General features: G+C 41.3%; 46 protein-coding genes, 4 long non-coding RNA genes and 3 other non-coding genes across 103 annotated transcripts; 26 read left to right on the top strand and 27 right to left on the bottom strand.

Annotated features, from left to right (window-relative positions):
* Positions 1-3,927: 3,927 nt before the first annotated feature.
* Positions 3,928-48,699, bottom strand: pitpnm3 (PITPNM family member 3). Of its 2 annotated transcripts, none has more exons than XM_037268080.1 (20): positions 48,133-48,699; positions 42,116-42,211; positions 32,632-32,739; positions 27,059-27,129; positions 26,697-26,920; positions 21,083-21,272; positions 19,915-20,049; positions 19,534-19,721; positions 16,456-16,619; positions 16,088-16,258; positions 11,977-12,144; positions 11,748-11,896; positions 8,799-8,915; positions 6,842-6,958; positions 6,629-6,777; positions 5,727-5,876; positions 5,469-5,652; positions 5,235-5,363; positions 4,779-5,150; positions 3,928-4,416 (listed from the first exon to the last, which is right to left on the bottom strand). In XM_037268080.1, exons 1-19 carry the CDS (start codon positions 48,155-48,157, stop codon positions 4,836-4,838), a joined length of 2,850 nt encoding a protein of 949 aa, XP_037123975.1. In that variant the 5' UTR covers positions 48,158-48,699; the 3' UTR covers positions 3,928-4,416; positions 4,779-4,835. The 2 variants fall into 2 exon arrangements, with proteins under 2 accessions (XP_037123975.1, XP_037123976.1); XM_037268081.1 differs by having other exon boundaries at positions 32,632-32,736.
* A 2,923-nt stretch (positions 48,700-51,622) lies between these two features.
* Positions 51,623-68,285, bottom strand: kiaa0753 (KIAA0753 ortholog). The gene is given in 23 exon segments (XM_037268209.1): positions 51,623-51,893; positions 53,995-54,004; positions 54,129-54,221; positions 54,224-54,346; positions 58,285-58,405; positions 59,384-59,459; positions 59,537-59,641; positions 59,741-59,812; positions 60,666-60,786; positions 60,789-60,817; positions 61,148-61,235; positions 61,352-61,441; positions 62,415-62,567; positions 63,339-63,472; positions 63,549-63,679; positions 64,369-64,531; positions 64,616-64,837; positions 65,227-65,289; positions 65,370-65,714; positions 66,249-66,428; positions 66,506-66,649; positions 67,286-67,588; positions 67,902-68,285. Coding segments are annotated over 23 exon segments (2,973 nt in total). The 5' UTR covers positions 67,980-68,285; the 3' UTR covers positions 51,623-51,764.
* A 1,006-nt stretch (positions 68,286-69,291) lies between these two features.
* txndc17 (thioredoxin domain containing 17) lies at positions 69,292-70,931 on the top strand. Its single transcript, XM_037268505.1, has 4 exons — positions 69,292-69,555; positions 69,679-69,760; positions 70,323-70,398; positions 70,454-70,931. Exons 1-4 carry the CDS (start codon positions 69,411-69,413, stop codon positions 70,520-70,522), a joined length of 372 nt encoding a protein of 123 aa, XP_037124400.1. The 5' UTR covers positions 69,292-69,410; the 3' UTR covers positions 70,523-70,931.
* Positions 70,932-71,091: 160 nt separating this feature from the next.
* Positions 71,092-94,887, top strand: nxn (nucleoredoxin). The gene is made up of 8 exons (XM_037268502.1): positions 71,092-71,864; positions 87,929-88,046; positions 90,568-90,701; positions 91,132-91,232; positions 91,306-91,412; positions 92,671-92,850; positions 93,339-93,463; positions 94,375-94,887. Exons 1-8 carry the CDS (start codon positions 71,556-71,558, stop codon positions 94,555-94,557), a joined length of 1,257 nt encoding a protein of 418 aa, XP_037124397.1. The 5' UTR covers positions 71,092-71,555; the 3' UTR covers positions 94,558-94,887.
* Positions 94,888-95,338: 451 nt separating this feature from the next.
* On the bottom strand, positions 95,339-97,017 carry mrm3a (mitochondrial rRNA methyltransferase 3a). Its single transcript, XM_037268501.1, has 4 exons — positions 96,642-97,017; positions 96,282-96,526; positions 95,998-96,159; positions 95,339-95,932 (listed from the first exon to the last, which is right to left on the bottom strand). Exons 1-4 carry the CDS (start codon positions 96,983-96,985, stop codon positions 95,391-95,393), a joined length of 1,293 nt encoding a protein of 430 aa, XP_037124396.1. The 5' UTR covers positions 96,986-97,017; the 3' UTR covers positions 95,339-95,390.
* A 672-nt stretch (positions 97,018-97,689) lies between these two features.
* Positions 97,690-100,017, top strand: glod4 (glyoxalase domain containing 4). Its single transcript, XM_037268205.1, has 8 exons — positions 97,690-97,695; positions 97,775-97,824; positions 97,885-98,005; positions 98,090-98,234; positions 98,306-98,442; positions 99,110-99,223; positions 99,700-99,786; positions 99,952-100,017. The coding sequence occupies exons 1-8, from the start codon at positions 97,690-97,692 to the stop codon at positions 100,015-100,017; spliced, it is 726 nt and encodes a 241-aa protein (XP_037124100.1).
* Positions 100,018-100,567: 550 nt separating this feature from the next.
* On the top strand, positions 100,568-116,865 carry LOC119132950 (protein KIAA0100-like). 4 transcript variants are annotated; one of them, XM_037268497.1, is made up of 41 exons: positions 100,568-100,789; positions 101,170-101,282; positions 101,364-101,490; positions 101,568-101,617; positions 102,296-102,440; positions 102,743-102,861; positions 102,934-102,994; positions 103,058-103,247; positions 103,397-103,520; positions 103,593-103,717; positions 103,789-103,856; positions 103,930-104,066; positions 104,175-104,329; positions 104,488-104,681; positions 104,758-105,037; positions 105,119-105,324; positions 105,405-106,443; positions 106,678-106,869; positions 107,053-107,255; positions 107,364-107,482; positions 107,944-108,167; positions 108,247-108,437; positions 108,557-108,656; positions 108,753-108,952; positions 109,026-109,323; positions 109,628-109,785; positions 110,041-110,247; positions 110,465-110,564; positions 110,795-110,977; positions 111,047-111,168; positions 111,256-111,411; positions 111,787-111,908; positions 112,017-112,197; positions 112,493-112,579; positions 113,044-113,052; positions 113,873-113,983; positions 114,061-114,196; positions 114,591-114,715; positions 114,795-114,896; positions 115,288-115,422; positions 115,774-116,865. In XM_037268497.1, exons 2-41 carry the CDS (start codon positions 101,212-101,214, stop codon positions 115,960-115,962), a joined length of 6,741 nt encoding a protein of 2,246 aa, XP_037124392.1. In that variant the 5' UTR covers positions 100,568-100,789; positions 101,170-101,211; the 3' UTR covers positions 115,963-116,865. The 4 variants fall into 4 exon arrangements, with proteins under 4 accessions (XP_037124392.1, XP_037124393.1, XP_037124394.1 ...); XM_037268499.1 differs by having other exon boundaries at positions 100,570-100,789; positions 104,211-104,329; XM_037268498.1 differs by lacking the exon at positions 113,044-113,052 and having other exon boundaries at positions 100,569-100,789; positions 115,774-115,962.
* A 191-nt stretch (positions 116,866-117,056) lies between these two features.
* sae1 (SUMO1 activating enzyme subunit 1) lies at positions 117,057-119,884 on the bottom strand. The gene is made up of 9 exons (XM_037268504.1): positions 119,657-119,884; positions 119,425-119,536; positions 119,007-119,180; positions 118,531-118,676; positions 118,352-118,454; positions 117,862-117,967; positions 117,626-117,770; positions 117,480-117,549; positions 117,057-117,278 (listed from the first exon to the last, which is right to left on the bottom strand). Exons 1-9 carry the CDS (start codon positions 119,755-119,757, stop codon positions 117,186-117,188), a joined length of 1,050 nt encoding a protein of 349 aa, XP_037124399.1. The 5' UTR covers positions 119,758-119,884; the 3' UTR covers positions 117,057-117,185.
* Positions 119,885-120,613: 729 nt separating this feature from the next.
* Positions 120,614-132,848, top strand: zc3h4 (zinc finger CCCH-type containing 4). Of its 3 annotated transcripts, none has more exons than XM_037267639.1 (14): positions 120,614-120,944; positions 124,221-124,518; positions 125,192-125,299; positions 125,375-125,573; positions 126,591-126,733; positions 126,798-126,882; positions 126,962-127,092; positions 127,225-127,338; positions 127,429-127,540; positions 127,619-127,728; positions 128,089-128,549; positions 129,021-129,232; positions 129,555-129,758; positions 130,355-132,848. In XM_037267639.1, exons 1-14 carry the CDS (start codon positions 120,865-120,867, stop codon positions 131,971-131,973), a joined length of 3,876 nt encoding a protein of 1,291 aa, XP_037123534.1. In that variant the 5' UTR covers positions 120,614-120,864; the 3' UTR covers positions 131,974-132,848. The 3 variants fall into 3 exon arrangements, with proteins under 3 accessions (XP_037123534.1, XP_037123533.1, XP_037123535.1); XM_037267638.1 differs by having other exon boundaries at positions 129,018-129,232; XM_037267640.1 differs by lacking the exon at positions 120,614-120,944 and adding an exon at positions 120,963-122,082 and having other exon boundaries at positions 129,018-129,232.
* Positions 132,849-139,060: 6,212 nt separating this feature from the next.
* zgc:154093 (uncharacterized protein LOC777623 homolog) lies at positions 139,061-144,290 on the top strand. Of its 2 annotated transcripts, XM_037267535.1 has the most exons (3): positions 139,061-139,231; positions 139,290-139,339; positions 142,023-144,290. In XM_037267535.1, the coding sequence occupies exons 2-3, from the start codon at positions 139,299-139,301 to the stop codon at positions 142,966-142,968; spliced, it is 987 nt and encodes a 328-aa protein (XP_037123430.1). In that variant the 5' UTR covers positions 139,061-139,231; positions 139,290-139,298; the 3' UTR covers positions 142,969-144,290. The 2 variants fall into 2 exon arrangements, with proteins under 2 accessions (XP_037123430.1, XP_037123431.1); XM_037267536.1 differs by lacking the exon at positions 139,290-139,339.
* A 468-nt stretch (positions 144,291-144,758) lies between these two features.
* Positions 144,759-152,605, top strand: ercc2 (excision repair cross-complementation group 2). 3 transcript variants are annotated; one of them, XM_037267528.1, is made up of 23 exons: positions 144,759-144,900; positions 145,045-145,144; positions 145,413-145,490; positions 145,561-145,623; positions 145,710-145,823; positions 146,025-146,141; positions 146,226-146,342; positions 146,538-146,661; positions 146,739-146,835; positions 146,966-147,099; positions 147,170-147,338; positions 147,418-147,536; positions 147,633-147,702; positions 148,280-148,349; positions 148,423-148,524; positions 148,976-149,039; positions 149,216-149,337; positions 149,408-149,500; positions 149,581-149,653; positions 150,051-150,121; positions 150,203-150,346; positions 151,373-151,516; positions 151,993-152,605. In XM_037267528.1, exons 1-23 carry the CDS (start codon positions 144,896-144,898, stop codon positions 152,083-152,085), a joined length of 2,283 nt encoding a protein of 760 aa, XP_037123423.1. In that variant the 5' UTR covers positions 144,759-144,895; the 3' UTR covers positions 152,086-152,605. The 3 variants fall into 3 exon arrangements, with proteins under 3 accessions (XP_037123423.1, XP_037123425.1, XP_037123426.1); XM_037267530.1 differs by lacking the exon at positions 145,045-145,144; XM_037267531.1 differs by lacking the exons at positions 149,408-149,500; positions 149,581-149,653; positions 150,051-150,121; ... (1 more) ...; positions 151,373-151,516; positions 151,993-152,605 and having other exon boundaries at positions 148,419-148,524.
* A 2,799-nt stretch (positions 152,606-155,404) lies between these two features.
* klc3 (kinesin light chain 3) lies at positions 155,405-161,609 on the bottom strand. Its single transcript, XM_037267532.1, has 14 exons — positions 161,375-161,609; positions 159,999-160,233; positions 159,793-159,858; positions 159,547-159,714; positions 159,298-159,370; positions 159,070-159,221; positions 158,899-158,981; positions 158,651-158,738; positions 158,473-158,574; positions 157,770-157,943; positions 157,608-157,707; positions 157,002-157,176; positions 156,696-156,762; positions 155,405-156,632 (listed from the first exon to the last, which is right to left on the bottom strand). The coding sequence occupies exons 2-14, from the start codon at positions 160,212-160,214 to the stop codon at positions 156,552-156,554; spliced, it is 1,545 nt and encodes a 514-aa protein (XP_037123427.1). The 5' UTR covers positions 160,215-160,233; positions 161,375-161,609; the 3' UTR covers positions 155,405-156,551.
* Positions 161,610-166,084: 4,475 nt separating this feature from the next.
* ckmb (creatine kinase, muscle b) lies at positions 166,085-170,666 on the top strand. Its single transcript, XM_037267533.1, has 9 exons — positions 166,085-166,242; positions 167,201-167,313; positions 167,424-167,520; positions 167,590-167,744; positions 168,456-168,588; positions 169,144-169,315; positions 169,465-169,588; positions 169,788-169,977; positions 170,258-170,666. Exons 2-9 carry the CDS (start codon positions 167,221-167,223, stop codon positions 170,434-170,436), a joined length of 1,143 nt encoding a protein of 380 aa, XP_037123428.1. The 5' UTR covers positions 166,085-166,242; positions 167,201-167,220; the 3' UTR covers positions 170,437-170,666.
* Positions 167,224-167,904, bottom strand: LOC119132356. The gene is made up of 2 exons (XR_005099851.1): positions 167,859-167,904; positions 167,224-167,774 (listed from the first exon to the last, which is right to left on the bottom strand). It is a non-coding gene; the product is annotated as an uncharacterized LOC119132356 (long non-coding RNA).
* A 568-nt stretch (positions 170,667-171,234) lies between the features above and the next one.
* Positions 171,235-195,157, bottom strand: mark4 (microtubule affinity regulating kinase 4). Of its 5 annotated transcripts, none has more exons than XM_037267524.1 (18): positions 194,288-195,157; positions 190,693-190,890; positions 190,344-190,397; positions 183,467-183,515; positions 183,322-183,387; positions 181,808-181,878; positions 181,485-181,541; positions 180,467-180,703; positions 180,266-180,385; positions 179,964-180,063; positions 179,754-179,863; positions 179,056-179,239; positions 178,761-178,981; positions 177,975-178,066; positions 176,632-176,919; positions 175,472-175,554; positions 174,177-174,213; positions 171,235-173,270 (listed from the first exon to the last, which is right to left on the bottom strand). In XM_037267524.1, exons 1-18 carry the CDS (start codon positions 194,336-194,338, stop codon positions 172,937-172,939), a joined length of 2,352 nt encoding a protein of 783 aa, XP_037123419.1. In that variant the 5' UTR covers positions 194,339-195,157; the 3' UTR covers positions 171,235-172,936. The 5 variants fall into 5 exon arrangements, 4 of the variants coding, with proteins under 4 accessions (XP_037123419.1, XP_037123420.1, XP_037123421.1 ...); XM_037267526.1 differs by having other exon boundaries at positions 173,083-173,270; positions 174,177-174,221; positions 194,288-195,156; XR_005099850.1 differs by lacking the exon at positions 175,472-175,554 and adding an exon at positions 176,358-176,426 and having other exon boundaries at positions 173,253-173,270; positions 174,177-174,221; positions 194,288-195,156.
* A 1,564-nt stretch (positions 195,158-196,721) lies between these two features.
* Positions 196,722-213,324, bottom strand: LOC119132732. Its single transcript, XM_037268204.1, has 25 exons — positions 213,164-213,324; positions 212,000-212,324; positions 211,863-211,922; positions 211,759-211,763; positions 211,230-211,590; positions 210,811-211,153; positions 210,061-210,602; positions 209,963-209,984; positions 209,237-209,399; positions 207,332-207,433; positions 207,000-207,171; positions 206,864-206,913; positions 206,460-206,573; positions 205,491-205,683; positions 204,338-205,071; positions 204,025-204,129; positions 203,565-203,817; positions 201,759-201,997; positions 201,133-201,234; positions 200,861-201,032; positions 200,641-200,690; positions 200,108-200,209; positions 199,049-199,238; positions 197,852-198,591; positions 196,722-197,772 (listed from the first exon to the last, which is right to left on the bottom strand). The coding sequence occupies exons 1-25, from the start codon at positions 213,269-213,271 to the stop codon at positions 197,509-197,511; spliced, it is 5,511 nt and encodes a 1,836-aa protein (XP_037124099.1). The 5' UTR covers positions 213,272-213,324; the 3' UTR covers positions 196,722-197,508.
* LOC119132349 (oocyte zinc finger protein XlCOF6-like) lies at positions 213,269-217,668 on the bottom strand. Its single transcript, XM_037267523.1, has 5 exons — positions 217,142-217,668; positions 216,654-216,976; positions 216,300-216,369; positions 215,583-216,016; positions 213,269-215,086 (listed from the first exon to the last, which is right to left on the bottom strand). The coding sequence occupies exons 1-5, from the start codon at positions 217,506-217,508 to the stop codon at positions 213,914-213,916; spliced, it is 2,367 nt and encodes a 788-aa protein (XP_037123418.1). The 5' UTR covers positions 217,509-217,668; the 3' UTR covers positions 213,269-213,913.
* Positions 217,669-220,135: 2,467 nt separating this feature from the next.
* LOC119132440 (spectrin beta chain, non-erythrocytic 4-like) lies at positions 220,136-249,909 on the bottom strand. Of its 6 annotated transcripts, none has more exons than XM_037267702.1 (44): positions 249,679-249,909; positions 247,678-247,837; positions 246,862-247,013; positions 246,395-246,568; positions 244,721-244,812; positions 244,444-244,524; positions 243,367-243,482; positions 243,186-243,298; positions 242,930-243,117; positions 242,637-242,754; positions 242,411-242,569; positions 241,425-241,727; positions 240,838-240,988; positions 240,622-240,758; positions 240,407-240,556; positions 239,930-240,298; positions 239,550-239,764; positions 239,228-239,365; positions 238,817-239,057; positions 238,534-238,692; positions 238,277-238,407; positions 237,983-238,208; positions 237,655-237,857; positions 236,511-236,601; positions 233,368-233,514; positions 230,226-230,489; positions 229,855-230,079; positions 229,287-229,376; positions 228,785-229,063; positions 228,491-228,621; positions 228,021-228,225; positions 227,618-227,863; positions 227,200-227,334; positions 226,888-227,132; positions 226,403-226,541; positions 225,651-225,735; positions 225,270-225,466; positions 224,476-224,811; positions 223,572-224,041; positions 223,260-223,320; positions 222,790-223,046; positions 221,705-221,875; positions 221,186-221,228; positions 220,136-221,112 (listed from the first exon to the last, which is right to left on the bottom strand). In XM_037267702.1, exons 2-44 carry the CDS (start codon positions 247,820-247,822, stop codon positions 220,828-220,830), a joined length of 7,863 nt encoding a protein of 2,620 aa, XP_037123597.1. In that variant the 5' UTR covers positions 247,823-247,837; positions 249,679-249,909; the 3' UTR covers positions 220,136-220,827. The 6 variants fall into 6 exon arrangements, with proteins under 6 accessions (XP_037123597.1, XP_037123598.1, XP_037123602.1 ...); XM_037267703.1 differs by having other exon boundaries at positions 221,705-221,872; XM_037267707.1 differs by lacking the exons at positions 236,511-236,601; positions 237,655-237,857; positions 237,983-238,208; ... (19 more) ...; positions 247,678-247,837; positions 249,679-249,909 and adding an exon at positions 234,792-235,311.
* A 961-nt stretch (positions 249,910-250,870) lies between these two features.
* Positions 250,871-253,263, top strand: blvrb (biliverdin reductase B). Its single transcript, XM_037268275.1, has 5 exons — positions 250,871-251,078; positions 251,808-251,969; positions 252,509-252,598; positions 252,683-252,814; positions 252,910-253,263. Exons 1-5 carry the CDS (start codon positions 250,994-250,996, stop codon positions 253,062-253,064), a joined length of 624 nt encoding a protein of 207 aa, XP_037124170.1. The 5' UTR covers positions 250,871-250,993; the 3' UTR covers positions 253,065-253,263.
* Positions 253,264-253,722: 459 nt separating this feature from the next.
* Positions 253,723-259,863, top strand: zgc:152863 (uncharacterized protein LOC562658 homolog). Of its 2 annotated transcripts, none has more exons than XM_037268496.1 (5): positions 253,723-253,967; positions 255,177-255,266; positions 255,851-256,072; positions 257,839-257,980; positions 258,256-259,863. In XM_037268496.1, the coding sequence occupies exons 2-5, from the start codon at positions 255,185-255,187 to the stop codon at positions 258,524-258,526; spliced, it is 717 nt and encodes a 238-aa protein (XP_037124391.1). In that variant the 5' UTR covers positions 253,723-253,967; positions 255,177-255,184; the 3' UTR covers positions 258,527-259,863. The 2 variants fall into 2 exon arrangements, with proteins under 2 accessions (XP_037124391.1, XP_037124390.1); XM_037268495.1 differs by having other exon boundaries at positions 253,737-253,967; positions 258,232-259,863.
* Positions 259,864-260,446: 583 nt separating this feature from the next.
* On the bottom strand, positions 260,447-264,442 carry si:dkey-225f5.4. The gene is made up of 9 exons (XM_037268493.1): positions 264,340-264,442; positions 263,859-263,949; positions 263,660-263,783; positions 263,310-263,458; positions 262,406-262,548; positions 262,148-262,334; positions 261,845-261,978; positions 261,611-261,773; positions 260,447-260,566 (listed from the first exon to the last, which is right to left on the bottom strand). Exons 1-9 carry the CDS (start codon positions 264,426-264,428, stop codon positions 260,501-260,503), a joined length of 1,146 nt encoding a protein of 381 aa, XP_037124388.1. The 5' UTR covers positions 264,429-264,442; the 3' UTR covers positions 260,447-260,500.
* A 519-nt stretch (positions 264,443-264,961) lies between these two features.
* hif1al (hypoxia inducible factor 1 subunit alpha, like) lies at positions 264,962-273,784 on the bottom strand. Of its 5 annotated transcripts, XM_037268488.1 has the most exons (16): positions 273,726-273,744; positions 273,564-273,654; positions 270,993-271,183; positions 270,750-270,910; positions 269,192-269,273; positions 268,958-269,076; positions 268,623-268,807; positions 268,308-268,414; positions 268,071-268,218; positions 267,510-267,670; positions 266,890-267,056; positions 266,734-266,829; positions 266,207-266,355; positions 265,976-266,120; positions 265,781-265,895; positions 264,962-265,544 (listed from the first exon to the last, which is right to left on the bottom strand). In XM_037268488.1, the coding sequence occupies exons 2-16, from the start codon at positions 273,599-273,601 to the stop codon at positions 265,516-265,518; spliced, it is 1,893 nt and encodes a 630-aa protein (XP_037124383.1). In that variant the 5' UTR covers positions 273,602-273,654; positions 273,726-273,744; the 3' UTR covers positions 264,962-265,515. The 5 variants fall into 5 exon arrangements, with proteins under 5 accessions (XP_037124383.1, XP_037124378.1, XP_037124380.1 ...); XM_037268483.1 differs by having other exon boundaries at positions 273,564-273,779; XM_037268485.1 differs by having other exon boundaries at positions 265,976-266,096; positions 273,564-273,773.
* A 1,205-nt stretch (positions 273,785-274,989) lies between these two features.
* On the bottom strand, positions 274,990-280,003 carry zmp:0000000529 (WD repeat-containing protein 20). The gene is made up of 4 exons (XM_037268489.1): positions 279,038-280,003; positions 278,312-278,494; positions 276,375-277,760; positions 274,990-276,226 (listed from the first exon to the last, which is right to left on the bottom strand). Exons 1-4 carry the CDS (start codon positions 279,437-279,439, stop codon positions 276,179-276,181), a joined length of 2,019 nt encoding a protein of 672 aa, XP_037124384.1. The 5' UTR covers positions 279,440-280,003; the 3' UTR covers positions 274,990-276,178.
* A 256-nt stretch (positions 280,004-280,259) lies between these two features.
* Positions 280,260-289,139, bottom strand: LOC119132947 (von Willebrand factor A domain-containing protein 5A-like). Of its 3 annotated transcripts, XM_037268491.1 has the most exons (19): positions 289,028-289,139; positions 288,260-288,343; positions 287,739-287,941; positions 287,450-287,672; positions 287,166-287,332; positions 286,965-287,079; positions 286,734-286,882; positions 286,244-286,332; positions 286,000-286,144; positions 285,149-285,228; positions 284,952-285,066; positions 284,705-284,863; positions 284,219-284,322; positions 283,430-283,632; positions 281,893-282,711; positions 281,584-281,706; positions 281,190-281,326; positions 280,995-281,118; positions 280,302-280,537 (listed from the first exon to the last, which is right to left on the bottom strand). In XM_037268491.1, exons 2-15 carry the CDS (start codon positions 288,300-288,302, stop codon positions 282,671-282,673), a joined length of 1,836 nt encoding a protein of 611 aa, XP_037124386.1. In that variant the 5' UTR covers positions 288,303-288,343; positions 289,028-289,139; the 3' UTR covers positions 280,302-280,537; positions 280,995-281,118; positions 281,190-281,326; positions 281,584-281,706; positions 281,893-282,670. The 3 variants fall into 3 exon arrangements, with proteins under 3 accessions (XP_037124385.1, XP_037124387.1, XP_037124386.1); XM_037268490.1 differs by having other exon boundaries at positions 280,260-280,537; positions 281,584-282,711; XM_037268492.1 differs by having other exon boundaries at positions 280,260-280,537; positions 281,584-282,711; positions 287,166-287,323.
* Positions 289,140-289,949: 810 nt separating this feature from the next.
* Positions 289,950-299,896, top strand: vwa7 (von Willebrand factor A domain containing 7). The gene is made up of 17 exons (XM_037266958.1): positions 289,950-290,168; positions 290,959-291,232; positions 291,313-291,546; positions 291,621-291,717; positions 291,964-292,098; positions 293,528-293,723; positions 293,920-294,089; positions 295,425-295,537; positions 295,599-295,715; positions 296,112-296,321; positions 296,389-296,521; positions 297,343-297,495; positions 297,573-297,665; positions 297,780-298,075; positions 298,714-298,850; positions 299,093-299,252; positions 299,333-299,896. Exons 2-17 carry the CDS (start codon positions 290,993-290,995, stop codon positions 299,837-299,839), a joined length of 2,991 nt encoding a protein of 996 aa, XP_037122853.1. The 5' UTR covers positions 289,950-290,168; positions 290,959-290,992; the 3' UTR covers positions 299,840-299,896.
* trnas-gcu lies at positions 293,070-293,151 on the bottom strand. The gene has a single exon. It is a non-coding gene; the product is annotated as a tRNA-Ser (tRNA).
* A 652-nt stretch (positions 299,897-300,548) lies between the features above and the next one.
* LOC119132070 (sodium- and chloride-dependent GABA transporter 3-like) lies at positions 300,549-325,259 on the top strand. 6 transcript variants are annotated; one of them, XM_037266960.1, is made up of 14 exons: positions 300,549-300,785; positions 300,860-300,994; positions 301,460-301,644; positions 303,130-303,209; positions 303,286-303,418; positions 303,483-303,617; positions 303,691-303,794; positions 304,145-304,269; positions 305,375-305,487; positions 305,579-305,716; positions 305,982-306,084; positions 306,190-306,290; positions 306,790-306,960; positions 325,088-325,259. In XM_037266960.1, exons 1-14 carry the CDS (start codon positions 300,626-300,628, stop codon positions 325,184-325,186), a joined length of 1,782 nt encoding a protein of 593 aa, XP_037122855.1. In that variant the 5' UTR covers positions 300,549-300,625; the 3' UTR covers positions 325,187-325,259. The 6 variants fall into 6 exon arrangements, with proteins under 6 accessions (XP_037122855.1, XP_037122859.1, XP_037122856.1 ...); XM_037266964.1 differs by lacking the exon at positions 325,088-325,259 and adding an exon at positions 307,120-307,395 and having other exon boundaries at positions 306,790-307,036; XM_037266961.1 differs by lacking the exon at positions 325,088-325,259 and adding an exon at positions 307,120-307,310 and having other exon boundaries at positions 300,553-300,785; positions 303,133-303,209.
* Positions 308,434-308,865, top strand: LOC119132077. Its single transcript, XR_005099788.1, has 2 exons — positions 308,434-308,604; positions 308,718-308,865. It is a non-coding gene; the product is annotated as an uncharacterized LOC119132077 (long non-coding RNA).
* Positions 309,591-315,181, top strand: LOC119132072 (sodium- and chloride-dependent GABA transporter 2-like). The gene is made up of 14 exons (XM_037266966.1): positions 309,591-309,932; positions 310,007-310,141; positions 311,285-311,425; positions 311,796-311,871; positions 311,965-312,097; positions 312,165-312,299; positions 312,373-312,476; positions 313,223-313,347; positions 313,483-313,595; positions 313,774-313,911; positions 314,054-314,156; positions 314,373-314,473; positions 314,619-314,789; positions 314,932-315,181. The coding sequence occupies exons 1-14, from the start codon at positions 309,773-309,775 to the stop codon at positions 315,028-315,030; spliced, it is 1,734 nt and encodes a 577-aa protein (XP_037122861.1). The 5' UTR covers positions 309,591-309,772; the 3' UTR covers positions 315,031-315,181.
* Positions 316,322-321,940, top strand: LOC119132075 (sodium- and chloride-dependent GABA transporter 2-like). The gene is made up of 15 exons (XM_037266974.1): positions 316,322-316,372; positions 316,480-316,642; positions 316,717-316,851; positions 317,501-317,641; positions 317,875-317,962; positions 318,056-318,188; positions 318,259-318,393; positions 318,467-318,570; positions 318,932-319,056; positions 319,192-319,304; positions 319,421-319,558; positions 319,700-319,802; positions 320,519-320,619; positions 321,385-321,555; positions 321,693-321,940. Exons 1-15 carry the CDS (start codon positions 316,337-316,339, stop codon positions 321,789-321,791), a joined length of 1,785 nt encoding a protein of 594 aa, XP_037122869.1. The 5' UTR covers positions 316,322-316,336; the 3' UTR covers positions 321,792-321,940.
* On the top strand, positions 322,019-323,082 carry LOC119132707 (sodium- and chloride-dependent GABA transporter 2-like). Its single transcript, XM_037268176.1, has 3 exons — positions 322,019-322,275; positions 322,350-322,484; positions 322,988-323,082. The coding sequence occupies exons 1-3, from the start codon at positions 322,116-322,118 to the stop codon at positions 323,080-323,082; spliced, it is 390 nt and encodes a 129-aa protein (XP_037124071.1). The 5' UTR covers positions 322,019-322,115.
* Positions 325,260-325,907: 648 nt separating the features above from the next.
* On the top strand, positions 325,908-331,414 carry LOC119132073 (sodium- and chloride-dependent GABA transporter 2-like). Its single transcript, XM_037266967.1, has 14 exons — positions 325,908-326,155; positions 326,230-326,364; positions 327,627-327,767; positions 328,007-328,082; positions 328,186-328,318; positions 328,384-328,518; positions 328,593-328,696; positions 328,962-329,086; positions 329,280-329,392; positions 329,459-329,596; positions 329,913-330,015; positions 330,303-330,403; positions 330,781-330,951; positions 331,091-331,414. Exons 1-14 carry the CDS (start codon positions 326,002-326,004, stop codon positions 331,187-331,189), a joined length of 1,728 nt encoding a protein of 575 aa, XP_037122862.1. The 5' UTR covers positions 325,908-326,001; the 3' UTR covers positions 331,190-331,414.
* si:ch211-132b12.7 (uncharacterized protein LOC564531 homolog) lies at positions 331,324-335,805 on the bottom strand. Of its 6 annotated transcripts, none has more exons than XM_037266970.1 (4): positions 335,561-335,805; positions 334,314-334,501; positions 333,982-334,175; positions 331,324-333,607 (listed from the first exon to the last, which is right to left on the bottom strand). In XM_037266970.1, exons 2-4 carry the CDS (start codon positions 334,477-334,479, stop codon positions 332,690-332,692), a joined length of 1,278 nt encoding a protein of 425 aa, XP_037122865.1. In that variant the 5' UTR covers positions 334,480-334,501; positions 335,561-335,805; the 3' UTR covers positions 331,324-332,689. The 6 variants fall into 6 exon arrangements, with proteins under 6 accessions (XP_037122865.1, XP_037122864.1, XP_037122867.1 ...); XM_037266969.1 differs by having other exon boundaries at positions 334,314-334,487; XM_037266972.1 differs by having other exon boundaries at positions 334,314-334,484.
* Positions 335,806-336,725: 920 nt separating this feature from the next.
* LOC119132322 (cyclin P) lies at positions 336,726-340,595 on the bottom strand. 2 transcript variants are annotated; one of them, XM_037267486.1, is made up of 9 exons: positions 340,077-340,595; positions 339,753-339,896; positions 339,199-339,295; positions 338,958-339,127; positions 338,624-338,722; positions 337,656-337,811; positions 337,429-337,587; positions 337,160-337,338; positions 336,726-337,098 (listed from the first exon to the last, which is right to left on the bottom strand). In XM_037267486.1, the coding sequence occupies exons 1-9, from the start codon at positions 340,125-340,127 to the stop codon at positions 336,930-336,932; spliced, it is 1,224 nt and encodes a 407-aa protein (XP_037123381.1). In that variant the 5' UTR covers positions 340,128-340,595; the 3' UTR covers positions 336,726-336,929. The 2 variants fall into 2 exon arrangements, with proteins under 2 accessions (XP_037123381.1, XP_037123382.1); XM_037267487.1 differs by having other exon boundaries at positions 339,780-339,896.
* A 3,517-nt stretch (positions 340,596-344,112) lies between these two features.
* Positions 344,113-355,178, bottom strand: akt2 (v-akt murine thymoma viral oncogene homolog 2). 2 transcript variants are annotated; one of them, XM_037267238.1, is made up of 14 exons: positions 354,749-355,178; positions 351,977-352,141; positions 351,642-351,773; positions 351,417-351,528; positions 349,990-350,143; positions 349,728-349,859; positions 348,870-348,935; positions 348,707-348,775; positions 348,455-348,577; positions 347,651-347,779; positions 347,323-347,537; positions 345,886-345,973; positions 345,690-345,792; positions 344,113-345,437 (listed from the first exon to the last, which is right to left on the bottom strand). In XM_037267238.1, the coding sequence occupies exons 2-14, from the start codon at positions 352,020-352,022 to the stop codon at positions 345,358-345,360; spliced, it is 1,449 nt and encodes a 482-aa protein (XP_037123133.1). In that variant the 5' UTR covers positions 352,023-352,141; positions 354,749-355,178; the 3' UTR covers positions 344,113-345,357. The 2 variants fall into 2 exon arrangements, with proteins under 2 accessions (XP_037123133.1, XP_037123132.1); XM_037267237.1 differs by having other exon boundaries at positions 349,728-349,862; positions 354,749-355,177.
* Positions 355,179-355,614: 436 nt separating this feature from the next.
* dhx40 (DEAH (Asp-Glu-Ala-His) box polypeptide 40) lies at positions 355,615-360,653 on the bottom strand. Of its 2 annotated transcripts, none has more exons than XR_005099805.1 (17): positions 360,318-360,653; positions 360,060-360,205; positions 359,859-359,978; positions 359,480-359,716; positions 359,172-359,238; positions 358,968-359,099; positions 358,470-358,569; positions 358,302-358,388; positions 358,039-358,221; positions 357,645-357,725; positions 357,406-357,563; positions 357,145-357,259; positions 356,951-357,064; positions 356,749-356,843; positions 356,346-356,415; positions 356,027-356,255; positions 355,615-355,942 (listed from the first exon to the last, which is right to left on the bottom strand). XR_005099805.1 is itself a non-coding variant. In XM_037267236.1 (17 exons), exons 1-17 carry the CDS (start codon positions 360,487-360,489, stop codon positions 355,821-355,823), a joined length of 2,223 nt encoding a protein of 740 aa, XP_037123131.1. In that variant the 5' UTR covers positions 360,490-360,652; the 3' UTR covers positions 355,615-355,820. The 2 variants fall into 2 exon arrangements, 1 of the variants encoding a protein (XP_037123131.1); XM_037267236.1 differs by having other exon boundaries at positions 356,956-357,064; positions 360,318-360,652.
* Positions 360,654-360,975: 322 nt separating this feature from the next.
* On the top strand, positions 360,976-366,227 carry LOC119133090 (P2X purinoceptor 5-like). 3 transcript variants are annotated; one of them, XM_037268762.1, is made up of 12 exons: positions 360,986-361,282; positions 361,417-361,567; positions 361,730-361,801; positions 363,183-363,258; positions 364,309-364,405; positions 364,655-364,732; positions 364,809-364,947; positions 365,017-365,150; positions 365,221-365,314; positions 365,691-365,756; positions 365,843-365,925; positions 366,000-366,227. In XM_037268762.1, exons 1-12 carry the CDS (start codon positions 361,146-361,148, stop codon positions 366,037-366,039), a joined length of 1,167 nt encoding a protein of 388 aa, XP_037124657.1. In that variant the 5' UTR covers positions 360,986-361,145; the 3' UTR covers positions 366,040-366,227. The 3 variants fall into 3 exon arrangements, with proteins under 3 accessions (XP_037124656.1, XP_037124655.1, XP_037124657.1); XM_037268761.1 differs by having other exon boundaries at positions 360,976-361,282; positions 361,769-361,801; positions 364,809-365,150; XM_037268760.1 differs by having other exon boundaries at positions 360,980-361,282; positions 364,809-365,150.
* Positions 366,228-387,569, top strand: hspa13 (heat shock protein 70 family, member 13). Of its 2 annotated transcripts, XM_037268759.1 has the most exons (6): positions 366,228-366,240; positions 385,125-385,229; positions 385,380-385,720; positions 386,118-386,331; positions 386,399-386,566; positions 386,642-387,569. In XM_037268759.1, exons 2-6 carry the CDS (start codon positions 385,205-385,207, stop codon positions 387,202-387,204), a joined length of 1,311 nt encoding a protein of 436 aa, XP_037124654.1. In that variant the 5' UTR covers positions 366,228-366,240; positions 385,125-385,204; the 3' UTR covers positions 387,205-387,569. The 2 variants fall into 2 exon arrangements, with proteins under 2 accessions (XP_037124654.1, XP_037124653.1); XM_037268758.1 differs by lacking the exon at positions 366,228-366,240 and having other exon boundaries at positions 385,072-385,229.
* On the top strand, positions 366,988-368,307 carry ly6d (lymphocyte antigen 6 family member D). The gene is made up of 3 exons (XM_037268763.1): positions 366,988-367,094; positions 367,749-367,853; positions 367,933-368,307. Exons 1-3 carry the CDS (start codon positions 367,043-367,045, stop codon positions 368,010-368,012), a joined length of 237 nt encoding a protein of 78 aa, XP_037124658.1. The 5' UTR covers positions 366,988-367,042; the 3' UTR covers positions 368,013-368,307.
* Positions 370,526-384,239, top strand: samsn1a (SAM domain, SH3 domain and nuclear localisation signals 1a). 2 transcript variants are annotated; one of them, XM_037268755.1, is made up of 15 exons: positions 370,526-370,625; positions 371,954-372,109; positions 373,058-373,104; positions 373,859-373,899; positions 374,526-374,609; positions 374,897-374,991; positions 375,744-375,855; positions 376,001-376,404; positions 380,372-380,452; positions 380,739-380,867; positions 380,962-381,061; positions 381,735-381,886; positions 381,983-382,219; positions 382,416-382,563; positions 383,548-384,239. In XM_037268755.1, exons 1-15 carry the CDS (start codon positions 370,602-370,604, stop codon positions 383,700-383,702), a joined length of 1,965 nt encoding a protein of 654 aa, XP_037124650.1. In that variant the 5' UTR covers positions 370,526-370,601; the 3' UTR covers positions 383,703-384,239. The 2 variants fall into 2 exon arrangements, with proteins under 2 accessions (XP_037124650.1, XP_037124649.1); XM_037268754.1 differs by having other exon boundaries at positions 374,523-374,609.
* A 1,417-nt stretch (positions 387,570-388,986) lies between the features above and the next one.
* Positions 388,987-413,852, bottom strand: gdpd5b (glycerophosphodiester phosphodiesterase domain containing 5b). 5 transcript variants are annotated; one of them, XR_005100046.1, is made up of 19 exons: positions 413,451-413,852; positions 403,922-404,094; positions 400,376-400,479; positions 398,889-398,982; positions 398,733-398,792; positions 398,362-398,460; positions 397,343-397,436; positions 396,006-396,151; positions 395,197-395,279; positions 394,499-394,649; positions 394,161-394,382; positions 393,727-393,884; positions 393,506-393,653; positions 392,233-392,315; positions 391,421-391,435; positions 390,850-390,962; positions 390,722-390,744; positions 390,511-390,691; positions 389,751-389,861 (listed from the first exon to the last, which is right to left on the bottom strand). XR_005100046.1 is itself a non-coding variant. In XM_037268756.1 (17 exons), the coding sequence occupies exons 2-17, from the start codon at positions 404,036-404,038 to the stop codon at positions 389,779-389,781; spliced, it is 1,770 nt and encodes a 589-aa protein (XP_037124651.1). In that variant the 5' UTR covers positions 404,039-404,094; positions 413,451-413,851; the 3' UTR covers positions 388,987-389,778. The 5 variants fall into 5 exon arrangements, 2 of the variants coding, with proteins under 2 accessions (XP_037124651.1, XP_037124652.1); XR_005100045.1 differs by having other exon boundaries at positions 390,511-390,744; positions 413,451-413,851; XM_037268756.1 differs by lacking the exons at positions 390,511-390,691; positions 390,722-390,744 and having other exon boundaries at positions 388,987-389,861; positions 413,451-413,851.
* Positions 413,853-416,827: 2,975 nt separating this feature from the next.
* Positions 416,828-420,579, top strand: serpinh1b (serpin peptidase inhibitor, clade H (heat shock protein 47), member 1b). 3 transcript variants are annotated; one of them, XM_037268092.1, is made up of 8 exons: positions 416,839-416,959; positions 417,440-417,471; positions 417,946-418,092; positions 418,165-418,357; positions 418,626-418,896; positions 419,044-419,142; positions 419,224-419,456; positions 419,752-420,579. In XM_037268092.1, the coding sequence occupies exons 3-8, from the start codon at positions 417,977-417,979 to the stop codon at positions 420,052-420,054; spliced, it is 1,215 nt and encodes a 404-aa protein (XP_037123987.1). In that variant the 5' UTR covers positions 416,839-416,959; positions 417,440-417,471; positions 417,946-417,976; the 3' UTR covers positions 420,055-420,579. The 3 variants fall into 3 exon arrangements, with proteins under 3 accessions (XP_037123988.1, XP_037123987.1, XP_037123989.1); XM_037268093.1 differs by lacking the exon at positions 417,440-417,471 and having other exon boundaries at positions 416,828-416,959; XM_037268094.1 differs by lacking the exons at positions 416,839-416,959; positions 417,440-417,471 and adding an exon at positions 417,499-417,841 and having other exon boundaries at positions 417,880-418,092.
* A 1,407-nt stretch (positions 420,580-421,986) lies between these two features.
* Positions 421,987-429,988, bottom strand: gucy2f (guanylate cyclase 2F, retinal). 2 transcript variants are annotated; one of them, XM_037267519.1, is made up of 19 exons: positions 429,532-429,988; positions 428,674-429,456; positions 427,959-428,257; positions 427,415-427,769; positions 427,265-427,349; positions 427,079-427,175; positions 426,655-426,780; positions 426,431-426,511; positions 425,563-425,739; positions 424,978-425,134; positions 424,740-424,889; positions 424,488-424,636; positions 424,254-424,417; positions 423,989-424,181; positions 423,704-423,878; positions 423,401-423,499; positions 423,239-423,333; positions 423,082-423,167; positions 421,987-422,605 (listed from the first exon to the last, which is right to left on the bottom strand). In XM_037267519.1, the coding sequence occupies exons 2-19, from the start codon at positions 429,398-429,400 to the stop codon at positions 422,500-422,502; spliced, it is 3,321 nt and encodes a 1,106-aa protein (XP_037123414.1). In that variant the 5' UTR covers positions 429,401-429,456; positions 429,532-429,988; the 3' UTR covers positions 421,987-422,499. The 2 variants fall into 2 exon arrangements, with proteins under 2 accessions (XP_037123414.1, XP_037123415.1); XM_037267520.1 differs by lacking the exon at positions 421,987-422,605 and adding an exon at positions 422,622-422,990.
* Positions 429,989-430,563: 575 nt separating this feature from the next.
* Positions 430,564-430,635, bottom strand: trnaa-cgc. The gene has a single exon. It is a non-coding gene; the product is annotated as a tRNA-Ala (tRNA).
* Positions 430,636-432,496: 1,861 nt separating this feature from the next.
* On the top strand, positions 432,497-438,034 carry tsku (tsukushi small leucine rich proteoglycan homolog (Xenopus laevis)). Of its 2 annotated transcripts, XM_037267521.1 has the most exons (4): positions 432,497-432,671; positions 432,848-432,973; positions 436,108-436,422; positions 436,602-438,034. In XM_037267521.1, the coding sequence occupies exons 2-4, from the start codon at positions 432,887-432,889 to the stop codon at positions 437,343-437,345; spliced, it is 1,146 nt and encodes a 381-aa protein (XP_037123416.1). In that variant the 5' UTR covers positions 432,497-432,671; positions 432,848-432,886; the 3' UTR covers positions 437,346-438,034. The 2 variants fall into 2 exon arrangements, with proteins under 2 accessions (XP_037123416.1, XP_037123417.1); XM_037267522.1 differs by lacking the exon at positions 432,848-432,973.
* LOC119132348 lies at positions 432,980-433,973 on the top strand. Its single transcript, XR_005099849.1, has 2 exons — positions 432,980-433,270; positions 433,345-433,973. It is a non-coding gene; the product is annotated as an uncharacterized LOC119132348 (long non-coding RNA).
* Positions 438,035-444,763: 6,729 nt separating the features above from the next.
* mmp13b (matrix metallopeptidase 13b) lies at positions 444,764-447,929 on the bottom strand. The gene is made up of 11 exons (XM_037268253.1): positions 447,733-447,929; positions 447,560-447,667; positions 447,154-447,281; positions 446,931-447,079; positions 446,623-446,748; positions 446,389-446,544; positions 446,183-446,303; positions 445,940-446,073; positions 445,704-445,863; positions 445,358-445,461; positions 444,764-445,285 (listed from the first exon to the last, which is right to left on the bottom strand). The coding sequence occupies exons 1-11, from the start codon at positions 447,922-447,924 to the stop codon at positions 445,185-445,187; spliced, it is 1,479 nt and encodes a 492-aa protein (XP_037124148.1). The 5' UTR covers positions 447,925-447,929; the 3' UTR covers positions 444,764-445,184.
* A 4,209-nt stretch (positions 447,930-452,138) lies between these two features.
* Positions 452,139-461,419, top strand: LOC119132731. The gene is made up of 21 exons (XM_037268203.1): positions 452,139-452,298; positions 453,874-454,115; positions 454,670-454,818; positions 455,021-455,149; positions 455,240-455,401; positions 455,480-455,609; positions 455,679-455,812; positions 455,892-456,048; positions 456,210-456,325; positions 456,675-456,767; positions 457,742-457,887; positions 458,392-458,508; positions 458,628-458,755; positions 459,239-459,387; positions 459,466-459,591; positions 459,696-459,857; positions 460,082-460,265; positions 460,335-460,465; positions 460,538-460,703; positions 461,043-461,146; positions 461,246-461,419. Exons 1-21 carry the CDS (start codon positions 452,164-452,166, stop codon positions 461,347-461,349), a joined length of 2,964 nt encoding a protein of 987 aa, XP_037124098.1. The 5' UTR covers positions 452,139-452,163; the 3' UTR covers positions 461,350-461,419.
* A 698-nt stretch (positions 461,420-462,117) lies between these two features.
* LOC119133025 (transforming growth factor beta regulator 1-like) lies at positions 462,118-466,912 on the top strand. The gene is given in 16 exon segments (XM_037268651.1): positions 462,118-462,405; positions 462,475-462,593; positions 462,909-462,966; positions 463,065-463,147; positions 463,260-463,296; positions 463,545-463,607; positions 463,932-464,174; positions 464,424-464,494; positions 464,639-464,871; positions 464,945-465,081; positions 465,153-465,299; positions 465,656-465,753; positions 465,949-465,986; positions 465,989-466,058; positions 466,158-466,297; positions 466,642-466,912. Coding segments are annotated over 15 exon segments (1,617 nt in total). The 5' UTR covers positions 462,118-462,405; the 3' UTR covers positions 466,722-466,912.
* On the bottom strand, positions 466,786-471,347 carry LOC119133028 (sialate O-acetylesterase-like). Its single transcript, XM_037268654.1, is given in 12 exon segments — positions 466,786-467,299; positions 467,469-467,548; positions 467,551-467,654; positions 467,897-467,930; positions 467,933-468,050; positions 468,511-468,644; positions 468,712-468,797; positions 468,884-469,049; positions 469,120-469,258; positions 469,606-469,763; positions 470,392-470,556; positions 471,123-471,347. Coding segments are annotated over 12 exon segments (1,617 nt in total). The 5' UTR covers positions 471,274-471,347; the 3' UTR covers positions 466,786-467,017.
* A 1,073-nt stretch (positions 471,348-472,420) lies between these two features.
* On the bottom strand, positions 472,421-477,306 carry LOC119132730 (sialate O-acetylesterase-like). The gene is made up of 10 exons (XM_037268202.1): positions 477,258-477,306; positions 476,523-476,687; positions 475,036-475,190; positions 474,544-474,682; positions 474,299-474,470; positions 474,127-474,215; positions 473,929-474,062; positions 473,344-473,493; positions 472,911-473,098; positions 472,421-472,741 (listed from the first exon to the last, which is right to left on the bottom strand). The coding sequence occupies exons 1-10, from the start codon at positions 477,304-477,306 to the stop codon at positions 472,648-472,650; spliced, it is 1,335 nt and encodes a 444-aa protein (XP_037124097.1). The 3' UTR covers positions 472,421-472,647.
* Positions 477,307-478,243: 937 nt separating this feature from the next.
* Positions 478,244-489,274, bottom strand: LOC119133030. Its single transcript, XR_005100035.1, has 3 exons — positions 489,264-489,274; positions 478,775-478,933; positions 478,244-478,394 (listed from the first exon to the last, which is right to left on the bottom strand). It is a non-coding gene; the product is annotated as an uncharacterized LOC119133030 (long non-coding RNA).
* On the bottom strand, positions 488,532-488,613 carry trnas-gcu. The gene has a single exon. It is a non-coding gene; the product is annotated as a tRNA-Ser (tRNA).
* Positions 489,275-499,803: the final 10,529 nt, after the last annotated feature.

Here is a 499,803-nt window from a genome sequence, read left to right as displayed (position 1 = left end):
TGGGGAAAATTATGCTTCTCCAGCAATCTGGTTGTTTACTTTTCAGTTGTTGAATATTACTCAAAGTCTTCCATTCAACTTGGATGCACTCCCATTGATATCTTCGAGGAAGGTATTTTTTACGGGCTCTTGTATAATAATTTACAAAACTAAATGGTACGTTATCAAGCTACTGAGGTGGTCAGCCTCGTTTGACAGATTGTACTTTGAATGTAAAGGCACAGCAGTTCATTTGTGCAAATCACGCATAGTTAAATATTAATGCTCTGTTCACATGATGGATTATTATAACTCATTAGCGCAAACATTTAAGCATTTCTGCACTTTACACTGCCATTACTCTTTATACAGTAGATATGAAAAGTCTACGTAACTCTTTTTAATTGCCAAGTTATTGTAATATAATAAAACGAGACCACCATAAATGTGACCTGCACGCACCCACCCATCCATGGGTGTGTCTAGCCCATTTTAGGTGTTTCCGAGCACTCTCAAAGCGAATCGAAGCACCCCCCCAAAGACATTTTAACATTTGTTTTGGTATTGTTGTACGTCCATATGGAAGAAAGAAGGTCAAATAGACATTTGAGAATTGTACGTTACCTTACTTTTATACACAAAACTTTTTGACCTTTTTATGCAATCAAAAAATACTCGCTATATTTAAAAAAAAAAAACTAAAATGAACACTAAACTAATATGAACTACACAAAACAAAATATTTTCTAAAAAATAGAAACTAATAAAAACTTGCTCTAAAAACTAATTAAAATGAACAAAATTTAAAAACATAAACAAACAAACTAAAGTCAAAACCCAATAAAAACTAGCGGTAATGAGAAATCTCAAACACTTCTAACCTTGGTGTGTTGTGGAGTCACCGAATAATAATCATAAATGGTCGAACAACCTTCAATCCTTCCTTAAAAAAAATCTTCAGCTATCATGAAACAAGTCCAGCAAAACCCACAATGACATTCACCATCACACCAATTTATTGTACGAAACAATCAATCAATTTTTGCACAAAGAAAGTATCAATTGGTGGTGGAAGAGTGACTGCATCTTTAATGTATTCATATTTGTAAATACAACACAGTGTACACTTTGTGACCACAACATGAGGTACACTTGCACAATGTAAGGAATGAATAAAACAATAATGAACATTTTGCTCAATTTGTAGCCTTGCTAAACACAGCAATAGTTATCTTTACAAAACTTTAGAATTATTTGAAATGTTTTTGACTTACCATTAGACGTGTACCTCAGAAAGTGTCCAGCAAGCACAATGTCTTCAGCCTGACACTGTCAAAAATTACAATTTTTTCAAAGCATAAATTAAAGCACATGTACAGTTTTCACCACAAAAGTATTTACACTTAACAGCCGACGGGCAGTAAACTGGACACCAACAAATTAAACGCATCATTTCATGTTATGACTATTGTTATATTTTGCCATCTTTTTATTTTTTAATTGCTTATAGCAACATTTTGTACACTCAATTACAATCATTTACACATTATGGTACACGCAACACTGGTGCAATTAGACTCCAGGGAGTCACACACACACACGCACAGAATAATTAATTCGCTAATTACTAACACTAACAGCATGTACAAGAGCGGAAAGGAGCTACAGATTGTTGCCTCTTATTCTTCTGACCCCTTTCTTCAAATTCATGCGAAACACATCACAAGCAGCTCACTCAAAACCTCCTTCACCGCTATAAAAATACCAACAACACACACACACACACACACACACACACACACACACACACACACACACACACACACACACACACACATTCCGTCTCACTTGCTTGCGCTCCATCTCGCGCACACACAGACAAATGACATCAACTAGAAAACACACTTTGCACAGCAGTGTAAATACTTTACATAAGACTTAAGGCAAAAAAACCGAAACAAGTTGAAACCTGTTCCAAGGCCCCAAAAGATGATGAAATTTTGTTTTCTATTTACAGTATTTGCTTCTAGAAAAATAGTTTGCAAAGTGGTCACACGCACACGTTCACAGGCAGATTCAATTGGATTGACTAACTCCTCTCGTGTGTGAATAGGAACTACAACAATAAGTGGGACAATATTGGGAAATTTCAATACAATGGTATTTAAATTTCTTAGAAATACCTATATGTTCTTACATCGCAGATTTTCAATTCTCACGGGTGGTTCTGGAACACATCTCCTGCGATAAACGAGGGATCACTGTCTTTCTCCCAAAATTGTAGTCAAATTTGTGAGACAACAGAAAGCCATTTTTTTTCCAAGTCAGCTTGTCTCTGCATACATGCAACAATCCAACTCAATTATACTTCAAATTGGATAGATTTTTGCATATATTTTTTTGCATTTTTTCTCTTGTTAAAATGAGCAGTAAATGGTGTTCCACTTAAGTCCTGTAGATAAAGACGGGGACATTGCTGCCGTCTTTGGACAAGGAATGCTAATGCTAAAAACTCTTTCTGACGCAAGCCAGCCTTAATTGTGTCAGATTGTGCCAACTGATGCTAACATTAGTTCTCATAACTGTGCTTGCTGCAACACTTTTTGCCTTATTACGCTTTTCATCGTGTTAAGATGAACAATCGCTCATAAGCAGTCTTCGCTATTCCTGTAACTGATGATTTGAAATGAAAACGGAGCTTATCCTCATTATGGTCGTGAGTGAGCTGGAGCATATCCCAGCCGACATTAGATGAAAGACAAGGCACTCCCTGAACCGGATGCCATTGACAAGCAAATAGACAACCAAGCATTCACTTTCACACCTAATGATAATTTAGAGCAGGGGTGTCCAGACTTTTTTATTTGAGGGCCATGTAGAAATGATGTAAAGGCCACACATACTGAAATCAATTACGCAAGCAATTATATTATTTATATTTCCTAGTTACACTATTTGAGAAACAATGCTACATAACAGCTTTCAGTTCAAGGTGATAAGGCAAATGGTTTAGGATTTCCAAGATTTTGGGGTGGCCACAGCCCCGTATCCCGCTAGAATAGAGCCACCCCTGCAATGAACAGCAACCAAATCCCATCTCCTTATTTAGAACAAAAACAAGTGTAAACTGTAGTAAGTTCATTATTTTTAAAACAGTTACTTGAAGATCATTCGTGTTTATGAATTGGACGTTGACAAAGAGCAGTGAGCGGAAGACATGAATGTGTTTCTAAAATTGAATTATCTTCATTCACCTCATTATTAATGTTATTATTTTAGTCTGAAATATTTTTTTTGTAAATGTGCATATCGAGAAAATATCTACAATATATGAACTATTTATTAGTAATAGTGGCACCTATTTATTCAATACCCTCCCTTTTTACTCTGCCCACTTTTACCCTTTAAAAAAAAAAAAAAAAAACGCCTTGCGGGCCGTGTCATGTGATGTTTTTTTAATATACTGTATGCTGAGAGCCACTGAAAAATGGATGATTGACCGCAAATAGACCCCATGACGTAGTTTGGACACCCCTGATTTTGAGTCTTCAGTCAGCCTAATATGCATGTTTTTAAAATCAGGAACGACCGAATAAAAAAGAAATCTGCGCTTTAAAAACAAATTCAGAAAAATAGCAAAAACACAAGAAAAATGAAAACAGAAAAATACTACTGCATTAAAAAAAAAAATATATATATATATAGTTCCTTCATTGTCCAGGATAGATAATGTCAATAAAATAAATACCTTAATCCGAAAAATATAAACAAAAATCAGCTCCCTCTAAAATAATAAAAAATAAAACCAAACCATCCTTCCATGTTCTGTTGTGCTTGTCCAATTCAGAGCCTTCAATGATGCTCTCACATGCTTGTTTTAGGAATCTGGGAGGAAGCCGGAGTACCCGGAGAAAAGATACACAAGTACAGGGAAAACACCTCCACACAAGAAGGGGCAAGCCAAGAGAAACCTTGAACATGGGCACTGTGCTGCCTTGAAATGAACAAACTGAAACACAACCTGGGGTACTGTATAACGGATTCAGAATGACTGCATCAGACTTTGGTAGTGCAACCTTTAGAGGCAGAGCCAAGTACAATGTTCAGCAGACGTGTGGGACAAAAAAGTGCTTTGGTGTCCATTGGTCCAAACAGGGATGTTTTCCAAGTTTGCAATTTGCGCTTCACCGATGCCAAATGCTTGGCGAGTTGAGGCAATAAGACAAAAGTGAGGCCTCATCCGCCAAAAAAGGGAGGGGGAGGAGGCGGCACCAAGCTGCAAATATGAGCGAGAGTTAATGAAGTCTGTCACATCGGCGGCAAAGTTGTGATTAATGTGCGTGGCCGCGTCAGCACTATTTGCTCCCGCAGGCTCTCGCCACCACGCCGCCATCGCCCGTGATTGCGTCGCCGTCGTCACAGTCAGCGTCCCCTGATCTGGAAACAAGTGGATCGCATTTACATTCCGCCGGCTTCTTATGCCAACTGCCGCTGCTAATAATAGCATTTCTTGCTCAGGTTTCTATAAGACTTTTTTTCCCTTTTACTTAGTCAGCTGCATAACACAAACTGATGGGTAAATTCCGAAACTCCCTTGCAGAGGCAAAACCCTCTTGGAGATTTGTTATTGAAACAAAAGGTGCAACATTTAATTAAGAATTGAGAGGAAAATGACCCCTTTGAAACCAAAACACTCGCGAGAGACAAGAATTGGCCAATTGCTATTTTTCTTTTCCTGGCGAGTACTGACATTTTACTACCATGCACAATCCACACACAATGTCAGTTTAAGATCTAACCTGAGCCTCGACTCTCCCGCCATCCTTCATCCAATCCATCCGTCTCCTGGCCCAGCGTCAAGGAGTGGTGTCCCCGCGATGCATGACGCCCCGCCCCCACACGCCTTGCCCACCTCCCCCTCCGTGGTCCTTGTCTGACTCCGGCTGGCTCTGGGCTCGCTCGGGCTTGGGGTTGGGCGCGCAGGGGGGGTCGGGCTGCTGGACAGACATGGTCCTGCGTAGGTGGGTGCGCTTACACAGGAAGTCTGGTTTGGCGGTGAGGCCAAACGAGCCTTTCCTGAGGACCATGCGAACCGAGGGCGACTTCTTGGGTCGAGCTCGGTGGCCAAATTGCAGGGTGGAAAGGTGCGCCGCGTAGCCGTCACTCAAGAACTGCACCGAGCCCACAAAGAAGAAATAGAAAACAAAAATTAGTAATCAGCACCATTGTATTTAACAATGGATCAACAGTACAACCTGGCACTGGTTTTGGTATTTCTTTGAAGGTCTTCCTACTATGTGGATCTGAGGGGGCCCGAGACCAAGCATGTTGTAAACGCTGATGTCTTTCATGGATCCGTAGGCAGAGTTGATCTTGATGTGACACTAACGACAGAGGAAAAGAAGTAATGAGACGTGCGGCTTTGCCATGCAGAACAAGGAGTTGAAGCGTCAGTTCAGTCTTGGGTCTCGTCTCAGTATCTAGTGTACCTCATGTATGAGGTTCCTGAGGAAGATGGTCTTCTGTCGCAATGGGTCGTGAACGAGGCCCTCGGAGAAGAAGATCATGCCGTGAGGAAAGTTATGCTGCGATAGCCAGGACACCACGCGCTGCTTTTGCATGTCGGGACGACCCGTGATGTAAATGATCAAGTAGCCCAAGTCCTGCCAGTGCCTGTACACATACAAGTCTCAGAAAGATCCTGGTGTCACTAATCAAGTGTCCGGTGAGCGGAAGAAGAAACGGACCTGACGACGTCCACTGCTCCGGGGCGGACCTTGGGGTCGCTGCCCATGATGGACACGCTGGCCGCAAAGGAGCCGTCGATGCTGAACACTACACACTCCATGCCGCGGGGCAACACTGTCAAGTAGGCTTCGGCAGATGTTTGATCGCCCCTTGAGGGAAGAAAAACGATGACAGTAGACTTTTCTCACATACGCAACTATTGTACTGGAAAATTGTCTTTTGAACTGATAGTAAATTGGGATGATGATCTGGAATGTTACACCATTAATAATAAAAAGAGCTAATTAAATTTAAAAGGGGAAAAATTGCAGTGGTGGTCACGCACATAAATTAATAATAAAAATAGGTAATTATATTTAAAAAGAAAAAATGCAATGGTGGGCAAACACATAATTACACACATCTAATTAACTGCCAATGAAACGCATTTTTTAAAAAACCCAATAGATAGTATTTTCAAAACACTCAGATGAATATTCAAAACGCATTTGACAAAAAACAAAAAGGTAATAGGGGAAAAATATAAATGAAAAAATTCAAATACATTCAAAAATAAATCAAATACCAAAAAAGAAAATGCTCAGGAAATGCCAATACCACCTTAAAAAAGCAAACCTAACAACAAAAAAACTAAACTAAATAGCTCCCCATCACCTAAGAAAATGTCCAAAAATAAATTTATAAAATCAGGATAAATGCGCTGATAATGAGATTTTTACAATGCATGACAACAGAAATGAATCAGTCTACACCCAAAAATATGTTTAAACTCTTATTTGGACATCAAAACTTTATGTGTAGTGGTAGTTAATAGGCTAAATTGGATTGTTAAAATATTAAAAAAGTATATTCTCCAACAACAGTTGAAGTGCGATAGCTTCATTAAACTAGCCACACTTACTTGACCACCATCTTAATAGGATAGACTCCGAGGCTGAGTTTCTTGTTGTTGGGTATGGTGTATGTCACTCGGCCGTTGCTGTTGGTAACCTCCGTGTCAAAGTGCACCCAGCGCCCCGACTGGGGCTGCGTCATCAGCAGAATGTCCACCTATGGGACAAAAGTGCGCATACTCTTGTGAGCGAGTAGCGTGTTGGGGGCGCCGCGTCATTACCTTTTCTCCGGTTAGCGTCACCATGTCCAGGGGGCCGTACATAAAGCGGCCCACCAGCGTCTGAGGTCCGTCCTCGGTGGCGATGACATCATTCACCCGGTGGTTGGCGGTCACATTCTAACGACAACATAACATTTGGAGGTAAATTAATCACGTTAAAGTATGATGGCAAGTTTGCTTCCAAAAAGTCAAACTTGCATCAATTGCCCATCTTTCCACTAAAAGTGGGTCAAATTTAGTGACAATTGGACGCAATCTCTAGGAGCAGTTTTCCTTTGAAGGGCTGTTGGAGGTGACCTAGAAATTGCCTCTTTGTACCAAAATAGAAGACTTTCTGAGTTTTTTTCAACATCCATTCATGATAGACATGCAAACCAAATTTCATCTTGCTAGGGGAAACTGGCATTCGAAGCCAAAGAAATCATGACCGCGTTACTAATAATTTCATCATGTTTTATGGCGAGCCATTTTACTTTGTGCTTCCTGAGAAGCAGTGACGAACATTCAAATTGCAAAGAATTTTGTGTTGCCTGTCTGTCTAGAGTGCGGCTCGGTGGCGCACTGGGTAGCACGTCCGCCTCACAGTTAGGAGGGTGCGGGTTCGATTCCACCTCCGGCCCTCCCTGTGTGGAGTTTGCATGTTCTCCCCGGGCCCGCGTGGGTTTTCTCCGGGCACTCCGGTTTCCTCCCACATCCCAAAAACATGCTTGGTAGGCCAATTGAAGACTCCAAATTGTCCCTAGGTGTGAGTGTGAGTGCAAATGGTTGTTTGTCTCTGTGTGCCCTGCGATTGGCTGGCAACCGGTTCAGGGTGTCCCCCGCCTGCTGCCCGATGACGGCTGGGATAGGCTCCAGCACTCCCGCGACCCCCGTGGGGACTAAGCGGTTCAGAAAATGGATGGATGGGTGTCTGTCTAGAATTTGGTAGCAATCTGACAAAATCTTTGGGAGGAATTTGCCCTGGAAAAATGTCCAAACTGACCCTAAACTAGATGCCTCAAACCAAAATGGGCAAACTGCTGTCTTTTTGAACTCTGGAGATTTGTTTTATTGAGTAACAGATAGACCATTATCCCAGATTTCACATTCCTAAACACTAATGGCCCATAAAATTGCGAGTTACTGGCTCGCAATTCATCGCCAACATTAATAATAATTGATTTAAAGGATGTGACACGGAACCAGAAAGTCCAACATTCCCAACTGTTCTCTTTCATTAGGTCCGCTCGACTCGAATAGTGTCGACAAGTACGTATGACATGGCAGCCGGCGTCCGCCGCTCCTGTGGGAGGGAAAAGAGGGCGGGTTTGACCCTGACCCGTGAGCCAACAAGCAAACGGGTATTTTCTGAGAGGTGTGGGAAAATGACTCCTCATGACACAGGCATCTGTGTTAGACAAAGATTTTATTCCTGCTCATGCTGATGTCTCCTCGTTACCTTACGTTTGCGCGCCTCTGTCCGTGCCAGTGTCCTTCCTCATGTCTCTCTCTCTCTATGAAAATATACCTCATTAACAAGAGGCCAAAGTGGTTCAACCCTCATGTTCAAACAAGTCTAAAAGGTTTTTACTATCTATTTGTAGGATTTCCTATGAAAAATGGGATGCACCGCAGCACTGTTACTATGGTTTTCTGCTGACACAATTCTATTTATAGAAGAGTGAAGAGAACAATGCGAGGCTAAATGAAATCCCATCTTTTGAAAGCGGCAGCTAGAACAGAGGTTCAGGGGGTGAAGGGCATCACTATCTTGATGATGCTCGGCGCGAAGATTCGGAGGTGGCGTGAACGTCTCCAACCTTGAACACGTCAAGGCCGAATTATTTTAAGACTTGCAGTCAGCGGAGCTACGACAAAGCCATCAATGCTTCGGTCTGTATAAAGTCTATTCAGCATGTAGACACACAAAAGTAGGACAGCGTTTATGCAACATAAACACAATGGCAGTGTTGCGTACCCTCAGCTTGACGTGCGTCCTCCGTCGCAGCCACTTTTCTCGAGGGCTGGAGGGCGAGAAGGGAGCCGAGTCCAGATTGTCCGCTTCCTGCGTCTTCACAAAGTCACACCGCATGAGCTGTGAACCAATAATCAGAGATGACACAATGCAAACAGTGACAAATCCGTCAGGTCAGTGTTTTGCAACAGGGGTTCCTACACTTGGGGTGCGTATCGTTACCTTGTGTTTGTAGTGGTTTTTTTTGTATTAGTATAACTCTTTTTTCGCCCCTTCGGCACCCTGGGTGTTCAATCATTTTCAAATTAGCTCCCTTGTTACACTTTCTGTTCACATATCTTTTCGCTTGTTCCCCTTTTTCATCCCCTTGTTCCTTTTTGTCGCCCCAGTTGTTACGACGCTTGTGAGCTTGTGTTACGCTATTTATCCACTTGTTCTGCTATCTGTTCCCTTGTGTTACCCTATTTATTCTTTAAATTAACTTTTTCTTCAGTTGTGGTATCCTCTATTTGTTCCATTTTATCCCTTTTCTAACACATGTTCATGGGTGGTGCGTCATGGCACGTGGCTTAAAACGCGAAAGGCCTTTTCTTGTACGTGTTTTAAACAAGTCATTCCCATACTAGGGATGTGCAAGATTAAACACAATAGCATTCTAGTACAGTTTAACCCCCCCCCCCCAACTTTTCTTGGTGGGGTAGCCTACAGTGGTTATGTTAGGTGCACTCCTGGGTTCAAAATTAGACCAACCCAAAACAACCAATCTTTTTGGAAAACAGCCCAAAAATGGTGTTGTGTTTTGCAAAATAACCCAAAGTTGTATCAAATCGACCCAACTTCCTGGGTTGGAGCTCAATGGAGCTCCCCCATCTTTTCGGCAAATATCCGCCCCATATTGAATCACTCAATACAAATGTAACGAGGTAAGGTGGTTGGAAAGTTGAATGTTTTTTAGTTGGAGAAACCTTGAAGCTTGATGTTTCATTTGAGAGTGAAAGCGACAATTTCAATATACTTGATGAAAATTGCGGCTCCCCACTTGAAGCTGTGCGTTTTAAGACTGGCTTGAAACTTGATGCTTTCTTTGAGGCAAGAGAGATAGCGGGGAAAAAATAAAAAAAGACATGATTCTGCTTGATTTCCTCAAATTAGCTTGTCTGCCGAACGGTCCTCGAGTCGTGCGTCAAGCCTTTTGATGCGAGTCGCATTAGAATTCAGCTGAATTAGTGCACTAATAGTGTAGATAGAATCTTCGTGTCGCGGTCTGACTCCTTATTCTGGTCTCGGTTTGCACAAAAACATAGGTAGTATGGACTCTATCACTGTCAATAACGTTTTTTTTTGCCTTCTTATCAGAGAATGGTCTTTAAAGACAGGAATGTATTGCTCTTGTGCGTCTTCTTTTTAAGTGCATTTTTTATTCACATCTGTACCTGTTTTTTCTGTGTCCCTTTTGCTCACCAAGAATTGATCCTTGCATCACTATTCGTTCCCTTTGTCAACGCCTCTCTGTCCCTGGGAGTTCCTCTATGGCCTCGGTGCCAAACTCAAGGCTCAGAACCGACCTTATCCTACTGAGGGTCGAATAATTGCAGGTGTTTTCGAAGGCAGTGAATGTTGAATTCTCGTTTGTCGTGGGTTCGTTCAAGGTTGCAAATGTCCGCCAAGCGGTTGGCGATGACGTTCGGCAGACGTACGGCAGATGTTCGGCAGACGTTAAGATGTTCGTGGCTCAGTGGCATGTCTTGTTTGTTCCCTTGTTTTGCACTTCCCTTGTTTTTTTCAATGTGCCTTCCTTAGTCTGTTTCCGTGTTTGCTCCCTTGCGTCCCCTTTTTGATCCAGTGTGTGTTCCCCATTGTGTCGTGCTCTTTGTTCCCTTGTATTCCAGACGTCCTATTTTGTAATGCCCATGTGTATTTGTGCCTCAACTCTCTATTTGTTTACTTGTGATTGTTCCTTTGTTGCACTTATTTTTCATCAGCACGGACCATCCATCCATTTTCCATGCCGCTTGTCTCCACGGGGGTCGGAGGCATGCTGGAGCCTATCCCAGCAGTCATCGGGCAGTAGCCGGGACACCCTGAACTGGTTGCCAGCCAATCACAGGGCACACAGAAACAAACAAACATCCGCACTCGCACTCACACCTAGGGGCAATTTGGAGTGCTCGATTGGCCTACCAAGCATGTTTTTGGGATGTGGGAGGAAACCGGAGTGGCCAGAGAAAACCCACTCGGGCACGGGGAGAACATGCAAACTCCACACAGGTAGGGCTGGAGGAGGAATCGAACCCACAACCTCCTAACTGTGAGGCAGACGTGCTAACCAGTGTTCCACCGTGCCACCATCAGCGCGGACCTTCTCTCGTATATTATCCAAACCTGTTCGTCTTTGTTAAAACCTGTAAACACAGCAAGCTTTTTGCACATTACGTTCGTTACTTGCCCCAAGGAAAGCAAATAAAAGCACATAATTGATTCCAGGCACGTCGGCTGTGATCGATTGGCGGCATTTAACTTGTAAGCTTTTGGCGGCTTTTATGCTGTTAATGTTGTCGATTAGCCTTCACACTTGATAGATGTGAAAAGTCCTCACAGATGAATGATTGCATTTCAGGAGGAAAGTTTTATAAATTCATGAAAATGGCTGGCACACAAGGCAGCACGGCGGAGAACTGGTTAGCACGTCTGCCTCACAGGTTTTGATTCCGGCTTCGGCCTTCCTGTGTGGAGTTTGCATGTTCTCCCCGTGCCCGAGTGGGTTTTCTCTGGGCACTCGGGTTTCCACCCACATTCCAAAAACATGCATGGTAGGTCAATTGACCACTCCAAATTGCCCTTTAGGTGTGATTGTGAGGGTGAATGGTTGTTTGCTCTACAGTTCAGGGTGTACCCTGCTTAGTTTACAAGTTTGAATCCTTAGCTAATCCGATTAGATGGTTAATGGCCTACCTGTCGAAGGACAAAGGCGGCGACGTCAGTGGACTCCCAGTAGGAAGCGTGGAACAGGTGCGGCAGCGCCACGGTGGGGAAGGCGGTCAACACGTCAGGGCAGTAGAGGGAATAGTCCAGCCTCTTGGAGCCCCACCAGCTACTAGAAACTTCAAAAACCAAAGTGAACGTGAATGAGCGGACAAGAAAACAAGCTGATTGATTGAACACCATCCACCACCCTACTCACTGTCGGCGATAGCATCGCCCAGTTGACGGCCAACGGAGCCGATGGACATTTGGCTCTCCATGCTGGTCACACTGGCCCGCCGACCTCCTTCCTCGGAGGACAACTGAGGGACTGTGGGGGTCTGCTCGCCCTCCAGAAACACGTCGGGATGGCCCTGGATACTCTCGCCTTCACACAAAACAAAAGAAAGGAATTTGTCACACACTGACCTTTACTTCAAACACCACTTTGGAACCTCAACCTTTGTTTCATATAACATTATCTGAAACTCTAACCCTGTCTTCAAAGCCCAATTCAAAGCAATAATCTGAAAAAAACAACAACTCCAAAATCAAACCTAACCTAACCCTTGTTAGAAACATAAAGCCATCATTTGAAACTCTCTTGTTTTGAAGCTGTGATTGAATCCCCAACCCTCACTTGTAAGCCTAAATTAAAACCCTAACCCAAATTCATAAAACACCTTGAAACAGCACACCCTGGCCTCTAAGAACATCGTTGGACCCTAACACCAACCCTTGTGTGAAACCCTAAATCAGGCTTGAAGCCATAATTTGAAACCCTAACCTTATGGCCTCAACTCCGAATTCAAAACCCTAACCCTACCGCTCTCCTTGGTCTTGTTTGGAATAAACTAGGAAGACACCTGTGGCTTACACACAAATACTGACTTAACGACCATGCTGGAGCACAATAACAAGCTGGAAACAACACAAGTTGGCAGCTGGAGCTTCTCTAAATAAAGTAGCAGATGCTCCTTGTTGCGACCTCGTGAATACATGTGATCTCGGGTCTCAGGTGTGATTAATAAATTCTCTCAGTCCAGGCCCCATTCAAAGTGGATTTGTTCCAGTAATGAAGATGGAAAGAGTGTAAAGCGGATTACCACCTCACTCGGATTCTTTGAGTTGTGTTTTTTTTTTTTTTTTTCTTTACTCTCGTATGTGACTGCGAATGCATCATGCCGCTGTTAGCTAATGAGGACACCCGTCAAGAGAAGAGCGTTACTCTTCTTTCTGAGCGACGTTTCGTATAAGGCGCCTCACTTCCCAAGCACACACAAACAAAAAGGCGAGAGATGGGGGGGAAAAAACCCAGAAGCAGAGATAACGAGGTCGCCGATTCATTTTTTATTGACGGTTGACGCAGAGGCTGGCGCACCGGTTGTGAAAAAAGGAAGAACGAAGCCGAGTTTTCGCTTGCTGAGTTGAATGCGCCGCAGCCTCCAAAGAGTCTTTAAAAATAATAGCCTACATATATGTATAAATTAATTGTATATCAAGAGTCATTTACATCATTACTTTGGTCTTTGGACAAAAGTAAATGAATAATTATATTATATATATATATATATTATATATAATATATATTATATTATATGTCATTCAATTATTTGATTTGCTTATTAAATAGAAAAATGCATAAGTGTTTTGTCTATTTGTGTTAAAATAACCATCTTGGTCTTAAAACATGAGTAAATAAAGAAAAAAACAAAGTATGAACATGAAAATGAACATACAATACAGTATCTGATAAACAAACAAATAAATAAAATAAATGTTAAACTTTAAGAAAAATCCAAGCAGGAGTCATTTAAACTATAACAATGGTATTTAAACAAAAAATAAATAAAATATGAATACAAACACAGCATACATAGTTAAAATAAGAATAAAACGAATCTCAGCTCTCTGTCGCATCCATTAGAAAGTGATTTCATGGTATGTACTATATATTATAATCTTTACAATAAAGCCTCATTACATATGTGATCAATATTAATCATATGATGCAATCCCCATGCTCTTCTTTCCTTTTTTTAATCCTTATTGGCGCACCACTGGAATCAAGAAGAGAAGCTCCTCACTCTTTTTCTTTATTACATTCATCCATCTTCATCAAAGCTCAAGTGAGAATGGATGAGAATGTCAAAGCAGGTTGGAGCCCTCGCGTGATTGGCTCCTCCGAGCCGTTGCGACAGCTCATTTGCATATTGCACATTCATCTGCTTTGACAGCTGGTCCAAAAGGGTCAAACCGCCTTCAGCGTAAAACCTTTAAAACCAGGCAACATTCAATCGGTTAAGCGTTGCCTGCCTACCTTAGCTCGAATCACAGCAATGTTGTGGAAGTTCCAGTTGCCTTCTTTCATTATTGGTGGGCATGTGCGGTTGCTACATCATGATATTGGCTTCATTCCTGCTTGTACATCATTGTCACACATTTTCTCCTTGCCATCAATAAAACTCGAATAAAAACGAATCTGGGGCCCTTCTTGATATTGCATGGGGATCAGATGGGCTACAAGCATGACCATTGCTTGCTGCAAAATACTAGATGAGGGGAAGTAATTGCATTGAAACTATCATACTACAGTGGAACCTCAGTTTTCATGATTAATCCGTTCCAAAAAACTCAGACTAAAACCAAATCACACGAAATAGATCCAAAGCAATTTTCATGTAGGAAATAATGTAAATTAATTAAAGATTCTTCTATTTGAAAATACAAATGTATTTTTTGCCAGGTTTTATTGAACATAAAATTAACTCATGGTCAATGCGCCATAACATTTCTGAATAAATCATTTTCTCTGCATGTTTCTAAATTCAGCTGCAGGCGTGTGTGCGAGTGTGCTGAAGAAGACAACGAATAGGACACACTGAAGTTTGTGGGCGTGGAAGACCTTCAAACTACTTTGAGCTGTGCTGTAAAATTAATCCTCTAATTCATTTTCCACTTGAATGTGCTCATCACTTATTAAACTGTAATTAAACTTTAGTGACGAGCTGCTGATGCTTTGCGGGGTTTTCATCCTTATGACCATCTATCTAGGTGGGGAGGAGAACCCACCCTCATTTAGGGTCTTGAGTTCTGTCTGTCAGAATTTTCAAGTTAAAGCTAGGTGCAAATAAGCAACAGTAGTCAGACTTGGCCATTAAAACCATGCTTGGGTCCCCTTGAGACTTACTCTTTCCCCAAACCTGGCGCACTTTAAAAAGGTTGACAGTGGCCTGGCTAAATGACCCATAGACAAGAAATCCACAGAGTAAAAAAAAAAGTCCTTAGCAAACTTGGTCACTCACAGGCACACATGCACGCACAAGTATTGTGGACATGAAACTTCCTCAATGTAATCTGATTACTCCACGCAGGCTATTCATAAACACCAGCCACCTTGCGCAAATGGAAATGAACTGAACTATTAGTACACTAACTCCATAGCACTTGGTCATGCAAACATAATTAATGTTGAATGCTCTTTCACCAGTTATTGATGATGAATGCCACCTTTCACGATTGGAAAAAGTCAATTGCAATAATCCACATTGTCAAAAAAGGTCCATGGCCCATAAAATCATGCACACACGATGTTCCTATGATTAATGTGACTGCATAAACACCATTGTGCGTAGTAGAAATAAACGAATAAATAAATTACCGCACTTAAATCACAATGCACCAGAATAGATAAAAAAAACAACAATACTTAGAAATAATCAACAATTTTTTTTTTTAAAAAGCGCCACGGTATCCTTGGTCAAGCAAAGTGTGCTATAACCCTTGCGCAATGTACATGTCATCACTCTCGGCTTTTATCCTTGATACCAGAGGCGTAGCCAAGCCGGGGCGAGCCGGGGCGGCGCCCCGGTTAGGATTCCCTGCGCCCCGGTTGAAAAAAATCGAGCTTTTTCGATTCTTCATTTTCATGCCGTTTTTTTCTTTCGGTCTTGCGCGAATGTGCTTGCGCTATTCTATGTGCGCGATGTTATCCATTCACCGTTTGCCTCCCGGACCCGGATGTTGTTTTAGCGATCAGCGAACGGCGTGGGTGATGTTCGATTTTTTTTCCTGTGGGCGTGCGCCCCTACTGGAAAAATTCCTGGCTACGCCTCTGCTTGATACCCACCAAAGTTCACCAAATATATGAGTCATGAAATGCCAGTTATTCATTATTAATACCATTGTGCACAATAGTAGCAAACACAACAACAATCAATCCATCCATCCCTTTTCCTTACCGCTTGCCCCCACAGGGGTCGCGGAACAATCAATAATCCACAGTTTAAAAAAAAAAAAAAAAGCAACATATGGATTGTCCTGTCTCTCACCTATGACCAAGGAGCGTCCGTCGCCTAGAGGGTGGCGCTGGTAGCGTGGCACGGCGAAGGGTGGCAGCTTGTGAAAAAGAGGCTGCAGAAGAGGCTCCAGCCTGGAGGCTGAAGGGTCCGATGGGAAGAACAGGTTGAAGATCTGAGAGCAGGCCGGATGGAGCTGATGCACTGACAGACAGTGACACGCTTGTTAAAACAGCCGTGAGCAAGAGACTTGACCCCATCTCATGCTTTGTTTGTTTTTTCAAACCACTTCAATAATTGAACATGACCCAGTTCCTAAACGCAATAAACACAATTTTCTCCTTTTTGAAAGTAAAGGTTAGCCGACTGATGCATGTACATAGCATGTTGCACGGCCTCACCCCGAACGGTGGGCAGCACGGTGCGACGCATGGCCAGCACCAGACCCAGCGGACAACCCAGCAGGAAGCAGTCTGACACGTCAAAGTCAAAGCGTCCGGGGTTGATCAGCAGACTGGGGCTGCTGCTACTGCTGGCGCGAACCTCTGCGTTCTCCTTTATCAGACTGCACACAAAGAAACAACACGCAAGGAAGATCATGACATCCGACACGTGGCCAAGATGGAGCCTAAACCTGCTGATTTTGACACCGTGGGAACCATAGTCCTTGTTTGTAAACCTAACCAAGTTGCTAACTCTACTTTGAAACCCTAACCCATACGTCATATTGATACCCTCAACATGTCCTAAAAACACAATTTGATATCGTAACACGGGTTTGAAATTGATAGTCTAAAGTAATTCTATACCAGGGATTGTCAACTGGTGGTCCGCGGCCATTTAGTGTTCCGTGGCGGTATTGCAGGTGGTCCGCAAAATTGGAAATGGAAAATAATTGTAATATTTTTTTAAATAAAATTGATCTATTATTTAGATTTGATTTATTTTCCAGCTAATTTTGTAATTCATGTACCGATCCAAACTAAAATTTGGTTGAGATTGGTTGAGAATAGACATACAGATGCAAATAAACAGCCTGTATAGGTCTATCCTCCTTTAGTGCAAAATAAAAAAGTATTCCGCCAATACAGTGGTCCCTGAGTTGCTTCTTGGATATAATAGAGGTCCCTTGGACAAAACCAGTTGACAACCCCTGATCTATATCATAAACCTTGTGTGAAACCTTAACTCAGGCTTAAATCTTCATTTCATTCATCTTCACACGGTCGTAAAACCACAATTTGGCTCAGAACCCAAATTTGTGAGTCCGAATCTGGTTTGAAACTCTAATTCCATACCATCATCCTAATTTGGTCTCTAAAGAATGAATGTAAACGAGTTTGCTTGTATTGTAAATTGGATCATTATGTCCAAATGTGACGAATGATCACAGTGGAGTCACATTAAGATGCACATCTGTGGCTCACTTTTCAAGCCAGTGTCTTGGTTTAGCATTCTGTGGCAGTCGTCAGCGTCTCGCCTTTATGACTCAGCCACACACACACGCGCGCGCACACACACACACCCATACACACTATGCCTAACGCACGACACAACCAGCCTGAGGGCCTGTGAGTTGATTCTCTGTGACGACCCTGTGCTGACAGACAGAATTTCTAGCAAGACAATGTTTCCATATTGACTCTTGTACAAGAAAAAGGGATTAGCCAACTTTCTGCGAACATCTTCAAATCAATACAGCACCAGGATTTGGTTCACTTTCATTTTCTTGATGCGGGTACAAAAGCACCTGGCACCACAGTGTGAATGTCTCATGCAGTGTTTCCCAACCTTTATTAAGGCAAGGCACACCACTAAGCCAATATACTGAAATCAATTTCATCTGAACAAAATGACTTCAAATGACATCTGGGCTCCTTTATACAGTAGGTTGATATACTCACAGACCGCTGTGAGTTCTTCAGCTGTATGGATGAAAACAAGTCGATACGCAGCTTTATGTCATCTAACAGAAGAGCATTTAATATTTAATAAAATAATATGGTTAAGAGAAATAGATCGAAAAACAAGGGGAAAAATACGATTGAAAATGTCCTTGTTTGTTCGGGCAGGTCAATTTCTGGTTCACGAAGGAAGACGTAAGACATGCTGACTCCCATTTTTTTTATCCTTCAGCACTGTGTCTGTAGCTAACAAATGGCGACAGTATGCTGGATTAAAGTTGACTCAATTTCCAAATACGCTCTTTTGCATTCAAGTCATAATGGAATAAATTGTAAAAACACAATGACAGTGTGCAAGTTAAATGAAGCTAAAAGTCTTGGACGTCTAAAATGGGCTTTATGGCTAGTGAGCAATGTGCATACAATCTATGCGAGCTAATTAGATGTGAAGTCGCCCATGTAAAGTACTTTCTTGTTGGATGTCGGGAGGCTTCCGAGTGGCCCAATTTGGTGCTTGATATGCCCATCAGACAAGCTTTTATTACAGTTATTGTGGCATTGCCTAATTCAAAACTCTGTGTTATAAACACACACTGTTCGCCCTGTTTTGTAGCGTTTCATGGGGGGTGTCACTCTGAGAGGTGCATTTTTTTTAATGCAGTCGTTGGAAAAAAAAAGTTAGTTCCTTTGTTATAATGCTAAGCAATATTTTGTTGGGCATTAACAGTATGTGACTGTTATAAGAAACTAGGTAACGCGAATCTACGTATCCAACAACACTGCAGCTCTACTTTTCGGTTTCCCCTTGACATGAGAGTGCTTCGTGTAAGTCACTTTTCCAGAATGCATTGCCTTTAAAATATGATTGAAGAAGGCTGTTGGAAAACATCTAATATGAGCGGGTAATGGGTGACCGGTCGTGTCCACCGAGGAAACGAGGGCAGAGGTTAACCTCTTCTCTACGGAATCACAAGCCAAAGGTGAGCGCTCGCTGTGACATTCCGTGTGAATTAATGGGGTGCCATCTGCATATATATTACATGACCGAGGGTGTACGACACAAAGTGACTATTTATAGCGCAAGCAGACGGGTGAGTGACGTCGAGGTGGAATACGGCCAGTCAGAATGCAAACATTGAGGAGAAGCTGGATCCAGACGGTCCAGATAGACTGGGATGAGGTTGGAATGTGAATACCAAACACACATATCGCACACAGACAGATTGAGAGTGAGAGCAAATGCTGGCAATACTGGACGGCAGGTACCGGGTGTGTCAGATAATATTACAAATAAAATCCACAGGTTTTCCCTGATTCCCCTGGAGTCTAACATACTTTCCTAGCCTTCACTGCCATCTTGAAATTAACTAATCCCTTGAGGCTAAAAAAAAGGGAAAATAATGAATAGGGGAGGCTGCTCGAAAATGGCAATGCGTTTTTTGTTTTTTTTTGTATCAGGAGACGTCAGGGTAAAGTTAGGCTTAGTCACCTTCGTCAAGGGATGGGTGCAGGGTTATGATAAGTAAATGACACTAACTTTAACCACATGGATGCCAGTAAGAATCCAATAGTCACCTGGAAAAGAAGACGTGCTGGCCGGTGGATGACGTGTCACCGTCGTACGAGTCGCTCTGCTTGCGGCAGAGGGACGGCGGACCCTGGCAACGACCTTCATTGGGTGCCGAGATGTCGATGTTGCTCTTACTAAGCCTTTTGCTGGAGCTTAAACTAGGACTAGACTCTCCAAGTAGGCCTGGGTTCTCCTGAAAGGAGAACATAAACAGATGGCATTCTAGCATCTTACCATTTTATTAATTCTAGTTTGTAAAAGTACTAGGGCAAGATCTTAACTCCTTGGCAATCTGCTTCACCGCTTTTTTTATTTGATTTGCTTTCTTGCCATGTTAGCATTCCAATTGTTAGCGTTTTGCCTATCTGAGTAGGCTTAACAATCACCTTGAGGCTTTCAGTGCTGTTGTTCCTGCTGCCACTGGTGGTGTTGTTGTTTGGGCTGCCAGGTCTTTGTTGGTTGCTGAAGCACAGGGCATCAAAACACAACACGCCACCCACGCAGTCGCCCATTAGGCACACCTGCATACAACACGCATACACATGCTTTAAGGAGGGCTCCGTCACCTTTTTAAAGGACACATTTTAACAGTCTCCAGGGGTGTAAATATTTCTAGGAAGCAGTAAAGTCTCAAGCGATTTCTTTCATTGCTTCATAAAAATGCCGACCATCTATAATTGATGATAAAGATCTTACAGTTCAAATTTTAAAGGTTAAAAAAGTCTCTTGACATATCGAAATGTATTTGTTGCATGTGCCAAAGCTTCCTGTGATGAAGACATCCTCCACAAAATGTGGTCAATACAGCACGATTTAGTTTTGCACTATGATGCAGTTGCCTCGTTGCTGTCAGCCATTTTTTCTGAGATGAGTGGGCAGATACTTGAATGAGTCACCAAAGTACCCAATGGAATTCAATTCCACTTGTTTTGCAGGCCTTTGCCTTTCAAAGGCTATTGCATGCAAATGCCAAACTGCTTATCTGTCAAAGTTAATGTCACTGATTTATTTTAACCTACATTATGCATAAAAATGAAAACATTTTGATTTTAATAATATGGGACCTTTAAATAAATTAAGTTCCCTTTGTGGTGAACTGCGGCGGACAATTATAACAATCAACAAAGGCAAATGTAATTATCGATCCTCTTCATTAAAACTCTCTGCCGTAGTGTGTAAAAAAAAAAAAAAAGATCGAATCTAATATGTACCACTGAGTCACTGAGACCACTGTGTCGCCACAAGAGTCGAACTAATCAAGAGTAATAGCCACTGGTGAGATTGTAATTATACCTTTCTTGTAATCACCTTAGCCACTTTTAACCTGCAGCTCTTGATTCTGTCCTTTGGTTGATTGGCTAATCGAGATTTTATCGACCCCCTGCGAGATTTTTTTTTTTTTTTTAAATATCTACTGTGAAACAAACTTTGGATGATCCTTCAAAAAAAATTCAAGCTCCCTTTTCAAAACTTTGATAACAACATGACATGAGATGGTGACCTGTGATATTTGGCTGACTAAGGAAAGCATAAACCCGAGGCAAATCCACGCACCTGTCCCGTGAAGCCCTGGCCATCATCAGACTCCAAGAAACTGCGGTAGACCTGGTTGGCGCGGGCGATGACGGTGGCGACGGCGTCCTGGTAGCGTGGTGAGACGATGGCAAGCAGCGGCAGGGCGGCCAGCGGCAGGTGGTCCACGCTGCTCGACACGCAGCTCTCATCGTAGCTGTACGGGTTGAGACTGGAAGAGCAAGAAGGGATGCACAAATCATCAACAGGACCGTAAATCTTTACAGAGCATAAAGAAAAAAAAATGTATATTTTGATTTATTACCCTTGTTTTAAATTTATTTTTTATTTGTTTTAAACTTCTTGACTTTGTCAGAATAGAGCTGCCACTCCTCGGCATTAGGAGGCGATAGATGAGGTGGCTTAGGCATCTAGTTAAGTTGCCCCCTGGACACCTCCATGATGAGGTTTTGAGGGTATGACCCAGCAAGAGGAGGCCCAGAACACACTGGAGGGCTCAGTTGGCCTCCTAACATATCAGGATCCCAAGGCAACATGTGGATGAAGTGCCTGGGGAAAGGCTAAAGCTGCTGCCCTCGTGACTTGACCTTGAATGAGCGAATGCAAATGGACAGATGAGTGAATATTTTGGTGCGACATGGATTTTTTTTCAGGGCACAGATAAGAAGAAAAATCTTCGTTGTGTCACAAGGAATAAAATCTCTTTGCGCGAGTGAGCGCCTGCATGTGTGTGTCAGCCAAGTTGACTTTAATGGATGTGTGTGCACGGGTGTGATAGCGCGGGGGGAAAGATGGCATCGCCCGACACGCTCTCCGAGCACCGACTGACTGTCAACGCCATCCATCAGTTGCCAGGATTACAGGAAGTGGCAGCAAAGCTCGGCCAAGGCTGCAACGCGGTGGGGTGGCGGAGGGGTGCCTGCTCTGTGAGTGCATGTCCAAGCATTGATAGTGATGCTTGTCAAACTTGGGCTCTGCAGAATAGGTCATTTGCAATAAATTGTTTGCCTTTCTACTTGCGGCGACACACGCATCAATAAAAGAAACATAACGACATAAATTCACTCGGTTAACAACTCAATAAACATTAACCACACAGTCTCTCACTCTTGCAGTCATAATGATTCTGATTGGCAGATCTTGTTAAACTTCATACACCGCAGATCATGTGCGAAAATAATCTGTTAACACAAAAGATGAAAAAAAAGTTTGGAGAACGAGGAAGTGGCTATAATTTGAATCCTTCGGGGGCATCAAGCAAGAAAGGGGCACATCTTCACATCATCCTAACATTTTGCTTTATGTAACATTATACCAGAAAATTAATGGAGATGTGCAATATCCTTCAGCAATTTCCACAAAAAGGAAACAATTGCCACTCTGTGTATATAGCTAAACCAAACCATAACATCTCAACCCTACACGCTCATGAAATGCCATAACACTACACATTAAAAAATGCCGCATTGTAACCCACTCGACTTTGAGCATTATGGGTTACCTTTACCTAAGGTTGGGTTAATTACTATTGTGACCCCGTAGTTCGGGATGAAGATTAGATTTGGGCACATTGAAGAGCGAAAGCCGGTCATCATTTTGGAAAGACACAGCACTTGGTTAGCTATGAAACTAGTCCAACCCCCATGGGCAATAGGGCTTTAAAAAAAGAACGAGAATTCCCCCCACCCTCCTCTAAAAAGTGACAGCCTCCACCCCTCCGATAAATTGAAGAATCAAATGACATTATTCAAAACATACAGTAGCTACATTTCAATTCAATTAATAATTGAAATAATAAAAGAATTTCTAACAGCACACCTGTGTTTGCAAAACGCAGTTCTACATTATCTTTTCAAATCAAAATGAAAGTCATTTCAATCTACTTGATGATATCACTAGAAGTTCTGTGTTCTTTTTGATGTATTGCATGAATTCATTTAGCTACAAAAGCACTGACAAGCACATTTTTCATAACACGCAGACACTTGCAAAAATAATTAAAGGCACGCGGACTAATGAAAGCGGATGAAAAGATCAGTTGTCAGTTGCTCTCCGTCTCCTGTCACTTACACTTGTTAACACTCGCTGAGCAAATGTATTAGATTTTTTTTTTTTTATAACCCTGGCTGGGGTCCCAGTGGAGAAGTTATCAAGAAGGACACACAGCCGTGAAGCATCCCGGGATTCGTCACGATGCATGGACTGTGTGATGTGTGACTGTCTGGCATGCAGGATGCATTCCAAGCCTCTAGAGATGCCGCTTGACTGGCGCTCTCAGAGGCTTCCTTTTAGAGAGATTGTGTTTTTTTTTTCCTTTTTTGCTTTTAGAGCCCAACACACTTGTTAGATAATAGTGGACATGAGAATTGGAAAATATCGTGAATGTGAACAAGTGCAACACTGGAATACTTAGGAGGAAGTGCTGTAAAAGCTTTTTGTGTTAGTAGGAGGCAAAACTATTTATTTTCATTAAGAATCTAGGTCATGTTTTTTTTTGTAAATTTGTCCCAATACGACGGTCCATTGATTTACAAATTTTTCAAGATTTTTTTAGTAGCCTGCAAATTTGAGTTATGGGTTTACTTCAAGCTGTTTTTCTTCACTCCCCACATTGATGTTACGATATATATACAATGTTATAATATATAGTAATTTATAACCCTTCAAGCAATAAATATTTGAATTATCTGAAGCAGTTGGACGATATAATACGCACAAGCAGATATTCTTTATCCTCTGCAAAAATCGACTTAAGAACTGCATCTTACATCCGCATATGCGTCTTTGTCATGTTTTATACTGCCCTCTAGTGGCTAAGGCAGTCACACAAGAAGTATTTAAGTGACTTCTTTGTTCCCCTCATTTTCGATTAATTTCTCTTAATTCTCATTATTGACATGAGGGCCTTTGGAGATGCGCTTGGAGGCCTGATGAAGGGGTTCTGACGATGGGGCTCCATTAACAGCACAAGATAACACTACCAATCAACCTGGACTCCCTCAATGCTGGTAAAAGATAAAAACCTCTCACATAAGGAAAAGAAAATGTGTCAGCGTCTGTCTTAATTGCACTCTGGATGTAGAAATACAAGCTAATGTGCTCCTCAGCGTCTCTTCATTAACAGCGTGAGACCGTAAATAGGCGCAGTAGTTACTCGCCACCTGCCAGAATAATGAGAGTCCAAGGTAGACCTTCATCTCTTCTCTCTTAATCCATCCTCCAGGGCTTCTCTCCATCCTTCCGCTCATGTCATCTTTTTAATAGTCCAACTGTTTCTTTTCCGTCAAGGTGGTACAGAGGCGTCGGGCAGGCACCAAAGGCTGGTGGGCGTGAAAGGAAATCAATTCGGAAACCTTTTGCCGTTAATTGGCCAAGCAGCATTCTCGACTGTGCAGCCGTTTTCCCGATGCTGCTCTGGCTCAGACAGCAGCGTCAGGCATGTTGTCTTGACAATTTGAAATCCTAACCATGTCTTTTAAACCCCAATTTGAAACCTCACCGTCATTGAAGTCCCTCATTTGAAACCCCAGATCTGCCTTAAAACCCTAAACCTGTTTTAACCTTGTTTCCAAATCCAAATACTCACTTGAAACACAAACCTTGATTTGAAACCTCACTGATGGCTTGACACCCTAATTTAAAACCCCAATGTAAGTTTTAAATCCAGATTTGAAGACCTGATATAAAAACCCAATTCCGTGTTGAAATCCTAATTTAGAAACCCTAAACCTGGATTAAAACCCTAACACTAATTTGACAACCCAACTTTTGTTTAAAACCCTCACTTGAAACCAAAAACTGCCTTTAAAATTTTTTAATCCTAATCCTGGATTGAAACACTAACCCTAATTTGAAAACCTAATTTTTGTTAGCCCCATTTAAACCATAATTTAAAAATCTAAACATACCTTGAAACCCTAGTTTGAAACTCAAACTGGAAACCCCAATCATGACATTAAAACTTAAAAAATGTCTAAATAATCCAGTCTTAAACTCAAATGTACAATCCTAAACTTGTTTTGAAAACCTAATCTGAAGAGAAATAATATTGGAAGTAGCCACCCCTCGTACGAATGTTTGTTTATAGATCGCAGTTTGTGTTGTTTTGACAGGTTACATTCAGCAACTCCTGTGGCTAAGATAATAACGGCGGACCTTTCGGGGGTGCGACAGGCTGTCTACACAACAGAACAAGCTAAAGAGAGTCTCCACGGGGATGCCCGACAGTGCACCATTTCCAACCATGTTGTGTGAAACTTTTTCCTTGTGCCATCTCCGCGTCATTTTTTTTTATTTTTGTCAGCCAAGCTGTTGGCTGCAAATGGAAATTAGCCAGTGAAGGCTTTCCACCTGTTCCTCCTATGTTTTTGTTTGTGTCGTGTGAGTCAAATGAGGCTCTGCACGCCCACCTGAGCAACACAAGACAATGCCAAAACTATAATCACATCTGTAATGGAAGTTATAACTGTTGAGAATGATGTCATGATGGCCGAAAACACTGGTTCTCTTTTAAACTGAGGTCCCCAGATTTGCAGGGCTCCATCAGACGTAAGTTAGGCTCCACAAAATGTCACAATTTAAAACTGTATCTTATTCGTTTTCTGTATTGAAAAGCAAACCATAGCTTGAAACACTAATTTCAAACGTGAACCCCATCCTCGGTAAAAGCCTTAATTTAAGACCCTAATCCAACCTTCAAAATCTCGGTTGAGTTGCTAGGTTAAAGCATTAAACATGAAGCATTTCTTGGAACCCTATTACAGACCTAAAACACTACTTTGTAACCTTAACCTTGGTTTAAAACATAAATTTGAACCCAAACTTGAAACCCTAACCCATGCTTGAAACAAACAGATGGCAATGATAATAAATGGCTGCATGCAACGCATTCTTGCGAGTCATGAGAAAATAATTAATTCCCTCTTGATTCCGGCAGGAACGCTTTTTAAATATTTGATGCGCAAATAACTGAAGGCTGTAACGTGTATGTCAAGCCTATGCAGCGGTACGGTGCCCAAAGGACTGCTGTGTTCCTTCTGCACCGCCAAACACATTTTGTCTGTGAACATTCAACCAAAACACACTGAGCTTTAAAACCAAACAATGTGGTCCAAATGTGAAACGACACCTTTAGCTCTTTAAAAAAAGATAACACCGAGTCATAATGGGCTTTATTCCTCCTGATATAGTTTCTCTATCATATTTCTCCTCAACAAAGGCACTCTGCACTGCAAAAGAATTGTTTTATTGGACACGAGGCTGTATAATTCAAAATGAGGGCTGAGGTGACACCAGCCGTCCAGATCCATTAAAAAAAGAATGCCACAAATGAAAGATGAATGCAAATCAAACATCAATTACTACTGAACCTACAAAGATACCTCTGCCAGGAAACATTAATTCACAACATCCGCTTAAAAACGCCCAAAGGTGAAATGAATCATTAAAAAGATGGCACCAGTAAGCAATGTTAAATATTGGAGCAAGACCAAAACTATTGCAAACGTAAGCAGAAATAACTGCAAAAGTGCTTTCATAGACAGTAAGTGAAGCGGATTAGAGACACAATGAAAAGAAGACAAAAATGTGCATTTATGCAGAGTGACAAATTCCAACCACGAGATTAAACACTTACTTGGACACCAGCGAGAAGGCTTCAGCACACACCGCAGGGCACGGCACCAATTTGATCATCACATGCTCAGCGGCGGCCTGGAAGTGCGCCCGCGTCACCTTGTTGAGCACGGACGCCAGGGTAGCCACGTCGCCTGCCTTAGCGCTGGGGTCACCGCCCACCGTGTCCAGGATGTTGCCACCGTGCACCACCAGAAGCAGCACGTGCGTCCGACATTTGGAATTCTGCAAAAGACCACACCGCATGTCTCTGTGAATCAACACGTTGCAATGTTACTTTTTGTACTCTCTCTTGCTAGTGAAACAATTGGGTGTTAGTGATCACAAGTTCAATATTTTGGACAAACGCTTTAAGCGCCGTACCTCTATGTCCTCAAGTCCTTCAATGCTGCTTTGTGGCGCACAGCGTGGATCACCCAACCGATAAAGACCCTCTGCAAGCACGTGATAAAAAAAACAACAACAATACAAGATAAGACAAGGGTCAACCACATGTGGCACAAATAGAAAGGTCAGCGACTCAAGTCACACTTATGTTGCCAATTTTAGGACTTGTTTGGCTAAAACTTACCAAAGACTCGATTTAAACTTACCCGACTTGACGAATCAGGCATGTTACATTTGAAAAGAAAAGTAAATTTTTTATGTCACGTGTGCAAACCTGAAGTGTTGAGGCAAATATCATGAAGGGAGCTCCAAAAATTGTTACATTTGGGTTCAGTAATTGTCTTTTGAGAAAAAGAGCCTCTCAGTTGTTGAGATGAATCATTTATGTACACGTGGCTGGTGAAACTCAATGAGCAACACTAAAGTGAAAGTGGCAGGCTTAACCTGAAATTCAAGAGGACAATTACAGCTGAACTGAATTTCTTCACCCTTTCTAAGATTTTGTCCAACTCTTCAGTGTTTCCGTACATTTTGTACAACTTGATACTGTTGCTCAACTGCAGCCCGTCTTATGTCGCCTTGGTTTTATGATGTCACAATATGATCAATCCCAATATTAGGTTCGCCTTGGAAATTTACCCAAACAATCAAATGTCCCAATGTATTGTGATTAATGTATATTGTTTCTTATCAGAATTGTATGACTTGACTTTGAACTTAATTTTCCCGCCTTTACCACAGTAACCTGAGATTTGCATGACACCTGAATGCTAAGACTTGCCATTTACTTACAGCATGACGTGCACATGAGTTACTCCCACCTCTGCAAATGGAAGTCGATTTTTGAAAGTGGTCGATATTAGACTAACGCCTCTTGATTTGTCTACATTGCACCTGCAGACTGGATGTTGCTTCTCCTATTTGGTCAGTTGATATGCATTTCCCCCCTCTGTAGAAAACCAGCCAAGCATTGAAAGCCTGCTATTCAATGTGTCATTTCAATCTGTTTCCTCTCCAATTGGATGCTTATTTGGCTTTATTTTGTCCTTCATTCTTAGCCTGGTGCACTCAAGGGAGCTCGCTGCACGGCGACACTATTTTTGGTCACAACGAACAGAAAATCAATGAGAGGAGCTTTTCCTTTCTTGTAAAAAAAGTAGAGGAAGGAAGAAAGGCTGGAGGGAACGAGTGGGAAGGAGGAAAGCGAAAAGTTCCGGCATTCCCGGGAGGCAAAACATTCTCGGGTCTCACACAAGGACTATTTCAAGATGAGAGGCCTTCATTTGCTTGGAGTGTAATGTCTGCAACTAATAATGCAGCCATCTGTCAATATTAGCATGACGAATGGATTTCAGTGTGCTATACGGCAAGAGTTGCTATTGATATCCAATACCGAGTATATACAAGGCCAATACAGTTACGGATACGTTTGAAGAAAGACGGTGGGAGCATGATCAATTTGTGCAGAAACTGTAAGATTTGGTATCAAGCTCATCTGAATCTGATTATCTGATTAGTTAACATTAGTCAATGAAGAGTTTTTTTTTTTTTGTGTGTGCCTTGGCACATTGGACAACGTCAGATTGCAACTGAGCACTACCTGACACAAGCTCAAGAGTATTGGAGAGGTCTCCTTTCAAATTATTCTCCTTTTTTAGCCAGTCAACAAATAAGGACTTCGGGGATCTGAGATGAAAGGAGTTTAGAAATGGGAAAATATTGATCCCGCCCTTCCAACTTGGAGCCCTCTTGGCACAAACGGCATGAATAACACATTCACAACAGCCTCCTGGAACGTGATGTTTCTAGCGTGCACTTTTGCCGTTCACTTAGTTGTTCCCCCTCTGGTCTCTCGTGCCACCGCGGTGTCACATTTATCTTGTGTAGGCGAGCAGATGTTTAGCCGAGCGCCGCAGGAGGACGGGAGACGTGAGGAAAGCCAGCGAGCCAGTGAGGGAGCACTTATCTTTATCTCAAAGTTTTCCTGCTGCAACTTCCTCCGCAGTTGCAAAATGGAATTATGCATGTAGACTTTCTTTTCAGTGCCAGCACTAAAATAAAACCAAAATGTGTTGCAGAATTTAACCCTTGCTCCTAACCCTAACCTAAGACTTTGAGGTGGGCATGAAATTCTAATTCCCCAAATTTCCAACATTAAATTTGGCTTGACACCGTAATGAGAAGTCCTACTTTTAATTCAAAATAATTCAAACTTTTGAAACCCTCAGAATTGGCTTGAATCCCTAATATGTAACCCTAAATTGAAGCCCTAACCTTGAAAGCAGTTTTGAAGGTTAACTTGAAATTTTAAACCTTAATATATCGAACCTCATTTGAAACCCTAATTTAAAACCATAACCCGGATTTATCATCATCATGTGAAGCCCAAATTTGGAATCCATTTTGAACCACCAATGACGGCTTCAAACCTTAATTTATGCCAAACACAACCCTACCTCCTGTAATAGCCTAATTCGAAACCCTAACCTAAAAACCACCACCTCTACTTTGATCAGATTATCATGTTTTACCGAGGTATTCCACCAAGTGTTTCAATGAACAGAGTGTCAAATATGTGCAAAGGGACGTCAGAGAGGGACATAATGGCGATAGTGGCAATGTACGAAAAGAGCAGAGTGGCGGAATAAATGGGAGCACACAGGCTGGGGACAATTGGGAAACATGGAGCTGAAGGAATAATTGGAGAGGTAAGGAAGCCATAAAGGCTTCAGAGGAAGCGACAAATAGACAGAGATTTAATAGGCGGCGCTGACTGAGACGAGCCCGCTGCACTTTTCAGGCGTTAATTGCGGGTAGATTTCCCCTTAAAGCCACGAGGCCGACCTGCACCGCACTCCGATGTGACCCGGGCTAATGTCAGCGCTTATTACGCGCGCACAAATGATGATGGGACTAAAATATGGACAGCTGGGAGCTATTAATGTGATCACTCCTCTTGACAGTTATTCATGATATCCGGCACCTTACAGAGAAGAAATAAGGCACAGAGAGTAAAAAAAATAAATAAAATAAAATAAAATGTTCCTTGCAAGTCATTTGTGATACAAAACAAATTCTACAGTCATGCAGGGAATGGACATGTTATGCAATGACTTTGATGCGATTGGTCCACAGTGCACAAGAGAACTAAACAACGACTTAAAATAGTCTCCAAAAAAAAAAAGTTCATTGCACATTCGGTCACGCTCAATGCTCAAAAGAGTCCAGTACTTGTGTGACAAGCGGGCACTTCACAGGTCCTTGATGCTTTGGTGAGTGGCCCCCTGTTGCTATGTGTGAGAGTGTGTGTGCGTGTGTGTGTGTGTGTGTGTGTGAGTGTGTGTGTGTGTGTGTGTGTGTGTGTGTGTGAGAGAGAGCGAGAGCGAGAGAGCGAGGCACTTTGTGGAGGATCTCCACAGGAGACATTTGTTTGATCTCTGCGGTGCGTTTGCCACTGATGTTCACTCATTGAAAGTTTTCGCTTAGCTTTTATTTGGAGATTTCGCAGAACCATTACAGCAGAATTTGTTTTGAAGATGTTTTCACAATGGAAATAATGAAAAGACTCCAGGGTCAAGCTGTTACCGTCATATAAAATAAGACATAGTTAATGTTACTAGCTGTTGGCAAAATTTCAAGACAATTGATTGCGATTAAATCGAGCGATTAAAATCAGGTCAGTAATTACATTTTCTTTCTAGATGAGTCTAAAGCCTGCGTTGAAACTCTAATTTGAAACCTTAACCTTGGCTTCAAAGGCAACTTTGAAACACTAAACTCTAACCCTGGTTTCAAAATCCCTATTTAAGATCTCAGCCTCTGCATTAAACCTTAATTTAAGACTCTAACCCTATCTTGAAACAATAATTTAAAATCTTACACCGGCTCGAAACAATAATTTGAAGCCCTTGACCTTGAAACCAAACTTAAATTGAAACACTAACCCGAGTTAGGAAGCTTAATTAAAAACACACACACAGGATGGTGTGATTTCCTTCGATGCTCACTGAGCTGAATTTCATTGAGAAGAATTGACTAATTGAAGCTGCACTGTGTATTAACATTTACCACGCCGTGTTACTGGAAGCGACACTTGAAGGCTTAAATAGGAATATGATTATTATTATTAATAGCAAAGCATTTCCTCACAGCAATTGATCAAATCCCTCTGTGGCTGCAGAGCAAGTTCAAGTATTCTATTGAAAAACACTGTGCATAAATCTCCATAAAAACCTGCGCTGATGTATGAGGACAAATGAAAGTTTCCCATTGTGTCAGCAGCACATTGCGTGCATCACTCAGGATGGCTAACATTTGCCTGAATGGATTTTATTAGGATTCTTCAATAGAACGCTTTGTTAGGGATTAATACCTTACATCAAATTGCATAGAGAGGTGCATTCATCTGTCTTGCAAGGAATCTACACAAAAGATAATTCAGGAAACAATCAGTGCCCAGTAAACAATTGTATGTATGTGATCATGAGGCCATTCCATGTTTGGTTTCAATGTGGCAAGAGCTGGCGTGTTCGTCAAAAGACCTTGTACAGTATACCGCTGCAGTTTTGATCATTTTCAGATAGCTCCAAGCTATTATTCCACTAGCAGCAGCGATTGAAGCCAACAGACGGCGAGAGCAAGAGAGAAAGCGCTCTAAGGTTCAAACAGATTGCATATTTTGCATGTCATCATTTGTGCCCCCCCCCAACCAACCTCCCGCACCCTTCTTATATTCATCTTGGGCTTATGCTCAAGCTCCTTTTATTTCAAAGCACCAAAGAATCAAGTCGCAGCATCATCTCCCTGTTCTCATTTTGTGTTTTATTTTTATTTTTTTTCCTCCACCACTGGGCTGCATGTTAATATGAGGCCAGTGACATTTGGAATATTGCTTGTGGTATTCAAATGAAACGGTGAGGTCAGGCCATTTTGGCATTTTCAGCAGCAAACAATGAATTGCAGGGGGGGGGGCTGCTAAATCAATTCAAACACATTAAGGGTGGAAAACATTATTGGCAATATAGCTGAGATTAAGTTTGCCTAACACCAATATTTTGTTGTCTTTCTAGTTTTCTTTTCCAAAACCGATGCACAGAATGCCATGCACTGTATAATATCTTCGGATTTTTCTGTTTACAGTTTACATCGAGCCATTACATCGAGCCACAAATAACACCATTCTTTACGAGTAAACACCAAGAGTTGTTTTTCAGTTCATTCCATGCCAGGAAGAGAAGGGATTGTACCAAACAGATGCAGGGAATGAAGAAAGACCAAGCAGCAATGTAATCGGGTATAGTCTGACGTGGTGAAGCAGCATGCGGTTCGCTGCCCACAGTTGTCTCATACACTCTGTTTCAAGTAGTAGCAAAAATTAAGGCCCCACAATGTTTAGTTTAAATGACTATCGGTCAGAAGACTTTCTAGACTGCATTCTGGGTTCGCCCTGTACAATGTCTTCACTTCCTAAAAAGGACTTAGCGAGATAGAGGTGGTTGGTGTTCAGGTTTTGCAAGACATAGTCCACCGTGTATCTTGTGTGTGATTACCATGAGATGGGTCCATGTGTCCCAATGTCTCAATCTGCTCCACCAGGTCGTTGGAGTTCCACTGACTCATGCCCAGCAGCATGGCACTTTTGCCCTCCATCACATCTGCTGGGGCGCACACGCACAACCACACACATACATGGACAACCACACACACACACACACAAACACATCCATTAAACAAACATAAAATCAATAAATATGCCGGCAAGCATAAAAAACTTTATCGGATAACTGGACCTTGTGGTATATATCATTTGATGTTGGTTGTCTCTGTAGCATAGTAATTGGATGCATTATCATGTCGATATTTTGTCTTTTGTCATATTTACTCTCTCTGCGGCTTTGTCGAGAATAACAGCAGTGTGTTCAAAAAAAGTAGCAATGACATTAGCTGGTGGATTCCATGAAACAGAAATTTCCAGCATTTCCCAGAAATAATGTTTCTAAAACTCAGTACTAGTTCAGTGATTCACAGGAAAGCAAAAATCTTTTCCCGTCCATAAAATAAAATGGTTGTTGTGATTCATATTTGAAATCTATGTGTTATCAACGCCTCTGCCCACATCCTACATTGCGAAATGAAATTGTTTGCAGTCTATAATGGCCTAATATCCCTGATTCCAGTTTTAGCTAGTCCCATTGTATTGGCGTAGGAGCCGAAATGGAAGCGCCCCCTGTGGTGGCGGCTAAATAAAAAACAGCTGCAACGCAAGGTGTTAGGCTGTCACGGCCAATGACTGCCTAAAGTCTATTGGACACTTGTGAGGCTTACGGCACAAGGACAAGCGAAGCCAGTTCGAGTGGTCAGTGTTTTCATCGGCTCGCTCCGGATGAGTCATAAAATGGGGGGCAGAAAATGACAGATTCTTTCATTTCTCACTCTTCCGCCCACGGACGCCGAGGTGCTATCTGTTCGGATCACGCAACAGAGGCTCAAATGGTCACCGTTTGTCACTAGATATCGGATCAGCGTTTGCTCGGTGAGGGAATGCAAAGTAAATGCACTTCATTCAATCTTCTGACAGGGGCAAAGTTGGAGTACATCCACAATATGGACTCCTCCTGTGCCTCAATCTGGCTGCCAACAGAGTTTGGGATCTACATGATGGATTAAATGATGGATTTTTGTCCATTGTGCGGACTTTAATCGATATAAACTTGTTTGTGTAGTCTCTGGAGGCCTGATAGATGGACGATTTGGCAGTGCCTGGAATTAATTTGAACCCAATGATTTTTGTGCCAAGATTGCGCAAATGTAGAGACAGAAAGAAAATAGAAAGCGAGCCAAGTTCTCAACTCTGAATAATAACACTTAACTGAAAGCACAATCCCGCGACCCCGGTGGGGACAAGCGGTATAGGAAATGGATGGATGGATGAAAGTAAAATACTACCTTGATCTACCTGTGGTTTTATACAAATGAAGGCACTTTGCCCTTGCATGTGGACAAGGACAGCCAAGGTCATTGATGCACTTCAAGCCAAATAATAAACAGGACAAAAGTAGAAAAGGAAAACGCTGGCAAGGTATTGATACAGGATGCCGAGACTAACGGACTCCATTCCATGTGTATCATATATGTATACATACACAAAAATTTCCAATTTTGGGCATGGGTCCTTGAGACGTTCCTGCTTTTTCCTTCATTTGTCCTCCCAAAGTGTCTTCCTTTTCAGTTTGGCAAACAGATCCTTGAGACTTTTTGTGATAGATAATCCCATTGGAGTAGGGGGGGGGTGGGTAAAGTACCACCTCTTGGAATTGGTCAAAAATTGCCTCTTTCACCATAATAGCACACTGTCTGTTCATTTCTGGAGACAGGCCCTTGACACTTTTTCGTGCGTTCCGTCATGAATGACCCCACCAAATGATCGCATGATCGATGAAACTGCTGTTGGAGGTTATTTTATTTCTTTACATTCCAAGGAGGTTGACAGTAGCCTTGGAATGAAAGGCAATACAGCAAAGTGCTTTGAAGTGGCTGTGAGGAGCAAGGAGGAAAGTCAGGGACTTGCCCTGCATGTTAGTCGCACACTGCCTCCAAGGATTGGCCAAAAAAATAAAAAATATTCAAGACATCCTTCAAGTTGACAGTGCACAGTGAATGGGCACGGGGGAGAGAGCTGGATTGTTAAATGAATTTCCAGAAATACTTGAATCTCATCTTACGGCTACGAGTTGCAATTATGTGACAGCTTTTGTTTTGGGCTCAATCGACATCAGATGACGCACAGTCAGATGAGATAGGAGGACTTTCCCCTAATGTGTGAAGGTTACAGAGAAATGACAAGACAGCAGAACACTCTCATTTCCTCAATGCATTACACATCACCTTGACTGTTCCCAGGTAGTAAGTATTTCAGCAAATAACCAAATATCGGTTTGCCCCTCAAAATTGTTAATAGACAAATTTATACAGTTCTTAACTAAGACTGACAAATAAAAACGCATTGTCATTACAGGATCTAAAACCGGCCTGTACACAACAGCGTCTCTTCATTCTGGAATTATTTTTGAGTGATTTCACAGTACACTAGCATCGAGATCCTCTTTAGTGGGCCCCCTGGGTAGAGTCATTTCAATGACGTAACGACCTCATTGATGGAGCCGTGATATCCATGATGTAGTCGAACTGTCATTACGCAAATAAAGGGGTGCTTTGACGACTCCGCTACACTTATGGCGGCCATAAAAACAGTATTCCAATGGCTTTGCTAGACTCCCAACATGACAGCAGTTAACGTCTCCTCAAAAATAAAGGCCTTGCCTCAGCGATTTTTGTTGGCCACTAGGGAGCTGGAATTATCTTTATTTATAACCATATTTCCACATCATTTTTGCATTATTTAGTATGTTTTTCACAAGCAGACCTACAAAAAAAAGCTTCAGAAGCCATGCATGAAATGGCTGGGTGGGTCTCCATTTTGATTGAACGTGGAAATTTTATTAGCATTTCCGCCATTTCCAGAGATTCATCAAATTGGGATTTTTATTATAGATTTTGTTCTTTTGGAACCAATTTAAACCACAGATGGATGATGCTAAATTGAATATATGCAACAATGACAATTCTCTGTGTATTTGAAAATTCAGCCCTCAAAGCCAGTACGTGTGTCATGAGCAGACGCATAAAAATGTCTCAAGAAGCGCTGTTTGAAAAGTCAACACAGAGCATAGCAGCAAGGCTAGATGACCTGCCATAAATCTCAAAATTCTAATAGGCCAGCTCCACAAGGTCAGATCTTGACTCAAAGAAGAAGCCCCCAATACCAGTTTCACAGACTGACACTAAATTGGGTGGACAGGCCTATCACAACAGGAGGCACAGAAACGTCTCAAAACCCCTTTCCAGAAAGGCAGAAGAAGTCGGGCACTTTGGTCTAAAGTGGCTGTCGTGGGTGAATTGCAGGGCTCGTACTTTGAGGAATTTCTAAGTAATTTACCCAAGTGGATTGGAACCAAGTCTACACAGATTCCCAACCTGAAACTGCAAAGTCTTTTTGCCGGCATGACAAAAAGTAAACTAACACACCTCTACAAAGTCATATCCTGAACTTGGTGTGCATAATGGACTTGCCACTCTGAAATGATTTACCGGTAGGTGTCAACAACCAACTTCCTCAATTAAATCCAATAAAGAAACAACATCCCGCCATTCAACCTCACTCTCAGAAAAAACAAGCAAAGACACCTTGAGCTGCAAATAAATCCCAAAGGTGTTGAAGTTTGCAGGAGCTCAGAAACACATTTACGAATGATCCTCTTTTTCTATTCACAGATTTACAATGCTGTCACAAAGTAGATCTGACAAATGCGAGAAATTTTTTATTTCGATGTGACCGTCGTCCTGAGAGGAGTGTCGTAAAAGAAGTGACAATAGCAGAGATGAAAGTCTCTTGACAAACACTATTCCTACAAGGACTGTCAGACATTTTTGATGACTCTCTTTCAGTGTTCAAATTGGAGAAAGTACATGGCGTACAAATGTGTTGTCTGCAAACACCTGCAGAAAAAGGCTCTTGGCTAACCTTCCAATATTATGAGCAAGAAAACAAATACATTACATCTCCATTGACTGAGTGTTTCCCTCGAATGATCTAATCGGACATAAGAGCAAGATGGAAGACAGAAGAGAACGACGGGAAAACACAAACTTTAGCTATCCTCCAATCTTTTCTGCTTTTTTTACTCGTTGTATGTCATTAACATGTTAGGTTATATTCTAGCTACTGTATTTGACATTCAGACCATTTGTTTTGTTTTGTCAGTTGAGCAAACTTAAAGTTGAGAGGTAGGCCTATACCTGACACAGAACATAATGCGAGTATGTGAATTTGAAAGAAATTGCCACATCAGACATATGCTGCCATTGAGGAGCACCAATAAATCTCTTCACAGCAAAACCTTGTGAGGCTAAGGTGATTGGAGTTTCATGTTTTATAGTAACAAATCAAACTTACCTGCCATACTCAGCAAGCAAAAAAAAATCCCTTGCAATTTGTGCCCGCATCTGTCCAGGACACCTGGTTCACATTTAATAGCAATCAGATTAAATGAGCCATTTGTTTTTCAGGGAGCCATGGAAATGGCCCACATGGTATTGAAATGGCCACTTCAACGCAAAATGGCTTGCGTGTTTTCAGGCACAGCTCCTTGAGGTGTTTTGCCGACCAGATTTCGTGTTTCCAAATAAAACTGGCTTTGGTGGTTCGCATAAAAATCACGAGCTGAATTATTGTGTGGAGTCGTCATGTTTCACTGCCATGGTTAGCCCACGCACAAAAACAAAAACTGCAATTAGTCATTCTTTACTGTCATCTATCTGTCTAGTATATGTGGTTCAATCAAAATCCCCAACAATGACTGACTTCCCTCCTGTGTCTTTTCCAGCATGATTTCAATACTTTTTTTTAACAAGTCTACCTATTATAGATATGGATAAAAAAAAATCACATTAAGTTAAATTGACTTTGAGAGATGACTTTTCCACAAATTTGTGAACTGAATTATTATTTGTCTTGTGTTTTCTTGAGTTAGAAAGCATCGCTGTTATACTTTACCCACATACAATAACATGTTTTGTCTCTGTCAGAATATGTGGCTCAAATTCGATTGATAATAATCTGACAAAAACAAAAAGGTCATGGATGCTTAATCTCTGAAGGACCGTTCAGAAGTCATCCGAAAATGGCCATTTCTAACCAAAATCTTTTCGGCCATGGCTTTACTAGATGTTTTTGTACACCTACTCATAACAGACATACCTACCAAATTTCATGTTATTAGTGAAACTGGTGAAAAATATATAAAAATAGTAAACTATGACTACTTTTGTGGTTCAAATTTGACGTCAATCAAACAAAATCTGTAAGTTTCCCTTCCAAGGGCTGCTTAAAACAGCAAAAAGGATTCTAAAATGGCCACTTTGAATCAAAATGGCAGACTTGCTGTGCATTTTTCGTTTTACTTTCAAGAGACTATTTGGTTGGTACAAGACATGTCTGCCAAATTTCAAAAACTGGCTTTCGGTGCTGAATTTCCCTCAAAAAACTGTAGTGCGGATTGTGATTCATTTGGCCTCAGAATAAATCGACCAAGACACGATACAATTTCAGATCGGTCGCACGCATTGAGTTGTCTGACTCTGGTGTGTATTGTCCTCTTCTTTCACAGCTTCACGCCGCCGCCAGCAGCATCTTATCTTCATCAACGGCTCAGTGAGACGCAATTTTCAATATTTGTCCTAACACGGTGAGGCGTCAGCTCATTCCTGTAGTGTGCTCTAATGGATTTTGCACTCAAATCTTAGGCGTCTGTTCCTGTGCAGTATAGAATCGCTTAAGAGGTGTTTCATTTACGCGTAACTGTACAACCCATTCCTCATTCTGATATTTTGTATGTTGACGGGCTGCCACCGCAGGGCCCCCGGGGCTGCCGATTCAATCGCCACCAAGGCTGCCAATTCAATCGCCGCCGAGGCTGCCAATTCAATCGCCACATTGTCTATCAGTGCGAGTCCTTGACATTGCGTTGTTAATCCGAATTAGATGGCGTTCATTTACATAATGACACAAATTGACAGACTGAGCGTGAAAGGAAATCTGTCGCATGGAAATGATGTTTCGATGTGAGCATGTGTTTGCTGTATGTGTTTACCGTAAATGGTCGTACAATGCAGTGTTAACATTGTTTAGTGTTACATGCACCATGCTCATGTCTGTAAAGATAACAAGGCAGCTACTTTGGATTGAAGCATCCATTTGAAGTCATGTTGGCAATTTTCTGGTGTCCTTTTAAAAATAAAGGCAGCTCTTGAGGCCAGTTGCCTGCGCAACAGGAAATTTCAGAGGGTTCATCATGAGCAAACAAACAAAAAGGTTTCAAGAAGCAAATACAAAAATGACAGCAGCCAATTTGGTTTAAAGCTGCCATTGTAGAGTCAATTATGTCAATTTCCGCAAGTCCTTTGAAAACAAGTCAATTCAGCCAATAGGGGCTGTTTTGCTGAGCAACAAAGACAAACTTGTCCTAAAAATGTTGTCCCATTGTTTCCAAATTTGATGCATATACTGAAGGATACCATGAAATTGTTAAGAATTTTAATTCGCATCATTGCGCTTGGAGTACAGCACCATAGTTTGGTTATGAAGAGATACTGAGCTTCCCTTGCAGTCTCTGAGGAATCACTACTCATTTGCTATTATCCGGCTTCATATTTGCTAGATTATTGTTTGGTGTTTTTCATTGGAGTTCTCACAATGAAGCTCCTTTTTTCAATATTGCTGATAGTGAGATGGAAGGGAGAATGTTGGTATGAGTGTTTCTGTGTGTGTGTGCATGTGCAGGGGCCACAGGGGGATGTCAGTGTAAGAACTTTTCTTTCATACTGAATAAATAGAACTTCTCATAGGATTAAAAAAAAATTCGTCTTATGACTATTCTCCTACAAGATTTTTTTCCAAAAAATGTCTTAATTGCTGTAATATTACAAACTAGAAAAACTAGGAACTAGAAAAAAATAGAAAATAGAATAAGGCTAACCTCATACCATCATGACTTCACCTCCATATGGTTTTTCTCTAAACAAAAAAATTGGGGGAAAAAATGACTTTTTTAATTGTCACGAGATTTTAACGCCCACCCAAGAAAATCAACTCTTAAAAATATATATTTTTAAAATCCTCTATATTAATAGATTTATCTTTGAAAGATTACTGAAAGAGCACTGAATAAACATATCTTTGGTCCAGATTTAAAGAGCACTAAATTGTTTTGAATATATTCATATGAGAAAGCTATGCATCTGTAAACACTTGTTGGAGAAGCCAGGAATATTAATAAGACTCAAAACATTGTCTGTATAGTTAAGATTTTATGATGACAATCTTCACTTGAGGAAACGACGCATGAGTGCATTTATTATCCCGGGAGCACAAAGCTTTTCACACTATGTTGAGCTTGGCTTTGATCAGTTTTGGAGCTACGGGCTAAATGCATTAAAGTGTCTCAAAACATGAAAAGCATCGGAGCGTTTAAACGTCCTTGTTGACATGCGGCCTCTTTGCCCTGACATGATGGTTTCACAGTTCACAATTGAAAAACTCTTCTCCATCTTCGTGTATATTCAGGACATTTACAATCGGCTTTATCATTTTTCAGTCCAAAAGGCCACCCTTTACAATATACATCTATTTTTTAAAGAACATGTATCTATTTAAAAAAAAAAAAAAAAAAAAATCTTTTTACAAGAATCCAGTCTCATAATATAACCTATGAACTATGAGACTTAATTCTAATTGTACTACTTTGTTATCAAGAAAAATGACAAGTTATAAAATCATGACTTGTATAACGTTGACTTTAATCTCAAAAGAACACAGCAGATCTGAGACTCTTGTGAGGATAAAGAGGTTCAGATAATAAATGAATATTTTATATATTTATTAAAAAAATATTTCAATGTTCCAAAAATTATTTTTGTGTTGGGAAAAAAATATATATGGCGATCCCTATCCACATCTTTTATATATTTATTTAAAACAATTCTAAATGCCAATAATGTTCCAAAAATCATTTTTGTGTTGGGATAAAAATATATATGGCGATCCCTATCCACAGCTTTTAATAATAACACTTTACGTTCTACTATGGATTCAAGTCAAGGGAATACACAAGCCATTTTATTGAATATAATCACTCAAGTTTTCAAATTTATCTGAACTGATCCATTCCAATCTACTCCTTTAATTAATGTCTTACTTTAACAGCGTCAATTACCCTCCAGGTGCACTCATGTCCCATCGGAAGGCTAAATATCCCATGTGGATGGCATCTCCCTGCTTCCAGCTGGCGTAAGCGCCGCTTCATTATTGGCCGAGTAAATCCTCCTTCTCTGTGGTGCGCTGCACTTAATTACCAACCATGCCACTGATGTCGTTAGCTTTGTTTTTGTTTATTAGCAAAGCTGTCGATAAACGTGCACACTGGGGCACTTTTTTGTTTTAATTACTGGCCAGAAAAAGTTCAAGTCAGAGGAGTATACTACAAAGGAAGTTCGACAAAGCCAGGTTTTTATTGCGTAATCTCGATCAAGAAGGCCTAAAACCGCAATCTGAGAAAATTGGTACAACGATGGTAGCTTTGTTAAGACAGGCTTTCATCCCCAGGCTTTGTGCACATTCACATAAAAGGGGGCGTTTGGAGCATCATTAAACAAAACAAATGGACCGTTCAAGGGCCGCATATTTCACTCAGGAGGAGCAAATTGTGATCATGGAGGGTTACGAAGAATAGAAAAAAAAATTCTAACTGCAAAACGTTGCACTGTTTCTGCAAATAAGGCAAGAGAAGAATGCTGGCAGGAAATTGCTGACTGTGTCAATGCATTTTTTCCACATGCTGAACATGGGAGAAGTCAAAATTATAAAAAAATCTTCAAGATGTTTGTTTAGTCTGTGAGTTAAGGTTTTCCAATAACGAGCGATTCATTCAAATCAATTGAATTTGTGGCCAATTTAAAGTGAAGTCATTTTATGATTGATTATCAGCAAATCAAAGTCAAGCATAAGAACATCAAAGTGGTTTGTAACTTCTTTTTTTTTTTCTTATATTGTGTGGAAAATAATTGCTGCATCACATTTTAAAGTTGCAGAAACAACCTTGTGTGTCCTTGCTCAGATTTTCAGCATCGCTGACTGAATGCATGTCTAACTGCGAGTGCACAGCTTCTCGTTGTGGCATTGATATTTGAATCAATCATGTTTGTTTCCAACTTCCAACCTCTTCAGTACTTGATGCCTTGTAATCGACTGGATTTGGATGCCCCCGACTCAAGTGGATGCCGGAGGTCACCTGCCCCCTGCTATATTTTGCACACTGCTATGTATTGTTTTGGGCTTTAATTACTACTATATCGTTCTAGGCACACATTTGACAAGGACGTAAGCTAAAGGCAACATCAGGAAATAAATGTAACACCAACCTCGGGCGTCGAAAAATTCTTCATCTGAGCTGTCCACAGATTCTTGCGCGATATTCTGCAGACACCAGTGGGTGGCGCTGTGCTTCCGCGACGAACCTTTGTGTTCACACAAACACAAACACACGCATTTTGAGCAATGGATATTTGAGCAAAAATGGTGCAGCAACACAGGTGTTTTATTGCAGGTGGTTCGGAAACGCATCTCCCACGATAAACGAGGGATCACTGTATTCTTAGTCCTTTGTGAAAAATGACAAATTGTCCTGCAGCTTACTGAGTCACTTAGAGGTAAAACTCTTCTTCATGCATTTTGTATGTCCATATTTCTACAACCCCCAGGTGGCCAAGCCACACGCATAACAAGTGGTACAATGTCAATGGGCATTGACATTTAAAATCATGATGCAAAAACTATTTAATTCTTAATATTCTCTAATGGTATTGCATTTTTAATAAAATACCATGTTATATCATGCTTTTTTTGTATATTTAAAAACACAGAGCAGATTAATGGCTTTCCCATTCATTTCAATAGTAAAAGTGGGTTGACATGCTAGTGTTTTGAGTGCCATAAATAGTTTTATTATAAATTATATCATCGGAACGGGATGCCTGAGAAGATGGCTAACATTGAGTGCGGATTACAAATGGGATCAATAAAATGTATTTGGGTTGGAAATGAATGAAATCAAATCAATATTCAGCACCAGCTGTCGTGCCGTTTCTTTTTTTTCACCATTTGTGTGCGAAAAGCTTGGGGAAAAAAACAAATGCCAAACTACACGTAACATCATTTGTTATGAAGGGGTCACAACTGTCCAAAGATAACACACAGTGGGTGTATTTTATTGATTGCCTGCGGCATTTGTGTGCACTGGATGCATGCAAACATTTCAATTGACGCCTGGAACTCATTCAGCTTTCAAATGAAAAGATAGACGCACCAACCATTCAATACTCAACTGGTTTCACAAAATGTGGGACATGTAAAGTAGTGCATGGAGCAATCTGAATTAAACGCTGAATAATGTGGCAGTTCTGGTATAATTCCAATATATTCCTCAAAATATAATAGTCTTATTTAATTGAAACGTTTCCCCTTTAACTACTTTTTTTTAATAATGATATTGCAAATAAAATTCAGGTTTGACCTTATTTTAACAAAACCCATTTTCCTTTAACACACTTGAATTTCTGAATAATCATGTCTGGGCTGTAGAATGACTCAGCACGATTACACATGGGACTGTTCCCTTCTTCCTCTTAAAAGAGTACATCGGGAGGAGTCAAATAAAGCCAAAAGGACTGGAGTGAGGCCTCTGAAGAAAACACAGGAGACTTAAAGTCTACTAGGCAATTTTTTAAATTCAACCGTAGACGATGGACAGAGTTGACTGGTGAGCCGCCCAAATTTGCTATTAATAGCTCAGGCTCCAATTTAATCAAAACGCATCGCGGCACAATCAATTGCCGCAGTCGATGAGAAGTGGACACTGCATTAATTTGCCCTCCAAAAACGTCATACGAGTGGCGGACATTATCACACACAGACACACACGATAACACAAGCACACGCTGGCACGCACTAGAACGCAATTACACTGGATGCCAACCGTCCTCACTACTGCAGCAACGGACAACGTCACTCTTTGTGCTCATCCGCTGAATTCACCTTGCTGCAAATAGCCTACAGTTGGGTTGTGTTAGCGCCTTTGCGTTTTGTTTGTGTCTTTATCCACCGCGGCTGTCACTTTCAATAGCTTGTTCACTCAGACACTAGAACACTGTGAAGGTCACAAACTTGTAGCTTTGGTTCTCTTTTCTTCTTCTTCCTCGTTTATGTAAGGCTCTTCAAAGCAACATGTCTTGGTTCTCATGTTATGCTTTTGGTTCTCTTTTCATGAGGTTTATTCACAGATTCCTCAACTAGAACCAACAGGTTGTTGACTTTGTAGGTGCTGCTTGTGTTACATTTTTCTTTGGCCGTCCCTGACTTGTTTCCAACAGGTGTTGCTGTAGATTTTGGTTCTTCACTCCTTGTTTGCCATCTGGTTCTTTTTCTGTCCTCTTTCTCTTTGTTTCTCCCCCAAGTCCTCTCTCTCCGTCTGTCCCCTCTTAAACCGTGTATTCCTACTAAGTAATAAGAAGCACAACTTCATATGCTGCTGAGCAAAATGGGTAAAATACAGTAACAATAATACTCTTGCCATTTGAGGTTGTTCATGCACAATTTTCCCAAGAGCTGGGAACAAAGAAATGTGGGCTCTCTGATCCAATCAATTGGGAATACAAAACAATGCGTCCGCTAATTTATTTTTCACATAAGACTCACAGATTGGTTTCGCATCAGTCGGCTGGAAGGCGGTGAAAAGCCTCACGCCACTCAGCACCTTTTTCCCTTCATCCATCCATCCATCCATCCATCCATCCATCCATCCATCCATCCATCCATCAACCCGCTCACCCATCAATCTATCTTAGCATCCAGCCATCATCCAGCCACCTACCTATCCATCAACGTACCTTTCCACCTACTCAATATCCATCCATTCAATCATCAAACCTCCCAAAGCCAATCTATCCGTCCCAGCGTCTACCTGCCTAACCAAACATCTGTCCATCCATTCACCCAACACATCGATGGATCCAACCATAAATCCACCCCTCCATCCAACCAATCATGTAGCCACTAACCTGCATCTATAACCCAGTTCACCCATCTAAAGCATCCATTTACCTGCCACATCATCAATGCATACCACCATGAGTTGCATTCATCCAACTAAGCCACATACAATCGTCCAAAAAATCATCCATCCATTCCACAGTCATCTATCCATCCAACATCTGAATCCCCCATTAACCCGATATAACTCCATCCATCCCACCATCCACGATCAAGAAAACAGCCATCGCCCAGGGCGCCGCTTCCCTGCCGTCGCCTTGACCTGAAACAGACAGTGCGGCCTCGCCATGACAATCATCCATTATGTTTCAATTAAGGTCGTTACGTGTGCTCAAACACAATGCAGCAAAGCTCACAGGTGGAATGCATGAGCTGAATGCCGGCTGCCTGTTAAACAGGCCAATATCATACGACGCAACATACCTGTACATATATATATATATGAGTAGCTAATAATAAGCAATGTCTTGCGGAAGTGGCGCGTTAGCATTCAGAACACAGACGGGGATTTATAGGCGCTGCTATTTTTAGCCAGCCGCATAACAGAACAACAAGTCCATGCCCATTTATTCAACTGGGAGATGAATAAAAAGGCAAACTTCCAGAGTGCTGGCCTTTCATTTAATACGAAAAATTATAAATGCTCTGGGGGCTATAACTCACACTATTAAGTGGATGTGAGAGGGAGGACGAGCTGCACCGATGACAAAGATGACTGTGAGCAAATTGGAAAGAAAACCTAATATTGTTTGCTGCTGGCAGACATATTGGTTGAAGAAAGGAAATATGGCCTGAGAAGAGGATATGTAGTGCTGATCGGTCACTAAAAATGGATAAGAATGTATTTTGTCTTCAGAGACTCGCCAAAAGCACGTTTTAATTACATGCGCCGCCGGTGGGTGAAATAATGTCGTGCTCACCATTATTGGCACTCATTAAGTTAAAGTACATAATGGAGGATTTTCAGAAAAAAAATAATCAAGAGAAAACATATATTTTTTTTATGAAAGAGCAAATGAAAACCATTCAAAACGATAAATATTGGGAGGAAAAAAATTGAAAACTCAAAGTGTGCTGTGTCACTGGTATGGCACCCTTTCCTACAAATCAGTATGGCAACACATTGTGACTCTCCTTTGGTCAATAACGAATGAGAATTGGTTATTCTAAATTGTCTGTGCCCATGTGACAGGAATTAAGCAACAACTGATGTCTTTCAAGTTTTAAAATGCCACCTGTTATCCCCTTTCCTTTGACACAATAGTGAAAACAAAGGAGCTGTCTGAGGACATCACACGTGCTATGATTCCCAAATAGAAGACCTCCAAAGTGTATCAAGACATCTCCAAAGACTTTGGTATCTCTTCTTCAACAGTGCATGATGAGATTAAGAATTTTGACATGCAGAGAATTGTCAAAAACTCCCCTTATGTGGGGGTGGGGGGAGAAAAATTGATGACTGAAGTCTTTGGACTTTGGTGGAAATGGTTGGAAAAAACACCACGACAAACATTCAAAGACCTGCAAAAGTCTGGGATCATGGTTTCAACATGTGCCATGTACGTTGCAACCAAACAGGCTGTCATGGGTAAAGGCCAAGAAAGACTGAGGTAAGCACATAAAAAAAAAAAAAAGACTAAACTTTACCAAAAAGTACCTAGACAAAACACAATCTTTCGAAGAAAATGTTTTCTGGAACGACAAAATAAAAATAGAGCGTTCTGGCAATGTATGCAAAAACTGAATGTATGCAAAAGATGCCAATACCGATGAGCGGGGGGGGGGAGCGAGAGTAATAATTGATAATAATTCATAATTAATAAGATGTCGTGTAATACCCACAGCACACATATAAGGACAACATTTTCCAAGCCTCTTTCAATCATGAATAAATATGCTGTTTGATAATATTTTGTTTCTTAGTCCTCCCTTATATCACCTATTGTCATGCAAATATGGGGTAAATAATATCAATGTTCCTTAAATCCTTATGTAATAGGTTTTGGCACATACGAATAATTTGTTTATTCAATCAGACCTACTCAAGAGTCATGACCTTGTGAAATTCTATACCTATTTACAGCCTTTAACAAAACACTACCAAATAATATACAGATTTGGTTTTTTTCGGACTTCTTAGCGTGAAAGGCTTTGGAAATTTTGCAATACCAAAATTTGGTACTACAAAGAAGAGGTTTTGTGCATCTCTATGTGAGCTAAAACTGGAGCAGACTGGACCAACACTACAAGCAACCCCATAGCATTGATAGCTTTAAAGTATCTTATAAACATATGGTCTGGGCTCCTTACAAGGAGGGCGAGGCTTAGTATTATTTGCTCAGTCACTGGCTCTTTCTTAGCATTCTTGGTATGTGCTTGCTATATAATTTTTTCTATTACTACTGTTGGCATGTAATTACTGCTGGAATATACTATTTTAAATCATTTTGATAGTAACTATATGTAAAACACATCAATTTTCTTAATGTTATTTATACCAGTAGGATTTGCATTGGCGTAACCTAATCATGAGGAAAGCATATAATATAAATGGGGGGGGGGGGGGGGGGGGATTTAATATGATTTTCTTCTTCCCACTCCTGTTTTGAGGAGCTGTAGCAAACAGTGATATGTCTTTTTCTTTTACCTTTGCCATGGTCATTCTTCTTCATTTTTTTCCCACGTTTGTTTGCCATGAATGCATTGCACAATTGTCAGGAAAAAACGATGTGCTGACCTGCTCAAAAACAAATAAAATAAATCAAACGTTTGACAAAAAAGAAAAGAACTGGTAAAGCCCCAACTTTGTCTTGGAAGCCTAATTTAGAAGCCTAAATCTTAAAGCCCTAACCTTGCCATCAAACCCATAAGGTTGATACCCTAATCAAGTCTTAAAAGCATAATCTGAAACCCTACTTTGGAATCTCAATGCTCTCTTGAAACCTTTTGGAAAGCCTAGAAGCAGGGTTTGACACTATAACCGTGGCTTTCAATCTTAATTTGAATCCCTAAACTTGCCCTCAAACCCCGATTTAAAACTCTATCGCCACCTCCAAACCCTAAACCTGACTTAAGTCTCCAACCTTACCCTGAAAGCTTAATTTGAAATCTTAACCCAAGCGAGAAGCCTAAATTGTGCTTCACCTCTGTCAATGTTACTTCTCTAACACTACAACTACAGCAAAAATAATAATCAAAAAATGCGCGTGCAATAGAAGCACCCAAAGAGGTTCACATTCCAGCAGATTGAGGCACACGGAGGAGGTATGCTACCTGTTAACGGCACACAGGGCGGGCGGGCAGGCGGGCACGCATGCAGATGTTCGCTTACCTCTTCCTCTCGCCTCCTTAGACATGCTGTCGCACGGAGAGCTCCTCTTGCTCAATCGTCCACTCGCTCACAAAAATGAAGAGGGCTGAGCTGAGCTGCGCTCCCAAAACGTTCTGGGAGCACACCGACGCGAGCTTGACGCCGCAGCCGCCTGGTGCGCCTCCCCTCGCGGCGATGAGCTGCCGCGCTGCTCGCTACGCATCCACCTGTGTCAAGCGGACGTCCACCCACCCCCGCCCGCACCAGCTCCACCGCAGCCGTCGCGCATACTTTGGGGAGGGTTTGTTGTCTCTGTGCAGACTTGGCTCACATTGCCACCCAGCAGCTCTTCTTCCTCTCTCCTCCTCTCCAAGCCCCCCCGCGCTTGTTAATCCAGAAGAGAGTAGCCAAGAACCGGTCTGCAGCGCCACTGCCTCCAGCGGTGCGCACATCCGACGCGGCTGAAGGGCGTCCGTCCCCGCGGTGGTCACCACCAACACTGCAGCAAAGAAACAAAAACAAAACTCCCAACAGCGGTTTGACTTCACAAGTTCCCGAACATGGCAAGATCGTTTCTTATTTACGTTAATCAAGTTTAGCCTATCATTTATCAAGACCAAAAAAAAACAACCTTGAGATTACAGTATGAGCGCGTCTCTCTCGATAACATAGGTGCGCATCATTGAATACCAGATTTAGGAAATGAATGAGCATATTCAAATCTCATCTTGGACATACTAATGTTTCCACGTACCCCATGCAATTTGCTCCCGTACTGGGTCACTGTACTGGGCTAAAATTTCAGGTATCACAAGTACTGGTAGTATTGGTGCTTGGTATCAGTGAGTACTCAAGAGCGAATACTTGTATCGGTCTAAAAAAAAGTTATCAATTACCCTTAGTATTGATTGATGCATATAGAGAAAAACTGTTTTTAATTAGCTATTCCATGCAGTGGCTACGGCATATAGGAAAAAAAAAACTTTGAATATCTGTCCATTGTAGTGAATAGTGACTAATGTGCAACTTTGACATCAAGATCCATTGCTGTCCACTGCAGTGACTGATGAAAATTTAACAAAAAAGCTTTTGACTAGCTTTCCATTGTCGTTATCACAAAGTATGAAAGGCTTAAAATAACACCAGCATAATGTCCGCTGTATGTCTCTTATACTTTCTAGGGATGAAATAGTAATGGAGCAGGTGGCTGGCCTGAAATCCAGCAGCGATCTGCACTAATCTGACATGAAGTTTTACAGCCACTGTTGCATCTGATCCACTCAGGCTGTAAAATAAAAGAGTCCACCACCTCAATACCAGCACCGGTTATGTCACCTTTTTATGACACGTCTCACCTCATCAGCACGCCAGGATGGATAAACCATAGAAGAAAATGGGGGGAGGAACACTCTATTACAAGCAACCATATTCACAACCTAGAGCTGGGCAAACAAAATATACTGACTATTTTCAGGTAATTTGGGCTGATTTGAGATCTCTTTCAAAGATCAACTCCATTTTAGATGATTCGTCTAAATTTGACAAACATATACAAGAGGATATAATAAATTACTAAGATTTGGAATTTTCATCATTACGTATGGGCAGGGGGCGGCTCGGTGGTGCACTGGGTAGCACGTCCGCCTCACAGTTAGGAGGGTGCGGGTTCGATTCCCACCTCCGGCCCTCCCTGTGCGGAGTTTGCATGTTCTCCCGGGCCCGCATGGGTTTTCTCCGGGCACTCCGGGTTTCCTCCCCACATCCCAAAAACATGCTTGGTAGGCCGATTGAAGACTCCAAATTGTCCCTAGGTGTGAGTGCGAGTGCGAATGGTGTTTGTCTCTGTGTGCCCTGCGATTGGCTGGCAACCGGTTCAGGGTGTCCCGGCTACTGCCCGATGACTGCTGGGATAGGCTCCAGCGCGCCCGCGACCCCCGTGGGGACTAAGCGGTTCGGAAAATGGATGGATGGATGGATGGACGTATGGGCAGGGCGTGGCGGGAAAATTGAAAAGTAAACATGACTTTTTTTTTTAATTCTGTCCCCTAATCCAGTTTAACTTTGCTGTCAGCCCTGGGGGAGGGAGAAGTTTTGCAATTTTGATGTGGAGAAATGACTAATGAGTACAATTGATACAACACGAACTGTACATATACATATCTCTTAAAACACATAGTCAGCGGGCAAGTAAGTCGAGTCAGCTCGTTCATGGAGCTCAGTGCAAGGGGGTTAATTCAATTAAATCTCTCTAAGATGTATTGTCTCCACATACTCGGCGTTCTAATAGATTGCGCCGCTTTCCTTTAATGTAGAGACACAAAGTATTCATTAGTAAATCATTTATTCAAACATTAAAGGCACACAAAGAACTTTTTAAAAGGGTTTACAGACATCCTCGCTCGACTTTTCATTATATTTAAGGCTGGTCGGCTTTACAACACACAAGACTGAGCCACGATTATGACAATATATAAAAGAAACATTTTTGAATAACAATGTTTTGAGTTTATATAATGCCAACCCCAAATTGTGTGACGTGGGAGTTCTTTATTATTTTATAATTATTAAACTTGACTGACTTTATGCCCAACGACTCACCAGATGGTCCACTCAGCTGAACAGTAGAAGCACTCCCTGTGAAGATTCTTAGGTACCTTCTGATCCGCATGAAGTGCACTAACAAACCTGCAATGACACTTACACAGTCACTCCAAGAATGAACTGAGGATTTGCTATTCATCTCACCTCTCAAATCATTCTTCCACGAAAGACCGATGAGACACTGCCCCACAAGATCCAGCAGATGGCACATGGATGCAAAAAAGGCTTGACAATGTAGCAATTCAATTCAGTCAATTGATTGTCTAAATATTATCATTGTCATGCCACTTTTTTTGCAATTTCTTTGATTTACCTGTTTTGTCTGTCGACCTTTCTCAGTTTTTTAATTGGGATTCTGATTAATATTGTGTTTGTAAAATATGGGTGAAGCAGCACAATTCACTGAAAATTACATCACAGTTGCCAGGACAACACAATCACAGCTCACCAGCTGGGCTGTGATTGGTTGTGACCAGAGTTCTGGTAACTGTGATGTCATTTAAAGTCGACAGCACGTGGCCAAATGGCCGCCCCGAGATGAATAAAAACAGGTGGATTTTGCATGTTTCATTCAAAACGAAACAATCTGAACACTGTGTTACAACTAGTTGGTCTTCACAGAACAGATTTTCCCAAATAATTTTTCGGGTTGACTTCCTCTTTAAGTTGCATAGGTAGATGAAGAAATGTCAATTAACATGGGGACGTCACGACGTAATCACACATTTCCTTTATTCCCAGGCGGAAAATAGAAAGTGTGCGTAATCCGTGTGATAGATCCTATAATTCTTTTTAATCCCTTAGCCATAATGTCGTAATGTTCTCTCCAAGCTTCTCTAACTAATATTCTCCGTGGAATACAATCTCACGTAACCGATGGTGCAGGAAGAGAAAGAGCTCTCACATCAAATGCAGTGCAGCAATCTTCCCTGTTGGAGCTTTATTTTATATTAAAAAGACACACTCACACACAGACACACATACACTCCCAATTAATTGGAGTCCCTCTGTACAAAATAAATTAAAAGGACAATTGCATGAGCTGCAAAGACCTATTGGTTGACCGAAGAGGAAGAAGAGGAGGTGAGGCGAGGTGAGTGGATCAATTGCAGGAACTCAGCTGTGAAGACGGCCTCGGCACACTCCTCCATAACGTCCTGGAACTCGGCCGCCAACGTCCTCTACCGCGTCCCCCAACAGTTTCGTCTGCTAGACTGCAGCGTGACAAAGGAAACAACAACAAATGCGCATGGAGTTTAAATGCTTGTCATAAATAAATGATAAGATACCGAGAAGTGCGTTTGTGTACATTTCATTCTCTTTATGACTATCCACATCCGTATATATGATTTATTCAAGTATATTTCTCAAATCATTGCCAATAGATAAAATTTGGGTGTTTTCATTCTCAAGTGTTGACATACTATGGAGGTTCAAATGCCAAGCTTTTGTAAAATCAATAACATGAGACCAAGATAGATCGCAAATCTTTTTTTGCTATTAACCTCTACAATTCGATGAGAGGGAAAATGAAAATAGAGATAATGTGGTTGCACAAGTGTGCACACCCTCATACTAACTGGGTTAGGAACATTTCAACTTGTGTCTGCACACATCTGTCACGATTTAAAGAGCTTTGGATTAACCCAAAATAAATCTTAGCTTTTTCCGTAGACTTTTTCTGTGTGTTCTGCTTTCCTGAAGGTTTTGTGGTAACACTAGCTGGTATCTGTTTATAATTCCCTCCACCTTTCCCAGCTGAAGAAAACTCACCCCAAGGCATTATCCTTCCATGGCCATGCTTCACTGTAGCTATGCTGTTCTTTTGGTGATGAGTTTGTGCCAAATATTTTGGAATTGAAATTGACACATTTTTCCACATTCGTCTGGTAGATTTAAAGTCTGTTTTTGCAAAACGGGCTTGGAAAATGCGAGGCTTTTGCCTTGCCAAACCACCTCCTAGCTAAACTATAAATATGACAAAGACAGGAGATTGCTGTCATCTGTATTAAACAACCAGTACTTGCCAGAAATTACTGCGGCTCCTTCAATATTCAATATTGCTGCCTTTGGGCAACCGTCTCAACCAGCGTTTGCCTTTTCGCTAGTTTTGGAGGGACATCCACTTCTTGATAATGACACGTGTAGAATGGCAATACCTTGGAAATTCTTTTGTCCCTTTGTCCTGACTGATAACCTTTGAGCTATGAGATTCCTCTGATACTGTGGAATCTCTCTGCAGTGTTGTAAGTCTTCTACCACATCAGAATATTTTGGGTGTTAATCAGCACCACTTTAAATGTTGGCAGGTGTTAGCTGACTACCATTTATCATGAATTTAAATGACTGATTATTCTGAACACAGTCACATCCTCAGTTATAAGAAGATGTGCACACTTGGGCAATCACATTATCTCAGTTGTTAATTTAACATTACCTCTGCAAAAGATTTCATATATTTTTCAATTGAGTTTCGCACCTCAGCAAGAATGGCTGCAAAAGTTTAAAAAAAATTGTTTTGTTTTATAACAGTTATTTAAGACAACCTGACAATAAACAGCTTTGTCTGAAAGCTCCATGTGTATAAAATAGCACATCTAAAATGAGCTCCCAGTTTGTTTACGCAACACACTTGTTTGCCCGAGCCCCACGCCTAGGTGGGTGTTTGTGAATATTCATCGAGTCAAAGAAATAAGCAAGGAAACGAGTGTTTTGTGTACTCGAGCGGCAGGCAGATGTGACGTGCTGACATTGTTGAAGTGCTTCTGCATATTAAGCGTGACACGCAGCGCAGATGTGTCTCTCCAAACATTCGCGAGGGACTTGTAATAAGGGACTCATTGGTCTGTTTGTGCCCCGACGCAGAAAACAAGATGAGGAATCTCTGAGGACATTTGAATATCAGAAAAGATGGGAGTAGGGGAGAGAATTATCTTCTGCACTGCAGCAACTCAACAATTCTGTTGAGCATGTAAATGGGAGACTTGGTGGGGCGGGAGGAAGGGAGGGGGATGTGGGAGACAGAGAGAAAGAGAACTATAAAAATCCTTTTCATCCTCTCTGGGAATGAGAATGCCATGTCATTGACAAACCCACCCGGCAGTGCAGTTTATACATTTCTAAGTAGGAAAACCACGCACAGGGTTTTTGCTAAAGCTCCTATCCTACTGAGCTGTGCAACTGCAAGTGGTTTTGAAAGAAACAAATGTTGCAATCTCGTCTGGGTTTGTCACAGTTCATTCAAGGTCACAAATGTTTGCCAAACTGTGGCCAGACATTCACCTCTAGTTTTCTTGTCGCAAGGGAATTTTGGAGGTGTTTAGTGATTGGTCATTAGCTGAGCTCTAAGCAACAGTGATGGCATTTTCAGACGAAGCTTGCTACAAAGGCATCAAAAGCATTAGGAATCTTGTTACCTGTCCGCAATGGACCAGAAGTGGACATCACCGCTGCTGCCCTCGTGAGTCGCATGGCGCATGTGCGAATCGTAGTCTTCCGGTATGTCGGTGCTTCTCAGCATGCTGCCTGGCACGCTGATACAGTCCTGGCCGGGCCACCCGCCTTCGGACCAGGGAATATCGGAAGGCCATCTTTCTGGGATGCCCTGTCCACCAGGCTGCTGTCAGAAAGGACTCTGTAGTAAGAGAAAACAGGCAGATGCTCGTGTCACAATGTCACTTTGAATGTTCACACTAGAGGTCGGCAAACATTCCTGATCAGGGCCACGTTTGATGTTGAAACGGAGAGATGCATCAAGTTATTGTAGCTGAGGTAAAAAAATGTGAATGTAAAGTTTGTAATACCCTTAAAAGAAGCTGGGTTAGAAACAACCCAATTGGGTTGAAAATTGGACTAACTGCTAAGTTGGGTCATTTAACCCAAATTCCTGGGTTGTAGTACAAAACAACCACTCAATTGACCCAATTTAGCAGGTCGGTCAAATTTTTAACCCTGCATTTTTAAGGGTTTATACTAAAATAAGGTACAGTATAATCATAATACATCAAACTTGAGTGTCCAGAGAGCTTTTCTGTACACTCAAAGACGCTTCACAATTGTACTCAAAGCACTCTGGTGGCGGTAAGCTACATGTGTAGCTACAGCTGCCCTGAGGTAGGCTGACAGAGAAGTGGCAGTCAGTGTGAGCCAACTGCCCCTCCAACCATCACCAAACATTCGCACCCAGTGTGAGTGGCACTGGAGGCTAGGTATGTGAAATGCCTTGCCCAAGGACACAACAACACGTGACTCGGACAGAGCTAGGTTCGAACCACCAACCCTCCAGTTCCTGAACGACTCTACTGCCTGAGGCACGGCCACCACCCAGTATACTTAAAATCGATGGGTTACAAATTTAACCAACCCAGGAAGTTGGATCCATTTGATCTATTTGGAACAACCCAATTGGTTTTTTTTTCTCTAAAAAAAAAAAGAAGAATGTTGGGGTCAGATTCCCAGATCAGTCCAATTTTAACCAAAGTTGGGTTGTTGGGTTAAATGCAATAAAACATTTTGAATGTGTATAGCTGTGTATAGCTGTGTATAGATGCTTAGCTATAATCAGTCAGTTCGCAAATTAATTCATGGCTACAAGTACAACAAATATTACAGGACACATGATAATTGAAATGCTGGGTGGGTCGGATTAGACAACGGAGTGGGCCATACTTTCACCCCCCTTTCAAACACGCATATGGCATTATGGACAGTATGAGCTGAATCTGACACCAATTTATTTAGAGGTGGCGTTGTCTGAGGTCATGATGATGAATTTGTAAAGCGACGGTTTGCAGAGGGCTCAGCTGGGCACAGCTGAGCGCTTTCTAATCCTCCCTACTTGGACGGATCGGCCTGCTTCTTGTGCTCTCTGAGCTATATTTAGTGTTGCGGCAGTTCCCACACACACGCCTTTCTCGAGAGCCACTCGTGCTACTAAAAACTGACTTGTGGCCCAAAACATTCTAGATCTTGATTCATCACATCAACCCCCCCCGGCCCTCGTTTATTCCTTGCAAGAAAAAGGAGAGGTTGTACAGAGCAGACAGACAGAATACAGTCTACCAAGTCCGACTAATGTAACGTCTTGGTTCAAGGTTGTTTACTTTAGTCAATAATTGTGCTGACACGCTTAGCGACATTAACGGCTTTGTGGCCACGTGAGGATACACCGTGAACTGAATTCTGTAAGTTCTTTTGGATTTCTTCCTTTCTTCCAAACGATACACTAGAAGGACGTCCGTTTGTGCTGGTCGGGAATAAAAAAAAAAAAGATTCCGCAGGTTTTCAAGCATATTATCCTTGATAGTTTATTTTAGAGAATTTGTATTTCCACCAGAGGAGTCTCGATTGACTCAAGGATTTGTCAAGAAGGCCGTGAAGACAACTTCAAAATAGGATAGCTCACTGAAAGTCTGCTGATCTTTGAAGAGTGAAAAAAAAAATCAATACGGAGGTAAAAAAAAAAAAAAAAAGTGTCATTGTTTTAGCTTGGCACTAGCTCGCAGTCTTTGACACTGACAAACACTTAAATGCTGGGCAATCAATGATGTGCTAAAATGATTGTGTGGAAGTGGTGAGCACCTTTTTTGGAACTGCAGCCCCTCAAACAATAGAGGCAAAGGGATTAAAAAAAGAAAAAGAAAAAAGACAAAGAATGCATGAAAGCTTTGGAATATTACTGAGTGGGTCCTCCATCTATCGATTTTGACGGAAGACGCCAAGGGGTCAGCCAGGGTGGCGGCCTGCCCGGGCGTCTGTGTCTGGACTCACGATGGAGACATAAATCTTATCTTGAAACATGAAATCTCTCACTATTGTATCAGCGTCTACATGGAGTCATCATTCTAGTTTATTCCTTGGAAGAAAGAGGACAGACGGTACAGACAGGACAGACAGAATGCAAGAATCTGACTAATACGGCACCCGCTGTTACGCTTAACACGGAGCCGTTTTGTTGGTATAAAACATCGGTTGGTTAATCTGATTGGGTTGGTTTGAGTGTTTTGTTGGTTGGATGTTCAAACTTGGTGTTTTTTTTTTTTTGGGTTGGTACAAACTATGTTTCACTATTTTGGTTAGTTGGTATGAATTTTCATTGGTAAGTTGTTGAGGGGAAAAAAAAGGTTGGTTAGTTGTGTTGGTCAGCTGTTTGAGTCTTTTCAATTCATGAATACCGATTTGACAAAAAGTGCCTGGTGGGAATGGACAACAGTTATATTTCTGTTATTGCTGCTCTAACATGGTAAACTGTTCTCAACTGCTGACAACAAAGCATACATTAGCTATACGCTGTCATTAGCTCTTCAAAGTGTTATTTTAGCATAGACGTTAACTGCACACATAACGGCAGCTCATTCCTTCAGGCTGCTAAACTCAAGTCCGATTAGTCCCTCTTGAGGTTCGTGTCCCGAAGGATGATGACATTTTTTTCAGCGTTCTATGATGAACGTCTAATCAAGCTCATATTTGATCACTTCAGTGCACACGCTAATCTTAAGAAGCAGCAACTTGCAATCTCCAAATGCCTCATCTACTTCACACTTCCTCCAGCCAGTCTTCACCCCCACTGACTCCCCGTGTTCAACTTATTTGCCTTCGAGTGAGCCTGGCACGCCTGTAAGAACCATGTTGCTTCATGCACATTGCATGACTTGAGACTGCTGCTGTTCTCTAGTCAAAACAAGTCAGTCCTTCTGCTAAAAGCTCTGAATGGATTGATGTCAACGACGATGCTGATGTAGTAGTAGCACTTAGGAGTACTTAGAGTGGTGGCAGTGATCATTAAATATCATGAATATTATGCAGATATGTGTTAGAAATCCCCTGTAATATAAAGAGCCAAATATGTATCTTTTGTGTTTTGCTTTATATGGTTTATGCACTGCAAAATAAAGTACTTTCTTGTTCTTTTGGTATGTTTTTAACATTTGAAATCTGAACAAAACATAACGTCCTTTATCCTATTTTGACAAATTATGAAAAAAATAACTCCGTGATTATCCATGAACAGACATTTCCTAATGTTTTGTTTTTTCTTGAATTTCTTTGGTTTTGATCAATATTGTCTTCTTCCTCTTCCGCAGAGCTTCTTAAATATTTGCTATGAGTGCAATACACCGTCTTTATTACTTCCAGCAGTTGAGCAGCTGCAAGCAAAGCCTGAGGAAGTTATGGCTTTTTCCTTAGCGTACAGGTGAGGTCACTGCAAAGTAACCTTTTTTCCCACCAATCAAAGAAAGAAACTAGGCCTCCTCATGAGAAAGCACTTATAGTGACATTTCACCAGGAACAAAATAGAGTGCTGTTGAAAAAAAACATTTCATTCAGTCAGGAGGCCTGATTATGGAAACTAGCCAGTGGCATCCTGTGGCTATTTGCACACTCAGGGGCCCACATCTGCCCCCCGAGGTACAATCTACCTTACAGTAATGTACCCTGGAAAATTTATTTTTGTACTTAAATGTAACCATTTGTACTTTCTGTACTCATCATACAGGTAAATCTGGTTGGTTTCTAAAAGGGTTGTATAATAGAAAAGAATGAAAAGACAGGAATGACAGCGAGAAAACCTACCCTGTCTCCACTGGTTCTTCCAGAACAATATCAGCGAGTGGCGGCTGCCTCAGCACTGGTTTGGTCAGTCTAATGGGCTGTGGAGAGCTCGGCCGCGAGCTGGCAACCTGGACCTGAGAGCCTAGCAAGTGCATAGAGAGGAAGGAGATGGTGACTGTGAGGAAATAATTGGATTGGGTGACCATTCTCCACCAAGAGGGGAAGTGAAGAAAACAAAATCCGGGCATATGTGGTCTTAATATAATTAAATATAATTCTTATAATACATTTCTCAATGCGTGTAAAAAGGTCTGAAGCAAACAACAAAATAACAACATACTGTATTTTTCTTCCAGTGCAAATGGCTCTCTTGCATAAAAGTAGCCGCCGCTGAAAGATGGCACAAAACTGCTACACAGCAAGCGAAGTCATTTTACCCATCTTTTTTTTCATCACAAAAATCAACTGCCTCAAAACTGTAATATTGAGGCACCTTTTTGGCCTGCATATCATTCCAAATGCACAAAAAATGATGATGGTTACTCAAGCTGTTGTGATCTGAACTACCCCACCAGCAAATAAGGCTACTTTTCACACGAGATTACATAAATATCAGTCAGTATAAGAGCCAGTAAAAGTGCAAACAAGCAGGCCTGCCATCTAGTGGTGAAAGTTGATTTTACAATATAAAACTACAATGCCCCTTACATATTTGCACTTGTGAATTCACATAGACACAGACTTATTTTTACTAGTGTTTGTCTTTTTGGGGGGTGGGGTAATTATCCAGTTTTTCCAGGAATATTCCTGAAGATTTTGAGACGTTCTATTTATTGCTATTATTCAAGTGGTGATTATCAGTAATAACTGAAGAAAAGAGGAATCAGATTACATATGTTGTGCATATACTTGTGCGGGACTGATGAGGATTTTTTCTGGCTCATCTCCATGCATGCCAGAGGAGGGGAAGTGTACCAATCTTGAGCAGGTATAAGAACACTCAAACTATTCAAGTAGAGTTTAGGTGTCAAGTAGGCCCAAATGATGTCCAGGTTGAGCTTGTCCTAATTGCCTGAGCGCAGTTAATGGAGTGTTTAGTATGCCTGCATGTGAAGAGTACCTGCTGGTTGTTCCCACTGTAGAGTATCCGAGTAGGCGATCGAAGCGACTCGTCTCCTCACTTGCTCCTGGTCCCTCTGCTCGGAAACACATTTGGTAAACGCGCTGAGCCTCCCCGCTACGAGCGGTTGGGTGTTTCCACGGCGACCTTTACCTGTATTTCCTCCATGCGCTGCAGCATTACCTCCAGGGTGGGGGCTTGCACAAACCGCAGTGCTGCCTCATCCAAGAGATCTGCCTCCTCGCCCTTCTCAGCCACCTGAGGAACGTGAACCATTAAGGGACATTAAGGGAATTGAATTTGAGTGTATCCGAGCCTTGCTTGATTGCCCGGCTAAGAATAGCCTTTGTGGTTTACACTCGTTGCAGCCTGCTCTGACAGCTTATTCCTCAGCGACGAGTTGCTCCTGCTCCTGGACTCTCCGAGATGCTGAGGTAAACACACAGATGAAGATAAACGGCACTTGAAACACTGTTACAAAAGCCCAAAGCAGCCACAGAGAGGCGCCGTACAGTTAAATAATGAATCACAACACGTCATACATAGCAAACCGCAGAAACGACCAAATATGCCCCCTGAGGAGCTGTAAGCGGAAATGGGCGATGACATCACGCCGATAGCCCTGGGGTCTTGGCTGCTCTTGAAAATCCTCTGCCCAGACATGGCACTGTTATTTATCCACCGGATCTTGTCTTTGATGTTCAAGTGGGAAAAGCCTATGTATATTCGAGCAGCTCTTTGAGCAAGCTTGGTTCAGTTACATATGGTATGCATGTTTTTGCATCTGAATCATAGTTTACTATACAGTATAGTCACATTTGGGAGACCAAACAGTAGCAAAAGATGCACAACAGGCACATTTGTTTGACCTCTGTTGGGAAATATTGAGTAACTATAATGTGGAATTTGGGACGAAATAATGCAAGACCACATCAGCAGTGAACCGATTTCACATTGTTGTCTCTTAATTGCATTTGAATTGGTTGAGAAATGCTGATGCTCTTACCCCCAATTCAAACCTGTTGTGTTTAGCATTGTGTTGTTGATGTTGTTGTAGGAGAACATGAGTGACACTCTCACTTTGCAATTCCTCCTAATTTATTCATGCAAAAGTCGACAAATGCAGCTAGCAAATCAAGATTGATTTTGCTGCCAAGGCCATGAATGCTTTGAATTTTATTTGAGTAAAAAGGGAAATTTTATTTTTACAAAACAGTTGTCTCGCTTGAGTGCCTGTCCACTCATCAAGTTTTAAATTAGACAACCAACTGCACAGCGTGACCTTGAGACCATCATCAACTTTCATTGTCCTGCTTGCTCGCATCGTCTGATCCAGCCCATTGGTGGTCAATTCAATGAAAGCTGAACTTTCCATTGGCCCAGCAGTATGTTGGGGTGTGATCAGGGCTGGCTCATAGCATGAGACAGAGCTGCCTGTAAAACGACCCAATTTCACATGCGCAAAAAAAAAAAAAAGCAAAAAAGCTCTAATCCTTGGGGTATTGTGCTGAACACATGGAAGACACAAGAACTACATACACTAACAACAAATTATTTCGCTAAGAGGTCAGACATTAGCTTTGAATACAGAATACATTTTTACAGAGAAGTTGTGAGTTAAGTTTCAATTTTCTATTTCTATTTTTGAGTCGGGTTAGGAGGTTGTGTAATGTTTAGAAAGCCCCACACAATCAGAAGGTGGCAGCAATGCATTTAAAGTTGTTTTCCAATTTAAGATATATATAAAGTGAGATATCACCCAACCTTGGCCTCATCCAGAAGCGGCTTAATTCGCTCTCGCATCTGCTGCTCAGCCCTCTCAGCCCATTGTGTCGGTGAGACAACCTCATCCCTGTGCAACAAAAAAGTTTATTACTTTCATTGTTATCTGGTATTGAACGTGTTCTCTCTTGCTACAAGGTAGCAATTAGAGGGGGGGGGGGATCTGCCTGCTGCCTTTAACCACACCTCAAACGTTGAATGCGCTCGGCCTCCTCTCGTGTCAGCTCGTTAAGGTCCTTTAGTCGTTGCGTGGTTATCTTGTCCAACCAGGCGCCTCTACGGTGAACAAAATGTTGTGCGTTCTTTTTTTTTTCTTTACAGTAATAATACTGTCAAATCCATTCACACAGTCACTGAGTGGGAAGTGAACCATTATTATCTGCAGCCAAGTCGTACGAATGTACCAGTATGCCATCAGTGACCAATGCTATTAATTACTGCATTAGTTACACACATATTAATTTGAGTCAAATGCAAATCGTCTAGTGTAGAAATTTGTTTTTTACTGCCCCCCTCCATTTTCAAAGAGCGCAGTAAGTTTAGTGGGTAGTTTTACTTTATTTTAGTTCTACTTATTACTTTTCTTCTCCAATTTTTTGGAGACATAACCACAGAAAGTGGCATGATAATCACAGCACAGGAAATGGACAAAGGCAATAACTTGCATATTGCATGTAACACGTTCCACTTCTGTCTTTCAGGAGTGAATAGTTGTACTGTATTTTAGTTTTATGTTTACATACATTTGTTAGCTTCTCTTTATATTGCTTCTTAATAAATGTACTGTAATTTATTTTTTTGTTTACATACGTTTGTTAGCTTCTCTTTATAATTGTTTCTTAATAAAATGCAATTTGAAACATTTTCACAGGCTCCTGATTCTTTGGGTGGCCTAATCGTGGTAAAGCTGTTTTGAATAAATAAACATATGTGGAACAGAAAACCAAGCTGTGAATTAATCTCCCACAAAGACGAATGACCTCGATTTAGAATTGAGCAAGCGGTTTGATTAATTCATTGTGCAGGGAAAATAGACGAGTAACTGATTGGTGAGGAATGCCAGCGGCTGCGAATAAGTAAAAATTGACAGTTGGAAATAAATACAAACAAGGGACTCATTAAACTGCCCTCTCTTCCAGATTTGTTATTTTTTTGTGCCAACTAGGACAGCTGTAAAACCAACCCTAATTCAAACCTGTTTAAATATGTAATACAAATAAAGGGTTGATAAATAAAGAACGAATGTTACCTTAGTGCTTCATTCTGGGCTTGTCGTTTGTTGTCCGAGCTCGGCTGGCCCTCTTCACTGAACCTCACGGGCACTTTCTGGGGGCTTGAGGACGACGTCAGCTTGGCGGGAGACGAGAGGCATCTTGGCTCATGTGTTGTCTTGTGACCAGAGCTGTCGAAGCGACAGAGATTTTGATTAATGGCATCTTGAAGCAACAGAGGCAAAATGGCATACTGTCAAACGAAGGCTGCGACATCCCCTTCAGTGGGAATGGCTAAATTCACCGTAAAATGGACAAAACAAACCAAAATGGCTAACTTCATGTGTCTTTTCAAGTATGGATTGTTGATAGTTTTTGAGGGGCTAATCTACCAGATTTCATGTTGCTCAGTGAAACTGGTTTCAGGGCAGAATTGAAAAAGAAAAGGAAACTAAACTTGATGTTTTTAGGCATGTTGTCAAAATTTGCTGCCATGCTCCAACAAGCCACGACAAAAAGTCAAAAATCATTCAAATTTTGCATCGTCCATAAATATGTGGGGTTCAATTTTGGTCGGCAGAAGATGAATTCTCTGGAAGCAGTTCTTTTCTAAAGGACCCCTGCTAGTGAGCAACAAAAGCATTCTTAAGACTTTCTGTGTTTTCAGGCATGGCTTCTTGAGACAATATTGGAAAAATACAGCTTAATTTATCACAAGTTTGACTTGACATTTTTCAAGATGAATACTCTTCTACATAATTACAAACATACAATAATATGCATACAGTCATAAGTTTTTTTTTCATTGACATAGCCCCTGTTTGCAACCATTCGGTATGTCAAAGTGTACCTAATGGAGTGTATACCACCAGAATTCCCATGAGAGTGGAGAGTTAAGTATAAATTCAACTGCGGCCTGCATAATCACAACATATGAAAGGAATAGGCAACAGGAGGCTCACCGCGACGGCGAGAGAGAATGTGAGGACGCCGGTATCCATGGCACTGACGTCTCCCTGGAAGGGGGCTGATTGACTCGGAGGCGAGAGGCCACTGTGGGTTCCTTGAAATGGGCGTCCTCCTTCCCAAGATTGACCTAACAGCATATAAACTATTTCATACGCTGCGTGTCAGCATGGGATAATTGTGGCACTTACAATTCCCACAAATACCTTCACTTTTGTAGCCTGCTGCTTTTTTTCCCCAGGGGAGTTTCTCTTGAGCTGCTGTGGTGCCCTCTGCAGGCTGACTGGCCGGAATGGCCGGTCTGGCCTGCGCAGCTTCTGTGCCGCCATTCTCGAAGCTGGCAACATGACAAATGGTTGACAGTTAGCAGGGTGCCCACACTAATTTAGGGAGGTAAATTAACTAACAGCAGGAGGGCCATTGAACCTCAAAAGTAAAACCACATATCATGTCAGCAAATCATGTGAAACTTCGGCTCCCTGAGCATTTAAATCAGCGTTTGCCAAACTTTATTGAGCCAAAGCAGATATTAGAAAAATATCATGGCACAGTAACAAACATAAATGTCACAATGACATTGTTTTTAAAAAAATGTAATTACCTGCAATCTTTAAAATGTGATTACATTTTACAAATGTTTCTCCTTTATGTAAGTGTGAATTAAATAATTAAAAATTACATTAAATTACAAAGAAAAATTAAATGCATTAAATAAAAAGAAATTGCAATGAAATCAGGGAAAAGCCTCATTATGCTATTGAAGAAATAAAACACTATTGAACAAATACAAATTTTATTAAATATTTTTAAAAGTATTAAATCAATGAAATAATTAATACCTATTAAATAATTAGAAGGTTGATATTGACATAATCATTACCTAGTCCTCAAATGATAATTAATAGTTAATAGTCATTGATTATTTTACAATTTAATTATTTCATTTTATTTCTTGAATTGAATTGCCTTTATATTAGTTTAATTTTGACATACAGCTGCATGTGTACACGTTCACTGTGTTCTCACCATGGCTACTTCGCAGTGGCTTAGTGGCTTTAGGGAGCCCGCGAGGCACACCGCTTCTGGAGGCAGGCGACATGCTGGGATAAGTGGACTTCTTCTGTGAAGGACAAGCTCGGTCTTGCATGGCCTGCCGTGTCTCGTGTTGGCTGATTATGTGGTCCAAAATCTAATGGGAGACATAATCATCAGTTACACTTGTGCACTTGGGTGTGATGAGAAACAGTCATCTCTATGATCATGTTTCCATCACCTCGAGCTTGCGCAGGATATCGACAGCCGTCTCCGGCATGGGCGAGCCCGGGTCAACTTGTATCTTGGCCGAGCAAAGAGAGAGCTGGCAAAGGAGCCGGCTCAATTCTCCACAATAAGACGGGAGTTTGTTGTGAAACTGATTGGCAAGTTGGCGGGTGACCACCTGCAAGGCTTTCAGGGTGCTGCGATGAGCTCCTGCAAGACGTTGGATGGCTGTGCACTATGATTTAAAAACAGAAAATCAATTTGTAACTCTTGGGAATAATACTTTTATCAATACCTTTTTCCAAAAATGATAGACAAAGCAAATAAGGGAACATGTACACCACCGGTAAACCTACAACCCTCAACAAACAAGCTGTTGCAATGTATTTATTTATTTAGATTCTTAGGAATGTGGGGGTTGCACCGCCTGAATGGAAAAAATTGCTTACTAAAAATAATTGAAGTATACAATATAAAATGTTTCCTTATATCCATTTTCCGAACCACTAATCCTCACAAGGGTTGTGGGTGTGTTGGAGCCTATGCCAGCTGACCTTGTGCAGTAGGACACCTTGAACAGGTCACCGTTCACAGGTTGATGCTGATAGTACTCTTGACACTCACCTTTTTATCATCCCACACGCCCTGGTTGTGCAGATTCTCAATGTATTGTTGTATTGATTTCATCTGAAGAAAAAAAAATACAAATGTTATTGAAGACGCCGAGAATGAGCTTTTTGAATCCATGGATAGCCAAACTGAAGTACCTGCTGTTGTAGCGCGTAGATGGTCCGCGCCAAACTGGCAGACTGCTTCTGCCAGCGCACCTCCGCTTTCTCCTGCTCGTCGGGTTCCAACTCTTCCTCCTCTTGCTCATTATTGCAGGCCATGTCTCTGTCAGACAGTTTCTCCACTTGCCGCATGTAGTTTTCCAGCTCAGCGTCAAGCTTTTGCATCTCTCGATCTAAGAGATCCTGCTGACCCATGGGCCCTGGTGGCTTTGAGACAGGAACTTGCATCCATGACGACTTGGAAGCAACCAGACGTTTTTTGGAAGGGTTATCTGTGTTTTTCTTGGGAGAGGAAGCCTCGCTGCAATTGGTTGTTCCATCCTGTGAGCAAAGAAATCACTCAGTCATTGATGTGACTCAGTTATAAGATCTATGGAGTAGGGCTGCAACCAACGATTATTTTAATAATCAATTAATCTGGAGATTATTTCATAAATTAATCGATGAATTTTTTTTCAATATTCATTCCTTTATTCAAAATCATTTTGTGCATTATGGCAAAACCATTTATCATTGTTTTCTAAAATTAAAAGCAAATGCTTTATTTTGATTCAACACAGAAATAATTGGTCTAGTTTCATGGAGGATTATAGAAATTGGATCATATTTACTGAAGAGGACCTGAAATTCCAAGTGTATAGACAATTTTAAATTGAAAATGATATCTAAATGATTCATCAATTATCAATAATTGTGATAATCGATTCATCATCAATTAATCGATTACTTAATTGATCCACATTTTTGTAGTTGCTGAGATGACTTATTGCATTACTGAAACAACAAGTACTTCACACAACAATGTGCCTGTGCTTTTTTTTATGCCATAGAGTCAATAAAATAACAATGTAGTACCTGCACAAATGCACTGTCAGAGTTATTTTGGAGCTTGAATATTTCCTGTCTCGGGAGATCTTGCTGGTCCAGGACATCCAAAGGCGGCTGATGAATGTGCAGTATGGATGGCGTGGTGGCCTTCTTGGCCATGTACTGTGGTTGTCTGGCTCCAAGTAGGTTTATGTCTGGAGTCAGGCCCTGCCAAGAAATAAGTCATATAGGACATATTAGCAGATCGAACGGATAAACCAAATATAAATGCTGGTATCGGGTACCTTTTTTAGACTTTTGAGTTCATTCTGAAGATTGCGCACCTCCTTTCTGAACAGATCGTACTGATCCGTACCTGCCACAGGCCTTGCTGAGGTGGGCAGTCGGCCTTTTTGCTTGGAAGGCACAGGACGCTTCTTGGAAGGTGTCTGTTTGGATACAGGTCTCGTCAATTTCTTATTCAGACCCAGTTTGGTTGTCATCTTTGATGGGAAGGAAGTAATTACTAAATCAAGGCAAGTCTTGCTACCTCCCCAATTTTGCTCACAAAACAAGACGTACAAATTAAAAATCTACCAAGCGATTGCTCGTAACTCACACATAAGTCAAGGTTCAATTGCTTTAGTAGACAATTTATATACCAAAAAATATGAGCCGCAAATAGTTTAATATCATTTCAACCTCATTTTACACATTCCCCTTTAAAATAAACGGTGCTTTTGATTTAGAAAAAAGAAAACAGAAGAAATGCAGTGAAGATGTTCCATAAATTCCATGAACAACGCAGGCGAAACATAGCACCTCCCCAGCATAAAAAGCTTGTCTTTCAATCAAGATGAACTACTTCACCATACTTCTGTGACACAATTACTACTTTCCTGTTTTGCCAGAAGTTTGGCACCATTTTAAGGCATTACAGAAATAGCACAGAAACAATAACACGGTTTTTTTCAAACTATCTGAGGATAAATTCCTTGGTAAAAAGTGGAATTAAGTGAATTTGTGAAAGGCAAACCATGAGTAGGAGGGAATTCACTATGCACTCTTTTATTCACAATTATTACCTGAGGCAGGGTCGTATTGCAAATGTCCGACACAGACGCATCTCCCAAAGGCTCCGCAGACAACCTGCACATGGCCTGGAAACGGCTCCGTCTTAGATCCCTCTTGGCTAGGTCTACCGCAGCTTGCAGCTTCTTTTCAGACAGATTGCTGAAGCTGAGTGAGCTTTTCACGCTGCCGTCAGTGTCCTTCAGCTGCTCTTCCGGAGGCAGGTGGAGTAGCTTCTCAATGACAATGGCAGCCGGAGGACCCACGGCTGTGGCACGGTTCCTGGAGTTGGCAGGCACGGCTTCATTGAACAATAGCTGCGTTCAAGGGGACACAGCATAACATTTTTACATGTGATCATATGTAAACTACAAGTAACAGTGTGCATGCTTACCCATCAAGTATAAAATTAAATAACAAGGGTATCTTCAGTTATCTGCGCATTTCTGAAAATTTATGAGTCAAGGCTCTCATATAGTGAGAGTGAGTAAGTAAATGTTGGAGTAAATTGAGATGAGATCGTCACTATTGCGGTATGTGGTAGTCTTTCTTTTCTAATGTGATGAAATGCATTGACTGAATGAAAGACTGAACCTGCTAGACAACACACGATATGAATTCATTGTTTACCTTGGCTTGGGACGTCTGATTTGTAAAATAGCCTCTGTTGCTGGTGTTTTGTTTGGAAGCCAAAACAACCCATTGCATACCATTAGTTTGTTGACCAATGGAAATCATCGCGGCGCTAGTATTTTAAACAATCCCTCATAGCGAAAAGGACCGCCATGTTGTGTCAAATTAACGCCACAATAGCTAACATCGCATGTGTGAAAGTTTCTGTCCATCAAATTAATCCAAACGAAATGTTTACGAAACCTGTATGATGATTAACTGTGTACTTACGCAACGGTATACAGTATTTTAAAGTCAATATTTAAACTTTTACAAACTACTCGGTGAATTTAAACTGTGGCCGCCATGACAACAACAAATTGTTGCTGACAGGAAGCAAGAAGTACGGAAAGCGAAAGAGGTAAAATGATACGAAAATGATTTTGTTTGCAGAAGCCCTTTAGTACTCTACAAAAAGTGTATTGACCTTGTTTTAACGTTTATTTTCAATAAATTGTGTTCATAACACGAATACTTTATAACATTAATACTATTTTGTGTTCATATATTATATAATCTATTATAATCACCCAAATTGTTACAAAAGGGCTGTTGTTGACACCTGTCACCTGTTTTTACAGGATGAAACGTTATTTCAGACAGTGCTAAGTACAAAAAGGGTCGTGTTTCAAAATTAAGGAAAATAAGCAAAAATCTCTGTATTATTGCAGTGTTTGTTGCGTGCTTATGCCTTCTGTATTTATCAACTGGCAAAAAGCATTTAAGCACCCCAATCATGTTCAATCCGTTCAATGCTCGTTACGAAACACTGCCAATTTTTCAGAGCAGCAGTCCTTGCAACTTGAGTTGACATGCGTTGCATCGACTAATTATAAAGGGTTTCAAGTAGGCTACACTTTACAGTGTGCTCAAGTACGAGTTTAGTGCATTAAATAAGCTTTATCTACGTAATATTCATTGGTCCTACTTTGTGAGCGGTCATTGGACGCACCTCAAGTCAGAGGGGGGCTTTTAATAAGGCGTGTTACTTTCGAGTGGAAAAATAGCCAAATTAGAATACTCATTTCATAAGAAATTAGTTTATCATATATACCTAGGTGTAACCGTGAAAATGTTACTTAAAATAGCGTGATACAGCTCTTTTAAGTCAAATAAGCTTTCAGCTGTAGTACAGCAAGTCACAGTGGTCAAACGTTACGAGAATTGCCTTTACAAAATAATACATAAGACGTTTATTTAGTCTCTGAAATGATTCACTAAACTCACATTTTAAATAAAAATCAATCAAAATTCAGTTTGGAAACAATCATTCCATTAATCCACACAAAAACAAAACGATGAGGAACACGTACTCCGGAAGTTCTCGTGACGTTTCAGGTTGTCTTTTTCCTAACTTGACAAATGTAACATCATATGACACTCTCACACACTTCACTGGCGCCACTTCTTCCTTAATTTTCACTTTATTGACTCGTCTTCACGCTACTATCTTTGCCGATCCAACCCATGGCGCAGTACGAACAAGTGAACGTTCGCGGCTATAGCGAATTCTGCAAAGCTGTGGCAGACAGACCGGGCAAAGCTATTTTTGCTTACTTTTGTGGTGACAAAGACGAACATGGCAAGAGCTGGTGCCCAGATTGTGTCAGAGGTAACCTTTTATTATAATGCAACCTGGGGGAAAACAAATGATTTGATTCGTGCAAAGGTCAAATCACCATTTGAATGCTCTGTGCTTCCTTTTCCATAACGGTTCTCCCTTTTTTGCCTGCAGCTGAGCCAATCTTAAAGGGAGCAATGAGTGTCCTCCCCCAGGGCTCAGTCTTCATCTACTGTCAAGTTGGTGAAAGGAACTAGTTAGTATATGTTTCCTAATTATCTTAAAATATAATTAAAGAATGAGTCACTCGGTTGTTCAAACGTGCAACTACTGATACTTTTATTTACCAAAATCTAAAGTTTCAGCCTCAAATTATGGGTAATTCTGTTGTGGAATATATTAGAATAAATACATGTGCGCATTTAAAAGTATTTTGATTATGTGTTTCTCCCTTGAAGATATTTTTTTTGTAATGCAATATGTTCCTCTTTTATTCTGTAATTGTGGACTTTGTGTTCTCATTGGGAGCGACATTGTTTTTCCTAATAGTGAAGATGATTGTTTGCAGATGGGATTATGAAATAGTCACAAGTCATCTTGTTTTTTTTAATCATTACAAACACGTTCTGATCAAGTACAAACGAAATGACAATAATAGAGTTGTGCGATACCTGAGCTTTTGGTATTGACGAATACCAAGTAAATACTGGCACCAGTGTCGGCGATACCAATAAGAATACTTTTAGGTTGAAAAAACGTTATTTTAAAATGCTTGTCTTATTGGTGTGTGAATTTTATGCTGCTTATCTTTCATGCAGTTGGAAGGACCCAAGCAACGAATTCAAGACTACGCTGAAGCTGACTGGGGTGCCGACACTGCTGCGATACGGCACTGTAAGACACACACACTCACACACTGTAGTCACATCTTTCATGTGTGATGTTTCAGCCTCAGAAGCTGGTGGAGGAGGAATGCTTCAAAGAAGATCTAGTGAAGATGATGTTTACTGAAGACTAAGAGAGACAACCATCTGTGCCTTCAGATGCTCTCAAATGAATCAAGAAAGACAACAATGGCCCTTCTTAATGATACTCAATTTAGTGACAATGTTGTGCTTTTTTAAAATTGTCTTTGTTCATGTGTTGTAACATTTAATAGTCATGCCTGATGCAGAAATGTGTCACTTTCTTTCAATTAAAATCACAATTTCAGAACGTATAACTGGACATAAATAAACCTAACACCTGTAGGTTGCTTCTGTAAACACTAGATGGCGAACTATCATCATGTTTTACAAGTACATCACACGTTGAACAATATTGTGTACCGTGTATAATTTTGTAAAATGGGGGGCTAAAAAGACGACACAGATGACACAAAAACAAAGTGCGTAAGTTATTAAAACCTTTAATATTCACGACCTGCATTGCGTGTGATGTGGTTTTATTATGAAGCATCACGTGACAGGATGTCTTGTGAGTGTAGAACCGCGCAGCCGCAGCTCTGCATTCAAGTGGTCTGCGATACTACATGACGATACTGATACCAATACCTTTTATGGACAAGTAACAGACGCTGTTGCTGCTCATTCCGCTAAATCAAAATAAAGATACGTGTAAATACACTAAGTTAAGTTAACTAAATTAATTTCAATAAGGATTTGATATCTAAGTACAGGATTGATATAATTTTGAAATGCAGTAAGATCAATACCACCAGTGTTATTATGAAAGTTTTTGATATTTGTACTTGGTCGCAGACGTCAGTGTTACAAGTGCTACTTTAAATATTGACATATGAGAAGGGTTATGTATATCGACACTCGGTATCGATCCTTAACTCACTATAAGCGAGACATTTAAGTGCGGCGCATTCCTGTGCACGGTGCCGGCGAAGGAAGACCCACGGGCGGGGAGACACCACGCGACGCCTCGCAGGGGGAGCCGGAGGAGCTCACCCCAAAAGCAAAACTCACGTCAGACCGCGAGGAGCTCGGTGGGGGGGGATTCATCAGCGACCTGCACGCGGTTTGAGGGCCGAGGGAGCAGAGATGTCGGAGCTTCTGTTGAGCGTGTTCGGGGAGCGGCTTGTCAACCGCGAGAAAGCCGAGGTGGACGTGCAGGCGCTGGGCGAACGGGTGTCGCTGCTCGGCCTGTTCTTCGGCTGCAGCCTGAACGCGCCGTGCCGGCAGTTTAACGGCAGCCTGTGTGACTTCTACGGCCGCTTCAAGCAGACTTCGGAGCACCGAGACCAGCTGGAGGTGGTGTTCGTCTCGTCGGACCAGGAGCAGAAGCAGTGGCAGGACTTTTTGCAGGAGATGCCCTGGCCCGCCTTGCCATTCAAAGATAGACACAAAAAGGTAAGAAGTGGACAATTTCCAAGCATGGGCGTTTTTATATGCATGGTTCCCCTCAACCTAATCAAATAGAAAACTTGTACGGTTCTATTAGAAACTTAGATTTATTTGCTTATTCTTCATGCCCGCAACATCTTTTCTTTATATACAACAGTCAGCATTGACAATAATGCAACGTAATGAACAACACACGATTGTTTTATTATGATGATGCCTTCACGCTTGCAATACTGAGATGGTTCACGCGCTAAAATCATCATTTAAAACGTCCAAAGGCTAAATATTATTTGAAACAAAGTATTTGATGTAATTTATTGTACATTTTTTAAATCAACACTTTTTTTTTCTCCCTATGGGTGAAATGATATTATTGGTTGGCTACTCTAGTTACTGTCACCCAGTACTTATTGGACTTGCATATTTTATATTTTTTAGAGGAATATAATTGTTAGAACAACGATTACTACTTTCTTCACTGACTACAAGCACAATACAATTAAATTACCACACATTTTATTGTAATTAAAAAATGTATAAATGACAAACTAAAATGGCTTGGTAACAATAGAGGGGGGAAAGCATAGCATCGTGCGCAAATGATAAGGCCTGTACAAATAGTTACTATTTAGCTTCAAGCAATTTCCAATTAAATAATACAATAATTACTTTGATTCTTTACTTAATGATAATACTATTGTGAATTTTTTAGCAAATAACTACTTCAACTGTCCCTTTTCATATGTCAGGTGTAAGTAGGAACTGTGTGATTTTGTGCTGCTCTTCATTTTTTGTACAGTTCAATACGCAGTGATGGTTTTTAATTGAGTCCAGCATTAAGGGGGGGTCACACTGCAAAGCTGTTAAGTCATTGTTGTTGTCCAGCTTGAAAGCAGCAGTACCTCCACCACTATTGTGCAGACTTGTTATTGAATTTGTGGCAGAAATCTGTGTTATCAACAGAAGAGCCATTGTGGAAGGATGTAGCCGGTTTCCTGCTGGACATAAGCAATGTCCGCTCCATACACAGGCCTGCATCGCTGGTTGTAGGGTTTTTTTTCTTCTTTTTTTGCCTTTTGTTGTATTCAGATGCAACAATCAGTAATATTTCAAACACGTGATATTTCCACAGCATAACAATTGTTTTAAAATGACATTACTAAACAATAACATTATTTATCAATAATTTACTCTTCTGATATGTTTTATATTTTCTTATTTTTAATTGTGGACAGTATAATAAAATATTTAATCTAAGATAACACAATTTTATATATATATATTTTTATTTTTATCTCCATATTGGCGGCCCTGTTAGTGTAATAAAATAAAGTGTGTGATATTAACAGAGCCAGTCAGCGGTTGCTGATGTTGACCCAATGGTCATGTGACCACCTCAGGCCTCCTGCCAGACTCTGTTTTCTTCAGCTCAGCTCCAGCACAGCAATTTATCTTCTATTGTTTACACCACCGCCCAGCACCCCCCTTCTGGAATCTCACACTGTACCTCCTCTCCCTGCTGTGGGCTCTGCCTTCACTATCCCCCCACACACACACACACGCACACACATCACGGAAGGTTATCTGGGGTTATCCATTCAAGCCTTCCCACTGCGGGAAACATTAGTCATTCGGTATGTTTATATCCAGTAAAGAAAGCCGTACTAGTGCACTCAATCAATTCAAACCAGGTTTAAAAATGTGGTTTAAAAAAAAAAATCAGCTGGAACTTGTAATCATGAAATTTGTTAAGCATGTCTGTCACGAGTACATCCACAAAAAAAGTCTCAAGAAGCCGTGTGTGAAAATACACAGGAAGTCCACCATTTTAGTCTAAAGAAGGTGTCATTTTGGCCATTTTCAAAGGTCCTTCACAGACTGACTCATTTTAGAGATTTTGTCAAATTACTGAAAAGAGGGATTTTGCCACGTCGCTTGGCGTCGTTATCGGGTTCCGCTGACGCGACGACACACACGGGCCGGTTGACTGGTTCTCCCCTGAAGCTGTTTTGAACTTTGGTAGGCATATCTATCATAAGTAAACACAAAAACAAACCAAAAACAGTTAGCCATTTTGGTTTGAAGCAACCATTTTGGGGTAATTTCTGTCCATTTCACGGGTCTTTTAAAGATGAACTTTTTCTATAGTTGTGGAAAGGGACATGAGGTGGAATAAATTATGTAATCATTTTTATTACTGTTATATTTGTATTTGTATAATTGCTAATGGTTTATGACTTTATGTGATATTTTCAGTTGTATTGTTTGTAAAGCGTTTTGTTACAGCAAAAGCAGTGGTGAAAGCGCTAAAAAAAAAGACGTAATATGTATATTGCGTGACCCCAGTGAGGAATAGTCGTCCAGAGAATGAATCAACGAATGAATATTTGATCTTATGTCCAGCATCTGCAGATGATTTTCAAAATACTCTACAAATGAAACAATGAAGTCGGCTGTTTTGGTTATTACTTTAAGTGGCCATTTTCTAGGCTCTTTCCCCTACAAAAACATCTGGATATTTTTGTCTGATTTGCTACCAAATTTGACACACAAAGGCAAGCTGTCTGCCTGTTGGCATGGCCTTACCATGATGGATTCATTCTACTGGGGTGTTGTGTATGTGAATCAATTAGAAGCCGCAGCCAACGGAGTGACTGCTGCAGTGGGCACTTTCATCTGGGCATTCAGCAAGAGAAAGGGGTTCTTGTTCGAGTCCGGACCGCCGGACGTCCATTGTGGGGGCACAAGCAGAAGCCCACATGGTACCACCATGGTGCCGCCATGGAGGCTCAAGGAGTGCCAACTGCACTGCAGCATGGCCGCAGTGCCCCAGTTGAAGCAGCTGAAGCAGTTAATGTTTATGTTATTAAAAGCAACCAATAATCCATCTTAAGATCATCATGGCCTTTAGCTCAGTTATTATGTTTCTTATAACTGCACGCACATCTTGGGGAGAGTAAAACTATTTGCATACGGATTATTGAATCATTTCCTTTATTTTATAAGGAGTGTAATACAGCAGCATCTGCAGCCGTATTCCCCGAAATAAACTGATACTTTTGTCGCATTAAAATGGATTCATTCAAATTTCCCCATTGTACATCTTTCACATTAAAGCGCGTGTGTATGAGTCACACCATTCTCTGAGTTGGCTGCACATGAGCTAAACAAATGGAGATGCTCTTACAAGAAGTGCACTTGTTTATGCGTCTTTCAATGAATGCGATGGCTCCTCTCGCCTGTTTTTTGTCATAACCGCTACTGGGCAGTGGGCACATTAGAAAAAAAAAACAGAATGGCTTGAACTAGTCCACATATAACTGGTAGAAATAAACAGTTATTCACTAAATCAAAAATAATGTTAAGTTCACCCATCACACATGTATGTATATTCAAAATTCTGTTAAAATGTTTTATTGCAAAGTGGAGTAAATGGCTGGCAAGTCTAAGGAGCCAACCCCCTGCTGAGGCTCTCTCAGCAGCCTTGTCGGGGGGCTAATCGCCGCTTCGATTGGTCTTTTCTCGCCCAATCTGTTCACGCGGCGTGCTGATGTGGCGGCCATGTTGCATGAAAGGCTTTCATCAGCTTAAGCCTGTTGTAAGGAGCAGCAAAGGTCTCATCCTCTGAGGACTCACACACAAGCGTATGGCCAATTAAAGACAGTGGTTCTAACAAAGAAACACACACACACAGTTTATTACTGAATTACAGTAGTATTTGGAATGATCAATGGATGAATGAACTTTTGATGACTGCAGTTACTTATTATAATCGACATCTTGCACAATAGAAATGAACACAATAAATCCACAAAGGCCGAGTCCATGGGATCCTTTTTCATTTTAGTAGCTCACCTGGATATCACTCGCCACCTGCTTATGTTAATAGCATAGCTGTTGTGTTGATAGCAGCGGGTATGCTTTTCAGCTCTGATGAGTATGACTTCTGTGGTGACCGCAGTGCGGCATCATCCAGAGTGCGTGTATTTAATCACAGTCAAATGCTCTTGTGCACATGACCTGCTGCAAGAATAAAGCGGATTAACAAGGAGAAAGCATGAAAAATGTTTCTTGTGAGGAATGTTGGCCTAATTCCAACTGATATGTGAAGTCAGTCTTTTACACACTGGCCATCCAAGCCTGTTCCTGATTTTTTGCTAGTTCGCTGTCCTATCCGTAAGACACCGATGCAGAGTCAGAGCTAGGAATGTCCTGATCTGATATTGATATCTGATATCGGTCCAATTTCACCTAAAAAAAAAGTTTCTGTTGATGTTAGAATTCATATACAAGCAGTGCATTCAAGACTCCGCTCATACACTAAGCATATAATCATTCCTGTTGATATTGTTTCAGATCGGTATCGGACAGTACTCTAGGGTGCAATATCGATATTGTATCGGAAGTGAAAAAGTTGTATCGGGGCATTAGTAGACATCTGTTCATTACCAGTACAAGTGATGCGCTAGCTATTAACTTGTACAATTGTATATCACGAGTAGTAGCACGCAGTTTGTTTTGTAATTTTGTTGGGTTTTGTGATTTTACAAAAAAAAAATCATTGCAAGTTTTCCATCATTAGTGTGACTTAGAACCATTGAAACCATATTTTTTTATGTACCCAAAATGTGGAATTTAAAAAGGAGTGTGTAGAATTTTTATATGCACTCTAGTTGTTCTACAAGCTGACTTTGGTCTTCCACTAATGTGATTTGTATTAGTAGAGAGAACATGGCCGTTGTTGATACTCATTTACTGACAGCCCAGTTAAAATGGATCTTCTTGGACTTCTATAGCCGTCAGTGGTAGTGAATGAGTTTTAAATGCTTAAATGGATTTCCTTTTGCCATCTCAGACTGTTACAGCTCAATACTGTTCAACTAGACAATTGCAAAATCCCGCTTCAGCAAGTTCTGTCCAAAAGACACAGGGACTTAAAGGTGTTTTCATCGCATCCCCTTGTTGCTTCAGGTGTGCAGAAGAGGAAAGACGTCATCATTATCATCATCAAGATGTTTTCACAGGTTCTTCCTGTGGTGCAAAGTGATGGCGTATGTTTATGAAGTTGTCATTTCCCAAAGATAAGAGATTGGACCATGTAGCACACTGTGTTTTTCAACAAAAGTTCTATACGCTTGACTTTCGAGCCAAGGTAAACACGGTCGTTTGGCAGTGGCCTTGAAAGTGCAGGATGTTATCCCAGCAAAATATAGTGTGTGTTCACTGATGTGTGTGCCGAGGTAGCAGATCAGACAGCGGCAGACCCTGCTTTTTCATGAAATATTAGCCCATGCCAACTTTCTGGCATCTGCGAAACACATTTGGTCAGTTGATCTTCAAGCTCCGCTATTCCATTTTTTTTCCCTTCCATTATGGGAATTTTGAGTTGCTTTTGACTATGAAACCAAGCCCAATATTTTTAATCAGGCGGAGCTGAAAGCCAGAAGAGTCGCATGGTTTACTCTTTTACCTTTTGTATTTGTTCTCTGAAGTGCATGGATGAAAAAGATCTTTTACCCTGTAATCTGATTTTTGATGTTCAGGATGTTTATTTAGATTTACTTAGTCCACACTATCTAAATACATACGTAAACAACTCTATTTCATTTTTACATTTCTATGTTTGTACGGAACCAGCATCAAGGCAAAAAGACATTGGGTCCGAACGAATGGATTGATTAACTTTTGATTTGTGGAAATTGTGAATGGATTTAACACAGATTAAGATTATTGTTTTAATATTCTGGACATAGCTCAGAGGTAATTTAAGGACTTGAATAAAATTTGCTCAACATTAGTCGTACAGATTTTGAGTCAAAATTTGACATACATAAAGATTAATCGATTTTGTTGCTTTGTAGCTTCCATATGACTGCGCTATATTGTCAAATAATTACCAGCAAAAGGATCTGATTAAATAATGAAACCCTCAGAGATCTTTTATACTGCTTTTGTGTAACCATTCCACATTTATAACAACAAAGGACCGGTAACAATGAACATTTGATATCTAAGATGCTATCTTTACACATCCCGCAGGGAAACACGCTAGCATTTGTTGTTTGTGAAGTGTTTCGGATGATGGCCGGCACAGTATAACGCCAGTGGCACACAGTCGAGCTGACAACTGAGAAGCGACATCCTGGTCTTTTGTGTGTGTGGCGGGCAGCTGTAAGCGGATGCTGGATATAATTGCTGCCGCATGCCCGTTTAGTCGACTGCGTTGAGATGCAGCTGTCTCTTTTGTCTGTGCAAAGAATTTCAAAGTCGTGACTTGGAGAGCTTTTTTTTTTTGGAGCATAATTAAAGCTACTTTGCAGGATTTTCCCTAGAATTTTTAAACATTTGCAATTCCCATGTCATATGAAATCAGACCATCGGAATATTTGTCAAACCCCCAGAGTCGTTTCTTCGGCTTCCTCTTAGTGACACAAAGAGGACAGGACTATCAAAGTGGGTCAGGTTTCTGTGTCATACACTGACATATTCACATCTCATTTGTGTGTGATTGGCAGAGGTGGCGAAAGAGCAAAAAGCAAGAAAGAACAAGTCCTAAAAGTAAGCTCTGAGTTCTCTGCAAATTTGTATTTCTTGGAATCTCCTTTTGTTTTTGTGAGCGACCATCTTGGAAATTGGAGTTTGCCCAGTTGTTTGCACTGATGATGAACCAGAAAAAGTGTTGAGTGCAAAGATGGACTGCCCCTGTATGTCAAACTTAAAACTATATCTTGATTTAGACCAATATTCATCTCATCTGAAAGTTATTACTTTTTTTTATTCATTTTAACATTTAACTTTAACCAAAAACAAAAATGTCACATTTAAGGCAGGGACACCATCGGCAACGTCGGTTGTTCTAGTACGAGCAAGGCAAATGTTTGTCGTAGTAAATGGCTAAAGTAGAGGAACTACCGTAATTTTCGGACTATAAGTCGCACCGGAGTATAAGTCGCACCAGCCATAAAATGCCCAAAAAAGTGAAAAAAAAAAACATATATATGTATATAAATCGCTCCTGAGTATAAGTCGCCCCCCCACCCAAACTATGAAAAAAAAACGCGACTTATAGTCCGAAAATTACGGTATACTCAAAAAGAAACACATTGCTGTGTTGTTAGCATTGTTTTTAGCATTCCTAGTCCACGGACGGCAGAAAAAGCCATCTTCTTCGTTTTGACTCTTGCCAACAGTTTAGAAGTGAGCTTATATTGCCGTTTTACCTTTTGTAGTGTTTTAGTTCGTGGGCATGTTTCCATTTAGACTGAATAGCACTCCTGAACTTTTTCTCAGTGTCCCACAAAAGAGCCTCATAATCCTCATTATACCACTCTTTTACTTAGCGCTCTTTACCCCCGTTGCTCCACTGTGTTGTCATCAGTGACCCATGAGAACCGAAGCAAATTCATTCAGTAACCTCAACATTTGGTCAAGCCTTGTGGAGTTGACTTGTTAGAATTGTGTTTTATCGCAGAGTCGTCAAACTCCTTCGCCATGATTCACCCATGCGCAATGACAAAATCGCAAATTTCTCTCAATTTGACATTGTCCAATTGCCTGCCATTCACAGTTTTTAGCAAATCAAATATCTAGGCCACCAGAAAACGGCCAAACTTACCCTGAAATGGACACAGTTGATTGACTTCCAGCTTTGTGGGTCTGCTCATGAATCATAATAGACATGCATGTCAAACTTCATGTAGCTAAGTGAAACTCGCCTTTCGGGACTGAATTTTCAATTGTCAAATTTTTAAAAATTTCTACTAAGCTCAGAACCAGTGCTATGATGAAAACGCAAATATTCGTACTGTGCCACTCAAGTTTTTACTCTACGAGGATCAAATGTTGTTCAATCAGGTTCTTTACATCAACTCAGTGTTTGAAGGACTTTTGTAAATGACAGAATTTGAGTTTTTTGTGAGTGTTCTCACAATAGACACAACTATACTAAGTTTCATGTCGTGTAAAACAACAAAATCAAATTCCTGGATGGTCTACCAAGATGATGACCAAATGTGATGAAACTGCCTTTAGGGCAAAATGGTAATTGTAGCTCACGTGAGGAGGGGGTATAAATGGTTGAATGTGGTGACCCTGCTTTTTGTTCTTGCTCTGCTTTCAGGACATCTGCTCTGCTTCATTCTGAGCAGAACATGGTGTAGTGATCCACTTGAAACAAGTCAGTGCTTAGGGGGAGTTTAATCATTAGTCGAAAGGAGGAAGTGGCAGCAAGATGAGCATTTGTGCTTTTTCCAGGTGACGTCTGGCAGGAAGTGTGTGTGCGTGTGTTTGTGGCTGTGAGCGCATTGTTGCGGAATGCTGCTCTCCCGGAGCGCCTCATCAAGATCCCACCATGCTGAAAGAAAGACCCCCCAGGGGAGAGGTGGGGGCTCTTTATTGAGCATCAATGCAGAGATTGACTTCAGTGTGGAAATTTACCAGAGCAGGCTGCAATCTGAGCTCGTATCATAATGTGTGCGAGAAGCAGCTCAAGGCTCATTACCCTGTTATCTCTGTCGGCCCTGTATGACATTAAGCACTTTTCTCTTTTCAATTTTCCGACTTGACGTTTAATAGAAGTGTGACAGAAGCTACCTTGAAGACCGTTCTGTATTCTGTTCTGTATCTTTCTTAATAGGAATATTGAACAAGAATGTGTGGCAACAAATTTAATATTTAATATAACAACAATATTTCGACTTGCATATTTTAACAACGTTGACGTATCAGGTGAAGAATGTTAATGTGGGCCGCCTTCGCTTTCTTTAAATTATAGCCCTTGGCTAATTCTGGTGCATCTACAGAAATGTTCATTGATGTACACTGTCCCTGTCAAATAAACTAAAAAAAATCCCATATATGGCCCTTGCAAGAAAAAGTTTGAAGATCCCTGGATTAAGAAGTAAAGATAAAAATGCAATTATTAGCTTGACGATCCCTTCTGGCGGCCTTTATGTCCGACCGACCCCAACACACGGTTGTCTTGTTTGGCTCTGTTCTTTCTACCCGGCGAGACGTGTATTCCGGCAAAAAAAGCCCTTGTTCCTGCTTGTACGCATTACACCGAGTGCCACTCAGCAGTCTGCTGGCAGCGGTCAATCCTGTTAGTGTGGAACAGCGACCAATTAGATCCGCTATGCATCTGGCCGCTACGTTTGTATAATGTCACTGGAACACCATGACTGCGAGCGGGCTACAGCAAGAGCACAATGGACTGTAGAGGAACAACTTTGTTTACGGTCTCATGTTGCTACGGCAACGGAATGTCTCATTGGAGAAGTCGTAATCGACAATTCAGTTGATGTTTGACATGCTAGCATGTACAGAATTCAGTACTGGTATCATCTTTCTACCTTTTTTTTTTTTTAGCAGGAAACATCATTTTTCTATTTTATTTTTTCACAAGAAATGGAAGGTATGAAGTACACAAGGCCGTCAGTCTGACAGTGCTATCTCATGATCACAAACATGCAATTGTTTAAACTTAATTCGAACAGGGAGTACAAAAAATAACCTTGGTTAATAAACCGCATGCTGGCTAAGGAGAAGTTGCGTAGAGCGCACACGGTGATCAGTCTACAGGCTTGTCTAACCTCAAACTAATACCCAACATCAAGCTATCTCGTTGTGATTACAAAAATTGTAGTCCATGATTCAGAACACAGTCCTTTGACTAACACTGCAGCAAACCCGGCTGCTTCATGATCAATGTTGCTTCAATTCTTTACTGAAAAAAATTAAATAGCCTATGTGAGCCGCAGGCTACTTGAGGAGAGTTTATACAGAGCAGAAACATGGAATGCACTACACTAGGTCTTTGGACCAACACACTTGTATTGTACTAAACATGGAGCCGCCTGGCAATCACAAACATACTTACAATTGTTTACTGGGAAACAGTAACATCCACAGTTGTCCATTCTTCCAAGTCTTTTTACTCACTGTAATTATTGTATGGTACTGTGTTAATTGATCGGACTATGGTACCCTCTGTGTCGATATACACATAATCGTGAATAATGACATGCATGCTTCTGAGGTTAATTGGCGAGCAGGTCATGCCGTGTTGAAGAATCTTTGGTCAAATGAGCCAACCACATGGATGTACTTCCTTCTTTGTATGGAGCAAGAAAAAGTGGGTCACATTTTGCGAGCACAATCCAATTTTCCACATTGGGACAAATAGGACTTCACGCCCCTCGCCTTCACTTTCCATTCGTACGACAGGAATTATTCAGAGGCAGTGTGACTGGCTATTGTTCAGCACCACGCATTCCTCGCTGGTTGGGCCCCGATGGATAAAAAGCAGGCTGATGTCTATCTCGGCCCTGAGGGATGAAGGCTTACTATGTGGCAGATTGATTACCCGCATAATGTCTTTAGGGCCAGCACCGCATCCTTGCCGCCGAGTTGTCACTATTTCCAAAAAATAAATCACTCTTCATTTCGAATTGACATGGAAATATGGAGCAGCGCCATTAATGTGTCCATAAAGTCGATATATGAATGTTATAAAACACATGGAGAGTAGCCACTCGCTTGTTATTCTTAGCAGCCTGCTTTTAGCGATGACTGATGGACTAAAGTAAAATAAAAAAAGCTAAAAATCATGTTGTAAAAAAACAAAATAGTGTTGAAGGACAAATTATAAATACTGTGACCTAAAGTCTAACTGTGTCTATTTTGAAATAATACATAATACATGGCTAGTGACGTATAAAAAGTTGTTGTAATCATCATACATGATGCAAATCGGGGGCCATAGCTCCAGCTCTTATGCTGATAGCTACCTTGGTGGCACAAGTCCTTTGTGAACTCATGCAGCGAGCCCAAATGCTTTTTTTGTGTGCGTGTCTGGCTTGTGCCTCGTTATTTATAGTGAGTAAAGCCTCAGAACATTCCGGGCTGCCACAGACCGTGCACGTCCTCTTTGTGGGCACCCTCAAGAAAAACAAAAAGGGAAATATGCTTCCGATGGTCATTGTTTATTCTTATTTCTTCTTTGTTGGTTATCTTTTTTTACCAATGCCTTTCATTTCATTTTCTGTTGTTTTACAACTCATTTGTGACCTACCACGAGTCACGTTGGGTCAGTCGGCCTCCTTAACTTCCTCTTAAGCAGAGCATTCCTCACTTTAATGCTATTGCCTACTTTGGAAAGTTAGTTTTTTTTCCCTGACCACTTCGCCTGGAAAATATGAATTATTTTTCACCGATTAGACACTAGGGTCATTTTTATTTTGTTGCATTTAATTATGACTACATGCTTAAAAAGTAATGTGCTTTCCAAACGTGCTTTTTCCGAAGAGAGCAAAACATTTTCAACACTTAAGATTGGTCATTTATAAAAAAAAAATAATAGTAAAATAACACCCACCCATGTCACTTAACCAGGAGTAAAGGTTTATGAAACAATTGTGACCCAACATTGTAGACTCAAGCAGAATTCCAAAACCATCACAAAAAACTGCTTGTTTGTTTAGTTATTAATATTGTATTGTCAAAGAGAGCAGGCCGTTTTTGACGCTTCATATTAGTAAAAAATTTGCAAAAATAACACACACACACACACACACACACCTATGGACTGAAAAAGAATCTTTTGGCCGTAATCTTAGAAAAAAGGGTTTTGAATGAAGGACATGCAAGCCCTCTTAGAGGGATTAAAAGCATGGATTGTATTTTCGCTCATGGAGCCCAATTATACTCCTGTACATAGTAAGTGAAGGAAATCCTTTCATGTGCATGCAGCACAGTATCCCTCATCACCACCACATTGACAACTTCAACCAACATTCTAGCGTGTGCCGCCTGTCAGAAGCAAACCCCTAATTTGGAACCCTAACCCAAGATTAAAATTCTAACTTGAACCCTTAACCCTTGTTTGAAACGCTATTGAAGCCGCACTTCATTGAGTCTTTGGAAGGCGATGCATGAGGTGGGCTGAACGTGGAAACAGGCATGCAGGAGGCAAACAGATGTGAGGGTTTAACAAGGGGAGGAAAGGGCTGAACGAGCGGGCATAACATGTCACTTGATGCCGTGATGTTACCGGGCCCTGGTAATGCACACACAGCTAACATCCTGGCCCTAACAAAAGGATAGCCCGCCTGCATTGTGAGTGGAAAAGCAAAGCAATGTGACATGCCTATAAATAAAGTAGGTTTGAATGCAGGTTGACATACTAAGCCTTGGAGCTCTCTGTGTGCTCTTTTTTTATGACAAGCAGAGAACTGTGTCACTGTGATTTATGAGGCGAGGTCCACTATGGGAAGAGGACAAAAAGTGGGTTACCAATATGACATCTATTTCATAATGTATCAGCTGTTTGTGGAAAATATGCTTTGTTTAATACTGGCTTGAAACCCTGATTTGAAAATTTAATGATTGCTTGAAAGGTCTAACCCTGCTTTTGAATCCCAGTCCTTGTTAGAAACCATAACACAGCCTGAACTCCCTAGCTTAATTTGAAATTCAAACCTCAGTCCTGTCTTGAAACCCTATTTTAAACCCCCCAATTTTGTCTTGAAATCTCAATTTGACAAGATCACAGTGACTTGAAAGCCTAACTTGAACCCTTAATCCTCGTTTGATACTTTGTTTTATAATCCAAATTCAAAATCATAACACTGCATCAATTGAAACCCTAATTAAAAACCCTATCTTGTCTTGATACCCAATTCCTGTCTTCAAACCCTAATTTTAATATCTAAATCTGGCTTGAAACCATATCTTTAAAAAACTAGTCCTTGTTTAAAACCCTAATGCAGAGTTGAACCCCTAATTTGAAACCCTAAATCAGTTGTACCCATATCTTGAAGCCTTAATGAACCCGTAACCCTGACTTTAAACCCTAAAGTGTGTCCTCTGCATTCATTGCAGCCTGGTCATCCTGGAAGAGGGACCGGACCCTCCCATCTGTGGTCTCTTCTCAAGGTTTCTCATTTCCCCTAGCTGGAGTTTTGAGTTTTTCCTTGCCCTCTTGGGAGTTTAAGATCAGGGCATGTTTGAGAATATTTGCCATTTTTCACATGTCCTGAGTGTTGTTAGTCACCTAAATGTTGAACAGAGGCTGTGATTTACCGAAGTCAAATTCCTTGTTTGGCACGCTCAAACATGGCGAATAAAAACTCTTGAATCTTGAATCTTAAATTGAAACCCTAATTTGAAAGCCTAAATTAAGCTGAAATTCTCTGAAACGGTGCAATATGAAACCCTAAGACAAGTTTAAAACCCTAATTTAAAACCATAACCTTTATTCAAACCTTAATTTGAAATTCTGAGTTCAAAACCAAGCCTTTCAAAGTCTTGAAACCCTCTAGTCTAGCCTCATAATTAAATGTGTCCGTCAATCGTTGCAACTGTAAATTAATTTTCATTTTTCAAATGATCGCTCGCTGCCGCAATTCAGCTCAAAAGGCTGCTAAAAGCGTGTGAAATGTTCGCCTTTTAAAGTGACATCAATATTCATGTGTTGTGATGTCGAGAGCATGCGAGGAGGAGGAGGAACTGGGGGGCTTAAGATTCAGGGTCAAATGGAGGTCATGGCATGGAAGCTTTCCAACCCACCCCCACCCTCTTCTTGTGGAGTCTCCCGTGTGTGTGTGCGTGCGTGTGTGTGTGTGTGTAAAGATGCGTGTGCCTGAAATGAATGCTGACTGCGCCTAATTGAGCGGCAAACCGTGCAAATGAAGCTCATTAATGTGTTTTGTGCGATTATTAAATTGTCATGAAGGCATAAACGAGGCCACGTTAGGTTTTTACACCAACTGCTTTTCTTTTCAGCCTTTTACGTGTTATCTGCTCGTGTTACTGCCGGCAGACAAAGAATGCATCTGGCTTTCCAAGCCACGGGTTGGCCCACCACACTCGGGCCTGAAGTAATACATGGAGAGCCTCCAGCTGGTCCAGACAAAACTCAAACCGTGGGTCAGTTTCAGCAGGCCTTATTTCTATCATCTAAGGACAATTTTAATCACTTGATGTAATTAACCAAATATAGCTTTTGATTTTTTTTTCTTTTCAACTGTTACAATTTTGCAGACAAGGGAGTGGAGATAGGTAATGTGGACAAACACGAAATCTGCTCACCGACACATCTGCGACTATGCGGGGGTCGCCTATAATCAGTATTGACCTTGAGAAAACATATCTTTAGTTTGAAACCCCAAAACCGACTCAAACACTATCTACCAATCTTACTTCTCACAGAGCCCTCGGTCCCGCGCACCTCCACCCTCCCCACTGGTCCGTTTCAAATAGTTTCCACATTACTGTGCATGTAACCCTTTTCATGCTCTTTGTGATCAAACTGAGGAACAAAGAGCAGATAAGCGCAAAGAATATTAAACCCGCTGCCGTTGTGACTGCAGGTTGCCTCACAATGCAGCACATGGCCGCTGAGAGCTTTTGTACTCTTTTATTCCTCCCCCCTTGCCCTTTTTTTTAAACTCCATTAAAAGTGGTCTCTATACAAAAGCAAAGTTTAGCGCCTCTATTCAATCAGGTTGCTTTTGTGCCTGCACACAAGGCTGCACGGAGGTGGTGCACCTCCATTTTTCCCCCCCAAGCACCCTGACATTCTAGCACCTGTTTCCCGTTACAAAACCATTAATTTATCACTGAATTATTAAGCGGGGGGAGCGCACACAATACACGCTCTTTTGGCACTGAGGGGTGTTGGAGGGGGTTGCCGTGGCAACAGGAGCAATGGTAAAGGTGGCGAGACAGGGGATGGGGGGAAGAGGGGAGTCATCATCATTGAAAAATGCAATCGCCGCTTTCCCGCCCAGTCAAATGAGCGGGATTAATCAAAGACGCAGAGAGAGTGGGGAAATCCCCTGCATGATAGCGCTCGGATCGACGGCATGCTTCAAGAAGATGACAAGTGAAGAACGTGATGAGATGGAGTTCCAAAAGGTTAAACATTGTATCTGTCCCTGGGGAGGCCAGCGGCTAGGATCTGAAGTGGTAGCACGCGCTAGCAGAAGAGGTGTCGGGCCGATCCTCCCTTTTGTAACCGTGACGAGCCATTTTTGTGTCCGGCCTATTTAAGGGGTGAGCAGGAGTGGGGAGCGGAGCTATACATTGGAGCTGAACAATAAATCAAATTCCAATCGACATCAAAGTGTAGTAGAATGCAATTTTCAAATGAAAAAGATTACAATGGGCTTGATTGGCGGAATTTGGGGGAATTGTTAGAGGTAACACTTAAAAATTGAACGTTACAGTCTTGACTAGCACTAAGTTAACATCTATAATTGAAGTACAGATAAATTGACTTTCATATTAATTCTCATTTTAGAGTAAGCCTAGCCTGCAAAACCAAAACATTTATGTTCAATAAGTCTGATTATTTGTTATAATACAGAATAGATTCATTTATTACCTGTTTAACAAAACTTAGTAAGTATAAAATGATCATAAACTTGATGTATACTCTTATGTTTGCAAATTTTGCAATTGCATTAACAGTCTGTGTGGGGGAGAAAGTTAGTCCGGCAAAGCTTTAGCTTTTAGCTGCCTTTTTATCAGCTCCCTGTCCTTGTGCAGTCTCTTTGCTTCTGACTTAAAACTGTTCCCTTTTGTGGTGAAAGAAATTGTCATCGCTAGGAATTTAATCGTCTCAACATGCGGCGCCACAACAACTATAAATGTGGATTTCATCGAGGTCTGCCTGAAAGCTTAAGCTTAACAATCAAATGTTCATCGTATTGCTATGGCCTTGACGGAAGCAGTCATTTGTATAAGTGAAGTGACATTTTGTAGATGACAAAAGTATATTTCATCTAGCTGTCATTGTTTTCTTTAGAATTGATTTTCCTTTGGAGACATGATGCTGTATTTATCGCTTTGGTCGTAATAGCATCCAATGAAATGATGCTTGTGGAGGTGGCAGTGGATCAATACGGCATGGGATTGTTCTCGCTTATCATCTCCTGGAGGGACTCTCACTCTGAGAGCTATTGTCTCTGCTCTCTGTCTTGTGTCCGAGTGGTTTGAGGGCAGAAAACGCTGAGCTGTGTGTTTAAAAATGGAAGACAGTATTTTTTCCCCCTTTGGTGTGTTTGCAGATGAAACTGTGGAACAAGTACAAGGTGACCAGCATCCCGTCACTGGTGTTCGTGGACGTAGCCACGGGGAAGGTGGTCTGTCGGAACGGTCTGCTGGTGGTCAGGGACGATCCCAAAGGTGAGCCTACGTGATAGCCCATTTGTGGTGCACTGTCAGTCTGCTGCTTTTCCTGATGTTTTATGTTGTAAGCTGCTCCCATGTTGCTCCCAAGCGTGCTTGTTTTTCCAGATTGTTTTGGGGACACTTCAAATTTGTTCATCTTTTTTTAAGATCCCGTAACTTGCATGGTCTCATTCCGCGCTTTCCTTTTTGGCTTTTGTGTAGCACATTCTAGTCTTTTTTTTTTTTTACTTTTCTGTCTCCGTGGTACTTTTTTCAGGCTTATGTGTCACACTCTGCTGTCACTCCTCTCACTCTGCTCACACTGCTGCTTTTTCTGCCTTTCGTCACACTATGAAACTATGCTTCGTTTTCAGGATTGTGTAATGTACAAGCCCGTCGTGCTTTTCCTCTTTCTGCGATCATTTCTCAAGGTTTTGCGAGTACTCTGCCGTTTAATTTTGTCCCTTCCCTCATCATGTACCTCTTTTTCAGGCTTTTGTGTAGCACACTGCCGTCAAGTATTAAGATTACCATAACATTTACATTAATTTCCATGCCTTCGTGGCTGTAATGGTGCACTAAAAAGCGATTAGTCATGTGAGAGAATTGCATGCTAAAGGCGACACAGTGGACATCCAGAGTGGATTTCTTTTCTTTTTGACAGCTTTTACTGTCTCTGCTAATGAAAGCCAGAACAAGCCTGCGGTGCTATTTGCATGATTCATTAACTGCGCTTGTAAACGAGTTGGCGGTGGGGAGGACATAAATCTCCAGCTATAGTACAGACACATATAATTCATTAGTACAGTTTTTTACATATGTATTTTTTAGTTTCTGGGGATGGTTTTCCTTGTTTTGTTTTTTAATGTGGTCAGCAGGATTTTTTCACATTTATTTCAAATGAATTTATTAATTCATCATTTTATTCTCCCCCAAAAGAATATACTTAACTGATACAATTGCCAAATAAACATGTCAACAAATTATATACAATAGCTACAAATTCATAATTTATTTACTCCACATAAATAGCAACAGATTAAGAAAGATAATCTAATAACAAATAATGAAAAACAGAATTATAACAAAAAAATGTAAAAATGACTCCATTAAATGTGTGTGCATGCGTTTTACTCCATTTATGGCAAGTGAAAAATTAGACAACCAGGCATGATTGGATAATAATAGTACATCAGTGAAGAGTAAAAGTAGCTGGTGAGTTCGTCCAAAATATTCTCTGTACAATCTCCCCTTTTTCTGGCAAGGAATAAAATACAAAGACAACTTTTTGGTGTTTCCCAGTAAATAATCGTATGTCGATCACCGCAAAAAAGCGAATGTGTCGTAAAAGTGTGACAGTCGTTGGTGTGCAAGTCAGAAGATCTTATACGTCTGCACTGTTTCTCCTTTTCATTGGAAGGATTAAACTAGAGAGACAATTCTTGGTGTTTCACTGTACAAAATGTGACATTTATCATCATGAGCCGGCTCCACGTTTATTCGAAGTGTGACAGCAGCTGCCATGTTATGGGTGTAGGAATGATGGTGGCGAACATTCTCCGTATGGATGAAAAGGCTGACTGGAGTGCCTGCTGCCAGTGTGAAAGTGGCCTTTTAGCTTCAGGACCACAATGAGCGGCTGTTGCGCTGCAGACGTGTCATTCCTGCCTAATGAAGGCTCGCTCATAAAGACGCCATTATGAAGCGGCCATACAGGCCTTTATTTAGGATTACGTCCACCGCCCCCGCCCTCCCTGTAGAACTCCACTTTCTGGTGCCTGAGGCTAACAATGACGATGCCATGAAAAGGAAGTGAAAGAATGACCCAGAGCTGGAAAGGAGGAGATGAACTGCCTCACATCTCACATGATTTGACCTATCTAGATCCAATTTGATGGGGTTGTTTAGACTAATTTGAGCTAGAGATTTGTTTGATTGCTACCATAATTCGACTAGACAGATAGAAAACACGAATTAAATTTGGATTTTTAGGATCTGTTCTTCTCAATATTTAAGCAACATTCACGTCAAACTCATCAAAACATCCAAACAGATATTATCACAATGTGCGGTAGCCTCTGCAAAGTCAGAAAATTGTTTTTGATGGTTAAGGAAACATGTTTGTTATTAATCTTCAAAGACTCTCAATAGACGTTAATGTTTTGTCTTCATCCAGTGAGTAATCTTAAATGTTTAGTGTTTTCCAGACCTTGGTGAAGTGCTGACACATTCAAATAACTTGAATGGCTCCAAAAGACTTTTCCCACAGTGTGGAAATTTGCAATTCTCATCCTTAGATTTCCACAGAGTTCCTTCCCCTTCGTTTATTGGTCAATCCATTGACGTCCAACTGTTTGAACTGATCATGGAATCTGCTCTTGTTTCGAAATGCCTCCCACTTTCCAAACGTTTGTAAATCTAAATCGCTCATTCTTAAGTTCCTTGGACTTTTAAGTATTGGTCAATCTCTTTTATGTGCAATTGTTTTCATTGATGCTGCCTTATAATGAATGTCATCCCCTGTCTCTCTTCATAGGTTTGGAGTTCCCCTGGGGGCCCAAGCCATTTGCAGAGGTGGTGGCGGGTCCTCTGCTCAGGAGCAACAGGCAGTCGATCGACAGTGCTTGCCTGGAGGGCCACTACGTTGGGGTCTACTTCTCTGCACACTGGGTAACCTTTTTATTTGTTTATTTTAAACTACAAAGCATTTCTACTTGAATCCCAACACTGGCGGGGAGGCACTCGGCCCAATTGGCCCTGAATATGCCAGAACCAGAAAGCCTCTAGTGAAGGATTGACTCACCCAAACCACAATCCCACATGACACGAAGATAAGGCAGTTCTGTCTTATACTGCAAAGCACCTCCAAGTGGTGAAAAAGTGTAATTGCAAGATTTGGCAACGGTTGTAGATTGGATAAGTCCATAACTGTGAAGAAGAAGAAAAACAAGCCGAGGAGTAAAATAATCAAATTCACAACCTTGTGAATTTTCTTTACTCCTCTTTGCACAACACTGTTAAAAAATCTTTTTTGGAAGAAGAAAATATTGATTACTCCATGACTATGAAATACAAAGTCTATTTGTTTGATATCTTTTAGTGTCCACCATGCCGCAGTTTGACACGAGTGTTGGTGGAGTCGTATCGCACAGTCAAAGAGTCGGGTCAAAAGTTTGAGATTGTGTTTGTCAGCGCTGACAGGTGAGATACCTTATACAGTCTACTATATGGTGTCCATTTATTGAGACACACTCATAATTTATCCTTCCCGTAGGTCTGAGGAGTCTTTCCAGCAGTACTTCAGCGAAATGCCCTGGTTGGCAGTGCCGTATTCAGACGAGGGTCGACGCTCGCGGCTCAACAGGCTATTTGGGATTCAAGGTAAGCATCTCTCACAGAGCACACACACAAGTGATTTTATTTTATTTTCTCTTTGGGATGCATGCCAAAGTTTGAACTACAAATTAGCTTCTTCTTTTTTTTCCCCGCACCATGGTGTCTATTCTGCCCTCCTTAAGCTTGCTGTATGCAGTTTAGAAGCAAAGCATTTCTCTAAAAAACCCAATCTACGATAGCACAGGTGTCAAAGCCGAGGCCCGGGGGCCAGATACGGCCCGTCACATCATTTTATGTGGCTCGCGAAAACAAAATGCGCATCGACTACATGTGTCAATACTAAATAAACAAATCGTCTTCCCTTTTAAAAAAATAAAGATATCGCTAGCAATTTTTGCCACCATTAATCTTTTTAAAATATTATACAGTTTATACATATTATGTAATAGACAGCCTCTGATTTCAAAACTAGTTAGTCATCAGTTTGCTGTGTAGCCTGTATATACTAATATGAGGCGTTCATACATTTATTTGCGTTGACAGTAGGAATGGCCCTCCGCAGGAAACTATGACTACGATGTGGCCCACAATAAAAATGAGTTTGACATCCCTGCTATAGCATCCACTCTTACATTTTCAAGGTAGACTTCTTCTTGTCAGAATTGCATTGCAGCTCGGAATTTTTATGAGCTCCTGGATTTGATCTGTCATCATGTTTGCGCTTCTACACTCCTCACTCATTCCCTGCCTGGAATAAGTGAGGGGAGGGGGGGTTTGGTACTTTTTCTTGCAAAGCATGTGAGGAATGCACAGAGATGTCAACACTGCACCCCCCCCCCACCCTCTACCCACCCTGGCCTGCCTTCAGTCCACATGAGCAGACAGGATGAACTGTGACGCTCGCTCCGGCTGTGCTCCTGCATCCCGGCTGTTTCTGATAAAGCTGACAGATTGTGATCACAGAAATCACAAGCAGCGCTACGGGGAACATTCCGTGCAGGGAGTCCACTTTCTTTAACTCTGTGACTTTTTTTGTTTGGATCAGTCCAGGCTCTACTACAAATCAACCACTCACCTGCGAGCCTATTGCGGAAGAGGAATCTAATAAAATGGATGGATCCAAAATACACTTGATGTTTGTCGTCTTGCATGACATAAAGGGGTGGTCTAATTTTAGACTGCACAATATAGAAAACACAAATTGTGTTCTTTGCACTTAAACAGATGTTTACGTAACATTAGTGCAACAAGAAAATGAGCCATTATCTGCCGTTGTCTTGTAATGCACTTTATCTCTCCCCAGGTATCCCCACCCTGATCCTGTTAGACACCGAGGGTCACGTGATCACGCGACAGGGCCGCGTGGAGGTGCTGAATGACCCCGAGTGCCGACTGTTCCCGTGGCACCCTCGCCCCGTGCTGGAGCTCAGCGAGGCGAACGCCGCTCAGCTTCATGAGGGACCCTGCCTCGTCCTCTTTGTGGGTGAGTCGGCAGCCCTTGTAAATATTTGTCAAATCTTTCATGCAGCCCACCTGTCTAGTACGCACATTTCCTATTTGGTAGCAGTCAAACAAAATTTCTAGGACAATTACTAACTGTTTGAAGGAATACGGATTTATTTATTTTCGAAGTCACATAGGGTCAAAGCAAAAGGATGAAAGTGCTACATGTGGCTTTCATGTCTTGTGGTTGCAGGCCTCTTGTCAAGTATGAGTGGTTCATATTTGGTAGCAATCACATAAAATCTAGGTCAAGTTCATCATTGAAGTATGCCAAAATGGTCGGCTTCCTGTGTGTTTTCAAGTAAGGCTTCCTGAAACTTGTGTGCACATATAGTCAACATGTCTTCCAAATTTTTGAAGAAGCCAGAGTATTTTGCAGGTACTGGCTAAATTCAACGTCCCCCTGATGTGTGTCGAGGTCAAACCGTATAGCAAAACAAGACGTGGACCATCTGTTGTTCTCTTCAGACGCAGAGGAGGAGGGCGAGCTGGAGCCGGCCAAGGAGCTAATCCGCCCCATCGCTGAGAAGCTGATGACTAAGTATAAAGCCAAGGAGGAGGAGACGCCGCTGCTCTTCTTTGTGGCCGGAGAGGTGAGGAAAAGAAAACGTCCCTTCAATAATGGGGTGAATGGTATTTAGCGCACAATTGCAAAAGATCAAGATTGGCTGAAGTAAATATGAGAGCAGTGGTAGGTCATTTGTAGTTTACACAAAAAAACTTCCTCAGATCGTTTGCTTTGAAGCGACTCCCCACCTCTACCTTCGAGTTTCAGCCTTTAGAACTCAGAATTGAATGTCTGATAACCGCTGCTGTGCACTGAAGAAATAAAGTGATTAGTAAGAATTCCATCAAAAAAAGTAGGCTTGAATAATTAAATTCAAATTATCATTGCAGTGTGGCAGAATGTCATTTTCACAATCCCACCCACAGCGTAGAAGTGTCATAAAGTTACTGTAATAAGATCTTCCCTTCCATCGTAATGATCTCCATCTTGCGATAGAAATAATCCAGGAAGGGAGGGTGGATCTGTCTGCAGTCCGTCGAGATTTAAATGTCCTGGTTTTATGAGCCAAAACCATATGCCAAATCAGATATTTTACATCCACAAAGCCTTCAGTTCATTTCCTGTCTTTACCCCCGCTGCCTGTTTTCTGAAGTCTTCTGAAGCTGAGCCGTGATCGGTTACGATACCATGCCCCAACTGTGATGTCATTTTCAGTCGATAGCAAGTGGCAAAATGTCCGAACCTGAGATTAATAAAAACGGGTGGATTTTGCTGCTTAACTCGTATTCTACATTCTCAATATTAATCAGAATGCCGTGTTTAGACTAATGGGGGCACATACGACATATTATTGTAAAGAAAGGTTTGGGGTTAACTTTCTCTTTGAAGGGTCATAACACCCTGACACTGTACTTTTCTTTGAGGGAGACGAATGGCAGATCATTGCTGCCGCTTACAGGACACGACAGGCCTTAAATATCTTCATTGTCTCTGCAGGATGACATGAGCGACTCCTTGCGTGATTACACCAATCTGCCAGAGGCTGCACCGCTGCTCACCATCCTGGACATGTCAGCGCGAGCCAAATACGTGCGCGATGTGGAGGAAATTACGCCGGACGTGGTGGAGCAGTTTGTCGACGACTTCCTGGCAGACAAGCTCAAACCCGATCCCATCTGAGACAGGAAGTCCAAATATGGACGAGAATGGGACTCTTCACAATCATCATTAATGCACTCCTGCGTCATCATTCAATTTTTACTAAGTTTAACTTTTTTTTTTTTTTTACTCTCTCTGTCTCCCGTGGTGCCTTGCATTGACTCTATAGCCCCTACAGTTAATATATACAAATATTCTCTTGTTTTTCCACATTATGACATTAATAAATACCATTTCTGGATTCTAGCGAAGCCCAGCGGACCTACTTATCACTGACATCTTTCTCACATCTGCACCATGGAGCATTGAAAACAAAAAACAAAAAAAAAGAATAAAGTGATTGCATTTTTTTGTTTCTGTTGTGCAAGCTGGCAATTATTGCAACTACTAACAAAAGGAGCCGGGGATTTCTTTTTTTTGCACTGGGTTGTTGTATTAGTGGCTGTCATGAATAAGGGGAGGAGTAGTGTACTTCAATTTTCTGCATGGACTCCAGTCTATTTAGGCTTTTGCAATGTGAAAGACATTGTGCACACCGCTCCTGTGCTGAATTTAAAGACAATGAGTGGAGCGGTTTCAATTGGCGAGGAAACAAGCTGGCAGTGTTCACTCCCATTATGGCGCGATTCCCCCTTTCTTCCTTCACCTACGTATCTACAAAACTACAAATCAAAAGAGAACTTCTTAAAACACAGCACTTTGCGCTGGGAACGCAATCAGGACCCTATGAAGGCTCAAGCAAGGTTCAAATGATTGATTTGGGTAGTATTTTAAAGCAAAAATAATTACTAGAGAAAAGTGCTTGAATTATAACATTTAATTTTGAAGTTCAGTTCATATGACAATACCAAACATTATGAAACGCGTTGTCCGGCGTTGGTTCTCCGCTTCTTTCCGGAGTTTTGCGTGGAGTTCAACAATTGCTTTCTACCCTCAAACAACAGGATGCTGGCCGCCATGGCAGAGTTCAGGCTGTCCACGTGGGGAACCATGGGAACAAAAAGTCTACATCCTGCCTTCTTTTCTGCCAGTTGAAGCGCCTCTACGCTAATCCCGTACGTCTCTCCGCCAACTACTAAGGCAACTGGACTCCGTGCCCAGTCCTTGTGGTACGCTGCAGCATCAACTTTGGGCAGGGAGAGTTCCTCCTCGTCACTGTCGGACTCTTCAAAGTGGGAATCCCGGTGAGCGTGTGTCGTGCTGATCCAGCCAAAATCACTGGGTTTGTGGGAGGAGTTAACTTCCAGGTTTTTCTGAGTGTCAGCTACATAGACACCCACGTGCTCAGGGAGGTGATCTTCCACTTCTTCCCAGGTCAAACTGGGATGAATGGGAAGGTGGAAGTGGGCGCCCATCGCCGCTCGCAGAACTTTGGGCTCCCAGATGTCAACGCAGCCTGGAGGTGGAGAGAAACATGTATTATTTTATAGAAAAATACAATTTTAATACTTTGAGTGACACCTTTAGTGAGCAGCACTTGGTGGCAGCCAGCAGCAGCGGCACATCTCAGCATGGTGCCCAAGTTTCCAGGGTCTCTGATGTTGTTGCATATGAGTGAGAGAGGCACAGAGTGTTTGCTGGCCTCAAATCTTAGTCGAGACGCGTCAGGACGAGAAAATATACCTACAAACAAAGCCAAATCAACAACAATGCACAGATGCAAAGTAGTATTAGGGCCATACTGCAAAAATAGAACTCTCCATAATATTGTTTGTAGTTTTCTTTTTTTTTTTTAAGACACTCACCTATGACTCCTTGCGGGGCCACAAGGTCAGACCAGAGCTTGATGTCTTCAAACTTGACTTTGACAAGCGCTGCCCTCCTCAGCTTGTCCAAAGGAAGCTCACGTAAGCGCTCGAGGGTGCTGAAGAAGATGGTCTGAGGGACAGCGCCTGCGTTCAAAGCGTCACAGATCAGGCGACGACCCTCCAGGAGGACTTTGCCTTGCTGCTCCCGGAATGTTCTGGAACGGGCCACACTCACCAATTTCCTGCAAGGCAAATGACACAACGGTACCTCAATCAGTTGTACTTTAATTTTACTTTCAATTGGTGGCCCCAATTACAGATTTCAGAAAATGGTCATCGTGTGCTAATTATACTCACGCCAGTCTCTTATCTCCAGGCAAAGCCCTCTCAAAGGGGACTTCATCAGTTTCATTACTTTTAACTTTTGCTGATATTTGGCTATTTCTGGTCTTCAAATCACCTCTGTCTCCGGGATGCTGCTCTGCCCTCAATGGGACTTTTGCCTCTTTCTTCTCCGCCGAAATTGCCTGTTTTACGTCTCCTTTATGTTTTTCATTTTCTGGAAATATCACCCTAACCGGCTTCCTTCTTAATCCACGCACGTATCGTTTTGTTTCCACGCTGAAGATGTTCCCCCGTGACAAGAAAACAGCTCGTTCCAAGGAGAAGAGGCACCTCATACGGCCGATGTAAGTCGCCATGCTGCTTTGTCTTCTTCTTCTTCCCTACCTGAATGTTATCGCCTAGTTAACTAACAGCGCCACCCGAAGTCTAGCGAAGGTTTACTGGTACTGCTCGAAACAACGACGTGTACGATTTAATATTTAATCACCGCGTTAAGTTATGACATCGTCTGTAAAATAATCACCCGTCTTAGTGTAATGTACTTTTAGTGAGATTATTTTTTAATTAACTATTTTAATTAATTTCACTGAGTAAATGAGCTTTACATACTATTTCATTGATTTAATATTAAAATAATATCACAATTCAAACGTATGTAATATTTTTAATAACACTCGCTGTCTTCTCCAGATGAATGAACGCCCCTTAGGAATCCTCGAGATAATTTTTCAATTTTTATAAAATCGTGAAATATTCAATCAATCAAATATAAGTTATATAAATATTAAATAATAGCACCCGGGCTTTTTATTTAATGACATATCAACATTTGACGAAATTGATGTACATTTGCCGTCTTGTTGGGGCTTTGCTCGTAGTTAATCGATGGCAGAGAAATCGATCAACGCGGAAATTCGGTCGCATTCACGTGACCCAGATAATCATAACAATAGAGCGACAACGACATCGTCTTTCTGAAAACATGAGACGAGCGCTACATTTTGTTTTTAAAGTTGGCGACCGATCCAAAACGGCCACATTTTACCGAGATGTTTTGGGCATGAAGGTGGGTTCCCTCTTTTTTATCCCACATTCTTGCACAATTTGGTCAATGGGCGTGTTAAGTAATCTCATGTGAATTGCAGGTTTTGCGTCACGAGGAATTTGTCGAAGGCTGCAAAGCAACATGCAACGGGTGAGTTGCACCCTTAACTTTGTACACATTGTAAAGTGTTGAATTCTGCTCTCCATACAGCCCCTATGATGGCAAATGGAGCAAGACTATGGTTGGTTTTGGTCCAGAGGATGACCATTTTGTTGCTGAGCTGACCTACAATTATGGGATGGCTGAGTATCAACTTGGAAATGATTTTTTGGTAGGTTTGATGACATGTGGGATGTAAACATATGCTAAAGTGACTATACAGTCGTGATGTATTGTTATTATTGTATTTTTGCAGGGGCTCACCCTTCAGTCAAATCAGGCTGTTAGTAATGCCAAACGCTTGGGCTGGCCCCTCACTCAGGTGGGGGACAGCCTCTACCAGACGCAGGCTCCAGGAGGGTATTGCTTCTACCTGGTGGACAAAGAACAGCCTTCCACAGGTGAGTGTCATGGGCTACTTTTGTGTGAGTATTTTTTTTGCATTGCTGCAATGCTGATTACTTCACTCCAGATCCAGTGCAGAAGGTTTGCCTTGGAGTATCAGACCTCGCCAAGTCCATTCATTACTGGTCAAAATTGTTGGGAATGACTGTGATGGAAAAGAACGACGACAAGAAAACAGCCCTACTGGGATTCGGAGACACACAGGTAACTATAAATGGATTTGATTAGATGACAGGTTTACTTTTATTTCTTTTATTTTCTCAATAAAAAAGACAGTCTTGAGAGAACGACCTAATTTTTTCAAGGAATTAAAGTAAACATAATACATATTACGATTAAATATTATTTTCTGAAGAAATACGGAGTTATAGTTAAGCATATAGTCAAGGCATAATTTAGTGAGAATTTTCTTTGGCAAATTGTGTAATATTAAAGAAATAAAGTCAAGTAAAATAAGCATATTGGAGTAAAGTAATTATTTTTCCAAAACTTGGACTATAAAAGACTCTGACTTAATTTTGGTACATATTTGTGTTTAAAGTGTAAGCTGGAGCTCCGCGACATCAATGGGACTGTAAACCATGGCACAGCATTTGGGAGGATTGCCTTTTCATGCCCCCGGGATCAAGTAACATACATTTGATTATTGGTATTATTTAATGAATGAGTTGTGATACTTATTAATTAAAACTTAGTGGTCTTAGCATAGTGACCACTACAAGAGATATTTAAAACCTTTTTTCTTTTATATGCATGAGTCTTGCTGTCAGAAATCAGCTTTTAAATCACTGTTTACTGCAGTGAGGCTTAACATTCATGCTATTATCACAAATATTACTCCTCAATATTAATATGCTGTCAATTTCCACAGCTTCCTGACCTGGAAGCCTTGATGAAAAAGGAGAAACTGAATATTCTCACCCCATTAGTGAGCTTGGACACCCCAGGAAAAGCCACTGTGGAGGTGGTGATTCTAGCCGACCCAGTAAGTGAATATTGAATATATTGAATAATCTGTGAAAAACATATACAATTGGTAACTTGACTTATTCATACCGTAACTTACAAGTTTGTTGGGTACATGATAATGTGTTGTTTTGTGCTGATGTTTTTCTGGGGGGTTTTGTGCGGGTATTTTGCCAAATGTCTTTTTTCCAAACATGGGTCCTAAGAAACTGAGCGATTGATATCCATTGAATTTAAAATTTTAAATCATAGGCAAAGCCATATGAATGTAGTTCTCATTATTATGACTTATTTTAAAGGCAACATATTTGACATATAACTCGAGTTAAAAATAATATGATGCCCAAGAATTAAATGTTCAAATTAAGGAAACAAAATAAAATGATTTTAATCTACTAATCTGTTTTGAACAAATTAAAATTAAAGTAAATTGCGAAATCATAGGATTACTCGATTTTTAATTTATTTATTCTTTTTTTTTTTTTTTCCTTTTAGGATGGCCATGAAATTTGCTTTGTGGGCGATGAAGCATTTAGACAACTTTCCATGGTTGACCCCAAAGGAAATGAGCTCCTGGATAAGGTCAGTGATTCTCCTACTGGTCATTTGTAAGTGTAAGACAAATTATCACAATGATGTAAAACATGTTGCAGGGAGCACAGACACCTGAACGCTTCTGATCATTCGAGCCATTTTTTGCTCAGATTGAAGTGCCCTAATAAATTTGGTGTTTTACTTAATTTTCAGGGAATGGCTGATGACAAAAGCAACGAGTGGTTTGCCAAGCACAACAGACAGAAAGCTGCTGCATGAAGTGAACAATGCAGTCTGGAAAAACTCAACTTTCACAGAGTCCTTCAATTTCAATTATATAGCACTTAAGGACAAAAACCTCTTCATTTTGACATCATGTTATTCCATAAAATTAGATGGACAACCATTTTCTGCAAAAAATGAAGGATATGGGAAAATACAGTTTTTATTGTACTTTGAAAAAATCCGATAATAAACCATACCATTGCATTTGTATGATTTGTATTTACAGCAAGCAATAGTTTGGCATTGCTTTGCATGTGTTGCAACTTTGGAAATTGACCGATAGAACTGTGGGACTCAACCAACAATTTTTGGCTTGAAAAGAGAGGATGTATAATTTTTCTCATTATATAATTTTCGCATTACAATAATACAGTGCAGTGAATCAAAACTATTTTTAATTAGAGTTCATTCTTTACACTGATGGTGTAAGCGTACGCTCGCCTGTCTTGTGTACTGACACCGTGAGTTCGAGTCCCGCATATGACGGTGTGCGTGTGAAACAAAAGAAGAAAAAAAACTTTTTGCATTTTGAATACGTAATTTCTGCACAACGTCGCCTCTTCTGGAGCCGAGAGGGGCGGAGTGTTGACGCTTACTTTGCGGGCTAAACTGTCAGCTGTCACCGCTCTATTTTGCGGTGCCACGGAGCCCATTCACCATAAAAATGCCAGGCTAGATGAGTTTATAAAACTTGGACGGGTAACACAAAGACACCCTCTCGAGTCTCTACTCTGCAAGAAAGTTCATTCCTCTTGCTTGGTAGAAGGTAAGAGCATTAGCCTTAGCATTAGCCTGCTAGCACTGATTTACTGCAGATGTTTTTTCTGTTTGATGACGCGTCGCACGAGTTTGGGGTAACTAGATATTCTAAAGTTGTCTGTCTGACTAAGATGTGTACTGTCATTTTTACAAGCACGTTACAAGTAAGTTTTCCCGAGGTGTTATTAGCTTGATGCTAATTCGTGTTGTACTGTTTTTGTACGCAATAATTTGCTACCGTTACAAGGTACTTGTTGTTTTGCTTTCAGGGTTACCAATGAAATATTACCTCTGACAATTTCATTTTGTGGGGAGGGGGCGTTTCATGCCTTTCTGAATACAGAAAGTTGTCAAGTTAAAACACTTGTGTCTCTCTTTCCATGACAGAAGCTGATAAAATAGCTCCATGTCCACACAACTTGAGACGTCATGTCTTTCCTGCTCATTTCCTTCCTCACAATCCTGTTTCTTGTTATTGTGTTGTCATGCATCATATTCCGGTAAGTGTTCCTCAGTTTAGGAGCATCCAACTACTGGCTGTCCTCGTTCAAACGGTGTATTATTTCCACTTTCATTCTAAGATGGCTGGTCAACACTCTGGCAGTACGAGTCTTCCAGACAAAGCTGAATGCAGACTTGAAGATAAAATCAGTGGGACTGTTCTCAGTCCAAGGAGTCAGTATCCAGTTTCACCCGCTGCACACTGTGGTAAGTGACACACTGTCTAAGTGGGACATGATTGCAGCTTTTCCCATGTGGCCCTTATACTTATTTCTTCATGACAGGAAATTGATCGGATATGGATATCGAGCAAACTTCTGAATCAGGATTTACCGTAAGTACAAATATTCTGTGTTTTGACTGAACATATTGACATGTTGTAATTCTTTATGACTTATTCGCACTTAGCAAATCGTTCCTTGTGTTTATTGATGGCAGACTCCTTACCCAATAGATATATATAAACAAACTAATCAGAAATCATTCAGAGAATTAAATACAACTCCACAGTACATACACAAACACATGACCTTGCGCTACATAGGTGTTTCATGTAAATATGATAACGCCTCAAAAGTTATTATTCAAAACCACCCTGTTGCACAAAAGAAATACACAACCACCCGCACACACGGGCACATGCCTGTGTACAATGTGCCGTGCAATTACTATGATAAGGTCGTGTTTGAACAATTTTTCATGATTGCCACCTTGTTCAATAACAAAAGATAAACACACCATGAGGCATCCACCGAGTCAAAAAGTTCCAATAATCTAACACTAGTCCTCCCTGCAATGTACAATACTGTATGTGTCCTATTGTTGCTGTTGTTATGTGATTTCCCCCCTCACCAATTAAACTTGAGATAGATAGATAGATAGATAGATAGATAGATAGATAGATAGATAGATAGATAGATAGATAGATAGATAGATAGATAGATAAAAACTTTTCAAAGCAATCAGTGTGGAGTGTTTGTGTTCACTATGTGTGTGTTTTTTTTTTTTTAAGGAAATACCTGGCATTGTGCGTGGGCGAGACAAGAGTTCGCTTCGACTTACAAGTTCCTCTCGGACCGCTAACGAAGAGGACGAGCCATGGGGAAAAAACGGGAACGGTTTCCATCAATGCCACAACACTTCGCTTACTATCACAAGTATGTAAAATACAGTGGAACTCATTTATCCTTTTTGGGGTGCAAAATGGGGTATTCCCTGACTGGTTAGAGCACCCATGACCAAGCAAGCATTCACACCAGTGGAAAATTTTGCATCATCGTTTTTAGAGATACAAAAACAGAAAGGAAGAGTCTCAGATGTTCAGAGACGTCCAAAGTCGTAGTGCATTTCGGTTCAGCTTCACCCGAAAGCTGAATATCTAGAACTGGTGATGAATAATAGTACAGTATAGGACATAGATAAGTAGCTCGAAAAAGGAACTCACTGCCATTTTCCGCAGCTGCTGTCCTTCCACATCAGTTCAGTCAACGTGATGGTCCTGAACATGGCGCTGTCCGAGTCGCTGTGGCACATGACCGTCACGTCTGTCACGTTGTTGCTGGACCACCACAGTAAAAGGTGACTAACCACTTTCTGGTTGCACAAATGTGGTAAATTACTTTTTGTGAACAAACGTGTCGTTCCTTACAGGCTAGCGTGGGACTTCTCGGTGGGACAATTAAGCAGCAAAGTTCTCAAAAGCAGCCAGCTGGTGAGTGTCCCAGTACGGACTGAATTGTACGTCAGCATGCCTAATGTGGGATCCGTTCTGCAGGACATTTGCCTGGCAGAGGTGGCGTTCAACCTGCTGCTGTCGGGCGATGTGAGTCTCCCCGAGATGAGGCCTGGCTCGCTGTCGCTACGCGTCAGGACGCTGCTGGCCGAGCTGCACGAGGGCCTCTTCCTCAGCCCCGTACTGGTAACACAGAGGACAACTCAAGACCCGTCTGGTGAACAATTGCAAGGTAAGTCATTCCACTGAACTAACAAGTTTACTTTCACAATATTTCAATGATGCAAGGTGGCGGTCATCAGAATAAATGGCGATTGGAGCGATCGTGTTGTAAACATTGCATCAGTACATTTTTAACATTCATTTTTTGGGGTTGCTCAGAGTGCTCGGACATCGAATTCATCAAAGCGGAAGCCGTTGAACAATTCCACAGTGTCGTCCCGCACAAGGCCAACGTGGAGTTTGACAACACAAATATAACCTTGTCCATGCACAGTCAGAAAAGGTGAGTCTTGGTTTGATTTTGTGTTCCGAAATCTGGTATTGACATGTACCCCCGCTCACCCAAATTCTGCAGACACCTGAACTGGACGCTCAAGTCTTTAAAGCTTTGCTACACTCGTGACAGTGAGCAGCTTCCTCTGAAGAGCTTCACCCCCGAGCTGAGCTTTCCCCATAGCAGCCTGGATCTCCTTCTGGAGGGTCAGTGTATAGCTGGACAACACATGAAATGAAAAGAGAGTTACAAATAACATTTAATATATTTTGGCCAGATGGACTGCTTTTGTCACAAACCAGGCAAAGAATTCTGTGTGTCAACACACTGAAAACATCCCTGCAGGCAAGGACACTTTTTTGTTGTTGTCTGAGGAAAGCCTAGAAAGATTTGCAACTTGAGTTTCTTTTTGCTGTAGGTCACTTCCATGGACATTTCTGGCTCTTTTGCTGTCAACACTTGCATCGTCCATTACCGTCACCATGAGTTCTCCCACTGGCTCAATCTTCTGCCAAGGGGACAGCTGATCCACAGAAAGGCGTCACGTCGGAAAAGGCAAGTGCTGATGGGGGGAAATGACGACTGTAATTATCTCTTAATAATGAAAAGCTATCTTTTTGTGTGTTTTATCCACAACCGCATCATTCTGTCTGTTGTGCGTAGTCCATTCGATTTTTTTCCCATCCTCCTCTTCCTCAGACGCCTGCCCCATCTGGACGCCCCTGTGATGATCTCGTCCTCTGTGTCCAACCTCAATGTGTCTGTGCAACTTGGAGACACCACACCTTTTACCCTTGGTTTCCTCTCTGCCAGCGCAGGTACTACAGTCTGTTGTCATGGCGTGTTGTGGCAGTAATGCAAAATATTTTATTTTCTCAATATTTTATTTACTACTTGTGTAAAAGTATAATTTATCTAGTATTGCTGTTTCAGTTGTATTTGATATATTCTTTTACTTGTGCTTTTGTATGTGCAGAACTACGACATCTTTTGGACTTAAAGGTGGACCAAGACAGCCTAGAGTCCCGCAACGTGCACCAGCGGGCCTCATTAAACTTGGACAGTTTCTGGTGGCGAGTGGGCCAAGGCTCTCATATCCAGCAAGCCCCACATCCTCCCGGCAAACACGTGTGGGGTGAAGCGCTCATTCTCGACTCCCTCGATCTTCAGGTAGGAAAAATTCAATAAAGTCCAGTCCAGCATTTATTTGGCTCTTGAATTAAGCATAACTGTCCTGTCAATCAAGGGGAGCTGGAATCGAGCCATCAGTGAGTTGAATGGCAGCACTCCATCCTTGAGTGTGGAGTCCAGCCTGAAGGGACTCCAAGTGGAACTGTCTGAGAACTGCGCGCTGTGTTTGTCTCGTCTGTTCTCTGTCATCTACACTCCAGTTGGAGTGTCAGATGAGCCCTTAGTGCCTCCCACTACTGCTGATGTGGGACAACCCACCTCTTCCTTGCCTCTGTTGTTCAAACTGGACTTCCATTTGGAGGATGTTAACGTTTTCACGGTCTCCAATCTAGCAGGCAGGTTTGGTTTTAAACAGCCTTAAACATTTTGTCTCATGTGAATTAATAATTAGGCCTACGTATTTACTGTCCATTTAGGAGCTCTGTCTTTAAGGATGGATTCCATCAGAGCGATGACCTCGGCCGAGAGCTCGCAGCTGTCTCTGCAGGGCGTTGGGTTCTCCGTCATTAAGACACTCACGGAAAACACTGAGACATGCTGTCCTTCCTCTCAGATTGATGAGCCCATTGTCAGTCTCACCGCCACGGCACTCTGCTATCACGTCAGCACCCACACATTGCAGGTACATTTCTTTAGATGGATTGGATGGAATGGGATGGGATGGGAAATCCTAATGTGTCCTTAATGTGTTTTCCCTAACAGGTTCAGTGTGAAAATGGTCTGGCCGTGATATGGACACCCCCAGACCACATGTTTTTGTATCAGCACATGACTGAAGCATTGGATTGCTGCCATATGTTCAGCGACGAACGAGAAGATGAGTGCCCAATCAGACCAGATGAAGGCAATCAAAGTAGTCTAAGTGTGCTGTTAGAACTGGGTGCAGCTCGCGTGACAGCTCACGTGAGCGAGCACAACTGCATTCTCCTCCACACCGAAACGCTGTCCCTCTCCAAGCACGCCGGCTCAGTGCACATGCGCACACCTGCCGTGGCGTTTAACTTTGACGGCCATGACATCATTTCCTTCAAAGGCTTGGATGTGGCGACGCACAGCGAGCTGCCAGAGATGCAGCTGCACAGGAACGTTTTCCCCTCTTTCACCACGCCTCACAACCGCATCTGGGTTTTCACCTGTCCACTCCTCTCCGTGGAGTTCCCCTACCAGTACAACTTCTCCGACACCTTCGACAGGGCTATCAGCGTGCAGAAGTGGTTAAAAACCTTGCACCGCCCGCCCGGCTCGACCTCCTCCACTCAGCTGTGCCCACCACCAGACCTCGTTTTCAAAATCAATCAGTTTTCCTTCGTCTTCCTGGACGACGTCTTTGAGATCAAACTGCGTGACAATTACGAGCTGATGAAGGACGAGAGCAAAGAGAGCGCCAAGCGTCTGCAGCTGCTGGACAAGAAAGTAGCCGACCTACGCAAGCAGCACGGCGAGCTTCTGCCGGCCAGAAAGATTGAGGAGCTGTACAGCTCGCTGGAGAAGAAACACATTGAGATCTACATTCAGCGCTCACGACGACTCTACGCCAACACCCCCATGAGGAAGTCACTGCTGACATGGACAGTGTCCGACCTGGAGCTGGTTGTCCTGGCTGACCAGTCGCTTCACGGTCCAGAGCGTGTGAAAGAACAGCTGAGGGACATTGACAGGATCAGCCCCTTCCCCAGAGAGGGCCTCCACTTGGTTGTCCAGTGGTGCCGCGTTGTCAAGTTCAAACTGACTTCATTTTTGGGTTAGTTTCCAGCGGTTGACACACACAAAGTAAAAAGCCTACTTTTACAAAAATGGAGTAGAAAGTACATTTATCTGAAAAAAAAATACTCAAGTAACAAGTTGAAAGAATATATCTACTTAAGTGAAGTAAAAAAAATATTCTTTATTGCTTCCCACCATTTATAGTTTGACAAAATCTCAATGAATAATGACTTAGTCTATGTCTCATAGTTAACTTTGTTTGTCTGTCCAGTGAGAATTCGGGACTACCCACGCTACCTGTTTGAGATCCGTGACTGGTCGCTGTCAGGACGCCTTATCGGTACTGAGCAGGACGGACAGGTCAGAGCTCACCGGAAAGAAACGGTTTCGCTAGGCCTGCCATGGGGAGATGTGACGGTGCACAGGAACATGCCGCCCCTAAAGTTCTACTATGACTTCAAATGTGAGTTCCTGTGGTTTCACAATGTCCCCCATATTGGTGCTAACTTCAGTACAGTACACACATAACCAAATCTTAGCATTTTCCCTCCCTTTGGCCATCGGGCTAAATTTTTACAAATCACTAAATGAGTGTACCAGCTTTACAGAAGACTGAATTTGCTGTGGACTCATTATTTGTATGCAGCCAACATTTGCCTCTACACCATCGTCTGGGGACCGTGTTGGGACCCGGCGTGGACCCTGATCGGCCAGTCGGTTGACCTGCTCACCAAACTGACGGCAGACCCATCACCTCTTCTCGCCTGGTGGGACAAAAGTCGCCTTTTGCTACATGGACGCTTTGTAATGGACATTGAGCAGGCCAATCTTCACCAGCTTGCCACAGAGGTAAAACTCCAGCGTATATCATTCATTGTTAAATATCCAGATTTCAAAAAAATATCTTTCCTTCTGTCCTTTTACCTGGTCTAATATAAGAACTTTGCATTGATACAGGACCCTTACAACACCACAGAGAACTTGCATTGGGAATGGAGCAAGCTCAACTTTGACTGGAACCCCGGCCAGTTTGTTTTTAAAGGAGATTTGAATGTCAATGTCAGGACAGCATCCAAGTGAGTATGTTTAGTTTGAATCAATCTTTTTTTCCTTGCTTTAAAACAGATCCCAGGTATTATAATGAATGATTTTTGGCATTATTTTCCCAAAATACACAAGGTAAAGAAATAATTCTCTTTTGCTTGACTCCACTTCTCGCCCTGGTTGTGGGGGATGAGGGGAGTGTGTCCTTGCTCATGCAAATGCAGAGCACAGCGCTCGAGCATTGCAACAAAATGAAGTGAAGGGTACTTAACGTTGCCAACCTAGTCACTTTGAACTAAATATAGTGGCTTTCGTACTATTTTTACAAATTTTGACACTAAATTTAACATCTTTGATTCCATATCTAGCTACTTTTCATACTACTATAAATGACTTTTAAAAAAAACGAACAGAAGAATAAAGTGTGTGTGTGTGTGCGCGCGTGCATGCGTGCGTGCTTGATATAACTTTCTTTCTTCTTTTTCCATCTTAGGTATGATGACATCTGCTTCCTCCACCTTCCCAATTTGTGTATGACTCTCGACCTGCAGTGGCTCTGCCATGGCAACCCTCACGATCACCACGCAGTCACACTTTGCTCGACAGAGAACGTTGCGAGTGTGACCTCGGGACAGCCTCATGACTCTTACAGGGCATTTCGCTCGGAGAATCTCAACTTGTCTATCACAATGGACCTTAACCAGCACTGTGGCTCTGGTGAGAGTGAGTGTTTGTGTACGTGCATGTGCGTGAGTGCCATATTAAAAGCAACCTTCTGTTTTGCGATCTTTTCCAGAATCATCCCAGCCGAGAATCTTGCTGTACAGTAGCACTCTGCGCTGGATGCAGAACTTCTGGGCCACCTGGACCGGTGTGTCTCGGCCCATATGCAGAGGAAAGCTCTTTCATAGCCTCAAACCCGTGCGAAGGAAGCTGGGTCAGCATTACAAGCAGATGTCCTACACAGCTGCCTTCCCACAATTACAAGTACGTGTTGCCTCTCCTCATTGCATTATGTATGCAGTCATGTCACCTGTGCTATAGTTGTCCTTGGGTTATACAGTGCAGTATTGTGTCATATGACATTGGATTTGTGTGTCCTTCAGGTTCACTACTGGGCATCCTTTGCCCAGCAAAGAGGTATTCAAGTGGAGTGTAAAAAGGGCCACGTCTTCACTCGAGGGGCTCAAAGACTAATTCCGCAGGGTATTTTGATTTCCTTTCAAAATGAATGTGTAGTATGTTTTATTTATTTTTATTTGATGCAACTCTCTTTTATATCACGCATGTCTGCCCAAACAGCTGGCACTGTCATGAGAAGGCTGATCTCGGAATGGAATGTGACTCAGATGGTGAGTGAGTTGTCGCAGGTGACCGTGCACCTGATGGCCTCCACATGGGACGAGACGGCCGACCACCAGATTAACGCTCAGGTGAACAAGACCCACCTGCTCAGCCTGTCCTCCCTGAGCTACCAGCGACAGAGCAACCGTGTGGAAGAGGTGATGCTGTACATCTACAAGCATCAATCTTGCTGTGGTGTTTTTGTGTAATGTGTTGCTTTGATTTTGACAGGAAGTGAACCCAAAGGATGAGACCAACGCTACGTACACTCACAAGCTGCGCCTTGTGGACCTGCGCGCCTCCTGGACCACCACCAATAGGAACATAGCATTTGGGCTGTATGACGGTTACAAAAAGGCCTCAGTCCTGAAGAGAAACCTCTCCACGGAAGCGCTGAAGGGCCTGCGAATTGACACGCAGCTACAGGCCAAGAAGCTGAAGCGCTCACCTTCAAACTATTCACCCACCACTGCGCCCACCACACCTGTTGTGTCCACACTAAGTCGAGCTGAGAAAAGTCCACATGAGGGTGAGGACTGTACCTCGTTTAAAAAAAAATACGGTGTACAACATAGCAAAAAAAGCACCACAGCACACCACGGAGTGTATGTGGCATATCATTATGTGATTGAATGTGATAGAATCCATAGAAATAAATCCACAGTCAAAATAAATTCTCTGTCAAGCATAACATATTGATGCAAACACTCCACTCTGCAGCTATTCTTGTTGAACCGCTATTGAGCACAGTGGAAATGAGCATAACAACGGGAATCATCCACAAAGTTAGGGAAAGTTGCAATAATTCTTCTCCTATTGCTCCTTCTCTATAGGAACATCCATGCTCCAGAAGCTTATTGAAGAAACAGACAAGTTTGTGGTGTTTTCCGAAGAGGACTCGGGTGTCAGTGACCAGCTGTGCGGCATCGCAGCCTGTCAGACTGATGACGTCTACAACCGAAACTGGTTTATTGAGTTGGTCAACTGCCAGGTACACTACCTTCAAAACCATGCTGAGAGCTTAATTTAATAAGATCCCAAATAGCAGTCTCCAAATTCAATGTTCACTCAAACAGTTAGACCTATGTGTTGAAAAGAGGCTTTTGATGCTTTTCATCATGGAACATTTAGAAGAGCGCCGCAAGGGAAAAATGGAGTTTAAAGTGATCACACTGAATGTGCTATATAAATCTGTTTGCATATACTTATCCCGGGGTTGTAAAAAAATCAAATGCGCCACACACAGATGATGCTGCGTGGGACAGAGACAGCCGGCTGCGTGCTGGTGTCTGCGGCCAAGGCCCAATTGCTGCAGTGTGAGCACCATCCGGCCTGGTACAATGACACCTTGAAGCAGAAGACCACCTGGACCTGCCTGCTGGATGGCATGCAGTACTTTGCCACCATGGAGCCCAACCCATCGGAGCAGGAAGACTGGCAGCTGTGGTTGGAGGTGGGCTAAACTCTTGCTGAGTATTGAGACTTTGGAATTCGCTCTGTTTTTAATGTTACTTTTCTCATTTCCAGAGGTGCTTTCAAAATTGACCATTTGATTTCATCAGATTTTAACATCTTCCAGGGATCGTTCAAAGACAGACTAATTGGAGAAATTTCATGCAGTTGATAAAAAACCAATTGTCCCATATAGCTTTTTGCGACTTTGTGTTCAGGTAAAAAACATTGAGGAGCACCGGCAGCGGAATCTTGACTCGGTGCTGGAGCTGATGGAGAGTGGCCAGGCCGTGGGTGGAATGGTGAGCACCACTACAGGTATGACTGATGACACACAGACTGCTCTCTCAAAGCCCCTTGCAAGTGAAAAGCAAATGATGCAAAAAGCACTGAAACACTGAAAACATAGACAAATTTAATTCACCTGTAAATGTTATAGTACATTTTAGAGTGAACTTGCAATTCATTTGACAGCTGACTTTTTTGTGAGGAGCTTATAAACCCAATTCAACCAACAAGTTGTGAGACCTTTGTATGTGTGCGCACAGACTGGAACCAGCCGGCGCAGGTGAACGAGGCCCAGCAGGTCCAGCGCATCATCTCCCGCTGCAGCTGCCGAATGCACTACATCAGTTACAGTCACGACATCAACCCGGAGCTCGCCACACAGATTAAACCACCTGAGCTGAGAAACCACCATGAGAAGGAAGACCTGCTGAAGAAGCAGGCTGGTGTGTGTGGTTCCCAAACAGATTGTGCTATTTTAGCATCAGTATGCTCATGATTTAATCATTTCCCAGGTGCTGTGGACACGTTCACCCTCATTCATCACGACCTGGAAATATCCACCAACCCCATTCAATATGCCATGATTCTGGACATCGTGAACAACCTATTGCTCCACGTGGAGCCAAGACGCAAGGTAGGGCAATACGAGAGCAGCTGCTCCTATCTATGTTTTTCTTGGCTGATGCTCTTTTTTTGCCTTCTTTCAATGTTCCCCCTGCAGGAGCACAGTGAGAAGAAGCAGCGTGTGCGCTTCCAGTTGGAGATCTCTAGTAACCCCGAGGAGCAGCGAAGCAGCATCTTGCATCTCCAGGAGGCGGTTAGGCAGCACCTGGCCCAGATAAGACGCCTGGAAAAGCAGATTTACTCCAACATTAGGGTGAGTTGTACATTGTTGCCTTGCACTTTGCAAGGTTTCTAGCAAGGGTCATTATCCAACATTAATACTGACACATACTGGAGTTATCCATTCAGTAGCAAGGCACCCTACAAAGAAAATAGTAAAAAGGTGAGAATGTTGCCTGATATATTTAATTGGGGGAAAGTGGCACCCCAAGGTGAACAGAAACAATTTTGTTTAGTTTTTTCGTAAGATTAGGAATGTATGTATTTTATTTGTCACTAGGAACAAGTGTAATATTTTGTGTTACATTGGACAGTATTAAAAAATGCAAAATGGTGTCAATTCTAAAGCTATTCATACATCTAACCCCATCCCTGTCTTATTCTTTCTTGATTGATCACCAATTCCAAGGCACAACCCGAGGAGCTGAGTACTGACGAGCTGAACGAGATCAATACGCAACTGCAGAACCAACTCAACCAGGAGAAAAATGACATGCAGATGAAGAGCGAGGAGCTTAACATCCTCATCAGGTTCTCACCACATCTGTGCCGATTCAGTGATCTTGGTCTACTCTAAATTAAGGGCGGGCTAAGTAATGCACGTGGGCTACTTGTGCTTAACATCCCATTCCTTCTCAGGTGCTTTAAGGACTTCCAACTGCAGCGGGCCAACAAGCTAGAGCTGCGCAAGCCGCCGGAGGACGTGAGCGTGGCGAGGAGGACTGAGATCTATTTTGCTCAGGCACGCTGGTGTCTGACTGAAGAGGATGGCCAGTTGGGAATCGCTGAACTGGAGCTGCAGAGGTTCATGTACAGTAAGGTGAGGGACGACAAGGGCTGGGCCTAAAATAAAATCTTCATTTCTTCACCTTGTAGTCTTTCTATGTAGCTTTTTATGAAAAAAAAAAAAAAAAGGATTTTAGCTGTAGGAAAGGTCACTCAATGTAGCAGTCAAATTGTTTAGTTGGCAACACTGACTCTTACACTAAATAAGAAATAGTTCTTCCAAATAAGATCAAATGAATCAGTAGAACGGAATAATTGCCAGGCCAAGGAAAAACAATGCTGGTCTTTCAGCTGGGCTTCTGTAGTTGACTCATTCTTTCCCCAAACAGCTCAACAAGTCTGACGACACAGCAGAGCATCTGCTGGAGTTGGGATGGTTCACCATGAACAACCTGCTGCCCAATGCAGCCTACAAGGTAATGTCTATCAAGTCCACTAAATGCTCATCATAAGCATCAAACTGCCAGGTGCAGCCTTGGGTCTTTGCAAAAAAAAAAAAAAAAAAAAAGTCATTTCTAAAAGTGTATATTATTACTGAAGTAAGATCAAATTTTTTATTTAAACAAAATGCGGGATTATTTTCTGTTTAACTTTTTTTTTTTTTTTTTTTAAATACGTTTTAATTTTTTAAAGATTACTTAGAGATTATTTGCAGATAAAGTATGTATTGATTTTTCACCTTTTTTCTTAAAAATCTTCAATTTTTTAGTTCCAGAGGTAGAATTGTGAGGATGCCCTTGGAGAAATTTCTCCCATATAATTGGTCCCTGCAATCAAAAAGTTTGAGAATTTCTGTTATTCTATCACCATTTACTAAGTTGATAAAGTGGAAAATGTTTTTTAAATTGTCTACATTGTCTGCCTGGTTTCCCGCATGCAGCGCGTGAGGGTACGTATGCACATAGCTGTTGGTCTGTGTTGATGCCATCGTGTTTGCCCACATGACATCGCCCACTGGTCCATGAGTTCTCCATTCACAAACAGCATCATGCAGCCTAATTTATTACAATGTGTCTTAAATGCATGAGGCCATTAGTGAATTAAAGTCTTAGTGTTTATTTCTATTGTGAAAGGTTGCGGATATTACAATTGACTAGAGAGATGAATGATGCGCTTATCCATGAAATGTTCATGTGGACATTTTTTGATTCTCTGGATTATTTCTTGTGTTAATCTCTATTGTGCAAGGTGATCATCCTGAATAACTGGCGAGAGGCGCAATTGCATGAGTCATCCTTTATTGCATGTGCTCGTGCGTGACAGAGCTCATTATTTGACAGATTATTGGCATTTCTTTATATCCGTAAGTTTTATTACTATTGTACATTGTGGCAGTATCATTAAGCATGATGCATATATTGCATGCATTTGCCAGGACGGGAACTTTTATTTGAAGGTATTGGTTATTTATCATTGTTGTTCTATTGTGCAGGGTTAAAATTTTCATAAATAAATGGCACGAAGAGCATTAACACCATTGATTATTTGACATTCACCTTGTGCCATGTTTCCAAAAGAACAATTGACATTGTGGATCATTTTGAGTCATTGCATTTGAATTATGCAAGTTGACTGATATCATGAAAAGCTGATAATGCATCAGAACACTCGCACTAACCAAATGTACTAGACTTTATTTGTCAAATAGGCCCAAGCACAGTGAAGTGAATATAGCAGTATTTTTTTTTTCACGATACCTCTTTCAATAGGTGGTGCTTCGCCCTCAGAGCCCCTGTCAGTCAGGACGTCAGTTTGCCTTGCGCATTTTTAGCAAGGTGCGCCCCCCGGTGGGCGGGATCTCTGTCAAGGAGCACTTTGAGGTGAAGAAAGTCACACATTCCTCGTCATCATCACAGCCCCCACACTGACAATAAAAAAAAAAATCGCATGTTTTCAGGTAAATGTGGTGCCTCTCACCATCCAGCTCATGTACCACTTCTTCAAGAGGATGATGGGATTCTTCTTCCCCGGAAGGAATGTTGAAGAAGAGGAGGTAACAGACGAAGAGGACAAGTTCCGACTGGTTACCACAGGTATGTTTTTGCATTTGTGTCTTGTGTATTTTGTAATTTCACACTCATTCCTGATGTGGAGGTAGAACTGACATTAGCCCTGACTTCAGCTTGCCCACAGATGGATAAAAGTCCTTGAGTCGACAAAAAGTCATTTAAAAGCTTTATTCTAGTCAACCTGAGTTTAGCAGTTAGACAAGCAGTTTGGAATCATTCATTTGGAAAATAATATTATATACTTGCTTAAATTGTGCAGGAGAGCGTAATCCATCAATCTCTGATTACACTTTATAATGTCAAAGAGCACGGGGTTACTGATTTTATATTTGGTTAAGTAAAAAAAATAATGAAGATGAAATAATTATAATAATCATAATAATTTTCATTCGTTCTATCTCTACCCTCCACATTGCAGGCATCCCCGTGAAGACTCGTCAGTCTTCCGAGGACACCATGGGTGCGATGGGCCCCAGTAAAGGCGTTGCCCAAGGAATGAACCGCAGCACCGGCGTCAGGAGGTCGTTCAGGAAACCTCTTGAGGTATTGATACTTGCAGTTGATCATGTTAGGGTTAGATACAAAAGATTGTAACGGTGCTCTGTGTACTTTCCATCACCAGCATCCTGTTGATGACATTGACAAGATGAAGGAACGAGCGGCCATGAACAACTCCTTCATTTACATCAAGATTCCTCAAGTGCCGCTCTGTGTTAGCTATAAGGTGACTAATGTTGACAAGATGTAATAATCATCTTAGAGCTGATTGATTGTATGAAACTGATTGATTCATTAATTTAATCTTGAAATGACTGAGGTGAATTGATTGTAGCACTGGGATCAACTCACAGAGGAACTGGAGTTCATTTGATCTCGAGTTGTGGAAAACAATGGAAACATTTTTTTTTTGTAGTTTGAACTGCATGGCATTGTTGGCCAATGGTACTTGGTCGATTATTGCACCGTTTGGTACTGTAAATGTTTATTGTGGCAAACAAGTTCAACGTAACTAGAAGTCACAGGGAGATAACAGACGATCAATTTAATTGCAGAATTAACCAACCAAGGAAATGTGCAGTGAGCATGAGTGTACTATAAGTGATGATCTTCCTCAGGGAGAAAAAAGCAGCGTGGACTGGAAGGACTTCAACCTGGTGTTGCCATGCTTGGAGTACCACAACAACACCTGGACGTGGTTGGACTTCGCCATGGCTGTGAAGCGAGACAGCCGCAAGGCTCTGGTTGCACAAGTATGGCAAACTAGCAAAAACGCATACCATCATAATAATCTAGATCCAGATCTGTCCAAAGTCCTCTTGAAGAAAAGTTGCTTGTAACAAGTCAGTTGGAAAATGACAAGAAAAACAAAAAGTAACTACTGTCTAGAATAAAACTAGCAGCACCGTTATAACTTTGCAAGTCATGGGATACTATATGGTCGCTAACGGGTCTGTGGCTACCTAGCACGAGAAGCTAACATGCCGATTAATATCTTAACTCAGTTGGAAATCTGAGATTTTGTTTAAAGTACATATCCCCAAGTTTTACTGGACACTGGAGCAACATATCCAATGCTCCCCAATCTTCTTCCTGCATATCAGATGATCAAGGAGAAGCTGCGCCTGAAGCCGGCCGCCGGTGGCACTGACCCACGTGGCAAGACGATGGACGGCAAGGCCGACTCGGGCCTGCAGCAGCAGGAAGAGGACGAAAAGGCTCGGCTGCTCATTGGACTCAGCGCCGCCGACAAGAGTTCTGGCAAAAAGAGCATCTTCAGCCGACGCAAGTGAGTTGGAGGGCCACACCAATTTTCAAAGGCATTGTTTTGTGTCGTATTATGTGATCCTGCTGATATTCACATTGCAAAAAGCAAAGCCCTCGGGTGCCTGTTGATTATAAATATGACCAAACGCTAACTAAGCATCGTCACTGCATTTCAGCCAATTAGCACAATTGCTTGTTAACACATTCTGAGCACTTCCTGCTGGTTCAGGAACACGTGTGAGAACCTCACCTGTCGTCTGCTGTAAGAGTTGCATTAATACAAGATAAAGAAATATGTGACAGTTTATTAAAAATGGATGCATCTCAATAAATTAAGACAGTGTTTCCCCTACCTTTGAGTTATTTTACAAAAAGAAAAATCTTTGGCACACCACCAAACAAAAATGTCCCAAAAAGTGCATACACGCATGACATGCAATTTTGAGAAGGTTTTATCATCAAAGGCAGTTATGTGTTTGTTTGCTCTGACTCTCAGCTGGGATCAGCTCCATCTTACTCATGACCCTAATAATAATCACTATAGAAAGTAGATGGACAGAAAAATAAGGCAGAAATTATGTAATGAATACATTCTATTCACAGGTTTCCCTTTTTGAATTGAACTATTCAAATAAAGTTTTCTACACACCACTATTCATGAGAATAGAGGTCAAGTCTTGCTGCAAAAATTGTTTTTCCCTATTGATGCCACAAAATGGTAGTCAAGCAAATATGTTTATATTGGACATGGTAACTTTAGCCCACCCTGCCCACAAAAAAATCAATTTTTTTTTCTGAGAATAATAAAGGATTCCCTTAAAAGAAAAGTATGGTACGATCAATATGTGGGGGTTTCAGTGTATTCTGATTTATTGAGATGCAGACTGCTTTTTTACTTTCTTTTATATAATGAAGTAATTTGAATAAAGTATTTGTTTCTGATGTTTGTATTTATATACAATCCCATCTAAAAGTATGGGTATTGAGTGACATCAAAAGATCAAGTTCCATAATTTTTTTTTTTTTAGCTTTCCAGTGGTCCTTGTAATTAACTAATCAAACAAGGTATTGCTTGCCAGGTAATCATTTTAACAAATATTGAAATACAAAGACGTCAGGATACTTTTCTGAAGCATATTTTTTTATTAGCAAAAGTAGGAAAATGTCAAAAGAACGATGGGTTATGCCATAAATAAATGCTATTAGATGAGCGATGGATAGCTGGTAGGATGAGCCCATCTTCACACACTCAGTTGGGTCCAAAATAGTCCACCATGCCGTTTCCTTTGCGGCCGTCAAAGAAAAAGAAGTTGCGATGTGGAGCGTCTCTCTGGGACAGAGCCTAGACAACAACAAAAAATACACTGGGGGTTAGGGTTAGTGGCAAAGGTTGAGTTTTGCCTCGGTTAGAACGAGTTTGGGGTTCTTAGTTTAGGTTCGAGCTAGTTTGGGACTCGGGCTTTAGCTGTCAGTATTGATTTATATCGTTAGTTTAACACTAAAGACCAAATCTGTGCGTACATACGAGTGCACGTGTGCTTACCTTCACAATTTCTTGTCCGAGCACTCCTCCCACAACTGCGCACACAGGTGACATCTCTGAGAAGCAAAAACTGAGGAGGACACAACAGGACATCATGAGTAGCAACAACCAGAGAGTGTCTTCTGCCTCAATGAGGAGTACTCTACCTGATAAAATCGTCATTGAGTAGGTCCCTGCCTACCCCCAAGTTCTCCAGGACGTCCTGGCGGATCTGACTCAGCAGTTGGCTGTCCTCTGCAAAGCGTTGTGGGTCGGGGTCTCTGCCTTTGTCCGTGCGGAACTTCAGCAACACTAAGGACCATTGATTGTTATTTCGGATGTTTGATTGGATGTCTCCTGTCACATACCCCCCCCCCACCATAAAACGACTAAGGGTGAGTACCGTGAAGCAGAAAGTAGTCAACAGGCGTGCGCTTGAGGGCTGCTTTGGCCTTGTCGTTGGTCCAGTCCACATCCAGAGCTTCCTTCAGCCTGCAGAACTTGGACGTCTGGTTGAAACGACAACATGTCGTCATTACGCACTTGATGAATTCCTTCAAACTCGATACATTAGCAAAAAAAATGGATACAGTATAACAAGCTTTTTGCAGTTTAATGCACAAAAATGAACATTGTTACGTAATGCAGAGAAATTTGGTTTCACTAAGAAAAACACTCCTGATTTATATTTTTAAGATTAACATAATTTTGGGTTTTGACAGAAGTAATGAAATTGTTTCGTATTTGAACAGGTGTTATTGATGAAAAAAAGTGTTATGAGATTAGTCAGAAAAGATTTTCTGAATATTTTCATGTTTGAAAAAAGTAAATAGATGGATTTTTGTGTGTTTAAAACAAAGTCAGACTAATGTTAATAACTGGTATGCTCTAACCTTTTTCACCATGGTGGTCTCATTGGGGTCCACTTTGACCTTTTTGGCTTCGGGACCATCATTGGAGTCTCCTGGGGACTTCTTCACCACTTTGGGTTTCTCCCTTAACAAAACAAAGCCTACATCAGAGAGGAACTGACTTGACATAGTCTTTTTTATCCTCTCATGTTCAAACTTACTCTACGTAGTTGTGCTCAGGTCCGAGGTTGCAGAACATGTAACCGTAGTAACCGTGGACGTCACCACAGAAGACCAGGATGTTATGCTGTGAGCACAGCTGGTCCACGCGCACCATCACGTCTTTAGAGCAGCCCGTCAGACAAACCTAAGAGCAAAAAACGTTGCTACAATTTTCTAATTGATCACCATGGAGCCAATTCTTCTAGCAATCAATGACACAAACTACCATCATCTCTAAAAGACTAAATCGATTATTGGTTGACAGGTAGCATGAAAGTTTGTGTACAACAGGGTTGCCTCAGTTTCCTAAAAAGAAGGGATGCTGCATTTTGCTAACAATATAAACTACCAAAAAAATTCCATAAACTGTATGATCTCAATATTGTGGTCTTTCACCTATCACAGGTGAGTTTGGAAGATAATCTCTGTGACAAACTGGGCTTCATTGTACACCAACTACTTCACGGGCACTCACCGCATTGAACTGCAGGAAGAAAGTGTCAGGTTTGTCTTCTATTCTGTCCGTGTCAGCGAGCACCTCCACCATGGGGTTGAGGTTCTGAGCACGCTCCAGGGACGCCTCAGCTCGATTCCGGCCCTGCTCAGTCACAGGTACCAGGAACTGGGCTCGACAAGACTCCTCCGTCACCTGGTGAGACAAATGCAACAATTATTAGCATTGGACCTATTGATGCATTTTATTATTATTTTGAGATGGTAATTGGTGCAAAAATTGTGAACGACTGCACTACAACATGATTTACTGCATCCAATAGAGATTTGCAACAGGCGCCATCAAGTGGACATAACTCTGCCATTGTTTACTTATGTTCATTAAAAAACTAACCGGGTTTAAACTAATGAGGGATCGCTCTTCTATTTTGGTCGTTTACCTTTTCATGATCCAACAAAGTGAGTCCTTTCACTCCGGCCAAGATCAAATTCTTGGCTACCTCTGCCCCCAAACCACCTAAACCTGCCAGGAGAACTCTGGATCCACGTAGTCTGCAAGCAAATTGCGCACTAATTACACCAGTTCCATATTAATTCATTTAAATGAATAATAAAGAGACAAACGATAGGAATCCTCTGGGACGAATTTTATTAGCATGACAAGCTAAGCACCTCTTCTGGGCATCCAACCCCCAAAGTCTAATCTGGCGATCGTACTGAGCCGCCTCTTCCTCGGTGATGATCGGGTCCTCCTTCTCGATCATATCGATCATGTCAGGCCTCTTACAGAAAAGAGAAACCGCTTTAAAAGTGTGATCGTTCGATCAAGCTACACCGCCGATTGTTTCAAAAGTCGCGATGGTCCCGCTGAATTGGCGCTGAGTGATGACGTCATGTGAAAATTACACGTTTCTTCTTGTTTAGATATAAGTTTATTTCCACAATGGGATTCTAGTGAAATCAATTCACCTCAAACAGTTCATATACAACTTAAATGTAAATTTTAAATATATATTGACTCAGCAATTCCCGGGAGCTGTTTGAGGCATTTTGCCCTGCGATTTGACTTGCAACAATTTTGAAGCGTCAGAACAGCTGTAAATGTGTACTAGTCTAAGTTTAATATAAATGATTAATTAAGAAATGGAAAATCTAACGGCAAAACGGGGTGCATCATTGGAAGGTAATGCTCATAAAAAATCGACAGTTTTCTGACTTTACATTGTTGAGTTATGTGGATCAATTGACAAGTACTGAAGACAGGCAGCGTTGTGTACTATATATGCGGGCATAGATACATAGACGTACGTTTAATTTACGGACAAATAAAAGTAAAATCAACCTCGCGAGAATTTAAATAGCCTAATGATGCCCTGACTAATATCTTAATAGACCTTGATAGACTAGTGCAGTTCAGGTCAAGTGTGGTGCGAGACTGAGTTAATAAATACTGCATAGGTAAAATTTACAGTGCATGATTTAAAACAATACAAAACAGCAACCAATCAAACATATACTAGTCAAAATGAAGGGCTTATTTCTTTACTAACTGGGTAATGTCCGTGAGACGCATTACACAAGCGTTGAGTAGTGACGTCACGGCGAGGAAAGTCCGCCCCATTTCTCTGAAGAAGACGGTCGGCCATTTTAGTTGCATCAGTCGTCATTTCACAGCGCTTCAGTAGGACGGAAAGAGAACGTCTGGACTCAATTTCATCAAATTTCTCTCAGTGGAGAATTGCCTATTGCCTATGAACTGAAACTCAACTAAATCCAAAACCAAGCAGATCCTTGTGAAGTGACGCATAAGCCAGTAGATTTCCAGTGTCGAGATTGAATTTTTGGGCACCTCCATGTTAGCTAAGGGTTAGAGAGAGGAAATGGCTGTGGAAAGCATGACTGTCCATCCAAACTCCCCAACTACCAACCACGAACACAACAGTCTCCTGACTGACGAAAGGTCGAGTAATTCTACAATCATATTTCAATGAAATTATTTATTTGTCCACTGCTTTTTTACACACAAAAGCCCGGGGATACCTTTTTTTCTTTTTTTGTCAAAGAGGGATTAAACTCGCCTTTTCTGGAAAACTGGTAAAGCGGTAACGGACTTGTGCATTGACACGACGGCGCCAACTGGGAGACCAAAATAATGTCGGAGAGAACGTTTTCCCTTTATTTTATTACGTTAGCTCACCACGACGGTGAACTGGATCAACGCGGACTTAGATGACGAGCATAAAGAGCAGGCCGACACTCCTCAACGCACTTAGTTGGCACGGCCGTTGACCACTTCGACGAATGCTAAACCATCGTCGAGTGGCTTTGCCTTTTTTTAATTTCTTTTTTGGAGGGGAGGGGGCGTAAACAAACTCATTTAAATGTTTGTAAGTAACATTTTTATTTGGGTGTCGAAAACAAGTCTTGTGGATTTAAGGTGTGCCCGTTCTGGCGGCTAACCTAGCCACATTAGCTTCGTAACGGCTAACCGTAAACGCGTGTCTTTTTTTCCCCCCCATAAAGATCCTCACTTTGTTTCTCGTCATCCTCACGTCATATAACAAGTGACATTACCACCGTTACCCACGTATACTCAAAGTTCTACGAACACTACGAAGCCAACACGATATTAACGTGTTGTTATTGTAACTAATAGATCAACGAGCCGCTGTACCAAGTTCACCAATCTTCCCCGATGTCAAAGTAGTTCTACTTGCTGGTTATCTTTAATCTTGCGAATATTTCATTACAGGATTGGATTCTTTCTACAATGTCACCTTTAACATTAATTTAAAGAGCATAGTAGCACTCAAATTGCCTTTTCCCCCTCTTCCCCATCCCTGAGATTGTGCTGTTTGTCTAACATGTTCAAAAACTGTATGTACCAGCGCTGTGTGTAAAATGTCTGCAAAGCATCCCAGAAGTCAAACACCAAAATCAGTTTGTAACGTAACCACCCAGTTCCCAGTTGGCAAATTGGTTGAATGTTTTAGTAAATCCAATTCCCAGCTCCCTCAAATCCCACCAGTGACCCCAAAGTGTTAGCAGGAGGACTTTTTAATGGTTGTGAGTGCAAAATATGAAGAAGGCCTGTCACAGTAAGTATCCCCCCTTTTAATCGTGGCCCTTCTCTAATTAATTATGCCTCTAACTGTTGTGCACGGTGGTGCAATTTGCATAGAGAAGACTTGTGCTGTGTTGAATCGTTTGAGTTTGGTGAGGGTTTGTTGCAGATTGGTAACTAGTCATAATGGAGAAATGTGTTGTTCTCTTGTTGCTTATCCATAGAAATGCAATCAAAATCTTTTTGTCCACTTACGTGTTTGACATATTAAACCAAGTCTTCAGGCAAAGTGCAGACTAACCTTGTTAAAATGGGTTTGCACTTAAACGTGTGGGCTTGAAAGGTCCATTGCCAGGTTTATGCAGTGAGTCACGCCAATATTTCTTCAAAATGGAGTCAAAATCCCTGAATTTGAGGATAAATAATTCCCTGTGAAAACTTGACTGTCAAGCTGTTGTTGCTTGCCAGAGTGGCTTCTATCAACAAAGACAGCCAAACGTTCAGTCAGAAATGTTAGATAAGACAATTTACCACAAAAGTGTAGTAACAATTATTCTCGGCATTCCCAGATCCTAACCCCATTAATTGAATCGTCGGATACAATTTTGTTTGCATTAAAGTGTATTTAAAATAAAAAATTCATAGAATTTTTTTTTTTTTTTAGATCCCTGATTACTGTTTATTAACCAATCATTTTTGTTTATTATTTACTGATTACAATTAAACAAGAGTTAAGCAATATCACAAGAAAAAAAATGATAGTCGTTGTCCAAAGTAAAAGCAGATGTTGGCAATTGTCTTATTTTGATTGAACAAATTATTAATTAGTCTGCTTTCATGAAGGACTACAGAAATCAGAGAATTATTATTTTTGAGAGCCTGAAATCAGACAATTTGGGCAACCTTCAATTATAAAATTAAAATTATTTAGAAAAAAATCAATTGACAATCAGTTTCAACTTATCAATTCATTTTGAAACCATTAGTTGCATGCCCTGCAACTGGCTGGCGACCAGTTCAGGGTATAATTTGCCTTTCACCCGATGTCAGCTGGGATAGGCTCCCCCCGCGACCCTGAGCAGGATAAGCAGTGTTGAAGATGAATGGATAGATAGATTGTTGAATGCTTGCAAAGCTTCATATTTTTCTTGGAGATGTGGAAATAATTGTTAATATGCTTAATTGGTAATTTGTCATTAATCTCCCCATTGTACTCCAGGCACCAGCCTGTGATGCGCCAATATCTTGTGAGCCATGTTAATTCAACTCATGGGGTCCAGCATTGTGTGTCCTTTAAATGTAGTATCACTGTTGGGGGCAGGGAGTGGGTCTCAAACAGGTCCTGTTTAAATAATGCTATCTCATGAATGTTGTATGCATTCAAAAGATGTAATGTTGTTCTGAGATGATTAGCATTTCAATGTTGGTCATTACCTGAGCCATCCACAGTGTCAATGTTGACGACCTATTGTGCTTGTGCCAAAGCCGTCTGATGACACCGATTGACGTAGCAGACCATGCAATTCTAAAACAATTAACATTAGTAGGACTGTTACAAAAAGCCCCAAACCTCCACAAGTGCTCATAATATATAACCGTATATCTTGTTTTCTAATAAATTTAGAATAGCACTGGGAGGATTGTATCAATTATCGAACTGATTTTGTATTTATTTATTTTTTGTCTTAACAAACTTGTGATAGATTCATTGAGTGCTTTAATTACGTGATTCCCAACCTGGGTGTCAGAAAATTATAATTTAGTAATTACTAATATATCGTGTGCCCATCTATGCCGCTGATGTATAGTTTTGTAATGTAAAATGGGTGCCTTGGCGCAATACTTGAGACGTTGGGAAACACTGCTCTAAATCGTTTGTACACCTGTTATTGTGCCAAAGGAAAATATTTTAGATAAGGAAAAATATCCTGGCATAGATGGATTGACAATGATCCACTATTTGTAGTAAATAACTAATTTTCAGGCCATTTAAGGAAAAGGAATACTTTTCAACTGCACACCTGAAGATCTTGCACAGAACACAAGTGTGCCGCAGCACTGCTCCATGTTGAATTGTTGTGGGTCAAAATACATAATATTTGTGTTATAAAACACTGTGAATGAGAAGTCAGTATAATTACATGAACGCATATCTCTGTCATGTGCACACAGGCCAGAGGAGGGCGAACTGGAGGAGGGCGAGCTGGAGGATGATGGGGGTGAGGTTGAAATGGGAGGCGACGCAGCTGCTGGAGGAGGAGGCGCAGAGGTGGGCGAGGAAGCAGGCGGTGGTGACACCGGTGCAGCAGGGGATGCTGGCGGTGGCGGTGAGCGTGCCCCTCGAAGTCGGGAGCGACATGCCAGCAGCAATTCGGATGAGGAGCGCTCGCACCGGCGCAAGCGCAAGAGGAAGAAGGAGAGGGAGCGAGAGAAGAGGCGCACAAAGAAAAAACGCAAGTCCAAGCACAAAGTAAGGAAAACTGGTGGGGTACACATCCACAAATTTTTTAAAAGGTCCTCTCAAAACATATTGTATGTACAGTATATCACATTTTTAAATCACGGTTGCATGTTCCAAGTGCCTTTCACAGCACCTTCTTAGGAAATTGAGGGTGAGCATGACATTCTCATGTACAAAAATGAATCAAGTAAAATTAGCTATCAAAATTGCACAATATGAACTAAACATAATTTAACTCTTGTTGGCACTGAGCTCTTTTTAGGAAAGTAAAAAATAGTCTTGTTTTCCAAATAAGTCAAGTCACTATCGTTTTGCAAGCCACCCATTTTGGGTCCGATCCAACAGTTGAAAATCTCTGCTCTAGATCAGTGTTAACTTAATTTTGAAAACATGTTTACCTTCATTGACCACTCTAAATCAGTGTTATGCCTCCTTTATTGGATTTTGGGGGACTTTTATCTGGTGTGTCCAATGAGAGGTTTTGAAGAGCTATAAAATATCTATGTTAGTGCAATAAAGATTGTTAATTCGCTCTCGAATGAGCTGACAGAGAAAAACTGAGACCGGTTTTGGATTCCACACCCAAAATATTTGTTAAAAAACCGCTGTCTCAATAAAGTTGAGCTCCTCAGTGTTAACAGTTTGATACACCCCATTAACTCTCTATTACGTTCTCCCACAGCGTCACGCGTCATCTGATGATGACTTCTCGGACTTCAGTGATGATTCTGACTACTCACCCAGCGAGAAGAGGAAGTACAGAGAATACAGCCCCCAGTACCCCCCCGCCGTAAGTCAACGAGTAAAACACTTAAAGCATCGCCTCGGCCTGTTTCTTCACATGATCGCCCGATCCCTCCTGCAGCCTCACCCTGGCTATGGCGCCTCCAAGAAGGTCGGCTACATGAAGATGGACAAGCCGGGCTATGGTGGCTATGATGACTATGAGGAGGAAAACTACGAGGGGGAGGAGGAGCAGGACATGGGTGGCGAGGACTATGACGACTTCACCAAGGAGCTCCACATGTACCGCAAGGCCAAGGAGGGTGGACGCGGAGGACGAGGTGAGTGTCCTGGGAATTTTCCTCTTCCTCATATTACATGGCAATTTGACCAATTTTAAAGTTTTGGGTGCTTGAAAAAATGGTGAATAGTCTCAGTGAATTTGAATATGAATAGTTCATTCATCAACTGAATACAAACAGTAAAACCCGTGTAGTGTTATCAAAAATACAATTCATAATTTTTAAGGTAACAATAATTGATACTATTACATAATGTTGAAATTTCTTGTGATGGTGAAGTTTGTTTTTGTTAACTGTAAGAATATTTTGATCTGTGTTTAGTGAATTTTGAGTTTTTGTTTTTGCATTGAACTGATTGTTTTCCACAATATTTCTATTTATTGAGGTGCACTTGTAGTTTTCTAAACTGAAAAACAATTTGTGGCCTCAATTTTGTTCCTTGTATCATAATTTTTCAAATGATTTTTTTATTTTGCAAACGTAGATGCTGCATTACCAATATTCCAATGACTATAAAACGTTGGCTAGAGGGAGACGAAAAGAAAATTTGTTAGTAATAGTTTAGCCATATTTTCATTTGTGCTTTTGCTTGATGATTAAACATGCGGCGCGTCACATTAAACCATGAACACAAATACAACACAGAAAATGTAAAATATATATATATTTTTTTTTTAAATGAAGGCCTTCTCAAAAAAAATAGGTCACTAAATTTTACATTTAAAGGTCTTAGAAATAATAGACACATCAAGAAACAGCATGGATATTGTTTCTCTGCAGAGAAAAATATATTTTTGGGCGGTATATGTATCATATGTTAAGGTATTTTATGAACAGTAAATTTAAAGAAAACAGCTTGAAATCGTAAGGATCAGAGTGAAAATCTGCATGCAGACACTTTCAGCAGTTGACATTCTTGGAAGAAGGCTCAGTGATGCACTTGGCATCAAATCTGCCGCTCAACAAGGCTGAAGATTTCGATTTATGTTGATGAGCTGTTGTCAGGAATGGAGACATTACTGTTTTTGAGTGAATTTCATCCTTTTCTTATTGGAGGTCGTGGTCGCATGAGGAACATGAGGGGTCGAGGTGGAATGAGGGGCGGGCGGCGAGGTGGACGAGGGGGCAGCCGAGGAAGAGGCGGACGAGGCGGAAAAATGGGAGACGATGATGGAGATGGTTTTGTGGAGGACATGGAAGTGAGTGCTTTTGATGTCCATCTCTTGCTGTGGAGGAGTGGTAGACATTTATCTGTGTGTTTAGCTTCAGTATGATGATGATTATGACAACATGGGGGAAGATGACTATGACGACTATCAGTACAAGAGGTCCAAAGACAGAGGAAGAGGTAAGTCCTTCGCTCTTGTAGAAGCGAGTATTTAGTTTAACACCCTCACCCTGAACACGTTTCCTTGGGTATACTCCAGGCAGAGGCGGCCGTGGAAGAGGTCGAGGCAAAGGAGGACGTGGCATGATGAGAGGCAAAATGAGGAGCCGAGGACGAGGAAGAGGGGACATCAGCCACGAGGACGACAACAATGGAGACATGGACAATGGGGTATGTTCTCAAAGCATGGCTTCAAAATTTTACTTTGAGGATTCACCATGGGAAATGAAGTGTGAGGGGAGGGTCCTTATAGTTTTGATGTACTCTGTACCCTAAGTTAAATCCTTTAGATTTTTTTTAAAGGACGGAGGAGGTGATGCTGGATCAGGAATGGGCAAGAGGAATCAGAACGAAAAGTACCAGGATAAAAAAGGAAAAGCCATCTGCAAGTATTACATGGAAAACAGATGCACCTGGGTGAGCCCAAAAATATCAGTTGCTTTTTAGGCATGTACTATATCTGATTATATCGGTCATTTTATTAATGCTTCCTCTTTTGATCACTAGGAGGAATACTGCAACTTTAGCCACGACATTGAGTTGCCCAAGAACAAAGAGTTGTGCAAGTTTTATATCACTGGTTACTGTGCTCGAGCCAATCACTGCCCTTACATGCATGATATCCTTTCAGCAATTTTGGAAGTGTTGATTTGAGAGCGACTACGTTTTTGCATTACTGCCTTAACGTTGACGCCACGCGAATTCCCCTGCAAGCTGTTCCATACCACAGGCAACTGTGTCAATGGCGACGAGTGCATGTTCTCCCACGAAAACCTCAACGACGATACCAAGGAGCTGCTCAACAAGGTAAGATCCTCATGTGCACGAATAATAATTGTTATAACAAATTTTGATGACGCCAAACCACCACTATTTGAAAATCTGTGCGCAATTGACACCTTTCCTAAAAAGGTTAATACATGTCTAAAGATGCCACAAGAGAACAGCAAAGCATTACTTTTGTCAAATTAAGTTCCCCAACTCATCGACAGTTTATTGGCACCGAAGCTTCACCTTTGTATTTATATATATCATAAAACAACAAGTAGATCAGTTTTTCCAGAATATTGTCACTCTACTGCAAAACTATAAGAATAGGCCTCATTGTTCCAATACTTTTTGCGAAGAGAGACATTAATAATAATCTCCATTTTGTTGTGCGTTCAGATGCTGGCTGAGGACGCAGAGGCCGGGGCAGAGGACGAGAAAGAGGTGGAGGAGCTGAAGAAGCAGGGGATCAACCCTCTGCCCAAACCCCCACCTGGAGTGGGCCTACTGCCCACTCCCCCTCGCCCGACACCCCTCGAAGCCAACGCCGGGGCAGGGGATTTTGGAGGCCCCGCATCCGGTGACTTTGGGGGCATCCCAGCTGCCAACCAGGCACCCCTTGCTAACAAGGCTCCCCCCAGTGGTCTTGGGATGGTTCCTTCTCCGAACTCAGGTGGTCCTCCCATTCCAAATCCAGAGGGAGCTCCATACCAAGGAGCGCCCTTGAACCCCAGTGGACAACCCCCTCAAATGGTCCCTGCGCCCACTGGTGGTGGAGGGGGTGGCGGAAAGAAGATCCCCTCCTTGTTTGAGATCAAAGTGCAACCAACCGGACAGCTGGCTCATAAACTGGCTGTTAAGTGAGTCCACACAAATTTACTTCATTTTAAAGGAAACCGTGATATATGCAGACGATACTCCTTGTGGAGTTAGCACTGGCAAAAGCAGGGAGACCAAAAAGTACAGTATTAACAATGGTAAAAGTTAGCAGCTTTGCACGTAATTTCTTGTTTTGGTAAAATAAGTTTAGTGTGAGAGTTAGTTACTGTGCGGATTCATACGATGAACAAAACGGCAAACACAAATAATTGCTCCCCCCTTCACTGAACAGTCAAGTACTTTTTTTCTTTACAATAATATGCAGCCCTGCTACTCTAAAGACGGTATTATGATTAATATTGCGTGATTGGTCGTTACCTGGGCCCTGAGCAATCGTGATTGAACTTTTAGTCGACAATCGCATTAAACATGTTATTGAAAATAATTCTTTTGACTTGGAAGTGGTTTTCGTATTGTTTTGCATTCACTTATGAGGTCCTTCCCCTCAGAAGCCAGGTACCAAGCAACACCCAGGCAACAACTCCAGCACCTGGTGCACCGGGGGCGCCCCCCACCAGCTTCCCCACCGAGAACATGGGCACGTTCGCATCTGGCGATTGTCCTCCTCACGGGGGTGCCATGCAACCTCCTCAGGCTGGCGGGAACTACTTCAACACTTTCTTCAATCAAGAGGGAATGACGATGGAAGGAGTGGTGGAAGAGGGTGAGAATAATGCTGAGAATGAAATGCTTTCTGTTGGAATTGGGTGATTTGCCCTTAAATAAAATCCGTATTTTTTTCTCACAAAAATCCTATTTAAATTAGACCTGCCACGAATGAATCTATTATTATATTGATTATTCCATGTGGCCAAACATCTTACTTTACTAGCCTGGCAAGCCAGTCCCAACACTGTACCAGTGAATAGTCTGGTTGGAAGTTGCATGATGTGCGTCACACGCTTGCATTCACCTCCTCTGTAAGGCTCAGATCTAGTTCAAGTGAACTTTCCTTTGCTGAGTTCTTATGTCACAATTCCCCCTAGGTGAAAACTATCAAGGAAGTGCTGCTAAGTTAAGTAGCCAGGAGGACGCCACCAACGGAGCAAGTCAGGGAGGAATATCCGTCTCGGACCGTCTCCCTCCCGCACAGCGTGTCCTCTTTATGAGAATCCAACAGAAGCAACAGGAGGAGGAGGAACGAGCTCGACGCGTTGATGGAGGCTCGGCGAAGTGCAGAGACACTGAAGGTAAATATCTGACAACACCTTTGCCATTTTCTTTTTTTTTTTTTTACATTTTTCTTGTCTTGAAAGCCGGAGTGCCCTGATTCAGGCATACGCCGAGGGCTGTCAACTTGGCAATCAGACGACCGACACAGGCCAACCCCTCCAAAATTAGTACAATACTCTATGGATGAGTGGTGAATCAACTAATTTGAATTTATTTGTTAGGACATGTATGATTATTTGTAGGGGCTTTGTTAGCTCAAATCATGCCAAGTTGTACGCTTGCAAATTGGACCAACCCAAGAAGTTGGTTCAATTTGACCCAACCTTGAGTTGTTTGGCAAAAAACAACCCAATCTTTTGGGTTTTGTGCTAACCAACCCAGGATGTTGGTCAGTCCAATTTATAACCCAAATTGGGTTATTTTTAACCCAGCATTTGTAAGGGTGCAAATGTCATTTTCATTTGCTTTTTTCTTGAAGCAAAAGGGAAGAAACCAAATAAAATAGGAAATTAAGTCTTTGTGCAAAATTGGACATTGTAATGTAAGATCAGATCATTAAGCCTGACAGCGCCCTGATTTTTCAGATGTCATGTGGATATTGTGTTGTTTCCAGGTGACTCTGGTAACTGGTACTCCAGCGAGGATGAGGATGGTGGCAGTAGTGTGACGTCCATCCTAAAGACACTTCGGCAGCAGACGCAGGCTCCTCCTAAGACGGACACGCCGAGCGACCCTCGCCTCAAGACCAGCATCCCCCAGGCACGCCCTGCTGACCCGCGTCTGGCCCGTGACCCGCGTCTGGCCCGAGCTGCCGTACCAGACCTGGCACCGCCCGCACCCTCGACGGGCCCACCGGCGGACCCACGGCTCGCCCGACTGTCCGCCGCCTCTGCGAGCTCTGCCGCTCTTCAACCCACTGTTTCTAAAGCAGAGCATCCTCTGATCTACAAACCGCCACCACTCACAGCGCCGGCAGCGGAGGAGGAGGAGACGGAGCGAGTGCTGCGGGACAAGCCCGTTCCAATCCCTCTGGATCCCTTGATGGGAATGGCCCTGAGGGACCCCCGTTCCCAGTTGCAACAGTTCAGCCACATCAAGAAGGATATTGTTCTCCACATGCCCGCTTTCTCCAAAACCATCACCTGGTCCCCCGAGGACCTCCTCCCGCTCCCACTTCCCAAACAGGACCTGCTTCCTCTCCCCCCTGGCATTCCTCCGGTCCCCTCCCTCGACCCACGTCTGTCCCGCATTGTCCACCCCCACTCGCAGTCTCCCCCCATAGTCGCACCCCCCACCTCAGAACCCTCTGCCGCTCCATCCTCCTCCTCCATTCCGGACTTTGAGCTGCTGTCTCGCATCTTGAAGACAGTCAGCTCCAGCCCTTCCCAGTCTTCATCCCCTCCGCCGGCACCCACCCCCACTCCTCCTCTGGCGCTGCTGCCTCAACCTCCCCCTCTTCCGGCCACCCCCTCAGAAAAGCCTGTCGACCCTCGCATGGCACGGAAAGGTCCCACGGACCCTCGCCTCCAGCCACAGAAGTCGGCCCTCAAGCAGCCGTCTGAACCTCTGGCCCCACCCCCTGAATCCTCTTCCTCTACTGCGGCCACATCTGGTTCCTCGCCACCCACCATCGCTCCCTATGATCCAAGGCTTCTTTCTTCAGGTGGAACTGGACGCAGTGCGGCGCCCGGCGCACCAGGGGGTGCCAATGTACTGAGCAGCATCAGTCTCTATGACCCACGGACTAACAAACCAGGAAGCCCCGGTACTGCCGGTGGCCCCAACAACTCCCCCAACTCAGAGTCCCGACAAAGTGAGCCCTCAACTAGCAAAACAAAACCGAAAGAGCCTTTGTTTGTCCGCAAGTCTGCGCTGGAGCAACCCGAGCCAGAGAAAAGCGGCGAGCAAGGCACCGACCGGTACAACAGCTATAACAGACCCCGACCCAAACCTGCACCCTCGCCCAACTCTGCCGCACAAGGAGGGCCCCCTACCGGGGGTCCGGCCTCTTCTGGAGCCCCGGCGGAACAGGCGCCCGCTGGCATTCACAACCTCCCAGTGTCCACCCTCTTTGGTGTGGTCAAGCAGGCCGGTAAACCCGGTGGGACCAGCAGCCCGTTTGGGGGTAGCAGCCCGGCCCAGTCGGAACAGCCAACCGCTGAGCAGGACAATGGGTCACTCAAGGACGTTTTCAAGGGCTTTGATCCTACCGCGTCGCCGTTCTGCCAGTGATGCCAGTCAACTCCTGACATGTTGTTGATCCAACATGGACGCACGCTATGAGTGCAATAGATTTGGGGGGATGTGGGAAAGTTATATGTCTATTTTAAACAGAGGAACTGTTGTATAAGTAAGGACACAACAGACAGCGTTTTAGCATTTGCTCAGTACATCACTCGTCTCACCTCCAGCTAATACATTGAATAACAATGGAATCGGAACCGTTGTGATTTATGTTATTAGGATTAACCCAGCAGCGCCACTGCCCATCATCCCATAACCAGCTTTGTTTCCATTTTTCAATACATGTATTTATTTTTCTACTTCTGTGCACTGTCCTCCCAGGGAGGACCCTAGTTTTTAACGTTGCTCACCTTAACCGTGTCAATGAGGTCGTCAGCTCCCCACCGCCAATTCCTGTTGTTCCTTCTGCAGAGGAAGAGAAATCATTCGATTCAGAATGGGAGCGTTCATGTTGCGTCTCTGGCGTTCTTGATGGCGACGTGACAATCACAAATGTTTTACCGCTGCTTGCCATTGAGAACACACCAAGTTCTACTAGGAGACGAGTTTTGAGACCAACTCCAATAGGATCCTTTTTTTGTAAAAAAAGAAAATATTGTTCCTTTTAATTTATTTTTATACTTAAAACATACTTCCACATACTTACCGTTTGTTGTTTTAACACAATGTATTTTTTTTTATTAGGTTCTGCTATTCACTTTGTTGTTGGGTTTTGTAAAAAAAAAATTCTGAATCTGCTTTCATTTCTTTGCATTGACAACAAAATCCATCTGAGCTTTTTCTTGTCCATTATAGTGGTGGGTTCTCTAACTGTACACCACCGGGTGAGTATTTGAATAAAGACACCAACCAGATTCAACGCAGCTCCCTGGCTGTTTTATTTGTGACTGGGTGGCAGAAAAAAATATTTCTGATTTGAGCGTGTACATAGTTGTGTTCTGATTTCAGAATCATTTTCAATTGTGTTCCCGACGGCGGCGTGCGGGCCGCTTCCTGTTCTCACTGCAATCCCTCACCGCCGCTTCCTGTAACCCCGCCCCATCCTAGTCGGGTCGGCTCCAGTGGGACTGGTGAGTGCACCTCAGAGATTTCCTTTCACTGCTCCACACCTCCTCCTGGAAAACTGTACATGCACTCCCTGGCTGTTTGTTACATCGGGAAGCTAAATTTAGAGTATTCAATAAGCCTAAACAGACTTGGTGCGAGAAATGGGATACACCCTGCACTGGCTGCCAGCCAATAGCAACGCACAAAGCAGCATTTGCACGCACATTAACACCTTTGGGCTATTTGGAGTCGTCACTTAACCTACACTCATTTGGTGACGAAACTGGGATGCACATTGTACTAGTATGATATATGCTGCATGAGTTTAACTTTTTTATCTTATAAATGTAATAAACTTTCTACCCAGATTCATATTATTTGAAACGTAACTATTATCCACCATCAATGTGTGCATTATGCACCCACTTATTAATTAGGCACAAAAACCACTTGTCGTAAACATGCTGCTGGTACAAACAAGTTATTAATTTATTGAACATTGTTACTCAAACACATTTACTGTATAGCAAAATTTAAGTTCAGATGGAGTTTATAATCAAACAACACCCACACAAATGTTGTGTACAATGTATAGTGATCCAATGACAGGGGAACACTAATAAACTCATTTACACCAAGATCTATTGATCTATTATTATCTGATACAAGATATACATTTTGCTGCTGTTTTGGTTAGCCACAACGTTCAAATGGTCTCAGAAGTCACCTCTTTAAAGTATGTGTGAACATCAGTGCTCAAAAGTTGAAACTGGGAACAAATAACTTAGATTTAAATAATTACCTCTTTTTTTTTTTTTATCACTTTTTTATTTGGGGTTTTTTTTTCCCCGGGGGAGCAATTTTTGCCCATTTTACAGCAACAGTGAATTCACTGTTACTGTGGGTTGGTGTGTGATTCTCTTTGGTGGCCAATCTTCTTAGCTGCCGCTACCTGCGGAGAGTGTGTTCATATATATATATTTAGCACATGCAATCCTCTTAGACCTTTGGCCGGGATTTGGAGATTTGTCTTCAGCAAAGGATGCCTGTGCCGCTGGCTGTGATCTTGCGGGGGCGCTGTCTTTAGGGAGTTAGGTGACAGTATAAATAGTAGACATTTTCTTCAGTCCATTTAGGGATGGTGTCATGTGAGCATGCAGGAGCCCGTTTCTCAAATGTACAAAGCAGCAGCACTACAGTTGATATGTAGGCTTAGTGCATTTGGGAAGTGAAATATTCACATCACTTCACTTTTATTATTTTACATTTTGCCTTATTTCAACATGGAACTTGATGAGACATCAAGAGAGAATGGAGGTAGAGTTAATCTCGATTAACCCGATGAAACAAAAGTAGCCACTTAGGTGTTGGCCTGCATCCTGACATGGCTTCAAATAGCTGATACGTGACTCTCTGGCGGGAGGCCTTAATCTCGTAATGTCTACTTGTGTGTCGTAAATATCAGAACACTGGAAAGTTCCCACATAGGGGGAAAGAACTGTACCCTTATGTTCACAAAAAGAAAGGATAATGCACTTCCTATTTGTACATCTTGAGAAAATCAAACGGAGTCACTCCAAACCTCATGCTCCCACAATAGAGTTCACCCTCCGTCATCTCTTCAATGCATCATTCCGCTAAATGTGCTTGTAGCTTTCCCGTAAAAGTCTGAGGAAGGTTTTAGGTCAGACGGTATCCGGCCCTCATTTACTTATTTCCCTCTTTGGATAGTCAGTCAAGTCCTGTCTGTACTTTTGTATTGTCATCATAAAGAGCCGTGATGCATATTCTTAACTTCCCGTTTTTGAATCATTTTGAACCGAATGCGGCATTTTTAAAACGACTTCACCTTTTTATACAATACACAAATTTCTCAGAACCAAATGACTTCCAGTTGATTTTCACACTCAACTGGAAAGACTGAATGGAACATGCGCACTTTGCCTCTCTTTTGAAGAGTGTGTTATTTAAAATGTGTTGGAGCTATAAAATTATATATTTTTTAATATATAGACGGTCTGTATATTGTGGATTGACTCATTTTTCACAGCTTTTCCCATTTTAGGTGACTGCAAGTGTTTTGCTTGCTCCAAGACCTTGTTTACCGCATTTATATGTGTGCAATCTCGCCCATTTCTTGAAAGCAATAAACTATAAAGACAACTGTTGGGCGTTTTAGTCCAAGAACAACATCTCCGCTTCCTGTTGTGAAGCACCAGCTTGAAACCACCTCGGCCCGGAATGTTCCGGACAAACGCTGACGCGGGATCCAAGCCCCTCCTGCACTTCCGAGGAACATGTTTTTGTCGTGACACGCACACACACACACGTACATACACACACTTTCAGAGTCACGTGGCATTTGTTTGTTTTCCAAATTACAAAGATTCCCAAACCCCCACATACACATTAAAACAGTTTTGACCATTGACCCCATCTTGAGACCCTTTCAAGACTGAGCTGATTGGTCGCCACTAACCCATGTGTCCTCCTCCCCCTCAGCTATTTCGGAATGTTTGTCACTGAAGGTCCCTGACCCTATCCGAACTACCGTGGAGACTCCAGAACAGGAGAGGGGGGCAGGCAGATTGTGGGAATGAAGGATGAAGGGCGGGACTGTCAGACCCTGAAGGCCTTCGGGAGGGAGAGAGCAAGAGCAGGGATTCTTTTCCCATTTGTGATCTCATGCTTTTATGCGAGTCACTCCACAAGGAGAGGAACGTGTCGCTCCTTCCACAAACTGCCTCCTCCTGAAAATATGGACTATAATCGTAAAGATGGCTAGGGCTGTCACGATCAAATATTTTTGAAATCAATTATTCCATAGATTAGTCGAATAGTCTGATTTAGTTTTATTTGCGTTAAACTGTGTTAAAAACATTTCCCCCCCGATTACTATTAATTAATAAATTATTTTTTATTATTTTTTATCATTTATTGATTGAAAAACACTTAAACTACAGTTGATGTCAGTAGGATTGATGGTCATTGCTCGCCAAAGTAAAAGCAGATGTTTGTAAATGTCTTAATTTGAGGAAACAAAGAAAAAGTCTGTTTTCATGAAAGGCTAGAGAAATCAGAGCATTATTACTTCTCAGACCCTGAAATCAGAAGATCATTATAAATGTTAGTTATGGATACTGTAGCCTGTAAACTTTTATTCAGCATATGCAATGATGTAACTCATTGCGTAACAGCGGCTCACTGTTTGCCCGTCGTGTATTTTCTTTTATTTTGTGTGGTTTCACTTTGGTTTTTGCTGCCAGGTGGGGATTGCAAATAAGAGTGTGTGCGTGTGCGTGTGTGTGTGTGTGTGTGTGTGTGTGTAAAATGATTTCCATCTGAACTGACGCGTTTATGACATTCTGTGAGCTACTTTGGGAGGAAGCTTTTTCCTAAGTGTCAAATTGGATCCGTGTCCCTCTTTTTCATAACTAAGGTGACATCATCCTTATGTTGTGCTTCCCCATTCCTGGTTGGGAATATCACTAACTGGCAAAATGAAGCCTCTCATTTGGGGGCCCGTCCTGGCAGCAATCACACAGTCAAGTGGATCCACATGGACATCTTACTCACAGATTCCCACAATTCCCCATTATGATGTCACTGCGGTGTCACAGCCGCATGTCAGTCTTGGTCAAGGTTCTGAGTGTGTACGTTTTGATCCAAAACAACTGAGGACACTCAGAACTCCCAGAGAGGTTCTGTTCTACCTGTTGCGTAATAGCACAGAGCTGGAGAAGATAGAACTGCAGGAAACTTGACAGAGTGCCAACATCACAAAATGCGCATGAACATGAACCACTTCCTGTTTGCCATCCTTGTATTCCCTTAAATTCCAGAACATCCTGAATGTTGCCAAAATAATACTTAAAGTGATGTGTGTGAGATTTTATCTGATGGGCATTGTGAAAAAGGCTGGAGACAGCATTTTGTCGTGACATATACAGAACAAATGATCCAGTAAAACATTTGGCTTTGAAAAAAAAAATATCCAAGTTTATTTTTTTAGTGTTGTGGTATGCCATTGCCACTACTTTATGTCGTAGCGTTCAAATACACAGGCCAATTTCAGTTATCCATTCTGTATCAGTACCTTACACACAGGACAAATTACCTGGGAAAAAGTTGTCTGATGGGTTGTGTTGCGCTGATGCGGACCTCACATGGCTGAGCTGGGGGGGGGGGGGTCTCTGCATGTGGTGACCCTGGGGGGGCTTGAATCTCACCATGAGGCCAAGTGGAGGGCCGCGCTGATTACATCTTGATTTATTTAGGTGATGTCATACCCCTGTGTGTGTGCGTGCGTGTGTGCGCGTGTGTGTGTGTGTGTGTGTGTGTGTGTGTGTGTGTGTGTGTGTGTGTGTGTGTGTGTGTGTGTGTGTGTGTGTGTGTGTGTGTGTGTGTGTGTGTGTGTGTGTGTGTGTGTGTGTGTGTTTGCGGGCACGCAAGTGTGCTTGCGTGATGTAAGCGAATGCTGCAAAGACCTTGTGTTTATCTTACCTGCACATTCCGGTCACTTTTCAAACACTTATGTGGAAAAAGTGCTCGTACAATGTTAAGATGTTACAAGGTTGTCAAAATATGTTTAACGTTATGTCACAAGGATCTTAGGTTACAATGTTGTCATGCAATATTTGGGACGGGCGGACAGATGAATGTTGTGAAACTACAAGTGTTACAATGTTGGGACTGTGAATTTATTTTATGTTGTCATGATACAATGTAGTGGTGTTGTGATGTTGGTGGGATGATACTGTACAGTTGTGATGTTTAAGAGATGCTGCTTCATCACTAAAGCTGCTACTCAAGCACAAAGCACACAAATTATTGTGAGGTGTGTGCATTTAATTTTCCCCGCAGGCGTCTCTGAGGACTGTAAACTAACTGTGTGAGCTTGCTGACAACACACATCTGCCTAATTATTATCTTCGTCTTCCTCATCACAAATGATAAGGCAGCTGTGTGTGTGACTCATACTTTCCATATTAATAATATTTGTTTAAAGGTCGCAAAACTGAATACAATTCTATAAAGATGTTGTCAACTGGGGCAGTAATAGATTATTAATACAATTATTATAATTATAATTTATAATACACAATGTTACTTTTGGTTTTTACAGTACAGTCGAGCCAGTGTTAAATAACTTGCACTACACTCGCATACAGAGTATGAGGCATGAAATGTATGTGAGTTTCTTATTCCTTCAGGCATCTGTAGGCTGTAAATACTATGATGACTGATCATGACAGCTAGTTAGCTCCCGCATCTTCACTATACAGTATGTACATTGTAATTAGGCAGTATACCGTCTGAATACATGATATATTGTGCAATAATACAATGGAAGGGTTTACAGTAAGTATACAAATGTATGTGTGGCTGTACACTAAGATTTTACAAAACAACTCAAAATATAGTACCAGATTTGGTGCAAATCTGTATGAAGGTGCACATTCAGGATGTGTTTCCCTGCTTTTTTTTTTTTTAAATATCAAAAATTAGATGATTATCAGATTTGGATTTTTGTTTGTTTTTTAGTTTCTACAATCCTGGTGCGAAGCAAATTAAATCACAAACACTTAATTAACCCATGCGCACACACAATCCACAATAAAAGATCCGGTAGTAATCAAAGCGGTCATTTTAACCCCTCCACGGCCATTAACACATTTGTAGCGCTCTAACAAGTTTACCTGTTTGATCAAATAACCTGCGTGAATCCTCTTAATCCTCTTGCCAGCTTTGATTAGCATTTTTCAAGATTATCAAGGCAGACAAAATCACACCAGAAACCAAATCAAAATGCCAAAGTAAAAGAAAAACAGTAAAAGTAACCTGTCAATTACGTATTTGTAAGCTGTTAAACGTATGCAAATACATTTCCTTATGATTTTGTGTATTATGGTTGACATGGTTTGACCAATAAGTGTTTTAACCAACGGGAAATAAAGATGTATGTTTTATTTTGAAAACAACTAATAGGATGTAATTGTCTTCATCAATTATCTTGGTCACGCCACACTTTTGTCTGGAGGAGTGTCAAGCGACAGTCTGTCTGCAAGAGGTTTACTTGGAGGTGTACAACTCCGTCGCCGCCACCACCATCACTACGACAACAACGCTTTCTTCTACTTCTTCTGGTACTCGGGAGGAGTGTCAAGCGACAGTCTGTCTGCAAGAGGTTTACTTGGAGGTATACAACTCCGTCGCCGCCACCATCACCACGACAACAACGCTTTCTTCTACAACAGGATGAAATTATGAAAGGAAAGAGGATGGTGTTGGAACCACGCATCACATTGTAGGTAAATATCTGCCGCACACACACCAGTCAAGAAATCGAGGCTTTATTATTATTATTATTATTATTGTTGTCTTGGCATTAATAACAACGAAGACGTTTAAGAGTGCGCTGTGGACATACAGTGACACACCCTTCGCGAGAAGGAGGCGGCTCACATCTCTGGTTCGCTCAAATTAATGTCAGTGTTGCATTACTGTGACGGAGCTGACGCACGTGAAGATGTTGGTGGGAATAAAAACTGGTGACATCAGAAAAATAAGGAGGAAAGAGAACAAGGGTAGTTTATTGTTATATATGCATGGTATTGTATATGTTTAAGGCTAAGAACAACAACAGTTACAAATGTTGCGTGACAGTTGAGATGGAAAGAGCCAATCAGGAGACTTGAGGAGGTGGAAGCGGCTGATGACGTCACATTTTGCAGAATAGAGAAGAGTGATGAATTGCGTACGTAACGTCACCATCAATGGTCTTAAAGGTAGACGGTTGGCTAAAGTTCTTAACTGTTAAAATCTCCCCTTATCATTACAGTAGACCCCGCATGCGAGTGTGTGTGTGTGTGTGTGTGTGTGTGTGTGTGTGTGTGTGTGTGTGTGTGTGTGTGTGTGTGTGTGTGTGCGTGTGTGTGCGTGTGTGTGCGTGTGTGTGCGCGCGCGTGTGTGTGCGTGCGTGCGTGTGTGTGTGTGTTTGTTATAAATTATAATTTAATAATTGGATTAATAATCTATTACTGCTCCAATTGACAACATCTTTATAGAATTGTATTCAGTTTTGCAACCTTTACAATTTCCAAAAGTGAAAAAAAAAAAAAATCTTTTTGCCCCAAGCCATGATCTGGTGAAAATCGCGTGATCGGCCCCCGATCTCCGATTATCAAATTAGGAGATCGGCAATTTAGACATATGAATGAATTTGACAAACAACCCACTGAAGAAAGTGGTACCTCGATTTACAAATTCCCCAACTTACAAGTATTTCATGTTAGGAGCCATCTCTTGTTTGTGTTTTTCTTTGTGTTAAGAGAGCCTTAAGGTACAAAGTTAAGAATGAGCTTCTGAGTGAAGCTTTCAAAAAATTGCTTTGCAGTACTGTATTTATACCTGCACTTCAGTCAGGGCTCTGACAGTGTCTATTGTTTGCTCAGTGCGAATACAGTTTTTACAGACAGTACGCTCCCCTCTGAGCCCGCACTGTTGGATGAGTCAAATTGTTTAACAGATGTTTAGCGTGGATCCACTGGGAGTTCGATTGGTGTCAATCGATCCTGCTGCATAGTTGTTTTTGGTGGTCTTGTAGCACTAGCCTGGAGAGCCACTTGCCACGAACAGCTCTGGAGCTTGTGAAGAATCTGTAAAAACAGAGTCGTGATCGTTTTTGGCTTATAAACTTTAATGGCAGTCAAATGGAATAATGTTGGTGAGTAAATTACTAGGAATTTATTAATAGACAGCTTCCATAAGCACAAATAGCGTAGGATGCCCACCGATGGTGTGGGGACTGTCGGCATGTCCCAACAATACAGTACTGTATTTACATTTACATACAAATTTCAAAAGTAGCTAAATTTGTTGCCAAGTTGCTTGCGTAATATGAAAGGTTGTCAAATCTGGCAACAAAAATGCAAAATTAGCTTTAATGGTGCAGAAGTGCTGTAATTGGTGCTCTCACGCGTTCCTTCACGTGTGTGCATCTCAGTAAGTAGAGGATGACAAGTGAGTCAACAGCTGAAAAAAGAGGAGAAGAAGGGGGGCCGTATGGTCTTGGCTCCAAAAAGAATGCTTAGAGCACAACCAGATGTCATATTGATGTCATCACCAGGTGGCGGAGCGCGTGTTTATTTATTTGTTTGTTTGTTTATTTGTTTGTGACCAAAGTCAGAGGAAAACATTAAAAAAGATTCTACAGTTGAAGTGCACACATCTGCTCTTAAAACTTTTTCCAACTACTTTTTGAATTGGCAAAAAGCCAATTAAAAGGCAAAACCCACGTGCAATGTGTTAAAACTTTGATTCTTACACACCCACTAACATTGTCTTCGGGATGACATTTTATTATGTCCCTAATGAAGTGGCCAGTGAATGTACAGTGTGTGTGGCTTTCTGTGTGTGCAATTGATACAATTCCAGGGACCGTTGGACACAAAACAGATAAAACTGTGTATGAGTGTGAACATTCACAGGGCAGCTTCACATGCCATCGTCATGACGACATCAACTGAAAACTCTCTCACTGATTGTAACTTGGCCAAACCCCACAAATACAACGTTTGCTTACTGAGGAAAATCATTGGTGGCTGCTTTTGAAGGAATCATATTCTATGAAAGTTCTACTAAAAATAAATACATTAATACAAATCCCATTGATTAAATATAAATAACATTAAATATATTTGAAAATGTTATCGAATGATTTAAGGATGTATAAAATACATACAAATTACGTATATCAAAGGAATAAAAGGGGCCACATTTGAATTTTAATAGACAAATGGGCCAGGTCATTCAAAGATGAGGTAAAAAAAAAAAATTGTGAGCATTTATACAGTATATAATGTTTGTGTTTATAAGTTTATGAATAAGTCATGCTCATTTTAAATTCCGTTGTTATAATTCATTTAATCATAATTAAACGGTTTAATACAACAACAATAATAATAAACGTACATTTTCTCTCTGCTCAGATTCCAAAACACGACAAAGAGGTCTCCCAGAGGACTTTGCGCCATCCTGGGTGTGGAAGAGTCTTCTTGGACCGATTGCGTGCCATCTTGGTGGTGTCTGCGACTGCTTCGGAGCACGCCCGAGTGGTCTGAGGTGTCCGGCGGAGGCGGCCAGTTGCCCCGTAGGATGCCCGCCAAGACCCCTATATATCTTAAGACCACCACACCCAAACGAGGCAAGAAGCCCAAACTTCGCGACGTTCTGTCTGGTGATATGATCAGTCCACCTTTAGGTGATGTGCGCCACAGCGCCCACGTGGGTCCGCAAGGTCAGCAAGACATGTTCGGCGACGTGGGCTTCCTAAGGGGCAAAATGGACATGTTACCGGCACGTAATGGCGACACCCGCTCGCACAGCGTGGATGGACGGCACGGGGATGAGGCCGCCGCCTCGGACTACTCCTACAACGGATTCCATTACCAGCATTCATCCTCTGGTTTGTTGAAGACCACCATCTCCATGCCCGTCTTCATTGCCCACGAGCAAGCGCCACCAAAACCACCACGCCTGCACCTGGACGACGTCAAACAGCGCCACCTACAACCTGCAGATGGTCCTGACAAGCAGCAGGGGCAGCGTTCCTCAAAGCACGGTGGTCTGGACATCTCCCTGTCGCCGTCCCTCCGCCGACTGGTTCCCTCGTCCGGATCTTTCTCTGAGGTGTCGTCGGAGGAGTCGGGGTCGGACGGCTGCGGGCCCCCAGATGAGCGGCGAGGCCTCAGTCTGGACTCGTACACCGGTCTGAGCAACGAGGACCTGCGCAGCGATTCACCGTGCGGACTCTTCCTGCGATCAGACTCTGTGGCGGGTCTGGACCTTGACCTGGATCTGGGGCCCTCCATCCTTGATGATGTTCTGAGGATCATGGACCGTTACAAGGACGTGGACCACCGATGTGAGCTGTGAGGTGGACGATAAAGCCTTTTTCTCAGTTGATTTATTAAAAGAACTGATGACAGGGCAGACATTTTGGATGCAGCAATTTCAGATACTATTTAAAGTTCTTAACTGTTTTCACAAATGAATTAAATGTACTATTACATTATTCCTCAAATATTTAACCACACAACACCCTAAAATGACAAGATGACTTTTTTGAATTTTTGCAAGATTGTTAAAAATAATGAAATGTGGAAAAGGTGAACCACTGTGAATGACTCATGCTTCACTTTTTTCCATATTTCGTTATGTTACAACCTAATTCCAGAATGAATTAAATGTGAATATAAGAATTCATACACACAATACTCATATGACGAACATTTTTGTAAGTTTGTTACAAAAATTAATAAAGCCTAGCAAATGTAAGTTGTATAACGCATTTAAAAAGCATTCGCAATGCTTCACTTACTTGATGTTACAGCCTTTTTCCAAATTGTATTCCCTTAAAAAGTCTACACACAACACCCCAGAATGACAATGTGGAAAACGTATTATTTAATTAAATATTATTATTATTATTATTGCAAATGAATGGTATAAAATCTGAAGTCTAATTGTGTGCTCCAGAGCAAAACAAAAAAATCTAAACACAACACTCCATGATGCAAATATTTTTTTCAATGTATTACTCCAAAAAATACATAGACATAAAAATGAAAATTGAGCTTTGGTGGATCTTGTGATAAATCTTTTATTTTTTTTATTTTTAGCAAATTAGCCCAAATATCCACATTTGTTTTTTCGTGAAGTATCATGTATAGATTTTGAGGGGGATTTTGTTTTTCTTTTGGAGTAAGGCTGTAACAAAATGTTGAATCATGAAAGCGCTATGAATACTTTGCAGATACACTGTCATTGCTGGGAGGCGACAGGCTCAGGCTGGACCCCAAGAGCCTTATCGCAGACATCTTCAATACCCGTTAGTGACATTTTATCTCATGTGAAGATGTGAAGACTTAATCACACTAATACTTTCTACCTAATAGGCAACATAGGCATATTTCTCACAATTTACACACTTTCCAGGTGTTTTACTAACACATCTGTGGTATACATCTGTGGCATTCTTTTGTCAAACTAGCAAAACAAATTCGTCACTCCCATCAATATTGTCTTTTAAGCTTAAGTGTTTCAGAAGCTAATGGAATAACGCTTTTACATACTACGTGCTTCTTGTCCAACTAATGTTGACTGACCCATAATTACAGTCACCTCTTGTTTGTCAAGTCATGCATGCTGTGTACAGTTCTACGAATGTATCAATAAAAATCTTCCAATTGTAAAAATAAGAGTCTAATATGTTTCATTGCATGTAAGTTACATTTCTTATGTATGAGGCAAGTGTAGCATGTCTTTTGGCGATAATTATGCTCTTATATTTTATATAATAACTGTCAATAAACAAATGATATGCCATAAAATATAAATGCTTCAAATCAATAGACAGGTAATTCAACTTAGAAAAATGTAGTTATGTAAACCATTTTATGAAAGCCATTCCTTCGTAATTAAAAACTTTACATTAATATGCATTAATATTCATTTAAAATATCATTCAATATGTAAAAAATGTTCTTATATAAACAGCAAATATTGAATTAATTTAAGAAATACCATTATTAAATATCGTGTTATCGTATCAGTTAGTCAATAAATATTTTTTCAAGATGAAATTTCCCGATTAATTAAAGAGGACAGTTTCTATTTGTTGTTGTATGTACGCCCATGTTACACTAGGTGGCAGTACAAAGAAATGCGTCGTGAATTTACAACGCAAATAAGAAAAAGCCAAATGTCCGTGCAGGGACTTCCTTCACAGCAAACTCATCTATGAAAGATTCTAAATGAAAAAAAGTTCATAGTGTCATAGAAGAGGAGACATTTCGCAACAATGAAGTGAGTATTCTGCGTGGTTCACTTTGACCTTATTCTATTTAAACGCCTGTGGCGTGACTGCCTTGGCCGGGGTCTTGAGCTTGCTACGCGCTAACTGGAAGCTAGCTTGTTTTAAAAAAGGCCTTTTCTAAATTATTATTTCAGGCTCAACATCGACGGTCTGTTGGTGTATTTTCCCTATGATTACATATATCCTGAACAATACTCGTACATGCTGGAGCTCAAGAGGACGCTGGACGCTAAGGTAGGAGAAGTACAAGCCATTTCTAACAATACCAATAATGACTTGGGCTGATATGCCGTAGCGCATGTTGTTGTTACGCACGTCCGTTGAGGTTCTGTTTTTTTTCTGCTCTCTCTCTGTAGCATAGTCAGTCTATTGTGACACACCTGCATCCCCTTTTCTTCCGCAATACAATATGATGCATGTAACTCGTAATGATAGCCAAACACAGTAAATTTGGTATATGTTACAATGGAAAAAACGAATTGTATTCATGTTGTACTTTCAGGGACATGGCGTCCTGGAGATGCCGTCAGGAACCGGCAAGACCATTTCGCTGTTGTCGCTTATTGTTGCATACCAACGGGTGAGTTTCGCCCAGTGTTTATATTGTGGTCCGGTTGCTTGCCTGAGAGCTTCAAGCTTTTTCTCCTCAGGCCTTCCCTTTGGAAGTCACCAAGCTCATCTACTGCTCCAGAACAGTCCCCGAGATTGAGAAGGTGACTCAAGTCAGCTCCATCAAACATTGACACATGCAGTAGAAGGCATAACTGCTGGTTCACTTTTTGATGATGTATGTGTTTAGGTGGTGGAGGAGCTGAGGAAGCTGATGGAGTTTTGTTCCAAGGAGACAGGCGAGAAAAACAACTTTTTAGCTCTGGCACTCTCCTCCCGCAAGAACCTTTGCATCCACCCGGAGGTAAGCCGTCAAGCCCTCGCCAGTGTGAAAATACCCTGAAACCACGTCACTAGATAATTAAACAATTTGCATACTTAAAAATCCACATAAATAATTAAAAATGCTGTTTCATGAACAAAATTATTAAATGACCACTATATTTGTACCCCCCCACACACACATTGCAATGATTTGATATTCCTTTGCAAATCGCTATTGCAGGTGAGCAGCCTGCGCTTTGGCAAGGAGGTGGACAGCAAGTGTCACAGTCTGACAGCATCGTACATTCGCGCCCAACATCACAGCAACCCCAACCAGCCCGTCTGTCGCTTCTATGAGGTAACACCACCACCGCACGCCACACGCCTTCGTCTACTTCCTGCTTGACGAAATGTGACCAAAGCTCTCCGCTGCGCCCGGCAGGAGTTTGACGCTGTGGGCCGGCAAGTGCCCCTTCCCCCGGGCGTCTACAACCTGGATGACTTGAAGGACTTTGGCCGCAGAAAAGGATGGTGTCCCTACTACCTGGCACGCTACTCGGTACAAACAGGAAACATGATGCCAACCCAGCAACTCTTTCACACAGAAATCTTGTCAAGTCACCCCAATAGAGCCATAACAAAATATTTGTACTCAAAACCCAGCAAAGGCAGGGTATTGATGAAATAAACAATGCTGGAAACATAAGTTTCTTGATGGAGATTCCAATCGTATCCATGTTTGCGTTGTGGTCAGATCTTGCACGCCAACATCGTGGTGTACAGCTACCACTACCTGCTGGACCCCAAGATAGCAGACCTGGTGTCCAAGGAGCTGGCCAAGCAGTCTGTGGTGGTCTTTGACGAGGCGCACAACATCGGTCAGTGTCACCCCACTGTTTTGTGTACAGCTGAAATTTGCCACATAACTCACACGGCATTTCCCTGTCCTCGGCAGACAACGTGTGCATCGACTCCATGAGCGTCAACATCACCAGGCGGATGTTGGACCGTTGCCAGGGTAATGTGGATACCCTGCAGAACACCATACACAAGTAAGAACGTGTCAGCTATGGCTTTAGTTTGTGGAGGAACTCAAGGTTTCCTAGTGCTTGAGGTGGAAATGCAGTTTAGGAGTTCAGGAGAAGACACAAGTTGAGGCAATCAGCTTCCTGCCTTTGACAGAATCAAAGAGACAGACGCTGCCAAACTGAAGGAGGAATATCGACGGCTGGTGGAGGGCTTAAAGGAAGCCAACGTTGCCCGGGAGACGGACGTCTACCTAGCCAATCCTGTGCTGCCTGACGAAATCCTGAAAGGTAAAAGACAGACCCTGACATGAATATTGTGAGTTTTCCGATTGACTGATCGGTTGCCTGATGGCCACAGAGGCCATTCCCGGTACTATCCGTACCGCCGAGCACTTTGTGGGCTTCCTGAGGCGCTTCATGGAGTACTTGAAGTCCCGCCTGAGGGTGCAGCATGTGGTCCAGGAAAGCGCCCCGCAGTTCCTCAAAGACATCTTTGACAAAGTCTGCATCGACCGCAAGCCACTCAGGTCACCACCGCTGCTTTCACTTACTTCTCCCGTGACATGTGACATGATTCCTCACTCCTGATTGGATGGTATCTTGCAGGTTTTGTGCCGAGCGTCTGCAGTCGCTGTTACGGACGCTGGAGATCACGGACATCGCTGACTTCTCTGCCATCACGCTCATTTCCAACTTTGCCACGCTTGTCAGCACCTACAGTCAAGGTGCGCTCAGCAATGGATTCACGGGCCCCCCTGATGCTTTGTTCAAACATTCATTGTTCTTGAGGCAAACTTTGGAATTTTCATTTCTCCTCAAAGGTTTCACCATCATCATTGAGCCCTTCGAAGACAGAACGCCAACCATCGCCAACCCTGTGTTGCATTTCAGGTAGGTGGCTCTGCAGTTTTGCATTTCTGCCAGCCGCAGAACTGGTGGGGATTTGTAACACAACGTTTGGGGTTGAAGTCTTTTTTGCAGCAAAACCACATTGACTCTCATATTAAAGGTGATGTTGAGGGTTTTGTAGATTTAATGTTTGGGCAACATGCGTTTAATGAGGACACAAACTACACACCAAATACCGAGTGACATTTCTCATATTTTTTAATCATATCAGTCACACCAACATTTACATTTTGAACAGATTGTTCAACCTTGGAGGAGGGCTTTCCGCGCATTTTAGTTTGAAACGGACCTTTGGGGGGAAAAAATCCCTAAAAAATGAAAAGGTCTTTTGCTTCTTTTGTGGAAAAACATCTTTTAATTTTTAAGAGAAAATGTAAGATTCAGAGAAAAACATATTTTAAGAGTCTTTGATTTTAGTGAAAAAAGTCCTATTTATTTATTTAGTTGATGGCGTTTGATTGTACAGAAATATATTTTCTCGGTTAATCTGTAGGTTTTTGATAGGAAAAATATTTTACAACATACTACATGATCTCTGACTTGTCTGCTTTTTCCTCAGCTGCATGGACCCGTCCATCGCCATCAAACCCGTCTTTCAAAGGTTTCAGTCGGTCATCATCACATCAGGGGTAAGTCTTTGGACCACCATGTTTGGGTTTCGTTCAAACTCTTCATTACCATCTTCACATTTGTCCTAGCCAGACACTGTCCCCACTGGACATCTACCCTCGCATCTTGGACTTCCGACCTGTCACCATTGCGTCTTTCACCATGACACTGGCGCGAACCTGCCTCTGCCCGCTGGTGTGTATGGAAAGCTTCAGGATTAAGCTCGAGATGTGAACTTTTGACTTTTTTGCAACCACAAAATACAAAATTGTGACCAATTGGGTTTATTGTGTGCACAAGATGATAATTTATGAGTTTAATGTCTGTTCCTATCAATATTTTTTACATCTGGGTAAGCTAATGGAGTGCATATTTGCTAAGAACTGCAATCTGCATTGTGGTCTCTGCCTTACATTTTCTCAAGAAGATGCCCTCGATAGTGTTGTCCAGGAATAATATTAGTATTTTGTGACAACTCGGTGCCTATTTTTGGCCTCATTTTTTAACTTCATGGCCACACACAAGCATTTTGTGCATGCATAATATGTATACTGAGGCCGCAGTTGCTGCCATCAACCCAGCCCCCCGCCCATCCCTGTGCATTTCTGCCGTCCGGACTTGTTTTGCATTCCTTCGGTTTTTCCAGATTGTCGGGCGTGGAAACGACCAGGTGGCTCTGAGCTCCAAGTTTGAGACCAGAGAGGATTTTGGTGAGTAGAAAAACATTATGATTAGTTCAAGTGTAACACAAGTGTGTGCTTGTGTGTGTACATTTTAAGCACAAATTAATCAACTTCAACTTGGTTAAATGGGGCCCTGCAAAATGGTATTTGAAAATTGTCTTGAGCTGTGCCATTGACACATTTTTTTTATTTTTTTCCCCTAGCTGTGATCCGTAATTATGGCAACTTGCTCCTGGAGATGTCCGCTGTGGTTCCTGATGGCATTGTGGCATTTTTCACTAGCTACGTCTACATGGAGAACATCGTGGCGTCCTGGTACGAGCAGGTCAGTGTTTCATTCACTCATAAGCTTCTGTTAAAATTGTGCTGACCTTGCAACTACATTGTGTTTTCAGGGAATTCTGGAGAACATTCAGAAGAACAAGCTGATATTCATCGAGACGCAGGATGCCGCTGAGACCAGCATGGCCTTAGAAAAGTACCAGGAGGTGATGTCCACATCCTGGTCAGGCCTGAAAGGGTCTTTGCCAGTCAACTTCTCCCCGCTCTTCTCTCTTTGTCTTTACAGGCGTGCGAGAACGGCAGAGGAGCCATCCTGCTGTCCGTGGCACGAGGGAAAGTGTCTGAGGGGATTGATTTCGGTAAGTGTGGGGAAAAAATGGAATGTCGTAGTGTTCCCTCAAAGTACAACAACAATGTCCTGATGAATTCGCATTAAGGGACCCACGTGAAAGAAAAGGTTGAATTTAAAAAGAAAAAGGTGATATTTTTCCCAGAATAAGCTTTTCAAGTACTTTTTGGGAGGCAGTAATTATTTGAGATTAGTTACTTTTATTTAGGAATAAATATTTTCTGGCATTTTTTTGCGGGGAAAATTTTTATGATTTAGGTGAATATTTTTGCAAGAAATAAAATTATATAACATCTTTTTTTGAGGGAAGTGTTTTGGGTGTTTGTTTTTTTAACTAAAAAAGCCATAACTCGTAAGGATATGTAAATACGTGGAAAACATTCAGTAAATGTTTTGTTTGTGATTAGTGCACCACTTTGGCCGAGCCGTGATCATGTTTGGCGTTCCATATGTTTACACGCAGAGCCGCATCCTCAAGGTAACATCTATCCACCTTCCTCTTGTAGCGTATTAACACTGAAATCGTATTGACATGGCACGGCTGTCTTCGGTGCTGCAGGCCCGTCTGGAGTACTTGCGAGACCAGTTCCAGATCCGAGAGAACGACTTCCTCACCTTCGACGCCATGCGACACGCCGCGCAGTGTGTCGGCCGAGCCATCAGAGGAAAGACCGACTATGGGCTCATGATTTTTGCTGATAAGGTAATTTGGAGGTTTTTTTGCATTCTGAGACATGAGGTTGGTTGTTGGATCAAAATAAGGACACTGATAAGATAGATTTTGAGATAGCTGAGCTCATGCCTGATACAGCAGCTAATAGAGCAGTGCCCCACCACATTCAGCAAATGGCATTGCTGTGACTTATGCAAGACTTGTCAATCATCATCAACGAAAATAATTAAACGTGTCACTTGAATCTACTACTGTGTGAGGCCATGCAGCCTCTTACCACAAAGAAAAAATGTGAAGTCTTTTTGTCATCCAAAATCCTAAGGGAAAAATTATTTTCAAGGGAAGTCATATTTTAAAATAGTTGTGATCATATAGGAATGCAATATTTTGTGTTTTGTGTAATGATGTTGTAATTTTTATTTCAATAAAGTCTTTAAAGTCACCAACAGCTTCGTACTCCAGGCTGTTAGGATCTTGAACTCTCTCCCCCCTTCTGCGTAGCGTCCTGTACTTTTGCGCTATATTCTGACTGTCTGCTGTATGCACACTTGCTCCGTTTTGCTCCTCTTATTTATTTATTTATTTATTGTGTTATTTGTTTATTTATTATTTATTCATCACTCTTATTATTCATTGTTTGTGCCTTCTTGTTTTTATTTTGTGTTGTATGTCGTGTACTATGTCTTGTCACCGTGGGATAGTGGAAACGTAATTTCGATTTCTTTGTGTGTGAAGAGGTTGACAATAAAGCAGACTTTGACTTTGACTTTCTGGGGAGAAAAAAGTTTAAATCTGAGACTAATGTTAGAAAAGGTATAATTCATTAAGTGTCAGTAGTTTCTTTCATACTTTCTTTTCCTTTCTTTATTGTATGAGACAGTTGCCGTTTCATTCAAATGTTTTACGCATATTTTGCGTGGCAGCAACACTTTAAAATATGTCACATGACCAGGAGAAAATAGTTTTCCTCATATATAAGTAGCTACTGTGCATCCATTTTGTATTTTCTGTTTGCACGTTTGTGATGGCCTTCCTCGTCTTCTATTTCTGCTGCAGCGTTATGCCCGAGCGGACAAGCGCGGGAAGCTTCCTCGCTGGATCCAGGAGCACATTAACGACGGTAGTCTCAACCTCACTGTGGATGAGACGGTTCAACTGTCCAAGCATTTCCTCAGACAGATGGCTCAGCCCTTCAGACAGGTGAAGCGACGCACCACAGTCAACTCCTATTTCGATGCCCTAGCTACACTCGCATTAGAGGAAAATCCACAAAGTAGACAGTCCCTCATGCTTGAAACAGATTAAAATTATTAAAACATACCAAAACTCAGTAAAAACAATTTAAAGTATTCCCTTAGTGGCTATCCTCACTCTGGGTTTTCCAAATAAATAGTATGCTTGCTTCAAGCTGTTTGTTACATCCAGTTGAAATTTTTGTAAAGCCAACACATAAAACAGAATTATTTAAACACTAAATTGTTCAACCGTTCTATCCTTTGTCTTTCCAATGTTCCCTAGCTTAATGTCAACCTAAAATGTAAAGCGCCACAGACTATTCTGGTGATAATAAACTGAGCATTACTGCTTCTCATCAGGCAGACAAGATAAGCTGCATTTAACTAGCTGTCCACATATTGTTAATTGTTCTATGCACCATGTCGCCACCTGCTGCACAGGAAGACCAGCTGGGTCTGTCTCTACTGACAGTGGAGCAGCTGCAGTCAGAGGACATGCTGAAGAAGATTGCTCAGATGGCTCATCAGAGCTAAGAGAACTCCGATTGACTAATAATTCATGTTGTGAGTGTAAAGCAGTGACATGACTGCAAAGTCATTTTGCGCACTGTCTGTTGTGCAGACATTTTTCTACTCAAAATGTTCATTTGACATTATGTAGATCTTGTCTTTTTTTCAATTTCACCAGGATCAGTATCACTGTTTGGGCCTTTAGTGTCCTTATAACTCACTCACTCACTCACTCATCATGAAAAATGTAGAAGAATAAAGCAACTCTGAGGTCTTATTACAGGAGGCCAAATATTTGCACACGCATCAGTACAATGGTACCATTTTGGTACTCACTACACTGTTTCCTTTGCATTGTTTCATTGTATACAATTTATTTGATGAACTGAACGAATCTGTGTGTGAACAAGTCAGTGAGTGATTTGTATTTCCAGTTCATAGCGAGTACGGATCAGTGAGGGAACGAATCCTGACTTTCCCGTTGGCGAACGAGTTAATGGGTGAACTGCCTTCCCGTGCATCAACGGATCAGTCAGTGAACGTGTTGCGTCTCCTGGCGTGGCCATATATATGTATATGGTGTGGATATATTATTTTATTATTTTTTAAATAAACATTTATGTTAAAACTTGTCTGGTGTTTTATTCCTTGTTTTTATATTCGCCAATTAAAACATAAAAATCACACATTTGGTTGTGGCACTTTTCACTTTCCGTGAAGGTTTCACCATGCTTTTTCCCTAATGAAGTGGCCTGTGGTTAGGTACGCCTGAAAATGGCGGTGTACCTAATATAGTGTCCGAATGACATCACAGATCAAACAGCCAATCAGAAAGTGGGGGTGAGGGCGGGTGTGGCACTTTTCACTTTCATTTAAGCTTTGACCATGATTTTTCCCTAATGAAGTGGCCCGTGATTAGGTACACCTGAAAATGGCGGTGTACCTAATAGGGTGTCCGAATGACGTCACAGATCAAACAGCCAATCAGAAAGTGGGGATGAGGGCGGGTGTGGCACTTTTCACTTAAACCAGGGGTGCCGACCTCCAGTCCTCGAAGGGCCGCGTTCCAACATGTTTTCCAAGTGACCCTCGTTAAGCGCACCTGCGTGAAAAGTTTTAGCTTCTTTCACGTTCTGCAGGAGCTAAAACTTTTCACGCAGGTGCACTTAACGAGGTAATCACACGGACACTCCATTAGGTACACCGCCATTTTCAAGTGTACCTCATAACAGGCCACTTTATTAGGGAAATATCATGGTCAAAGGTCACAGGTGTCAAGCTCTAGTCCTCGGGGCCGCGTTCCAACATGTTTTCCAAGTGACCCTCGTTAAGCGCACCTGCGTGAAAAGTTTTAGCTTCTTTCACGTTCTGCAGGAGCTAAAACTTTTCACGCAGGTGCACTTAACGAGGTAATCACACGGACACTCCATTAGGTACACCGCCATTTTCAAGTGTACCTCATAACAGGCCACTTTATTAGGGAAATATCATGGTCAAAGGTCACAGGTGTCAAGCTCTAGTCCTCGGGGCCGCGCTCCAATGTGTTTTCCAAGTGACCCTCGTTAAGCGCACCTGCGTGAAAAGTTTTAGCTCCTGCAGAACGTGAAAGAAGCTAAAACTTTTCACGCAGGTGCGCTTAACGAGGGTCACTTGGAAAACATGTTGGAACGCGGCCCCGAGGACTAGAGCTTGACACCTGTGACCTTTGACCATGATATTTCCCTAATAAAGTGGCCTGTTATTAGGTACACTTGAAAATGGCGGTGTACCTAATGGAGTGTCCGTGTGATTACCTCGTTAAGTGCACCTGCGTGAAAAGTTTTAGCTTCTTTCACGTTCTGCAGGAGCTAAAACTTTTCACGCAGGTGCACTTAACGAGGGAATCTTGGAAAACATGTTGGAATGCGGCCCCAAGGACTAGAGCTTGACACCTGTGACCTTTGACCATGATATTTCCCTAATAAAGTGGCCTGTTATTAGGTACACTTGAAAATGGCGGTGTACCTAATGGACTGTCCGTGTGATTACCTCGTTAAGTGCACCTGCGTGAAAAGTTTTAGCTCCTGCAGAACGTGAAAGAAGCTAAAACTTTTCACGCAGGTGCGCTTAACGAGGGTCACTTGGAAAACATGTTGGAACGCGGCCCCGAGGACTAGAGCTTGACACCTGTGACCTTTGACCATGATATTTCCCTAATAAAGTGGCCTGTTATTAGGTACACTTGAAAATGGCGGTGTACCTAATGGAGTGTCCGTGTGATTACCTCGTTAAGTGCACCTGCGTGAAAAGTTTTAGCTCCTGCAGAACGTGAAAGAAGCTAAAACTTTTCACGCAGGTGCGCTTAACGAGGGTCACTTGGAAAACATGTTGGAACGCGGCCCTTCGAGGACTGGAGGTCGGCACCCCTGGTTTAAGTGAAAAGTGCCACACCCGCCCTCATCCCCACTTTCTGATTGGCTGTTTGATCTGTGACGTCATTCGGACACTCTATTAGGTACACCGCCATTTTCAGGTGTACCTAATCACGGGCCACTTCATTAGGGAAAAATCATGGTCAAAGCTTAAATGAAAGTGAAAAGTGCCACACCCGCCCTCACCCCCACTTTCTGATTGGCTGTTTGATCTGTGATGTCATTCGGACACTATATTAGGTACACCGCCATTTTCAGGCGTACCTAATCACAGGCCACTTCATTAGGGAAAAATCATGGTGAAACCTTCACGGAAAGTGAAAAGTGCCACAACCAAATGTGTGATTTTTATGTTTTAATTGGCGAATATAAAAACAAGGAATAAAACACCAGACAAGTTTTAACATAAATGTTTATTTAAAAAATAATAAAATAATAATAATATATCCACGCCATATACATATATATGGCCACGCCAGGAGACGCAACACGTTCATTGACTGATCCGTTGATGCACGGGAAGGCAGTTCACCCATTCGGGATTCGTTCCCTCACTGATCCGTTCTCGCGATGAACTGGAAATGCAAATCAGTCACCCACTGACGCGTTCACTCACAGATCCGTTCAGTTGGTGAACGGGAAATGCAGTTCACGACTCGTTCGTGAACGGAAAGTTACGTCATTTTCTTCTTCGTTTTGTTTTACGGCGAGGTGGCACCAGCGTCAATGGGCATTACTGACACCTACTGGTTGGAGTCATATGAACTGAACTCTCGTTCCCTGAAAGAAATCGTTCCTTTGATTCAGTTCACTTAAAGAAAAATGGAATGCACATCACTGGGGAGGGGGGAGGGGGTGACATCCTCCTCAGTCATGAACCTCACCACACGTCACTGGTGTGAAATGAAACAAAATTACTCCAGACATTAAAATACGTTATTGGCCTTTATTTAAATGTCCCATGAAGCTATTCTAATAAAACAATTCTTATGGACGAAAATGAGCATGTATAGAATATGTAACACGTTGTTTCTGTCAGCCATCGTGACATTTTCCACCACAGCAAAATCTACAATCAGTAAAAAAGTCAGTGAAAACTTCAAGTTTTCAATAAGAGTAGAAAGGCTACTGTCAATATATAAATATACTGTATAGTTAAAACCTGTGAGTTTTATTATGCCAAAGTTTGAAATAGTCTTAGGAGTTCAACTTCCAATGCAGCTGACAAATATTTTATTTAAGGTAGTTTCTGCTGCAGTTTAAAATGTGCAATAAGCTTTTAAGAGTTGAATAAAAGTCAGTTCATCAGTTGTGTGGGAGAAATTCAAGTGTTCCATGTAAACAAATTATGTAGGATATGATGGATGAAAATAATTTTCATTCAAAGGCAAAAACGCATTAGATTTATTGTCTGAATGTAAAACGTTTTCTTGAAATGTATGGAATGCAAGTTCCTGTTGAGGCGGCGGTTAATCAGAAATTCAAGAAATCACATGAACATGTAAGTCCATTCATTGAAATGATCCCTGAAAATTGTGTGATAATAAGCATGCCAGGCCACTAGTTGGCAATGTAGAAACACTACACATTCTTTAAAATTAGATTTAGCTTTGCTTTTGTGTGTAAGCAAAGTGGTCTCAATAACAGTGGTCCAAAAACTCCCCCAAAAAACAGTGTGGTCCAGCATTGATGCTTTGTTTTGGGTTTTGTTTTTGTACATTGTAAGTCACCTGCGTCCATTATTATTTTCTTTTGAGGTTTTAAAATGACATCGGCATGTAAACAAACAACCCAAAAGACTTTTTTTTCTCAGAGAAAATGAAATTGGATGCCCTCCCTTTCATGCATCAGAGCCATAACGGATAACATTTATCAGAACCCAGCAAACCTTTACACATCAGCACAACATTGTGCGTTCAGATAATTTAATGATGTCGCGTGAAGAAAAATAGTTGTCAAGCAGGAGAACACCTTTCTAGCATTTTTGTCTCTGTTACTGTTCTGATGGTCCCTCTGAAAGTGCAAAAATCCTGTCTGTATAAAAGGGGCTTAAAGGATATTTGATGTGCTTGATTGTGGTTAAGTGGTCCCGAGTGATCCTCGCCTGTTGAGGTTCTGTGTACTGGAGCTGAGTCCTCGATGGTCAATCAGGCGGCGGGACTGAACCACAAAAGCAGAACTCAAACTGGTATCAAAGCGTGTGCATTAATAACTTTTGCTTACCTGGCTCTCATCCTGATTTTCTCCGCTGCCGACATTGAGCACGTTGAGTGAGTTGGCTCTTTTCATCCTGAAAACAGGAAGCCACATAACAACCTTCAGTGCTTAATTTCATTCAGTTTCACTGCATCCAATACTGCTCAATATTCATGCTGCCTTTTTCTTCACATTGACTTCACATCTCCCGGCAATATGTAAGTGTTTATATTGTATTTTTAATAATCACAGAACTGTCAAACACACTTATTAGTATTTCATTTTGACTATTGACTTGTTGCTACCTTTGCGTACAGACAAACGTTACTTTACCCAACATTCCTCGGGGTAGCTTCCTCAACGTCGACTCCCTTGAGCTTGCGTACCAGCTTCTCGCTGCTTCGCCGTATGGACTCTCGCAGTTTGGTGAAGGAGCCGCTTCGCCTCAGCGGGCCGTCCGGTTGCCCGGCTTGGTCGCTCCCACCTGACCAGCTGGGCTGGGCGTCGCCTGGACAACCGAAGAGGGTGGAAAAAACATTGGATGTTATGACAATGATCCAGCGATTACAAATAAGTACAAGGAAAAATAAGACTTTAACACAAAATTTTAGATAGGAAAAAAAATTCAGATACAGTGATTCCTTATTTATTACGGGAGATGCGTTCCAGAAACACCCGCAATAAATGAAGATTCTCAAAATAGAAGGGTATATGTATTTATGTGTTTTTCAATATTGTATTGAAATAAATAAATGAAGATCCCTGAAATAGAACGGTATATGTATTAACTTATGTCTTTTTCATTATTGTACTGAAATGGTAAGTAAGTGTTTCTTGTTGGCCGCTAAAGGACGTGTGTATTGCAGGTTTATTTGAAGAGTGGTTTACCTTGTCAAGCAATGCAATATATACAGTTGTCAGGGTAACAATTCAGGTTACCTTGCACAGATCCAAACTCCTTCTCGTGCGCTCTGGTGAGGATCTCCTTGTAGAGTGCTTCTGCTTGTCGGTACTTGCCCTGCTTGAGGTAACAGGACGCCTAACAGCAAGAAGAGGAAGATAAGGGGCTCATGTCACATGACAACATGGCTTTGGACTCACCAGGTTGTTTTTGGTCTTGGCCACGTTGGCGTCGTCGGGTCCCAGCTTGCTCTGGTAGATGTGTAGCGCTCGCTCGTAGTAGCGCTCCACCTCCTGGTACTTGCCCTGGTTCTGACACAGCAGCGCCAAGTTGTTCAGCTGCTTGGCCACGTCGGGGTGCTCCGTGCCCAGCACCTGCCAAACCACGCAAGGTACCACTGGGCCCATTAATGCAGGATCTCAAGGCAATCACTGGAGTTTATTTGTCAGCAAGATTTTATGTTTTGCAGTTCTTACATCAAAAGGGGGGAAAAAAAAAATAAAATCACGAAAAATACTTCAATAATAGGGTGAAAACCAAAATCCAAGAAACAATTAGAGGCGCGGAAAAAAAGCAAAATCGATATGGGAACAATATAAAAATAATAAAGAAAGAGATAAATAAGAGATAATAAAGAGAGAATAAGAGAGAAATAAAAAAGAAAAAGAAAAGAAAAAAATCAAAACATTAAATTTATCCATCCGTTATCTGTACCGCTTATCCTCACGAGGGTCGTGGGAGTGCTGGAGGCTATCCCAGCTGACTACGGGCAGTAGGCGGGGGACGATACAAAGATTTAGAACATAAATAAAGGCGGAAGATACAATCTAAACTTGTATTTAGAGACCGTGAGATTTCATTTTAAGGCCTCGGTTAGTGGGGCTTACGCTCAACTTCGCTCACCTTCTCTCGGATCTGCAGCGCTCGCTTGCACAGTGGCTCAGCTTCTGTGTATTTGCCTCGCTTCCCGTAAAGCACTGCCAAGTTGTTGAGCGTGGCCGCCACCTACAAACACACGCACACACACAAACAAAGTATGTGTCACAAGCTGTTTGATGATGCACGTTTGTGTCTAACTTACAGCTGGGTGGTCCATTCCCAGTGTTTTCTCCCTGATGTCCAGGGCGTCATTTAACAGGTTGGCAGCTTCTTTGTATTTGTTTTGGTCTCTAAATATAAAAAATAAATTGTACAAAATAAATAAATATGAAAACAAATGTGTAAACAAAAAACGTTTTAATTTGAAGAGCAAAGATTGTAAATGGCAAGTCAGTAATACATTTGGATGACATCCAAATAAGGCTTGAGGAATGCTAATAACAGGCTCACCTGTACACCAGTGCCAGAATGTTTAACATGGTGGCCACGTCAGGGTGGGTGTGGCCCGACGACTTCTCCAAGTCCTCTAAGGCCTGTGTGGAGTGTTTCAAGTTTGAGTCATATGATCTTAAACGCATTTCAGTCAGATTTTAACCCTCACGTCGGCAGCGCAGCGGTCACCTGTTTACAAAGCGGCACAGCGACCTCGTATCGTCCCTGTGAAGCGTACTGGATGACGAGATTATGGAGCGTCCGAAGGCGAGCCGGAATCTCGTAGCCTCCTTGCTGGGCTGCCGCTGCCGCGCTGCTGTGGTGGTGCTGCGAGGTCGACACTTGACGCACACACAGCACATGTGCATTTTCAAGTCATTTTCATTATTCAGTTTGGTCTGTGTGCATGAGTGTTACTTTGTGATGACTCTTCATCCTCGGCAGGGAAAAGGTCATCCAGAGACTCTTTGGAAGATTTGTTCTTGTCATCCTGGAAATATTTGACAAAAAATTCCAGCAGAAAACACAACTATTATGACAAATGTACAAAAAAATAGGAAACTAAATTGGTGAAAAAGGGACAAGCATAAAATAGCACCCAAAATACGAGATTAAAAAATCTATTAGAAAGGCCATAAAACTACATTCTACTAAGATTTGTCTCACCGGTGGCGGCGCCTCCTCCTGGTCATACTTGCGTATGGAGGCCATGAACTGCAGATGTTTATTGTGCTCCTCCAGCGTCACCATGTCCTGCTCTCGCTCCTGCAGACGCTGCTGGGCGCCCGCCAGCTCGTCACGCAGCCACTGGTTCTCCTGACACAGGCGGCGCACCTGAAATGGCCGCAAAACAAATGGGATGAACCACCTCGTCTTCTTCATTCTCTTCACTGCTGCAGTCACCAGGCTCACCTGAGCTCGCAGTTTCTGTTTCTCGGCCTCCAAAGAACTCAAATGAGCTGACAGCGCCATCATCACCTGATTGCACAACACAGAAGTTATTGCTACTGCTTTTGTCTATTTGCCCGTCCCCCATGAAAGCACCCACGTCCTTTTTTTAAATTAAATCATAGTTTGGCTTTGTTACAGTTTGGTTGGCTTTTTGTGTCGGATTCAACCTGCGCTTCGCTGAGTCCCAGCTCGATCCTCTCCAGTGATTGTCGTATGATGCCGCTCTTCTCTTGTTCCACGCTGCCGCCGCCTTCAACCGCCATTTCAGGACTCTGGGCTGCCCCCCGCAGGCTCTCCAGCAGGCTTCGGTTCTCTCCTCGAAGTGCCTCCAGCCCGGCGATCACCTGCTGCGTGCTGCACAGGATCTCCTCGGCCGACAACATAGCCGCACCTCCTTGTGTGCTACAAAACGAAATTTCCAGACACATTCCGATTAAAACAATAAAATGTCAAATTTGTTTTCAAGTTAAATTTCTTTATACGCCCTTAACAAATTATTGTCATTGCATTATTTGTTCCAGGTCATGTAAAAGCTGTCCTTTTTTTCAACATTTTTTTAAACGTGACCTAATTATGTTTCTGTATAATTTAACACAGGGGTGTCAAACTCATTTTTTTCGTGGGCCGCATTGTAGTCATAGCTTCTTTCGGAGGGCCATTATGACTGTCAACCCAAATAAATGTATGAGCACCTCATACAAAAGCTACAAAACAAACTGATTCAATTATGATTAAAAGTGAACACAATTTGAAATTCTAGTAATGACACACGAATTCGATGCACAATTTGTCTTCGCGGGCCACATAAAATGATGTGGTGGGCCGTATCTGGCGCCCGGGCCTTGACTTTGACACCTGTGATTTAACAGTTCGGCAATTTGCATTGTGTCGTGTTTTTAAATCACCTGCCACATGCTGTAATATTCAAAACATAGTAACAGAAAGAGTTAAAAGTTGAAGGTTAAATGATACCACACAAATTTGTTACACTTTGAAAAGTTGAATGATTTGTGACCCATTTTTAATTAAAATAAAAAATGCCAAACATGTTTTCCCTGACATTTTTATGAACATTTTGAATGCTAAAATATGTAGTTTGTTTAATTTATAATTGAAAATTACAACATACTTTTATTTTAAAACACGCACGCACGCACACGGACACACTCACACACACTTAAAACTAGTAATAAAACAGTTACTTTCCTGAACTGCATTGAAGTGCTTTTGTTGACTTGCCTGATATGTTTGTTTGAATACTTAGTTTTCACTTACATCCAATGACATCATACTTTAATAAAAGGCTGCTTCTTTTATCATCCTCCATTCACAGTAAGTGCAAAGGGCCCGCAAGCGATAAACAATAATAATTCACACACAACTCTCCTAACCTCAACACTGCGAGTCGTTTATGGGCAAAATGAAGTGAAGTTTGCCATAGAACAAGTAACATATGCAACCATTTTCAAGTTCGCAGCAAAAGTAAACAAACACAAAGACGTAGGTTCATTTCCACTCCCACTAACAGTTATTTTTAGCCTACCTGCTAAGTCCACACTCCGTCAGGACCTCGTCTGCTTTATGCCCTGCGAGCAGATGCTGTTTTTACATTTAAGTGAATAATATTTAGGATTTGTGCAACATTTTCTCCCGGCTTATGCGATGCTGAGAAGCTTGTAGGTGTTAAAAAGTAATAAAGGTGTAAATGATCCACCTGCTGCCTCCTCAACTAGCAGCAGTCGTGCTAACACCAGCTGGTATCCACATCCGGTTACGAATATGACGTCAAAAAGTAAATTATAAGAGCACGCCACAACACCGGGAAATATCACCCTAATCAAAAGAAATATTCACCTTCTAAAGTACAATATTAGTTGCAATTATCTATCGTACATATGATGAAATAAACCTAAAGAAATACTAATACTCAATAAATGTAATATCTTATTCTGGAGGCAAAAGCTGCCAACTTCCTGTAATTCTCCCCATGCTTTGTGACAATAGCGCTTACCTGATCCCATTTTTTCCCAGCATCCACCGCAGCTAAACGACGTCAACTGGATGATGAGCTTCTCGAATGTCAGAATTGTGACAAGTACTATAATATAGTACTTAATATAATATAACTAATAATATAGTAACTATATTATTAGATTTTGGCTTAATGATTGCTTCTCCATGATACGCCTGTACGCAATTTACTTGGTTGATTGTGTTGTGGTTTCTTTCGGTTGCAGCAGTAAGAAAAAGTAAGCAAAGAAAAGTCCCAGAAGGCAAAAAAGTGGGAGGAAGGAAGTCTCAAGTATGGAAAGGAAAATTTTAAGTTGCTCCAATTTCAAGACGCGTTTTACACTGGCAAGGACTTGAAAAAGCTTGCAAATGTTTGAATTGTTTTGTCTTTTTTGTGTGTCTGTTTTGCAAAACAAGCCAAGTGTTAGTGGGTCAATCCACTTTTTAATGCAGTTTTGAAAATGTTGCATCCGCTTGAAAAAACATAACATATTTTTTGCTGATCCCCAAAACAAAGGCATAAAAAAAATTCAGATTTTTTTTTTTTGTTGCAAAAACAGAAACTAAAAAAATCCAAAACTAAAGCCCAAAATATATTAGTCAGAATTTTTTTCCAAGTGAATGCAATACACCTGCGTTATAGTTGAATTAAAAATAAATAAACACAAATAAATAAATATGTAATAAACATGCAACTGTGTGTGTTTGTCTTTGTGTGTGTGTTTTTAATCATAGTAAGATTCTGAGGAGTTGGGGAAATTATTGTTACTTACAGCTGCTTAGTCGGGGGACTTAAACAGCCAATCCACAGAAAAATGTGAGCAGATTGTCATTAAAGTCACACTGGATAGCAAAGCATTGTGTGCATGTGTGTATGTGTTATAGGAGCAGGGTGACCGTTGACCAACAGCTCAGCTGCAAGGTGCATGGCGACCATATGAGGTCATTTCAAATTCTTGGGGTTGTACAGGCTTGTCGACTCGTCAACTTAACTTATTCAGAATGTTTTGAGCTTGAAGTTGACTAGTCATTAATCACATTTTAGCTTGGGGAGGAGGCAGAGCCGCATGAAATGACAGCATCGGCTTACCTGATTTAAATCGTCTTCTGTTTCTGAATGGGCAGTTTAGGTAAGTGAGTGAGAACCAGTACGGGGTAAAAAAGGCTGGCTGCAGCAAAATTTTGAACAGACTTTTGGCTGCACTATCAAAGTGGAAGATGAGCGAGGAATTTTTCCATCGCACACAAAGAGATCCCTGATTACGGCCTTTTCCATGCAACAACACCCTCAGTAACTGACAAGCATACAATTACCATGCTTTGTTTTGTTCAGTGCAGTAACTTTTTAAGGTTTTTATCTATTTACTTTAAACTTTAATAGACTACATAATAGTTGTGGTACTGGGGAAAAACTGTGCTTTAAAAAGTCTAAATAGGCAACACAATAACCGAAATGTGTGCATTACATACAATCTCATACAAACACACTTGTTTCATTGTGTTTTTTACAGAATGTTGCTTCATTTAGACCTGAAAGCTGAGCGTGAGGAAGCATGTTGAAGATATAACTGACACTTTGTCTACTTTCTTAAAAAAGATTCATGACATTGGAACCTGTTCACCACGGGATGACCCTCACGCACACCCACAGTTGGACACTATGTAGCAGTTGTGTATTCGTTAGCCTTTCTACTGTGACCGTAGTACGTGGGCCAATGAGGTGCATTGGGGAAACGTGTAATACATGATGTATGTGCATGCGTGCGTGTGTGTATGTAGTGAGAGAGACAGGCAGACAGGCAGACAGACAGACAGACAGACAGACAGACAGAGAGGTGTAGGGTCATTACCAGAGACAGCTGAGTCGATGCAATCCAATCGCGGGTCTGGCGGAGGAGCCGGCACTAAAATAGAAAGTCGTACTGGGGTGCATTGATCAATTTGTTTAGTGAGTACATCCTAAAAAGACAAAATCAGTAACACAACTTTATGTGAAAAAAAAAACACATACACAAGTGAAGCTTAGGCTGTGAATGTGACGATAGAGATGAAACATGACATGGTGTTTGAGCGTGGTATGCGACAATGATGTACACAAAAATACTCTGCATGACCACTGAGACCAATAAAACGTGACCCCAAAGGGGGTGCTGCAGTCCAAAGACAATCAAGTATAATATGTCAGAGATATGTTACTAGCATACAAAATTTAGGCATGTATGACAACCTGCTGGGATATATTCTAGCCGCCAGAGGCTTTAAGCAGATATTTTCATGATTCATACGTGTTAATGAGTAGGAAGAAAGGTAAACAAAGTAGCATCTATTTAATAGTATTTGAATGACAGTTAACAGCTGGGAAGGACGTGGCTTGAGCTATTCAGAGGACATGCACATATCATTTAAGTTTTCACAATTTGGAAGTCTTATTTGATCTACTTTCCGTTTTTTTTTAACCATTCGAATTTGGTTGCTAACCAAAATCTCTCTGTGATGTGTCAAATTTAAGACCGGCACTTTGTTTTCTCACATAATGTTATATACCAAAATGTTTTATCATAATGGTCTGTTGTTGTTTGCCATCATGTACAGTAGAATGCTGTATGTATTACTATTGTGAAGCGTTTTGGTTCATATCATATTGTCATATGCATTCATGTTGTTGACTATAATGTTGTAAATTAACGTGAAGCATTGCTTGACATGCTGTTCCTGCTTATATAACTGCCCTTGCGATCCGTCAATGTGGGCAGCTGTGGCACTGTGGAGGAAGGGGGGTGTAGTGTGTGTGTGTGTGTGTGTGTTAGGTGGGGGTGTACAGTGAACATCTAAAGTGGGAAACTGGATCTGTGCCACAGTAACATATGAGCAAGAGAACACGCGCACAAACGCACACATATGACCTTAGTCGTATTGGCAGTGTTATAAAAGTCAGCATGAAATAGTTGCTGTCATTACATCCACACGTTATATTGAAAAATTGCTTGTATGAGCCAGCGCTGTGGAGTTATCATGGCAATCAGCCTTTGCGTTTAATTTAGGAAGCCACACCAAGGCCTGTTTTGGTGTAACCCGAGCCCGAGGGATGATTTAGAGCACGGACCGTGACACCTGATGCTCATGTGCAGAACAAACTGACGTCTTCTGCTGCAACACAACCCACAGACTTTTCAAAAATTATTTAGTCCCCAGGCTAACATTTTATTTTAGGACAGGATCTCAAACGGTGGTGTCTCTTGTGAGGTGTCTCACATGAATGCATAATCTGAGTAGGATTTAATAAGCGTTTGGCGGATGACTGAGGTTTATCAAATTAGTAGTAGAGCTTTGAGAGCAATTAGAGCAAAGCTTCACAGTACAAGCGGGGGCATTTTAGGAAGCTCATCCCATGTCCCCCCACCCAAAATATTCAGTCTTCAGTCATCAGTGATCCGTTCCATAGCTCAAAAACTGGTAATGAGTCTCGCTGAGTAATGATATCAAGCTGATAATTCACAGGAAAAAGTTCACTAGCTGCCAAAATATTAGAAAGAGCTCAATTACATACCATAATAAAATATACATTCACTTGAGAAAATGTGTTGCAGGCCGACGAAACCAAAGTTGAACCTTTTAGTCATAATTTCAAAAGTATGTTTGGGATAAACACAAGACTTCTCATCAGCAAAAGAGTACTGTACTTACAAGAGGTGTCCAAATTAATAGATTAATCAACAACGATTTGCTTTAATCGACAATTATTTTAGGAATTGATTAATTGTTTAAAATCAGTGTTTGACTTAAAATTGTCCAAATCCTCTGATTTCAGCCTCCCGACAGCAGAAATTCTCAGGTTTTTGTAGTCTTTTATGAGAGCAGATTATCTTTTGTTTGCTTTCGTCAAAATAAGACATTTGCAAGCACCTACTTTTACTTTGGAAAGTAATGACCAAACAAGCTCCGCATACACGGGATGGCAATTGATGAGGCTCCAGTGGAACATATTTATCTAGCACAGGGGTGTCAAACATAATTGAACGCGTATCGTTAAAAATAGTTGAAAATACAGTAGTTGAACATGGCTGAGAAAATGGTGTGTACACGGTTAATTGAAACTGAGAACACGCTTGCGAACACATCACGCACAAGCAGGTCCTGCCGACTGCGGCGGGCCGCGAGGTGAAAGGTCTCGACGTTCCTCCTGCAGCTGTCGCCTCCACCCCGGTTCCTCGTTGCCTTTTACAACAGCAGGCCCGCCCGCGTCCAATCACACCAGGGCGGGCCGAGTCCTCCCAACCATTCGGGGTAGAGGTGGCGCTATAAAAGTCATCGTCCAACACCTGGCACACTTGGGCAACCCCTTCATTTGGTGGACAGGATCTGATCCCGGGATCTGTTACCTCTTTCTTTCTCCCTGAGCAGGTAATGAGTCAATCATGGTCTTTAAAATAACAAAATTTGAATTTGTCATTTAGAGAATTGAATGTGCTCAGTCTGTTGGTGGAAATGTGCTGCAAAAATCACACTTGAGGTCATAATGACCGTGTGTCAAGTCCTCGAGGGTCCTCAAGTGAGATTTGCTTTGAGTTTTTTTTTTTAGTTTAATACAAAATAATGTAAATTTTAAGATATTTTTATATTTTTGTACTAAATCTTAAATTACTTATTTTGATGCATGAACACAAATAAGTATTAAATTCTAAAACCCAATGGATGTAATGCAACTAAGTGGAAAATAGCTTCCCAAATTAGACAACTAAAAAGATAGACAGTTTATAATTTAAAGAGTTCAATTATTATTATTATTATTATTTTATGTATAGTATATCAATACTTGTGTTGTAATATACAACTGTAATTTTCGTAAGGGGAAATGCGATAATACCTGCTCATACTTTTGGATTGTAATTTTTGCTGGACCACAGAACAAGAGTCATGTTCTGAGGTTGGACAAGGTGCAACAGATGCACTCGTCCTTTTTAGTTCCCTGGTAGAAGGTACTATAAAGGGGGCGGGGGTGGCAATTTTGAGACTATTAATAATCCTGCCTGACGCAAATGGGGTCTTTTGGTGGGGAGGGGTAAGTGGCACAGCTGAAAAAGACATTGACAGAGTGAGCCTGAGAAACAGATACCTTTGACTTTTAGCAAGCACTTGGTTTCCACTTCTACCTATCAGGGTGGTGATGCAGAAACAGAGAGGGAGGGGGAGAGGATAGCGAATAACGAGAAGATGTCTCCTCTTTACCCAAAGACTCATCAACAAAGCGATTGAAGCACTCAAAGAGAACTCAGACAATGCTCAGGGTGCTTCATTCCTTGAAAATAACAAAAACAAATAAAAAATAATAGGTCGTAATTTTGAATATACTTTGTTACAGTCGAAGCAGGAGTCGCAGCCATGGCCAAGAATTGTCACAATGACTACAAGATGAAGTTCTCGGTGGACGATGAGTTCCCCGATTTGTCCCAGCATAATAACCATATGGCCAAGGTAGCATGCACGCACGCACGCACCACACGCGCACACACAAGCCTGTCTGCATGAAATCATCATTCATTTTTATAACAAATACAGAGTCACGGTTGTCCTCCTTAATGCAGGTGCTGACCAAGGAAATCTATGGTAAGCTGAGGAGCAAGTCCACCCCCAGCGGCTTTACTTTGGATGACGTCACCCAGACCGGAGTGGACAACCCCGGTAAGCAGAGTTCCAAGTTGCAGTTTTAACATAAAAAGATGCCACCTACTTTGGAATGCTCCTTCTCAGGCCACCCCTTCATCATGACCGTGGGCTGCGTGGCCGGTGACGAGGAGTCCTATGAGGTCTTCAAGGACCTGCTGGACCCCGTCATCTCCGACCGTCACAATGGATACGGACCCAACGACAAGCACAAGACTGACCTGAACTTCCAGAACCTGAAGGCAAGTTCTTCTTCCAAGACTGTACACAGACTTTGAAAACAAGACAGAAATGTCGAATGAACTCAAAATTTCAACTAAGGCAACACATTTGTTTGAAATATTAAGTTGTCTCACCAGTTTTCTGAAGCGGAGTCGTGATTGGTTGTGACCTGAGACCTGGTAACTCTGAAGTCATTTTCAGTCAACAGGAAGTTGCATAATGTCTCGCTGAGATGGATAAAAAGGGTGAATTTTTTCAACTTAAATGACCATTTTAAGGAAAAATTATCTTTAAATACAATACGAAATTGACTATTTAGAGTAACTGTAGAATCAAATCCTTTCAAATAATTTTTGGACAAAGTGAAGAGTCTTAAAGTGGGAATCAAGTGAAATATTTTCTTTACAAAAATATGTTCTATGTGGACCAACTAGTCTATTCTGACTAATTTGCATTTGTGGAATATTAACATTTTATCAATCTCAAGGGGCTTCTATTTGATACTGTCTGAAAATGACATCACAGTTGCTCAGGGAACAACCAATCACAGCTCATACAGTATTATTGAAATTCTTTTAACTTGACTTTGCCTTAAGCAAGTGAATTGTTCTTACACAAATAGTGCCTGGTAAGAAGAAATATCTCTGTAGACTTGATTTGAAATATTTCATTTTGGTTCATTTTAATGTAGAACGGTGGATCAATGATGTGTCTTGCAACTGTTCTTACAGGGCGGAGATGACCTGGACCCCAACTACGTTCTGTCCAGCCGTGTGCGTACCGGCCGTAGCATCAAGGGCTTCACCCTGCCGCCACACAACAGCCGTGGAGAGCGCAGAACCATCGAGAAGCTGTCCATTGAGGGTGACTAGCGGGACAACTTTTGTCAGAAATTTAAATTAAAATTTGTTTATTTGTTGACAACAGAAAGTCAATTATCTCATTACATGTTTGGTTTATTGTAAATTTAAAAAATTCATTAATAATATAAATATTCTGCTTACATAATAGCCTCACTAATACATTAATTTAAAGAAGTGACAAAACATGATTCTTTTTTATTATAACATTTTACACATTTAATTTTTATTTTGACGAGGTAAGTGGCTAATTCATCATAGTTATACAATTCGGAATGATATTTATTATAAAAATAAACTTTATATTTCATAATCAATGTTTTATTTTAGAAAACATTTTTTAGATTAAATATTAATCAATATGTATGTGATACAATAAGAATTGATGATTATTTTACAATTAAAGTATTTTACACAAATATGTAATATTTATTTACTACAATGAATAAGTGGGTGATTACTTTATCAAAATGATTTCTTGATTTAATTCAATAATATGAATGATTATTTATGATTCAAATGAAAAATGTAAGCCCTAATATTGTCCTGCCTCCCCCAGCCTTGGCCAGCCTGGAGGGCGAGTTCAAGGGCAAGTACTACCCCCTGGACGGCATGACGGATGCCGAGCAGGAGCAGCTGATTGCTGACCACTTCCTGTTTGACAAGCCTGTGTCCCCACTGCTGACATGCTCCGGCATGGCCCGTGACTGGCCCGATGGCAGGGGTATCTGGTAAGGGCAGAAGAGTCTTCACCAGCTTGAACAGAACAATGACATTATTATTATCATCATTATTTGAGTTTTCATTTTTGTTTGACCGATTATATAGATCAGTCGATCAAGCGATGGATTGTGAGATGTTGACCGATTTGGTTGTGCAGGCACAACGACAACAAGACTTTCTTGGTGTGGGTGAATGAGGAGGATCACCTGCGTGTCATCTCCATGCAGAAGGGCGGCAACATGAAGGAGGTGTTCAAACGCTTCTGTGTGGGTCTGCAGAAGGTAAGCAAAGAACAAACAAAACCCAAAAAAACAAAAACAATTTAATCGGTGACAGTGATGAGCCATCAACTTTCTTCTCGGCTCGGGTCAAAGAGATATTCAAGAATAACAAATTAATGACAAAAATTGCTAATTCATTGGTTTGTTAATTGGAATGAAGAGTGGGAGTGAGTTTATTGACGGATGGTCTTTTCCTCAGATCGAGGAGATTTTCAAGAAGCACAACCACGGATTCATGTGGAACGAGCATCTGGGCTACATCCTCACTTGCCCGTCCAATCTGGGCACCGGCCTGCGTGGTGGCGTCCACGTCAAGCTCTCCAAGCTCAGCACTCACCCCAAGTTTGAGGAGATCCTCACCAGACTGCGCCTGCAGAAACGTGGCACAGGTACCCCATTATGCATGACAAAAAATCTACAGGTCATCACCCTTACAAATGATATTTATTTTCCTTGAATTATGTCATTTCTTAAAAAAGTATTATTTCTTCAAATCACTGCAGAAATCTGAAAATAACTCCAAAAATATTACAACATGTATTACAGAAAAATAAAGTCCCTCTTTTCAATGGCCATACGCGGTTTTTGCTGTTGACTGACGGGGTTCCACTGTACATGACTTTTTGAACGTGGTGGTCAACCAAACTTGAGCTTTCTTCCTACCTCCAGGTGGCGTGGACACAGCCTCAGTGGGTGGCACTTTCGACATCTCCAACGCCGACCGTCTTGGCTCCTCCGAGGTGTACCAGGTTCAGCTGGTGGTGGATGGCGTCAAGCTGATGGTGGAGATGGAGAAGAAGCTGGAGAAGGGCGAGTCCATTGACGGCATGATTCCCGCCCAGAAGTAAACGAAAAGACCAACAACCACCACGGTGACCATGACTGTGTTGTTGCTGTTTTTTTATATACGTATATAAATATCAAAACCAAAACAAAGCCTGGTTGTTCTTTGAGAACATCACTATCTTCCTTTTTCTTTATTTTCCCTTTTTTCTCCTCTGTAACATCCTGGGATCAATCCTCTCTACTTCCCTGGTTGCAAATTAGAACGGGACAAATAAAGCCCCATTTAAAACAACTTTGTCTTGTTTCTTTTTGGGCTAGCTGTTAGCCACGATCTTAAAATGGAGACTGGCCAATGACAGCAAAGCACACAAAAATACGGTAAAACACTTTCTTAGTGGCCAGATAAGAGTTTGAAGTTTAGTGTCATTTTTTTGTTACTCCAAACAATTTTCTGAATTTTTAAGTTGTCTTTCCAGCTAAAACGAGTTTTCCCCCAAATAACGTTTCCTATTTTTCTGAGTCAAAACGTTTTTGTTAATTTTTTTCCTTAAAAATTAAAATAGTCTAAATTCTGCTTGCAGTATACATTTAAAAAGTCCTTAAAAATACACAAAATATAACTACATCAGCTCCAATGTGAGCATTACAGCAGTCAGAATGAAAGCTTGCTTTAAGATCCTAATGGGACATTATTTAATCGGGAAGAAATGGCCAATATTCTGGTTTGCTTTTGTTTTTAAGTATCATGCATGTGCTAATGCTGATTCAAGGTAGTGAAAAGTGTGTTAGCATTATCCTAAAAATATATCACAGCAATCAGACCAGATACTTTATAACTACTTTAGGACAGTGACGGTATATCATGTCCAACATTTTTGATTTTCTTTTTTTAATACTAAATAGGATTTTTGTGCAAATTCTATCATTTTGATGCTAGGCAGCAAAAGGTGCTAGTCTTAACCAAAAAATACATGATCAAATACATAAGCTAATCACAACTGCTTGGAAACAATGACGTAATGTCAGGTCCGATGTTTTGGATACTCTTTAATGTGAGACTGCATTTGCAGCTGAATGCTAGGTAGCCAAACATGTGAGCATGAACAATAAATACGCCTCAGAAATTGGAGTGGATGCTTGTTCTCTCCTTTAAGACAATAATAGGAAATCAATTAACAATTTTTAATATATTTTTAACATTAAACAGCATTTTTTGTGTCATAAGTAGCGATAAGTTGTGTGATGGGTAGCGAAAAATGTGTGAGCATTAATCAACAAATACATTTGAGAAGTCCAATTAGCCGCTTGGATTAAAACAATTTTTCATGTAGAAAAAGTCAAATTTATCAACTTTTTAGGCTGACTTAAAGGTGTGAACCAACAAATCCATCATGCCTCAGTTTTTTTTTGGGGGGGGGGGGACACAACAGGAAATAGTATTATAACTATAATAGAACTGTGTGGTTGTAACTGTGATGATGATTGGACCATAACTCACTCTAGAGTCTAGAGGTCAGCATCGCTACTTTTTTGCTGTTTGTTTCTTTCCTTTTTATCAAAAAAAGTTGATAAACGTGACTGTAAATAGCAGCATTTCAGTCGGGAATGAAGTCTTATTGGGGTGGAATCTTAGCTAATTATAAATGGGTATTAGGACCACACTGGAAAAAACAACAACCCAAGACTACACAACCAGAATAAAGTTGGGATCTTCCAAAAGTCTTTTTTTGGGGGAGAAAATAGAACACAATCTTGTGATAATAAAACTGCAAATATTCAATAAGAATTTATTATTAATATTATGAGATCAAAATAGAAATTTAACGTGATAATCATTCAATGGGAATTCTTTTGTATCTTCACTTCACCTAATAGTAACACGGTACTGGAAAATAAAAATTTCAAGAAAAAATTTCATTTAATTCGTGAAAATGAGCATTTTGTCATGAAAATAATGAAATAATGCTCAAAGGTTTGTTGTGTTTTTCATATTTACTTTTGCCCCTAAAACAAAATTGCTTTTCTCTTGAAACAAATCCAACTACAGGTATTCTCCACCTCTAAATAATCAAGATTTTTCAAAAAATCCTTTTTGAAAACAATTTTCTTTTTTTAAGACTACTTTTTTTCAAAATAAACTTTTGGGCAGGGAAATAAATTAAGATTGTCATAATTTTTTGCTAAAAATTTGACAACTTTGTAGAATGTGGCTCCTTTTCAATAATTGCTATTTTCCCCTCTGAAAAATACATAATTTCCTTGAAAAACAAAGACAGTGCTAATGAGATTCCTTTTCTCCCTTGAAAAATAAGACTCCATTCTCCTAAAATGATGAGTTTATTCTGGTGGTATTAATCCAGAGTATTTTATTGTTCTTTTGAATGTGGTCTTAACACTCATTGGTAGCTGATCAGTCAAACATGATAAAGCAAAGTGTGTAATCTTTTTGCTTGTTTTCAGCAGTTCAAGATGGGACACAGGACGAGGGTCTTTGGCGGCATTACGGCGAGAGGTTTGTGCCCACTTCTTCTTCCCCGCCATCCTAATTTCCCAACTTAGCCCTCAGAGCTCCAGCTCTTTGGACACTTTGGTAGCAATGTCTCTGAAAGCGAGCGGTGCCCCCCAGAGACGCTTGAAGCGCACGCCGGTGCTCTGCGCCGGCCCGCCGGGCAGCTGGCACACTTCTGCCTCGAAAGCCACGCGGGCACCGGCCGCTCCGTGTGTGCAGGACAGTAGGAAGGGGCCTGCCAGATGTACCTGGCAGCCGCAGCCTTGGGCCGCCTCCCGTAGAGCCAGGACCACCTCGGCCGGGTCGCGGGGGCTGCGCACCCTCACATCCCAGCCGCATCGGGGGGTCCGGGGCTCTGCCGCTTTTTGATGCCCAGATATATGGCGACTAAACCAAACAGGGTTGGTGAAGAGTGGAGGGCGGATTGTGAATGAAGGTTCGATGAGTTATGAAGTTTGATGGAGGGCAAGCAAAAGGAAAAAAAAAAATCAATTACCATAACGCATATTTTTGTATGTCTACAAGCTAAAAGCATCCCCCCCACACACATACATTTCCCCAAATTAAGACATTTATTTGCTTTATGCTATATTTCTGACTGTCATTTACTACAGGACATAGTTGAATTGTTTAGCAACTTTTGTCACAAGCAACACAAACACCTGCTGAGTCCACTATTTGAGGAAATACATATTGTTCTGTGAATAATTTCTATACACAACAAATATTTGACTTTTCCATATCACGTCTGAAGAGGGTGAAAAAGGAGGTACAATCTATGAAAATAAAGCTTTATTTTATTTATTTACTTACGGGTTGGTCTAGCACTAGAAGCAACGAACACAGCTAACTAAACTAACGTTACCTGCTGCTGCTAGCTTGTGACACTGATGAGTAAACACACACAACATTTAGGAAGCAAAAGGCATTTAAGCTTTGATTCTTATCTGTCTTACAGAAATACATTTGCTAACTTAAAATAGATGGCACGCATTGATGTTAGATAATACTATTGTTGATAACATGTCTTATTCTTAAAAACAACACAAAAGACCACAGATAGATTGTCCTCGTAAGATTGAAATAAATCCTAGTCTTTCAAATGTTCTCTCTCTAAAATTGTAACTTATTCTCTCCCACAATTTTCCCCCCTAAAACGGTCTCTCCCCCTACAGTATGACAAGTACAAAAGAGTGCATGTATTTTTCATTGCTCGTTGTACAAAATTTGGAACTTAACTTAAATTGACTTAAATTTTAAACTTAACTTAAATGAAAATCTTTCATGACTCACCTTGTGACCGGAGATCTGCTGATTCTCTCAGGTTCGTCTGTGACCCTCAAGAGGAAAACAAAAGATGTCCGTTAGAAAACAACCAGGAAAAAAAAATACAATAAAATAAAAAAAACATGTCCTGCTTAAGTTCTACTTCAAGGGCGCACCAATTCAAACACAGAACGCGGCTACTCATCCGTCACAGTGATCAGATGTAAATAGCACACATGATGAACATGAGGACCATCGTGTATTCACCCCCCCCAAAAAAAATAGTATCTGTGTTGGTATTGATCTTATCTTTACCTCACAGAAACTTGTTGTGTGACTTGTTCGTTAACGACAACAACGTGAGGCCAAATAAAGGTGGAGAAGCGTACAGGTGCATAATGGGAGGACAGCAGAGGAAGAAAAAGAATAGCAGCAGTAGAACAAAGCAAAAGTTGTGTAAGATGTTGGTTGGAAAACAGAACACACATTAGTGAGGATGACGTGTGAACAAGATGCCACCCTCTTAAACCACACGCGCACCCAAAATCCTATTCTTTGGCAACTACTCAAACTTGAAAAGTCACCTCTACTTGATTAGCAATTACTAGGGGAAAAAACTGTTGAATCATTACAACAGCAATTTCTTTGAACTCATGTTCGGAAAATAAAGTTGATTTTATAAAAATAAATAATTTGATTAATATTTTTAAAGTCAGAATATTTTGTTGTAAAACAGCATAATTTTACTAGAATTTTTCAGAGAGAGGTTAATTACTAGAAAAAGTTGTATTTTTAAGAATATAATTGTAATGTTATCAGAATTAATATTTTACAGTTACTTGTTTATTCTTCATCTCATTTTATGATTTTTCCAAAAACATATTACAATTTTCCGTTTGTAATTTGAAATTTTTCCGTTTCCTGTAAAAACCCAATCTACTGTTTTACCTTGTTTAACCCACAGCCCACATCCATATGACTCTCTGTCTCTCTCCCCATCCCTTCCCACAACCAATCAATGACATAAGCACAGATGAAAACACATGCACACACACTCATAGACCGACAGTCAGACACAGTAACAATGCAGACGGACAATTGGGTTGTTGCTGGTTAGAGCTATCATCAGAAACATTTTTGGATTCCAAAACTGAAAGGTTAAATATCAAAACTCTTACAAACCGCAGACAACAAAAATACACATTTGTATAACTACAGGATACTCCACCAGTGATATGAACACATAGATAAACACATGGGCGGACACATGGACATGAAGCGAGATACACAGCAGCCAGAAAAGATGGGAAAGGAAGACTTACTAACTGTTTTTGTGGCCTGCGGGAGGTTGCAGCCCGACACGGATTTGTTTGAACTCTGACGCTTAGAAGGGTCAAGAGTGACCCTGGAAGAAGAGGAAGAGGAGGTGTGGAATGACAACAAGAGCAGTGTCAGAGCAAAGAAAGAAAGTGGGAGAGGAGGGGAGGAAAACAACATGGAGGTGAGAGGAAACAAAGCAGAAGATTGAAGAAGAAGACAGGATGGCAGATCGGCAGGTGACTGGCGAGGGGGAAGCAAACGTGGTTAGACAATCAAACAAACACGGAAAAGCAACAACAAGCAGCGGAACGCCACGCGTGGGAAAATAGTTGTCCGCCTCAGAGAAACGACATCACGAGCCATGAGTCTCAAAGTTGCTCAAATATATTGGACTACAGGGATGCACTTTAATACAGGGAGCGATGTCAAACACTGAGATGACACCAGTGGGAGTGAACTGAGCTTTAATTAAAGCCTCATTCCCACCAAACCATTCTGTTCAGTTTGACACACATTTTAATATGCTTCTGTAGTAAAACCTTCAATGGAATCATTGGTTTTCCACCTAAAATTCCATAAAAAATCTAGTTGAGATTTTTTTTGCCCTCTGTAATTTAATATGCAATGATTATTTTCAAGGTCCTCTTTCTATGTATTTTTAACCAACACAAGCAATACATTCATCTGTATTACAAAAAAACCAATAAATTTATTCTATAAATATGCTTTGGTTTTATAGGTTAGGCATAGGACTGAAACTGCACAAAATCCAAATGTAGTACCTGGTGGAAACAAGGCTGGTACACTATGATGTTGTATTTTTACGCAGTTATCGCCACCCTGCTAACACACCGCTGCACTAGAAACTCAAACCTGATCCGGATTTACCTGGCTTAGAATTGTGGTGGAAACGAGGCTAAAGATAGACACCTGAGGCGGACAACTTGTCAAGCTTCACTGAAAAAGAATAAAAGCTGATATGTTAGTAGATGAGCTCTTTATGTACTTGTAGAAGTCATTAACATCAGTCCACAGTAAAAGATCATCCAGCACATTTTAAAATGTCCGTTTTTAGCGTGCTAATCAATTAGCCACAGCGTTAGTCCACAGTCATCAGACGCTTCCTCTTCCCGCCATTTTCTCCCGCGGCTTCTCCGCTTACCTGCGGGTCAACTTGGAGGTGAGCTTGCTGAGAAGGTTGCTGGGGGTGCGTGGAATTCTGGCACCAGGCAGGGTGCCACCTGTGTCGTGCGACAGAGTGGGCGAAGCCGCCGTCCCGTGTAAGGGCGGCCGGCGGTCTCGGATTTGCCCGCCGTGGAAGGTGCTTCTGGCCGTGGAGCCCCGTGAGAGACGCGAGGAGGTTGTGGAGGTCGAGGAGGCGGAAGAGGCTGACGTGCCTGTGAAGCTGTGGGTAGAGGGAGAGGCGGGGGGCAGCCGGTGGGAAAGGGAACTGGGGTGGGAGGACACGGGAGAGAAAACATTGATTTCCTGAATGGAGATCCGGGAGGACATTTGTCTTCTCATAGAGCACTGACACAAATATGCACCTAACTTCCCAATATTCGCAAAGTAGACTTGGGCGATGGGACACGTGTTGCTTCACCAAATCTAAAGACACACATTATCTGTCTATTTGCACAGCTGGGTTTGTTTATCAGGTGTTAAAAATGTCACAATAATGTGTGTGCGTGGGTGCGTGCATGCACGTGTTTACCCCATCAAGCACCATGGCATGGCATCGCATTGACAAAGCCTCAGAGGCAAATGTAGGGGGGGGGGCTTGGTGATGTGGGCACTGTGCCAGTCTCCACTTTATCACCACAATGCTTCCTCCTACTTTATTATGTGCCCACTTTCACTTTATGACTCTTGCTTCACTAAACAAATGATTCTTTGCTTTTCTAGAAAACAGAGGGGAAACAGCCAGAGAACTGAAAATGGAACTTCCATCCATTCAGTTAAACTGGAGTTTATCCTAGGTTGGCAGTAAATGTTAGGGCATATTTTAAAACAAACAAAGCATTACCAGTATACTTACATTTACAGCCATGGACAATTCAGCATCTTCAATTAACCTCATCTGATGCTTGGCAAATGAACTCACTGGACTGAGCGCCAACAAATCATAGAGCACATACGTATACTAGACATCACCCTCACAATTTAGAGACTTCAATGTTGCTAATGTGCCAACCCGAGTGGAAAAAATGTGGAAGGAACAGCAAGAGGTGACTGACACTCTCAGCAGCACAAGGCCATCTGTTACAACAAAACACAGCTCATACGGGCTACATAAACACGCACATGCTTGCACTTGTGCAGTTATAACTCTTAATCTACTCCAAACGCGAAACAAATCTCTTGTGAAATGATATCCGCCCCTGTCATTCTCGACCTGTACTTAAATCATATTATTTGGGCATTTGAATAGTCAGATAGGAGAGGAGATGCCTCATCACAAAACATACATCATAATGTATATTTAAAGTTAGAAGTGCTTCTCACCTGTTCTCTTTGCCGTTTTGCAACAACGACTGTCTGTCTGCGCTGCACACGTACGTATTCCTTCGCGTCATGCCACTAGCAGAGACATTATTCTGGAGAAACAGGAGGAAAAAAAGTCATCAATGGCTGGCAATAAGAACTATGTCCAATTCAGCAGAGGTGGGATTAAGTGTTGCAAATCACATCATATAATCTTAATCTGGTTGCTGCTTGAGTGCACCAAAATCTGCCACGTTAATCTAAAAAAAAAAAAAAAAAAAGGTAACAGGACACACACTGTATGATAATTGGAGTGAATTGTGTTGCACCTGGAGCGAATTGTATTGTCTCATATCACACTGCAGCATAATTGGAGTAAATTGCATAATTAGAATGTATTGAATCCTAATTTGAGTGAATTGTATCATAACTATAGCAAATCATTTGGGATTTGAAGTGAACCGTATAGTGGCGTGAATTGACTTTATGCATGCACCTCTTCAGATTTGAGCCATGAACACGTGCTAACGTTCTGTCACTTGGCTAACACATAGCAAAAACGACAACGACATCAAACCCTTAAAGGTATACTCGCTGTCTTGTTACCGTAAATGACATATCACCTTTCTAATTGCTAAATTGCTTATCCAAGTGTCGGCAAAGCAATCAAAGCATCTCTACTGTAGCATTTTAAACACATAAAATAGTTCATCTAAGGTTAATCTGCCTTCTGTTTTAGTTCCCCAAAATCTGCCACATGGACTCAGTGTAAAATATAAATATTTAAACACTGTTTTACGACCGCACCGTGGTGGAGTTGGCCTCCTTCCGTCTGTCAGGTATCTCGGCTTTGTTGGGATTGTGAGCAGAGCTGACCATCGGACTGGAGGGCGTCGGGATGCTCCGAGAACTGACGGTACTGTTGCTGGGTTTGCGGACTGACAGCCTTTCCTCCTTTAGCCCAGATGCTTCTCCCACCCCACTCGGGCTGCGCTTGGGATGCGCCGACCCAGGAGCTGCCGGAGCACCTACGAGAGACAAGAGATGCAAGCAGATGAAGACCACTTGGAAACTGCATGGATGTGATGTCAAAAAGTCATACAGAAGTCAGAGTGTCGTCTCTGGCGCTGATAGGTGGAGACGCTGCGTTGTGGCTTGTGGGCTGAAGAGGAGGACGAAGCACCAGAAGAGGAAGTAGAGTGTTTGCTGGTACCGTTGGCGATGGTACCAGTCCTGGCGCGAGCCAGGCTGAGACTGCTGGCTGATCGGGACACTGTGCTTTCGGCCTGAGACAACAGAGTGACTGCAATGAAATTTTGTAGGAGGCTTGTATCGGAAGTGTAAACAGACCAAATTGCATTGTAATTGAAGGGATTTGGATTCACCCCAATTATGACAATGCAATTTAATCCAATTATTATGTAGTACGGTATGATTTATGCCAACAACGATACGTTGCGATAAAAACACAAATGGCTGTGATTTACTAAGAGACAATTTGATTTGATGCAATTACAATAAAATACACTCTGATTATAATGTGATTCACTCCATTTCTAATGTGATATGTGATTATGATACAATTTAATTCACTCCACTTATGTTTTTGCATAAGTAACTGGAGTGAATCAGATTCATCACAACTCAAGGCGGCTGGAATGAATTGTGTCGTGATTGCAGCAAATGCTGCATAGTACTTGGAGTGAGTAAGTGAAGTGAATCGCATCTTGATTAACTATATCATACTAAAATTTGAGTGTATCATACAGATGTACGCTCAAACCACTATGCCACACTCACCTCGTTCTTTCGTGCCAGCAGGAAGTACGTGGCCGTCACCTCATTGTACTTGTGACTGACCAGAGAATCTCGGATCTCCTCTCTGGTGAAACCCATCCCCACCATCACATCTGCAACACCAAGCGTCATAGTCACGCAGGCCTCAATTCAGTGCTTGTATCATTTCAAGGGTCCTTCTTTTGGGAGTGGGAGGTGTTGTTGTTAACTTACCGATGCGGACGGTGTCGTTGAAGTCCTCCTCGGGCTCTTTGTGAGGCTTCAGCTCTTCTCCGTCATAGCTCACATTCAACCACTTGTCTTTCATGATTTGCTGGTAAAGTGAAGCCAGAAAAATAAGTATTTAATGCATTTATTACATCTTGTCATATTTACAAGAAGAGTTTAATGAGGCCAAAAGTGGCACCAGCAAATGTGTTTATTTGTAAAGTAGCAGTGCTTGCAGAAGACATTAACATAAAACATTTAAAGAAACAATAAATCACACTAACAGAATTAATGGTTTTCCAGCTTACCTCCAATGAACAGCGCTTAGTCGGGTTGAGGACCAAGAAGCGGCGCAAGATTCCCTCGCAGTCTGTGGACATGTAGAAGGGCACACGGTATTTGCCTCTCAGGACACGTTCACGCAACTCCTGAATGGAACACAAATTCTGATAAGTTTCAACCAGAGACAATTATGCTTGAGAGAAAAACAATAAGGCAGGTTTGCTCACCTTCAGGTTTTGGCCGTCAAAGGGCAGCGAGCCGCTGACCAGGGTGTAGAGGATGACGCCCAGGCTCCAGATGTCCACCTCGGGACCATCGTACTTCTTGCCTTGGAAAAGTTCGGGCGCGGCGTAGGGCGGCGAGCCACAGAAGGTGTCCAGTTTGCTGCCAGCCATGAACTCGTTGCTGAAGCCAAAGTCAGCGATTTTGATGTTGGAGTTGGCGTCCAAGAGCAGATTCTCTGCCTTAGATGGTGGAGCACAACACATGATGTCAAAGTAGTACGTATATATTCAAGTGACCTCCCAAGAGGTTTTCATATATGAAATAGCTAATAAATGTGCAAAGACAGGGGTGGGAAAAGTTTGGCCGCGGCTTTCTTAAACCCAGCCACAAAGCATTTACAGTACATACACTTCATTGCATTTTCACCAAAAATTGGTTATTCGGGGTATATTTGTTTATATGTATAATAAAATAATTGGTTTATTGATATATTGTACATCAATTTTGAAATAATTACAATTATATGCACAATTTTTTAAACCGTATTAATGAACTGTATCTATTGATTCATTTATATTTATAAAAAAGCTATTGGTTTATTGATTTATTGTAATACATGTTTAAAACGACAATTACTTTACAACCTTAAAATTTTTTTAGTTACGCATTTTTAATTGTATTAAATAAACTAATTAATTAACTCTGGCTGGCAACCAGTTCCGTCTACTGCCCGAAGTCAGTTGGCATAGGCTCAAGCATGACCGCAACCCTCGTGATGAGGACAGGCGGTTCAGAAAATGGATGGGAACTGATTAACTCTAAGAACACATTGGTTCCTTCATCAAAAACAGGAGAAAAACTGAATTACAATCCATATATGGCTTCCAGAAACATTTAATCCACAATATGTTCCAGATGTGACAATATCTTTAATGCTCAATTAATCAATGATGAAATCCAACTACTTCTGCTACATAAATTGTGTCCATAAATTATAAATACACTCTGCTGTGCGCTCACCTTCAAGTCTCTGTGAACAATGTTCTTCTGATGGCAATAGTGCACTGCTGACACGATCTGTGGAAAGACAATAAAACATGCTTCATGTACAGTGGACAATGTACAATAGAGAATTTCACTGCCGCTGTTTATTTTATTCTGCAGTGGACCACAGTGGAAATGTCTGTGGTGCTTTTGCGTCACACTCTGCTAAATTACAGCTCATTTTTGCTGGCTTACATGCCAACTCCACCAACCTTTTACTGTGTATGATGCAAATGCATCTTCTTTTTTTTTTTTTTCCAATTGATCACAAAAATAAGTAAGTTGAAGTTAGAACCGACCTGTCGGAACTTGCCGCGGGCTTCTTTCTCCTTCATGCGGCCATGAGCCACGAGGTAGTCAAACACCTCCCCTGTGAGTAATGATTACAAGACTGAATACAAGCAGTTTCAAACAAGAGTAAAGTAATAAATACTGCAGAATCAAACCAGCTCACAAACAAGAACAAGGCTGGAGTAGGGTCTCTTTTTGTTGTCCTTTTAAAGATGATTAGTTGTAATCAAGAAACTAAATGAATTGCTGCAGCAAACTGTTATCCGTTAACACCACCCTTCACAAAACAAAAGATTGCCTTTTTAATTTGGACCCAAAGTCAGCTTGGATAGATTCCAGCTCATCAAATGGGTGGCTGGATTGTTAAATTGCTTGTCACTTTTTAGACTTGGGGCTAACATGTAGCCACTTTGAGCCTCATGCCTCATCACCATGGCAACAGAAGCCATACTTGGGGGTGTGAAAAAGAAAAATGAGGGGAAAATTGCCTAATTTGGCTGTTTCCGTTATGTTTTTAATTCAGTAATACACCAAAGCACACTTTATCTTTCCAAGATCCAATAAGTCGAAGTTAACAGCTGGAATTTATGTAAATAAACATCCATCTGGCAGAAAAAAGGAAAGGCATAATCTCATCTAAATTGTTAGCCAAACAACTAAAGGTGAGTTATTAACTTTAACATACAGTATGATAATTATTATTTACCAAAAGAAAAAGAAAAGAACAGGGAGTCACAAGTCCACTCCAGCTTGTGATGTAAACTTCTTTATTATGTGAGTAGATTAACACTGGCTGCTCTGTGTGCATTGGTCTCCCATTTTGTGTGCTAGCTCCTTGTTAGGTAGTGGGAGCAGGCACGGGAGAGCAGCACAGGGATAAAAGAAGAAAGGTTAACTGAAGCATTCAAATTGGAAAGGTTTTCACTTCATTGTGTGGTCATGCTGAATTATCCTGTGGCGTCCAGCGTGTTAAAATCGATTATCCTATGATGTGTGTGGATTATCCTAAGTGAGTAAACTATAGTGAGGAGTGTACTATGATAAATTATTCTGTGGTGTGTGATATTTTAAGTGTGAATTTTTTTCTCCATCCAGTGCCAGCTCCTCAAAAAGCAGTCCGGCCGACCATCATAAATACAAGGTGGGCCAAAATGGCGCTGTTGCCAAACACAATAAGAGGAGCATTTACTGAGTTGTCGTGATATTTCGTATAACATATCCCTCAAATCATTTAGCATAAGAAAAATAACTGGTTGCCAAACGAGGTAATAGTGCAGCTTCTTCTATTTCTTGCTCCTCTGCTCCTCTTTCCTCAGACTAGATGCCCTGTGGCAATGTGCTGCCTCTCACAGTTCAGTGCTAAGAAATACAGGCTAATGTGTGTGTGGTGTGCTGTGACTCAGAAGAGCAGTAAAAATACACCGTATGACTTTTTTTTCCCTTCTCTCACACTTTAAAAATCGATAAGCTGTTAAGACGTATGGATGTGAGATTCTCGCTTAAGTGCATTGGCATCACTCACCTCCACTGGCGTACTCCATAATCAGGTATAGTGTCTTCTCCGTCTCAATGACCTCAAAAAGCTGGACTGTAATACACAAATAGAAAAGGTCACACGAAATAAAGGATATCAATAAGACCAATAGACAAACTCAGGGATATTTCACCTATGTTGGGATGGTTGAGGGTTTTCATGATGCGGACCTCACGAAAAAGCTGCAAAAAGGAGAGAAAATATCATCCATGTGACTCATATTCATAAATACACAGTCTTTGGTGGCCCACAGGGGAGTGTGACAGAGGTACAAGCTAGCAGTAGGCCTCCTGCCTTTGATGAGTGTGCTACACTCCACCCCTTAATCCATCCATTACAGTGCTCTCGACATTGCTGTCTCATCCTGCAACACTGCCCCGCCCTTCTGCCTCATTATAATAATGCATTTTGCAGGCTGTGTTCAAGGCGTGCTGAAAATAAAATTCTTTGATTCGTGCAGGAGAAACAAACGTGATGACAAGGCTACATTTTAAGACCTGCTCGATGATGGTGATGTTCACAAGGATTGGTAATTAGTGGCATAGTGAGACATACTAGAGGGGGTTGTTGTTACTGGAAACTGAATGTGGAATGTATGATGATGGAAAGGCACAGTGCATCCTGAAAGTATCCGCAGCGTTTCAACATTTCCGTTTTTTTATTGCATTACATGACAGCCTTATTTCGAATTGGCGTCAATTCATTTATGTGAACACATTTGGATGCGTAATTTTAGTTTTAATAGGTGAGCAAAAATGTTAAAATATTTTACAAATTGTGATTACATAGGGTGTTATGTGCTGAATTTTCAGGGGGAAAAAGTATTTATAAAGTCTTTGGAAAAAGCTGTAACACGTGAGAATAATGGCCACATTTTTTTTTTCATTTGTATACATATATTAATATAATAATTACAAAGTAAAGAAAAAAAAAAAGTTTCAAACATCATCATTGTCTTGTGTCAATTGAATCATTCTTGGAATTAGGCAGTAACAAACAAAATGTTTAAAAAGTGAAACACTGAATATTTTCCAAATGCACTGTAAATAACATTTCCATCTAATTTGCTTGTGGTCATGCATCATCGAACCAAATCCAGTTGTACTCGATTTAACTTTACACTGCTACCACACACGAATGACTCAAACCTGCATTGTCTATTGTTAGTAATCACAGGAAAGCACATGGCTATTGTCAAAGTCTTATTTCTGCAGCTTGTTGTGCACAGCATGATACTCGTCAAGGTGACCGCTTACGGCACAACAGGCAGGACAAGTGAGTGATACGTGTGAAAATACTTTTGGCCTGAAAGTAGACATTAGCGCAGCGGGTCCCAAACTCTGGCCCACGGGCAAAATTTGGCCCGCAGTGTAATTATAACTGGCCCACAAAGACAAATAGTGCATCGACTTGTCATTCGTTAATTTTAGTAGTTACAATTATTTCAATCTAATAAAATGAATACACTTATGTACACGTATGTACATATATAATAAATGTAAGCGTAAAATAATTATTTTGAATAAAACAATTCGTTTTAATAAGTGTCTTATCTATGTATATATACAGTAAGTATAAATCATTTCTACTGTAAAACAAAACTATTGTTATATGTGCATGCAAAATATTTTATGAAGGGAATTCATTCTCATTTTAAAATTGTATTTTAAACTTGAATATCTCAATTAAATAAACAATAATTAGTTGAAATGAAATGTGTAAATTTCAAGTGTTTATTCTTCAAATATTTTAAAATGCATTATGTACACCAAACAATCAACCAATTATTTAATGCGATCAATAACTACATTTTATTTAACCAGTTTCATGGAAAGAAAAAAAATTACCTGCTAAATCACTGCAACCTGTCTTTCGAGACTTTTGATAATACAAACGCTCTGTCGGTCAGATTATAGAACAGAGTGAGCTGAGTATGCAGTTATCCATGTGTGACGTTTGGTTCCAATGTTATTTTCAACAATAACCAGCTGTCGAGACAGCTTTATCTTAGCTTTATCTCACCTCTGTTAGGGTTCTAATAAAAAAAAAAAAGATTGTGTTGTTGTTGGGGGTGGAGGTTCTTAGGTCAAATCCCCAATTACAATGGCCTTTAAGCAAAACGGTGACATGGAAACAAAGCGAAAAAAATACAACTGCAACGATTAAAAAGAAGTGACCAGAAAGAAGCTTTACTTCCTTATTTCCTCATTGCAACATCACACTTTTCTCAGTTTGTGTGAATCAGAGGAGACACTTGGCCTGGTTGAACAGGTCTAAAGTCTCTAGACATCAACTGACGCATGCAACAAAACATTCTGCAGCACTCCCTAAATGATGTCACAGTAACCAAATAGCATGAAGCTGTAATCTGGTGTGAATTTAGTGTAAATAAAATTTTTAATACAAACAATACATCTTATTGCAATTACCATGACCAAAATAATCCCGGTTATTAATAGGAAGACAGTAGGATAATTTTGAATACAATACAAAAAAAATACTAAACTAGGAACTTTATGCACTGTTTGAACATTTGAAATTATAAACAGTAGAACAAAAATGAATTTTCATGCATGCAAGCCCCCCGAAAAAATAACATGGTTTTCACAGCAACTAAAAACACTCAGTTGTGCCCTTATTTTATTTTTAATAAGCCTCCAGTGATTCAACACAAATTAGGTGGACATTATGTGTCATAACAGGACACACTAGTATCGTGAAGCATTTCACGTATATTTTGAGGGTTGTTGGCAAGTTTGAGGAAATGGTGCCCTGAAGGCACTTTTACCCATCAACATGAAATTGTGTTAATATACTTAGCAAAGCTGTACACACAAGAGGGCCCATGGACCCAAATGCCATTTTGGTTTTAATTACTCACTTTGGGCAAACCCCTCCCACGGAATAGGCGTCATCGCAAGTTAGCTGAAGTCAGCTAATGTGGATGGACCATGTATAAGTTTCATGATCTTTTCAAGGATTCACCCCCGTCGGATTAGAACGCCTGGGGTCGGTCGCTTTGGGTCATCAATGACCCAAAGAACGCCATCATAAACCGAGGACCACAGTAGCTGTTTGAAATGTTATCACATATGATGGGGAAACCAGCAGCTGCGTGTACAGCCGGTGTTGTGGCCCTCAAGGGGATTAATACCGACATTGTCACGGCAACCGTGACGCGGCATGGCCGTTGTCATGGCAGCTGGCCAGTTTGTGAAATAAATTATCCAGTCAGGGTTTCAACGAGCAAAGCGGGATGGAAAAGTTAGAGAAATGTAAACCTCATTCATCTCGGCTCCTGATTGATGGGATGTGGAAAATGTAAAGTGGAGGTGACAGGCTCATCCCCTTAATTCCACTTAAAGTACTCAGATGCTCCACTTTCTTGATTTGATTATACTCTCTTATGTCATTTAGTCCATACATGTTCAATCTCAGTTGTCCTCATCAGGGTCATGTTTGTTTGTGCTAAAGCGTAGGGCTGTTCGAATATGGAAAAAATGTTAATCATGATTATTTTGGTAATAAGTGAAATCGCAATTATTCAAACGATTATCTTTTGGTACAAAGCAAGAAAATGTTTAATTGTAAAAAATACGAAGTCAATTTAATTTAATTTATGTAAGTATCAAAAAAACTTTGAATAATTACTTATTTATTTTATTCTACCGTATTTTCCAGACTATAAGTCGCATTTTTTTTCATAGTATGGCCGGGGTGCGACTTGTACACTGGAGCGATGGTAAACTTGTTGGCATGATATCTATGCTATAGTTATCTGAATAACTCTTAATGTTACGTTAACATACCAGGCACGTTCTCAGTTCGTTGTTTATGTGTCATGTAACGTTAGCATACCGTACAATTATTCAGACTGTTGTTGCCTCTATTGTATTTTTATTTTAAATTGCCTTTCAAGATGACATGTCTGCTCTTGGTGTTGGATTTTATCAAATAAATTTCCCCCAAAAATACAACTTATACCCCAGTGCGACTTTGTTGATGTCTTTTCCTTTTTATTATGCATTTTATGGCTGGTGCGACTTGTACTCTGGAGTGATTTATAAAAATACGGTAATCACTTTTGTATAAGGATGCCAATCTTGTAATCGTGGTGTAATTTTCGTAATCATAACAGAATTTTGTTTAATTGCAGAGCCCTACTAGAGCATATCCCGAGTGACTTTTGGTGAGAGGCTTGGTACGCCCTGCTGGTGGCAGGACTCATAGACAAACAAACATTCAGACATGAACAATTTACAGTCTTCAATCAACTGACACTGGCGTTTGGTGAGAGAAATGTTGTACACCCTGAACTGGTCGCCAGCCAATCACATCACAACTTGACAAGCAACCATTCACACTTAAATTCCCACCTATGGACCTATGGATCTAGATGAGTGCTTCTTAAAGTGTGGCCAGTTTGTTATTGTTGTGTTCATTGGTGCTTGTGGGAAAAGCTGCTCTCAGCCTGTCTGCCCACTTATCTACATATTCACCATACACAAAAACAACAAAGCACGCTGGGCCAACAATATGACACAATAGCAATGCATATAATTGCATTACACATGCAGACAAAAGATGGAGAGACGACCAAGTCCACATAGTCTGTCTTCTCTCTATCTTGTCTTTCTCCTGTCTCGTGCCAAGGCCCCACAACTCCGCAACCCGGCCTTTTGTTCGCCTGTCTGGAATTCAGCTCCCGGTTTAGGGGCCAGCACGGGGAGACTAAAAGGAAAAAAAAAAAGAAGCTTCCCAGCATTGCTCAATGACGGTTCGAACACAGACTCCAAACACTTTATCAGTGTCACTAGCACTGAGGCAGCCAAAGGGTACATTTACATCACAACAATCTACTGAAAAGTTGCAACCGCAATTGTGCAATTGTCCAGATACAAGAAAATGATATGCATTGCTTGCATATGTGAGATTCAAAAACAACAAAAGATGCTGGTGGTTAATCCTTGCAAAGAGAAAAAGTCTAGTGTTTTGGTAGGGTGTTGAAGGGCTGAACAATTAATCAAATTCAAATCAACATCACAGTGTAGTAGAATGTAGTAATTTTCAAAACCCAAAGGCTGCAATTTTGGAAGAGTTTTTTTCTCTATATAGTGATATTCAGTATTAAAGAAAAACCGTCCAAATGTTTACATGTCATTTAATGAAGCATGAAACATTGAAGTGATGAAGCCACAAACATTTTGGATTTATAGTTTTAGTGTGATTTATAAACTACTGACTTTGGTTGACTCTATACTTGTTTGGTAGAATTTTGTGAAGTTATCATAGTAAATGCTGAAAAGACTGCAAGTCAAAATGCTCCATTTATGAACAACTGTATTTGCAGTATATAAACCCTCTTTCTAATTGATTCATGGTTCATCTGCTTTTTTTAGTGTAAGCGTAACCTATAGGACCAAAACCTGTGTACTATAATAAATCTGATATAGTTCTTTGTAATACAGATTGATTTTTTCCTTCTGCTTGTTGGAAAAATACATAAGAGGTCAAATTGCAATATTGAGGGGAAAAAAGCAATTAGATTATTTTTCTGAATGGCTTGGTGTTGCCACAAGAAGGTACCATTTCCTTTATGAAACAGGGACCCCAAAATCATACAACACGAAAAAGCTTCACATTTGTTGTTTCACATGATACCCGGATACCTAAAATGAAGTGAAAAGGCTGTCATACCTATAACAGGCCAGTAGTTGTTGATGGTGAAATGCCTATTTTCCTTCGATTAAATTAAAAATCTTGCAGATAATTTGCACTACTGTTCGCATTTTCACAGTAGAAACCAGCTTGATTGGTATCTAGGCCAGGTGGGAGCCAGCGTTACATGGGGAGGACCAGACACTGCCAATACGTGGGTGTTATCAACACTTGTGAGCTAACCAGCAGACATCTCATCAATAGTCCCGCTCTGTGCGTGTGTGTATTTGTGTGTAATGGCTTATGGATCGGTTTGTTGGGACGGTGATGATAAAGTCAACTGATAATCAGACAATGGCTACGATTGTTTTTCGTACAAAGAGCAACGTGTACCGAGTGTGAGAAAATACCATCACCAAGGTTTTTAAACAGTAGAGGCTAAGAGAAGCACCAAAATTCTCATGTTTGATGACAGGGTAGAAGAAAAAACTAATAATCCACATACATGGAGATCAAATGATCGTACACTGGCACCTTGAGCAATCTAAACTTTCACCAGTGAGGCCGCCTTTACCACCCATACAGGAAATGCTGAATCAGAAATCAATACTGGACTGTGACTCTCAATCCTCCGGAAAAAAAACATGAAAAGCACACAATCAATACAATACAGTGCTTCTTATTACCTCCCTCAAGGAGATTACTGTTTGATTTGCAGTCTGGTTGGTTTGTCTGCAAGCACACTCTGAAAGTAACAAAACGTATGATCTGGACTAACACACAATATTTTATGAGGGCCACTGCTGAAATGAGGGACAGTATACCTTGGTGGAAGCCTGCTCTCATAAACAGACTTAATATACGAGGTCAGACCACCAATAAAACAGATAGCCCCCTTGTTTGAGATCACGAGTCTACAGCGAATCCCTGCAGTTCACGAGATATAACCTACTGGGAATAGTGAAACTTAGCAAGCAATTGACACTCAACCCCCCCAAAAACATTAGTACAGCATTTGCAGACTGTAGAGGCCTAACTAAAATAAACCTCTTCTCCTCACTTCAATATAAGTTCCTGACGCCCTTAAAACACTGATAATAAACATTTAGACATGAATAAAACAAATACATAACAAATAAAATAAATACAAAGATAGACATGAATCATATAAAGAAAGATACAATTATAATTAAATAAATAAATACAAATTAAATGCAAAATATAAACACTAGAAAAATAGAACTACAAATATTTCAATCAAAAAATATATATACACAACATAAATAGTAATGATGACAAAAAATTTCTATTACTCGTAATGGGCATTAAATGATAAAATAAAAATCACTCACCTTCTGTAGGCTCGAAGGGTTGAGTTGTGTTTTATCAATTATTTTTATTGCAACCTAAACAGCAAACAAAAGCAAAATATGTCAATGACCATTAAAAAAAAAACATAGGAGGTTCCATCAAGACAGCGAATAAACAAGCTACCGTTGTTTTGGTGAGGAAAACAAAAACAAAAATTGAACAGCCGACCGCAAATCGTCTTCATTTATTCATTAAATAAAATGAAAATACGTTGTGTCACTTGAAATGTACGTAGAAAAAGATACAGACATCATTTCGGAATTGGTAACTTGGACCTGCTGTGAAAATTCTGCCTTGAATGTAAAGTCTTCAACAAAAAAAAAAACATACCTCTTTGCCAGTCAGGATGTGTCGAGCCAGTTTGACCTTGGCGAAGTTGCCCTTGCCGATGGTCTTGAGCAGCCGGTAGTTTCCGATGTGCGGCTGTTCATCTGAGCATAGCGCAATGGAGTTACGACATCGGGCACCCAGCGAGCGGCTGGACCAACCTGGACCCTTGTCCGAGCGGCTGTTGGACAGCGAGGTGTGCTGAGGAGACAACAGGCAAACACACCCCATTAAGATTATTGGGGAGGGGAGGTATAATTATTTACATTTTCGCTAATTTATCCCAAAAAAAAAAAAGGGAAAAATGTGAAGCGCTGTGAATGCTTTTTAAATAGACAGTGTAACTGGATCACGAGTTCCGTTCAGTGCTGAATGTTCGGCCTCAAGGGGAAAATCTACTGAAAACACATTTTGTTTTGAATGCTGTTCATAAGTACAATTGCAACATTTCACATTAGCTCACGGTGGATCTAAAAAGAATTCACAGTGCTTCGCTTTTTCCAGATCTGCACACATTTGAGACTTATTTCAAAATGGATTAAATTCTCCACATAACACTCCATAATGACTCATAATGAATCATTTTGCAAATTAGAAAAACAATCATATTCATCCTCACATTGTACATGATGGGGGAAATTTGAAAATGGCTGTGCAGCAATGTTCCCCAAGCAACCTCAGTGATATTGATATTCTTCAGCGATTAGGCATTCAAAATAGTTTTTGGACACTGTCTGCCACAGATAACATCTGGCATACCAGCTATACTGTATATGAGGGCGCAAAAAAAGTGTTCTGCGGTCATACAGTCTGTGTTGTAACAGGAAGTGTGTGGACTCCAGGAAGTGTGACGACGTGGCGTAACTCCCAACCTTGCCGCAATAACACCGGTTTCCTTTACTTCCTTGGTTCTTCACTCACTCATACAACATACAGGACACAACAATGCTCTGTCTCTCTCACACAAACACAAACACACAAAAAAAATCTCTCTCACTTTCACACACACGCTCACACACAAATGTCTCTCGGCATGATGAAAATAGACGTGGGTGAGTCACCGGCTTGACACCAGGTGCTATTTAACAGGTCACATCCATTTTGTTAATGAATTTGATTGTCACGGTGTTGTTGTGTTGCATTGTTGTGGCGGCAAAAACACGTCACCTGTTGCCAGGCAATTTAGAGCCAAACCCCAAAGGTTTTAGTGGTGAGCAACTTCACATTTTCTTCACTTTTTACTTCCAATGGGTGTCCCAACACTTTTGAGGTTTTGGTTCACAGATGCAAAATACTGAAGCATTCCAAGAAAAGAACAGTGTTCCTTACTGTGGAACATTAGAGAGGCCCGGTTAAGTTCGCTAAGTTCCATCAGAGGAGTGTTTGATGAAATTGAAAAATGTCACAGATTCCTGGAGAAGGTTCTAGATTCAAGATGTGACGTCACAATTAAAAGCAAATATGTTGCCAAAGAGAGAGGTTTGTCATATAATTAAGTGGAGGTTTGCAAATGGAAAGGAAATTGCAGGTGGCCATCTTGGTAGGAGACACTAAGAGCAAACAGATGGCACCTCTATCACCTCTGAGAGCCCAAGCTTTAAGACGGAAATGTCGGAGTGACTGTCCTACTTCTCTGACCTTACCACACAGTCCGGGTGAAAAACAAAAGACCAAACATAGGTCACCTCATATTAAGGTTTATAGGCGTCATGCATGGCTGACTGGGCCTCAGTGAAGCACATGATGGAGGGCCTGAGGTGTGCTGCTAGCGCTGGCTAACAAGTTGTGGCAGCAAATCTGGGACTTAACTTATTGAATCCAGGAGACATAAAAGGGAAATTAAAGCAACCGGTTGGGAGGTGCGCCGGACTTGTTTGGAAGACATCGGCCAAAAGACGAGTTCATCTTCGAAGGGCTGCCTTCCCAAAAAATGGCAAACTTTGTTTATCCAGGCATGGCTTCTTAAGATTTTTTTTCCTCATGACTGACATGCCTACCCATATTGTTCAGTGCAATTAGCTTCACGGGCGGAAATTTCAAAACATTTCTGAAGACGTTACCAAGAGCCACCAAACACTACAAAGGCCGCTTTGTCCCAACTGGCACACTTCTTTGGTCTTATTGTTGAGCCTGGTTCGACTCAAGAAAGACATATTTTACAAGAATATTCCAAGTCTTCAAAACGTCTATGTATGTTCAACTAACGACAGAATCAAACATCATTGGCACACAGAGGACTTCATAGGGGGGGGGGAAAAAAACAAAGTACAAGTGCACACTGGCACAAGGCCATGCACGCCCACTTTGGGACTTCCGTTACAAATGCTGAGCAAATCTCATGACTCGCCTTGAGCAAAATATTTCAGTCCTGAAGCAACGACTGTAAAGATAAACCTGTCATCATAAGGCAAGGTCACGTTATTGTAGCCAGGACTGCAAAAGATTTGATGCTCTCACTTTAACCGTGGAAATTTTTTTTTTTTTTTTTTTTTTTTTTTTAATCAAGCAGATGAGCTCGTGAATGATCATGAAAACGTACAAGGGCGTGAAAATTGCCCTCCTTACACCTCAAGCCCTACGGCTGTTGCCATGGTAAGGTTACTAACTACCATGGCTTGTGAATTTGGCCCAGTTTACAACCTTATTTTTAACCTGATTTTAGATGGAGAAGTCACGTTAGGAAATATTACGAGACACGCTTAAAACATGTCCAAATGAGATATTTCATGTGCCCAGCCTCTATGTGGCATTGTAACATTGCCACAAAAAAAGAAGCTGAAACCTTGGGGATGAAGAGGATCCATAAAACTGAGGGAGGGAACTGCTTAACCCATCCAAGGCACACCAAAACCAAATGAAGAACTATTAAGACGTCAGATTTGTTTGTTTATGGATGCTACAAAACACAATTGCAATTTGTTTTTCACTTGGACTGGAGCAGAATTATTTTTTGACTTTTTGACTGACTCAAGACAGGTAATGTTAGAAAAAGTCGAAAGTATATTTGGGTGCTGATTATTTATTTTGTCTTCTCGTTTGTCAGTCGGTAATTCTCTCATATAATAATACAAACAATAAAGGCAACGATCAACAAATGAGAAGCCAAAGTGCTGAAATCAGATTACCAAGTTTACACTAGACAAGAGTGCCATATTTCACTTTTGCATTCCTGCAGTCGGGAACTAACATGTCATGGGCATGGACAATCCCCTTAGAAAACTTTGCGTCAAGTTGGTGGGATCGAGGCAAGGCTGTCGATATTTACAATTTCAAATGTGCAAATGGCTACAAATTGCACTTTGTTTTGCACTTTTAGTGCATGAATTTTCATATACCTCACTTTTCACATTATTCTAATTACACTGTGGTCATTTATAGGAGTGAAGTGGGTGGGTTAGTTCAGGGTGGTCTTGCATAAACTAGATTAAATATTGATTTGCTGTTGGGCAAGGGTGGTGGTGATGGGAGGCGACAGAGCTCAAAATGGATGATGGGACGCATCATTTTCTAAATGTGTGTGTGTGTGTGTGTGTGTGTGTGTGTGTGTGTGTGTGTGTGTGTGTGTGTGTGTGTGCGCCCGCTGTTTACGTGCACTTACATGATCCGGTTTCCGCTCGTTTCCGGGCAGTGCGGCTCTTAATAAAGACATGCTCGTCCCCGAGTGCGATTCCGGTCAGAAGAAGGTAAATGAGCAGACTGTTGTGTTCACCACACAAGGCCAGTCAAATCACGCTCTGGTTGTCAATAACAGCAGACGCAGCGGATTTGAGGGGGAAAGGTGGGACTCTCATACAATCTTCATGGTGATAGTCCGTGAAGGCAGCACGACAAAGAGTCCAGTAAGCTCCACGCAGCTCCACCAACTCAGCATCGTCGAGAAAAACAAATACTGTACACAGAGGCCCAACTTTCGACCTCAACTTTACTGGGGGCTCACTGTCTCCAAACCCTTCAGCTCTATTGCCGCATTCCAGAGGACAGACGGCGTCGCTAACAGGATGATCCCGGAGGTTAAGAAGCAAAGTCTTCAGTCACATCGGGAGAAACTAGAACGAAACCACAGCGGGATAGGAAGCTAGCTGGCTAACGGGTTTGCCGCGTTTGTCCAAAGATTCGAATTAGATTTGGAAATGTCAAGATAACGCATCCAGCGTCCCCATTTCCACTGATGTACCGGAGGGCCTTGTCCCCAAGAAAGCCTCTTGAAGCCCCGCTCCGCTTCTGGATGCGGTGAATGGAAAGTAGCCGGTGTCTGGAGGTCGTGTGGCGACAAAGCAAAGGGCTAATATCTCCTCAGCGGGGTCTTTTGGACTATTGAACGGAGTCGTTCTGTCCCAGACCGTTATTAACAAACTAGAATGAGGCCGGCAGACGTCCACTGATGTCGGTAAAAAGGAAAGACAGGCTGACTCTCCCTATTCTCCTCCCTCCTCCGACAATGGTGGCCGCGATGCGTTCAGAGGCGCCTCGTAATCGGCATTTATCAGTCTTCTCACGGTGGCGACGCCTTCAATGTAATCTCGTAATCGAAAAGTGCAATTCATTGTCATAGGTAGCGCGCTTGTTTGGTTTATGTTGCAATTGAGACACAAGTCATCCAGCCATCCATTATCCAAACCGATTATCCTAACGAGTGTCGCAGGATGGGCTAAATTATACAATTTTTAAACAAATGTATTTAAAGGAGGAAGAGGCTCAGTAATAAGGGACTTAAAAGTATGTAGGAATAGTGTGAAAGGATAGAAAGAAAGGTTTCGAATAATATGAAAGACAGAAGGGAGTAGGGTTTGACGGTAAAGAAAAAAGGAAGGAATGACAGGAGGACAGGAGGAAGAGGGGAGAAAAGGAAGGCAGGCGAGAAACCCAAATTTAAAACCACTTTGACATGCTCGCCATAATTTAAATGGGTTGAATTCGTGAGATTGACCCGTTTAAAAAATATAATTGTAATGAATACAAATGTAATGAATTTGAACCAGTTTTAAATGTGTTTGTTTTACATATGGTATTATGGTGTTGACCTGTTTAATAAATGTAATTGTAATTAATACAAATGTAATTAATTTGAACCAGTTTAAAATGTGTTTGCTTTACATATGGTGTTGCCTTATTTTCTGTTCGGAAACAACAAAAAGTTATTCACTTAAGTCCTCAATTTACAAGACATACAAATGTAAATTAATATTTACTTTCAGTTAGCATACCAGACTACCACACTGAACACAGCCAGGAAATTTCATCTGGACTATGCAAGGAATTCATCCATCCATCCATTTTCTATACTGCTTGTCCCCATGGGGGTCACGGGCGTGCTGGAGCCTATCCCAGCAGTAATCGGGCAGTAGGCGGGGGACACCCTGAACTGGTTGCCAGCCAATTATTTACTCAAAATATTTCAGCCTAAAAACACATCCATCATTTCAATGTGTATTTGTGTGAACAGTATTGAAAATACTTGCCAATTTTAGTGTCTTACCTGGACTGATCTGGATCTCATGGACCGAATCCAAGGCCTCATCCTTCAGCTGTTGCCTCTTGGTTTTGACTCCTTCAACTAAAAAGTAAATAAAAGATAAAAGAGTCCAAAGCAGCACTGTCATCTGTCAAGAGTAGCTTACAAAGTGGACAGCAGAGAGCTTGCAGCTCCGACTGTGGGGATCGATACTGGAAAGAACATCCATATTTCCATGTAGCAGCAGAGTTGTCCGGTCAGCTGTGGATAAAGCAATTAGAGGGCAAAAAAAACCAAGAGTGGATGTGGAATCATCAATACATCCAGCTGGGTATAGGAGGCATGTGGGCAGCTTGGACAAAGGGCATGAAAATAATTTCACTAAAATCTTTTTGTTTTAACAATGACTGTTCCATGTAAATCTCACATTTTTTAAACTGGATTGAAATTTAAGCCAAAATTCCCACTTTTCTCATACCCAGATCACAAATCCACATGTACATGTTAACAGTGTTCCACAAGGCTGTGTGCTAAGACCAACATCATTCTTCAAAAGCAGGTTTCCATGAAGCAAAACAAATTTCTTTCAACAGCGAATGGATTTTATAGCAGGAAGAGGTGAGCTCCATGTAAAATTTATTTTTAAAACAGCTGTTTTGAGACACAAAGACCAAACGCATCTACTTTGTAGTCATTACATTGCCTGCACAATGGCACAATCTGGTGAGATGCATTTAAAAAAGTCTTTGCAAAAGCTGATTTGGTTGGAGTTGGTAGTGGCTTACACTAAGAATTCCCAAACATTTCACTTGTTCCAAAGATAAATCTACAAACTACAAATAATGGGTGCCGTTTATTTGAACGTGAAATAAATGACTGAGCTCTATCAAGATTCGGAAACATTGGAACTAAACTGCATTTTTTTGCATACTACTGCCACCTACAGTTCAATTGAAGGTGGTGCCGGTGAAATTAGAGAAGGAAATCCATCTCACGAGGATCGCGGGCGTACTGGAGCCCATCCCAGCAGTCTATGGGCAGTAGGCGGGGTACACCTGAACTAGTTGCCAGCCAATCGCAGGGCACACATAGACAAAGAGCAATTTTTCTAAGGGCCATCACACAATATTAATGTAAATTAATCATGACTATACCCGAATTCAAGGAAATTTATTAACTTACTACCACACATTTCCACATAAGGTCAGTGACATGCGCTGTGCGGTAAGGTTCACGACTTTTTCCAGTACCACAAAGCCTCTGCGCCATTTCACTACCTTACTGTAAATATGACAACTAAAGAATATATTCCTTCAGTGCAAGCTGCCATTCAACCATCAAGTTCAGTTAAACCATTCAGGCAGTCATTAGTAGAGGCACTTGTGGTTTTGGAGGTTCCTCCTGTAGGCGAAGCGCTTGCCGCAACGGTCGCATATGAATTTCTTGTGGCCCGTGTGGACCTGCTGGTGGGCCTTGAGGCTGCTGCTCTGGTTGAAGCAGCGGCCACAAACATCGCAGATGTACGGCTTCTCGCCTGTGTGGATGCGGCGGTGTCGTGTCAGGTTGCCCAGGTTGCCGAAGCGCTTGTTGCACGTGTTGCAGGCGAACGGCTTCTCGCCCGTGTGCAACACCTGGAAAGCACAGGAAAAAGGCGAAGATTAATTTTGACAAATTTAGTGTACAGTGTTACTACGAAATACTGCAGTGTACCTTGTGCGTCTTGAGGCTGCTTTTCTGCGAAAAGGTGCGAAAGCAGATGTCGCAGGAGAAGGACTTGATTCCAATGTGTATTTTGTAGTGTATCTTCAAGTAGCTTGCTGACTTGAATGTCTTCCCGCACATGCTGCAGGCGTGTTCACCTCCCGTCGAATGGTGGTGCTGCTGGTGCGGGCGCAACTCCGCTGCCGTGGTGAGCCGATGGCCGCACAGCATGCAGACGCATGGCAAGGCTTCAGCGTGCGTTTGTAGGTGGTCGCGCATTACCTCCACACAGTCCGCCACGCCGCCGCAAACCACGCACACCAGCGAGGAGGCGTCTGTGTGCGTCTCCAGGGTGCTCTTCTGGATGAAAGTCTTCCCGCAGCTTAAGCAGGCGAATGGCCGCTCCCCCGTGTGGATCCTGTGGTGGCTCTTGAGCGTGCTGGCCTGGTTGAAGCTCTTCCCGCATGTGTCACATCTGAAGGGCTTCTCGCCCGTGTGGATGAGCAGGTGGCGCCGCAGGCTGCCGAGGACCTTGAAGGCCTTCTTGCAATAGTGGCAGCGATGGACGCGGTCGCGGCGGACCACATGCAAGCGCTGATGCATCTTCAGGCCTTGCGCTTGGTAGAAGCTCTTGTCACACTGCGTGCACTTAAAGGGTCGCTCCTCATTGTGCATTCGAAGGTGGTCGAGCAGGATCTGCTTGAGTGTGAAGCCCTGACCACACACATCACACGTGTGAGCACGCTCACCTGGAAAACAACAAGCAAATGTTATGTGTTGACTCCCTTATATTTGCAAACCAAACTTTATTGCTCAAGGGGCACATTTCATGATTGAAACAGACAGATAAGCCAGATCATTTGTAGATTAGGTGCAAATATGAATCTATAAAGTGATGGACTAATTATTTCCCTGGCCGATTATCGGGGCCAATAGTTGGCATTTTGCCGATCAAACCAAACTAAGAAACAAAAGAAAACAAAAATGCGTCTATGTAATGAAACCACACGTGTGCTGTCTTGGATTCCTCAAGGCAACATGTCTTTTTTTATTTTCACTTTAAATCCTCTTTTGGCCAAATTTGAAACTTTTTACATCAATTTGAACGTAATTTAAGATTTCTTTTAAAAACCTGTTTCAGACCGGCTTGATCGGACGCAAGACTTCAGTAACATGCATGTAGCACCCAATAAGGTGAGAACTGACCCGTGTGCTGCCGCATGTGCACATTGAGGCTGCGCTGGAGGGCAAAAGTGCGTCCGCAGAGTGAACATGAGAAGTTCTTGAGCGCTGTCTGGCGGACTCTGTTGCTAAAGTTGCTGCCGCTCCGTTTGCTGGCCGGAACATCAGGTTTGGTCCCTTTTCTGTGGCTGGCGTCACTGACGTCTTCCGTCTCCTGCCCCGTAAAAACGGTCACAATCAATTACTCTATGGTTTATTCAATTGATTAATTGAATAATCTGATTAATTTGAATGTTTTTAGTGTGTAAACAATAAATGTGAATCCATTGGGGGTTTTTTTCCCGTCAAGATCGAATCCTTTTTAGCCTTACCAATGTCGTTTTAAGTTTGATACTTTCAGGGCACTTAAATTTGTTAACAAATCAGTTTTGAAGGCGCCATTGACTCATTGGAAAGCTGCTCGGCAAAAATGGGGCTTTGTGCATGGTAATCTCTTGCTGTGAATCCCTATTTCAAATGGGTCATCCTGGTATTGTCCGTGAAATGCATCTTTGTTTTTCTTCTTTGGCAGAGGCTTTTGTGTTGAATCCTCACTGGGCCTTTATCCATGGCAAATAAATTTTACAAACACATTTATTATACTCAGTTTGCTAGCTTGTGGATTTCATATGAACAACTTTACATGTCAAGTTATAGACAAAAGTAACAGAGAATCCAGTCCCATTTCAAAATAAAACAATTTTCATCCTCACCTAATAAATAAACTGGAAACTTTTTTTCCCCATTTGTGCGGGCCGGTACAAGGAAACCGGGGTTCGCGGCCTGGAGGTTGTTGACCACGGATCCCGAGGTCATTTAACTGTTCTGCCTGTCGCGATATGTTTGTTGCTAGCATACATAGGCGAACAAAGACAGATTATTTGTATTGAATAAATATTTTTTCAGACCAATTAAGTTAAATTGGAAAATTTCCTGCAGCACAGCAGATGGCAATGTCTATACTAACTGCTTAGATACTAATATGCTAAAGACAACTAAAATACAATAAATTGATGGATGTGATACTAGTTGTGCGTCCTTTACCTGATGGTCTGGCTCATCGTCATCAGGGTCTCCCTGCTGATTGGACCCACATGACTTCTGGTCAATAAAGCTGTCCTGCTTCAGCGCTGGTTGCATGCTGTCCTGTGAAAAAAAATAACAATAATAATGTTCACTTTTGATTCACACGGTCCAAGGGGAATTGATTTTGTGCATTACTGTGTGTTCACTGGTGCACACTGACCCCCTGCTGAATTGCAGCTTAATGTTTGCACGCCTGTTATATCACAGATTTTGTTTTTTTTTTGGTGGAACATATCTGTCGCAGAAATTAAATGGTACTATCTTCACCGCTCTCCCTCAGAGCTTCATAAGGTAACCAAAATATGGAGCAGAGCTTACAGCTGCTGGTCATGTGTTAAGGTTGGTTGGTCCTTACTGGTGGTATGTGCCATTGTGCAAAATTCCAGTTCAAGTTTTAAAGGTGCTGTAATTCTTAAGATTAAGGGTTGCTGTTAACTTGAAAATGCTCTCAGATGTCAACAAGTCAACATGATCGAGGTGGTTTGGAGTACCTTGTAGCTTAGGTAAATGATGGCAGAGTTCTTGACATCCCCAGACATAGCTGCAAATGCAAATCACGTCAGTAAGTCAGTTAACAAGCCAGTGTTCATTGTTTGGCAGCCATTTTATTCCATTATTTTTATACTGTGTTATAGTCTGCTAGAAGAAAAGCATGGATGCTACTAACAAAAATGTTTACAATATTGATGATGATCAAGAATTGAGGGTCACCTGAGCTATGCGTGTCTCCTTCTGACGTGCCGACTTGTCCATCTGCTTCCTGGACATGTACTTCCTCTTTCTCTACAGTGGCGTGAGCGCTTCTCAGCACCATATCCAGCGCTGTTTCCGCTACTTCCAGTTTTTTCTTCAGGTCCTCCAGTTGCGCTTCCCCTTGCATTACCTACACAAAGGCCATCATCATATTCAAATATTCATAATCTGTGATTCACCTGTATTGTGCAGGTACCCTGAATGTCACTGTGTTGGGTTGTGTGACGTACTTGCAAGTGCAGCAGAGATGAACATTCATGGAATAGTTGGCAGATATTGTCGGTTGCCTCTTGAGCCAGAGACGTCATGAAGGTGTTGGCTTGATGGATTAACTGTTAGGAGACAATAAGTAAATTTAATACATGGTGGGCCCAAAAAAGGTATACACTTAAAAGAATATAAAAGTTTAATTTGATCACATTTGGGAGAATTTCCCACTTTCATCCTTTTCCTCCAACTTACTGTACTTTTCTGACAACCTTTCTTTGTTCGTATCATTCATTTAAGGACATTTTAAGAATGTTGATCTAAATCTAGGAAATGCTAACTGTTTTATCACTTTATATAGACCCTTTTCAAATACAGAACAAGATGGTTTAGGGCCTTTTTTTTAAAAAAATTTTGATTTGTTTATTTTGGCAAGTACAAAACACTTATTACAACTTCATTTCACATTTTGTTTTATATGATTTTCAAATACAGTATAAGATGGTTCAGGGCCTTTTAAATCAAAGTAAGGCTTTTAATTACCTTTGACAGATCACTTTGATTAGCATTTTAGCAACCTTTTGACAAAAATATAATGCTAAATACTATATAGTATCATTGGTGATTATAATTACGGTATAACATTTACATTATATCGTACAGTGACTTTTCTCCAACTGGTTATTGATGAAGATGGTGTGACATGTGTCCGACGTACTTGTAGACCTATAAACATCTCTAGACTAATCCGTGCTTGTCCCAACTCAAAACGGTGGCCGCATATGGTTCTTCCCAGGGGGTGGGTGATCGCTAAACACATAAACTCGTACATTAAGACTTTTCCTGGGAGCTGGGTGATATCTAAACACATAAACTCATACATTAAAACTCAGTTTAGTTTTGAAATGAGTTCTAATGCGTCGATTTGGCGGATGCTACAATGACTAGCGAGCTAGCTATTCTATTTCTATGATCACACAGGAAAAGGGGGCGGGAGGGAATCAAACAAATCAAGTACGATAATAAAATAAGTCATGAATTGTACGTTATCTGTCAATGTAACTGGAGTGTTGTCTTCGCTCAGCGACATTTCTTGCGTCGTTTTGCTGTCAAAGATCACTTTGCTCATTTCGATCACAGCCCTGTTCGCCATTTGCTCCAAAATGGATGTCGCTCGCGCCTCAAAGTCCCCCATGTTTGGTCTTGAAGTGGACTAAAGACGAGGTGCAGTACGGTCAACTTAGGAGAACAAGAAATAAGAACGTTAACTTCTATGTAAAAAGAAATGCGCTTATCTCACACCCGGAAATTACATTCTTCTCACTGGTTGTTTCAAAATACGAAGATGTGTTTATTTGAAATGTTTTAGGAATGTTATCAAGTGTCCCAAATTAGGTAACTATGCATCCATCCATCCAAATACGATAAATATTTTTCTTTTGGCGTTTATACTATGAATTAAATCAATGTTATGTATATTAGATTGAACAGTGTTCCCGGGGATTTGTGTCACTGGGTTTGCAGGTCACCCTTGATACGAATGTTTCTTCCGGTTGTGTTTCAAAGTAAGAGGACTTAATTATTTTTTTAAACCACGTTTTGCCTAAAAACTGAAAAAATACTCCAAACCATATTTTGTTTCATGTTTTCCCCTCATTCTTTTGTACAGTTTCAATACTGTGTTTGGGAGAATGTAAAACAGCCACTGGTGTTTATTTAAGTTGCTTTATTAAACCAACAGTAACAAATGTACAGTAAGCAAAAGAACATTTGCTGCAACATAGCCTGTCAGTGGCTTCAACGGACACCTTCACTGTACAGCAAATGCCGTGTCCAGAAAATAGCTGGCCAGTAGTATATACTGTGCTCATAATTTGTTCTAATAATTCAGTCGGGCAGACCTGCCATAAATGCATATGAACGTAGAATATAGAATGAGAGTAATCCATGTTATTTCTTTACCTGTTGTGGGGTCAGGCTGGACAACCCCCACGACAATAAAGGGACTACTGAGTGAATTGAGACAAGGTCGTTAATTATTCAGTGCACATTGTTTTTTTGGGAAACTTTAATTTGGTGATCTGCCATGAGACTTTTCGAATGTAAAATTCAGTATGTTTGTGGACTCAATAAAAGTTGAGGAACATTGCTGTACACATCCGCATTGCCATTCAGCGCATTACTTCCATCTGATCCATCCGTTCTTTGTAATGACCAGGAAATGAAGAAATAAAAATTGTGAAGCACAAGATACTGTAATATTTTTGGCCCATGCTGATACATTCAATTATCAGAATTACGTCTGAACCTATCCAGTATTGCCAGGGAGCATCGCAAAGCCTGAGCAATATTTAAGTTTCATAAATTGACCAAAAGGTATTTTCCTTATGTGCAAGCAGCAATTCGCCCAGCGAGTTCAAGTTTAACCATTCAGGGAGTCGTCAGCATTAGGGACACTTGTGTTTCTTGAAACCCCTCTTATCACTGTAGCTTTTGCCACAGCGCTCACACATGAACCTCTTGAGGCCAGTGTGGACCTGCTGGTGGGCTTTAAGGCTGTTACTCTGGTTGAAGCTGCGGCCGCACACGCTGCAGATGTACGGCTTCTCTCCTGTGTGGATGCGGCGGTGACGGATCAGGTTGGGATTGTGGTTAAAGCTTTTGCCACACACGTTGCAGACGTATTGCTTCTCGCCTGTGTACTCTCTCTGAAGAGGAAAAAAAGTTCAGATTCATCATTCGCTTATCCGAGTTGAGGTGAGCAGCCTCAGCAGGGAATAGCAGAGAGCGTGGAGAACCCTGTCCTGTCTTCCCAGGGTCTATGTTATGCATATAACAGTGGAAAAATGGATTTTGATTGCACAGGACTTTTAAGACTAAGATATCTCTATCAATCTCTCACTTTTTGTTTTTACCTTCTCAACTGTGTGAATGCGCTGGTGGCGGATCAGCATGTTCAAGCTGCTGAAAAACTTGCCGCATACGTCGCAGCAGAACTGTTTGTCCTCATTGTGCACATCCTGGAGAAGAGAAATCAAATATGGTTTGCCTCGGACTTTAAATGACATTTAGATGGGAAATCAACCCAAAACTTTTTTTACAATACGTTCTGTGCAGACTAACCAGTTGAAACAGTGTTGTGATTAAAGTTTAAAACAAAACAAACATCAATTGGCATATCTTTTAGCAACTTTTTTTTTTTTTTTAAACTATTCGAAAGAAGTTTACCTGGTGCAACTTGAGGCTGCTTTGCAGAGCGAAACTGCGGTGGCAGATGTCACAAGAGAAGGGCTTGACTCCGCTGTGCAACTTGATGTGTGTCTTCAAGTACGTGCCTGACTTGAATCTCTTATTGCAGATGGGGCAGGCATGCGCACGACTGGCCATGTTGTGGTGCCGCTGGTGCGAACACAAGTCCGTCACAGAGGCCAGTAGATCGCCGCACAGGGTGCAGATGCACGGCACAACGTGCGCTTGCAGGTGGTTGTGCATTCCATCCTTACAGGCCACCACCACGCCACAGGCCACGCACGCCACGGAGGCGGCGTTGGCGTGCGCCTTCAGGGTTCCCTTTTGGTTGAATGTCTTCCCGCACGTGTCGCATTTGAATGGCCGCTCCCCCGTGTGGGTCCTCTGGTGGCTTTTGAGCGTGTTGGCCTGGTTGAAGCTCTTCCCGCACATTTCGCAGCAGAAAGGCTTCTCACCCGAGTGGATGCGCAGGTGGCGCTGCAGATTGCAATGGAAACTGAAGATCTTGTTGCAGACTTGGCAGTGGTACTCGCCTTTGCTGCGGGGGGCATGCAAGCGTTTGTGCATCCTCAGGCCGTTTGCTCGGTAGAAACTCTTGGAGCACTGTGTGCACTTGAAGGGTCGCTCCTCATTATGCATTCGTTGGTGGTTCAGTAGGATCTGCTTGAGTGTGAAGCCCTTACCACACTTGTCGCATGTGTGAGAATACTTCGCTGGTGGGGGAAAAAAAAAACCCAACACAACAGGAAGTAGTCCCAAAGTTACACAAAACTACAGCAGTGGTCCCCAACATTTGTTTCATCTTGCAGACTGGCAATCAATCATAGACAGTGAAAGGTGGAGGGATGCTGACATAACTGTCTGTTTTCTTTAGTATTAGCAACATACTCCAGATCCAGCCGTATATGTTCTACTACAAAAGAAAATTCCTTATTTTCTAGAACATCAGGTTTCTGAAATATTTTCTTTTCTTTGTTTGACCTACAAAATGCTTACGAATACAGATTTTGACCATTTGTTATAATTTATAGCGTTAAATCTTGAGAACTTTTTTTATGACTACTTATTTTCTAGGAGACAGCTTGATCAAACAAAAGACTTCATCAAAACGCATACATAATGTAATACTGACCTGTGTGCTGCCCAATGTGCTTTCGCATGTGCACGTTGAGGCTGCGTTTGAGGGGGAAGCTGCATCCACACAGTGAGCACACAAAGTTCTTGGGCAGGTGACGCGCTGCCTGCTGTGCTCTTTGCTGCTTGACAGCTGCAACTCTGCTTTTGGCTTGGCCATTGTGGCTGGTGTTGAGGGCATCTTCTTCCGACTTCAGCCCACAGAAAGAAGGGTCATAATGATTAAAGGATGTTTAATTGAAAAGAGAAAAAAAAAAACTCAAATGAAGTCCTTGTTAAAGGCAGGGTAAAGCGCAACGTTGGCACTTATGTCATACTGTATTAAAAAATGATGTCAGTGCTATAATTCCACCTTGAAAAAAAACTCAGAAGCGATTTCACAGTATATTTTGGAACAAAAGGGCGTTATACTTACTCACTCTGCTTGACTTGACACATCAGCTTGACTACGTCACAAAAGAAAGAGATCAGAATTTCCCCCTTTGGAAATCATTGTAAAGACTATTGCTTAAAATGTACAAAAACAGGTATCTATTGGCACCGAAATTTACATGGACATCTCTACTTATGACGACTTGAACATGTCACAAGGATTCGCCTCCCCGTGGCTGATTTAAGAAAAATGAGCAATCTCTCTGCAGCTGAAGTGCCCTGTCAAGTCTTTCTATTTCCTTTCACAAGTCAAAATATTGTGATCTCTTCCTTCTGTGACATCATCAACCAAGACATGGGGGGGGGGGGGGTTGCGTGGCCCTATTCCTCATTAAAAGTGGGTGTTTGTAAGGGCATTCATTGTTTCATGATTTCTCCAAAATGAATGGGTGAAATAAAAAATGCCAACTTTTTTCATTTTCCTGATTTAAAAAAAATACATGAACTGGGATAGTTAGTGAAAAATGAACCAGCTTACTTTAATGACGAATACAAGTAAAACAAATGAAATGATTGAACAGATACGAATCCCAACCTGATAGTAAAGATCATTGTGGTTCTCCATGTCCGTATTATTTTCCTGCTGGATGATGTAACACGACGTCTGGTCAACAATGGTGTCCTGTGTTAGTGCTGCAATCGCATGGTCCTAACAGACAAACATACAAGGCGGTTCATACCGTATAGAATACGCAGTAATTCTCACTTTTGACTAATATTTTTACTAGTCTACAAAGCTTTGGGTGACATTTTTAAAACCTGTGTTATAAAGTAAGACTTAAATGCTTATGGTCATTTTATTTAAATGCAAGTCTTTTTGTGGACTGGAAGGTACAATGATTAAGCTGAGGTGTGGCTGTTCAAATGAAACTGCTCTGTAAACATAGGACAGTAATTTAGCACTGATAACATGCAAGAGGTTTGGAGGGCCTGGAGTACCTCGAAAGTCAGGTCCTCGATGGATGGGTTTTCAACTTCAACTGACACAGCTGCAAACACAAATCATGTCAAGAAGTCAGTTACGGGCTTCGACAGACATTTTGTAAAACTATATTGATGACGAACTGCTGGACACCTGAGCTCTGCGTCTCTCCTTCCATTGTGTCCACTGCTCCGACAACAACCAGGTCATGCAGCTGCTCTTCCACTACCACGGCGCAAGCATTTTGTAACACCGCACTCAGCGACGTCTCCGCCTCCTCTAGCTTCATCCTCAGGTCCTTCAGCTGCGCCTCACCCTGTGTCACCTGCACACAGGACAGGTGTCTTGTTCACATTCATTCTTATTATTCATATTCAGCTTTGCACAAAATAGCTTCTGAGAAGGAATTACAAGTTCAGAGGGATTATGATGTCATGTGTGAATGCCATCTTTCCCAAACCTTTGAAACCACACCCCTGACATACTTGCAAGCGCAGCATTGCAGAACATTCATGGAAAAGTTGGCAGATGTTGTCAACTGCTTCTTGAGCCAGCAATGTCATGAAAGTGTTGGCAAGATGGATCACCTGATGGGGGACAATAGATAATAAATAAATAAATAAATAAATCACACACACACACACACACACACACACATATATATGTATTTAAATACATCCACACCAAACCTGTTTTAAATGAGCAAATATGTGTTCAACTTTTGAAAGACCACTTTTGAAAACCCCATTTGTGACAAATGCTAAAATTTTACTTCTGGTATTTTAAGACTGAAGAGAAAGCAACAGCAATGTGTGACGATTCTTATTATCTTACACAAATATAGTTACATAGTTACTCTTATATGCTGACACAACACACAAAGCTCAGTAATTTTCCATGACACATAATGTAGACACAGAACATTCAGCAGATAACAGAACAGGTGTTTGCCTTAGAAGGAAAAGTTTTCCCTTCCCTTCCTTGTTCTTGCTTGTGAACAGGATAAAACTTTCTGATCTGGAGTATAATGTGGTTGTTTTATCTGGTGAAATGCATTGTGTACTGACTGTCAATAAACAACCCAAGATCTTGCAAATAAAGAACCAACTGTTACTCCACGTTTGTTTTCCTTACTCAACGACGGACTCCTTGCTCAACGACGGACACAAAACGCAACACCGCCTGTCAGTATTTCCATCAGTTCTAACTTTGAATCAACTAGTGCTGCATTCGAGGAAGGTCGGAAGTCGAATTTATCCCACTTTAATTTTCCCAGTTCCGACTTCAAAGCAATCAAGGAGAATGTCAACAACAAAGACGGCTGATTCCAATAGGTTGTTTGTTGCTCTCGTTGATCACACTTTCTGCGCCCCAGCGAACCTTCTGCACAATTTTCCAAAAGAAATGTCATATCTTCAAAGCATTTCATTCATTTCACCAAATAATGCAGGTGACCAATGGCATATAATCACACAGTCAATACAAATCATGCTGCATTATGTAAAGTTGTTTTGAATTACTACATTAATGTAATAATAAATAAAGCTAAGTATATGTTTATGATCGTGGAAGTTAAGTTTTGCCATTCACGGACTGCATCTCCACATGGTCGTCATTGTCAAGTGAGGTCACATTGTAGTCACTCCGTCATCACAACAGTACACTCCGGGTCTTTTTTTTTTTTACTACTTTGCAACTCAGACCTCCCAGTTCAAAAGGGTGTGTTTTCGTGCACTTTTTCTCGTCGAGTTCAGCATTGATCGTTGAACTATAATTGATGGGCGGGGCTCCATCATCCTTGCAAGCAAAATTTCTACTTTTTTTTTTTTTTTAAACTACAGCAGTAGAGAAAACGCCTTAAACTCATTAAGGCCATTTATTTTCTCTCAGCGTTTCAAAGTGTGCTTAATGGTGCGATCGGATTTTTTGCCAGTCGGAAGTACGTGTGACGCTATTAAAGTACGCGTTTGTAGTCGTTCTTGTAATGATTTCATTGTCTGTGCTCTTCCCTCTTGTGAATTTATTTTGTTATCAATAAAGATTGTTAAATTCATGTTCGTCATAATCTACGGATGTTGTCATGTAATCCTACCAATTTGGTTGCATTATTGACATTTTAAAGACTTTTTGTAGTGATCACAACCGGATAACATGTGGTTGAGGTGCTCGTAGACCTAGTGTCTCGTGTTTGTCCCAACACATCCAAGGAATCAAACGTGGCTTTTTCACAACGGGTATTGATGCTTACTACTTACGTTAATAGATTCCAACTATAAAATAAATTCTAAAGTTCCTAATCGTTGGACTCAGATGCTACAGTGGCTAGCAAACTAGCGTTTGTATTTCTATGATCGCGTAGGCGTAAAATCACATGAAATCCTAAAATGTACCTTATCCTGATATGAAACTTGAACGATGTCATTCTCACTCCAAAAATATTCGTCCGTCTTGTCCGTGGAAAGGACAACTTTGGACATTTCTATCACAGCGTTGTTCGCCATATCCTCCAAAATGGCAGTGGTTCGCGCTGCAAAGTCCTCCATTTGACACGGTCTTCAAGCGCACTAGAAAAGACGTGCAAGAAAGAAAGAAAAAAGACTACTTCAACACGATAAACTAAAGTACATGACTCGACCACCATGTTAATTTGGCCCTAAGGAACGCGCTTTACTTGTATACGGAAGTGACGTTTTCGTCATGTTTCAAAACAAGAGTGTTTCGTTTAAATTTTGATACATATTTTAGAAAATAAAGAAATCACTTTCATGCATGCACCTCCCTACTAACAACAAATCCACTCCGTTTTAAGAGTGGTTAAAAGCGATTCATGGGGATTTCAGTACTTCCCAATTGCCTTTCAAAATAAGAGTATACGCTTCGATGGTGCCTTGACATATTCGTTCCATGACCAGGCATTGTAACTCATTTTCAACTCATCTTTCCCCAATGAAATAAATGGAAATATCATTAGTCAGTTCCAGCTCCCTCAAAAAAAATGCATCTTTTAATAACAAAAATAGAATTGTAATATATTTTGCTTTATAAAAACACTTAAGTACAACATATAGCATGTAAATATTTGACCACATTTTCTGCTTCCTTTTCATGTGTTGTACTCGGGAAAGTGAGGGGGCATGACTGCATGCCGGGTACATTAGTTGTTATGGAAAAATATCGAATTTTACTGAATTGTGTCAAATTATCCTTGGGAGTCAAGATGTTAGTGATGTCTTCACTGAATCCTTGCCAGCACACTTGTGTTTCTTTAGCTGCCTGGAGTCGGAAAAGCCGATTCCACAAGCAGCGCAGGAGTATGGCCGCTCACCCGTATGCACCTGCATGTGGAACTTGACATGTCCGAGTTGGCGGAATCTGACGCCGCACACCTCGCACTCGTATGGCTTCTCACCCGTATGGATCCTGAGGTGTCTCTGGTAGTTGGTGTAAACACGGAATGCCTTTCCACACTGCTCGCAAGCATGCGGTTTCTCGCCCGTGTGCCGCAGCCGGTGCGACTTGAGCGCATGGTGGATGATGAAGGTCTTGCCACACACGTCACAGGCATACGGCCGCTCGCCTGAGTGCGTACGGAGGTGGTAGTCAAAGGTTGTCTTGTAGAGGAAGGCTTTGCCGCAAACGTCACACGTGAACGGGGTCCCGCTTGTGTGGAGCAGCTCGTGTTTTTTGAGCGCCGCCTCGGAGTCAAACGCACGTCGGCACGTCTTGCAGGCAAACGCTGCCAACTCCATGGTGGTCCTGTTGTTAAGAATTAAAATGAGTAAAATAGCAAAGACAGAAGTGCCCTAACTTTTCAATCCTATGACGCCACTACTGTAGCAAAACAATTTCAAACTACAAATGTGTTTCACAAAAAATTATTTATGAATGTGCAGTGTTGTGCATGGGTTTAAGGGGGGTGGAGGCCAAAGGGAAGCAATCTACGACAGGATGAATTTTCCTTCACCTGTCACGTTTAAAGATGACAGTACGCTTTCGCCGCGCACGGACTTTCCGCCGCCCTTCCTGCATGTTTGCTTCACTGCCCTCCTGGTGCGCAACTTTTTGGTGCTTCTTTAGCTGCCAGTTGTACAGGAAGGTCTTGCCACACAAGTCACACATGAAAGATTTGGTGGCACCGTGGAGCAGCATGTGAGCCTTCAGCTTGTCCTGGACGAAGCTGGCGCCGCACACGTGGCACTTGAATGGTCGCTCGCCCGTGTGGATGCGGGCGTGCCGCTTGAGATTCTGCTGCAGTGTGAAGCTGGCGCCACATGTTTCGCAGGTGAACGCCTTACCCTGTGAGACGTCTAAAAAAAGAGGAATAAATTATTGAATTCATCCCATTTAATCTAAGCTCACTCACTCGGGACATTCGGCGTGTACCAGGGGCGAAGGGCTGTGCGTCGTCGCCATGTACCGACTCGTGTGCCTTGAGCAGTTTTTTGTTCTTGAAGGTCTTGTCGCAGATTGGACACATGAAGGACTGAAGTGTCTTCTCCTTGTGACGCAGCAGGTGGCATTCCAGCGCGGCGCTGCGTCGGAAGATCCTGGGACACTGGTGGCAAGTCAGAGGCTCCTTATGACTGTCCAAGTGCTTCTTGAGGTGGAGCTGACGGCTGAAGCTCTTCTCGCACACGTCGCATGTAAAAACCTTCTTATTGACTTCAGATTGCAAAGGATTGTTGGAGTCTGTGGACAGCGTCACGATGTCATCCCCTGCGATGTCATCCTCTGCGAGGTCTGCAGATGACAGTTGGACGCATCAGATTCTTACACAATGGCTATCTAGTAAGGCCGGTATGACATTTATTCAGTCAAGTGAAGCACAAGCCACACATTACATAAAACAATCGAATTACAACCTCTAACAGAAGTGAAAAACAATGGCACTTTCAGAAAAGCACACTTCAGTGTTGTCTTTGTATGACCCAATTAGATGTGTGGCATAAAGGTAGGTGGATGCATCACATTTATTGAGGAAATATAAGAATTCATCAGAAAAGTTGATGATCTTACCTTGTCTACTGACTGCTGATGACTCAGCTTCACAATTCAAGCCCTCCATTGTAGATTTGTCTAAAGGGATCATTTTACTTTTTAAATGGTTAATATTCAGAGTACCATCACAGCTGAGCATATTATACTATACACACCTTTGCATATGATTACGGCTGATGTGGATTCAGCATCATCCTTTGCACACTCATCCGATTTCACTAAAACCCCGTAAGGCTTCAGGGTGAAGACCCATCCTGTCTGCTCATTGAGCACGGGACATCCACTCAACACGTTCTCCCTCCATATTGTGATGACGTCAAAGTCTTCCGTGACTGCCTTCAGCTGGCACTCCAGCTCGCTTACTTTGTTCTGAAGCATCGGTTTTTCCTTATTGGTGCTGTCAAACAGCTGCTGGTAAACACAGTTGATCTTTCTGGTTGCCTCCCGAGCCAGGAGCTCCACCATTTTGTTAAGTCCTGCCTGTTCGGAGCAGTTACAAACATATTAACATGTATTTTTCTGCATATAAAATTTTGATACAGATTTGAGCAAAAGACATGGAATCTGACATGATTTGTTTTTGTGGGCCACATAAAATTATCCGTGGGCCAGATCTGGCACCAGGGCTTTCAGTTTGATACCTGTGGATTAAACGTGTGTCTCAGAAAAGCATGGAAAACACGCTTTAATATGTGAAACAGTATTCGTTTTAGAAGACTGTGTTTGTATATAATTTTAGCTTAGCTGAAGATCAGGTTATATTTTACGACAAATTTCTGGAGAACTCCCAAAAGTGGTTAGTTTGGTTTTTACACCCCACTGTACTCGGGTGTAATCCTCCAAGTCTCTAGGCGGCGCTACTGCTGCTAGCACGCGACACAAATAGAACGTAAACAGAGAACTGACCGTCAGAAAACACACAATGGCATCTGTGAAAGTCATGCTGGGAAAAAAAAAAAAAAAAAAACTGACAATAAAATGAAGGGAAAAGAAGAAATATATACATGCGCAGTATATGGCCATCCAGGTTTCCAGCTAGCGCTTCAACTCGCTTAATATAGCACCAAATGCTAACAGTTAACCAAAGTTTAACAGTCATAATTTTTACAGTAGGAATCGAGACACACAGGCTAAACCATTTAAACTATTAAGCCCAATCACACCAAACAATACAGTAGCCACACAACCTCAACACAACATAACGTCTCAGGTAACTTTAGCTTGTCAAGCTAAGTGAGAAGGCTCCAGGTTATTGCGTTCAGATGTAACATCTCTGTAAAAACCCCACTCTCCCGAACGTAATAAAAATTAAAGTTTACCTTGGCGGAATGGTCTTCTTTGGCATATCCCGTTAAATCCAGAGCATATCTAATAAGCGTCTCCAAAATGGCGTTAGTTTGGGAATAAAACACCAAACTTTCAGACATGGTATATGGAATTTATTGTAGATTCTCTCTCAAACAAGATCTTCGGTTAATTCGCAAACAGAACCCAACAGGAAGGTCGTTAGACTTGAGGATTTCAAAATAAAGATTCCAAACTTTCAAAATAAAAGTTATTTTGTACATTCTCCAAAACATACTCAACTAGCAATGTTATAAATCATACTCTTGTATTGTACTAAAATATTTAAAACAGTAAGAGTTCATTTTTTTAAATGAAAAATACATTAAGAAAATAGTAGATTTGTCATTTTTGGATTATTAATGCCAGTTTCATGCAACACACATTTTCAAGGGAATTTGAGACTATTTAAATCTAGGTTTAGGACCTCTTCAGAATGTCAAATCTATGCTTTAAACTATCCGGGGTGACATTCCTCAGTGGTAGAGTGGTTGTCTCCAACCCCGAGGATGTGGTTTCACGCCTCAACCCTTGTAACCATGTCAAGTTAGATTTGTCCATTTCCTTTGCAGATATTTATTTCATTACTTTTTTAATAATATAGTTTTTCAAGTTTATACAGCGTGGGCCCCCTGTAGAATTGTTATTCTAGGGGGAAAAAAATCAGTTTAATTTCCACAAAAGAAAAACGTGTTGCATATTCTTATTTCCAGCTTGTAAAGCTTTTATGCCAACAATGCAGGGGCGACAGTTCCGTCACAGCTGTGCTTCTTGAGCTGCCTGGAGTCGGAGAATCCACGTCCGCATGTCTGGCACGAGTAGAGCTTCTGGCCCGTGTGCACCTGCAAGTGTGACTTGAGCTGGTTGGACTGGTGGAACTTGCGATGGCAATAGGCGCACTCGAAGGGCTTCTCTCCCGTGTGGATGCGCAGGTGACGGTAGAAGTTTCCGTCGGTGCGAAAGTCCTTGCCGCACTGCTCGCACTTGTACGGCTTCTCACCCGTGTGGATGCGCTCGTGCTGCTTGAGGCTACCGGCGTGAATGAATCCCTTGCCGCACACTTCGCACACGAAGGGCTTCTCGCCCGAGTGCGAACGCTGGTGTGAGCGGAACGAGTACTTGTTGTGGAAGGCCTTGCCGCACAAAGCGCAGGAGAACTCCTTATGCTCGCTGTGGCCTTTCTCGTGGAGCTTGAGCGAGCAGGCTGCGCTGAAGCTGGCCAGGCAGATTTTGCAGCTGTACGGCTTGACAAGAAGCTTGTTCCTCTGCCTCGTAGGGAACGCCTTGGGTTTGTCGTCCGCTTTGGTGTGTACGTATTTCTGGTGGATCTGCAGGCGGCAGTTGAAGAGGAAGGTCTTTCCGCATAGGTCGCACATGAAAGGCTTCCGGGCTCCATGCACCAGCATGTGCGACTTGAGCTTGTTGTTATCCGAGAAGCTCTTGCCGCAATCCTTGCAGGTGAAAGGCTTCTCACCGGTGTGGATGCGCAGGTGTCGCTTCAAATTGTTGTTAAGGCTGAAGCGGGCGCCGCATACGTGGCAGGTGAACGGTTTCTCGCCCGTGTGCACCACGCTGTGCCGTTTGAGTGCCGTCCCGGTGCGGTACGAGCGTCCGCACACACCACACACGAACGGCGTGATGCCGGTGTGCTTGCGTTTGTGCACGGTTAGCGAATGGGCGTACTTGAAAGTCTCTTCGCACATGTTGCACTTGTACTTCTTGGCGTTGGTGTGAACCATTTGGTGGAAACGCAGCGTGTCCTTGCTCTTGAACTCCTTGCCGCAGGTAGCGCAGCTGAAGGGGCGCTCCTCCGAGTGTACCACCATGTGACCGCGCAGCTGCACCGCCGTCTTGCAGGTCTTGTTGCACAGCGTGCACTGGAGTGGCTCCTTCCACTTCTGAAGACAAAGTAAAATATTTAATTTCTTTCTTTTTTTTCATACTTTAGTGCACACATGGCACCAATCTTGTCAGCAATAAGTATTTCGTGAACACAATTTAGTCATCTGTGCTCCCAAATAACTGGCAACAATTTACTATTTAATGGTCAAAAATTTATATTTTGGTTACATGCGACACCAATCTTGTTGCCCGAATGTGGTATGATGTGGCCAGAATTAAGTCACTTGTGACCAGTGTAATATTTTTTGGCCGCAAATTTGTTGAGCACATTATTGGGGGCAGAAGTTTGTCACAACAAATCAGTATATAGGGTCACAAATTTGTGGCCACTAAATGTAGCTACTTTGTGAAACAAAATTAGTATTTTATGGCTGCAATGTACAGTAGGTACAACACACAAAATTCGGGCTGCAACTATAGATTATTGCAAAATTGCAAGATCTGGAATAAAATGTTGGTGGTGCTTTTAGCTTAGCACAGTAATGGCTTCACCTGGTGGCGCAGCAGGTGATTCTCCAGAGAGCGTTCTACACGAAATGTCTTGCCGCACTGCTCGCAGGCGAAAGGCTTTGGCTCGGCCAATGGCTGATGGCGCTTCAGGTGGTTCTGTAGAGACTCCTCCTTGCGGTAGGAGCGCTTGCAGCGTGGGCACGGGAAGGGTAGCGGTGCCTTGGACACCGCCTGGTGGCTCAGCTCATGGTCCTCCAGATACTTCTTCTCCGAGAAGCTCTCGTCGCACTGCTGGCACGGAAAGGGCTGCTTGTGGAGCACCGCATGCTTCTTCAGGTCGGCCTTCCAGTAGAAGGCGGCATCACATTCATCACATGCAAAGCGCTTCACGTTCCGCCGTGCCTTCTTCCTCGGGTTGTCTTCGTCTTCGCCAGAGTCTCTTTCGTCGTCGCTTATGTCGATGGACGCTGAGAGAGCTTGAAGGGACAGAAGCCAACACCTTTATTTACAAAGGAGAAACTTGTCTGCTAATGGTTCAAACACAACATAACCTCATGAATCCAACACTGTTGTTTGAAAATTTGGATTTTGAAAAAGAATAGAATCATTTGCTCCAGGCTACAATTGTCATACAAGTGTTAAAAGAAGTAAATCACGGTTAATGTTAAAAGGTAAACAGTAACCTTTACAAAATATTTTTATGACTTTGCCTTTAGGTTCAATTTTAAACATGGCCAGCCGTGAAATCTTAATCTTTACCCATTTCCACTTTGAAACTTGGCTTCCTTGTTCTTCTCGGTCTCCCTGATGAAGATTCTTCCACTGAGCCCTGCCAGACAAACCAAATACATAATATTTGTTTTCTTCATTTTGTTGCCAAACAGATTAACAAACGAATTATCTCATCAAGACCTGTAATTTGTTATATAATTTGGTTCCATGTGGTTTGTTGCAATCTATTTTTTTTTTTTTTTTTTAATTTCTTTACTGGTGAACTTTGACCTCATGTTGGCACGTCCAAACCTCTGAAGAAGCTACATGGTGAAAATCAAATATGTTGCTGCTGATGTATACGTGTCAAAGGTTGAAAAGCAACTGTCGGAGACAGCAAACCTGTTTTTGTGCCTGTTCCTGCGCCAACTCCTGACTGTTAAGAGAGCAGGAATTGGGACTTGGAGCATCTTGAGGTGAGGACGCAAGTTGGGGGTCATGATGCACCACGAGCGATTCTTCTGTTGTCTCCTGTACAGCAGACGCTCCATCTTCCACATTAAGCACGGCACCGAGCTCGCTGACCTTCATCGCTTGTGGAACTTTGGACCGTGGGTCCATTTTACGACTCCGGTCCACCTCGTCACTAACTGCTTCTGAGACACTCAAACTGGATTCTGTGTCAGCGAAGATCTGGTTGACGGAGACTGACGACAGTGAGGCTTCTGTGTTCATTCGCAGAGAGAAATATAACATGGCATATATTAAAATTTGTTTTCAATTCATTCCAAAAGACTGCAAGTAAGTTAACTTCAAGTAAATACGCAAACTAAACCGTTCAGGTCTAGTGTGTGATGGGCATTTTTGTATTATGCCGAGCTGGGTCTTGCCTCCTGCCGCAGCCCCTCCATCGCTGATGCTCTTGATCTCCTTCTCCAGCAGCTCCATGTCTCTGCCTAGTTGTCCTACCCGGACGTTCAGCTCCTGTTCCAGCAGTCCGGCCTTCCTCTGCATGACGTCCTCCAGCTGCTCCACTTTGGCCTTTAGCGTCTCGTTCTCGTCGCATAACTCGGCGAACACTCGCTGGAGCTGAGCCAGCAGATTGCGCTCGATCTCCCGCAGGTCGCCAATGAGGCTGAGCTCTTCTAACACCGAATTGGGCGCTTGTTTCTCCCACACGCTCCTGAAGACCGACACAGTGGCTCGGAAAGCGACATCGACCATCGACGCCACCTCGCTGTCGAACCTCGCCCCCATGTTTGTGGCAACTGTACACCGAACCGACTATTAAAAGATACATAAATCGAAAATACGTCAATATTGGCACAACATTGGGTTGATATTACTTCACCAAGTCGACTGCTGACACTGGCGGACCGTGGGTCTCTATTAATCTTCCGGGTTTTATTTCCGCTTCCGGTTCTTTTTTGTTTCCTGTTTCCGCCCCTAGCTGGACTTGTTTCGAAGGGATTTTTTGTTTAAATTGCTTAAACAATTCCACTCTCACCCCCAAACAATGATAAAACACATAACGCACAAATCAAAAATATTTTCTTTCGGTTTTTGTACACAGTTTGTGTGCAATGTTAAGTATGATCACGTGCAACTAATAATAATAATAATAACAATAATAATAACAACAACAATAATAATAATAATAATAGTAAAAAACAGGTTCTTAACTTATCACTATATTATTAAAAAGTCCCAAGGCTCAAGTTCAAATACAACGAGGCTATTTTGGCATGATGCAGCCGTTTGAGGGAAATTCCAGGGCTTTGAAAAACTCCTAAGAAATTCCACATAATTAGCTCTGATCATAAGCAGACATCCTCGACAAAATTCAAGGATTCGCCATGAAAACAGGAGTCAAATAATGCTCAAGTACACAGTCGATCAGACATCCTTGACAAAATTCAAGGATTCACCATGAAAACAGGAGTCAAATAATGCTCAAGTACACAGTCAATGAGTAAGACATTGTGGCAGAAGTGAGGAACGCGTCTTTATTCCATGACTCTCCTAATTGTTGCTTGAGACATCCCTCAAAGCCGCAAAGAAACCATGACATCGCTAAGGACAAAGATATTACCCCACCCCTAACTGCTGGCCTACTGGGTGAGAAGCCTAATACTGAGGTCCCCCCCAAACACTCAAAACACAAAAACCACAAAAACATAGGGTTCACGAACCGCCGCAGAAGTAGTTCACTGGGCAAGATGTAGACAGCGGTGCGCTCCAATGGGCTGTGGGTGTCGAACACAGGCGAACGTGTGTGCAGCGTCCCGAGCACTCAGGCGGGTTAGATGCAGATGGGATGCGGCGAAGGTGGGCCACGAGGAAGAAGGCAAGGTTGGCTCTCTCCCTGAGGGCGGAGTCTTTAAGTAGAGGGTGCAGCACACTGGCAAGCGTTAAGGCACTGCAGACATCAGCCAGGTGGTCCAACACAGGTAGCAGAGCTGGCTGGTAAAGCCGACGAGGCACTGCAGACATCGGCCAGGTAGTCAACTGCGTCAACGCAGGTAGCAGAGATGGCCGGAAAAGCCCGGTGGGTTGCGGAAGGCTGGTCCTGACAGAGGCGTGCAGCTATCCTGATGGCTAGGGCCGGGCTCAGGAAGCACACGTTGAGGTGGACGGGCCAGAGGGTGGCTTGGGCGGTCCTGGCCGTAGAGCGTGCAGCCCTGAAGGCTCTGAAAGCCTGACTCGGGGGGTGCACGCCGAGGCGCGGGTGGAAGGTTCCGGGTGGCGCCAAGCAGATGTGCAGGAACGCATGTGATGTTTTGAGCTTGACTGACCATCATCCTGTGGGCGAACGATCGTGATGGAGCAGGCGGCCCGGCCGCTTCTTGAGAACCTCCAATGGGGAAAATGCGCGGCTGGTCCTCGTGAAGGTCCTTGGCAAATGGGTGGAATTAATCTGTTGGCCTCACATTGTAGTGGGCCGACATTACGTCGGGGTCACCAATGTGGCAGAAGTGAGGAGCACGTCTTTATTCCATAAATGTCTGCCAACAACTGTGGCTCGAGACAATTCATCAAAGCAACAAAGTGAGCATGACATTACAAAGGACAAAGACATCATCCCACCCCTAACTGCTGGGTGAGAGGCCTGGTATTGAGGTCTGCCACAACATCGTTAAAAACAATCAAATGGACATTAAGTCTAGAGGCATGAAACAAAATAGATTTTTTGTTTTTATTTTTTTCAACATGTGATTTCACTCCGAATCAGACATGCAAAGTCATAAGGTGTGACAGCTGAAGCGCTTCTGGTCTGCCATCCATTCATTCATCCATCCATTCAGTCATTCATCCAACATTGTTTACACTCTGCTGACGTTTCCAGTGGATTGGAACCTTGCACGCATCTGGAAGACATTTGAGCACCCCAAACACACGCTTACAACACTGTAAGAAACCTGAGAGTTATGGACAGACGTACACATCAACCAGATTCCTTTTGGGTGGGAACATAAAAAAAGAAAGAAAACGAGATTTGGATGATTTTAGTCGGGTGATGATGAATGAGATCAGTTTGGCATAGAGGGCTTCCTTCACTAAAAGACAAATGTGTTCGATATAATAGCAGTGAGTTTAAAAAAGTGGTTTGCATCTGTGTGGCATAACAGTTCACATGTGCTAGATGTTAGTCCAGAAGAGTCTAGAAATTTAGTCCAGAAGAGTCTAGAAATTTTATGGATCAACTTTTGGACTAACTCTAGAATCTTCAGATGTTTTTGACCAACTCGGTGTGCTTCACATCTGTATTACATCCCAGAAATGCAAACCTTTTCAAGCATTTTTCACTTTCTACTGTTTTTCATTTTTTCAACAGCCTAAATTAATTTTTTACTTAACTTTCTTCAAAGGAATGACAAGTTTAATACATTATTTTATCTGATGTTTATTTGGATTCAAAGTGTTGTCAATAAATTTGCTAAGACTGAAATAAAAACGATTATAAGAATTTAAGCAGCAAACATTATCGTGTTGTATGTTGTGTTTTCGACAGGTTTCGTTCAAGGTCGCAAACGGTCGCAAAGATGTCCGCCAGACATTCGCCAGTAGTGCTAATTTTCGTCACCAGTTTCACAAGAAAAACTGTTTGCAACTGTTAGCAAACATTTAAGAACCCCGACGAAATTCCAACATTACTATGTGCGCAAACCCTCAGAGCTCAGTGAGATGCAGGCTTTGCTTACTTTCTTAATTCCACTGCTATTACTCTGAACTTTACATGCCCACACACACACACGCACACGCACGCACCCACACACACACACACACACACACACACACACACACACACACACACACACACACACACACACACACACACACACACACACACACACAGCTCATATAAGAAATCAGAAAAGGAACAGCGCGAGCTACTTGATACTCTATCTCAGAAGCAGCAATCATCATCCTGCTCCACTTCCCTGCACAGCCAGTGGGGGGAGAGGGGCGATACCGCTTAGACACATTAGGAGAAGAAAAAGTCAGTTCAAAGAGTTCTTCCTTCCTGTGTCATTTTGCATCTTTGCGCTTCCACGTGGGAAGCGATGAGAAGACATCACTTTTTCTTACTGGACTTCTCTGAGCGTTTGGCTTCTGCCTTTCCACTGCGCTCCGAGCGCTCCCCCCTGTCTTTGTCCCGTCCCCTGTCCTTTTCCACCTTTTCTGCCTTCTCAGCTCGGTCCGATCGCTCGCCCCCGCGCTCCGAGCCAGCTTTGCTGCCGTCGCGCCGTGTGCCCTCGTCAGTGGATGAGGTAGTTGCTTGGGGCTGGCCCCACTTGGCCATCTCCTCGTGTTCCGAGATGCTGCCGCCAATGTTGCTCACCCACGTCTTCAGGTCGTCCTGACATACACAAGTTACATGTCAATTTCCATCACGTTCCGCAGCTGCATTAAAAACCACAAGAATGACTTACCTCGTCTTTAGCGTGGAATAAAAATTCACTGCCATCCTTTGTCCTGCAAGTACAGTAAACAATTCAGTGTTATTTATTTTATATTCTACTTTTATTCTAGATTGAATTCAACTGGAGAGTCTTCAGAAAAAAATGGCTCTTCGGAAGTCTTTAGAAAATCAAAGTCTCAAGAGACTTATTAGACTAAGGGTCTTTGGTTCATTTTTTTTAGACCAAATTAGGAGTCTTTTAAGCCAACACAAGATTCTGAGAGACTTATTGGACAAACCAAAATGTCTTCAGAATAAAAGAGTCCATGGTGACTCTTCAGCAACTTAAGACCAAGTACCTTCAGAGACTTTTTAGACAAACTGAATTCTTTGAAGGCTTTTTAGATGACTTGACAAATTTGATCAAGAGAAGACAATTAAGATCAGCTAAAGAGTCTTAAGGGATTTTTTCTGAAGATCCTTCAGTTGGTGAGTCTTTAGAGGCAATTAAGTTCCAATCTACAGCATGAGAATGAGAACGAGCTCTTACTTAAGTGTAAAGACATTCTTTTTTTTCTTGTATCCATTGGTGACATCACAATGGCAGTGTGCGAGGTTGAGCGTCGGCTCGTTGTTGTACGCCGTGGCGGTGTTCTTGGCATCCTTGTAGAAGCCCAGCTCGCCTTTGTTCAGTATACAGTACAAATTCACCCAAGACCTGCTGAGGTGGGAAGGTGGTGGGTGTAGGGTTGAGGGAAAAGGTGAGGGAAGGGGGTGGAGATGTGAAGAGTTAGGGGAGTATGCACAGTACCTGCTGCTAAGCTTACACCTCACTCACCTGAGCTTACAGGTAGGGGGGTGAGAAGAACCAACACCAACAAGGGAGGAGAAAAAACACTGCAGAACAACACAAGACGGACGCCAATGGGGGAACATGCAGGGTGGAGGGATGGGGGGGCTACATACAGGTTGGGTGAAGCAGGGGGAGCTTAAATAGGACTTACCTTAGAGGTGATGAAGGGGGCGGCAGCCAGCAGCAGCAATGATTGAAACAAACAGTATAAAAGTTTGGTTAAATGAAAGTTGATTAACGGAATAGTCTTAAGAGACTTTTTAGGCCAAAGAATTCCTGAATATAAAAAGGGTTTGGAGATATTTTAAAGTCAATTTCACAACCTTTTTGGAAATGTGTGAACACTGTCTGACCCAAATGGAAAGTCTTTAGACAGAGTTTAGACTAATGCAGGAAGGACTATTCCAAAACATTTTAGACCAACTTGAATCTTGAGGGCCTTTTAGATCAACTGGAGAGTCTTAAGAGACTTTGTGGACCAACTGAAGAGTCTTTAGAGATTGTGTAGACCAAATGAGTAGTCTTTCAAGACATTTTAGATCAACTCAAGAGTCTTAAGAGAATTTTTGGATCAGCTGGAAAGTCGGGTGTTTTTTAGACCAACCAAAAAGTCTCATAGTCTTCAGAAACTCTTTTTTCTTTAAAGTCTCGACCACCTTGTGGGGGAAACTATAGAGAAATTACTTTTCTGCTAGATAGGTTTGGTGTGTAAGACCACCTGTGATGAACTGCAGTGTTGTCAGGCATGTCCTGCATCAGGCATCAGGATCCAGAAGACCCACCTGTTGGTGCTCTTTTTCAAGCTCTCAATGTCCAGCTTGCGGAAAAGGAAGCCCTCGTGGTGTGCGCTGTGTGCGGGTGGCTGGGGGGTCGCGGGGCCACTCTGGGATGGAGCCGAGCGGGATCGCCGCGTGGTCTCTCCTGGCTCTTTGGGTCGCGGCCGGCGCCTGGGTTTGGGTCTGTCCCTGGCTCGAGGCCGATCAGGACGGGAAGACTTTTCTGGGATGCCATTTGGCAGGCGGGGAACCTCGCCTCGGGCCTTGAGGGGGGCACAGATAGGAAAATGTAAATATTTCATTAATACACACAGCTTTGTTCAGAATCATTCCGTTATCACAACGTTGTTTGTCTCATAGCATAAAAAAGTCATCACGCCACATACGCGCCGAAATATTTTTTCGGCACGTTGACGTCGCACGTGTACATACAATACCAATGGAAAACAAAATTGTAATTTGCGTAAATTTCCAACCTGTGCTGCTTCTCTCTCCTGAAGCTGTTCCACTATTTCCGCCATGGTGGTTCTCCTCTCTCTGTGGCAAGAAAAGCACAAGATGGCTGCTGTTTTTATGTCATAAATACAATCATGAGCCAAAGAAAGTTTCCACACTTCCATTGGCTATAAGCACAATGATGTATACGCAATAAAATGATTACACATTGATTTGACTTTAGTCATAATGGTCCTTTGAAGGAACCCTAAGTGCTGAAAATGAGTTTGACACACCTGAAAATGGGCATCTTGGTGTTGGAAAAGTGATTGTCCTTAAAACAAACATCTCACCCGCCTCCTGAGCGTCTGTCAGAATGTTCCTTTCCAGTGTCATGCTCGCTGGATTCCTGCCTCTCAAGCCGGTGCCGGTCTCGCTCTCTCCTCCGGCCCTCGTGGCTTCCGTGTCCTTCCTGCTCGCTGGAGGTCTGTCTCTCCAAGGTCCGCCGCTCCCGCCGCTCAGCGTGTTCTCGCCACACCTCCTGAGGAAGCTCGTTTTTGCGGGCCTGAATCAGTTGCTCGCCGGATAGCTGAGGCTGGACCTGCGGCTCGGGGTTAGTCCTGGAGGCCCTGGGACCTCGGTTAGGCTCCTGAAGGACCACCTCAGCCATCACAGCCACCTCGGCTCTCTCCGTCATCATCTCTCTGCCTTTCTCCCGGGCCTTCTCCAACCGGCTGGCAACCAGAAGCGGCGTCACAGCGTCGCCCAGGTGTTTGATTTTAGGTTGGCGGAGGTACGGAGATGGCTTGGCATCCACTTCGAGCTGACAAAAGATAAATTGAATGATTCAAAGTCAACAAAATCATTGAAAAAATATTCTTTTTTTTAAATAAATAGTAAAAACAATATTTTGTTTGTTTGTCAATAACAAGCAGCATTTTCCGTACACAAAATATCTATCCAGCCATCAGTCCATCTAACGTCAAGCATTTAAAAAAAATAAAAATTCTACTAACAATAACTCTATAACTATCTTTAAATCCATACTTCTATTTAACTGGCTGTCTATCCCAAGGCTCATCCTTCCATCCATTTTTCTCTTACCTCTTCTATCGAACCTTAAGCATTTTCAAAAACATGAACATAAAAACCTAGTAAACGCACCCTAAAGGCAAATTCAAATGAACAAATGCAAAATATAAAAAGTCAAAGGGAAATAAAAACTAAAAGTAATGAAAAATGGCAAAGTATACACACCTTGGGCTGAAGTTGATCCACCTTCCTGCTGCTATCTCGCGCCTGATTGGCTGAGACCAACATGGCGGCCGTAGCTACGGACAAGATGGACGAATGGGCAGGATGTACGGGATGTCGGACCCCCGATGGGGACGGCGTCGGTGTGGCTGGCGAGGGGGAAGGTGGCGTGCTGGCCTCGTTCTGCTCATAGATGGTCTGTCTCATGACGGGGGAGAGGGGCAGGCGGGGGAGGCTAGAAGGGAGAGCCGGGGAGGCATCCTGGGGATCCAGGAAGACTTTACGGCCCAGCAGAGGGGTTGCCGGTTGTTTGCTTTGCTCCGCTTTCAGCTTCTCCACCTGCGCAAACAACACCTTAACATCTACTAGGGACACGACGGTAGGGCTTAAAACCCTAACTTGATCCCCGTAATCCCCCAAACAAACCCAAGATTGAACCCATATTTTGTCTTAAAGCTCTGACCCTTGCTTGAAACTACAATTGAGACCTGACACCCGAGTCTGAAGCACAAACCAGGCTTGAAACCCTAATTTGAAACCCTAGTATTCTGAAAACGAAATTTGGAACTCCATTTTGGGACTCAAGCTTGAAACCTTACTGCTAAGGACTTTAAAATGCCTTGAAAATCTCATTCGAAACCAAAATCCGCTTGTAAATTGAACTGTGACTTGACACCCTACTTTTAAACTTTAACTTGAAACCCCAATTTGACAATCCTGCCTTGAAACCCAAATTAAAAATCCTGACTTTGACTCCTAACTCTAACGTTCAGAACCGGTCTACAAGAAAAAAGTACCGTGGTGAGCCGTCTGAGCGAGCTGAATCGTTCCTCCCAGGTGGCGGCGGCTTTGCGAAAGGCTTCGTGTCTGCGAATGAGCTGCTCCACCTCATCCACGCTTGCTCCCAGCTCCTTGCTGCTGACCAGCGGTTCCTGCGCCGCCAACCACGCTTCCGCCACTACCGCTTCCTGAGCGAACTGGTGAACCTCCAGCACTGCACGGACAACGTTTGAGGCCACCATACTGTGAGTACGGTACATTGTTTCATGTACACTGAATCAACACTGAAGCGTTTTTTCCATAAATGACGACTACTGGTCGATGTCATGAGTTGACAACTGTGTGCTACTAGACTAAACGCTTCCCATAATGTACTGTACTTGTGCGTGTGTGCTTACGTTGCTGCAGTGCCTCCCAATGCTTGTCCCACTTCACAGATAGCTCATGTTGCTTAGCAACCACCTTGTCCAGCTTCTCCTTGATCTGCACTCAAAAATCATCAGTGTTATCATCATCAGTGTAACCTTTATTATGTGAGAGTTTGCACTTAGGGTGGAAGCAGGGTACAATGTCCTGCTATGTTGTCATATTATGTCACACTAATGTCATGTGATGATGTCGTGATAGAATGTCCCGCTATCCGTTTCAGCCTCCCAAAATACCACCACAAGTTTTTTCTTTGTTGCATATTTGTAATCCAGAAAGACAGCAATGTATGTGTGTAATACATATGAAGAAAGAAAAAGAAAAAAGACACACACATGCACACACATTATAAATGTGTTGGGGCATGGCCAATTAAGTGACATCAGTAGCTCCAGGTTGCTCATCTGCCACGCGGTTGACCGAACTAACGTCTGCTCCTTCCTTGTTGCAAGAGTTTTCATTTCGCATTTGGTTGTTTGTTCAATCCAATAAACATCTGAAAGCGTATCGGCAACTTTGGCTCTCATTTTCTTTTCATTTCACTCAAGCAACTGTCAACATAAAACAAAAAATAATAACTGTTTGTAACTAGAAAAATGCTAGTTATTATATAAATGTTTTATGCCATTTTTGCTCAGTAGTGTGCCCTGATATTTTGGTCATACAAAACGTGGCAAAATAAAAGTTGAGAAACCTTGAGTATGTACGAGTATTGAGTTGAGACCTGGTGAGCTGCCGGGTTTCTAGCCGCCAGCAGCATCTTTCCCATGTCGATACATTCCATCACACTATGACTGCGAGCGTCCACCTCATTCCTCAGACTCTGGTGATAGTTCATCAGAACCTCCACAGACGACACGTCCCTGAACACATCAGTACAATGTCACATATGATTATCACAATTTGAAATGGTGGCATTTTTCCCTTAAAGTTTCAGACAGTGTAAGTCAAATTTTCACTGCAATTTCCTGATTAAATCCCAAAGCAAAACCTTCAACCTAACTTGAAACCCTCAGCCTTGTTTGTAACCCTAATTTAGGCGTGAAACACATTTCAAAGCCCAAATTTGTCTTTAAACCCTAATTTGAGGTTTAACACTTGTTTGCAACCCTAACCCAAGCTTGAAATCCTAATTACAACCACTGTGGGTTCAGAATTAACACAAATAATTATTAAAACATTATCAAAGGGTGCCGCACGCATATGTACCTCGGCTTCTCCCCCGTGTCGATCTGGCAAAGGATGGAGTCCATCCACATGATTTGATCGCGGGCCAGGCCCAAGAACCTGAGTTTGTCCGTCTCTGTGGTGATCTGTAGCCGACATTCCTCGCAGGAGGTGAGCAGCTCCTTCCAGCATTGCATGACTTGGTGCTCGCGGCAGGCGATGGCTTCCGCCTTCTCGCCGGCGTACACGGTCCTTAGCTGGGCCGCGCTCTCTTGTAGCTGACGCACCTGACGGACCACAATGCATTTAGAAGTTCTTTACCTCGTCAGATCAGGGGCGACAAAGATGCTGTACCTGCGTGACCAGTAGCTGGATGTCCTGCTCGAAGCCCTGCAGCAGCCTTTGCAGCGTGATGGGGTTGGCAGTGCTGCTCTGACGGATGCGCACCTCTGGTAATCGGCGGTGTTTGTCGTCAATTTGAGACAGAACCTGGAAAGCACGTAAGAACAAGCTACTGATTTTTTTCGAATAATAAGACATTTAAAGACCTTTAAAGACATTTAAATACAACAACTTTTTGATACTTCTCTAACATTTGAAGACTATAAGAAATTGGAAGAATTTTGAAAATGTCTTCACAGAAATTTTTAAGAACATCAGATTTTTCTGGACTTTTTAAGTGTGTGTTTCTTGGATGGTCACTAAAAGTTCACACATCAGGGCGTCAGTCCAACTTTTCTTTCGTATGACTTGAGCAGCGCAGCTAGCTCACCTCTCGGCAGTCCGTGAAGAATTTGTGCAGCTGGTGCGAGGCAGCCAGCATTTGCGCTCTTGTCTCCATCAACTCCAGCAGTTCAGCCCACGACTCGTTGACGGCGTCCTTCCATTCTGCGATGACGGCGGCCTCAGCATGGCCGTAATCGATAAGCTCGTCCACCATCTGGTTGACAGCCGTTACGCGATCCTGACCCGTTCTGCCCGTCTCTGATGCAAACTCCGTGAACTTTTCCTGGAGCAACTAAAACATATTTGACATTTGTTGTTTTTTTCGAGTGCCTTTTTGCCAAATTACAGCATCACAAGAATAACGGTAAAGCTGTCACTTTCGGACAGAATTTACCTACTGTTATGCTTCTGATGCAGGTGATTGCGGAATCCTCAGTGTCAGAACTTACGGTGACATGCTCAAAGTCCTGTCCCAGCTCGGGCGAGCTGGCCACCACCTCCTTCTGGGCGATCCATTGCTCCAGTTCATCCACCTCGCGGTTGAGCTGGTAGAGCCAGTACTGCTGCTCCAGGCGGCTCTTACGCTCCTCCACCAGGTCCTTCAGCGACACGTATAAGCGATCCATCTGCGACTGACGCTTGCTGATTTTTTCACTGTGCCAGAAACAGTAGACATAAAATCAGGAAATCTGGATAAATTAGATCAATTGTCTTCTGGATTTCCTAGTTAGACCAAACAGTTTTTAATGACTGAAATTCCATTGGTCTAAAAATCCTCTTACAATTCTCAGTTGGTTCAAAAAGTCTTTAAAGACTCTCCAAGTACTTCAAAAGGTTTTTTTTAATCGATTTCAAAAATCTATGAAGATTTTCAAGTTTGTCCAAAAACTCTCTTGTAATAATGTGTTTGTTCGCTAACCAATCAGGGTGTCCCATCTCCAGAAGCTGCCGACACTGCTGGGACAGCAGGCCGATGGTCTCAGCGTAGTCCTCGATGGTCTGCTCTAGCACCAGGTGCTTCTTCAGCAGCTGCAACGTACTCGGCTCGTCCTGAATGGAAGAAGATAAAAATGACGAGGAAGGAAGACGATTTATGGAGGCAACTCAGAAAAGAATTTTCAAGCCTCAAATAATTGCGACTGTTGGGCCTTTCCTGATTGGGTCACATGTGGGTTGTGTTGTGGGATCCTAAAAATACATATTTTCTTCTCACCTTCCCTTTCTCCTCATTCATCATGTGCAGCTCCTGCTCACTGAGCCAGGCCTCCACTTCAGCTGTGTCAAAGTAGTACTGCTGCGCCTGGTACATGGCGTCCAGCACCAGCTGCCGGCGTTCCGTCTCGGCCCAGAGCAGCGCCCACAGCTGCGATAGCTGCTCATGGCCCGCCCGCACAGCCATGGCATCGGGACTGCGGACTGAGGCGAAGATGGCTGCACGCTCCAAGACGTCCTCCACGTGGCTCAGGTGGCCCTGGAGCTCCCTCTGGAGAGTCTGGAATAAGAAAGGGAAGCGACGCAATAAAGTAGGGATGTGCAAACAATTACAAACAATTACCAGTAGTTATTCAAATAACTAAAACATTGTTAAATGTATTAAATGTAAATTAATAATATAAGGGCCAGATATGGTTCGTGATCCAAATTTTGCCCACCACTGTATTACAGATTAAAATAATTTTAAATACTGCTAAACAGAGATAATAAATAAATCCCACCTGATTCTTCTTCATGAGCTGCTGCACCGACTGTAGGGAAGAACCATGTTCCTGACTCATGGCCAATGGGAGGCGCTCCTGCACCCACAACTGCAACATGCATTGACGAGTCAGACATTGTTCACACGAGAACATGCATTAAGAGACAATGAAAGGCGAACTACATTGCACATACGGTCCTGCCACTACACTTCATGTTGTTCACATCTCTCACGTGTACTTGTCCAGGCCTTTTGTAGTGCACTGTAGCTTACACTGAGAGCGTAACAATGCACGATAGCAGTGTGCTATAATATAAAAAAGCCTAAAAGAGTAAATCTGACGTGACACTAGTGTGTCACACAAAAGGCAGAAAAAGAACCACCAGTGAAGCATGGCAGCATTGTTCCCACATAAAAGCCTATAAAAGTTGCACAGTGGGAAATCACCATTGTGTTCTACAGAAACCCTTGAAAGATAAGTGCCGAGTGAAAAATGTGAACAATATGATGACGGAACAGTATTATAGATAGAATTATTATTACCCAACTGGCATTCTCAAATTTTTTTTATAGTTGCACGAACTTACCATCTCATCCTCCAGGTCTCGTGCCACCTGGTGCACCTCCTTGGAGGCCAAAAGGAGACGTCTGCGCTCCTTGAGGGGTTCGATAAGGCGCACCATGCGAGCCTCGACTGCTGCCTGCTGCTCAGCCACTGTCTCTTTGGCTCGTGTCTGTTGCGGCACGGCGGCTGCCTGAGCCTGCAGCTCACTAACCTCCTGGTACCACTCCTCCATCTGGCACTCCATGGTCTGAAGGCACAGAGACAGAGAAAACCATGAAGGTCGTAGCTGAATGGGTTAATTGGGTAGGTTGGTAGGGAGGGTAGTTAGGTGGGTAGATACATGTGTCTCGTCTGGAAGGTGTCGGTGGGTTAAGTCTAAATTGCGGTCCCTACCTGCAGTTTCTTCAGCTGCCTGTTGACGGTGGCCAGGTCGTGGCCGCGGTCCACGTAGGCCAGCTGGCCCTCCATCTGCCCTAGTCTCTGGTCCAGGCTGCGGTAGCTTTGAGCCAGCAGGTTGGTCTTGTTGGCTTGGAAGAGCTGCTGGGCCTTGGCCTGCGTGGTATTCTCCAGGTCCAGCCAACACTCACGAATTTGCTCCAATTTCTGACGCACCAGCGGGCTCAGCTCAGGCTTCTCCTGGATCAAGTGCTGGCCCTCCTGCGATGTTACGTCATGTTATGTCAAGAACACTATGTGCTTGTCATGTGGGTGTTTAAATGAAAACAAAGGCAGCACAGACATATGTCATCATGTGCATGAGTAAGTCTATCTGTGATGGGGGATTGCAGATGAAAAGGAGAGAGCATGGTAATTGTGGGGGAGGGGAGTGCAGATGATGTACCATTAAATTACACACAGACCCCCCCCCCCACACACACACACACACCTGCTCCCTCCCATCCCCCAGCCAAACGATTTTCACTTTTTGCCAACAGCGAAGGGGTGATGTCATACAATTTTTTTTGTCGTTTTTTTCTAGAAAAATCTTAATTTTCGGTTTTATTAAAATTCCTTTAAAGTCCACTGACAACACCGTGACTTGTCTTTCAGGTTGATTCCATGAAACAGAAAATGTTTAAAAACAGTAAAGCACAGAATTAAGCAGAATTTTTGTTTCACATAGGAGGTGATTCCACTCCTCATGATCACAAAATTGCAATTGTAAAATTGTTTATTGAAAAACACTACAAGAGGAAATCTCCGGAGCACAGACGGAACACAGTGAACAAGGTCGCCCGACAGAAGCTAACACGTACAGATCTGCGCGTGTCATAGCGACAGACATCTGCTAGCCTCCAAATGTCACTCGCAGCTAGTGTGTCAATATTTACCCCCTGAGTGTGAGAAACCTGACAGTCATTCATTCCACATACTGGCTCCCCATGTGGAAGCAACATTTGTGCTATAATAATGATGCTTTCAATGCAACAGCGCAGGAAAAGGCTTAATGGCCAGCAAATAAGTGGAGCTATACAAGCTTCCTGTGCCTAAAGTGATTATGGGAAATACGAAGTAAGAGTGACCTCACAATCAAACAAAAGCAACAAAGTGAATATTCTGGTAAACGACAACACCTTGCCTGAATGAAGTTTGCTTTGTTTTTCTGAGATGTGGCAAATTGTGAACATGCTGGATGCTCACGTTTCAAAATCACCAATTAGCAAACTAATGTGACCCCATCAACACAGCACACCACGCAATGTAATCCCAAAAACAGTCTGTCAAACTAGAATGTATTCAACATAACCAAGCTATTGTGTGCATTTGTACATTCAAATTGGACTCTCAGTGCCTCTCAGGCCCATCAAGGCATCACTTGTTAACCACGCATATTCTGACTTCAAAGAGTCCCTGTCTTCATTGAGGACGAAAATAGTCATAAGCTCTCAGGGGAGACGCAACCAGGACAGCGAAAAACCGTAGGATCCGTAACAAGACGTCAGCCCTTTAATCAGGATCCTGTTCTCCATTCTGATTGGAGAGCTCTTCATGGGCAGCAAGTATGGTTAACACTCAAGGGAATAACAGGATATTTCCCATTATTTTTCCGTAAATGTACTTGTACTTTTAATGTTAAGTCATGGTTGGTATACGGTCCATTTTCTCTCACTGCCCTCCCAGCGGGGGAGTTTAGTTTCAGCCCTGCCCACTCACACACTGCAGAGGAAGCGTGATGCGGCGCACGAGTGAGCGCACGCGTGACCTCGTTTTGGTTTTTAGCAAACGCGCCGCGGCTGACAAGTCCCCAGTTTGATATCCTCACAATTAGAATCGTCGAGCTAAAGAGTGGCTTGAGTGACACTCATGTGGTAACACGTTTAGCAAGAAACAAATGTCTGCTGCAATCCACCTAATGTAGCATTAGCATCGGTTTGCATGAAATAATCAAACATTGTATCTCCTTCTATAATTTGGATTATTGGTGGATGCAGTATCGTGCCAAATTTGCTCAGGCAATGCAAGCATAGAAGATGGCAACAAAGAAAGCAAAAGAAGAAAGACTGTTTGCAGTGTTACACTGAAAGTAGATGTGCTAAGAATGAGGAAACTATGTTAGCATATTAATTTTGAATAAAATACACATTGGAACGCATCAACAAAGACAAGAAAGGACAAATATAGAAGGTGAAAGACTGTTTGGAGTATTATGCTGAAACAACCCATATGTTGCATGATGCGATGACCAAGAAAATAATGATAGATTGCCAGGATAGGTTTTGAACTAAACGTAAAAAGCATAAAAAGACAAAAGGCACTTGACTGTATTATATCAATAAAAAGTGTATGATATACTGCTTGCTGCTAGGAATAAAAAAAATACTGATGACAAGTCTGGAATAATTTCCAACTAAAATGAGTGTGGAACAAAAGTACAAAAAAGACTATGGTAGATTTTAAACTCAAACAAAGAAACGGAAGCCAGTTTTCAGTAATATGCCAAAATAACCTTGATGATATGCTGCTTGCTGCAAGCAATAACAAAACTCAGGGAAGTATGTCGGGATTGATTTTGAACTTAAAAAAGTGTAAAGGGTATCAACGACAAAGAAGAAAATGACTCTCAGTGCGCGAAAAAAACCCTGACAGTGCGTGACATGTTAATTGCTGCAAAGAATGAGGAAAGTCGGGATATATTGACGGTATTGATTTTGAAATAAAGTATGAAAGGTATCAATGACAATGAAGAAAAAACCCTGACAGTGCATGATAAGCTTGCTGCAAAGAAGGAGGAAAGGTAGGATCGATTGTAAGGATTGATTTTGAACTAACAGACAGTAAGCATGAAACACAACAAAGGTAACAATAAAGATAAATCACAACAAAATGGACCACCTTAAAACTAACAGCGCATGATATATATCTGACTTGCTGCAAGGAATGAGGAAAGTCAGGATAGACTTTGAACTAAATGTATGGAAGGCAATTACGATATAAAGAATAAAGAAGATGAATCGCAGTTTACGCAATATGTATCCTAGACGGTGCAGGATATGCTTTTTGTCATGAATGAGGATATCAGGATAACTTGTCTCACCCTCTCGATCTTGTCCAGCCACTCTTTGTTCTGAGCCAACTCCGCCATGAAGGCCTGGTGCTTGAGCCATTTCTTGTGAAGCTTCTGCGTGTCATCGCGGTTTCCATCTCTCGCCATCAACATCTTCTCGCTCACCCAATCGCTCAGCTGTGGAGAAAGATCAATCAATCAAATCAATCAATCAATCAATCAACCAATCAATCAATCAATCAATCAATCAATCAATCAATCAATCAGTCCACCAATCAATCAATCAATTAATCAATCAATCGAATGATCAACCGATCAATCAACCAATCAATCAAGATTTGTCATCCTGAAGAAATGAGGCATGCCTCATATTGCTTGAAAGCAACCAACTATTAAGTTAGTCTAAACATTCTGTATAAATAGGCAATCACAATTTTAAAATCATTTATTGCACTTTTTTTCAAATTAATTGCGATTAATTGCATTTTTTTCTTCAATTTTCTTCAAAGCTTTTAACCAATATATACATTTTATTAAAATCTTGGAATGCATGTAAAATCATCAAATAGAAGAGTATTTAGATTCAAGGTGCATTCTAACAGCTTCCTTTAATCCTTGAAAACATTTTTTTAGTTAAAAAAATAAATGAACAAAATAATCATGACTAACTCAGATTTACAGGCATCTTTCTGATATTCCTCTACATATGTATCTGCATCTATAAAAGAATAATGTAAAAAACAAACTGTGATATAACAAAATCAATTCAACTGACTAAAGCATTTTTAGACATGCACAAGTTTAGAACACACACGCACACACACACACACACACACGCACGCACACACACACACGCGCACACACACACACACACACACACACACACACACACACACACACACACACACACACACACACCACACACAAGCACGCACGCACACTCACACAAAACACACCCCATGTTGTCATAAGTCACTTTAAACACATTAGCAAACACACAGAGCAGAGCAGCATACTGGGACAAGGTCAAACACACATGCTTATAAGTCGTCACTAAGTACACACATGTCGAGCGAGCAGGAATCTCTACGTACACACGCACGACACGCACACGACAGCATCGTGGTCTCCCGGCAACAACATCCTCAAATCCGCATGCAGCATCGCCTTCAACTCAAACTGGCTTTTACCGGCGACGCTCCTTAACGGGAACGGCCCAAGGAGGATGAAGAGATGGAGGAGGATGAGAAGGGGGCAGGGGTTCGTCGTCAGGGTCCGCATCCGAGCACGTGCACAGGAGAAAGAGGGGGGAAACAACTTGCTCTCCTCCTCCTCCCCTTCCTTATTCCAAAACAATAAAATGGCAGACGGCCCGAGATGATGCGCTGGCACCTCCCACCTTCATTGAGGGAGGTGGGAAGCAAAGGGAGGAGGGGGAAGTGGGGAGGGCTTACCGGACACAGCTGATGATGGAGCGGGTGTGTATGTGTGTTTCCTTTGAAAAGGACACACACTTCTACACACCCCACCCCCACCTCTGCAGTTGGCCACCCGACTGCAGTCGCATCGCACGAGCAGGAATCATACAACAACTTGTCCTCAACCAGCCGACACGCTGAGCCTCAGTGCACAGGGGCGATGGCAGGGAGGCATTCTGGGTAATATTTTTAAGCGAGCAGTACACATATATTGTGTTTTACAACCATACAAAACCATTTTCAACTATGTATTGTGCCCACTTCACGTTGGTGATCTGTGATCGACCTGCTCAACTTTACATCATCTACGGTTCCTAAAAAAGCATACAGCTAAGCCTCGATTATATGCGCTTCAATTCTACGCGGCTTTCTGTTTAACGACTGTCATGGACCCCAAAATTTTCTGCCGTATTTTAAATGGATGATATTGTAGAAATTGCAGTGCGAAAAGACACTTTTTCATTCCTCAATAACATGGCGGGCAACGACACATCAAAATTATGTCTTGTTCATTTTCACCCAGATCAATTATGTCATTCCCCAAATGCAAACACGTGCAGTACGGATTTCCCAACTGCAATTTGTATTTTGCACACCTCAATCTTCTGCATGGACGCAAGCATGTCTTCTGCAAGGGCTGTGTGCACTGAAAAGAGCCAGGAAGTAAGTCGGCTGTGTTCACTCTCACATCAGCGCAAACGCCCATTTCTAACTGTGCCCGTCTTTGAAAATACCAGAAGAGAGTTCACCCATGCGCACACTTAGGACTGCACTTTGCACTCGGCTTGCTCTTGGCATGTAAATCAGGACCCAAGTGACTGTCAAGAATGCTTTTGAACACACCTACTGTGCCACTAATGACGAAAAAAAACAGTGCAGTGAATTAAAAACAACTTTCTCACACAAAATTTCTTGTATTTGAAGATTTTGTATTTTACATACATTCCACTACCATACTGTATCATTATAGAGCGTGAGGTCCATTCCTTTTCATGCAGTAAATTAGTGATGAGAAGCCACACTCATAAATAATTGAGCAGAGACAAAGTTGCACAGACTCAACCAGTTTTGAGGTCCAGAAAAGGAAGATTTCCTAAATTCACGGACCAAAAGTGTATTCGAAATCCAAATGTGTATTTTATCTGCTGTAGATCAATTGATAAACCGAGCTATTCCAAACGCCACCAAAAAACAACAACAATAAAAAAACGACATCGCTCTCTCCTCTGATTGGTTATGGAAATGTAAAAAGGCAGCAAATGCAACATGGAACAAAATCTAGCTGAATACCAGCAACGAGACAAGTATTCTTTCAAATCGGCACATTTTAATCCAATTTGATGGACACTGGAAACTGACTTTTTGTGAACAAAGGATTTTGTTTTGACTCTTCTGAGACTGTTGTGGTTCATGTGATTCCAACTGTTTTGGAGCAAAGGAGTTGGTATGATCCAAACCCATTCAATTTGGAATTTTTGGATGTTTTATGGCTGTCTTTGTTGTGCTTTTGGGGGGAAATGGCGAATCAAATATGATATCTTGGTGATAATAGTAAAAATGATAGCATGACTTGGGGTGACAAATTTCGACACATTTACAATTTACACCATGTGACCAAAACATAGTGTTTACAAAGCTACTGACAAAAGAAGGTTCAGAACCAATCCAGTATGGTCTTTAACATACTGTACTCACCTCGTGACAGTCTTGGAGGAACCTCTGGAGAGCCCACTGGTCGTTGAGTTTTTCCAACCACTGCTGGGCCTGCTCCCGGTTCTGGTTGCCCCTGAACCCAACATGCAAGAACGTCAGTTTGACACTGTCGCTCTAAACTTTGCAGAAAGAGAAGTGTCCTTGTTACTTTACTATTACACAAATTGCTATTACACAAATTCCAGAAATACAGGAAGAAAACCACACACACTGACCATCTTATTAAAGTTCTGTGCATGTTATTGACAATTTAACTAATAAAAATAATAACTCCAGCGTAAATGGATGCATCAGAATTGTTAATTCACTGAAATGTAAGAGTGAATAATCACGGTACATGCTTCTTTATATTGAGCGGATAGGCGCACAAACCCCTCCACCCGTCAACACTCTCAGCCCTGCCCCCACCACACACACACATACACACACACACACACACACACACACACACACACACACACACACACGCAAACACACACGCACAAACACACACACACACACACACACACACACACACACACACACACACACACACACACACACACACACACATTCAGACAAATTTCATGGGCAGGTGTCAGTTCCGGCTGCAAATGCTCGTTGTTGAATAGTGGCTGAATAACAAAGCAACAGCTGCACTCACATTTGTCGGTCTGAAACATTTACAGAAAATACACTATGTAGACACAAGTATTGGGTCAAAAATTTGCAACTATGTGAGGATTTGTATATGATTTGTATTGATAATAAAACATCGTTGATTCAAATTCTTTCATATTATGATAACTCATTTAATTTTAATGAATTGTTTTAATTAAAATGCAAAAGGTTGAATCTATAATTGCAATATATCTTTATTTAAAACGATTTATTATTTAATATTTATTTATAAATCAATTAAACATATTTTCCTTCAGTTGTTTTTTTTTAAAAAGAAATTAAAAATGGACAAAGACAAAAAAAAATATTCTCAGATATAAATATAAATAATATTATTAATAATAACCATTGATTGAAGAGTTTATCACACTGATGCTATCCACTAGCCCGTCTATCGCATTTCCCATTATTGTTCAGCACTAAGCAAAAGGGCATAATAAATGAAGATCATTTTAAGGTTGAGTACCTGTTGGCAAGGGTGTCTACACGTTCTCGTATGCGCTCCGAGTAGATGTTGTTCTGGCTGATGAGGCTCTCGCCGGCCTCGATGACGGCCTTGATGCGGTGCAAGTTGAGCTCCATGGTGGTGGTGAAGTCCTTGTGCTTCTTCACCGCAGCCTCCACTGTCTCCACCGTGGTGGGAAGCTCCACGTGGGCCAGTGCCGACTCCTATATCACATAGCAACAAATGACTTTGATTGAGGGCTTCTGTTGTTCTAAAATATTTGATTCGGATGTTCTTTTTCTTCACATCAACTAGTTGACGAATCGGTTAAAACCCTAACCTTCCTCACCTGGTTATTGATAAAGGCCTCTGCCTGTTTGACGTCACGCAGGAACAAGTGGAATATGTGTGCCTGCACCAAGACGTCCCGTCGGCTCTCCCACATCTCCAACAGCTTGTTCCAGCCCACGTCCAGCTTCTGCAGCCACTGCTGCAGCGCGGCCTGCGGAAGAGGCGCCTCCTCTGACTCCAGTAGCTCGTTCATAGCTTGCAGACGCTCATAGTCCTCCTCGTACCTGCGGAGAATAACTGGTTAACTTTTTTTTTATGATAAAGTGTGGTGTGAGTACACAACGGTACATACCTTCCTATTTCTTCCTTGAGTGCAGCGTGTTTGTTGATGAGTTTCTCGGCTTCCTCCAAGTCATTGGGCAACTGGTCTGAGGCAGCAGACGTCTGCGTTTGGACTAGCCAGGTCAGAAACAAGTCCAAGTCCTGGTGGGATGCAGCAACATGGCAATGAAAGTGTGACATGGAGTATTTTTTGACTTTCTGGATTCAATAAACTGTTTAATGCTTTGAGTAATTAGCAGTTAACTGGTATGAGCGCCATCTGCTTACCTGGATGAAGCTCTGCAACCTGCCGGCCACCATAAGTGAGTCCTCGCAGCCCTGCAGAGTGCATTTAAGCTCCTCCCACTCCACGCTGATACCGTCGAAGGGAAGCAGGACTTCCGTGGCCCGACTGGCATGGGCGGTGGCGAGGTGCTCTGCTTCCTCCTGCAGCCGTAAAAATACAACTAGGACTGACATTTCTGCCTTTGCTTCTCTATCATTATAGACAATAAAGAAAAATTCAAGTGTTTTTGAAATGTAAAATCTTTACGTTCCCCGCCGTGCATACCTGTAGGTGCATCAGCTTGGGCTCCAGCACAGACAGGGCTCCCTCCATGGTGGAGAGACGGCGCTGCAGAGACAGAACGCCACCCAGATCGCTGCCGGCGTACTGGGTAGCGTCGATGGCCTTGCGCTTCTCCTGTATCTGAGACTTAATTTCGCTACACTCCAACAAGTAGTTCTGAAGACGTTGCATGCTGTCTAGCTGATTCTTCTTCTGCTCCACCAGAGCCACGATGCTGTTCCACCTGGCACGGGACCAATATGTAAACTAGATCAGATACATAGTGTGTGATCTACATTTCTCTCCTCATCTCCATTCTACTCAAGATTTGACACACTATATATACTTCCTTCAAGGTCTTCCCCAACTTGCGTGGTTCTAATTTGGAACCTCAAGTGGCTTTTGTGTCAGTACCTGGAGTTTAGGTGGTCCTGACAGCCTCTGACTTCTGTGGAGGACGGATGTCCCCCATCCAGAAGCTGCTGGACTATCTGGTTGACATCCAATATCCTCCCCATTAGGCTGTTCATCTCCTGATCCAGGGACTCGAACCTGTGAAAAAAAAAACATGAATGTTGAATGTAACGTTACCCTTTCTATGTAACGTTTGCTTGTTTTGCTATGCACTTTGTCACCTTTCTAAAAACATAGACGATAACCTCATGTCATGACTAAGCAGCTGAACATATACAAGAAGATAAAGTGGAAAGATGTTCCCTTTCCGGCAGTGTCCTACCTGTGTGTCACCATCTCCACATCTTCGAGCTTCTCGGGAATCTCCATCTTGTTCAGCCATTGTTCTTTTTCATCTATCCACAGCTCACACGCATTTACTTCGCTGAACATACGATAGACGGCCAGGGCGTCGTGGAGCCACTGTTGGCGGAGGACGCCCACCTCCACCACCTCTGTGTACAATTGCTCCACCTCAACCATCCGAACCTGTACCTCCTGCACAAAATCACATGGAGAAGCCACCAAAACGGAGATCAGACAACATCAACCAGTTACTCACCGATTCTCCAATTTCCATACATCTTTATTTATCACTATGGCTGAACAATTATCAATTATATGATAAAAATAATCATAATTAATAATAATAATTGCACACACCTCTTGCTCTCTGTAACGCAGCGGCAGCACTGTCAAGTGTTTGCGCAGCGCCACCACATGCAGCCGATGCTTGTTGATATCCTCGCTGACGCCGCGGTGCTTCTTGAGTAGTGAGCATGTGGAGTATTCATCATGGCCGAAGTCCTCGCTGGACACCAGGCGATAGGAGTCTTGTAGCCACGCCACCAGGTCGTCCATCTCGGTGGAGAACTGGAAAAAGTTGAGCGCTTCCTGGAGGTGGGCGAGGCGCTGCGCAGCCTGCTCCTCTAGCCGCGTCCACTCATCAGTCACATCCAGGATGCGCTCTTGGATGCCCACTGTACCCAAGTTCTTCTCATTCAGGATCTGCTGACCGCCCTGGATAGTCGTCTGAAGACAATTTGAAAAGCTTTATCTTTTTTCCATTTATGCTTGACAGAGGGGACACAAACACACATGCACGAAAGCATGCACACACACACACACAAACAAACACACCTCCAGCAAGGCTCGGTGGGCCATCAGTTCCCCAGCGAGGGTCTTGTGTTTCTGGAGTAACTTGAGCACGCTGCTGAGGTCTTTGCCATAGCCCTGAGCCCCCAGGATGGAGCTCTTTTCCCGGATCCATGCCTCAGACTCCTCCAGTTCCTGTTTGGAGGACACATGTTAACATGTTTGCATTTTAGCATAGAATCTGAGCCTCAATCTTAGACCTGGAAGAAGGCCCAAAGCTGCCGGGACTCCTCCAGCTCAGAGCGCCGCTTGGCCGCCAACTCCTTTAGCTCTTCTAGGCAGGACAAAACGTGATTGACCCGGTTACGGATCACCTGGGGGTCGCATGGCTGATAACCTTGGAGATGAGAAATACAAAGCAGTCAGTCATTTTCTGGTTGCTACCCTCTATGTGGGCAAATTAGTGTTATGTGTACCCTCAATGGTGGTAAATTTGAGTGCAGCGACATTGAGCGTCTCCACCCTCTCAGCCTGCACCCCAATGTCGGCCTCTTGCAGGCTGTGCTTCTGCAGCAGGTCGTCCACCTCCAGAAGATGCTTCCCAAAGTCCTTAGACAGCAGTTGGGCCTACAAAGGAGATGGGCAGGAGGTTTGTAACAGTCGGTGGATGGATGGATGGATCTTGAAGGTACTTGACAATGGGTGGGCAAATTATGGCTCGTGAGCCACATCGAGCATTTTACATTAGCAAGAGACCTTTTAAGTTTGTTGCATACATTTAATCATTGTCTTAAAACAATTTATTAATTTTTTATTTTTCAAATAAATATGTCATTCATAAATTCATTGAAAATAATACATACCAATTTATAAAATAAACTATTTGACATTTTTTAATTAATTTTATGAAATAATGGGTTAAATAAAATACTGTCAAAATAAAAATAAAAATATTAATAACATGCACAATTTTTTTACATTGTGAATTAAAGAAGAATTATTATTAAAAACGTTTTTACATACACATTTAACAATTTGTAAATTGCTCTAACATTTCAGCTACCTGTGTGTCCTCCATCCAGTCGATCATGTAGACCATGTCCTGGAAGGTCTTCTGCAGGGCCAGGTTCTTCTCCAGCCGGGTTCGCCTGCCTGCAACCAGCTCCTTCAGAAGACTCCACTGTCCCAGGATGTTCTCCTTGCGGGCCAAGATGCGGCGGATGTCGTAGTAGCTCTCCACCTCCATCTCGGAAGCCAGCTCCACCACCACACCGATTCGCTCCTCGTATGAGGCAATATCTGCCTCGATGGCCTCGTGCTTCTTCATGGCCGCCTCAACAGCAGGAAGATCGTAGCCGAAGTTGTCCTAGTGGGGACGGAGAACATCTTGAAGATTTTTTTGGTGGACATGTTGAACTTCTACCCCAATAGCCACAACCTTCAAGTATGTAGGCAAGCGCTCGAGTGTTTTAGATTATTAGAGTTGGAATGAGTTTCAACCTCAAAGATAACGTCTCACACCAATGTGATTTAGGGGTGAGCTTTCCAGTTGTCTCTTGTTTCCGTCGACGTTGTCAGGAAACGTCATTTAGTCTGTTTCGGACATCCACAAATCGTTACAGTTGATAAAAACATTTTTTAACAGAAAATTAAGATTTCTACACCCATATTTAAATAAGAAAGGTACCACTCGCATCTATTTAGGTGCACAGGGAAATATCCACTTTCTGATTTGGGATGTTTCGGCCTTCCACAGATCCACGGATCGTTGGATGGAAATTACTTTTTAACTGAAAGTCACACAGGGATTAATCCAACTTCTACTTTGACATTTTTATGAGTGAGCTTTCTTCTCTGACAAGGGAAAACGAAAACGAGCCAAGATTTTCAGCAGTTTCAGCCATTCATGGTTGAAATAACCTTTTAATGGAAAGTCATACAGGGATGAATCTTCTTCTGACTTCCTGACGGGGTGAGCTTTCCGACGCTTCCAAGTCATTCTATGACATCAAGAAGCCTCGGGTGCTTAGGTGTTATTCTTCACAGTACCTGTGACACGAGCCTCTGGTTCTCGTTGAGCCATGCTTGTCTCATGGTGGTTTTGTGGTCAAAGCGCTGAGCCAGCAGCTCTAGCTTCTCCTGGCGAATCAGCTCCTTACGCAGAGCCACGCCCCTCTCATGCTCCGCCTTCTCCAGTCGCTCCCACGCCTGGAAAGACGCTACGTGAGGCTAACAGGCAAATGAACTTAAAAAGACTAAGATCTCGTAAGACCACCTTGTTGATGTCAGAGATGAGCTTTCCCTCGTGAGGCATGTAGGCTTTCTGGTTGTTGGCTCTTAGTTTGCTTTGGATGGTGAAGAGAAGGACTTCTAGGTTCCCTTTTTCTTGGAACCTGTGGTCAAGAAAAGTTATCTTGACGTGGGACAGCCTTTTGATTTGGTTATTTTTTTTCTATTCACCGATTGTTATCGTAGGAAATAACTTTCTCATGAAAATCAATGGATGAATGGGCTGTCCTTTGAATCTAATTTCTACACTCGCATTTTTTGGAGTGGCCTTCAACTCACTTGATGGGCTTCTCGACAGTGCAGTAGGTGGTGAAGGCCTGAAGTTGCTGCTGAACGCCGGTTAGTGAGTTGGCAAACTTCTGATTGCCAATTACTGCGATGGTCTTCTCGATCCACTCTAGCAAATCCGACGCCAGCGCCTCATAACGTTCCACCAGCTTCTCAGACTCGATACAATTGTCCAGGACCTGAAGCACATGATGACTGGTTGGACCCAAACACGTTTGGAATAGGGTGGGGATGAACCGCTTGTTACCTTGCCGACTCTTTTGCCCTCCACTATGAGAGCTTTCATCTTGGAGAAGTAGTGGTAGTAAGAGACCACATAGGTGATGATGGACTTTTCATCTGGATTCTCTGTGTTCACATCTGTGCATGAAGAAATCAAACCTTATTTTTAGAGCACTCATGAATAACAAGTGAGATCCAGTGCTCACCCTCAGGGTCCAGCAGTTTGGTGAGACCCAGGTTCTGCTCGGCAACATTGAAGGCCTGCTGCAGGTTGTGAGTGGCGTTGGACCTGGTCAGCTTGTTAAACTCAATCAGATCTGGTCTGCAGTTGGGAAGTAGGACACTTTTAGACACTCACTTTTAAATGACCATTTAACTTGCATGCCTATCTCTGTATCACACATTCCCACAATTTGAATTCCCTCAATTGAAGACTGGAGGGGTGGGGTATTTTAGGTCAAGTAAAAGAGGAGTTTAAAACACAAAAGGACCATTATGGTGAATGAATGAATAAGGATGCAGACTGGGTTGTACAAATACTGTAAATGGCCAATAACATACGTATGTAAACAAGGACACAGACTATAACATTGCTGGATCGACTTGAGAAACATCTATACATTAATATACCATAGAATAACAAATAAAAGTAATACATTTAATTTTCTTTTTCCTCATTTATGTGTTTCATTTAAGTTTATTTACGTATTTATTATTTTCTAACTATCTTTTATTATTGTGAAATTGTTTCCTGGTTTACATTGTTTTATTTTAAAAATATTTATTAAGAAGAAATAAACAATAGAGTAAATGTTACACCAGGTTTTGTACTAATTTTGATTTTTATTTAGTTGCATTAAAAAGGCCAGTATTTATTTGCTGGCTCATGTTTTAAAAATTTAAAAAAAGAAAAGTTATAACAAATATAAAAATACCTATTAAAAAATGTCAAAAAGACATCATCTCAGCTTAACATCACGCTAAAAGCTGTTAGCAATATTTTGGTGCAAATATTGTGGGCAAAATATTCAATCGGGGTGTCAAATGCATTTTTGTCAAGGGACACATCGTTGTTTTGGTTTACTTCGGAGGGCTATTATGACTGTGAACCCAAATAAATGTATGATAGTCTCAAATAAAGTTACATATAGTCCATAACTAGTTTTCAAATCACATGCCAGTAAAAACAGTTGGTTGAATTTTCTGGGAGATTGGTAAAAAAATGCTTGCAATAGCTCAACATAAAATAATGTAATGTAATGTGAAAAAAACAACATGTCAACCTGTGTCTGTGTATGAGAGCGTTGAATGCCAGGCCATCCCTCCAGCAGCTGGTGAAGTTCTGAATATTCACCTCAGAGTACCTAAAAAGCAAAGTAAGTAAGTAAGTAAGTAAGTAAGTAAGTAAGTAAGTAAGTAAGTAAGTAAGTAAGTAAGTAAGTCAGTAAGTAAAATAAAATAAAATAAAATAAAATAAAATAAAATAAAATAAAATAAAATAAAATAAAATAAAATAAAATGCTCTAAGTACGTTAGCGCTAATGTGGACTTTCCCCTTACCCGGCAGTCTTCATCTGGCACCAGAGCAGGAGAGCATCTTTGGCTGAGCGCGTCTCTCGGTTGTCAGCTGTGGCGATCTTGATCACCTGGATCTGTGCAAACACACAACAATGATTAACAACACTCCCTACGACACAGGCGACAGACTCCTGGCAAGACTGCATAAAATAACAAAATAATTATAAATGATAGCTTGGTTTCAAAAAGACGACCATATTGTGTCTTATGGGTGGCTAGGTACTCCAGACCCACAACTATTGGAATAAAAGTAAAGCTAAGTTTCCAAAATATCCTCTTTTTAAACAATACATGTGTGTTATTTAATCATTCCTTGCTGCTTAACGTATTATATTCTTCATTATTTCGCAAGAAGCATGTGGTTAATTATTCAAGGTTATGTTGAATGACCAAATAACAACCTCTTCTCTTCTACACAATACATTTGTTTGAATTGAAGGGCCAGTAAACTCCTATCTGTGATCTTGACTTCAACACTTGATGAGATTGGAAGCGTACTTCTATTTACTGCATGCTTCTATAAATACATTTTCTAGTTACTCTCTCCACCTCCTCCATCTCCTCTCCTTTTTCATCTTCCTCGTCTTCTTCAGTGTACTGTCAAAGCATTCTTCTTTAAGCACAAAGAGGAAAGGCAGAGACAAGAAGTGCGAGAAGGAATTGTTCCTTAGAAAGAAACTCTCAAATGTTGTCGTTCTTTTACAAAAGAACTACATGTGTAAGGAAACGTGGTCAAGTATACATGTACCTATTTATCTTTGTAAATAAATACTACAATTTTGGACCTATGGCTCCTACAAATACATACATATTAGCATGTATCTTGATAATTAAAAGAATAGTTAATAAAGTAAAGCGGTCCATGTGGCCTCTGCATCAAACTCCCATGAGAGCAGGGAATCCCCTGAGACCAAGGGAGGCCATGCGAGAGTCCAGATGATGCCATATAACTATTTTACTGTTATGTGCCACTGATGTATAATAAACACAGTAGCTTGTGACCACCCTGGACCATCCTGCATTACACATCTTCACTGTGATGTGTGTGTGTGTGTGAGTGGATTCTTTCTATTGTGTGGACTCTTTCTATTGTGTGAGGCCTTGAAAGACCCCCCCCCCCCAAGCTGCTGTGGTTGACATTCAGAAAATACCAAGCAGCTGATTGGGTGACTACAAGGGCAGGTCATTATATTCATTTGAGCGGTTTTGGGGGCAGTTTTGAGGCCCTATATACAGTTCAGCCTGAGGACACCACATGGCGAGACACTATTGGGGGTGGAGGGGGTTGTCAATGTATGCATCTGTGCTTTTTTGGGGGAGACTAAAGCCTCCACACCACAGCAGTGGTGGTAATGCATCAAAGCTAAATATAAAAAAAGATAAAAATAAAACCAATGTCTGTTTACTTAACTGCAGATGGAGACTCTCTAAAGCTACAGTATTGGCATTACTGGCATTAAGTCTGCTCATCCATTCAAAATATTTTTAGCAACTATGCCCAACAAACCTTATCAAGCTTTATAATATCACAAGATATTTCCGAGATTGCTAGATATTAGCGTACTAGCACATTAGCAAACTAGCTCTTCGCATGTCAGCCCATCAGTTCTTTGCTTGTTATCATTTTAGTCTTTAATATTAGTTTTTGCATGGTACCTGGAAGCGGAGGATGATGGTCCAGATGAGGCCCAGTGTGAGACGATGGTTCCCGTCCACAATATCATGTGAGCCCACATTCTCCAGGTGTACCCTCTGCTCCTTGAGGAACTGGAGTGCTTTGTCCACATTCTCCAGAGAATGGATGCGCATGCGACCTCGTGTCGGCCTCGGCTGGAGCGGTGAGAAAACATAAATATAACGTCAGCATTTGCTGCTCGTGCCGAGTGATAGCATGTCAGCGTTTTGTTAGCAACATGACAAGCGGCTGCCATCTTTGTGGAATTTTCAGAAGCATGGAATGAGTACTTTAAATGCCTTTCAAATCCTCTATAAATGAAATAACAGTTGATGTTGGAATTTCATGACCTATTCCACTGCCTACAATTCCTTTCTCAGAAATAATTTTCTATTTGAACTGTTTAAGTGTTTTTAGGGCAAGTGACACGTTTGGAAACAACTCTCACCAGCAGCTCCCCGCTGAGGACCTCTAGCAGCCGCGTGAGCATGTAGCCATCGCGCAGGTCATTGTAGAGGTCTGAGATGCGGCAGGACACTCGGGCCAGATGGGAGTTAACCCATTTAGTAAAGGTCTTCTTCTGGACGGCGTCTCGTTCCTCTGAAAGGATTTAGAGAAAGAGTACGTATTTGGACAAGAACTAGTACTTAGTGTAGGCAAGAGTATAATGTAACAAGCTGAGTGATTAATTGATTTTAACAATGAATTTAAAGAAACTCTTTAAGTATTTATTAATAATTCCGATTCATATCTAGAACGCTTAAGAGATTTTTTAAATTTAATTATTATTATTTTAAATATTTGTAACTGTGTTTGACTGTATGTTGTCTTTTTAAAATAATTTTACATATGTGGACGTTCAAAAATTATTTTTTGTGTTTTTTTTCTGTATTAAATTTAATGGGTTTATTCTTTTTTCTTTTTCTCCTGAGCGATTTAGTTTGTGTTCCCTACTGGACTGATGTGCACTGCATCTACTCTCAACAACGTTGTGAACAGAGAGGAGCCAGTTCATAAAACCAGTGACATTTTTCCAAAGAGAAAACATTTGTCGTCACATTATCTCTTACAAGAAATACCTACTAATATTTGTCTTAAAGTTCATTCAAGTTGATGTCAAGAGAAAAACACTTTCAAAGCTGGTTTGGTATCACGGGAGATAAAGCAAAAAAAAAAATACGTATTTAGACGAATGTCACTGTCCTTTGCTTTTTGAATTGTTTTATTTATTTTATTTATATCTTCTAGGTCTAGTTCCGATTACCTGCCAGGGCTTTGATGCGGGAGCACTCAAACAACTTGGAGCTAGTGCACTCCGTTTCCCAAAATGCAGAGCTGACAGGCCGGTTGTTGTTGTTGAGCTGGCGCTGGGCGTCGGCGTTGTCCAGGTCTGGGGAGGCATTCGCCATGGCGCCCCCGACGCCCTACCATGCACACACATACACACACACACGAACGCACACAGTATTTAATACACACAGGTGCATAAAATGTTCACAAAAAATGTTTTTCAGCATATAACTGGATACAAAAACCTCCATCCAAGACAAATAGCAAACAGTAAAGATGAATATTAAAACTGAAATAAATCCATCAATAAAAGCAGGTACCTTCAAACAAAAATGGCTGCCGAAATTCTAATTCAAACGAATAACAGTATCAATAAAACTGAACTAAAGTAAATAACTGAGTTAATTAAAATAAAAAATAAAAAACGCAAAAAATAATAAAAGTAAATATTTGGGGAAATGTTCATTTTTAAGGATTAAGTTAGGGGTGATATACGTAGTTAGGATTCAAGTCCTGCTTTGGACCGACGTCAAAATGGCAACTAGTTGTTGGAGAGATGCTCGCCTGGTTCCTGGCTACATTCAAGCTGCCCTCGAGCCACATGCTGCTTCACCACATACAGACATGCTAAGAAAGAGCGAGACAGTTGCCAATATCAATCACTCACATAGTCCCTTGCAGGCATGTTTCTCCTTTTTGACCCAAGTCTTCATCAAAGCTGTCAACTTCTCATCAAGAATGTCAAAACACAAAATCCATATGACGCATACACCTGACCAACAGCTGGCTTTGAGCAGCCTGTTCAGCTCTCGGCACAACAAATGCCAACATGTGCAGAGGGCTAGACAAGCTCAACTGCAACATGAAGGTCCGTGATAACTTCTGGCTTGTTAAATTATAGTTCATAAAGATGCTTATACCTCAAGTGTGTTGGAAATGGATAAAAGGTACAAGCTATGATTCCCTGTTTGCTATTAAAGCACAGAATGAAGCTAGCACAAGCTAATTATAGGAAGTTAGTCCTTCTTTGTAGTGTTAATTTGTGACTTTGAGGATCTATGTTGACTCATAAATTACCTCATAATACCTGAGGTTGGTCCACGGGTCCCTCTATCTTATACATGCACATTTAATCAAAATGGCACCTGTGTCTCGTGTATTTACCTGAGAAAGGAGGTAAATTAAAACAAACAACTAAATATAAGAAAGAGCAAACTTGTTGCTAGCCAGTCAACTAGCCACAATAACGCATGCAAATTGATTTAGTCTTTGATTAATCTGAGCTGACTTCTGGCAACAGAAATGGGATACACGCTGGTAATTGCAGAGCACACGTATAGACAAACAAGCACTCATACTCATAATCACACATAATCACAGTTTGGAATCTTACAAAAGCTTAAATTGACTTTTTGGGCAAGAGATGTGGAAAACACCATGAAATGGTCACCAATCAAATGTGGGCCAATAATATAGACAACAACTGACATTCATGTTGAACAATTGAAAAAAAATGTTTGAAGCTATCATGAATGTTTGGGAAGAAGGGAGGAAAGCCGCACTCAAGCAGGAGCAGGAGATGCAAACTCCACCAAATTCAAACCAGAGTCTCGGAGCTTTAACGCAGGCTTGCTTATTACCCCATCGTGCTGCTCGTCACAAAAATGTCCAAAGTAGAAAGTAAGAAGTATCTGTGCAGCTAGTGTGTGTGCTGCTGATGCTGCATATATAAGGCCTGCTGCTCCATGGACAAGGATGCTCTCACTTTCACGCGCCCTCTGACGTGCACCGTCAACACTCGTCACGGGTGCGCCATCCATCACATGTGCACCGTGCACGGCCGGACTACTGCGGTGCGGTACTTCTGCAGCCTGACGCATGCCCGGATGCCGACTCTCCCACCCACCGGTCCAAGTGGAACCATATCCCCTCACCCCCCCATTCATTCTCCCTTTCTGGCGGTACCCCGTCTTACCTTCCGCGCGTGTGCCGAGGACGGACCTTTGTGTCTCCCGGCGATTGAGTACACGTCGCTGGCTTGCTCTGCACCGGCAAGTCAGTACGAGCAGAGCGGATGAGGCCGCCGATTAAGCGCAGGACCGGGAGGTGCTGGCCTGGCTGCGGCTGCTGAGGATGATGATGACATCCATAGGACGGACCCTCTCCACCCCACCACCACCGTTACCACCTGACAAAACCTCCTCCTCCTCCTCCTCCTTGGCTTCCTCCTCTTCCTCGGCGTGGAGATGCGGGAAATAGAAGCAGCAGCGGGGACGGGAGGGGCCGAGAAAGAGCGAGAGATCACATAAACGGCACTAGAGGGCGCCCTCTAACAAACACATGTCAAATCAATTAGCAGTAGAAAAGTAACTGCTCGACAAATTTATATACGTACATACATTTTAAATCAGAGACACCAGGACGCTTGTTCCGAATATGAACTCGATTTTATCCAGCCCATCAAGTATGAATAATAACAACAATAATAATAATAAATGTCCTACAGTCATGAATTTAGTATCATTTTGGGTTGGTTCTAGCTGCAAGAGGATATTTTTCTGAAACGTGATAGTTATAGTAATATTCAACGCATGGTAAAACCTGTCATGCGCAAGATTTATAGGTCAAACTTAAAAACAAGCAAATAAAAAATCTGATCTAGATTATTAATATTGCCAGAGAATAGAATATAGATCAAGAATATAATCATAAATAATCATAAATTCAAATGATATCATAATTGATATTATAAAATATAAAACCGAATAAGATTATCTTAAAAAATACACAAGGACATTGAAATCATTTTAAAACAATACAGAATTAGAATATTGTCTTACAACCCAATCTGGATCAGAAACACAGACACCCGCTTAAACTATAATATTGATAAATATTTTTATGTAATCTTAAAATGTAATAAAGAACAATAGCCAATAATATTAAAATATGATCAAGAACAATAATAGCTATACACATTTGATTAACATTGCAAAACCCCTCATTATTAAGATTTGTTTTTCTTCAGGATTCATACTTATGTACTTGATGAATCTGTCCAATTTTTTTCCGAGTATTTAAAATCAAAATGTGCGCCCATATCTCATACAAATGACGAAGTGAAAGTGGCTTAAAAGGCGTTTGTGATACTGTACCTTTAAATGAACTTGAGGGGCGGAACCAAATGTTAGACGGAAGCGGCACAAGACAGTCTGAATGTCTAAGTCTCTGCGTGTTTAACGTGACTAGTTTTTTACTCTCTGGCTCTCAGGACGCCCTTAACGTTGAAAATGTCGGACTCCGTTAAAAACGTGGTCATTTTTGGATCGACGGGAATGACCGGCCAGGCCACCCTGCCTCTTGCAGCGGCTGCAGGTGAGACAACAGATGACATCATGACGTCGTGACGTAACTGTGTCTCGTAAAAAAAACCTGTAACTAAATAACTGTCTCCTTTAAAAAGATAATCTTTCAATTAATATCGTGCCAATGTTTTTTTTTTTTTGCATAATAATAATAATAATAAAGGTCACCATCATCATCCAAACTCGAAATTTGCATGTGTATACTGACGACTTGATGCGGTTGAATGAATTAGAAATGTAGATTTTGAATAGGAGAAAAACGAATAAATTTTCCCATTAATGTTTAATGGCAATGGTAAACCTGTTTAAAAAAAATCAGCTCTCATTTAGATTCAAAACAATAATCAGGGTGCCTTAATGTTTAATTTAATGTGACTGTCCTGGTCCAAAAACTGCAAAGTCATGTAGGGTTGGCATGGTGATGATAGACGCTTGTTATCTTGTTTGTGCAGAAGGGGCGATGTCACTCTAACTGTTTAGTCCAGTTTGGGTGTGTATGCAAGCATGTGTGCGAGCACGTGTGTGTAAGGGTGTGCGCTCTCGTGTGGGTGATCAAGAAGGACGAGTTGTCAGGTACATCTGCTGGTCGTCAAATCATCAAGAGAAGGTTCTATTTCCAGAGAAGGATTTGTTTTTTTCGTGATTTCATTTAGCTGTTTTTATTGTGCTAAGAAACAGCAAAAAACGCGGTTTGTGAAATATTTCCCTACTTCACGCTCACCTGCTCTCCATCCTACAGACTACAATGTGACGGTGCTGGTGCGAGATCCCGCCAGGCTGCCGGCGGACCACAAGGCCTCCAGGGTGGTGGTGGGCGATGTGCTCAACAAGGACGATGTGAAGAAAGCCATGGAGGGCCAGGATGCCGTCATCATCATCCTAGGAACCAGGAACGACCTCAGTGAGTACAAAACTCAAATAACTAAGATAGTGAATGCCCACTATTCACCAGAAACTCTCACACAAAAAACCTCCACATGGCAAAAACTCACATGCCCCAAAAAACTCTCATACACTCCAAAATCCTCTCGCACACACCAACAAAACTCTCCCACAAAAAATCACATCCAAACTAATCACAAACCTCTCACACACCAAAGACCTCACGCAGGACACCACAAAAACTCATGCGCAGAAAAGCCAACCTCACAGTAAACTCTCACACGCACCCAAAAATCCTCTCTCACTCAAAACCTTGTTTACTAATCAGATACCTTTCACACTAACTTAAAATATCAGTGAAAAACTAAAACTCCCAAAAAGGTTTTTTGGTCACACCAAAAAAAAACCTCTAACATGCCCCCCAAAAAATCATCCTAAAAAAAGTTCTCATTTGGCAAAAGTCCACTGTGCGCGCAAAATGTCATATTTGATCTATACAACACCTTTTGAAAAAGTGCAGATTGACAACCAAACTTGTCTGTGGTGTATTTCTATCAGACCCGACCACCGTCATGTCTGAAGGAACCAAAAATATTGTGGAGGCTATGAAGGCTCGCGGCATCCGCAAAGTAGTGGGCTGCATGTCAGGTACAACACGTTCCGTTTTCATCTTATTCGTATCTTTCTGAATATTTCCACCTGATCCGTGTTCTTCCTCCTCTTGCGGGTCAGCCTTCCTGCTGTGGGACCGCTCCAAAGTGCCGCCGCGTCTGCTGGCCGTCACCGAGGACCACGACAGGATGTACGACGTCCTAAAATCGTCCGGCCTGGACTACGTGGCCGTCATGCCGCCTCACATTGGCAGTGAGTGTGGACTGAACAAAAACAAACAATTATAACATGCTTGTTTATTTAGTAATTCCAAATTTTGATTAACACATCTCTGATGTGACGCACAGACGATCTTCCTCTGACGGAGCGCTACTCAGCGACGGCGAACTCACTGAGGGGCCGAGCCATCTCCAAACACGACCTGGGACACTTCATGGTCAAGTGTCTGTCCACCAACGAGTGGGACGGCAAGGCAGTGGGCGTGTGGGGAGACTACAATTAAGTTCAAATCCCACCATTTTCCAAATCTAAATAAACATTTGCTAATACTATCACCATGAACAAAAGCTATATTTTTAAATAATGACACCAGCCTCTCTTCCAAAGCCACCATATGTTATGAAATTAATATTTGAAGTGCCAAACTTTATCACAACTGTTCTGTTTTGTGCATTTCAAATAAATCGAATTCTGAAATTGTATGTGAGGTATGTTCATCTTTGTTGTTTAATTTCATACTTGACTATTTGAATACAAATACTGTATAAAAAGTTAATTTATTACTGTTTATCAGTTTTGACGCAGTCGTTTGCTGCCCTCTGGCGGCCAAAATGCAGAACAGTTTTTATTTACTGTCAAATAAGTGTTATGGGTTCCTCCTTTCTATTAAGCTGTAAACGTTGTAAAATATGTCTGAATTCTTTAAGTAGGCCTAAAAATGTGAAAAAAAAATCTTTATTCTCGTAGCATTTCTTTTGAGTAGGGTCATAATACGCCTTCGTACCCTTTATTCAGCGGTTTATTTTGAATTTATACACATTACATCGGCCTTATTTCAGTTTTATGTGCATCAATTTGAATTCATAAAACCCCCTAAATGCTAGAAGGGTGAGAAGGGGAAAGAAATACTTTTTTTGCGTGGAAAATATTACCCGGTACAAGGTTCCGTCTTGCTCCCACTTCTTCCAACCACCGTTAGTTCCGCTGGGGGCGCGGCTGACGACTCGCCCGAAGCCAATCAGTCTCATCGGCGGCTGTTTGCTCATGCATCTGATCCTGGAACGGTTGCGGAGGTGGGGAAAGAAGCGAAAGAGGCAAGACGCTGACTAGTCGAGAAGCCACTTGTTGTTGCCGAGCAGCGAGCGGCGGTCGTCGGCTTCATTCGTCACCTCTCCGCTGCCTCCAGGTGAGACCTTCACGGTTCAATTATCTTGTCGTTAATGTCACCTTCTAACACTTATGATGACATACACAAACCGAAAGATAATATGGTCCATATAGGGTTGGTTGTTATGTTATGTGACTGTAAAAACATTTTTTTTTTTTTTTTTTTTAAACAAGCGATGATTTTGTGTTGTAGCGGACTTCCTGTAAGGGTGGACAACCTACGGCCAGTGGGCCAACGCTAAGCAATTCTAAAAACAAATGACCTGCTCTTAATGTTTTATATTTTTCCACATTTTTCCCCTGATAACAAAATTCAAGCGTTCCATTTCACGTTGATATTCAACAAGCCTCAGTGGCGAACCTGCTGCATGCCCACGCAGCACATGGTCACGTGACACATATCAGCACTGTGTGATGAGTTGACCTCACACAGATGTCCTATCTGTTGACATGACAACACAACGCACACAGAAATATATTTACACTATACACAAACACTCACATTCCAAGTACACTACGTGTTTTGATTATATTTATACTTAAAATGTTACAATCGGCGGCTCGGTGGCGCACTGGGTAGCACGTCCGCCTCACAGTTAGGAGGGTGCGGGTTCGATTCCACCTCCGGCCCTCCCTGTGTGGAGTTTGCATGTTCTCCCCGGGCCCGCGTGGGTTTTCTCCGGGCACTCCGGTTTCCTCCCTCATCCCAAAAACATGCTTGGTAGGCCGATTGAAGACTCCAAATTGTCCCTAGGTGTGAGTGCGAGTGCAAATGGTTGTTTGTCTCTGTGTGCCCTGCGATTGGCTGGCAACCGGTTCAGGGTGTCCCCCGCCTACTGCCCGATGACGGCTGGGATAGGCTCCAGCACTCCCGCGACCCCCGTGGGGACTAAGCGGTTCAGAAAATGGATGGATGGATGGATGTTACAATCAACCTACAAGGGACTACAGATGGAAACGGACAGCTATAATCTGACACATTCATTTTTTAAATAAATAAAATATATGTATAACAAATGTACACTCCACCTCCAATCAGAATATTTCAAGAAAAATCAGGGCTAGCCCTCCACTAAGGGGAAACAAAATTACAAAATCATTCCGAAATCTGCAAAGGAGTGATTGTATCTATTGCCTGGGTCAAAAGCAACATGTGGTATTCAAGTGTCAAACGTTTGTACGTAAGTCTTCTTAAAATGCCTGCTCAAAATTGCCACATGCTCCACAGGAAGTTGAATGTCTGCATCATCGTTGTCTCCATGGCCATGTCCACACATCATCATCATCTTCTTGACGTCCTTACCACACCTTTTTGCAGGTAACCACACACCTAAACCCCATAGTGGGCCATCTATTTAGTCCCTGGGCTTTCAGTGGGGACGCACTGAATTTTTTTTTCTTCGTACTATGCAGTGCTATCTTTTCCCTTCTGTATCACAATGAGATGGTTTTCCAACAAATTACAGTGCAAACAGTAAACGTGAAATGTGAATCTTGCCTAAGGTCTTGCAATCAATCATCCTCATACACAAATGTGTAACTTTCAATTTACATTCGAACTTCCCTCCAGAGTACAAATATTATATTGCCAACATGACCAAGGAATTTGACCATGTTTTCCATACCTAAAGACATAGTGGCACTAACGTGTTCACGGACAGCAATATTTCCTTTCTCGAGCTGTACTAGGGATTTTGAGGAAGCAAAAAACTTGTGCAGGTTAGCCGTGATGTTTTGCTATTTGTTTGAACAGTATTGAAAAAAATGCACTTAACTGTTTTGCAAATTTGTACCATCCACATCCTGGAAGCACTACAGCCAAGACAAATCCTCCAAAATCAAGAAAATAGACTGAATAAATTGACTCAATTCACATAGTTATGCCACTGCCCTCTTCTACAGACGCCAATGCGCTCCCTACAGGCCGTATGGGCAACTGCACCCACCCACTGGTGCCGGAGCACGGGGGCTTCCGCTGTGAGCCGTCCCCCTGCCGAGGTTTCCCCCACAGGAGCTCCGTACACCTGTTCTGTGAGGACGGCTATCACACAGCCAAATCTCCCGTCTCCTGGTGCCATCACGGAGCTTGGAAGCCCCCCATTCCCGCTTGCATCCGCATTAGAGGTGAGCATTCAGGAGGTCTGCCTTATTGGTTCAAAGTGGCCATTTCCAGATATCTTTCAAGATGTGGTCCGAATGACACCAAACCGAGAAAATTCTACTCTTAAAACAAGTTGAGCCATTTGTTGTTGCTATCATGACTAGACCTGCAAAACAATCCTCAAGAGGACGTCAGAAAAACATCATGTAGGCCATTTCCAGGGTTCCACGCTGATTCATTCTAGACTCAGATTTTGTTTGATTGCTACTACACTGGACAGATGGTTCATGCTCAATTCTGGTCTTTGCATGTGGGCGGTGCATGGTAGCAAATTTTGATGACTCGCCATAAAACACAAAACTACCTGAAGATGACTTAAAGACAAATTCGGATAGCCATGAGTAGACCTACAAAAATGTCTCAAGAAAGCATGTCCAAGAATACACATGAAGTTGCTGTTTTGGTTCCAAACCACCATTTTAAGCTCCTTGTAGACATTTCTAGTCCTACATCAACTCACTTTTCTTAGATATTGTGTTTGATTGTTACCAATTTTCAAAAATTCAACTCCCAAAGCCAGTATGACTTAGCAACATAAGACATTGTAGAAATGTTTTATGAGTCGATTCAGTGTCTTCCTAAAAAATTCAAAATGACACATTCAATATGACCATTTGGTTTAAATTTTTATGGCTTATCATAAATGCCCACTGTATTTGATGTATTTCATAACGCGGACCTGGAGCTAAACGTGCTGACCTACTTTCTGTCAAAACTTCTTGTTTTCGTCCTTCCGCAAGCCAATGCTGGGTTAGTTTCACTCTGATTAGATCGTGTGGTTCTCCTCCCTGAAACCAGGTCACATATTGAGCACTATATTGTACACAGATTTGAATCCCTAATTTGAAATTGTCAATTTTATTTCAAACTAAAATCTTAACCCAGGCTTCGGAATGTAATTTGAAACCTTAACTCGGGCTTTAAGGTCTAACCCTGACTTGGAACTGTAACCTTTGCTTGAAACCAGAGCTTGAAATGCAAATACTATCTTGAAACCTTAACTTGAACCCAACCTTGAAACCTTTATTTGAAATATAACTCTGGTTATAAACCCTAATCCAGGCTTTCAACTGCAACTTGATACCATAAGGCAAAATTCTCAGTAAACTCATTTGAAACACAAAACCCTAAGCCTTAATTGGAACTCTAAATCAAAAACCTAATTTGATACCCCTAACCTAGACCGGAAACCCCAATTTGAAACATTGTCTCTGGCTTGAAACCCTGCTAATCACTCAAGGGCGATTGTTGTCATGTTCAGTGTACCGTGTGTGGGTTTGGTGCCATGTCTTCTTCTTCTGTCAGTGGTTCTACAAGCAGGAAGTGAGAGCTCAGAAGAGGAAGTGAAAGAAGCCACCAGAATTAACACAAAGCTGACAGACAGGAAGCACCAAACAAACCGCTCAGACATCAAAAACCTGTCCACTCTTTTACCGATGAAGCACTGCAGTGCGGTGATAGAAACGAAAGCCTGTCAAATAACACTTGAGTATGAAACACTAACCGAGGCTAAACCCTAATTTGAGACCATAACCATATATTGAAATCCTTAATTTGAAATCCTTTTTTAAACCCACCATGCCCTGCACTGATGCGGATAGAATCAAATGGAATACTGTTTCATCAACAATTTGAAACCCTAATCCTCATTTGAACCTCCAATGCAAAAGCCTTAACTCATGTTTGAGACTTTAACCCTGGCTTGAAACACGGCTACTTGTCACCACAGGGGGTGCTCGTGTCAACGAGGGTGGAGAAAACGTTGGCGTGCCCAATATGGCCACGACGGCTGTGAGCGTGTCCATTTTTTTGCTCACCACCACTGCATGCCTTGTGGTCAAGTCCCGCCTCTGCCCCTGTCAATCACACAGGTGAGGTCCCTCACATATGACTCACATATGTCACAAAGTGCGTGTCACCTATCACATGACACCGGTTGCATCTCTGACAAAGTAATGTGTTGCATGACTCATGTTACATCACACATCAGGTAATGTTTTTAACATGTTACTTGTTACATGACGCATGTCACATCATGCATATTTCACTTCTTGATGTGTGTCATTTGTATCACACGAAATGTCACATATGACATCGCATGCCGTTACACGTCACACGACAGGTCACATGACGTGTCTCCCGCCAGGCGTCGGTCTTCGGACCAACTGGACCTGATGGCTGAGGTACATCCTGTCTCGCTACCGTCCTACGAGGAGGCGATGTATAGCAGCTGGGGCCAGCCCCTCGCTTCCTCCCGCTCGCCAAACCCGGGACCCACCCAGCTCCTGCTGGCCCAGGAGCCGCTAGGCGATCAAACCAGCCCTGACAATTCCCCGCCCCCTTACGAGGAGGTCCAATCACGAAGGAGTGACAACCGACAGCTACGCGTTTCTCTGTCGGATGACAAAGATGTTTAAAGGACAAACTATGAGGTGGTTTCGATTGACAGCTAATGGATGTGATGACTTGGCACTTTGTTCCCCTCTTGTATTAGGTCAGATGCAGCTGGCTGACCAAAGCTCATTGGCCAGTTTGCACTCATCTGACCTATGTTGTACTGTACGTGTGTGTGTGTGTGTGTGTTAGTGAGTGAGTGTGATCACGCTGTTATAGAAACCTGTGTTTTCATGGCAACCAACCTGGATTTATCATGTTATTTCAAACAAGTTATATTGCCAAATTCATTTGAAGGGCAATGGAAGCTCTCAAGCCCAACATGAAATGTTAAATTAAATTAACCCTGACTTGAAACCCAAAATTTTAACCCTTCTCTTGAACCAGCCAAGCCTTGAAATAGTTACTTGAAACCCTAACCCAGACTTAAAATTCTAACTCAAGGTTTTTAAGACCTAACCGTTTTGAAACGCAAATTTGCAACCGGCTACACCTAACTCGTTTTCAGCCTAACTTTGAAACCTGAATTCATGCCTGCTTGGAATCTGAATTTAAAACTGCAACCCAGGCTTGTGACTTGAGAGTTTCTACTGTATCCACACACAGAATATTTGAATGAATTTATGAGATTATATTTATATGAGGTAAATCAACTTGCACACTGAATGTATTTTTCTCTTAATGCCATACTGTAAATTATATCGACATACTTGATGAATATCTTTTCATGTCTGTTTTGTCATATTTAAAGTTCTTATCCCCTTTCCCTTATATTCTTTCGAACTTCCCGAAACTCATCTATGTCTTTTGAAACTACTCAGTTCTTCTAAAGTGCGAGCTAGCTTAACCCTTTCCATCGGGGCTGACTTAGATGCTCCTATCAAGTTATTCTAGGCTCAACTAGTGCAGTACGCTAGTGTGTGTAACGAGTGCTTCCGGTCCTAAAAAGGACAGCTTAATATATTTTAGTTTTAACAAGTGCAACAAAACCACAGGGAAGGACCCACTGTAAAAAGGACATGGTTAGACCGACGTATTGTGCCTCGGCACAGGCATTGGATAACTTGGGAGGGACTGGCGTCCTAAAACTGAGGTGGTTAGAAGGCAGACGAATCTTTCCCGCTACTGACTTAATAAATTCTCGTCTCCTCATCTACCACTAGCAGTGGCCGGGGACTAAGGAGAGTTTTTACCCTTTAAACGGAGATGAGCTTGGTTTTGACACCTTCTGACGTTTTAGTTTCATTCAGTGGAATTTGACACCAAAGCAGGAAACCAGAAACCACACACCGAGATGACTCATCTTAATCAATTCTGAACGAGTGGTTTTCAAAATAATGTGGTGCCGGAAACAAAGAAAAATCCCCACTGACTAGCAGTGTGATAAATATAAAAAAATACTTTAGAATAACAAATCTCACTTTAAATAACACATCAGTTTACAATTATTATTATTAAAATTGCTTGGCGTTAAAAGAAGTTGACTGTTTGTAAAGTGACCACAGGCACTCTAATATGCTAATACACTCTTAAGACACACACACACACACATAGGCATGAATGAGGAAAGGGCATTGATGAGTTGTGGCTGCAACTTTTGTTTATGTAACTTATCATTTTGGCTTGACTCTCCTACCATGAAGTATGTTTGAGTGAAGCTCATCATCATGACCAGTAATAAGCGCGAGCACCACATGCAATAACTCCCTGGTTCATGTTTTAATTAATATTTTAACAAACTCGACTCGAATATACAAGTGGAATGAGACTGCACTCTAGTATGCGACAAAAATGAAGTAAAATTACTCTGTACTTTTTCAAATTAACTTTCCGTAAATTGGCCCTTTTGCCTGGTACTTGGAGTAAAACTGTTCATCAGTATTATCTTGTCCTTTCCACTATAGACCTTATTTACACACACACACATTAATATATTCATTCCCTTAACTGTTGCCACTTGTTTTATTTATTTGAATATAACAAATGAGATGAAAGCATCAGACGAGAGGATTGGTGCAAAGAAATATGAGCCAGTCGCTGAGGCTGCCATCAGGGTTTTGAGGCTGAGAGCAAAAAAGGAAGGAGAAGAAAAATATAGTTCACACGATTGAGGCACATGATTGATGCTAACAAATTATTTGAGGCTAATAATTCATTAGGGATGAGCCATCCCCAGGTTTTGGTATTGGGCCGATACCGGTCACTTATGTTTGAGGCGCCCTCTTGTGGCCGCTGCGCAATCAGGACGTAGTAAATGACATGGAATGATCGCTTTTTTTGTGTGAACTGCATCCTTGCCCATCCTGTCATATGCCCATTAAGATGCAATTTCTTTAGGTATAGTATGTATAAGGTTTATAAAGATGCTCACAGAGCATTATTAGTATGTAGCTATCAAAATGTATATGTTCCATTTGCTAACTCACTTTGAGTGGCTGACAATGTTTTTCTGTGAATTGTTTGTACTTTTCCTCTGGATAGTTGTGTTTTATTCTATTTCATTTTTAATACAAAGTTTTTCTTGCTTTTTTTGAATAGGTAAGAAAAAAACTATCATCATTTGCCGATATAAAATACGAACTTCACAGAAACATTTCTGCCATATTACCTGAACCTATTTTCCAACTTCATAGTGTTACGCCTAACAATGAAACTATATTATTTTGCAACTCAATTTTATACTAAAATACTATATATACTAAAATTCAAGTAGTTGTTAGTTTTGTTTGCATTATATTGTCATTTTATTACACATCCTAAAAATTCAGGGTTGCTTGTGTTTTATGATTGTCATTTTAATTCTTCATTGCAGGGTGACTGTTCTGTCATTAACAAACAAAAGGTCTTTCTTTAAAATGAACTTTCATTGTTTTAATTGACATAAGTATCAAAAGTGCTAGTGGTGTCGGTTATTTGGTACCAAGAGTGACATTGGATCGGTCTGAAAAAAGCAGGGATCAAACATCTCTAAATTCTATCCTAATGATTTGTGCTATTGATTGGTGCCGATTGTCAATGATACTCCAATGACTGGTGAAATTTCTTATGATGATTAGTGCTAATAATTGAAGGTAATAATGAATACCAATGATGCGCGAGCGTCACACCTGTAAAGTGGCGGTGTTCAGAGGTTGTCCATCTCTTCGTACATCTCGCAGGCGTATGGTTCCGGCCTTGGGGTAGCCTTCCTGCACCTCCAGATGGCATAAGATGGACGCCGACTTGAGGTACACAAGCACACGCTGAGCGGGACACCAGTCAATGGCAAAGCTGAAAAATTAAGCGGGAGTGTCCGCGTCAGGTCTCGGTCAAACAGGAGGAGGACGCTTACCGGAACCCACCTGGATCTCAGATGCTGAATCTCGGCCAGCAGATCTGCCTGACCAATGTAGTTCTCTGCCACCTCCACCAGGGCGGCGCTGAGCTCGGCGGGGCGGCCTGAAACATCTTCCTGTAGCTGCTTTGTCAAGCTCGCCTGATCATATCACAAATCACACTTCATTCACTCATTTCGTGCTCCATCATTTCTTTGGTGATATAGACTCCCCCGTCACTTGATGGCGGAAAAACACTTCTTTTGTCCAAATGAATACCCACAACTGATTTCAAAATGGAATCAAACAATACTCAAGAGTTTTTCATACCGGATCAACCCGAAGCGTGAAGCGGTTATCCTGGCTCCAGATGATTGACAGCTTCAACGGATCAGGCTCATTGAAAGCCAGGTTGGCTGGGGGGCGTGGCCTCAGCTCGAGAGATACCTGCGATTGGTTGAAGGACAGCAGGCTGACATGCGCCACCTCCTGCACGGCTGCCAAACACGACTGCAAGCTAACAACAGCATGCTGCGTTATTTGACGTGTCATGTCTCTTGAGCCGTCATGTGACTTGATGACACTCACGCCTTTCTGGAACACTCCCAGCCATCCAAAGGCCTGAGCTCCGCATCAAGCTCTGCCTTCAGCAGAGTCAACTGACCATCACGCTCCTGCAGTGCTTTGCGTGCCTCGTTCACGTTCGCCTGTAAATCCTCACGCTGCTGCTTCTGAAACACACACACACACCAACGTGAAAATCCCTTTTCTAATTTGAATGGATCCCCCACTTTGTTTACAGTAAAGTGCTACTGAGAATCATGTTCTACTGAGCAACTAACGTTTATTTTAAAGCAGTAATCGAATAATTTGTTGATTATTTTGTTAATTAATGGATAAATTGGATTGGAAAGACATGTTTTAATTTCCAACCCCAAAACCGTGCAATTTCTGCACAAATATGATTCAGTTACTGGTTTTATCTGTAACATGTGACAAAATAGGGAAAACTTCACTATCATTCAAATCAATGATTTCCAAAGTACAAGTAATATTTTATTTTGAGTCACACAAAGCTAATCAGTCTGCGTTCATGGAGGACAACAGAAATCTGAGGGCATCTACTGTTGAATTTAAAATTAAACAAAGCCTCCAAATGATAAATCGAAAATTTGTGAAACTAATTCCCAATTCATCTGATAATTGATTAGTTGTTGATTAATCAAAATTATTCAAAACAAGTTTTGCTGTTGTTTTTCTGACTGAGATTTGCCTTTCTTTTTTTTTTTTTTTTAAACCAAACAGCAACAAACAAATAGTATTTTCACAGCATCAACTTCCCATGAAATAATTGAAATTGTATTTTCTTCACAAGCAATGCACATCAATTATGGAAGTTGTTAAAAAAAAAAAAATCGTTCTGAAAAATACACTCAAATGAATTGTTAATATCAATTAATTACCCACACCTAGTGGAATATTGTGTGTGTACCTTAGCTTGCAGGTGTTGCAGTAGTTGTGTGACTTTGTGTCGTCTGTCAATGATATTTTCTTGCAACCTGTCAACCAGCTCCTCCGTATTCTCTGCTGTCATTCTGCTTTCCGCCTTCAAAGCCTTCCAGTGGCTTCGAGCTCTTTCCTCTGTGGTCAGCAAACAGACTGGTGTCTGACATCATATATACACAAATAAATAGATAGAAAAGCTTTATGATAGCAATGGTAATTTCCGTCAGCTCCAATATGGTGTTCCATTTTCTCCAAAGTGATGAGATTTGATAGTCTGGGAACCTGCCTGGCAATAAATGGGGGTTCATTGTACTTTCTGTAGGCAGGTGGGGCTACCTGGCTGCATTGGACAGGGCTGTGTCAGCAGTTGTTGGGCACGTGGAAGACTCTCCAGCTCACACATCATGGAGTCCAGAACAAACAGCTGACGCCACAGAACCTTCTGCATACGCCGTTTATCCTGCACCCATGCACAAAACAAATGAGGACGTGGATATCTCGGTGATCAAAACCATCAGAGGAGGAAGATGAAAACCTGGAGGATGAGGAATTTCTCTCCTGCAGGGTCCAGCTCCTCCTCATTGTCACAAGGCGCCGGAAGGGTGGGATCACAGCGCTGCAACACACTGAGAAACATATACACACACATTTCGACTTGCACTCAGCACAAATAGAGTTATAATTTTAATCATGACGTCATTACGTCGCCATCCATTATCTTATTACTTTCTCACGCGGGTCGCGGGTCTGCTGGAGCAAATCCCAACTATTCAATATTTAATTTTTGGGGTAAAGGTTGCTCATGTCGCTGTGGTCCGGTTAAAATTAGCATTAAACACATTGGGGTAAAAGACTTCTGAAAGAGCATTATTATTTCCGTTATGGGTACATTTTTTCCCTACGAGCATCTAGTTCAAATAGAACATATTCCAACAACCACCAACGAGTTCCTTGCGTATTTAACATGTTAAAAAACTGCTCAGCGAGTAGCATCTAGAAAGAAACACCAAACTTACTTCCGAACGGCTGACGTTATTGCTGACCTTTCAGACATTTTTGTTTTCAAATCCCCCGCGCTGTGAACTTTGTCGCTTGTTGATGACATCACTCACCATATCTTTTTAGATGCAATAGCGCCACCCCGTGTTCCATGAAATTAACAAAAAAGAAATGAACCCCCATGTAAGGAAGTTAATCTGAAATAAATTAAATAATGTAAGCAAATCAAAGATAAATTGGAGGAAATAAGATAAATGACTCAATTCCCACTTTAAAGTCAGAATTCTGACTTTAAAATGAGATTTCCCACTTTCTGACTTTATTCTCAGTATTCTGAGAAAAAAAGTGAGAATCCTGTCACCCCCTTTTTTTCCTTCTTCACTGGGCCTAATCCTCTTCCATAGAGAACCAACTCGCTGAAATGGCTAAATTAATTTCGAAACCTGATATTTGTGAAAAACAACGCAGTTATTTACTATGCTGTTCTGTATCTTTATTTGTACTCTACAGTCTACTCAAAGATGATTTTGCAGCCACTGGTACATGGTAGACTTCATATCGATACTATATACTAAAAAAATTTATACATAAAAATATTTGTCACCATGTTTTTGTTAGTGTGGACACATTGAATATCGCTGCTGTTAAAACCGTTTATTTTATTAGGCACATTAAAAATAATCTTTACCAACCTTGTTCAAAAATGCATGTCCGGAAAAACATTTCCAAAACCAACAATGCCCCAAAATTGGCAGTTTACTCCTTCTACTGTCAATCCAAAAACTAGCAAATGCTAAGCTCGCTACTTAACTACTGCATGATTATAGTACACTTGTATAAATCAAAAGGTGAATACGTTTTTGTATTTTCTTTAAATGATCATATAAGGAGTGTTAGATCATCCGATTTCACTCACCCAGGGCATTCATTCAGAAGAAACACAAATAAATGCCCCCCAAAGTGATTCCACTTGATACATGTACAGATGATTGGTAATTAAGCATACAAAAATATGCCACTGAAAGGCCTTTGTGCATTAGATCAGCAAAACATCATCATTTTCTGAGCTTATAAAGTAGCTGGTTGGCTGGCTGTCATCTGAGTGTGCGCAGAAGACAAAAGATGACGATGAAGACGGTGACCACCACGATAATGACAGCTTGGTCAGGACATAGGGGACAAGTCAGGGGGGGCTAGGATTTGAAGATGTCCAGCAGCAGCGCTGTCAAACATATCAAATGTTAGATTTCATATCAATATAGCATATGAAATTTCATGTCAATTTATCTGCAATGTGTAATATTTACATCATATTTAATAACTATGCATATGTAGTTCAATGTCTATTCATACTTAGTTAATAATATGTATGTGTACATGTCTATGTGTAACATTTATACTTTACGTACGATATCGTATTTCCATTGTATTGAAGCCGTTTTAGTTGTGCAAACCTACATGTGGTGTCACAGAGTCCTCTCATGCTCCCCAAGATGGGATCCCTGTCAGTAAGAAGATGACTTTGCCCCTTGGTACCCAGCTTCCCTTCTGATTGGCACTCCTCCAGGCAGCCCTGTGTTTAAAAAAAAATAGCATTCACTTTCAAGAACAGTTACATTTTCCACTCCGACCACAAGATCATTTCTTGCTCACCTGTAGCGCATGGTTGAGCAAGAGCCGGTCCTCCGGGGAGGCGGCATTGCTGTTATGCTTGTGACGCTTGACGTTCTCTGCCATCAGCTGGGACAGAGCATCCTCATCCAGGTTGTGAGCTCTGAAAACAACAACATGGTGGCCACTATTGCAACTTTATTACCATAGCATCATTTTGCATATCTTGCATATCTATTTTTTTCTTCTGCATGTTTCCATATGGTTTGTTACCGTTTCCTATTGATGGCGGCGAGCTCAGGTGGTAGCTCTGCGTTAATGTCAGTATTGGCCTCTGGGACGGTGTTGAAGAAGCTGAGCTGGAAGTCGTCCTCCATAGAGATGTAGGGAGCCAACATGTCCAGATCCATACCATCCATCACCTGATAACACACACATCCATTGACTTAGGTTTGATGTATTTGTGTTATTTTTATATTTGAAGAGTATATATATAAAATGACTGTTTTAAATTGATGTTATATATTTACCTTGGTTTAATTGTATTTTATTTTTTTTACAAATTAAATGCCAAGGGAGTTATGCATTTGATTATCTTTAAAAAAAGTTAAAATATCTTTTTGTATATTTTGAAACCAAAATATGTACTTCAAAATTATTTTAAAATAAACCACAAAAGTATGATACATTACAATTTCACAAGTATAATGAAAGTCATATTGTTATGATAACATCCCCCAGAACTTTTTTTTCTCTCCATCGCCTGTCAATGGTGAGTACCCAATGAACCTGCTGCTCACCTGCTGCACGTTATCCTGTGTCTTTTCGCCATCTTCTGGCCAAAAGGCAAAGAACTTCTCAACCTTATTGACGTCACCCATTCCGCCGTTATCGCTCTGAACAAGAACAACCCTTCAGCTCGTGTCTCATGTTATGGGAGCAATTTTAGAATTTACCGGCTCAGGATCCGGTGAGGAGGATGCCGAGGATGAAGATTGCAGGGGAGTGTCGGGGTTGAAGATGGGAAGGAGGAGCTGGCGCAGCTGGGGAGTGCAAAGGTCCTGAGGGTTCTTGGGGACGTCACTCGGGCTTTGTGGCGTGGCGAAGGAAAGCGCTACAAAATCTGCGCAAAACAAGTGCAATGATTATTATTTTTTAAATGCATTTTTGTACATTCTCCTTTTGCTGATATTTTACATTGTTTATGATTTGTTACACTCAGGTGATTTTGTTTACTTTTGATCTTTTTTGTATATTGGAGGTTTGAAAAAAAAAAGAATTTTACAACAGTATTTTTCCCACTTTTTGAATTTGTTATCACCGTTTGCAAATCTATCAGTAATTTTTTAGAAATGAGCAGGTATTGTTTTACATTTTTAAATAGCACTGTTTATAAATCTCTATCAACCATTTTTTTTTTAAAAAATCAGTATTTGTCAAAATAATTTCCTTTCTTATTTTTAAGAAATGAATCCCAGTGTTTGTTTATTGTTTACTTGTCTTCTTAAGAATGTAAACAACCAGCCACAACAAAATTCATGGAATAAAAAAATAGATAGTCAAAATGGCGCCCTACCTCCTGTCAGTGGAGCAACAGTATCTGTGTCTTCTGGTGTGGGCGGGAGAAGAATCTCCTGCGTGCTGCTGCTGCATCTCTCGCCCACATCGGTGTCTTTGTTGAGGCTTTCGGATTTGATCTGCTCAGGGGAGAAAACCACGTCCGACTGCTCCACGGCACTGCCAAGAACAATGAAGAGTAACTCTTATTTCATTATTCATCCATTATTCCGTGGCATTTGTGAGGGATATGGACAAGCCCTGCTAGAAATAACAAAGAACCATGACATGAAAAGCATGACTCAAATATTTATAGTTGCCTATATTGACCGTTGAAATTGTAATGTAAATGAACAATTTATGATCTAAAAACATATTTCAAATCCACTTAACATTTTTGTTAAACCATTATAGCAGTTTATACCATATCTACACAAGTAGGTTCTACAACAATCATTGAATTGACGACTATACCTTAAGACATTGAATTCACATAGAACACAATCGAGGTTGTGCCTCGACAGCCGATACAGTTGGCCAGTTTGGAAAAGTAATTGCCCAGCCCTGGTCTATAGCGTACCTGAGCACAAAGTTGAGGCAGACCACGGCCTCGGCATGTGACGTTTTGTTGTTGTAGAGGACGGTGGCTTGAGTCTGGGCCCACACAAAGCCACCGCCGCTCGCCAGGAAGCGGTAGGGGCTGGTGCTCACCTGCCCTTTGGCCAGCACTCCACAAAGAAGGAAAAATAAAGTCAATCAAAGTGAAGGAACGTTGAATTGTTTTTCTCTCCCCTGGGATGATACCAAAACAACTTACATGTGCGCAGGCTGTTGTTGACATGAATTGAGTCCAGCGCGTGATGAAACTCAAACACAGAGCGGCCGATTAGGTCGTCCGCCTTGTATCCCACCAGTTCGCTCAACCTGGTAAACAAACACAAAATGACTACTTGTACCTCGTTTGTGATTCCCAAAAGAATAACTACTCCTACAAACTCATATTGGAACCGCAACTGAGGGAAAAGTTAAAAACAAAATTCACTTAATATTACAATAAAAGCAAACATTCAACATGTTCTTGCCGGAGATTTTTTTCTTTGTGGATGTTTGAGACAGGCGCCTTGGTGCTCACCTGCCCTCGCACTGTGTGAAGTACATGTCCATGCTGTGGCGGGTGAGGAAGGTGTACGTGTCTAGGGGGAAGTCCACGCTGGATGGGTGGGGAATGGGCTCGCAAAGCAGCGTCATGACAGTGTCCTTGGAGGGCTCTGCAGACGAGTCATCCAGCATCCGCATGTGACCCGTGCAGTGGAACACCTGACAGAAAGAGACAATTGAGGGCTTTAAAACCACAAAACGACTTTTCACTTTTTTTTTCTTGAAAAGTAGTTTTCCATAAAACATTTAAACAAGGTAAATCCGTTAAAACACAGCATTTACAAAGAGTATACGTGTGTGCAACTATACCTTCCAGTTGGCAGACTTAAGGTTAACAGTGCGCCCCCTGTTGGTCAAAGTGCTCTTCAATCGCAGGAAGAAGTTTATCTGGCTTTGCTTACTACCCCCGCTCAGTTTTTTACCGCATACTAAAAACAAAAACAAAAAGCAGATGTTTGCTTTAAGCTGATTTTACTGTGTATACACATGCATACAACTTCATCATCATCATTAATATATAATATATAATTGGGTTTAGCTAACTTGGGTGCTGAAGGAGGTCCGTGAGATCTTCCTGGTCGCACGGATGAACAAAGTCATACACGCTCTGACCCAGAAGCTCCAACTGGAAAACACAAACAAATACAATATATTAATTTTACATACATAGAAAAAGGGGAGGAAGAGAAACAAAAGAATAGGAGAATGGCAAGAAGGACGATCAGGGAGAGGGTCAGGAACAGCATCGGAAAGCGGAGAAGGGAGCAGAGGAAAAGTAGAGGGAGGAGGAGTGGGGAAAAGAGACAAGAACAGGGAGAGGAATAAAAGGAAAATGAAATGGACGAAAGTGTGAGGAAGGGGAGTATGAGAAAGAACTGGGGAAGAAGAGCAGTAAAAGAAGTACTATAAGGCAGAGGGGTGAAAGAAGAGGGACAAGTGAAGGAGCAAATAAAAAAGTGAGTAGAAGGAGCAAGGGAGGAGACTAAGTGTTCCAAGGTAGGAGAGAAGGAGCAGGAAGAAGGTAAAGAAGGGTAATAAACTAGGATTAAGGATTGAGATAGGATTTGTAATACTTTGGCATTTTTGTCATATGTCTGTATTTCAATTTTCAGCTAACATTTCTGTGATTTTGTTTAATATTGGTATTTTTCTTAAGTAAAGCCTATTTTGTGGCTTATTTGTAATATTTAACAAATATTCTGTATTTTTTCTTTATTTATTATTCTTTTTTTGGATGTTTTTGCCGATTGTTGTATATATGTCACGTTTCGCTATTTTGTACTATTTTAAATGATTTTTATTTTTACCATTATCTTTTTCTATGAGTGTATTTCTGCGGTATTTTAATGGTGGCCATATTTGTACTATTTTGAGAATTCTTGGTATCTGGTTGGACTGTGCAATGTTAAAAGATGCTAAACAAGCTCAACAGCCCACGTGGACAAAGAACATCCTGTCGTAAAGCTCCTCCACCCCCTCACCGCTACGGTTTGAAAGCATTTGTAGAGAGTTGCTTTGTGGAATACGTATGTGGGTCCCAACCCCCGTTTTTACCATCCTGTCCCCTTTCCCCCGGATTTTGCGGAAAAGTATGGGTACTGAAAATACTTCTACATGGTATTGTTTCATTTTTGATTGCGGGGTAAAACTGTCCAACGAGATGGCTACAGACTTCAGTGAGAGAGGACTTGCTCAAAAATGAACCCAAGCACAAACGCGAGGTGACCACCCTCCACACACGCACCTCTTTGGCCTCACAAAGCAGAAGCAGACAACAGACCGGCGCGGTCTAAGTCAAATTAAGGCTGCATTTGAAGTCCGCGTGACATGCCCTAAAGCTGTAATTTAAACTGCTTCCAAACACGTGACCAACTGTTGCCTGTGAGGCAAACGTACGTAGCAATATTTGTTATACAAGTTTAATTTATTATTGTATGATACATATATATATTTGATTTTGTCATATATGTTTTGTACATTTTTTTCCACCTTCTATTTATGGGCTATTTTTGTTGTCATTTTTGCTCTCCAATTGTATTCCCTAATATTCGTGCATTTTTTTTTTATACGACCGTTTTTGTATTATATGAAGCATCGTTACCTGTGGGATGCCGATGTGCTTGTTGACGTTGTCTGTCAGATAGATGATGTCTCCTTCTGCCGAAATCACCACAATAAAGCCAGCTAGCGCTTGAGTGTACAGGACATCTGCCAAGTCCTCATCTTCCTCATCGTCGTCGGACGCCCTTGGGCTCTCAGCTCCTGAGACCAAATCATTGAATTGAATAAAGTCCATGCAGCCATTTTGATTCGAAGCGGCCATTTTTTAAGTGCATGTTCCTACCGGGATGGAGGAAGCGTTGCATACGCAGGAAGCTGAGGGCGACCCTCATGATGGCCGCCTTGTCAAGATGTGTCGAGACGCGTCTGGGTAGGGGTAGGGTTCGAGCCAGGTTGTAGAATAGCTCTGTCTCCTTACCCCGTCTGCAGCGAGCCGCATCGCGAGAACGCAGCTTTCTCTGCTCTGAGCTGCTCCTGAACCAGGAAGAGAGTCAAATAGAACTTAGCCATTTGTGCTTCTGTTGGAACGTGAACATAGTAGTAAATTCATAATTAAAGTATTTGTATGACAAACACATGATGAAGCGGAAAAACAATAATTCCAGCGCAGAATTGAGCATGCATTCTTTTGTTGCATGGCCACAAATTCTTACGCCATTGTGCAAAGGAGTTTATTGCGCACCATTTGTAACCTTGTATGTCGGTACTGTCGTAAACTGGGGAACCGCTTAGATTTTTTTTTTTTTTTTTTTAGGACCTGTTCACAACCCACCTATCACAGGTCTGTGACCTACTTCCAGGCCTCGACCCACCAGTTGAGAATCACTGCTCTAAATAAAACCACATCCACCTGATGTAGCCCTTCAAAGGAAACCGACTGCCCTGCATACCATTTTTCCTTTAAAAGCCTTTATGTAGTGCAGGAATGTTAAAAATGTCCCTTGGGCGTGCGGTGGGAACACTTTAAGAACAAGACCCCATCCCATATCCTGCCCTCAAACGCTAATAACAACTCTTCTGCTGCACAAACACTTGGGATTGCCAAAATAAAAGACTAAAGTCCAAAAGAGGTGAGAATGTCTTTAAAAGGGCTTCTCAGTTGTTGACAAACTGCTGGATACTCGCCATTTGACCTATCCTTCCCTTTCTCACCCTTACCCTGCCTCGTCCCCCGCAACCAGAGAACATTTCAGACAGGACAACACACTTTAATTACATTTCAGGCACGCACGCGCACGCACGCACATGTACTTCAATTCCATTCCAGGCACGCACACACACACACACACACGCCGCAATAAACTGATGTTGTGCAGGAACACTCAGCCCCTGTGCAACTTGGCTCGTGTCTGTGTGTGAGAGCGATAGAGAGACAGACAGAAATAGACGAGAGTGAGAGAGAGAGAGCGAGAGAGAGAGAGAGAAACGATGCAAGAAGTAACAAGAGGTGCTCGGTTTGTTTATATTGGCGTGTCTTCTGAATGGGAGACAGGAAATGCACACACACGCACATACACATACACGTTTCAAGGAGAGGACATGAGGCAAAGATTTAACTGAATAGCAAATTGAACTTTTGACCCACATGGATTGGAACATGCTGTTCATCAAAACAGGAAGTGATTGTGTGCGCATGTGGGTTACACAACACAACTTTGAGGATTTACAGTAGTCTTATTTTAACCTGTTCAAGTATGTTTGTCAGTAAACAGTTTAAATAAACAGCTTAAAGCCGATTTTCAAAAGAATATTTCACTATGTGCTTGTAGATCAGCCTCTGATCGCAATCGGACGTATTTTCGGGGAATAATCCGTGATTGATCAATGCCTTTTATTGCTGTTCACACAGGACTACATCTTGTACCTTCAGCCTGTAACAAACAAGTGACCAGCCTGTGTGCAGTGTAGGGACCCCTCCCCCTTTGCCTAACACTGCACGTTTCAAACCATTAACTGAATCATGGTATACATAGTTGCGTGCATTTTCTGCCCTGCCAGTTTCCTCAATTAACAAACAAATTGACAAACGAATTGATTATTAGAATAATAATTAGTGAGCAGTTATAAAATTGAAAAACGTACAGCTTATCCATGTCATCGTTCATTTGTCATTTGGGCCTGTGAAACATTTGAAGGATTTGTGATGGTCTAATTTAAGCATCTATATTTATGATATATATAATAACTATATACATATTTGAACTTCTGCAGTCATTACTGGTTAGCCTTATTTAACCTTACATAATTTGTTTTTTTTACAGAGGTACTTTTAATAACGTTCTAACAACTTAAAACATTCCACACGTCAAAATTGTACACAACCTCCTGCTTCAACATTTTTGAACCCATTGAAAACATTCAAATTTGAAATTATTTCAGTTCATTCAGGCTTTATTCTCAATCCCCAGATTTGCACAACAAATTCCTAAATCAAGTTTTATCTTGCATACATTTCTTGACCGATTCAAACCATTCGAGCTCGATTCACCCTCTGCATTCACCGCATTTCAATAAGTATTTCAGAATTCACATACCATGTCTACAACTATTCTATTATAACTACTACAACTATTATAACTACTACTACTCGATATAGATGCTTAATTTGCCAATACATAACGACTCTTTAAAAGGGATCAAGGAGCCAAATATGTCAACTTTTTTAGCAGACGATAGCAGGGACCACCCATCACAAGTGATCACAACCGTCGCTTTAAACGATCGATTTTTGTCAGAAACCAGCGATGAATTTGGTGAGAAGTCACGGTCGTGTTTTCTTCATTCGACTCATTCTTCTCAAAAGTTTCCACACGACAAAAAAAAAAAACAAGGGTGCAATTTGACGACATCTTACCCTTTGACGGTCACATTAGCTTCGTCTATGTCGTCCATGTTAGTTCGCTGGTGCTGAGATGTATCCTGTGGCTTGTTTTCGTCAGGGAGTTCATAAAAACAAAACAAAAAACGGAACATTGGCGAGTGACGTGTCCAAGAAAAATACCTTTTCCGGTTGCACCTTTTCAACATTGAAGTCACCAGGAGCTCATGTCACAGGTCTTCCCAGCAGCAGACAAGGGCACGAGAGTGATACAAACCTTAGAGCAGAGGCGTGTAATGTGCTGAAATTACACCGCATTCTTTAACCAGGCCCGCTGGCAGTTATTTACTTTATCCACATTAATACGTTATCAATTATATTACTGAGCACATTTTGGCCACCTCTGCTTTTGAGAGTCGCGCGTAAAAAATATCGAGTCCTAACCAAACCAGTTTCGGAACTTTTCTTTATTTTCAGACGAGGTTACAACGAAAATCAACAAAATATGAATTGCTCTATTTATGGCAACGGTTAAATTTTGTTTTAAATTCGACTTTATTCTCGAAAGGAAACAAGCATTTTCCGCTTTGTATGCGAATTGATTGGCGAGCTTTTTCGTGGTCGCCCCACCCCTCACTCGTCTTTGCTGTTTATCTTCTGTGAAGGTGCAATGAAGGTTGAGCCGTGGTGACCCGATCTGCGGTGGGTGGGAATTGTACGGCAACATGACTTGGACAAACTACATGTCACAAAAATCCTAGATACGCAGAGTCGTTGGCAGTGTAGTTATCAAACGATTATGTTGTGTAGTTAATGTAAATCGTAACATTTAATTACACTTTGATTTCATTTCATGTCTGACAACTCCCCCCCCAAAATGTTTTAACTGTTTTGCAAAAACAAACTTTTTCTTGGGAAAAAGATTCATGAAAATTGAAACATTTATGAATATGGTAAATGGAGTGCACTTTAATATAGTGCCTTGTCTACATCCCCTTAGTGCTTATACAATTGTCAAGAATAAACTATTTTTTTCCCATGAATTTCATATTTTATTCTATGGATTTGTTTTTATTTAATGTAATATAATTTAAATAGAATTTTTAAGTTTTATTTCATGGAAGTTGTATTCTTTATGTTTTAATAGTATTATTTTAATGGCATATTTTATTGTAATGGTGTTCACAAAAGGGGTTTCACCTAATCAACAGCACAATGCCAGGCGACTTTTAGAACTAAGGTGTTTATTTGCAAGGTCGGCCTTAGGTTACAAAGGTACTTAACATTTTGTTTTCCTGTGGTAGTGCGCATGTATATCACTTTTATAAAAAGTATAATCATCTTCATGCGTGTGCTGCGTGCTCACAGTATCATGTTTATCCAAAAGGAAATCGAGCAGGGCAATCGGAATAACTTCCTGATCTGGAATGAGAGCGAGAGAGGCATCAATGACATCATCATGGTGAAAGACACAAACATACTTGGCTCGTCTTTATTGTCGCTGCAAAGCATTAAAGATTCACAGGACACTTTAAAGAAGTGTGGGATTTATCTGTTACATATGTTTTGACTGAAGTCCACCAAGCAGTGCGTGGAGGAACCGTGAATTGTTTTTGTGTGTGCAAATTATTGCGAGAGGCAATTCACGTGCAACACTGGAAAGAAAAAATATGAAATACTACAAGAATAAAGGCATAATATTACAAGAAAAACAAGCAAAATGTGTCAACAGAATAGTGACACTGTCGAAAAATGTCTTTTTCCTGTCCCAAAATTTGCATTTTACTTGAAAAGAAACTATTTTCATAAAAATCCACTTTAAGATTTAGTTTTCTTAAAAAAAAACAAAAAACTGCTATTCTCTCAAACATACTTTTTTAACTATTGAAGATTTAAAATTAGTCTTTAGAAATTGTGTATTTTTTCCCGTAAAATTATGCCAGTATCCCCCAAAAATGCTTAAATTAGGGAAATAAGGCAAGTTTTCTTGAACATTTGTGAATTTTTCAAAGAAGCTTGTATATTTATTACTTTTAAAACTCATCTATTTCAGTTTCAAGACTTGCATTATTTTCTTTGCAGAAAAAAAACTTGAGAAATGACTTTCCGAAAAGATTTTTTTCCCTAGAAACTCCTCCCGAATGATTTTAATTTCAAGATTGAATTATTCTTCAATAGTTTTTTCTCATCTTCATCCCCATAGTATTGTGCAACACTTGCTAGTGCAACACGAATGAGTCGGTCATACATACAGTATGATGCTACACCGCCAGAGACCGTGGGTGTGTGCGTGTGGCCATGTGACTTGGACCCGTGTGTGACACGTCACTTTCAAAACCCGTCGAAGCGTTTCAAGAGCAACCGGCGTGAATTTAAGAGACGGTGACGTCATGACATAATTCCCTAAAAGACATTCAGTGCGTTGCCATGTGTTCAATTGCTTCCCGTAGAGCCTCCTTGCCATTAGAGTACTTTACTATTTACAGTATAAATTACTACACAGTCTCATGATAAAATAAATTACTTAAATACAGCTGGCCGTGGCTTCTGCAGGATGAGCGGAGGAGGGTTTAATACTGCATCGGTGAGGTGGTCTGGTCTTGACGGTTGCCCTCCATTTTGGGATGGTGGGTAGAGGGATGAAGGTGCAGCTATACCACCGTGCCACTTGGAGAGTTTCCATTCTGTGCTGTTAAGGTCTGCAAGAGAAGACACACCCAAAAATAAAAAAAAGTCATTTAGAACAGTTAGTGTTCATCACAGGCTTGGACTGTCCAATCAGCATCAAACTTGCAACCTAGTAACTTTGGCAACAGCCTTCAGATTACAAAGGTCGACTGTACGTACCGCCTTGCCAGGCCTGGCCCAGGTGCAGATGAGCCCCTCCTGGCACGCCGTGATGATGCAGTCGTCCATAAAGACGAGTACGGTGAGTCTCTCGTGGGCGATCTTCTTGCATACCAGCGGCTCCAGGAGAGGCACCTCGTGCATGCGCGGGCACAGCGTGGTGCCCAGCACCTTGGCGGCGTCGAGGCGACCGCTACCCCGCGGTGCCACGTTGATCTTATCGTTACTCTTGCTGATATTACCCAGGCTGTGGTAGCGCTTGTGTTCTTTCTCCACCCCGCCCCCCACCACTGACTTGTCCGACTTGCGCTCCTGAAGGGAAAGCGTGGCAAAGCGACCGATGCTGAACGGCGCCGTGTTACCTGGGCCGCTACCCACCGTACCGGTGCCGCTTCCTGTTACCCCAGTACCGCCCTCTGTGGTGCCCTGGCTCTTGGAGGTGTTTGCGACTGCTGGGTGGGGAAGTGAATTGGAACGGGAGAGGGATCGAGGGAGCGGGAGAGGCAGCGTAGGAGGGTTGGAAGTGCCAACAACAGGCGGGTGGTGGTGGCCCTCCACTCCACCACCCCCAGAGGTGGGCAATGTGGGTCCAAACGTATTGGTAAAAGCGCGGGAAAGCGGCAGGCGAGGGTACAGAATGTCATCTGTGAGGTCCCACAGGCAAAACTGCGTGTCCTGCCCGACGGATCCAAATCGGTAGGTGACGGCTGCTGAGCCGCCGCCCTTGGAGCTGTGCCGAGAGAGCCGTGACAAGGTGCTGCTGGTGCGCACCCGCCCAAAGTGTGGGGCGGTGTTGTTGGGCACCCCACTCTGGTGGAGGTCCTCCTCACTCCCACTGAGTTCCATAGGCTCCTCGTCCTCCAGGGAGGTGGTGAAAGGGTCAAATGCCACCACGTTGACCCAGGATTTGTGTCCGTGCCCGCGGGCCACCACCCGGCTCTCAGCGAAGGACCACACAGTGACCAAGTCGTCCTCGCCTCCCGTGGCCAGGTACTTGCCATCTGGGCTCCACGAGACGCACAACAGGCCTCCGAAATAACTCCTCATCACACCCTGGAGCTCCATGGAGTCAAAATGAAAGACCCGCAGGCAGCCGTCCTGGCCCACGCAAGCCACATGGACCCCGTCGGGCGAGAAGGAGAACTCATTGAGGCCGCCCTCGCCCACGGCCCAGCGTAGAAGAGGGTTTCGGGGTGTCTTGGTCTTGCAGGCGTACACGGCAAAGCCCTCGCCTTGGCGCAGAAGCGAGTACTGAGGGGCAGCCGTGCCGCACGAGTGCTCCACGTTGTAGAGGTACAGGTGGCCGCTGGCGTGAGAGGCCAGGAACAGGTTCTCAGACTTGGGGAGCCATTTCAGACACGTCACCTTGGATTTGTCGATAAGACGCTGCGCAGGCAAAATGGGAGACAAATTGGAGGCTTCTTAGTGTCCTTTACATTGGTAAATCATTTTTATTTTAAAAGGCAAACACTTGAAAACACTCGCCCTGCCTTGAAACCCTAATTTGAAACCCCATCTCTGAACTCTGGTGGCTTGAAACCCAAACAGTAGTTACTTACCCTAATTTTTAACATCAACCTGTCAGCCCAACCCTTTACACACAAACTGCCTTGAAACCAGACTTGAAATCCTAGTTTGAAACAGGAATGAAACTGAAAACCCAAAGCCTATCTTGAAACTCAAATTTAAAAACAAAACACTATTTTGAAAGTCCAGCCTTGGCTTGAAACCCCAACCCTAGTTTAATACCTTAACCCAAGAGCCCATATGAAGCCCTAAGACCCCTAACCATACTTACCTAACCCCATGACAAGACCCTACATCAAATTTCTTAAATCTTGATTTAAGAAACCCGAATCTTGCCTTAAAATGAACCCTGATTTGAAATCCTAACACTGGATTGAACACCTCATTAGAAACTGCATTGCATTCAGTACCTCTTCATTGAAGAGCTTGCTGGTCTCCTTCTTGATGGGGTCCAAGTACTGCACCTGCCCAGCCGAGAAGCCAACGATGAGTGCCACGCTGTCAGCTGAAGCCGAGTACTGGTTGAAGTCATGACATGTGGGCTGCGTGCCCTTGTAAATCCTCTTGTCGATGGGCTTGCTCAGGTCCACTGCCTGATGCACATGTGCGCACACACACACGGACACAAAGTAGCTTGAGAAAATGTGATGACACCAAATACCTGCAGCAAATTAACAGAGGATTGTAACCCTAACTCTTGGCTTGAACCCCATCATTAAATCCCTTACCAAACTTTCTTTACCCTGCTTATTACCGTGTGATGACACCGAAGGTGCTTTGGATTACTGCCTCATTTGAATCAGCTAAGATGAGTCATGAAGCGCATCTTTTTGACATCTTTGCTCCTCAACCACCTCTGTCCACCTTCTGCTGCGTGACTCACCCTCAAAGGGCATCTAAACACACTAATTGTGATGCCTTTTTGACTATTAACTTGAATCACCACGTGACACCAAAGACAGCTTAAATAAATGAAACGTTGTGTTTGTTACTAGCAGGAAATAAACGGCAAATTCGCACGTCCAGAAGCCGTGAAACGGTAGCTAAGTGCTAGGCTAGTTAGCATGCAAGGCTAACACCGACGGTCCACTTGCTCCCGTGACCCGGGTGGAGAGGGCCGTCCGGCCGGGGCTCACCTTCTTGATATTAGTGTACGTGTAGAAATAAAGCTCCCTGCCGATATTAAAGCACACCCGCTCCGACTCCTCGCCTGGGTCTTCGGGTTGGAGCTTGACCATGGAGACCCGCACCGGCGGCAGAAAACCCGCCGGGGAGGAGTTGGCTGCGGCATTCGTCGAGGAGGCGACGGCAGCGGCTGCAGCGGCGGCTCCGGGCCCCTGCAGCAGCCCGACCCCTGCGCTGGGAATCGGGCCGGCTCCAGCCGCGGGGCCCAGCGTGGCTCCGGCGGATGAACCCCTTGGCAGCCCGCTCCGCTGCTGTGAGTCGGAGAGGGTGAGCAGCTTGTAGAAGCCCTCTCTGGTCCGGAACTGCGACTTAATCTCATTGATATCCTTTAGAGCGCCGCCATCTCCGGCCATTTTTAGTCCAAACGAGCCGTTAGGGAAATTTTTGATCAGAAAACAATAAAGCCCCGATAATATATATATTTTTAAAGGGGAGGGGGGGCAAGTATTACTGGAGCTGAAATGGGAGCGGCGAAGGCGAGCAGCCAGGCTCAGCTAGGCCGACCAGCGCTGCCAGTGTGACCTGCTGCATTTTACACCCGTATCAGCCACAAGAGAGCTGCTGGCTGAAGACTCAAGGCCGACGGGGAGGCCCTATGAGCCGGCGACGGCATCATCCTCAACCCGGTCCCTGCCTCACTCCACTCGACCGCAAAAGAGTTGTGAGCGGAAATGCGCACGCCCGCCTGCCTGGAGCTGCAGCTGCGCACTGAAGCCAAGCTTGGCTGAGTAAACATGAAGCACGCGGGTCTCATTTTGGACCTTATCTGATCATCAAATGGCCCACTTTAACTTTTCTTAAAGGGATGACTAACTCACTATCACTACAGCTTGAAACTCTACTGAACCCTAACCCTGCATGTTAACTCTTGAACCGTGTTTGAAACACTAACCTGTCTGTTATAAAACTGCTACCATTGTTTGGAACCCTTAAGTTGCCTTAAATCTTCACCCTCTTTTAAAACACTAGCCCAGGCCAGAAGGTCTACCTCACCCTAGCCATATGCTCATGGTTGTTTGGGTAATATAGCCTTACTTTTAGCGGCACAAAGCAGAGGTTCATGATCATCACCTACACTCATGCATTTAAAAATAAAATAAATAAAAATACACACCACATTTTTCACTCAGAGGTGAGTGACTACACTAAAAAAAGAAAAAAAAACTGACATCCCATCTGAAGTCTTTATTATTCAAACTCATTACATATATATTGTTGATTTAAATGTTTTGACTACATTATCAATAGGAAAACATTAATACAATTGTCACTTGCTGCAGACTGATCAATGACCAAATAAGGAAGAATGCCAAATAGTGCAGAGCATAGGGAAAAAAAATCCACAGAAGGTCCTTCACTGTGTTGCAGACTTTAAAGACCGAGGCTGTCTTTTTGGACGTTGCAGCCCAACAGAGTGTTTCCAGCCGTGACACACTCTGCAATACATGGCACTTTAAAAACACACACACCGACACGCACACATACACACGTACACACGCATGCACGCACACACACACATGAAAGAACACGGTGGGTGAAAATATCACTTCATCAATGCATTTCAACACTTATCCCAATTCCAAATGGTTCAACAACACCTACCAGAGCGGTCATGTTTATTTTTTAATTTTTCTACTCTATATGCAAAAATAATTAGTGTACCTATGAATTTTTTTAATGAGAATTTCCAAATGGAAATAAATATTTAGGTTTACCAGTAATTTAGATTTGACATGTTCGACACAACCCTTGTGCTCGTAGGAGTAAATATTTTAAAATTGTATCATACTTGTGAATCATTACGCCTTATTGAATCGCTACCTAAAGAATCAAAATGGAATTGGGAGGTTCTTAACAATGCCCAGTTCACCAGCTACATACAAAAAAAGCAAATCCTGAGGTAATTACCTTTCTGAGCCAGCAGCCATGACACAGCCTTACGAGCAAGAAGCTTCCATTCGACTTCAGCATCTGACTTGAACCCATGAAGCCAAACCAGAGCCACAACGGTGGCCCACACATTTCCGTTCACCTTGTTGAAGAAAAACACATTACGCATACAAGTGGAGAAGATGTCACAGCAAAATTTAAACAAGGTCTTACATTTGCCGGCTTGGCCTGTTCCACCTGCTTGCTGGTCTTGTGCAATGCAGTAGCCAGAGCCGGGTTGAGCTCCCAGTAGCCCGACGCTTTCTGGAGGGACACCAACTGTAGCAAAGTGTCTGAGGGTGGCTGGATAGCTGGGTTGTTGGGAAAAGAAGTCAAATAATCAACTGGAACTTCACTGGTGTGCAAGTTTTGGGGGTGCTTAATGGACAGGTTGCAACTAAGTCCTAATATAACGTTTTTAGAACGAGTTGTTACCTTTATTCGTTTTTCTATAGTGTTATTTGTGTCGGTTTGGTTGTTTTTCCAAATTGTTAAGTTGGATGAAAATAGAACTTGTGCTTTATTGAACTAAATGCAGCTTGGTGGTATCTGTGTATGTACAACTTACGAGGGCCAGGATTGATCTTCTGGGAAGAGAAGACATCTGGTCCTCCTGCATCACCCAGGCTGTTTGGTATACGACACTTTGCACTGCTTTTCTTCATTTTAGAAAACCCCATAAATCCTGTTCCTGGTTGGATATAGAATGGAGGGGAAAAAGTATTTTCCTGGGTAGTTCAATGATTTTGCAGTTCAATTATTCTTTTAAAAACTGCAATAATACTATACTGTTAGCGCCACATAAAACCTTTCCTTTTCCTTTAAAAGTCAGTTGCTAAAATATCTGAAAAATATTTTTGATTCTCATCTCTTTTACCTTTGGCTGAAATTCCTTTGCCTTTGAATCCATGTTTGTATGGTGGTGGTGCAAGTTCTTTAGGTTGAAATAAAAACATGAATATTACATGAGAATTAGCAACAATATAATTTTTGAATTACCCCATCATTAAGAATTCAATAGGTAAATATTATTTCCAATCCGTGTTTGCATGATGCTACTTGCGTTCACTCCGAAGAGAACAATACATCCCTGGAGACGGCATTGGAGCTAAAAAGATAAAAACATAAAAAATAGTGATCCTCATATCAATTTTGGAAATGGGTGTTTTTTTCAATTGCATAATACATTTCCAATCAAAAGTTTGGAATCATTCTGCATTTTCATAATTAAAAAAAAATCCTAACTTCTAGATGAATACTTAAGTCATCAACATCATGAAGAAATAATAATGGAATTATTTGTTAACCTTTTTGAAAAAACAAAACACAATATGATTTATAATTTAATGCATCGATAACAGCTTTGTACATCTTTTCTCAGTCAGCTTTATGATGTGGATGATGCTTTTTGATCTGGAATAACTTTCATTGCACCGCTGTGCATTTTCAAGAGTTAATGGCTTGTATTTCTTTGCCTCTTTTCATTTGAGACTGTATAAATTTGAAGGTGTTTCCAAACTTTTGACTAATACTCTATGCAAACTTTACACTAATTTATTTGAATACTTGAAGTGCATGCAAAGGCTTCTGTGTTGATTAAAAAAAAAAACATGTTCCTTAGGAATTTAAATTGTAGCTGTAACAAATGCATGATTCTACTTACCACAACATGCCATTGGCATAATAGACCTGATCCCTTTGGGAGAAATAAAACAAGAATATGTCATGAAAAGTAGCAACAATATCATTTTGGGCAAAACAAAACCTGATTGTTAATGACAACATCTTTCAGTTTGTTCAAATAATTTGTCATATGGACAAATGATTGAAGAGAAATTGCCAGAAAGTGTGCAGACTGACCATCGCTGGAATCTAATGAAAGAATGGAATGTGTTTTAGAAAAATACTTACCGGTGGCCATATTCATAATGTAAATAAATAAATAAAATGACAAAAACCTGTGACCAAAATAGAGCGAGCACCGTGTACATTCAAATGATAAATTTGTCCTCTGTCACGTCCTCTTAAACCTGTATTATTTTTGCAGCAGGCCTTGTGTTCTTGAAAAACAACCACACACGGAACAAAGAACACAAATACAATTATCTTTGTTCCTTATATTACTGCATAAGACAGAGTGTTGTTCATTCTAAAGCTCATTTTGTAATATGAATTCTTTGTTTAAATATTTTAGGAATTGTAAAATGTTATACCTTAATTTTAGTCAACCTCTGGCTGTGTTTTTATTTCAAATTTTATGTTGTGGAAAATATATATATTTTTTAAAGATTTTATTCTGAAATAAATTACCATTCGTAACCACAAACAACTTGAAACAAGTACCAAAAATTGGTACCGTTGAGTACCAACATTGGAACAAAACCGGTTCAAAGGTGAAAGGTAGCCACCCCTACCTGGAACACGTCTTTGCAGCAGAGGTCCCTGTATGGGCTTGCTGCTGCCTTTGTTGATGGCAATGAAGGAAGTGAAGGAGCTGCTGACTCCTGATTGAACGCTGACATTCACCACCTTTTTCTTCACTTCCTCATCCTTCTCTGGTTCCTTGGACTCCAGACAACGAATCAGAGTTCGAGCACCGAGCCTGTGGATTGTTAATCTGCCAAAAAGAGACGTATACACGATCAAAACAATAACAATTTCTCATATTTAATACAGACAATTACTGTTTATTAACTAACAATAACGTATCTCTGTTCTATCTATACCAGCAGTGTATATTGATAGACTGAAGAATGAATATGCTTGTCTACTATGGTACATCATTTTTGTATCCAACTTTTACCATCTACACAACAGAATAAGTCATAGCATGCACACACTGAACTAAACAAAATTAAATTATTAAATATATTGTGATGAGATCATCATTTCCGTGTATACAATATACTCTAGTGGCTTGAGATTTTTCTGATGTAAACAATACACTTTGGCTCAATAAAGGTTGGAAGAACTGCTTTAGTGAGTTTTGACAACATAAAGACAAACTATTCACGCTCACACATAAGGACACGCATGTTTTTCAAATGTGGGAGGAAGCCAGAGTACTCGAAGAACGCGCACAAACTCGGGGCAGACATATAAATTCCACCCAAAAGGGGTCAGGCCTGAGTCGGGATTCAGACCCAAAACTGTGAGGTAGTGCTGCAGTATTGTGTGTATTGCATGAATAAAGACTGCATTACCCAGTGTCCTCTGTGGGATGGAAAGCGAAGGCAAGCTTGTTCTGGAACGGATGGCCTGCTAAACTGTACTTCACAGTTACGCAACCATCTGTTTCCTCCGAACTCTGAGAAAACATTGCAGGGTTAAAGGCATGCTACGTATATCATTGTTGCCAATGTCCCATGTTCAAATTTAATGAGTTAAAAGTCCCGACTCACTGTTTTCTTGGTACTGGTATCATGATTGCGAAATGTCATTCCGTAAAATATAGTTCATATTTTTTAACAGATGTTAATTTGAGATTAGAAACTGTTTACAATAATATAATTCTATTGTTCATGTGTCAACATTTTTTTTAAAAACTTTTAAAAATTCAATTTGATGTTTTAATGCCAGTCAAGAACTTGTTTTCAGATTCATGGATTCCAAGATTTTTGCAGGATCCGCAGGTACTCTGCTTTTGCGGATAAAGTTGGGTGTTTTGTTTACTCAGAGCTGTTGCCTACCTGTCCAGTAAGCTGCGCATAAATGAGAGAGCGTTGACCCTGGAAAATAGCTGTGAGAGGCGGAGACAGAGGTGTGACCGACACTCCTTTTGGCAAATCCCATGTAACCGAAATGTCCTCCACAGCCGGTTGCAAAGCAAACTGCAGCGATTGCATCACCTAGTAAAATTAAATCAATGATTTAATCAAGGTGTGTGTGCCTTTGAGACGATTGTATTTGCGTTTAACAACATCATTCGGCACAAACCTTGGCTTGCATTCTGTCAGTGCCTGCGATGAATTGAGCGTGACCTCCTCCCTCCTTGGCCAAACCATTGATGAGAGCGGTGCTGGCCCCTTCTCCGATCCCAAAAGAGAAACACCTGCAATACTTTGGTTTAAACACACACTGAAACAAGACGTGGCATAGTGACTATTTATAACATATACTGTATGTGGTTAAACCTGTGGGTACTGGAATTCTTCTTCACTAAGCTTGTAACGTCTTTGGTGTTACCCACTTCGCCGTCAGTGAAGAGAAAGAGCTGGAAGGACAGTTTACATTTGGCTTAAAAGTGACAGCCTCAATCTTATGATTATGCAGTCAGAGAAAGGTCACAAGACAGTCCATTCCAAGTTGCCAAAGTGAACACACAAGAGTTTGGCAAGCGCTACTCGCTCAGCCTGTTATACAGAACTTGAATGTGTGTTCTGGTGTGTTATAAGCTACACTGTCTTTGTGCAGAACAGAATTTGCAGTCGTAGTGACCCGGCCATCCGTTCGGTCCCTGGGGAATGACCAGACCTAATCTGCCTCAGAATTCCACCACTGTTACACTACAACTATATAAAATGAGCAAAATATATTCAATGTACATAATCTATATAATTGTACATAGTCTGAACAGTAAACGGTAAAGTTTAGGTTATATCGGTCAGCATTTGTAATTCTCAAGGTCCAGGGCTGATTGGATAGAAATGTCCGCTAAAAGAGGCTGAAATCTGATTAGATAAAATATAAAACATACATGTGCAGTACCAGATACAACTTAAGGAAATGCTAGAATAGACTGTTGAATGAATAAATGAATGAATATTGATGAATATTAAAATTTAGGCTGTAAAATTTGGTCAGCGCTTCTAAAAGCCAGCAAAGAGGCCCTGACCACTGGCGGAGCTAGGATTTTTTTTCTTTGGGGTGGCCGTGGAGGGGCCAAGGATACCTCAGGACTGTAAAACAAACATTTTCCAAGACAAATCTCGTGACCCCGACTGCCGACTGGGCAGTATTAGTCATGCAAATATGTGTGTATTACTTGTCGTGGTTGATTGGGAATGCAGGGCTGACTGTAAATGTGTTCAAGGGGCCGAAGTATCTCTGTTCCTCCCAGGTTTGCCTGCATCTCCTTGACAATCTTTAGAGCATTTTCCAAGGTCTTCTCACTGTACTCCATACTTTTACTGCCATCAAACACACATAGGCACATGGACTTGTGTACACATGCGGTGAAAACAAAAAAAGATGTTGTTTATTGGTCTGAGAAAAGGGTAGATTCTTACGGAAAGATGTGTTCAAAGGAGGAACCAAAACTGTAAATGTTGAAGTAGCAGCCCATTGGCAAGCTTTTCAGAAGGAGCAGCAGAGTATCCTGTGTGGTAAGTGAGATATAATGAGTGTTCAGTTTGGTTTGCCACAGAATTCTCTGATAAATGGACAGAGATAATTTTTTAGCTTGGGATGGGTGAGGGCCGATAACAGGTGTCAGTACTGATACCAGACTTATTTAAAAAAAGATCTTTGGCAAACTCAGAATATTCTTCAGAAAACATTGATAAAGATTTAATATGTGTTCACCATGGGGAAAAGGTGGAAATGCTGGAAAAAAAAGTCACGGAAAATCCACAAAATACTCAATTGTCAGTATCGGTGCCGATATCAGCCTTATTAGGTATCGGTACTCATAAGAAATGCTCATCTGTACCCAAGTGTATCATACTATACAGCAAAATTAAGTATTCTGGGCACCTGACCAATGCCATCATTAATTACCCTGGCACTGCCGATGCGAGCACCTTGCATACTTCCAGATCGGTCCAGTAAGAACACAAACTCTCCCCTTGTGGCGAGTGAAGACATCACTGCCTGGGAGAACTCTGGGTAAACGCTCAGCATCACTGCCGCATCCCCCATAAGTGTGCCTGAATCACAACAGACAGGAAAGGTGAATCGGATTCATTCGAAAGCATCCAAACACATTGGATGAAAACTATTTTAACTCACCAGGCTCGGCAGAAGCCTTTCCTGCCTCCACCACAACAACTGGCTGGTGGGCATCTTTGTAGTAAATCAACAGCTCAATATCCCTGTCAAATGCGTGCCCTGCAGCCAGTTGAACCTGAAATCCAAGAAAACAAAGAAGCCATGAATGAACAGCATGCCTCAAGTGTGAGTAACAGCAGATCACATGGGTCTTCTACGTACAACCGCCTGGGTTTGCTCCTTGTTGACATACTGCAGAGGCTCAAGGGGACACGCGGAGTCCACTTTAGAGACCTGACGCGGCGACGACAACCTGGCAGCGAAGGTCAGACTGTATGGCACTTGAGAGGCGGGGACTGACATCACCTGGACGCCGCGGTCTTCACTTCCTGGAAACAAGAAATAGTCATAAGAATGAGCGTAGTGTATAGTGTATTGAAAACTGGAATTGTGCACAAATAAACATGTCGGTGAGAAGTGATGAAAGAAATAACAGAGAATCCTACCGCGAGGTTGATAGCGAGGGTTGAGCACCACAGGTAGACAAAACCTCAACCCGCCGTCGGCCTCCACAGCCAGCTCAGTGACGTAGTCCAGCCTGATGGAGGCGCTCTCTCCTGGAGGGAGACTTCCCACACTCAAAGAAAAAATGTCGGGACTCTGCTCACTCTCCTCTAGGAGGAAAGCCTGCTGACCAGAACTCAACGCATCGTCGTACTCCTCTCGAGCCTGGGGAAGACGATATAACTTTCACACTGTCTTTTTCATCTCGCTCATCTTTAAGAACGCACTCACTTCCTGTTTCTCCTTTACATCAGCTACAATCTCAGTTTGTCCAATCTTGGCACTAAAATGGCAGACGGCAGCATCGGCAGGCAGAGGGAAGACAAAAACGGCCTCTATGGCTTTGTCCTCCTTGTTCTCATAGTGCAGTGTGGAAACCACAGTGGCCACGTGGTCCTTCACTTCTACTTGTACTTCAATGGCCTTCAGAGGAACTAACACACATCACACAAAAGTCAATTGTCAGTTATTACTGCCAATTGTTAAATGTACTTCCTTCATCTGTTTACATCCTGCTAAAAAACCTCAACACATAAATCCTGCTTTCAAGCTGGTTTCAGTATAAATTAGCTAAGTCATCAATAATCATTTATAATATTAATATGTATTTGCTGTACGGCTCACCCTGACACTAATGACAAGCAGCACAGAAAATGGATGATTAAACGATTGTAATTTTTAGAGGACGAATATTTCAGTTTTGTGCATATAGTGTAATTAACACCCATTTGTTTTGAACAGTGAACTTCTACCTGGCTCCTTGTTGACACTGAGCAGACCACAGCATCTCATCATGATGACCAGTCAACAGGTACTTTTTTTAAAAATTGGTTTTGCTGCACACAACAAAGGAAAGACACAATTAACAATTGTTTGAGATACTGAAATTGTCATTTTTAATCGTTGTACTATGTCCATTTTGTTTTCACTTGTCAATTATTTTACTGGTTCTTTTATCACAAACACACTCTGATGAAGGTGGAAGTACAAGGCGAAACATGTCAGGTAATGCAACCTAAATAAAAATGCAGGTCGGCGGCACAGTGTATAGTCATTTGCAAATCTGCATTTATAACATATCCGAGGTTCTGGGTTTGAATCTCATCTCTGGCCTGGGTGTACGGACTTGGGTCAACAATCAAATCAGTACCAACTAGCAAAATGTTCCTTTTTGTTCCATTCTCATGCCACTAAGTAAACTAGGTCTTTGTGTTTATTGCCTCAAAACTGCATAAATTACTCTAAATTGGCCAGAAAATGTCTGTTTATTGCTGAGATAACGTAGTGTATAGACGTACATGATAGTTTTTTTCATCTATCTATGATGATGACTTATCGTGACAGCTGACAGGCAGAACAATCGAATGCATATTAACATGAGTATTATTATTAGAACGTAGATGACATAGCTAAAACATGGTTCGAATTACATCCTGTAACACATAACAAAGTAAAGCAAATAACTGCAGAAAACAATCGAAGTAATATTCTGTAAATGTGAACATAACTCTTCTACCTACCTCACGCAACGTTGAGAGTGTCTGTGCGATTTTCACACAGGCGGTAAACACGGAAGAGCAGAAGAGGAAAAACCCGCCCACTCTTCCGAGAAGCTGGCCATTCCTGCTAAAGCGCTCATGTTAAGTTTCGGTTTCACTTTAGACTACACAGATATATGAGTTGATTAAAAGGAAATGCTTTAGTTATTTGCATAATCGTGCCAGATAAGCACATCCGTTTAAATTAACACCGTTAAAAATAAATAAATGTACAGGTAATAATACATATTATGTACATTAATAATAATATAATATAATATATTTTATTGTGGTTTGCAAATGTGAACAACCACATGCCCTTTTGACATTTATTTTATAGGACATAAAACATGGTTTATCTCGGTCTTTTGTTTTAAATCATTTTTTTATTATATATAGTATATATATTTTTTTACACATTATAAAAACATTCCATTTGAATAGGGCTGTGTAATCTTTTTACATTCACTACAGATAATTCTATGGATATTTTTTGGCCTGGGTAAAAACTGACTTACTATTACTGCAATGGTACTGACGCCATGCAAGATGTGCAAAATCTATGATAAGCCACCACACCACCAGTGCCCCCACAATGGTAGCTACAAATGAAAAAAAAAAAAAGGACAAATGATTATGGGCTTTTTTATGACTAGTAACAGTCATTAAAATTGGCGGCAACCAAGGAAACTGGAAAGTACTGAGTTTGTAATTGTGATCAACTGTGGTGAGGAAAGAAAGGGAGAGTGATGGATGTAGAATGGAGGGGGGTGCAGTTAGGGAAGGTCTGTGGGTGGTAATATATGCAGCCCTATTGTGGGAAATCAATGCACCGTGCGTTAATGAAAGGGGGGGCAAGGAGGGGTACACAGCGCCAAAGGCGGGCTATGACAAATCACCCCAAGAAACACACTCAGACCACTCAGAGTCATACGGATCCTCATGTGAATCCTAGAAACTACTTTTTCGGGGCTATATCTACGTTGTTGTCTGTATTTGGTGGGGAGCTGGATACAGATACGTCTACATTTTGCACAAATGCTTGCTGTGGGACTTGTCACTTTGTGGTGTAAGTCTGCAACAAGTGTGAAGAGACTGCCAAGAAGAAAAACACAAGAGCAGGGTGAGACTTGGTTTTCTTGATTTGCTTTCATCCTTTATGAACTTCAATCAAGCTATTTTAGGAAAAATGATGATCTAGAAAGTGCATGTGCTGTTCTTTCATGACACATGAACTCAATTGTTGCAAAGGTGGAACTATTTTAATTGCATAAAAGTTAGAGCTCCTCCATTCCTGGGGTGCAAGGAGAGTCCACACCAATTAATTGAAACAGATTTGCAGAGGGGAGTGCTAAGGGTGCACTTTTTTTTTTTTCAAGGCTGACTGGATCGCCAGGCTTTGTTTCAGCCGAGCCCTTGCGAAAACACAAGCCAAAAGAACAAAAGTATTGTATTGGAATAAAGATGAAAAGAACAATAGGGCCTCAGTACAGGACAAGCTGGGGGAAAAAAGTGAAAGAGGAGGTTCTTTTTTCTTTTTTTTTGTCGGGGTGGGGGGTGGCTGATATTATTGCAGAACTGGGCCATCACTATGGGTTTGGGTTGCAAATTAATATGCTTATAAGTAAAAGAGCTTTTATTTTTAAAAGAAATTCATCAAATGTCCATTAAAATGAATAGAAATATGCTGTTTAGCCATTTAATTATAACAAAACATCTATTTTTAATCCAAAGTATTTGAGTTTTTTTAATTCATTAATTTATGATAAAAACTAAAGCAACAGCATGGAAATGTGATGTGCAAAGTCAAAACGACAACCTTATTTAAGTATTTATATATGTATGCTGTAAACCGAATTAAGATAATCTAACAGGATAATAATACAAAGCCGCATTTACAAACTTTCTTGCAGGTAGGATGCAGCGTACCAACCATTCAAGTAAGCCATGATGTCACAGGGAATAAAAAAGAGATTTTGGAAAGACAACGAGAGGATCGTGCACCGGTTTATGTTTGCTTCCCTTCTCCTGGCTTCACCGTGCACGTGCTTCCTCCCCAACTTTTGGTCGCGGGTGCTGACGCTGTCCTGGGACTCTTACACCCACCAATACATCACTGAGCAGGCCATCCTTAATGTAACCCTGGACACTCTGCAACAGCACCAGGGCCACCGTGCTGAGGAAGAGGTGCGACAGAACATTCATTGTAATTAGCTGATAAATAATAAATGGTTATATTTGTGTTTTATATTTGGCCTCCTTTTCAGACCAGACTGGGACGAAGCTTCTGGAGGGCCGTGGGGGAAGTGGTTCACTCCAATGCTGAAATGGACTTCCTGAGCTCCACGAGGTCCGACCCCGTGTATCATTTCGATTCTGAGCGTGTCGATAGTGCCGTGACAATGCTGCGCAGGTTCTGGGCTCAAACTTTGCTTTCGGTGAGGGCCAATGAGTACCAAAGTGCTCTTCACAGCTTGGGACAACTATTTCACTCCCTGCAGGTAAACATGAAGAAGGACTGAAAAGATACAGTATAGGATGGAGTTTGGACATGTTTGTTTTTATGTCTCACCAGGACTTCTACAGTCACAGTAATTGGGTGGAAATGGGTCAGCGGTCCATTTACCTCCACTTGCTACACCCTGAGGAGCCAGCCGTCCCTGTGGCTGAAGGTAAGGCTGATCTATACAGGACCTAGACTATTATAAACTTTCATCACCTTCATTAGAATTAGGGTTTGTAGTTTATTTCCGATCATGGTGAACAGTCTTGTTATTTGTTCATATGAAAATAAAACAAATAACTAAGAAAAATACCTCCGTAGATTCAATAGCCCTCGGAGAACTGAATGCATATGGAAAATAATCCTGAATTTCAGTCCTTCCCGCTAGTTCTTCATCAATGTGTCCTCTCCACAGGTGACACCCCTACCTGTATGGAGTGCTTCAGCGCTACGTGTCGAGACAACCTTCTCCCGAGACTGACGAGCAGACAGAGGGACGTCCAGCTGCTTACAACTGGCTACTTCAGCGCCTTCCCTCCAAAACCTGAAGGTATGCAAGCAAAACTAAACCTGAATGATTGTTGGTACACAAAAGTATTAAAAACTGCATTTCTACTTGTAAAAAAACAGCTGAACAACAGAAATGTATCTCTATTATAAATAGTAAACAAGATTGTATCATATTGTCGCGTCATTTTTTAAATTATATTATATCTTGGTATATGGCTTATCACACACCATACATACCGTATTTATCAATACATTTAGTTAAAGCACAAGACAAGGTGGCCACCTCATCAGGTGCATTATCCAAATACATTGATGTGTGTCGATTGAATGGGGTGGTATATTGATATTGTGTCGTATAAGACAAAGTATCGTATGTGTAATATGATGCAATACTTCTGATGTTACACAAAACGACACAGTGACATGAGCCACCTAAATATATTCAAACATAATATTTATTACCCAAAGTTCGATGAGGATGGAATTCAAACCCATGCGTGCAAAGCACAATCGCTTGAACAACTTAGTCATCTCATCTTGCACATGTATATGAACGACGCGGTATGATAGAATCTGTACAAGGCAATACAATGTGACGGCAATACAATGTGTTTGAGGCCGCTAATACAGTATGAGAAGTTACGTTATTGACTGTACTTGTTAATATAAATACAACAATTTAAAGATAAATTCCAACAAGGATGGGATTTGACCCCATGCATTCAGAAAATAACAAACGTTCAGTCCATTGCCATAACTTGAGCAGCGAAGTGAAGTGAGCACGGGCCACTGTCTATGCGTCTGGACCTGGACTGTGCATCGACTGTGCAGTCACCTCGTCTTGCATAAAAGCCAAATTTATGGTATATAGCCTGTTCTATAAGACATATAAAGTATGCAATTTAAGTGACTCTACGATGCAACGACATGAGGCGCCAAGCATGACACAGCATGTTAATTGCGCTTTTCAGTGTGCTCGATGGTATGACACATCAACTTGAAGCTAAAGATCGATGAGGATGGGATTCGAACCCATGAGTGCAGAGCACAATGGATTAGCAGTCCATCACCTTAACCACTCGGTCACCTCATCCGTCCGTCTGTTGCACTTTCCTCATTTGGCTCAGGGGTGAGCTGCAGCCTATTCCAATTTAAAGTAAATGGTAGATAACCTCAGGGCATATATTTACAATAATTCACCATGATAAAGGTAACCACATTTAGTCTTCAGTTTACCCAAGAAGGATGAAACATTTTGGAATGTTTGAGGAAGCTGGAATACCCTGAGAAACGCTAGCAAGGAGTGAATTATGCAAACTCCGCATAGAAATGGTGAAAAGATTCAAACTCAGACCCTCAGAACTGTGTGACAGCTGTGCTAACCACTAGTTTGACAGAGTTGTAATTCTTAAGTTTAACAAATGAATGCTTGAAGGCAAAACACGTAGAAGATGTAACTTGTTGGTCAGGAAAATGCAGTCATGGAGGAATGCTGGACAGCAGCCGCTCTATGGGGGCCAAAGGGGGCATCAACAAAGACAGTACATCACCTCTCTTCTCCCCTCATCATTTCCTCCACGTGGAAGCAGCCAAGCTGGCCTCCGACGCCACGCTGACTGTCTTGAGAGATCTGAGGAACACAGTGGGCCACAAAACCTTTCTTAGGTAGGAATACAGAAATCTAACACTAAAGGAGTGCAATATTATAGAAGTTACATCAAAAAGAGAAACTGTAGAGAAGCTTTTTTGTTGTTGTGCTAAGTAATTGATACGGAATTTTTTTTTTTTTTCCACTACAGGGATTAAATCAGATTTTGTTTTATAAAAGTTTGTTTACGCAAGTCTCTAACCACCTTCACAGGCTTTTCAGCGTGAAGCAGGCGCCCGCTCTGGTCTTTGTCATTGACACCACGGGGAGCATGTTTGAGGAAATCACGGCGGCTCGACTGCGGGCTCACGCCATAATCCGGAACCGAGCTGACCTCCCTGGGCAACCTGGAAGTTTCTTGTTGGTACCCTTCCATGACCCCCGTGAGTAAACACCCGAGTGATAATGCCCTTAGGCGTTTTGCACCTTACACTTTATGTGGCCCAAAAGTGGTTCAAAAGTTCAATCAAAATTTAGTAGGTGTTGAAAAATAATCAACATTGTGGCATTAGCAACAAAAAGCAAACCCGGGAGTTTTTAGACAATTAATGGATAACATGTCCTGAAAAAGAAAATTAGAGAATAGGTGAATCGACAGGTGACTAATCCGGATTATGTGTGGGAACATTATTTATTTTTCCAAAGAAAAATTGTTTTAAAATTAGACCAATCTTTAAATAAACCAGTCACATAAAGGATTCTGGTTAACTTCAGGTTCTACTATATTTGTATTTTTGTTAATGTCATTGCCATTTCCGTATTATCCATCAAATATTATTATGTCCACCATTGAGGCTATGTTTTTGTTGCTGCTTGTTTCTTTGCTAAGCGGTTGCTTGTTTGTTACTTTAGCTAACATTTTGCATATACTTTCATTTCTCTTACAGTGATGCATTTTTGTTGGCTTAGTTTTCAGGGAAATGCCAGCATTGCTTTCAAAAAGACACATTTGTGTCTCCAGGCAGAACTGACAATGCTTTACTAAAAAGCATGCAAATTGTGAAACTTCTTAAGATGGACACTGTGAGAACAAAAGTTTGCAAGCAATAAATTCTCGACAGGTTGCCAGGCAACCAAACAGCGACCGCAACAATCCAACCTGAAAAATGTTGACAGACTTATGGCAGCAATTAATCTAACCGCAACGAGGAAATGTCGACGGAAACAATTTGCAAATTAATACTGCAGTGAAAGGTCAAGTTTGTAAAAGTGTACGGACGAAAAAGTATTGGTAATACATCTCTTTTTCATAGAACCGGGGCCTAACTTAGCTGACTTTTGGCAAGAGGTAGGGATACACCCACAACTGGTTGCCCATCAATCGCAGGGCCCATACAGACAACACATTATTCACACAGACGTTTTTATAACTAGGAAATTCAGAGTCTAACATGGAGGAAGCTAGAGACTAGTGTAGTTTAAATTGTCCATAGGTGTTAGAGTTCAAACTGTGCACAGTGTTACTGTGCCATATAATGATACAAATATTCTTTGAGGAATAAAACCTCTGTCTCATTCTTGATGAACACTTACTGTAGGCCACATTGTCTTATGAGACTTTTCTTGCGTAAACTATGTGACATGGCTGAATAAGAGAGAAACAGCAGCCTCTGGTGGGAAGCTGAAGTCAAACTCTTTACTAAAGACATCCAGTATTAAGTGTATTTAAATTAAAGGTGTAACTTCATTTAATAGATCCATGTCACTAATGTGTTCAGAAGTTGGCCCGGTATATGAGACGGATGACCCGGACCAGTTTATGGAGCACATGGAGAACCTGATGGCCCTTGGAGGAGGAGATGAACCAGAGATGTGCTTGACAGCCATTCAGGTTTGTGCGTGTGTGTGTGTTGTGTGTGTGTGTATAAGTACTAACTTTTGCGTGTTTCCAGCTCGCCCTCACTCACAGCCCACCCATGTCGGAGATCTTTGTGTTCACCGATGCCTCTCCCAAGGATGCCCACATGTTTGACGTGGTGAAGGGCCTCACGCTTGCCAAACAGAGCAAAGTAAGATCGTTAGTGAACCCTTTAGACTTGATGCTGATCATTGATGAATCATTTTATCTGTGTTAATGCAAGAATAATGAAATATGACACAGGTGAGTTTTTTTTTGTCTGATTTCCTACTTCAGCTCTTTAACTATTTCAATAATATACTCTTTACATCAAAATGTTTTGTTGGGGCTTATTTTGACCAACGGCAATCAATGGACCAGCAAAATTCCCTCACAACTTTTCAAAGGCTTTAAAAAGCTGCATTGGTTTGCAAACTATTTAGAATACCACCTGAAATACGGAAAGGGAGGTATATAAAATCAAAAGCACAAGTTTTTGACTAATAATAACAATAGCACAACAAAGACACTTTTGCTGTCAGTCACACTCATCCTGATGTTCTTACAGGTGACATTTCTCCTCACAGAAGACCCAAATTACACCATAGCAAGAAAGGGGTCAAGGAGGAGAAAGAGGAGCAGACAACCTTTGCCCCCTGATCGCTTCTCCCTCTATTCTGCGCTGTCATCCTTGTCGGGAGGACTGACGATATTCACCAGCAACTCTGACATCCACAGTGTCTCCTCCATAGTGGAGGACAACACAGCAGCAGCAAAGGTAAGTCCATGAATTAGAAAGGAGCTAGCTTATTGTCATGTGAGTTCAGTTATCTCTTCCTCACCAGGTGACTCTCCTCCATGTCGAGAGAGATCAGGAGCAGATGTCCTTGCATTCCTTCAGGGTCGACAGCACCGTTAATGACGTCACTGTTCACATCACTGGTTCACTGAGCCACTGCATCCTTATTGATCCTTCAGGTACACAAAGGAGAATCATCACATACACCGCATCACCAACTCGATAAATCAGCAGTGTTTTCGTATCAAAATTAATATTTTGTGCCTCATTATTACATATTGAATAGCAAAACAGAGATTGAAATGCCCAACATCAAAAGTAGTGATGTGTCAGGAGGTTCCCATTCTATTCATTGCCAATCTTAACGATACAAAAATTAGCTGGATTCAGTTTTTTTTTCAAGGGGATTTTCTTTTCTAACTTCTTTTTGAAGTGCTACATCGAGTAAATAAAAGAAACATTTTCAAATACATTTTAATAAAATTGTACTTTATAAAATGACCATAGGCTACAGCAGCACTTGTAGTTCAGTAAAGTATCAATGTAGCTTTTCCTTGTACTGTTTTAGACAATGTGAATTTAAGAAATAATGATTCTATTGCTAAAAAAACATTTATTCTATTGACACATTTTTATTGTTTAATAAAACACAACAAAGCTCCACAAAGTTAGAAATCTATCCTGCAATGAAACTGCTCATTCACAAAATGTCATTATATCCTCCTGAGACCCAGCAATTCATTATAATCCGTTGCCGTTGACCCTTACAGAGGACATCCTAAGCTTTTCACATTTGCCATAACCGTCCCGATGTCCTCTCAAAAGGACATATTGTAATAAATAAATGAGTTTTTTTTTTTTACTGTAGTAATGTTTTGTTTTCACCCCTAAAAATTACGAGATGTAAAAAATAAATAAATTTACAAACATTTCATTTTTCTTGGTGTCTTAGGAGGTCAATGTAATGTTGCTAAAATCCTTTTACACCTTTTCCCCCTAGGCCAAACTCAGTCTCTTCTGAGTGAGCAAGGCTCTCTCGCTTCTCTGGAGCACTTCAACGGTCTGTATCGTGTTCGTCTTCTGCCTCCTATCCAGCCGGGCCAGTGGCACCTGCATGCCCAGGCCGACGGACATGTCGCATTCAACGTAATCGGTACTGAATTTCATGATGGAAATAATGTGAAGAGCTGTTCAAATGTGGCAACCTCGACTGGTTTCTGATCCACTCAGCTGATAGCAGTGTGGATTTCCTCTATTATTTTGCCACTGTTACCAACGAGACACACCCTGGATTGGCTAGAGTAGAGGGCAGTCCTGTGGCAGGTGAGGGGCGTTCCTTTATTCTTGGTCATTTTGTGCTGAATTTATGCCAAACCGTTTAAGTATGTATTCCGTATTCTTAGTCTCCATACTGGCATGTTCTTTCATCCCTTCCAGGTGTCCCCACCTTCCTTGTGCTGGCTGTGACTGGCCTGTCTCCTCATGACGAAGAGGTCTCCTTCAGTCATGTGACGCTGCTGGGAGCAGAAGGGGAGAGCCTCAAGAAAGTTTTGCTCAACTCCTCCTCTTCGCCCTCCGTGTCGTCAAGCTACACCGCTGTGGATCTGATTGGCTGGGTGGACTCCGTTCCCAGAGCGCCCTTTTGCGTCCGACTCACAGGCCGAGACGGCAGAGGAAATAAACTGGAGAGGGTCGCCACGGAGATGGTGCAGCCCACTCGTGTTCAGATACAGGTCAGCCATTCATAAACGTATTCTAGATCAGGGGAGTTGACAAACGTTTGTATTCATTTGATTTTAACACAGATGGGCTAGGTCATTCCTTGATGAGGTTAAAATAAATAAATAAATAAAATGCTTATATGAAATAGTTTATTTTGGTAATGAATAAATCATTTCCACTTTTAATGAAATTAATTGACTAGTTATTTTAAAGTTGTTTATTTATTATTTTTTCTGTTTGATGAATTCATTAACATAAGTTGTTTAATGTAATTTATTTTAATAATGAAATAAATATTGTCACCTTCTAAAACAAGTAATCAATCTAATTATATTCATTAATGAATAATTCAATAAAACACATTTTAAACACCTTTGTATATAACCACATCACATCACGAGTACACTGGCAAGAAACTAGTATGAACAGCCAATTTAGAAATTCAAATCATTATCTGAGACTTTCATGATTCCTTTTGTAACAACACACCAGTAAGTTAAGTCTGTCTCACAACGGTCTCAACTCAGCTCACTTTCCAATGCTTGGTGAATTGACATTGAAGGCTCAGACAATATTGCTGCAATGAACAATCGGCCACCACTATATATGAGTGTTGTGTAATGTGTCATCCTGATGCCTTTCTCTTCAGGTCCTATCCACACCCCCTCTGGTACCTGGTCACAGCTCCACTGTGGACTTGAACATTCTGAACCATGGTCCGGACAGACTCTTCACTCTGACAGCTGAGGATGATGCAGGATATCTTCATACGAAAGGACCTCACAGGTAACATTAGAGCAGAGGTCACCAAAGTGGTAACCCCCAAGGACTACATGTGTAGCCTTTTGTTCCTTTATACAATTTCAATTCATGAAATAAAAGCTGCCTATTGATTGATCATAATGTAAATATTGGTAAATTTTGGTAAACAAAACAGTATGTGTGACGGAAATAGTAGTCGGCAACGAGCGATAGACACAAAGACGATTACGCCTGACTTCAAAGCAGTTTGTCATTCTTCCCATCAGGTTCCATGTTGAAGCCCACAATCTTTTCCATAGTCAGGTGGGACTTCACACGCCTGCCTCAGCTCAGGCTGGAGCTACAGTCACGCTTACACTGTCAGTGTACGCTCTTGACTCTGCAGACACAAACTACGCGGTGGCCTACCTAACAGTGGTCCCACCTGTGAGTATCGTATCATCTCAGCCCACCACAAACGGCTCCTCGGACCACCTCTGATGTGGTGCATCTCATGTCCCTTTCAGGACCTTGACACATCTCCTCCATCCTGCTCGACCACCCGCCTGCAGTCCTCCTGTTCTCCAGCATGCAATGAGTCCACCTGGAACGTGTCACTGGCTGTGTGGGACAGGGGGCGCTCTGGTCTGGCTGCTCTCCAACTACACAAGGGACAAGGCACTTTGACGTTACTCCCACTGCCCGTAGGGGACAAACCGGGTGAGACTCATCCGGAGCAGCATGTCCGACACAAGGCCACATTAGTGGAGAGAGACCCTCCTTTGAACGTGTCCGGGTGGGGGCTGGGTTCATCGGAGCCCCTGTGGGTGAGCTACACTTCCAGCTGTTGCTCGGCCCAGGCTGAGCTGCTGGTGTGGGACACTGTTGGGAACTTGAAGCGCTGCCACCTTGCATCTGGTCAGCAGAGGCAACTGAGTGACACAAGGACAGAAAATAGTGGAGGTAGGCATGTGATGCCTAATGGTTTCTCTTTTTTAGTGTTGATTCTGCTATGCTGTCAGCTGTTATCTTAATCTCATGCAGGTAGAAATAAATAGCGTATTAGAATAAACTGAATTTATTTGATCATTCATGTGCTATCCTTTTTGACTTGGAGTTTAAAGATAATGATTTGCAGATTGAAAGGACCTTTCATTGGCTTCACATATGTAATAGTTCTGGACTTAAAAATGATGATGGTCTGCCAAAATTCCCAAACACGCGATTGAGACTTTTACTTGAACAAAATCAATTTTAGATTCCCATATTTTGAATCTCATGTATGGTGCGATGCCAGGATCATCCACATTAAGCAAGTCTGAATAGTTATTCAAAACGTAATATTTGTGTCCAGAGATGGTGGTCAAATGGCTAACTTAAAAAAATGACCTGCCTACTTTTCCCCATTTGTAAGGAGTGCCTGTGCTCATTTGATATTTTTAATCAGCATTTGAAGAATTCCCCTTTTCTTATTTGCTTCTCCCTGCATCATGTGGCCAAGTCTTGGTAAGATGAAGAACTAGAAATCAGAATGCAAACTCGTTGTCTAAACTAATTCAAACAGTGGGCTTCGCTCTAATTGAACCTATTTCTCAATTAGTTGACAAAGATTTTTGTAACAGATATCATCTTTTTGCATTCCACAATCACAACGTGGCCATGAATTGCACGTACTGGCGATGATTGACACTTCTATTCAGAACTGATTAACTGCTTGCCCGGTTGCTCATTAAGTGGCATTAAATTCAAAGTACAACTGTACAGCCACTGTGGTGTGAGTGGCCAGAAGGACGGTAGTCTACACCTCGAGCTCATTGAGAATGTTGAGTGAAAAACGTGTCTTAAAGACAAATCAAGATGCACTTGAGGAGAGAGGACACTGGGGAACCAAGGTGGAGTTTCTTCTGGCAGTTGCCGGGAACATTGTGGGCCTGGGCAATGTGTGGAGGTTTCCCTACTTATGCTACAAAAACGGAGGCGGTAAGCAAATATGGCAGCCAGAACTTCTTCCAAAACTTGTACATATATCACCAAAGTCTACATGTAACATTCAGGTGCATTCCTGGTGCCGTATCTGGTGTTTGCGGTGACGTGTGGTGTACCGCTCTTCCTTTTGGAGACCACCATGGGCCAGCACACCCAAACGGGTGGCGTCACTTGCTGGAGGAAAATATGCCCGCTGGTTGAAGGTATGTCATTTACAAGCCTGCCATTCTAAAGCACAAGTTCAATGTTTGATTGAGGTCATGAGAGTGAATCATTATGCACCAACTGAAACCCAAACACAAATGCTTTGCTATGGTTGCCGGACTAGGCAAACATTCACAGCATGGTCCGCAGACCTCAGAGAGCCCCTACATTTATATTGAATTAGTTTACATTCAATCAAATATCTGGCCATAGACACTAAGTCGTATTAAGCAAAAGAAACACAGCTAATTCATTCCGTCAGTTAATTAACTTAATCAGTAAGAAGAACATCTCCCAAATAGGATGGGAATATATCAATGAACTGACTGACCAGCTGAAATGCAAAATGGTTTGTGGTAACTGGTCATTTTGATTTATTGACACAGTTGCTTCAAGACAAACTTCTCATTACAGAGAGAATAATAAAGACAATCCTTGAACCTCGAATCCATAATGTGCATCAGGTATCGGCTATGGGGGTCTGCTGATCCAGCTGTACAGCTGCACGACCTACATTATTATTCTGGCCTGGGCTCTGTTCTACCTGGTTTTCTGCTTCAACTCTCCACTGCCCTGGAGCACCTGTGATAACTACTGGAACACTGGTGAGGTCGAGCATCTGTTTTCATCCCTCACCCTTCACATTAATGTAAATATTTTCTTGTGTCATTTCATGGGATTGATTGATTGATATCTTTATTTCGAACATCCAAAACAAAAAAAGAAAAACAAAAAAACAAAAACAAATAACACTCTAAAGTGCCACATAAGTCCATACAAAACAAACAAACAAAAAAATAAACCAACAAATAGAAGTAAATACATTAAATAAATTAAGTAATTAGTAATAATAATACATAAGTAAATAAAAAAATAAAGAATGCTCGAAAAGGAGTAGGAGGAAGCATAGCTTTTTAGATTCCTACCCCTTTCTCACTTCATCCATTAAACCAACGATTCAACATACTATACTGTAATTCTACAATATAACACAAGTAGACAAACTTGCACACTTATTGTTCTGTTTCATTTTTACTTGTGTGTAGCCCTTTGGCACTCTTAACCTTTGTACCCGCTAAACAACATATTTTTATACATTTTTTTAAACTGGTGGATATTTGGACTTTGCTTGAGTTCCTCACTTAGATTGTTCCATAGTTTGACCCCGGTTATAGTTATACAGAAACTTTTTAAGGTTGTTCTTATGTTTAAGATTTTGAAGTTGTGATTCCCTCTTAACTTATAACCTCCCTCCCGATGCCTAAATAAGTTTTGGATATTATCTGGTAGTTGTTTTGCTTTTGCCCTATACATGATGATTGCTGTTTGATAAGATACTATGTCAGTGAATTTCAATAGTTTGGATTGTATGAAAAGTGGATTTGTGTGTTCCAAGTAGTTGACTTTATGAATAGTCCTTATTGCTCTTTTCTGCTGAATGATAAGTGGCTGTAGTGAAGTTTTATAAGTATTCCCCCAAACCTCAGCACAGTAATGCAAATAGGGCAAGACTAGAGAACAATAAAGTGTACGAAGTGAATGATAATCCAGTAATTCTTTTGCTTTGTATATGGGATGATCACTAAGAAAAAAATTACAGTGAAAGGAATTTGTCATTGCACTACACTGTAGTAATACTCAAAGCAATTAGAAAAAATATATAATAATTCAGTGAAGATATATAAATGTCAAGGCCTTTATTTTCAAGCCTAAAATCTATCAGAAAAAGTTGATTTTCATTTACAATATCAACAAAATTGAACTGATTTATCCATCCTCAATTCTTAACCATGCTCTCGGCTTCCCAGCTTCCAGTTGTGTCAGAATTCAGAAGACTTTTTAGGAAAAATTAGACATTGTGTTTATATGTTGGCAAACACAGTTGCTGGCTGGCTTGTTTTAACCCAGAAAAGGATTCACTCGGCAGTTCCAGGGTAGCGCATATGAACGCGACAGCGAGCTACATCATACCACACAGTTAACTAACTAGTGAAGAAGACCAAAGATAGAAGGGTGGATCAGTATCACTGATGTATACAATGCATTTCTTATTACACCGTCAGTGCGCTTATATGTATAATATTATATACAGTAGTTCAATGTGCTTAACTGTGATTACCTGTCATTCTTTCAGCAGATTGTGTTGATATTACAACAAAGACCCTCACCAACCACACCAAAGGAACCTCAGCAACAACAGAATTCTGGGAGTAGGGAAGATAAAACACGAAAAAATGTCTTTGGAAACATTATATGTGCCATGAAATACGTTGTTGATTACCCTGTCCAGACGTCGCGTGTTGAAAATCTCAGGGGGCATTGAAGAGATTGGCAGCATCAGGTGGGAGGTGCTTCTGTGCCTCCTGGCTATGTGGGTCATTTGTTACTTCTGCATCTGGAAAGGCGTAAAATCAACTGGAAAGGTGAAGTCCATCAAAATGCCCCAAATACTTAAAAAATAAGTGTTCTAATCCTCCTCTTATCCAGGTGGTGTACTTCACGGCCACGTTCCCTTACGTGATGCTCCTCATTCTTTTGATCCGAGGACTCACTCTTCCAGGAGCCAGACAAGGAGTCGAGTTCTACCTTCTACCTGAGCTGTCGCGACTCATAGATCCTCAAGTAGGACTGAGTTACATGCACTTAGATGGATTGGAGTGTATTTAATGGCAGTGGGCATTTTTTTAATAAACAGGTGTGGATGGATGCCGGCTCGCAGATCTTCTTCTCATATAGCATCGGTGGGGGCACCCAGGTAGTACTGGGCAGCTACAACCTTCGCAGCAACAATTGCTACAAGTAAGCATTCAAGAGATTTTTTTTTTGTACTAATATTTTAATCAATAAATGTAATATGATCAAATGATCATATTTGTGAGTATCATTTTGGTCTTATTATCCAAATGTAAATTGGATAATGGCCTTGCCTGAATAAATAAAGGTTAAATAAATTAATAAATTAAATAGTTCAAATTATACTTTTGTTATGCCTGTCTCACTTCATAAGTGGGTTAAAAAAATTCCTTAAGACAAACTTATTGAGGGCTTTGCTCAGCATGACATTGCACTTATTCCAACTGTTGGGCAGTGCTGCTGTCGCATTATTTTGACCCAGTTTTGTTCAGCCCAAGTGCGTTTGTGTGTTGTAGGGACACCTTTTGGCTGTGTTTGCTGAACAGTGGTACCAGTGTGGTGGCAGGTTTTGCTGTCTTCTCTGTGCTGGGGTTCATGGCTCATGAGCAAGGTGTTCCAATCGCAGAGGTAGCTGAGTCAGGTAAACTTAAAATCCTCTTAAAAGGGACCTTTGGATGGGCTGAACATTGGCACGTACATAATAGATATGTATGCAAAATTCACGTCAGCACTGAAATTCACCCTCTAATACACAGGTGTCAAAGTCAAGGCCTGGGGGCCAGATACGGCCTGCCACATCAATTTACGTGGCCCGCGAAGATAAATTGTGCATCGAATTCATGTCAATTCCAAAATTTCAAATTGTTTTCACTTTTAGAAATTAGCGATATTGTTAGCAATTTTTATTACCATTCATTTTTTTTAATAATTCTTATTTTTAAATATTTGATTTGATTTCAATATTTCATTATTTCATTTTATTTGAACAGTTTTTATTAGTCTCCGTTATGAAAAATAGTTATTCATCAGTTTGTTGTGTAGCCTATATTATATATACAATATGAGCCGTTCATACATTTATTTGGGTTGACAATTTTAATGGCCCTTTGAAGCAAACTATGACAAAAATAAGTTTGACACCCCTGCCCTAAAAGAATAACATTGTAATGTTGCTTGATTAGTAATATTCTACTGTTACCTAGTGCCTTAAACAGTGACTAATCGCCACCACAATTCCTAAGCACTATCCTGCTCATTCTCATTAATATTCAACTATTGTCAATCCTTAAATAAACTTTTCTGATTGGGTCACTAACTGTTCTCCTAAATTTTATATGGAAAACAGTTGGATAGCGTCTTGTGGCCATGCCTCTTCAATGTGTTGGATCTGTTGAAATTTAGCGAACTGTCTACACAATTGTGGCCCGCTATGAGGATGTATTTCTCTTTTTTCCCTCAGTCAGGGAGACAATGTGTGTTTATGTGTGGATGTGTGTGTCTTATAACCCAGAAATTTCTTTTTAGCACGTGTGAAAGCTCCACCTTGAAATGTGCCAGACAATTCTGGTTCTGAAATCTTTTAGCTTTGAAACAGGCGCCATTTTTCCCGAGTTGAGTGTGGGCACGTAGCCATCAGAAAGATGCTTGGTACATACGTACATATCACTGAGGCAAAACGAGTTAATCATTTGGCCACCATGCTGCCCAGTTTCGTCTACTTCTGATCATTTGTATGTTATTGACAGGTCCAGGCCTGGCGTTCATTGCATACCCTCGAGCGGTGGCCATGATGCCGCTGCCTCAAGTGTGGGCCGTCTGCTTCTTCATCATGCTCCTCTTCCTTGGCCTGGACACACAGGTTAGACCTCAGCTTCTCAATTACTGTGCCTTGAGCAGTAATCCGGATGCTTCGAGAAATCCTTTACCTTCTGGCTCTGCTCTCTCTGCAGTTTCTCGGCATGGAGGTGGTGATCACATCCTTTTCAGACATATTTCCCAGAGTATTACGTCGACCGGGCAGACGGGAAGGTTTCCTCCTGCTCTACTGCCTCACGTGTTTCTTCTTGCAGCTTGTCATGATCACTGAGGTTGAAATATTTTCTTGTAGTCGCTGTCAATTCACCTGTACTGTCAAAGAAACACTTAAGCTAAAGGTCGTAGATCAAAATGAAGTTCACGCCTCCTGTTTGGAAAATGGAGGATCACTGTTTTGATATAAAGACTCACTTTGGAAAGTTTATTTAGCGTACAGCACAAATTTATGAGACACAGGGTGGAGTGACATATTGCAATACGTTACACTAATGTCCCTAATATGTGAGCAGAAATGATTTTCCCCTATGTTTTCCTCAGGGAGGAATGTACGTCTTCCAAATTTTCGACTACTACGCTTGCAATGGAGCCTGCATCCTCTTTCTCTGTGTGTTTGAAAGCTTGACAGTGGGCTGGATATTTGGTAAGGTGATGGGACACATCTTTTTATTGCTTCATTCATGAAGCAAATTCAAAGCTTCATGAAGCAAATTCAAGCTTACGGTGTAACACATATTTCTCCATGAAGGAGCAGATCGGATGTGTGGCATTATCACAGACATGACTGGCGAGCGTGCCAACCCGTTCATCAAAATCTGCTGGCGCTACTTGACCCCCATGGTTTCTCTGGTGAGTTGGACTTTGGGGTTTTAGCTGTTATACGCTTATCAGATGCCCACATAATGCAAGGATGGGTACATTTTTGTTCAATGGTCATTTTTACAATGAGAATTGGCCAGGTAATTTGTGTATGAGTTGGAAAAAATATGTAGAGTAGTATGCAAACTATATAAAATTATTTTAATACATTATTTACTTCCATAGAATTATTTGTTTTATAAATTAATAAAATAGAAATATATTTCAACCAACCAATTTTAGGGAAAAAATGCTTTGATTAATTACAGGAGTCTATTGTATAATAGTTTTTTTGAGACTGAAGGATGCCTAAAACATCCTTATCCTTTGCAACATTTTTCTCCAGGAATCAGCATGCACTGTTTTAGCTCATCTGCACACATGCAGTTTCAAAAGTCTTGGCCCAACTCAGTTTTGATTTTTTTTTTTCAGAATTACACACACAAACCATGCAGGAGATGATAATAATATATAATATCTTTTTTTTCAGGGCTCTTTGATATATTCTCTAGTTGAGTACCAGCCACTGACATTCAACCACTGGTATGTGTACCCCACCTGGGCCTATGTAATGGGCGGGTTAATGGCCGTCTCCTCAATCCTGCTGGTACCGACCTGGGCACTGTACAAACTGAGCACTGCCACCGGAACCTTCAGTCAGGTGGGTCCAGTCCACCATTTCCATCCACCACTGAAATCACTGTGAAAAGCGGGAATCCATTTTCTATTAATCAAAACCGAGTTGAGCAAATCCTGAGTGTTTGTATACAAGATTTTGTTATATGTCAGTACAATAGTGTCATTTGTATCAATTTCTTAGCGTCTCCATCACCTGTGCTGGCCTGAGCCACCTGACTCCTCACTGTCCCTAAAGAGAGAGACAGCACCACAACACATCACGGAGGAGGATCTGGAATGATTCGGAGCTCGGAGCTTGTACTTTTTTACATGTGACCGGTAATGACGCCACTTATTAAAGTGTGCAATGGGAATGAGCCAACAACTGAAATCCAAACATAAACTCAAATATTTTGCTCTGGTTGTCAGAGTTAGGCAAACATTTACTGCCTGAGGTCTCCAAGTCAAACAAACAATTTGTTTGATTTTATGGCAGATATTATTGACATTATGATTCATCATGTCATCATTTGTTATAACACAGTATTGATACACCAGAATCTTCTACTGATATTGTTATCTCTTCTGAAAGATGTTTGTTACATTAGTATTAAAATCAGTTGTGATATATGAAATCATTATATGTTACATCATAGTATTCAGAGATGAAAATCACACAATGCATAAAAAAAAAACAAATATTGAAAAAAAAACCTTCTCTATTTTCCATAGTTTTTTGATCGATTCAATCCCTACTGATGCCAAAAATGCTGATTTACCGTATTTTCCGGACTATAAGACGCTATTTTTTGCACAAGCTTTGAACCCTGCGGCTTATAGTCCCGTGCGGCTTATCCATGGAATTTTTATGATTTTGTAAGAGAATTTATTTTGGTAATAGAGGTAATAGAAACTGGTCATGCAGTTGCATGACATCATTCCCGGTCGTTATATATCCTTCTATGTCATTTGTCATTTGACATCATTCCATAGGATTCCACAAGTTTTCAACCAACCTATCAGATTTCACATGTAATTTCTCCAGAAATTACATTCTCTAGTTTTATAAGGCAACATCAACACATCAGTACCAATGCATCAAACAGTTTTCTTTTATGATACACATTTGACACATCAGCATTACAATCAATCTATGGTATCCAGCTGTCCTTTGTTCCAAGACAAATGCTCCTCATCCTTTTGATCCCAGGACTCACTCTTTCGGGAGCCAGACAAAACTGGTAACGATTAGATGGAGGAATCCCACTTTCATCCTTGCTTAGTTTGTCCTTAAAAAAAAAAAAAAAATCCCTCAACTCCGGCCGCAAAATCGGCCTCCGTCCGGGTTGGATGGACAAATCGTTCCGCCCCTGCATCACAACACATCACTGGAAATGACAAACTATATGTATATAACTCATACTAGTGTTATTTACTTACCCTGGAGTGTGTAGGTAGTGCTAATTAATTTGCTGCACCTGGACTGCCAAACTGAGAAAACAGGTCGAGTACGGAGAGCAAAGAGCGTAGAGTAGCAATATTTGGCTCGGTTTGTACACCTGTTGCCATTTCACTACTGCATGAAGAAAGGTTGCCACTGTGCTTGGACGAGTGAGGTATGTGGCGCTTGAAACACTAACAACATGTTTTTTTTTTTAGTTTGATGTTACTGCATGTACATTGTCATGTTGTGTTGTTGTAGTAAAACGTGGGCTTTAAAGAGAATGTAAATCACACAAGTTGAAGTCAAGTCGCAGGGACCAGATCTGACCGCCACATCACTTAAGTGGCTCGTGAAAGCAAATCATTTGTCATCTTAATGGTGTTGCTAAATGCTAAAATGATTAGATTGCAAATTGTCTTTACTTTCAATAACATCAAGAAATCGAAAGCATTTTTTGTTACGCAGGCCCTTTTTGAGATAAATTGAATCAAAATTGTACTTTTTTTTTCTTAAAGAGGAAGTCAACCTCAATTCTTTTGGGTGAGAATATGTTCTGTGTAGCATAATGAGTCGAAACACGGTGTTAATGTTTCATTTGTGGAATATGAATTAAAAAGAAAAGATCCAACTGTTTTCATCCATCTCAGGAGGCGTCCACTTTGACACTTGCTGTCAGGTCTCAGGTCACAACCAATCACGGGTCACCCGTTTTCTGAAGCTCCTGAGATGGATAAAAATGGGTGGATTTTGCGACCTAATTCATATTCCACAAACACATTATTAATCAGAAAGCTGCATTTAGACTAGTGAGGGCAAATACAACATATTATTGCAAAGAAAACATTTGGGTTGACTTCCTCTTTAAAAACTAGTGAGCCTTGAATTTTTGCATTGTCTTGTGAAATGATCTGACAGTAAATATGGTTTTACAATTATGACCAATCTATGCTGACTCAAATCAATTGACATTGATTGTATGTGAAAGTAAAATGTGTAAGTTTTGATGTACAAATGTTGGCATGTTATGTGTTTTCATTTTACGGTGCCCGTTGAAAAATTCTAATACATTTTTTAAAAATTATAGCCTCACAGTTGTTTCAATCTTGCTTGTATGTAACACTAAGGTCGGCAAACCCCCCTAATAGTGGGTACCACTCTAGTTGATGCTGTGCCTCAATTAATTGATGCATCTTTATTTAAAGGTGTTGTCTTTGTGCATTCAAACAAAGAAAAGAACCATGACTTATCTTACGTGTTGACGATAACGTAAATTTCAAAATTGATTCACTGCTTGGGCAGGTGTCATTATATGACAATGCATAAATTGGGCATTTGGGTAAAAGTACACAACCAGCGTTGTGCGTGTCTGCGACTGAATGGAAGTGACAGACTCATTTTGTGCTTTTAGAGAATGTGGAAAAATAAACGCAGCGTAAAGCCAGGTCATCCTGCACTTCAGAAGAGAGGACACTGGGGCAGCAAGGTGGAGTTTCTTCTGGCAGTTGCCGGGAACATTGTGGGCCTGGGCAATGTGTGGCGGTTTCCCTACTTATGCTACAAGAACGGGGGCGGTAAGCAAATATGGCAGCCAGAACTTCTTCCAAAACTTGTACATATATCACCAAAGTCTACACGTAACATTCAGGTGCGTTCCTGGTGCCGTATCTGGTGTTTGCGGTGACGTGCGGTGTACCGCTCTTCCTTTTGGAGACCACCATGGGCCAGCACACTCAAGAGGGAGCCATCACCTGCTGGAGAAAGCTGTGTCCACTGGCTGAAGGTATGCAACACTCCACCATGTGTGAGCCTCTGAAGTACAAAACATGAGCCAACTAGTACTTCCACTTTGTGCCTCTGCTAAAGTGACAGCTGAACTTGTCCTGCAGCACACTTTCACCCCCATGGTCTTTCCACCGATTTAAGACCCCATGGTTATACTTCAGTAGCTGCAATAACGCCTTGTCCTGTCATGTGTCTGCTCTTTTATTACCTGTGAGCAGGGGCTTGGCCCCCAGAGGCAGTTTCACAAACAGCTTAGGATAACTGACAATACTGTGTAAACGTTAACGATCAATATTAAATTTGGAGTCTGTTTTATTTAAACTATTATCCAACCAAAAAGTAAAACCTTTGACACACAAAAAATAATGTTTAAAACAGTACTTGCAAAACTATAAGCAAACAAAGGTTGGGACAAAGTAAGTCAAGCACATCATCTGGGACAACAGGGGTGTCAAACTCATTTTTTTCGCGGGCCGCATTGTAGTCATAGCTTCTTTCGGAGGGCCATTATGACTGTCAACCTAAATAAATGTATGAGCACCTCATATTATATAGAGTAAAAGCTACAAAACAAACTGACAAATAACTCATTTTCAAATCAGACAAAAACTCATCAAATATTTAAAAAATATATAGTATTAAAAGTGAAGACAATTTGCAATTCTAGTAATGACACACAAATTTGATGCACAATTTGTCTTCGCGGGCCACATAAAATGATGTGGCGGGCCGTATCTGGCCCCCGGGCCTTGAGTTTGACACCTGTGTCTTACACTGTATGTATGTATGTCTTGGTGCACTCCACTTTTTAATCATTACATTCCGAAATAAAATTTCATGATGTATCTGTGAAATCTTTTTGACTCCCATTTCTTGAACTTCTAAATGTCGTTTTCCTTGTTGCACTCTTGCCCTCAATGTGGGTGATGAGCATATGTCACGCATCCTATTTGGCTCACTCCAATCAGTCAGCCTGACAACAAACACATAATGTGCTGAACTGTGAGTATGAAGAATTAAAAGTAAGACAAAGATACAAGGTGCCATGACAGTTTGTTTTCAACTAATTAATTGTGTATTTGGTGTGATATTATTGCTTGTATACATGCCCTTTATATACTTGAACTCAAACTTGTGTCAGGCATCGGCTATGGAGGGCAGCTGATTCGGCTGTACAGCGCCATGACCTACATTATTATTCTTGCCTGGGCTCTACTCTACCTGGTGTTCTCCTTCATCTCTCCACTGCCCTGGAGCACCTGTGAGAACTACTGGAACACAGGTAACATCTCACAAGCAACAAACTGTAGGGGAACCCTCACAATTGGAAATATTTTATTACATCATTTCATGCAAGGACAGGAAATGTTTTGCTGCATTACAAGTGTACAACTTGAACACAGTGTATAATTATTTTACGTTAAAATAATAAATAAATAAATAAATAAATACTTTAGGCTACCAGTACCCTAATATACACTATATTGCCTATAGTACACGCGCACACACACAGACGCACACACGTACACACACAAGCACAGGCACACGCACACACACGCACACACACACACACACACACTCACACACACACACACACGCACGCACACACTATTCTTTTCAATGTGCCAATACAGTATCTGTCATTTTTTCAGCCAATTGTGTTGACGTTACAACTTGGAACCATACTAACCACACTAACGGAACCTCGGCAGCAATGGAATTTTGGGAGTGAGGACGACAATACAGTACACTGAAATAGCCAGCTTCATAACATTGTACGTGACATATTGTGTCTTCCTCCCCGCCTCCATCCCTAACCAGACGTCGAGTGTTGAAAATCTCAGGGGGCATTGAGGAGATTGGCAGCATCAGGTGGGAGGTGCTTCTGTGCCTCCTGGCTATGTGGGTCATTTGTTACTTCTGCGTCTGGAAAGGCGTAAAATCAACTGGAAAGGTGAAGTCCATCAAAATGCACCAAGTATTTAAAAAAAGAAAAGTGTTCTAATCCTCCTCTTATCCAGGTGGTGTACTTCACGGCCACTTTCCCTTACGTGATGCTCCTCATTCTTTTGGTCCGAGGACTCACTCTTCCAGGAGCCAGACAAGGAGTTGAGTTCTACCTTCTGCCTGAGGTGTCACGACTCGCAGATCCTCAAGTAGGACTGAGTTGAATTATATAATCACTGATATGGAAGGTACACTCTGTGTCAGTGAGTGTCTTTTTCACAGGTGTGGATGGAGGCCTGCTCGCAGATTTTCTTTTCGTATAGCATCGGTGTGGGCGGCCTGACTGTACTGGGCAGCTACAACACTCAAAGCAACAATTGCTACAAGTTGAAATTCATACTTTGTATTACAAACACACACACCCGCACACACACACAGAGTTAATTTCATCAGTAGAGTATTTTCTACAGCAAGAAACACCTTCCTGGCACTTCTTAATGATCAATTTTTAAATTACGCATACCATTATTTTCAAATGAGCACATTTTTAAGTTTCTAAACAGTGCGATGTCATTTATGGAGCGCGGCTTAGCTGGAGGCTAAAACATCCAGCGCACCGGCAATTAGCACAAACAGAAAGCGATGATTTGAGTAAATATGTTACTAAACTTGTTCTCTAGGACTGAAAATGCAAACCATTTAAAATGTTGACTCTGATTGATGCGACAATATTTGCTTATCAAAAATAACGTGAAGGTCTATAAATAGCCTATAACTGTGATTTGAATGAACATGTTCAACATTTACAATGCATTTTGAGCGATAATTTTTTTTGCCGTGCGGTCACAAGTGCTGTCAAGGGACAGAAGATGATGATGATGCACCAAGCATGAGCGATTATCAATTTCTACATTTCATAGGAGTACATTTCATGTTAAATCTTACCTGACCCTACCCTTACGCCGTAACGTCGCTTGGGAGGTAGGCCATGATGGGATAAGAAATGACATAGAGACTGAAACCCAAAATAGACGCAAATAAATATCACAGAGTGGTCCAAATTATATTTTCTACTTGGCATTGCTGTCTGTGCGTGTTGTTTGGAAAATGAGTGTTTTTGTGTGTATTGCAGAGACAGCTTGTGGCTGTGTTTGCTGAACAGTTGTACAAGTTTGGTAGCTGGCTTTGCTGTCTTCTCGGTGCTGGGTTTCATGGCTCACCAGCAAGGTGTTCCTGTTGCAGACGTGGCCGAGTCAGGTGCAGTAAACTTCTAACATCTCACTCTATCTAAAAGAAGTGAAAGGGTGAAGAAGCGCCTCTCATTTGAGACTTTCATCCACTTCAGATCATTTGAATGTTACAAATTGACGGGCATTTGGATGTCTTTTCCAGGTCCAGGTTTGGCATTCATTGCATACCCTCAAGCGATGGCCATGATGCCGCTGCCTCATGTGTGGTCCATCTGCTTCTTTGTCATGATCATCCTCCTGGGCCTGGATACACAGGTTTGACCACTTTTCATCAACGCTAAAGAGGTTTCAATAAAATCTGTCAGGCTTGGCTGTGGGCTTTCATTATATACAGTATGCTTTTTGAAACATGAATTGGCTAGAATGTTCGAAAACAGAGTTCATGTTTCTTTTTGCCTGGAAGTGACCTTATGGGTGGGCTCTCTCCCTGCAGTTTGTCGGCATTGAGGTGGTGATCACATCCTTCTCAGACGTTTTTCCCAGAGTATTGCGTCGGCCGGGCAGACGGGAATGTTTCCTCCTGCTCTTCTGCCTAACGTGTTTCTTCTTGCAGCTCGTCATGATCACTGAGGTCAGAATATTATTGCTATGAATCTGTCTATAATGCCAAAAAGTGCTTCATTTAAAGTCCATTCTGTAGCTATTATACGCTAGTCTAGCTGATATTGTGGCCAATGGGTCCTACGTATATTTCTTTCTGATGTCGTCCGCAGGGAGGAATGTACATCTTCCAGATTTTTGACTACTACGCTTGTAATGGGACATGCCTCCTCTTTCTTTGTGTGTTTAAAAGCTTGGCTGTGGGCTGGATATTCGGTAGGTTGGGTCGTGTCTTTGATTTTGGTTTCATAGTGAATTTTGGCCTTTGCGACTCACTTGATGATCAGTAAATCACTACCGAAAAACAAATTAAGTGAACACCTATCGTGCACTTTCTTTATTTATTATTTCTTTAAGGGTTATTATTGTCATAATTATAGCAGTCACAATATGTGTTCATCAATTTTGTGCCATTGTACATACTTCATAAAGGAGCAGAGCGGCTGTGCAGCATTATCACAGATATGACAGGTGAGCGTGTCAACCAGTTCTACAAAATCTGCTGGCGCTACCTGACCCCCTTGGTGTCATTGGTGAGTGATGCTCAAGTTCTGAGCTGTAATGTGCTTGTCAGCCTTTTCATGAACTACATTTGCAGGTAATGCTGGGTTGTTCTGCATATGATTTTCAAAATGAACCAATGTGTATCTAAACTCTTTTTTTTTGTTGTTGTTCCAGGGCTCTTTTGTATATTCTCTAGTTGAATACCAGCCCCTGACATTCAACCGCTGGTACGTGTACCCCACCTGGGCTTACGTATTGGGCTGGATGATGGCCCTGTCCTCCATCCTTCTGGTGCCAGGCTGGGCGCTGTACAAGTTAAGCACCGCCACCGGAACTCTCAGTCAGGTGGGTTGAGTACATCACTCCAATGCGCATTGAAAGATAGAATTTCTACAAGTCCAAAAGCAAATACGTACCTGCCTCAATGGCTGAATCTCAGATTTTGGTGAGTTTCAGTTCAACGGTGTTGTGTGTATACATTTGTTAGCGTCTCCATGGCTTATGCTGGCCCAAGCCACCCGACTCTTCGTTGGCCCGGGAAAGAGACACGACACTGCAACACATCACTGAGGAGGATCTGGAATGATTCTGACACTCAAAATGACCATTGTTTCCTTGGAAATCGGCGCATTCCACGGCAACAGCCTTACAAGAAAAAGTTTGAGTTTCATCATCATGAAAACCTAACAATCCCTTCTCATTAGTTTTGTGGATTTAAATAAAGAGATGAAAGTTGATTTACGAGACATATTCTGGAGAGAACATATATTTCTGCTCAGAACTGATTAACTGCTTAGCCAGTTGTCATTAATGCGTGAGAATGTGGCCTCCAAGTAAAACTGGACATTCAGGTGCATTCCTGGTGCCATATCTGATGTTTGCGGTGACGTATGGCGCACTGCTCTTCCTTTTGGAGACCACCGTGGGCTAGCACACCCAAGAGTGAGGCGTCACTTGCTGGAAGAAGCTGTGTCCACTGTGGAACATCATACCACATGCGCTGTGATGGAGGGTGAACACACTCAATGGCAACCTTTTTTGAACTGGTGTGGATGGAGGCTGGCTCTCAGGTCTTCTTTTCGTATAGCATCGGTGTCGGCACCCTGACTGTATTGGGCAGCTACAACACACAAAGCAACAATTACTACACGAGTCACAATAATAATACACGTATAATAAGTCTCACAATAATAATACACACTGAACCATACATTAGGCACACTTTCATCAGCCAATAAAATGCTAGTCAAGGGTTGCCTCAAAAATAAATGCAACAAGTTAGTGCAGCTACAAAGCTGGAAATACATGCATTCACCAGCCAGAACATTAGGTACAGGTTTCAAATCTTTGGCAGTTAATTTGCATCTTTTTTTTCCTTGACGTGTTTCTTGCGACATTGTTGACTATTTGCAAGGAACCGTTTGATGGTTCTGTGATTAGCAATTTCACGTGTTGCATCCCTCTGAAAGACTTTTTACAATTTTTGATTTTTCAGAGTCACTTTAATCTCTTTTTTGCTCCGTTTTCCTGAGGAAAACAAACTGCCTAATAATTATGCACACTGTATTGATCTGCTGAGGCCCCACAATCCCTCATAACACAAATACACATCCCTTGATATGCTTGTATTGAGTAAGCATTCAAGCTTATACAGCATGGACTTGGAAAATATGCCTAAAAATGATCATACAAACAAAAAAGGCACATGCCTAATCATTTTGCACACAGCGTACTAGTGTTGTTTACTTACCCTAGGGTGTGTGGGTAATTCTAATTAACTGGTCACACACCTTGATTTGCAAACTGAGAATGTAGGTCAGTACAAAGTGCAAAAAGAGTAGAGCAGCAAAATTTTAGCTCAGTTTGTACACCTGTTGCCATTTCACTACTGCATGAAGAAAGGTTGCCACTGTGCTAGGACGAGTGAGGTATGTGGCATTTGAAACACTAACGGCATGTTGTTTTAATTTGATGTAACCAGCATTGTGCGTGTCTGCGACTGAATGGAAGTGGCAGTTTCATTTTGTGCTTTTAGACAATGTGGAAAAATAAATGCAACGTAAAGCCAGGTCAACGTGTACTTCAGAAGAGAGGACACTGGGACAGCAAGGTGGAGTTTCTTCTGGCAGTTGCCGGGACCATTGTGGGCCTGGGCAATGTGTGGCGGTTTCCCTACTTATGCTACAAAAACGGGGGCGGTAAGCAAATATGGCAGCCAGAACTTCTTCCAAAACTTGTACATATATCACCAAAGTCTACACGTAACATTCAGGAGCATTCCTGGTGCCGTATCTGGTGTTTGCGGTGACGTGCGGTGTACCGCTCTTCCTTTTGGAGACCACCATGGGCCAGCACACCCAAGAGGGAGGCGTCACTTGCTGGAGGAAAATATGCCCGCTGGTTGAAGGTATGCAACACTCCACCATGTGCGAGCCTCACTACCATTCTGAAGCACAAAACATGAGCCAACTTGTACTTCCATGTTGTGCCTTTGCTAAAGTGACAGCTGAACTTGTCCTGCAGCACACTTTCACCCCCATGGTCTTTCCACCGATTCAGGACCCCAGTTCACATGGTTAGACTTCAGTAGCTGCAATAACGCCTTGTCTTGTCATGTGTCTGTTCCTTCATTACCTGTGAGCAGGGGCTTGGCCCCCAGAGGCAGTTTCACAAGTAGCTCAGGATATGATAATTCTGTGTAAACGTTAACAATCAATTGAAGTGTTAATTCTGTCTTTTTCTTTTAATCTATGACCCAACCACAGAGTACATCCTTTGATACACAAAAAATAATGTTTAAAACAGTGCTTGCCAAACTATAAGCAAACAAAGATTGGGACAAAGTAACCCAGGCACTTTCATCATCACAATCATTTTCAATTACCGTATTTTCCGGACTACAAGTCGCTCCAGAGTACAATTCGCACTCGTCATAAAATGCATAATAAAGGAGAAAAAAACATATGTCGCACTGGACTACAAGTCACATTTTTGTGGGGACTTTATCTGACAAAATCCAACACTAAGAACAGACATCAACTCGTCTTGTGTGTCAGGCATCGGTTATGGGGGTCAGCTGATAATGCTGTACAGCTTCATGACTTACATCATTATTCTTGCCTGGGCCCTGCTCTACCTGGTGTTCTCCTTCAACTCGCCACTGCCCTGGAGCACCTGTGATAACTACTGGAACACTGGTGAGGTCGAGCACACAACAAACAGTAGGGGGTAGTGTTCCTTTTTGGCTCGAAATCCTCACCCCTCACATGATTGCAAATATTTTATTACATAATTTCATGCAATGACAAGAAATTATGTTTTGCTAGATTACAGTCAGTGTACAACACACACACACGCACGCACCCACACACGCACACACACACACGCGTACTTTACAATGTGCCAATACAGTATCTGTCATTTCTTTCAGCGGATTGTGTTGATGTTACAACTTGGAACCTAACCCTAACCCATACCAACCATACCAACGGATCCTCGGCCGCAATAGAATTCTGGGAGTGAGGACGATAATACAGTACACTGAAATAGCCAGCTTAAAAACATTGTACGTGACGTATTGTGTCTTCCTCCCCACCTCCATCCCTGTCCAGACGTCGCGTGTTGAAAATCTCAGGGGGCATTGAGGAGATTGGCAGCATCAGGTGGGAGGTGCTTCTGTGCCTCCTGGCTATGTGGGTCATTTGTTACTTCTGCATCTGGAAAGGCGTAAAATCAACTGGAAAGGTGAAGTCCATCAAAATGCACCAAGTATTTAAAAAAAAAAAGCGTTCTGACCCACCTCTGTCTTATTCAGGTGGTGTATTTCACTGCCACTTTCCCTTACGTGATGCTACTCATTCTTTTGATCCGGGGACTCACTCTTCCGGGAGCCAGACAAGGAGTCGAGTTCTACCTTCTGCCTGAGGTGTCACGACTCGCAGACCCTCAAGTAGGACAGAGTTGGATCATATAATCACTGATATGGAAGGTACACTCTGTGTCAGTGAGTGTCTTTTTCACAGGTTTGGATGGAGGCCTGCTCGCAGATCTTCTTCTCGTACAGCCTCGGTGTGGGCACCCTGACTGTACTGGGGAGCTACAACACTCAAAGCAACAACTGCTACAAGTTGAAATTCATACTTTGTATTTCACAAACACACGCACGCACGCGCACGCATGCATGCACGCAGATTAATTTCATCAGTAGATTATTTTCTACGGCAAAAAACACCTTCCTGCCAAGCATGAGCGATGATCAATTTCAACATTTCATGGGATTACATTTCATGTTAAATCTTACCTGACCCTACCCTTACGGCGTAACGTCAATTGTGAGGTAGGCCATGATGGGATAAGAAATTAGATAAAGACTGAAACCCAAAATACACACAAATAAATATCATAGAGTGGTCGAAATTACATTTCGTACTTGGCATTGCTGTCTGTGCGTGTTGTTTGGAAAATGAGTGTTTTTGTGTGTATTGCAGAGACAGCTTGTGGCTGTGTTTGCTGAACAGTTGTACAAGTTTGGTAGCTGGCTTTGCTGTCTTCTCTGTGCTGGGTTTCATGGCTCACCAGCAAGGTGTTCCTGTTGCAGACGTGGCCGAGTCAGGTGCAGTAAACCTCTTACATCTCACTCTATCTAAAAGAAGTGAAAGGGTGAAGAAGCGCCTCTCATTTGAGACTTTCATCCACTTCAGATCATTTGAATGTTACAAATTGACAGGCATTTGGATGTCTTTTCCAGGTCCAGGTTTGGCGTTCATCGCATACCCTCAAGCGATGGCCATGATGCCGCTGCCTCATGTGTGGTCCATCTGCTTCTTTGTCATGATCATCCTCCTGGGCCTGGATACACAGGTTTGACCACTACAGTATGCTTTTTGAAACATGAATTGGCTAGAATGTTCAAAAACACTGAGTTCATGTTTCTTTTTGCCTGGAAGTGACCTTGTGGGTGGGCTCTCTCCCTGCAGTTTGTCGGCATTGAAGTGGTGATCACATCCTTCTCAGACGTATTTCCCAGAGTATTGCGTCGGCCGGGCAGACGGGAATGTTTCCTCCTGCTCTTCTGCCTAACGTGTTTCTTCTTGCAGCTCGTCATGATCACTGAGGTCAGAATATTATTGCTATGAATCTGTCTATTATGCCAAAAGTGCTTCATTTAAAGTCCATTTTGTAGCTATTATACGCTAGTCTAGCTAATATTGTGGCCAATGGCTTCTACGAAAATTTCTTTCTGATGTTGTCCACAGGGAGGAATGTACGTCTTCCAGATTTTTGACTACTATGCTTGCAATGGAACATGCGTCCTCTTTCTTTGTGCGTTTCAAACCTTGGCTGTCGGCTGGATATTCGGTAGGTTGGGTCGTGTTTTTTTCACGTGCGGAATGGAGAAGGGCGACCAAATGCAGCTTGGACCAGTGTTTATTGAGGGAAAGGATGGTGGAGGAGCGAATAAGGGGAACAAATAAGCAAGAGAGCATGGTAGGACTAACCGGCAGGAACAAACAGGAACTAACAGGACGGGCAAACAGCTAACAGAGGCTTAACAGAACATGCTAACAGACTAACAGAGGCGTAACTGAATGACAGAGGGGACAGACTCACAGAGCTGACTGACGGAGTTAGCAACTGAACGATCCGACAGGGAGTGACGTACAGACAGGACTTAAATACAAGACTGGTAACGAGAGGCCGGTGACGGTGACTACAGTGTTTACTGGTAGGACACAGGTGGGGAGGGGCGAGTGCACAGACACAGGACAGAGACGCGAACGGAAACACTGGCACACGAGGAAACGAGACATGACAGTTTTTGATTTTGGTTACACAGTGTGGTTTATTTGATTTGTCAGTTGTATGTGGTTTGGTGAAAACAGATTTGTTGACTTTGTTACACCAGTTCAGTGAATTTTGGCCTTTGCGACTCACTTGATGATCGGTGAATCACTACCAAAAACAAATTAAGTGAACACCTATAGTGCACTTTTTTCTAGGGTTATTCTTGTCATATTTATAGTAGTTGCAATATGTGTTCATCAATTTTGTGCCATTGTACATACTTCATAAAGGAGCAGAGCGGCTGTGCAGCATTATCACAGATATGACAGGTGAGCGTGTCAACCCGTTCTTCAAAATCTGCTGGCGCTACCTGACCCCCTTGGTGACATTGGTGAGTTATTCTCAAGTTTTGAGCTGTAATGTGCTTGTCAGCCTTTTCATCTACATTTGCATTAGGTAATGCTGGGTTGTTCTGCATATAATTTTCAAAATGAACCAATGTGTAAAATGGAGCGGTATTATCATAAATAATTTTCTTGATTTAATTGTTCATATTAAAATGGTACTAAACCATCCATCCATCCATTTTCCGAACCGCTTAGTCCCCACGGGGGTCGCGGGAGTGCTGGAGCCTATCCCAGCCGTCAACGGGCAGTAGGCGGGGGACACCCTGAACCGGTTGCCAGCCGATCGCAGGGCACACAGAGACAAACAACCATTTGCACCCGCACTCACACCTAGGGACAATTTGGAGTCTTCAATCGGCCTACCAAGCATGTTTTTGGGATGTGGGAGGAAACCGGAGTGCCCGGAGAAAACCCACGCGGTCCCGGGGAAAACATGCAAACTCCACACAGGGAGGGCCGGAGGTGGAATCGAACCCGCACCCTCCTAACTGTGAGGCGGACGTGCTACCCAGCGCGCCACCAATTATGTAGAATACATTGTACATTTAGAAATTATTTTATGTCGTTATATTTTTAATTTACAATAAATCAACCAATTGGGTTTTTTATGTGACTCATTATTGGCAGAAACAGTGGGTGTCATAATCAAAATGTTTCTTCTGGTCCTATACAGCCATGGCCTGGCTCTGTACATCCACAAAATGGTGCAGATGATGAATTCTATTCTTTTTATATTGGTTTTGTTCCAGGGCTCTTTTATATATTCTCTAGTTGAATACCAGCCCCTGACATTTAACCGCTGGTACGTGTACCCCACCTGGGCTTACGTATTGGGCTGGATGATGGCCCTGTCCTCCATCCTTCTGGTGCCAGGCTGGGCGCTGTACAAGTTAAGCACCGCCACCGGAACTCTCAGTCAGGTGGGTTGAGTACATCACTCAAATGTGCAGCGAAAGAAGGAATTCTACAAGTCCAAAAGCAAATACCTGCCTCAATGGCTGAATCTCAGATTTTGGTGAGTTTCAGTTCAACGGTGTTGTGTGTATACATTTGTTAGCGTCTCCATGGCTTATGCTGGCCCAAGCCACCTGACTCTTCGCTGGCCCTGGAAAGAGACACGACACTGCAACACATTACTGAGGAGGATCTGGAATGACTCTGACACTCAAAATGACCATAGTTTCCTTGGAAATCGGCGCATTCCACGGCAACAGCCTTACAAGAAAAAGTTTGTGTTTCATCATCATGAAAACCTAAACAATCACTTCTCAGTTTTGTGGATTTAAATAAAGATATAAAACTTGATTTACGATACATGTTCTGGAGAGAACATATATTTCTGCTCAGAACTGATTAACTGCTCAGCCAGTTGCTCATTAATGGTGGTTTGAGTGAGAATGTGGACTCCAAGTAAAACTGGACAGCCAGTGTTGTATGTGTGGCGAAAAGGAAGGTTGGATTCACGGTGAACTCGAAGGGAATGTGGGTGGAAAAACACGAGGTAAATCCAAGCCATGATGCACTTGAGGAGAGAGGACACTGGGGCAAAAAGGTGGAGTTTCTTCTTGCAGTTGCTGGGAACATTGTGGGCCTGGGCAATGTGTGGAGGTTTCCGTACTTATGCTACAAAAACGGAGGCGGTAAGCAAATATGGCAGCCAGAACCTCTTCTAAAAGTTGTACATATATCATCAAAGTCTACATGTAACATTCAGGTGCATTCCTGGTGCCGTATCTGGTGTTTGTGGTGACGTGCGGTGTACCGCTCTTCCTTTTGGAGACCACCATGGGCCAGCACACCCAAGAGGGAGCCATCACCTGCTGGAGAAAGCTGTGTCCACTGGCTGAAGGTATGCAACACTCCGTTTTCTGTAATACAAGCTAAGACAAAAAGCAAAGAGATGTTTTACCCCCCAGTTCAATGTTTATTGCGGTCACAACATGTGAGTGACACATTACCCGCAGACTGCAACATAAACACAAATGTTATTTCAATCAAAGTTTAAGGTAAACATTAACAACACTCAAACTAAAAAGTTTCAAAACACTTTCATGGTGGCAGTAGTGGTGATGGATCTAGATTTAAATTTAGTGATTTACGGCACTGTATTATCTGTTAATTGGTATGGTTTCAACAGTATAAACTATTTATATTGTGATACATTGTATTGGCCTTTGTTTCTTGACATTGTCCATACACCAGCATCACATCATCTTTTATTGGAGTGATGCACACTCCTATTTGGTGTTTGAACGTAATGTATGATTATTATTTGTATTCGTGTAAGCAGCTCCAGGACACATTTCTGTGCATTGAGATGAAAAAAGAGACTCTTCAAAATGTCCAATGCAGGTATTGGCTATGGGGGTCAACTGATACTGCTGTACACTGGTGTGACTTACATGATTATTCTGGCCTGGGCTCTGCTCTACCTGGTGTTCTCCTGAAGTATGTGTGTGTATGTATATATGTGTATATACTTTATTCCGCATATAGTGTTAATGACAATGTCATTCTTGCAGCGGATTGTGTCGATGTTACAATTAGGAATCACACCAACCACAGCAAAGGAACTTCAGCAGCAATGGAATTCTGGGAGTAAGGCAAATAATTTACTGAAATAGCATTTTCTAACCATTCTAGGTGGCATGAAATATGCTGTTATTTCTAACCTGTGCAGACGTCGAGTTTTGAAAAAATATTTATTATTATAAGGTCAGTTCTACAAAAATAAGTACTACAAAATAAATGCCCTTCATAGTTTCAATTAAAACTGATACTTACATTTACTTCATTTTTTTATACTAATATAATCATCAAATGTAAAGTCATTGTCAAATGAAATTGTAAAGTCTGATTTTTAACTGTGAAAATAAAATTGGCATTTACTGACGGTATGTGCATTACACGTTGAGTAATAGACAAACAGTATTAAACGTGTTTGTGGCGCCTCCTACTGACAAGATTTAAATGACCTTTTCAAGACCCTTTCAATTTAAAAACGGAATTTAATAGAAACTGCAAACCAAAAAAATGTTATGGTCCAAATCCTACTTGTGTGATTATTTTTGGATCTTGAATGTTGGTCAAAAAAGTGATCACTTAAGACAAATTGAAGGCCTTCCTCAGCATGCCTTGAACTCAAAGCAGCTTTAGAGCCTCTGCTCTGATGGACAACCTCTTAATAATTTGAACCCAAGTTGAGAACAAAAATGCATTTGTGTGTTGCAGGGACAGCTTGTGGCTATGTTTGCTGAACAGTTGTACCAGTGTGGTTGCTGGCTTTGCTGTCTTCTCCATGCTGGGATTCATGGCTCACCAGCAAGGTGTTGCTATTGCTGAGGTGGCAGAATCAGGTCAACTCAAAATGCTCTTTAAACTCCATCTAGGAAAAGACATAATAATAATAAAGTTAAGCAAATAAATAAATACATCAGTTTTTTTCTTCTTTTTTTTTATTTTCCATCAATTGTCAGCAAAACTGGCATCTGTCAGTGATTGTTTGATGGACCTTCCGTCCACCTCTGCAGATAACTAGTACACTCTTGTGAAGCTAATGCTAATGCTGTCATGGAACTCATGCAGCTTGGACCAGGGTTTATTGAGCAAACTCAAAAGGCAAACTGACACAACTTAACAAAACAATAACTGGACTGACTGACCGGGACGTGAGACGAGAAGACTACAGACGTGAAGACATCAAGACATGCCGAAAACAGACGTGACGACATCAATGATCCAACGGGGAGTGAGGGGCGGACGGGATTTAAATACAAAACAGGTAACAAGAGGCAGGTGACTGTGGTTACATTGAGTGAGGTGACACAGGAGGGGAGGGGCAACGTGAACAGAAACCATGGCAACATGCAGATAATAAAACAACCGGGGACGAGACGTGACAGATGCATGTTTTCGTCATGTGGGAGAATCCAAGATTCAAACCCTGAACCTTAGACTATGAGTCAGATGTGCTAAACAATAGTCCACCATGCTGCTTTATCCACTTCCAATCATTTCAATGTTCCAAACTGATTGTGCAGTTGAATGTTGATCGCAGGGCCAGGCCTGGCGTTCATCGCATACCCTCAGGCGGTGACCATGATGCCGCTGCCTCAAGTGTGGTGCAGATGATGAATTCTATTCTTTTTATATTGGTTTTGTTCCAGGGCTCTTTTATATATTCTCTAGTTGAATACCAGCCCCTGACATTTAACCGCTGGTACGTGTACCCCACCTGGGCTTACGTATTGGGCTGGATGATGGCCCTGTCCTCCATCCTAATGGTGCCGGGCTGGGCGCTGTCAAGTTAAGCACTGCCACCGGAACCCTCAGTCAGGTGGGCCCGGTCAACCACTGAAACGCACTGTAAAACAAGGGATGAAAAAAAGCATCCAATCGCTGTTTTTAGCATTTTGGCATAATTCAAGAATGTTGTTTGTATCCATTTGTTAGCGTCTCCATGGCCTGTGCTGGCCGGAGCCGCTTGACTGCTCGCTGACCCTAACGAAAGACCCAGCGCTGCAATGCATCACTGAGGAGAATCAGGAATGAATTTAAGAAAAAAACTGATCCTGAAGCAGTTATGTACATGAATGTATCCGTGACAAATAAACAACCATCCTGACGTGTTCTTCTGGTTTATATAGGGCTTGTCAATCTTCCAGCATCAATTTTCATTTAATTTCTGAGGTCAGGGCCTGGCTCACAATTTCAGTAGTTTGTTTCAAGGGGTTAAAGTCAGGGCTCTCATGTTTTTTCCACACCAAACTCATACAACCATGCCAATATAGTCGCCAGCCAATCACAGGGCACGGTCACAAAAAAATTGTTTGCATTCACCCCTGTGGAGAATATAGGATCTCTACCTAATTTAGGATATCTACCTAATGTGCATGTTTTGGGAATGTGCAAAGAAGCAAAAATAGCCGGAGAACTCCCACGCAAGCTAAAGGAGAACATGCAAACTTCACACAGGATGGCTCGAGACAATATTCAAACTTGGAACCTCCTAAGGTTAAACAACCTCTCCATCATGCTGCCCAGTCTTGATAAGATGAACCAAAACTCAGGGGATACTAAGAAAAACCCAACAAAGGCAACTTGATGAACTAAATGAATTTACTCTCTAAAATAGTGAGCACTATTCTAATTGAAGCTGTGCCTCAATTTTCCATCTTTGTGGATTTAATTGAAGAGATGAAACCATGACTAGCCTGTTCTGGAAATGATCTATAGTTTCCCTTGAAACTGATTAACGTGTCGGCCGGTCGCTCATTAAGTGACTAGGTGAAGATGTGATATACAAGAAAACCTGGACAGCCAGTGTTGCTCAAAGGAAAGTCAGATTTTCATTGAGCTTTTAAGTAATGTGGAGCAAAAAATTAAAACTACGCCAAGATGTACTGAAGGAGAGAGGACACTGGGGCAGCAAGGTGGAGTTTCTTCTGGCTGTTGCCGGGAACATTGTGGGCCTGGGCAACGTGTGGAGGTTTCCGTACTTGTGCTACAGAAATGGTGGCGGTAAGCAAATATGGCAGCCAGAACTTCTTTCAGAAGTTATACATATATCACCAAAGTCTACGTGTAACATTCAGGAGCATTCCTGTTGCCGTATCTGGTGTTTGTGGTGACGTGCGGTGTTCCACTCTTCCTTTTGGAGACCACCATGGGCCAGTACACCCAAGAGGGAGGCGTCACTTGCTGGAGGAAACTGTGCCCACTTGCTGAAGGTGTGCAACACTCCACCATGTACTGTCTTGCCATTCTGAAGCACAAAACATGAGGGGGGCTGGCCAACTTGTATCTTTTTCTATTATTTTTGACAGTTCTGTGTTTCTTCGGGGTCACAAGAATGAGAGAAGTGTGTGATTTCTGAACCTGTTGGAATGACATGTACCTGGGTTTCTGCTTAAATTAGGAACAAAATGACATCTCGTCTTCAGCCAAGTCATAACAATCGACAAATAGTCTGCCTGAATTGATTGTATGTCAACAGGTTGCAAACCCCTTTGCCAATTACTCTTCTAAAAACGAATTAGAATCAAAAGTCGGCCAATCTCGAGTTGAAATGAGATTGGTGTTGTTGGTTAAAGCAATGCCAAATGTGAACCATGCTCAGAATAACTGTATTGACTACTTTCAATTAATTTGTATTCATCTGGAAAGGGTCATGTATCAAGGATCAAGTATATTGGAATGACTTTATATTTATCAGTCCATGGTAACAAAAATAAAATAAAACATACTGTCCGAAAAGGAAGACAGCACAGCAGTATTGCCACTCTCACTCGTGAGCAACATTTCTCCCTGGAGGTGAGAGTGTCTTCTAAATATTTACAGAAATCTCTGCAACATCTCAGCTGACAAATTTACAATAAGTAAAACATTAAATGGATATCATAGGGAGGACACCAGAGAGGAAGCCACTGCTGTCCTTAAAAATATTACTACAAGTTTGAAGTTAGCAAAAGAGCACCTGGATGCTCCAAAATATTCTGTGGAAAGATAAAACCAAAGTTGAGTTATTTGGAAGGAATATGTGACCTCATGTTTGCTGATTAAAAGGCACAGTATCATCAACATTTCATAACATGTTTTGGAGTTTTTTTATTGGCTCAGGGCTTGGACTTATTGCTATCAGCAACGGTAAAATGAATTCCCAAGATTATAAAGACATTTTGGAGGTGAATTTAGGACCATCTGTCTGCCAATTGAAGCTCAAAAAAAGACGGGTCATGCATCATGAGAACGACCTAAGTGCCACAAAGAAAGGAAGAAAAGAAAATTTGAAGAAAATTGATGAAGAAAAATTTGAATCTTCATTGTTACACAGTAGCTTCAACAGAAGAAAATACGCTTTTTGAATTGGCCAGACCTCAACCCGACCAAGATGCAATGGCATAACGTCAAGAAAGTTCTGAACAGCAGTCAGCCAGAAAATAAACATATGTTCGGGTTATGAAAAAATTCACCACCGTGTGATGTGTGTCAGGTATCGGCTATGGGGGTCAGCTGATCCTGCTGTATAGCTGCACGGCCTACATTATTATTCTGGCCTGGGCTCTGTTCTACCTGCTGTTCTCCTTCCACTCGCAGCTACCCTGGAGCACCTGTGACAACTACTGGAACACAGGTGAAGTCAGTGTGTGAGTGTGTGTGTGTGTGTGTGTGTGTGTGTGTGTGTGTGTGTGTGTGTGTGTGTGTGTGTGTGTGTGTGTGTGTGTGTGTGTGTGCGTGCGTGCGTGCGTGCGTGCGTGCGTGCGTGCGTGTGTCTGTCTGTCTGTCTGTCTGTCTGTCTGTCTGTCTATCTATCTATCTATCTATCTATCTATCTATCTATCTATCTATGTTTACCCGTGCACTTATTGTCAGTGGATTGTTTCGATGTTACAAAGAGGAATCACACCAACCACACCAAAGGAACCTCATCAGCAACGGAATTCTGGGAGTAAGTGAGATCAACACCTTAAAATAGCGCATATGGCAAATTTTTAACATGAAATATATACATTTACCTCTTTTTTTTTTGTCTGGTTTCTTACCCTGTCTAGACGTCGGGTGTTGAATATCTCAGGGGGCATTGAGGAGATTGGCAGCATCAGGTGGGAGGTGCTTCTGTGCCTCCTGGCTATGTGGGTCATTTGTTACTTCTGTGTCTGGAAAGGCATAAAATCAACTGGAAAGGTGAAGTCCATCAAAATGCACCAAGTATTTAAAAAAAAAAGTGTTCTAATCCTCCTCTTATCCAGGTGGTGTACTTCACTGCCACTTTCCCTTACGTGATGCTCCTCATCCTTTTGATCCGGGGACTCACTCTTCCGGGAGCCAGACAAGGAGTTGAGTTCTACCTTCTGCCTGAGGTGTCACGACTCGCAGACCCTCAAGTAGGACAGAGTTGGATCATATAATCACTGATATGGAAGGTACACCCTGTGACAGTGAGTGTCTTTTTACACAGGTGTGGATGGAGGCCGGCTCGCAGATCTTCTTTTCGTATAGCATCGGTGTGAGCACACTGGTTGTACTGGGTAGCTACAATACCCAAAGCAACAATTGCTACAAGTACGTGTCACAATAATAATACACACATTGAACACACACTTTCATTAGTCAATGAAATGCTATTCCTCTGTAAAGAATTATTGGCCTTAAAAGTAGTTGGTTGACTTGACATGGAAGTCACAAAATCTACTATTTCTTTTTCCGGGGAGAAGAGGGGACCTGATGCAATCCACTCCATGCTTATTCTAACTGTAGCGCAGAGCAATAACTTGTCAATAGCCTGTGGTTCCGAAAATATAGTAGGCTAAGTGTTTGTGTGTTGCAGGGACTGCTTTTGGTTGTGCTTGTTGAACAGTTGCACCAGTGTGGTTGCTGGCTTTGCTGTCTTCTCAGTCCTGGGATTCATGGCTCACCAGCAAGGTGTTGCTATTGCTGAGGTGGCCGAGTCAGGTACAGTGAACCTCCACATAATTTGCACTTTGGCCTTCATAATCTCATCTCCTTGATATTGGCTATGTGTATACGTGAGTGCACATCAGATTTTTGATACCTTGATGGTCACACCTTTTGTTACTGTTAGGTTGTTTAGGTGTTGCTAATGTTATTAGCTGGTGCTTATAGTGCACGTTGATGTTGGTTGCAGGTCCAGGCTTGGCGTTCATCGCATACCCTATGGCGGTGGCCATGATGCCGCTGCCTCATGTGTGGTCCATTTGCTTCTTTGTCATGCTCATCCTCCTTGGCCTGGACACACAGGTTAGCCGCCCATCTTTCCCTTCCTTTTTGTCTTGACATGACCACGGCTTTTCTCTCTCGGCACAGTTTGTTTCAATGGAGGTGGTGTTGACATCCATCACTGACCTATTTCCCAGAGTATTGCGTCGGCCAGGAAGATGGGAGCGTTTCCTGCTGCTCTTCTGCCTCACGTGTTTCTTCTCACAACTCTTCATGATCACTGAGGTCGGAATATTGGTTGGCACTTGGAATGAATCAGTCTGTGCTGTCACAAAATACACTATAATATGGCACCTTACTGCAGAACTCTCAGAGAAAATAAAATCTTACTGCGCTACAAAAACATTGGCCCCACACTTTGGGCCCAGTATAGACATTTTCACTTAACTCACAATACTGTATACTGAGTGAAATGAATCCGTGACTTTGTTAGGCATACCTGCACAGTGCACACATTTACGAGTGTAGTTACTATAGGTTGTACAGGTGTCCCTAATATTGTGCTCAGTGAGTTGAAATAACTCCCCAATGTCGTCCTTAGGGAGGGATGTACGTCTTCCAGATTATTGACTACTATGCATGCAATGGAGCCTGCATTCTCTTTCTCTGCGTGTTTGAGAGTTTGGCAATGGGCTGGATATTTGGTATGTTGATGGGTCTTATCTTTGTTGCTAGAATTATTGTGCAGTTTATGACTCGTTGGCAAAAAAGATAACAGATTGTTCTTTTTTGTTTTAAGAGTGAAATTTGACCATAGTAATTCTTGTGATGGTCAAAGTGAATCACCATCAAAAACAAATCAAGTGAACACTGATCACGGACCTGTTTTCTAGGCTATGCTTGTCATTACTAAAGGCGTCACAATTCTAATTTATAGTTGCTCCAATATGGACTCATTATTATGTGCTGTTGAATATTCTTCTCCATAAAGGAGCAGAGCGGGTGTACGGCATCATAGCGAAGATGACGGGGGAGCGTGCCAACCCGTACTTCAAAATGTGCTGGCTCTGCCTGACCCCCTTGGTATCGCTGGTGAGTGGGATGTCTTATTCTTGAGGTTTTAGCTGTAATGTGCTCATGTTTCATTCAGTACACCTGCACCATCTTAATACAGGGGTGGGTACATTTCTATCCTCATGCACACAAGATTTTATTCCTGAAACTAAGAAAAAAATGGGAGGGGCATTGGTGAACTAAATGGTGGCTCAAGATCCGCCACCCCACAGTCCACTCCCACATTCAGGAGAAGATTTTGATAAATATGATTCTGTGGATTAATAATTTCCACGTTGTTGCGATACACTGAGACACTTGGTATAAAATGTACCCTAAAATACTTTGGGCCATGTGGACACTGCCAAAGGCTGAAATATGCTTGGACCCGCCCAATGTATGTCATTTTTGTCCAGGGCTCTTTTACATATTCTCTAGTTGAGTACCAGCCACTGACATACAACCGCTGGTACGTGTACCCCACCTGGGCTTACGTGTTGGGCTGGATGATGGCCCTTTCCTCCATCCTGATGGTGCCAGGCTGGGCGTTGTACAAGTTGAGCACTGCCAAAGGAACCCTCAGTCAGGTGGGCCGAGTCCAATTCTAATGACCATGCACTGAGAAAGAATGTTCTGAGTCAAAAATGAAAATATCTTCAACTGTTTGTTTACCTGTGCATGATTTTGGCATTTGTCGCGACAACAATGTTTGTATCCATTTCTTAGCGTCTCCATGGCCTGTGCTGGCCCGACCCACCTGACTGCTCACGCGCCCTGGAGGGGGAGAGAGCACTGCAACACATCACTGAGATGGGTCTCGAATGATTCTGACACTGACACCTAAAATGGTAGCCTGAACTCCCACGATACGTTTAATTAAGTCAACTGTTTTCCGTAGTACACTGGCTATGTTTTTAATTTGCTTTGGGATCATTTTCACACAATACACTGACAACTGCTGTCTTACCTTTCCTTTATTAAAAAAAGTTGTCATACAAACCATGCAGTGTTGGCAGTGCACAAATTGAAAGCGTGTGTGCGTGTACAGGGAAAAAAAAAATCAAACGACATATAGGGTGTGGTCAATTTGGAGTCCTGCTTAATGGTTAAAAAAAGAGGCTCATGAACCCTCAAACGACATATAGGGTGTGGCCAATTTGGAGTCCTGCTTAATGGTTAAAAAAAGAGGCTCATGAACCCTCAAACGACACCCGCTGCATAAAAGGAAACTGAACTTGTGCAATGTGATCATGTGAGACTGTATTAAGGCATCATTTCACTACTTAATAAAAAGGCATCGAGGGCTATTGAGCGATTGCTCATCTTCTCTAGAAGTCTTAATGTCACTATTGGTCTTTCATGTCTTATCATTGGAACATAGTATTTTGTTTTCTACTCAAAATGTACTCTTTAGTGGCCTGGAGCTTTTATTTACTGATCAGCAAGTTCTGCAGAAGCTGGATTACAAATCTGATCATTAGAATAAGGTGAGAGACACAAAGCATCTAAGAAACCGGCCATGAAGACCAGGTTTGAAGACCCCTGGCCTAAAGGCTCATCTGTTTTCAGTCGGCAAAAAGTGGCAAAATGGCAGCCGCCATAGGATAAAAATGGCTGGATTTTTCCACAGAGTCGTCAAATGCTTTATTAATCAAATATATAAATGGGCTTTTTAAGGAATTAGGTTATGTATGATACATCAGCTCTTTCAGCATTGCTTGACAGGAAGATGTGCTTCATTTGCGTGTAATGCAAAATTCCTGAAAGCAACTAGGGGGGCTCCTTTGCTTCGGATCCCAAAGTTGACGTTACAAACTGGTGACAATGAACTAGTTTGTGCATCGGCGTTCAGAAAATTGGTGATCCGTGATTGGTCGTGACCTGAGACCAGGCAACTGTGATGTCATTCTCTGTTGACAGCAAGCGTCAAAATAGCTGACCCCTGAGATGGATAAAAAGGAGGTGGATTTTGCCTAGTTAACTTGTATTCCACGAACCAAACATGAATCAAAACACTGCGTTTCGACTAGTTGGGCTGCACAGAAAACAATACAATTTGGGGTTGGGCTTGACTTCCCCTTTCAGCACCAAAGTGCTGCGTGCAAAGTGTACGGCATCGGGGTACCTCCCCTCTCCCAGAGTTGCACTTAGAGCGTAAACCCCAGGGTATTAAAGTGAGACTTCAATGTTTAAATTTGAGTCATTTTTGGCTTTCCACTGAAGGCTTGAACAGACAACACACAATTGCCAGAAATGAGCGTATGGTTGTCAGGTACAGCCTTGGACCTGAGTGCCGCTCTCTCCCCTAAGGCACTATATCTCACACTAACCAGTAGAACTATCAGGAGACATGAAGGTGACCTCCTCAGTTGAAGCCTCTCTTGACAAAAGCTCTCGCCGTGGTTCTGCCCACCCACAGTTCGGTCTCGGTGTTGTCGAGAGACGGCCGGACGAGCCAGAGCTCTGTGTGGTCTCTTTACCAGCACTTTCCAAATAGCCGGGTGATTCCCGATGAGACGGCAATTTTAGATGCTGCAGGTTCTGTAGGTCCGCGTAGCAGTTGGACTCGCCCATGGTTCTGTACAGGCTCTGCCAGGTTGCGGTGTCGCTCGGACTGGCGCTGGCGGCCTGGCAGAGCAGGTCAGTGTGCCTGCGCAGCTCGGCAATCTCCCGCTCTGTGACGTTGCTCTGGCGCAGGAGCTCTTTGGTGCGCATGGTGATGTCCAGCAGGCCAGACTGCCGAAGGATCTCCACCGTGTTGAGGAAGCGGCGGTGGCGGATGTTTCCGCTTCTCTGAGACCCCCTGCTTGTGAGGGTAGAGGTGGACGGACTGCAGGGTGCTGAATTCGAGGACACGCGAGTGGGACCGGAGGAGGACAAAGCGGGTGGCTCCAAGGGGCCGATTGCCGTCCGCGGACTCCTGGCCACGGGTTCGAGCTCTCCCTTGTGTTCTGTGCACACCCTCTTGCTCAAATTCGGCACCTTGTTGCTCGACGGTGATTTATCAGGGGGCTTTTTACTGGGGTGTGGTGCAATGCGGGGGTAGGAGTTGAGGATGGGTAAGTAGGTGGTGACTTTCTTGCCTGCAGTGCTGTTCTTCTGAGAGGAAGGCTTGTGGAGCTGCAGGGCGGTGTGGATCAAACTGGGCTGCTGGAAAAGGATCATGTGGGTGCCACCGGAACCAGTGGCTCCACTGCTGGAGTTTGTCCACAGAAGCTCACCACTTTTTGGGATCGTTTCTGGCTGAGATTGAGAAGACAGCGATTATAATTGAAAGAAACAAAGGAACAAGTACCGTAATTTTCGGACTATAAGTCGCGTTTTTTTTCCATAGTTTGGGTGGGGGGGCGACTTATACTCAGGAGCGATTTATATACATATATATGGTTTTTTTTCACTTTTTTGGGCATTTTATGGCTGGTGCGACTTATACTCCGGTGCGACTTATAGTCCGAAAATTACGGTAGTAAAAGTTCCGTTGTGTATAGAAAATAAAAAATCCCCACAAAATTGCGATCTTTTCTTGTTTTCATGATGTATTTCTTGACTGATGCCCCATATATGATGGCGTGACTTATCACACAAGAAACACGGAAATCCTTCAAATGTGTCTTTACCTGCTTGAGTACTACGTTGTTGAGGATGTACATGCGTTGGTTTGCTTGGTCTCTTGGCATGTGCTGAGGATTGCCAGGTTTTGCTTTTCCGCGATTTTGGCCTTGGCTCGACGGCAGCACATCAGCATCCTCTTTCGTCTGACGTTTATTGCTTTGCTGATCCACATCCGTCTGCTGCCAATCAGAGCCGTTGTCTAAAATACCGGCATTGGGAGGAAGGAGATTAAGAGGACCATGGTTCATGAAATGAATGGTTTAAAACCTCAAAATGGTTGCGAAAAACAACACTAGGCAATTTAAGACGGGTGAACTTTTTGTCAACTTCAACTCACCCGAGTAGCCAGAGTCCTTTTCCGAGCTGCAGCAAGAGCCGCGCTCACTGCAGTCGTCCTTCATGGAGTCCTTGATCTCTCTCATGGCCCTCAGAGTCGAACTGTTGCTCTTGTCTTTGGCATTCTTGCTGCTGAACTCACCCGGGCCAAGCTCCTCTTTCACCATACTTTCTTCTGAAGACAAAAAGCTCCATCCAAGAGCGGAATGAGTAAGAAAACACTCCACAGGAAGACCAGACCAAAGATTCAAACCTGCGAGCCGTGTTATTCACTAGGTCACTGTGCTGAGTGAAAATAATTCAAATACATTTAATCTTTTGTTTGATTATGTAAAATTGTGGTAACCACGGCGGCTTTCACATGGAGTAATATCATGAGCATGTCCACTTACTGGCAGGATGTCCACAACAAAGTTCTTTAACCTTCAACAGACGCATCGTTTGTGTCAGAAATTTCTCGGATTAATATATAATTCTTTTCATCACTCTAAACAAGAGGAGGTAGAATCTGAGTGAGAACAAAATGTCCTCAGTCATATTCTGGTTAACCTAGTGTTTCATTGCACAATCGAATCCATTACGTGTCCTATGTGCACAAGTGGTGTCATGTGATATGGAACTGAAAACTACTGCCTTTATAAGCAAACGACATATATCCTTGAAATATAAATAAAAAAATAAATATAAAAACATTTGCCCTCCAATGCATTTCAATGGGCGTCACTTAGTAGGTCAAAAAGTACACTGCAAAGTCTGTTTTATATTCACACAGAGTGGGTCAAAAGTAGGCATAGACTATATTTACACTTATTACATTAACATTTATCCAACACAGATGAATCTGCAAATTGCCTGAAATGTCGGCCTTCAACACTGCTGACATCTAAAATAATATGTTTGCAAAGCAGTCCTGAAAACTGCCTTTCCAGGCACGTTTGAGCTCATCTCCTCCCATCAGCACGGTATTACGAGTCCGTGAAGGCAGCATTGCACCCTCCCCCTCCTATTATGTAATACAAACACAACACAACTTCACAGCTGCCTCTACGTAACGCAAACACTTTCCAGTTTCGCATGCAAAATAAACTTAAATCTGAGACAATTATTGTAATCCTCGACATTAACAGTTAAATGCTGTTAACAGACCGTGACTGAAAAAAATTAAACAGCGGCTCGAACAAAAGTTTTGCACTATAATAATAATATCGTGTATTATCGTCGCTGTGTGTGCGCGTAATATGTCTTTACCTAGTCGTGGTGTTCACAATTTACCTCCAGATGTAGCCAGTTATTCACAACAGCAACAGTAGGTTCTCCCCATCGGCGTGATAACGCGACGCCAAGCGACGCAGTGTTTCTCACTCAGAGCCATGTTGGAAGGATCTGGAGGCGTTTAAATAAAACAAATATTTAATTTCGCTTTATCTCTTTAAAGGCCGTCTGATATGGGCAAGTGAAACGGGTTGTGATATGTCCGACGGATAAGATGGAATCAACGCAACGGTGGCATACGAGGTCAATTTCAAAATAAAAGCTACACCATCCGCCCACCTCACCCCCAAAAACCGTAAAGGTAAAAACTACAAAGAAAATTCATGTATTACTGTTACAAATGCAGCTAAATTGAGTTATGTTGCCATTATACTTTTTATACACTTACCATGAAGTTTAACCTTCAATGGCACCTCGAATGCCTTTTGTTTTGAAATCTAAATTGGTACACTGTCGTGAACTTGATGCTATACAAGCCGACGCGACCACAAACTAGTGCAACATACTCGCTTTGGCTCCGCATGTCACACAAGGTCAGATGCTGGGGAGCTTGGCATCGAAGAGAACGTAAGGTGCTTCGCAAGTGTCTGCTGCATAACCCAAACGGAAGCCATTATTGGTGAACAGTCGACAGGCTAAAAAGCCTAAAAAGAGCTGCGTGCATGAGCTAAACGTCCATTGGTCAGTAGACAACTGGAAAACCCAATCAGAGCTTGGCTCGCGTAAGACAGTCAGAAGTGAAACGTCTTCATTCTAAAATATATTCACCATTTTCCCCCTGCCCACCTACGTAATGGTCACGCCCCCCTGTAGCCTCAGGGGGTGGGGGGGTGGCTGGGGAACGTAACTGTCTTAAATAATCAATGTCCCCTTCTGACTTAAACTTTAAATGCGAGAATCAACGATAATTGAAAACTAAACTGATGACCTCTCCCGTGTATCCTAAACCTGACGCATGTACACTACAGGCTGCACACAGCGCCAGCATCAACAAGCACAATGTACAAAAGGCATTGCATCGTACATTGCACAAAAACTCAACTCTTGAACATGCTGTGAGGATATTAGTGACTTGGTTTGGGTACAACACATAATTCCTCAAGTAGTTTGCAACAGACACTTTATTTTTTCAGCATTAAAAGTTAAATTTGACAAACAGCCCACTCCACAAAAACACAATTACAAATATTTTCTAAATGTGCTGCAATCATAAAATGGAAGCAAACATTAGGCTAGTAACAATGCTTGCTGTCATATTTTTCACCCTTCTTCCTCCCCAGGTCAAAGGAGTCAAGTTGAACAAGTGTCATCGCTGTACTGTATAGCATAAGGACACAAGTGCAAGTCAAGTGCACACACCCATCAGGGCAGAGACGTTCTTAAGACCAGGGTGTCTGCTGACAAGCATGGTTTCCGGGGAGGAGAATTTGATAAAAGTAGCACAGGTCTCTCGGGTGTGCGCTGTAGTTGCAGCACCAGCCAGAATTTGCATTATTCTCAGTAGGACGGTCTCACTACAAGCAAAGCAGAAGTTGATTAAAACGATGACAAATGTGAAAACAAATAGCCGCATACCTGCCAGCGTGAAGGCCGGAGGCTAGACACCAGGCAGCCTCGGCCTCCGGGGTCAGGGGCTCCCGCAGGACTTGGCGGGCCAAGCAAAGGGCCGCCCCCGCCAACTGCATGGGCAGAAACACCACACATTGACCCTCCAGGAGTGACAACTCGAGCAGGTAGCGGGCCATCCACACCATCTGGTAGTACAAATCAAAGTGATGACACATTGCTTAGAGAGGCAGCATTTCCTTTTCTCTGGTATTAATCTAAAAGGAATTACCAGTCACCTGAGCACTGCAGCGGGCAATGGAGGCGAGCAGCAATAGGAAATGCAACGGGGGACAGTAGGACAAGTTAAACTTAAGCCCAGTGAGGACTTTTCTTTCCATGCGCAGGAGCTGATGCTTGGTGTAGGTATGGTCCATTAAGTAGCACAGACCAGATACCTGAGGAAGAGAAGATGGTCAGATTCAAATCAACTGGTTTTCAGATGAGGAGGCTCAAGCAAACAAACCTCAGGGAGTAGACACTCCTCTTTCTTAGCAGCAAGAAAGAGGCAGACTATGCCAAGGAGCTGTAGGTTAGCCGTGGTTACTTTGACCTGACGGAGGGAGCGGTTGAGGAGGTAAATGCCCAGATAGAGCGTCTCCTCCTGGAACTGTAACATCTCCTAAGAGGAGACATGAATACATGGCTTACATTTCAGCATCATTCGTTCGAGTGGATCAAATCATATTTTTGGTCAACTATTGTTACGCTAGAAAAGGATCTGATGGCCTCAACGATTTTAAGGGGGAATTTAGTTTCCAAATTAAATGATCAAGAAAATATTGTGCTTGTCAGGTTAGCAGTACAGAAAAACAATGGGGGGTTGAGTTACACTTCATAGTTCAAGTGATAATTCAAACTTGTGCTCAAGGGTAACATTTGATTTGAAAGCGGATGGCCAGTAGAAGCAAAATAGGTCAATTGTGTATGTAAAATACCAATTTTGATGATTCTGTTTTGAATTTGTACCATGAATAAGTTGATTTATGAACATTTTAAAATTATAATCCATTTTAACAATACCAATACTTGTATTTTATTTATGAACACCTTTAATTCCATTATAATTACTCAATTCATCAATTTAAATTAATTTAGAAAACAAGAAATACTATCATTTCTGTTTTCACACACCACATTGTAAGCAGAAAATTAGATGCCAGATGGAAAAGTACTTTTCATCGAACAGAGGGCTGGGGAATGAGTGACTGTCCCATCTTAAAAAAACTGCCACTCCTAACATTTCTTTTCACAAAATTACAACCAAGTTGGAGATCAACTCCAAAGGCAAAAGACTGCCGTAAGAGACATGCATATAGTGTCAAACTTATTTTAGAATTACTGGGATAGTGAGGTAATGAATATTTTCCTTTACGGGGTGAAAAACAAAAGGCTACATTTTGACATTCTTTCACGGAGGCCGTGTAGACTCACATTGACTTGAATCAGCCAGTCAACCAGGACAGCTCGAGTTGCATCAGTGAAGTGTCTCGGCAGCTCAGTGTTGGGCAAAGAGTGCCAAGTTTGACTTCTCTGCACACAGATAAATATGCTCTTTCTTTCCACTTTCATGCAACACTGGGCTTAATTTACCCAAGGCAAGCAAAGCTGCATTGAATGATTCTGAGCCCAACAAAAGTCAACAGCATTAACTTCTGATTAAGTGGCACATGATTGGTCGCAGAGGTTGTCCAAGCAACAAATGAGCCAAGGGAGCCGATGTAAATGGTTAACAAAATGCACATTATGTCTCTAAGCTCAGCCTCACCATCATATCTAAGAACATTTCCCAGGCAAACGTGCGGTCCCATACGAGGCCCAACTTCTCCAAGGCGATCTCAACTTCATGGCGCAGCAAGTTGGGCACCAGCGCCTGAAGGTTGTGGAAGCCCTGCAGGCTGCGAGGGTAAAGTCGCAAAGGCTCCTCCAGAAATCCATCTGGTACATACGCATTGAAAAGAGGGCCCAGTAAAGTACAAGCAAATCCAACTCCATTTTTGATTCAATACCTTTGGCATGAATGATGCTGCCAGATGAGACTGTCCATGCTTTGTCATTGAACCCCACAAAAATGCCATTGCTAACTTTGGCCAATAACATCTTGTCCTGAAAGAGTACATACACTTTTATAAAAGGATATGGGTTGCTTTCTACAATTCAGATAAAACCAAAAACGTAAAAAGAAAACCCCAAGCATCATAACTTGGTCAGCATATGTGAACTTCAGCATTCCTCACTAGAACTCAACTCAGCATGCAAAACCTACCTTTTTTAAATACAAAAAGATCAGAAAATGGCAGGGAACCCAAACCATCTAGCTGAAATAAACCTCATTTTAACATGTTACCATTAGTGGTCAACATCAATTTACACTTAAATACATACCAGTTAATGCTACAAATGAGATCCACTATCTCTGCATTTGCCAATATTTAGTTGTTTTTTAAAAAAAAATATGTATTTATGTAATAACTTGCCTGGAACCTTTAAAGTTTTAGATAGCAACATTGAGTGTTTAACATATAGATGTGACGACTTCAGACTAGTAATTGAAGTTTTGTACTGTAGAGAGGGAGGGCAGCACAAGTACCCATCTGGGTTCTGGCTCCCTCTTAACAGGCACCAATCTGGACTCCAATGGCTGCCAGCAATCGGTGGTCCCAAAGACAGTCGGCAAAGTTCTTATACCGACTCGCCTCTCGTCCGCCTACAGAGGCAAAAAAAAAAAAAAAAAAAAAAAGGGTGACAAGGAGATTGCTCTTATAATATAAATTAATACAAGTTGGATAGATAATTTCATCTATTAACATTTTCTGACGGGAAAAAGTAGAGAGGAAAAAGCGCCATGACCAAGGTGAATAAGTAATATTTTCGAGCTCACGTTGACCTTGTGTAAGTCCAGCAGGGGCTTGGAGTCGCAGAACCCGGTCCTGGCCATTTCCACAGCCGGAGACGGAATTCCCTGCCCGGCCACTGCAGCTACTTACGCACAGGTGTCGACGGAGGGCTGCAACACGAAGAGACGCCATGGCTCGCTTCCACTGGCGTTAATTATAATGAAGGCCAGGCGTCGCAGGTGGGCGAGACAGGGATGATTGGCGTGGTGACGTCACTTGCCAGTAGCCAGATCACGACTTCCGGTCTCACCTATCGCTGTAGCTTAATTGGATTAATTTATGTATTCAGTTTTTAAACGTGCATTCTGTTTTTTAAGATTAATTTAATTTTCTAAATATTTATTTTTAAATCCTGCACCTTCTTTGACCAACGGTGAGAAACATACAGCTTGTGGGCCATATACGGCCAACCAGTGCTTTTGATCTGGTCCGATTACCTGAAGAAATTTCATACAGGTACAGGTAGGACAGAGCAGAGATTTGAACATCAAACCTCAGAGCTGTGATGAAGATCCTAGCATATATATATTATATATATATATATACACACACACACATACATAAGGAAATGTTAATGTGTGAACTCAAACTGTACATTTAAATGGAGTAAAAATGTATTCAAAATACACATACACACAGAGGCTGGTTCAGTAAAAATGTTTACTGGCACATTATCAATGCAAATGTCATTAGCTACTGTATTGTAGCAGGTTTCACCCGTTACATTGTCTTGCAAATGGCAGGCTGGTCCTGCCCAATAGGACATTTTCCTACCTTTAAAAAGATTGCTTTTTTTTTTTAATAGCTCTCTGAGCCTTAACTAATAGCAATAAACAAAAAGACAGAAAAAATGAAAGTCTTGTTACACCAGGATCCAGTGTGACATTCGTGACTGATGATCACATTCAAATACAAAGAGAAGCAAGATAAAGCTGCAAATCAAATTCTACAAAAGCTGCACAGCTCCCGCACTTATTATGTTGCATTCTCCATCAGCTTTTTTGTGTTGCTGCCCTTTTACACAATGATAGTGAGGAGGCACTTGTTGTGCCAGCATATGCCCCGCAGGAGAGGTCCACTTGCATGTTTCGCCGTAAAGTAATGTTTTAAAGCATGGCTAGCAGCGAGGTTCAGCGTATTGGCATGGCAAGCCAGACCCAATGCTGTACCACCGAATGGGTCTGGTGGAAAGGACTTGTCTCGACTCATAATGAACCGACAAATCAAATTCGTTTACTTGCTGTGATGTATCCTTCGTGTACATCACTCTTCTGTGCCATACGTTCATCCTTACAATACTCAAAATGGCACACCAGAGAGACGGTATTTTAATTCAGTGTAATAACTAGAAACACAGAGTCATTGAAACGTCAGTAACCCAGTCTTTCGAAATAAAGACGTGGACTTTTGCTCTTTGCTGAGTGGTTCCTTCAAATGATCTATTTGCAAACCTCAGAAATGCGCATCAAAGCGACTCCTGGACCAATCGCTGGAACAGCGTTGGGTCTGGTTTACCAGGCTATCAGTGAATGGCTTCATAACCAAAAATATCCCAAAATATGTTTAGCAGCGCCCCCTTATGGCCGTGGCAGCAAATGAAGGCAAATCCACAGTGGAGTCCATCAGTGCAGTAGTTCTGATGTCCAGGTGGTGACCCACTCTAAAGCAGGACACGAGGCTAGAGGCTGTGACGGTGGTGCCTGAGCCGGTGAGACGAGGTGCTGCAGTTGTCAGCAGGCGATTCAAAACCATTTGATCACAGCAGGGGTGAGGAACCATTTTCAGATTAGGGTTTTCATTTCAATTAAGGCCTTTATGAAAAATAAATCGCAGCCAGCAAACATTTTGCATTGCTGTATATTGTTGGTTCTATGTGTGTGGGGGGCCTTTGACAAACGTTTCTCAAATGTTTATTATTCGCAAGGGATATGGACCGGGTCAGCCAGAAAATGATTAAAAGTATTATTGGCACACATTGTGATTTTTTTCTTAAAAAACAAAGCCTCAAGACTCGTCAATGATAAACGTTCAATCTATTTTCTCCACTAAAAACAAGGGGGTGGGGATAGGGCTGCATGAACAATATATTGAAGAATATAAAATATCAATCACGATAATGGCCTATGTAATGGGCATATTGCAAAAAGATGCAATAATTTATTTTCTTTATCTGAAGTCGACCAGTCAGAAATGTACATTGTCACTTTATAGTAGGACTTTATCTAGGGGAATTACAATTAATTAGCTAAGAGCACATTGAGCTAGCTTGTTTTGTACATTTAGATAATAAAATGTCATTCTGTAGGAACATGTTGAATACCAAAATATGATATTGCTAGAGCCAACATTCATACCCCATTTTCCCAATATTGTACAGTCCTAGTGGTCGATTGTAAATTGTTAAGAGATTTGCATGGTTCCCCACCCCTTCATCCGCATGAAGCCTAGTCGCCTTGCGCAATCACTTAAAATGCTTTTTTTTTTTTTTTAAACTTTCACTTAAGCATTTCACAATCACACCATCACTCACAAAAAGGATGATAGTAAATTATAAGATCATGAGGATGTTCAGTGAGCTGCATGGTTTAGGATCTAGTTCTGTCTGGCTTCCATTATTTTTAAATAAATATGTCAAAAAAAAACAATTAGTAGCTGAAATGTGAGGTGTGGTCGGTGAAAATCTACAGTGGCCCTCAAGTGCAAAACACAACAACAAATAACTAAACATAACAAATTAAAAATAAATAACAAATATAACGTACCCACTATGACAGCACGTTGAGAAAAAAATAATGAAAACTCAACAAGTGATCCAATCAGCAACGAGTCTGACCTCCCTCACGTAACGTTTTGGTTGTCAGTGTTTTATTTATTTTTTAATTTAATGTGATTCGTTTTTGAATTTTTTTGTTAATTGCTTTTTGATTTGCTTTGTGCTTAGAGTTTGTATTTTTCTTTATTTGCTGCTGTATTTGCTTTTTGTTTTATTTTGTTATTTTTTGTTGTAACGACGTGTTCATCCTTTGCTTTTATTCCTTTAATTTTCTATTGAGTTTAATTTTGTGTGTGAATGAATATGTTTTAAATGTTTTGTCAAACTATTTGTAGTGTTTTTTTTTTCATTTGCTGTTGTGTTGTTTTTGTTCTTTAAAAAAAAAAAAATGCTGTGTTTAGTTTTTGTTGTTGTCTTGCACTTCGGGGGCCACCGTAGAAAACCAATAAAATGAAAATGAAGAAAGAAAGTTTAAAACATTTTAATATATATTTTATAGAATGTATGCTTAACATAACATTTTCCAATTTTTCTTTAGAAATATATGGACAAAAAGAAGGGGAAAACAAAACACAAAGAATGACATACAAACAAAAATAAAAGGACTTGATTTTCCTTTAGCAAAGTTCAAATTTTAGCCAGCATGTTCTCCAGAAAGAATAAAATATAAGCACAATTTCCTAAACAAATCTGGCCAGAACTTGATTTGACTAAATTATACATCAGCTGAAATGGGACTCTTTTACAGAGATCCTGCTAAGAGCCCTTGGAGAAGATCTGGCATTTATCTCCATTTACCTTTCACACAGAACCCAGCGAAGCAGGATATTGCCTGCAACAGCCCCTGTGTCTGGTGTGATAAAAAAAGAACACTTGTCAGACAGCAATAATTGCTTTCAGCACAACTGCGGATTTTCGTTACAAACACGTAGGCTGGGCGTAGGTAAGGCAGTAAACTGCTGGTTAGACCTGCCCTCCACCCCAATTATATGTATGCCGGTGCTGTTTATACAGAAGATCGACATGGGACAAGGGTATAAAAATACAGGTGTAGAAGGGGTCAATGATTAGTATGCCCCTGTGTTGAGGTTGCTCGAGCAGCTCATGTGGCATCTGGTTGTTTTGAAGCTGCATGCTCCGGACAGATAGAGGTTGAAGTATTTGGGAGACACAATTTCCCAGAAAACACAAAACCAACATCTAACGTGGAATTATTTGAAGTGTTGAACATCCACTAAGTCAGTCAATTGTTTTGTGTGTGTTTTTTTGTTTTGAGGTGGGGGCATTATAAATATTAACACTTCTTGCTTTTAAACATGAAAACATTCAAATGGCTTGTTTAAAATCATTAAAATAAAAATAACTTGCGCTGAAATTATGAAGAAAAAAAAAAAATGGGAGAAAACTGAATGAAGCCTGGCAGTGAAGATGACTGGACTGATGGTGGTGAATGGCTGAGGTCAAGTTGTCTCTCTTAACACACCGGGCAAGTGGCCTTCAACTTGTTCATGTTACTGAGTGATTGTGACACACAAGCTACATGGGCCCTTCGAGTGTCTCACCATTTTTTAAGCAATACAATTTAAAAAGCCATGCAAGAGAAGTCAAAGCGTCAATTTAGCACTCAGCCGCTTGCTTTTTTTTTTTTTTCTTTCCATAAATAACATTTGTTCCCTTAAGTAAGCCATCACTGTGTAGTGTCCTTGCTTGCCCGTGTTCCAGCATCCATGAAATCAGACAAACAGGATGGTTGCAAAATAAAATTGTTCGTAGGTTCTCTCACACATTCATTCGGACGTGACACACATGCAGTGCATCCACAGAAATGGCAACCTTACCCCCATCTTCTCTCACACTCACACACTCAATTGATTTGTAACAGCAAGTTCCAGAAAGAGCACTTATTAAAAAAATAGCAGAAATATGGCTTTATCTTTAAAACTGTAACACTCTAAGTTAAAATTGGTCAATTATCACCTAATTTCTCTCCCGTTCAATTGATGAAGTTAAAATTGGTCAATTACCACCTAATCTCGCTCCCATTCCTCTGATTTTAAAAATGGTGTCAATATAAGGTGTCTACACAAGATGCAGTCTACGAGTCAGGGCTGTGTGTCTTACGGCTGGTAACGAGCTGGTACTTGCTGGCATAACCTGGTTTCAAAGTGTGCCCAGTGTAGTGCAGCAGGGGTCCCCCTGAGAGGCTGTTTGGAGACAAAGCTGCCCATCTGTCCACATCTAACCCCAATGAGGTCCATCACTCGCAAATACACAGAGCCTCCGTGTTCACTGTGTACATGATTCTCTGCTGGTTTGTGAGTGCATTTGTGTCTGTATGCATGTTGGGTGAGTGGAGGTGAGTGACCGGATGAAAATGTGTCTTGTGCCAGTGTGCGTATGTGTGTCATTCGATTTGTCCTCAGCAGTGCAAGTGTGAACGTGAGATTTGGGTCGTGTGTTAGCCTGCCTGCTGCCTGCTTGGTCAAAGGTCTGAGCCACTATTCCCGTATGCTGGCAGAGTAGGAGAACTGGGGGAAGTGTGTACGCTGATCCGAGTCCTCTGGGTCTAAAGTGTCATCTGGAGGAGAGGGGGTGGGGGACACACACACAAAGTCAAACAAATTAAAAGTAGATAAACCACATCTATGTTGAAATATTATATTATCCACAATGCAAATAACAAGAAGCTTCTGCAACTGATATTTACTATTTATTCTTCTCCCGCTACTCTTGTTTGTATTTTGCGATCGTCTGGATATCCTCAGGAACCATCCCGTCTCACAAAGTGCGACTGCATTAATTTGTGACGCACCATGGTAGGTATACTTACACTTGTCTGGTGGGGTTATTGTGATAGTTTGTGCTGTGAACTCGTCGTCAAAGTATCTCGTGTCTGTCTCTGAGGTGACCTGGGGCTTGAAAGGTGGGACGAGCTGTGCAGAAGCGCAAGCAAAGCAGTGTTGACGTTGACAGTATTTTGGACTGAAAAGGTGAAAAACGTGCCCCTTCCTTTCCTCTTGTGTTACCTTTTTCTCTAAGACATCCTGCCAGTTGATGGAGGTGAAGAACTTGTGTGTCATCACTTCTTTGGCATCATCAGGTCCTCCCCCAAGCCTGGAAACAACGCAAACATAAAAACAATGCAATCACCAACTACTGATTTCGTAGCTCGTGTAATAAACGCACTTAAAATGTGCTGTTCCCTTGTTATGGCCAATTTGAGACAAATTCATCCGTAATTTCCTCGCCTGCGGGCAGAGCACCCTGACGCTATTTTAGTTCCCGAAAAACGATGAACTGCCTCCAAAACAACAATCAATGACGTACTTGTTTATAGCCCGTAAACGTGAACAAATCAAGGAACAAAGCCTAAATAATGTGGTTTACTGCGTAGGTGCTGGCTGAAGGCAAGATGAGAGAGAAGGTCGTGCAAAACTAATTAAGTTCTATTGACGTACTGCACTGCAGCAAATGGGGACAGATGCATCATCTTGCATCTGTGTGGCCAAAAGATAATGTCATCTATCCAGTCCTTAAAACGTTTAAATGAAAAATAACATTTTAGGCTTTGCTATAGAATGTTATGAATGAAATCGATGCTTATCCGCTGTGGTCCAAAAGGTGCTCGAGTATATTTTTATGAGATGCACAAACAGGTATAAAGCAGTTTGATTGTACTGGTGATTTTGTTGTGGCTTCAAATTTAACTAATGAGAATAATTTGGGCTTTGAACCACTTTTTCATGTAACTTGTTACATATTAATAAACATAACAAAAGCTGCAGCTGTACTATATGGAATCGTAATCCTACTAAATGAAACCGAATCAAGTCCACCTGTAAATATACCGCTGGTGAATTGTATCATACCTCATCTATCAACATTTTATCAATTATCTTTTATTGGAGGGCTGCATATTCCTAATCGTGACCTTCTTTTACTATACCTAACAAAATACTAACATTTTGAATTAATTCATATTCTATCATTTCCTATTTTTAACTACTGGTTAGAAAATCTGCCCCACTTTCACGAGGTTAGCGGTTCAAATCTCCGGTTTTCCTGCGTGAGGCTTGTATTATCTCCCTGTGGTCGAGTAGGTTTTGTCCAGGTTAAAAAAAACAAGCAATTTAGGTTCACTGAAGACACTAAATTGTACATAGGTGTGATTGAGTGTGGACTGACTGCTGCTGACCAGTCAAGGTTGCCCCCAGTCTTTTGCCCAAAGTCAGCAGAGACAGGCTCCAACTCTTCGGCAACTTTAATGAAGAAAAGTGCTTTAGGAATCAGATGGTTAAAGAAGAATGAAAGAAATGAGAAGTCGATCCGCACTAGAGAATGGGTTATATTTTCACTTAGAAGATTCCAATGTACACTTCTCGTACCTTTGTCAAGTCACACTAACAGGACCGTAGCTTTTGAGATATGCAATCCAATAAGGGAGGTTGAGGCTGTGGACAAACCTCTGCTTGGGATCCTTTTTGAGCAGGCCGGCCAGCAGCGCCTTAGCTTCAGGAGCCAGGTTTTTGGGGAAGCGGATCTCCTCCATGAGGATGAGTTCAAAGAGTCGCTCATGGTCCTGGTTGTAGAAGGGCAAGCGACCACACATCATTTCGTACATGACCACACCCAGTCCCCACCAGTCCACAGCGCGACCGTAGTCGTTGTCCTCTAGTACCTGTCAGAGTAAAGAGAATGCCTCAAAGTTTTACTCCATCATTTGGTCAGGAGATCCTTTTTCAAACACTGTTTTGCTGTGAAACCTTTTGTCAAGTTGAGCATGCGTGTTACCTCAGGTGCCAGGTACTCAGGAGTCCCACAGAAGGTTTTCATGGTGGCGCCATCTGTGATGCCCTCTTTGCACAGGCCAAAATCTGTTATTTTTATGTGGCCATCCTTATCCAACATGAGATTTTCCAGCTGAAAAAAGAAACTGGTCAAATTACTCTTCAATTAAGTTACAAGTGGACAGCATCCATGACAATGCGTCAAAGACAGAAGTAGATAATATTAATGGTAATAATACGCTTGATCTCATCGGGCTAATTAAAATCTATGTACAAAATTGTCAACCTTGAAATTCACTTCCAGAACAATTTGTTTGAATTCACGTTTTTAACATTTCATCAAGAACATTATCACGGGACCTTGTTAGCTCAGTGTGTGTATACATCATATAAGTATTACTTGATCGATTAATTAAATTTGACACCTCTATATGACTATTAAAACGAGCAGCGATCGAGATCAAGTCAAATAGTTCGCTTTGAGCCAACTTTGGACTTTTTAAAAAAAAATAATAATAATAATTACGTAACACTACACGTTACGGACAATTATGGATGATCCGGAACACTTTTGCGAGTGCATTCATGTTATTAAATGTATTCTTTAACTCGGTATTTACTAGTTTAGGGTATGTCACAATTTCAAGCATGTAAAAGGAATTTTTTTGAGCACACAAAACCATTTCTATGACCCTAGTTTGCCAAATGCTCATCTGTTGACTATAAAAAGAAGCCGTGCAACCAACATTTGGACAAACGCATGACTTCCTTATCAATGTGGAAAATATATGGCAGTGTGACACTCTACCTTTAAATCCCTGTAAACGACATTGCATGAGTGTAGGTACTCCAGTGCCGATACTATTTCTGCACCATAGAATCGGGCCCTGTCTTCTGTGAACACTCGGTCCCGGGATAAGTGAAAGAAGAGCTGAAAAAGAACCAAGACATGACACTGAATGTACCAAATACAACAAATTATAAGTCCCTACATTGCATGAATATGCTTTTGGTACACGTCATAGACACAAGTGCAAGTGAGGAAAAAAGAATAACTTACTTCTCCTCCATTTGCATACTCCATCACAAAGCATAGACGATCGTTTGTTTGAAAAGCATATTTTAGTGTCTGTGTGGAAAGGGGAAAACATTGACATTACAGCATCATTCAGATTATAAACGACCGCTGAATTTTGGGGAACCAAATGTGTTTGGTAACTCACTGTGAGAAAGGGATGTCGTGTATTTTGGAGGACTCTGCTCTCTGTCACCGTGTGCGCTACCTCGTCCTAGAGCAAACATACATTTTGTACAAGAGTAAGCACACATGCAAACTATCAGTAATACACTAAATGTCAAGTTACATAATGTAGCGTTAAAATAAAAATGACATGATGACCTGTAATGTATATTATTGGACTCATCTTCAACATCTTTCGAATGGCAATTATAGGGAATCAAAGTGAAATGTTATGCGTAGCACTTTCTCGACCGTTGACTTCAACTTTACAAAGGCCACGTCAGCTGAGCAGCCAGTGCATGTGGTGGGAAAGTTCAAGGTCTGCACAATTAATTGAATCCACCAGGAGCTTCAATAAGCTGCCTAAATAGTAAGCAATCGGCTCCTGCTGAGTTATGGCAAGACAAAAAAAGTACGAGAAAATAAATGGAGACGAGGAGCATCACGATGAGAGTCGCTGTTGTTGTGGCCACAGTGGCAAGTGACATTAAACTAGATAAAAGCATATTTATTCAGTCAGAAGGAAGACTGAGTCACTCGCATGTTTTCACCAGAAGTCCTTCCTGATACAACCCACTCATTTTTGTATTTTTGTCCATTATAATTTTTTCTAAAAAAGATTATGCAGTCATTTTAAAGTTTCATTTTGCACTGAAACGATTATTGTTTGTTTAAAAGTAGTGCTGTGAAAAAACAACACTGATCAAAATGATCATGATTATCATTTTGGCCTTAATTGTGCTGCACTAGTAGTGGTGGTCAACATCTACAATGACAGAGTGGTAGCTGACATCATGACATTTATTTATTTATAAAACATTTAACAAAAATAAGCACTAACTTTAGCGATGATGACTTCTTTGCGGAGGATTTTCATGGCGTAGTACATGCCCGTAGCCTTTTCCTTCACCAGGATCACTTTGCCAAACGTCCCCTTGCCCAGTAGCTTAAGGTAGTCGAAATCACTCATGGTCTGCTGAGACGATGACAGAGAAGCCAGAGTGACCAAAACACGTCAATTCACATTCACGCCTCCAATAATCCCTAAGTGAGGTGTGAATCAAGAAGCTTGAAAACACAAGCTCAATAAAATTTGAGCTGACCACTTTTGAGCGAGATTTGGACACGGCAATCTCCATCTCCTCTGCGCCACTGCTATCACTCGGTGAGCCAAATTTGATCTCCATGGGCTCTTCGTCCTGCTGCTGACTCTTCAAGCTGTTTGCCACAGCCTGGATCGATCGCATCCATTCTTCCCTGAAACAAAAGTGCACATCAACACATTCGAAAGACAAAGTCCCCTCATGTTCAGATAGTGAATGTCCCCATAATCAATGTATTATGAAGTTGATCATGGCATACATTTAAGCATTAAAAAGAAACTCAGTTGGAAAAAAAAAATACACTGCAAAAAAACAAACCTGTCAAAATTTCTCAGCAAGCCATGTTGGTTATTTAAAGACTTAGCAAAGGTTACATAAACAGTGCCCACTTGATTGTAATCTCGTCTAATTTGGCCACAAATTCTATTTTGAGCACAAATGTAATTATCACACTCTAAAATGGATTTCCCTGCCTTTAAAGAACAATGATTCATTTAGGCCGAGAGCATGTGTTCCGCTACGGTTCAAACTTGAAACTCTCAAGATGACTTTGTCAATGGTAAAATCAAGATAGGATCGTGGTTTCAACACAAACATCCTCCATTAGATTAAAGTGGAACGTCAACTCTTGTTGCGCAACTGTCTTAAAGCTCATAAAATTTGGATACAAATTGTTTGTGAAAGTTTTGGTGTGAGTTTATTTAGGCAGCCGAGACTCGATAGTCAGAGACTATTGCCAGTAGCTGTGTGGAAGACACACACGGCAGACGTGTTGCATCTGTTAAAAGATGTTTAACACTCTTACTTATATTTTAGATTCTAACACCTGTTTTTGTTCCCAATTTATTGTTTTACATATTTGGATGTTCAATTGCCAATTCAATTGTCAATTATTTAGAAGGTCTTATAAGGGTGCGTTCGAACGATCAATTTTGAATGATGTCACGGTCGTTTATTTGCCTTTCTTTTTTATTGAAGCAAAACAAATTGATTGAAATCAGAAATGGGATTTTTGGAGATAGAGAAATTGCAATTTTATTATTAAGGCCATTTTAAGGTCATAATCGCCCAGCCCCAATTACATTACTGGATGGTTTTATTTTGTACTTATTCCTAGGGGTGCACGGTAAAGATGGTGTATTCAATATAATGTTATGAATTTGCCCAATGGGAAGACTCCGATGAAATGCAGTCACAAATTACCCATATACTATGAATTTTGGGCCATTTCTAGACGAATGTGACTTAAAGAGGTGCATTGTCGGTAGACCTTCTGCTTATAAAACTGTCAATAGGCTCAAATGTTACTTCGAATATTGCCTGCACACTTACTAAAGGTTGTATGGTAGTGAAATGAACATTTGGAAACTATAAGGACTTATTGAAACTCTAACTGGTCTCAATGGCAGTTTGCTTTTTAAACCTACCTCTCCTCGTTGCTGTCTACATGGAAGGTGCGCTCAATGACTGAAGTCCACTGGAGGCAGCGGATAACAAACGTATTGGGCCTGGGCCGCTCTGTCTTCATCAGCTGGCATTCTACAAAGCACAGAACCACCAGAGAAGAAGATGAGAGGCGAGGTTCACCAAAGCATGGCAGGACACATGTCAAAGCTGAACAACACATGCACCAGTCGGGATGCAGAACTGACCTGCAACGGAGAAGTTGTTGAGAGGTGGCAGGCTGTGATCGCTGGATACTTCGGGCTTCTCTTTGTAGCCGATGAAGGAGCCGTCGCTCTTTAGGATGAAATAACGAGGCCTCCAAGTTTTAATGTACTCACCTAGGAAACAAAAGCGGGGCGCAATTCATGTTTGTCTGTTTCAAAAGGGTTTCATGGATTTAGTGTTAGCACAAATATACACGAAAATCAGTTATTAAGACTGACTTGTGTGTCACTCATCAGTGAGAGGCCCAGAAGAGCTGAGCAAGCTTGGCAGAAATTCACAACGTTGGGAACACACAGTAGCATTAGCGATACAGTACCTCTCTTGTGGAGCCATCCCTCTCTCACAACGCTGACTTCATTCATGCTGGGGCAGAAGACTGTCTGGGTTGGGAGGGGGCGGCAGACCAGCTGGTGCAAACTGTTTAAACTCTAACCGCTCCAGAAAGTGACAGTGACACAGATTCGACACTTGTCCAAAAAGCCTGGAAAGGAAAAGGACAGAGAAAAAAAATAAAACAGTGAAAGGACTTAAGTCACCTTGTCATCATTATTGACAGAAAAGTTCATGTATGCGTGTTCGAGAACACAATGGCATGAACATCTAACAAGAGGTTGCTGGTACCAGTGTTTGAGTCTGGCATATTCACATAGATTATATTTCTCAAAGTATTGTTACTTGTTTCAACATATGGACTCTCTCCTCCAATTTTTAACACATCACTGTTGGATTTTAGCATGCATAAAATCGGCTAGCAACGGCAGCTCAAAAAAGTACATATTATGCAAATTGCTCAATGGTAACCGTGACAAGCGCGACAAAACAATACCAGCGGGTACCAGGGATCAACTCAAAACAACAGAGAGGTAAACACTGAGTATGAGCTGCTAATTCTATGGGTGAGGTTGTGCTAAAACGAGTTAAAGTTCAACCAGGGGAGGTGTATGTGAACACATCAAGCAAAATCGGATTCCCTGGAACAAAGGACATTTCTGCGAATTGCGGGTTAGCACTCCTAAAGTACTATATTGCAATCACGTCCTTACCTCGACTTGTTTCGCCACCAGCCCACAACACAGAAAAGTGCTGAAATGTGCACGTCATCTCCTTCCTATCTGACCATCTGACATTTACGTCAACATGATGGGAAAGTGCTCACCGCTGATACCTCATCTAACTTCTTTTCCTCAGTATCAAGTTATAGATAGTAGATTAATATTATTCAAGCAGTGCCAGTAAGAGTTTAAATGCAATGTTACTGGCTTCCAATTAATGTTTGCCACAATATGTGTTTTCACATTTACATAAAATGCAATAAGTAGGTTAGGGCTGGGTGTTTAATCAATTTCATTGAGCAATTTGAGTTTGTCATTTCTTCCAAACTGATTTCTTTTTTTCACGGCTGTAGTTCAAAGTGCATTCCCACTGACACTAACAACATGGCAGCGGACAATATGGAGCTACCGTAGTTTGGAAAAGACGTGTTGTCAAATGAGTGACTTTATTCCTGAATTGAAAGGGACAACACAAGCTGAATCGTTTTCACATTGTTTTGACAAGAAAGAAGTCCAACGCACATGGTGCCCTTTAATACCTGACTTGATTTATTGACATTATAGAAACTTTTTAACCACAGTAGGTCTGACCCAAGCAGCAAATACATTTTTTCACAGAGGCTGGCTTGCCTCACCTGTACGAGGACTGCAGCTAATGAATATTTTTACAATTGAGTGTTCTGTCAATTGTAGCAGCAATTACTCGAGTAATTGAATAAAAAAATGACTAAACACACAACGTACATGTAAGATTATTTTTGGCCACTTGGTATTGCTTACTCACTTTCTAATGTAGTATCTGTGACTTACGGCTAAAGGCCTAGCCTGGTGAGTGACGTGGGTGCCAGTGAAGGAGCGCATAAAGTTGGCTGGCTGTTAATTGGCTAACCCGTTAGCTGAATAACAGTGTGAGATGTGGTCATCAGCAGCTTGTGTATGAATGTGCTCATTATGTGTTTGCTTTCTTACCGTTTAGCAATTGAAAGTGCACAAGCGGCTGTGTTTGTCATCCCTCTGTAGAAGGAGATGAAATCGGCGCAGATTATGGTAAGGAATCGGCCAATCAGAGATCTCCTAAAATGAATTAGATCTGCACCGATTCTGATGCCGGCCGATCAGTAGGTGTACCCCAAATGCAAATAGAATATTGCTTGCGAGAAGAGCTGAATGAACAGCAGAATAGGTCATGTGATTTAGTCATTATTTGTTTTTCTGAATTTATTTGTTATGAATTTGAGAAGAGAACATTCACTGCTACTTGCCACATTACTAGAAACGTTTTAAAACTTTATTATTTACGAATATGGCTAATGTGTATTTGCTGGCAAAACGGAAATACAAATTCTCATGTCAGTAAATCAAAATAATGTATCTGATATTTCTCTGAATGTTTATGCAAATTCATATTCGTATCTTGAAAAATAAAGCAAATCCAATGGAAAAAACATTTGTTTCTAATAGAGCACCAGTTTGGGAGATTTTATTTAAAGGCAATTTCACAGTCATAATGTGGGCAAAGGGTGCGTGACTTTATACTATTAAACATATGGAGCACAACAAAACTTTTGCCGTCGTCGTGACAAAACAGGACTTGACTAAAAGCAGCAAGAATAGATTATCGATCACTCTTGAAAGTCGACTTAAGTGCGTAGTGTACCTATACGGCCAAGCGAGAAAATTAGTGCTGTCATTAACTTGTGAAAAGCATGTCGCATATCAGTACCATAACACGTCCCCAACCGTTTAGCGTGGAGGCTAAAAGCTAAGCTAGCACGGGTCAGAGAACAGTGTCGCTTAGGGTCCAGAAGGCGGAAAATTGCTTCCCACGCTCAAACGAATTTCTCCCACACAGCAAGGCTGGCCTCCGGGGCAGGCGTGCGTGACATTTACGAACAAACAAAGCAGCTAACCTCAATAGCACCCCGAGCTAACAGCTACTTTAGCACGCGAGCTAGCCTCCTGACTTGTCTGCCGTTCTATTATTACTACCACCACGCCGGGTTTTTTTGCCCACTCTTCCCCACTTTATTACTTACCTCCGCTAAGAAATATTCCCACTTCTCCAAGAGTTCCGCGAGTAGGGCTGTGCAAACCGCCCTCCGCCGTTTATCACTCTCTGCTTGTGTGTATTGAACTCTGTCAATGATCACACAAGCTTAGCCGACTAGCTTGTTTTTCTCCTCACAATAACAGCGCGGCGGCGGCGTGCTCGGTTTGTAACCTAAGCGAGCCAGTGTGAGAGAGAGAGCGAGAGAGAGGGAGAGAGAGAGAGAGAGAGAGAGAGGGAGAGAGAGAAAGCGAGAGCGAGAGAGGGGCGATTTGGTGGACTAGAGAGCGTAAAAAGACGGCTATAAATAATATTCAACTCGTGGACATGTTAAACCGCGTCTCTGTTGGTTTAGGCGAGCGTGTCTCCTGCCTCCGCTCCGTCCCCTCCCAGCCAGGCAAGTGAGCGAGCAGGCATGCAGCATAGTAGCTCCGCAGGCTCTCGTCGGAAGTGACGTATGAGGAGGCCATAAACGAGCGATCACCTGGACGTGTATGTAGGGGTACACTCACCTGTCATGTGTGCCGGCACCGTGAGTTCGATTCCCGCATTTACGGTGTGTGTGACAAAACATAAAATGTAATTGTTTTTTCCTCCAGAAGAGGGATCACACACACCACACAGAATTACAATCAAGATAGGGATTAAAATTAAATTATGAACTACTCTAGGCCTGCATGATTGAAAAAATGTATTAAAAGCCAGTCTGACATTAGTAAATGGATGATTAATGTGTCAGAGATAAAGTCAAATTTTTAATGTTTTTCACCAGAGAGCATATATCAAGCAAAGCTGAAATGTCACTAAAAGTAGCCAATGTCACCAAATGAATAAACCAGGCACCTCACAAATGGAAGGAATGTATGAAGATATATGCTTTATTAAAAAAATTATCAAAAATATCTATTGTCAGGATGTAATTAAAAATTGCTGGACACTAAATCGGGTCCATTACATCCATGCATATGGCAACGTAGTTTTGCATTTGCTATCCTACGAATGCGCTGTACTGTCTTTGAACTAGTACATTGTTTCTCCTCACTATTAGGACAAACACATTCTCAGATAACTTTATTCTGTTGTCTTTGCAGCTTCCGCTGAAGATAGCGAACGCGTGCATCACTGACACTATTTTCATCGTTTCGCTTCTCCACTTTCTTCAAGGCATCCTCAGCCGAAATCTCTGAAATAAAATGGCAACACTCAACACGTGCAAGAAAGTGGTAATTCCCTAAAATATAGTGGATTTAAAAACAATCCTACAGACCTGATTGCCTTTTGGCGGCCTCCCTCGTCTCCCACCTGGTAACCTCTTCATCAGTGACTTCTTCTCTGGCCACGCTGCTTAGTTCATAAACGTCTACCTCGTGCAATTTAGGCAGCAGATCCTTCACCCACTCGTATCGGATGGGACATACCGTCCTGACGTACACTCGTGATGTCACCAACACGTCATGAAAAAGAATCCAATCCAGCTCCATCTCCCTCTCAAACGACTGAGAACAAAAAGGTCACAGAGGATATTATTTTAAGTATAAACCGTGACAGTTTAATACATGGTACGCAAACATTTTTAATAATCTCACCGATGATGATGGATGAATGTGAACCATGGACCCGTGACCATCCATTGTGCAAAATACTTTGCCAACAGATCTACGCAAGGTAAAAAAGAAAAAAAGAAAAAACAAAAAGAGTAATTAGTGTTCTGTGCACTGCTGAACATAAATTGATACAGAACACTACTTTACACGCCACTTAAATCTGAGCAACAGAACATTTAATTACTGATGAGAATTGAACAAGGTAAATCAGGTTTTTACAGTGGGGACCGTTTTGGACTTTGGAAGAAATTATTCCAAATATAATTTGATTTCAATGGGAAATTTTCATTTGAAAGTTGAGCAAATGGAAAATTAAACAACAACCTTTGAGGTTCTACTGAACATGAACAAACAGCCTTTAATTTGCATTTAATCCTAATATTACCTTCTGGCAACATTGGTGAAGTATCCCATGCACAGACACCGTCTAAAGAGTTCCTTCTTATTGCCATCAAATTTATCCACAGGGAAATCTCTCCTCTGAAATGATAAATGATATTCTATTCTATAAACACGCAATTAATACACGTTAACAGGCAGCATGAGTTACCACAGCTCTGGGTAATGTATTCAAATAATTGCTTTACAATACTTGTTGCAAGCGGAGGAGGATGTCACGAAGCTGAGTCTCCACACTAAAAGCAGACTTGAGCGCCCTCCAGTGGACCCAATTCTCCTTGCACCACATTGAAGGTCTTTCGCTGGAAAATACAGGAGTAAGAAAACCATTACATAAACATAAAATAGAACAAAGAAGCTATGCTCATTTTATGAACAGTACCTGGATTTACACTGTTGAAACACACTAAGAAGTGTACCAAAGTCGTTTACACCGCCGCTAGTAGCCGCCAGTTCTCTGTGACTCTTATCAGCCTCTTTCTGCTTCTCAGGATGGCCTAGATGAGCAATAAAGCAGGCAAGATGAAGTGCAAGCTCTTTTTCACCAAAAAATGTTGGTTGGCTCCTGCCGAATCGAGTTGAGGAGCTTCATGCGGTTGAGATGCATTGCAATGTTGACGCGTGATACAGAATACCACATTACCAGGCCGGATGAAGATATTCTCTACGGACAACATTGCAGCCACGGGAAGCAGAAGGTCCTGGCAGCCGTGTGAGGCGGCTTTGAGCAGGGCTCTGGTGAGGCCCGGCTGCAGGGGGAACTCCACCATCAGTTCCCCCAGAAGAGTCACTCGACCTCTCCTGGCAGACAAGTCTCTTGTGAGAACCAACTCGGTTGAGTTAAGCATACCAAAAAAAAAGGCAAAGAGTGCACAAACAAACCTGTCGATAGCATCAAACTGGTAGAGCTGTTTCAACGCTTCCAGGATAAACCTCTCTTCTGGCGGGTCCAGATAGGGGAACCTTTGGAGGAAAAAAAAAAAAAGACCACGGCTAAACAACGTAACCTGTCAGCAACTGTTGAGACTGCAGTTGACCTAAAGCAGCATGCATAACTTTTGTGCTCGTTCCTATGCCTACGAGATGTCACGGAAGCTCTGGATAATTGAAAAGTAGTAATTGGTGTCAAGGAAGCATGTTGTGGTGATACGTAGATATAGATTTTTTTTTAATTAAATCATCTGTAATGTAGTCTTTTAATATGAGTTTGAAATCAAGTCAACCACTCTCACAGAACCGATTGTATTTGAACCTTGAGTAGACAAATTAAGTGTACCGAATGACATCGTGAACACCCAGGCACTTGAGAGTGAGGACCACCGCAGTCAGACTCGTCCTCTGGATCTCAGGAATGGTATATTCTGGCATGCATTCTTCCCAGAATTCCTTGGTGTAGATGCGAAAACACTTGCCAGCTGAGGTTCTTCCAGCTCGGCCCGCTCTCTGCTGAGCTTCACTCCTAACGGCAGACAATCACCAATCAAATGAGTCTATTGTTGGTGGCAAAGTAAGATTGACCCATCATGAGGTATAACTCACTTTGAAATTGGCACCACTTCCAAAACGTCCATGCCCACCCTGGAGTTGTGGTTCAGTTGTTTCACGAAGCCGCTGTCTATGATGTACCTGAAAACACAACCTGGCAACTTGAATGGCTTTCTTATTTGGCTCATTACTGAAACGGATAAACCGAAGCAGCACGCTCACTTTATGCCATTGATGGTGAGAGATGTGGCAGCAATGTTGGTGGCCACCACACATTTCCTTATTCCTGGAGGAGGAGGCTGAAAGATCTGCCGCTGTTGTTCTGTGAGGAGGACAAAGAAGGATCATACAAAGGTACTAAGTGACTTTGAACATATCTGATCCGATAAACCGGCAGACATATTACATTTTATGTAAAATCGGTTGCTGATCGACACTATTGAGTATTCCAGGGTTTCTCGGGCTCTACCCAAATATTTTTAAATATTAATAAATATCTATTTTTTAAATAATTGAGACCTATGGTATCACATCATGATATACAGGGCCAGTGCAAAACGACTTAATATAGGACTGAGAAAGAAACCAACAGTAGAGTGCAGAGCAAAAAAAAAAAATACACGGAAAACTTGTCAAAGTGCCATTGTATTTATCAGAGAAAATATTATATTTCATATTCTTAATAGAGCAAAGTGCATAACAGCTGTTGTATATATTTACCAGTTGGCATGGAACCATAAAGGGGTAAAATAAGAAGCCCATCCACTGTTTTGTCCTGTACATCATAGCGGTAGTCTATAGACTCTGCTTTCTCAAACAGCAAGTCACAGGCCCGTTCGATCTCCACTTGACCTGTCAAACATGGTAAGATCAATACAGTTTGATGTCTTCATATTTATACGTCAAGTAATGATTGTATCGGACCTGTTAAAAACACAAGAATATCGCCAGCCTTCTCACTGGTGTGAATATCCAGGGCCACAGACACAACCTGGAGAGCAACAAGAACTTCATTAGTAATCCTGGTCTTCAAAATATAACAGTACTTTGGAGTGACACTGGCAGAAAGAAAGGAAAAGGTGAACCTCCAAAGTGGTACAATTTGGACTTCAAACTAAATATTATGTAATTACAAATATAAGGCTCAAAAGGTTAACAAAACTCAAACTGAGAGGTGTTTCTATTTTAGCCATAAGATATCATAACACTTAGTTGCATCAAAAGTTGGGTACCTCTTTCACATAGCCCGTGCTTTGAAGGTCTTTAGGTCCCACAGCAGTGCCCAACGTGCAGGTGACAGGAAAAGTCCTTCCAGGGATAGTAAATACAGGGCAGTCACCAAGAAAGGCTGAAAGTTTGTCTGTTTCCATGGTGGCGGACATCACCAACACCTTCACTGGGAAAGCTCTGCCCTTCATAGCTTCATTTGGATTAGAAAAGACTTTCTTCAGTAAACCCAAGAGGATGTCCTGCAATGAAAAGACAGTCAAAATGTATGCAACATTTGAAGACTCATGATGGTCATTACTATTATTCATTTTATTATTATGTTCTACAGAAAAAAACAAGGGCTGATTCAAAATTTGCATTCAAGAGGATATGGTGACTCACGGTGTTGAGGCTTCGTTCGTGGACCTCATCCAAAACCACAACACTGTAGTGAGACAGTCCAGGGTCTGCCAGGACCTCTCTGAGCAAACAGCCATCAGTCATGTATTTCAACACGGTGTCCTGTATCAATGATATTGTAACGTCACATAACTTAGTCTCACAACACTTTCTGCAAGGCGTAGCTCTGAGGTGCTCGCTCACCTGCGTCGTGCAGTCGTCAAAGCGCACTTGGTAGCCCACCTCTCTTCCCAAAGTGCACTGCATCTCATGGGCAACCCTCTGTGCCACAGTGATGGCAGCCACCCGGCGTGGCTGGGTGATGCAAATTTTGCCATTTTTACAAAAACCTGCCAATGAAACACATCACACACCACGTAAACTAAACCGGTGCATATATTAGCCCTGGGATGGCGATCACGGTGTAAAACACATTCCATCACAATAACGGTAAGACGATACCTGCTTGGTACAAATACTGCGGAAGCTGCGTCGTTTTTCCGCTGCCAGTCTCACCGGTGACCACTAAAAAAGTGCTTTCTTTCACTGCTTGTACCAGTTTAGCTTTATGCTTGTAGATTGGCAATTGTTTTGAGTCGTTTTCTTTCGGGTGCTTCGCCGTCGATTTGGACATTACTGGTACGTAAGTTATTACCAGGCGTAATACAAAACAATTAACAATATCGTTTGCTGCCGTGCCCCCAAATCCTTAAAATGTTAAAATGCGGTATAAAAGTGTTTTGCCACCACCTCCTGTTGTTCGGAAATAGCACGCTTCCGATTTATTTCCGCAAACTATTCCTTTGTATTTCCTATTGGTCGATCGTTGGTCACGTGGACAAAAAACAACGGAAGCCGATCTAGTTCATTCGTGAGCCGTGCACTGCACAAAAACCGAAACAAATTACGTCCAGTAATTACCACAACTTAAAACAAATAATTCAGGGAAAATTAGAAGCAAAATTTACCAGTTCAAATGTTTATTACCCCCCCTCTTTTGAGTTATTGTTAAATTTGAACAAGCACTGACTCGTGTGCATATTGATTACCTGCGCCGGTATGAGGGGATGTCGTAACGGTATAATAATAAAGCTCAACCTCACCCGGTTCCTTCAAAACATCACACAGAACAAAAATACGAGACAGGTCTGTGCAGGTGGTGGTGGGTGGGAGAGTAGTACATATAGCCAGGGGTCATAACCAGCAGGCAGTTGCAGTGATGAGGCAGGAGCGAGTTGCTGACTTCGGAGAAGGGGCCACTCCAACACATTACGTGAAGACGCTCGCAGAATGGCTGCGAATGGGTGCAAAGGACGACTTTTATCCCTTTTGGACTACAGAACGGAAAAATACATAGTGGCCAAAAATAAAACAGTCGGGGTTTTGTACAGACTCATCCAGTTATCTATCATCGGTTACATTATAGGGTAAGTGAGACACTTGTCTGTCTGTCCGTCCATCCATCCATACATCCCACCACCAGGTTAAGTGATTTGTGTAATGGCTTTGATCAGAATTAAAAGGCAATTTCTGTATTTGGATTTTTTTTCCTTGCCCCCAGGTGGGTTTTCTTAAGCAAAAAGGGCTACCAGGAAAAAGACGAGGCCATCCAAAGCACAGTGATCACTAAACTGAAAGGGGTCTCGGTGACCAACACCACCGAGTCAGGCTTGCTGATGTGGGGACCAGAAGACTACGTCATCCCTCCACAGGTAAAAACACACGCACCCTCAGGCAGGAGGAATTGAGCTCATCATAAGCTCAAATAATGGTTTGGATAAAGTTTAGTCAAACCGTTATGTATGCAGTTTAGGTTCTAAAATAACAAGGATGTCCTTGTTGTTTTGATGACCTTCATTGCTCTTTACATACAGGGTGAAGCTGTTCTTTTTGTTGTCACTAATTTCCTAGAGACACCCAATCAGAAGCTGGGATACTGTGCTGAGGTAGGAATATTTCACTTATTTTTTAATTCAATCACTTCTCGACAGCAAAGTTAGAGTTTCTCCAAAATATTCTAAATGATTGAAATTCATCTGTCCTGTATATACGGTATGTATACACATTATGCAACTCAGAAATTAATATGAATTTATTGTTATAGGAGCGGACTGATAGAAATATATGATTAGAAATTTATGTCTTTACCTATTTTAGTAGCTTGTGCCTCCATCCAGCCATGTAAGTCAATGCACTGAGGAAGGTACTGTACTTTCTTCATAACTCTTCACAGCTCGTGCATGTGCCAAGCTGTCAAAGAGTGTTTACTTTCAACCTGCTTTATTACCTCTCTCAACGCTTGATCATCTGGAAACTATTCCGGACAGCCTTGAGTGTGAGGCTGCCATATACTAACAAACACTCTGGACACTCAAAAGTAAATGTCTTGCTCTGCTCCTTAATCCAGCTATCAGAGCTTTTAATTATCAAGAATCCTGTAATATTTGTTGCATTAATGTAGTGCCTATTTTAAAAAATGGTTGATTAAAGTTAATTAATATTTTTATTTATTTTTATTAATTTAACGAATTAAGTAATAACAACAGTAATAATAATTCATCAATCTATTTATTGAAAATGATAAAAAAGTAAAATAAAAATAATTTGATAATACATTTAACATTAAAACTGAAATAATTGATTAATTTGTTCTAATTAAATTATTTATGAAAAATGACGTTGAAACATGGCAATTAGTTATTTCATTTTTAAACTGTTTTGTATCTTCTACATCAAGTCTCCAGACTGTCCGAGTTCCCGGCATGCACAGTCACTGTCGTCACTCTTGCAGCAGCCAAGAAAAACAACCAACATGTACCAGTGTCATACAGCAGCCCTTGTGTACATTTGTGTCTGCTTTCTCAGTTATGTTCTTATAAATCAAATTGCAGTTACACAAAACGGTGTGGCACTTAAACACAGCTGCTCATTTGCAAGGGCAAAGTGCGCTAAGGCTCCAAAGCAGGGTTGCTTTGCCTTGTTAGGAATTTCAGATCAAGAACCAAATTTTGCAATCCAAACTAAATATATTTTAAACTGACAAAACATCAACTAATACTGGACAAAAAGTAATGATGAGTAATGTGTTCAGCGATTGAAATGTTTAATTTTGTGGCCAGGCTATGTCATTCTATTACTTACAAAGTATATCATTTTTTGTTGAACATGTACAGACTGAGCCAAATATTTCTTTACTGCACTTGATTGACTCATGTAAAAGTTGGTCAAGATTTCATAATCATATGAAAATGTGAGTCGCAGGCTGAAACGAGTTGTGAATCCCTGAAAGTTTCCGATAGTCTTGGTGCTTGTTGTGTTTGTTCCTAGAGCCCCAAAGTGCTGGATGGACTCTGCCAGCAAGACGGGGATTGCGAAGAGGGAAAGCTCGTGGTGTCTGGTCATGGTAGGACATCCCTCAGTGTTATGGTTCAACACTCCTTCGGGGTTATAAAGAAAATACACATCAACTCTACTTGTGAGTGATGTTACGTTTCAGACTACTTTGTATTTCATTTAATTGTGCAATACATACCATCTCTCCGTACAGCAACAATGATTTTCAATGACTGTCTCACAGCACATTTGCGTTTCCTGAGAGATCATCAGGTGTGCCATGAGAAATTGTCCTATTAATTGGTGTGCGATAATTATTTGCCAATATTGTGTATTTCTTCATTTACAATATCTATCCTGGTGGTGTATAGTGACACAGAAGAAAATGCCTGCTACTTGAAAGCAGAAGCTGAGCAAACTGAAGAGAGAAAATGATTTTTGTGACATTTTTGTTTAATATGCCTATGCTTAATCGGCCAATTAATCGGTTATCGGGTTTTTTTTTTTTTTTTGAAGAAAAATCTATAAAGTTTTAAGTGGTTATACATATTCTGAATTTTGTGTTTATAAATTGATGAATAGCTTGTGAGGAAAAAATACATTAACAACATTTAAAATGTCAAAATCTGACATTTGAAGAGTGCTAGATAGATTGCATGGCAAGATATAACATCCATCAATTATCTGTACCGCATGTCCCCACGAGGGTCGCGGGCAAGATGGAGCCTATCCCAGCCGTCATCGGGCAGTAGGCGGGGGACACCTTGAACCGGTTGCCAGCCAATCGCAGGGCACACAGACGAACAACCATCCGCACTCGCATTCACACCTATGGGCAATTTGGAGTGCTCAATTGGCATGTTTTTGGGATGTGGGAGGAAACTGAAGTTCCCGGGGAAAACCCACGCAGGCACATGGAGAACATGTAAACTCCACACAGAGAGGGCCGGAGGTGGACTCGAACCTGTAAAACGATCTTTCACACTGTAATTTCTGGGCTATATATTATTACCAGCTAAAATTAGTGATGACATCTTGTTGCGTCACTCTTTTCAGTGTCAATGGCCTTTGGAGGCAGCACTGTAGCAAGTTCAATTCTCCTGTTTTTTTTTTGCCGAAGGACTCATGAGTGGACGATGCTTACACAGGGATGAAAACGCGCCTGGAACCTGTGAAATCTTTGGCTGGTGTCCTGTTGAAAGAAAATTTAAACCACAGTAAGGAGCTTGTTGCTTTCATTGGATTATTTGCAGTGAGCTCAATAAAATTGGATTGAACTTTCTTCAGGCATCTAAACGCATCCACCTGTAGGACTTGCCCTCTTAACTTAAGCAGGGGACTTTGGGCAAGAAGCAGGGTAGACCTGGGCTGGCTGCCAATCAATCGCAGCACACATGTGGACAAACAACCATTCACATGTCATAGATAAATAGATAAACCAAAACTGACTTCCTCTTTTGTAACAGGTCTCTGCTGACAAATGCAGAAAACGTCACCATCTACATCAAGAATTTTATACATTTTCCCAAATTCAAATTTTCAAAGTAAGTTCATCCTACACATCAAATACAAAGCATCCAAAAGTGAACTACACCGTACCAGCGTGCTCTGTCCTCTAAGGTCCAACATTCTGGAGACAACGGATGTGTCCTATCTGAAATGTAGATATGATGAGAAGCTCCATCCTTACTGCCCCATCTTCCGTCTGGGAGACATCACTGCGCGAGCAGGATACAACTTCAATGACATGGCAACATTTGTTCGTGTTATCGGTATTATTGTCGTGTACTTGGGTCTACCACTAAATAGACGTATTGTTTTGCACCAGGGTGGCTCCATCGGCATCCAGATCCAGTGGGACTGTGACCTCGACAAAGGTTACTCCGAGTGCCACCCGCAGTACACATTTACTCGCCAGGACATCACCGCCTCCAACACCATTGCAACAGGATTCAATTTTAGGTTGTCTAGAATTTAAGAAAAGTTGTACATTTGAATATTTGCTAAGTGTTTGATCCTTACTTTTAAACAGACACGCTCGCTATTTTAAAAACTCAGCCGGTGAGAGCTACCGATCTCTGTACAAATTCTATGGAGTCCGCTTCAACATCATGGTGAATGGGAAGGTAAGCAAAATGTGTTGGTGTTGCACGCATGCATGAAGTTATTTTACACTACTTTTACCATTTACAAAAACAAATACAAAAAACTGGTTATTTAAACATGGGCTGTATTTGAGGTGTGTTTCACTAGGAAAATACAACTGGGTGTAACCTGTCGACCAAAATCAATACATATACATACATACAGAATTTCGAGTTTTTGTTTTTACGGTTTTGGCAACCAAAAACACATGACAAAATGTTTCTACATAAAAATAGCGATGTTTACTTCGGTTCAGCATCAGTTTCATGTTGGCTCCAGCTAACACAGTCATAAAAGGGACTTTTGTCAAAATATAATGAATGTGAGGATTAATAAATTGTTTCATTTTTCTTATAGGCTGGAATGTTCAATATTGTCCCTACAGCCATCAGTGTCGGTTCAGGGTTAGCTTTAATGGGAGTGGTAAGTTGCAGCCATCTTTTATTATCACATTGTTTCTTGTTAAATTGTTTTTGCTACATGACATAATGCAAATTTGGATTGAACAGGGAGTGTTTTTGTGTGACATGATCCTACTCTACATCTTGAAGAACGGCACCGCTTATCGACAGAGGAAGTTTGAAGGGTCCCAGTAAGTGCTTGCGAGTACTTTCAGGACCACTCACCACCACTGCGGCTATGCTAATCTCGATTTGTTGTCCACAGGCAAACACCAGAAAACCAGTCTGGCATCTTAGTACTTTAATTTTGACTTTGTAACCTATTGTGATAGTGTTACAAATGTAGAACTTTAATTTTCAATACAAATAAGTCCTAATTCGCTCATTTCTTTCTTCTGACAAAACACAAGAAATAGAGACTGTCATGAAATACTGTCATGAAGTGAAAGATTAGCATACAGCACACGAGTCGACAAAGCAGGGTACACAATTGTGTGTGAAATTCTGTAAAAATCGTGGTGTACTCTACATAAGTGAGAAAACTGTTTCATGATGAATACATGTACAAAAATCTGCACATCTTCTTGCACTTGCCCTTTCCTTGCCACTAGATGTCACTAGGCTGGTGAATTTGAGTTCCTCAAAGCATCATGCTTTTACTTTTAAGACAATGAAAATGCCTATTTTCTGCACCAATAATTAAAACACCAATATTGTTATCAAGGTTTTTATTTCATTACACCACTAAAACGTTGTTTTTTAATAATATAAGGACACAAACAATAAAATGACAATCTTTAGCTTATTTATTTTGAATTAAGAATTGGTATTAATATTATTTTATTTATTTGCATTTGTTACTTTACAATGATTTAAGAATTGAATTCAACTTAAAAGGTCTAATTGTCTTGTTTAAAGCCATTTTTTTTTGTTATTAAAGTGAAATGTCATTGTTTAGACGAATGCAGTTGTGACAATTGCAGAAAAAGGGTAATGCATGAATTCAGACATTGCACTATTATCATCCAGTAACATATTTGGAATGCCGTGCCACACTGATAACCAAGTAATATTTTGGTTTCAAACACACCCAAGTTCTTGTTGTTCTTTACTTCATTCCTATGAAAGGACGTACACAAAAGCTCGTATCTGATTCAAGATTCCAGTCAGAGGACAATAGACTAGAAAAAGAAAGTACAGTGGAATTTAGAAGACAAGGAAGTGAATTAGGGATTAAGAAGATGATGTGACAGTATAAAAGTGCTGCAGCTGGGTGGCTTGCCTACATCGAAACACCATCAAGACAACATGAAGGTCATGCTGTTCACAACATTGCTCCTGCTGCTGTGTAGCACTCAAGGTGAGGCACTATTTGATCATACTCTTAAAAATCTGAAACAGTTCCACGCAATTATATATTTACCACTAAAAGGTGAATCAAACAAAAGGGTTTTGTGTGTTTAAGACAATACAGTCGGATGTGACAAAAGTCAATGTTTGTTTTTAAAATGCTGAACGGAAAAAAAAGGAGTGACTTTTTTATTTTCAAACCTTAAGTTTTGATGTTAAGATTTTTGGGGTTACACACAATTTTATGTCGTTACGTTTATGTATGTTTAACAGAATAAAAGTATTTACCATTTGGCAATAAAACATTTCGTGTTTTTGATTAATTTATGTTAGTTTAAAGCAAATTATGGTAACGTTAGATACACATACTTAACATAAATTATGAAGTCAAGTCAAATATTTGCTTGAATAATTTTTGAAGAAAATCTTTATTCATTAAGGAAGCATTGCATTTAGTAACTCATGTGGGTATTCATAATGGACCACATCAGTGAGGAAAAAAATAATCTTGCCAACTCCCAATTCTACGTTGACTGAAAGTAAGTCGGGTTCAGCCACTGAAGACCACAAAACGACGTGATGATTGACTGTAGTTTGGGTGCTATTGCGTCCACATCTTTCATGAACTAACCCTTTATTTATCTGCCCTCTGTTTGGTAAGCAGTGCTCACACTCAGGTGCTTCTCCTACTCGTGCGGCGATGGAAATATGTGTGACAACTGGGTGAATTGCGAGGAAAACCAAATATTCTGCAAGACCGTCGGCTCAGGTTTGTAGGACCGCTTCCCAATCAATGAAAAGTAGAAAAAAAAGCAGAACCTTGCAGTTGTGGCATATTATTTTCACAGGAAATCAACTTACCAAAAGCTGCGCAGCAGAGTGCAAAGAAGACTTTGAGACTTCTTGCTGTCAATCGGACCTGTGCTGAACATGGAGCGTCGTCATCTTCTGATTGGAAACATGAAAATGCAAAAAAGTCTAATGAGGGTCAACAATTAATTGTTGTTTCACTAATCGTCATGTTTCATTGATATATTAACGGGCTTCACTATAAAACTCGCTGGTTCAAGAGCTGTGATTTATTTTGCACGCACACACACACACACACACTAATCTCTTCCTCATATTGCTTATAGTGTCATTGAGTTTTATGTGGGTCACTGTCTGTCATTGCTGCAATGCTGTAGTCAAACCAATGTCAATAAAAAGACATCCTCTAATTTCAATATTGTCTGTCAACCGTCCTCTGATAACATGCCCAGTAGTGATTGAATGTTATCCGGGGATTTTTTTTTTTTTTTAATTCAGTGGACTATACAAAGGAGTATTTGGGCCATTGTGAATAAGAAAAACTGAGCATATATACTTACATAAATAAATACACCACGAAATGTTTAAATAAAAAAGGGAATTACCTTTTTTTTCCATGTATAATGCGCAAAATGTAACTAATTTATTGTCCTAAAATCTGGGGTGCGCATTATACATGGGTACATTATTTTTTTTTTTGACACGTCAGCTATATAAAGAGCGAGAGTTCAGTTCTCTACCTAAATGCGTATTACAGGTAATATTTTATTTCACAACACTTTGCCTTGTTCCTTTCTTCTCTGCTGTTCACTTCAAACACGCTCCATACGAACACAATGCTCTCGTATCAGACGCTTGCTCGATCACCTGCCCGTTTGCTGTCACAATGTACCCTACACAAATCCGAAACATTTCTTCGCTATCGAGTTTGCTAGCGCATGCGCAGTGATACTGACCGGCAGAATAACAACCGGTTGTTCCCAAAGATGATCTTTTTTCTGAAATAATTTTACGTTTACGGACTTAAGTAGGAGTCAAAATTTGGGTGCGTATTATACATGGGTACAGGCTTTTTTCCAGCATCGACATGCCATTTTTAGGGTGCGTATTATACACGGGGGCGCATTATACATGGAAAAAAACGGTAAGTGGACTGGACTGACTGAGATTTAAAACAAACTAGTCTACATAGTGTCTAGCTAACTTCTTTTGCCTTTGTTTGATCAGCCTATTGTCCAACAGCATTCTTCACACAATGGATGTTATCAGAGAAGCAGGCTCACCTTATAACAGGTGAAGCAACGTACACCAAGATACCAACACAGATTTGACGTCAGGGTTAAGTAACAGCCGCAATCCAGGGTATTTTTTTTATTTTTATTCAGATGAATCAGGACGATTCCATGGTAAGCAAGTAACGCTAAGGGCAAGTTCTATTCATGCCTATAAATGTGACCCCAGATGACACACTCACTGACCTCTGTGTTTATTTTAATATGAAGAGTGGATTCACACTTCACATCAGTGTTAGATATCATCCTATACAAGTGTGTGCGTGCAAATATGGGTCATACAGTATCTGTTCATCTGTCCATCTGTTTCTTTTACTCATTAGATCAGCTCAGACTGCAGAGGTGAAGGGTGGATGGATTAATGAGCAGCTGTGGAGGAGTAACCTTTGCTCCAGAAGAGTAAAACATGAGGGGAGATGCCCTCAGATGATCAAAAATACATCCATCCCTTTTCTGATTTCTGAGAATGTAATCATATAATCGTGTTATAAAGACCGAATAAAGCTCGAACAATACTCCCAGAAGTGTCTTAGTCTTGGTCATGTGAATATCGTGTTTTTCCTGCACATCCGGTTTTAAAATACACCATCAGTTAACACTGAGGACAGAATGCACCAACAAATGAAAGCAAAAATAACAATAGTTTTCATATTGTCAATGGTACACTTGAAGAGAGCCCTATTAAAACATGGTATTAAATAATGCAAAATGTAATAAACTATTTATAGATGCGTTATTATCAGTTTGTCCAATATTGTATTTGCATCATTGTGGGGGAAACAAATTTAGTATTATCAAACAAAAACGTGCAATTGCTAACGAATAAAAAAAAATTACTTGAAATGCCTGTTTTAAACCACAGTGCACTGTTATGTACATTATATTCTTAAATTTAGAGATTTAAGTTTATTTTCTTTCTTTTCCATGTCTACCATACAGATTGTATTACAGTAGCATTTTAAAAAATGTACAACCTTGTGCTAATTAATTCAGTTTCCCTTCACAGAGTTCAAGTAAAAAATGAATAGCACACATAGCAATGTCCTAAAAGTTATAATTACAACATTTATTTATAATATTTAAATAATACTTGACATACTTGTCTACACACAATTGAGAAGGGATTAAATCATTTATACATATTAGAACATATTATACTTAGAAACGTCCGCAACCCAGTTACTCTGATCCAAACTGAATGAAAAATGAAAGCCAGGTGGGTGTGTTGTCAAATTGTGCCTCATCTGCTAGCTAGAGCAACGGTGGTCTATCTATTCTATTGGATTAGAGGAGGGATTTCACTGTGGTATTAATCTGACAAGACAGCAGCCGGCCACCCAGGCTGGACTCATACCCAGTTGGGTTGTTGTGATTCCGACACTCAAACCGCTGCTTCACTGCCACCAGGACACAACATGAACTTGTTTTGCTTCTCATTGGTAAGAAACATATCAATATTTTGTGTGTGTGTGTTATCTGCTAGTTTTATGCAGAGGAAGGGTTGCATTTAAATTGAGCATGCAACATGGGAAGGGGCTAATGTTGTGGTGCAGTATTTTGAGATCCTGTTTACCACTGAATACATCGACTATATATATTTCTTTGTGTAAACAACAGCTTTCTTATATATACTTTCACTGACTCTGCACAGATGTTGGGGTCGTGCACCGGTAATGAGGATTACTCTCTAACCTCTGTAGAGATTGTTTTCTGTGTTAGTCAACATTACAAACATTTTATTATTATGAACTGGCTTTTAAGAGAAAGGAATGGAAATTAATCAAGACACGGAATGGGAATGGATATTAACCTCTTCCAGTTGTATAACAATGAGCCATTACAAAGCATACACAGAATGGCTATGAAACATGTCCTTATTTCTAAATCCCCCTTGTCATAAAACGGGTGAGGTGAAAACCGGTTATGTGAACGTGGAAGGAATGTGAACGAGCCAATCACATTTTTAGGCCAACCTCGAAGATCTTTGGAGGAATTTCATTCTAGTCTGACATCAGAACTTTGGAGGCAGCATTAGCATTTATATCCCTACGGTCAAACTGTACCGTTTTGAGTTTCGAGCACGGTCACAACTATACACTCATTAGTCAAGGCACCACTGTAATTTTATGCATCATTATACTGAGCTGTCAGACCATTTCTTTTGCCACAAGAAGTTGTATTTACAATTTCCATTTCTGGCATACACATCCCAAAAATGCAGATGGCCAAAGTGCTTGTGGAGTTAACAATTTGGATGCTCACTGAGATGAGACTCCAGAAATGATAAAGGTTTTAAACTCCATCATTCAGTATGACTTGCCGCCTACAATACCCTTCCTCCCAAATGTGTAACATTTAAAAGCTGCTTGGTGGATAAGACGTGTATTTCATGGCTGAAACTCGGTCAGATTTGCCACACAGACAAGATTAAATCCATTCATAAAGTAGAGTGTAGAGAGAGAAGTGAGGGGGGAAAACATCTGTTAAAATGACTCCAAAGTGTCTCCCAAAGGCAAGAACACTTCTACACTTTCAACCCAAGTCAATTCCGCTCCCAAAAATGATTGGACGCTTTGGGGTACAAACACTTATGAAAGGAATTTAACCTTTCAACATGCCATTGACCCAAATCTTACATCCAAAGGAATGGCTTCATTAGGAGACAAAACCCAGACCTAAACCCAATTACAAATTAGTTCTACGTATATGTTTATACTGCCTGTGGAGTTTGTTACAAAATGTCTAACATACGTTTGTATGGCACCAGGAGGGTTCAATGGACAGCCTGTATGAGGCTGCGCAGACCTCCGGAGACAGCCCGGCCCAACCCATCCCGAGCCGCTCCTCCAGCCGCTCGTGCAGCCCGGCCCTCCTGCTGGACGACGACGTGAGGTGGAGGGCTTCTGGAAGGTCTATTTCTATGGTGAGAGGCGTTCAAGTGCCTGTGGAAAAAAAATGACCACAAGGATTCCTGCATGGTTTACTATAAAAGCCAAGTGAGCAAACCACCTCAAAAAGGAATTGATGAGAAAGCAACCTCTCATCAGATTGAACTAAATAACAAAGCTGATTATGAAACCATCATAGTGAAAATAGCCCAGATGGCTTGCTCATAACCCTCTATTGGGAAAGTAACCATATTTGCGGTCACCAGTGGGTTATGAGTGCATAGAGCCACGATTACTGAGTTTCATTAATGAAATTGACAGCTCCGTGCTAATGTCTTGGAGAATCATTAGATTTGGACTAGTGTAATATATTTATCAGGTAAGGCATTACCCAAAAATGAAAAAAAAAATGCTTATATTGCCGTTACGCTTCATAGAGTTGGTTAATTAGTCCAATTTACATCAAAACAAGCCATGCGACAACCTGCAGAAATTACACAAAGTAGTCCGTAAATTTGTGATGGGAAACTGAAGCTTCAAATTTGCTTCATGAACCAGTTTTGTATTTTTTGGCTCGGTTTAATTATAGTGGTTGAAGAACTGGCAAGTTGGTGTGGTTTCATCCCAATGTTGAAGTAAGAGTGACATCTAGAGGAGTCAAAAGATAAAACTTCCAGAACCTTTGCATAATTTTCTTTTTTTACTAATGCTTCATTTAATCTGCATAATGGGTCATATCAAAATGCTCTCATGGGCCTTATGGTGATTCAAATTCCTGTAAATACACCTTTATGTAAATTGTTGTAAACATTTCCTCTTGACCTGTGCACCACTCCGACAAATACTTATGGAAAATTAATTTTGTATTTTTATCGTCTGTAATCTTGGCATTTGAATTTAAAAATATTTCCATTAGTTCTTGTGTATAATGTGAAATCCATCCAATTCATGACATGAAGTATTAATGTCACGTTTTACATTAGGAAATGACAATGAGACCAGGCACCAACGCTCACAAAAAGAAAAAAAGGTAAGCTTCCTGGTCCTACATGCTTCTAAAACATATTAAATTTTGCTGTCAAAGGCAAATCTACATCATATCTCTATTGTATGACAGAGGCTATTATGTATTAAAAATGGCTATATAATAATCCAGCATGCTAAGCAGGCTAGTGCCTAGGCGGCACGAACTGTGGGATGTGCATGCCAATGCTCAAGCAAGGCTTTCCCACACGGCTTGAAATACTCAATGTTTATGTTCTGTGGACGCTAATGCTGTAAATCCTTCCAGTAGCGCAACGGACTGGCTCTGAATAGGCAACACAACATTGCCACATCCTTACCTCATCGGTCTGCAAGAGGCCTTAAGGAGGCGCCCTGACAACTTGTTAGAAAGAGTCATTGAGATTGCACACAATGAGTTATGACGATTTAGTTGATCGGAGTAATGCAGAACATAGATCAAGCAGATTATGGCTTTGGGATTGTTGAACTAAGCGGATTAAAAGCCTACTTAGTCCCTAGACTCTACGATACACCTTCATTTCTATGAACTGCTCCTCTGCCTCCTTGTTGGCCTTTTTAAGGCCATGTAATAAATATATGGTTGAGTTTATAGTACATGTAGGGGCATTGGGTACCATTTCCGCCTCACAGTTCTGAGGTGCAGGGATCTATTCGAGTTGGAAGATGAATGACAGTATTTACACACTAAAATGAAAAAAAGTGAACGATGAAACTAGCAATTGAAGAAATGTTTTGAATTCTATTAATTATCCTTTCAGAACACAAGTATCCAAATCTGCATCAGACAATGAAGCGCTGGGTGAGTCAAATTATTATTATTTTTTTTTTTTATTGAAAAATTATTTTCTATTCTTTGGGAATACATTTTTGTCAGGGGCCACATTGTAGTTTTGGTTTCTTTCAAAGAACCGTTATGACCGTGAACCCTAAATAAATGCATGATTAATAAAGTGGTTCAGATGATTGATTGATTGATGGGTGGGTGGATGGATGGTAACAAAAATGCTTCCAATGCTTCCAATATCTTAACGTTATTAAAATTGTAGTCAATTAGCAGTTTTGATATTTTAGCATGAAACATCAAGTGGAGGCAAATGATTTGCCTTTGCGGGCCAAATAAAATAATGTGATGGGCCAGGTCTGGGCCTTGTATTTGACACCCATGACTTAAACCATGAAAACAAAACACACTGTCCTATGTTGAGTAGAACAAGTGCCAGCATAGATGATGCTACTTGATCGTTACTGCTTTGAAAAAGAGCTTGCATAACTTCCGATACAGACCTGGAGCACTTTGCCGTACTTGGATTGAACTCAGCTCTGACCTACTCTTTTGACTTTCCACGATTGACTGCATGTAGTTCACCCAGACCTTTCAATGAAAATCCTCAACATATGTGATTTGTTCTCTCCCCTGCTCAGCAGATAACACCGCTGGTAATGCGGCATTTTGGAAGACTGCTAAGAGCCCAGAAGATTTAGACCACATCACCAATCATCACAACGAAGGTAAATAGGGAATAAATCGGATCTATAGGCCAACATTCATTTGGGCTCTCAGCAGGGTGTCCCATCCCCCTCCCTGATTAAAACTTTTGCAATGTTGAATGATTATCAACACAACTAGACAACATTAATGGAGTATGAAGGATTTCACATTGTGATTGGCGATTGGCTCAAGTTCATCCACAACCGTAATGAGGACAAGTGAACAGGGAATGATGCATGTTAATTTCAGGTACCAAATACCTGATCAATTCTGTATTTGTTTTGAACTACATCGCTTTTTTGGGTAGGGATGAAGAAGACAAAGCACAGAGGAGACAACAAAGGAGGAAAATCAGCTCATCAATCCGGTCCCAAAAAAAAGGACAAAAATTCTGCAAGTCAGGTAAATGATTATTCATTTTTAGTTCGTTTGAAACCTAAATTGGTCCAATGTCCAAATTTGGCACGTTTTGCTGTTTTATTTTTAAAGACAGACTTGCTTATATATCTTGCTCTTTTTTTTTTTTTAAAGCACACAATGAATACATAGGGGCCGGAAATCACATTAATCCCGTACCAAATAAATACTCGGCACGTTTTATATTAAATTGTACAAAGTAATATCAGATTTAAAATGATAACCTTCTGAAAAAAGTGCATTAAAAGTTCACATTCATTACAACTTGTTTTTGGTGAGCAAAATGTCAGAAGAATTGAATTTAAATGCTGATTGATTGGGTTTTAATACAGTGCAGATGGTCCAAACAGCGCCACTGCTTTGTGTAATCTCTGAGTCACATGGCAGAGTAAGAGAAAGGGTTTAGAGCCCTTGACGCAGGTCACCTAGCGTGCATTCCTACTAAAGCTCATAATAGTCACAAGCAACACAGCCAGAATAAGCAGCAGCCATAGTAGTGTTTCAAAATAGTATTTTTTTTGTTTTGTTTTTTCAAGATACCGCACAACAGCGGTCCACAGCCTTTTTAGAAGTGTATAAAAGCAATCAAGTCATCACAAAAATCATGGAAAAAAAAAATCCTATATAAGCCGCACCGGACTATAAGCCGCAGGGTTCAAAATTTGAGAAAAAAGTCGCGGCTTATGGTCCGAAATTTACGGTACTATTTTTTTGGTTCTATCTATACTTCTTTTCAGAACATCAAAACCAAAGGAGCTGCAACAACAGCAAAAAGGAATGACAAATCTGGAAAGAAACCGATTGGAAAGAATGGGAAAGAGGGGGCCAAGAAAAGTCACAATTCCACAGGTAATAAAGTTTTACAATTAAATAGCATTGAGTAGAGCATCAATGTTCTTAAACTGGGATATCAAAATGACACAGACGCGAACATTATCTTGCACTTTTATCTGGAGAATTGGATATTAATGGTATTTACTCCTATTGTCCTCAGTGTACCCACCCGCAGGAGCCACAAGCCCCTCAATGGCCCCACAACTCCTCGACGTGCCCTACAGGTCTGACAGGTGGCTCAACGTGGGCAAGTCCTCCACCCTTCCAACGCAGGAACACGCAACTCCGGGCCGCTGTACCGATATGATGAGCCTGCCTGGTGGTGCGACACCTTCTCGGTACCACAACCAGCGCTGGAGCAACCCATCCGACAACATTCCCATCTGGGGCACCGTCCAACACAACTGCCGCAGGCCGTTCACGGAGTATTTGTACACGGGGTCATCATACTCCAATGACTTCAGCCTCGCTCACGAGAAGAAGATGCAACAGCAGAACTGCGGTCCCTCGATTCTCCCAAAGGTGACGCGCTCCACTACTGACTTGGATCTGTCAGAAGGCAACGTAAGTCTTCAGCAATGTACTAAACTAATACATTTTGGCTTTTGCTTAATTACGTCACATTAACGGTCACTCGTTGCAAGGCGGATGTTGGAGGGTTCGATCGTGACTGTCCCATAAACTAATTAAAAAACGTCACAAAAGTAACATCAATTAGGCTGTTTGAATCACAACTATAAGACAGCCAAACTCAAGAAAATTACACGTGAAAACAATTATAATTGCATACACACACTTGCACATATATGCTTTGAGTCACACGTTTACTATTTTTAGAATCATATGCATCTTAATTAATCTCTTCATGTCTTTGATGAATGCGAGATCCAGATCAGTCAGCTTAGATTGTCACAGTACCGATTGATAGACCTCAGAGATCAGAGCCCTATGCCTTTGTTCGACATCTCTCCCAAGTTACGATAATACCCAGGGGTCACGTGCATTGTGTGCCCTCTTTGCCACGTTTTCTGAAGCTTAAAATGACAATTATTGTTTACACTGAGGAGGATGATCCATAGACGACAAGATTCCTATAGAATCTATACTGTCACCAGCCCGGTGCATCTTAAGGGTCTTTTACACAAGATACGTTTTATTTATTCAAGTAAACGGAAAATATTTAGGCCTAGCAAGAGAAGGAAACATTGTGAAAAATATCATTTTTTTCCATACTGCAAAAACAGTACATGCTCTACTTATACTGATCTGATTTACTTGCGCTGGAAATTGCGAGTCTGACAGTTACAGATATAGACTAGTGGACAGGCTGTGCGGTTGTCACCAAGCAAGGGATTTGGGTTTTGGGGTTTTGACCTTCGACTACCCACAGTAGGTGAAAAGAGCAATACGTGTTTTGATATGGCGCAAAATTCAAACTCCGAAGTGAAACATCTCATTTCAAATCTTGTGCATGCTGGGTTCATACCTTTAGGGAAATACCCTTTCCAAATCACATTCAGAGACAAAATATCGAAAAACTGTAAAAACAATTGTAAACAAAATGGCTGCCATGTGGGTCATCGTAAGAAAAAAAACAGAAACTGTAATCTGGATTGACAGGAGTTTGTGTCTGATTGCAAAAGCAGGGAAACCGATTTGTCTTTCAAATTCCCTCTTTTCAACAAATGCGCAATTGAAATCCTCCTGCAATACAATGTAATCTACTGGGAACACCAGCGCGCATGTTTTTTTTGCACTGTGAAAGCCCTCAAGTGTGTCATACGATCCACAAAAGCAGAAGATCCAACAAGTAACAAGTGACACTAGAACGGATTTCGACACAATATGCATCAGCACTTCCTCAAACGCAAAGTCCAACATTAAGAAATGAATAGAGAAGAAACTTAAAATCTTTTGGCATCATGTACCCTCAACTTGTTCCCGCAATACTATCAAAAGGGTAGTTCGGGGATAACTGAACTTTAACCAATTTGCGTTTCTTGCTTTAGAGTTGATTTTCTTGGGTTTCATCTCACACAAAACTTCTAGTTCGCATTGATTTTAGAAGTTGCGTTGATGTGACTTCTGTCTTTTAAGCTGCGTTCAGACTGCAGACTTATCTGATTCCAATCAGATTCCTCCTCGTGGAGAAAAAAGTGAAAACTGAGTTTATAGTGTGCTGTAGAAGACACTACAGCGTATGCTGCTGTTTTTAGCGGACACTCACTCCAGATAGTGACAAATCTTGAGAAGCCAAATGTCTCTTCTTCCCCAATATTGGGCCATGTCACTGAGATAGGCTTCCTTCAGTTCAGTCATTTTTTAAATAAAGCTTTAATGGCTAGTAAGCCACACAACTTGAGGAATAGGTTGCTGTTTATCCTTTTAAATTATTTTGCAAAAATCTTATTTTTGAGGGGCATAATGTCAGTCATGTTTTAAACTGCAAAAAGAAGAAATACCGTAATTGTATAATATCTAACGGAAGTTATACATAAAAGAAGAAAATTCAACTGCTGGCATCTGCGATGTCACTTCGCCTTAAGCTTCATTTCACCTCAAAATGCAACCCTTCCTGGATGTGATGACGACGTGTTAGTCGAGCTTGGCCGCAAAGCTTAAATTTTCCCCTTTCAAAAGCAATTCTGCAACGACAGACATAAAGTCGGTTGCTTCACATCCTGTGCAAGGAAGTCAGACGCACGGCCACACAGCCCCAGTGTCAGTCTGCAATTGAAAGTCAGGAGATCAATAAGAAAACAAAAGACTAGGAGCGCAGAAAGGAGACAATGTTGCAGAGAGCAACTTCCAATGTGTCCGACAAAACAAAGAGCAGCAAACCAAAGGTAGGAGGTGACCCTATAAATCTAGAATTTAAAATGTATTCATATTCTAAAAAGAACTATTGAATTCTTTGGGGGTAATTTTATTACATTATTGTGTGTACATATTTTTAAAATATAATTTGATTGAATTAGATTAAAATTAGGCTGAGGGTTTAAGAATTAAATTTACCCCCCAACGGGCCTGTTTGTAGTTTTGGATCTTGTTCAGCCTGTCACAGCATTAAATCAATCCACAGAGGAGAGGACTATCGAGGAGCGCATGGCTCATATTTAACCCAGGATTTTCCCAGGGATTAGCCTACTTTTTTAATATAATTATTTGCTGCTCCCTTGTTCAGATGACGGAGGTTTTGGGAGAGATTATAATGACATTATTTTTTCCAAAAACTGGTGCTGGAAAATAAAGCATCCAAACAGAGAGAGAAAGGGAAGTAAGCATGAGTGCGTAATGGTTTAACTCTGGGTACTGTATTAGATAATTTATAAATACTCGTCACGACAATGTATTACATAATATGCATTCACCTGGCTCAACATTAGGCACAGTCTAAGAACATGCAATACATTGTGTATTTAAAGTAGGGGTGGAATTATACGGCTAACTCACGATTCGATAGTGTGGCAACATTTGGTCCACGATAACGATAATATCACGATACATGATATCTGCAATCTTCGATAAATAGCAAAAAAATTGCCAACTATGTTTTACGATACGTGATTCAAAAAGATAAAATACCCACGAACATATACCCATAAAAAGGAATACGTTTCATGCATTTATTCCAATGCAAAAAAAAAAAAAAAAAGCTAAAAATGAGCACTGTAGAGCTGGACACATTAAAGTGCATGAACATGCATTATGTAAAATTGTAAACCATGACAGTGCTTAATAGGACTGAAAATTGGCATGCTAAACAAGATAACAGATGAATTACATTAAATATTGGACACATGCAACCAATTATGCGCAGAATTATGTTCACCCGTCCAATACCTGGGAAGTGAGAGTAGTTCGCCATGATCGCGAATGAGTTGGCTTTGCAGATTTGTAGTGTTGCTGTTATAGTTTACTTTAGCAAAACAGTTCTTGCATATTGTATATTCTTTATCCAGTGTTCTCCTGTCATCTGCTTCGCAAACCCCAAAGTGGGTCCACACTTTCGAGTGGAAACTTGCGAGTGGATTTTTTATTTGTTTTTCGTTGTTCGTATTTTCCGCCATTATGCATCTTCGTTAACTGACTTCTTCACCGGCCGCTGTTTACGCTTACTATACCCTCATTTACGGGATTAGCGCCCCCATAAACAGGACAGGAGAGACTAAGTACTGACGGTGACAATGGGATAAATCCTTTGTGTTGTATTAAAAAAAAATCGATATTATTTATTGCGACAGAGAGAACATCAATTTATTGCTATATCGATTCCCCCCCCCCTCTAATTTGAACCATTTTAAAAAGTAACGTGGTGTAGAACTGCACTGCATCAAACTCGGATCTGATTCTAATTATATGGTTGCATTATTCACTCTATGTGAGAGTCAAAATATTAGAAACACCTCAGCATGATACGATGCAACCTAACAACCTTTTTTCATAATCTTCAGACCAGAAGAATTTATGGTTTGTTATGATAATGACACTAAAATTAAATTGTAACAATAATGTTAAATGTCTTCCATAGCGCTCCACAAGTTTTGGGAGGTTTGAAGGTCGCAGACAGAATCACTCCCCGGCCAAAGTTGAGGAGAATGGAACAGATATGGTTTGTTTATTTTACTTTTCAGTAAGCTGTGGCAATAACCTTTAAATGAAATCAATTCCGCCTCCTCCTCAGAAATCTGATTTTAATTGATTTGTTTTCCTTTTTGCTTCCTGTACAAAGCTAATTTCGGTCACAAGTTTTCCTTGTTGTCATATTTTTTTATTTCCTTTCATAAAGAAACTAAACATTTTATGTCAGGAAGATAAAGACATGATCATTTTTACCCATTTGGCATGCAGAGTGTGTGTTAAATTGACACAAATATTCATTAAACTTATTCTTCCAGCTCCCTGAAGAAAGTGAGCGCTTGGATCCAAACAAGTCAGCTGGGATTGGGAAGAAAATGAAGGCCATTTCACTGACCATGCGCAGAAAAATGGGAAAAAAACATGCCAAGTCCTTCTCTGAAGAGATGGTGAGCTTTGTTAAACTGCACAATTTTGACATATAACTGTCCACAAATTAAGTTGAATGTTTTGCAATGAACATTTTCCTGGTTTATGTTTCAGGGTGACGACACAGAGACAGAGACAACACCTGCAACAGAAAACCCCCCCACAAGGGCCAGCAACTCATTAGAGAGTCTTTACAGCGCCCAAAGTTCCTCAAGTATGCATGCAATCACATCACATTTTATTATTCATGCAAAGCAACATTACAGGACTTTTTTTTTTTTTTTTTAACTTAGCAATGTGTGAAGTACGTACTATTTTTGGTAATTTTCCAGGAAAATACAGTCATGGGTCTGGTGTTTTTGACAGTAAAGTTACCGAAGTATTTAATTATGATTATTTCTAATACAACGTTACACCGTCATCTAGCGGCCTGACATGCGCATTGCATGACAATGGTTTACAGACGTAAACACGTCTGCCATATTGAATGTGTCAAATCTGCCCTGTAAACTAATAAAAGTCATTGAACTGAACTTCATAAAGCAACAACAGTGCACAAACTTAAAGCCTTTCGTTTTCCCAATCACACACTTTATTGTATTTGGGAAAGTGACTGACACAAAAAGCAAAATATACATTTTAAATGGATAATTATAAATGTTCGATCCTCCTTAATTGTAGGACAATGGCAATAAAATCGATTCTGATTTAACTAAGCACCAAACCAATCAACATGCTATTATGCATTTTATAATGTTTTCATGACTGTTTACTGTCAACAATATATGTAATACTGCTGTGGTGATCAATATTTTATATAGAAAATACAGTGAGATGCAGAATATGTAGTCATGGTATTTACGTTATGCATACATATGTTGTTTCAGGTGGTGTAACCAGTGAGTCCAATGGTTCTGGTCAAAGGGAGAGTCTGAGGTTGCAGGAGGACGGTTCCTATCAGGGTCAGTTCTGTGGCAGAGCCCGCGTCCATACAGATTTTGTCCCCAGCCCGTATGACACAGATTCTCTCAAACTTAAGGTCAGACTCATGCCTTCATACAGTGCGCTTGTGCAAATTAAAGAATTTTTTTTTTTTAAGTCTGATCAAAATGTTTATTTTTCATAAATATTCCAGGCCGGTGATATTATTAGCATCATCAGTAAGCCTCCAATGGGCATCTGGACAGGCATGCTCAACAACAGGGTGGGAAACTTTAAGTTCATCTATGTGGACGTTTTGGTGGAGGAGGAGAAAAAAGAAAAAGAAAGAGATGACGGGGACGACGAAGCTCCCAACATACGACAACAAAAACTGTGCAAAAGGCCTCGACCCAAAACATTGCTGGAGCTGCTGGAGAGACTCAATCTAGAGGTGAGGGAATCTCCATTCAATCATTTGGTCAAAAAAAATATGAGAAAGGACAAGGAGTGTTGGCAGAAAACAGAAATGAGACAGTCATCAAGGAAAAAAGTCATCACTCAGTTTTCTAAAATACAGACAGTCCTTAAAATAGCTGCAATACATCTCGATGGCATAGGTAAATAAATATTAAATGCTTTCTTCTAAGGAATACGCCTCTGCCCTGCTGCTCAATGGCTACCAGACGGTGGAGGACCTCACCCACCTGCAGGAGAAACATCTCATCGAGCTCAACGTCAAAGACCCCGAGCACAGACGCAAGCTGCTTGCTGCCTCCCAGTGTCACTATTCAGATGGTCAGCGACACACAAGCACCACTTAACATTACAAATGACAACAGCATTTCAAATTTCATCGTTTCAATGAAAATCATGAATACCTATAAAATTATTTCTATGTATGTTTTGGGGTATTCATGGTTTAAACCAGAGGTTCTCAAAATCTTTACACCAGGTACACCACACGTTGCAAATCACTGATTTAAACTATTACTCGGGAAAAAGAAATTTGACTTTTGGATTTTTGGGCAATGGTTTTTTGGTGGCCCCTAATACTCAGTCATTTTTGCTATTCACAGGGGTCCACTGCAGAGCTCAGTATAGGCCAAAAACAGTGTAAAAACATTAGGTGAACTGTTAATGGGTAACAAAAAGATTCAAAACATTTAACACCAGAGTGTTCAAAACATACATACATTCTAACAGTAAACATTTGCGGCATCATATTTCTTCACATATTTAGTGAGATCATAAGAGGACTCATAGGAAAAAGAGTTGCCCACCCATGCCATCCACCACACGATTTTAAGCACTCTCATAAACAACCATTTTCTCTAAAACTCCCACTCAGTTAGTTGGAAATGATTTTGACACCTTCAAATGCAAGATGGCACATAAGAAGCCAAACCGTTTCAAGTCTTACTGGAACTCTTGTATTGGTGACTTCCTCATAGTCACATTGAAAGTACTGAAGTTTTGTTTTTTGTTCCTCTGCTGACTTCAAGCAGAAAGCAAAAGTAGCCACCATCACTTTTCAGACAGAACAAAGCTGGTGGGTTGAATTAAAAACCGAGCAGATGTATAAATCAAGGTATATTGCATTCATTATTATAATCCCTTTAGAGGAAAGCCAATAATGATCAATATCTGAAATAATAACCCAAATGAAGACAAGCACTGGCATTATAGAAAATGGATAGATGGAAGTCACAGGGGGCAGATATTCAAAAAAAGCTTGTGCTTGTTACATCAAACCACAAAAATTTACTTTTGCACCTGCAGGTGATGAAGTAAGAGATGTGGACGAAAGCAAATCATTGGGCGGTCCACAGGAGGAAGACAGCGACTGTCCAAGGGATTCAGGCTGCTTCATCCCGTCCGAGTGCTCGGACAGCAAGGATGACACAGAGCAGCCTGCAGACACCGTGGCTTCCTAACCTTATTCTCATTTTGACATATGGCAGAAAAAGAAAAAAAAAAAAGATGTAGGCCCTTCTGGATGTTTGCAAACGACTCGTACGCACTCACATCATGACGCATAGTCTCTTTTGACTTGGGATGATATCCTGAACAGCAATACATCACATTGTCAATGATAATCAACATTTATTTCTGATTTCTATGGGGGCTATTTGTGTGACATTTTCTTTAAAATCCCCACATTTTTGTGTTTATTTTATTCCGAGTCATTCAGCATTTGTATTTCTTTATTCATTGTCTCATACGAAACTCTCTTTACACCCTTTCACCATGTTTTCACCTTTATTTTGAATGGCCAGAGTGTTAGTAAGCGGAATATTATGTCTGTATGAGAACTGGATAATGTTTAAATTCCAAAGTTGCCTTGTACTCTATATACATACTTTATACTGTGCTGTGAGTTAAATGTATTTGTGTGAATGGCAGGGAGAGAAAATAATATATTAATGTGAATATTTCTGTAAATAACTTAATAAACACTGCCAACTATCTTATTGAGTCGTTCTTCTTATTAAAATACTGGAAATGCTTTGAATTAATGTAAATACAAATTATTTAATTAAGTCAAAAATGTTTACTTGGACAAATAAAAAAAAACGTTTCACAAAATAATTCAAAACATTTGAAGTGACTAAACCCTATGTAGTAGCTTCCCGGAGCTGGTAAACCGGTTAAACGGAGGGTTCGGACGTGTGCATTGCACTTGAAAATACGAAAGAAAAACAGAATACTTGAAAGTTTATTTTCTTTAGCAATCAATTCGGTAAATAACTTATAAAGCTAGCAAAACACTGGTATTTTCTTTAATGAACTACTGTTATAGGTACCTTTGTTTGAACCAATGTATTACTGATTACAAAAGTTTCCTTGATAACCAAAATCACCTCACAAGTCCTTACATAAATAGCTATGACGTTGTAATTGTTCATTTGGGACAAACTTGTAATATATATATAATATATATAATATTTTCAAACTTAATATTATTGCATTAGTGGTAATGCATTATCTACAAGGATGATGAATATTAAAGAATAAAAAGCATTCTCTGTGACAAGTTGACAAGGGAACGTTTCTTTTATTGCGCTTGTATCTTGCACTTCATTGTGGGAAATGTAGTAAAAAAGGACAATTCCGCTTATTTTATCCCCGTTGAGAGGCCATCAAATTGGGTGTCAAATATACCCCAGTACAGATGATAGCAGTAATACGCATGTTTACTGATTAGCCCACCGCCAAACAAATTAAAAAAAAGAAAATAAAGAAAAATCCCCGTTGACAATGCGGCGCTCTGACTACATTACCCAGCATCCCCCGCAACACGTACGCAACGCTGACGTGTGTTTAGTAGGAAGTGACTGTCGCGTCGTCGTTGCGAGAGTGTTAAGTACAGATTCGATGGTTTAAAAACAGTTTCTGGTTATTTCAACTCCGGACGGATTCTCTAAAGTACGCGACGATGTCAGGGCAAATGTCAATCTTTGGTAAGTCGAGAAATAACCGATTTGAATGAATACAAATATCTGTCTCTGTCTATCTGCCTGTCTAGTAATACAAATATTTGCCTGTCTATCTGCTTGTCTAGTAATCTAATGTATAGAAGAGAGCGTGCTAACATTGTGTGTGTATTACAGGTTCTATGGTCCTTGCTCTGTTCTTGGCTGGTTATTTGGGTCAGCAGTACTTACCTCCACCCAAGCCCAAAGTAATTGGTCTAGACCTGGGGACCACTTTTTGTTCCGTGGGCGTGTTTCACCCTGGTAGTGGAAAAGTGGAGGTAATTGCAGACAAGGAGGGCAGGAAGAGCATCCCAAGTGCCGTCTCCTTCACCAACACGACAGTGCTGGCTGGGCATGATGCTGTGGATGTGGCTGACAACAACCCCCACAATACCATTTACGACGCTAAGAGGTTCATCGGGAAGATCTTTACCCCACATTTGCTGGAGCAGGAGAGCAGCCGCTATCCCTTCAAGGTGGGCAGTATGCGTGACTTTGAGGTCGTGTGATTCCAATAGATGAATAAACAAAAGAATGATCATTTCAGGGAGGTACTCTTTTGGTGCTAAAAGTACTCAGTCTGTGCCAAAGTAGAAGAACTAATTATTAAGTCAATAAAGACTTTGATTCAAGAGAGAGTACTGATTATGTAACAAAGTAAATATTGTGCTGATTCAACAACAACAACAAAAATTACTGCCTGTTATATATAGAACATACATTTTGATTACTAATTACTATTAATATATAATAGGTACAACGTAAAATGTTGTGATGCTAAAAATAAGAGGTAAAATAAATTATTATTTAAATATTGAGACGTAGATGAAACCCTTGAAATTTACATCAATACGATTTTCAAACTTTTTCCAGGTGGTCTACAACAATGGAAGTGCCGAGTTTGTGATCACCACGAATGGCACATTCACGGTGACTCCCGAGTTCATTGGCTCTCGGCTGCTGCTGAAGATGAAGAAGATGGCTGAGCAGCAACTGGGCGTGCCTATCCACAAAGCCGTCATCTCGGTGCCCGCAGAGTTTGACGACAGGCAGAGGGAGTACACTATCAAAGCCGCCAACCTTGCAGGTTAGCTATAAAACAACTGTCATGACCTAATGTCACAAACATGACTAACATGACAACGAACCGACAGGTTTGGAGATCTTGCGCATAATCAATGAGCCGACAGCGGCGGCCATGGCGTACGGCCTTCACAAGGTGGATGTCTTCAACGTTCTGGTGGTGGACCTCGGCGGAGGAACCTTGGACGTGTCTCTGCTCGACAAACAGGGCGGCATGTTCTTCACCAGAGCCATGGCCGGTAAACTGAGATCTGCTGCTTTTCTGCTCTGCTCTGTACTGCATATGCATTATGTTAATTGTGCTGAAACCGCAGGAAACAACAAGCTGGGCGGTCAAGACTTCAGCCAACGGTTACTCCAGTACACCATAGAACGAGTGCTACAGGAGTTTGGCGTTGTGCCCACTCTCAAAGAAGACCTCCATTGTCTCCGCCAGGCCGTGGAGGCGGCTAAGATCAACCTCACCCTCCAGCCCAGCGTCACAATCAAGGTGCCGCTGCACCTGCTCGCCCGGGACGACTCGGCCCCGAAGCCGGTGCTCTTTGAGACCGTGGTTACGCGTCAACTTTTTGAGGAGCTCAACGAGGACCTCTTCCAAAAGATCCTGGCCCCGGTGGAGACGGTTCTCGCCGACGGCCACCTGGACAAAAATCAGGTGGATGAGATTGTGCTGGTGGGTGGATCAACAAGAATTCCCCAGATCCGGAGGATCATCGCAGAGTTTTTCAGCAAGGAGCCCAACACTTCGGTGGACCCCGACCTGGCTGTGGTGACGGGCGTGTCCCTCCAGGCGGGCATCATGAGCGGGTCGTGGCCGTTACAAGTCAGCGCCATCGAAATACCCAACAGAAACCTTCACAAGACCAACTTCAATTAGATTAAAATACCTAACAGTGCAGAGACCACTTGAATGTACTTCATCTGGACCTCTTGTGAATGAGCATGGGCTCCAGATCATGTTTTTGTCATTTTGCAAAGAACTAAGTTTACACATCTATCAATTGAAAAATGACAAAAACATTTGCTTGTACTAACATGCAGATGCACTGGCACTTAAGCTATGAAAAGTCCTCAGGGCAATAAGGGACCACCTCCTATTTGTTATAATTGGCATTAATGTAATTCAACCAAGGTGGCACGGTGTAGCACTGGTTAGCACGTCCGCCTCACGGTTCAGAGGGTCCGGGTTCAATTCCACCTCCGGCCCTCCCTGTGTGAAGTTTGCATGTTCTCCACGTGCCTGAGTGGGTTTTCTCCGGGCATTCCGGGTTCCTACCACATCCCAAAAACATGCAGGTAGGCTGATTGAACACTCTAAATCGCCCGTGAGTGCGATGGTTGTTCGTCTCTGCGATTGGCTGGCAAGCAATTTAGGGTGCCCTCCGCCTACTGCCCGATGACGGCTGGGATAGGCTCCAGCACGCCCGTTACCCCCCTGGGGACAAGCAGTATGGAAAATGGATGGATGGATGCATGGAATTCAACCATAATTTATCAAGCTTAAAAATGACCAGAATATAATTAGCCCACTCGAGCTCACAGTGGCTCAATAACATAGTTGTGTTTCATCGCCAGAATTACAAGTCATACTTGGAGACAAAAGGTACAGCAGCTCTTTGGTAGGACCAACAGGAATGAAGAATCTCAGGAAATTTATAGTGTAGACTTGGCGAAGGGGGACCACAGGGTTACAGGTTCAAGACCCAATAAAGAAAGGAAGTGTAATGAGGGGCATGCAACTTGCCCCTCACCGTAAAACCAATGTAAAAGACAGTATATTTATCATATTTAATGTTTTGCTTGAAGTAGACAGTATATTTATCATATTTAATGTTTTGCTTGAAGTAGAGAATGTGCCTGTAATGAACACAATCACAATGAGTTCTTGCCAACATACTGGTTAGCATCAATTATTAAATTAATTATCAGGCACCATCAGGTCTGCCTGGGTATGAATCTTGGCTCCGGCCGTTTGAAGTTTGCATGTTCTCCCTGTACTTTTGTATCTTTTTTTTTTTCCTTGTTAATTTTGGATAGCCTGGCTTCCTAACCCCAAATTCCCCAAACATGCCTGTTACATTCATTAAAGACTAAATTGTCCAGTGGTCTGAGTGCCTTGCGACTGGCTGGCAACCAGTGCAGGGTGTAACCTATCTCTCTCAAATGCAGCAAGGATAGGTTCCACTTGACCCAAATGAGGCCAAGCATGTTTTAAAATGGCTTAGAATGAGCAGGCTTTTAATGAAACGGCAAGAAGTGGCTGAGCAGAGTTTGTGTTTTCTGTGCTAGGCACTTTAACTCCTGATATTAAACAGATATAAAATAGCTTATTCTTTTGTATTTATTTTTATTGTATTTAGTACTGAAAACTGGATGTGTATGCACAGTATTTGCACAGAAACTTCAGGCTTCTACTGTAAAGCAAATAAATGCCAGGAAACACCTTTTTTTAGTTAATTTGCATAGGCTTTTATCATGGTGGAAACATTAAAAATGGTGGAAAAGGTTTTTAAATTATTTATCTAGGACTCATTCTTCAACAGTATTATGCGCTAAACAAAATTTGAATAAATTGAAAGCTAATACAATAATGTCTCCATCGTCTGCTGTGTACCTTTTATAGGATTCAAGCACTTTTGAAAGGAAAACAACTGAAGCGTTTGTAGACTGACTAGAAGTTGTTTTAATTTTATTTAACTTCTGAGGCACAGTACAATCCGATGAGTAAATTAACACACAAGGCAAGTTGCTCTCCCGTTAGTGTCCCTTTAGTTAACTTAGTTTTATTCACACTTCATATTTTTACAGCAGCAAGTGACACGAAGATGCTTTTGGTTTGTAAACAAGACCCACTGTAGACTTGACTACAGCCAAGTGAAACAAGGTCCATCACATGACTCACATTTGTGTTTTATGTAGCAAAGCATCACATGCACATCACACAACCTAAACACATGTTTACACATACACACACACACACACAAAACCAATCGGGATACATACTGGAAGTGGTTTGAAGAGAGGAGTAACAGTTTTGTGTCCCGTTTCATCCCGACTGTACAGCTCACATCCATCTTATATGATCATAACTGTTTCACGCACCCGCAGGACTTCCTTACAAAGCATTTACACAGTGAAACACTTTAGATAGAAATCACAAAACACAGCAGAGCAAGAAGATGAGCTGGAAGCATTTTTCATGCTGAAATACAGTTCATATATATATGTATATGGTGTAATATATATATATATTAAAAACAGGCATCAGTGCTTAAAATTGAACTCCTTTTTGGGAGAATGAGCTTGAAATGGAGAATATGGACCTCTCCTATTAAAAATGACAAATAAGCCAGAGACCTTCCATGGCTTGAAAAGTGCTGAGTCCAAATAGCATCCGTTGAGCCGAAGTTTATTTTACAAAATGTACACAAAGCAAGCAGTTCCTCCATCATTAACTCCCACCTCTTTCCGTGTAGTAGTCATAGCCATTGGGGCCATCTGTGTAGAGCTCCTCGCCGCTCCCGACACCCACCTCTACAGAGAGCCAAAAGACATACAAGCGGTCAGATGACAATCAAGTTAGTTACATGACAGAGGGTCCTCGGGTTCACGTCGGATTTGTGATACTACAATTTGTCATCCTGACAGCAGGTATTATTTAGAATGAAAACCACTCCATGTATATGTTTTTAAAATAAACCAAATAAACCTAAATAAACTCCTCCCCTCACTTCAACGTACTTTCTTGGCTCCTCTATGCCACAAGATGGCACTAATGTCTGTTAGAGATGGCTATTTATGTTATAGTAGGTAATAAAGTTTTTCAAGAAATACCTGAGCTGAACCTCTAGTTCATTGTGTTATAGTTTTTGAGCATTTATTTATTTTTTAATAACCGATCCTAACCATTAGTAGGGGTGTAATTAAAAATTCAAATCATTTTTGATTTCAAGTACCGAATTAAATCGTTACATTTCAAAATCATTTGATCCTAGTTTCTTTGAGTTTCAACTTGGATGATTTGTGCTTTTGAGAACGTTGTTGCATAAATAAATAAAAATGACAAAAGCTACATCCGTAACATCAAATCGAATCATACTGTAATCTCACTGAATCAAACCAAAATGAATCGATGCATTTTAAAATCATTGGTCCCTTGAATCATCCCTCTATTATGTCTTACCTTGAATTGCCCCAGTATAATACAAACCAGGGGTCATATAAGCTTCCCAAGCATGGCGGAGTTGGGAGGGGAGGGGGGGGGGAGGTGGAAGGCGGATTGCATGGAGGGATGGCGGATGCATACAAAGGACAGCAGGTAGCGAGGCAGACGCGGAATAAAAAAGGATGATGGCGCAGACGGCGGGCACGTCACATACGGGGTGAGGCGCAGCCTGAGACCACTACTGGGCTTGACCTTGGATGGGATGAAGAGGAAGTTCACAGACACTCAAAAGGAGATGGCATGCTGGGAGAAAGACAGGAATGCGAAACAAATGAAGGGGGGGAAATTGCTCCTCACCGGAGAAGATGAGCTTCTCTTTCATGACGTTGAGGTCCCGACTGGACTTCCTCACCGCGGCGCTAAGCATGATCTGCTCAGGGTTGTAGCTGCGCATGTTGCTGGAGCGATACCTGCAAGGCAAAGAGAGAAGGAAGGTCCAAAGTGTCAAGTCAGAAAGCTATGGCAAAAATAGCAGCTGCTTCTGCTCATGCTGTATCATATTGATCTGGCAGAATTTCCAGTTAATTCAACATTTTAATTTAATATTGTGACTGTTAATTAAAGAGAGTCTAAGTGTAATTAAGAGAAGTGGCACAGCAGCAGGAAGTGCAGTCCATTAGTGTCAATCAAAGACTCATGAGCCACTTTCCTTATTAGAGGGGCTTCCATACTTCATTTTAGACATTTAGTACTTTTCGTTTAAAACCACAATTTGTGCTATGTGGGTAGAAGCGGATAGAAAAGACCAGCAAAGGGAGGAAAAATAAACAAATATATGTATATATTAAAAAGAGAAGAGAGATGGTCAAAAGGGGAGAGGGTTACGTGAAAAACCCGGGCTCGTGCAGTTACCGGAGAAGAGTGTTACCTGATCATGTGATAGCTGAGAGAAGATGCCAGAATGCAGCAGAGGAGGCGAGCATGCAGTCGGGCAGAGAGAGAGAGAGGACAAAGAAAGAAAAGGACAAAAGAAGGCCGGAGACAAGAGAGGTCAGTTTAGAAGGTGGCACAGAAGAAGCGCTCGGGAAGCCATAAACTTAAAACGATTTCTGACATCATCAGATCAGCTGTTTTGGAACATATCCTTGGGGCTTTAGCTGAGGAACAATTAAGTCCTGGTGATGAGTAAAAGGTTCAAGTAAAACACATTACTTTTGCTAATTAAACTGCAATGTTTTTTCACTCCTGAAAATTAAATAAAACACAAAATGACAAAAGGAAAAACGAAATATTTTTTGCATTAAAAACAATTGAATACAAAAAAAAAAAAATTAAACCATGTTTACGCAATGATTTCAGTTGTTCTCTCTCTGGCTTTCCTCACAAAGTTAGTACAACAACAAATACACAACCACAATGTATCCCGCCAGATATCTTTTGGATGTTTTTGCGTTCTACATTCCAAAATTAAACGTGAATGAAAGAAAAACAAAAGCGTGTATTTGCTCTCCAAGCCATAAAAATACTAGCTGGTATTCTGTGAGAGAATAACTACAAATCCAATGTACGTACATATTCTGGAGGGATACGATAAAGATTTGATCACACCATAAGCAATAGGGAGCAATGGAATTAGTAACACATTGAAAAGGGAGTTAATAAGCAGTCAGTATGAGTATGACTGCAGTAATTCAAATAAGCGCAACCTTGTAACATGGTTGTTGACTCAAGTGAACTTACTTCTGCAAAATGAATATTCCTATGACCACCACAAAGGAGATAAGGTCTGCACACACCCACAACAGGCAGTATTCATCTGGTCTCTGGAGGAATAAAAAACATATTGTACCGAACGAACAATGGAGCGTAACGGTAGCCAACATGATTATCCAACACTAGGTGGCGCTGTGGGTCAAGGATAAATTCCTAGAGCCAACGCGTGGATTACGACTTTGCTGCAAATGAGGAATTAATGTATACTGGTACATATATTTTGTAATAATTTGGATTACACATTCTCTTGACGCCATCTGCTGGTAGGTTTGACTTTGCCAAAACACAGCGAGACTCTGAGGTCAGAAGTTCTCATGCTGAGCTCCCATCTGGGAGAAACTGTAAGACCCGACAGATCTGCTGCTTAGGCCATAAAACCCAAAGTGGTAATGTGATGGTGTAGCAGGATTCAGGAGACGACTGTTCGATATAGTGAGACTCTTTGCACTTGACCTAAAAGGTTGCGAGGAAATGTCTTCTAAATTATAAATGGACTTCATAAGATTTGTCAGAATTTTTTTTAATGCATGTTCAGTTTTATGCTTGCCATAGTGTAGTAAACAGGTTCTGTCCAATGGTAGGGGAAAGAATCACTAAATTCAGTGTTCAAACTGTGCTTAAGTTATTGTTTTAATCCACTACAATATATTTGTTCAGTGCAGTTCAACGTGGTGTTGAAGCACATTACATTGAATTGTTCAGAAGCGTTTTCAAACAATTGGGTACCGTATTTTCCGCACTATAAGGCGCACCTAGAAACCTCCAATTTTCTCAAAAGCCGACAGTGCGCCTTAGAATCAGGTGCGCCTTATATATGGACCAATATTGAGCCACTACAGAAGGCGTGTCCAAAGCCCGGCCGGCGGGCCAAATGTCTTATATATGGACAAAGTTTTAAAATGGGCCATTCATTGAAGGTGCGCTTTATAATCTGGTGCGCCTTATATATGGACAAAGTTTTAAAATGGGCCATTCATTGAAGGTGCGCCTTATAATCCGGTACGCCTTATAGTGCGGAAAATACGGTACATTTTTCAGTTTTTGTAGCAATACTCTGTAACTGAATGATTTTTTCGAACAGTACCGATGTTCATTTTCTTATCTTAAAAAATATCATTAGTCTTGAAACTGTGGATAAGGTTACAGCGCCTAACAATAAATTTGGAAATGAAATCGCTTGGGCCTACCCCTACCCTACCTGTTAAGTTAATCAACAGAGAATAAGATGACAATGTCTTACCAGGAGCCAGATGGGGTAAGGCACCTTTTTAAGGATATGCGGTGCCTCAGACGACACAGCCGACACGTGGCTGCACCACAGCACTGAGTACAGCCAGGGCTCATTCACCGTGTAGAGGGTAAGGCTGATGTTTTTCTGTGACAAGTCCCTGAAAGACACACGTGTTTTTGAAAACTTGCTCACTTGAGGTGTGCTAGCTTAGCAAGAGTGTTTATTCCCACCTGATTTCCTGAGTGCTTGCCTGGTTGTATCGGAGTACCAGCTTGCTGATGTCCGCCTCTCTGAGGCTTTGAGGACTTTGCTTCACTAAAGACGTCTGGACCAGATCGGGTGCAAGCTCTCTTACCTGATCTCTGTCTTCGTCTGGAGTCCACATTACCTTTAAACACAAATCAGATTGAACCATACTGAACTCAAAAGGAAAAACTTGAAAAGATCATATGTTAAAGGGAAGTCAACCCCATTTTTTTTCTCCACAATAATATGTGCCCCCACTAGTCTAAACACGGCATTCTGGATTTTGCCTATTTAATTCATATTCCACAAACTCAACATGAATCACAACATTGTATTTCAACTAGTTGGGCTGCACAGAGTGTATTATTCCAAAGAAAATGTTGGGGTTGACTTCCCCTTTTATTAGTACAACACCAACCAGACTTTGAGGAACCCCAGATTGCTCCACAGCCTGCAAAGTGTCATTGATCCAGCTATGGTAACAAGGGTGCCCCAGAGGGGGTCTCCTGAGTCTGAACATCACAGTGGTGTTATGATAAGAGGCCAGTTTTAGCAGTTGTTCAAGGCTGCACACACTCTGGTTGGCTATCAGGTTCCTTTCGTGGGGCGATAGTGTGTGTGTCGTCCAGAAGGGGTCATCCTGAAGAACAGTAGCAAAAGACTTCAAAGTAGAAAAATATATACATTTTGCACCAATAGAGGAAATTCAGTATGACACGCATTTTTTTTTTTTTTTTTTTAAAGCTGAGGTCCCACCTTGAGGAACCACTGTCCTGCGTTGAGCTGCTGCAGATCGGTCCAGTTGAAGAACGTGGCGTCCTCCATCTGCCTGTCTGGGAACATTTTCACTACGTCGGTCGTCCTGCGCAGGGTGCGGTCGCGCATCAGGAATGGGACACCGTCAACACTAATTAGAAGTAGGGAATAGGGAAAATGAAAATACATCATTCGCAATTTCAGACTCAGGTTTTGATCTATGTTTATGACTGTGTTGCAGTTTATAGCAGTCAACTTCTTTGTAAAGGCAGAAACCAGATCACCTCTCCACGACCAGCAAGCTCACTGATCAATAATGTTAACGAGAGGGATGTGTCATCTCAACACTGGCGTTCCATAATCGTCCTTCCATCCTTCCGAGATAATGACTTTCCACTTCTAATATGACCTTTAGCTTAAATGTTGAGGGGGAAGATGCTTCGCTTCTCATTGTGTGTGCTGTGTACAAACAAGGCCACGTGATCATAGCGTGAGGAGAGTCAAGCTCCATGCTAATCTTTAGAATCATACATGGAAGAAAAACAAAAGACAAAGCTTGTGCTCAACATTAGAATTCACATCAACATGTAGGCCCCAAAAATGAGCAGTAAACGTAATGTTAAAAACATATTAGAAATGTTCTTGATGTTTTAACAAACAATAAGGCACAAATAATGTGACAGATTGTTTTTGGGTACCTGATTGCAACGTCTGCCTCCAATCCCGTGACGTTCATTTGGAGTGCTCGCTGAAAGGACCGCATTGTGTTTTCTGGCGCAAGCTGAAAACACACATTCAGAAAAAAAACTATAATAAAAAAAGAAAATTACGACCCGAGAGTGCTTACAACATAATGGGTGTCTTATTTATTTTTGGCTACATCTTGAGAACAAAAACTTTGATTTGCTGTGAAATGTGAGGAAAAACAACACTTTGGATTACAAATTAACTCAAATCAATGTGATCCCACGGGTTGAACATCACTTGCAAGAAACATTTCTGTGCATGGACACAGAGTGAGTCACGCTAGCGGGAATGTTATGATCGATACAGTAAACTTGTGGGAAACCGGGTCCAGTCAAGTGATTTGTTTTTACAGACACAGAAACGCTCCCAATTTCAGATGCCACAAGAAATGAAAGATTGATCACAAATGCCGCAAATAGAAGGCTGTGTGTTTTTCTTTGTGGTATGACCATGTCTGTTCCATTTTTCCCCATCCAAGTGTTGTGTAAGACTGAGTGCGATATTGTGCCAAGCACATAAAACAGTCTTCGGATCACTTATAAAGCAATACAATTAGAATGGGAGATGATGAAATGTGTCTAGGCAGGCATCATATTCTCCATGTGGCTTCCCGCAAATTAAACTTCTTCCAGTTCATTTTGATGCAGAAACTAATGGACCAGAAAGGGACAAATGAAGACAAACTGTGGAGGGAGTGTACATTCAAATATACGTGAGGTCACGTGTTGTACGAGTGCACTTGAATTCGTTTTTGACTTACCATGGGGGCACCTTGGTGACCAATAACATTTGGACGGGGCCTGAGGTTGCTGGGGTCCATGATGCAAGGCGAGGTGATGTACAGCGGCACCACGTATACACCCAGCAACAAACTGAGATACAGGAGCACCACCACAACCTGGAACGCTGCAAGACAGCACACGTTACCACTATTAGACCACATGTCAGAGATATGAATGAATAACAGTCGCCTTTTCCACAGTTCTTTTACATTTGGTGTCATGTTTTTTTGGTAAAAATGAGAAATGTTTAGAAAACAAATACTGTAATGCAATGCTTGAACGACTAGTAATATTTTGCAAGGATTTGTGGGTTAGATGTTTTAGGGCTTGTAGTATTATTTGTATTTTAAGATTGCATGGCAGGCCAAATTAAATGTGACCAATCAATCAAATAATGGACTTATATTAATTAAAAAAAGAATCACTTAAAATAATTCCTTACTTACACTTATTAATATTCTGTTTTGGGGGAATGCAACATACCATCTGTGCATGCCACACACGCGCAACTCGTTATCTCTGAAAACAAGAACACTTTTTTTGTGACATTTCCTGCTAAAATATACAAATTTACTTTTATGTTTTATAATTATGTCACAAAATGGGTTTAAAAACATTATTTGTATTCTTAAATATGTTATGTTTGAACATTTCTACCACAGCTCAACCGAGCAATTGCAGCAGCGAGTCCGAGAGACACCACCACAGAGGAATTTGTTTCAAGGTCAGCTGTGTTTGCGTGTGTTTGTGCGTAATGCGAGAAAGGCAAGTGTGTGTGCACAAGGAGACAGCCACAAGCATTTTGTCAGAGACCTTTCCACCTCAACAATCGTAGAGCTTTAAGAGGACATTGTCAACAGAAGAATAGGTTATTCTTGAAGATAAAAAAAACATGTTTTTAACTTTCAGAGGAAAGAGGCAAGGAATTTAAAGTGATTTTGGGTGTGGCCTTTGAGGAAATGACTTAATTGTATGATTAACATGACAATCAGTTTGTGTGCCGAGCAGTCATAATGTTTCATTATAACCTGAGATGACATCCAAAGTATCTGCATCATAAAAAATTATTTTGATTTTAGAGAAAATAAATTCTTGGGACCACATTGAGGAATGATAAGAGTGGATTCCTGTATTCCAGAGCAAAAACAAATCCCCAAAAGTGCTCTGTTTGACATGAGCCAGAAAGAATGCTTGTTATCTGTAGTTTGCAGAGTGGAAGGTCTTTGCCAGTCTTCACACTGTTAATCATTGCGCACTCTTCCTGTGCGCGAGTCCGAAATACAAGCATGGCTTTTAATAAGTATTGCAAGCTTACATGTTTTTTCTGCACGGGCGACCTGTCCGGCCACTATCCAAGACAGAGCTGTGACAGCAGCGACGGCACCGATGTGCAGGAACGGGCCTGTGGCCTGGAAGCGTGGAATAAGCGGACATACAAACATTAAAGTAGATGTCGACAAAAGAGCGCAAGATAAAGATATCTTTGGTGGAATTACAGACTCGGGAGATAATAGCTGTAATTCGTAGAGGCATTTCCTAAGAAAATGTCACAGTTCGAGTGGAATTACACACGACACATTCCTGCCGCCGCAATGATCACAAAGGGATGCTAATTACAGAGTTCTTGAAACTACTTAAGAGTTAACACACAGGTGACAAGTCATTTCCATCCTAAATTGCCAGTTGACATCCAAATTCAAATCACACATACCAAATGAAATTTCCTGAAATATTATCAACGGAAAGGTTCCTCACGCAACTCGTCAAAGCAGAGTAATACACAACCCTGTACAGTAAATTCAGAGATTTGTTTCTTAAATAAAAAGCATGTGTATTCTGAAAAAGCAATTCGGAAGCTATGCAGAATTACAGTATCATGAGCGTTAGTCATTGTGTGGATGAGTCAGCAGAAGCGTTGATTCGATTCAACACAACAGAATTCATTGGTTTGCATCTTCTATGCATTTGAATCCATTTGTTTGTATTCCTTGACAAGAAGTAGAAGGTATGATAACGATGTAGACATCTCCATTAGCTTCTTGCACTTTCTGCTGGTTAGCTGCCATATTGAGAGGCTTGTGATACAGCATCATCATTCCTCATCATTAAGTGAGCGCTTAAAGTCTAAATTTGTTCTTGTACGACAGTTAACAAGGTTAAAATGTTAATTGGCTTTTATAGTGGCGACAGTTTAGACTCGGGAACAAAGTATTTCGGCTCTAATCGAGAAATATTTGACAATTTCAACAAATCACGGGTTGACGACTTTTACCATATAAATCGCCCCATGCTATTTGTCATACAGAAAAATAAAGCTGCCTGGCTCCATCTGACCTGCAGAGAGATGGGGATGATGTCCCACTCGTGTTGCCAAGTTTGATTGATGGATATCACCCCGACAACAGTTGTGAGAAGGGCCGCAGTGACTCCTATCTGTGAGGACAGGAGGAGATGAAGAGAATAAAACGTGCCATCAATGTGGACAAACAGCCATCACAAAAAAAACCAGAGTGTCCCGTGGCCCCTTCACGACCCAAATCTGGCATTTATCCCGTCCTGTAACTAGACTTTCATAATAACCACGCTGTGACATCGAGATCCAAACTGTAAGCTCAGTCATCCTTGAATGAGCATACACACCCAGTGACACAAAAATACAACAATGCGTGACGCACAATTTCCCTAAAAATCACAGTTGACAGTACCTTATGCAACCAATGCAAATTCAGCTGTTGGCCAAGTGCAACGTGACAAAGGGCTAAAACCTGAGAGAGGAAAAACACACAAAAGTGGCTACATGCTGCTGTGCAGGAAATATGCCACACAGATGATGAATATAGATATTTGTGGGAGGCACCGACCATTAAAAAGGCTATGTAGATGAAGCCAGCGGCGGTTGTGGCCAAGACTGGAACGGTGCCATCGCTCCACTTGCCAGAGCGATTGTAGAGGGACCTGCAGCAACAAGACATTTTATAACAGTTGTCATATTGAGTGCTCGCCTGCATTTCATCAATATCAACCAGAGGGAACAAAAGTGCACGCCTTTCAATATTGCTGCCTAGATTAAATTTTGCCCAACTTCCAGTCCCAATTGTGTGCTTGCTTACAGGTTGTGAGTGAAAATGAAAAGTCAAGATGCAGTTTCCAAATAAGTCTGTGGCTCACTCTCAGGCAGACATCTATCAAGTCCCATGGATATGCATGTGTTATTGGTGCAATAAAGCCAGTGCAGACACAACAGAGAACGCAGCATTGGCGACCCACAGAGATTCCTGGAAATGTTTGATTAATACTTGCTTGGAAAATTGTTCCGAGAAATAAGAAGTGCAGACGCAGAGATACAAAACTATGTAGTTCTATATGTGTGAAGATGTAGAACATTCCAAGACTTCAGTGTCGTGATTCCAAAACTGTTTTTTTTGTCTTTAACTATTTGTCACACCACCAAGGTGGGAGAAACAAAAAAAAAAAAGGAATTTATTAATTTGATTTGCTGCAGGTAAGTATAACTGAAGAGTCCATATCAAGAGTGAAAACAAAAACAGAGTGACATTTGACTGTCCATAAATAGTACTCTGTCAAGTTTTACTTGACCGAAGTTAAGAATATCAAAATATTACAAAAAAACAATTTGTCAATAACACTCAAAAGTGGCCAAACATTTGCACACAAACCAGTATTCTGATAAATCTCTACAAATGTTTTACATGATTTTGTTTTCATTGGATGCATGTTTTTTGGCAATGTAGTATGTTCCATACAGGATTTTAATGCATGTACATACAGTCTAAAATGGGATGTGACATAATGACTACGAAACACATGAATGCTATTGTCATGCATGTCCTTTTGACTCAAACACTAATCCCAATGTCAGGCTGTTCAAGTGTCAGAGCTGCTGCAGTGTCACAGATACGCAGAGCCCTCTGTCAATACGTTTACACTGCAGATGGATCAAGACACTCGCCCTCATCATTATTATGCATGCGCCACCTCTAAGAAAAGCAAGCCTTTTATGTTTCCTCTTGAAGCCATGAGAACGCACCAAATAAAACGTGAGTGTGATCTCTTGACATGAGTGGACATGTGACATGTGTCTGTGCAGCACATATTGAGACCACGGGAGAAGGGTCATAAAAAAAAAAAGGATACCGGTGACATTGTGAAAGTCTTTAGAGAGCAAGTGGAGGATAGACCCCTTTTAAAAATTATTAGTTCCACTTGATTTCCATTAACTATATCCACAATGTCCTTTGGGCTTAATTAACGATGTTCATATTTTGACCAGATGCATTTGCACAACATAGACATAAACACACTAGCCTCGGTCAAGTCCACCACTCACCAGTTAAACTCACTGTAGTCGTTGTGAGCTTCCAACCAGAAGTAGAACCAGACCAGCAGAGCGCTGAAGGTGAAAAGCAGGATGAGGGACCACAGCAGTTCCCACTGTGAACACAAACAGAACCAATCATGAGTTGGATAAACTCAACTTCTAATTATTTGATAGAATCTATTGAAAGAGCTTAAATATAGTGTCATCACAATTTGTTTTAGTGTCAGAGCCCATTAGAAGTTAACTTTCTTTAAAAAATAAAAAGGGTTCTTGATGTTAAGTACATTAGGTGACGCTACCTTTTGCATTAAGTATTCCCTTATTCACACTGCTCATTAAAACTTTCAATGCCGCTAATTACTGTCCTGCACTTTCACTCCAGGCAAACATGTGGGCTTATAGTTTCAGATAAAGACAGCCATAAGCATATTCGGACACTGACTCATTTCTGTTGGTAGCTTTATTGAGCGATTATTGTTTGATGGGGGAAAAAAATAAGAAGGAAACCTGAATTTCTTAACTGAAAATGACAGAAATCGTGTCAAAAATATATTATGTAAAAAGTCAGTGAAGCTGTATGTTACCACAGCCTCAGGCATGGGCAAGCTTACATTCATCTTCCCATGGGCACCAATGAATATTTGAAAATAGAGATGTTGATTGATAAGAATTGAGGAAATTGTAAGGAAATGGAGCGCATTCCTCAAGATATCTTTGTGTAAGAAATAATGGCAAATCACAAAATATGTTTGCGATGTTTTAAGTAATATTTTAGTATTTGACGAGAAATCGTATCACGTCATTAGCGTTACGTTTTCAGTGATATTGAGCCTTTGTTATAAAATAGTTTGTCCACAAAATTGGCATTATCTTAAGTTACCGATGGCACAGTTCCATTGTAATTGTTTCAGTCATTTTCCCCGAAAAAAGTATTTCCAAATTCTCCCACTTTTGGTCTATTATGCTTGACGATGAAACATCCGGTGGTACTGAGCTGTGGTCGCAACATCAAACAAAAGAGTCTGTTTTGAAAATTGGATTTAAGCACTCTCTTGCTGTTTCGCAGCACACTCAGCAGCAGCACAGGCCGAGAAGTCAAGGCCTGCCCCCCGTGACATCACATTACCATTTCTGCTGGCTGGCATTTATTCGACAAGCCGGTGGCATAAAGCGAGATAGCGGCAATATAAATCCTTGGGAACATTACAATCACTGTGTATCAGGCTGCCGAGGGCATGTTGCTCCTCTTGACAAAACATTTTATGAAGCAACCCTAGAAAACTGTTTGTTCAAGTCCTTGGCTTTATTCAGCACTACATGCAATCATTTCTGCAATTCCATGCAAGTATGCTATTTGTCCTTGACAGATTGTGCTCCTGACCGTTCTTGCGGGTCAGATTTTATTCATTAATAAAAGGGGACTAAGTTCAGCATTATCGGCCATGTAGTTAGCGAGGGAACGGTGTGAACGGAACGCCGCATAGCTTGTCGCTTCGCACTTCATCTTGACTGGAATTAACCTCTCCGAACCTTGTCGCATTCCTGTGCGTTTCCAGATAACTGGTTGGAATTTCACACGGGGTGAACTACAATGCCGCTATATCACCGCGACAAGTGACTGTCTAGAGTGAGTGCAAGTGCAAGGAGAGAGCTTGTTGGACTGAAAAGAATGTGTTGCCAGTTATTGCTATTTTATAGGAAGATTTTCCTTGACCTCAGTCATTCAGATTTGGATTTTTGTGAGAATATGACAAAATGCCAAGGTGCTCTGGTTCTGATGTATAACAGACAAATGACACCAGAGCAGGAGCACTGTTGCTGCAATTTCTAAAGCCTTTTGTGTTAAAGACTGACGACATGGAAATACTTTCAATTATTACTGAGTAGCCAGATCGGCTTGCACTCTGTGACATTGGCCTGAAAGTTCCAAAGCACCTTGAACACTCACTCAGACAGTCACACAAAAGCAGGTTGGCTGAGAACATAATGTGCACCTGAATGCAGGAATAAAGATGGAAAAAAAGGAAAAGGAGAGCAGAAGAAACATTCTTTTGTGAGCTTTAAATGCTTCTTCAAATGTTTCAGCATCAGATCCTCGGTTTTCACGCACACAGGTCAAGTTACCTGCAACTGATAGGCCTTCTTACAGACGCCGTTTTGACACTCTCATTTGGCTTTGAGGGTTGCTGACCAATTTTGTGTTTGTCCCCTCTTTCAATTGAGTCCTACAAACTTCTCCCAGTTGATTTTCCAACATAAAACTGCAGCCCTGCTTTGTTTCACTCATTGTCATGGAAACGGCCAAGGCAAAGCTCAGGGTCGTATAACTGTCTCTCGAGATTACAAGGTAGGAATGCCATGAATCTCTTCAGTGGTTCAGTGGAACCTCACCTTAAGTTAACCGCATTTTCCCAAAAGAGCAAATCTTTGCATCTGATGTCCAGAAGCATCCCAGTGACATCATATGGGATGCTTTTACCAGGAAAATGGTACAAAACAAATAAGGAGGAAGGAAGCTGGAAGACTGGGAGAAAAAAACAACATTCAAAATGGATTGTGTTCAACCTCAGAAGTCGATATTGTACTTTGTACGACAAGCAGTGTAGTGGAGTGGGACAAATGTGCAAAACTAAAGGATGAGCGCCTCAAAGAAGGAATGCTGACTCAGCACTATTTGTTGACCGGAGAGGACTACCACTTGCTACAGGAAATAGAGTTACACGGTGTCCAGTTTCCTGTAAACAGGAGAGCATAAATCAATACTTCTATTTTTTTTTATTTTGAAATGCTTTACATATGATTGCGAAGTACCATCCATACTTGTATCCCTTATTGAAGATTTAATGCATCCTGTAAATTGTCGTTGGTTGTTTGATGGGTTGAGTGACTGGATCTGGTGTGTGTGTGTTTTGCAGGTTTCCTCTAATGCAAAAATTATGTGCTGAGTTGCATTCTAAGAGTGGACACTCGGTCGCATGGCGTCCAGATGAAAAGACAATCCAAAGGAAAAGGTCAGGACAAATGCTCAAGCGAGATTGGTATTTATGTGACTGGGCAAAAAAATGCCTCGTGCACTTTTCCACGATCATAATATATTCTCATAGTCTACAACTTGTGATAATAATAATTTCAATTTATTCTGCATGACTGATGACGCACATACTAGACATTGTAGTCCTGCATTGTGATGGAGCGCAATGAAGGTCATTGACTGAAACCAGCGAGGACACTTTAGCTCAGAAGGTAATTACCAAAGGTCCCTGAGGGTTGAGAGCACTCTCGTATGGATTCCAACCAACAACAGATTCCAAAATGCAGCATTTGTGCGTGTGGGTTGTTTTTGTTTTTGGTACTGTTTCCACCTCCTACACGGCCATCTTGTTTTTATGAACTGTGAAGAAAATAATAGCTAACAAAGAAAACTAGTCACAAATTCCCAGTTCCAATTACAAAAGAAAAATACATCATTCATATTTATTTGGATGCTCGCTCACATCCAAGAGGTGTGTATCAATGCTCTGAGTGCATCAAAGACCAAATACTTCATAGGATTACCTTGGTGGTGTCATCGTGAGAGCGTTGATAACGTTTCCAGCGGCAACCGTAGATCCCGGTGATACAAGACAAACACAGCTGGCGCTCATAGACTTGGAGGGGTTGGTGTCTGACCATGCTCCTTCTGTCAGTCCTGCTTCCTCAAGTCAAACATCCCACGGACCAGAAGGACACTGTAATGTTGGGAAAATAGATCAACATTTGACACTATTGAAGTTTCGGAATAAAAATAATCAGAAGTAAAACCGACGGTCGATAGTAAGCGAGCTTAAAATAACAGAAAAAAAAAAGGGAGTCGGCCAAATCGCACAGTTTCTGTCTGGCATCAAAATATTCAAGCCAAATAATTCTGCTGTGTGGGTCTTTATATATATCTGCTTCAGTGTAAACTAGCAAGACGTGCAGGGTGTTAATATTCCACGTTATAAATCAAACCCCACTTTAGGCTGCTGCTGACTCAGCATTGTGACTCTGCAATGCACTACAACAACAAGTTTATTTTGACATGACTGAGCCTGCTTCTGTGAAACTGTAAAAGTCAATCTGTGGTCTGGGGTGCAATTGCATACACTACATAAACCAGGCACATTTTATGTCGATACATAAATTGTGTTCTCATGCAAAGTCACTTTCATAGGGCCGTAGCTAAAACCACTTGTTCCCTAGATCGACGACAAAGGGTTTCAGAGAAGCGAGATAACACTTCCTGCTATAATCATACCGTCTAAACTCTGGGCAGCTGCTTATTAGCATCTGCTGCAGTGGCCGTGTTTCCTGTTATTAACGCAACTGCTCTGGTGAGGGCGGGTCGGAGCCGAGGCTATAATGAACCTGGCCCACCCCGAGCAGGACCACACAAGTTCCTGACATAACTGCTCCTTCACAGGGATCCAACTGCACAACAGATTCAACAGAGACTAAATAAGAGGCGAGTCTCAATACGCTCACGATATGATGTTGCAAAGGACGCTGTAAAGCACAGGTGTCAAACTCAAGGCCCGGGGGGCCGATACGGCCCCCCACACCATTTTATGTGACCCGCGAAGACAAATTGTGCATCAAATTCGTGTACCATCACTAGAATTGCAAATTGTCTTCACTTTTAATAATATCATTTTTTTTTTTTAAATATTTGACCAGTTTTTACTCGTCTGATTTGAAAACGAGTTATTTGTCAGTTTGTTTTGTAGCTTTTACTGTATATAATATGAGGCGCTCATACATTTATTTGGGTTGACAGTCATAATGGCCCTCCGAAAGAAGCTATGACTACAATGCGGCCTGCGAAAAAAATGAGTTTGACACCCCTGCTAAATGCTCTATTTAAAGTGAAAATGCATTATATAGTGCTTCTTGAGTTGCCACAAGATGAAAGTCACGTAATGTTGTGACAAGCATCAAGGGAGTCCAAGCCCTTTTAATTGCAACTCATTGCAGACCACAAACGCAGCATAGTAACCCACACTGTAGGTCCTCTGTCTTCCTAAAAGCAAATTCAAGTGTTGCAATTAATCAGTCTGACCCAGCAGGAATTCAGCTAGCATAATGTTTATCCCATATATGAATAAAAAAGGGTTTATGTTTACTCATTGAAATATTCAAGACCTGGAGTATAATAAATCAGCAGCACATCATTTTCAAGAAAGTTACATTAAGTCAAAGTAAAGTCTGCTTTATTGTCAAGTGCTATATTAAGTCATATCCAGCACACTGTTTTGCTTGACGGAGCACCGCTGACCACAGAAAAGGAAGAACTGCACTCAACTTAAGGCTGCACACTCCCACTGACTCACCATGTGCAGACAAAAGAGAAAGATTGAACACATTCGCTTTCAAGTAACAACAAACGAATGCTGACTTGTACTTAAATGCTTGAATGCAGTCCTCAAGTAAAAACAAACAAATATAATAATGACATTTTACTGACCTTGGCAAATCAATACCAAAATGTTTAGTTTGGCCCAATCCGATTAAGTACTGTGACCAAAAAACATTGATTTCTTGGTGGAGAATAAATTTGACTGGAATAAAAATGAGCCAATAAGTATTAAAATTATTGTCTAAATGTTCTGCCACACTTGCCATGACATGATTTGTGATATTTAGTCAGGCTGTTCTCTGGGATGATTCATTTGAGGATGTCACATCCATTTTCAGAACAAAAAAAAAAAAATTGGATTAGAGCAAGTGTCAGAAGAAATATAGGAAGTGAGATTATTAGTTGATAACCACGTCCATTCATGCGAGAAATCAGGATACGGAAGTCAACAAATCATCTGCATCTGTCAAGAGTTGGCTGAATTTGTAAGACAACTGTTGTCACCTCCTTTTCTGCTGCTTCACTTCCTCTCATTCCAAAAGTCACATTGAGGAAACGCTTCAGCATTTCCCCCCGCAAACGAGGGTCTTTGTCTGACCAGGGGGGCTGTAAGTGAAGCGAGTGGTAGAAAACTAAACATGAAGGGATCATCTCGGACTGGATGTTTCGAACAACAATGAGTCATTAGGAGAGCGAGGAAAGGTCATGTTCATACCTGCTCAGAGGAATGTAAGAGCACAATATTACCGCTTTATCTTTAATGTTAGGTCTCCAACCTTACCACTTGATCAGATATATTAACTTCATTTGATAGTTTTGCTAAGCAGGTGATCAGATAAAATTGTATGATTCTGATCGTAGAAATATTGATGTAACCTTGTCATATTTCTCTACTTTGTATACACGGGTGAATAATGATTTGGACAGTTTTGGATGTTTTTTTGGGGGGGGAGGCGCAAAATAAATAAATAATTACTAAACAAATGTGTTGTGAAATAATACAAGGATGGATCAAATTCACACGGGGATGGGTTAAATACAGAGGACAAATTTCACCACACCCAGATGTGTGTGTGACGATCATTGGGACTTTAACTTTAACTTCACAATTCAATGAAATGACAATTTAATGCATTCATTGACTTTTTAATGTATTTCATGTGTTAGTAATGCAATTCATTGTCGTTATGTTTATGTGATTTTTGACACACACACACAGAAAAACCTTTAATTGACTCCGAACCGTACAACTCAAAATAATCAATTAATTAGCCTACATTGGTCAATAAATGTTCACTCTTGAGCAGCACATCAGTTTTTCATAACAATAATAGTAAAATAACAATTAATTCAATATATTCAATAATGTTTATGAATTAAGAGTTAGGGTCAGCAACATGTGGATTTTTATTATTTTTTTAAAAATATAACGCAATGCATAAAAAAAAATCCATCTTGCATGATCCTATACTGACACCTAGACTTCCTTTATTTGTAAAAAACAAAACAAAAAAACCCCTCATTAGATTTAGGTGTTGATTTTGGTTAAGAGGTCAATCCAAGAAGCCACCCCATCCATACCTTTTTGTAGCGTCCTTAACAATATTTGCATAAACGTTTGATGAAATTGATCTTAAATTAAGGTATGACAATAGTGGATGAAAACATCCCTCTCATTTTGCCCTTTACAATCTGAGATGGCGACAACAAGGTGCATGAAAATAACTTGTGTAACTCACAGTATGACAGGGCAAGGAATTGGTGAGAAGTGCTTGCACAATGACATCACCATAGCCGCTGACATAATAGGATTCTCGAAGCAAAAGAACTCAGCCATCCAGTTCCATGCGTGATTTTCAAATGATCTCAGCCGCTTGGCGAGATGTGAAATGGAAAGCAAATGAAGTAACAAAGCAGCATGCTTGGCGACTTTTCAGAGCCAGGAGGCAACAGAAAGTGACGGAGAGGGAGTTGATTAGTGACACATGAGCGATAAAGCCCATTGTAACAACAAAGATATGACGGTCATTACATCAGAGCTGTTAAAGTCTGCTCACAACTGATAGACTGCCAACACTTGCACAAAGACTCTTGACAATATTTTAGAATGAAACAGATTGGGAACACATCACACAATTACTGCTACAACTTAATAAAAAAAATTCCTAAACCAGGCTGGACAGACAATTTGTATAATTGGTATTATGAACTGGGCAGCACAAAACACAGGTGTTCAGTTTAGTGATGGTGCTGGCAAGTTTACTCTCAGGGAATTATTTTTTCCAAGTTACACTCACATTGCTTGTTAGTGGCACATGCATTCTGTCCCGACCTGTCAACTGCGTCAACCCGGGTGTACATAATGGACTCAGACTAATTACATAATCTCTATTGGGTCATCATCTAAAAGGTGGACCATTAGGCCTTCATCCAATCATGTGCGGTCAGTGGTCACACCATCACCTCATTGCAAAATGTGTTTGTGTCAAAAATGTCACAAGCAGGTCACAATGGACAAACTTGGCTACAGAATTCCCAAAACAAGCACTATAGCAAGTGGATGGATTTCTTCAATCAATCTGCAAGTGCAATCGGTTCAATACTTCCTGGCCAACTGCTGGCATCAATCTTCCCCACAAGTCAGTGTGGTGAGGCCCCTTAGGTCATTTATGACATAAGTAACAAACACTTAACTGAGGAAATTACAAGTCAGCATTATTTTAACAAACAATCAATTTTAGAATACATACGTTGAATACCCGTGAAGATCTACAAAATGGAATTGGTCCAAAAGACTAACTAATGTAACTGCTCTCATCGCAGTGAGCATCAACGGACTGCACGTTCTTCGTAGGAGGGACAAGCCACAATAAAGGTGTTAGAAGAAAAAGAAACAAAGTAAAAGGAAAAAGACTGGCTTTTATCTTTTACAGCAAGCTAACACGTGCGTAACATTTACAAAATAAAAGGATGGGGCTAACAAAAGGGCAAGGAGGTTGAGGCTAAATAAGCCCAGTCAGCATTTACGGCATAGCATCATTTGATAGCCTGTTCTTTGTCACAAATTACAATGACCAAAACAGATGCTGCAAAAAATGTTGCAAAAACAGGATAATTAGTGGAGGTGTTGAACCAGAACATCTTGGCAACGTGAACAATATTCCAGCTAAAAATGTAGGACATAGATTATCCATAAAAAGATCCAATTATTCACAGCCCATTATGCTCCACTTCATTCGGTGTAAGTTATTCATTCCAAACACTAAAACATACCAAATAAAATTGAAAATGAAGTGGTACAAGTGGGCGGAGACTTGCAAAAAAAAAAATATCACTCTCGGCTTTGCTCTTGAGTTAAAAATAATTTCCACTGGCTAGAGGAAGTTCTGGTTTCAGAGCTGCATTGATTCAAACGGTTGAGTGGATGCTGCGCGGAAAGTGCATGACAAAGCAATGTTGACAGTCGACTTTTCAAACCCGAGCGAGATACTTGCCTGGAGGCGCTGCGTGAGACACTGAACCCAAGTGACAGAAAGTAAAAAAAAAAAAAAAGGTGCAACCATCATTATCATCATTATTCATTCAGGACAGTTTGAATTTAAAATAGAGTTAAAAGATGGGCCCTTGCCATGCAGCAGGCGTAAAACATCTCCACTCATTCAGGCCTTATATGAAGACTTTTTCTTGTGGATTTGATGTACCCTCCAGTGCTGATTACCAAGGCCTAATAAAGGCATATCGGCTTCTTACCATTGTTCCAGCTATACAAACACTTAACGGAGGTGTTCACAAAAAAAGGTTACTGATGACTTAACTGCTCGTGTGTGCTTTGCAGGGCTTTTTTACATGCTGTTGCATAGGAATAAATTTGACAAAATCTACAGCGAATAATTCCACGAAATTGAATCGCATCTTATTATTCGATTTGATGAATCCGATTTCTTCAACATTCTGTCAAGCTGCTTCATTCCCTGTTACATCAGTAGACTTGCTCGCCGCTTTTGGAGGCAAGATTCACATACATGCATGCGCAGACAAGCGGAGTGAGCGGTAGCAATGAAGTGGAGACAATTAGCGTACTCGAAGCTAAGTTTTCCCACGTCTGTAGTTGTGAAATCACAGAAAGTTGAGCGGCATGAATTAGTTCCAAACCATAATGCTACAGTGGTGTGGGAACATTTTGGATTCAAAACAGATGAACATGCAAAGTTTGTTAACATCAATGAGCTGGTGTCACGCATTTGTACGAAGACAGTGGCAAAATAAGAACAAAAAAATAAAACCCACACACAACCATCTCACCAAGTTTCTTCAACTGAGAACATGGCTGGACATAGAGGGTCGTCTATTTAATTTATCAATTCATCTTTTGGAGTCTGTTCAACTTTTAATTATCCTAAATCTAATTTTGAGTTTCAGTATGGCATTTATAGTCTGTTCAATTTTAGATGATCCGAATTTAATTTAGAGTTTTAATATGGCATTTCAACAGAGTTTGAGAAAAAAAAAAATCACAACTTGTCTTAGAATAAAAACATTTTTGCCAAAATATAAAAAGAGAAAAAATGCACGCTTGAGCCATGTTGACATGTAATACTTGCTACCTCTATTTTTCCTTTGTGTTTTTTTTTTTGTAAAGTAACGCTGTCTTACTATGAGTAGTTCAGTTCACACAACAATCCCACGAGTGACCTTCTACAGATGATGATTGAGTTGACGAGTCACTTCTAACATGTTCCATTCATAACCTTGCTCGTGCCGACATAACCTTCCTCCACATGCAGCCGAGAGGTGTGTGTACTTTCCTCTTGTCGTAAATGTCTCCATTTAATAACCATTAAAACATAAAACACAAGCTGGAAATAGATGGAACCAAGTGTTATTGTCTCCATGACAGCCTGTCAGGTCGGGTGTTGGACAAAGCATTTTTCTGATGTTGACTGTAGGTAACTGCAGAGCTGATAGTGTGGCCGAGAGAGCAAACAGCTGACAAAGACATCCGCGGCATGCACAGACATGACGACAACCATTGTTGTTGGCGGGGCCAAACCAGGCAGCACGTTGCTTTGGTGGCCCCTCAACACCTGGCTACTTCATAACAATGAGGGAAAAGTAGCAATGCTGGGTGGTCCGGTATGTTAACTGAAGATGCTACCAAGAAGGAATTTTGACAAAGTCATCAAGGCTTGTCTTCTTTTGTCTATCAGGAAAGCAAGCGAGATGGTCGCATCAGAGACATAACAGCAGAATTTTTTTTTTTTTTTTTCCCGAACCAACAGCACAAATACTAAAAGCTAAAGTGAACTTTTTGCTTAGTCCATCCCGTATATACACAAAACAGCAACATGGGGGAAAAAATGCCGAGTGTGTGAAATGTGAGTAACGCTTGGAAAGCAAAACTTGCCTTATTTACATATTTTCATTTCGTTCAAAGTCTTGACTTAAAAATTACAAATCGATTTGCTTATGTAGTGGTTGTTTAGGACTGCAAATGAGGTACCGAGTGGGGAGAGGCTTTAACGGTGTTAAAACTCATTTTAATCTATCGGTAATTGTAAGAAATGGCAGATTTAAACACCACAAAAGTAAACTGGCGACAAACCTGCTGTTTTGGTACGCAAAGAGTTTAAATGGGCTCATCAATTATCCAACTCTGCATTTTTTTCCCTGACAGGAAAAGGCAAATGATTATATGAAATGTCTTCTGTATACAACATAAACAAAGGAGTGAGTTTGCTGTTCCAATACTTTTGGATTTGACTGTATTGTCACAGACATTATCTTGGGCCTTGAAAGTTCATTGAAAATGCTCGAGGACGGCTGTCGATAGAGAGAACGGCTGAAAGTGAATGAAAACCTCTTTTCTGCTGTTTGGAACCTTAAACGCTGGTACTATTAACAAACCTGAAAGTTAAGCAGGTTGATTCTTTTCCCTTAAAAGGGGGGTATTGTCACCATTTTTAAAAAGGGGAGCTCAGCATGGCCATATACACCAACTCTGAGTTCATGTGAGTACTTTGAAGCCAGCTCAAGTTGCAGTCTTGCAGCAAAGCCTTTAATTTTACAAGTGAAATTAGCACAGATTACAATTGGATACATTACTTGCTCAAAAGCAAAGAGAAACATGTTCATATCACGTCAATAATTATAAAACTGGACTACACTTAGTTTGGAGCTTCACAAATTTGTCCACTTTCAAATAATGTGTAGCCAATGGCTAGTTGCCGCTGAATACAACAAAGCAGCTTGCGTGCCGGTTTCAAAGTCGCTATAAATTTACCGGCATAGCTTACAATTGGTTTTGGTAAAGTGAGACATAAAAGGACACACTGTATGTGCATTACATTCTCTCGTTTCATGTACGTTTCATGTTGGCCATGGCTACTTTAATAGCTGTAACAACCCGTAAAGCAGACCTGTCTCTTGGAGGCAATCTAACAGCAAATGCATTTAGATAAATTCCAGATTTTTTTTAGCAAGTCATTATCCCTACTAGGCAAAAGTCACGGAATATGAGCGTATGTTTGTGTTTTAGTGTGCGTGAGTGTCACACAGGGTTGAACGTGACCTCATTTCTGTAGGGCAGCCAATGATAATAAGTCATTGTTTATTGTAGTTAAATGCCCTCTGGGTAAGTCGGTTCTGCTTTGACAGAGTTTACAGGTATATGGTTGGTGGTGCCATGTGTTGTTTGTCTTTTTTTCTTTTAAAGGGCCGTTATCAAAGGGAAACTCACTGAAGATGACACAATTGCATGTGGAAGCAGGTAAACTGTCCATTGTGTCATGTTTTAGTTCCACACTGGCTACACTAGGGAACAATTTGTGCACTATTTTTTACGGACTAGGCATACTATTCCTTGTCCCTTGCAGAAAACATTTTTTAATGGGAATTCCAATATAGTAATCCCTCGTTTATTGTGGATAATTGGTTCCAAAAACCACCCGCGATAAGTGAAATCCGCAAAGTACGGTCGCCAACAAGAAGTACTGGGCAGGCTAACGAGTTAATTCGCGATCGTGCTATCACGCGAAAACGGACTTCTAAAGGAATGTAAATGAACATTTGGATCAATACTACATTGCCCTAAAGGTTAGACACATGTTTCCTCAATTTAGAAGTTTTATATTGTCTTTTAAATGTTTTTTTTTTAATTTGGAAAAAAATCCGCGATGTAGTGAAGCCGCGATTAACGAAACGCGAAGTAGCGAGGGATCACTGTATACTGTTTTTGAGCCCTACTGCGAATATTGAACTTCCATGAGTAATCATTGCCCTCCCATATAAATGCTTAGAGATGACATAAAGCGCATAAAGCACTACCTTTGTCTAAATGAAGCTCCTCAACTGGCTTTGACTTAGTTCCTTGGCACAAAGGTGCCACAAGATGATTGTAAAGAACTAATACCGTATAAATAAGTCCTCAACATTTGGTAATCATGATCATTTCTAATGTAGCATTACATGTCAGGGTGGAGTTTAAACACCACAACGGAATATAGTAGCAATAAAATTGGTATGTATGACTGAGACAGATTGCACAATTGTTTGGCTGGCGTCTGTTTAAACTCTACAGTTAAAAGCATTGTTTATTTATTTTTACGTTAAGGCTTAATCAGACAATTTTAGTATGTTACGTTCAGAAGTGGAACATAAAGACAGAGCGTGTAAACAAATCCAGTGAATGTAAATGTTAGGAGGTACACTCACCTGTCCGTGCAGTGCGACCACTTTTCTTCCAGGTCAAAGAGGAATTTGACGTTTCTTTTTACCGGCGAGATACCAAATAATTGGAGGTGGTGATTTTTTTTCTTTCTTTTTTTTTTTTTTTCTCTCGGTGGTTGGCTGGCAAAAATGCCAAGTTTGACAGCCGGACGTCCCCTCCCCAAAAGGCAAAAGAGAAACACTAGCGCTTACGTTTTTTTTTTTTTTTTTTTTTTTTGCTTATAATAGCGATTTTCTTTCACGCGCTTCCAGCTTCCCCCTGCAAAAGTTAACGGTATCTCCTCCTTCCTCCTCGGCGTAGGAGCCGAGTCGTCCGCCTGGCCAGATAATTCAAAGCACTAAAAGGTAGGAGGGGTGTGGGTGCTTTTTATCAGCTGCTCTCCTCCAGCGAAGAGCGTCACCAAACTGACTTTACTCCCGGCCGGTTTGTGCATTCAGGAAACATCAAAACTACCGGAACTTTAAGTGTTCAAACTTTAATCCAACTATATTTTTACGGATTTCAGTAAACAATTCCAGTGAGTGCATTTATAAGATGTCATTTCTATTCTTAACAGTGGTATGTGTGTCAAACTCTGTCTTATCATCGTGTTTTTACCGTCACGTGAATTTGGTATAACAGTAAATCCGAGGGTACCTGAATGCAACAGTGGTACATTTTACAGGCGAGTAGCCAAGGAGCATGCTGTGTTTACTGTCTGTTTATCAAATAAAACCTTGTTGACATTGAGAGATAAGATTATATGAAAGGCCATGAGTACACCCATGCCTCGTCTACATGAGTTTTGCCCGTCCATTCAAAAGATCTCAACCCTTATACATTTCTCAGGCTGACCCAATGATTTATGTAGTTGACCCTAAAAAAAAGATGACAAATGCTCTCCCATCATTGTTAAATGAATCAATAACCATCAATTTTCAAAATGCATATTTGCAAATCGATAGTTTCACAATGATGCACAGTATTGGCTATAAGAACTCTATGTGAAATCAGCACATAGGCTAATGTATAGCTGAAATGTGAGTGGGTAAAAAAATCTGGCATCCACATAGACCAACTGTACAGTAGTGCAGCCAAGAGAAATGCTATTAAATGAACAGACTGCTGGCAATAAACCAATGGAACAAATATTAGAATTTAGCTTGTAAATGTAGGTCATCTGGCCCTGACCAGCTCTTATTGGCACTTGTGCATTTGAAGTTCCTGTGCAGTGCATTTGCAGTCCCTGTGCCTCTCCACAGGTTGCGTATCAGTCAGCAGTTCCAGCTGCTTAGCTTCTATTGATCTTCACATACTTCAAAATGCCAGCATCTGCTGGCAGGAAAGGCCAAGAGGGGCTCTTCTCTGCAGGTGGGAGTTGAGGTTTAGGTGCATTGCAGGAAGAAAGCATAGCGTATTTCCAGATAAATAACAACGTGGTTTAGAATGACTTCACAGATGATCAAACTTCCATTCTGCAGCTGCCCAAATGATGCAATGTTACAGATGTCGCTTGTGTCATTTATTTGAATGTTTTGAGCTCCACCTAGCGAATGTTTTTCCACAGTGCAACACAAAAGTTGGTAGAAACCAATAGGGGATTTTTTTTAAGTACTGTGCCATATAGAGACAAATTAAAAAAGAAAAAAAATCAAAGCAGACTTACACATGAAATTGTGTACCTGTTTTGATAAAACTGGCATCAGAATCACCACAAGAGGCAATGTTCAATGGTAAAAAAATCATTTCATTTCAAATACATTGTGGCGTTTGAGCCAAAAAGATGAGAATTGTATGGAAGTTGTTACGGGCCTATCTAAAATTTACCCCAGAAGAGAAACAAACACTCTCCTTAATAGTTGCTAGCCCTTTTTCTTAAACAACACACAACACGTTTATTTAAGTGAATTAAATATTGAGATATATTAAATTACATACAGGAAACCATATTTGTGTTAAAGGTTGTATAAAACTGACCCCCAAGAGCAAAGAATGGTGCGACAAACAATATTTTTTGGAGACATTTATCAGTTTCATCAATAAGAAACAATTTAAAATCTAGTTGTATCTTATAATTTTGAAAGACTTGTGTTTGGCTCCCTGAGTACAAACCTTTTGACTCAGCAGCATTTGTCGTCCAACTATAAATTAGCAGCTTCTGTTTGAGGTTCTGGAAGATTCTTCTTGTGCCACTTGGCACACACACAAACGTAAAGGAAGATTATGTAATGTCACCACTTGCAAAAGCTTGATTAAAGAGAAAACCATTTGAGAGTAATTATGTTTTTGCATGCAGTTCTGCTTCCTTCTTTTCTTCATCTTGGTTTTTATTCCTATACTGGACCACGAAAGACTCTCTGCATGTACTCCTCCTGTTTATTAGGAGATTTGACCGGATTTGTTTGTGACCACAAGATGAGGAATTTCAGTGCAAACTGTTGTCCCCTAATAAGATTACAAACAACTGGTGGAGGGTAGTTACAGGCTCAAATTAGTCTTTACGCATAGATTCAGAAGAATTGCATCATCTATCCACCGTTTCCATTTGCACAATCTAAATGGGAGGTTTTAAGACAGTTAAAAGGTGCAAAAGGTTGAAAACTCAGAATTACGTTAGTGAGTATGAAATAGTTTTGCAGAACTAGTTACATGTTGGCGTGTCTGGACAATTAACCGAGGGCTGCAAAGGAGGAAATTTGGTGTTGAGAGATTCAATGAATTCTTTACTATTTGGGAAAACTCTCACTGTTTTTGTCCCATTTAAATTATTCAGACTTAGTTTATTAATTTCGGTGTGCAGAAGGTACGAGATCATTTGAATCAACAGCAAATGATGTAATCTCGATATCCCTCATCTTTCTGCCCTGCATCCAGCTGAGTTGGATTGACGTGGCACTGGTGGGGGAAGGGCTTTTAAATCTTTGGAGCGCAACTACAAGGAAAACATTCACGTCCCGGTGAAAAATAAAATCATTTGGTTGATCAGGGATGCGGCTTTTTTCTTCTTCTTCTTTTCATTAAGTATTTTATACGTACCTTCACAAAAACTTACCACCTCGAGGGAGTTTACAGCAGTTTTAAGAGAAAATTGGCGAAATAGTTGATCAGTTTGCAAGTTTCTTTCATGCATAATAGTGACTAAGTTTATATTTAAATACTCAATGGTCGATTTTAAACATGACGAAACAAAAGGTAAAGATTGAGTCAGCAAACTGGATTAAGACCTAGAAGAGGTTTAAAAGTAGTTCTGTGCAACAAAAGCCAACTGGCCCAGAATCTGCTTTTTCCTGACTTTTCCTCGCTAAAAGTTGCAGAACTGAACCCAGATCAGTTGGCCACGTCGACATTCCAAAGGGGGATGTACCGCCTACCACGGTCCCGACCAAATCATTTGAATATCCCATTCCCACTTCTAGAAAGTTCCTTTTTTCTGCGCATATATAGAGGGTGTGTTCGTCTGATCTGAACCAATCCGCAGGACACAGCTGAGAGAACCTCCGCAGAACTTTTCCAGGTAAGGAAAAGAAAATAACACACTTTAATTTGAAGGATGGATTGCAAAGGCGTGCAGCTTTGCTTGACTGCTTTAAAATCACAGTACCTCATTTGTCCGTTTTTTTGAAATGTTTACCATTGCTCTTTTGGTTGTTGAGGTTTCCTTTATTATACTCTATTCAATTGTATAATACTCTATTCAATTGTGAAATGAAACTATTCACAGCAATCAATGTGTTTACGATGCTCCAATCTTGAGAAGAAAAAAAAATCCTCAATGTGTTTACGATGCTCCAATCTTGAGAAGAAAAACAAATCTGACTATGAAGCTTAAATCCATCAATTGCCCTTTTGAAATGGAAATGCACAAATGTGGCACAGATAAAAAAAAAAAAATCCATCAGGAAAAAGTATATTTTGAAGTCAGTCAAAGGCAGTCAAACATCATGATTTACTGCCAACTCTATGGGGATTACTACATACAACTCTTGTCTTTCAGAATGAAAATCACAGACATCAAAACATCTCAAGGTATATATATTCATATAAAAAAAAAAAAGTGTGTGAAAGCAATGTCATCTCATTTCTGCAGTTTCTCAATTTTTCCGGAACCGAGACATCCTGCATCCTATTTACAATGGAGAAAAGGAAGTCTAAAAAGATGTCTGTCCTTAATATTGGGGGGGTTTAGACCTTAGGGTTTTAAAAAAAAATTTCCTCTGCAAACAAATGTTTAACATTTGACAACATAAGACCAAACCGAGACAGAGGTATCGGATTACATCTTGGTGCGAGTACTGAGTGGGCGTTAGTTCCAGATCCTGCTGCTGACGTGGCGAGCAACATGTCTGCTCGATGGAAGCCATCCTACTGACCTCGCCTCACGCTGGCACTCCCCCCCCCCACCCCCAAATCCAATAGTGATGATTACAACGCACACAAAAAAGACACAGGATTGGATTTACACACAAACTAAACCGGGATCGGCCATGCTGTTTGTTGCAGGCTATTACCGCTACTTTAGCAGACACACAGGATGTGGGTGAGCAACCTCATAGCTATTTGCCTGCTGGCCTTGGCGACCTCTGCAGAAAAGAAGCTGAGCGGCCATGCTACTTCACTGGCCGACAACACCGCCAACCTGGCATTTAAGTAAGTGGACACAATTTGAATCCTATCTCATCTGCATTTTAAATAACAATCCCTCTTTCTTTTTCTCCACAGCCTCTACCACAACATGGCAAAGGTGAAAGACATGGAAAACATCCTGATCTCGCCGGTGGTGCTGGCCTCCTCACTGGGAATGGTTGCCCTCGGCGGTAAATCGACAACCGCCTCGCAGGCCAAATCTTTGCTGCATGCAGACAAACTCAAGGATGAGCATCTGCATGAAGGTCTCTCAGAGTTGCTCTCAGAGGTATGACCAGTAGTACGTGGTATCTTAAAGAGACAGTGTGTAGATTTTTGTCACAAATCGATTGTAGGCTTTTGAAGTTTGGTCTATCTGAGTCACCGTAGTGTGCCTTCTTCAGAAAGCATGCACTTTGAGTTTAAGTCAATATATTAGTTCACCACTAGATGGCGTTGAAAATGTCAAATATCAGTCAACTGCAAGGCATATTAATTCGTGTTGACAATTAAGTGTTTAGACGAACACTTGAGCCAAGATTTGAACTAATCCACAGGTGAGTGACGCCAAAACGCGCAACACCACATGGACAATCAACAACCGCCTCTACGGGCCCAGCTCGGTGGCCTTCGCCGACAACTTTGTGAAGACCAGCAAGAAGCATTACAATTACGACCATTCCAAAATTAACTTCCGCGACAAGCGGAGCGCATTGAACTCCATCAACGAGTGGGCGTCCAAGTCGACGGGCGGCAAGCTACCTGAGATCACCAAGGATGTGGTGAACACAGACGGAGCCATGATTGTCAACGCTATGTTCTTCAAGCGTGAGTATATGGCAGTAATTCTGAAAATGTGGTTGACTGGCTCCCTCTAGTGGGATGTGAAGAGTAAAAAATATATATACTGCATAATTATGCAAAATGGAAAGTCTGAAGAGTTCAATTCTAAGCAGTCTGTGTTTTCTCTTACAGCTCACTGGGATCAGAAGTTCCACGAAAGTATGGTGGACAACCGTGGTTTCTTGGTCACTCGCTCCTTCACTGTTGGGGTTCCCATGATGCACCGCACAGGTACGTTTACTCCATTGTTTCTTTTACAGCGTTGCGGTTTGAAGACGAGTCCTCCAACCGCTCTGTCCTGCTCTTCCTCAGGTCTATATGACTTCTATGAAGACAAGCAGAACAACGTCTTTGTTCTGGACATGCCTCTGGGCCAGAAGCAGGCTTCTATGATCCTCATCATGCCCTACCATCTGGAGCCCCTGGCACGTCTGGAAAAATTGTTGACAAAGTCACAGGTTGAAACTTGGCTCAGCAAGATGGAGAACAGGGCTGTGGCCATCTCGCTGCCCAAAGTCTCTTTGGAAGTTAGCCACAACCTGCAGGTAAGATGGGGAAACCCATGCATATTTGCCATTTGTAGCAATTTTCTCTTTTTTTGGGCATCTATAAACAATTGTAATATACTATAATGTAATGTGTCAATCATCTGCAGATTTTTAATATTTTTGCCATTTGATCCCTAATCCTCATAACGAAGAGCATGCCAACTCTACACAGGAAGGCCAAAAGCCAAATTGAAACTATAAGGCAGATGTGATAACTGTTAAACTACTGTCCTGCTGGAAGATCATCCGTTTACGCTCTATTGAATGCCTTTGTCTCTCTTTCTCTCTTTAGAAACATCTGGCTGAGCTCGGCCTGACCGAGGCGGTGGACAAGGCCAAGGCAGACCTGTCCAACATCTCCGGAAAGAAGGACCTGTACCTCTCGGACTTCTTCCACGCGTCGGCTCTGGAGCTGAACACGGAAGGCAACCCGTTTGACACCAGCATCTTCAGCTCCGGCAAGCTGAGGGACCCTAAGCTTTTCTACGTGGACCACCCCTTCATTTTCCTGGTGAAGGACAACAAGACCAAGTCCATCCTGTACATCGGCCGTGTGGTTCGACCCAATGGAGACAAGATGCGTGACGAGCTATAATGTTAATTTTGGTTGGTAGGAATAGTTTTGTTAAAATATGTCAAGAAAACTGTTTTTGTGCGTTTTTTAAAGTCTAGTGTAACCTCAGGAGCACATTCCATTAAAGCAAACTGTGGACTAAATAGCTGAGCTTTTGAGACACACTCCTTTATTTGAATATTGTTTTCCAAATGTGAGCTTCATTAAGATTTTTCTTGCTTATATTAAATGTGACCTATTTCCACCGCAGCCTGCTATTCACAGCATAGGTCAAACAATGGTGCTCATATTATCTTTAACATCATAAGACAGTGCTTTCTAAAACTCAACAACTTGTCGTTTCTCTTGTTTGACAGTGCTTTTTAGAAATCAGCAGCAGCTAGTCACTTCTCTTTCTGCCTGCACTGAATTCTACTAGCCTGCCTGTTACATTTTTGGTTTTAATTTAAGCTCAGCACATTCACCCTGTTTATTGCTGTCCACGGAAATGCTGTTGGAATTATGTGACTATGAACAAGTGTTGTTTTTCAATAAAACTTAAAAAAAGTACACATGTGTGACTTGTTCATTTTTGCTTCACTAAAGAAGGCATGACACATTTTCGACTATGTTTGGGATGAACAGGCGATGTGACCCCCGGGCTTATCTGCCGCAGTCAGCTATCCCAAGAATGTCAGGCTTGACTTGTTCAACCATTGCTAGACTAAATAAAATTCTTTGGAGGGATAACCTGCACAAAGGAGAGGCTGGGCTGAAACTGGAGTGTAGGGTCCTCATGGTGAGCTGGGAACTCATTCTGGAGGCACATTGTAATTTTTAGCTTCCTGTCTGTTCATTAACATTATGGAGTTAATGTTCTAACTTTTGTTAATCAGTGTGGAACAGAATTTTTTTTTTTGAAAAATGTAACATGCCTACATCTGCTCAAGTAGAGTATGATATTGCACTGTTGTGTTGCCTTACAAGAACGTTAAAAAGTGTTTGGCTCATTAATAATTATGAACATTGTTAGAATAAGAATTGAAACATTAACAATTAGAGCCATAGGCTATCAACAGTTGTCACCCTGGGACCCACATTTTCCTATTGTCACGTGGTTGCAAACCATTTTTATATAAGTCAAGAGCAAAAAAAAAAAAATGTAATCAATAGACAATTGCCTTTGGATTAGTGAAGTTATGATTACAGTAATTTTTTAAAAATAAAAACGAATATAAAACAAATTATTGAAAAATCACTTGGATAAAAGATATTAACCAATACCTTCATGAACTAGAATTTAGCCGAATTATAAAATACGATTTTTTTTCCTGGAGTGAGTGAAGCCCACTAGGTGGTGCTGTAGTACAGTTTTATGATGATAATTCATCTTTTGTAGTGCTTGTCCTCACTAGGAATGCTGCAGATCAGAGAGCAAGTTTTGACAAACAACAATTCACATGCATTCACAAGTATGGACAATTTAGTATTCAGTTCACACATGGAGAGGACATGCAAGCTCCACACAGGAAGGCTGGAGTCAAGATTCAAACCCTGAACCTTTGAATCGTGAATCAGACTGTCTAACCATTGCATGGAGACAACTGACAAAAGTGTAAATAAGCTAATTTTAGGACGAAAATAATTTAATAAAATTGTTTTTCTTTGATTTCCTGTTCTCCCACCTCTGTCAAGACCTTGCCCAGTGTCGCTGAGGAAGCAGCATAATGATAGTTAAATTACTGTCGAATTTTTTATAGATTTATTAGTTTGACATTTAAGTGTAGTTACTTGGTGACTTGGCACTTCTCTATGTTGTGTCAAATTTACAAGACATATTTACAATCACATTACAGGGAAAAGACAATTTCTGTAGATTTACAGTATCACGGTAGATTTAAACTAGATTTAAACTAAATTAAAATGAATGAATTTTTATTGTTGTTTTTTTCTCTCCATTATTGATGCTCACTTTTTTATTATTCATTTTGTAGCATCATGATGCCCTCCAAGATTTTTTTTTTTTTAATATTCATTTCTATAGTACAGTATAGAAAAAGTAGCCTTTATATTTTAGGACTTATCATTGTGCAATATCCAGCCAGCTAAGTCCCCTATTAAGAGCATTCATGTCAAAGCTAACACAGACAATACAAATCTTATTTTAAACGAGGCATCCGGGAACATCCCCTCTTTGTATCATTTTGGTGACCCCCACAGTGGCCAGTGAGTGCAGCAAGTAAAAGTGCATACATCTTTGACTAAAGATCAGTCCCTGGTCTACTGGCAGCAGCAGGCAGGCAGGTCACAGGACCAGTCTCATTACATTAGCACCATCGTGTTCCGCTGTGTCGGCTGCAGGCGGATTAGCCAGTCGATGGACAATCCTCTTAAAGGAGTCTGCGTTAAGCCACGGGTACCGCTTTTACATCCTCGGACCCGCTTCTCCTTTTCCCAGAAGGAATCTGTGCTATGGCTTCATTCCTTTCACATCTTTCCTTCTTTTACGCTCATTTTTTGCTTGTCCACTGGCCTGTTGGCCTTGCGAAAAAGGCTCTTGATCTCATCCGTCATCATCTCCTGCCAGTTGACACTAATAAAAGACAAAGCTTGGAATTAATAACAAGCAATCACTACGTATTTCCATTTAAGAAGCACACCACAAGACACCCCAATAGCAAACACAACACAGATGTTAAATACAATGCCATGAGAGTTAACTACTCACTACACAAGGAGGGATTTCCACAATCTGCTTATGGGCAGAAGTTGATAAGATCAAGAGATTAAGAAGAAAAGATCACAAAGGAAGACTTGGAAATCAACGGCGTTCACATTAAAGCATGCCAATGTTTTCCACAGGACAGCACAACACCGGCTGCCGTGCGAGGCGTCTACCTGCGGGTCAAGACTTTTTTCCGGCCTTCTTTCTCTTGTAGGTGGCTATGTCTTTGGGGTTCAGGCCGTGATTGTCTTCACTAAGATAGCACAAGTGCAGTTTGCGCGAGTTTGGATCAAAAGTATCGAAAATATATTTAATATACACAAGAATGATGAAAGTTCTCTTACCCCGGTTTGATCTCTGGCGGTTTTGGCAAAGGCTTTGCAAAGTCCGACTTCCCTACGAGCCAGTACGTCTCTTCGATGCCTTTCCCCTGGTAATAAAGAGCACTGTTTTACACAGATAATAATGATTCCCAACGTTGAGCTTACAAATCAATGTTACCTTCAGCTCCGTCTTGCCCCTGACTTCGATTTTATAACCTTCCTTGAGAGAGCGGAGGATGTTCACAGTGCTCAAGTTTACGTGGATTCTGTAAGCTGAGAGAAGATGATTGAGAGTTAATCGATAAGGGAAAGAATTAAAAATGCAACACTGGAAACGTACGCAGGCTGGTGGATTCCATTCTGGAGGCGGTGTTGACGGTGTCTCCAAATAGGCAGTAGCGAGGCATGGTCAAGCCCACCACTCCAGCGACGCATGGCCCTGGGAAGACACAAATTAATGATGCTCATTTGATTGAAAAATAGGCTTGAAAACCAAACACTAAATTGGACCTGATAGAGTTCTTCACAATTTGAATTTCGATGGATTTTCCATACAAAGTTAAGACCTCAGAAGTGTTATCAGAAAAATGCATAGCCGTTCAATTTCATGCTGACCCAAAAGCCAACCACACGGAGGAAGCACCTGAGTGGATCCCGATTCGTATCCTGACAGGAACGTCGGGCATATGGCGCATCCGGAAGGTTCCCACCGAGCTGAGGATGTTCAGAGACATGTTGGCCACTTCAGCGGCATGCTTGTTGCCGTTTCTCTTCGGCAAGCCCGATGCCACCATGTAAGCATCACCGATGGTTTCCACCTGAATAACGCATCTGCTAGTTAGCTCTTTTTACAAAATCATGATTATCCTCGAAGAAAATAAACAGAGGGTTCATCATGCTTACTGTGTCTTGAAAATACAGAAAATACCTTGTAGACATCGTGGTTGCTGAGCACAGCGTCAAACAGAGTGTAAAGGTCGTTGAGAAGGTCAACCACCTCGATGGGGTCACTGAGCGACGAGATGGTGGTGAACCCCACTATGTCACTGAAGTAGATGGTCACCTGGTCGAAGTACTCGGGCTCCACGGTGGCGCCGGTTTTCAGCGCCTCGGCCACCGAGCTGATGGATGCAGAGGATGATCAGCTGGTTTTGAAAAAGTTCATTTTTACATTTGGGTGTGTGCCAACTGACGGTGGAAGCATCTCAGAGAGCAGTTTCTCCGTCCTGTGCTTCTCCACCTCCAGCTCCTCCGTTCGCTCTCGGATGAGGTCCTCCAGATTGGAGCTGTACTGCTCCAACATCCTCAACATGGAGTCGATGATGTTGGTCTTCTTACCCTTGTTGATGATTTTGAACTACACGAGAACGAAACAATTATGTAGGAAAACAGAGAAAATGCTGACCCTACTTAAATCCCAAACAAACCCTGTCAAAAATCTCATCAAAATTGGGTCTTCTGTCTGGAAGCTCACTCCAGCACTGCTTCATCAGCTGGATACATTCCAGAGGAGCCTGGTCAGGAGCTACAGTGGGCCGACACATTGGAGGGGGTTTCTTAACCTTTCGAATGATCTCTAAAGAATTACAGAACAAGAATATAAATATCAGGTTAATTGTTTTTATCATTTACCATTTTTAATTAAAGTCCAAAACAAAAATGGCACTGTCAAAACACACCTTCGGGTGGTAGGCCCAGCATGCAGTACGGTGGTCCTCGAACCACCACCTCTTGGAGAATAATGGAAAAACTGTATACGTCCCCCTTGTAGGTGCCTTTACGAGAGCTTGGGAGATCCCTCAGGAATTCAGGAGCAGTCCAAAAAAGTTCTGATTGAAGCAGAGGGAAATGAAGTGCGAAATAAGTTGCATCTTGGAACAAACTCCTGTTTTGTGATGATTGTGGGAGACATGATACCTTCAGGTGGTGGTTGTTTGAAAGGAGCTTTTTGAGATTCTAGCAGCTCATTAAAGCCATAGTCTGTGATCTTGAGAACAAAGCGCCCGTCCACCACACAGTTTCGAGATTTTAGCCGGCCGTGTGGGAAATCTCGATGGTGGAGGTATTTCATACCCTGCGAGCACAATGTGTCTTTTTTATTACAATGTAGAAACTTTGCATACAAGCATCATTTTGAAGTCTGTATCAAAAATGTATCAAACTCCTGTACTTAAAGTGCACCACCTTTTTTTTCTTTTATATAAGTGAAGGTACATTAAATACATTACACAGCAGGAACAGATTTTTACACATGTTAGTAAAACATCACAGAAGTTGTGAAACTTCAAACTTTGTCAGTAAGAATGATGACATTGTGATTAGCTTAGTCACGTTCAAGAAGGAAATACAACAAATGTGGGAATGTTGTTGAACTGTCTATTCAGGGAGTATAGATTAATGTGAGAAGCAGCATTTTTTTTCTCTGGGAATGTGACTCCAGTGTGCCAGACTTAATAGACAAGCGTGACGTGTAAGGAAGCGTGCTGGAGGATTGGCATTTACCTTGATGAGGTCAAGTAAAAGCGAGGACTTGAACATCCAGTCTAATTTGACGTCCTCGTTCCTAAGCAGGTCCTGCAGACTTCCTCTGGAGCAGTGCTCCGTCACCACGGCAAACATGGAGCTCTCCGTGAAGAAGCCCAGGAAAAGATTCACGTTCTCATTTCTCAAGTCCTTCATCTGAAAGGGCCAGCAGGTTTGATTACCTTGTTATTGTTTTGATTGCAAAAACCACACAACTGAATTTCATGAAATCTGTGCAGATCTCTTTTTTTCAATGACTCAAAGGTTCATTAAGTGAGATCCGTCAAAATAGTAGTGCCTTGAGAAATGACTTTAATTCATTCTGTGACCACGTTCGTCACTCAAAATACTGATATATCGTAAAACATCTGTGTCCATTGAAATGAATGGAAATGCTACTAATTTGTTCCAGCTTCCCTACAAAAAGCCCCAAAAACATTTTAACAATGTATTTTTTCTAGAGGGAAAACAATACAGTATTATATATTATAAAAACATGTAATAATAACATGTACATAATTAAATAGTCAGACACAAATGAAGAAGACTATTGACTATTGACAAACCAAGAAGTGGCCTGCTAACTAATACGGAGGGTCAAATAAACACAAATGTGGGGCACCAAAACGAACCAGGAAGTCATCAGCTAATTTACTAATGGACTAACAAACTCAAATCTGGCCACTGACATATTTTTGCCCATTTTTTTTTGTCAACAGTTCAACAGTGTAGAAGGCACACAATCGTCTTTTCGGAGTACCAATGCAGCAGTTTGCTAAACAGCATTTGGATGATAACTTAACTCTGTGCCTGTTTATGAATAAATGTAACACTTAATCACGCTGACCTTGGTAAAAATCCTTGTGCCACTTTGTTTCACCTCCTTAAACTGGCCATCCTCAAATTTCTTTAGCCACACCCAGTCACCCTGGAGGAGAGGTCACATGTTAAATGTTATAGTGTAAATATTGAAATGTTGTTATAACTGATTGATTCATCATCAAGCTATTGTTTTGTGTTGAAGGACATGTTAAAATGCGAGGGGCTTTGGTTTAGTTCACTGTTCTTTACCTCAAAAACGGCAACATTGGTGGTCTCATGCGTCGCTGTGTGCATGCTGTTCACTGAATGTGAGCGGTCAGCTGATTTCTCTTCCGCAGCACTCCTGGACTCACTCATATCCTCTAAAGTGATTTTCTGTGCATGAAATCAAACAAAAAATATCTCACTTATCACTCAAATTCAAACCTATGAACGTCTTCAATTAACCTAACATGTTGCGATTCATACCCGAACATCAGAACTGTGAGGTAGACACGCAATCAATTCATACATATAGTGCTCTTTATAAAATATCATATCATACTATGAATTATCACGAATCTCCTGTTGCAACACTTCCCGTGGAAATCTTCGAGACTTCCGATCAGTCTTTCTCCTTTGTAATCTCAAATTTTGCCCATTCGAGAGCGTGGGAAGCAACATGGACACTCACCCTCTTGCTAATCTGAGGGTTGATGAAAGTAAGATCCTCTAAAGTCAGCAGGATCCGATTTGGGCCTTTGACCAGTTGGATTTGCTGGAGTCTTCTCCTGTCAATCACATCCACAAAGGATGAGAAAGTCATTCGATTATAGGAGACATTACACCATTTCAGTAAATTAACAGTGGAGAACTTTACCTGATGTATAGACTGATCAGAAGCCCCGTTACAGCCAGAGCCAAGATGACTCCAAACACCACTAGGATGTAGGTGACCTCCACGCCTGCATAACAACAAGTTCGTGATAGATAGAGGCTCTAATGAATACCTTCAAGCAAAATCCCTTACCTCCTTTGCAGAGAGCATTCTTAACAAACCAGCAGCTGGAATCGGACGGTGGAGGAGACCCTCCTGGGAAACTAATAGACCTCCCGGCAAACCGAAGCCGCCCGGATGTGACATCCACCACGTAGGTTGGGTACAGCTGACTGCCGGCGTCGCTGGTGTCCAGGATGATGTAGCTGGTTTTGAGTTCACCTCTATTATCGACCAGGACCTTCTGGTTGAAGCCATCGAAGGATATGTTTTTGGTAAAGAAGGCCAGGTTTGAGCCTGACAGAGGCATTCCGGCTCTCCTGGTCTTGTGGATGGAGTTGGCAAGGAGATAAATGCTGTTATAGATTGTGCCGAATAGTGGATTCACCTGCAATACAATGCAGATACCGTTAGTATGAGAAAGTCCAGGCCAGAATATTCTAATCTAGATCATGTGATTCCCCATCAGTGTGCCATGTTACTAGCCACCCTGTATGCCATTTTTATTTCGTGTATGCTTTGGCTCAATAAAGGTTACAAAACAATGCTGGAAACATTCTTCTTAGCTTATTCCTACCTTCTCGGCAGCCACAGTCAGCCTCACTTCCCCGCTCTCTTGAGCCCGTGTGTACGCCTCGTTGAAGGAAATCGGGTCTGAGATTATTGTGATTGTGAGCACGGCGTCATAGGCTTCACTCAGCTTGCTGTTGTTTTGCAGCGGAAAGTAGGGGACGTTGTAGGGCAAGCTGTAGTACAGGGCGTCGTAGGGCACGAAAACGTACTTGCCCGAAGTCAAACCCATTTGTTGGGCCTTGACGAGGAAAGTAGCCTGCTGCTCTCCTCCGAGCAGCACAGAGTGCATGCACATGACGATCACTGGTACACACACACAGGGAATTCTATGTTAGGTCATTTTATCCAGGCAGAAGTGTTCAGTCACTTTGGAGGACCATTATGACTATCAACGCCTTATATACAATATAGGCTACACAACAAACTGATGCTTTGAAATCAGAGACTAGTAAATCTGTTCAAATATTTTAAAAAGACGACTGGTAATAAAAATTGCTTGCAATATCTGTGGTTTTTAAAAGTGAAGACCATTTGCAATTTTGATATTGACACATGAAGTCGACGGACAATTTGGCCAATTAAAATGATATGGCGGGCCGTATCTGGCCCCCGGGCCTTGGGTTTGACACCTATGGCCTACACGGACTAAAAATTGAGTAGAATGTGAAGTTGATCCGCTGTTGCAGGAAAACATTTGACAAGATTATCAGCCCCCTCACCTCTTATTTCCCCTGCGTCTTGGATCTTCCTCAGCGTGCTCTCAACTTGGGTCTCGTTGATACCCACAGACGTAACCAAGGCAACGGGAAGCCCCTTCCTCCTCATGGCAGCAGCCACTCTCTCCGCTGTGTCCATCCAGATGTCTTCATTGGATGACACCACCACGATGTTAGCCCACCGGAAGTGTTTCAACACCGTGAAAAGTACCTCGGAGGGAAACGGTACTGTCCTGGAAAAGGTCGGGTATCCCGTAATGCGGTCCAGCTCAAAATTGACACACCCGTGGGAGAAGATGGCCTTGTCCCAGTTCTTTGCCAGCAGTGATGCTGCGGTACAGTATCCAGGATTAGTGGGGCCCACAAACGCATCCGCCATATTTTCGTATTGTATGAATTCAGTCAAAGCTTTGGAAGTTTCGCAAGGCTCCTGCAGGATGACAAAGTCGATCTCCAGGCCCAAATTCAAACTGAGGTCCTCGTTAATCCTGCTTACAGCAAGTCTCGCCGCGGCGGCCGGCAGCGTCTTGTAGAACACCGGGTCACAGTTCCAAGGCCCCAGGACGCCCACTTTGAATACCAAACAGCGGACACAGCAAGGGAACGTCAACAATCCAAGGAGGACCCATATGAGAAGGTTGTACAAAGACGGCGTCAGTAAAGTATGCCTGCTTTTAATTAAAGGCCCAAATGGATGGTTGGACTCCCATAGCGGTTGAAAATGTTGCATTGTCCTGGCTGTGAATTTGAGGTAGTGACCTTTTAGGTTCACTGCAGAGTAGTCATCTGAAAAGTAAGCATATATTTTCAGGATGCTCACCTTTGAAGCACAATTAAAATTAATAAAGTCAAATAACTCACCTAGCTTCGCTTTTTAAGTCATCAGGACAGCTCTGCAGTCCAGGCGTCACCTCACCATCCTCGCAAGCTTACCTGTTTGCCCTGAGCGAGCTGGGAGCCGAGTCATCGCGCCTGAACCGCCAGGCTGCCAAGTGACAGGTGGGGAGACCAGGAAGTTGTTTGGAGACAACTTCAGCACCCTGGAGAGTTACTTACGCCCCGCAGCCACTGGCTTTAACTACTTTGCCTTCATGAGGTGGATCTGGATGACAACAAACAACTGTGCTCCTCTGCACTCATGTTGGAATTTCAAAAAACAGGTAATCCAAAATCCCGGTTGAAAGCAAAAAACACCTTAAAATACTGACAGAATTGTATTGATTGTATTTTATTATGAGAACATTGCCAGACACATGCTCATTCAATCCAATCCTCCAAAGTGACCGTGGGCCAAAACGTATACGTGTAACCCGCTAATCCATTTTCACTGAGGAGCATCGTAAGAGGATTGACAGCAGACCTTAGTCTAGTCCAAAAGCTTTTTTTATGGTGCAGCTGGAGCTCCAACAAGGCCTTTACTTTTTCTTACCATCTAACACACTCAAAAACTCTGATGTCATCACAACAGTGTATTGTATCTAAGCAAAGTTTGTCAAACTGTTTTTTTTTAGTTTGTCAATTATCAGAGTAAAATGCTGTGAAAAATGTCATTGTTTTGACATTTTGCAGTGGTTAACTAACATTATTTATTTTTTTATGCTGAAAGAACATGGAGGAAGGATCATGTGAAGACAAACTGTGATCATTAAGAATGTTTAATTCCTGTTAAGTGATTGCCGAAATCCAGGAGTGTAACCGTCATTTTAGAAGAGTTTTTGAGAAGGGAAGAAAAAATTAACTGAAGTCATGTGGTTGCATAAGTGTACACACCATCTTAAAGCTGCGTTTGGAATTAATTGTAGGGCAATTTGGGTTATCAGTGTCTTTGCAGTGATGGTCTTTAACGTGGGTGCAGCACTTCCTTAACCACTTGATCATGCCTGTCATGTAAAATGGAGATGCTGGGGATTGAACCCAGGGCCTCATACATGCGAAGCATGCGCTCTACCACTGAGCTACATCCCCTTGTATGAGAGAAGAAATTCACACCTTTGAAAATATCTTGCTCAAAGAGCTGGGAGCTACACAGGAAACACTTGAACTGTGCTTTAATTGCTCTCACACCAGCAGCTCCTGCTGATTAAATGAATTGGAACCCAAAGAGGAGTGGGGGTAATTAAAAATAACGAAGGACTCTCCCCTCGTGTGTCACGGTCCCCTGCGGATGGCTGCCGATTTTGACTGCGTCAGTCTTTTAGGATGCTTGTGAAAAGACTCCGCCTCAACTGATGAGGCGGGCACCTGACAAATGAGCATAAAATGGTTGCCATGGTGACAAACGTTACAAAAACAGTATTCATCATAAAACATGAACAAGAATGTTCTGTTTCTAAATGAACATATCTACAAAGTAGACATGACTTGTGATTTTACAAATATTGAAGACATGAAAGAAATGTTAAATTCAGACATGGTAAATTGAAATACCAATATGTCATATGTTATATTTTCTGAATGAATTGTAAAGATAATTCCAGTTTTTATATGCAGAGAAATAGTTCTCACAGTCGCAAAATGATTCCACCTTTGTTGACCCTTATCCCAGGTAAGCCCATGAGCCTCTTAAATGTAACAGCTTGACATCACTGCATGCATGCAAGAATAGGACATGAATGATGACTCAGCACACCAAGCGAGCCGCAAACGCACCATAGCTCATGCTGAGGCAAATTTCACACACATGCTAATAAACATAATATAAATATCGTGCATAAAATGAAAATGGGGTATAAGTATTCAAATGGAATTTGTCATCAGTCCAGACCTGATCTAGAAATAATTGTATTCTGATCGTATTTACATTTTTGCAATGCCCACACTTGGGGTTTGTGGGTATGTGAACACAGGAATCACTTCTACATCATTCCTAGAAAATCACAACGTCTCATCACTGATGAATATTTTTGAGAATAGCACTGCAGACTGGATGGATGGATGGATGGAGACTTTACGGTTTATGTATTTAAAATGTGAAATGATGAAAACATTGCCTGGTGTCTAGAACTCTTGATACCAAAGCAATCACAAAATTCTCAAAGACAGCTGGAATATGTTACAACTAAACCAAAGTGAGCCCAAGTAATACACAAAATACACGGGAAAATGAATCGCTTCGATTTTGCTTTACTTTCCGGTAAATTAAATGGTTAAAAGCAGCTGCAATGCAGTCAGCCCAATGCCATAATAATTCAACTACGGCGCCCTCCTGTGGCCGAACTTGAAGATTGTCCACGCTACTTTATTGAGGAGAACCAACTCCGGAAATATCGCGTCTATAATTTAGAAAATAAAAGCATTTAGGTAGGTTGAGAGAGAGAGAGAGAGAGCGAGAGAGAGAGAGAGAGAGAAAGAGTGAGAGTGAGAGTGAGAGTGAGAGCGAGAGAGAGCGAGAGAGAGAGTGAGAGCGAGCGAGAGAGCGAGCGAGAGAGAGAGAGAGAGAGAGAGAGAGAGAGAGAGAGAGAGAGAGAGAGAGAGCGAGAGAGGGAGGAATGGATGGATGGATAAGTGGATAGATGAACAGACAGACAGACAGACTGATTCACGAAATTAACAAATACTTTAGGAACAGTTAGTATGAAAGTGCGATTTATCTCACGCAACTTATGATGGTTTCTCAAGTGCTACGGGGTATTTTACGCCGTCAGCGGGGTGAAACTGAACCTGGTATTTTACTTTGAAATAAAAAAAGCGGAATTGTTTATATTTCACAACCTGGAGCTTTCCTGTAGGTGGCACCTTTCGAAAGGCCAGCCAACGAGGCGAGCCAGGCAAGAAGCAGGACTGAAAAGTGGGATGGGAGCAAACGAGTGTCTCAGTTAAGTGTTAACGCCCGCTGGCGGTTCGTTCGTGTAGAGCGGAGCTGACGAAGCTCATGAAGCCGCTTTGAGACTCACTCCGCCCGGACACAGAGAAGCCCTGCTCAGCGGGGGTCTGGAAAATGGGAGCGGTGAAGTGAAGTGGAAAAACGGTCAAAAGAAGAGCGCGGACACTGTGGATGAAAGGCGAGTAATAAGTTTACGTGAACTTTAAAGAATGAAGTTGTTGTCACCACTTTTCTGGCTTCTTTTGTAGAAGACGCTCAAAGTTTTTGTTGTAGGAGTTTGGTTAAAAAAAAAAAGAAAAAAACGCTTCGAGCTCAGTGGTCAGCTCAGGTTTCATTTGGCATCTGTGTTTTAAGAAACCGCCCACGGTGTGTCACCACTCAACTGACCGCACAATGTCACCCCAAGCTCGGACAACTTTATCAGGCATCATGCAAGACTGTGACATCCGCGGGGGCAGTTCAATTATCGATTCATTGAAGGTGATCTTCATCAACCAAACTGTATATCTGCCACGTACAAGAACGAGAAATCGGACCAATTGTCTTTACGCTTGCATGGGCTTCTCTTAAAGTGACTTTTTCTCAAGATAGTTTCTTGAGATGAGGGAGCTAACTTTACCAGACAGCGTCACTATATTGCGTGTGTTCAACACCGAGTTCGTGGATGTGATTGAACTTTTTTACTCAAATGAATGTGTGTTATGATTGAATTCAAAAGCATGTAGTACAAGAAAACATGAATGGAAAATCAACAATATAAACATAGTGGCTTTAAAGGTAAGAAAATATAAATATACCACCTTGAAACGCCATATGCTATGATTGGAATCATTAACTTGTGGAAATTGTAGACGCTGCACCGATCCGCCTGTCAATCTCACACTCCCATCATGTCCCCATTTGTGAACAAGACCACAAGAAGCCCAAGATATCCGAACTCCTGCACATGGGGCAGGTTCCCTGACCTGGAAAGCACACTCAAACTCAACCGTTTTTGCCACTGAGGACCATGTCCTCAGATTTGGAGGTGCTGATTTCCATCCCGAACGAGCTGCAAACATCTCCAGTGAGAGTTTGACATCCAGGCTTGAAGAAGCCAACAGTACAACGTCATACGAATGAGGCCACAAAACCGGATCCCTCAACGCCTCTGGTGCTCCTAGAAATTCTGCGTTGATGTCGCTCTGAGCTCTCCGCGCCACCCCCCGTTGGAAAAACACATTTCAGCCTTTTCAATCAGCAAATTTTAGTTAAGCTTTTTACCATTATATTGCAAATACAATTCATTGTTAAGACCTACTTTTTACACCAGATGGCATCAAGTCTCACTGTTTTCACTGAATCTTACATTGTTTTTCTTTTCTTTTGTTTCCTCGCATGTACAAATAGTTCTAACTGCAGGCGCGCCCGATTGTTTGTGCATTTAAAGGCACATATTAAAAGTGGCTCATCAGGATTGAGCCTGTTATTCATCGTGTAATTACTCAGTACTCTTCAGTCTGTGAGTACAATGAACAAAGGTTCAGCGAGTTTGGTAGTAAATGAATACAGCTGTGTTAACATTGACTGACCTTACATCATTTCTCTGTATCTTCAAGCAATTTTATTCCACGTATTTGCACTGATAACAACTCGATTATCACAGTCAGGGAGGTTAATAACCGTTAAATGGGTTAAATGCTTTTTATGCTGGTGGTTTTTGCTTACATAAATGCAGATGTCCCCCCAGCGGAGTGAGGAAGTTCACTTTTTTTTAGATAAAAGGCTCGGAAAGTGAGAAGGTGTCGGAGCGGATTGTTCACTGGGGCGGGGTGTTGATGTTCTCACTTTTTTCTGTGCGTGTGAGTTGAAGGGCATTTGGTGGAAACAGAAGATTTGTTGGGGAACAGTACACCTGGTAGGGAATGTTCAGCACAGATGGAGCAAAGGTTGAAGGAAGGGTGAACATAGAGTTCCAACTGACCGAAGTGATGAGATGCCTCGGTCATGTTCTGTACTTGAGTTACACCCACATGTCTCTGTGTTTAGTCAGCAAATTGCCACTTTTGTGTTTTGATAAGGAGGCGGGTCTGTCCAAGCCCTTCCTCTGCCATTTCAAAGCCAATTGGGGTGAGCCATAAAAGGACGGCTCAGCTTTGTGAGATGTTCTTTATATGATGTCTCTTTTTTTGGTCACATCATGTTTTCAGACAGGATTTAGTGCAGCACTCTCCACCAGACAACCATTGTGGTTAACATCTTTATGTTCACAACTGCAGTTTAAGTGTCCGCTTGTAAAACTCACAACAACAGAACATGTGGCCGTGGAAGTCCAAAAGCTGACAGTTCGTTTCAGGATTACAGTGAGAGGCCAAAATGATGACGTGAAAGGGCCTGTTGCATACGCACAGCCTGTAGGCTTTATAGTTCAGGGGTCAAAAGAAACACTGCACAGAGGTACAAATAGTGGACTTTGAGCTACCGTGAGTATTGACCAACTAGTGGAACATCAATCTTTGACATAAAGTTGATTAATAACCTGAGTACATTATTTATTGCATTACCTGTCAAGTGAGCAAACATTAATTTCTTAAAAGGGCTGGGCTTGTTATTTGCTGATCTGATCCCATGCCTTACAAACAATAGTCAGTGGAATTTTTCTTTTTGTCACTCACACACACGTACACACGCACGCACACACGAACATTCACACCATCATATGCGGGAATGTCACCTTGTCATCTTTCACACGTCGTGAGTGTTGTTAGCCACCTAAGTGACAGAGGCTGTGATGTAACCAAGTCAAATTCCTTGTTTGGCACGCTCAAACACGGCGGATAAAAACTCTTGAATCTTGAATCGAACTCTTAGTGTCGGCACACAAGACAGGCAAGTGTACCCCGACACCATCAGCGACTCCCATAGTCAGTGTATTTCTCACCATCCAAATGTTACTTTGCCAGATGTGGCTGTCGTTTTGCAAATGACTCTTAGCTTCGGCCTGCTGTGTCACGGCAGGATGCTCAACTGTGACACTTTGTTTCCCCTTGTAACTGTCACGAGTTACTCAAGCTTATAGATGAAAAGAAATTGTGCCCAACCCTGTGTGACGAAATAAAAGGACAATTGTCTGTCAATATCTCCCTTCAAAACCATACAAACTGTGTGACGTAAACACAGAGTTGGCAGCTTCTTTTAAAAAACTTTTTTTTGTGGTTGTAATCAATGCTGGAGAACATGATGTGCTTGATAAGAATTGACCTGGAACAGAAAGGCCTGATATACTAACTAAAAGCATTTGACCACAAATGAGAATTAAGTGTGTTATGATGTTTGCCTTTGTAGTTTACAATCATCATTTTGACATGTTAGTGCTAAAGTAGTGTAACAAAATATGAAATTATTTTTAGACCTTTTTTTATGTGCCTTGCATTTTGATTGGATCAGTAATTAAGTGCAAAGTTTGTTTAACTGTTCATAATGTTGCTGTGGGAGAATATATTTTTATTATTCAGGTAATAAATGTAAAATATGAAAATTAAAGCCACAGTACGTTATTGATAAGTTTTACATTTAGTTTAATTTGACTTTGTAAGTTCTACTGCATTGTTGTAAATAATGTACTGTGTTTGCAGAACATGATGGCGCTCTTGCTTTGGCTTGGTCTGCCGTTCCTGGTGGCGGATGTCTGGTCCACCTCCGTCAAGAACTGCCACCCGGGCTGCCGCTGCGAGGTGGAAAGCTTCGGCCTGTTCGACAGCTTCAGCCTGACCACGGCAGACTGTCGAGGGTTGGGCCCCGGGGCTGCCATGCCCGTGCCCATACCGCTGGATACTGCTTACCTGGATCTGTCCTCCAACGCCATGGGCCCCCTCACAGACACCATCCTGGCTGGGCCGGGCTACACCACCCTTGTTAGTTTGGACCTTAGCAGCAATCATATTACAATGGTGGGTACACTCACAACAACACTATGGTTGCAACAATGGTTGATCATAACAAAATAGTTTTGTGGTCAGTTTCTCTTCCTCTGAAAAGTTTCAGTCAAACATCTATCCAGGTCTATCTCTACCCTGGATTTTTTTGAATGTCTTGTTTTTGTCACTGAAGATTCTTTTTACCTGTCCAGGTAAGCCCCAATGCTTTGTCCAAGCTGCGTTATCTGGAGACTCTGGATCTGAGCCACAATGACTTGGAGGGCCTCTCGCAGGGTTGCTTCTTTGGCCTTCCTCTGGCTGAAGTAGATCTCAGCTACAACAGCTTCCGGGACTTCAACATGGACGTGTTTGTGTCTAAAGTAAAAGACAAACCCGTCAGCGTGGACCTATCACACAACAAGCTGGTGTCTATTTCCACAACACCGCACGGAAAACTTGTACACATTCAGACCTTGAACCTGACAGCAAACCATCTTTCGAGCGTACCAAGACTGGCGGGACTTGAGATACTGAGATACCTCAATCTGGACTGCAACCCCATTATTGCCATTCAAAAGGGAGACTTTGTTCACTTGACAGATTTGGTTTACTTGTCCCTCAGCAGTCTTCATCAGCTTCAGAAAATTGAAGCCCACAGCTTTGAGGGCCTGCAGAGCCTCCAAGTGTTGGATCTCTCCAACAATCCCAATCTGAAGACACTAAGCCTGTCTGTTTTCACCGGGCTGGACTCGCTGCAGGAGCTGAATTTATCTGGCTCTGGAGTGACGTCCTTACCGTGGGGCATGCTCTCTCCCCTCCCCGCCATAAAAAGTATTATGCTAGGACAGAACATCCGCTGCTTGAGGACCCAGAAACAAGGCCAGTTTCACAGGCAGCTGGGTCAGACCCAACACTATGAGGTACTCAACTGCAACCGCAATGGCATTGTGTTGTAATCCTGAACATACGGTCCAGTCTGTTCTTTAGTCTTTATACCAGCACTGTGCCTTCCAATCGCATACATACCTCTTCCCCAAGCTTTAAGAGGTGTCACCTTGCCTTTAATGGATGATGGGCATGAAATGGTCACTATGCATCCAAAGCATAATGTCATATTAACATTCTTCATCTGAACACACATTAGCAATGTGTTTGCACTTATTTTCCTCACAAAAAAAGTAGGCCAAAGGTTCTTTATAGAACTGCTGATTATGTCACCACCACATTAAGGCATTATTTTAGCCAATTTTGAAGATTATTAAGGATCTTGCTGCTGTTTTGAGTTAGATGCTAATCAGAAAGCATAAGACTTCTTAGCCTATAGTAAGTTAAAGACTGCTTAGATATTGACTGGAAACCAATTCAACTGATTTTGAAGAACCTGTCAAATACAAAAACGACCATTTTTGTAAGCCAACTCGTGGACACGTCCGTATGTGCGCTTCGTTGCATAAGGTCACCCACATACCCTTTGACGAAGTGGCTACCTATATTTCATAACATGTGAGAGGGAAACTATCAGGGACCGGATTGACCACACTTCCCTTTTACTGTCTCCATGAAAGCATTACGTATGAGAAATGAACCTTTTCCTGTGGACTGAAGAAATGGCCAGGTTCAAGACTATTTTTGAATGTCAACAAAACGTAACGAGGTTCTGGCTTTAAAAGTGTCATGTCCTTGTGCTGTAAATACGACCAGATCACGTACAATCAAAGCTCCAGTGCAGAGATTTATATTTGTATGGACATCACAATGCTGTATTTTTCCAAATGTGTAATAAATTGAGATTTTTCTCTCTCTTCTGTCTGACATGTTAGGTGTGTCAGTCTACTCTGTAAATACTGGTAACAAAAAACACCCATGAGGAAAGACTGTGTCACCATCCACTCTATATTTGTCATTTTGTTGAAAATACATGTGTTTCAGGACAATGACTACTTCGCAACAGACCGGATGTGTCTCGCTTCAAAATAACAAGCACATTTGGGTCTGAGCAGAAAATAACAAAATAACTTTTGGGTCTGAGCAGATTTTACCATATATAGAGATATAAATGCAGCAGTCTTGATAAGATTCCAAGACAAAATCTTATTTTGCCTTCTAGTTGAGAGAAACACACAGACCACTAGTGTGTAATAGACCTCAGAAACTGTCAAGTGAGAGCTAAGCCGGCGTGCTGGAGTTTGGCATGTTAGCCAGCTAGTTTAGGCTGGTATCCTGCCAAGGTAACAAGCAAAGAAAGAGGCTTGAATAAATACAAAAGACCCTCCACACAAAGCAAACATTCACACGATGCTCCCTTTGTCTTGACAACACCCGAGGCCCCAAAAGAAGTAGTTCTCACATAAACGTGTGGCTTTACAAGTTACATAAGAGATTGGAGATTTGACAACTAGCCCTCATTCATTTAAATGCTCGAGTAGGTCTTTAAGAAAACTACAAACACACCCCCTGCCCTCCACCTGTCTCCCACTGGACTGTGTCTATTTGTGAAAGTGACTATTTTGTTGCATGGGGGAGGAGGGTAAGTGGGCCCTCAGTGAATGACCCCAACGCAAAAAGTACTTCCAGATGTGTGCGTTTTTTCCTCAAGCACTTGCATGTTAGGACCGAAGCCCATCCATCTCAACGTGCTCCTACACTTTCACCCGCAACGCGCCGTTGCGCTAAACGATCCACATTAAAATTGAGTCGTTTGCGGAATTCACCGCAAATCAGCTTAATAAACAAAATCTCTTTTGTTTTAACTTGACTTGAAGCCAGCATATGTGGACTACAGTAACACAAAACATTTGTGGTGGAACACAGGGAAAGTATTTTTTATTTTGCACTTCAATGATAACAGGGATTGCTTCACATGGTGAAAATAAAAAAATCAGCATACGGTCTTAAATTACTCCTATTAGAAACCTTCAGACAAAAGGCAGCACAGTCTCCAATGTGGCAGCAGCAGACTGCAAATCTCTATCATCTTTGACTTTCATTCTTGTGTGACGGACAGCACGCAGTCAGCAGACCGCAGTGGCCTAACAGAACAATGAAATGACCACCAAGTACGGAGGAGCCTAACCACTGAGTGCTCTGTAAGTGTTCAAAGTTTGAAGAAAGTAGTTATCCCAACCTCCCATGTCTCGTTTTTGTGCTGGTTTCTCTTCAGATACCATATGTTTTATTCTTAGAGGCCTTTCACAGCTTGACTGTGTTGAAAAGAACAAGCAGCCTTTTCTGTTTCCTCCCAGTGATCAAAGTCGAAAATGCGTCATGTCAAAATTGCCGTGATTTTTTTTCCCCACCAAAATCCATGAGCTGATCCAACATTGTCATGTTGTGCAATCACAGTTAGACCAACAGTTTGCTGAACAAGATGGGGCAAGACTTTTGTTATCTTCCCAATTTGCCCTCCAGCAATGCGAGGACTGTGTTAATCAATCTTATTTTGGCGCGACGTGACCATGCAGTTTTGTGTGGAGAATGGTGTTTGGAGTGAATACAATGAATGAAAAAATAAAACTCCAATACGGCAATAGATTTTCTTAAATAAACAGTATTTTGATTTTGTTTTGGTTCACATATTTGTGCTTCCAAAGTATTGCTAGGCAGAATTCCATCCATCCGTCCATCGGTCAGTCCGTCCGTCCGTCCATTCATGAATTTTTTCCACAGTGGGGATATTTTTTCAATTCTCACTTTGCACTACATTTACCTTTCCATCTTATATGTACTTTGGTAGCGAGAGTATGTTTGCATTTGCACTGATGGTATTGATCCGAACGCCTACTGGCTCATTGGTGCAACGGTGATGAAGGACGCAGACGAACCGCGTCAGCGTGTTGCCGCTTTTTTTTTTTGGGGTCAGACAAACAAAAGCTCGGCTTATCTTGCAAAGCACAAAGATAGGCTTGTTCTGTGAGCCAGGATGTCTATGAACACAATGACACAAGGTTAAAAAGTGACATTTTCCTAATGAAACCACTTAACTCTTTACTGGGTGTGCATTAAAATAATATAACAGTCATATAAAATGTTGCATTGTTGCAGTTGACTTCATGTATCAGGCCTTTTTACATTCCAAACTGTCATGTTGGTGTAAAAAAAATAATAATTAGGCAACAGTCCACTCCCTAAAACTATTACTCGGTATACGTTAAGAAGTTGGAAAAAAAAAAAGACTTAAGCACTGAATGACTTTTGAGTTTGTTCTGATCATTATATCAATATATTATCTATATTTTATTAATATCAATATACATAAAAAATGCAAATACAAATATTGCACTACAATATCACTTTAAAACATTTTTCAAATGAAATAATATAATCCAAAGTAAACTCAGCCACAATAAATAGTCTTAAATTGTGTCTTTGTTTACACAAACATGAAACACCAGGCAGAGATAATTAAGTCGTTCTATCATTCTATATAATGACATGTATAACATTTCAATGAACTTTAATCAGCAAAAGTCTGTGAGCAAAACCAATTTGAGTTTTCTACCAAATTCTTTCTTTCTTTTCAATGCTGTGCACACTTTGCAGATGGCTTTCTCTCTCTCCTCATCTTGAATGCGCACAGTTGCAATTTCCATCCACGTACTGTGATTGTCGTGTTGATTTTATTCCAGAGCATGACCTGTATTTTGCACAATCAAACTGAAACAGCCTCTTGTATGTTTCTCAATTTCTAAATGGAATTCTTTGAAATGCTGACTTTTATGCAGACACAGTCATATAGATGACAGCTGTTGATTTTCATCGTCTGTTCGTTCATCCATTTTCAATACTGCTCGTCCTGACTTGGGTCACGGGTGAGCTGGTGTCTCTCTTTTAGGTAAATATAGATTACTGCCATGTTTCATGTAAATGAATCACTTTGTGGCCACAGCGACTGTGTGAGTAAGGTCACGTGACTGCCTGGCTGAGTCATTAGATTTGCGAGACAGGGCATGAGCAATAATAAATACCCGTGGATCAAAATAGAAGTACGTAGTGAGTGTAATAAAGAAAAAAAATGTGGCCCTTAAATACCAAAGTTTGCTCACCTCTGCAATATAGTCTCCAAGGCCACCTGGTTTTGTTTCTTGGATTCAGAGTTGACATTTCTGTAGGCCGCCTTCATGTTGAGTCAAGTGGAGAAATAATAATAGTTTTTGGGTGTGTCTATTGAGGACCAGTGGGAGTTAAAATGAAAACATTAGTTAGTACTTGTAATAGTTTCCTGCATCTTCATTCCATTTTGCGATGATCTCAAAGTGGAACAGATATGACTTGCATGTTGAGGCATAACAGCAACAAGTATGCATGAGAACATTCTCAAGTTGTTTTCTTCTATGGTTTCTTGTCTTTTTGAGATGGTGTTGGAGATTAACCTAACATAGGCTACACCCGGCATTAAAAGTCTTTCAAAAAAAGTACAACTAGGTCAAATAGCGACACTTCTTGCTATCTTAATCACAACTCTGAACTGTAAAGCTGTTTCTTATCAGTTCTCTGGAAAGAATGTGATAGGTTCAGGCATTTTCACAACACTATCAATTTAGATTAGTGAGATTACACGCAGATGTATTCAAGAAGTACAAGTAGTTAGATCGTCCAGTGTACTTATCTATTATATCTACACTGGTTATGTATTTTCGTGTTCAAATATTAATTTGTTTGGATTAAACTTTACCAAGGCAATATTCATTTTGAAATATCAAAAGGTGAAAAGTGATAACATTTGAATTCTTAATACACTTCATCCCAGATCAAAATGATGAAATGGTCATTTTCAGGATTGTAACCATTTAAATGCCAAATTTAATATTTTTAATTATTATTTTTTATTCGAAAAAAAAAAAAAAAAAACTGCATTACTTTCTTTGAAATTGTAGGGAGTTGAGGCTCTGGCGGTGATTACATTCTTATCAAAACTTTTGACTGAGAATCATGACTAGTGCCTTCACATTATTGATTTTATAATAACATAATTAAGATAATTTGAGCAAATGTTTTATTTTAGAAATCTGTATTTACTACACAGCAGTCTTGTTGGTGTCCCTTGATATGCTATATAATAACGTCATATGTGACGAATCAGCACCAAAGTCTCATCATTATTTATTTTGTGAAACCCCTTCTGTCGACATGGTACACTCACTTTTAGTCGCCATGGTGCAACATCGAAATAGGGCTGCATTGTGCTCAGCCTTAAACAAGAAGTCGGCACGGCCATGTGTGTGTAATCGAGTCAAGGGAACACAGAGGAAGTCATGTATGTTTTGATTTTGTGGAGGGGTGTTTGCATCATCACCTCTCATCTTGCTGACCTCACAGGGAGTTTCCAGAAGTTAAGTGGAGTCATTGTTATGATTCATTGGTCGTTTTCTGTCCACCATCTGGTTTCCATCAGCAGTTAGGCGGGTCCATCTGAAGGTTTTCCTCCAAGGATGCTTGCGTATTCATTTGCTTTTTATTGCTTTTTCCCCTCCAACTGTCTTTTTGTAGTCTCGAGCCAAAGTTCCATAGCTGCAGCCACAACCTGAAAGATTTGAACAACACAAAAAAACACTACGAGCTTAGCATTCAAAGCTGGCAAATGCACTTGGAGTACAGTCAAAGTGCATTACTCTAATAACATTGCCCAAGTCATTTTCAACTTACTTTTACCAGAGGATTGAACAACAACAATAAATGTTTGAATTAATAAATATGGGTGATTTTTTTTACAACATCTGTTAACTTTTGAATCAAATGTATAATCTGATATAATGGAAGTATAATTAGCAAAAATGACTGTTTAAATTTACATAAACTTTGACAATGGAGAGTTTTGCCTCACAAAGTGGTCAGACATGAAAACACACACACACGCACACACACTAAAGGATTAGTGAGCTGAGGAATCATTCTTAAACTTGGGAAATGAGCAAACGAACCCGCTTCATTACACATCCACATTTTTGACCTCTGGACACTTGAACCGACCTACCCGCGAGACTGTCAAAAACTGGAATGGTGTCTCAAATTTTTTTTGGCTACACTATCTGACTTGTATGGATGAAACCCATTTCTAAGTTATAATTTGGGTATTTAGATTTGTCTGAAAGTGACAAGACAAAGACAAAGACAAAAAGACAAAGACAAAAAGGCAAAGACTAGACAAAGACTAGACAAAGACAAACAAAAACAAACAAAGACAAGACAAAAGACAAGACCAAAGACAAAGACAAAGACAATACAATACTGTCACGGATTGGAATGGAGCAGGGCGACCAAATGCAGCTTGGACCAGGGTTTATTGGGGGAAAAGGTAGTTGGAAGGGAAGATGAGGGGACAAACCAACGGAACCGACAAACTAACATAACTTCCTAACAAAACCAACAACAGGACTGACAGACTGGATAACAGAAACGGAACTGATCGACAAAGACGTGAGACAAAAAAGACATCAACGACCCGACAGGGAGTAACACAGACAGGACTTAAATACAAGACAGGTAACGAGAGGCAGGTGACTGATTAGTAAATTGATTGTGAGTAGACACAGGAAGGGAGGGGCGAGTACACAGACGCGGACAGAAACCATGACAACCTACACATAATACAACAACCCGGGACAAGGCGTGACAAATACAATACAATACAATACAATACAATACAATACAATACAATACAATACAATACAATACAATACAAAGACAATGAAAACAATAAATTGAAACACAAATTGATATACAGTAGCAGAATAATAACAGAAAGATGCTGCTGTTTTGTTTAGCAACAGACTGCAGATGAGCCCAGTAGTTAACTCTGTGTAGAGTAAAGAAGAAGGAGAAAGTAGAGTTCATTCTCAAATTTATGTCAGATCAATTTTGAAATGTAGAATCAATAAAAATGCACAATATTTTCATTGGCAAAACTTTTTGGGGTTCCTCTTCATTGTCATTTCAAATTAAAAAATATCCAGTCAACAAATACAATAACTCAATTTTGCGGAGGTATTTATAAATACTGAACGTCTGCTTTTATGTCGCCATCCGGTATCTGATTTGGCTTACAAATGTAAAACCCAGATGTAAAGAGGGATACTTCTGCTACTATAAAATGATTCAACTGTACTTGCATGCATGCATTCCAGCTTCTTGCAGTCAAAATCTGAATTCTTGCTCCCTCTAGTGTAAAAGGTTGGACTTACATAAATGACAGTTTGAACAAAACTTTATTCTTTACGTCTATATAATTATATAATCAGTATGAATAAAAGAATAATAGCTCATTTAAGTTGGTTTATATTTAACAGGGCAATATGCTGTGTACACCATAAGATTAACAAATCATAAATGTTTTTTCTAACATGGTGTTTAAAATACCAAAAAGTAGAACAACGATTCATCAGTGAAGTAATGTACCAATTGAGGGAGAAGAATTTTATTTTATTTTATTCATCATTATAAATAGCACTAAAATCAAATGACAAGTACAGTACTAGAAATGGGCATTCTTTTAAGTTATCAATCCCTTCTTTTGTAATACATTTAAAAAACATACAAACCACCAATTGTTAAAAATATGAGACTGTTTAAACCTTTTTGAAGTATCACATTATCGTTCTACAGTATCTACAAATACTTGAGAGGAAAACTTGTAGAAAAAAAAAAGAATAAATATAAATAGTATCATCACTCACAAGGATGGGAATTTTCTAAGCGTTTGTGTCCAGCACTGTTGTAAATAAACATTTTAATTTTGCTACTGTGTCGTTCCTATGAATTTTCATTTCATTATGAATGTGCTTAAAGACACGTTTGCAATCTCAGCAGCCGAGGATAAAGTTGGTTTTCAGGATACGCAGGACCTTCCTTGCTCTGTAACTGTACTCATACTGCTTTTGGTCATGGAAGAAATACAAGAATCCTGAAAAATGACAATACTCCTTAGAAAGTTCACTTGAGTGAAATTGAAGAACGCAGAAAAACAAGTCAGTACCGTAGTGATAAACTGCAGCGTCAACCTCGTCGTCCATTCCGGGAAAATCTCTCTCTATGTAACGCGGGTAGCCACTGTCCATGGTGCCTCTTGCTTCATCATAACTGAGAATTCAAAAACAATATTTATGATATAGGGTAGGATAAGATGAGATATATGAAACGATTCGATACGATGTGATGCGGTGCGATACGATATAACACATTCTATACTGGCAGTGATTGGATTGAGAACAATTTCCGAATTTGAACTTTTGATATGTTGCTGACCTAAATAGTTTGTTTACGTAAAATATTTAAACAAAACACTACTACTAACTACGGCACAATATGTGACATTACACTACCTCCAATATTGTTCATCATGAAAGAACAGAGTTTTCCCTGTGTCTTTGATGTAAACAGCCGCATCCAGTTTCCTCACACTCTTGGGAAGTCCCAGTTTGTGTATGTACTTTGGATAACCATCCACAAGATTGTATCCATTCAAAGCCCACATGCGGATACCTGCCCAAAAGCACAGCAAGATTGTGATTCAAATGAATGAATTCTTTAAATCATATGTAAATATTTTTTAACTCACCGCTAAAAATGATAACCTGGTCCTTCTCTGGGTTCTCATAGGCTGCATCCACCTTGTTGGGGAGGGACGGCCATGTGGACTTGATCAGTGTGAGCTGGGGTTCGGGCATCTGGGGGTGAATGCGCCAGAAGTACCTGCAATATTGATATAGATGATATACATACAGACATACATACATACATACATACATACGTACGTATGTAAGTACGTCCTTCCGTCCGTCTACAATAAGTTTGCGCTCACTTGTCTTTGAAAATGACGGTTTCGCCTCGGAGTTCTGTCGCAGCATCAAAACTCAAATCTGGGTCACATTTTTGGGGGGCGTCCGGCTTCGGCTTGACTTTTTTATGGTCTGGGTTGGGGCCTGAGTATTGAAAGAAATTACAATTTGGAAAAAAGGCAAAATAATCAACGCTGGGTTGGTCAAGTATGATTGCTTATGTCGTCACCATAGAGTGCCTGGATGCCTTTAACATCATCCTCAGCGAGCGGGTATCCTGTTGCGTATGAATAGATCGGGTACATGAGTGCGCCCGTGTCCGAGGAGTGCGCCATACCGAGGGCATGGCCCAACTCATGCGCTGCTACAATGTACAGGTTGTAAGCTGTGATTAGAAAATTCATACATTAGTCACCTTTTCCTTTCCGGAAATGCCATCTCTACTTCACAGTAAGTTATTAACCTGATGAATCTTTGCTCCAGTGCTCGTCCTCGTCGAAGTGGGTGTCTCCACCGATGCCTTGGCCTGGCGGGTAAGCGTGAGCCAGCAGCCCATTAGGACCGTCAAAAGGGTTATGGTCGCCATGTTCTGTGGAGCATGAGCGGATTTAGTTAAAATGACCAAAATCAGAATGAATGTGGTGATACATTCGCTTTAATGTGATTTCAGTCAAGCACTCGATGTGCAACATTTAAATTTTCAATTGCAATTAACCTTTAATCTGGTCTCACTAGTAAATTAGGATGAATGCAACCATTTTTGGTGAGTACCTTTCCTCCCAAAGCTGATCATAATGTCAGCAGTGCCATAGTACTGCTTCTTAAAAGTCAATGGCGTCACATCGGACCACACATTGAGCGCTGTGCGGATGGCTCGGTCCACATCGGACTTCTTCAAATCTGGAGTGTAATTCAAAATCCTGAAACAAATACGAAATGAATGAGAGATTCTCAAAACTGTTTTCATACAGATTTACATCTCCGGGAAGCATACCTGAAAGTCACAATGTTATTTTTCCATTTGAGATCCCGAGGGAAGTGATTGTATTCACCGATGTCCGGGACACCGCATCTTGCTTGAGTCATCAAGTCTAATGTGTTGTCATCCAGACTACCTGTCACCTGCACAAGGGGCAAAAAGACGCAAAACTTGGCTTCATGTTGCAAACTAAAGTTCAACCACTTGTACTTAAAAGCTAATATCTGCCAACCTGTCAGCACACTAATTTTTTGTCCATTGTCTACTTGCAGTTAATTAATTCCCAAAAAGTGTGACTATTATGTTTCTTACAGCATATTAGATGATTAATACAATGAATATAAAGTTCATTGAATTTTTTTTTTAAAAAATGGTGACGTCTCAAAAGCACCTAAAGGTGATAATGGACACAGTTTCTCACCTCAAGTTTGAAGAAACTCTGCATTTCCTTAAGCGTGGACTTAAAGTCTCCTGTCCTCTTCTGACTTTGCAGACCAGCTGGAAGGCCATAAAAGCGTCGAAGGTACTTCTGTGTATGTCAAAGAGATCATGAATGTATTGACGATAGGGAGCTCAGACAGCCTCGGGTCTTACCTCAGCTAAAAGCCGCTTGTCTTTTTCCTGGGCAAGCAAAGGCCCAGCCAGAGAGGAGTGAATAGCCAGCGGCAGGAGCAGCCAAAATAACATGATGGCTATCGAGCAGTTATTGACGCTGAGCCTCTCTAAGGGGTATTTATAATGCTTGACCTCCTCTTTTTTTTCCCTTAAAGGATCCAAGTGATTCATGTAAAAGCACCTCGCCACTTCCTCCTAACATGTTTGTCTGAGCGCCTGTTTCTGAAATGCGCCGGTCTGACTCAATCAGTGTACCCAAATGTCAATGTGGCAAAAACATGCTGATGTTGCATTTAATGGTGGGACACATGAGATAAAAATAAACAGATCTGTTTTCTTTAGTTAACAAGAAAAGATTTACCGATGGGAATGACTCGGTGATTAGTTTATTAGGCAATCAGACAGCTGCAGTTGAGCCAGAAGTGATGTCACAAAAGGAATAATATGTGTGGATCATCACTTTGAATCCCACACCTCGACTGCTGTGCTAAACTACGCAAATGAGGACTCGTGTAAAAGAAAAGGGATAGAGTTGCCGATGCGGCACTTTTTAAAGAAACTCTGCTCTCATGCTCATTAATTTGTGACATTACATCATAAACTATGCATATGCTGTGAGACTTATGTTGCCTCACTATTAATGGCCCTGGGGAGCTGTTATGAGACTTAATAACGGTATAAAATGCACTTCAATGGACTCCATCTTCTGCTACTTATACATTTTGTTACTGGTATGACTTTTTATTAAATGGCTAAAGGTTTATAGTTTTGTTAGTGATTATTCAATGATGCCAATGATAATAAAGTTGGGTCCAAGTCTATTATTTGGTGTTCTAAGTACAAATGATGTTTTATTTTGGTTGCGACCTGACTTGAGCATACCAAGAGAGGCATGTTCACTACGTTCACTGGTTGCCGTTTTTTTAAGATATACGTCAAAATAAAAACAGATTTCCAGAAACTAATGGTTCTATTTGAAAGCTCCATAATGGCGTTTTCAGTTCAAAACTGTCTTCACTCGTGCGAAACTTATCTGGACTGGGTTTTGGCGAGAAGTTGGACTCAAAATATCACATTTGACACAGGATGCTATTATCCTCTCCATGTCATTACCAAATGCTGTCTCCACACTTTGGTTTTATGTTTTGGAGCAATATCGCTGCTTGCTGAGGACGGTGTGGACCATGTGACTCATTGAGGGGAAGTTGGCCGTCAGGGGGAATTTGGATGGTATTTTAAAATGGTCCCTGACAAATGCACACATGCTGTGTGAGTTTGTATACGTGTCTGTGTGTTTGTGTGCGTACGTGTGACCTCTTTTCTGCAATCCTGGATGACATTCCTGCCCTACAGTGTTTTTGCACATTCTTTTACAACATGACTGCAGACCTGAGGGTACCTAACCGTTACATTATTAACATAGCAAGCATTAAAATGTTCACCATGTAGGAAAGTCAAAGAACGCCTCAAGAAAAAAAAACATCTCCATCTTCAAAATTGGTCGAGGTCAAAGTTCACCCAAATAAATGTCAAACTATATCAATTTTCAACACATCTCATTTTAAAGCTGCTGATGTGCATTTTCAAATTCTATGACTGTGTCCATATATGTCTTCAAGTGATGATGACACGATGACAAGAGAATAAACAATGTTACAAGTTTGTTTGTCGGTTACTGGTTGCTGAGGTCTGCAGAGCTTTGTTTTTATAGTGCATCACATCTTGTCTGCATATCTTGGAACTTTTTATTCGCTCCATCCCCGCGGCCAAAATGTGCCGAGGTCCTCACATTTCCACTTACCACAGCTTTTTCGACAGCGGTGTTGCTCTACATAAGTAACGCAGTTTCCCATAACCCCTTTCTGAAAACACCCAAGTATGTAGTGTGAGGGAGTAATTGTATCACTGCTGTGTCAGAAAACAATGCTGTAAGACAGATGCTCGTCATGCTGCTTGTAAACTGTGTAATTACAGTCAATGAAATGAGGATTTCGGCAGAGTTATTGAACAGAAGCTAGTTTCCACAGAAGATTCAAGTACACAAAAACACTTTATTTTGTGCTTCCAATATTTAGCATGCTTTTGTTTTGCTGGATTCTCAAATCAACAACAACAAATGGCTCAGTATATATTTTTTTTTTAGCGGGTATTCTTTTAAGAGACAAAAAAAACATTAAATCATGGCCATAATGGCCCGCAGAACAATATCCACCAGCCAATTGAAAAAAAACACAAGAGGGCAGCAAATATTTAAAGGTGACTGCAGTCCTCTGGTCCTATCTTAGCTCCTAAGGAAAGAACATCCATCATTTATATTGTAGTATTGACATAACTGCCACACAGATTCAGTCATAAAAAATATAATTAAACCATAAATCTGCGCTTTTCATCTCTGAGTTGATTATTTATCACTAATACCACAGCACAGCATCATATTGTGTGAAAGACCTCAACCACAACAGCAAAATGCATTGTACTCAGACAAAACAGATAAAATTGGGAATTTGATTTTTTTTCTTTAACTTGAATGCAATTAATCTTAAATAGCAACCACTTAACACAATCCACTAACAATGACAGCAATGACTTGAAGAAAACTTTTAGTTGTCTGATATTGCTCCATGAGAGGAGGAAAATATCAGTAACGACTCTCGGTATGATGCAGTGCAGTTACACACCACTGTGAAAAAACAACAAGAACAACCACAAGAACATGTGGTAGACTTTTGTCAGAAAGGTTTCAATGTACATTGTTAAAATATTACAGGCTACAAATGTTGCACTTCATTGTAATCTCATATCTATCCTCTGTACCAGTTCGAACGGGACGACAAAGCTGCAGAGAATCTCCAAAAATGTCTTCCAAGTGTGCAAGAGAAAAATCCCAAAGTGTTTTGGACTCCAGGGACTTTGAAGGGAAAAACATTGTTGTCTGGTTTTGAAATAGATATTTTATGACAGTAGTCCTGTAACTGTTCCAACAGACATAATATGTTGTTAAAATAATACCTCTGAGACAATTTGTCAGAATTAATTTGGAAAGAAAAAAAAACCAATTTGCAACACACCCTAAGCCACATATTAAAGCTGTTAACAAGTATTTTTTTTAATATGTTATCATTTTAGCCATCCTGTAAGTCCATCATGACACAATGAACACATTCTGTGTGTGAAAAAAGTCATAAATGAGTACAAAACATTTCATAATACATCCAACTATGACAGCCTATTTTTTGACAAGTCAAATTGATGATGTAGTTGGAGGCACTTGCGTTTAACCACTGCTTGTATGCAGCTGCTAATGTTGTCAAAAGACTGGAATATGTGACATCAATTCAAATGAAATATTCTTTTTTTCTTTTTTAAAGAATATGCAACAAAATTACCAGTGACTTCTTCTCGTTTCATACAGCGGTGGCAGTCTTTGGTTATGTTTAGAAAGGGTGGGTTTTATTTTTATTCCACTTTTAGGCTTAACATGACTTTACTGGAGCTTCTGCGCTCCAACCATGAAACCAGAATGACAGAAATTCCTTTTAAAGGAATGTGGGGCTCAAATTGCCCTGCAGAAGAATGTTAATGGTCCTAGAAATGCCCACAATAGCCCATCAACCTTAATTGTGGACTCAAGTTATGATGGAACCGCCCAAGTCTGCCTGCAGAAAAAAAAAAAAAGTGGCATCCCTCTCTCTATCTGGTGAGATAAGGTTCAGACCAGGCACATGACGGGATTATTTTGGGAGAAGCTCATTTATTGATCTGGGTTGGTGTCTAAGTGCACCTTGATGTTAATAAAATACTGTTATTTTATTTGATTATTTTGTTTTGATTTAAATCTACTGAGGATTTGCCTTGTGGATGAATGGTACCACAGAAATTAACTTGACTCGCTTGTGTCTGCTAATTTTAGGCAAGACTAAAGCTTGCGTAAACCAGGGTGCGGCAGGCAGCCAATTGCAGGGCACATTTAGACAAGAAATATGGAGAACATGAAATCTTCAATGAGCCACGTGTGTTTTGGGAATTTTGAAATATTTAGTGGGCTGTTGTCACAATTAGTTCGACATGTAATTATTGAAATGACCCAAATAGAATGCGGTAAATATGTAATATTTTATTGCTGGTTCAGATAAATTGTAAATACTGTGAGTCACAATATATTTAAGGTCAGTATTTACATCAGATATCTTGAATCATTTACATTTAACGCACGTTTATTGCTGGCCATATCATAATAGAAAATGACATGATTTACTGCAATATCGATATAGTTCAAATGTTGTGGCTTTGTTCTCCTTGGCTTCTTGCCTCACCAACTCCTCCCTTGTTGCAAGTAAGATCTGAGGCTGGTCGAGTCGTAGAAGAGTTTAAAAGCCTCATTAAGCACAAGTGGCATCTCTGTGTGCTCAAATGAACGTCATGGTGCTCTCCATCTGGGTCTTGCTCTCATTCATAGCCGCCCCGGGTTTGGCGGCACCCACGGCCATGCCGCAGGAAGCCACCTCTCTTTCCCCTACTGAACAAGCTGACTTGAAAACGGCCACAGTAAGTTGGAGTTAAGATGCACTTGACAGGACTGTATGAAATTTACCCTACAATTTTGCTTTTGGCAATAACAAAACCATTGTTTTTGTGAAATATAAGAGGTACGTAAATACTGTTCTCTCTAAATTATTTTTTTCCCATACTTAAGCACATTTCTTATTCATTTACTTTTCATGCAATGGTGCCCGAAGAGAAAATTTGTTAAAACTCATGATTGCCTGTATGTCTGAATGTGGTGATGTCATTTAAACAGCGATGCGTTGAGATGCGACCAAACTTTTTCCAGATACGAGCCATCTTTTGGCTAATTTTGTACTTTGACTTGGGTGCAAAAATGATCAAGCGCCACGTTGAGGCAGCATACTCAATTCACTTCACGTCTAGAAGTAATTTGACAGACCATTAAGACAATATATAGTTATAAATTTTTTAGCTTAGTTTCCTGAGTGAGTCACTTACCGTATTTTCCGGACTGTATGTCGCAGTGTTTTTCATAGTTAGGACTTAGTATGTGGGAAATTATTAATACATTATATAATGCCACGTTATTTTTCACACTAAGCTGCACGAGGGCACTCTAGGCCTGTAGAATAATTGGAACTGCAACTGACAATGAGTCTGACGTAAGCCATGTAGAAGAGGAAGGCTGCATCTTATACTTCCGGGGTTAGCGGAGTTGTTCATAAGTGACGGGGAGGACGAAGATGTCGTTGGATTTAATGATTTGGAGTGACACGGCTGGTTCGATAAACTTGTTATTTATGTTATAGGTATTTGAATAACTCTTAATATGTTACGTCAGACACGTTCTCAGTTCCTCATTTATGTGTTTATGTAACGTTAGCATACCGTATCGTTCAACCTGTTGTTGCCTATTCATGTCTGTACTTGGTGTTGGATTTCGTCAAATAAATTTCCCCCAAAAATGCGACATACATATGTTTTTTTCTTCTTTATTATGCATTTTATGGCTGGTGCGACTTATACTCCGGAGCGACTCATAGTCCCGAAATACGGTAGTTGTGGAACTCTTTGTTTTGTGTCTGTATGATTTATTGCCACCCTTGGTCACCTCACACCCACTAAGGGTCCTGTTTTTGTGTCGAGCCAAGTAAAGCGCAAGGTTTGATTTACCTGCCTGCATGGAGTTTTCTGTCTTTTGTCTATTTTTGCCCATGAAGAAGGGGCGTTTGCACTTTTGAGCTCCTTTGCGAGCTAGAATGTAGCCATTTCCTGGCTAATCATCATTTCCATTTAAATCTGCACATTTGAAGTTGACATACATATGCTTGACATTGCAGAAGCAGAAATACAGTAGACTCGTTAGGTCCTTTCATGACATTGGCATGCTCAAAGTTTGTTTAAACTGCAAGATCTCCCCTAGTGGATGATGTTGTCAGCTGAGCATGTGACTTGGGTAATTGGACCGTGTTTGATTATTATTATTACTATTTTTATTGTTGCAAACCCAGATTTCTTTTCTAGAGCTGTTCAGGTATGCCTAATGAAACATCTTTGAGTGTACATGACATCAGATGGATGCTGTGAGTGAAAATATGCTTTGATGTACTGTAGGAATACCTTAAGCACTACTACGATCTGCGAGAGGAACCTGCAGGAAGCTGGAAGCAGAGCGGCCTATCCTTTGCATCCAAGTTGAAAGACATGCAGACGTTCTTCGGGCTCAACGTAACAGGAAGGCTAGATCGGGACACACTACGGGTAATGAGGAAGCCTCGATGCGGTGTTCCAGATTCTGCTGAGTATAGCAGTCACATCCAAGGTGCACGATGGAACAAGAAGGTCATAACGTACAGGTAAAATAGAAAAATAATTCCACATTTTATTGAGTAAATGCCTTGATACCACCCATACGTTATGATATGACAGTCCTGTAATAAACAGTCACTTTACAGTAAAAGCTCCGCATATTGTTTTTAGGGTGTTGAAATATAATAATCGCTTTGGAGGCCGTAATATGCAATACAAATATTTTATATGTAATAAGATCCGAAAAACTTTTCAGTTCAGTGGCACCAACCACATACAGAGTCCAAGTCAATTTCAAAGCATCCGTTTTAAAAACTTAAACACAAAACCTGAATTTTATAATCTGCATGAGAGCATTCATTACATACCTGCAGTTTTATTGTGGTCCTAAATTGTCCATACAGGTATGAATGTTTATCTCCTGCGTCTGGCGACCAGTCCAGGCTGTAGGCAGGGATAGATTTCAGATGTGACCCTCTTGAAGACAAGCTCGATGGATTGTGCACAACTGAAATCTTTAAAACCGGTTGAACTCCACAGAACTGTTTGTGATGGGACCACATTCTGATGGTGACTCAATTAAGAGTTTGTCATGTTTCAGCATTGGCAGGTACACCCGAGACATGCCTCGAAGCACCGTCGACTCCCTGCTCAAATCTGCTTTCAGCGTTTGGGCCCGAGCCAGCGGTCTGACATTTGTCTGCTCGCAAAACCGTAACACTGACATCACGGTGGAGTTTGTCACTCAGGGTGGGTTTGGTTTGAGAATTCAAACATGAATTACACTTTTGTTATTCACTGACTGCTTTATCAACAAGACAAAACAAAAACAGTCATTGTCTCTTCAAATGAAAGGTTACCTCAAAGGGGAAACTTTTCGTTTGGATTTGCGGCACCAGTCTTGGAACTGTACTATATGTTGAATATCTTTGTTCTGGTTTACATTATGTAGAACATGGTGATTCATATCCATTCGATGGACCCAGTGGCTCGTTGGCGCATACTTTTGGTCCAAGACTGGATGTTGCAGGAGAAATTCACTTTGACGATGATGAACTTTGGGCAGCAACAGGAACATCTGGTTGGTTCTTCTCATTCAATCCTAAAAAGCCAGGGACCAGTTTCATCTTAAAACACAACAATCTCTTCCATGTTGTTCTTGTCTGTGTAGGTTTGAATTTTTTTGTGGTGGCCGCACATGAATTGGGCCACGTGTTGGGTCTAAAACACTCAAGGAACCCAGCATCACTAATGCACCCCAACTACAAGGTCTCTCACTCAGGGCCCAACCTCCTATCCAGAGAGGATGTCACCAATATCAACGCACTTTACCGTAAATTCATCCATCAGTCTTATCAACATTTATAATCCTCAAACCTGGTTCTAAAACGTCTCCTCGTGTGCATGTCAGGTCCACCCCAAGATCACCCAGATCACTTTTCAAGACTATTCCCTCGACTGATACAAAACAGATGTGCTCGGGATGTGACATTCGATGCCGTCTCCACACTCGGGGATGCCACCATCTTTTTCAAAGACAGGTGCAGTGACCATTTTTGTCGCTCACTTTTTACGATCAACCTTAAACCGAGCACATTGTTCCCATCCAGATATCTTTGGATCAAACACAATCAGGCGCACGATATCAAAGAAGGTCCGATCACCAACTTCATGCCCAAGATAGAAACCAGCATTGATGCTGCTTTCTGGGTGCCACGCAGGTCGACTGCTTACCTCATTCGTGGTAAATCACTTTTATTATATTGTAGTCGGAAAAGTTTTCATTGTATATGTTACAAATTTCATCCCGTATGTTGTGAAAGAATCAATGTTCTGGACGGTGAAAGGCTCCGTCGTGAAAGGAAAGCCCAGAGCTCTGTGCCACTTTGGCTTTCCTGCCTGGGTGCAGGATGTTGATGCCGCTGTGCACATCGCCAAAACAGGACGCACCCTCTTCTTCATGCATGACATTTATTGGAGGTAAAAAAAAGAAGTGAATTCTAGGTTGTTTTAGATGATTGTTTAAAGGGGAAGTCAATTCAAACATTTTCCGTATAATATATCGACGGAAAATGTTGCTCAGGCAACGTCTGTGCTAGCTTTTAGGAGTCATAAGTTCTTTTCCTCAATTATTGTTGCAGCTTCAATGAAAACAGAAAAGTCATGGACTTTGGTTACCCCAAGTACATCAGCGAGGACTTTCCTGGACTTACTTTCCCGGATTTATCAACAATAAATGCAGCCTTTCACAAAGAAGGTAAGCCACTTTAGTTGTTGTCACACACAATAATAAAACATTAACTCCTTTGATGCAACTTTAGTCCAACCATCAAACTTTGTACCTTTGCACTTCACTCGGCTGTTTGAATGACAAACTAGGGGCTGTGCCACTTAAAAGACAGTTGGCAGGATTTGGAACCCTCTCATTTTTATTTATACACTTTTTATTTATTATTTAAACACTAAAAATTACCTAGTGATATGTTTGAAAAATCAAACATTTATAAGAAAGACAAAAATGCATTGGGTCACACCTATCACTGTAAAAAAAAGAAGTAATTTTGTGATCCTAAAGATATGCGTGTTTTTTGTTTTTTTTATCTCAGGGTTCATCTACTTCTTTGTTGGACCACAAGTCTATAAGTACGACTACGCCAACAAGCGTGTTGCTGGAATGGAGAGGGCGAATTCCTGGCTTGGTTGTTGATGCTCAGCAATCACCTGGGATTTGACGCATCACATGAGAAACACACTGTTGCAAGTTGTACTTAGTAAAAATAAAAATTTAAGCCCTAGAATGTGTCTGGGGACTAACATTCTTCAATCAGATGGCTATCAGATCAGATTTTCGATTTGATCTTTTAAACTGCCCCACATCTGAGGCACATGGCTGAACATATTTAGCTGGTATGGTAATGAGCACTATGGACGGCTCTCTTGAGCCTTACGAGGATGACATGGCAGAAATGTTCTAAAGCAAGAGCGTGTATAGTTGGGTCTTAATTACAACCTGAAGCAAGCAGTGTTGCAAGTCACGCTGACTTTGTTGGCATGTCTTGTGGTATGTTCTTTCGCGGCGCCCCAAAATGCTGAAACACGGTGGAGCGTTTCCAAATCGTTGCCGGAGCTTTGGCACTAAAATCGTCTTGGCTCAATCCAAGAAAATGGCTGCGCATGAGGGACAATGGGGAGAATTCACAGTGCTTTAAGCAGACACTTTTATAGCTGCAACTTCATACTATAGTTTGGATTTATAGTCCTACCATCTAAAAGCTCTGTCAAATATAATACGCACTCACTTCTCCAAAATCCAATCCCCAGATTTCAAGAGTCCAAATAGTGCAATACAGTACTGGACTTCTATTTACCAAAGCAGCTGGACTATGTTTTTTATTTACCAAAGGTTATGGTAAAGTACAAACCATCTCTGTCAACAACAACAACAAAAATTGCAGTGTTCTTGTTTTGTGGCACTCACAACAAGATTCCACAATATGTTCATTTTCTTATTTGATTTAACAGATGCGATGTAGTACATCGTGTTTCCCTGCACAGCTATCGTGATCAGTGAAAATTGATTTTCCATTATTGAGCAATCAGGGGAAGCCCTGACACTGTGGGTTTGTCTTAATATAATTGACATGAACACGACATAGGACACTGAGTACTCTTTGAGGAAAGAAGAGGAGAAAGAGGAGAACTATGATTCTGCGATCAGTTCTATGGACGCTGTTGCTCGTTGTGGGTTTTTTGGCAGTGAGCCATGGAGCACCGACCGTCGCTCCGACCATTTCACCAGATGATCACGACCTTGCTGAGGTAAGCTGCAATAATGTAGACAAACTGACAAAACTAGGAAGTACTAGATGGGTTAGCACTGACTGATAAAAATTGAGTCCTTTGCACAAAAAAAAAAAAAATCCCTATTCATGATTTGCTTCACAGGATTACATACAGTGGAACAATTTGTTATGGGGTAATGTTGATTTCAAATTTAGAAACATTAAAACATACAAATAATCTGTTTGATTTTAGATTCTTAAGTGTAAGAATAAGTTAACCACTGTAAATAGTCATATGTAGGACCTTAGACTCCATGTCTCATTTTTTGACATCACACAAGTGCAAAAAGTAGTCATCGTAAAAACATCAGAACAACATAACATTTGTGAAGCTGGCGTTTTTTCGTTTTGAAGGTGAGTCTTCTTACTTCATTGTCTATTCTTATCTCCTTTTTGAATTTGGCCTTTCTCAGGGAATGTCTCGCAAAAAAGCAAAGGCAAAAAAATGTTTAATACCTTCATGTGTCTTGCTTTCCGCTAGAAATATCTCGCTCAGTTTTACAATGATGTCGGGACCAGAAACTCCACAAGGAGAAGCTCTATTAGGAGCAACTTCAGCGAGGATCTGGAAACCATGCAGGCGTTCTTTGGCTTGGAGGTACAAACCATGATGGACCCAATCCTACTAGAATGACTTTGTTGGTGAAATCTTGTTGTGTTTGGGCAGAAAACAGTTAATGAGACATTTGTCCATCATACATGAATATTGGCAAACAGGTGACGGGGGTCTTGAACAAGGAGACGGTGGAGGCCATGAAAACGTCCAGGTGTGGTGTGTCAGACATCGGCCGCTATGGACACTTCCCTGGGATACCCAAATGGACTAAGAAACTTATAACTTACAGGTAAAGTTGGATGATCGCTAATAGTCAGACTAAGCAGAGCATGGCTAGTACTAGTACTAGTTTGTGGCAAATTAGAATAGTGGTGTAGTGTTTTGGTTTTTGACCAAAACAATTTCCAATCGGTTTCATTGACCAGAATACTGAAACTAGCGGACCTACTTTCATTCATAAGGAACTGCAAGTCCACTTGGAGGTGATGTAAATTTGACCTCTGTGAATTGGGCACTTGGTGACCCCCTTCCACATGCATCCATGTGACCACCATCACACACATACAGTAGTTGTGCCACAACTGGCCGAGGTGCTTTTAAAAATATATTAAAATCATAATTTATTCAATGAGTTAATTTCCCGACTGGCAGACCACGGTCTGCCAAAATCCCATACGTTGTAAATATGGGACGAAAATACTTTGTAAAATATCCCTATCTCGACTTCTTTGAATTTTGCGTTGTGATGAATGATTCCATGTGATTTGAACAGGATCACTCAATACACGCCAGATTTGAGCCAGAAACAGGTGGATGACATCATCGGTAAAGCCTTCCAACTCTACAGCGACGTCATCCCACTAGACTTCCAGCAGATCGACGACGGCACTGCGGATATCGTGATCGTCTTTAAGGGTGGATGTAAGTCCAGATGGAAGAAGGTGCACCTACACACATTTACGAGTACTTTTCTAATCCTCTTTGTTTATTTTAATGAAGCTCATGGGGACTTTAATCCTTTTGACGGCCCGGGTAGAGTCTTAGCTCACGCAAACTCTCCGGGGCTGAATCAAGGAGGGGACACACACTTTGATGATGATGAAGAATGGACACTAGACCAAAGAGGTACCGGCACTTCGCCATGGAATATTGAAGCGGAGTGCAGCACCGAGTCATTATAATAATGATAATAATAATTCTGTTTGCCTTGTTATCCTTCCTGAGTACAGGTGTGAATCTGTTCCTGGTGGCCGCACATGAGTTCGGCCACGCTTTGGGATTGGACCATTCCAGAGACAGGGGTGCGCTGATGTTCCCCACTTATAAGTATGTCAACACAGACGACTACAAGCTGCCAGATGATGATAGGCAAGAGGTTCAGGCTCTCTATGGTGAGTTCAAGTCAAATAAATGTGACTTATTTTATGATTAATAATCACTGATAAAGCATTGGGGTTTCTCCAGTGGATCGATCCATGCAATAGAAACAACGGCAACAGGGTAGCACCACAACTGGATTGTCTTCCTCACATTTTGTATTTAATATAGAGTTTGGTTCAATACAGGGAGGCCCGGTTTTATATGACGGAGTTTTGCATTGCTCTCCATCTCCCAGGTAGCCGCACACAAGAGCCGACAAAAGTCCCCGAACCCGTACAACGATCTGAACCAGAGCCGGAGGATCCAACAGAAGACCCGCAAGACCCTCTTCCAAACCCTCGTGATGAGCAATGCAACCCCGATTTGGTATTTGATGCCACCACATCCATCAGGGGAGACTTCTACTTCTTCAAAAATGGGTAACTTTTTTCCCCTTCTGTTTGTAAAGCATCAGAGTACTTCATCTTAACGTTTATATACCTCCCCAGATACTACTGGAGGAAGAGTGCCTCATTCCCAGAAATCCGTTTTACTAAAGTGAGCACAAAATGGCCACCGATCAACACTGTTGACGCTGCATATGAGGCCGAAAACAAAGACACAGTTTTTCTCTTTGAGGGTAAAAGTCATGAAATTGTGGTTACATATTGTATGCGAATTAACTTTATCTCTAGCGCTTCTTTCTCTCCAGGTAATCAGGTGTGGGGCATATATTCCATTCCAAAGACAATAATACCAGGTTATCCAAAACCGCTAACCAGCCTGGGCCTGCCTTCCACTGTCAGTAAGGTGGATGCAGCCGTCTACGTGGTAGAGACTGGAAAAACATTATTTTTTGTGAATACAGAGTATTGGAGGTGAGTGCACAATCCAATAATAAGATATACAACTTTTGATTTTGATTTCAAATTCCAGTCAAAAGACTTGCACATGAAAAACAATGCAAACGCATTTTTGGGGAGGTATTGGGGGGGGGGGGTCTAAACAATGTCTTAAAAAAGTGTATTCAAATACAGTTCAAGTTTAAAGCATGAGTGGGGGGGGGGGGACTGTTAGCACAAGCAAAAATACAATATAAAATATTTTTCCATTCAACATTTTTCTTTCATCCGTTCTGTCCAATCCCTTATGATCACAAAGTGCTTGTGGTTGAACATTGACGCAACCGTTTATTTTGTCTCTCTGCTTTATCACAGCTATGATGAGGCTTCAAACCAAATGGATCCTGGGTATCCGCGATTAATTGCTACTGACTTTCCTCTCATCGGGTCAAAGGTTGATGCAGTTTTTGAGTATTATGGTGAGAAACACTAGTTGTCATGAAAAGATGTTTTGTTAGTCAGTTAATGTAATGTTACCCAATTTGAGGTTATATGAAACTGTTTTTTCTCTCTCTCAGCGTACCTTTATTTCTCAGTCGGCGCCAAACTGCTGGAATACTACCTGCCAGGACATAGATTGACGAGAGTGATGTTAAACTATGGCTGGCTCAATTGTTATTAAGAGTGGGAACACAGCACATACTTTTTTCATGTTGTTGGGAAATGACGCAATAAAGGATCTTCTCAATGACTGCTTCTGCTTCTTTATTATATACTGGAAACAGCATTACAAGTTTTGGAAGCAAACATAATATTCTACTTTTTAATTTGTTGAACCTCAAAGTGAATACCTTTTGAAGGAAGAAAACTAAACGTGGGAACATACAAAAGATGGGTAAAAATGTATAATTAACCATCTTTGAAACAAATTAGTACTTGTCGTCTCTCAAAATGTTACCCCCAGTGTCGTGCTGTGACATGATGCAATCTTGCATGAACTCCATCTTTTGCTAGTATTTCACATTTTTAGAACGTCACCTCTGCTGGTTTTAGTTTTAGCCGACCAGAGGAAACCATTTGAAAGTAACATATCATCAACATCTCTCTCACCATATACAGTATCTGATATGATAAAAAAAAGTACTCAATAGGTACACCACAAATGTTATTTTTCTGTCCTAGTTTTGACAAGTCCCTGTAATCTGTATTGTTCACTGCAGAAGACCACTAAATGCCCACAGCAGATGACCTATTTGCATAACAATGGACACAATATATATATATATATATATATATATATATATATATATATATATAAAATACGATTTATTTGAAATAACCGACAAAAATAAAGCTTTCAGTTTTCTACATCAAGTACGCACTAGCAACGGATCACGACTAAATGTAATTCACACAGTAAGACTGGAGATGGCGGTAATGCTTCATAAGTCTGCTAGCACAGTTTAATTTTGGAGTAGAAGACAAAGAAATGCGGAAACGTCGGAGAAATTCTTTGCAGCAAATTGATTGAAAAAGAAAGCTTATTGGAAACAAATGACTCTGAGACACATTATGTTTTTTGCTCCGAAACCGTAAGAGTTAACACCCCGCTTGCGTGAGTTTGCTACTCTCAGGTTCTTGCTAACGTTAGCCTTTTAGCTGCATGTAAACAATGAACTAAACAACTACTCTCAACGCACAGCACAAAAGCATAAGTGTTAGTTCATTCCCGAGAAAGGTGAGTCTGTTTCTGCCCGTATTTTGTCCAAAATTATTGACAGGCTTGTTTCTTTGTTGTGCTCACAAGATGGAGTCACTCAACACATTTGAGTCAGAGATGGAGCCTGACGGGCAAGGGAGCTACTCTCTATTTCCATCTTTGGATAGCATCGCTGGTCTGTCTGGGACGGCTGATACGCTGGAGAGGTTTGTTGTAATTGAGGTTAAGGCACCACTGCTTGTTGATCGCCACCCACGTTACGTTAGGTGCAGCTATCCGGCAATGATGTCAAAACGAGGGACTTTCCTTCTTCCGCCTCACAGTCTATTCAGGATTTCGTTTGCACACTCTCCCTAAGTTTTGTATAAGGAACGCTTTTCTTATTGTATCTATAAATCAGGCCACACTAAATTCAAGTAGTATATCCAGAGTGTATCTACATACACGTATTGCAGAGCATTGTCTAATTTTCTTGTGTATAAAAGTACTTGTATTGATGAAACCCCAACTCCCTTTTGCAGTGAACCATCCAGTGAAATTTCAGAAAAGCCAAACCTCACCTGGCTTGATGCTGCTCAGGTTGGTGCTTTTCCACTTGCATTTTTTAAAAATGGTTAACAGATTAAGGTTAATGCACTTGGATTATTTCTTTATTTTGTGTTCTACACATACTGTAGATCGTTTTGGAGGAAGCTGGACATCCCATGCACATTAAAGAGATCAAGCAAAGAATCATTGACCGGGGGCTTGTTCAGTCCAAGTACGGGCAATTCTTATCACATATTATTTGACATTGATGGTCAAGAATCAATTATTGTAAATAAGATTAAGCATGTTGCAAAAATTGCATTTCCATTTTGCTATGTTGGCAGTGCAAAGTCAAGTCTGGAAGCTGTCATGTATCGCGAGGTAAGCAGGACTTCACACTTTAAAGTACATTCACTCTTTTTGTTTATTTGATGCTATGCATTCTTCATTTTGAGTTAATTTAGCATTGCTTCCGTCCTTTCACATCACCATAGTTATCAGAACTGGGGGTTCGATATGACGGTGCAGGCAACTTTGTTTTGAGCTGCACAAGCCAGTTTTTAGTAAACTGAAGGCCTGATGCAGCTCTAGCCTCCATGTGTCTGCCTCAGTTTCACGTTATGTTTCAGACACAAAAAGGCAGCAAGAGATTCAAGAGGATTGAAAACAGAAATGGAGTCTTTGCATTGCTGGTGAGTTGAACGAGGGGCAGTAATGCAATACTGACTGCGTTCAAATATCAGAATTATATTGCAGCTACTTATGTAATTACTTCAATGCTTTTTGTTCTGCAGTCAAAAATTCCATTGATACTTGTTTGTTGTGGGATTTTGTAAACATTAAAGCATACTTGCAGCTATGATCCCCAGTCAAACCAATTTAGTCAAACTCTTTTTCTGTGTTTACATAACATCAGTTATGTTTTCACCATTTCCATTTAGTTTTTGTTTTTATCTATCGTTTTGAGAGTGTTGCCACTGCAAGAGTCTGCCGGTGTTCACTGTCTTCTCCCTCAGACAGATGTTGAGCGGCAGCAGGCCCTAAAGGCCTTCACAGCTCAGGCCTTCCTGGGCACACCGCAGCAGAACACCGTCTCTGCTTCGGGATCCGGGGCCGCCCCTGCTGTTGCGCCTTTTCCGTCCCCTGCAATCTCCTCAGAGAACAAAGCCAAGATGAGGAGAGGTGCGCGGAAAAAAATGAATGAAAAGTATCGGTTGAAGTACCTCCGACTACGCAAAGCAGCACGAGCCATGATATTTGTGAGTTGCTTTAAGACTTGCATCTGTTTTTTAATGCAATATCTACACAGGTTTATTAAGGCCCATTTCCAGCAACCATCCCTCCAGTGTTCTAATGGTACATTGTGTTTGCTAATTGTGTTAGAAGGCTAATGAATGATTTGAAAACCCTTGTGCAATTTTTAGTTTTCATGAAAAACGCTAAATTGTCTGGATGACCTCAAACTTTTTTGAATGGTAGTGTATGTGACAGTTGTCATTCCCTCACAGGAAAACGCAGCTTTGCATGACGAAGTTGCCCATCTAGAAGAGAAATTTTTAAGAGCCAAGGAAGAGCGCCAGTACGTAAATACACTGGATTATTTTTTAATTCTATTCTTGTTTCAAATAATAACAGTATTTTGGATTGTTAGCTTAAAAATGTGTCATCATGACACCCAAAGAGCACGTTCCAACTTTTTCAAACCTGTCCTCGTTATGTCCAGATTGTTGCTGTTGCACTACCAGTCCCTGTCAGAGGGTGACTTCCTGCCCACGCCCAGCTCGACCACTCATCCCGCCGTGCCGCCTCTCCCGGCGAGCTCCGGTCCCGGAGCACCACCCAGCCTGTGCGGGACGCACATGCTCACATCCGTGGCGTCGGCTGTGGACGAGGGGCAGCTTAAAAAACCCAAGAAGGAGCGCAAAGAGCGGGGCAGAGAGAATGGAAAGGATGAGCGTGAGTGCTTTTTTGAATTATTTGGGTGACTTCATCAGTATCAAAAAGTTGATAATAATTTCATCATTCTTAGTTCCGAAGAAAATGGCAAAGAAACGAAAACTGGCTGACGGTTCCCGTAAGCTTGTGCAACCCATCCCGCTTGACTCCTGCGGTCGTCCCGTCTTCCCCATCGTGTTGGGCGGCTTAACGTTGTACAGCTTGGGCGAGGTCGGTCAAGTCACACGAGACACTGCGCCGGCGTGTGGGCAAAAGCAAACATTTCCCTACTTCCCCCCCAGATCATCACGGACCGAATGTTTTTCCATGACGAATGTGCCATCTACCCGGTGGGCTTCTGCAGCACGCGGGTCTTTGCCAGCATGAAAAACCCTGAGCTGCAGTGCCTCTACACATGCCAAATCAAAGATGGAAGAAGCGGACCGCAGGTAAGGCGCGGAGGTACACCTGTACAACCCAAATGATTTGTTAGTGGGGTTTTTTTAGTGTCCAAAGAGCTTTACAAAGTCAACAAAACTAACAAATTAAAGGCCGTCATTTAAAATGATTCCATATGTATTAAAAGCACTGCTATATTATCTTTAGAAAAACTTGGTTAAGAATGTGATACATTAGTAAATAATGTAGTCTGCTATGAGAACAAATACAGGGTCATGGATTTTACAGTTTTCTCTGGGAAGTCAGGCTTCTTCCTGTATCCCATAAACATGGGTGCTAGCTGCTTACCAAAAGTCAAAATTGGAGGGGGACGTCATCATTTTTTTCCCCGATTGTTTTGGCTTAGTTTGAGATTGTACCTGAGGACGATCCCCAGAATGCCATCGTGGCCTCCTCGGCCCTGACGTGCCACTCGAACCTACTCAAGGCCATCGCGTCAGTCAGGTACAATACTGAACAATCATCAAAACTAAGAACAAGCTAAATACACGTCCACTTGCCTCAGATGCACACTGAGATTGGCTATTGCAAGATTTTTCTGTGATGTCATGTTTTTTTTACTTGTAAAGTTCAGTTGAAAGACAAATTAGCTTTGACACTTCCACGATATCACCTTTCTTTCTTTCTTTCTATTTTCAGTTCCAAGGCTGTTGCCCCAATTGTGCCATCCGGAGCAGACTTTTTGGCTTCTCGCATCCCACCATCCAGAATCTCATTCAAAGTTGTCCTGGCGCACGGAAGTGTAACAAGTACATTACATATAATTATTTTTTATGCTCCTAATGTTTAGTATTCTGTGGTTCCCATCTTGTAAATGCTTTAAGTTTTGGTGTCTTATATCCTCATAGCTACCGATGGATACGTTTTGAAGTGTGTCGCCCGGGCGATGGCCAGAATCCTCACAGCCTGTCAGAGGACGACGCCTCCATCAACTTTGAGGCCTATCAGCGACACCGACGCTTTAGTGACAAGCTGGAGCAAATCCCAGGTTTGGTTGCCAAATGTTGATTTTAAAGTAATGGGATTTTCAATAATTTTCCACATAATTTGAAGGCTACTTATGACCTTATTACCATTTCAAGTCAACCTTGAAAATAGCCTTACTAAATTGTTTGTTACAATTTAAAAAGTCATTGGAAGGAACATGTCAGTGGTTCTGATTACAGATGACAGAGTGCCTTAATAATAGAACAAATAGTTGTTTTGAAAATACCTATTCATATATATTACTAGATCTGTAACTATACTTTTTGCCGTAATTATAAAAGTAAAGACTGTAATGATGACTATTAAATATTTCTCAGCTCTTAATATTTTATTTCTGTCTTTTAGCACAGACATTGCATTGTTCTAGTGCGTCGCACCTGACCACCACATCTGTGAAGCCGTTGACTTCCTACTTCAGCTCCTGAATTTCGGTTCCTAAAAGGCTTTGAAGGTCATAAGAATTGACAAGACAAGGATGACAAATGCAGAAAACATCAATTGTTTATTTTTGTGACTAGAAACCAGTCGCTCAATATTGACCTTTTTATTCGTTCAAATTGTGCAAATGACAGTGACTTGTGTGGTAAAGTGTTCGTTTAAATAAAAACATGGACCTTATGCGGTCTTAGGATCATGGCAATCATTGACAGTGTTTTTCAAAAACGTAATTAGAATTTTATGCATAGTACATCGTACACCTCAGCAGCTAATTTATAGAGATTTATAAAAAATCTTTCCAAAAAGATTGCTTGTTATCTGTTGAGCCAGAGGTATTAACTTGATTGCAATCAAAAATGAAAGGGGGCGCAGGTAATGCAGTTTTTGCGCTGTAAACGGGACATGCTTTGAAATCACATGGCCAGTCTTTCCACGCATATCGTAGTGCTGCTACATCGCAGACATTGGCTGCTATCTGGATACTGGTGGAAGACCATTGGACGATGGGAGCCGGAACCCACTGGGACTTGGGCCCACATGGGCCCTGTGACTGTGAGCAGCAAATCTTGGAGGAAAAACACAGTTTATATGAGAAATAACTCACTTGTTTGAGCCAATTTATCAAATTATAAATACATTGTTTAGGGCAGTGCTGGGAATCACTAGCCTTAGGCTGCTGCAGGTTTTCTAAACAGTAAGGTCAATGTAAGCCTGGCCGTGTCGATGTTTATTACCTCAAAGATGTCTTTTGATGACTTGACAGCGACTGCCTGGTCGTAGGTAATGTTGACATACATCGGAGTGGACAGTATTTTTTAGGGAAAGGTCCAAGGAAGACCACATCCTTTGCATTGTAGGCCACCGCTCGTGCTCCGAGTGTCAGTCTGTATGCTACGTCTTGCTTATCACGAGGGTGGATTCTGCACGCATGCATACGGTGTGTGAAATACTGTAAATGATAATTGAATAATCCTGCAATTATTTTGTTGACTATTTGATGGAGCAATTTAAAAAAAAAGTGCTCATTTCAATCCCAAATGATTATTTGAGTCTCAAAATAATTATCGCTTTATTTGATAATTGATTAGTTATCGATGAATCGTCACACCGCTAATTTACTCTGTGTGAGTCACTTAAGTATACACCCATACTGTTTTCTTACGTGCCATACGGTGAAGTTTCATCCGGCAAATCCAAGCCACAGCCATGAAGGTCCTTTGCAGACGAGAGTTTGGGACAAAGCCTTTGTCAGCCGTCTGGTGCCAGCGGATGTTTGGAAAGCCGTCATCCGTGGAGCCTTTTTTGTCGGTGGACAGCTAGCATAAGAGAGAAATCGATTATCACTGTCTAAAAGGCAATTGGAAAAAAATAATGACAAAGTTGTCGCTGGCCAAAGAAATAATGAGGCTCTAACTATCAATTATTTTAAGAATCTTTCGACTGTTATGGCAATAAATGGATGGATGTGATTTTTAAAATACATTTTAATATCCATCCCTTTAAAACAAGGAATTATTTCTGATTGACAGGGCAGAAAATGCTGGAGTTGTGATTTAGTTACTGGTTTTGTCCGTAATATGTCAGAAAATTGGCAAAATTGTTCATCAGTGCAGCTCCAAAGTAAAAACAAATGTTGCAAATGTTTTTTTTTTTTTGATTCAACACAAATATTATCAGTCTGCTTTCATTGAGGGATACTGTGAGAGGCTGAGCTTTTGAGGATTTGGACCATTTTAAATCAAACAATTAACCGTTACACATTGGTCATTAAAGTACCTGTACAAATCCAAAGGGAAAGTCCATGGCAGTCTGCCCACCTGAGCCCAGGTGAAATGCCATCCTCCAGTCATCAATCATGGCAGGGAACGAACAGTTGTATTCGTTTTGATGATAATTCGAATTTCTTTCACCTAAAAACAAAAAGTCAAATATCTTCTTGATTGCAAATTCAGAGTAGGTTCTGACCATGCACGTTACCTTGGTACCAGAGGGCTCCTTTGATTGTCATGTTAAGCAGTGGGTGGATCATCGCATTCCACAGGACAGAGTTGTCAGTCTGTGAACTGAGACCAAAGATATTTACACCTGTTTAGATCAGTGGTCGCCAAGCACAAAGTGGTTCCAGTCCTCAAGTAGTCCATAACTATACTTTTCATTTTGGTCCAGTCCACATTTCTGAAGAGCACGTAAAGATGACCAGGCTTCGACGGGCGTGCCCCCCCAACTGGTCTCCACCAGTCCTATCGGGTAGTTCAGGTGCTTGTACATGTAGCGTCCAAAGAGCCAACACACTGCAGAGAACTGAGACAGACCACCTGGAAATGTATTACCTTCTCAATAGCAGTATTTGGATCATAATATCGACAAACAAAAAAATTTGCTTACTTGCTTCAGGCACAAACCATGGGAGCGTTACTCCAATCAGATCAGTCAACTCTGTGTCACTCATCTTCAAAGCAACCATAAAAGGTCTCACGTGAGGGTACTTGGACGCAAGAGCGAGTTCCTTGGATGCATTGAAAATCTAATGGGAAGAAAAAAAGCATTTTAATCTCTAACCGAGTATAATGGTACAAGGCACGCGGATAAAGAATTTGCTCAGACACACTCAGTTACCGCCATACTTGTAGTTTTTCAACAGATTGTATTATCCTGTTTTATAGATATGACAGCAAATCCCCTTAACTCTTATGGTGGATGAAATCTTGTGTATTTTAGTTGTATTCTGGGTACCCTGTTTTCCAGTGCAGTACATTATTTTATTGATTACTATTACACTCGCTCATTAAAATATATTTGTTGGAATGTGTTTGTAAAAATGAGGTGCCATAAATGCTATAGAAATGCCACTTATTTGTTTTGTTATTTTGCTGACCTTAGACATTCAAAGTACATGTTGCTCTGGCCACTACAAAGCCAAACGTCGCCAAACAGCACATCCATCAGAGTAGCCGAACTGTTCTGAAGTGTTGCAGTCACGTTGTAGGGACCGCCGGCCTCGATGGGGTCCAGGGTGACTCGCCAGATGCCTGCAGGTGTCATAGTGGACCGTGGCTTTACCGGTTATCCCACATTCATTGCATGTGATACATTCCAGACCCACGCGCTAAGGCATTTTTTATAAAAATGTTTTTACCACTCACAAGTGCTTTAAGCATCTAGTTATTGTAATGTATTTTTTACTCCGTAAAAATATTTGAAAATCGCACGCACAAAAATGCAGGCATATATTCCATAGAAAATACTGTATAAGTTATTGTGTCTCTCTTATCATTGGTATTTGCGAGTTCACAAATCCCCAAGAATCAATTTTCTCCCGAGCCTGCTGTTTTTCTCCCAGCCGAACCACTGGCGCTGCTGCTCAATCACAAAGCAAACAGCAAGAATGAGCATTATTTAAGCTCCTGTGCGCCTCGTAAAAAAAATATTAAAATGGAGCCTGCAAAGTCAGAAACAGAAATTGTAAATTCCTTATTCATTTGTGTCTGCAGGGGTTGGCTCAAAAATAAAAGAATAAATAGTTTCAAGCGATTTGCATACTGCATGTTTTTGTGTCTATCAGGATCAGGTTATTAGATCTTTATTTTTCTTCCAATCACAGCCCTGTGGATGTTTGTATCGAACCTCCCCTCAACAGCAGCAAAAAGCTACATTTACCATTCTGCACAGTGACTGGTGAGCTGTTGTATTTCATCGGTCCTGACAAGTAGACTGTGACCTGGGCACCTTCAGGCCTGCCGTAACCCCACAGAATGGCTCTCTCCGGAGACTTCTGCAGCACCATGTGATTGTCATAGTAGGAGGCAAAGGCAATGGGTTGCTCTAAACACACAGACACATGGGTTCTCTTGAAGGAAAGCTTTACTTGATCATCGACACAACCTATGCACACGTATGAACTTATTGACTCCTCAGCAAAGTCAGCACACACCTGTAAGTGACTAATCCCAATAATGAAAATCAATTGCTCTAGTAGGATTTTCTTGACATATTGCTCTTGTTTTCTTGCAGATTTGTTTATTTTGCCATCGTGGACAGCCATTTTGAACTGTGCTACCTCGCCCAACCTCCAGCTGAACAAAACAACAACCTGCACAAAAGCGTCATGCTGACTAACTACAATGTGGTGTTCTATCGTGATAATCAGAAGTTAGGTCTTCACCAATTTTCGCTAAAAATGGCGCATACAAGTAGTCCGATCAGTGCGGAAAATGCAAATGACACCTTCAGTCGCCAAGAATGGATTACGAAAGAACACCCAAAGCACGAATTCACACGTAAATTTACATTGCCGACCTATGAAAGAATCAAGTTAGTAAAGTTCTTTACTGAGCATGACACACTTAACTCTAACGTTGATGACCCCAAAACGGAGTGTTTTGACTCACCGTGGTGAAAAACCTGAAGAATCAATACCCAAATAACCAAAACCGACGTAACAAGCAGGTAAGCACAAAACACAATTGCAAATAAAGAAGAATATCTTGGGGTGCTTAGTCCCATAATTTTCGAGCGGTCTACAGTGGAAAAAGGTAACATGGACTAAAAGTGAGTGAGAGAGAAAGTGAAAGAGAGAGACAGGAGTGTACTTCCCGATTCACATGCCTAAAAAAGCAGGGACTGGCACACGCACGAACATGCGCACACACACTACTTATCCATCCATCCACATTCTCATGGGGGCTGCAAGAGCGCAACCAACAATTCGCACTCAGACTCACTCCTACCGGTAATTTGCAGCGGTCAATCGGCCTTCCATGCATCATGCATGCTTTCGGATTATGGAAACCACATAATGTAGAAGGTTCTTCCTAAACTATCTACAGCACAGTGATGTGCGGTGAGGTTCATGACTGGGGAGGCACTGACGTCACCCCCCCGGTAAAGTTTGTCCGACACCTCACAAAACAGGTACCGTATTGGCCCGAATATAAGACGACCCTGATTGTAAGACGACCCCCTCTTTTTCAAGACTCAAGTTTGAAAATAGACTTTTTGACTCAAGTTTGAAAAAAGACTTTTTGAACAAGACAAGGATGACAAATGCAGAAAACATTGATCGTTTATTTTTGTGAATAGAAACCAGTAGCTCAATGTTGACCTTTTTATTTGTTCAAATTGTGTAAATGACAGTGACTTGAATGGGAAAGTGTTTGTTTAAATAAAAACATGGACCTTATCCAGTCTTAGGGTCATGGATATCATTGACAGTGTTTTTCAAAAATGGCATCAGAATTTTATGCATAGTACACCGTACACCACAGCAGCTAATTTATAGGGATTTATAAAACATCTTTCCAAAAAGATTGCTTGTTATCTGTTGTGATGCCAGAGCAGTGGTTCTTAACCTTGTTGGAGGTACTGAACCCCACTAGTTTCATACGCGCATTCACCGAACACCTCTCTAGTGAAAAATAAAATTATTTTTTTCCAAATTGAAGACATAGATGTTTTTTACTGGTGCACAAATGATTTTTTTTCAAATTCAAGACATCAATGTTTATTACTGGTGCACAAAATGAGCCATGCATAAACATCACCTTATTCAAAGAACAAAACCAACACAATGCATGAACTCACAACAAATGACATATCTGCAAATCAGTGTGACTTCTGCTTTGGCCTTTGCGAGACCAGTTCAGATATGCTTTATCACAAATTTATAATTAGGTGTGTTCGGACCTCCGCAGTGGAGGCTCTGCCGAACTCCTGAGATCGACTCACCGAACCTCTAGGGTTCGATCGAACCCAGGTTAAGAACCACTGTGCCAGAGGTATTAACTTGATAGCAATCGAAAATGAACGGGGGTGCAGGTAATGCGGTTATTGCGCCGTAAACGGGACATGCTTTGAAATCACATGGCTGGTCTTTCCACGCATATCGTAGCGCTGCTACATTGCAGACATTGGCTGCTATCTGGATGCTGGTGGAAGCCCATTGGACGATGGGAGCCGGAACCCACTGGGACTTGGGCCCACATGGGCCGTGTGACTGTGAGCAGCAAATCTTGGAGGAAAAACACAGTTATATGAGAAATAACTCACTTGTTTGAGCCAATTTATCAAATTATAAATACATTGTTTAGGGCAGTGCTGGGAATCACTAGCCTTAGGCTGCTGCAGGTTTTTCTAAACAGTAAGGTCAATGTAAGCCCGGCCGTGTCAATGTTTATTACCTCAAAGATGTCTTTTGATGACTTGACAGCGACTGCCTGGTCGTAGGTAATGTTGACATACATCGGAGTGGACAGTATTTTTTTAGGGAAAGGTCCAGGAAGACCACATCCTTTTCATTGTAGGCCACCGCTCGTGCGCCGAGTGTCAGTCTGTATGCTACGTCTTGCTTATCACGAGGGTGGATTCTGCACGCATGCATACGGTGTGTGAAATACTGTAAATGATAATTGAATAATCCTGCAATTATTTTGTTGACTATTGATGGAGCAATTTAAAAAAAAAAAGTGCTCATTTCAATCCCAAATGATTATTTGAGTCTCAAAATAATTATCGCTTTATTTGATAATTGATTAGTTATCAATGAATCGTCACACCGCTAATTTACTCTGTGTGAGTCACTTAAGAATACACCCATACTGTTTTCTTACGGGCCATACGGTGAAGTTTCATCCGGCAATCCAAAGCCACAGCCATGAAGGTCCTTTGCAGACGAGAGTTTGGGACAAAGCCTTTGTCAGCCGTCTGGTGCCAGCGGATGTTTGGAAAGCCGTCATCCGTGGAGCCTTTTTTGTCGGTGGACAGCTAGCATAAGAGAGAAATCGATTATCACTGTCTAAAAGGCACTTGAAAAAATAATGACAAAGTTGTCGCTGGCCAAAGAAATAATAATGACGCTCTACTAATCAATTATTTTAAGAATCTTTCGACTGTTATGGCAATAAATGGATGGATGTGATTTTTAAAATACATTTTAATATCCATCCCTTTAAACAAGGAATTTTTTTCTGATTGACAGGGGCAGAAAATGCTGCAGTTGTGATCTAGTTACTGGTTTTGTCCGTAATATGTCAGAAAATTGGCAAAATTGTTGATCAGTGCAGTTCCAAGTTTTTTTTGATTCAACACAAATATTATCAGTCTGCTTTCATTGAGGGATACTGTGAGAGGCTGAGCTTTTGAGGATTTGGACCATTCTAAATCAAACAATTAACCGTTACACATTGGTCATTAAAGTACCTGTACAAATCCAAAGGGAAAGTCCATGGCAGTCTGCCCACCTGAGCCCAGGTGAAATGCCATCCTCCAGTCATCAATCATGGCAGGGAACGAACAGTTGTATTCGTTTTGATGATAATTTGAATTTCTTTCACCTAAAAACAAAAAGTCAAACATCTTGATTGCAAAGTCAGAGTAGGTTCTGACCGGGCACGTTACCTTGGTACCAGAGGGCTCCTTTGATTGTCATGTTAAGCAGTGGGTGGATCATCGCATTCCACAGGACAGAGTTGTCAGTCCGTGAGCTGAGGACAAAATTTTTTGCACCCGTTTAGACCAGTGGTCCCCAAGCACAAAGTGGTTCCAGTCCTCAAGTAGTCTGTGTCCATACCTATACTTTTCATTTTGGTCCAGTCCACATTTCTGAAGCGCACGTAAAGATGACCAGGCTTCGACGGGCGTGTTCCCCCAACTGGTCTCCACCAGTCCTATCGAGTAGTTCAGGTGCTTGTACATGTAGCGTCCAAAGAGCCAACACACTGCAGAGAACTGCGACAGACCACCTGGAAACGTATTGCCCTCTCAAAAGCAGTCTTTGGATGATAATATCGGCAAGTAAATAAAAAACTTGCTTACTTGCTTCAGGCACAAACCATGGGAGCGTTACTCCAATCAGATCAGTCAACTCTGTGTCACTCATCTTCAAAGCAACCATAAAAGGTCTCACGTGAGGGTACTTGGACGCAAGAGCGAGTTCCTTGGATGCATTGAAAATCTAATGGGAAGTATAAAAAGCATTTTGAATCTCTAACCGAGTATAATGGTACAAGGCACGCGGATAAAGAATTTGCTCAGACACACTCAGTAACCGCCATACGTGTAGTTTTTCAACAGATTGTATTATCCTGTTTTATAGATATGACAGCAAATCCCCTTAACTCTTATGGTGGATGAAATCTTGTGTATTTTAGTTGTATTCTGGGTACCCTGTTTCCCAGTGCAGTACATTATTTTATTGATGACTATTACACTCGCTCATTAAAATATATTTGTTGGAATGTGTTTGTAAAAATGAGGTGCCATAAATGCTATAGAAATGCCACTTATTTGTTTTGTTATTTTGCTGACCTTAGACATTTCAAAGTACATGTTGCTCTGGCCACTACAAAGCCAAACGTCGCCAAACAGCACATCCATCAGAGTAGCCGAACTGTTCTGAAGTGTTGCAGTCACGTTGTAGGGACCGCCGGCCTCGATGGGGTCCAGGGTGACTCGCCAGATGCCTGCAGGTGTCATAGTGGACCGTGGCTTTACCGGTTATCCCACATTCATTGCATGTGATACATTCCAGACCTCCGCGCTAAGGCATTTTTTCTAAAAATGTTTTTACTACCGTAATTTTCGGACTATAAGTCGCTCCGGAGTATAAGTCGCACCAGCCATAAAATGCCCAAAAATGTGAAAAAAAACATATATAAGTCGCTCCGGAGTATAAGTCGCATTTTGGGGGGCAATTTATTCGACAAAATCCAACACCAAGAACAGACATGAACGAGCAACAACAGGCTAAATGATACGGTATGCTAACGTGACAAACACAAACGAGGAGCTGAGAACGGGCCTGACGTAACATTCAGTTATTTAAAAAAAACTATTACATAAATAACACGTTTATAAAACCATCTGTCACTCCAATTCATTAAATCCATCGATCGTCCTTTGTCAACAATGCCGTGTGCCGCGCCGCAGTTCAAATTATTCCACAGGCCCAAACAACAATATATAAACTATATTTTAAATAACTATCACATAAACAACAATATTATCAAACCATTTGTGTCACTCCAAATCATTAAATCCATCGATCAAATTTCTCGTCTTTTATCGATCGTCCTTTGTCAACAATGCAGTGTGCCGCACCGCAGTTCAAATTATTCCACAGGCCCATACAGCGATATATAAACTATATTTTAAATAACTATCACATAAACAATATTATCAAACCATTTGTGTCACTCCAAATCATTAAATCCATCGATCAAATTTCTCGTCCTTTATGTCATCCTGGTGACAGAGGACATGTCCAGAGGATATGGCGCTTTAAAGTGTTAATTACTTTATTTGATTTTTTCTCTCTATTTTTCATGTTTTGAATATGTTGAAGATAAAGATATCAAAGCATGTGAAGGGATCAACTATACTAAAAATAACATGTGAAGTGGTCAACTATACTTGTAAGTAAGTGATGTGTTAATGATCAAGTAAAAATTTGTGAAAAAAAACATATATAAGTCGCTCCTGAGTGTAAGTCGCCCCCCACCCCCCCCCCCCCACCCAAACTATGAAAAAAAACGCGACTTATAGTCCGAAAATTACGGTACTCACATATGCTTTAAGTATCTAGTTATTGAAATGCATTTTTAACCCCGTAAACATATTTGAAAATTGCACGCACAAAAATGCAGGCATATAATGTATAGAAAATACTGTATACGTTATTGTGTTTTTGTGTCTATCAGGATCTGGTTTATTAGATCTTTATTTTTCTTCCAATCACAGCCCTGTGGATGTTTGTATCGAACCTCCCCTCAACAGCAGCAAAAAGCTACATTTACCATTCTGCACAGTGACTGGTGAGCTGTTGTATTTCATCGGTCCTGACAAGTAGACTGTGACCTGGGCACCTTCAGGCCTGCCGTAACCCCACAGAATGGCTCTCTCCGGAGACTTCTGCAGCACCATGTGATTGCCATAGTAGGAGGCGAAGGCAATGGTTTGATCTAGACACACAGACACATGGGTTCTCTTGAAGGAAAGCTTTACTTGATCATCGACACAACCTATGCACACTTATGAACTTATTGACTCCTCAGCAAAGTCAGCACACACCTGTAAGTGACTGACCAATCCCAATAATGAAAATCAATTGCTCTAGTAGGATTTTCTCTCTAGTAGGACATATTGCTCTTGTTTTCTTGCAGATTTATTTTGCCATCGTGGACAGCCATTTTGAACTGTGCTACCTCGCCCAACCTCCAGTTGAACAACAACCTGCACAAAAGCGTCATGCTGACTAACTACAAAGTGGTGTTCTATCGTGATAATCAGAAGTTAGGTCTTCACCAATTTTCGCTAAAAATGGCGCATAAAAGTAATCCGATCAGTGCGGAAAATGCAAATGACACCTTCAGTCGCCAAGAATGGAGTATGAAAGAACACATAAAAGTACGAATTCACACGTAAATTTACATTGTCGACCTATGAAAGAATCAAGTTTGTAAAGTTCTTTACTGAGCATGACACACTTAACTCTAACGTTGATGACCCAAAAACGTAGTGTTTTGACTCACCGTGGTGAAAAACCAGAAGAATCCCTACCCCAATAACCAAAACCGACATAACAATTAGGTAAGTACAAAACACAATTGCAAATAAAGAATATCTTGGGGTGCTTAGTCCCATAATTTTCGAGCGGTCTACAGTGGAAAAAGGTAACATGGACTAAAAGTGAGTGAGAGAGACAGGAGTGTACTTCCTGATTCACATGCCTAATAAAGCAGTGACTGGCACACGCACGAACATGCGCACAGTCAAAGGCGCACTTTTTATCGTGTCACCGGCTTCCCATCAAAGGGTTCGACAAGCCGGGGTGAAGGGACTCGTCCGTATCTAACCACCCGAGTTAAATTAATTTTAACAGAATCAATCTAACTTCTTTATGACGCCAATCCCTCTCAGGTCAACCGACGCGCGTGCCGAGTAACTCAATTCGAGGCAAGTCGTCAAAATGACCGCGCCATAATGATGGCTCCCTTCGGTTGTTTGATGCTTTTGTTATGTTACGGATATTTTTAGATGTCTTTGTTAAGACCTCAAGGATTCGTTAATTTACTAGAGCGCCCTCGCCTTAGCTGAGCTCAAGATAACTACTTCGAACCAGATCTGACAATTCCTGATGTTAAGGATTAAAGCTGTCTTCACTTTAAAAAGAATTGAACGGATTTAAAGAATGACTATGATAGGGAAATAAAGACATTTTAAAGTTGTAATTACTGCATATAAAACCATGCTCAACATAGTTAATACGAAATAATCGATAACCGAATTAAGGCTTAAGAAGAGATTTAATGAATAAGCAAGAAAAAGAATTACAAGTCGAAAAAACAACAAAACAAGACTCACCCACTCAGAACAAAAGAGGAGACTAAAGGTCTAAAATCCTATTTGGTTGAACAAGTCGAGTGATCGGCTCTCCTTTGTTCCAATATCCGAATTCTGTTTAAAAAAGAGGAAAGGTCTGGCCGTGAGGAGCATAGCCAAAAAAGGTAAAAAAGTGACTGGTGAGCTGTTGTATTTCATTGGTCCTGACAAGTAGACTGTGACCTGGGCACCCTCAGGCCTGCCGTAACCCCACAGAATGGCTCTCTCCGGAGACTTCTGCAGCACCATGTGGTTGCCATAGTAGGAGGCAAAACCAATGGGTTGATCTAGACAGACACGTGTTCTCATGAAAGAAAGCTTCACATGATCATTGACACAACATTTGCACAGCTAAACAAAATAACAAGCTACACAAAAGTGTCGTGACTAACTAGAGTGTGGTGTTCTATCGTGATAATCAGCAATTAGGTCTTCACCAATTTTCGCTGAAAATGACGCATAAAAGTAATCCGATCAGTGCGGAAAAAGCAAATGACACCTTCAGTCGCCAAGAATGAATTATGAAAGAACACCCAATTCACTCGTAAAGTGCGAATTCACTCGTAAAGTTACATTGGCGACCTATGAAATAATCTAGTCTGTAAAATTCATTACTGAGCACGACACACTTAACTGTAACCCAAAAATGTAAAGTGTTTTGACTCACCGTGGGAAAAAACCTGAAGAATCAATACCCAAATAATCAAAACCGACGTAACAAGTTGGTAAGCACAAAACACTTAGTCCCATAATTTTCGGGTGGTCTACACTGGAAAAGGTAACATGGACTAAAAGTGAGTGAGTGAGCGAGACAGAAGTGAGTGTACTTCCTGATTCACATGCATATAAACGCAGGCACTGGCACTCCCTGATTAGATTGCGTATAAACGCAGGCACTGCACTCACTGATTAGATTGCGTATAAACGCAGGCACTGGCACACGCACGAACACGCGCACACACACTACTCATCCATCCATCCATCCATCCATCCATCCATCCATCCATCCATCCATCCATCCATCCATCCATCCATCCATCCATCCATCCATCCATCCATCCATCCATCCATATTCTCACAGGGGCTGCAAGACCTCAACCAACCATTCGCACTCACACTGACTCCTACCGGTAATTTGCAGTGGTCAATAAGTTTTCCATGCATCATGCATGCTTTTGGAATATGGAAATCTGAGTACCCGGAGCCTTCCCACGCAGGCACGGAGAGGCCAGAGCCGGAACCGAACCCTGCATCTCTGTGAGTGACTGATGAAATGCATGGGAGCAGATTGTTTTGTCTCCGTTTGCATGAATAATAATAAAAGTGGTAACCTTGCAGCTATCACTTATTGTGTCACAAATTACTTTGTGTCCAAATTTCACCTTTACCTCATAAGGCAGAGGTGTCAAACACATTTTTTTCATGGGCCGCATTGTAGTCATAGCTTCTTTCGGAGGGCCATTATGACTGTCAACCCAAATAAATGTACGAGCACCTCATATTATATACAGTAAAAGCTACAAAACAAACTGACAATTAACTCGTTTTCAAATCAGACGAGTAAAAACTGGTCAAATATTTTAAAAAAAAAGAAGCTATTACTAAAAGGGAAGACAATTTGCAATTCTAGTAATGACACCAATTTGATGCACAATTTGTCTTCGCGGGCCACATAAAATGATGTGGCGGGCCGTATCTGGACCCCGGGCCTTGAGTTTGACACCTGTGTCATAAGGTAAACACTGTAAACACTGGCACCCATGTCTAATTAAATTGAATGATTTTTTAATTTTCCTTGTGTCTTTTTTATTCTTTATTTCTTAGGTGAGCATCCCTCTTGCCATTCTGCCTGCTAATTGACAGAGTTGTCAAACCTGTCGACGTTCTGCAGAGCATCTGCGAGACACTGCTGTGAAACACACAGTTGTTGACACCATGACAAGCAATCAGAGTGGGAATTTGCTTGTGTTTGGGGGATGGGAAATAGACGTCAAAGGCGCGTGTCGCTACTGGTGTCAGTGATAATATGAACAACGCATCTTGGTTAGTGCATCTGTAACTTGACATTACTGGCATCAAAGCTTCTTCATCTCAATCTTCTTTGTCTCTTTTTAAATTTTGCGTTTGCGGCAAGATCTTTGTCTAGTCCAGTTCTCGCCTTGAAAAGTCAGTTTCAATGAGGATTCTGGATGACTTGGGGTAAACCAGCGCCCTGAAAAATCTGTTTCAATGAGGACTCTGGATGGCTTGAGGTAAACCAGGCTGAAATTCTAGAGAGGCGGACGTGCTAACCAGTGTTCCACTGTGCTGCCCAGGCTGATATTTAATAACATAATTAATGTTTCTTGGCCATATGCCTCTTCAATTAACTTCAGTAATTCATTTACAACACAGATGATATGATTTAAAAAAAATTGAAGAACCTGCAGCTTCGAGTAATGCGACACATCATTTAGATGACAAAGCGTTTTCTCTTCTTAATTGTGATTGGCTGCTACACTGATAACTACTGACTCATTATTTTCTTTCCTTATTACAGTAACTTCAAAGTAACACTTTTAACAGTACAACAATAAAAGAAACATTGCAATCATTCAGTGTTACCTCCAAATTTACTTATCATGTTCCTCCAGACAACATTGAAGGTGTATTTCAAGAAAATCACTTCAGAAACCGAGCTTGAATTAGATAGGCAAAATAGGATTTGAAAAAAAGAGTGCTCCTTCAGTGATCAGTGGAATATGCTCTGGGCCGTTCCATCAAATTTCGCAGCTAATTTCATGCGCTGCCGTGACAGATGCAGATATGTTTGTGGCACCAAGCGTGAACCAAGATTTATGGCCGCTGTCGAGGCCCTCGTAGGTCCCTTGATGCAACATCCGTCATGTGATGAAGCTCTCAAATTAGCGACACTCAGCAGCTATTACGTGCAAGAAAGCAGGTGGAGCTTCACCCCTACTGCTAGTGCTGACATTGATTCTCATTTTTTAGAAGGAGTAATCATGCCAAAACCAGAAAATTGAGATAATGCCATGTATTTATTACGATATCCTCAACATGTATCTTGTATGTATACATTTCATAGACAGCCAGTACGTATGTTGCACAATATGCAGGACTTTTAATTTATGGCTTCCAGCACCATGTTTGAAGCAAAATTGCAAAACAAACAAAAAAAAACCCAGAAAACTTGCATCGGTGGTGATATTCTTTGCCGATAAATCTCACAGCTTAATATCCCAGCTGGTCTGTTCTAAACATAGCTCACCGGTGAGTTACCAGTATTTCAGAGGTATTTATCAAATTAGTAGACAGTAGCCAAGGAGTACCGCAACGCTCACATTTAATAAGGTTGACGATCCCTTCAATCTTGCATGTAAAGACAGATTTTGATTCCATAGTTTTTCCACCTCTGTATATGAGCTGTAAGAACACACTGTATGCTCAAGCTGGATGCTGCAGCTGCACGTCTGCATCCAAACTTGCAATTAACCACCAGAACAAACAAACATGGAGGGGAAGGGGGAAGGCCACCAAGAGAGACAGCTGGCTTAATGATCAGATTTCAAGGGTGCCATCTCCTGACGGCAAGTTTCAGCTTCTTCCAAAGATGTTCAATGGGAATCAGATCACTGCACTTCAAAATAGACTGTTAATTTGGTTTTTATCACTCTTGTTTGACACTTCTGAGGAAGGCTACAGGAAGTAGCCAAAATGTGTAAAGCAGGTAAAAATAATCTTTCCTGTCTGACTAAAAGAACTGTTTGAATAGTACTTAACAAGACAGTATGAACCTTCACAAACAAGGTTTGGGTCTTTATACTGATGGAGGACATATGAGCTGGTTAGCTAACACTGTGTAGCACATTTTGCATCAGGAAATTTCATAATACAATTTAGGACACTTCCACACACCCATCCATGCCTTCATTGATCCATCCCTGCAAAGATCCAGATCAACATATTTCAGAGCAGGTCCAGTTCCTTCAATGGTAGGCTCCTCCACACTTGGTGGTTCTTGTGTCACTATATTGTTACTTATTACTCTCCCTCACGCAATATTAAATGTCTTGATATTGTCTTTTGTTAACAGAAAGGTACCAACCATATTTTTCTCAGTGCTAGTAAAAAAAATAAAGTCACTGTTGCATGCTTGCAGCGGAAATGCAGAGAGCTGTCTTATATTCAATTTTCCAAATCCACAAAGGGTATATTATGTTTCATTCAGAGGGTACCAGCAATTTAGCCTGAGAGAGTAAATTCTGCCTCCTAAATTCTGTGGATAAGTTACGCTAATTTAACCTCTGCTGCCTTTAATATGCATGACAAAGAGGCAATTAATATGTTAGGCCCCTAAAAACATTTATTCCAACATCCTCCTTGACTAATACTTCTCTTGAGACATTAACTGATCTTTTCTGAAGCACTGATATGTTTGCTAAGGCGTGAATATGCAATAATTAAATGTCAAAGACACAAGTGAGTCCATGCGCAAACATATTGTGGACAGGCAGACAGATAGACAGACAGACAGACAGACAGACAGACAGACAGATAGATAGATAGATAGATAGATAGATAGATAGATAGACAGACAGACAGACAGACAGACAGACAGACAGACAGACAGATAGATAGATAGATAGATAGATAGATAGATAGATAGATAGATAGATAGATAGATAGATAGATAGATAGATAGATAGATAGATAGAAAAGGAGAGAGAGCAAGAGGGCGACACAGAGACAGATAAAATCAATTCATTATTCACACATATGACCGCTAGAGGCCACTCTCGTAACATGGCAGTACAACAAGCAAATAAGGCCAAGTATGGTTCAATAACTTAGAACCGACATCTTAAAAAGAGGTGCCATTATTGCACGTATTTTCAGATGTGCTATAATTGAAAGTGTGTGTATTTTTCAAGTGCATTATCTAATAAACGATATAATTCTTCATTCCACATTCCAGTCTGTTTGAGAGAGCCATATTGTTGCAGTGTGCTTTCATGCATCATGTGCACTTACTACAGAAATGGAATTTCATTGCATTGTGCATTTGTTGTCGTCATCATGAAGGCACACTGTGCAGAAGAACAGCTTTTACAGCAATAATCAAATATTGCTTTGCCTCCCAACACGCTACAAACAACCGACATCAGCAACCTTCATGTCAAAAACTCTGTGAGATAAAAAGGCAATGAACTCCTAGAGTGGTAAAGGTCATACACTGGATTGAATTAGCTGTTTTTGTGGTTTGTTTTTACATTTATTTATTTGTTTTTTTAAACCTCCGTTTTCAATCTCAACACTCTGTTCTGCTCCCCTTTGAGAAGCTTGGAGGTCATATACACTCATCCCCACCAGACTTGAATATCAAAAACATAATATTTTGTTACGATAAGCATATAGAAAATTGATAGATGGACCAATTCATGTTTGACTAAACATGATTGAGGCAGAGGTCCCCAACCATCGGACCGCGGACCGGTACCGGTCCGTGGGTCACTTGGTACCGGGCCGCCAAGCCGCACAGGAAAAAAAAAAAAAAAATTTTTTATCGACGATCAATTAATTCAGGTCAAGACGCTCGTCCCGGTCACGTGACACATTTCCCCAGTCGAGCCCGCAAAGCTAGCAAAAATGAGTAAGAATTTAGAATTCAGAATTCAGCTCAGTTAGCAAATGTGAGCACCGGTTCATTTATTCTGTGGAGATGTCAACAAATGACTTGCACACAAAGCTTTATACGCTCAGGTCAGACGTCACACAAGAATATGGCCAGCATGGTTTAAGGTGATGGAAAGGTGGGGGAAAGAACTATTTGATCCCTTCCTACCACGCTGTGCAACATTTTTATCTTTATGTTCCTGCTCACTTTAATGTGTCCAGTGTACAATACCTCTGTGACATACAACACTTGAATGCCTTCATCTTTGCACATTACAATATGTTTACACTAAAATCTATTACTTCAGCCACACTTGGATAGTCTTTTATATGATTATTTTTGAATTTCTCTTGTATCCAGTACATGACATAAGGTCCGTTCTTTTCCAGTATGTAGCTTTCATTATTTATAATAGTGTTTTTTTAACTTTTGCTATTCTATGAATCAGTGCAAGGAGACTAGCAAAGTAATAATTGAGGTTATTTTATTGAATGAAAACTAAAACTACAATTGAAAAAACCCAGAATGAAATAAAATGAAAATGAAAGTGCTTTTTGAAAAACAAAACTTTTCACATTTACAAGAGGAACTAAAACAGACGAATGAAAAAGTTCCTTTTCATTCATTTTTCATACTGTTTTTCTTCACTTGGTTACATTGTTGTCAATTCATTTAATACATGAGCTTTTAAGGCTGCTTTGCCTTTGAATGTCTTCAGTAGTTTTGTATGGAATTGTTTTTGCGTGTTGGGTGTTTGCTCAGTGAAGCAAATTGAATTGCCTCGTGTATAAATTGTGCTTTATAATTTGCTTTGCTTCTGTGAGAAAAATTATAATAAATTCTATAGGGCACTGCTTAACCACTTACTATTACCACTGAGATATTCCGAGTATAATAAAAACAATAAATCGCTGTGCGGTAAATGGGCTGCATTTGAATATCCTCTCTGACTTGAATGTACTTTTATAGTGTTGAGTCATTCAAATGTTGACGCAGGTAATGATGACTCAAAGGGAAGGAAAAGGTCAAAGTAAATGCCTCATCCACTCACTGATGGCAAATCAGCAAAGGGTTGTGAGTTAGTTTAGTGTTGCCCAAGTATTTTCATTTTCCTAGAGGGACAGCAATTTTAACTCATCTAGTAACAGTAACTCATATCAAAAACAAATTTGATGTAAAAGGACACTCAGATGTTGTCTGATTAAGAAAGCTAATAATGGATTGAATGCATTAAAGACAATCCGGTCGTTTAACAAGACATGCACATAAATGAAATGAACTAGAAAAAATCCTCAAGGCATTGTTTTGATCAATTACATTGGTTTATGGGACACATAAATGTGTATGGAGTTGTTCAGTTCAAAAGTCTTAACATCTGGCATCTCATTCAGAAGTCATTAGGGGAGTCGTAATGGCTCAACATCATGAAAAAATCATCAGGAGTGCATGCTGGCACTGTCTTATTCCTGTACTATAGACCAATCTATCTACAGTATGACTCGGCTATATCTTCAGTAAACACTATTTACTGCACTCATTAATGCAAATTATCTGATGAAACCTCACAGCGCCAAATGCTTGCTAAAATCATCTTTTGTTTTACTTAGATGTATGAGAATCACACTTCAGTACATGGGTAGGTAACTCTGGTCCTCCTGCATGTTTTCTATGTTTCCCTGTTGCAACACACCTTATTTAAATGATCAGTATTGTTATCCTGCTTCTGCAGCCCTTTCTAATTATCTGTACAATGCAATGCAGTATAATGCAAAATAATACACGGCAAAGTCTCATTAAACTAACAGACTTCACGGCCCAAAAATTAGCTAGGTGCATTCACCACTTAAGAGAAATTAAAGCCTCAATGTTGTGTGTGGTGATTTTTATGATCCGGTAGCATGTGGCTTGATTTTACACTGACTGCCTTGTTCTTAATGAATTCTTCCAAGTATTGTATTACAAAGGTTGCACTCTCTTTGGATAGAGAGACTTGACCTCTTGAGATCTGAGGCTATAATAGCTAACAGAGTTTTGCGCAATGAGGGAACACTTTTAAGCCTGGAGCATACATAGGATAGCCTTGCAGATGAAAAGATAGCAGTGATTTAGGGTTAGTTTGGCAAGCAATGGCGAGCCAGCCTTGGTATGTAATAAACTGTGATGTGTTTAGGGATTACAATTCGTGATGAAAAGAAGTTGGCTGTGATATAAAGAGTCTAACATGTGCATTCATTTATAAAAGGTCACCAGTACTGTTGAAAAAGAAAATATAGAAGAGATGATATGTCTTCTAGCTTCAAAGAAGGAGTAAAACATGTTTTGGAAATCAAGTTCCAATTTCACTGTCCTTTTTTAAAGATGGTAGTCGACACCAGCACAAGAGTGCCAGTGCTCGATCGCTACAGTATTGCGTGTCTCCTAACTTTGCACTGATCATCGCGCCCCTGAGGTGCGCTGTGACATTCCATGTTTCTGTGAAAGTACATTAGAGTGAGTCAGCACCCTGCCGCCTCCGAATTATCATAACGATGACTCAGTCCGTCCTCTTCTGTCCTACTCAACATCCTGACCAATATATTCTAATGTGTTGCTCAATCATTCTTTCTTTCTCCATCGTGTGTCTTCTTCCATATGACGTGTCCTTTGTCACTTCAGATTTCTAGATTTCGTTTGTCTTCTCTTGCCCAATTCTCTCTTCTCGCAGTTCATTCTGTTGACCACACAGTTTACAACATCTATTTTAATTATCTTAAAGCTTTCTTGCTTTATCACAGCATGGAGTGGTTTGAAAGTCTGTCTCAGGGTTTGAATCTTGGCTCCTGTGTGGAGTTGTCATGTTCTCCCTGTGATTTGCGTTGTTTGCTCCAGGTAATAAAAATATATACATTTTGTGGTAGTTGTTGCGTCCACTAAGTCTTCATAGAGACGCAACTGAGTCTACAACAAAGTACCGTATTTTACGGACTATAAGGCGCACCGGACTATAAGGCGCACCTTCAATGAATGGCCCATTTTAAAACTTTGTCCTTCTATAAGGCGTACCATTAATGCGTCATGTCAGATTTTTAATCCAAATCAAATCATTCTCCATTTTATCTTTTTCATTTCAACTTCAGACGCAACATATTACTTTATAATCACAAAATAATGATCCATAGTCTTTCTGATTCATGATTCCTAGTCTTCAGCGGGCCACTTATGATTGGTTTCATGACACAATGCTTCGGGCCAGTTTAAATGTAGGAATTTGGTCCATATATAAGGCGCACCGGACTATAAGGCGCACTGTCGGCTTTTGAGAAAACTTTAGGTTTTTAGGTGCGCCTTATAGTCCGGAAAATACGGCACAGTACATCTGGCTGTGACACAAAAGGCGTGACAGTCCAGGGGTGATATTATGCGCCACGTCACTGAATTTTGCCCAAGTGCTTTTCGGGCTGTTCTTCCTTCAGACCACATGCCAACAGTCCACTTGCATTCTGAGACTGGAAATAGAATGTACTGCATCACCCTCCCCCCACTAGCTCCTGGTCAGCAACCTCTGACATGACCTACTGCTGAAGTGTGAAGTCATCACTGCTCTGCTATAATGGAATTGGACAATGTGAAAATGCCATTGAACACTTTGAGGATTGGATATGAGTTTAATTTCATTTGTTCTCTTTATATTATGAGATGTGATACACACAAGAAAGATACGATGTGAATCCAGGAAAGTGTTTCTTGTGTCGAATCTGCTCACCCTGCTTTCTTTTATTCGTTATTTGACATCACATATGATCACAATGGCATTTCCACTAGCTTCTCCTTAATGCAACCAAGTAAGTAAAGTGATTTGGTTAGCAGCAGCTTTTCACTCGCATGCTGCTTAGAGATCCTGGCACATTATCTAAGCACCAATTCTGAGCCCTGCACTAATCTTCTTATCAGCCATTGATAGTCTCAGATTGAATGGGCTTCATTAATGGCAGCAATTCATTTTTTTTGCACAGTAACGCTTGGCAATGTTGCATGGAAAATGGTGCAAATTAGCATCTCTCTAACATAGTAGTGAAAAGGTCATCAGATCCTATACAGTTTTGAAATTCAAAATTTGATGTGGTTATAGAGATCCTTATCTAAAGTCAACAGTCTCGAATTGGGTCTTAAACTGGATAGTGATTTAAAATTGGATGGGCAAATTGGAGCCAGCTTTTTTCATTTTAGGCACCAAGCTAATGTAAAGCTTCTCCTTTCTCAACAGCACTTTCAAACAGTGATTCATGCTTTCGTGACATCTCGGCTGGATTACTGTAGTGCTCTTTATTTTGAAGTCAGCCAGTCCTCCATCAATCGTCTCCAGTTGGTCCAAAAGGCCGCTGTTTGTCGATTGAATGGTACTCAGAAGAGAGAGCATATAGTTCTACTCTGGCGTCCCTTTACTGGTTCTCAGTGTTATTTGTTTTCAAATCTTTGAATGATCTCAGCTCATCTTACATCTCTGAGCTCCTTCACTCATACTGCTCTGTGCCTTAGATCGGTGGATGGACGTTGTTAGAGTTACAGTGGACTCAGCAAAGGCTCACAGGGGATCGAGCTGTATCCATTGCCAGTCCCACGCTTTGGAATGAAGCACATTGCAAAGGTGCATGTCAGAATGCTCTAAACGTTTAAGGAATAGAATTCCCCACGCAAAGCAGATGACCTATCGACATAAACCTGGGATAACCTTATATAAACACATTCAATATAGGATAAAACAAGGACAACTCGATGAGGATGGGATTCGAACCCACGCGTGCAGAGCACAATGGATTAGCAGTCCATCACCTTAACCACTCGGTCACCTCATCTACTCTATCAGTCTAAATATACAGTTTGTTGGGAAGTTAAGCTTTAAATCGAGTCGCTGGGACAAATTACCTTTGGATCATTAAATTAAAGCCAGGTGTGACATGGTGAGTTAGTTGAAATGGTGGAGCACTTCCTGCAAGAAGATTGCACTCCATCGTTCCGAATGTCAGCAACCATAATATTCTGAAACGGTAGGCTTATTGTAGATTTTTCCTCAAGGCAGTTGTACACAATTCAGTTGCAGCAAATTTTCTATAAGACAACGATTCCAACATGCCTCTGTAGCTTTTGTAAGAATGAGTTGGAGAGTTTTCTTTTGAGGGTCTTTGCTGCAAGTACGATTGAGTCTATGAAGGACATTTCTTTCTGCGTTCTTTTAGAGAAAACATCTCATTAAAGGAATTGAACATCATTCTCGGCGGAAAACAGGGCCCACTTTCATTTTCTTCATGACACCATTAAACACCAGCCAGAGAAAGGTACGTGAAAATAATCTGCACGTGTTCTAGACACTGGTTTAATTAGCCTTAGCCCAGTTCTGACAATGTGAAATATATTGTTCTGCTTCCAGGATTTTCATTTAGTGGCTTCTCAATGAGGGCACAATAGGAATATTTTTCTAAATGTCAAACTAATTAACCAAGAGCACTCAGCTAGTGATGATGCTGATGTGCTCATTTCACTTTGTAACTTTGTAGCCATGCCATTAATCATTATCATTGTAATCTTTGACTTTTTTGCCCCAGTATAACCGGTCCATTTTATAAAGGAAGCCCCGGTATTATGACCTCGTTTGAATTTGTTGTATTTCACCTCTGCTATGTGGTATGGTTTTTATCGCTGATTTCCACGAAGCATCATCAACGGCTGGCAGAGGAGCAACCTGTTGGTGCAAATTTAATTCCAAATTAGTAACAGAACATTGCATCCTATCTAGACATATTGAGAACAAATGCAGAGGACCTAGTAGCACTAAAGTTCATAGAAGGTTGAGGGTGAATACTTTATTGACAAAGAGGGAAATTATTATTCCCATTAGGGGGTGTCATCTCTGGGGATTGCTGTGATCAACATTGTTGCCCTCGATCCACTTACATTGAATTATTGAGGGAAATACAATTAACGCATTACTTAGTGTTTATGTTATTTAATACATAGACAAATGTTGTGCGCATACATGGTTGCACCCATTCCGTCACGTATGACCGAGTTGAATAAGTCTCATTAGATGGTGATCAAATAGCACGTTCTGTTTCATTTGATTTGTCATGGCCTCTTTTTGTTAGCAGTGTTTGCCAGTGTGCTACTGTTGTCTGATTAAAAAAAAAAAAAAAAAAGACAAAGTGCTGATGCTACGTCAAGCTACTTAGCAAGGTATTCCATAATATTTTTCTTTTTATTCCCATGTGCAGTACTTGCTTACTTGGTAGTGTCGTTTTTCATACTACTGCTTTCTTGTAGTATGTGTTCAATTCCCAGTCGGTGTAAAATTGCTCAGTAGTGTCAGGAAAGGCAACTGGATTAAAAACTATGCCAAATAAATCACCCAAGTGAGATAATGTGATGATCTCTGATTGGGGCAGTTGAAAGTCCCAACAAGATGAGCATGTGCTCATGCTGGGTGACTCACTGCACTTAAGAGCCTTTGGATTGCATAAAATACTGAATGTAAGGAATTTATTTTCATTACATGTCATTCATCTGTCGATTTTTGTCAGTTTGTTAAATTTATTCCAGATGGCATTGGGAAAGAAATGGGGCACACCTACAACTGTTAGCTGCTCAATTGCATGTTTGAAGTCTAATTTGCTTTAAATGTACAGTAAATGATGGGAAAACATGGAGCGATTGAATCACATTGCATTAGAGGACTCTCTATTGATTTTGATGGGCACATTGATTTTGTATGTGTAAGTGCTTTGTAGCTGAGCCCATGAGCGTGTTAAAGAGTGACCAAGCTGAACGTCCAAAAAATGTGATGGCATCTCCTGGCATCAAATATGGGTCAACAGAAAACAAAGCAGCACTCTTCCTGTTCCCAGCAGCACATATTGAAGGCAGGGGCAGATTTGTTGTTTTGGTGGGTTGGCTTCCATCCATCAGGGCCAGATGAAGCCTATCTCAAGTGACTTTGGACAAGATGTACAATGGACTAGTAGCCAGGCAATTGTAGGTCTAATCTACTTGAAATGTAAATAATGGGAATGTGGATGTGCATTGCAACAAGTTCAACAACTTTGGCACCATTGTTTCCATCATATTGCGTATCATCATTGCCCACTTTCATTGGTCTCGTGTATGACAGTAACTTACATTACTGGCCAAGACCGATTATACAGGAGTACTATGGCTCAACCTGTAAGTGTCACTTTCATTTATGTAAAAGGATGTGATGTGGAAAAGCATAGCTGCAGTGTAGAAACAAATGGATGTCATCCTCAGTTTACTCTGACAATCTAATCACCTAGCCCCTATGACTGACAGAAATTCGCACAGTTGACAGTTTATAACAGAATTAATACCAGGCCTCTATCAAAATACTGTTTAACCGTTTGATTAATAAGCAAGTTAAGGTAATGTACCAAACAGTAGTTTAGAATGGCACTCAATCATGCTGAGCTGAGATGTATTTTTTATTTTTTTGTCCCACACGTGTACAGTTGCTTCCTAGAGCAGCTTAGTAGAAAATAGTCATAAAAAGGTTGATGCAAATTTCTGCATACAACAAGGACAACAACAAACAAAGAATACCTCTCTCACTGTCAATCACTTTTTGTCACGTTGTCGAAATGTGCGACGCTATGCAAACAAAAACAGCTTTGTGTGGCAAAAAAAGAAGGACATAATGTGCAAGGAGAATGTGCCCTGCATGCTAAAATATGAGCATTGAAGATGCTGCTTTGCTATCCTGCTGTTTTGTTCTCTGAATCCACATGCGCTGTTTAAATATTAAGCACCACATGTGATGCATTATTTCCTGGAACAGTCAGTTGCCATGTTCCTGGTATGCACTGTACTTATTAACCGACTAAATCAAATTAACATAATGGAACCTCAAAGATGGAATTGATGCTGAAATTCTGCATTTTGATGCAGATCTTCATCTGGCGTTTTTTTAAAGATCCAGTGACTAAGGTTTCAATTTCAATTAGGTCAGTCTCGGGAAACTATTTATTTATTATTTAAGTTAAGTTTGTAAGCAATGCTGCTGAGCCTGGGACTAAATTTTTGGTTTTGTTTTGACTTAAAACGAAGCTAACTGAAAGTTGAACATTTCAATTATATTAAAATGTGGAATACTTCACTTACTGTAAAATACTGGGGAGCTATTTCTCTGCAGAAGTTTTCATTTAACCTTTAAGTTACGCTGCTGAATCCCTGCACTTTTTGTTGGAAATTTTTTTATTGTGATTCAAATATATATATATATATACTTTTTTTTATTGTGATTCAAATATTCTGAAAAGCTGTTTAATGAACATATTTAAAGGCAATCAAATCCAATATTGGAGTTTCTTATTTAGCTATTTATTAATATTTCAATACATTACATAAAGTTATTATGAATGATTTATTAGCTTAAGCATTGCCTGAGAAAGATGTGGCAAATCAAAACTTCAAAACAGCTGTCAGCTGGAGGAGTTTCCTCTTTGTTTTTGAATTGTAAAAACCTTTGATTCCATTTTATTTCAACCCCTAAAAGTATCTGCATCAAACTATTGAATGTATATTACGCAACCCCATACATTTAACAACAGAAGTTATTTTTTTAGTCAGACATCATCCTAGTATAGCATGTAGCATAATGATAGTGGAAACTTTTGTCCAAAAACAAATAGCACATCCTTTTTATTTTCAGTATGCTTGGTGTATTTTTAAGCATCCCCCCAGAAGATTGTAATCATCCAATTACCACTAGCTGGATGTTCTATTAGGCCTCACATAATCAATGTACTTTGGGGAGGGGGTATGGTGGCTGTCCATATTATTTACATATTAAAACTAGACTTCAATTCAAGAATTGCTCAGTTATATCCAATCCAATGGCTGACTCAAAACATCACAGAGTGAAAAAGATGACTGGAAAATAAAGAGTAGAAAGTGTCTCCTAGATGAAGCTATTGGTGATGCTTCTTCCTCTCTCTCCCCTTAGAGGAAAGGGTCAGAATAGTGTGCGTGCAGGTAGCGCTAGTGGAATAAAAAGAGACAAGTTTTCACTGCACCCCCGCAGAAAATAAGCACGGCATCACGCTGCATGCTGTTAAATTTGAATCACCTTGAAAAGGCATCCAAAAAAAGCCTCAATGTGTTGTGCATTGCCTTCATTTGACTTTGATCTACTGTATTCATGCATTTAATATGATCAAAGGTGTAAAACTAAAGCTAGTTTTATTTTGGTGGCTTAATCCAGTGGTCCCCAACCTTTTTTGCGCCACGGACCGGTTACGTGTCAGAAATATTTTTGCGGACCGGCCTTTATGGTTGGGGACCTCTGATGTAGCTTACAATGTATGTTCATTTTGGGTCCTCACCCGATCTGGTGAGCATCATGGTGACTGCCCTTTTTGTGTGTTTCATTTCAATCCTTTTACACCAGGAGAAAGAAAGACTTAATTAGACATTTGAACAGATCACACATCCACATGCGCTTGTGCAAAGTCCTGATAAGACTTTAACAGCCTTTATTTTGGACTCCTATCTCCCACTGCAAGCATCAGTATTATTGAGTGTTTTGTTTTCTGTTTTCTTGGCTACACATCCTTTAATGCATGCTAATGACAGAAGCGAGAATAGTGACTTGAGCTTGGCACAATGTTACAATGACCAACAAGTGACCTCTTGATCTGTTATAGGTTTTAAAAGATTATCCTTTGGATAATATTCAGGGGTTTATAGCACACATCCAACAACTAGAGTGGTCGTAGTAGTGCAGTGCTATTATGCAAAAGGTCAAATGGATATTAATGTGGTTGGTGTGATGCCATTTGCCATGGCTGTCATCAGATAAAATGTCTCTCTTGATGGTCAATTAGCATATGGTTCATTGTCAAAGGTGTTTTACTTGAATCCAAAAATTGATGTTTATGGTCATTTAGCAGACTAAAAATCTGAATGGAATAAACCATTATGGTTTAATTATGGTTTGAGAGTAACACCTCCAACAACATTGTGATTGCAGTAGAGGTGCAATGATTGATCCATTAATTGAAACGATTTTTGATCATCCATTAATTGTTTATTTTGTTTATTTAAAATTGTCCAAATCCTCAGAATTTCAACTTGTCAACAGTAGATATTGTCTGTTTTCTGTCATATTCCATGAAAGCAGACAGATTTTTTGAATAAATAGATATAATAATATAAATAAATAAATATAAAATGATAAGATAAAATAAATAAATAGTAAACAGAATAAAATATTTGCTTGTCATCAGGTATAAATATGTTGATCATTATATTCCACTTTTCCAACATATAATGGACTTTGGTCATAAATAACTTGTTTTTGGTACTATCAATTTGAAACAATGTCTTATCGTTGAATAAAGAGCATGTTTTATTGTCCAATTAATCAATGAATTGACAAAATAGTAGACAGATTAAATGATTATTAAATCAATCAGTAGTTGCAGACCTAGAATCCAGACAAACACGATTAATGGTGTACGATACCTCACAATCTCATTTCTTGTTGATTTTGAAAAATGAGCCCTGCTTTGAGTAACAGTTAAGACAATGAAAACAAATACTCCTCAGTGGATGGTGCAGCAACTTTGGGCGGTAAACAACAGCATCCTGAATGACCTGAGACAAAAAAAGATGAAGCTAAAGATAAATAAATATGTTCACATGTGAAAGTAAGACAGAAAATATAGCTCAAGGACTAGGTAACAAATTCCTATTGTTTTTAAACATAACACAATATTTAAGCATGCAAAAGGCACCAAAGAAGCTTCTCAGAACACTTTCATCTTCTCCTTTTCAGGCATTATTTAAAAAAAACCTTTCTTCTCTTTTTTGTGTAAAACTATTCTTTGTTAGTACATTATTGAGTAATTTTTTAATTAAAACAATTCTATTGTTATTGTATTTTAATGGTAAACAATAAGATACATGCAAGAATACTGTGGTTTTCCCGGTCTACCTGCTGTGTTTAATGCCGCATAATCACATCTCTTATTAAAAAAAAAACACCTTGAAGCAGGCAGATGACAGATATTGTCCTTCCGGTTGCCAGCGGGCCAACAACGTCCTGCGCTTACTAATTTCCTCCGTTCCAATGGCTTCTAAAACAACTTTTGCCGCCCACCAACCATCTTGTCTTATTTATGTCCTTTATCCTCAATTGTGGCTGTGCGCATTTCACATTCCTGTTTCAGCATGGATCTATTATTAAACAATCTATAACACATCCAAACTAACAGAGTCAGACTGCATGTCTCAATAGACATGGATCAATCACTTCCTAATTTGATTTACAGCAATAAAACAAGTGAACATAAGAAAGTGAGCCAATTGTTTGTCTCTTAAGCATCTGTGACTGATACCCAGAGGACCAGTAAACATCTCCTACCGTCCAACAACATCATCTCATAATGGATTTTTAATGGGAGCATAATAGCCTTTATGGAGTCATGAATTCACTCTAATTGTTGCCTCGGGCAGGAAGAAAATGTAACACAGACCCATATTTGGACATTTGCACAGAAACCTCGACAGGCCTATACTTAACGCTTTGTACTGTTAAATTTAAAATTTATCTAGTGAATTTCACATCCAGTCTGCTGTACTGTTAGTTGTAGGCAACATATTGCAATTGGCCGAGAATAACGATATTTTTAAAATCGATTATTTTATATTCTGTTTAGAACAAAATAGCCTTTTCTTATTTTGACACTTGATTAGGTACTTTGATTTCACCTAAAGGTGACAATGAACTGCTAGTTTTGACAGTTCGCCCCTATGTGCTACATCCTACATGTTCTTGTTTATCATACTTGCTTGTTTTTGTCATACTCGAGTTACTTAAACAATGGGAGTCAAATTCCTTGTGTATTTTTCAACACTTGACCGATAAAAAGGATTCAATAACTGCATGACTTCCTGTGGTTGGTTCACACTTTTCTTGGCGGTACTTTTTCACACTTCCATCACTATTTCTCACTTTTTTTCCCTCTCTATGTGTTAGTGAGTGGGAGCATGAAGTAAAAGACTCTAACGACTAATTAATTAGTTACACAAAAGTCCCAGTATTTGTGTATTAGCTCATTCTCATGACATTGTAGAAAGTTTTTACTTGCAAAAACATTTTTGAATAGGATGGAGAAATTAGATCTTAACTAAACTTTTTATATGCATTTTTTTTATTGCGATATTAGATCTTAATTAAACTTTTTATATGCATTTTTTTATTGACTCACCAGACTTCGCTTCAATTAAATGGTAAATGATAAACCAATACAATATTCAGCCACAAAAATCTGTTTGCCAATGCTAGCAAATATCTACAAATTGACAACTCGATCAATATTATTTTCATTGTTACACTTAAAAGTTAAAAATATACTGTATAGTAGATAGTTCACATTGTGATACAGCACGATTTTGCTTCTACACGGATATACAGCGTGAATTTGTCACTCATATATTTAAGAAATTTTACATATGAACGTTGACACCCTGTACTAGATTTAGCCCATTTGGCTCAAAGGATTGAAGTTGGGTGTTCCTTGTTGCAATTTGCGTATTCTTCTCACATTTCAAAAACATGTTCCTAGAGCTAAATAAAGTCTTAAAAATAACTATGAGTGTGAATGACTGTTTCTCTCCGAATAATGAACAGATGTTTTGTATGAAAATTATATTAAGTTTGTAAATCACCGGTGTGCTTCACTAGATTGGCAGGGAAAAAATAATTTAAAAAAAACGTCATCATCATTTACAACTGTAAAGTAGGGCAGTGGGAATTTTGCAAGATTTTGAGCCATTCAATTACACCATCCATGTGTATGAATAAATTTCCCTCGTGTGTTTCGGGTTCTCATCCAAACTCAACTGGGATCGGCGGGAGCTCACTTATGACCATAATGAGGATAAATGCGAATTTAAAAAATGGATGGATAGATTTTCTTAACAGCATTAGAATTTTGTTAGGATACTGCTGTTCATTTAGCAATATCATGATACAAATTGACACATTCACACATGGCGCAAACTAGATCTGCTTTTTTTCTGTTAGCAAGCTTGTGGACCAGGTAGGTCTGTAGTCATCATTGCTTGAAGAAAAACCTTAAAAAGTGTGCATGTGTTGAAATAGCAACTCATTTGCATTGTATATAAGCGCACATTGCCTCCTATTAGCATCTCCTAGCAGTCGGCCGGTCCTGATTAGAGTGCTGTTGGTCCGTTAATCCATGTGACTAAACTGACTGTGAGAGCTGATTACATTTTTCACCAGCGGCTGGCTACAAACTATCGTCTGTTTGGATTAAAAGGTGCTGAAGTGGTGACCTGCTTTGCCTTAGGGATTTTTTTTGTTTTTTGTCTGTAGAATAACATTTCAGTGGTACTTTTAAAGTGGAATACAACAACTACATATGCCCAGAAAAGGTGAGGCCTGAAATCTGACAATGTTCAAATCCAGGCTGAAAACAGTTCTTTTTACCTGTGCATATGAAAACTGAAAGTATTTTCTGTCTGTTTGTTTTTAATGTATGTATTTATTGATTATTTTCTGTCTGTTTGCTTTTAATATATGTATTTATTGATTTGATTAATGATTTTATCTGACTATTTTGTTTTGTAACTGTAAAGCACTTCGAATTGCCTTGCGTATGAATTGTGCTCTATAAATAAACTTGCCTTGCCTTGCCTGTTGACTTTCAAGTTGTTGTCATGCCATATATTTTGTTTCCAATCGTAAATAATGTCAAGTGAATTCATCTGTTCACTATAAAACCCTTAACAGTGCAGGCTACCACAAAGTTTTTAACAAATAGAAGTTACAAATGCAAATAGAAGTTACCCACTATATTATGACATAACATAAAACAAATGGAAAGTAAAACTCCTCGTGTAAGATTCACAATGGAGAGGACTAACTATTACAAATGTATAATTGTTAGTTCACTTAGTGCTAATTGTATAGATGCTCACTGTATCTCAGATGAGCTAATGTACATTAAGAAGGTTTGAAGTCCAACTTTGATCTTTTTAGGTATATTCCATACATTTTTGATCATGCTCTGCTTCAGAAGAATCATGAGAGGGTTGGAACCTATTGAGGCAGATGGGCTAACCACAATGGCACCTTAAGTCCACGACTGGAGAAATATTCCCATTTATTCAATGACTGCCTTCGAAATGTAGATGGATTTTGTGTACCGTATTTTCCAGACTATAAGCTGCTACTTTTTGCGCAAGCTTTGATACCTGCATCTTATAGTGTGTCTTATCTATGGATTTTTCACGATTTTTATGATATTGAATGATTTGTGCATATTCTCTTATATATGGACATTAAACATTAACACACCAGTGTCTTATAGTCCAGTGTGTCTTATATATGAACAAAACAGGATTTCCCCCTCATTTTAGCTGGTGCGGCTTATATTTGGGTGTGGCTTATAGTCCAGAAATTATGGTACATAATAAAGTCCTCCTCACTTAGTAAGTGTTAAAGCCCTTCACTCTACATACTGCACAGTGGATGCAAAATGGATATTGTCTTTCAGTTTGTATGCTAATTGTAGACCTCCCAGGGAATACAGTTCACAGAATTTTGTAAACACTTTCCACTTAATCACCATCGATGCACAAATGTCAATTAGCGTAGCTTCAGTGTATGGAAATGTGTCCATGTGCATGGTGCACAGCAGAATGCTTTCTCCCAGAGGAAAACATTGGAGGCCACGGAGGTGGAACATCTGCCTTTTGCCTCACTCTTTTCCGAGGGCATTCATGCATTCACCTCAGCTAGTTTAACTTCCCCAAATGCCATCTGCTCTTACATTATGCACTGCATCAAAAGGGCACTGTCAGCTTTTTGTCAGAAAGGTCCTCTCCTCTAGATAAAAATCTCAGTTTTTACCCAGGTATTTGTTCTAGGGTATAAGAAATGCGGAATTCCTTACTTTTATCCATTTTTTTCTGTAACAAAACACAGCAATCCGTTCAAACTTTTTCCATCGCTAATCTCCCTCACTCTTAAAACTGCACGTCCGCTTTAGTTTACTCATTAGGTATGCCAATTTGAATTTGTCCCCTTACATCACAAGTGTCAAACTCAAGGCCCGGGGGCCAGATACAGCCCGCCACATCATTTTCTGTGGCCCGCGAAGACAAATTGTGCATCGAATTTCTGGTATTTCATGAACTCTGGAGAGATGTTGTCATATCCTGCTGCCTTTCCACATTTCAGGCCCTGCAGGACTTTCCCCAGTTCAGCAACCTCAAAAGGCTCGGGAATTCTATCCTCTCTTGCACTTGTTGGTGTTTCTTTAGCTCAGATGAGACTGCTCTTCTGGTGGGTTTGTCTTGAGTTACTTTTGCAATAGCCAGTAGGTGAGATGCAACTTGATTGGGTGTGACGGATGCTCGGTTTTGGCTGGGGGGCTTTTGTGCAGCTCCTAGACGGCGGATGAGGCTCCAGCATTTCCTGCTAGAATGTGTAAAGTTCAGGTCAGCTACTGTCTCCTCCCATTTCCTTTGCCGAGCTGTAGTTAGCGATTCAATAAGATCAGGGTCCCCTGATGTTTTGTAGGCTTGTAGGAGTGCGGCGCTTTCTTCGTCCAGGAATGGGACGTACAGACGTGCGGAGTGGGATGGTGAAAACACTCTTATCCAGCGTTTCACTGCATTTCTTCCAATAGACTTTGCGGGAGTAGGACCTGCAGATCCCATTTGGCACTAGGGGGCTTGTACACATTGACAATATTGAAACCACTGATAGTTATGGTGTCGGAGAAATATGTTGTTGTCAAGTGGTTTGCTTCAACTATGTCAGAGCCACATACTAGGTGGCCCGTCCATGTTTGGCATGTGGGGTGTAAAACCGTGTGATTCTGTCGCTTTAGGAATGAAACTCTGGCGTAACCTGAGAATGCCCTCTTTTTTTGCTCAAACAATCGTGAAAATGCCAGATTATGTTAATCTGCTCTCAATGGTGTTTCATGAGATTTATCAACATA

This window comes from Syngnathus acus, chromosome 13 (genome assembly GCF_901709675.1).
Source record: "Syngnathus acus chromosome 13, fSynAcu1.2, whole genome shotgun sequence".
NCBI classification, from domain to species: domain Eukaryota; kingdom Metazoa; phylum Chordata; class Actinopteri; order Syngnathiformes; family Syngnathidae; genus Syngnathus; species Syngnathus acus.
The sequence above is the reverse complement of the archived record's forward strand: the minus strand, read 5'-3'. Positions and strand labels throughout refer to the sequence as shown.

What these genes read in the sequence shown, in the direction of transcription:
- LOC119132072 (XM_037266966.1), top strand. Translation starts at nt 309,773, where the DNA reads ATGTGGAAAAATAAACGCAGCGTAAAGCCAGGTCATCCTGCACTTCAG. An exon ending in AGCTCGTCATGATCACTGAG is followed by an intron (nt 313,912 to 314,053) that starts GTCAGAATATTA and finishes TGTCGTCCGCAG; the next exon opens with GGAGGAATGTACATCTTCCA. An exon ending in GGCTGTGGGCTGGATATTCG is followed by an intron (nt 314,157 to 314,372) that starts GTAGGTTGGGTC and finishes TACTTCATAAAG; the next exon opens with GAGCAGAGCGGCTGTGCAGC.
- vwa7 (XM_037266958.1), top strand. Translation starts at nt 290,993, where the DNA reads ATGATGTCACAGGGAATAAAAAAGAGATTTTGGAAAGACAACGAGAGG. An exon ending in GCCACCGTGCTGAGGAAGAG is followed by an intron (nt 291,233 to 291,312) that starts GTGCGACAGAAC and finishes CCTCCTTTTCAG; the next exon opens with ACCAGACTGGGACGAAGCTT. An exon ending in ACAACACAGCAGCAGCAAAG is followed by an intron (nt 296,322 to 296,388) that starts GTAAGTCCATGA and finishes CTTCCTCACCAG; the next exon opens with GTGACTCTCCTCCATGTCGA.
- pitpnm3 (XM_037268080.1), bottom strand. Translation starts at nt 48,157, where the DNA reads ATGTCTAAGGAGGCGAGAGGAAGAG. An exon ending in ACAGCACTGAAAGCCTCAAG is followed by an intron (nt 19,722 to 19,914) that starts GTGATTGTTAAG and finishes TTCTCCTTTCAG; the next exon opens with GAGAACCCAGGCCTACTTGG. An exon ending in CAGCACGTCTTCTTTTCCAG is followed by an intron (nt 16,620 to 19,533) that starts GTGACTATTGGA and finishes CTTTGTGTGCAG; the next exon opens with TCTGATAAAGGAGAACGCAG.
- LOC119132731 (XM_037268203.1), top strand. Translation starts at nt 452,164, where the DNA reads ATGAACGTCATGGTGCTCTCCATCTGGGTCTTGCTCTCATTCATAGCC. An exon ending in CAATATCAACGCACTTTACC is followed by an intron (nt 455,402 to 455,479) that starts GTAAATTCATCC and finishes TGTGCATGTCAG; the next exon opens with GTCCACCCCAAGATCACCCA. An exon ending in TTCTACTTCTTCAAAAATGG is followed by an intron (nt 460,266 to 460,334) that starts GTAACTTTTTTC and finishes ATACCTCCCCAG; the next exon opens with ATACTACTGGAGGAAGAGTG.
- LOC119132730 (XM_037268202.1), bottom strand. Translation starts at nt 477,306, where the DNA reads ATGTCGGTTTTGGTTATTGGGGTAGGGATTCTTCTGGTTTTTCACCAC. An exon ending in TCTTCTGGTTTTTCACCACG is followed by an intron (nt 476,688 to 477,257) that starts GTGAGTCAAAAC and finishes CTGTGTGTCTAG; the next exon opens with ATCAAACCATTGCCTTCGCC. An exon ending in TGTACTTTGAAATGTCTAAG is followed by an intron (nt 474,683 to 475,035) that starts GTCAGCAAAATA and finishes ACTTCCCATTAG; the next exon opens with ATTTTCAATGCATCCAAGGA.
- si:ch211-132b12.7 (XM_037266970.1), bottom strand. Translation starts at nt 334,479, where the DNA reads ATGGTGAAAGAGGAGCTTGGCCCGGGTGAGTTCAGCAGCAAGAATGCC. An exon ending in AAAGGACTCTGGCTACTCGG is followed by an intron (nt 334,176 to 334,313) that starts GTGAGTTGAAGT and finishes CCGGTATTTTAG; the next exon opens with ACAACGGCTCTGATTGGCAG. An exon ending in ACAACGTAGTACTCAAGCAG is followed by an intron (nt 333,608 to 333,981) that starts GTAAAGACACAT and finishes TCTCAATCTCAG; the next exon opens with CCAGAAACGATCCCAAAAAG.
- zgc:152863 (XM_037268495.1), top strand. Translation starts at nt 255,185, where the DNA reads ATGTCTGCATCATCGTTGTCTCCATGGCCATGTCCACACATCATCATC. An exon ending in CTTACCACACCTTTTTGCAG is followed by an intron (nt 255,267 to 255,850) that starts GTAACCACACAC and finishes CCTCTTCTACAG; the next exon opens with ACGCCAATGCGCTCCCTACA. An exon ending in CGCTTGCATCCGCATTAGAG is followed by an intron (nt 256,073 to 257,838) that starts GTGAGCATTCAG and finishes TTGTCACCACAG; the next exon opens with GGGGTGCTCGTGTCAACGAG.
- sae1 (XM_037268504.1), bottom strand. Translation starts at nt 119,757, where the DNA reads ATGATCGATATGATCGAGAAGGAGGACCCGATCATCACCGAGGAAGAG. An exon ending in CTTTGTTGGATCATGAAAAG is followed by an intron (nt 119,181 to 119,424) that starts GTAAACGACCAA and finishes TTGTCTCACCAG; the next exon opens with GTGACGGAGGAGTCTTGTCG. An exon ending in TGACTACTTTCTGCTTCACG is followed by an intron (nt 117,771 to 117,861) that starts GTACTCACCCTT and finishes AATGGTCCTTAG; the next exon opens with TGTTGCTGAAGTTCCGCACG.
- nxn (XM_037268502.1), top strand. Translation starts at nt 71,556, where the DNA reads ATGTCGGAGCTTCTGTTGAGCGTGTTCGGGGAGCGGCTTGTCAACCGC. An exon ending in CAGGCTATTTGGGATTCAAG is followed by an intron (nt 91,413 to 92,670) that starts GTAAGCATCTCT and finishes ATCTCTCCCCAG; the next exon opens with GTATCCCCACCCTGATCCTG. An exon ending in CTGCCTCGTCCTCTTTGTGG is followed by an intron (nt 92,851 to 93,338) that starts GTGAGTCGGCAG and finishes TGTTCTCTTCAG; the next exon opens with ACGCAGAGGAGGAGGGCGAG.
- glod4 (XM_037268205.1), top strand. An exon ending in TGCAAAGCAACATGCAACGG is followed by an intron (nt 97,825 to 97,884) that starts GTGAGTTGCACC and finishes CTCTCCATACAG; the next exon opens with CCCCTATGATGGCAAATGGA. An exon ending in TGGGATTCGGAGACACACAG is followed by an intron (nt 98,443 to 99,109) that starts GTAACTATAAAT and finishes CAATTTCCACAG; the next exon opens with CTTCCTGACCTGGAAGCCTT.
- akt2 (XM_037267237.1), bottom strand. Translation starts at nt 352,022, where the DNA reads ATGAATGAAGTCAGCGTTGTGAGAGAGGGATGGCTCCACAAGAGAG. An exon ending in AGTATGCAAATGGAGGAGAA is followed by an intron (nt 348,578 to 348,706) that starts GTAAGTTATTCT and finishes GTTCTTTTTCAG; the next exon opens with CTCTTCTTTCACTTATCCCG. An exon ending in AGGATGTCTTAGAGAAAAAG is followed by an intron (nt 345,793 to 345,885) that starts GTAACACAAGAG and finishes GCTTCTGCACAG; the next exon opens with CTCGTCCCACCTTTCAAGCC.
- zgc:154093 (XM_037267535.1), top strand. Translation starts at nt 139,299, where the DNA reads ATGAAAGGAAAGAGGATGGTGTTGGAACCACGCATCACATT. An exon ending in TTGGAACCACGCATCACATT is followed by an intron (nt 139,340 to 142,022) that starts GTAGGTAAATAT and finishes CTCTCTGCTCAG; the next exon opens with ATTCCAAAACACGACAAAGA.
- ly6d (XM_037268763.1), top strand. Translation starts at nt 367,043, where the DNA reads ATGAAGGTCATGCTGTTCACAACATTGCTCCTGCTGCTGTGTAGCACT. An exon ending in GCTGCTGTGTAGCACTCAAG is followed by an intron (nt 367,095 to 367,748) that starts GTGAGGCACTAT and finishes TTTGGTAAGCAG; the next exon opens with TGCTCACACTCAGGTGCTTC. An exon ending in CTGCAAGACCGTCGGCTCAG is followed by an intron (nt 367,854 to 367,932) that starts GTTTGTAGGACC and finishes TTATTTTCACAG; the next exon opens with GAAATCAACTTACCAAAAGC.
- mmp13b (XM_037268253.1), bottom strand. Translation starts at nt 447,924, where the DNA reads ATGAATCACTTGGATCCTTTAAGGGAAAAAAAAGAGGAGGTCAAGCAT. An exon ending in ACAAGCGGCTTTTAGCTGAG is followed by an intron (nt 447,668 to 447,732) that starts GTAAGACCCGAG and finishes TGACATACACAG; the next exon opens with AAGTACCTTCGACGCTTTTA. An exon ending in GATCAGCTTTGGGAGGAAAG is followed by an intron (nt 446,749 to 446,930) that starts GTACTCACCAAA and finishes CATGCTCCACAG; the next exon opens with AACATGGCGACCATAACCCT.
- LOC119132070 (XM_037266960.1), top strand. Translation starts at nt 300,626, where the DNA reads ATGTTGAGTGAAAAACGTGTCTTAAAGACAAATCAAGATGCACTTGAG. An exon ending in TCCTTGGCCTGGACACACAG is followed by an intron (nt 305,488 to 305,578) that starts GTTAGACCTCAG and finishes CTCTCTCTGCAG; the next exon opens with TTTCTCGGCATGGAGGTGGT. An exon ending in TGACCCCCATGGTTTCTCTG is followed by an intron (nt 306,291 to 306,789) that starts GTGAGTTGGACT and finishes CTTTTTTTTCAG; the next exon opens with GGCTCTTTGATATATTCTCT.
- blvrb (XM_037268275.1), top strand. Translation starts at nt 250,994, where the DNA reads ATGTCGGACTCCGTTAAAAACGTGGTCATTTTTGGATCGACGGGAATG. An exon ending in GCCTCTTGCAGCGGCTGCAG is followed by an intron (nt 251,079 to 251,807) that starts GTGAGACAACAG and finishes TCCATCCTACAG; the next exon opens with ACTACAATGTGACGGTGCTG. An exon ending in CATGCCGCCTCACATTGGCA is followed by an intron (nt 252,815 to 252,909) that starts GTGAGTGTGGAC and finishes TGTGACGCACAG; the next exon opens with ACGATCTTCCTCTGACGGAG.
- LOC119132950 (XM_037268497.1), top strand. Translation starts at nt 101,212, where the DNA reads ATGTCTTTCCTGCTCATTTCCTTCCTCACAATCCTGTTTCTTGTTATT. An exon ending in CACTTCGCTTACTATCACAA is followed by an intron (nt 102,441 to 102,742) that starts GTATGTAAAATA and finishes CATTTTCCGCAG; the next exon opens with CTGCTGTCCTTCCACATCAG. An exon ending in CGTTCAGGAAACCTCTTGAG is followed by an intron (nt 114,716 to 114,794) that starts GTATTGATACTT and finishes TTCCATCACCAG; the next exon opens with CATCCTGTTGATGACATTGA.
- txndc17 (XM_037268505.1), top strand. Translation starts at nt 69,411, where the DNA reads ATGGCGCAGTACGAACAAGTGAACGTTCGCGGCTATAGCGAATTCTGC. An exon ending in CAAGTTGGTGAAAGGAACTA is followed by an intron (nt 69,761 to 70,322) that starts GTTAGTATATGT and finishes TCTTTCATGCAG; the next exon opens with TTGGAAGGACCCAAGCAACG. An exon ending in CACTGCTGCGATACGGCACT is followed by an intron (nt 70,399 to 70,453) that starts GTAAGACACACA and finishes GTGATGTTTCAG; the next exon opens with CCTCAGAAGCTGGTGGAGGA.
- mark4 (XM_037267524.1), bottom strand. Translation starts at nt 194,338, where the DNA reads ATGTCTTTATTAAGAGCCGCACTGCCCGGAAACGAGCGGAAACCGGAT. An exon ending in CCCGCGGCAAGTTCCGACAG is followed by an intron (nt 181,542 to 181,807) that starts GTCGGTTCTAAC and finishes GTCTTTCCACAG; the next exon opens with ATCGTGTCAGCAGTGCACTA. An exon ending in AGCAGATCTCCGGTCACAAG is followed by an intron (nt 173,271 to 174,176) that starts GTGAGTCATGAA and finishes TGTTTGGTTTAG; the next exon opens with TCGCCATATATCTGGGCATC.
- LOC119132073 (XM_037266967.1), top strand. Translation starts at nt 326,002, where the DNA reads ATGTGGAGCAAAAAATTAAAACTACGCCAAGATGTACTGAAGGAGAGA. An exon ending in GCATAAAATCAACTGGAAAG is followed by an intron (nt 328,319 to 328,383) that starts GTGAAGTCCATC and finishes CCTCTTATCCAG; the next exon opens with GTGGTGTACTTCACTGCCAC. An exon ending in CAAAGCAACAATTGCTACAA is followed by an intron (nt 328,697 to 328,961) that starts GTACGTGTCACA and finishes TGTGTGTTGCAG; the next exon opens with GGACTGCTTTTGGTTGTGCT.
- tsku (XM_037267521.1), top strand. Translation starts at nt 432,887, where the DNA reads ATGTCACCCCAAGCTCGGACAACTTTATCAGGCATCATGCAAGACTGT. An exon ending in CAATTATCGATTCATTGAAG is followed by an intron (nt 432,974 to 436,107) that starts GTGATCTTCATC and finishes CTGTGTTTGCAG; the next exon opens with AACATGATGGCGCTCTTGCT. An exon ending in GCAGCAATCATATTACAATG is followed by an intron (nt 436,423 to 436,601) that starts GTGGGTACACTC and finishes TTACCTGTCCAG; the next exon opens with GTAAGCCCCAATGCTTTGTC.
- si:dkey-225f5.4 (XM_037268493.1), bottom strand. Translation starts at nt 264,428, where the DNA reads ATGTCATCAACAAGCGACAAAGTTCACAGCGCGGGGGATTTGAAAACA. An exon ending in TGCAACACCTGCAAGCTAAG is followed by an intron (nt 262,549 to 263,309) that starts GTACACACACAA and finishes TGTGTGTTTCAG; the next exon opens with AAGCAGCAGCGTGAGGATTT. An exon ending in TCACGCTTCGGGTTGATCCG is followed by an intron (nt 261,979 to 262,147) that starts GTATGAAAAACT and finishes TGATATGATCAG; the next exon opens with GCGAGCTTGACAAAGCAGCT.
- hif1al (XM_037268483.1), bottom strand. Translation starts at nt 273,736, where the DNA reads ATGTTGAAAAGGTGCAACCGGAAAAGGTATTTTTCTTGGACACGTCAC. An exon ending in GGACCTCCTTCAGCACCCAA is followed by an intron (nt 269,077 to 269,191) that starts GTTAGCTAAACC and finishes TTTTGTTTTTAG; the next exon opens with TATGCGGTAAAAAACTGAGC. An exon ending in TTAAGTCTGCCAACTGGAAG is followed by an intron (nt 268,808 to 268,957) that starts GTATAGTTGCAC and finishes TCTTTCTGTCAG; the next exon opens with GTGTTCCACTGCACGGGTCA.
- gucy2f (XM_037267519.1), bottom strand. Translation starts at nt 429,400, where the DNA reads ATGCAACATTTTCAACCGCTATGGGAGTCCAACCATCCATTTGGGCCT. An exon ending in CCAATGTTGCCGTTTTTGAG is followed by an intron (nt 426,512 to 426,654) that starts GTAAAGAACAGT and finishes CCTCTCCTCCAG; the next exon opens with GGTGACTGGGTGTGGCTAAA. An exon ending in AATGGAATCCACCAGCCTGC is followed by an intron (nt 423,334 to 423,400) that starts GTACGTTTCCAG and finishes ATCTTCTCTCAG; the next exon opens with CTTACAGAATCCACGTAAAC.
- samsn1a (XM_037268754.1), top strand. Translation starts at nt 370,602, where the DNA reads ATGAACTTGTTTTGCTTCTCATTG. An exon ending in ACTTGTTTTGCTTCTCATTG is followed by an intron (nt 370,626 to 371,953) that starts GTAAGAAACATA and finishes GTATGGCACCAG; the next exon opens with GAGGGTTCAATGGACAGCCT. An exon ending in CCAGTGTCACTATTCAGATG is followed by an intron (nt 382,564 to 383,547) that starts GTCAGCGACACA and finishes TTGCACCTGCAG; the next exon opens with GTGATGAAGTAAGAGATGTG.
- LOC119132947 (XM_037268490.1), bottom strand. Translation starts at nt 288,302, where the DNA reads ATGATGAGATGCTGTGGTCTGCTCAGTGTCAACAAGGAGCCAG. An exon ending in AAGAATTCCAGTACCCACAG is followed by an intron (nt 285,067 to 285,148) that starts GTTTAACCACAT and finishes AAAGTATTGCAG; the next exon opens with GTGTTTCTCTTTTGGGATCG. An exon ending in GCTGCAAAGACGTGTTCCAG is followed by an intron (nt 282,712 to 283,429) that starts GTAGGGGTGGCT and finishes TTTCTCCCAAAG; the next exon opens with GGATCAGGTCTATTATGCCA.
- mrm3a (XM_037268501.1), bottom strand. Translation starts at nt 96,985, where the DNA reads ATGGCGACTTACATCGGCCGTATGAGGTGCCTCTTCTCCTTGGAACGA. An exon ending in GGCCCCGCAAGGAGTCATAG is followed by an intron (nt 96,160 to 96,281) that starts GTGAGTGTCTTA and finishes CTTTGTTTGTAG; the next exon opens with GTATATTTTCTCGTCCTGAC. An exon ending in CCAAGTGCTGCTCACTAAAG is followed by an intron (nt 95,933 to 95,997) that starts GTGTCACTCAAA and finishes CTCCACCTCCAG; the next exon opens with GCTGCGTTGACATCTGGGAG.
- dhx40 (XM_037267236.1), bottom strand. Translation starts at nt 360,489, where the DNA reads ATGTCCAAATCGACGGCGAAGCACCCGAAAGAAAACGACTCAAAACAA. An exon ending in TTATGGTTCCATGCCAACTG is followed by an intron (nt 358,570 to 358,967) that starts GTAAATATATAC and finishes TCCTCCTCACAG; the next exon opens with AACAACAGCGGCAGATCTTT. An exon ending in CTCACCATCAATGGCATAAA is followed by an intron (nt 358,389 to 358,469) that starts GTGAGCGTGCTG and finishes TTGTGTTTTCAG; the next exon opens with GTACATCATAGACAGCGGCT.
- LOC119133090 (XM_037268760.1), top strand. Translation starts at nt 361,146, where the DNA reads ATGGCTGCGAATGGGTGCAAAGGACGACTTTTATCCCTTTTGGACTAC. An exon ending in AGCTGGGATACTGTGCTGAG is followed by an intron (nt 361,802 to 363,182) that starts GTAGGAATATTT and finishes GTTTGTTCCTAG; the next exon opens with AGCCCCAAAGTGCTGGATGG. An exon ending in AGGAAGTTTGAAGGGTCCCA is followed by an intron (nt 365,926 to 365,999) that starts GTAAGTGCTTGC and finishes TGTTGTCCACAG; the next exon opens with GCAAACACCAGAAAACCAGT.
- ckmb (XM_037267533.1), top strand. Translation starts at nt 167,221, where the DNA reads ATGGCCAAGAATTGTCACAATGACTACAAGATGAAGTTCTCGGTGGAC. An exon ending in GACCGGAGTGGACAACCCCG is followed by an intron (nt 167,521 to 167,589) that starts GTAAGCAGAGTT and finishes GCTCCTTCTCAG; the next exon opens with GCCACCCCTTCATCATGACC. An exon ending in TGAACTTCCAGAACCTGAAG is followed by an intron (nt 167,745 to 168,455) that starts GCAAGTTCTTCT and finishes CTGTTCTTACAG; the next exon opens with GGCGGAGATGACCTGGACCC.
- LOC119132349 (XM_037267523.1), bottom strand. Translation starts at nt 217,508, where the DNA reads ATGGGGGCGAGGTTCGACAGCGAGGTGGCGTCGATGGTCGATGTCGCT. An exon ending in AGGAACAGGCACAAAAACAG is followed by an intron (nt 216,370 to 216,653) that starts GTTTGCTGTCTC and finishes TTTGTCTGGCAG; the next exon opens with GGCTCAGTGGAAGAATCTTC. An exon ending in AAGTTTCAAAGTGGAAATGG is followed by an intron (nt 216,017 to 216,299) that starts GTAAAGATTAAG and finishes TGTCCCTTCAAG; the next exon opens with CTCTCTCAGCGTCCATCGAC.
- LOC119132732 (XM_037268204.1), bottom strand. Translation starts at nt 213,271, where the DNA reads ATGTCTGAAAGTTTGGTGTTTTATTCCCAAACTAACGCCATTTTGGAG. An exon ending in ATGCCCCCTCACTTTCCCGA is followed by an intron (nt 209,400 to 209,962) that starts GTACAACACATG and finishes GTGCGCTTGAAG; the next exon opens with ACCGTGTCAAATGGAGGACT. An exon ending in GGGTTTCAAGAAACACAAGT is followed by an intron (nt 201,998 to 203,564) that starts GTCCCTAATGCT and finishes AACTAAACTGAG; the next exon opens with TTTTAATGTATGAGTTTATG.
- hspa13 (XM_037268759.1), top strand. Translation starts at nt 385,205, where the DNA reads ATGTCAGGGCAAATGTCAATCTTTG. An exon ending in GCAGCCGCTATCCCTTCAAG is followed by an intron (nt 385,721 to 386,117) that starts GTGGGCAGTATG and finishes AACTTTTTCCAG; the next exon opens with GTGGTCTACAACAATGGAAG. An exon ending in CTTCACCAGAGCCATGGCCG is followed by an intron (nt 386,567 to 386,641) that starts GTAAACTGAGAT and finishes CTGAAACCGCAG; the next exon opens with GAAACAACAAGCTGGGCGGT.
- LOC119132440 (XM_037267702.1), bottom strand. Translation starts at nt 247,822, where the DNA reads ATGGCGAATGCCTCCCCAGACCTGGACAACGCCGACGCCCAGCGCCAG. An exon ending in AGGCCTTTATCAATAACCAG is followed by an intron (nt 237,858 to 237,982) that starts GTGAGGAAGGTT and finishes TATGTGATATAG; the next exon opens with GAGTCGGCACTGGCCCACGT. An exon ending in GAGATGGGACACCCTGATTG is followed by an intron (nt 228,226 to 228,490) that starts GTTAGCGAACAA and finishes TTTCTGGCACAG; the next exon opens with TGAAAAAATCAGCAAGCGTC.
- ercc2 (XM_037267528.1), top strand. An exon ending in CCGTCTGTCGCTTCTATGAG is followed by an intron (nt 146,142 to 146,225) that starts GTAACACCACCA and finishes TGCGCCCGGCAG; the next exon opens with GAGTTTGACGCTGTGGGCCG. An exon ending in TGAGACCAGAGAGGATTTTG is followed by an intron (nt 149,040 to 149,215) that starts GTGAGTAGAAAA and finishes TTTTTCCCCTAG; the next exon opens with CTGTGATCCGTAATTATGGC.
- zc3h4 (XM_037267638.1), top strand. Translation starts at nt 120,865, where the DNA reads ATGGCTGTGGAAAGCATGACTGTCCATCCAAACTCCCCAACTACCAAC. An exon ending in GTCCAAAGACAGAGGAAGAG is followed by an intron (nt 126,883 to 126,961) that starts GTAAGTCCTTCG and finishes GGTATACTCCAG; the next exon opens with GCAGAGGCGGCCGTGGAAGA. An exon ending in TCACTGCCCTTACATGCATG is followed by an intron (nt 127,541 to 127,618) that starts ATATCCTTTCAG and finishes CGTTGACGCCAC; the next exon opens with GCGAATTCCCCTGCAAGCTG.
- klc3 (XM_037267532.1), bottom strand. Translation starts at nt 160,214, where the DNA reads ATGTTGTCGGCCGAGGAGATCCTGTGCAGCACGCAGCAGGTGATCGCC. An exon ending in AGGAGGAGGCGCCGCCACCG is followed by an intron (nt 159,371 to 159,546) that starts GTGAGACAAATC and finishes AAATATTTCCAG; the next exon opens with GATGACAAGAACAAATCTTC. An exon ending in CTGTGCCGCTTTGTAAACAG is followed by an intron (nt 158,982 to 159,069) that starts GTGACCGCTGCG and finishes CACTCCACACAG; the next exon opens with GCCTTAGAGGACTTGGAGAA.
- gdpd5b (XM_037268756.1), bottom strand. Translation starts at nt 404,038, where the DNA reads ATGGTCAGACACCAACCCCTCCAAGTCTATGAGCGCCAGCTGTGTTTG. An exon ending in CTCACGATGACACCACCAAG is followed by an intron (nt 400,480 to 403,921) that starts GTAATCCTATGA and finishes TTGTGTTCACAG; the next exon opens with TGGGAACTGCTGTGGTCCCT. An exon ending in TCTACATAGCCTTTTTAATG is followed by an intron (nt 398,793 to 398,888) that starts GTCGGTGCCTCC and finishes TTCCTCTCTCAG; the next exon opens with GTTTTAGCCCTTTGTCACGT.
- LOC119132075 (XM_037266974.1), top strand. Translation starts at nt 316,337, where the DNA reads ATGAAGAAAGGTTGCCACTGTGCTAGGACGAGTGAG. An exon ending in CACGACTCGCAGACCCTCAA is followed by an intron (nt 318,394 to 318,466) that starts GTAGGACAGAGT and finishes TCTTTTTCACAG; the next exon opens with GTTTGGATGGAGGCCTGCTC. An exon ending in CCACCGGAACTCTCAGTCAG is followed by an intron (nt 321,556 to 321,692) that starts GTGGGTTGAGTA and finishes TACATTTGTTAG; the next exon opens with CGTCTCCATGGCTTATGCTG.
- LOC119132322 (XM_037267486.1), bottom strand. Translation starts at nt 340,127, where the DNA reads ATGGCCAGGACCGGGTTCTGCGACTCCAAGCCCCTGCTGGACTTACAC. An exon ending in AGGAGTGTCTACTCCCTGAG is followed by an intron (nt 337,588 to 337,655) that starts GTTTGTTTGCTT and finishes TCTCTTCCTCAG; the next exon opens with GTATCTGGTCTGTGCTACTT. An exon ending in TCCGGCCTTCACGCTGGCAG is followed by an intron (nt 337,099 to 337,159) that starts GTATGCGGCTAT and finishes CTTTGCTTGTAG; the next exon opens with TGAGACCGTCCTACTGAGAA.
- zmp:0000000529 (XM_037268489.1), bottom strand. Translation starts at nt 279,439, where the DNA reads ATGGCCGGAGATGGCGGCGCTCTAAAGGATATCAATGAGATTAAGTCG. An exon ending in CGTACACTAATATCAAGAAG is followed by an intron (nt 278,495 to 279,037) that starts GTGAGCCCCGGC and finishes CATGTGCATCAG; the next exon opens with GCAGTGGACCTGAGCAAGCC. An exon ending in GGGCCAGGCCTGGCAAGGCG is followed by an intron (nt 276,227 to 276,374) that starts GTACGTACAGTC and finishes CTTCTCTTGCAG; the next exon opens with ACCTTAACAGCACAGAATGG.
- LOC119132707 (XM_037268176.1), top strand. Translation starts at nt 322,116, where the DNA reads ATGTGGGTGGAAAAACACGAGGTAAATCCAAGCCATGATGCACTTGAG. An exon ending in ATGCTACAAAAACGGAGGCG is followed by an intron (nt 322,276 to 322,349) that starts GTAAGCAAATAT and finishes TGTAACATTCAG; the next exon opens with GTGCATTCCTGGTGCCGTAT. An exon ending in GCTGTGTCCACTGGCTGAAG is followed by an intron (nt 322,485 to 322,987) that starts GTATGCAACACT and finishes TGTCCAATGCAG; the next exon opens with GTATTGGCTATGGGGGTCAA.
- serpinh1b (XM_037268093.1), top strand. Translation starts at nt 417,977, where the DNA reads ATGTGGGTGAGCAACCTCATAGCTATTTGCCTGCTGGCCTTGGCGACC. An exon ending in CAACGCTATGTTCTTCAAGC is followed by an intron (nt 418,897 to 419,043) that starts GTGAGTATATGG and finishes TTTCTCTTACAG; the next exon opens with CTCACTGGGATCAGAAGTTC. An exon ending in TCCCATGATGCACCGCACAG is followed by an intron (nt 419,143 to 419,223) that starts GTACGTTTACTC and finishes GCTCTTCCTCAG; the next exon opens with GTCTATATGACTTCTATGAA.